Here is a 450,063-nt window from a genome sequence, read left to right as displayed (position 1 = left end):
TACGCGCATTCCAATAATAAATACATGCAGTCATATGATCCGTCGAAATCGTCATCGTGCTTAATGTACTTTGATGTAAATAATTTGTACGGATAAGCGGTGTGTCAACCGCTGCTCTACGGCAAATTTTGATGGGTTGAAGACGTCGTGAACTTGAACGTAAGCGCGATCGCTCCGGATTCGTTCATGAGTTATATTCTCGAGGTCAACTTGGAATATCCGCGACATCTCCACAATGCGCACGCTGATTTACCGTTCTGTCGAATGCGCGATAAAACACCTGTCAAACGACAAGATAAACTTCTCGCGACACTATATGATAAAAAGCGATACGTAATTCATTATCGTAACTTGCAGTAATGTACACGTCACGGTCTTCGCCTAACAAAAATTCACCGCGTGCTACAATTAGCGCGTCTTTATGGCTTCGCAATTATATAGAATTAAACACTAAATTTAGCACGCATGCAAAAAATAATTTTGAAAAAAATTTATGTAAATTAATGAATAATGCGGTATTTGACAAAACCATGGAAAACGTACGTAATCACATCGATGTAAAATTATTGACGAAATTGCAAGGCAGATTCGGTGCAGAGGCAATGACTACGAAACCAAATTTCCACAACCGATTGTATTATAATTGTCTTCTTATGAATACGAATTTTTCTTGGCAGCATTTCTTGCACAAAGACATAAGAGTTGACCATATCGTCGGTGCTTTGCCTACTCTATCATCTTATCTGTTCATACAAGAAATTGATAAATTAATAACAATTATTTCTTCATAATCAATATTTCTTCTGTGCAATTCCTATTAAAATACCAATTAATATAACAAAAAATTGTCTAGTTTCTGCACAGAATAATATTATCAAATAATGATACAAAATAATAATTTGATAATACCGAGGGAAAATTCACAGCCGGCATTGGTGTACAAAATTTCGGCAGTGGACTGAAAAAAGTAAGCAGTGATCTATAATATTGACGGCATTGTCATCAGTTGGGGAGTGATGAGCTCACTTCAGAGTCGGTTTTTCGATCATGGAGTTGAGCACAAAAATTTTTTCTTGCATATTCCGAAAGGACATAAATAAGAGAATATTTAATAAGTCTATAATCAATTTCATAATTGCTTTCTTTCTGGTAGTTTACTCTTGTACCTGAACGGTGGGGTGCTCACTTCAGGGTCGGTTTTTCGATCAAGGGGTTGAGCACAAAAATCTGGTTTTGCATATTTCGAAAGCACATAAATAGGAGAATATTTTAAGCCTATATTCAGTTTCAGAATTGCTTTCTTTCTGGTACTTTACGCTTGTACCGTTAATGTGTATTCGTACTTTCGGGATGATTTTCTGGTCGAAGAGATTGAGTACAAACATTTATTTATATATCATTGGAAAGCACATAAAAAGCACTTAATTCTAGTGTATTTATTTTTTTATTTTATTAATTAGTTATATGAGTTGGTGCTGGCTTAACGTTAAACTGGCACTCCCACCTTCAATCTCATTTTCCTCCTAAACCGCTCGAGCACAAAAATTTCAAATAGGGTACATAATTAGCATATAAAAAGCATTTAATTTTGGCATAAGTGGCGTTTCGATTTTTTGTGGTGAGGGTGCTAACTTAACAGGCATGTAAAATGTATAGAATTTTTAAAGAAGAATGTTTAAAATTTATTTTGATTACAAACAAATCAATATCAAGGTCATTATTTTGATTATTTTAATTATTTTTAGTGTTCCATTGTTTGAAGTTATATGCATAAGACATCACATAATAATGTGCAATTATATTAAAATGTATAGATACAGTTCGTAAATAAAATTTTTGGAAATTTTTTGTATAATTGTGTAGAATACTTCGGGAAAGCTTTAGAATTCTTGTGCAGGCATTGGCGTATGATAATGGGCAGTACGCGGTAGTGTTCATAATTGCATGGCATTGCCTTAATTTTAATATAGGATTGACGGCATTGTAGGCATTGACTAATTGTAAGCACTGTCGGCAGTGTACGAAAATGTCGGCAGTGTTTTACAGCAATGCCAAAAATCGGCATTGGTGTACAAAATTTTGGGTTGTGAATTCCCCCTCGGATAATACTATATAATAGTATGTTATTTTACTATATAATAGTATATTATTTTACGTATAGATATAATACTGTATTTGAAGTGCGAGGATTTATTAGTTCAATTGATCGCGCATATAGCAATAGATCTATGCGTGGAAATCTTGGAAATAATGATCAGACACACAAACGAATTGGACATAAACAATGTGGACCAAGTTATAGTCGTTAAACCTGGGTTCCCAATTTATGAACATAAATACGCCCGATAAGTACAAGTACTATGGTATTGCATTAAAAAGATTATTTATTATTGTGAAAAAATATATCCATAACAAAATGAAAAGTTATATGATACAGAGCAATTATTATATACAGCAAAATTATTGTTACATCCGGAGGATTCCACAATTTCCCTTTTCGCATTCTTTGCGTAAAATATGAAATATGAAACAAAACAAGGAGATTGTCCTTAAGATTTATAACATTCAATTATTACATTCGGAGGACTCCATAATTTCCCTTTTTACAGATAACGCCATTACTCGGTTATTATAAGAAAAAATTGAACATCGTCCCTGAAAGATATAATGCTCAAATATTACATCTGGATCAATAAGTTGGTTAAATAAAAGCATAAGAAGAGAAATTGTACGATGACGGAATTATTAACAATATTTGCTCACACTAACACAATGATCCATAAAAACGAACAAAGCTAGAACTTGAAAAGAAAAAAACCTAAACGTTATTTAAGTCGGGCAACAACAAAAGATAAGATTGAGTCATGACATCAGACGGAAACTATAAAACTATAAAATTAAAATTTATAACCCTGACTTTGTTTGTCTGAACGCATGTTTCATCACGAACTGAAAGATGATTCATATGGAAAGCGAGTTCTAAATAAACAGACAAGACGATATAAGAAATAGGGAGGAATCTTCTAGAAAGAGAAATCGTAGATAACGAATCCCTTAAGCGATTCGGGTGACGCAACTGTTCGCCTCTCTTAAAATTAAGAAAATTCAGGAAGAGATGGAAAACTAGCCAACAAGAAATCATCCAAAAAGATGATTGGTAGCGTTGGTGAACTATCCAACAAATAAGCCCAAAACTTTAACAATAAATAATCTATACGAGAAGAAAGAAATCTCAAAAATCTTCACCCAACCAAAATTGTTAAATTAAATTAATTTTTGCTTTAATTTTTATCTTTCTTTAAATATTAATGCCTTTCATATACCGGGTGTCCCAGACCATCCGTCCCACCCGATTTTTTCGTAAACGCGACATTTTAAAGAAAAATGTTTCAGACAAAAGTTGTAGGGTTTTAAAAGATCTAGTTACTGATTTTATCAGTTTGACCTTGGATGGCGTCGCCAAGGTCAGATCAAAATAACATTAACTTTTTTAAATAGGACACCTCATTTTTGGTTCCAGAATCTAATAGCTAGTGTCAAGACCTTTCCAAAACACTATAAGAAAGTTTATTTTTGTTGAGTACTTTCCGAGTTGTGAGGCTTGAAAGTTACGGTGTACTGTTACCTTCAAGCGTCATAACTCGGAAAGTCCTTAACCAAAATAAACTTATTTATAGTGTTTTGGAAAGCTCTCGAAATCGACTACAAGAAAATGCAATGAAAAATATACCTGTTTCAGACCACCCGTCCCACCCTTTTAAAACGTAGGGATGTGCTTGTACAAAAAAATGGCTCAGACAAAATTTGCATGATTTCGAGGGATCAACCTGATGATGATCTTGAATTCGACCTTGAGATCGATCTTGGGCATAAAGGTATAAGTCAAAGTAACATTTTTAAAATGTAAAAACGAAATAATCGGTGCCGCCTGTAGGTATTAGCGTTACCTAAGGTGTACCACGTGTAGGTAACAAGATCGTACTTACACCTTATCGGGGTGCTTTTTTAAGGTGGTTCCCCTCGCCGTCACCTTTGTCGGGGTGCTTTCATAAGGTGGTTCCCCTTGCCGTCACCTTTGTCGGGGTGCTTTCATAAGGTGGTTCCCCTTGCCGTCACCTTTGTCGGGGTGCTTTTTTAAGGTGGTTCCCCTCGCCGTCACCTTTGTCGGGGTGCTTTCATAAGGTGGTTCCCCTTGCCGTCACCTTTGTCGGGGTGCTTTCATAAGGTGGTTCCCCTTGCCGTCACCTTTGTCGGGGTGCTTTTTTAAGGTGGTTCCCCTCGCCGTCACCTTTGTCGGGGTGCTTTCATAAGGTGGTTCCCCTTGCCGTCACCTTTGTGCATACGCATGTTGTTCAGTCTCGATGTTCAAAATGTCCACCACGTGCATTTATACAGGCTGTTACCCTACTTTGGAAATCATCCGTCGCCCGACGAATTTCGTCAGTATCTAGAGACTGAATGACTTGTCGAATTCTGTTTTTCATATCTTCTGCAGTCGTAGGTCGTTCGCGGTATACAAGGTCTTTTATTCGTCCCCACAAATAATAATCTAAAATTGTAAGGTCCGGTGATCGTGGTGGCCAATTATGTGGACCATGTTTACCTATCCATCGGCCGCGAAATATGCGGTTCAGTTGATGACGAGCAATGACAGACGTGTGGGCGGGACATCCATCCTGTTGAAACCACATATTTAGACGTAATTGGAGTGGAATATCTTCAAGTAAACGTGGAAGTTCGTTTTCGAGTAAATCGGCGTATAAAAAACGGTTTAAATTCTCTTGAAAGAAAAATGGTCCCACGATATGCGTATCAACAATTCCGCACCAAACATTGACTTTCCAGATACGTTGATGATCCATTTCTCGATACCAATGTGGATTCTCTTGTGCCCAATAACGAAAATTATGTGTGTTTATTTCGCCGTCACTTTTAAAGGTGCACTCATCAGAAAATAAAATACTTCTATGGAAATTAGGTAATTGTTGAGTAATCCAATTACAGAATATCAGTCTTTGTCTATGATCGTTCAATGTCATGGCCTGGTGAAGTGACATTCGATATGGATGGAATGAATTTTCACGAAAAATTCGACTGATCGTGCTTCGACTTATTCCACTATCTCTTGCTTGTCGCTTTAAAGAATCATTCGGGGTTACAAAGGCAGATGCAATTACATCAGGTGCTCTTACTGAACGAACTGATCGATGAATTTGCCTTCCCTTATTATGATCCGGCTGAACAATACCTTTTACAATTATTCGACGTTGTAAGCGACTGAAAACTTTGCGCGAATGTGGTGTATGATCGGGATATTCATTTCGCCACATTATTTCAGCTGCTCGAAAACTTCCAGCTCTACCCAAAACTGTCATTAAACAATCATTAACGCAGCTTCTTCGTTCGGGTAAGGCATAACTACAAATTACGCTTACGACCGGGTTGCTTATTAGAAAACGTGAATTGGTGACGAGTTGCGTAATATTATGAATTCTAAGCAATGACTTTTAGGAGTGGTATGTAAGGGTGCTTTTTCGTGAAAATTACTTTATTGCTACAATAATCAACATTAAATGAAGATTAATATTAATAAATCAAGAATAAACGGCATCATAGAGCTGTACCGAATGTTAGAGATCTCGGTAATTAGGTATCTTCAAAACTCTACGCGTAGGACTATAGGTACACGCACCGGCAGAAATGGTGTCTCTCGACGCTAGCGCTCGGCTGCCGCACACACGCGGAGCCGCGCTCGTACGTGTGTCTAGGGTGCGCGGCGACGATCGGGGTGCGGGCGGAAAGTGGGGGGGGGCTTTACGATAGTGCATCCTCCTCGCTCGACGCTGGGTCGAGAGAGAAAGCATTAATCGACGTGATACCATGGGCGAAGTCGGTGTCCTCTGCTTATATTTTTCATTGCATTTTCTTGTAGTCGATTTCGAGAGCTTTCCAAAACACTATAAATAAGTTTATTTTGGTTAAGGATGTTCCGAGTTATGACGCTTGAAGGTTACAGTACACCGTAACTTTCAAGCCTCACAACTCGGAAAGTACTCAACAAAAATAAACTTTCTTATAGTGTTTTGGAAAGGTCTTGACACCAGCTATTAGATTCTGGAACCAAAAATGAGGTGTCCTATTTAAAAAAGTTAATGTTATTTTGATCTGACCTTGGCGACGCCATCCAAGGTCAAACTGATAAAATCAGTAAATAGATCTTTTAAAACCCTACAACTTTTGTCTGAAACATTTTTCTTTAAAATGTCGCGTTTACGAAAAAATCGGGTGGGACGGGTGGTCTGGGACACCCGGTATATACGCCTAATTTATCAATTTAATTTATTTTTTTAGTTATTTATTCATTTAATTTAATTTAATAAATTAAATTAAATAAATAAATAACTAAAAAAATAAATTAAATTAATAAATTAATGAAATAAACGTAAATAAATTAAGTTAATTTATTTCATATTAAAATTATAATAATTGAATAGTAAACTTGAGTATTAGTGGATTATACGAAATAAAAATGAATAAATTTCGACAAAATCCAAAAAAATCCTACTAAACTGGGTTTTTTAAAAACCCGATTGTTTTCAAACCTTTACACATATATACATAGGGGAAAGTAGGGTTATTGTGCGCACTGGATAATTGTACGCTTCGTGGTTTGGCACCTTCCCGATAAATAGAAATTATATCACGACGATATTTGTAGGCTGAAGGCATTTTTTAAATATATAACCATACGTCATATCATTTAAAAACGTAGTTAATTGAAAAAATAAGAAAAGGTAAAATCATGATTTTTCTTGCGATTTTGGCGTTCAGAAAATAAGGCAATAAGTCCGTATTTTTACTTTATTCATTTAATTTTGTTATACCTAACAAAAGTACATTTTTTCCTGCGTTCTTTGAGCTATTGTTTATTAAATTTAATTAAATAGTCATCAAGTAATTGTTTATTTATCAAATCAAGTCCGCCGTCGACAATTTTACGCATCCACCTTGAAAGGCGTGAGACCACGTGAGATCAACTATAGTGCCACTAGTACAGTGTAGTGCAATGTAGTGTAGTTAAAAGAATGGGCTATAACCTCATTTTTCCTCCGCGTCCATTTAGCCAACCGCACGTACAATTACCCAAGGCCCGAGAAATTTTTTCGTTTAACCACTTGCTTCTTTTTGCTGAATATAGCATTACCAAATAAAAAATTGTTCAATATGACAATACATAATGATAAAAAAATGTTTAAAGTTTCTATTTCTGTACTCGTATCGATTTCAACTTTAAAAATTACTTCACTGCGATAAATTTCCCTTAGGTGCGTGCAATTTACCTACTTTCCCCTACAAGGTGATTATTAATGATTGTTACAGCGTTTTACCCTAAGAGGATAACATACCGACAGAACACTGTAATATACTCAGCCCTCGCTAGATGGCAGCTGCGCCGAGCAATGCCGAGTGATACGTACGTAGGCCCCTGCTAAAAAATTTTTCTCAAATTACTTTTATATAATTTTTCAAAATGTCTGTATAATTTTATAGTTTTTTTAAACTTTTTCAAAAAAATTAGAATACTTTTTATAAATACTTAGAATGTCTATATCCTTTTTCAAAATTTTTAAATGTGTTAACTATGAAGTATCCTAAAATTTCTATTATTTTTTGTTGTATAATTTCAGATAAAATATTATAAAATTTAAAATAGTTAAAAGTACTTTATAAAAATTATAGCATAAGAAATCTCAGAACATTTCAGAATTCACACATAAAAAGTTCAAAGAGAAAATGTACCGTTTCCAAGTAATTCTGATTATTTTCGAAAAATGTTCCAATTTGTACAAAGATTAGGAGAAAAACTTATTAGAGATGTTTTCGAGAAAAATATAAAAAATTCTCATAATTATGGAATTGCTTTGAAAAATTATAGTATTTTTTATTTTTAATTGGAAAAAGATTTAAGAAAATGTTAGAAAATTTTAAGAATTTCACATAACTTTACATGCAAATATTTTGAGAAATTATGTGATTTCTTATGTTATGTCTTTTTTGGAAAAGTGTGTCAAAGTATTAGAAAATCTTATAATTTTTTATATTTCTTTATGGGATTGTTTTCTGATCTTATTGTTATATTATGAAGCTTTATATTTTATGTTTTAGTGAAAAATGTAAGAAAATTTGAAAAAATTTTTACACACGTTTACACAATTACTTATAAATTGTTGGCATGACACATTATGAAAACTTTTATAGAAAATTATAATAAAAGTTTTTCCAGGGAAAGCTGTGCATACTCCGTTATATTTTACATTTATTACTTAAATTATTACTTTTATTTATTAATCTGATTAATAAATAAACGTAGTACCCCAGGTAGCAAGATGTCGTCATTATGACGACGATTTACGGTCAGTTTTCGTCATTTGACGTCAATGGACTAAATAATGACGTCAAATAAACGTAACATTTATCACGAAACATTGTCGTCATAAATATATCGTCATTTGATCGTCATTTTCAAGTCATCTTTATAACGAATAACAATAAATATTATTAATTAATATATTTCTTAATTAAGTAGTACTTTTAAGTAAACAAGTCTTTTATATTAATATATTAGATTTTTTATTGTTTTTTTGATATTGCATGACTACATTCAACAAAAAAGCACCTTTCCTACCAATTAATTTTAAGATATGTCGTCAAATAACGTTTCAATGGCGTTTTATTGATAATAGAGACGTCATTAAAATATGTTATTAGGACGTTATTTTTGACGCCTTGTTTGTTGAGTTTGTATAACTGTTGTTAAATTTTTAATATTATTATTCTTGCTCTTATATAATTTCTACTAAATCCAAACGTATAAATTAATCATATTAAATAATCTTACAAAATTTGCAAAGTTCTTTTTACTGCAAATCGCAGTCATGAATTTGAATGAGTAACAAAATAATGTTAGATGCCACGCGCATACGCGGCGCGTGAAAATTCTAGATCCAGATCTAACTCATGGTAGAAAGACAAGGGTATGCTCTTGCGCATCGTAAGACGGCTAGCCAATAAGAAGCTGTATCTTGCTCACGCTAAGTTAGGTCATATTAAGCGGCAAATTGAACTGTTCTAATAATGGGCATTTTCCAACAAGTAATACAATTGATACAGCATAACACAGAAAATCATTTTATCCTTTTTGTTCATTAATAAACAAGGATAAAGTGGTTCATTGTGCTGTACTGTGTCTTTCTGTGTGAAAAGCGCCCAATTAATATTAACTTAGTAATATTAATAAACCTTGCACAATTCAATATTAATTCAATATTAAATTACGGAAAGGTGCATATCTTAAGATATTTGTTTGTGATTTTTATTTATAACTAAATATTTATTTTTAAATAATTAATATATAATGTATACATATATTGTAATAATTTATTTTGAAATAATAATTTATGCATTTAGATTAAAAGGTATTAAAAAACAAAATTTTTAACAACATATATTTCTAAAATTCACAGTATTTATATTATAACAAAATCAATGTACAAGCAATAAATGTTTGATAAATATTTAAGATATACTATTTTTGCCAAGGAGATAAGCGTACGATTAGCATTGTTGTTGGCATTATTTACATATTTGGAGGTATTAATATTAAAAAAAAAAAAAACAAAAAAGTCAAAATAATGTTAATTTGATGTTAAACTAATCAAATTTAATTTATATTAAATTAATCAAATTATCATTTTTTAAATTAGAAGAATAACACAAGAAATAAAATTTTTTCAAAAATATTCAAGTATAAGGACATTTAAATAATTCCACTAATCAAATAACAGTAAAGGTAAATAAATGGGTCTTTAACAAGCAGATTAAATGGTATGGCAATCAATACATTTTTATTTTGAAGAAACAATAATATACATAAATAACAACTTTGAAAACTTTAAAATTTTGCCAGATTTGATATATATAATCGGCACAGAAAATTTAAAAAGAATTCAGAGTTATGACATTATTCAAAATTTATTTTTAAATGCAAAAAGAACTTTTTTCAAAAAAAAGAATTTCTTTTACATTTTAAATGAACTAAATTGATGACATAAGTCTGAATTCTTTTTTAATTCTTTTTGAATCTATGTGCCGACTGGGTATATTTGTAAAATTTAAAAACTAAACGCGTTTTATTCTATACTGAGCCTTCATTAGGAGGCTTATTAAAAAATTAGTATAAAATTCAATAAATAATAGAATTTAACATTTATTGGAATAGCATCCCGGATATCACCGCGATTTACACAGAAATGTGCTCTAGATCCAAATGTGAAATGAACATGCAAATATATAAAAATAAATATATAAATAAATAATAAAACTAAATAAATACTTAATAAATATAATAATCTTTATATCAGTGTTAAAAAGAATCAAACAAAACAAGAGATGCGTGTTTTAGGTTTCCTGCATGAATTGGTGCAACCTTTTACTGTACAATACATTTTCGGAAAAAATATATTTAATTTGAGTATCGATTCTTTCCGACAATAACTTCACAACAGATTTTTCGTACCCACCTCTTGATTTTCTGCTAATAACAATGTCATATGTATCACGCATCACGCTTTTTATAGCGGACAGCCACATGTTATCGACTTATAGAGTCGAAGCGTTCGTTCAATTTCCGCGCGAATGTGACGTCAGCTTGATACATCACGTGATGCGCAGAGAAGTCTTAAGGACCTCGCACATGAAATGCATAACATAACATAAGCACAACATAAGACCAATGAGCATCCAGCATAAAGTCGCCATATTGATTTACATAACATTCTCATTGGTCCAGAGATCTTATGCTATGTTTATGCTCCGTTATGCATTTCATGTGCGAGGCCCTTTAAGGCTCGGACCCTGGGGGTCTATCATGTAACATTTCCCCTAGGGCGGAAACGTGAAAAGTGAAAAGTTTCACGTGAACTGCACGATCATGTACGATTCCACGGAATCATGTAACTCACTCATGAGCGGAAATATGAACTTTTTCACGTGAACTTTTTCGCCATCAGCCGTGATGGCGAAAAGGTGAAAATTTAGGGAATTAATAAATTGTATGTATTTTGAAATAAGAATGAAAGTGTGGTAACAGTTTGAAGAGGTATTATTGAAGAGGTTAACCTTTTTGGTATTGCATTGCGTTGATAGGATAAAGTAATACATACATAAATAAAAATAATGCTTTTGTGATGTAATTAGATTTGATATTTATATTTGACAAATTGATATTTTGATAATTATATAGAATGAGGTTTCATCAAATGCAAATTTAGATAAAAATATACTTTAAACGCGTTTTGATACACAATGATATAAGAAAGGTGCGTCTTGTGAAATAGAATATTAATCAATCATGTAAGTGTTTATAACTTATAAATTTGGAAAATACATGTGTGAGCGGAGAATTCAGTTTTGATCAAGGTCGTATTCTAAATTATTCAATATTTTTTAATTAAACAAAGTTAAATTTAATGACTAATGAAATTAATTTACTTTAAAATTTGCACACATAAAAAACTAATTAAAATTAATTTTGAAAAACAATGTTTGAATTAAATTACAATGTAATTTTGAGTATTAGATTACTACATAATAAAATAGTTGTTACAATATATGGATCATTAAAAATAAATGTAATATATATTATATTTGTAAATTAAGTTTATGCAATATAACTAAGAAATATTGCTATTTATTTATGAATATTTTTTTACAATTTTTTTTATATAATAAAATTTTTACAGTAGAAGTTATACTGTAAAAGCAGGTAGAAACTTTTTTCACGATCGCTTGATAGTTGCAATGATAGAGACTCTAATGGTGAATTTCGGATCCTAAACTAAACTTCCGCGCATTATTCATACATAATCGCTATGTGTGAAAAGATTCACGTGAATTCTCTATGAGTGAAAAATGAAAAATGAAAAGTGAAAAGTGAAACGTGAAAAGTGAAAAGTGAAACGTGAAAAGTTCCACGTGAAATTACATGATTGACCCCCTGGAAGAGCATACCCTTGTCTTTCTGCCATGCGTCGAAGTAGCGTCGTTCAAGATGGCGGAGCGCGGGTAAACGCGTAGCGCGTCAAAGAGCGTCGTTCAAAATGGTGGCGCGTGGGTAAGAGCACGTGGCGTATGGAAGTAGCGTCGTTAAAGATGACAGCGCGTGGATCGGAGCACGTTGCGTAATGGAATTCCGACCATCACAAGAAATTACGCGGATAAGCTGATGCCAGGCAAATTAGGTTAAATCTGGCGGAATGAATGAATTTACTCGAATAATATGGTGTAATGAATTTTGTTTGGTACTTACCTTATGACTGCAAGACGCTTCTTCTTCTTCTTGATTAATATTACCCACTCCCTGTATATTAGTTGGGCGTGATACGACCAAAACAAAACAATTTAGGAACACAAAAACGTAAATAAGAATGCCAAGAAGTATACTCGAGAATTGCATCAGCAATCCTAACCGCGCGTTTTCACTCTATTACAAACACGCTTACTGGTGCGCGGCCAGCGAATCGCCCAGAATCGCCTAGCTATCTATGTGTGCGTGTATATCGGTCCGACTGTAGCCATCCCGTTCCTATCACAGAACATATATAAAGAGAAGCGAAAGCCCCGTGTTAAATGAAGGAATCAAAGTTGATCGCCGCGCTCCAAGTGGCTAGGCATAGTAACTAGTGCTCTATATGCTATTCGTATAAAAGATGCGAGTTTTTAAATTCATCGATTGATCAATCGCATTAAGCGCAAATGCAATTTTACAGTTCAAAGTTGCATTTGTGCATAATGCGATTGATCAATTGATAAATTAAAAAACTCGCCTACATTAATAATTTTAAAATTATATATTTCTCAGAATGCTATCAACACAACTTAAATTCATTTTTACTAATATTTTCACAAAGCCTAAAAATAGATTTGACAATAAATTGTATTGATTTAAACATTGACAAATTATGCTTACAACAGTAACAAATAAATATATATGGAACAAGATAAGTTTCTATGTTGTAGATTAGGTATCGCTGAAAATAAAATAGACAATAGATATATGTAATAACTATTAATATTTATTAAAATCTGACAGAGTACAAAGTAACATCGTCAATATATATTTGACTAAATATACTTATTAATAATTATAATTACTGACAATAAAAAAAAACATTTTTTATAAAACAATATTAAAAACTGAAAATGCTGCTTTTTTGATATGCATCAAACTTATAATCTAAATAATTTGAATTATTAATTAAAAAAAAATAAAAATATATAATACTGTATAAAATGTACAATAAAAAAATAAAATTTGCTTTGGCCCCGTTTTATACAATTAATTCTTAAAATATTTTTTCTCTTTTAACGCTGAGAATATTTCTTACAACTAAATTATAATATTTATAAAAAAATATTTATCGAGCATTCAACATAAAAATAAAAAAAGACAAATACAACACTGTATAAAATGTATATATAACAAAAAAATAAAATTTGTTTTGGCCCAATGTTTTATACAATTGAGTCTTAAAATATTTTCTCTCTTTCAACAGTGAGAATATTGTTTACATCTAAATTATAATATTAATGAAAAATATTTATAATGGGGCATTTAACATAAAAATAAAAATAAAAGTATACAACACTGTATAAAATGTATGATAAAAAAATAAAATTTGCTTTGGCCTCGTATAATTAAGTCTTAAAATATCTTCTTTCTTTTAATGCTGAGAATATTTCTTACAAATTATAATATTTATCAAGAATATTTCATTGAGCATTTAACATATGCATTTAACCAAAAGCCTTTTAATTTAATTAAAAAAACATAGTATCCAATAGTAAATCAATTATAATAAATCAAAATCAGAAATCCGGACAAAGAATACAAGAAATATGAAAATATTAAATTTGAAAATATGTTATGTTTTTTGAAATTTAATTATTTTTTTGTAATGAATTCCAGAACTTAGTGCCTGTGATTGTTTATGATCTTTAATGTATTTAAATATTAAGAACGTAATAGCTTTATCAATAATTAAGATATTACAACGATGGATATTACAGAAATTATTACGTATACTATAATTTGAAAGAAATATCTCTTTAAAAGTCGATTCTAAACGAGATATATATATGCCCATTTTCATCTAAGAAATGGTATAATCTATTATGTAGATTTTCGACTAGTGTAAGTACCCGATCGCTTGCATACTTCAAAGAGTCATTTTCTCCATCATGTTCTTTAAAAGTTGTAAATAAATGATGTTGACATTGTGTCGAAAACAAATCATCTCGACAATTAATATAATGTTCGTCTGGCAAATGCAATTTTTTAATAAGATAACCTGATACATATGAAAGGGCAAAACAGTCTTGAATATTCATTTCGTCAAAATTTTTCCATTCTAAAGTTCGTATTTCAACGTTCTTGAATAGTTCAGTTTCTTCTAGTGGTATATTTTTGGGGGTCACTATTTAAATAACATCGAAAATTCTCTAAATTTTTAGCATTATCTTCCTCACAATTTGCAAATTTGGGTACTGGTGCAACCATATCGTTTAGTATTGTTGTTTTTAAAGCGACAATGAATTGATGGCAGGTGGGATTGGTATTTGATATACCATGTTGTCGTATCATACAAAAAAGGTTTTCAAGTGGATCCTGATTAAGATTTCGTAAATTTAAATATTCAAAACCAAAATTTTCAAGTTGTTTCCATAAATATATTACACTACAAATTGTAATAACCCAGCCTTTTATGAATTGATATTGCGTTGTAACATCTTTTTCAGTCTTAATGTCTATTAATTTCCAATCAGCTATTTATTTCAGGCAATAATTTGCTCCACAATTCCAAATGAGGTGAGTTGCTTTTCAAAACGCATTTATATTGTTTACTTTCTTTCGCATGTTTGGTCCAACCATTTAACGAATCAAAAAAATTGTCAATTAATTCAGCAAATTCTGCTGTTTCTAATGATTCAACAGGTAATGCTCCACTGGAAGTAAAGGCTTCAATAGATGAAGCGATGGAATGACTCAATTGTCTTGCAGCGATTAACTTTCATTTTTATAAAACTATCTTGAAATTTGAAATGTCCTGAATTTAATTTGTAAAGTGTCTTAAATTTTTTTGTTTGATCAAATCAAAAACTTGCTGTATGTATTGAAATTTTGCTGTCTTATTAGACCTAAATCTAATTTTACATCTTAGTAAAGCATTTCAAGTACATTTCAATAAATGAGGAACATCAAAAATGGTTACTATTGTCACATTATTGATTACAAATGTGTAAGAAGTTGGAGCAACGGTATTTTCAGCACACAACTCCAAAATTGCTTTTTTCTGAGTAGAACCCTGGTCATAAATCTGGTCAATGATCAGATATGCATATCTCGAAATATTATAAGTAAAAATGAGGTTGTATTTGATTAAAAGCTAATTTGATCTGAGCAGATCAAATTAATTTGATATCTGATCATATTTAATTATTATGATTAAATGTTTAATGATATTTGTCTAATTTCATATTTAAATTTTACTAGCCATCATGGGGTCATTTGCGTCCGAGCAAACTTTTCCGCGTTGTGTACTCCAGTCACTTCGGTACAGTACGTGCTACAGGTGCCTGCACACCGCCTGTGATCGAGGCCTATAATCGATAAAACCGTCTCATTACAGAGTACTTTTTAATAAAAGCGTAAAACGCGAATAACCTCAATGCAATAGGAAAAAACAAAAAATTATGGCAAGTGTTAAATATATAAACAGAAATTCGTTTGTACATAGCAAATTTAAAAAATTTAATTAAATATCTCTAATATATTACAATAAATCAATTATGATATAAACATAATTTGCTGATGACAAAGTACTTTTTAGAAATAAAAAACGTTAGTTATTTAGTATAATTTTATTTATCAATATGCCTTATATCTAAATTACAAAAGACAATTGCAGAAGAATATAATTTAAATTATTTAGTACATAAGCTTATTGGTGTTAGTTAAAAAAAAGCAAAGAAATATCAATTTTATTATTTAATTTAAATTACATTAAAAATTTGAGTTGAAGTTGTTTGGAGATTTGCATAAATAATTATCAACTCGAATAAGAATTATTAAAGATTTTATATTCTCAACTTTAATTAATAAAAACTGATTTATTTGTTGAATAGATATAATATGTTTAATTTTCAAAGCTTTCTGATGATGAAAGAACATTTTAGTAAATTTAACATTATAAGGTTGAAAAATAAAGTATAAATTATTATCTATTTCCAAGAAGAATCTAATAGATCCATATTTAGTTTTATTGTCATTGGTTGTTACTTGTACATTAGAGCTATCATTTTTAGTAATTTTATATTTTATATTTTATGTTTTATAGTTGTGAGGTATGAAGCTCATTTTTAATTTTAGTTCGAGCGTAAATAGATATATTATCGATGTGTAGGCCATTTAATGTTAATGCTCTTCTCTCAATATCATTCATAAATTTCAATTCTTGAGGAAACCCAAGTAATTTGTAATCTTTTTCAATATTAGATGAATGATGGTTAGTCATATGTTCGTCAGCAAAACACTCATTTTTTTAAATTGCTACGCCTTGATCGAGCTATTTTTAAATTATTAATAATCTCTTGACTCATATTCTTAGTCCCATGTACACAATTTGCTAGAAAACCATTAAAGTTTTCAAATGGGAATGCCGATGTTGCCCATAGAGGACCCCATCGCCGAACACACAAACCGAGATGTAAAAGTTGATGCGCATTATAAGTGAGTTCTCTATCGCCGTACAAAACTTTAATATCTTCATGAATAATCTTAAGCAAATTTCCGTTTCTTCAAACTCTAATTTTGTATTGATATTGTTTTGAAGTAGAATAAAGAAAGCAATAACTAGAAGTAGTCAGCGTTGGAAATATTTATCAGGTAAAAAGTTGGACAAAATCGGAACAGAATAGAATAAAATCCAATTATAAATCTCAGAAGCTTTGTAAAAAGAATGGAGAGAAATACTTCGTGGCATTCTATGAAATAAATGAAGTGGTCGAATATTAGTAAAAAAATTACACAGGCACACAAAAATAAACAAAAGTGTCACGTCCGAGAGACTACACTTATGTATCCTTATGCATTTTGACGCCCTGAAACTGAATATGACCTCAGAATTGCTTCAGGTCAGGATTTTTTTTACAAAATTGCTAAACGTTTCTTGAAAGTACACACTATTCAACCCGGTAAAAAAAGTCCTGGTTTGATGGAGCAATTCTGAAGTCATATTCAGTTTCAGGACGTCAAAATACATAGGGATACATAGGTGTAGTCTCTCAAACATGACATTTTTGTTTTTTTTTGTGTGCTTGTGTAACTTTTTTATTAATATGGATTTATTAGATTCTTCTTGGAAATAGATAAAAAAAAAGAAATATGGAAATATTACATTCTTCTTGGAAATAGATAATAATTTATACTTTATTTTTCAACCTTATAATGTTACATTTACTAAAATGTTCTTTCATCGTCAGAAAGGTTTGATAATTAAACATATACCTATTCAACACGTAAATAAGTTCTTATTAATTAAAGTTAAGAATATGAAATCTTTGATAATTTTATAGCATTTTACATCCCTTATAACATCCCTATTTCAGCAGATCTGAATTCAGCAAATAATTATATCTGGTCAGATCTCTCAGATCTAGTCAGATAGAGACAAATTGCATATCTAGCCAGATCTGATAAATCAGATATAATCATATCTCGGCAGATATATTCCTTTTTTCCCGGGATGTATAACAATTATATAAAAAAATAATTTAATTTTAAAAAAAGTAAATTATTTTAACATAATTTAGAAAAGGCAAGCTATAATTTTATATACTAATATTGTATTTATAGTATAAATGTTATATGTTTATACATATATATATATATATATATATATATATATATATATAGTTTATATAGCTATTAATTATATATAATTATATAATTAATTTATTAAAATTAATAAAAGATAATATGTAAAATTAATTATAATTTAGTTGTATCATTGTAATTAATTATAATTCATTTGTAACGTATTTTAAGCTTACTCAATTTATTTTTTTGAATAACAACACATTTTAAACTTTACTTCAAGCACAGAAAACGAAAATTTTAATCAAATCCTTGTTTATTACTTATATCCTTTACAACTTATGTTTTTAATCTTAAGCCTTGATCCCAGATCAGCAAAACATTAAATTAATTTAGAAAAATAATTATAGTTAGAATATTGAATGAGATATTTTTCACTAACATTTGTCTGAAAAAATGGAAGAATATTTACATTCATCTGTTTGCAAAAGTTATTTTTAGGTCATAAATATTATTAATGCAAAACAAACTACAAGTTTTGAATATTTAATTATCCTCATAAAAATAAATGAAATTATTTGAAGTATAGAAAAATTTGAACAAATTGTCTCAAAAACAAGACAAATATAATTTTCTAACACAATAAACAAGTTAAATCTGTTTTTATTTTTATTTTTTAAAAATTTGTATATAATTGTATTATCTTTTTTATATACATATAAAATTAAAATTATTTAATATAATACAAAATTTATTATAAACAATAAATAAAATAAAATAAAGTGTATTAGAAAATATGTGGAATAAATAATTAGATTAATCTTCTGCGTAAAAACCCGACAAAAATCATATCTTCAATATTTTAACTTTAATGTTTATTTCTAAAAAATCTGAAAAAATTTGAGGTAAATAATGTTGGAAAGATGTAACAAAAGAAGTTAGTTATTTAATAATTTCACTTAAAAATTGACAATTTAACAATTTCTTGAATTTGTTAAAATTCAAATTTGCATCTTAAAAATCTCAAAAAATTTTTTAGATATGTATTTTGATGACTGAAACATCACTGACTTATTTCATAACTTTTGTGAATCAAAAGAATTAAAAAAATATATAATTGAGTAATTATGTTTTTTTTCTACTATCGCAATAATAAAGGTAACGGGTTAAATTTGAAGAAAATTGTTCTTTTATAAAGGGCTAAAGATTGATGTATTGTAAATCTATTTTGGCGTGCGGGCAAATTTCATGTATAAATCCGGCTATACCTTTTAAAGTACTTCAGAAATATGGTAACTGTAGTCTTAAGGAAAAAAATACTGAAGTTTCGAGATGTATCGAATTCTCGGGGTTCAAACTCAAATTTCAGATTGTATCTTCAAATATTCCGGAGTAAATGTCGGAATCGGTGTACTTCGAAACTTGGAGGTTACTTCCAAATATGTATTTAGGAATACTCTAATTCTATATTTAGGAATAACTTCCAATTGTGAGGTAACTTCCAACTTTGGAGTAATTTCCCTACATTTCGGGATATACTCCTAATGTGGTTCGGAATGAATCTCGAAATTTCTGTGTATACTTCAAATGTGTATACTTCAAAAATTCCGTGATGTACATCGCGGTTTTGCACAATCTCTATTTGTTTGGTAACTTTTTCTTATTTTTGATCTTTATTTGTTTATTTCGATAAGTTCATATCTTAATTAGTGCGATTAATTTGTTGTTTTATAGACTTATAAATCTGTACTGAGGAAGACCGTTATTAAAGATCGAAACATTTGCTTGACATTGGATTTATGCTGTGATTCATTTATTTGCGTTTGACATCCTGCGTGGTTCTTGAGCTCATTATTTCCTAATTTTAATTTATTTATAAGAACCTTAACTTTTGTTTATTTTGTATAATAATTTATTTATTTCTCGACTTCTAAGAGGGCCCTTTTTTTAAACTTTGCACATACCTTTGGAATGATATTATGACAGTTAACAGTAAAATTTTAAGAAAAGCACCCTCTCAGAAAGTGAGTTATAAATCAATTTATGTCCAAGATATACGACAAAAAGTTACTCAATTTGACAATAATTTATTTATTTCTCAACTTCTAAGATGGTTCTTTTCTTTTAAACTTTGCACGCACTTTTGGGATGACATTATAGAGTTACCAGTAAAATTTTAAGAAAAGGACCTTCTTAAAAGTTAAAAAATAAATTAATTATTTTAAAATTGAGTGATTTTTTATTATATACCTTGGAAATAAATTGGTTTATAACTCGTTTTTTGAGAAAGCCCTTTTCTTAAAATTTTACTGCTAACTCTCTAATGTCATCCCGAAGGTGTGTGCAAAGTTTAAAAAAAAGGTTTTTCTTAAAAGTCGAGATATAAACATATTTCCGGGAATTTATTTCCGAATGCAGCCTGTAGATCTCATCATATATATATATATATATATATATATATATATATATATATATATATATATTAATCTGATTAATAAATAGAAGTAGTAATCTTAGTAATAAATGTAATATAACTAATCATGCACAGCTTTCCCTAGTAAAAACTTTTCTCATAATTTTTTATAAAATTCTCATAATTTTTCATGTTAACAATTTATAAGTAATTATGTGAACTTATGAAAAATTTTTTTCAAATTTTCTCACATTTTTTTCATCAAAACGTAAAATATAATATCTCGATCAGAACGATCCTATTATAAATTCTGAAAAATTGTTATTATCTAATATTTCTTAACACTTTTCCCAAATAATATGAAGTAATAAATTTCATAGTTTCTCAGAATGATCGCATGTGAAATTATGTGAAATTCTTTAGATTGTCTAATATTTTCTTACATTTTTTTTTCAACAAAAAATAAAAAATTTATAACTTCTAAAAACAATTCCATAATTATAAAAAATTTTTTATATTTTATTATATTTTTCCCGAAAACATCCCTAGTTAAAGTTTTTCTCATAATTTTTATACAAATTGAAACATTTTTCGAAAATACTTACAATTAGAAATACTTAAAAAGTCTACATCTTTTTTTAGAACTTTTCATACATATGAATTCTGAAATATTCTGAGATTTTTCATTTCACAAATACTTTTTTAACTTTTTAGATTTTATAACGTTTTAAAAAAAATTATACACATGTTTTGAAAAATGATACGAAACAAATCTGAGAAAAAGTTTCACCAGGGGCCTGTATGTACGTGTAACTCGGTCCTGTGCCAAAGCATCTGCTATCTAAGGAGCGTTTAATAAACTACAAGTGCAGGTCGGTAAGTCAACTCCTACGGTAAAACGTGGGGACAATCATTATCATACACCCTGTATACAAAAATATGTAGGGGAAAGTAGGTAAATTGCACGCACCTAAGGGAAATTTATCGCAGTGAAGTAATTTTTAAAGTTGAAATCGATACGAGTACAGAAATAGAAACTTTAAACATTTTTTTATCATTATGTATTGTCATATTGAACAATTTTTTATTTGGTAATGCTATATTCAGCAAAAAGAAGCAAGTGGTTAAACGAAAAAATTTCTCGGGCCTTGGGTAATTGTACGTGCGGTTGGATAAATGGACGCGGAGGAAAAATGAGGTTATAGCTCATTCTTTTAACTACACTACACTGCACTACACTGTACTAGTGGCACTATAGTTGATCTCACGTGGTCTCACGCCTTTCAAGATGGATGCGTAAAATTGTCGACGGCGGACTTGATTTGATAAAAAAACAATTACTGGATGACTATTTAATTAAATTTAATAAACAATAGCTCAAAGAACGCAGGAAAAAACGTATTTTTGTTAGGTATAACAAAATTAAACGAATAGTTAGGTATAACAAAATTAAACGAAAGTAAAAATACAGACTTATTGCCTTATTTTCTGAACGCCAAAATCGCAAGAAAAATCATGATTTTACTTTTTCTTATTTTTTAAATTAACTACGTTTTTAAATGATATAACGTATGGTTATATATTTAAAAACTGCCTTCAGCCTACAAATATCGTCGTGATATAAGTTTTATTCATCGGGAAGGTGCCAAACCACGAAGCGTACAATTACCCAGTGCGTACAATAACCCTACTTTCCCCTAAAAGCATAATAAATTTAAAAAATCTTTCAGCGGAGGAAAGGGTTAATATAGATGCTAATAAGCATCAAGTATTATTAAATTAATTTTAATTTAATAAAGGTGATATTACTAACTCTTATTCGATCATAACTGTGTTATATGACCGAAAGTAACGGCGCGCAGTTTGGTTGAGTCTGAGAAAGTATATAAAATCACACATATATACAAAGCACTAAGATCTAGCTATTCCGATCGTTCCACACACACGTCACATTTGAAAAAACTGAAAGAGAGTATTCGTCTCGAGGTTACAACAAACAGCTCCTAAAAGTCTTACTGAAGTTATAAGCTAGGAAGTCGACCGCGGTGGCGCCTAGATATAACGCCCGTGGCCGCATTCGACTCACGAGAAGATCTCTCGCGACGTGGCCACCTAGCGGTGGTGCCAGCACTCACTTGTTAAATTCATTTCAATCCAAAATTACAGGATTTCATAAATTATAATTAAATCGAATTTTAATATATACATGTATTTGATTCACAGAATCATGTAAACAGATATGATTCTGTAAATCAAATATATATACCTTGCTGCTAGATGTATAATTACTTTCTTTATATTTTAAGTTTACGTTCCAAAATGTTTTTTCCAAGAAAAATGTTACTTGATATAATATACGTTATTATTTATTTATATTTTGAGTAGGATTTTCCTCACAAATAAAATAGCCGTTAAATAGCATATTAAATTAATTGTTATAGTATTATACATATGTATTAAATGTTACATAATTTAAATATTATATATAATGAAATATTAAATATTAACGAATAATATATTTTATTAAAAAGTTATATAATGTATATTAAAGCTTCTCATATTATCAAAATTTGTAGTTTATGTTTATATATGGTTAAATATATCTTTTGTTAAATATTTTTTAACACGAAAAATTATCTTTATAATTTTATAATTTATAAAATTCTTGTGTTATAATAATAATGATATTGATGATAATAATAAAAATACTCAACTTCGTTGACATATATGTATATAGCGGACCTTTTCGGAACGTATCACCAATATCTGCCAGACATTTAAAGGACGTCCTTAGAACATCTTCAAAATGTCTTATTTAATATAAAGAACAACGCAAGTTTCGAATGCATATTTATTATATATGTTGGAAACATGTTTAATATACATAATATGTTAAATATTACGAATCATCCCAAATACGTCCTGCGGATGTCCTACAAACGTCATACTGCAGCTATGATAAACCAGGATGTCCTTCGGACGTCTTTGGAACGTCCTATGGACGTACGAGATACCAGGACATTACAAGGACTTTTGTGGACATGTATTGGACGTCCGGGGACGTCCATGTGTTGTGTAGGTTCAGACTGGTACATACAAGTTATAAATGATTACAAGCATATCAACAACAATACAAACACATTGCTATCTGAATTATAAATTATTAGTTTTTATAAGAAATTGAATGAGAAATATTGAAATTTTAGAATATGTTGGAATTTATATCTATGAAAAATTCTAGAAAAGATATTCTCAATATTTCTAAAGGGTTTTAATTCACATAAAAAGATCTAAAAATTTTTTTAAAAATTATAAAGGTATGCAAAAATTCTGAAAAATTCTAAAATGTACAAAAAAAAATCTAAAAAATTATATGAAAAATTTTCATAAGGGATTGTTTTAAACCTCTAAATTTAACATTTTTTGTTATAAATATTTACTAATCAAGTTTCAGAATTTATTAATCTAAAAATGGCTCAAAATGGTCGAAACATATAATTTTTATAGGTGCATAGTAAACTTCTGTTTTATAAACATAAATGCATAATTTTTATATTAGCGCATATAGATATCCGCGCAAGACTCCTTAAAACTCGTTTCTCTTTGTTAAATTATTTTTAAATCTAGAAGTTCTTGATATTTTTATTCAGAATTTGTATCGACTATTTTTCTTTGCAAATGTTGAAAGATACCTTGACTCATAGATATATACTATATGTATAATAGTAAAAAATATTATATTGTGTAATAAAATTTATCTATTTTATAGCTATAAGCAAAATGGCCGTGACATTATAGCACACATAATTGATGTTGAATCAAAAAAGAAGTTGAATATGTATTGGATATTGTCCGGACTTTTTGTGCATATTGAGAAGCTATAGAATAAAGTTTAGGAAAGAAAATAATACTTGTGTGGTGTATACTATACGTAATCAGCAAAAAGTTCGTTATGATATATTCTACGATTATATTATCAGTTTTACATTACATTATAATTTCTAAATAAATAAAACTTAAACTAGACACGGAAAATTTACTTGTTTGTCAGTCTGGTAATCGTTAGAATAATCTGTTTGTGTCGATCAGTATGTGGCTGCTGAGAATCCGGTGGGTACGTATTATGAAATTATTCGTAATGGATTCTGGAATGTGGATAGGAGAATAATTCCTTAGAAAACAACAAAAATTTACAAAACATTGAATAATTCCGATCAAAATCCGTTTTAAAAAATTTCATATTATATATACTATGATTAAATTACAACCATTACAAGAGTAGAATTTAAAATTTATTGAAATTTTAACGTTTGTTTAAATTTATTAACGTTGGAAAATTTGTTAAGATTTATTAATGTTATAATTTAAGAAATTAAGGAAAATTTTATTGAGAAAAAAGTTATTTTAGTGATAAATAATATTTTTCAAGTTTAATTGAATTTTTAATATTGAAGTTGACATATTATTTATTATTTTAATAATTTAAGCATTAAAAGATTTTGTAAAAAATAACAAATACGATTTAAATCAAATTCCTTGCATTATTATGACCTTTAATAGATTAAAAGTTTATAAGTAAAAAAGTGGATAAACAAATAATTTGCTACATTAGAATCAAAAATATATTTAGATTAAAATTGCATGTCTGTATAATTTATATATGTATATTTGCGTAAATTAATTTTAAAAAGTTAAATTAAAATTGTATAAGTTCTCAATCTTCAAATTTGAACAGTAAAGGAATTAATTAATGATTATACTAATAAGAACATACAATTTTGTATGCCATTTCTGAGCTGCCATTTCTAAATAAAATTAATATTTCAGATGAATGAGACAACTGCGTTCCGACGAACTTTTACTTCATTATAATTGGCAAAGTAGCTAGTTGTTGCAAAGACTGTATTCCAATTTGCAGTGGACAACTTATCTTACAATTCGAAAGATTTTTATATCAAGAGTTTCTTGATCATAGTTTCAATTTATCGTCGTCTTAAACAAGAAAAACAAAATTTACGCAATGAAATCTGCAGTAACAAGAGTGATAATGCTAAATATAAAAAAATCGGCAAGAACGTTACTGCAACCCCGATCTCAGGTAACATAATTAATTAGTATTAATTTTATCATATTTTATTGCAGTTTTATTACAATTATATATATTTATGTCATGATCTTGACAACACATGTCAAGGCTAAGATCATCGAGGTTGGGTCCCCTAAAGTCAATAATTACCAAATGGAGTTTGGAGACGAAAACAAATGAAATGTATTTTGATAGTAAATTTTTTACCTGTGTAAAAATTAACTCAAGGTCGTATGATATATCTGGAAGTGCTATAATATAATAACATGAAGTGCTATAACATATTAATTATATGACACCTAAAATATTATGAAAAAAAAAAAACATATTGTAATTATGTTGCAATATTGCATTGCAATATTTCTAAAGACGGACATTTTACCAATGTTGCAGCAACATTTTGCAACATTATTGCAATTTTGCTACAATAATCTTTCTGCAGGAAAATACTCGAAAAGCATGCTTAAAAGTACTTTAGATATTGTTAGGATTAATTAAAATTTTTTTTTTTTTTTCAGTACATTCAAAGTCAGAGGACACTTACATCTCAAGAAGTATTCGATCGTGAATTTAAATATTGTGCTCATAATTATCATCCAATCCCTGTGGCTCTATGCAAAGCGCAGGGTGTATTTATGTGGGATGTCGAGGGAAAACGGTATTTTGATTTTCTAAGTGCTTATTCGACAGTCAATCAAGGCCACTGTCATCCCAGAATTTACAAGGCGATGATCGACCAGGCTAAGATGTTAACTTTGACGTCCAGGGCATTTCATTCTGATATCTTGGGTGAATTCGCGGAATATATCACGAAACTTTTTAGGTACAAATTAAAGTATTTATTTTGAGTCTCAAATTCATGATGATGAGATAAACGATGACGTAATGAAATCCAAGGTATAAAAGATTAGTGAAGAAAAGTGTGTGTGCGCGCGCGCGCACACACACACATATAATATAGTAAAGTATTAAATGAATTATGAAAGTTAAATATTAAATGAATGATATGAATAAAGAATTGAATCTTGGACAGAGATCCGAAAATTGAAATAATATTTTAGTTTAATTACAATTATAAATCTAATAATACATGACTGTTGCCTTTTCAATTTTTCTTGACCAATAAAAATAATTCTTTTAATATTTTATTTCTGGACTTCTGCCCATTAAACATTTTGCTGATAACTTGTTAAAAGGTGTTGCAAGCAAGTTGCTAACAAGCGAATTTTTATTTCATGCAACATTGCAAACAAAAAAGTACGCAAATTAAATACAGCAACTTTGTGGCAACAATTGTGGTAGAAGATATATAATTATCATAATATTATGACAAAATTACGGTAACTTTACTAAATATCAGAAGTAAAAAATATTTAGCCCTTTAATAATTATCTAATTAAAAAGTATTATTTCAGCAACATGCAAGAAAAGGTTTAATTCAGTAAAGAATTCTGCTATTATTATGGCAACATAATGGCAACACTTATTAAATGAATTGCACTGCTTTGCTTTTATAAGAAATGTTATCTGGGTGTAATTGATGAATCAATGTCTTTAAACAACGAAACAATTGCATAATAACGTGCTTTTCGCAGATATTGCAGATTAAATTTATTTTAAATAATTTCTTTATAGCTATGACAAATGATTGCCAATGAACACGGGCGTAGAAGGTGGCGAAACAGCATGCAAATTGGCACGCAGATGGGGATACGCGTGCAAGGGCATACCGCAGAATCAGTCCAAGATAGTTTTTGCGGAGGGCAACTTCTGGGGAAGAACTTTGAGTGCTATCTCTTCGAGTATTGATCCCAGCAGTTACAGCGGCTTCGGCTCGTTTATGCCAGGTTTCGAGCTTGTACCCTACGATGATCTTCCGGCACTTCAACGAGCCTTCGCCGATCCAAATGTCTGTGCTTTCATGGTGGAGCCTATTCAAGGTGAAACTGGCGTAGTAGTTCCTAAGGTAAACTTTTATGTGCAAATATTTAAACACAAAGGGATAAAATAGCTCTAATATTTAGCCTTAAAAATTGTGTTTGTTCTTCGAAAAGGATGGGTATCTAAGAGGAATTCGAGAGCTTTGCTCAAAGAATAATGTCTTGTGGATCGCGGATGAGGTGCAGACCGGCCTGGCGAGAACGGGAAAGCGGATCGCGGTGGATCACGAAAACGTGAAGCCAGATATTTTGATTCTCGGTAAAGCTCTGTCCGGAGGATTTTATCCTGTTTCCGGTGTATTAGCTAACGATCCCGTTATGCTAACGATCAAACCTGGCGAGCACGGGTCTACTTATGGTGGCAATCCTTTGGGATGCAGAATTGCCCTTGAAGCACTTCGCGTTCTGGAAGAGGAGAAACTCGCTGAGAATGCGGAAAGACTCGGTCACATATTCAGAAATGAGCTTAGCAAACTACCGAAGGAGGTAGTCACTTTAGTGAGGGGAAAGGGTCTCTTGAATGCCATTGTCTTTAATGAAAAGATTAATGTCATGGATGTTTGTTTGAAACTGAAGGAACGCGGGCTCTTGACGAAACCAATACATGGACACATCATTCGTTTGGCACCACCATTAATTATCAAGGAGGAACAGTTACGCGAGAGCGTGGATATTATTTCTAAGACTATTCTCACGCTCAATTAGCAATTCAATATTTTTAAAAATGTTTTTAAAAACATTTAGAAAACATTTTTAAAAATATTTATAAAAACGTTACAAATAATGAGTTAAGTACCGTGTTTCTCAATAAAAAAATATTTATCTTAACGTTAAAAAAAAATGTTTTTGAATATTACAGAAACATTTTTTAAACATTTGTAGAAAATGTTCATTAAATGTTAAAGAAACGTGTTTTTTTAATCCAATGAGCAAAACAATATTTTTTAAAAAACATTTTAAAAACATTTTTTGCAATAAAAAAATTTTTTGAAAACGTTAAAATTAATAAGTTTATGCCCCTTTTTACATTAAAAAGATTTTTATTTTAATGTTGAGGTTTTTCCTCAGAAATTTTTTTCGGGAATTTTCAAACGGTTATCTATCCAAGTCGTAACCGTGAACGATGCTATCAATGTCTCTCAACAGAAAATATATAATTTTCTCGTTTAAGATTTTGCTAATAAATACACGTGTTATAAATAATTTGTACCTTTTACAAATATTATATAAAGCACAGACTTCAAAATAAGTTTTAAGCATTATTTCAATACGATGTAATATCGATGATTTCAACGTCAATATGTCGATTCAATGAGTTATTTAATAGATAGTGATATTGTCTATGTACAATACAGAAAGAGAATATATTAAAGCTTGTTATCTGTAACGCTGAAAATAATTTCAAAGCGAGTCAAAATGTTCGTAAGTTTTGTATATAAATAATAAATAATAAAGAATTTTATATGTAAATAATAAAGAAACTTATGTAATATATAGTCACGCTCTGTTAACTGCGCTGTACTCTCATTTATCTAGCTTCATTTATTTTTAGTGATAATTTAAAATGTTACTATAAATATTTATTTGTTTACTTACCATAAATATTATATCAAATATTTAATCTCTATTTTAACATTTAACATTTGAATAATTTATGATTTTTTTCTTCATGTATATAAAATATGAATAAAATATTTATATAATGTTAAAAAAATAATATTTATAAATATTTATTGTAAATGTTCTATTCCGTTTAAATATATGTATAGAAAACAACAAAGAAACTGATCTTTATATTATAGGAATGTATTTTTTCTTCTACACAGGTAAATATTGTTATGCCTGCTTTTCGGCTGAGCTTGAGAAACTGGTCGAAGGAAGATCAATTTGATAAAAGAAGCACGACCGGCTTTTGTTCTGTTCTGGGACACGGAGCTGTCACGAGATATTTCAAATAATTCCAAAATTAATTCAGAAAAAAGTAAAATAAGTTAAATTTAAATTTATGTATTTTGAAAATACAATCCAGTTAAAGTTAAAAATTAACTTATTTGAAATTAATTAAGTTAGGTCAAAAGCTATCAATTTTTTAGCTTTATTATTTATACAGTTAATAAAAAAGTCTTAAGAATCAGGGCTAATCTGTGTTTTAAAAATAAAGCACTTTAAGACATAGGTATATAGATGTTTACAAGATCTTTTCTTCATAAAATAAGTCAAGGAATATGCACATAAATTTTTTACATTTATTATATTTAAGAATCATCCTGTAAAATACTGCGATCTATTCCTAATATTGTTCCTTTGTCATCAATGTAGAATACCATAATATAGAATATTAGCAACAAAAAGAAGGAAAATATAATGTGAATCTATATAAAATAAATATATGTGCTTAAATATATAAATTAATGTTATTAGCAGTAAGTTTGAATAAATAATATTATCTAAACTTTAAGAATTTGCATTGTCAGCTTTTAATTTAACAATTTCTCTTTCTCCTTTTACTCAATAAAGTATTTAGTATCACGAATTCTGCGCTTGTCCATTTGATCATTTTGTCAATTCTTTATATTTAAAGATATGTATAATAAGGATGTTATCAATAAAATCAAAAACCATCTTTTATTCTGCGACTACAGCTGTGCGTTGTCAGATGCCTCGCTCTTGAGAGACGTTTCCTTGGTGTTAGATTCAATCCTTCGTAGTTTGCATTCGGGTTGAGCAACACGCTTTCTGAAGGCACATACATACGAATCTTAATTTTCATCATTTTTGTCAAGTAATAAAGATTTTAAGTATATCGGAATAAGGCATGGCACGAACCTTTAGAACGCTTTAAATCTAATCTAGAATGACGTAGCAATCGAGAATACAAAGGCGAAAGTGATTTTCCCTTGTATGAGATTTGTTCACACTTAACAGAGTGTGCGCGGGGAGACAACCATCCGCTCATGCTATTCCAAGAATTACTAAAGTCTAACAAGAGTGTAGGCAACTCACATAATGGACGATATTCACGTTTGTATCTTTTAAACAAATGTTTGTATTTCCCTGAAAATTAACACACACTTGTAGCATTCCCTTTCTTTAAAATTATATAATTAAGCCAACTAAAATATATGCTAAGGGTAAATTTTTTCTATTTAATTAATAAAAAAATGAATTAAATTTGTTTTGTAAGCGAAGTAATGCATTTGAAACGCTATATGTTGGAGCATATTTTTGCATATTTTACACATAAGTGCACATTTTAGCATATCTGATTTATACGTACATATTTTTATTATATTTTACTCACATTAGCACAATATTTACATATTTGACCCATTTTTATATTTCACATTATTTCCTAATTTAGACTTACAATTAATTTTTCTCAATATAATAGTAAATAGGTTACCTAAATTAAATTAAACTTTTTTCTGAATCTTAATTCTTAAAAAAATTTTATTGGCGTCAGATTATCGGACGTGTTTTGTTCTAAAGAAAATTTAAAAAAAAGAATGCACATTTTTCTCGTTTCTAACGGAATTTTTATCAAGGCTGAGAATCTCTGGATTTTTTACTTGGATTAAATCTCAGCTAAAGAGACTTGACGATTTCATTTGCATGATTTTCTATCTTTATTGGAAGGATCTGTTATATTAACCAACATATCATCGACATGTCTGTGATTATTAATACATAGAATAGAACCTTTGTTTTTTAATTGACTTATTAATATTGTTTTTTATCACTTTAACTGTTTAACTAAGTATGTTTGATAATTAAAATTTTACATTTTTTAATTTTTATACCTACGCCTAAAGAAACCAAACAGGTTAAAACATATATTGTTAAGGTTAAAACATAGGCGAGGTTAAAACATATATTGCAATTTAGATATATCTTTTTTATTTAAAATTAAAAAATTGAAATATAATTATTGTTTAAATCAATGTGTAATAAGCGCCATCATTACATCCTCGCGCGTTGTGCTCATTTTCGAATTATTTGTTTTTATATTAACAAATCTGTATATATTTTTATTAAAATAATTGCTTCTTACTTAATAATATATTAAATATGTATGTGTTTGTTTCATTTAATATTTTAATTTTTTTTAATGGCATAAAACTAGTTAAATTATTATAAAATAAATATATGCAAACAGCTATATTTATTCTTTTCCAATTTTATAAAAAACTTAGGTAAATATTTGAAAACTTTTGCAATAAAATGTAATCTTTTAAGAGCATATATTTTCTTTTTTGAAGAATATTGCTTTTTTCAATTTTGTAGAGCATATTTTAGGCGTGTAAAATGAAATTTTTACAGCATAAATTTGATTGCTAAAGTAACCCATACAGAACAAAATATTCCAACAATATTTTCAACATTTCTACAATATTACTAAAATATTACAATGTTGCAATATTTTAACAATATTGTTCTGTGGAAGAGAGTTAGTGAAACAGTTAATTGTTAACAAAACAGAAAAAATATTTCTTTCTCAATTTTCCCATACAGCATAGAAAATTTGCAATAAGATTATAGAAATATTTCATTGCATATTATAAGAAACGTTGTGAAATATATTACAATATGCTTGCACTACAATCTTTCTGTTGCAACGTTGCTGTAAGCTTTTGTGCTGCATGAGTAGTCATTTTTTGAAAAAAAATCCTTGTCTAAAATTTAAAGTAACATTGAAAAAAAAATACAAATATAAATATTGACATTTTTTTCATTAAATACCAACAAAAAGTAGATATAATAAAAAATAAAGCAAAAAATAATAAAGTTTACAATCGTTTTACTGTAATTTTAATTAATTTTATCTAAACTTTTTGATTTTCTTTTTTTTCTGATTGCTAACAACTCTATATAAATAATTTTAACAAACATTACCTTCTATTGGAGATGAAGATAATCTCTCATAGAAAAGATCATTGTTTGTGTGTTGATTAAGAATAAAACTAATTTTCGGAGATTGTAGTGAGATGTTGCGGCTTACAATTGATACTTTGCTTGCGTCAAAATTGATGTAAACATTTTCCATTTCTCGAGACACATATTGCTCATTTCTGTACATACTGCTAATTCTCACGTTCAGTGCATTGAACAATATTTGCAGTGATTTCATCTTTTTGCAAGCGTTCTGAACGAACGGTAGACACTGTGACAGATCGGGGAGATCGGTAACGTTTTTACGATATATTTGCTTAAATGTCAAATCCAGCAGCGACAACAAAGTAGAGAACACGACGGAGTCATTCGCATATAAATTGCGTATTAAGTTCTTAAATAAAAAAAAAAAAAAAAGAAAATGATTGACTGTAAAAGATACCACATACAAAACATTTATAATCGATTATCTTACCTGTGTCTCAGATTGCATATATATTAAATAATAATTATTGCAATAAATTTTAGGAAATTTATTTGCGCTGAGAGTTCCAGAATTCAAATTTATCCTTAAAACAAGTTTGCACAAACAATCGCAGGATTCCTCTAATTTATTTAACTCTTTGTTTTTTTTCTGAATATATTGGACTCTCTTAAAAATGCTTCTTTTCCATACTGGAACACGAGAAAAAATATGAAAGTTATCAATAAAGTTATGAATGTATGAAGATCACGAAAAAATATTTATAATGCACTAACTGCTTATTATATCGAAATCTTCGACATCTATCAGTCGTTTTTGAAGTAATGAATAAGCTGGTAGATCGAGAACTAGCGTTTTTATATTTTCTTTTCTATCAAAAATTTCCGATTTGTACGCATTCAATGCCTTCATTTCGCCGCTAAAATATATAATGTAATTATATGCAAATTGATATAAAATATATAATGTGATTATATGCATCAATGATTGCTATTCATTGCAAAAAAAAGTAATGATTTACTTAAAAAAAATTTTTGTTGCATCCAGTATTTTCTCCGTTTTTTTACACGTTTTCAATATGACGTTGCATTTTTGCACGATTGTATTATTGAAGTATGCTATTGTTAAATCCTGTGCTGGGCCTGCACACGGCGCGTTCAATAATTCTGTTTGAACTGAAGATACGAATTCTTGAAGATAAATAACGCGATGCCAGACAGCATAAAACAATTATCATAGGTATTCATAAATATTTTAAAAATTTCTTTTAAAAAAATTAGGTAAAAATTTGATAGAAATTGTTTATAATAATCATTTTGGAATAATACGAAAACCATTACTATAATATATATTTAATTTAATTCATTATCCAGAGCCTAAATTTTTTGTTTTTATAAAATATAAACATATTTTATATATTTATTGTACTGTTTTCATAGAAAAAGACCCACTCGAAATTGAGTTAGCATTGGTTAGCACTACAGATTTGATAAAAACTATAAACCATCAAAGTAGAGAGATATTTTGACCGTTACTGTATCAATACAAATTGAACAAAAATGCCTTCTATGGTTGCAACTAGATCTTCGTGTTTGTATTGTTTGTGTAATTTTGCTATAAACTATTATTTAAAACGTTACCAAACCTCCTCAAAATTAACCAAAAATAAATTTGAATATTGAAGTTCTAAATACCGCATTTTTTTAGGGGGGGAGGAATCAAGTTAAAAGTTTAAAGTCCTCTAAATCACTATAACGTAAATTAAATCATTCGAATATGTTAAAACCTCTTACACATTTTAGTAATCAAATTAATCGTCAGATAAAAAACATTTCGACCTTTTTTTATTTGGAGACTACGTAATATCCGACTTAATCAAATAGGCTTTTTTTAAGAAAATAAGAAAAAATAACTTAATAATATCATTAAATTATCATTAAAAACATTAAAACGGTTTTATCTGATCGAGATTGTTAATGAAGTGCGCACAATGAAATATTAGGTTTTTTATAAATTAACATTAAAATTTTTAAATTATTAAAAAAAAACCAAATATTAGAAAGAAAATTTTAGTAAAAAAAAAAAATTTATACAGCACACAAACACGTTCGATCATATCAAGTCATCGAGCGATCGAATGAGTCTTTTTCGCTCGATAATCAATCGTATTTATTTCCACATAGATATTATTCAGCGCGAAAGATTAACGCCAGACATTTCGGATTGCTCTATACGAATCACGGAAAAAATTTTTTGATAAATTTGACCGAAACCGATAAAACAGTGAATATCTCAATAATTAGAATCAATCAAAAGGGCCCTTTCCTATTATGAAAATGGCACATATATTACACATACAGGGTGATTATTAATGAATGTCCCTACTTTTTACCATAAGAGTATTGTACGCATTTGTAATTTCTAATATAATAATATATCAGAAATACGTATCCGTTGGTAAATCCTGCTTCTATGGTAAAAAGTGGGGACATTCATTAATAATCACCCTGTATATTGTACAGCTCAATTTATAATTATATGATACATTTTCCAGACATAAGAATTATGTGTATAAAATATATTTATGCACATATATTTAAAATAATACAAAATCTTTTTTTATTTATATTTTTAAAAACAATATATTAAGTATACGAATATTTTGTGCTATCTAGAATTAATTGGAACAAAAATAAAATACATCAGTCAGCACTACATTACGTACGTTCCCTCTGGATGTAAGCCCTGAGAGCGAGTTGCGATAACTTCCACATGATAATTTGGAACTTGATTCCTGCCGATTGGATCAAATAAGACATCAGTATTGTTGGGAAATTAAGATCAGGATTGTCGCGCGATAAGAGACATAAAAAGTTTTTTATTTCAATCCGGTAAGTAACTTCGTCTCTTCTGCATAAGATCGGCCACCTGACCATTTGCTTAAACAGTTTTGCGTCATATATCGTTGACAAGTAATGCGATACGTGTAGGAAACCCGTCATATTAGGCTTGTCAAACATACCCTTTTTCAAAAGAATGCTCATATCAGAAACTTATTTTAATTTCAATTATAAAATAAAAATGTCTAAATTAATGAGACTGATGTTAATGGTTTTTAGAAATGTTTTCATACCTTTTTAAAGAGTCGTTGAAACTCAACTGATGGCAATATGATTTTTGTGAGCAGAGACACATTTTTGTGAAACGATGAACTAATTTGAGTACTTATAATTTGAGTTTCTTTTAATTTATTCATTATGCATACATAAATTGATTAGCCCGTTTTGTCAGTAGTATTTATTTGTGCTATCAAGCAGGTTTAATCTATACACAGTTATCAACAATACTTTGTTACAATGTTTGTATACAATGTAGCTCTTTTCTCTGATACCGGAGTCTGAGGTGTTTCCGTCCACTAGCTCCTCTATGTGCACAAAATGTGCACATGAACTACGTAGCCAATGTACTACGTGTAGTTATGTCCTAACGATCTCTATCGTTATGTGCACGATTTTGCGGTTCCATTTTGTGCTACGTGGTAATGTCCTCAATTTTGTGATTCTGTTCCGTGCTACATGAAACAGTGAAAGATACGTTAGTTATATAACTAAAAACGGACAATCAGGGTGTATTCCGAAAATTCTATTAAAAATAGTCTTTTTAATCATAAAGTTAGTAACACTGTAACTAACTACGCTGTGTTCTGTAATGTAAGTTGAATTTGTGATTATCGTTGGCTTGCAAAAATCAGCAGAGAGGTTAGTTTAATTTCTTGTATTTTAATTATTTATAAAATTATTGTAATCATGTATTATTGATTAAAATATTATTTACTAACAATAATTTTGATTTTAAAATAGGAATTAAAGAGCACAGAAACTTCTAAAAACTGAAAATTAGCAAAGTTTGTTTGTAGGATAAATTTTTTGATATTGCCAATATTGATATTATTTTTTAAAAATCTTATTTGATTTTGTATGAAATAAGTATGAAATTATATTATAATAATATCTAATAAAAGTTTAACATTTATAAGCATGCTAGCTAAGCTACTGTAGCCTCTCCAATTACTTAAATGGAATAAATTTTATCATGCACTTTTAGTGCACATAAACGGATATAATATAATTTACTTACAATTAATAATTTAAAATTAATCAGAACTTGCAATTTTTAGCTTCACGGAATTTTTGGAAATCCATCTTTTGCTTAATTCCTATTTTAAAATAAAAATTATTGTTAGTAAATATTATTTTAATAATACATGATTAGAATTATTTTAATAAATAATACGTCATTAAAATTATTTTTTAAATAATTAAATTACAAGAAATTTAACTATAACTTCTCCGATGGTCTTTGCAAGTTAACGAAATCACAAACTCAACTTTTATTACGGAACACAGCGATAGTTAGTTACAGTGTTACCAACTTTATTATTAAAAAGAATATTTTCGATAGAACTTTCGGAATACACCCTCAATCTCTGTCTGTCCTTTACTTCGTCACCGGCTAGAGAGAAAGAGAGAGAGAGAGAGAGAAACATTTGCGGTGGTAAAGACAAAGCGAGCAACGATCCTATGCGAACACAGGATCTCCTTTCTTCCGTCACGTTTTCTATGCGCTTCGTTATGTACTTATAATTTGGGAATGGAATTTTCAGGCGATTTATGATAATATAAGAAGGCTAGAACGGGTTTACTTTTCATTGATGTATACTATTAGCTTTATGTGTGTGTATACTGATGTATACGCATATGCATGAATTATATTTATAACAATTGCGTGCGCGTTTAATATTATAAAACAATAAGAAATAAATATAAAATATATATTAATAGGATAATACAGATGTCTAATATTATCTTTTTATTTTCTTACAAGCGATTTGATGTGAAAATTAGATATCCATTTTTAATTTAAAATATCGATAAATTTTATTGAACCAAAGCAAAGGGAGAAAGCGTACTTTTCAAACGTTACAGAAAAAATTTCGAATGATGTATAAATAAGTTTGTGAGACATTTCATCGAGCGTAGCTCATTGTCAGCTTTAATATATATACATTCAACTCGCATTCACAAGCCTCGATAAACAATTTTTTTTTAATTAAAATGCAAAATGCTTACTTAAAATTGTCATAATTTTAAAATTTATCGTGATCGTGTTGGTGATAAAATAAATTGAGAGATCAATTTATCTTTGTGTTGGTTTAATATGAGACAGTCTAAGCTGCCCTCTCTTATCATCGATTAGAGAAATAAGTTCGCGGTTGTAAACACGGAGCGAACGGCGATGTTATCGCTATATGGAAACATTCATTTTCCTTCTTGCCCGTCACTTTTTCAAACGCTGCCTTTTCCGTAAAATTTAGGAAGAGGATTTCAGACGATTTCTGACAGGGATGTAGAAGGGCTAAAAGCGCCTACTGTTTATAAATGCTATATCGTACAATAGTTATAAGTATTATGCACTAATAAATAATTATAATAAAAAAATATTAATAAATTAATACGGATACTTAAGCATTATTACCTTCTTGTCTCTTATAAGCGGATTTATGTAAAAATTGAATTTCAATACTATTCAGTAGTTTTTTATAACGTCATATAAACCAACATTTACAGAAAAAGAAATTAATAAAATTTTATGCAATGATGCAATGTAAGATATGGGAGCGTATTATAGTTTGGCAGATCTTTTAATAGTTATGGTATACTACGTTTTTTCCACAGATTTTAATAAAATTTTTCATAAATATAACTTGATATGAATTTTTATTGAGTAAAGAAAGTGCACTTTTTCAAATATTTTTGAAAGACACCGTCTTATTAAACAAAAAAAAATTAAAATTAAATATCCCGAATGCTTTGCAAATTTTATATAAAACACTTTATTGAGAATTTCACAGTTTGGCAGCAGTGTGTCTGACTCGCATTCCCTAAATCGCTGATTTTTTTAATATTAAAAAAATGTTATAATGAATGTTACAATGAATAAATATTTAAAAACATTTAAAAATTATTGTTAATAAAGTAGAGCCGCCCGAATATTAGAGCAGCTGTAAAGAATCGACGAGAGACATTTTTCACTGGAGAACCGGCCAACGTCGGATCAGGGTCCTGCGAACGCTTTCGATATCAGTTCTAATTACACGTGTGTGACATGGGAGCAATCGCGCGAAGGCGATGATTACATGGAGATAACCTCCATGGGTGATTATCGCTACCGCCACGCGCGGGCGTTACGCGCATCCATGGTATAAAGATATTGTTACGCCCGGTATTGGAAGTCCGGCGCGTGAACGGAGCTGCGTTGTTTGACGATAGGAGATCGTGTTCTGTTTCTGTTTGTTCGTTCTGGATCTAATTTTGATCTTGTGACACGTTTTGAATTAAAGAAGAATTCTTTTATAAACGAGTCGACTAATTTCTTAGTGCGTGTGTGAATAAGAGTGCGCGAGTGAACCGTATTGCGGGCCTATCTTTGGCGGACGCATCAATATATTTATATCACGCGCGCACCGCAGACAAGAGAAAAGCGCAAGCACCATCGATCCCATATCAAACAGCTAGAATTATTTTTTTGCGTTGCCTTGCGACAACGGCTGTCGAGAGCGGAACGTCGAGATTGGCTGGTCGGCCGCGTACGGTAATTGTAAACCACTTGATAGGTAAGGTTGATTGTAAGTAAAGGTAATTGTGAAAAAGCGCGATTGAGATTGTTGACGCAATTTAATTCAAGTGTTAAAAGTGTATGTACAATTTTGCGTAGATATAATATATCCAGATATTTATCCCCACTCTACCAAAATTATGGGGACTTATTGGGAATTATGAGGAATTATGGGAAATTTTGGTAGAGTAGAAGTAAATATCTGGATATTATAGCTATGTGAAATCGCACCTTAAGACTTTGCATTCCGCATATTTTGAAAATTTACTACTATAACCATATTGGTTCTACACTATGGTCGTATTGCTCCATTGCAATGAATAGTATTCGGTGGGTATTATATAATACAGCGCCAATATTTTTATAGAAGAAGAAAAAGAGAGCGAGACACCGACCTTGATGAGGAGCGATTCCCGGCCGGTTGCTAAAGAGCTAGCGAGAGATGTAAAGCAAGGAGTTGTTGCCAGAGCGAATTAACGTGACGAAGAGGACTACACCGAGGAGAAGCTGCCGTGCTGGTGAGAGTGCCCCGTGATTAAAATAGTATTGTAAAGCCGCATGTGAGCGAAGGGAAGCCGCGTTTGAATTCTGCCAGCGATCGTTGTTATAGGTGTTCGTCGGCCCGAAAGATCGTTTTTGTTATAGTGTTTGATAAGTCGATCACCTGCAAGAGCAAAGAGGATCTCGTCGCGAGCTAAGGAGAAATTAGCCTCGCGTGGAACGTTGTATGTTCTCCTGGGGTATTGTGTCGCTGGGACAGCCGAGGGAAGTGCAAAATCAAGTTTTAAACTCGATCTGCACCGCGTGCTCCTAGCTCTCATTCGACCATGCGTCATGCGAGTCGGTAACGCAAGCTCGCGTGATCACCGCGTGATCGAGGCTGCGTTTACTTTCGCGATCAAAGCGCTTGTAAACATCATTTATCCTTGTTCAAGATTTATAAACAATAAGGATGAAATGATGCTTATAAGCGCTTACAGCACGTGAGTGTCCAAAGTAAACGCACCCCGGGTCGTGCCGCGAATACGGGTGCATCTGGTCTATCGCTGGTACTTGTCGCTGCTGCATAGTATTTTCGCGTGCCGATGCCGGACTCTGATTCTCGCGTTCATTACCGCTGCGGTAGCGATATTCGGTATGTGTCACGTGTAGTCGGTGCCTTTGCAGTCGTGCCGTCCTTGCTTGTGTTTACGTTTGGAATTTGCCTTGTAATGTATTGATGTCGTCGCGTTCATATCCTCGCACGCCAAGCGTGTTGTTAATAGTGTTCTTTTGAAAACAAAAGTAACGGTGCGCAGTACAATATGAATTAAAACATTAAATATTATTTCAGCATCAAGATCTTGCTCTGATCAATTTGGTCCATCTTTTATCTAATTTGGTGTATACAAGTCACGGTCTTGAATTTAAATAAAAAAATAAATATATTTTCTATACGAATTTTAAAAACATTGCTAAGTAGGTAATTATAATGCTGCCAATAAAAATTATGTTACAAGTTCCGACTTTACTGACTAATCTTTTTTGTAGAAATTCGAAACAAATTTTACTTCGATCGACGCTGGTGTTGTATTTGATTCCATTAATCTCGAGAGTCCGCAAGTCATCGGCTCAAATATAATACACAAGTCGGTCTTACGCTGTACGTTTATTATTCACTAATATACCATATGTCTCTTAAAAGAAACATTAATGACGACAAAACACCATTACGTCTTTTTAGGTTTCAGTATCCAGTTAGACAACCGATTTATGTGGAACACTCATTGACAACACTAAACTTGTTAGCTAAACTACTAGAAATAATAAAAAATAATAAATCTAATTACTAAACAATTTAAAGTAAACTTAGGTGTTAAAGCTCCTGAAGTATTCAAAGACTTATATCTTTGGTTAAATTTGATGAAGGACATAAAACGAAATATTTAAAATCTCTAGAGAAAGAGGAAATTCCCTATTTACCTAGAGATTTTAAATATTTTGTTCTATGTCCTTCTTCGGCTGCGTTCCGATATACACTGCAAGTACTGAAAATCTATAGTTCACGTTACGTATACTATAGATTTTCAGTACTGGCAGTGAATTTGGGAACGCAGCCTTCATCAAACCACAAATCATATAAGTTGTTGAATGCTTTAAGAGCTTTAGCGCCTAATCCATATAAAATACTGGACACGTTATCTAGATTTATTAATAAATCTAGCTAATGTGTCCAGTATTTTAAGTGGATCAGGCACTAAAGCTCCTAAAGCATTCAAAGACTTATATGATCTATTGAAGAAGGACATAAAACAAAATATTTAAAATCTCTAGAGAAAGAGGGAATAAATTCGATATAGTTTGCATATAGAATTTTGGCAATTTTTGGATAGAAAATTACGTTTATATAAAAAAATTGAATTTATTATGTAAATACCAATACAAGTAACTTTGTTTAAATTTCAAATGATACTAAAATTTAAAAAAAAATAAAATTTTGCAAATTTAATTTGATTGGCAGCAATTATTACATAAATACATACGATGAGTGTCGCACATCGGACGTAAACAGGAGGAACATTGATATTTGGTTTTACGATTTTTCATATAATAGCGTAATGCACAGCAACTCTCTTTGCAATAAAGACCTATTCACTTCTTATGCAGGATTCGACGATACGCCGTCTGATAGCTTATTTTTCGAATAACGTGGATTTTATTTTAATCTAAGGCGGATTAATAATTGTTTTAATACAATAATGGTACATGCTCTATTTTAAGTTCTTGGGTGATTCCAACATACAGCAATTTTCAATAATTAAACATCTTGTTAATTATTTCATAGTATGCAAAATGATAGAGAACGTTTCTGTTTAGTTTGACCTGCTCCATCAGCCTGTGAGCAAACAAAATTTTTAACAAATTTTCAGAGTAAATTCAAAAACTTATTTCAGTTCTTGAAAGATTAGAAAAAATTGAAACGTTGGAATGGAAATCATCAAACTTAAAATACGCATATATTAAAATGTAATATAAAATTGATATACATAAATAATATACTTTGACTGGCAATCGTATATAAATCGTACTTACATTTTCTTAAAAATCACTAGTAATTGCAATATTTTGAGTATTAAGATATTGATGTTTTCGTTATCGCATGATAGAAATCTCAATAATTTAAAAAATTTTTTGCTATTCTCTTTAATCAAATTTGAAATTATAATAAACGTTCAGTGATAAAACGTGCAAAATACTTACGATGGACCAGTGGCAACGTTTTTAACAGATAGATACAAAAGATTTAACAGATAGATACAAAAGCGATCTTCCTAATTTATCAAAGATAATGCAGATTGAATATGCTTTAATGCGCCATTTGGAAATTATCTTTAATGTCTAAAAGTCTGAATATTAAATAGATATCTTAAGTTGAAAACTTTAACAAAATATAATGAACGCTAAACAAATATTGTAAAATCGTTTTTGCATATGAAAATACATTGCCATTACTATAAGAACACTTGGAGAATACAATAATTGTATTAATCAAGATTTATAATATGTATACATTTTGAAATCTTGATAATATATTTGATACATCAAGATATAATTAATTGATGATATATCTCAAATGTTGCATTTTCTATCTGGTAGATATAGCTATCAAAATGCTTGTTACGATTCTCGAAATTAAAATTATTATACCTCACCATATTAGTTTCACCTACATGTTTTAAATATGATTAAAATATATAATGTAACCCATATAAATAACGTATACATGCGATAAAGGATACATGGATGTCTAAAATAGAATCTTAACATCTACATATGGAAACTGTTCATTTAAATTTAAGAAACAATTTTTATGTTTCTAAATACATTTTGTATCATAAAATTTAATACAAATAGAAATATTTGGAAAATTTATTATCATGTTATTTTTATTAGTAAACCTAGATTTAAACTTTTTTTATCAATCTGTAACAATTTACATTCGATTTTTCAACAAAAAATCTTCTATTAGGCACCATTCCTTTATATAAAATACAGTTTCTATTACAAATCGAAACTGATAATCCCATACATGCGACATGTTTGATTGCCCGTATATGAAACGGCAGTTATGAAAATAAATTTTATACAAGTTTTTTACAATTTTGTACATAATAGTTTATTTTGTATTTTAATTCATTTAAATCTAAAAAATGGTATAATGAGGACATTTTACTCGAATTCGAAATGATGACGATAATAGCGCATTTTTTCCATTTATTTCATTTCATTTGAGTCTATTCAAATTTAAAAATACTTTGGAACACTTTAAAACGCGAACTCAAATAAATTAAAATAAATTGCAATTTTTGCAATTAAATTTATTTTTATTTGTTGGAAATGTTGTTTAATTTTTTATTGGCCTGAACCAATATAGCAGAACCAGTTAACAGATGCGATTATATCCCGATTTTATCTCGAATATTATTATACTCAGCAAAATAAAATAAATTAAAATAAATTAAAAACTGCAATTTTTCTTAATTTTTATTCGAGTTTTAGATTTCAGAAATATTTTTGAATTCAAATATAGAATTTTGAATTTAAATGGATGGAAATACAAAATGCGGTATTCATTATTTTTAATTCAGCTGAATTAATGTTTCATTAAATTATACGTGAGTCTTTTAATTCATCGATTGATTAATTGCATTTTCCGCAAATGCAGGGCCTCGATTCTCTATCTTATTCGTAAGAAAAACGTATATGAAAGTGGCAAAATAGCCAATGGGAGAATGTCATTGAATAATTCCATTGGCTATTCTGTCACTTTCGTATATGTTTCTCTTACAAATGAGTTAGAGAATCGAGGCCCAGCTTTTCCGTGAGTAAAATCGAATTGAATTCTGATGGAAACTAGACCACTTTCAGTTATGCGCCTATTGATGAGTTTAGGAACACGTCATCTCGACATTTCACAGTATGGTGGTGATACCTTGCGTCGGCGGCGTGAACGAAATGAAATTTGACAGCCGCATGGACGCGAAAACGTCAAAACAGAGACATAAAAGAGATCCAAAGAGCCATAAAAATATGACTAATGCGAAGAATGAATGAGATACAACCAGAGGTAATGCATCAAAAGCATTTGAATAAGTTGAAGGTATTTAATCTATGAACAAAAAATAACGAATCGGGATCGGGCAACATTTTTCGGTTTACCAAACGGCGGAGAGATGTTTATAGTCACGAAGGAGATCGACAGTGAGAACATCAGTAAATTGTGCCGCACGTGCTTGAGAGAAGACGGCGACAAAATGGTATGCCTGTTCGTAGGACCGGCTGGTTCCTCACTCGCCGCTAAATTACGATCGCTCTCTTGTTTGGAGGTAACTACTCATTTCTCAACTCGGAGAGGTTTAACCCTTCATCTGTAATCTGAGTTTTTTTTTTCATGAGCGAAATTTCATTCTCAAACTTCAGGTTTTATTTCAAATTTTTAGTAAAAAAGTATGATCAATATCATCTCAACAAAAAGTGATTTACATTATTGAGAACAATTATTAAACTTTTACCACGTATTTGCTTTTCATGAAATCATTGGTTTAAATAACTGCGTAAAATTAAGTTAATGATGTATTTTTGATTATCGTTAATCAGATTTTACATACTATTTATACAGATTCTTAATTTTGTTATTAAAAATGTCAAATGTGGCTGTACAATTATCTAACCTGCAACGTTTCAACACTTACTGTGTATCACCAGATATTCCAATGCTTGCCTATACCTGGGGCCTTGCAAAAGCTTAGTTTTTAATTAATATATTTGTAATGATTTTTTAAATCTTTGTTTCAACCGCTTTACCAAATTTTCCATTATATTTAGTTTATCAGAAATTATTTTTAGCTACCAACATACTTTTACCAACTGTTTACTTGAGACAACAACATGATGAATGAAGTTGAATTTTTATAAGGATATACAAGGTTTACTCTAACTATTCATATAACTTTTATGTACTTTCAAAAAATAATGTGATATATCTGTTGTTTGGTGCATTTGCTACAATGATGTCACATTATAAAGTGATTAAACTCAAATTGAAACTTTTATTTTCTGGAAAATACTTGGTTAATTTGAAATTTTAATATTTTTTGCTTTAAATAATATTCTACAATTTTTTAATTGATTGAAACATTTTGATTTTTCGATTATATATCTCCTTAAATATTTTATCATTTGAGTTTAAAAACTATTTGGTAATACAGGGTTTTTCAAAAATATCCAAACTTTAAACTTTCATATTCTATTAGAACAAGAAAAATCATATAAACTTGAGTCTACAAACTCTTTCTTCTAAGCTGTAAACACTTTTTGTTTGTGGAAAAATTTTTTGATAATCATATTGATTGATAGAATGGCAAATAAAAATCAATTGCATTGTCTACAGTCTCCTGATTTAGATCTTTTGGTTTTCTATTTATGGGGACTCTGTTATAAGAATCTCGTTTATGCTATTCTTGTTGCTACTATGGAAGTATCATATATCAAAACCATTTTACTACTTTGTGTGATAAAATATTTTGGGAACTTTTGAATGTTAACCTTGAGACATTGAGGCATATATTAATGTGGAAGGAAATTATTTTTTTAGTAAAGTATTTAAAAAACTGTTTATAATTTGGAAAGAAAGTGTTTTCAAACCTATGTTCATACTTTTTTTATCTGTGATCTACAATGAGTAGAATAAAGATTTTATCTGAAGCCAAATAAGATCCAGTACTGAACAAAATCTATTTAAAAATTACCATGTAAAAACACGCTTTACACCAAGCTTATGTACTTAAAAGACGTATTGTAAGAAGTAGGTAAAGAGGGATTAAAGAATTAGAACCAATAACAATGCATTTGTTTAGTGCAACAAAAATTTGTAACAAAGTGAATGTATGAGCAGTTTTATAAAAATTTGTTATATAGTTTATTAAGTATACATTTTATGGTTTATTATAACATGATATTTCTCAACTTTTTAACTACAGAAAATAACATACATTTTTTTGGGAATAAATATATATTTTTAAAAACAATGTACTCGTTAAATAAGGCTCATTTGTATGGTCATTGTTATTACTATTATTTGTTATGTGTAAGGTCTACACTAGAGGATAATGATTTTCAATACTACTAATATTCGAGAATAGATACACTCAAATGGTTAAAAATTTCAAAAAATTAATTAAAGATTAAATTAAAAATAATTGTTTAAAAATAGAGTTAATCCTAAGAAATTTTGTTCTTGTTAATAACTATTTTGAAATTGATTAGAAGATAATGTTTAGTTCTTTTATTATTTTTAAATTATTTTTTATTAGGACCTTATTATATTCTTGTAATAAAGTTCAATATCTGAGATAAAATTTTTTGTTTATTTACAAATATTCCATATAGAAGATATATTTTATTCTTGTTAGTGATTAAAATAAAAATTTATTCTTAGTTTTTTCAATATTCTCATAAATAGTTTTCATAAAATAAATTAACGACCTTATTCTGCTTAGGAATCTTAAGCTTTTAAAGTTGGCCATATTTTGAAACACCCTACAATATAGATGCTGAAAAGTAACTCTGAATTTTTACAAATTTTTTGGAAGCTTAAAACAAAAAATCTTAAGCTAGACAAAAAAGACTCAGATTACAGAAAGATAAAGATAATATCTTAAGCTAGACAAAAAAGACTTAGATTACAGAAAGATAAATATGTTGAAGATTAAGCTTGCATTGCTCTTTGTGTGAATATTTGTAGGTCTGGCAGGGAGATGGCTTGCCAGAAAAGATGTGTGATCGTTGTGTCACTAGAGCGGAGTCGGCCCTTTTATACCGAGAGCAATGTCGTGCTGCGGACAGAGCTTTGAGGCAAGCGGCGTTGAAGGTAAAGATATTTCACGCTTTCACTGTAACAAATACAGAGAATAGACAAAAAAATGTGAATACCTGGAAAATACAGGAATTGTTTTATTAATAAACGATTGGCCCACGATTTATCTTTAATACATATTCCTTACTGGAATAGAGTAATAAAATGCATCAGTATTCACAAAATTATTTATTTGTTCTAGCAAGACATTTTTCAATTGCTTAAAAGATATTGGAAGAAAAAATGTTTCTTTTTACAACTATTCACAATGATTAAACGATATTTAAAATTGGGTGACTACTGGATAAGAAAGGTATTGGAAGTTTAGAGATTAGAATAAAATTTTAGAAAATAGAGTAAAAAGCAATTTTCTTTTTTCAATATGTATATAAATAATTGAAAGATGTTCTACTAACAGAAATATTACATTTCATCGAGTAGCATTCTATCTAAGCATTCTATAACTTTATTTTTATTAGAATAAAATATGTGTTGAAGGTAAATGATAGACCAATCTCTTAAATTAACAAAATAAGTAGTAACATTTTTCTTAGATGTTTATATTATTTTATCTATCCTCTACATATCACTATAACCAAGAATGTGTTCAAACATAGGTATCTCGATTGACTTCATACACCACCGTTTCTGGCTGCAAACTCTATCAAAATCAACAGAATCAAGGATTCGTGCCGGTACAAAATTCTCATAAAACATTAAAATGCGTGGAATGTGGTGCGGTATTTATGAATTACCAGGAACTCTGCGCTCATAATCGATTGCATTTACCCTTTATTCAGGATAACATACCTATGCAGCATATGCACATTGTGGAGTCTCAGAATCCATATCTTAACTTTACTCATGTTAGCTCAAACTTTGTAAATGATAATATTTCAAATACGCAATTATCTCCGTTAGTCAGGCCAAATATGATGCATACTGTGTCACCGAATGAAGAGAGTTCGAGTCGAGCTGCCTGTGCCTTGCATTGTTCCTTGTGCAATCACACTTTTACCAATAGAAGGCAATTAATAAATCACAATATAACGCACACGGAAAGCGTTGATATGTCATGCGATAATGAAAACATAGAGATTTGTGAAAATTCTAATCATATTCCACAAAACTTGAGCTATGAAAGATCAATTCATTCCGTTGATAATCCTATTCAGAACTTATCATATCAGAGGTCCACTGTGGACGACACTGATGGGATGCAGAATATAAACTTCCCGGAGAATATTGATCTCGATAGCGTCCAGGAAAGCAGTTCGGAACGCATGCCAAATGTAACGATACATTCCGAAAACGATGTGTCTATTGCCGAAAACTTGAGATTTATGAAATCACCTGGAAAGGACAGGCAGCTCGCGATTGAATATCACGGATGTTCAAATGATGTCAATTATAAGCAGTCTCTCGACATAAAAGCCACAGAAGGTATCCACGATAAGAAACATCAGTGTGAGGTATGCTCGAAACAATTCTCACAAAAGTCCAAGCTATTTGCTCATCAATTGTCTCACTCTGGTCAGCAGCCGTTTAAGTGTCCAACATGTGGCAAAGGTTACGCATCGAAAAGTAAGCTTAGCGCACACATGAGATTACACACCAAAACCAACGTACATCAATGTAAAGTGTGCGATAAAATATTTTCCTATCCATCATACTTAGAGGAGCATATAAAAATTCATAATAAAAGTGATAATACTCTGCAAAGCAAGGACTACGAGTGTGCTACGTGCAATAAACGTTTTCGTCTTTTAAAAAATTTGAAAGCTCACGAAAGACTGCATACCGGAAGGGGTTTGGTGCAATGTGAGATTTGTGATAAAAAGTTTAGCCATAATTATAATTTAAAAATGCATTTGCGCACGCACAAGACATCGAGGGTACACAAGTGCGAATATTGCGACAAGCGCTTCGTGCAGAAGGGCAATCTGGTCGAGCATTTGCGAATACATACTAAGGTGAAGCCTTTTGCGTGTAAACTATGCGGCAAGAGATTCGCGCAATCGAGTCATCTTAAAAGTCATGAAGCTTCGCACGGCACGTTGAGGCAGCACCAATGTCGATTATGTGGAAAAAGATTTAAGCTGGCCAATCATTTGAAACGGCATTTAAATTTACATACCGGTTCAAAGACTTATAAGTGCAATCAGTGTAATCAAATGTTTTCACAGTCTTTTAGTTTGACGAGACATTTAAAGAAGCACAACGAATCACATATATAATTTATATACAATAAATTTTTATGTATATACAAATATATAAACACGAATGGCCGTTGCAAATACATCTTTCATAATAATAAGATTTTTCCTTAGACATAGTTATTATATAGCCATTATCTTTTTTATTCTTTTACGACGTCATCTTAATGTATCCTCAAGAAATCTAAGAATTTAAGGCCTAAGATTTGAAAGTTTAAACATGTTTTTTGGAATAAAGTAATACGGCTGATAGAAAATAAATAATACAGAATAATGCGATAAAAAGTAATCTATTTTATCATAAAAAAATAGGTTTGTCATACAATCTTGGTAAAATTTTAAATCCCTTTATTTATAATTTTTGAGGACCGTAGTGAGAATGTTTATTCCTTCTCGTAATTGTTCCTCTGTAATTGTTAAAGGAGGCGATATTCTGATGATTTGCCCATGCGCGGGTCTAGACAGCAATCCAGCGTCTCTCAACTTTAGGCAGATGTCCCAACCCTCGGCGAATTCTGTAATAACCACGACGACCGTAATATAAAAAAATTTGGCATCTCTTGTTTGCGTAGAAATAAAGATAGTTACTTTGTCTTTTTATTACATCTGTCATGCATTATTATGAGCGAATGTGTGAGATAAAGTCATAATTTGCAAGGTATGATTTTAATTTTAAAATTTGTTGTATTAACAAGTATTTTATCTTTGTTCATATTATACAAATTTTTTTTAATTAGCTGATAATTTATCAGCAATATAGCTGAATCATTGATTTTTTTATGATTACTGATACCTTTGTTTATCACGAGACCAGCTAGAAGACCGCGTCCACGAAATTCCGTCGCGATGTCTTTCGGCAGTTTTTCCAGTTCTTCCTTTAGAATTTTTCCGAGTTTTTTTGCGTTCTCCGCTAGATTCTCCTCTTCCAGAATTTTAACTGCCTCTAAAGCAACTCTGTTTCCAAGTGGACTCCCACCGAAAGTGCTTCCATGCGAACCTGTTTCTAAACAGAGCATTATCTGGAAAGAAACGAACAAAGAACGTGGATTAAAGAATCTTATCGCGCCAGGCGAATGGTTAATCTATTTCTTTTGAGCTACGTAACGGCAGATAGCATGTTATCGCATACGCGAAACTTCAACATAAAATTTACACAAATGGTAATGGTTGTTAAAATATTTTATAAAATCGCATAAATTTAATTTATAGAAATTATTGTTAAATTTAAGGAACAGAATAGCTGATATTGAATTATTTCAATAATTGAGAAACTTTTGCGAACCTGATCATCCGCTAGGACACCGGAAACTGGATACATCCCACCGGAGAGTGCTTTCCCCAAAATGAGAATATCCGGCCTGCAGCCTTCGTGATCAACTGCCAGACGCATACCAGTTCTGCTAAGACCAGTCTGTACTTCATCGGCGATCCATAGAACATTATACTTTGTGCACAGTTCTCTCACACGTTTCAAATAACCATCCTAAACACAAAGCGGAAGAATTGTACGCCGTTAGCGAAAAAATTATATCACTAATTCTGTATAATATTGTATAATACAAAGGAAGAATATTCTGCGCGAGTTTCTAAGGTAAAAGAAACAAATGTTTTTGTAGTACAAATAATTTTACAATAATACTCGCACACAATATTTATGATGTGCATCTTTGTATTGACTCACAGACGGCACAACGACGCCGGCTTCGCCTTGAATGGGTTCCATCATGAACGCGCAGATATTGGGATTCTCTTGAAACTTTTGTTCTAGAACAACGAGGTCATTGTACGGCACTTTTTCGAAAAGGGGCACATACGGACCAAAATCTGTGTAACAGTTTGGATCTGTCGAGGCAGATAAGGCTGCTATTGAACGGCCCCAAAAGTTTCCTGCGGCAAACACAACAGTAGCCTTGCCATTAGGCACCTTTTTCACTCTATATCCCCAGCGTCTGGCCAATTTTACGGCCGTATCACCACCTTCGACACCTGTAAAAAGAGACTAGATGCTCCAAATATTCCATTTTTTATAAAGAAGCTTAAATTTGTATCGCAAATGGTATTAAACACTTTTTTTTGACAATTACCGCGAGATACTGAAACCAATTCTCTTAGTATTTCAATTCTTTTTTAAAGCAAGTCCACACCTGTGTTCATAGGTAAAAACCGATCCCATCCTAGGAGTTTTGTCAGATATTCTCCTAATTCGCCATGAGGTTCTGAGTAGAAGGCTCGAGACGTGTGCGCCAACTTTCCGGCCTGATCCCTCATAACTTTCACCAGACGCGGATGACAGTGTCCCTGGTTGACAGTCGAGAATCCTGCTAGGAAATCGAGATACCGCTTTCCATCGATGTCCCACAGGTAAACTCCTTCCCCACGAGAAAGAACAACCGGCAGCGGTTTAAAGTGTATACCACCATACTTGTTGTCGCGATCAATCACTTGCTGGGTACTCAGGAATCTTATTTTGTCCGATTCTCTTACGATGTTGAAGAATCTCTGTCTCACGGATTGCATGGCCATATCTTTTTCCTTATCCTGCAATGTTGGAACGTTGCAGTGTTAATATTGCTAAAATATATACTATGTCATCAGCATTTACGAACCTTCGTTTATTTTAACGGGAATAAGAGAGAGAATGCAAGACGTAAGAAAATAGGTATCTGATGACAATCCCACCAATCTTGCTTTTATATCAAAGTAAAGATACGGCAAAAGATACGGCGGCAACGCGATTACTTATTTACTGAAATTGTGCTTGTACACAAGCATTGCGACACATAGGGATTTAGAATAAATACCCTTACAGACGGAACCGTATCTGATAAAAAGTACTGAATAAAGGCGCCAGAATGTCGAAGTAAACAAATCGTGATAAACAATACTATCTAAGGTATTTTTATAATAATATAGGATATTACAAAAAGAACAAAAAAGTTGTGATTGTTTTGCATTTTATTTGAATTTCTGGTAAAAAATTTTTTATATATAATTATATATAGTTATACATTGTTATATATAATTATATATCAAATATGTCCATATAAATATAATATATAATTATATACAGTTATACATGATTTTTATATATAATTATATACAATTATATATAATCATATATTATGTGCAATTATTAAATATAATTATGTATAACTATATGTAATTATATGTATATAGCTACGTAATATAATTATATATGAAAAATTTTTTACCAGATTTAAACTTTGTAATGATATAATTTTGATATTTTTTTAAATTTTGTTAGGGATTTGACCCTAACTTTAATAAGATTTTAAACAACAAACTGAAATCTATTAAGATGTTTTTTTTATTCTGAGTAATTTTGTAATAATTTTGCAATTAATCGAAATAAAATATAGCAATTTTACGAATTACGCAGTCGATATAATTATGTATTCATATAGCTATAGTTTTACTATCACATTTTATTATATATAACAAGAAAGTTGCAATAATGTTGTATTATAATTTTTTCCTTTTTTAAAGTGATGATTATATATGTATATAATTACTTCTTTATGTAACGTTTATGTAGTTTCAATGTTTAAATTCTAAATATTGAAGCATCATATACGTATTATATAAATTATTATTAATTATTATTAATTATTAAATAAACATTATTAATTATTAAATTATTATTTTATATAGCATTTTACAAATTATATTGCATATTGCATATAGCAGTTATATTACAAATTGTATCTTGACTAGGGTGTTTGGGAATTATTATTATTATTTGCAAAATATGCCTATATGTTTTTCGACACATTATCTCTTGCGTATTGCACTTAGAAATACGTCATTATTTGTGTAGAAAATGTTATCGTATGAAGCTATTAATAACCCGAAATGAATAACTCATTTGCTACACGTTAGTTACATATTTTTGCAGATATAATAATATGATTTGCAGAGATAATAATGAACACAAAATGGCTTATTCGGGCTTTCCTTGCAGAATAAGATATTAATGTAATCGATGATAATTTCATATATAGCGTTCTGTTTCTTCAAGAGTAATAGTTTGATATACGTTCATGCACCCGTAACCGATGTAACCTTTCGCAATATGTCATTTGATAAAATATCGATCTGTGAAAAATGATTAACTTTTTGTTGTATTATAAACGCGATATGGATTAACTTTGTTATATGAATATGTAAGACTGCAGATATACATTGTGTTTTTTGCTTTCTGTTTCTTGCTCTTCTACTTTATATTTTTTCTTGTATTGTTTTGTCGAAATTAGTACTGAAATCCGACAATGACCATCAGTTACATCTATGTTAAAATATCAATGTGTTATATTTACTTGTTGAGTGCGAAAGGAGCATGTTAAACGGAAGCCATTTTTAGCCTAGAACTAAAGTTATTTATTAGAAACTATGGAACCCTTTCTAAAAGTAGAAAAAAATAATTATTTGTCTATCAGATTCAGGGATAGTTACAAAAAATCGGAATTTATTACTGATTGTTAAAATAGTCATATGAGTGCTTTTTCAGCTTTATACGATTAAAATAAAATTAATTGTGTATTTATGTGTTCAAAAAGGTGAGTAGTAAATATAAAAAGTATGAGATTTTGGTTCGTATAATATACAAGGTGTCCGAAAATTCTCGGATCCCTTAAATAATACTAGCCTGCGAAAATAGACAATTTTATTGCGGATGTAATAAGACGACGTGATTTTTGCGTGCTGAAAACGAATCTGTTGTCGAAATTTGCCTATCATACTCTCTACATTTACTACTCGTCTTTTTGAGCACATAAATCCGCAATTAATTTTATTTTAATAGTATAAAGATTAAAAAACACTTATATGACTACTTTAGGAATCAATAATAAATCCTGATTTTTTATAACTTTTGCTGAACTTGGAGGACAAATAATTATTTTTTTCTGCTTTTAGAGGGTCTCATAAACAATTTCTAATAAATAACTTAGGTGTCGGTTCTAGGCCAAAAATAGCCTTCGTTTAACATTTTTCTTTGTTCTTTGTTAAATATTAGCATTAACTGTATTTCCAATATAATATTACACATACACACACAGGGTGTTTCAAAATTCACGACTCTAAATAGTATAACAAGACAGTTTTCAAAACATTAAGTAAAATAATTATTTATAGATTTTTAGTTTAAACAGTATTGAAATTTTTGAAATATAATGGCTTAAGCTGCTAAATTAAAAATTGCATTTAGGCAGTTACTTGTCATATGATTACTAATATTACTGCTCACGCGACTCGTAGACATGCGACTGTTTAAACATTGTGATTGGACAACTTTAATTCACACCTTAAAAATTATATTATTATATTATTATTTCTTATAAAATAAAAATCTACAAATAACTATTTTACTTAATTTTTCGAAAACTTGTACAGTATAGCATTGAATCGCGAATTTCGGAATACCCTGTATGTATATACACATTTATCTTCTGCTTTCGTTAATCTTTTATATCTTGAATCTTATTATGTTATCGTTTATCTTATCAACATAAGCTCAATCAAAATCAAAAATAAACACTTTAAAGGTCGATTCAGACTACACGGCACGAATTATCATGTTCCGGGAACGACACGTACCGGCACCACCTGATAAAAAAAGTTGATAGAGAACGATTGAGAACTGTACTCTTTCTTGTAGCATCAATTTGTATCATTTCCTGTAAACTGCATTGTCGCCGCGACACTCGTGAGCTCAGATATGAATCCTATCGTATTTTATCTGGTTCTATAAGATGTATTTTATAAGCAGCTTATATTCCTATAAGCAATAGGAATTCTATTATTCTCTCTTGTATTCTATTTATTGTATCTAACGAAATAATAAAATGCGCGTATTGACATTTATCAGTTTCTATCAGTTGTTTAACAAATAACGATATTTAACAAAATAACAATTAATCATTGAATAAATATTAGATTGTTATCAATCTGAAATTTATTTAATGCGTTTCTTTCGATGATATACAAAACAAAATCTGTAAGATTATATTGTTTTTTAGCGAATGGAAAATTTATCTGAACGTATTATATGAAAAATATACGTATGAAAAAAAATACGAACAAAATTTCATAGATTTCTAACTTTTCAAAAGGAAAATACTTTGAGCATTATGTGCTACAGGCTTAATTCAATCCATTTATTTAAGAAATTATTTGATAATTAATTGAATCGATAAATTACTTTAATATCCGATCAAAAGTATCAGACTTTCTAGTAGAGTGAAAAATTACTTGAAAATTATACAAGCTCAATTTTCACTCTACAGAAGTAAAGTTTTATTTTGTAGGAATGAATTTTGACTTTTATTAGAGCAACAAATCATTCGAAAAATTGCACAAGCTGAATTTTCATTCTTTTAGAATAATGTTTACTCTAAAGATTTAGGAGTATTGATAATATTGATATCATTTCAATCTTGACTCAAGATTTTGCATATAAATAGTTGTGCACAGAGTTATACAACAGGAAACTTCAATAAAACAGTAACAGTGATGTCTATCATTTATATCCATTTATTTAAGGCAATTCGATAATAAGTCAAAAATCAAGCAAATATTGAGTTTTTTTTACTTTTGGCGAGTTAATTTCAATGTCCAAGACGTCGTTTTAGCATTAGCTTTTTCATTTGGTTAAACTTTTTTGAATGCCCAGCATAATACGATAAAAGGTACACTATATTATTATAAATAATACATTTATCATACAATTTTAATGAATTTTTAAATATTTTATACGATGGTTTTGAGGACCGAAATGAAAATATTGAGTGATTCTCGTAATTGTTCCTCCGTTATCGTTAATGGAGGGCATATTCTCATGGCTTCACCTTCACATGGCGTACCTCTTGTCAACAATCCAGCTTCTTTCAGCTTCATGCTGATGTCCCACTCGCTGATCAAACCTGTGAATAAAAGCCATGTCGAATGTAGTATAATAAAATTCAATATTTTTTGTTAAATAATATAGAAATGTAATTTGAGACATGACTCTTTTGTCTCTTTATTACATTTGTTTCATAATTACTAAAAGAGAAGAAGGTATTATGGCTACTGTGGACGTTATAGGTACTCTCATTATTTCCGTTATTAGGTAATGAATTCAAATAATTGTATATGGAATTATACAATTAGTAGATCGCTGTTTTTTAATAGCGCTAATATGCCCATACAGAATAGCTGACAATTGTTATAAGATATTTTTACTTTTGAGAATATCTAAACTTTTTCAAGGTACATTTTAGCTTTTAATTTCACATACTCTATCATTGTTTTTAAATTTGAGCGTATTATTACACGAATGTATGTACATACACTCGAGTGATCTTTGTCATTTAACTTTTTATTCGGCTGTACGCATTTCGAGTTATGCAGAGTTAAATAGTAACATGGGATATTGTTAATATGATTTTTTTAACGAAATTTTATATCGAAATATTTCTTCGATAAATCGGTTGTTATTCTGAAAGGTGATGTTCAGAAACATTAGAGATATTTTATATTTGTTGTTTAAAATAAAACAGAGATAAAATAATATTTTTTATGATATCACTAAAATCTTTAAACGCAGAAAAATTTTAAATTAGGAAAATTATAAACAATAAAAAATTAAAAATATATATAATTTTATAATAAAATATCGTGTTTTTTTTAACCAATCCGATTTTTAGAAAATTATTTTTATGCTAGCCATATAACCACCTTTTTTTTTCTTTCATCGATTATGCAGTGCGTCACATTTTTATAAATCACGTCCTGAGTAATAAATATTTCAATATTTTGAGCCTGGAATTTATTAAAAAACACTTTGACGAATATAATCGTTCCAGTTTCAATCTAAAATATTAATTATAAACAAAGTTATTCGATAAAATAGAAATGGGCCATATTACCCTCTTCCCCTCTATGAGTAAGAGTAGGAGCATAGACTTTTGCATAACGCATAAGAAAATTAACTAATCAGATTCCTTTATTTCTACGTGAGGAAGGGAAATAAAAGATTTTGATTGATTCTCTTATATGCAAGAATCCATGTACCTATCCTAAATATATGAAATAAAGTCACAACTTGTGAGATATGATCTCGAACTTGAAACGTCACGTGCATCAACAAGCATTTTATTTTTGCGTTCATATTGCGCAACAATTTTTATTTTGCCGACAATTTATCAAATATAGCCGATCGGATATCAGTAATTTGTTCATTGATACCTTTATTTATCACGAGAGAGGCAAAAAGACCGCGTCCACGAAATTCTTTTGCGATCTCCTTAGGCACCTTACTTATTTCTTCTTTTAGAACTTTTCCGAGCTTCTTTGCGTTCTCTGCCAGCTTCTCCTCCTCTATAATTTTAACCGCTTCCAAAGCGATTCTGTTCCCAAGGGGATTTCCAGCGAAAGTGCTTCCATGCGAACCAAAATCTAAACAGAGCATAACCTGGAAAAAGATTTGGCTTAATAATCGTTATCACGCGAGTGATTAATATCGATTTCTTTCGAGTAACTATTCAACACAAAGAGCCTTTACAAGTGACACAATACTTGTTAAAATATTTTACAAAATTTTTAATTTATAAAACTGTTAAATTAAGAAAAGTTCAAAATAGATGACATTGAATTGTTTTAATATCTACACAGTTGAAACTTTTTTTATATACCTCATCATTTGCGAGGATGCCGGAAACCGGATACATTCCGCCGGAAAGTGATTTTCCCAAAACAAGAATATCCGGCTTACAGCCTTCATGGTCAACTGCTAGACGCGTACCAGTTCTGCCGAGACCAACCATTATTTCGTCGTCGATCCATAGAACATTGTACTGCGTGCACAATTCTCTTACACGTTTCAGATAACCATCCTAAACAAATTGTACGTCGTTGGCAAAAAAAATTATGATGTTATAATTCTTCAATATCAAAGAAAGAAAATACTATGCGATCTTCTTCAATAAAAACCAGCGTTTTCATAGTAAAAATTATTTGGCGATAATACTCGTACAATATTTATAACGTGTATTTTCATACGACTCACAGTCGGTACAATAATGCCGCCTTCTCCCTGAATAGGTTCCACCATAAACGCGCAGATATTGGGATTCTCCTGAAACTTTTGTTCTAGAGCGTTCGCATCGTCGTATGGCACGTTATCGAAAAGGGGCATGTACGGTCCAAAATCTGTGTAGTTCAATGGATCTGTCGAGGACGATATGGCCGCCAGCGAACGGCCCCAAAAGTTACCCTTGGCGAACACAACGGTAGCCTTGTTGCTCGGTATCTTTTTCACTCTATATCCCCAGCGTCTGGCCACCTTCACGGCTATTTCACCACCTTCGCAACCTAAGAAGAGAGAATAAACTTTTCGATCTTTTACTGTAAAGTAGCTTGTACTTATCACAAGAGATTTTATCAAAAACTTCTCCCCGTATTTACTGAAATTTTAAAAGACTGATTCTGTTAAAAAAATAACCCAATTTTTTTTAAAGCGAATCCACACCTGTGTTCATAGGTAAAAATCTATCAAATCCGAAGAGGTTTGTTAGATATTCTGCCAATTCGCCATGAGGTTCTGAGAAGAAGGCTCTCGACGTGTGCGTCAACTTTCCAGCCTGATCCCTCATTATTTTCACCAAGCGCGGGTGACAGTGACCCTGATTGCAAGCCGCTAGTCCTGATATGTAATCGAAGTATCGCTTTCCATCTATGTCGTATAAAAAGATTCCTTCCGCACGGGTGATAACAACCGACAGCGGTTTGATGTGTTGACTGCCGTATTTCTTGTCGCGATCTATTACTTGTTGAGAACTCAGGAATCTTATTCTGCCCGATTTTCTTATGATGCTAAAAAACTTCTGTCTCACAGATTGCAGGGCCATAATTGTTTCTTCACCCTGCAGTATAGTTGGAACGTAATGTTGCTGGAATATTCTGTGCCATACCGCACATTTACGGCCTTTTTTTTTTTAATACGAAAGTAGATTTAGAATAGCCTTACATGAATCATAAGTATCAATTTTGGTGCAATAAATATTTTACAGACAGGAGAGTATTTTATAAAAAGAGTGAAAAGGCGCCAATGTGCCGAAGTAAACTAATTACGATAGAATTATTCCAGTATGTATGTCTCACTTATCGAAAACTTAATTTATCAAGCGTACTATGTTTAAGATAAATAAATTGTATCAATAAAAACGTTATATTATCTTCTACTACAAAAAAAATTCAAAAAACAAAATATTAATTTTTTTATGATTAAAATAATCAATAATTATTAGAACATATTGAAAATTAGTCATTGAAGCGATGTCGAATCAAGTTTTAGAATTTTTTAAAATCCGTTTTTTATTCGTAGTTCGTTGAATCAGTAATTTCGAATTAACTGTTTGCTTTTTTTATCTCGTCCAATGTGCATAGAAATAAAACTTGCGATCCATCCGTTTAAATCCGTAAATATACATTGGCCATTTGCTTTTTGTATCTCAGTCAATGTATAATGTAATTGCACAGATAGAAAACGGATTCAAAATATTCAAAAACTTGTTTCTCGACATCGCTTTAATGAGCAATTTCCAATCACTTTTCGCTGGGGTAAGCAACGATAATTGTATTTGTTTACAGTGTTTGATTGTTTTATGAAGAATATCCATAATTTGATAAACGTCAATACACACGTGATCGATTCAACCTCTTGCAGTCACTTGAAATGTTGATCTGTCAAAATTAATCAACTTTTTCGATATATTGTATATATGTGATCTATAACGGAACGCTTAACGGCAGTTTGGTACATTGTCGTCGCGCACTTTTTTCACCATATATAATATCTGCACAGCGACAGTCACTGTTGACACTGTCGTTAAAAGTTACAGAATCCCGCTAATGGATTAATCTTACTGCACCAATATTAAGGTTTATCTGCAATGTATTCTTTGTCTCCTGTTTTTTATTATTTTTTTTCCTCTTTGCACACTGTTTTATCAAAATTGACAAGATAAAAATTGACGAACTCTCGAAATCACAAGAACACAATTATCGGTAAAATATTTCGCAAAGAGACAAAAAGCAAAAGACAGAAAGAATATATTGTAGATTAGCCTTGAAGATAAAAATTGTAATAGGTATTGCACTGTTTTAAAATAAAATTATCTTTAAAAGATTTTTTTTTTAATAGAAAAAATATAAATTTTAGATAAATTTAAAAGCGTATGCATTGTTAAATAAAAAATTAATTACTCAAAAATAGATCTTAAATAAATCTGATTAACCAAGTAATATTGAGACAAAATTGAATTGTAGAAAATAACATTTTTGAAGATACTATATTTAATTGAATTTTTTATGACCTCTATTAAGCTGGACCCACCACCAGCGAAAATCGAATTTGCACTAGGTCAAAAGTTTAGTGTCTTTTTGGTGCTAATTTAGTACCTAGTCCGAATTTTGGTGCTCAAACCGTTTAGCAATAATTAAAAAAAAATAGGGGGCGTAGCTTAATGGCAAGCTAAACCCCTCCATAATAAAAAATATATATATACTATATATAGTGGTCACAAACACAAAACAAGTACAGTAGAACTTAGTGCTAATTTAGTGCTCAAAGAAACCCCTAAAATAAATGAAAAATATATAATTGTTTAAAAAAATATCATTATAAACCCAGCGCAGCATTGCGATCTCGGAGAACAATACTTACAGACCACCAAATTTGTATGTTTTTGGTAGAAAAATAACATGAAAAACACAAATAATCAAAATATAACAGGATTCAAAGTTATTAATATAATAATAATTATTTTTTATTCTGTCTGATAGCGCAAAAAATCAGTTATCAGATCGTCGAATTTGACGATTGTAAAAATTATATACTAAAATGTTATTTAGGCATCGGAGTATCTAAATATATCAATTTCGAATTAGGAACTCACTGCAAATTGCTGAAAAATAAATTGTTTATTCGCGGAGAGCACGCGCCGCGCTCTAACTTTACTCTTCTGATCGTCAGAGAATTTGGTCGTAAAAATCTTATACCAAAATGTTCCTTAGACATCGTAGTATCAAAATAAATTAATTGCGAATTTGGTGCTCGCTGCAAACTATTGTAAATAATTAGTTTATGCGCGGCGCGTACCTTCCGCACGTGAAAAATTTATTTACAACATGCAACAAGAACTAAATTTAAAATTGATTTCTAAAGTAGGATGTCTAAAGAACATTTTGATATAAGATTTTTACGAGCACCAAATTCTCTGACGATTAGAAGAATAAAGTTAAAGCGCGGCTCGTGCTCTCCGCGCATAAACAATTTATTTTTTAACAATTTTCAGCGAGCACCAAATTCGCAATTAATTTATTTTGATACTACGATGTCTAGGGAACATTTTGGTATAAGGTTTTTACAAACACCAAATTCTCTGACGATCTGGAGAGTAAAGTTAGTGCGCGGCGCGTGCGACAATCTGATAATTGATTTTGTGCGCTGTCGGACAAGATAAATTAATAATTATTATTATATTAATAACTTTGAATCCTGTTATATTTTGATTATTTGTGTTTTTGATGTTATTTTACTACCAAAAATATACAAATTTGGTGGTCTGTAAGTATTGTTCTCCAAGATCGCAATGCTGCGCTGGGTTTATAATGATATTTTTTTAATCAATTATATATTTTTCACTTATTTTAGATGTTTCTTTGAGCACTAAATTCTAGTGTACTTGTTTTGTGTTTGTGACCACTATATATATTTTTTTTATTATGGGGGGTCCAGCTTGCCATTAAGCTGCACTCCTCTCTCTCTCTCTCTCTCTTTTTTTTTTTTTTTTTTAATTATTGCTAAACAGTTTAAGCACCAAAATTTGGACTAGGGTATTAAATTAGCACCTAAAAAGCACTAAATTTTTGACCTAGTGAGAACTCGATTTTCGCTGGTGGGGAATCCAGCTTAATATAGATAGTCCAATCGGCAGTCCGCTGAATGGTTGTTGCCTGGTAAAAGTTGTCCAAAGCGCCCGAAAACACAACAGTCGGTCAGCAAGGTTTTGGTCAGTATTTTTTGGGATTCACATGGAATAATCTTTATCGACTATCTCGAACATGGTAAAACAATCAATAAACAATGTTACTGTGCATTATTGGGTCGATTGGACGTCGAGATCAAAGCCAAGCGCCCTCATTTGGCGAAGAAAAAATTGCTCTTTCACCAAGACAACGCTTCGGCTCATTCAGCTTATGATACGACCGATAAATTGAAGGAATTGCGCTATGAACTGGTACCCCACCCACCGTATTCGCCAGATTTGGTCCCCAGCGACTATTTCCTCTTTCCCAGACTAAAAATGTGGCTTGCTGGAAAAAGATTTCACTCAAATGAGGAGGTCAAGATGGAAACAAACGTCTATTTTGAAGGCCTCGAAGCTTCACACTATCGAACCGGTATTGAAATGTTGGAGGACCGTTACAACAAATGCATTACTCTAGGAGATTATATCGAAGAATAAAGCCATATTTTAATTCAAAAAAACGTTCTTTCATTGTTAGGCCAAAGACTTTTCAGCCTATGTAGTACATTAAATATTTTAATTATTAATTTAACATATCTTAAATATATTATAGTTGGCGTATATTTTTTCTTTTTTTAAAATAGATTTTAGAGAGAGTTTATTGTTGTTCATAAATGTATAAAATATACATTTATAAACCTATTTTATTTAATAAAAAGCTAATATATTTATTACTAATTAATTTTGTTAAATTATTCCTACAAGAAAATAAAAAGAAACAATCTTTTAATAAACTAAAGTATGAACAGCCTAATATGTACTTAATCAAAGTACAAAACTTCTTAATGTGTCAGTAATTGAATAGTTTATTAACTTAATGACGAATTTTATTCGGACATAAACGAAAATACTTATTAATATTATATTAGAAAAGTGTCGTTATATTTGTCATCATCGTTTTAGTTTCTGAGATACTTTAATAACTGAAAATTTATTTAACACAAGAGTTCCAGATAAGCACTGCAATATACATAGAGGAGAAGAGGGTAATATGGCACCTATTTTTATTTTATTAAATAACTTTGTTTATAATTAATATTTTCTATTGAAACTTGAACGATTACATTCGTCAGAGTGTTGTTTGACAGATTCTAGACTCAAAGTAATGAAATTTTTATTATTTAGGATGTAATTTATAAAAATCTAATGCTCTGTTTAATCGGTGGCAGAAAAAAAGTGGTTGTAATATGGCTATCCATAAAAATAATTTTCTAAAAATCGGATTAGTTTAAAAGAAACACAGTACCGTGTTACAAAATTATATATTTTTAATTTTCTATTGTTTAGAATTTTTCTGCGTTCAGAAGCTTTAAAAATACCATTAGAAATTTCATTAAAAATATCATTTTATCTCTGTTTAACATTAAACAACAAGCATAAAATGATATCTCTAATGTTTCTAAACATCGCTCTTTAGAATGACAATTAATACGTGAGAGTAATCAATAATTATCATTAATTATTCTCACATATAACATCCTTATTATAACTTTTCTTCTATATATTATATACTTTTTAACTTTTTTTTTTTACTTTTATTAAAGCCATCCGCCAACACTGGCAGATATCACGAAAAATTATGTATTGAAAAAATGACGTCAAGAGCTGTTTATTACAAAAAATTGATTTTTCTACGCTCAATTGGAAAACATTTCTTCTAAAATTTATCTAACAATTTGCTATTCTGAGCAAATAACTATACCTCAATCACACACAATGCTTTCATGCGGTCCTGACGACATTTTAATTTACATATATCAGTTCAAAGACTTATAAGTACAATCAGTGTAACCAAATCTTTTCGCAATCTTTTAGCCTGATCAGAGACCTAAATAAAGGAGCTCAACGAACCGTAATTTAATTATATATGATAGACAATTTATGTAAATATAAATATATATAAACGTGAATAGCCATTGCGAATACATGTTTTATAAGATTTTTTTCGAGCATGAGATTATAATTAGCAATTTATTTTTAATTTTTTACGATCGATGTCTTCATGTATCCTCAAGAAATCTAAGATAATTTCAAACTTAAAATCTAAACGTTCCATTTGGGAATAACAAAATTAATACGATAAAAGTTAAACTATTTTATTACAAAAAATACGTTTATCCTACAATTTTAGTAAAATTTTCATTTTTATTTGTAACTTTTAAGGACCGTAACAAGAATGTCTATTCCTTCTCGTAATTGTTTTTCCGTGATCGTTAATGGAGGCATTATTTTGATTAGACCATGTGTTGGCACCGCCAATAATCCAGCGTCTTTCAACTTTAAACAGATATCCAAAATATCGGCCAAATCTGTAAGTAAAAACCATATTAAATATAATGTAATAAAATTTAAATTTCTTCTTAAGGGGGCAGGGTCTTTTGGATGATCAAAAAAAGCCTATTTATATGAATTTTTTTTACGGAAATTATATGAGCGATTGATTTGAAATTTTGCACACATATTTATTTATATTTTGTTGTTAATCGGGAATTTTTATAAGTAAAAATAATGAAAATTGTAATAATTATAATATTGTTCGCGCGACGTGTCCGAGCACGCATCGTCTCATGGTCACCATAAAATCTTGACACTCAGTTATCTGAGAACTACAAACAAATCGAAAAAGATTCTTACTCTACAGATGTTTGGTTATTGTCGGAACCAGAATTATTAAAATTGAACTATTTTTAAAATAATTATTATGCATGTAAAAATAAATTTTAAAAAATCACTAAAAATTTTGAAAGTTTAACGTAAAAAAGTGAACGCAGTAATATAATTTAATTTTGCTAATTTCAACGATAGAGAGAAATGTTTCGAATATATAGATAAAAGAAGCGAATTCAATCGGTTCATTAATTTATCTGAAATCGTGGTCACCAGTTTGTAACATATAGTTTTGAGAAAAATGCGTTTAAAGTTTTGAGTATAATTTACTCGTATATTTTTAGTACTTATGTAAGTATCATTCTAATTAGCAATTCCGAGCTTATATTATATGTCTTAGAATTGCTGAAATTAAATTATATTACTGCGTTTATTTCCTTTTTACGTTAAACTTTCAAAATTTTTAGTGATTTTTTAAAATTTATTTTTACATGTACAATAATTATTTTAAAAATAGTTTGATTTTAATAATTCTGGTTTTGACGATAACCAAACATCTATAGATTAAGAATCTTTTTTGATTTGTTGTCTCAGATAACACTGTCAAGATTTTAATATGGTCATAATGGGGTGATGCGTGCTTGGACACGTCGCGCGAACAATATTATAATTATTCATTATTTTTACTTGTAAAAATTCCTGATTAACAACAAAATATAGATAAATATGTGTGCAAAATTTCAAATTAATCACTCATATATTTTCCGTAAAAAAAATTCATAAAAATTGCCTTTTTTGACCCTTCAAAGGGCCCTGCCCCCTTAAATAATATAAAAACGTTATTCAACAGACGGTCCTTTTGTTTCTTTGTTACATCTGTTGCGTATAATTATTATAAAATAAAGTCACAGTGTGCAAGATATGATTTTAATTTTTTTAATTTGACGACCCCAACAAGTATTTTATCTTTCTTCATATCGTGCGAGCTTTTTAATTAACCCATAATTAGCGATATAGCTGAATCAGTGATTCGTTCATGATTATTGACCTTTGTTTATCACGAGAGCGGCCAGAAGGCCGCGTCCACGGAATTCCGTCGCGATATTCTTCGGCAGTTTTTCTAATTCTTCCTTTAAAATATTTCCGAGCCTCTTTGAGTTTTCCGTCAAATTCTCCTCCTCCACAATTTTAACTGCCTCCAAAGCGACTTTATTCCCAAGCGGATTTCCAGCAAAGGTGCTTCCATGAGAACCAAAATCCAAACAGAGCATTATCTGGGAAAAACCGATCAATTTATTAGATTGAAGAATCTTATCACGCCAGGCAAGTGATTAATATCGATTTCTTTCGAGCTACGTAACGGCATACATCATATTGACGCGTATGTAACATAAAACTTCAACAACAATGTAAGAAACTTTAACATAAGAACTTTCACGGGTGATTATGGTTGTTAAAATATTTTATAAAATCGCAAAAATTTTATTTTTAGAACTATTGTTGAATTAATATATAAACATTCAGAATAGTTGATATTAAATTATTTTAATATATTTGAGAAAATTTCTCGAAAACCTGATTATCCGCCAGAACACCGGAAACTGGATACATCCCGCCGGAAAGTGTTTTACCCAAAACAAGAATATCCGGCCTGTAGCCTTCATGGTCAACTGCTAGACGCGTACCAGTTCTGCCGAGACCAGTCATTATTTCATCAGCGATCCATAAAACGTTGTACTTTGTGCATAATTCTCTAACACGTTTCAAATAACCATCCTAAACAAAAAGCAGAAGAATTGTGCGCCTTTAGTAAAATGACCATGATGTCACTCAACCGTCAATATTAATACAAAGATAGTTTACTCTGCTTAATCTTCAACAGTAAAAAATCGTTTTTACAGAAATTATTGTGTGATAATATTTGCACAATATTTACGATGTTGTGTATTTTTTTAATTGACTTACAGTCGGCACAGTCATGATTTCTTGCAGAATGGGTTCTACCATAAAAGCGCAGATATTGGGGTTCTCCTGAAACTTTCGTTCCAATGCGATCGGATCATTGTACGGCACCTTCTCGAAAAGAGGCATAAGCGGCCCGAAATCTGTGTAATATTCTGGATATGTTGATGCTGATACAGCTGCTAATGAACGGCCCGTGTAATTCCCCTTGGCGAACACAACTGTAGCTTTTCCGTTCGGCACCTTTTTCACTCTATATGCCCAGCGTCTAGCCAATTTTATGGCTGTCTCATTACCTTCGACACCTAAGGAGAGAATAAACTCTTCGATCTTTTATCGTAAAGAAACTTGCACTTATTACAAGAGATTTTTATTAAAAACTTCTTCCCATATTTATTGAAATACTAGCTCATTGTAAAAGACTAATTCTCTTAAAAAATATCCCAATTTTTTTTTAAAACGAGCCCACACCTGTGTTCATAGGTAAAAACCTATCCCATCCCAAGAGTTTTGTCAGATATTCTGCCAATTCGCCGTGAGGTTCCGTATAGAAGGCTCTCGAGGTGTGAGCACACTTTCCAGCTTGATCCCTCATTACTTTTACCAGACGCGGGTGACAATGACCCTGGTTGCCAGTCGAGAATCCTGCCAGAAAATCGAGGTATCGTTTCCCATCCAAGTCCCACAAATAAACTCCTTCCCCGCGAGAGATAACAACTGGCATCGGACTGATGTATCTAGCACCGTACTTGTTTTCGCGATCCATTATTTGCTGGGAACTCAAAAATCTTATTTTACCCAATTCTCTTGCGATGCTGAAGAATCTCTGTCTGACGAACTGTATGGCCATATTTTTTCCTCACTCTGCAATATAGCTGGAACGTTGCAACATTATTATTATGTTACTGGAATACTTTGTGTGTTATCGACATTTATAAATCTTATTTTTTTTACACAAGTGTACATTTAGAATATTATAAATGCTCTTACGGACCGTAACCGATAAAAACTATCTGATACATTTCGTATTTCAATTCAAAAATAATATATGAATACGAATACATCCAAAGTAAACATGACGAATAACTCATTTCGCATTTCAATTTATTTGAATCTAAAAATAATATAATTGGGACATAAATCAATCCGAATACATGTAATGAATAGCTCATTTCGTATTTCAATCCATGTGAGGTAAAAAGTACTCCAGGTCTCTAAAGCGCGAACTTGGATAAATTAAAATACATTGCAATTTTCAATTTATTTGCATTTATTTTCGTTTGCTGGGAGTCTATTTAAATGCTTTTTATTCTAAATAATTTCATTATTAATCGAAATGAAACATAATGATTTACGAATTATTTAAAAATTATTATTTACAAAGTCTGTATGTCATTTGACACACATTATCTCTCGCGTTATTGCATTAAAAGTACGTCATTATTTGCGTAGAGAATGTTATCGTACGAAGTTATTAATAACTCGAAATGAATAACATATTTGCTACATTAATTATTTTTGCCAAGATAATAATACGATTACAAAATGACTTACTCGGGGTTTCTATAGAGAATAAAATATTATTATAAGCGACGTAACTGTATTTGTTTGCAGTGTTTGACTATTTGATGAAAAATACATCAATGCACTCGTAACCGATGCAACCTCTTGCAATACCACTTGCAATATCACTTGATAAATTGTTGATTTATCAAAGATGATCAACTTTTTTAATATAATTATATAATATATACGTGACCTATAGCGGGATTCTGTAACTCTTAACGACAGTACGGTACGTTGTCGTTGCGTTTTTTTAACACACACACACACACACGCGCGCGCACACACACACACACACACACACACACACACACACACACACACACACACACACACACGCACACACACACACACACACACACACATATATATATATATATATATATATATATATATCGATACCGTTATATGTCGTTGCACAGATGCATACATACATACATACATATATATATCTGTGCAACGACGTATAACGGTATCGATACTGTTAAAAGTTACAGAATCTCATTAATGGATCCCGCTAACCATGCTGTACGAAGATGAATCTATATTGTACTCTTTACTTTTTGTTTCTCGCTTTTAGCCTCTTCATGCACTTTTTTAATCTAAATTGACGAGATAAAAGTTGACAAACTCCAAAAGAGACAAGAAATACAATTATCGATAAAACTTTGCGCAAAGAAGCATAAAGGCAATTGGCAAAAAGCAAACCACACGAGACAAAGAACATATTGTAGATTACCCTTTAAGATAAAAATAGATATAGCACTTTTTAATATAAAATTATATACAAAAGTGCATTTTGAGTAAATTAGAAAAATGGTATACGTATAAAATATCAACAAATCGTTGCAATTTTATGACAAAATTGACATTTTTATTCGAAAAATACAATATTGAAATAATACTGTTCTAAAAAATGAAAATGTTAGTTATGCGTGAGAATAGTTTTAGAAATGATATCCACGCCCTCGCGTAATTGTTCCTCCGTGATAACTAACGGTGGTGCTAGACGAATGATATGTCCATGCGTTGGTTTCGCCAAGAGCCCGTGTTCCTTCAGTTTCAAGCAAATATCCATAGCGTCGATCTTTTCATTAATGACAATGGCATTCAAGAGACCTTTTCCCCTCACTAAAGTGACTACCTCCTTCGGTAGCTTGCTAAGCTCATTTCTGAATATGTGACCGAGTCTTTCCGCATTCTCAGCGAGTTTCTCCTCTTCTAGAACGCGAAGTGCTTCAAGGGCAATTCTGCATCCCAAAGGATTGCCACCATAAGTAGACCCGTGCTCGCCAGGTTTGATCGTTAGCATAACGGGATCGTTAGCTAATACACCGGAAACAGGATAAAATCCTCCGGACAGAGCTTTACCGAGAATCAGAATATCTGGCTTCACGTTTTCGTGATCCACTGCGATCCGCTTTCCCGTTCTCGCCAGGCCGGTCTGCACCTCATCCGCGATCCACAAGACATTATTCTTCGAGCAAAGCTCTCGAATTCCTTTTAGATACCCATCCTTTTCGAAGAACAAACACAATTTTTAAGGCTAAATATTAGAGCTATCTTATCCCTTTGTGTTTAAATGTTTGCACGTAAAAGTTTACCTTAGGGACTACTACGCCAGCTTCACCTTGGATAGGCTCCACCATGAAAGCACAGACATTTGGATCGGCGAGGGCTCGTTGAAGCGCCGGAAGATCATCGTAAGGTACAAGCTCGAAGCCCGGCATGAAGGGGCCGAAGCCGTTGTAACTGCTGGGATCGGTACTCGAAGAGATAGCACTTAATGTTCTTCCCCAAAAGTTGCCCTCTGCAAACACTATCTTAGCCTGATTCTTCGGTATGCCCTTGGATGCGTATCCCCATCTTCGTGCCAATTTGCATGCCGTTTCGCCACCTTCCACGCCCGTGTTCATTGGCAACCATTTGTCATAGCTGAAGAAATTATTAAATAAATGCGCGCGCGCATGCACACACACACACACACACACACGCACACGCGCACACGCGCGCGCGCACACACACACACACACACACGCGCACACGCACACACACACACACACACACACACACACACACACACACACACACACACACACACACACACACATCTAATATTTTTTCTAATCTTTTCTATCTTTCATCTCTGTTACGTCATCGTTTATCTTATCAACATGAACTCGAGACTCAAAAGTAAACACTTTAATTTATACCTGAAAAGTTTCGTGATATATTCCTCGAATTCACCCAAGATATCAGAATGAAATGCTCTAGATGTCAGAGTTAAAATCTTGGCCTGGTCGACCATCGCCTTGTAGATTCTAGGATGACAGTGGCCTTGATTGACTGCCGAATAAGCACTTAGAAAATCAAAGTACCGTTTTCCCTCGACGTCCCACATAAAGACACCCTCCGCCCTGCATAAAGCCACAGGAATTGGATGATAATTATGAGCACCATATTTAGATTCACGATCGAATACTTGTTGAGATGTAAGTGTCCTCTGACTTTGAATGTACTGAAAAAGAAGAAAAATTTAAATTAATCCTGACAATATCTAAAATACTTTTAAGCATTTTTTTAAGTATTTTCCCACAGAAAGATTATTACAGCAAAATTGCAATAATGTTGCGAAATGTTGCTGCTAAAATGTCCGTCTTTAGAAATATTGCAATGCAATATCACAACTTAATTACAATATGTGTATTTTTTTTCATAATATCTCAGGTCATATAATAACACATTGCGGCACTTCATCCAGACATATCATATGCCTTTGAATTCATTTTTACACAAGCAAAAATTTTACTATCAAAATACATCTCATTTACTTTCGTCTCCAAACACAATTTTTGAGAATCTGCTCCTTCAAAGAATCATTTTATTAAAATATGGGCAAAAAATTTCATAATGCTGTACATTTTTTATTTTGTATAATTTTTAATTACGAGAATTTTATTGTGCGGCAATAACACGCATTGCTTGGGAGTGAAGCAAAGAACAATTAATTTTTCACAATATTTTTGAAACTATATTATTTTATATTTTATATGGATTAGATATAAAATAGTTGATTACATAAATAAAGTATATATAGATTACCTTTAAAATATAACTTAATATAGTCTTTTCAATTATTATTATATAAATACATAAATATATATAATTGTAATAAAACTATGGTAAAATAATAAAATCAGTACTAATTAATTATGTTACCTGAGATCGGGACGGCAGTAACGTTCTTGCCGATTTTTTGATATTCAGCATTATCACTCTTGTTATTGGTTCCATCGTGTAAATCGTTTTTCTTGTTTTAGACGACGATAAATTGAAACTACGATCGATATTAAAACACTTCGAATTGTAAACTAGGTGGTCCACTGCAAATTGAAATACAGTCTTCGCGACAGCTGCTACTTTGCCAATTATAATGAAGTGAAAGTTCGTCGGAACGCAGTTGTCTCATTCATCTGAAATATTATAATTTCGTTATTTCGGAAATCGCTTACAAAATTGTTCTTACTAGTGATCATTATTTCTTTTTCTGTGAATCAAATTTGAAAATTAAGATTTAACTTTTTAAAATTAATTCACGCAAATATATAATATTGTATAAATTATGCAGACATGCAATTTTACAATTTATATTTTTGATTTTAATACAGCGAATTATTTCTTTCTCCACTTTTTCACTTATCCACTTTCAATCCATTAAAGGCCATAATAATACAAGAAATTTAATTCAAATCGTATTTGTTATTTTTGACAAAATCTCCGATCAATGCTTGAATCATTAAAATAATCAATAATGTATCAATTTTAATATTGAAAATTCGATTAAACTTGAAAAAAAAGCATTATTTATGCACTAAAATAACTTTTTATTCGCAATAAAATTTTCCTTAATTTTTCAAATTACGTTCAAATAACGTTAATAAATTTTAACAAATTTCCAACTTTAATAATAAAATTTAAATTCTACTCTTGTAGAGGTTGTAATTTAATCAGGGTATGTATTATATGAAACTTTTCGAAATAGATTTCGATCGAAATTATTCAATTCTTTTCTAGATTTTTATTATTTTCTAAGGAAAACGAAATTATCCTCCGATCCATTCCGAACAATTCCACAATACTTATAACCCACCACATTCTTAGCAGCCACTGATCGAACACATTGACACAAGCAGACTATTCCAACGACTGCCAGACTGGCGAACGATTAAATTCTCCTTGTCTTATAGTTCAAGTTTATTTATCTCACTTATAATGAATCGAGGGATACTATCACATGTTTCTCGTTATACGTACACCACACAAGTATTACTTTCTTCCCCACTGTTCGACCGTCCTTGTCGCACATATTATCGCTGATAATACACTCATATCTGTATACAAATAATCGCTGATAGAAGCGTACCGAAAATTTTATGAATTTATGTATATGGAAAAGATGGCTTATTTTTATGATTTATAAACGATTCTGAATTAAGGTATAACAATTTTTTTTTTTTTTCAAAATTTTAGTTACTTTTTCAAAAATTTTCAAGCATATTTTTTAAATAAATCTTTACTAGGAATTATAGAGGAAAAGTAAAATTGTTCCACTTTCGGATCTTTTAAATTATCTAAGAAATAAACATCCATGTCTATACATCTATTTTATGTTTCACTAAATAATTTATCACATAGTTTATCCGGAAATGGAATAATATAGTTCTAAATAAAATTATCTGTACTGTAAACAAAATACAGATAGAAGAGCTCATTCAGTACAGTTCATAATTCTTGGCAACATTCTGTTTTAATCTAATCATAATTTGGATAGTGTATCCATCTCGCTCTCTATTGTTTGATACTTAATTATAACTTTAACTTCTTGACACAATACTGATTGTACACTTTACATCAATGTACGTATGTTCTCAGTGATATCAAACTCAAGTTTTTTGTGATTGATTATATAAATGTATTGTTATATAAATGTATTGAAGAGAGCACCTAGTCAAAAGTCAAAATGTTTATGTTTTTTTGAATAATAAATTTAATTATACACTTGATCAATCTATACTCTTAATTGTACGATTGCATTTACTTGATTTATATTCTTTGATTCCTTAATTCATAAATTAAATATTATAAACAAAATACAATTTTTAAATTAGAAACTTAATTTAGATTATAAATTTAGTGTCAATTTTACAGAGGTATAATGTCCATGTATAATGTTATAAGTATGATAAAATTCAGTTTTTTGTATAACACGTGAGATAAATTTGAAAAAATGAGGAGCAAATTTAATATCGATAATAACTTCGTTGCACAAAATGAATGGAATACAATATATTTTTATAATGTAGTGTAAAATATATTAACTGTGTTTTGTGAAATACATGTCAACTTGTTGAGTTGTTCCACTTTGTTGCATCGATTCAATTGCTTTATTGACTATCACCTCTGACGTTTCTTCTGTTATCTAAAACACAAAATGTAAAATCTGACAAAATATGCTCATCAGAATACATTACATTATAATTTTACTAGTACCCTTACATTATTGATAGTATCTAATACATTATCTGTGCTTTCACATCTTAATAATAGTCGCCTCAAAGTGGTTAATATAACAACGGCAATGAATATTAGAATTCGATATGCACCAACCGCTATTTTATCCCATATCCTACAAATAAATAAAAGTATTCTAATCTAATTATTAAATTAGTTAATTTAAATTCTGAATCTACAAGTGTATGTTTTTACCAATATCAAAATCAAATAATAAAATTGCAATACGTCCAGATAACAGCATGTCTGTATGGGTGACATGTTACAATCATACCACGTATTGTTATCAGAATTGCAACAACTAAATCCGTATTTGTTGACAAATTGATGCCTTTATGACATGACTTTGGGTTAGTAACTTTCCAACAACTTTGAAATCATCAAAATTTATGCTGTTGCCATTATAATGCCATAATAATTTATTGAAGCGCACAATGCTGTTTTTTTGCCGATAATGCAAGGTAATTTTGATGTTGTTATCTTGTTGTTAAACAATATTAATATAAATATAAATTATTGCTTGCATATTATCTCAATATCGGTATATTCAAAACAACAAATATAAGGCAAGTTGCCAGCATCATAAGCAGATTTTGTTTAGGCACGCTGTTATCTGAGCAATTACAGTTTTTATGGTAATATAAGCATACATACTTAGCGATAGAGCCATTGCATATTATACCGGCAAAACACGAATAAAACCATGTATCATACGGAAGATTACAAAGCGCATCAATTTTAACAAGATGCTTGTATAATTCTATGTCCTCTTTTTCCAACAACGCATATGTACAGTCTTGCAATTTTCCTACTTCTTTCTGTAGCTTCTCAACTTGCACAAAAAGCCCAGACAATATCCAATACATATCCACTAGTTTCTCCTCTTCTGATTCAACATCAATTATGTGCCACAATGTCTCAGCCATTTTGCTCATAGCTCTAAAACAAATAAAATTCTATTACAATATAATATTTTTTATTATTACACATATATATGTCTATGAGTTAAGGCATCCTTCAAAATTTGCAGAGAAAAGTAGTCGACATAAATTCTGAATAAAAACATCAAGGAATCCTAGACTTAATAATAATTTAACAAAAAGAAACAAGTTTTAAGGAGTTTTGCGCGGCTATCCATATACTAATATAAAAATTAAGTATTTATATTTATAAAACAACACAAATTTATTATGCGCTTACGAAAATTACACGTTTCGACTTCATTTTGAACCATTTTTGGATCAACAAATTTCGAATCTCGATTAATAGATATTTATAATAAAAATGTTAAATTAAAAAATTTGAAACAATTCCTAGTGAAAATTTTTTATATAATTTTTCAGAATTTTTCAGAATTTCTACATACTTTCATAATTTTTTAGAAAATTTCTCAGATTTTTTTATATAAATTGAAACACTTTTCAGAAATGTTAAGATCATCTTGTCTAGAATTTTTTATATGCATAAATTTTGAAATATTTTAGAATTCCAATATTTCTCATTCAATAATTTCTTATAGAAACTGATAATTAACTCAGGTAGCAATGTGTTTGTATTGTTGCTGACAAGCTGGCAATCATAACATATACTGCTATCAGAATCACAGGATCTGAATCCAAATTTGTTAAGAAATTGATGCCTTCATGGTATGATGACAATTTTCTGACATGAATAACAATTTGCCAATAACATGTTGGCAGCTTTCATCATTGTCATCAAAATTTATTACAATTATGTGACCTTAACAACATAATCACACAATTATTGAGAACGCAAAATAACTCTACTGTTATTGTGTCATTAAATTGCCAGCATATACATATACACATTATTGCTTGTATGTTGCTTTAATGTCGGTATATTTGAAATTATTGAAGGCAAATATATGGAATGTTGCCAGCATCATAAACAATCACAGATGCGCACAATGTGCGATTTTGTTTATCTTAACACACTTTATGGCTATATGAAAAAATCTGAAAGTTAACATTATTTTTTAAAAATTGTAGAATGATAAATCTTAGAAATTATAGAATATTTCAGAATTCCAAAGTTGAATATGATAAAATTTAAAAAATGGAAAGTTAAATAAATAAGTTAAAAACTTAATTACCTTTAATTTTATGCAATTTATTTTAACTGAGTTAATTTTCAACCTCAAGTAGTTCTTTTTAAAACATATAAATTTTAACTTTCTTCCCCAAGTTAAAAATTTATCTATGTAAAGGAAAAAAATTAGAATAAACACATTTCCATATAAAAAATATTTCTTTGTTATTTCATAAACTTAATTTGTAAATGAAATATGAAATTTATTTGATATAATTGTTTTGAGTAATTTAACTTTAAAAAAATTACAACTTTCTAATTTAATATAAATAATGCTTTTCAAAATTTTTTAACTTTTTAATTTAACTTTAACATAATTTTTAACTGTTTTTTGTTCATGTAACTAAATTAATTTTATAAGTCATTAACTTTAGTTTAAAAAATATATTAAATTCACATACATAAAAAATTCTAAGTAAAAATGTAGACTTTCTTAAAGTAGTATTTCTGAGAAATATTTTAAAATTTAAAATTTATATACAAATTGTGAGAAAAATTTTCACTACAATTATAACAAAAATATTCAACTTAAAAGTTGAAACAACATTATTGAATAATATAATGAACCTGTACAATGGTGATTCCAATTGAGCTGTCATATCAACTTTTGCTCTCCTTTTGCGTAACAGCCACATTGCTAGGAATATTAGATGAGGTTTCGTAAAGTCATCTATAATTTTTGTGACTCTCAGTGCTCTCTGCAAATCCTGAAATTCCGCCTTACGCTGTGCCATTATGAATCCCTGGCTCTCTGCATAAACCGGCACAACGTCGAGCATGATCTTCCACAAGAAATTTCTATACATAGCAGGTACAGTGAATCTTAAACAAAACTGCTTCAGTTTTGTTTTGTCAAGTGGACGCTCCTTCAACAGTATTTCTAAAGATTTCTTTTCCTCGACGCTGCGAAAACCAACCTGCCATTTAAAAGCAATGACATTTTATCATATGATAATCTGTGACAGGAGAACTATTACACAGTAGTTTGCAATTGTCTTTGAAACGCAAGTGGATTTCGGAGCATTACCTTTTCATAATACTGCGAACGAAAATTCCGCTCGTCCGTCATCTTTTTAATCTCGTCCAAGTGGAAACCGTCCAGGTAGAAGAGAATTGTATTAAAGTTGAGCGAGATAATCAGATGGAAAATAAACTTTTACCGTGCAATCATGTTTACGTTCTGCAATGGACGTATACGTAGCACCAGTAGCACTGACACTACAAAATGCATTTGTGTATGTACAAGTTCAGAGCCGTAACTAGCTTTTCATGCGCCCTGGACAAAGTTTTTTGGGAGAAAAAATAATGTAAAATATACGATATACAATTGTTTTAATTGTTTACAAATATTTTTTATGTTAAAAAAGAAATATACAATATCATTCACATGTACTGGATGCGGAAACGTTTGCCACGCCACAAAATGCGACGCGGCAAGCGTTTCCGCGTTCAATGCAAAAGCCATATATATTCTTGCACCATGCATGCATCCAGGACATCCAGGTATCCATCGCGCATGATCGTACAACGACGTGTTTGCATGTAGAGATATTTTCACGTGAAAAATATTCATTGTTATTGCCGATTTTCCCAATTCGGTTTAAAACGATGGCGGAAAAGGACAACTTTGTTCACAAATTTTTTAACACTTTCTTCTACGTACTGGACTACTGGCAAAGAGGAACCTGAGATCGACCACGGCAATCTTTTTCCTATAACACTTCGAAACTCCACAGGCCGAAGGCCGATATTAGTCTCTCGATCTTCTAGATAAATTAAACCCACCTTAGCAGTCATATTCAATTACTATTCAAATGGGGAATCCAAACGTATCACGAAATTTCGGATCGTCATACAATCGGATAAGTCGAATGTCAAACGTGAATCGCGTGTCGCAAAATGGCGCTACTAAAAGCTATTCAAAATTTAAATATAATTTCAATGTAATAGTTATATCTGATGCAATATAAATATCTACTATTTAACATTTTATATAATAACAATGTAGATAAAATATCAAATCTGTTATATAAGTTTTGTTATGTTGCTGTTATTTCAATATTACAAGAAAATAACAAAAAAATGTAACAGTTGCATAAAATAGTTATACTGTATCCCAATAACATTTTAAATTGCCTTTACATGATTGTGAAATAACATCTGTTACCTCACGTGTTACTCCAATGCAATGTTGCAGCTATATTCTGTGTTTATTGGGATAAAATTAATAAAATTATGTATTATCTCTTTGATTATAATTAAACTTGAATAAATAACGTAGATCGCGGAAATCAGCGTAAATACCTTTACATCTCGCGTGAATATTATCATTCACAAAATAAATTGTAATAGTAAAGAATAGAAGAGAATTAAAAGAGAAATTTATTATCAAAATATCTGAAGCCTGTTCTACAATACGTCGTACATAGGTTGCATAAACTGTAAGCCGCAAGAATTGATCAATCACAGTTGAATACTCTTCTCACATTCGACTGTGATTGGTCAATTCTTACGGCTTACAGTTTATGCAACCGACATATGACGTATTGTAGAATATTGTAGAACGGACTTTAATACATCATGGCTCTGATATAACCTATAATCCTGTCTGGCTCTGATATAACCTCGTAGTTCACGCATGAGGCGTGTACATATGTGTAAGTATGATTAGTCTTATCGCTTTCATAAAAAAAATTTGAATTTACATGTTGCATTCGTTCAGATCGAGAAGATTCACGTTTCTTTTCTTGCGATAGTGACGTACAATTCCTCTTATTATCATCTATCAGCGACACACTTGCGTGGGCTGCATGTCACCACATCACAATTCTATATACATTCATGTAGTCCTATAGATGTTAATCTAATAAGTACGATCTTTATCTTCATTTATTTATGCGCAGTAGTTCGATCATCAAGTTTTTTTCTTAGAATAATTTCTTTCGTTAATTCTTTTGTATTATGATAATTAGATGTAAAAAGTAAGTGTCCCAATGATTGAACATGTCCCTATTATACTAGGGCTTACATGAAAAATTATTATTATTAATAATAAATATTTTATAAAATTTTATAAAGTTTAATTGTAATTTTTGTGTGATGGAATATATGTAATTGTGATGACACATGTAATTTATAATTGTCTGTTTTTAGTTAATGTAATTATGTCCCAGGAAGAGAAGGACGTAAATAAAGCTTTTGAAGATTTATTATTCGCGGAGGAATTTGCACAGAAGTTGGGCTACGATAAAGGGTACGAAAGTGGCAAGGAGCAGCTGCTGAAAGGATACCACCTTGGGTACCACAGGGCTAGTATAATTGCTGCACAATTAGGATACTACAGCGGAGTATTAGAGCATTATTTACAGAATAAAGATGCCAAATGCGAAAAAGCGACGGCGATAGCAAAGAAACTCTTGGAAGATATTCGCAGTACTCTGCCCAACCATCAGGATGACAATTTAGACATTCTGAAAGCTGTGGAAACTATCAAGTTCAAATACGCTCAATTCTGTTCGCTAGCAAAAATTAGTTTGTTGTATCCAGAAACAGATAGACTTGAATTTTAATGCGACGACGATGGCAGAATATAATCGGCATTTCGAGAAAGCATTGGACTTTATTAATATCTATCAGGAATTAATAGATTGTCATCTAGTTGATTTTATTACCGAAGGATTATGGGAGAAGTGCTTACCAGAGAAACTTAGATTGGAACTGGAAGATATCGATACGAGCGATGATATCTGGGCAGAAAGCAATACGGATTCGGAACTCGGGAATTTTATACAGTTAACGAGATCACTCTCTTTAGAATCATGTCCAGCTGTTATGTGCGTGGATGATTTACCAAAGCTTTTACCACAGTCTTCCAAAGAATGTTTGATTGAAAGCAAACTTGTTTGCCCAAAGTCTGAGCTTATGAACACAAAGAAGTCACATGAGATTGAAATACTTGGAAAAATTATTGCTGAAATAGCACTTTTTACTCACAGCTTAGTAATAGATGCTGGAGCTGGGAAAGCGTATTTGTCGACATATTTATCAGAACACTTTAATATTCCCGTATTAGCAATTGATTCGTCGCAGGTTTGTCACAAGGGTGCAATAAGTCGTCAGGAAAAGATTCAGAGAAGAAAACAACCGCTAACAAAGGTATATGAAAACCAGAGTTGGGTAGTAACTAGTTAAGAAGGTTAAATAATAAAGTTAAAAAGTTGAAAACTTTTAACTTATTGATTTTAAATGAGTTAATTTTTAACTCTAACTAATTATTTTTAGAAAGACTTTAGATATTTTACCTAAAATCTTTTTCTAAAAGAAAAATTACATTTTCACAAAAAAACAATATTTTTTGTTATTTCATACAAGTTTAATTTAAAAATAAAATATTAAATTTATTCGATGATCCACACTATAACTGTTCTGTTATTTAGAGTAATCTAACTTTTTAAAATTATGACATTCTAATTTTATAAGATATTTTTCAAAATTAATTTTTAATTTAAGCTTTAACACAATTTTTATATGAGTAGTTTTTTGTTACAACTATTAACACAAACAAGTTTATTTTAAAGCCATTAACTTAATTTAAATAAAAAAAGAGATTTATAACTTGCCTTATAAAAACATTCGATTATATCATCATAGTTTATTATACCATTATAAAAAATTATCACATTTTTTGTCATATTCCTTTCAGGTTCGATATATAGTTGAAAAATTAGACGATACAACTAATTATAAAAAAGTAGTGAATACATATTATCCTGATTGGAGCGTAAACAGAAATCTCATTTTAACAGGATTACATACTTGTGGGATGCTTGTGCATTCTGTAATCAAAGCTTTCTTATGTGCGAAGGACATTAATTTGCTTCTTGTAGTCCCATGTTGTTATCATTTAGCGGATGAAACATTGAGTGGACGTTGGAGCTTCACTAAAAATGCGAGAATGTTGGCTCAACAATCTATCGAAAGGAGTAGACATAACAAGCAACTTTCTCCTTCGTTATTTTACAGAGCTGTATTGCAAGTTATTCTACATTCAATGGGTTAGTTATCTTATTATGTATATCCAACATTGAATAACTAGTTAAACATTAGATTGTTACGTCCAGTCTTAAGAAAAATCTTGACGAGATTTAAAGTAGTACAGAGTAAGACCGGGAAAACAACAAAAATTTTTCTTGAGCATGCTATAAGTAATAGGGCGCGCACCACGAATCGAACGCTTGAATTGACACTGCCTGATTCAGAATCTTGTCCAAATTTTGAGTCAATGAACTAAATTATTATAACTCGGAACTGAAACAAGTACGATCTTATTCTTAGAGCGAGAAATGAAGAGAAAGTCGCAAAATATGAATTTAAATAAAAGTGCACGTGTTAATAACTAACATAAACTTTAACATAAATATTTATTCTTACAAAAAATTTTGCTCAAAAGAATTTATATTGAACGAACGTATTAATAGTACATAAAATTTGTAGAGGAATTTGTGTTAATATGAAAATTATATGAAATGTTTACATTGGAGTAAATCTACTTTAGTTTTTAGACAAACACATTATACAGAAAATTACATTAATAATAAAATTTTACAATTGACTAAATCAAATTATTTAGAGAATCCATATATCTGGAGAATTATGAATAGCGTCGCATTTTATTAATATATTTGAATCAGAATAATGGTGTATTTATGCATAGTGATATAAATAAAAGGGTACTGATTATTCTGTAAAACTTGAAAAGAAAAAAAAAGTAGCAAGAAGGAGAGCACGTGATATGAAAAATGTGATTATTCAATTCGTGATAATTCGCTCAGTTTGGTCTGGCAAAATCGCTCTTAAGAAAATATCGAATCACTTGAATAAAAAAATATCTCGCATCAACTTAGGGAACAAACAGGAATTGCACGGTAAGACAGGAAATCTTTTAATTGAAATTAGAAGCAGAATACACTTGTGATTGCTTTCGTTTCGCGAAGTCATGGATTTTTTTATATGAATAATTTCAAGAGGTAGTTTCCATCGAAAAAAGTTTTGATTGAAAGTATCTACCGGCTCATAATAAGATCGATAATCTTCAGTGCTCATTGGAGATTTGAAAATAAAAATTAGCTCCGTCTGTAATCCGATCTAGCGTCTATTGATTGGTTGAGTAGTTCATCTCCTAAACTACAATTTTTATTCTTACAGTCTTCTATTAGCGAGTTTATTTTTTATTGCCTGGTTCTATTCTCTGGTACAAACTTTTAAAAAAATATTTGTTCATGCCACTTTTTAGTCTGCCGACAATATGACGAGATTTTGTTGATATCCACTTGCGTGATGATTTATTAGAAAATTGATACAGACGTTTGCTTAAAATATTAAAATTGGTTTTCGCTTATAGCGCGGGACATATGGAGTTTGTGTTTGCGAGTAAGATCTTTAACAAAAATCTTGTTTATTACCTGGGAAATCGTTGGAACTCTTCTCAGGCTTTTGATTATGATCAAATTGTTTAATTTCACATTTCGCGCCAAATCGAAGAATTTCATCGGAAAAGTTTTACAGCGTGTCCAATTGTTTTATTACTTATTTTCCGCCTTGCGGAATTATTTTTATTGACTTTACTCGAACGAAGAAATTGTTGAGTTCGCTGGACGAAATAGAATTAATAACTTAATTTAGTTAATTTTAAATGAATTAGTTTTTAACTTCAACTAAGTATTTTTAAAATACATAAACTTTAACTTATTAATTTTTTCTTCAAGTTGAAAATTTATCAATGACAGAAATTAGGATGAAAATGTCAAACATAAAAATGAGAAAGCCAATATTGGTCCACAGTGGATCTTGTCTAATAATAATTTTTGTGTGAATTTTTACAAATAATCTTCAATTCAAGAACTGCGTATCGCATATTCATCGATCTTGAAACGATTAACACAATTAAATTGACTCAATATTAGCAATTCAATATTACTGATTACTTATTATAAGCATCTTAAAACTCTCTAAAGAAACTATTACGAAAGATAAGCCAGGATTCTGGCCTAGATCTTCCTACATTTTGGCATTAAAGTGATTATTGTTTGCAATCATTTCTTTACAGTGTTTTAAAATGTTCACGAGTATCAGTATTATTAATTGTTTACAAATTTAATTTGTGATATTAATATGTATTCCGGCTTCAGTTAAGGACGATGTATTTTAAGACCGACCAAAATATGCGGCGCATATAATTCGCAAGTTGGAGATTATAAAAGTTCATATAAAAATCATTATTAGGCATCAAAATCCGCTGCAGAATGCTCTCGTCTTTATATTTAAAAATTCAGCTAGAATTTGAATAATCAATTTGTAACCATTTCTTTAGAGTAAAACCATATGTTTACCTTAAAATTCCTTAAAATTAATGTACAATATGTAAAAGAAAAAAATACATTCCCAAAATACATAAAAAACAATACTTCATAATTTCATATGAACTAAATTTATAAATAAAATATTAAATTTATTTGATGGTTCATATTATTATTGTTTTAAATAATCTAAAAAATTACAACGTTCTAATTTAATAATTTTCAAAATTAATTTTTAATTTAATCTTTAAGTTCGTTCTTAACATAACTAAATAAATTTTATAAGCTATTAACTTTAACTTCATTTTTTTTAAAAAAGATGTTAGACTTATCCGACACTATGTATCACAGTTATTTATTCTGTATCATACATATTGATTTTTATTTACCTTGATTGTTAATAGGATATTACAACGCTAAAATAGGTCGTGGTGGACCATTAAATAATTTCGTTGATTACGCAAAGTGTGCGTTATCCAAAATTGGAATGGATAAAAAACAGGTGTGTATTAAACCTAGGCTCTTACACCGTGTTCGTTGTTCTAATGTAGTAATAGAAATTTTACGCGATATATGATTTTAGATACCACCCGCTTATGTGTTGCAACAAATATATCAGAATTACATACAATTTGAACCACGGTTTCGTCTCTTTCAAATGTTAAGAATATATATGAGTTCGGTGGTGGAAGCGGCAATTATGTTGGATAGAGTAATATTTTTACAAAATAATATCCAGTGTTCCAAAGTTGCTGTAATACACTTGTTTGATCCAACACTGTCGCCCAGATGTTATGGAATAATTGCAACGAAATAAGTACAATATTAATAAATATGAAGATAATATTAAAGATGTTACAGAAAAGGATTTAATTCAATTATAAAACGTTATGCCAATTTATTCACAGAAGGTACTTGTCATTCTAGTATAAACATAATAATTCAAACGTGAGATATTTAAATAATTATATTGTATATAAAACAATTTCTAATAAAATTTTTTCATTAAATTGTCAATCAAATTCACATAATTGTCTCACTCTTTGAATATGGAATATATCTTGAATATTTTTTAGTTTATTATTTTAACTGATTTGTATATTTCATATTTTATATTGCGTAAATATAATATTTCCAAATAACCTTTATTATTTATCTTAAAAATAATCACTTTTTATTAATGCATTCATCGTACATTATACATATACAATTACTTAACTCGTAATAGAGTCAAGACTTATGTTCTATGTTTTATTCTTAATATTATAATCCTCCTGTTTGTTTTGTATATTTATAATACAATTGCGTATATTTACTTCAGTGTACGAGAGCAAGAGTTCGTGAGTAACTCTAAGGAAATACAAACAGAAACTGCGATTGCACTGTTTACACCTGCTCACGATTTTTCTACTTCGTTCTGTAATACTTTACTGTAATATAGCTAAATTCTAGAAAACGCACGTAATTTTAATACATTCGACAAAGATTTACAAGCCGTATTGACTGAAACCTTTAAATGTCTAGTAAATTGTTTTATTTCGAACAGAGATGTATATAAAAAAAAGGAATTAATATTAAATATGTATAAAGTACATAACATTTTTATTTATTAAAAATCAATATCATGTAATAAATATCCATCGAATAATTGTAACTTTGAAATTTTTCCAGAAGATAATTACAAATGTATGCAAATATCAAAATTACAAAACAAGAATTGTGATAAGGGGCACATTATTATGTTTTGACCAATTTGCATTTGTCATTAATTACTCTGACTTTCATCAAGACTAATCGAGTTTAAGAGCATAATGACTTTAAGATCATTCCAGTACAGTAACTAAAATTACTTGTCGTTTTCTACAAGTTTTAAGTGGTTCTATTTTTTGTGTGAACTTACTATTTTATGTAAATGTAGTAATAATACAAATTGTAGGTAAACCATATCATTAAAACAATCGAAATTTTATATGTATATAAATTAATGCCACTGCATTAAAACATACTTTTTACCTAAGTTTTGATATTTTTGTAAAATAAAAGCAAAAATATATACAAGATTCTATTCTATTATAAAACGTTTCTTTTCGTTTTAACATCAATGTGACTCCGATTATAACACACACAATTTAAGAGAATTATTGATTCTCAATTAATAATTAATATTTCATTTTACTCATAGTGTTAACATCTACCATTGTCTTTGAATGACAAACTATCACTTTGTATAACTTGCTCCTAGCTTGAGGCCTTTCTCGTTATATTCATAGTTTCTATCTATTAAAATAAATAGTTTGTGCGGAAAGAAACAAGTCGCACGATCTATAAATATTAGCTAAATTATATATGGTGTGATGTACAAGAGAATAAGTAATTACTACTAATATCATATCTATACAAAAGAAAAATACGGCTCAAAGAATTTGCATCCTTTTCAATTGTCAATTAATGCTGTTTCTGTATGCTTACAAAAATTATGCTTACAAGGAATGTGTAAAAGCTATTTCTAGTGCTATGAATGTACGGAGATGCAAAAATACGTTGCGCAATTTACATTAGCACTTGATATAAAAGTGGTAACACAAATTAGAAACAAGAGAAAAGGATACGATATCAAAGTAAAGGATACGATATCAATATTCACAATGTAAATCTAGTAAAATACGAATTACAGTTTTTAATGATGTATCGCTTTGTGTCGTTGGCGAGCTGCGTAAAGAGTCAATATACTTGGCGTAAAATTGATACATCTGATTTAATAATCGGCGCAAAAATTTTGAAAAGGAAGATCTAATTTAATGTTACGTTTTTCGCAACATAACACGTTGTCGTACGATTATACTCGACTCTGAGATCAACCCATAGTACTATCGCACAAGCACTGCTTGTGCAAATTTGTCACAACCTAAATATTAAGTTCTCCATCGATAAATCCTAAAATCAAGCTTAGTTACTGCCTTAAACAAATAGTATAATACAATATAGACAACTATTACAGTCGCCTGATTCGAGTCAGGTGCATTTCATAGTAACCACCTCTCCACCTCTGATTAAGGGCGAAGAGTTTTACCGCTTGGCTAAAGTATTTTCGTCGTGTGCTATATTATGGCTCGTCTTGTATTTTTTAATAGACATTATAGCGCGGCGGAATTGTCGACTAGTGGTGAGAGCGGACCGATTTTTCCTCTTCCACTTCCCACTCGGTCTGCCTCGTATTGAACGTCCAAGGACAAACCTAAAACAATAAGCAATTTAAGCTTTACATTGCAAAGTACAATAAGTGAAACATAGTATTCTTGAAATTTTTGCTACATGTATATATAATGTATATATAATAATTTTCGTAAAATAGAAACTTTCTATCATAAATCTTCAAGTGCTATTATAAATCGATAGAAATTAAAACAATTTTTCGATGAATTCCATCACCATAAACATATTTGGCATTTTAGCATACTTGACAACCTGTAACGTACATTTCTGATATGCGTATTTACCGGAGGGCCTCCGGGAAGTGGATGGGTGATGCAACGATCCTGTTGACATTGTATTTGATTCGGGAATAAATGCGGCTACTAGCAGCGCGCAGATCACAAGTAACGCACCAAACACGAATGGTGGCCCCGGTACAAGCTAGAAATACAATTTAACGAATACTTTATTTTAAATCAGCACTTTGCTTATACATTTATATGTATACATACACGTATAAATTCTCTTTTCAATAAATAAATTTAATGTTGCATAAAACTTACAGAACAGATGGGCTAAACAAAAAGAAACTATGCTTACCTGCAGATATAATGTATGTACCTGAGGCATTATATCAAGATGTGTATTAGTTCTCGTTCTGTTATTCTCGTCCACAAACGGTTTCAGGGGAAGATTGGGCGTATCATCATTAAGATCAACGTGAAAAAGGTAAAATATGACGCCAAACATAGCAGGTCCGAGTCCGTTGCAGAGACCACGCATCCCAGTTACCATACCTTGCACCAATCCTTGTTTATCAGCGTCAGAATGCATAGATACAAATGCGGAAATTGCAGGATATGTAATGCTTGATACAGAAGCAAGTACTCCAGCAGCCCACATCATCCTTAAAATAATTAATGTTTGCACATTACTCTCGTTATCTCATTTTGATTTTTCATTGTTGAAATTTTGATACAACAGTGTAATGTATCTAAAATAAAAAAAAGGCTTACCATGTCTGCGAGACAGTGATAAGAACGAGCCAAGGAGTCACAGAAGGATTCTCAACTAGGAATGGAGTGAGGCAAGGTTGTGTGATGAGTCCACTCTTGTTTAATTTGTACATAGCGGAACTAGGACAGGTATTAAAGAACAGAGGGATAGGAGAGGTAGTAATAGGAAAAACTAGGATATGGGAATTAACGTATGCGGACGACATAGTGTTGATAGCGAAAAATAGAGAAGCAATGCAAGATATGATGAATACGTTCAAGCGCTTCTTGATAGATAGGAAATTAAAACTATGCCCGGAGAAAACAAAGATAATGGTTTTTAATAGAAAAAGGAAAGAAAAAATAGAAAAATAGAAGTGAGGAAGAGAAAAAATTGAAGAAGTACAATCGTTTAAATATTTAGGTTTTGTGTTAAATAATAAGGGTAATTATAAGGAACATATGAAAGAATTTTGTGATAAAGGCAAAATAGCGGCTAGGAAAGTATGAGGTCTAGGGGAGAGAATATGTAGGAATGATATGAAGAGAAGATGGATGTTGTTCACGTACCTGGTACAAAGTGTTATGGCGTATGGTATAGAAATATGGGGATGGGTAGAGATGGAGAAATTAGAGAAAATAATGATGGATTATGTCAGATGGTTATTTGGGTTAGAATCCTGTACACTAAGATACATAATTTCAAGGGAACTGATGATGGATAAACTTAGAGTAGGATGGGGTATCAGAGCTAGGAGATACGAGAATAGGATTAAAGAAGGGAGGGCAGGAGAAATAGTTAAGGAGTGTTGGTGGGAGAAAGAGAACTATAATTGGAACGACACGTATGGAAAAGAAAGGAAAAGATATTACAATAGGAACGACTGGGGGATAGAGGCAAAAGAGATAAGAGAAGATGTAGGAGACAACTTAGAAATAGAATTAATAGACAAAGAAAGGGATACGCAGAGACAATGGGAGGATGAAAAAATTGCAAAGGCAAGATATAACAGGTTATACAGGAGAATAGGTTTAAAAGGAAGGCTGCCGATATACTTGGAAAGATTAGAAATATAGAAGATAGAGGTGATGAGATAAGGGCAAAAATGAAGCTAAGATATGGGAATTTAGAAAAAGTGAATAAATATTGGTTAAAGAAAATACATTAGTCTTGTATATTTTGCGAGAAAGACAGGGATTGTATAGAATACTATGTCAAGGACTGTGAGAAAACGAGTGGATGGTTTTCAAAATTAGAAGATGATAAAGATAGGGTCATAGATAAAATATACAAAGAAGATTTAAATTGGCAGAAGGGAGTAGTAGTGAAGAAGCTATGGAAAGAGAGGGAAAGCGTACTAAAAAGGAAGGAGGAGGCGAAACAGAGAGTGAGAAGACAGGAAGAAATGAAGGAGAGGGAGAGAGAGGGAAGGGCAGAATAAGACAGTAATATAGCTTTAAGTGTTATAAGGTAGTACGTAGAGAGGAATGTTATATAAAACAAGGGCTGTGAAAGGCTGTGAGAAAACATGCGAGGTAGGATATAGATAAAAAATAAATAAATAAATAGAGTAGAACATAAAAATAGATTAAGGTGTGGAAGAATGAGTGTTTTAGAAAACTTTGTAAACCAAGTCCCCTTCTCGGCGTTGTAAGCTGAAGAGAAATAAATATCTGGCTTACCATGTCTGCGAGCCGAATCCGTACCACATAAGTTGTAACATCTCAAATAACAGACCGAGCATTATAGTATGTTTTCCGCCAAGTGTTCTCATCAAGGGTCCTAATACAATCTGCGCTCCTACACTCAAGATGCCCACCACAGCGATAAATATCGCTACCATGAGATTAGAGAAACCCATAGCCAGTTTTAAGTAAACGAATATACAACTATACTGTCCTGCTTCAGGAAGGTAACTCAGGAACACAGTAACACATAGCATTAAAATAGTATGGTCTTTTCCAACCTGCAAAGTATGCACATATAAATTTAGTTATATAATTTTTTTTCCTTGTATGTGTGTTACGTGTTTTACCTTTCCAAGAGCAGCAAATGGATCAGCTTGCTCCCATGATATAGGTGCTGGTGGACGTGTTTTTTCAGGCAAACTTTCAGGTACAGCCACTAATATGAAAAACACGTCCAAAACTGCGATAGCTGTTGCTAACGCTACGGCAAGATTTTCTCCATAAGTGTTCATGATATAAGCACCTAAAGCTGGACTTATCACCATACTTGCCGCAAAAGTTGCCGATACCTGAGAAATAAGCAAAATAAGTTACATAATTAGTTATTGTATCGGATAATTTTTTTTATTATTGCTCATAAAAAAGGTGTTTACTTAAAATTTTATAAAAGAAATCCTTGAGATTTCTCGAATTTTCCAAAAATTTTATTCAAAGTTCTAGATAAGATTAAAATATTTTTTAATCACACACAAAGCTTTAAAATTAATTTATTTAATAATATCTTTTTGTTTCTTAATCATAAAAAAGCAAGTTTTAAATATTAAATTTGCGAAAGTACTGAAAAAAGTATGAATCAAATAGCATATAACAATCTGTTCGCAATACACGAATTTAGCTCACCAAAAGTATAAAATTCAAAAGGTGACATACAACGCAAATTTAGAATTATATTGCTTTTTATTGTCACTGATTCTTTTTGAAAACATACGAGAATGTATTATGCTACATTTATTACTAATTGATTGTCGACATTTGGCATTATCAAGAAAATGTAATAAAAAAAAAACAATTTTATCAAAATGAGATTAAATTTAAAGGTGAAATTCCTAAAATTTCTCTGAGTGTCAATAAAATCCTTTTGAAACTCTTCAAGAGTAAAAAAGAAATTCCCTGGAAAATCTAGGTATAATAAATACTTTAATACAATAAAATTTAGATAAAATGTGTTAAAATGTGATTGTCACTTAAATCAAATTGGTGTACACGTACCAAGCCATACGCTAGTGATCTTTGATTTTCTTCCGTTACGTCCGCAACGTACGCAAATACCACTGAGAATGTGCAAGCGAATACACCACTGATAGAAATCATAGCAAAAAACCACCAAGTGTTGATGCTCATCAGGGGAATTGGTGCGCATGTGAAGGCCACTGTGATGAGTAAAAAAAATTTTCGACCCCATACGTCGGAGAGAGCACCGATCAGTGGCGCGGAGAGAAAAGATAAAATTCCTTTAATTCCTATTATCAAGCCATTCATCAGGAACGTGTGATCCGGAAATGTTTCATTCAGTACCCTAATAATAGGCATGGTTAATAATCCCCATGCGAAGAATTCCAGAAATATTACAACCAAAGCATGATACACGCTCGCCTCGCCGACGCCAGAACTCTGAAAAATAAGATACAGGCCGCATATTACAAAATGATCTTTAATACGAACATACGTAAATTACAAGATAATCTTTAACAAGTGTAATATATAAAATAAAAAATGAGAATGCAACATATATATATATATATATATATATATATATATATATATATATATGTATATATAAAATAAATCTTAATAAATAGATATAGGGGATAGACAAAAAATTTAAATACCTAGGAAACATACATTACTTATTTTATTAATAAGAGATTAAGTTATTATTTTTAATCCTTGACCGATGTAATATTATATCACTTTTCTAATATTTTTTTAAAAGATATTAGAGAAAAAAATTCATTTTTACTCTGTCCTTCAAAACTGCTCATAATGACTTCATGATATTGAAATTAAGTAGTTACATTATCAGGGAAAAATGTTGTAGTTTTGAAGAACAGAGGGCAATTTTGGAAAGTGTAAGAAGCAAATTTCTTCCTTCTACATTACTTATAACTTATATAATCAACTGAAAGATAATGTCCTAAACAAATAATACAATGTTCGATTGGTGATTATTCAAACATTTCTAAATAACTAAACAAAATAATGACTTGCTGTATATGTCTTCAATGATTTCGAATATAGAGATATTGAAGCAACATGCAGGCAACAATGTGTGTATATATATATATATATATATATATATATATATATATATATATATATATATATATATATATACAGACATATTGCCAGCAATTTAACAACAAAATAGCAGTAAAATTATCTATGTTGTCGGCAATATAACAGCGTTGTGTAATCCTATAAATTATTATGACAACATAACAGTAACAGCAAAAATTTTGATAATAGTGATTTCGAAGCTGCCGACATGATGCTGGCAAGTTGCTATTCAAAACTGTCACATCGCAAAGGCATAAATTTGCCAAAAAAATGTGGACTTAGTTTATTGCAATTTTGATAACAACATATAATACGATTGCAAGCAACATGTCAGCAACAACACAGACTCGTTGCTATCTGGATTGTATGGTTTTAACATGGGATAAAATCTGTTATTTAAGGACAAATGACATATTAATCTGTTATTAATAAAAAAGTAGTGTATCTTTTTCACATCATTTTGTTCATCCCTTTGTCTTCTGCATATCACAAGCGATAGATACATGGAAAAAAGTAACTGCCATAGCTAAAAACTGCATATGGTAACTAAATTAGTTGTAATATATGAACAACTAATATCTTATCTGTGATACCTATACATATTATTTATTTGAAAGAGTTTTAGCTACAAAATACATTTACTATATCTAAAATATATCCTACAGCTAAAAGTGTTCAAGGTAGCTACATTAATTAGCTATCAAGTATATTGACTGTATATCTGACATATCAATTAGTTTTCATAATTACATTTATGTTGTCACAATCTGATCCTAGTAGACATGCACGTTTTTCTACTTTATTTATGCATTAGGAGCATTAGCAAATTGTTTTGCAGTAGTTAATAAATTTATAATTACAGCAGTAAAGATAGCTTTAGCAAACCATGATTAGCTATGGCAGAGAACATTTTATTTTCCATGTACTTATGATATTTCAGCAGCTGACCTTGAGGTGTCTGTAGCATTGTTGAACAAATGTAGGGGGTGGCGTGAGTTTGGCTATAGCGTGATCCTGACTGTTATGTATTTCAGAACAGGTCGGGCCCAAGCCCTCTGTTCCACCGTTTGCCCCAGGGGGCATGACCCCTAAAATGTGTCGCTATGTATGTTTCCTCTCATAGTCTCACGTATTAATCGTTACACCTGTCGTCATTCCGCTCTCGGGTATGCGATAAGAAGACAAGTAATCTTCTTTTAATGTCATATCAGTGCACTGCTTCCACAGTTCTGAATTAAATTTCAGTTCGCCCTTCGATATTATTCGCTTGTTCGCCAAGCCCGCATGATTTTTCATAGTTTTTCTAATGTAACATCCAAAATAGATGAGATCCTGCACCATGATTGAAATGCATGCATCGCGTATATGCGCTCAGTTACATCTTGTCTTAATTATTTTGTGAACAGCTTCTTCAGTCATGCTGCCACAACTGTTTGATTTGCCGACGTTGCATTTGCATTACAAATGAGGTTGTTGCTACAACAAAGCAGCGTATCTGTCTTCACTGTAGATTCGCTCTTCATGTTCTATTAGAATCAATTCGAATCGACGAACGCCTGTTAATATACAAAACTTTGATTAACGATTTATAACGCCTTGAGAAAATCATCGGCTTTTACATTTATTTACTGCTACTTTTGCGAATATTATTATTTATACGTCTTCTTATGTACACTCCGCTCGAATGAGTTTTAAGTAAGAAATATTATTCAATCGTGAGATACAATAAGTCACTCTGTTGTCACTCTGCGTTTCCTCGTTTACAGTTACGTTTGCGAGTACGTGACATAATCAATCTCTCTGACAGTCGGCTGTCATCGGTTTTGAACTTTATTATGGCAGTGCAAGGCTCAAGCTAGCGCGTCCCTTCGTGTGGCGTTCCCTTAAAATCCGTTTGGTCTCGGTGCGCACGTTTCGTATCTGTTAAAAGTAACTCCGCGATCGTCGAGTCACATGACATAATCAGTCCTGTAACGCTGTCGTCCCGCGTACAGTGCCAAATCGGTGGCGTCATTAGGTGATCTCTTGGCAAGCTGCGAGATCCGGAGAACGAGAAGCAGCAGGGGAGAGCTACCGTCCCCGGACGGGATGGAGTTTGGAAAAACCTGAGCGCGCGGCGTCTTTCACGTATATTCGCCGAGCCTCGTGCCTGTCTGCCTCTCTTTATGGCAGAGATCCTCCCTCATGACGAGCGGCGGGCGATCGCGGAAACGAGCAGCGACACGTCGTCCTCGGCTGAGGGACGCTGCGCTTCCCGGGGAGAGTCCGAGCAGCAGTCAGTCGAGTCGCGCGCGGCCTTGATCCGATCGCGCGCACGGTCGCGGCGCGCGTGACGTCACCGAGATCCGCGAACGCGAGGGACGGGACGATGCTTCACGGCGCCGTTCGCGGCGCGATCCCTCCTGCCCCTGCGGATCGGCAACACTCCACGTCCAGGGGTCTTCTGAACGAAGTCGCGAAGCGTGCAGTGACGGAGCGGCTTACGGACGGACGGAGTTTCGCTTCCTTTCTCTCTTTCTTTCCGTCCGTACGTCTTTCTCTCTCTCTCTCTCTTTGTCTGTCTGTCACCCCCCTCCTTTCTCGTGCTCCTGTCTCGTATCTCTAATCTTGGAGACCGCAGCGGTTCGTACGGCGGCTGCTGCGACGAGATCTCGGACGCTCACATATTTCCAGCCGAGACCGTTCGGCACGCCGTCGTCGATCCGTCGCGCGGTCCATTCACGTCGCGCGGGACGGTTCACGCGGGGAATCAAACCTCCGCATCGCAACTGCTCCAACTGGTCCGTCATCCCCTCCCCTTATCGCCGTCGCACTGCTTGACGATTCAGCGCATACACTCTCTTCGAGCTAACTCTGGACTCCCCGTCCTAACCTAACGACGGCCTCAACAGCTGGGCGACTCGCTTTCGCGTACTTGAGCCTCGAGCCCGTCGCGGTTGCCTGCGGGCATCGCCGATCGCCGAGGGAAGCTTCGATGTACGCGCTGTATTTCGTCAGGGGAATATCGGCCCGCGTAAATCACATCAAATCACATTACTGATCGATTATCAGCGCAGATGGAAACGCATCATTGAATAATTGATCGATGCGCGTAAAGCCGTAACTAGCTGTGAATATGCTCTGCGTGAAATTTGTATTTTTGGGAGGGGAAATAGTAATGAAATAATAAATTTTTGTATGCACGAAAAATGTAAAATATTCACATGTATTAATATGTATAGAAAAAAAAATAATTTTAGTTGCGTTTTTGTCTCAACAAATTCATCGCTTATATCATATTTTTAATATTTCTTATTTTCTTTTCATAATCCATAAAAAAAGTTCAAGTTGTTTGTTTTCAAAAGATCTATCCAACGGTACTATACTCGAACTATATTTCTATTAAAAATTTCAGATTTGATTCAAGTTTATTCTACTTCCGAGGGTTTTCGGAAAATCAAAATGACACCATTAGACAGCTCACATAGGCTTTGGTAATAAAAACTTTTCCCTAATCTTCGATCTCTAGCCATAAAAAAAAAGTGACACAGGCGTTCTGATACCCTGTATCAATTAAAATTATAGGAAGATCGTTCCGGTAATCGATTTAAATAATTCTTATTATCTGCGAATTCGGTAACTTGCACTATAAGTGCACACTGGCAAGTGTAAACTTTTACGATGCCACATATTGGATCAATGTCTTTTGTTTAAGCACTAAAAAAACTTTGCATTCGATTAAATTGCATTATTATATATGCAAATTCTAGGTTGTAAAAAAATTGCGCTCTGATGTTAAATTTATGTTCAAATAAATAAGACAAACTGAATGAGGGCAAATTTTATTGTAAAATTTTTGTCAGTACAGTTTAATAGCACTGAAAATATCAGCAAAATGGTAGTTACTATAAAACGTCATTATAGGAAATTTTTTTAGAAACAAGCAGTAATAATAAAATCTATAGCATTTTTATGATAAAAGGTTAAGTAATTTACGTATTTATTAGTTAAAGTGCAATATATATGTTGTAGGCAAATAGTTATTTTAGAAAAATAGTATCTGACTATAGGCAAATGCTATTTGCCTGGTCAAATAGTTTAGAATTAAAAACACAAAAATTATATAATTAAAGCAGGCATTTTGTGTTTTTAATTCTCTACTTTAAATACACAAAATGCCTGCTTTAAAAACACAAAAATTATATAATTATTAGATTTTTAAAGCAGACGTTTTGTGTTTTTAATTCTAAGCTATTTGACCAGGCAGATAGCATTTGTCTAGTCAGATATTTTCCTAAAATAACTATTTGCCTACGACATATATAATAATATAAAATTGAAATATCCCAGAGCATTTGTTGCATACTTATTCTAAGAAATTACATGATCAATTATACATTGATTGGTACCACCAGTTTCACATCAGTTCAGTGCTATTTCATTTCAGTGTCGTCCTATGTTACTATTGCATTGCAAATCGAGTTTATTCGAAGACTGTACTGCACTAGTGCTATGCCAAGGCAACATCAGTACAGAATCAGTGCAGGTCAGGATTTAACGAGGTGGCCTCAACTCAATTTAAGTGAGTCCAACCCAATAAAACTCGGTGGGCTTTAAAAAACCCGTCCAAACGAAAACTCAAGCAATGAAATAATTTTTTTATTTTTTTTTTAAAGAATTTGAAAAATAAATGTCCAATTTATTATTATTTTAATTTTTAGCCTTCAAATATTAATTATAGTTAAAAATATTTTTTTAGCAAATTTTCAAAAAATCTGTTATTATACAAATATCCCAAGACCTTATATATGATAAAATCTTTTGTCAAGAAATAAATTAAATAAAAAATAGTCAGCGTCAGGTTCAAAGACTGACTGATTTTTTTATGGAATGCCTCTTGATATACGTCTATTATATTAATAAATAAAATTAAATTACCGAAATTGAAATTAATTCAAAATAAAATTGTAAATTGAATAGCATATTTTGTTAATCATTAGTGGACTATAGAAAATAAAAATGCATAAAATTAAAAAAAATTCCAATAAAACTAAAAAAAATGCACCAAGTGGATCTTATTTTTTTTTTAATTCAGATTTTTTCGAATCTTGGTGCAAGTCTACCGAATTTGCTATTAATTTTGATTTGCTAAAATTTCTCTTATACGAACCGATAGAAACGAAGACAGTGAGAAATATTCCGGAAGCAATTTTAATATTGAGTTTGCTATTCAATCAATTAATCCAAAGAAAAAAATCTGTAAAACATCAAGTGGAGTTACAGTTTTAACGTTTTGTATTATTAGTGTCGAGGCTTCAAACTTACAGCGGCGAAATTTAAAATTTGAAATATATTTGACAATTTTTTTATCAGTTCTATTTCAGGGCCCCTCTTTGGCTGCGTTCCAAAATTCACTGCCAGTACTGTGAAAATCTATAGAATATGTAACGTGACCTATAGATTTTCAGTAATATCAGTGAATTTCAGAACGCAGCCAAAAAGGAGCCCTGACTGCCCTGAACCTGTTGTCTCTGCCTGGTTACGGCTCTGGATGCGCGCGACACTTGCCTGTTATGCGCTACGTGCGCGCATACATGCACGCAGAGATGTATATGTATGTATATATACAATATACATATATGGCATCGACAATTTATGATAAAAACAATTTCATAAAAGATTATTTAGCTTTATCTTTTCCAACTTTTTTCGAGTTTAAATATAAAATAACCTCAGTAAAAAAAAAACCGATTCAAACATCACAATGACACAGGAAAAAATACAATAATTTACTTTTTTTTCATTGAGATAAGCAGCAGAAATTAATTACTTTTATATTAAACGCGAAGATTTGTTTAGTGATTCATCGAACACGCCTTATCAAAGACGATGTAAATAAGTACATATTTTACGGCAATATTGCTTGCAAAAACGAAGGTTCGTATTCAGAACGCGTTTATAAAATTGCAGCGTCTTTTCGTTATTCTATCTTCGCCGTTCATTGGACGTAAAACGAGAATAACAAAAAATAGACTAATATCTTTAGAAGCGCGATCTAAATGTAGACCCGGGAAACTGTACGTAAAATTTCTCTCTTTCTATTAAATTCTAAATTATAAATCAAACTAATGTCTAAATTGCAGTTGAAATATGGCAAGTTGTTTTTCCTTCGTCAAGTTCAATTTTTTTTTCCATGTACTAGATGTCCTTTCCAAATTTGTAACAAATGTGTCTACAAAAATAGTCTAATCAGCTGATTACACGCTATGTAGGTTATGTAAATAAGCTGCAATTGGATCTTTTTTCTGCAATCATGCTGCACATTGCTTTGTATAAAATAGAAAAGAATATGCTAACGTATATGCAAATAATGTGCACGGAAGACAATAATTTTCGAGACAATACTCAACATTGAAAAATACTAAATATACACAAATATCATGTGTATGTATGTGTTATATTGTATAGTGCACTTATCATATCTATTAAAAAGAAAAATAAATTTTTATGTATATGCGCAAAAAATATCTATCGAGGATCAAGCGCCCATGGATATCAATGTCCCCGTTTTATCTTCGCAACTTGCAAAAATATTGGCAGAGATCGCCCGTAACGTGGAGCACGATCGTGGATACATCCTCGCCCAAATATTTCCTCGAAGCGTACGTACAAGGGACAAAGTACGGGTTTCCACGTGAATAGTGCCCCTTGTTGGTTACCGATCATGCGATACACTGTGTGAAGATAAAATGGGACTAGAGATAAAAGCTGTGTGCGCAAACGGACAGGTATGTAGCGGGTGTCGGAGTGAAGAGAGGGTGCCATCGGTGGCAGCGACTCGGGCGGTCAGGCCGCCTCGGTCGCGGTGGAGGAGAGGGGAGGGGAAAGGAGGAGAAGGAGGCGACTTGGGTGAGATTTAACGAAAAATCATTGATACCGTGATAACTCCATCCTTCATAATGGACTTTCGGCTTCGTATGATCATGCCCACGACCTTCTTAGAGACCTTGGCGGGCATATTCACGCACTGCGCGCACAGACTCTTTCGCTTCTTCAATTTCATGAATCCCTAGACTCTCGACGACACGAAAGAAGTCATTTTCCCGCGACACCGTTCCCGCACCGTTGCAATCCCCGGAATCACTTTCAGCTATCGCGGACTGTTCTCATTGTGGCATCTACATAACAGCGGTGCAAACGGCGACAGCAAACGAACGTATCCGCGTGTACGCGGACAAACACAGACTATCGCGGACGATCGCGGACGATCGCGAACCATCACGAAATATCGCGAGTCGCGACGCGGTTGAATTACATCGCAACGCGCGACCGCGACTCCCGTGCTAACGGGTGGATTTTCATGTGCGTGTTCCGTCGACTCAACATGGCCACTTGCACCAACGCCGATTAACTTAATCGCTAATTAGTCTATCGGAATTGACCAATCGTATTTGTCGTTAAGTAAAAACGACAAATGCGATTGGTCAATTCTGATAGACTAATCAGCAATTAAGTTAATCGGCGTTGGTGAAAGTGGCCCTGAGATATTTTTCTAAGGACCACTTGCACCAACGCCGATTAACTTAATCGCTGATTAGTCTATCGGAATTGACCAATTGTATTTGTCGTTATTAAGGTTGGTTTATGCAGGCCATAACCGCTAAGGCTCAATGCACACAGAACGCGTCAACGCGTTACGCGTGGCGAATAGCCAATCATTTTTTCGTTTTTATGACAAGAAATAAGAAAGCAAAAGAATGCAAAAGAAAGCAAAAGAATTGGCTATTCGCCACGCGTAACGCGTTGACGCGTCCTGTGTGCATTGAGCCTAACTTATGCCGGAATCTGTAAGCAATTGACCAATCATAGTCGATTATTCTTCCATAAATCGATTATGATTAGTTAATTTCTTACAGATTCCGACATAAGTTAGCGGTTACGGCCTGCATAAACCAACCTTTAAGATCGGTATTCATAGTGCGTTCTTATCTTTAAGATCATCTTAAGTATCATCTTAAGACGCCATTAATCAATCAGAAAGCTGTATCAGCATCTTAAGACATTATTTAAGATAATCTTGAAATAAGAATCGACTATGAATACCGGCCTAATTTTCCATGAACCGGGCGGTATTTATAGTCGATTCTTATTTCAAAGTCGCTTAAGTAATAGTTTAAGATGCTAATACGGCTTTCTGATTGGTTAATGATATCTTAAGATTATGCTTAAGACAATCTTAAATATAAGAATCGACTATAAATACCGGCCTTAAAATGCTAATATGGTTCTCTGATTGATTAACGATATCTGAAGACGGTATTTGAGATGATCTTAAATACACAAATCGACTATGGCTGGTATTCATAGTCGATTCTTATTTCAAGATCGTCTTAAATAACATTTTAAGATGCTAATACGGCTCTCTAATTGGTTGATGACATTTAGGGTCTCTTTCACCAATCTAACCGATCGGTTAGTCCATTGGAATTGACCAATCGCATCGCCTGTTGTGTGAAATAACAAATGCAATTGGTCAATTCCAATAGACACTAATCTCTCGGTTAGCTTTAATTGGTGAAAAAGGCCCTTAAGACATCATCAATCAATCTTAAGACATCATCAACCAATCAGCAAGCTGTATCAGCATCTTAAGATATTAATTAAGATAATCTCGAAATAAGAATAGACTATGAATACCAGCCTATGAATTCCATCCATTGCATAGTGTTCCATCTAAGCCATCTACCGTTTATGACAAAAGCGGCTGCAGCGGCACCACCTAGCGTCATGCGCGCGAGACTTGACGACACGTTTCGAGGGCCGCTCGCCAGACGCCCGAGCTACGTCGATTAGTACATATCGCCGCTTTGCGCATAGCACCGTGAGAGTGCGTAGCGTTCAGTGGTGGAAAAAAAATGGTAGTTATTTGGGTGTAGTCGGGGCGAATTTTCTGCGAGACAAATGTGAGTACCGGCTGGCTAAGGGGTTTTAACGAGTGCCGTTTCGTTGACGCAACCGCGAGGCTAGTATGACTGGGTTCGCGTCGGAGGTAACGAAAATACGAGAGAGCGGACGGACAACTGATTATCCCCCGTATGAAAGCCCGAGACCGAAGTAGGTACTGGTTGGTTCGTGCATCTCTCTCACCTCCGTATGACATGTACATCGCGCGGACACTTTGGCGAGATACTTTATCAGTCAAAAATAACGGCGCGCCGCATGACGTGCCGCGGGGCGCCGCGGCCTCGGCGCCACCTCGTCCGCCCGACGGGACGTCGCGCGGAGCGCAACGCGCAAAACTTGTCCCGACGAGCGATATTTTTGGGATAGATGTCACATTATCCTCTCTGTCTTTCGCGCGTGCGGTGCCTTTAACTTTAACGCCACCGTGCGCTTCGCGCTCGCGCACGCATGTGTACGTGTGTTGTGTACGTGTGTATGTGCGACGGAACGGGTATGCGTCGTTTGATTTGCGAATGCCTCCTTCGTGCGTGGCGTACGTGCGTTCGTGTGTGTGTGTCTGGCTGTGTGTCTGTTTGCCTGCCTGCCTGCTTGCCTGCCTGTGTGGACGTGCGCGCGCGAGAGATCCCCCTCGATCATCGTGTTAACGCCGCTTCCTTCACCCGTGTCAACGGGTCGCCGTTCGATTGTATCGGAGAAGCGTAACGTGCGTGTCACGCGCGTGTACGTGCCCGTGTGTGTGTGTGTGTGTGTGTGCTGTGCGTGCGTGCGCGCGTCTGCTATGTCGGGACACCCTGTATATTGTCATATTTTTCAAGCGGCGTATTCCACGGTGCTTAACAACATTCTGCGACTTTAACGACACGAACGGTGTTTCCTAGCGGTCTCTCTTTGTTTGTGACACGGTCGCGCGTGTATGCTCCTGATCAAAACACCAAATGCTCCTACGTCTCGATTGTTTCCTTGATTGACGCTCTGATATAGTTTGATAGCAAATTGATTTGCGATAATACTCCGTTTAGGGTTCGTGCGCCTCTTATACGCATGTATCTCCGTCTCGATTTTATTGCTGAATGGGTAATTTTCATGATCAGTTAATGTCGAGTGTATCTTAATGTAAAAGGAAGGTAAATGGAAATATTTTCAATTGCAGTATTTATCTCAATTTTTGTTCATTATTTTACAAGTGTGCATCAAATATTGAGAAGTGGAAACTGTAGAGGAATCTCTGCAATTGAGGTGTTTGTTGATGTTTGAGATTAAATATTACATTTATTAATTTATTTATAACTCTATTAATAAGCCAATTATATTAAATTTATTTAATTATTACATGTATTGGTATCTGTGATTGCAATGCAAAATCACTTTTTATTGCAATACGACAAATATATTAAAATTAACTTAATCATATTAATAATTTTTTAATAAGTTATAAGAGTGCATAAATTTTAATAAAAGTTAAAATAATATCATTTAATGCTTTATATTTAATGAATAATAATTAACTTTTTATTTTCATATTTTTTAATGAAATATAATTAAAATATGATCTTTTGTCAATAATTTTTTTTTATTTATGTTAGGATAAAATAAAAATGTTAATTTGCAATAAAATTTTCATGTAGTGATTGGACGAAATCATTCTCTGATTTCAGATTGTTTTAGTTCCTTGGGCACTAGAAATTTGCTAGCCAGCTCAACAGTTTGTATGGTGGGATATACAGTCTAAGTCCAAAATGTTACAGATACGGATATTTTAAATCTTATAACAAAGACTGCTCATCAAGAGATATATAGTCACAGTTGAAAAAAGAATTTCAATTTGCTTATCTTAAGGAGGTGATGATAGTACGAGTTTTACTAATTTTATATTGGAGCGAGGCTGAGTGTAAAGGCACAAGAGAATAGGGAGAATAAATTTTGTGAAATAGAATTTTAAGTAAAGTTGGTTATGTGCAATGCCGAGATGCTATAATGACAGCAAAACAGTGAGTTCAGTGAACAGCAACTATAAGCACAGTACAGACGATATTATATTAACGCAGTCGCATGCTTTCTCGATTGGAAGTCAATTGAACGTAGACGAAGATCCCCCGATAGTTGAAAAATCACATAGACGTTTGCGGTGTGATCTAAGTCCTGTCCCAACAAGTGCTAACAATTTAAACATAAAATTCATTGGTTTAAAGGTAAGATTTCACAATGTACATTTTGATATGTATATACTTTTATTATGTATTTTTATATTCAACAAATTTTAATATAAGAAAGGCAGGGTTGGTCATAGCGAGATTTTTGCACTGAAATAATATGTTATATGTTTCATTTTCAAGAACCGTGTTTGAATTCGAAAGTAATAACGCGTAGATCAGCATGAATAGAAATATATAACATATTATTTCAGCGTAAAGATCTTGCTATGACTGACCTTTCTTATATTAAAATTTGTTATATACAATTATGCGGTCTGGTATTGATATTTTTATATTGTTTGCAATTTTATACTCTGATAAATTCTAAATAAGTTTTTACATTTTTTAATATTTTTCTGTCACATATTACAGTCTTGATAAAAATTATAGTCACCTATATCTTTTTGTTTATCTGGAATTTTTTGTCTGTATTATTTTGTATTAATTACTGACAAACATGAGTTTAAAGAGTTTTGAAATAAAATATAATTCTCAATTTAATTTTTGTTTAAATTCTTTGAGTTAAAAATAATAAAAAAATTAAGTGCTTAATATTTTTTACCAAGGCTGTATATACTTGAAATAAGTTCTATGTCATTATCATTAAAACAGGGTGTTTTTCAATATCATTTTTCAAATGTATTGGTTTTGATGCATGAAAAACCTGGAATTTTCAGGGAATTTTATTGAAACTCGGGGAAATATTTGCAATTCTACTTTTAAGTTTCAATTCTATCTCTCTCTTTCTGATAACATTGTTTCTTGTATCATTTACTTCTAATTTTTGATGATACGAAATGACGACGACCGATTAGCAATAAATATGACTTATACATCTCTGTACATTCACGTGCATTTTCTGTACATTTTCATGTGACTCGCGTTTTTGTTAATTCAATGACAATAAAAGTACATCGTTCTAAATTGGATGCATGATTAATTGCTTTTTAAATTTTGCATAACTAAATTCATGTTTTTGCGGACAGATCGTTTAGCTTATATTCTTTTTTTCTAGTACTTTTTAAATTTAATATTCCAAACTTAAGTGGCTTTTTTTTGTAATTGTATGATTAAGGAACATTAAAAGATAAAATAAATTTATTTCAAAATTGAATTATATAAACAATTTTCTAATCTTGGAATTTTCTTATCTTACCTGAAATTTTATGTGAATAAAATTCTTGAAAAAAAAACGGTAATTTTCATAGAATTTTTTTACAAAATTTGAATAAATACCCTGTAAAAATTAGGTTTAAATGGTTTAATTTCTGGTATTTTAAAATATAAATTTCTGGTATTTTAAAATATAAATATATCTTTAAATAATTTCTTTATATTTTGCATATTATTGTAGGGTGATAAAGGTACTCGTGAAGATCATCAGGTGAGCACTGGATCTGGGGGGCACAGAGAAAAAAATAGAGAGACTAAAAAGAGAGCAGCTATAGGCAACACAGTGCGTGGATTCTTTTCATCTGGCCACAGCAGGCAGGACAGGTATAATGATGTCTGTATCAAAAATCATGCTTCTTACACTGTCATTTGTTATACCTTACTATTCATTTATAACTATTTCTTTTAGTATAATCTACTTATCTTTTTTTCTAATTAATTATAATAAATTTCTTTTTAAGTTTCTAAATATTCTGCTTTACAAAATTCTATTATTAATTGCGCATTTATGTAACTGTTACTATAATAATTATAGTAAATTCTCGATAAATCAAGAGAGAGAAAATGGATATAATTATATATATATATATATATTATAAATATTAATGTGCATAATCTCAAAATTTATAGTTGAGTTGTTTCAAATATAATTTTCAACAAGCACTTAATGCCTGTATCAACTAATTTTTCAAGTAATGCAAAAATGTACACTTATCAATATTTTATCAGTGATTGTCTTATTAATTTTTAAGATTGAAAACGTAAACGTTTAAAAACTTTCTGAAGCATGAATGTACATAATTTTGTATACTAACAACATGTTATTTTATAATATATTGCATAGATCATACCATTTTCGCGCCATAAGATTTTCAGTTTTGGAGTGCTATAAAATTTACTAAACATTCGTTACATTACTAAAACAATTATTAATAAACAATGAATTAAATAAGTATTTAAGTTTTGTTTGCTTATGCTATCAATATTGTAATAAAAAATGTGTACTTGAAAATGTAATATTTAAATTAATTTTTTTAAGTTTGAAATGTAATCAAATGTCAGCATAAATTTTAAAAATATTTACATTTGATATATTTATCAAATGTAAATATTTTTAAAATTTATGCTGACTTGTGGTGTGGTACATTTACCATGAAAAAATATTTGCTTTTTTTTTTAAATTTAGAATAGAATGTGAATATTGATGATCCAAAGTTAGATATAAATGATATCATGTATACAAAATTTAAAAAAAATGCAAAAATTATTTAATTCATATCAATTAACATTTTTTTAAATATTTTTCTGCAACTGAATTAATCCCCTCTTTCTCGATAATCGAGAGTATACTTAAAGTAATTTTAATTACACGATAAGCTTATTATGCACTAATGTAATAGAAAAAAAGGCTTTATATAAGTACATATTAATACATCATTAAATATATAGCATAAAATTATACATTATATACACACATATGTATAGTAGTTTTAGAAATAACAAATATGATTCTTTTATATTTTCTGCAACTTTATTCTTCAAAATTTTCCTGTACTTTTAAAAACAAAAAAGATATTTCATATACTGATTTATACACTTAGATGATTCTATACAGAGTTATACTTTTTCTTGAAGAATTTTATATTTTACGTTTGCGCGCGCGCCCGTGTGTATGTGTGTGCGTGCGTGTATGCGCGTGTACGTCTGCACGTACATGCGCATATGTATGTTTAAATAAGTAAGATATGATAAAATTGGATAAATCTCCAAAAATTCTGATAGAAAGAGTGTGACATTTCTTATAGATGAGTCATAATATCTGTTTTTAAGATTTTTTAAATATACATATTTACATGTATATGAAGCAAGTTTATCATTAATTTAAATATTTATGTAATGATTATTAATATAATGTTTTGAACTTTGAATTAAATCTATAAAGATTTAAATAAAATGAATATTGAAAAAGTTAGATTGCATATAAGATAAAATTGGTATTTTTATCTTATATGCAATAAAACAGATCCTGTTCGACCTCATTATAAAATGATATGTATGGAATTTTAGGTATGAGACAAGCAGGCAACGTTCTTCAGGTGGAACTGGCGGTGGCTTGTCTAGTTTATGTCCTAAGCTGGTGGCCAGTGGCAACTCAAGTGGCATTAATTTGTCAGTGGGCCACTTAGCCTCTCAGGAAAGTGGAGTTGTAACGACCCAAAGGATTCACACACACAATATCAATCACAAACGCCAAAGAAAGCTATCTATTGTCACGCAGGCAGGTCCTAGTGCCAACACTACTGGTGATAGGAAGGTTAGTTAGATTGACTAAATTAAAAATTTAAACAAAAATGTCTATACATTCATTGTATAACACGATTAAAAAATTATTATTAAGTTTTATTAAAGTTATTATTTTATATAATGCTTTATTTATTATATACGAATTATTATGTATTGATTCAATGTGTCATTTTATGTTTTATGCAGGTATTATCCAATATAAGTCGCTCTGCTATTATTTCCAAAAAGCAAAATCGAACACAGCGACACGATCAGAGTACTGATTCTTTATCTATAACTAGCAATGGTCTTGTGACCAGCTCGCCATCTTCTAAAAAGAAAGTACTATCTGCCTTGCGTATCTCTGATCGATCATCTTCCCAAAGTGTGAATTCATCATCCTTAGATCATGAAAATGATCGTAGTTTCAGTGATGCTGAAGAAGCAATCGCAGCAACGGAGAATGCGTTTGCAACACCAGGTAAAATTAACAAAGTCAAACTAAATAGTATATAAGATAATAGATAAGATGTATAATATATTAGAATTAAAATTTTATTATATGTATATATATATATATATAGGGTCTAGTTCTACACCTTCTACACCAATTAGTAAAGTAAAGTCTGCAAAATTGAGCAAAAATGAGGAAGCAAATGTGGAACACGTTCTTGCCGAATGTACCGATTCATCAAGGAATGCTGCAGATGTACAACACGTGATTTTAAATGAGTTTGAACAAAAAAATGTTATGTCAATGAAATCGTCTGCAGTATACGAATTACACGCAGTTAATCAGGAAAGTATTATAAATGATAAGCAAAAATCGTCGAGTTCTGTCCTTGGTTCCAGATCTATTAGTAATAGTAACCAGAAAGTTCTGAAACATAAAAATACAAATTTTACAGAAAAAATGATTGAACATCATAATAGTAAAGATATTGAAACGGCCAACATAGAAAAGGATTTAAATGATACTACGATATCGATAGATACAGAAATGAATTCCACAGACGATAATAGTGAAAGTAAACAAGGAAAAAGAAAGACTGTAGAGTATACAGATGACGGTACAGATAAAGAAACCATCAATTCTTTGAATACCATAAGCAGTGATAAGGAAGAAAAAATAACGAGGATCAAGAATAATGCAGGTTTAAGTGAAGAGGTAATTAAGAGTTCGAGATTTGTAACATCAAAGGTATTGGAGGAGTTGACGGATGCAGACACTAAAACGGTGGATGTAGAAAAAGAGGAAGATGAGGAAAGAGTGACGATATATGACGACGATGGCACCAGTATCAGCGACATAGTAGCAGCACAGGCGCTTCATGAATCGTTAAGTAAATTAGGCAAAGTTCCGCCATTAGACACCGAGATGGATGAGATGCAGAATACAAGTTTGCGAGACGAAACAAAGATGAGGGAGCATTCTGAAAAGGATATAGGTACGCAGGAAGAAACAGTAGAAGGTTTTATCGGTCCGTTGCTTGATGAAAACTTTAAAGCGGATGAGAAATTGTCTCAAAAAACAATGGCGATGGAGGAGGTGCAAAATTTATTAATGAAAGTTAAGGTGCAGACTGTCGAGGATGACGACGACGAGGAGAAAGCTGTCGGTATTTCACCGGATGGAAGATTTTTGAAATTTGAAGAGGAAATTGGTCGTGGTAGTTTCAAGACTGTTTATCGCGGATTAGATACCCAAACGGGCGTAGCTGTAGCTTGGTGCGAATTGCAGGAGAAAAAATTGAATAAGACAGAGAGATTGAGATTTAGAGAAGAAGCTGAAATGTTAAAAGGATTACAACATCCGAATATTGTAAGATTTTATGACTATTGGGAAGTTACACTTACCCGTAGGAAATATATTGTACTAGTCACTGAGCTTATGACATCAGGAACATTGAAAACGTATTTGAGGAGGTTTAAGAAGATCAATCCCAAAGTAGTAAAATCTTGGTGTCGGCAAATCTTGAAAGGCTTGAGCTTTCTTCACTCTAGATCACCACCTATTATACATCGTGATTTGAAATGTGATAATATTTTTATCACGGGTACGACGGGTAGCGTGAAAATTGGTGATTTGGGTCTTGCAACATTGAAGAATCGTAGTTTTGCAAAAAGCGTTATCGGTACACCGGAATTTATGGCGCCTGAAATGTACGAAGAACATTATGATGAGTCGGTTGATGTTTATGCCTTCGGAATGTGTATGCTCGAGATGGCTACTAGTGAGTATCCATATTCCGAGTGTACAGGGCCAGCACAAATATACAAACGCGTAGTATCTGGTGTTAAACCACAGAGCTACGATAAAGTTGAAAATCCGGAGGTACGTGATATTATAGAAATGTGTATACGTTTAAAGAAGGAAGAACGACCGCTCGTTAAAGACTTACTTAATCATGAATTCTTCGCCGATGATGTTGGACTGAAATTGGAGATGGTTTCGCGAGATTCGGCGGTTGCGGATATGGAGCTGTCGCGTGTCGAGTTTAGATTGCGTGTGCTGGATCCAAAGAAACGTAGTAACAAGCACAAGGAAAACGAAGCGATACAATTCGACTTTGACATACAGGCTGATAACGCAGAGGAGGTAGCGCTGGAAATGGCAAAATCTAGCCTTATATTAGAGGAAGACGCTAAAGCAGTGGCTAAGATGTTGAAATCGCAAATTACCACTCTATTACGAGAACGAGAAGATCGTAAAGCCAAAGAAGAGAGGGAACGTTTGGACAGGGAAACTGCTGCCACAGCCACGGATGTCACAGCTAACGCTGCAAACGAGAATTTATTACAGCAACAACTGCTTCTTCAGCAAATGCAATTGCAGCAGCAACAGCAGCAACAACAACAGCAACAACAAATTCAGTCTAATATTAATATGCAGATGCAAAATCCGATGCAATTGCAACAAACTCAAATACCTATTCAGCAACAGCAATTACAGTCGACTGCTCAACAAGCTCAACAGCATAATTTACAAGTACAGCAGGTTCAAATGGTTCAGCAACAACCGATAATTCAACAGCAAACGTCGGTCGTGCAACCCCAACAAGCACAGCAAATACAATACCAACAGCAAATACAGCAGCAGTTTCAGCAGCAACAACAGCAACAGTACGTCTCGCAGAGCTTGAATGCAAATTCTCCACAGTGTTCAACTCCACAAAACCTTCAAGCTCAGCCTCAGTTTCCACAGGTGCCACAATTGCAACAGCAGCAGCATGTTCAACAGCAATATATACAATTGAATCAGATGGGTGTTCCGCAACAAATTTCTCATCAGATGCAGCAACAAATGCAGCCTCAAATGCAAATATTGCCTCAACAACAACACATGCATCAACAGCTTCAACAGCAGCAATATGCGGCACAACCACAACTTCAACATGTTCAGCAGTTGCATCAACATACCGTTAGTTCGCCGCCCGTTCAAAATCAGCAATATTATCAGCAGAGCACCACTGGCTCCTCGGGATATGTATCAGCGGGCTCTTTGTATCAACAAACCATGCCGCAACAAATATTTCACACATATGCCACGTCTACTAATCCCTCCGGTCACGTAGAAATCTTATCGTCCACCCAAACTGCTACGCAGATTTATTCTCACGCGAGTTTACCCGCGAATGCGATGCCCGCATCCTCGCAGTCGCAATACATCCCATCGGCAGGTCAAGTTCAAACATCTATACCGCCGGCTATAAGTGCCAATAATACATCAGCCGTGACGCATATGCAAAATGTCTCGACTTCGACAATTCCTAATATGCAGAGCGCGCCTGCTTTACTCGGAAACACTGGACAACAGCCTCAATCTCAACAAAATATTCTCATGCAAATGCAATATTCACAAAACGCAAACGTTATGTCCAATTCTATGTCGATAACACCCAATATGGCGAATATCTCGGCGCCATCATCTACTAATTTGCAACAACCACATCAACATTTTCTTTCAAATGCGGATCAATGTCCTGTGACTGACAGATCTCTGGTAAAACAAGACACTATGGATTCGGTACAATCTCTGCCACCGGATCTACCAATTAATTTACAACAAGATCAAATTGTTGCTCCTGCTCCAGTCGCAACGGGCGTTGCACAGCAAACTGTAGCGTCAAACGATGGGTAAGGCAAGATAGAAGAAAAACAGAGTAAAAAATTGTTAATTGAATATTTTGTTTTACAGAGTCACGCCAGAAAATTCCGAAAGCGTTCCTACTTCCGAGAGAAGCCGGATAAAACGTACAGGGACTAAACGTAAAAAACCGGGCATTAAATTGACGGTCTTGTCTGTCAGCAGCGGTGAAGGACAATCAATGACTGTCGAGTGCCAGTTGGATACGAGTAAACAAAAGACTGTTACATTTAAATTTGATCGAGACGACATGGTACCAACAGATATTGCTAACAATTTGGTAAGAACATATCTTTGTTTAGAATGTTTACTATCGAGAAAACTGGGAAAACCTGGAATTTTCAAGAAATTTATTTTTTAACTCTTAAAAATCATGAATTTTCAAGGGATTTTATTAATACTAAAGGACATTTTTAAGAAATTTTACTTTTAAATATTTAAATCTTTCTTTTTTAAATAAAATTGTTTCTTTGATCATTTTTTCTTTATATATATGCAAAATCGATTAGCTATAAATATTGCATGCACATTTACGTACATTCTCTTGTATCTTACGTACGAGTTTTTATAAAGAAAATCAGTGACTATAGAAGATAATACATTATTCAAAATTATAATTGTGTGTTTAATCACCTTTCAAATTCTGTACTTTGGGTGAGATAGATTTGTGTATTACAGACAGACGTTCCATGTTTAGTTCATTATTTCTTTTTTAAATTGAATATAAAAACTCAAATAGCTTTTCTTTGGAATTGTTTGATTCAGGAATAGTAAAAAGTATAATAAAATAAATTTATTTCAAAGCTATATTTAAACAATTTTTTAATTTTATTTGGAATTTTGAATAAAACTGAAAAATTCGGGAATTTACAGAGAATTTTTTCTACAAAATTTGAGTAAATATACTGTTTAGACATCTTATTTTATATTATTTTTTTTACATAATTTTTTTCCTTTTTTCCTAATATGTTCAGGTTGCTGAAAATCTATTGCCGCAATCTCAGTGTGAGACGTTCATAGAATTAATTGAAGACATTGTTAAACAATTGCGTTTGGATCCTACACGTACCTTACCTTTGGTAGCCCATGGCCCGCCTGATCAATCTGCTGGTGGAAGCCCGGTTACAAGCCGACGTCCTAGAGATCGTGATCACAGTCTCGATACAGCTAAGGTGTGATTTTTGTAGCTATTAAAGAATATAAGCTAAACATTGATGTCATCGTTGAAGGTGCGGTGTACGGTGTAAACTTACGATACTTACATCATACTTTGCAGAATTCTGTCATTAATTTCCTTATCTGGACGCTATTTTACGCGTGAAACTTTTATATACTTTTCAAACGTACAAATGCGTCTAAGACAATGCTTTGCATAAGTAGTCATTTTCTCTTTAAATGGAGCAATTTGCATTTCCATTTAAAATATCGAATTTATACTCCAGGGCAGTAATATTAGAATAGCTTAACATAGGGAGCTTTGTGTGGAACATATATTTTCAATATAGAATCAAGGGTATGTATATAATTGGTATATATGGTTTTGGACGCAGCAGGTGAGACATGGCTCGCTAACACGTCAAAGCAGCCACCGCTCGTCGTACAAAGTCCATCGTAGACACCGTTCGGTGAGTTCATCGATTCCACCATCCCTTTTCCCGTTTCTCCTGTATTTCAGAATTATACACCTGTGGACGCTTACGCATCTCATTTCTGTTACACTTGCAACCAATTATGCTGAGACTCGGACATTTGTTAGGCCATTATAATTTTGTCTTGTTATAGTTTGGTTATAGGTTCACGTTATGCAGAAACCAAAGAAAGTTTCGAGATTTTAAAAAAGTTTTAATTTTTTGCGGTGTTGATATTTTTCATAATACAGAGAAAAAACCTAGTACTAAACGCGTGATTTCAAAGAAAGCATAGTCAAGAAATAGATTTTTATGTATAACAGAAATTTTTTTAAATTGTCAGAACTTTCTTGGAATCATATTTACATCATATTTTTACACTTTTCTTTTCACAGATCATCTTACATTACTATAATACAACGTATATATGTGTATATCAAAGAAATCATGTACACGTGCACATATTATTTTGTGTGTTGTATTCATTAATTGTATTGATTTATAATTTATATATTGAAAAAATTGCGTATTTTTATTTTATAAATATTTTTATTTTATGAATATTGTAATAAAAGATTATTCTGTTTTTATATTTATCAACATATATTTTGCATTATATTTTAAGTACTGCATGGTACTTAATACAATTTGACAAGATGTTATTTCCATTGCATAAATAAAAGTAAGAATATTTTTATAATATATATTTTTTATGAAAATTGTTTTTCATAGATATCTTTAAAATATTTTTTTTACAATTTAATGATAATGTAAGATATATTTTAAAGTTTATAATGCAGAATTGTTAATATGTTTCATTAAATATATTGTGTGTATATGTACAGTTATTGTTTATATTGTATATTTATCTGCCACTAATAAGTATTTGAAATAATCAATATTTTATGTGTCCATTTCAGAGAGACGAAACTTCAAATACTTCTACTCCAACTAAATTGTTGCCGATTGATCAGATTATTTCTCATATCGCCAACACTACTTTGGAGAAGCAACAAGTTGTACAGACTCCTGATAGTCAAGCCGGTGCTGAAAATACATCGGCAGAGGCTTCCAGGAGGTCATCCACATCTACACAAAATACTGATACTTTAACACCTACAAATATACCGAGTGATCCAACTGACAATCAAGAAACTGTCGTTTCTGTAATGCCCGCGGAAACGATTATGGAAGCACAACACAATATTCAAGACGATACTAATAATTCGGCGTTTAAATCTTATCAAACATCTACAACACACGTTCAGACTCAAGTACAGGATACAATAGTCAGCGCAGGTCACACAAATGAGGCATTGAAAGAATCTCAAGAGCAGGATGTAGTAGATGTAAAGGAATCTGGAATATTTAAAGAGATAAATGTGCCCGATGTTGCCGCAGAGGTATCGACTTTGACCGTACCGACGCCGATGCGCAAAATTTCTCGCTTCTTAGTTAGTCCTGTGATCGAACAAAAAAATATCGCGGCTGATGAGGAATCTTCTGCTGTCGGCGAAAGCATAGATCGTACAAATATTGTAACGTCACAGTCAGTATCGCAGTCTGTTGCGCCTACTGCAAACGTGGAGCTTATATTAAAAAATGAAGAACATGTCGAAACGAATGTTTTAGAAATTCAAAATGTGACAACGCTCGAGCCAACTAGCAATAATGAAACGATAGTTCAGCAGAGTATTCCGTACGCCATGGAACAAACAGACAGCACACAACAGCTTTTACAGCCGGGACAACAGATCGGGCTGCAGCAGAGCATTATTCAAATGCAAACTCTGCAACAGGTAACGGGACACATGCAACAAACCACGACTATTGGACAGTCAAACCAGCATACCATAATCGTCCAAGGATCTACGATAACGGCGCAGCAAACTTCCCAGATACCTCAGACTGGCGTACAGCATTTCGTACCGGTTAATTCACAGGAGTTGCAACCTCAGTCTCTCCATTCAAACGGAATAGCTCAAACGCAGGCTCAGTATCCAAATCAAGCGATGATGCAACCTGCCGTAGTAATGCAACCACCGCAGCAGCAAATTCCTATGCAGCAAGGTATAATGCAGATGCATATGCAAGCGGAACAAGCTCAGCGTCCGGCGGTGCAACAATTTATTCCGCAACAGATACAGCCTCCGACGCAGCAGTACGTCATGCTATCGGGCCCCATGCAACCGGTACAACCGACGACTGTGGATGATCGAAATCGCAGAGTGTCGAGTTTATCCGCTATGTCCAATGTATCTTTGGACTCTCAAATTTTGGAATCGCCCGGTATGACCGAGGAAAAAAGGCAAACCGTGAACGTAACTAGTATACCTGTAACGCATATGCAACACATACAAGTCGTTCCGCAAGACATCCCGGCTACAGTGTCATTGCCACAAAACGTCGTAGAAGCTACTCAACCTCTTCATCAAAACGTGCAACATATTCCGGGAACCTTACCTTCATCTATGCCGGTAACTGCTTCGATACATCCAGTCGCTACCGCAGACATTTCCACACCCAAAGTCGCCGTTAAGACGAAAGAGGTATCTTCGACGCTTCCAGATCTCGCGCAAAATTTAGCAAACATACTTTCGAATCCAAAATCCAAATCTGCCACGCCTCATCCTTTGGCCAGTCATGAACCAGCTGCTGTTTCTAATGTCGTTGCTCCTGCATCAGTTGACTACAAACCTGTGCAGTCTGAACAGTATTTTCAGCCTATACAACCAGAGGCGAGTCAGTTGCAAATTCAACCGCCTATTCAACATAATTATCAAGGGCAGATCATTCATCAGGGATATCAAGGACAGCAGAATTTTCAACAAGCGTTTCAAAATCAGCCGGTGCTTCAGCAAAACCAAGTGCAGCCGATACCGCAATCGATTCCGTTAACGATCCCTCAAATTGACGCGCAGTCACAGATAGTGCAGTCCGTTCTTCAAAGTGTATCAAATCAATCAACCACTCAAGGACAGTGGATTGTAGCTAATCAAACTCCCTTACAGCAGCCGATACGACATATACAGCCAAATCAGCTGCAATCACTCCCAAATCAATTGCCGTTACAACAAGTTCTTTTGCAGCCACAGATGCATCAGCAAATTGTGCAAGATCAACAACATAGCGAATCTTCTGTCATCAATCAGTTTGATCAATCACATTTACATTTAAAACTGCCGGAACAGCATCCAGCAAAACCTTTGGAAATTGAGAATTCGGAATCTTCGAGTTTAAACTGGTATGTACATTTATCATTTCTCTTCAATAGCAACAATACAAAAGAAAAACCGATATGAAACATATGTCTAACACTTTCTAGTTATATTAAGTTTACTTCATCATTTCAGTATACGTCGTACTAGTTCCGATTGTCAATTACCTACATCTGAAAATGAGAATTCCAGTCATGATGTGACGCCTGAGCACACTCTTGTTGAATCCATCGATTCTACGTCGATTCTGCAACAACAGTTGTCGCAACCGCAGCAGCAGCAACAGCAACAACAACAACAACAGCAGCAACAGCAACACCGCAAACTCAGTCAACAAAATTCATTGGACAAAATGTCGGATATAAACGGCGTCGGAAACGTTGGTGCAGGACCACAAACTATAGCTGATCTGCATCAGAAACTTGTACAAGTGACTAGTCAGCCGTCGGAATCACTGAATGTTGGTACACCACCTATAAGTTATCCAGCTACGCCTCATAATAATCAGATGGTTGGAGGATACGACGCGTACATGCATTCTTTGCAGCAGAAATTGTTTAATATCGGCGTGCCGGTTTCATCGGCGAATGCCGCATGCCCATTATCTCCTCAGACAACAATACATTCCTCCACTATTCTGACCGATACGCAGGCTGATGTGTCTATCGAGGGTTCCACTGTAACGCAAGACAATTCTGGTGCATTTGCACTTTCACAAACTGTAAGTTTGCTACGGTTTATTAAGATTAGAAAGTAACTCATTAATTGAAGTTAGTTTGGTATTTTTTTTGTAGTTAACTTTGTTGCTTTTTTTTATCTGCAACTATAATTTAACTTAGTTACATTTTTTATAATTAATTTAGTAGTTATACAGGATGTTTTATTTTAATTTTCCTCAGGCGAATATTTCGGAAACTATGCAAGATACAAAAAAATGTTTCAAACAAAAATTATATGACTCAGAAGAAGGTAACTTTGATTTAACCTTGTGTGGCGTGGTTAAGATCAAGTCAAGGTTACATTAATGTTTTAAAATGAGGTTTTGATTCCAGAATCAAATAGCTAGTGTCAAGATCTTTTTAAAACACTGTAATGAAGTTCATTTTCATTAAGCACTTTCTGATCGAAAGTTACAGTATTTTGTAGCTTTTAAATCTCATAACTCAGAAAAAACTTAATGAAAATGAACTTTATTATAGTGTTTTGGAAAGTTTTTAATACCTGCTATTAAATTTTAGAATAAAAAGAAAAATAATGTTCTTTTAAAAAAAAACTAATATGACCTTGACTACGCCACCCAAAGCCAAATCAATGGTACCTTCTTACGTCCTTCTTTAAGTCATATAATTTTTATTTTGAAACATTTTTCGTATCTTGCATAGTTTCCGAAATATTTGTCTGGAGAAATTAAAATAAAACATCCTGTGTGTATGCATGTGTGTATATGTACACATACACACGCACACGCACGCACGCGCGCACACACGCGCACACACACACGCGCGCGCACACACACACGCACACGCACGCACGCGCATACACACACACACACACACACACACACAAACTTGACACATATAGTTGCTTTATATATTTTAAACTTAGTCGTTAATATATGTACAAAATAATGTAGCATACAATTGAGTGTTTAGTATAATTTTTTAAAGTTTAATAAAATAATTTAATGTTATCAATGTAAGATTTTTGTATTTAAAATAACAATGCATAAATATTGCGAAGATTAAAAAATGACTAAAAAGTAACATTATTTTTTGAGAAAAAACTATAACTATAACTATAATTCTACAAAATAACTTTCTCAATTTTCTTTAATGTATGTAATTGATGATTCTTATTGTCCTAGAAGTATTCAGATAAAATTTTTTTTCAGAATGTGGAATATTCTCTTGACAGTCCGACACCAGGAACTCACACAGGGTCTGAAAATATGAGCCCAAGTAAAGAAAATGTAAAAATACGAGCTCAAAGACCAGGATCCCGTTTACAGGAACTGGAGCAGGAATTGGCGAAGATTCATCATAGAGGATCCGTTTTCGTAGCAGCTCCGGTTCAGCCATTAACACCACCTATATCTGCACAAACGCAACAATCTGTGCAAAATTTGTTGACAACTGCTCAGCCAGTGTCAATGATACCTGTGGCTACTGTTACTCCCAACATTGTAACACCGCGGTCTGGAACCAATACTCCAGTTCAGACAGAAGATACGACTAATGAGGCAATGTCTATTTTCTGCATTTTTGTCAATATATTTACATTGTACTATTTATCTTTTCGTTTTTATATGTATTGCATTTATTGATTTAACTTCACATTTTGTTTTTTAAAATACAACAAAATTATAACAGACATTATTTTATAGTATGTGAGCTTTTTTTAAATAATGTTGAAATATTAATTTCATATTGATACAGAAGGTAAATCCTACTCAACCTATCAGAAAGATATCAAGATTCGTGGTTTCTAAAGTTGCGGGCCCGCCTGTTCATAGCAATGCTGTTAATCAACAAGTTGCTGATGCTGTAAGGTCTCAATTACAAACGGAAGAATTAAAAATTTTAGAACGGCAAAATATTCTGTCTTATCATACAGATGATCTACATGGTAAGAATCTTATTTCAGTTACATGATGAAAATTAAATAAAAATTAATTTATATAATAATAAATGTATTATATAACACATTATGTTAACATGTAAAGATGCCTTTATGTATACAGATACTTGATATATATTTACCAATTGTAGGTGTATCTGCACAAATACCTCATAGTCGAGAGAATTCTGTTCCGCCAATTGTACAGGCAACTCATGGTACTAATATTTCAAATATTGAAGTAAGTTTTGTAGCTTTATTATCATTGTTAAATAAAAATATAAAAATGAAATTTTTTAAATAAGAGAATAATAAAATGAAGTAATGATAATAATAATAATTTATTATCTGACATTATAGCTTGAAAAAGAAGAGAGATTTGTTACTCTTACACCGAGTGAAGAATACCAATTACTTATAAAGAGGTAAATTTATTTAGAACACAACGAAAATTATTTAACCTTTTGTTGCTCTCGGTCGACAAACGGACTCTCATATGAGCGCCGCGTTGTACCTATACATGTTTATCACTGATTAGTGTGGCATTGCAATTTAGTTTTCATAGATTACATGGAGATAATGATTGAGAGAAAAAAAGAAATTTATAAAAGAAGTGAACACAATCAGTACGTGTTGCATTAATACAGTCTTGTAAAAGCAAAAGAATGAAACACTCGGTTCATCGCTTTGTTACAGTAAAATAGTGGAATTAGGCAATAGTATGAGTCACATCGACTGTATGTATTTGCTCTCGTCACGAGCACAGCGATTATATGTACCAAACTTTAATACTGTCAAAGTTTTTGATAAAAATTTTACTAAACAAAATTGAAGAAATAACTATATTAATGTATAATCTAGATAGATAATTGTAAGTGAAAAAATTTGTCAAAATGTAAGTCAAAAAATTTCAAAGTCAACTTTTGTACCACAGATGTGACCTGAGCGTTTGCTTCATGTAGAAGGACAACAAAATGAATAACAAAAACACATCTAAAATACCTCAAAAGCTAGAAAGATAAAGCTAAACTGCAGAAATTAAATCACAATTTGCCTATTTTTCTGAAGAGTGTAAAACAATTTTTATTATGTATAGACAAACTTTGGAACTAGAAACATTACAAAGAAGACATAGAGAAGAGTTGGAGCGTTTCCAACAACATCAGCTGCAATTGCTTATTCAGCAACAAGCAAGCGCGCTTCATCATCAGCATCATCCGTTGCTTTATCATACGGTTGCAACAAATATTTCCGGTCAGTAATACGAATTAATTTCATTTTATTATATTATACATATATACGTATTTTTACGTGTACAATGCATAGTAATTGATGTGTCATTTTGTTATTTGACAGGATCTAGAATTTCAGGCACGGAGGACTATCTGATGTTTAGTACAGCGCCGCAAACTCCACTGCAGAAAGGGCCGAACAACTATCCGGACACAGATGAGACTTTACGACTGGCCATGCAGAAATTGAAGCAGACTCCACTGCAGCTTCAACCGCAGCAGGCATCGGCTGGAATACCGCATGCTTATGTTATTCCAATTCCAGTAGTGCCTTCTGAAAGTATGCAAAGTGTAGTTTCTCAGCAGAGTAATAACTGCTCGAATGATATATCCGAGAGTACTGATACGACGCACAGTACGGTAGTTGGAAACCCGACGCAGTACCAATTCGCTCCTATATTATCAGAAGGAACGAATATCCCGTCGACAACCGGACCATTAGCCGCGCCCGCGCCTTTATCGATATCCGGCGCGACAAGCGCCTATATTCAGTATCACGAGGGCCAGCCGCTATCGAATTTTCAGACTTTCAGCTGCACACCCCACGGCGGTTTCTTTTTGCCAGCTGGTTATCGGCTGATATATACACCGCCAACGACACAATCTCAGCCGACGACGCCTGCCACGTCTCACGTGGCGAATTCTTCGCGTGACGATACGCCTCCGACGGCGGAGCTGCATCATTCGACCACCGTCGAAAACTCAACGGTTCCTCCTTCGCATTCGGATCAATAACGCAACATTCGGCTCATACGCTTCTATATTTTTCGGTCGATTTGCGTTCGTTTTTAGTTTAACGCTCGGTACTGTTTATAGTGCAGTTTCGCATCGTTATCGTCTCGAATGTAACCCGAATATATAATTTGCTGTGAAATGCGCGCGCCATTGCTAAGACATTATCATAAAGGTGCGAAGACGAATCGGAAAAAAAAGAAAACGTGAGTGGAACTATATGTAACGTTTTTCGGTGTATGACGCGCTTGCGTATATTAAACGAAATATCAAATATTCTCGCTATCTGAGCGTGTGCATGATATTACTATGATATGTGCCTCGCAGCGGAAGTAAAGCGGGAATAATGTGAAAAGATATTGCAAAGAAGCAGTATATATATACATATATATATAAATTTTCCGAATGCAACGCAGGAACTCGAGATAGAGGCCTTTACATGTACTGTGCTTCGATGCGTTACAAAAAAGAAGAAAAAAAAAGAAAAATCTTCCTTCGCTGAGACCTCTAAGGGATTCTATTATTGCCCGACTCCTTTAGTAGCACAGCTCACATTAGTACAGGCCTCCGCTAGTCTTACGATTGAAATGGCATATGGCCGTTCTGCTCGGTATATGTGTATAACTGTTACTGTATGCTGAATGTGTCGGAAACAAAGACCGAGTGAGTGATAGGGGCAAGGGGCAAAAAGGAATAGAGAGAGATAGAGAGAATGAGAAGAAAGAGAGAAAGGGAGTGCATGTAGCTTATGCGAGTATGTATGCGCAAACATGTATGTATGCATATAATTGTGCGGGTATGTATGTGTTGGAGGTAAAAAAATAGGCAGAGAGAAATATGATTAATATAGTCACTGTTATGCTTTAATGTATTTCTAGCGATTTTGCCTATTTCAATTAAAGAAAAAAAGTCATGTGTTACTAGTTAGCAAACCCATATATCTCGTTTACTATATTGATGATTATTATCTTCTTTTAAAGCTGGTAGTAGCCATTTTATCTACCGTTGTTTATTTTGATATATATATGATGTAACAGAGATAAATTGTCCGATGCCATCTGTAGATCATTGACAAGTGCGTGTTGACAGTTCGATTATTACCTTTTTAATTAATCTACGTGATGTATCACTGTCAACATACTGGAGCAACGTATTAAAAAAATTCCTTTTTAGTTCTTGGTAATCTGTGACATGTCATTTCAGATAGCAAAACATTCAATTACAGTTTTAATTAGATTTATAATAATGATTGCTGAATCATTTATACATCTTATAACAGATCGTTATTGTTTTTGGATTTTTTGCTTGCATTAATATTGCTTAAAATCGAAAATTGTTAATCGCGATTATCGTACGATTGGCTGTCAGTATTGTTGTTGCAACTGTCATTAAGAGGGAAGTGTGTTAAATTATTCATTTTAACAAACGACTTTCGCGGCTACCGTGAATTTTATGATGTTTATGCCGAGATTAAATCTCCTTTTAAGTGTAAGACTTTTTTTTGGTGCTTTTATGTTACGATATTACATTAAAACCTGTTGAAATGTTTTCATAACAATTGCAATAGTTTATTATATGTATATATTATATACAATTTAGGACATTTAAAGCGTTACAAATTGTTATCTTTGAAACTACGTTTCAAATAGTTATGTTTTTTCTTTGTATTAATTGATTCAGTGTGTACGTAAAAGTATCAAGGCACAATTATCAAAAAATTAGTTTACGAGATATTTTATGCTTTATGTCAAAATATGTCAGAATAATTTTTTCGATAACTACCGTAATACTTTTATATGCAAAATAATTAAAAGAATCATTATGTAAAAGAATTATATTAATTCTATAAAAAAATAGCGATGACCTTAAAAATTAAAAATCGATTTTGTTCGAAAGGCTAATTGGTAAATGGATCGAGTTTGATTCCCGAAGTGGCAAATAAAAACGGTATGTTTTTACGTAGTTTTGAAGCTGCTGAATCTAATTTTGATTTTTATAAATTTTAATTTATTATATCTGACAAATATTGAAAGCACATAAAGCTATTAAACATCTAGTAAATTATTGTTTAACTTTACGAATATATTAATTAATATTTTCTTATTAATAAAACGTGATAATCGTTCTTTAAGACTTCATGTTCTGCTTGATAAAAAAAAGTAAAACTTTATTAAAAAATTTACTAAAAAAGCATTGTTTGATAGGAACTGTTTTAAATATCGATTACGGTACTTTTGATAGTACTGTTTGTTACAGCTTTTAATAATTTTCTCCCAGTATTTTACATTTTATTGCAGTATTTTACTATTGGAAATTTGTAAGATTTGCGCAAAAAATGTTTTTAATCATCAAGATCTACTCTGACTAAATAACTCTTCACTTATTAATTTGTGTTCACAAATTGCTTAACTTTCACTTAATATTGCTCATTTTACTATAGTTTTACACTAATAACATTCTTATAACTTATACTTCAACATATGCTGATAATACCCAATAAATTAAAAATTTTTTAAAGCCAGAAACAAATACAGGAACTCTAAAACTACAAAATATCATTTTTATTAAAATTAAATGAGGAAAGGTTTTGAAAATGTAAATCAAAATATAAATCAATGCCATGAAAGCCAACACTAGATATTCATGTGTAAAATTAATACATGTATTGACAAGTAGTTATAAGTATAATAAATGTTTCGATCCTCAATTTTTGATCATCTTCAGTATAAGTATAATATTACGAAATGTCTATTGTACTAATAACTGCTTAATGTATGTATTAATTTTATACACGAACATCTAGTATTGATTCTAACGGCATTGATTTATGTTTTGATATTATTTTTACTTACCATTCCAGGGAGTTTATTTTATCCATCATCCTTTGGTGAAGTTATTATTTGTGATTCCTCTTGAAATCATAAAACAACTTTTGTCGTGAACATTTTTTGCTACAATATGATAGTTTCAGGAATAATTTGTAACGTTTTAAATGTCCCATACTGTATATATATAACATGGACTTGACATTAGATTATTTCTTTATACGAAATGTGTAAGTGTCCATCCAATCGTTATCATTAAATACAGTGTATAAATTTAGTAAACATTCGTTTTAACCGAGTCTTTAAATTACAGCAAAATTTCTTTGGTAATTTATTCATTTGAATGGCTACCTTCTCTCTTTTTGAATATCTATGTTGCATTATGTCTAGCAAATCTTAGTTATGTAATTCGATATGAAAAATGTCTTTATTACGTCAAATTTCGTTGACATTTAAGAAATGGATAGCAAGTAATTAACAAATGAATACTTTATTTGTGAAAAATAGCCTTCGACAAAATTCGCAAGTCATCTTTATTCGCGAAAATATCAAATTGTCAAGCTAGGATCTCTCATTTTCTCCCTTACATTCTTCTTATCTGAACACTTTTTTTTTAAAGTAGGACATCTAGTTCATCGGGTTTTCCTTCGGCAGCCGATGTGATTCATTCCTAAGCCCAGGGCTTGATTTTCCTACGAAGATCGATCATCTACCGGGTCTCCTTCCGGCAACGTGGTTCCTTTCTACATTGCATTGATAATTATTCTATTTACTGGGAATAATACACATTTTATTATATATGTATAAAATTAAGAGTGTTTACTTGCAGAATTGTATTGCAAAGAAAAAACACGAGATTTCAAACAGAAGGTAATTAAGTAATTCCACAAACAAACAAAAATGAATTACAGGATACCTTCTTGAATAATCATAATTTAACATGTATGAAAATAATAGAAAAAAAATACAATTTGACTGTATTGATATTTTTTGTAAATGATTCATTTTTAAAAATTTGTTTTTGAAGATATTAATAAATTTATTAACATTAATAAGCTTATTTTAGTTAATTATGAAATGGAACCATATAAAAAACGAGCCATTATTTTTGTTAGAACACCTATTTTTCAAATCATTTAGTCTCAATTTGAGAGTGATACTAAGGAATAATGCTTTCAAATGAACATTTCGTGACAACACAAATATTTTATGACAATCGTATTCAGAGTACAATATTTTATTGATACAATTATGTCTGTTAAATTATTGTGAAAGAAAAACGTTATTAACAGATAAAGATAATGAGTTTTTACAATTAGCGATACTTTTCGGATAGGGAAACGTGAAAAAAAATAGAGCAAACACATTTGTGCTCATTTTTGCTTAATAATGAAGAATGAAGTATCAATCCAATTCTCACTGTTGGACAATGAGGTTCAATTCGACAACACCAATTTAACGAGTTCCAATAAATGCTGAAACATGGATATGACATAGATGTAATGTTATATACATATATATGTTATATAGCATTACATCTATAATTATATTCGGTGTTTGTTAGAGTACATGTGATATGTTTAGATCATTTTTATATAATTTGATAGGATTGGATAGTAACTAGTTAAAAAGATAAAAGTTAAATAAATTAAAAGAAATTAGACTCTCTTATAAAAAAAAGACTATTAGACTTGCAAAAAAATTATTGGAAATTATTCAATGCGAATAATTTTGTAATAATTTTCAATAGTAGAAATTATTGAATGCAAATACCTTTCCAACGGTTTCAAATAATTTTTTTTGCGAATTTAATAGTATTTTTTTATAAGGGTCGAAAGAATTAAATCAGAAATATAACGAAATAATGCCAATATGAGCCGACATTGGATGTTTGTGTGTATACATAATAATTTCATTATTACAACCCAACTCATGCAAACTGCGTATCGAATATTTTGTAAGTCTTTAAAACACGTTACATGAAGCCGGAAACCACGATGTAAGATGTAACACATGAAGTTAATTTTGAAAAGCATGGTTCATCAAATTAAAAATTTACAAGTTTTTAAAGTTAGGAGATTATTTAAAACAATTATAACATAGATCAATCAAATAAATTTCATTTGTAAATAAATTTTATTTGTAAATTAAGTTTATATGAAATAACAAAAAAAATATTGTTTTTTTTTATTTGGGAATGTATTTTTCTTTTACAATTTTTTATTTTACATGGATACATTTTTTACTTCAGCATTGACGAGCAATTTAATAGTTTTTGTTAACAAGCATTTTTAAGACTCCTCCACCTTTTCTCTTAATCCCGGAAAAAAAAGTAAAGAATGTAAGTAAAGAATTTTATGTGAAAAATAACTCCTCAGCCAGGATTTGAACCTAAATCTTCCAATATTCCGTATGTGCGTCCTACCAATTTAACTACCGAGGCATTACAAAATATTCGGCACACAGTTTGCATAAGTTGGAGTTTGTAATAATAAAATTATATATACTTACAAACTTCCATTGTCGGTATTGGCTCGCATTGACATTATTTCGTTATATTTTTGATTATAAATAATAAAATTGAAAATTTAATTTTAAATAATTATTTTTTAATTTTAATTAGTTATTTTTGAAACATATAAACTTTATTAACTTTTTTCTTAAGTTAAAAATTTATGTAAAACAAAATTAAAAAAAATACATTCTCACACAAAAAGATTTCTTTGTTATTTCAAATAATTTAATTTACAAATAAAATATTAAATTTATTTGATGATCTATATTATAATTGTTTTGAGAGATTGTTTAAGAATCTAACTTTAAAAACTTACGAATTTCTAATTTAATGTACAATACTTTTCATAATTAATTTGATTTTATCTTAAGGAAACTTTTAAGTAGTTATAGTTTTTTGCTTATTTTCAATAGTAATTTTTAACGTAACTAAATTTTATAAGCTATTAACGTTAACTTAATTAAAAATATATATATTAACTTATCTAATCTTGAATTTTGACCACAGTCATATACACACTTTTATAATTGTATCAGTATTTTAATCTGAATATGTGGTTATTATAAATTCTCATAATAAAATATAATTCATGGTTGTTACATACAATTCCAACTTACTGAGGAAAGTTAAATTAGTCCAAAACGTTCATGAAAAAGGGTTATTCCTTAGTTTTGTTTTTATAAACTGAGAATAAATCAATTGAAAAATGGATGTTCTATCAAAAAATAATTGCTTATTATTAATCTAGCTGGTTCTATTTCGTAATTTGTGTTTGCATCTATCAAGTTTGATAATTCATTGTTATTTTAATTATTAAAAAAGTTATCAACATCATGAAAACAAAAATTTTAATAATATATCTCTGTACTTCGTACAATATTGTAAAACAGGCTAAAACTTTATTAACAATTTTATCAAAAGATAAATGTAAAAATTACTACAATAAAGCTTAATAAAGAGAAATAAATAAACATATAATACAAATTGTAATAGTTGTCTCCTTCCACTGCACTGTCATTGAATTAATAGAATAGATGAAAATCCTATTTATTACATTTTTTATTATATAACAAATATATTTGATATTCTATATAAACTCAATACATCATTATAATATGTTTTGTATATTATCTAATCTATTTGTACAGATTATCCTTTTATATATACAGAAAACCTCAAGTTGCCTTTTTTCATTTTCCTTGAAAGGTTAAATTTCCTTGTTATACTGTAATTATAATAAAATAGTATTATTATCAATATCGAAACATTCTTAAATGTTATAACCATTACATTTTACAATATAAACAATATTTTAACATGGCTGAGAAGCATATCAATACATTTAAATAATGATAAGGCTGTACTGGTCAAAAACAGATCTGTGTGCTCCATAATTTTCTACATAAATTTACAAACATTTACAAGATTCTCCAAACAACATCCTGCACACTTGCCGAACTTAAAACATTAAAAAAAAACCAAGAAATGTAACATTAAAAAATTACATTTTATATAGATAAAATTGATGTATACTTTATATAGATAAGATTAATTAAAGGATTACATTATTGTGTTAATATTAATTTATTTATAAATTAATACCAGTAACAAACATAAAATGGGCCAAACAAAAGTGACAAATTGATGGTCAAAAAATTATAAAATAAAAATAAATAATTTAGATAATAATTTTCTTATTATAGACATTTTAAATATACATTGCAATTAAGCTTAGAAATCTTTCTGAAGGAAAGTAACTTAATAATTTCAGATATCCTATATGTAAAAACCAGGACGTCAACGTTACTTACCGTTGAACATATTTTAAAAGCTTTGCAAAGCTTCACAAGGATTCAAAGTGACCTCGCCTTCTCGCATAAGCTCCCATGCAAGCAAAGAATCCAACAATCGCAATGCTTAATCCTAAGATTAAGGCCAGAGTGTCTCCGAAATCGAAACCATTGGAAGCCATCGCGACATCGAAAACGCCGAATACAACGAGTAAATAATAGAACCACATCCTTCTCGTAGATGATAAAAGCACAGGAATACGTAATATTAATTACAAAATTTATTGCTCTTGTACGTGTTGGTGCGTGTCGCTGATTATAACATATATTTCCTTTTACGCAAGCTCGTACACTTCAAATAGTTGCGTATCAAATCATACTCGTCGTTGATAAACAGTGATGACAAGCGACAAGTCCATCAAAATATTAAGGGAATTGTAAATAAAAATGGCGGTAAAAGGTTAAGTACAAGTAGCAACATATCCCATGCGTGAGACTAACCAATCGGAACGTCCAAATTCCAAATAGGCCTAAAGCCTATGTAGGCCAAAGTTTGTGTAGGCCAATGCAGACCGTAAGAAATTGGCCAATCATAGTCAATTTATAGAAGAATAATCGACAATGATTGGCCGGTATTCATAGTCAAGTCCGTGGCCGTGGCGTAATAATCTTCTGCGCAACTCGACGTTCGACACTCGACGCTTGCATGTAATAGCACCTTTATGCTATTCTGCTGCATGGATTTTCACCCTTAAAAAACGAGGTAACCTAACAAGCAGTCTCGATGCTCGATACTGTTCGATCCTACACTGCAAATTCGAATGTAAATAGACGCCAATGTGTTGCAGAAACGTGTCTTTCTGAAAGACGGAAGTGTGATTCCGTCTGATACTCAGGGCCTTGGTAAAGAAGAAGGAGTGTGATTCGCGCGGCAGAATGGCCAATTTGTCGGCGAACATGACTGTGTCGAGCATTTTGAAGAACAAGAGCTCGTTCGACGATGAACCGCGGAAGAAGAGCAGAGAGGATTGGCGAAAAGCGAAGGAGCTCGAAGAGGCGAGGAAGGCTGGCACGGCGCCCGCGGCCGTCGACGAGGAAGGTAAAGACATTAATCCGCATATCCCGCAGTACATCAGCGCGACACCATGGTACTTTGGGGCTCAGGGTCCCACCCTGAAACATCAGAGACCGCAGCCCGAGAAGCAGAAGCAGTACAGCACCATAGACTCGTGGTACAACCGCGGGGTGGACACCTCGCGAGCGGCTACCAAGTACCGTAAAGGCGCCTGTGAGAATTGCGGCGCGATGACTCACAAGCAAAAGGACTGCTTCGAGAGACCGCGCAAGGTCGGCGCAAAGTTTACTAATTCAATGATCGCGCCGGATGAATTCACACAGCCCGAGCTGTCTATGGATTACGACGGCAAGAGAGACAGATGGGCCGGTTACGATCCTTCCGAGCACCGAGCGATCGTGGAGGAGTACCAAAAGATAGAAGAGGCCAAGAGGCAGATGCGCGCAGAAAAGCTCAACGCGGAGGAGGAGAACGATGAGCAAGACTCGGACAAGGACGAGGACAAGTATGTGGACGAGGTGGACATGCCTGGTACCAAGGTCGACTCCAAGCAGCGCATCACTGTGAGAAATCTCCGTATTCGGGAGGACACCGCAAAGTACCTGCGCAATTTAGATCCAAATTCGGCGTACTACGATCCAAAGACCAGATCCATGCGAGACAATCCTTACGCCGGTACAGATCGCGAAGTGGACTTCAAGGGCGAGAACTCCGCGCGTTTCTCGGGAGACACGCAGCAGCATGCTAATGCGCAATTGTTCGCTTGGGATGCACACGAGAAGGGAGTCGATGTACATTTGTTGGCTGAGCCCACAAAATTGGAACTACTGAAACAGGAATATGACAAGAAACGCGACGAATTAAAGGAAAAGGCGCGCGACAGTGTGATTGAACGTTATGGTGGCGACGAGCACCTTAAAGTACCATCAAAGTCTCTGTTGTTGGCGCAGACCGAGCACTATGTCGAGTATTCGAGATATGGTAAAATAATCAAGGGACAAGACAGACAAGTGATACGATCCAAGTACGAAGAGGACGTTCATCCAAACAATCACACATCAATCTGGGGTTCCTACTGGCAGGATGGAAAATGGGGCTACAAATGTTGTTATTCCTTTATTAAAAATTCATATTGTACTGGGGAAGCAGGAAAGAAAGCGGCGGAGGCAGTGAGCAACAGTATACCAGATAAAATAGCATCTGAACCAGAAGAGACATATGATAAACCAAATACAATGGAGGATAACCGTTCTTCCAGCACTGAGTCTTCATCTGAGGATGAAGAGATAAAAAGTAGAACGGAAAAGCAGAGTAAAGCGGCTAAACGGAAATTGAAGAAACAGAAACGTAAAGAAAATCGCAAGAATAAAAAACGGAATAATGCAGAGCAAGATGATGACAAACTAAAGGAAGCACTAAGAAAGGAGGAAGAAAATACGAGGCAGGCGGAAAGGTTGTTAAATCTGGATGAAAGGAAACGTCCATACAACAGCATGTATGAAACAAAAAAATTGACAGAAGAAGAGATAGAAGCGTTTCAAATGAAACGCAAACGGGACGAAGATCCAATGGCGCATTTTCTTTAAAAATAATATTTTAGCAATACAACACTGAAGCTTATTTGCACCAATGTATAGCTTAATTTTAATTTAATTTAACTTATTTTCTATCTTAGAATTTAAAAAAGAAGTAAGTTAAATCGAGTTTATAGTTAAGCTACATTAGTGCCAAATGGGTTTAAATTGATATGTATATATGTGTATATAAAAGTTTGCAATATTTATCTTATGACATTCTGTGAAAATCCTATAATGTAGTATTTTAATGATATTAATTATATATTATTTCAACTAGAATTGTTAAAAATTTTTTTATTACATACTTTGTTGTCCTTGATCTAATTTTTTTATATATCAATCTTTCTTAAATAGTAAAAAATTTATTTTGTTAATGGTAATAGGATATTTAATACATAGGTACTGTAATACTAATGTTTCTTGCTTAATAAGTTAATTATCAGTTTGGATAGAAAACAGTTAAAAAGTTAATAAAATTAGAACGTTAATAATTTTTAACTTAATTTTAAATGAGTTAATTTTTTGTTTCATCTAATTATAACCCCTCGAGTTACATATTTTGCAAAAAAATTATTATTTTGAAGTAAATGCAGTCAATGATTACTCCACTTTCACAATAAAAATTTATTTTCTATATATAAATAAAACTGCTTTTTTATTTTCTGTAAATTAAATTATTTTATCATTAAATTATTTAATTTCAAATATTAGTAAAAAAAACTTCCCAATCTACATCATTTGATCTAAATGATCCAAATTAAATGTTTAAAGCGTTTAGTTTGAATAAAGAATTGTATCACTATCATAAAACGGTTGATAAAGGGAGGTTTAATTCTATTTAGAATTGAAAATTCCAGAAAGCCAATCTGTACGATTGGTTCTATGGAATTTTCAGTTAATTCAAATATTATCTTTGAGAATTACATGTAACTTTTTGAAATAGGGAAAATTATTTTGGTTTATTATTGCGCGTTAGTTGCTTGCACGGGGTAAAAAAATTGTATAGAATATTTTACTATATAAAATATTAAATGATGTAATTAATACAACTACTATATATAATGATTAATACAATATTTGAAACTTTTAAGTTAAATTATAGGAAGCAAATTTTAAACTATTATGTACAAACGCTTCTTCAAAATATGAAAAAATATTTACATACACTTTTTTCATATCTTGCAAATAAACATTTGTGCACATTTATGACAGTTGTCAATTTATTTATTTTTTTAACTTTTCTACTCTATTAAAATTATTTTCTACAACATTTTCATAATTTAAAAGAAACAAATTTCAAACAAATCATGTCTAGTGTTAAATTAGAACTCAATAATTGAGGCCAAATCTGCATTTACAACATTTATTATTAAGTAATGAAAGATAAAGATTCTTGTTTTATCATTTTCTTATATAAATATTTAATAAATAATAAAATAAGTTTGATTACACTCAAAGAACACCAAGAGACACTTTATGAAATGTTATAATTGCATAAAGTTTACATTAAAACATTATAATATGCATAAAAGTTGCAAAATGTTTAAAAAATGTTGCAAGCTTATGGCAGTGTTGAAACATCCGCTCTTAGAAATATTACGATGTAAGATTATATAGTAATTTCGTTTATATTATTATATTGACTACAATAATGTTACAGTGTAATGTATTTGTTATAATGAAACATGTTGATACAAATATGCATAGAACGCTTTAATAAAGATAAACTTAAAAAATTGATATCCAAGAGAGATATTAAAAGTATGCTGTATATTAAAAAATTATATTTTGTATATAGAAATAAAAACTAATTATACAATAATGTTCTGTTATATAATTAATATTACTATTTTATTTGTTGACATACATAAAGCAATAATATTAATATATAGACTTATATTGAATAAAAAAGTAATACATGGGAACACAAATGCTTTTTCATACGAAGTTAAATGCATATCGGAGCATATTATATAAGCGTTTTAATGTATATTCTGAGAATTTTATGATCTTTTTATAACATCGATAGAATATCTTGGTGAAATATTGATATTGCATGTCTCTGAAATGTCACTGCAATATTATATTATAATTTGTGATGTTATAATGTTTTTGAAATATTACTGGAAGCTTCAGTGCTGTATGGTAAGTTCGATTTTGAGCATTTGCGATTTTTAATTGTACAATCATTTCACAACAAAATTATATTGTATGTCGCGTTGTGATTTAAGAAAAAAATCACAGTGTTAATGACAAATCATAAAATCGCATCTTATCTTTAATTTCAACTTCGAAAGATCTAAGGGTGCGCTCACATGGGATGGCGGAACTGCGGAACGTTCGTGATTGGTAGCGGCTTTATTCCTCCGATTCCGCTCCGCTAAGGTGTATTTTTCTATATGTCCCATTAAGCGAAAATTGCGGAATGCGAAATTAGCGCTGATCAATCGTAAGAGCCTTCCCGTAGATCATTTACACGAGATCTGCCGGAATAGTATTTGTCATTGGCTTGCATTGATTGCGCATTTACAAGTTTTGCTCCATGGGACATAGGAAACAAACTGATGATCGGAAATCACAAACACATATCCTCTAACATAATATTATTTAATATTAAATAATATTCCTGAAATATTAAATTTATTATTAAAAAATATTATATTTTCAGAAAATTATTTTAATATTATGTTAATTTATAATAATATTCATATAATATTCTAAGAATATTGTAGCTCTTATAAGGTACAGGAACGTCTGCATACCGACTGTGTATGTGTACCGATTTTGATTTACATTTTCGCTCTTGCTTTAAAAAGACATACAGATACATATACAACATAACAACACGGTTATTTATCTGCCATTGCAGCAATGAAATCTGATTTTATTTGCCCTGAAATTATTTATTGTTACTTGCGGACTTTTAAAAAAATTAAAACAAAATCATATAGTGCATTGGATCAACGAAGACTGCGTCAGAAAATTGCAAAATCGAATATTTTGTATACAATTGCAAAAAAAGAAAAAATGCAATTTTTCTGTAGAATAAAAATATGTATAAAAAAACTTGGATAGGATAGATTTTACATACGAGAAAAACGAAAGAAGAGAAGAAAAAGCCTGAGAAATTTAGCCAATGCAATTTTTCGAGACGCCATACGCCATCTCTATAACGTGAACATACACTATGATATACAGGATGATTATTAATGACTGTTTCTACTTTTTACCATAGAAGCACACATTTGTAATTTTTAATATAATAATATGTTAGAAATACGTATCCGTCGGTAAATCATGCTTCTATGGTGAAACACGGAAACAGTTATTAATAATCACCCTGTATAGTCAGTCAATACCTTGGAAAGCACATCAATCGCGTCTGTTGGCAAACCCGGCGAAGGGATAGTGCCGAGCGCGCGTACACGAATTTTAAATTTTTTCTATTCTTAACGGCTTATGCGCAATTTATTGACTCGCAATTTATGCGAGCGCAATCAGGACGTACAAGACACAAATACAAAAATGTGAGGGCGAATAAACAGTAGATACCTGTACAAATAAATTGACTCACCGTTCGCTGATCGCTCCGTCCAGCTCCGTCTCGGTAGTCTCAGCCGCCGCTTTCGAAGATCCAAGAGCCTCCTCTTCTCGATTCATAGGCCTAGTTTACACTAGTTTACACCGAGCACTTGATACACGTACTAACTATTAACTAGTAATTTTCTATTAAATTATCATAATTTCGGCAATAAATTTAAAGAATAGTATACTAAGCTGATACAATATGAATCGAGATAATTAAATATATGTATCATATATACATATACACGTATCGTCGAAAGTAAGATAATTTAATAGAAAATTACGAGTTAGTATGCGTATTAAGTGCTCGGTGTAAACTAGGCCCACTTGGCACAAACGCGCAACACTTGGTTCGTTTTCGACACCCCAGGTATTCACGCTTGTTGAAAATTCGAGATACGGAATGCGGGGCAACGGAGAAGACGTGATTGAACGCGCGACGTAACTTCGTGCCACTCCAACCAATCCGTCTGAGCGACACGACGGATCTAATATTTCCTCACGACGATTCATCTTGATTCATACTTGGCACGAACGTGCGAGCCTTCGTTTTCGGAATTCTCGAAACCCTCTTAGTGCTCATACGTGTTGGAAACTTATCGGAATATAAGAGGCAACGGAAAAGCTGCGAAACACGATTGAACGCGACACGATCTTCGTACATACCATGCATCGATACGACGGATGTCGGTACGAAGGCCGATACTTCACTTTCGGCTGTTCACAATACTCTCGAAACATTTGCTTGCATCAAACATTCGTACACCTACGAGATGACGAGGATACGAGTTGAAATGTGCTGCGACGCACCACGACCTTCCACCGTGCTCCCTAACCGATCGACTGCTGGCACTGCGTACTGCGTAGCGGCGTGACGCGCGTGGCTACGCCCACGCGCCTGCGCACCGTTATCGCCTCTATACGCAGTGCCAGCAGTTGGTCGGTTAGGCAGGACGGCGAAGGGTCACGGCGCGTCGCGGCGCATTTCAATTCGCATCCTCGTCGTACCGTACGAGTTTTTGACGCGAGCAAATGTTTCGAAAGTTTTGTGGAGTGTTGAAAGTGAAGTAAATTATCAGGCGTTTGTCAACATTCGTCGTCAGTCGGATGCGATGTATTGTGCGAAGTTGTGTCGTGTTTAATTGTGTTTTGCATCTTTTCCGCTGCCTCATCCCGAGTTTCCGACGCAGAAAGAAGATTTTTGCAAAGAGTAAGTGCAAATCTTGGGAAGGAAAGGCTCAAGCTGAAGAAAAATATATTGATTATTTTAGATTGCCATCTCAATTATTTGATGAATTACTAAAATTAGTCGGACCTGTTATTACCAAAGAACAAGTCGAGATCCCATTTTGCCTAAAATTCGACTACACATAACACTGCGGTTCTTAGCATCAGGAGATAGCATGAAATTGATATCGTAATGACAATTATTTGATGAATTAGTAAAGTTAATAAATTAATTATTAATTAATTAAGTCTTTTGTTTTTCTTCACGACACACGTGAAAGACAAATACGCATACCTGCGCAAAAGTTATTCCGCTGAAAACGGAAAAAGAAAACGACGGAATCGGCGGAATAAAGCCGCTATCAATCACAAACGTTTCGCATTCCGCAGTTCCGCTATTCCGTATCCCATGTGAGCGCATCCTAATAAATAGAATTAGAAGTTAGAAACGACAAAAACCTGACTTCACACACCGACGAGAGACTATTAAAGACCGTCAACCTTGGGTAAATTTTCGGGGCCGTCAGGGGCCCGGCGGTAATTGAAGAGCGATGACGTTATCGACTATATGATTGTTAATACAAATATTTGAGTAATACATTATTAAAATCTTGATTTTTTTAATATGCAAATACTTCATAAGCAAGTATGCATACTTATATTTAACAACATCATTGTATATTGCTTTAAAATTGTAATTCTTTTTGATCAGTTATTATCTCTGTCAATAATCAAACTTGGATGTTAACATTAAAACTGCAATTTTTAATAAAAATCAAGAATTTTTGGGTTACAAATACATAAGCATATCTATGAAACTTTAGGATAACAATAAATTATAAAATTAGTACTGTATTGTCAGTTTAGCATTAAAAATTTAACAGTTACACGAACTGCTATAAGGTTAGCGGTCTTTAATAGTCTTTCGTCGTTGCTTCACATAAAACTTCGTATTTCCGCGCCTAAAAAAAGTAGATTGTCAGATAGGGGGCACTGCATGCGCTAGCGTCCGAAATATAGCGATAGTTCGACGACTCGAGATAATGTCCATGTTCGAGGGGCTCGGAGGGGGGAAGCGCTAGACTGCCATATTAGAAGCAAACCGTGACTTTAGACATCAAATGTCTTCTTTCCCTCAAGCTTTAATCCCACGAGCCACGATATTATGTTTCGCCGTGTTGTACCTTCGTGTCGATGATAAGTGTACGGTTCGTAGGTGCCCTGCACCCGGCGCGTCGTTCTGTGTATCTCGCGCGTCCGTCGTACGTCCCCTCTAAATTCGACTCTGAAAATGAAATTCCTTTCTTAATTTAACTAGGAAACCGCGTGTGAGTTAATTGCGCTGCTTAGCGTGTCGTGTAACGTCACTGAGAGGAAGAAAACGCGAAAGAGGGGAGAAAAAAAGGAGTATGTTTTTCGTGCGGAGGTTACGAGATTGGCAATGATTTGACGTTGAAGATGACATAAATCTGTGCTGTGCGGTATTTCTGTATAAAGGTGAAGGAAGAGGGAAAACAAAAGGGAGAGACAGAGAGAAAGAGAGGGAAAGAGAGAGAAAGAGAGGAAGAGAGAGAAAGGAAGAGATGTGTCGGCGGATAAATTACTACAATTTGCTTAATAGCTAATAGACTCAAAATTACTGGTATGCTTTTACGATTCGCTCACCATGTCCGTATATGCGACGATACTGCCTCTCATCTTCCTGGGATTATTAGGTAACATATATATGTATACATATATAGATACAACAATATATTGTTTAAAATACTTGTATTTTCTTCATACTTTTGTAAGATTTAAGGGATTATGGAATTTTTTCATGGAATAAGGGAGAGAGAGAGAAGGGGGGGGGGAGACTTTTACGATAATTTGTTTGATCAAACTCCGATAAACTCAGGATGCTTTTCAGCAATGGAAATACAATCATACATTGTGTGACACAGTCTTATACAATATTGACTTTCACTGTTTAACTTTATTTCATTTTTTTCTTTCAACATTACATTTTACCATTAAAAATATGTTAGTATCCACAGACTCAAATGGAATACAGAACTCATAATATCATGAGGATATCGTTAGTCATTCAATGATAATATAATGATATCGGAAGGGATAAGTACATATAACTTATATGTACTTATTCATGCTAATGTATAAGTGACAGATAAGCCATGACTGTGTTCAATGTAGGAAGTGACACAAAACGATATGAAAAGCCCATTATGCATATGATACATTATTTATCCTTGTTCATTGAATGTTAAGGATAAATGCAATATGTGCATAATATGCTTTTAGATACCAGGACACTGTCAAATACAGCATTTTAGCTGTGTATGATAAGGTTCTTTTTAACTGAACTTTTTGAGCAATCAATTTATCTTTTCTCTTTTTTTCCCCAATGGGAAAAGAAAAGGAAGGAGAAAAGATGAACAATAAGAAAGAAGTTCCATTAAAAAGAACAGGTCAATAGTTGAAAAATATTGGGTTGTACACTGTATTACACAGTATCCTCTATGTACATTACTGGAAAACATTCTCAATCATTGCTTGATTTAACTGGCAGAATTGCTTACTTCATAACTTCTAATCATATAATTTGTTATCCCTATAATTTTTTTTTAATGTATTAAACAACAAAAGTTTATTCTATTTGAACTAAAGAAAATAACATGAGTATTAATAAGTAAAAAATTGATTAAGTTAATCAGGGCTTCAAAGCTATCTTTATTTCTGCCATCGGAGATGTTAAAGAAACTACGTTAGTTTCTTGTTAAAACAAACTTTGAATAAAGTTGGAATTTTGTAGTACACTTACATTTTTCACATTAGATTTACATGTTCGCAAATGATTGTGCTGCAATTGTTTGTCATGTACTTATATACCTTCATTTTCTAATTCTCTTTGTGAATTTGAAACTTATCCAACAATTTGTTTCTACATGTTATATCCCTGTTTTTGCTTCACAAATTGTGGAGAGATGAATAATAGAATACAGTTTGCAAACAATTACAGAAGTAATGTAGTTTGAGATTTTTTTCTGACTCCATTCAGTTTAACAATGATCAAGTCCTGTAATGTAAAACTTTGTGCAAGTTTGGTATATAGGCTAATCGTAGCAGTAGCTATAGCAGCTTTATATGCTTATATCTTAGAAGTGTTAAGTTGTAGAATGTTTTGTATGTGTATACCCTGATAAAAATTTTTTACATAATTTTTCAGAATTTTTATGTAAATTTCAGAATTCTAATTTTTGTGTAATTTTATAAATAAATAATGTTTTTTAGATAATTGTTTAGGCTTTTAGGTTACACTGAAATTGAAAAACACTCAGCAAAAAGTTTTTTATGTTTAATTTTTTCACTTCTAGATAACTTTATCTATGAGATTTTTCTCAGAAAATATAAAAGAAATATTATTTAAAGTATAAAGTGATTTAAAGTATAAGTTTCATTTTTTATTTAGAAAATTTTATAAATTACTCTTAACAAAACATCCTTTTTATTTTTCTTTGTATAAACATTGTAATTTTTTCCCCGCATAATAGATAGATATAACAGTTTTTTTAAATTTATTAATATTTTGAAAACTCAAAAAGATAAAAAAATTTTTTGAAATATAAAACTTGTGGACTTATTTGGTTTTCATAGAACTTTTATATTTATTACCTGTTAATATTTTTATTTTCTGTTTTCTGTTTAAGTCTTACTAGAATAAAATTCTTCACGATGTGACGGTAGTGATAGAGAAGTGATTTGATGCCATAACTCGGAATAAAAAAAATTGAACTTGTTTAGTTTTTGTAAGAAACGCTTTATATATATATATATATATATATATATATATATATAGCATTTCTTACAAAAAATAAACAAGTTTAATTTTTTTAATTCCGAGTCTATATATATACAATACCGGCCAAAATTATATCACCTTTAGATTTTTGGAGCATAACTTTTATTGAAGTGTATCGAATGCACTCAAAATTTTATAGTAAACACTTGATGAAAGATACACCTTAGTGTATCTTACACATAAAGTGTAATGAGATTTGACAATATATACTATAATCCTTTGACTATAATTAAAAATATAATTTTCGAATTTTTTCTTAATTTTTTCATAGATGCACTTTTGTGCTTTTTTTGTTTTTTGTATTGCAATCATTGTTTTTACCATCATAACATAGTTTTAGCCGTTAGATTTAATATTCCACATTATTTATACTTGTTATGACTTAAAGCTAATTATGATTAAAATTTTACATATGTTGGAAAAAATTTTTAATAAAAATAACTTTTCACAAGTTGCTGTTCCCATTATTTGATAAAAAGTTATTAACGCAAGTTATATTTATCATCAAAATATATTATGATTTAATAGAGATTCATGTCCTTTAAAACAAGTTATGCTAAAAAAATCGAAAGGTGATATAATTTTGGCCAATACTGTGTATGTATGTACGTATGTATGTATGTATGTATGTATGTATGTATGCATGCATGTATGTATGTATGTATGTATGTATGTATGTATGTATGTATGTATGTATGTATGTATGTATGTATGTATGTATGTATGTATGTATGTATGTATGTATGTATGTATGTATGTATGTATGTATGTATGTATGTATGTATGTATGTATGTATGTATGTATGTATGTATGTATGTATGTATGTATGTATGTATGTATGTATGTATGTATGTATGTATGTATGTATGTATGTATGTATGTATGTATGTATGTATGTATGTATGTATGTATGTATGTATGTATGTATGTATGTATGTATGTATGTATGTATGTATGTATGTATGTATGTATGTATGTATGTATGTATGTATGTATGTATGTATGTATGTATGTATGTATGTATGTATGTATGTATGTATGTATGTATGTATGTATGTATGTATGTATGTATGTATGTATGTATGTATGTATGTATGTATGTATGTATGTATGTATGTATGTATGTATGTATGTATGTATGTATGTATGTATGTATGTATGTATGTATGTATGTATGTATGTATGGATGTATGTATGTATGTATGTATATATGTATATATAAATTACACACATTTATGTGTGCGTGTGTGTGTGTGTGTGTGCGTGTGTGTGTGTAATTAAAAAATGCTATATATATATACATTTAATCATTTATTTTTATGAAACAATTTAACCAACAATTAACAATTAAAAAGTGTTTTATTAAGACAAATTATTAGATGAAAGGAATTATTAATGAAAAAATGTTTTGTAGAAAAAAGTAAACATCAGTTAATCAATTGATTACATATATTAATATTAAGCACAAAGGTAATTTTGAAAACTTATTTTAGGAACATGTACATCTGCATCTACATTTGCAAAAGATATTAAAGGTTCAGCCTATTGTGAATTTTACAATGATACGATGTGTGCGGAGAATGAGCAGGATTGTTCAAGACAAGAAGAATGTGGCCCGCATGATGCAGACAAACGTAATCATTGTTATGTGTTGTGGACGATGAATAGTACTACTAAAGAAACAATAGTTAAATTAAAGGTTAGTTGTTTATTAGTAATATTTATTATACACATACATTATACAATTCTATTATGTGTATAAGCAATTAAAATGGAATAAATTTTAAAGATCAAAAGAAAAAAAGGATAAAATTAAGATATTAAGAATTAAATAGAAATATTGAAAAATTGAAAGATTGAAATTATTTTGTAATATAATGGAATAAATTTTACATCTTGATGTAAAATTTGATATTACAAAATGTAGTTCTTTGCATTTTTTTGCCTGACATATATAATTGCAGATTCAATTCTTGTTGCTGTGAATACATTTTCTATACATTTATTTTCTTATTTTCAGGGTTGCTTTTTAGATAACAATGATTGTTATGATAAACCGCTTTGTGTGGAGAATAGTATGGAAAGAAAAAGTGAACACTATTTTTGTTGTTGCGAAGGCAATATGTGTAACCAAAATTTCTCTTGGGTTCCACAACCAACCTCAAAGCCTACAGAACCATCTGTTATTCATGGTATATTATTCAATTATGTTATACAGTATTTCTTTATTTTTATTTATTTTAAATAAATTTGTCTCTTTCAATGCATTTGCAGTGATACTTGAATAATTATCTTTTCAGAATTTGAACCTGTACCCAATGCAAAGCAGCAAATAATAACAATTATTCTATTAACAACAATTCCTGTGGTTTTTGTGATTATTTCAGTTTCTCTTTGGTGGTTCTGTCGTCGTCGAAAATTGGGCTATTTTAACGAGGTTAAAGAATTATCAAGATTATTAAAAATAAATTTGTAAAATGTACTCCTTAATTTATGAAATTAATGTAAATCTTTCAGATTCCAACGCTGGAGCCTGTACCATTGCCACAACCTTCACCTAATCTAGGCTTACGACCAATACAACTTCTTGAAATTAAAGCTCGAGGTCGTTTTGGAGCAGTTTGGAAAGCCCAATTTAAAAATGAATTTGTGGCGGTTAAAGTTTTTCCTATGCAGGATAAGCAATCATGGCAGACTGAACAAGAGATCTTTAAGCTTGCACATATGGATCACGAAGATATATTACACTTTATAGGTGTTGAAAAGCACGGCGACAATTTACAAACTGAATTTTGGTTAATTACAGCGTATCATGAAAAAGGTTCATTGTGTGATTACCTAAAAGCAAATATTGTGACATGGCCTGAAATGTGTAGAATTGCAGAGTCCATGGCAAGGTATTATAATAACATAAGCGATAATTTGTTGAGAGTTAAACAAGATTTTACATTATGCACTGCAGGCCAGAAGTTTGGAAAATGCTTACGATTTTCTTCTAAAAAATTAAACTTCTTGGAGAAAAAATTGTAGAGATGTTTTCAAATACACATTTTAAAGATCAAAAATAGAGCTTTAAACGTGTGTTTTAATTTTGTCTTTTTTTTGTTCCTAATTTTATTTTTTTTAAATTACATGAAATCGAAAATTAGAGTATTTACTATCGGGATAAATTGAGACACCCAAAATTTTTAAGGAATTTTTTTTTTTTAAATTGTTAAATTAGTTTTAGGGTTATCTTTAATATTCAAAACTTAACTGTTTTTCTTTATGATTGCATAATTAAAAAACATTTAAAAGTATGATGTAATAAATTTATTTCAAAGTTACATTAAAAAATTTTTTAATTTTATCTATAATTTTGAATAAAATTTTTAGAAAATTTTGAAATTTTTTGGGGATTTTTAATTACAAAATTTGAGTAAACATTTTAAGAATGTATGATTTTCAATATTTTTGTTTTACTTTGGCTTTGAAGTGCTGTAGATTGACGAAATTGAACAAAATGTAATACCAAATTTAACAACATAAATCTATTTTAAAGTAAATTCTTTAAGCTTTAAAAAGGCTTTAAAAAAATTGATACGGTGATTTTTCATCGATAATATCGAGTTATAAAAAAAAAAAATTATGAAAAGTTGGCAAAATGTAATTTTTTATAAATATTATTGACATTAGAAAAAATTGAAAAAAATGTTTGGTTTAAAATGCGTTAAATAATTTTTTTACGATTTTTTTTTATCAAGATATTTATCTTTCTACGAAATATGAGAAAATTGCAAACGTTTTCAAACTTTTGGCTTGCAAATTGAATGGAGCAATTTTATTGAGTTATTTATTTTATTTAATTTTTAATAAAAAGATTATTTTTTTCAGAGGTTTGATGCATCTACATGAAGAAATCCCAGCTAACAAGGCAGACGGTTATAAACCAGCTGTAGCTCATAGAGATTTTAAGTCAAAAAATGTTTTACTGAAGGCTGATATGAGTGCCTGTATAGCAGATTTTGGCTTAGCACTTATTTTTCATCCGGGGAAACCTTGCGGCGATACACACGGACAGGTAGTGTGTATATATATAATATATATATATATATATATAATCTTTTTATTATGTTGAAAACAACTATAATAATTTATTATTTACAGGTTGGAACGCGTAGATATATGGCACCAGAAGTTTTAGAAGGAGCAATAAATTTTACTAGAGACTCATTTTTACGAATTGACATGTATGCCTGTGGGTTAGTTCTATGGGAATTAGCTTCAAGATGTACTGTACAAAATGTGCGTAATATTGTGTGCAACATGTCTTACAAAAAATATACATTTTTGATTAACTGCAAAATTTTCAAGACTAAAGCTGTAAATATGATCTGGATATGTGGATATCGAGGAAACGATTAACTGGATATCCGATATCTGATTTCTTGGATTATCCGATATCTTCATTTGAACATCGATATCAGATCCGCATTTTAATGTTTGAAAAATTGAATTTATCTAAATTTACCAATTTGTTATTTAAAACTATTTGTTATAAAAAACTATCTGTTGGAAGAAAACAAATATGCCATATAAAACCAAAATTTACTTTGATAAATGATAATAAAAATTACACGTGAAATAATAACAAAATAAACACTAGGTATTTTCGTATATTTGAATAAAATATTCAAGTACTGTGAAAATAATCATTAAAAGTCTTGCAAGTTAGTTGCATGTCGAAAGTTGCTAATTGTTTTTATTTCAATATTAGGGACCAATAGGAGAATATCGACTACCATTTGAGGACGAGGTCGGTCTCCATCCTACTTTAGAAGACATGCAAGAAAGCGTTGTCCATAAAAAAGAGAGACCGCTCATTTTAGAAACTTGGCGTAAACATCCAGTAAGTCGCTAAATATAGAAATATCAATTTTATTCCATTCATAATTACTATATATCAAGAGGATATTCTGGTCTAGAGCACCTATCTTTGAGAATTAAAAAAAAAACCACATTTTTTTACTTTTATACATCTATTTGTACACATATTTAATAAATATCTACAAATTTTGGTATGGCTAAATGGGTTTGTTTTTAAATTTATGTAACATGGAAACTAATAAACATTTAGCTATATCAAAATTTGTAGATATTTTGTAATATGTATAAGCAGATGTGTAAAAATGTAAAAAGATAATTTTCAGGATAAGGAAAAATTGTAGAGATGCATATAAGCTTTATGATATTGTATTTTTGGGTTCTTCTTAAAAGCTGTATTTTAAGGCGGCAAATCTGCGATGTGTAGTTTGAGGAATCTTATAAATATTTATAATTCTCGTTATTTAAATGGGTTGATACACTTTTTGGTCATATTAGGATTTTGTTTATATTATAAAAAGATAAGTGCAGCAGTTTTTTTTAATTCTTAAAAATGAGCTATTATTTCGCGCAATATTCTCTAAAATAACAAAAAAACGCATATATATATAAGTATATTTTAGATAAGCCATTTTATGCAAAAAAAATCTTTTTTATAAAAAGATTTATAGAAAATAAATAAAACTGCTACTAGAAACATTTTTTTCGATAACTTTGTAAAGAACAATTCTACTTTTTTATTTAAAAAGATAACATTGGAAAAAGGAATATATAGTTTTTTAATGTTTATAATTGTGCAATCTTATTTTAGGGACTATCATCAATTTGTGATACAATGGAAGAATGTTGGGATCACGATGCCGAAGCACGCCTTTCTGCCTCGTGTGTAGTAGAACGAGTTGCTACTCTTGGTAGAGCTCTTGTATTAAATTCATCTACTTTGATTCGTGTTGATAATACCAACGAGATTATTACTACCAAGGAATCTAGTATGTAGTTAGTGTCTATTAATATAGTTTATTTTAATGGCACAACCATTTTTTGTATCATAATTTTGTTATACGTATCAATGAGGAATGTTGAAACAATAGAAAAGACAAGCGTATATCTCTGATTTTATGTTTTACTATTTAAACAATTATTTTCTCCTCTATATAATGCTATACAAGTGATCGTTAATTACACAACGTTCATTATCCTAATAAAAATATGTGAACTGTTTACTACATTTTATCTTTCCCAGTGCCTTTTTGTGCATTGGAAACAGATTCATTAACGTTAAAAAAGTTTTTGAAGTTAAAAAAATTATCTAAATGTTTAGAAAATATGAAGTAAAAAAAATGATATGGGCAAAATATTACAAGTAATTGCAAGGTGAATAAGAAAAATTAAATATATGACAAATATGGTAAAATTATAATTATCTGTCTGCCAAATTATATCATGATATTACATTTCGTGCATGTAGATCTCTTTGTTTTAGATAATGTAAATGAAAAGAGCGGTGTATCTCAAGCTTTATCAATCCTTGCAATAACTTGCAAACGTCATGCAAGAATGTAATGCGACACTGCTTCCATTTAGCTAAGAATTCGTGGATTACATGTTTCGAACATTTTATGAAGATCTGCTATTGGATCGTTCGCACACTTAATAAACTCCAAAATAATTATGTAAAGGGGTTAGCATGTCGAGCCTGTAACTACCCACACAGTAAGAAAAAAAGATCTGCGGGATTTTTTTCAACATATCTTGCTGGGAAATTATAGCATTATATTGAAAGCAAGTGAGAGGGAGAAAAAAGAAAGAGGAAGATATATCTAGTAGGTCTAGAGCATACTTTTTAAATATAATACAATGTAATCACTGCCATATGTATATATATTCTAGCCGTGTATATATATTTTTAACTATAGCGCCTAAAGTATTCTTAGACTCTGTGTGTTATACAGATTATCTTTATAATTTTTACATATTTTTTATTGAGATTTTCTGAATATTCAATATTAGAGCACCTCAGAGATATACTTGTTATAATGAAAACTAGGAAGATCTTAAGAACATCACAATACATTTGAGATATCCAGGATGATTTTAGTATATCTCGCAGATTTCTATTGCTGTATGGGTAGATGGCTTTATCTAAATCCAGATATGGATTTCTATATAAGAAAACAAATTTTTTTTGTGATAAATGCATCTGATTGGATATTCGATTTTTAAAGTTAATCAGTTAAAATATTATGAAAGTTCTATTATCTTCAAATTATGAACAAATTTTAAATACTTAGAAGACAAAAAAAAATAAATATAGTGTTTACTTTTTTTTTATATTTGGAAAATAAAATTTTTGATATCTTGAGAATAAAAGCTGGTATTCAATAGTCGATCTTATATTTAAAATCGTCTTGAGATGTGTTAGTGTCTTAAGATGTGTTAAATCGATCACAGAATCGTATTAAGACATTATTTAACATTGTCTTGAAACAAGAACTATGAATACTAACCCAAGTTAATAAAAATTGCCATATTTTTTTGTTAAATATATCTTGGAAAATAAGAAAATAGGAAACTTTTTTCCATGATAAATAGCAATGTGTAAAAGACTGAAGTTTCATTATCAGAAAACACAAGAAAAAAGTGTTTTAATGCTTTGTTTCTTAAATACATAAAAAAACTGTCTTTTTTGATCGTTTTTATCTTCTAGCTTTATTATTTAGGAACAATACGATATTTATTACATTAAAATTACAACTTGTAAACGAGTTTTCTGGTAGAATTTATTTGCAAACATGTGATACAAGTGGATTTACATATTGAGATCTTCTCTTATTAATTGCAAAAATTATTTGAAATATAAGTGAAATGATTAAAAAAAGCTAAGAACCTTTTTCACATTTCGATAATGTCTCGACACTGTTAAGTATAAAATACACGTAATGAGTTAGAAAAAAGACGACAACACACTGTAAAAGAAGTATGTAAAATCGTGAACAGTAAGTGTAAAATTTATACACGATTTGTAAAAATGTGTAATTACATAATATATAATTTTACATGTTTATTTTTATTTGTTCATGTAATTTTACATACTTTTCTTTTACAGAGTAAAGCGGGCTTGGATACATTATGCTCACTTTGGACCGCTCTTATTCTACGGAATAAAGGGTGTATCGATATTGTTTTGAGATCGGTTTTTTACTTTGTATACCTATTTGAATTTTATCGGTTTAATATTGTAATATATTTTAAGTAAAAATTGTTATAACGATTAAAAATACACTGTAATATTCCATAGACGAGACTGTGCCGTTCCGCTCGAGAACAGGGGAGGAATATTGTGCTCAGGAACAGGGGAGGAATAAGGAGCGTTCATTTTCATCCGTACATGTTTTATCAACGTTCTTCGGACCAATAGATTCTTATTTAACAAATGACTTGTATCTCTAAATGTTCGAGGAATAGTTACTGACACTTAAAACGCGCACAATGTAGAAACATACGTAATATGTGCCACACTGACATTCCTCATTGATTGTTGGTACCATGCAGTAACTATCCCAATCGCAAAGTATGCCAAATAAAATTCAGCGAAGCATTTTTCCTGTAAAGCCACATCACGTATATCATTATAAAGTGGATGATGTAATCTTATTACCGGGACTTGAACGTTAACGTTATTTATGCCCGAGACAAAATCCGAGATTGTTGAGTAACGAGTACAATAGAGTGTTTTAAACAAGATTTAACTTTTTGGTATTTAATGAGGCACGTCGATTGGAAGTAGCGGTGGTGCTCGACCGGGATGTAAATGATGTGATTGTACCGGTCTGGTTTTATTGGTTACCTTTCAGGCATAAATAATGATATCACCTGCGCCCTGTTTATTACAAAGTACCTGGTAGATACAATCGAACTAATAGATTGAAATTTATTAAGATTTTTTGCACGTGAGAGATGTGAGCATCTTAATTAATTTAAATTTTATAAAGTGCTATATTATTAAGTGTAATATTTACTTTTACAAAGTAGAACGCTAATCGTAAAATTTACGTGGCTCTAATATATTTCTCACCTTATATACTTATATTCTTACTAATATATATTTTAGTTTATCAAAGCGATCAGCTTAATGTTATATTTAATATAAATATCGACTGTCGAATGCGTTTTGTTTATGAGTAGAGATAATTAATATGTATGTAATGCGACATAATTAAGATAATGTAGAATGTAAATTATTCATATTTACTAGCGGTATGTACGCCGCAATTTATCGAAAGGAGCAATGAAATAAGTGTTTTTATTCTAGAACCCAAAAGAACGACAATTTCAATATATAAATCTACTAAAAAAAAAAGAAAAAAAGTACTAAAACACTATTGTAGGCTACGTTCAGGAAGCGCACTATCAGCGTTATTGCCTGAATTTATCCTTGTTTTACGTGAATGAATGATGTAGATAAAGCAACGTAACTGATAATACGCTATCTGAACACTGATATAGTCTTGTTTTACTGCTCTTATATGACTACGTTTATTATATATATATTGATAAAAAATATAAGTAATCTAAAAAAATTGATGTTTCTTTACATATTATTCGAAACTGTACAGAACAACTAAATGATTTTGTTTCTTGATCATTTTTTTTTTTTGGAATTGAAAGAATTTTCTTTCAATCTCCGAATTATCGATAATCGGAAACGTGAAAGATATTGCATGTGTGTATTGTTAAACCCGCAGAAAAATATTATTTCTGGTCTAAGAAAAGTGATTACTCAATTTTAGTTTTGTAAGTAATGTTATTTTAACGTTACGAAGAATATTTTTTTGATGATTGTCTTAAAATAAACTCATCATTTACTTGAAACAAGTAATATTTAATTTGACAAGTAATATTTTAAATTTAACTTAAAAATAAGCTTCTATGTACGTACAGAAAAATTCACAAAAGTAAATATTAAATTACTTGAATTAAATATTACTTATTTCTCAAATCTATCATAAGTTTATCATAAATATCATATTTATTCAAAATATATTCTGAATCCGAGTAATTTAGTACTTTAATTAAGAATATTAAATAAAAAATTTGATTTGCTTATTATTCTAACTTTTATTATTTTTTGAAAGAAAAATTCTTTTTTTTAAATATATAACAATGAGTTTTTCTAAAATTTGTGATAAATGAAAGAAAAGCTTTATTTGTTAAAAGAATAGTAAATTAATCGCTTCTTTTAGCAGCAAAGTGATATTTTGTTCTACATATCTTTTCCATTCTACACAAATTTGGGGTTTAATACTGTAAGCAATCACTATCATTCGGTAGATGTTTGGAATACAACTAGCAATTTGCCTAATCCTAATAAATTCAAGACAGCTAAATTTTTTATTGTCGACTCTGTAATCTTATTTGAGTAATTTTGAAGCCCATCTTATTAACCAATATTTTTTGGATTATATAATAAAAAAATGGTTGCTGCAATTTCTAATGGTAGCAAAATTGTAATCGTTAAGATAAAATCTTCGTAATCATCTAAGACAGGATTTTTGTATAGCAGTAAAGTAAATTCTTCTATATCCGCATTACGTATTTGTATATATATTTTCGAATTTAAGTGGAACTAGTTTTGATCTTTCTATTCCTTTTTAGGCAACATCAATTAAACTATATGTTTATGTTTGATTAATTAATTTGTATTGAATGCAAATGACAAGTTAATATTGGGTCGGGATAATATAAGCGGTGGTAATGTAGTCGTATGAAATTTTAAAATGTTTTTCGAATACTAGATCTAATCGATTCTTCTTTTTGTAACGTTGACTTTTTTTCAAAAGCGAATTTTTTGAATGGTTCCATGGCAATGAAATCGTCAAAATAAGTGAAGACATAGGTTTCCGTCTCAAGCTTTGTTAATTGCGATCAGCTTTTATATAAAATTAAATAAAAGAAACTTATGAGAAGTACATTTGTTTCGAAATACGATATTCAAATGGTATACAAGTTTTTTTTTTTAAGGATCGAAAATCTCTCTTTCTCTCCCTCAATAACGACGATACATTAAAGGGGTATTCTAGTTTAGAGCTCGAAAAAGTAGCTCATTTTTAGTATTTTTTTTTTAAACTGCATACATTTTTTTGCCTTTCATATTTACTTGTACGTTAGTAAATATCTACAAATTTTGGCACGATAAATGTTTATTAGTTTTTACATTACGTAAATTTAAAAACAAATAGTTTGCGAGTGGGCTGTTTTCTCAAAAACTATGGAAGCTATCGACTTCAACTTTTGCGTATATGTAAAATATACATGCTCGTTTATCGCTCGAAGGATTAATGAATATTACAAATTATTAAAATAGTGCGGCTTTAAAAGCAAGTATTGATTATTTTTAATAAAATTGATTGAATTTAATATGCACGAAAAAATAATTTTATAGATTTCATAATAATCCTAGTTTGAGCAATAAATAAACACATATTTTACATTATACGCTATTAAATTGAAACCGATAGCTTTAGTAATTTCTAAGAGATCACGCCAGCTATGTTGAAAAATGTGCTTGTTTCTAAATTTATATAAAAACTAATAAACATACAAAAATTTATAAATATTTATTAAATTTGTGCAAGTAGATGTGATAGAAGCGTAGAAAATGTGTGCAGTAATTAAAAAAAAAAATTCCCAAAAATAGACAAACTTTTTTGCTTTCTAGACTAGAATATTCCTTTAAATGGATGCTATTTTATCAGCTGCACAGAATAAAAAAGGACCAATACATACGTCGTGTAAAATTGACAAATTATGACTCCAATAATCGTAAAAAATATAAAACATTGATAAAGAAATCGTTTGATATAAATTCTAAAGAAAAATATAAGTAAAGAAAAGAAAGAGGTTTATTCCCGCGTTTTATCGCACAAAAGACTTGTTTCAAGCTCTTCAGCATAGAAACAAATCTCAATATAGCAACATCCAGTTCATTGACTGGATTTGACGTTGGTCGATTACTTCCTCTTTCTCAAAATCAGATTATGCTCGAAAGAGAAGGGTTTTGAGGCTATTGAGGCCATTCGTGCCGATATAACCAATGAATTGAAGAGATTTTCGAAGGGAGAGAATTCTAGGGTGTCTTTTCTATTTCTAAGCATTTCATCGTTCACTTTTTCGTGAAACGTAGAACGTACACATGAAGATCGTGGTAATTATGGAATATTACACAAATTTTTTTTTTCTTTGTTATTTTTTTTATGAAAAATGTTCGAACATTTTATAGTTATATTATATACAGGCTGTTTTTGAACTTTGAACTTTTGCGGAACGAGAAAGATGATTTTTTATAAAAAAAAAATAAGCCGAAAATGTAGAGACTAAATTTTTTCGTATAAAACTTTATTTTCAAGAAAAATGACTTAAAAAATCGAAAGCTTAATTACAATATTTTTAACTATAATTTCTTCAAACTTAGTCTTGTGTGATTCGTTGTCAAATAGTAAATTGATAAAGATAAATAAAAAATAATTGTATAAAAAATATTAAAGTAATTTTAAATTATCGAAATTTTTTATAAAAATATAGAGATTACATTTATATTTCTATTAGAATAATGTATATCTTTACGTGTCCATTGACAGCGGTTCATGATTTGTTAATGGCATAAAATTCTTAGAAGCCATTTAATTTAGAAAGCACACGCACAAATATTATACTCGATAGAAAAGATTGCTTAACCGTAATGAATATGTTATTAGTTCTATTCAAATAATTTATTTACATCAAACAAGTAAATATTACTTGTTTGTAACAAATACTATTTGTTTGAAGTATATATTACCGGTTTAATATACAATAATTATTTGAATAGTACTAATAAATATTGATTTGAATCAAGTAATCTTTTCTCTTAGCGTAGTTTTTCAATTTCCGAAGTCGTTTTGTTTAATCGAAAACGTCTCACTCTGTATTGGACTTATTTCTTCACGAGAGATCAGTCCGGAGACGTTCCGTGCATGCTGTCAGCATTGGTGTTCATGGCAAAGCAACTATTATAGATGTACAGAATGCGAGGAAATTATACAATTTCCGGTCACACTGGAAGGGTTTCAACCTTCTTTGTTTTGCATCTGCTGCATTCGCGGTAAGCAACGTGCGCTTGATATCCGTCCAGTTATCTGTCGGCGTACAAGCGCGTTTAAAATCCAATACAATCTGGCCCTAGTCGACAGATAACATGCTTTGATCTAGAGGGATGTTTCGGGATTAGTAGACGAGATAGAACCCACGTTTGCGCGATAAAAATAAAGAAGTTAAAACGATTGCTGCTATTTTGGACCAATGATATCGCATTAATCTAAAATCCTCGAGATGGTCTTGCTTATTTAAATTATGCATAAGGACATGTATTTATAACTTTGGACGCATGTTACATGTTACATACACTGCGAGGAAGAGAGACAAAGAAGAAGACTGAGGGATGCGAAGATGAGAAGAGAGGCGTGGCGGTGGGCGGAAAGGGAGATTGAACGTCGGGTGAGCGACGGTGAGGGGAGAAAGCAGGTGAAAGAGAGTGGCAAGAGAGAAGAAAAGAGAGAGAGAGAGAGAGAGAGAGAAGCGTGCAGAGGGCGTATATTCGAGAGATAATGGGAAAGAGAAAGAGGGATGGAGGCCAAAAATGATTGGGATTTTAGGGGGAGTAAAAGCAACGCGTTTACGCTCTGCGTTTTGCCTTCTTCCCTGTTTGCATCATCGGCTCTCTCTTCCATCCCTAATCCTTGCCTTGCCACCACGACGATCGTGGCGGCGACGGTGGTGGTGGCGGCGGCGGCGACGGTGGCGGTATGGTGGTGGTGGTGGTGGTGGTGGTGATGGTGGTGGTGGTGGTGATGGTGGTGGTGGTGGCAATGGTGGTGGTGGTGGTATGTCTTACCGCAACCTCGCCTCTATCTCCGTTCATCCTTGTCCCTCCGCCGATGAGGCGACCAATCTCCACTCCGCACCCCTCTCTTAACGGGCACTTCCCATACCACCTTCGGTGGATCGATGGTGATTCCCGCGCCCTCCGTTAGGCGGCGCCAACGTCGCCTAAGCGCCGCTCAGTCCGAACTCGGGGTTCACTCAGTCCACGAACGTTTGCCACGAGACTTCGATCTCTCACACCGCATCGCACACGCTATCTCTGTCTCTCTTTCTCTGTCTCTCTATTCACCCGCCTCATATCTCTCTCTCTTTCTTTCTCCACTTTTTCCTTTTTTCCCGCTTGGCGGACGGAGAGCCAAGCTGGTGACCGGGGAGGCGCGCGTAGTAACCGTGCATCGGTCTACGTCAACGGGAGTCTTGCCGTAGTACCCTCGTGCTTTCGGTTACTCCGACCCATATAATCGTCGTGCTGCGACCCCCGTTCGTCCGCTTCGACCGGCTGCGGATCTACCTGCGGCGCAGCGAGGTGAGTGGGCGACCTATCGCGCGTCTACCTTTACGTCGGCCTCTACTACTAGCGTAGAACGTGATTCTCCAATTTGCCTGCCAAATTTGCGCAAATTTCCGGCACGCGTCTAAAAGTTGGATTTGCCTTCGATCAAAGTTATGCAAAAGTTTCGAATACCTCGCGAGACGGGTTCGCTTCCTACAAAATTTTTATTCCCCTTACGCTCTTCGAGATTCTCCTCCTCCCCTTCCGAGAGTAACTAAAATTCTCAGATTTACATACTGCGCTTCGTTAAAGTGGCTATAACTTTTGAGTACATTCGAAAATCAAAGTTGTTCCGTATTCGAAACTGCGAAGGCTTACCAATTCACGCTGGTATTTATTCGGATTTCGCACGTATATTTGGACGTAAATTTAATTTCTTCGTAAAACGTACGGGTTCAAAAGAGAGCCTCAACGGTACGTGCACATTGCACACGGCTTTCGACGGCACTAAATGGATTAAAGAATTTACTAATTACATATAGATTATAAACGACTTTGAAAATAAAAGTTTAGCTTAGGCAATAAGCTATACATTGCGAGTTACGTTGTTACATTAAGCTTTCAACTTTGAATAGCGATTGAGAGAATGTTAAATGTACGTCGATTTCAATACAGGCATAACATTATTACTCTCGTAACGTTATAACACGGAAGTAACACAGCGAAATAAAGCTCCAAAGAACTCTTTGTAACGATTTTATCTTTTTTTCAACTATACAAAACTGTGAAACTGAATCACGTCTAGAAAGATCATTTCAGGCTTTGAAAAAGAAAGTTATGCATTGTATTTTTTATATAAGTCACTCGGCGAGGGGCCGGTCTACGTGACTTCTGGTGCTGATGAGAAAATACTGCAGTGTCTGTATTTAGTTGACAACGACATATTGTACATTTTGTATTTGCAGGAACATTGTAACAAACAATACACTATGTCCAATTTACTATTATTGTCAATAATAATAATTGTTATTACAATACTAATATTAATACAAATACAAATAACAATAATTATTACAAATGATAATAAATTGAAAATTTACGAATACTACAAAAGTTAATACGTTTTAATCTCACCGAAAAATTTGGAACGTCGTTGGCAGATTTGCTTTTACGACGCGCAAAATTTTTTTCTCGTGTCTTGATGATACGGATGAGATTCATCTTATTGTATTTTGATCGAATTCCAATGAATCTTCATCGAACATTTGTTTTACGGCGAAGCCGGCACATGAAAAATAATATACTGGAATTCTTGCCCCTGCGGTTTGCACTTCATAAGGTGCTGTCATCTATTGGCAGGGGAGTTCACTTAAATAAATATTCACTAATACATCCGACAAAGCCGTTATCCGATAAAGCCTATTTGAGCTGATTGTGCGGGGAGGATTATTCACTTCTATTCGAGGAAATAGAAGGAGGGATTTTTATGCAAAAATATAATACGGAGAAGAAGGTGAGATTATGGCGACAATTTACATTTTATGCTCTAACTTTGTTAATAATCATGATTTTATATTGAAACTCAATGATTATATTCATCAAAGTGTTGTTTAATAGATTCTAAACTCAAAGTTATGAAATATTTATTACATTGAATATTATTTATAAAAAATATAACGACATAGCATGGTAGGTCGAAGAGGGACAGGGATGGTAATACGAGTCACTACAAAAATGATTTTAAAATAAATTTAAAATAAAAATTGATATTGTTTGAAAAAGATACAGTATTTTGTTACAAAATTATATCTTTTTAATTATCTATTGTTTAAAATTTTTTCGGTTTAGAATTTTTTGTGCTCAGAAACATTAGAGATATTATGTTACCTTTGTTTAATATTGAACAATAAGGATAGAATGATATCTTTAATGTTTCTGAACGCCTCTTTGTAGAGTGACAATCGATTTATCGAAGAAATATTTCGACATGAAAATAAACGACCTATTAACAAAATGCTATGCTTTGTTTAATTTTACACATCTCGAAATGTATATAGCCAAATAAAAAGTTAAATAGCAAAAGAAGCACTCGAGTGTGCATACATTCGTGTAATAACCAATATAGCACAGCATTGCAAAAACATTGCAAAATATTTCTGCAATGTTGCCGAAGCATTAGGAACATATGGGAACATGCTCAAATTTAAAAAGAATAAGGAAATATGTGTAATTAAAATGTATCTTGAAAAACATTTGAAATATAATACTTGAAAGTGAAAATGCCTTGTAACAAATGTCGACTAGTGTATTTAGAGCTCTATATTATAAGAGTAGCGCGAATAACCGCCATTTTGGACTTAATGTTGGTATCTTTTCTAAAATTGATAAGTGTGTAAATCAGAATTACACTGAACGCATTGAACGAGAGACCAATTTTAGGTTTATAATGGCGATTGAAAGGGGAAGACCAGTCAGTAGGAATCGGCATCGTTCAGATAAAAGGATTGCGCTATCTTTATAATATAAAGCTCTGTATATATAGGCATATTAGCACTGCATAACGGCAGATTACTGAACAAATGATTCCACGAGTAAAATTAGTCCCTTATATAATAATGGAGATAATAGATATTATGGCCACTGGCTCATATCACTTTCTCGTTTATATTTTCAAAAGCTTATATTGTCAAAAGAAAACGTTTTCGATTTTTCAAATTGTTTTACCTTTCATCGATGTACGAAATGGAAAACTTCTAAAATCCAATATCAGAGTAAGATGATCATATATCTTGCATATTTGCAAAGATACTTTCAATTGACGAAGAACGTCTATTATTTTTGTCTCATGATCTTTCAAGAAAGCTTTAGATATTTCTAAAATCACTTAAAAGAGGATAGTGTATGAATGTTTGAATGCCGTCGTGAAAAATTACAAGATCATCGACAAACTTTTGATGCTGTGATGGTTTCCTGTGACGTCTCTTCCTTATCCTGCGCTGAATTATATTATAGCTGACTGCTTACGTTACCAACATGCAACTACTCGAAGCTGCGGCTGGGTGAAAGAGGCATCGTGCAGATATACGTAAACATAACGGCTTTGTGCGCCGGTAAGAACGCACCGCAAAGTCCTCGATGAAAATTCGCTCCCGCGAGGATTCTGCTCATCTCAGAATCCCTCGTCGGCGAAACTTTATTCACTAACCGAATAACTGCTGCGACCAGACGCGATCAATAGCGAAACCGTTTCGGTAAACATCGAAAAATTTCGCATTTTTGTACCGAGAGAGAAAGAAAGAGAGAGAACGAGAGAGAGAGAGAGAGAGAGAGAGAGAGAGAGAGAGAGAGAGAGAGAGAGAGAGAGAGAGAGAGATTGAATGCCGGTACGGAGGCTGGCTTTTTAGCTTCCTTGTGCATACAAGATCCACTCAATTGAGACCTTGATACTCTCGTTGTATGCGCAGAGCTTACTTGTACTTAAAACGCTTGCTCATTTCTCGCAGGCATGTACTCTTCGATCGATCGATCTGAAATGCATATTTTCCCTAATATGTTGAAACGCTGGAGTCGCAAAATATCGTTCACAAAACGATTTAAGGCAGGCGACTGCTTGTGTAATTTGCATCGATAAGAGAAGCCTCATCGCGCGTGTGTGTGTGCGCATGCCGCTGCACGCCGCGCCGCGGACTTTTGTAAAAATTACCGTGCTTTATATTTCGCCGCTGACGGGATGTGAAATGCACTGCGAGGGGAAATCGCAGGTGCATTGTTCAGTATTACAGTAATACACGCGTGTAGGAGTGTATGTTGATGAGTGCATGCAAAGGCAAGTAAATCTCGCAGTCGCGGTTCACTCACAGACTGCTAAATTACACATTCGGGTTAATCTGCGTATGAACTGATTGCGTACTCTTGACATGCACTGTGGTGAGATGGAACATTCTATAAAGACACGTACACGCTTATTTGCCCTTGTATCTTCGAGGGAAAGGTAACGGATAGTCGCGCCCGAAGAATGGAAAAATGGCAGAAAGGCGAAACGCGAAACGTAGAAAGGACTTCTTTGTATTCCATAAGAATGGGCATGCGTTTAATTTTTGTTTTGCACGTAACGCTTGGTTACGTAACTCCACAAAGGGCCAGAATTTATGGAAAAATCTAGTTTTGCTGAAACGTTTATTTTAAAAGGATGTGGTTTTTCTAAGCTACGTACCGCATGAACAAACCGCGATTATTCTTTTAAAAGGGCGACTCGTTATTTTGCGCAACTGTTTGGAAACTGCATCAAAAGGGAGAATTGTTAATATAATTAACAATTATGGTGTTAAATGGAAAGTACTTCTTGCAATTTCCGAGCTTATTTATCGGAGATTTTTCAAACCTATCGGCTTATCGATTGACCGGGCCGTATTTATAGGCACTGTAGGAAGATATTAAAATTTAAATATTTTTTAATATGTTCCTTGTGCGCACGATATTCCATATAACAAAGGCTTACGTTAAATATATAATTTATTTCTAAACGTGTTCCACTGTCGCCTCCGTCCTACATTTTTTTCCCTTTTTGAGAGAAATGTCTCGGCTGAATTCCTGGATCGCGCGTTCTGAACTGTCATCCTACTGGCCGCTTTCAAGCTATTTCCCCGTTTTTGCACATTAAGGGCTATAGCATGCGAGAGAAAAGAGAGAAATTGAGAGAGAAAGAGAGAGAGAGTAGAGATGGAAGAAGATTATGTCTACACGATTCATCCGGCCTTGTGATTTATTATGGCCACATGTTTTTTTCTTCGCGTGATCAATCCTAATTTCGTAATCAATCAACGATTCGAGGAACCACGGGGTTCGGCGAGAGTTGATATTGCGATAGTCCAGAAGTTGATCTTCCGGCAGGAACTAAAATGAGCAGCGAGTCGCCTTACCTCTTACATCCGCCATGTTGCAGAATTCTCTTTATCCCTCTTATATTCCCCGAGGTATTTTATTTCATTGCTTCGTATACGCACAGGTTTGCCGGTGAAATTGGACGAATGAGAAGTAACCCTTTCGTGCCAGAATTCGCAAAAACTCTCGGTACGTCTCTCGAGGATCAGACCCTTTTTCGCGTCCAATAATGACTCTCTTAATTGCAACATATAAAAGTTTCTGCGCGTGCAGAAGTTCTCTAAAGAACTTCAAATATCGACATTGCTACCTTTAGCAGCTGGCACTACTTTAATAACATCAAGATATCGATTATTGCGATATATGTATACACATTTGAAATACATGCATCTCGAATGCATATAGAAACTGATGCAAAAGCGTCTAATAAGGAGAGATTCGGGCATGTATCTTACGGATTTGGACAAATTCGATATTAAGATATAGAATTTGATATAAGAGTAATACGTAATATTTAGATGCCAGTGGGTTAAAGGGGTGGAGTTACAAAGTTTTTTTTTTCTTCTTTTCTGTTTGAGATCTCTTTTTCCTCAACATTTATCTCTTCTTATGTTCTTAATTTGTTTTATCGTTCCGTAAAACAAACATTTTTTTGAATATTTATTTATTTAAGAAGTAAAAATAAAATAAATTATTAAAAAGTATCAACACACATTAAATTATTTCTTAAATGCAGTTTAATGAAAGCTGCGAGTTTGAGAGAGTTAGATACTCAGGCACTACAGATTTTGTAAAGCTTTGGTCATTCGTCGTAACATCTATTAACGTGCAGTCATTTCACATTTAAAAATTTTGTAAACCCGGTCTTTCGACACTTGCGCATTGGTGCAGGTAAATGTTACATATTACTTTTACGACACTAAACTCTGTATATTAATTTTTTGTGTCATGAATTTTTGTATCAGACCGACTTTTTTGAAATTTTATGTCCAAGGATTTTTGAGTCGCTGATTAAAAATCAGAAATTAAAATTTTTTAATTACAAATGGTCTATTTAATGTGTGGCGGTAATTAATACTTAAACAATTTTTAATTTTTATGAAAATCAGTATAGAAAATAGAATCAGATAAGAATCAATAATTACAAGAATAAATGCGATGTTATTCTTTTGTAACTATTTCATTAAATAATAATTCTATTAAAGATAATAAGACTATTTCTTTGTTGTTGGTCCACTATACCGATTCCGTTATTTTGAATTTTAAAATTTGGAAATTCTGGCTTCAGATTGGGATTCAGTGACACGAAAAAACCTCTAGAACATTATTTATAAGAGATATTCAAATTATTTATTTAAATTTACAGTAGAAAATATCGATTTTTTGAAATATACTTTAGGATGCCTAAATGATTGTTTAATTGCTGTTTTGATATTGATAATAATTTAGTATAAAAGGTATGTTAATTGTTCATAAAAAGTACAAATTTTGACACTACTTGTTTAGATATAATTGCACAAATAGAAATTTATGCTTGTCTATTTTTTTAACACTTATTCTAGGAATTCTAAAAAAATAAACAAAAAAAATTAGTACTTAACGTTAAGAAATTGATGAAAACAATTAAAAACTGAGCGGAAAAGAATGAGACGCTGAGCGTGTCGCATAACGCGAAGGGTTAATATCGAACTTTCCAAAATCCGTGAGACATGTACCTGGACCTCCCTTTGTGAGGAAGCTAAAAATGAATTATACGTGATCACAGAGTCAAAAATATTTTTTAAATAAAGCGACATTTTTTTATATGTTATAATTATATGTACATCATAATTATAATATATAAATTTTGTGCCGGGTAGCGGCATAATTAATTAACATTTGACATCTCTGTTGCAAAATCATGATCATTATATGAATATAACACATTTGTTCACAAGGTTATAATTTCACAAAGAGTAATGATACTCGGATAAATCCCACGTGTCGTGCTAAATAGGCTATTAACGATAAATGGATATATCCTTTAGACAGTGCGCCATTTTAATGGAATCGCGCGACGTTAATTAATATTCTACTCCTGCTAAAATCTGCTCCTCCGAAGGCTGTTCGCGTACCTATCAGCAAATTGTATTTTAGCGTCTATTAGCGATGCCCTGCAACGTCGTGTAGCCAACTCGACACCGGCATCCGCATTAATACGACGAAAAGAGAGACGAGTGTATGCGAAAAGTAACAAAGGATCGCTGGCGTGCAGAAAATGTAGTTACTAACTGCAGGAAGAGTGATAATGCTTCCGACGTATCGCAGTAAATTAAGTACGGCGTGTCCATAAAACTGATATACTTCCGTGGATTAACTCGGCGAACATCGCAAAGAGGGAGACTCATTATGAAGAAAATTAGAGAATTTATTACGAAGAAGAAAGTACATTTAATTTAAATCTTATTAATTTTCTACGTGCTAAGAAATTGTCTATAATAATTCAAACACTCTTCTCCATCTTTTATTTTCTCCAAACTACCATTTTAAAAAAGAAGATACAAGGTTATACGACCTTGTATCTTCCATATAAAAATCTGATTGGCCCTTATATACTATTTCAATCCTCTTTCTACATCAGTTGCGATCTTTTCTCTTATTGATCTTATTATCTGTTGCCCACTCTACGCGAGTACTTCGATTATTGCACAGCAGCGTGAGGAGAAGAAGCGGGGATGCATTTGCAATTCCTGTTTAGGGATAGGAAATTTCAAAACTGATCTAGTCTTCTTCGACATTGGCAGGTTCAACATGGCAAGTAGCACATCGGAAAATTGCGAAAGCGAAGGAATTACGTGAGTGAAAAATTGATCGGAGGTTTGACAGCGTAGCTCATCCTCCCGCGAGACCAGCTAGCCTTGTTCTATCTAGTCTCCTATCCCGCACGGAGATCTCTTGAGGAAGGAAGGGGAAGCAACTGCAATAAAGGGAAATATTTTCAATACTCTCTTGAGCACGAAACCTAGAGAGCATGTGTCCAAGCTAGTATGTTATATTTATCATAGAATGGATATAGATCAGGCGCTACTTGCGAATTATTTATCACGTAATCTTCTTCTCTTCATACTTCACAGAGCTTGCTACTAAATCTTCAATTTCCTTTCCAACTTGTATTTTTTTTAAATTCTTTATTTTGTTTTGAATAAGTAAGACCAACGCTGTAGGTCTTACTTATATTAATAAATAACCAAACATAAAATGTTAGTTAAAACAAGATTCTTTAAAAATTTACAAATATGTAATATAGAAAAAACTATAATCTTAAAATCTTTATGTTGTAAAGTATTAAATTTGATGGGGAAAAAGTTGATATTACTTTAAGTTGAGACGAGGAGTGGTTTGCGCATGTTCTTTGGTAACGTTTTAAGTATGTGATATAAGCGCGCAATGTAGATATTATATAAAATGTATAGAAAACCAAATTGGGCAGTATTTTAATTTCTAATATCGAAAGATAATTAATTGGAGTGCTGTAGAAATACTCAATTCTTTATCTACACACCCGTTCGACTTTCGCTATTGATTTCAGATTAAATCGAATAATTTCTCCGTAAAATTTTCTTTAAATATCTCATCTTACATATTTTATACATCTTCTTGGAAATATCTACCTTAATAGAGATTTTCTTTCCTTTCTTCAAATTAGATTTCTTATTTAGTTCTAGCCCTCCGCCTGTATACATATATTTTTTTGACGCCCACAGCCTGACATGGGTCTGTCGTGCCGGACTCTATTTTCACTTAAAGCATTTAAAAAAAAATTTATGATACATCTGTCAATACTGTAGTTGACAATTTCATGGTTATTTTGATGCAGATTATTTATTAAATATGTTTTTCTAAATATAAAGGGAAAAGCGAGATTTCTTTAAATATTTATAACTTTTTTTTCATACAAAAAGAAAAAACCTTTTTTTTTTAATTTTAAAGACAAGTATTTAAGAAAAAAATAGTGCAGATGGATTTCTGCAAAAAAGTTCTATTATTTAGGATGGTCAAAGTGAGTAAATTTTTAGTAATAAAAAAAATAATAAAGGTAAAATTTGAGCATACCAATTGTTTTTTAATGATTTATTAAAAATTTATGAAATATATATGTAAAAATCAAACTTTTATTTTCAAATTTCATTATTGATAAATGTGACTTTTCTGTCAATTTTTACTTGACAAGAACTATATCGCTTTTTATAGTTTGTCCAATTTTTTTTAAATTATTGTTATCGTAGCATCATCTTGTTCAGTAATTTTTAAAAGGAAAGCAACGATTTGCCAAAATCTTTCAAGGGGACGTTGGTTTGATCAGAGGCAACATTTTTCATAAATAATTAATAAAATTGTGTTACAGGAGAGGTTGTTCCACGTTACGTTTATTGTACACCTGGGTCTGACGCGCCCCTGCGAGATTTTGCTCGTTCGGCATTTTGTGCTCCATTCGTTTATTGTACTCTGGGGCCTCGAATCCATCGTACCAGCTACTTTTCTTAAAGAAGGGAAGCCAGATAGGGACGCTTGCCGGTTTTAAGGGTACTAGGGACCGGATTCACAGTTGAGTCTTGGATTTAAAACCGTCTTAAGTACCGTTTCAAGATATCATCAACCAATCACAGAGCTGTAATAGTATTTTAAGACACTAGTTAAGACGCTACTTAAGATGGTCTTGAAATAAGAATTGACTATGAATACCGGAATGAGCTTAGGAATGATTTAGGAGTTATTTTGTATCGGACGTTCCAGATTCACGTGTATACAGGCGGAAGGCTGGTTATCCAGTTTTAGTTTTTGCTTTTAAAGCCGTCCATTTTCAATTTACCAGGAAATTAAGTAACAACTGCAGTAAAATTGTCCGTTTTAAAAATGCACCCAGGCTCGCGTCACTTTTCATTGATCAAGTACGGCCTGAATGGCAGGAACGTTGCGTACATACATTTGTACAAGTCAGCGTGTGTATATTGGGAGACTGCTGGATCCCTAGATGGCGATGTATGAATAGACGTTTATTCTGTCCTTCCCACGTGATTCCGTCCTCCTCAGCTTTGAAGTCTTCTCTTCGTCACCCTCTCTGCCGGCCGGTACCATACCACGTTACCATCGCGCCACCAACTTTGTTATCTCCGGCTACGTCCGTCAACCCCGTCAAACGTTTCCGCCGCTTTGTGCGACGCATCGAGCGGCGCGGCGTCGCTCGCGCCGTTCGTTCGTTCGCTCACTCGTTCACGTTTGCTTCCCTTGGCGTCAGCTCCTGATGGTCCGCGTCGCTGCTGTTGGTGTCGTCGTCGCCGTCGTCTCGCAACGGCTTATCCGTTTAATTAACGAGACAATGCCAGGCCCGCAGATTGCACGCGTTGGGTCTTCGCGCGCCAAAAGCGAACAATGTCGTTATTGTTCCCACACCCTCGCCGCGCCTCAGTCCAATGCGTCCATGCCGTATTTTGAAAAGTTTAACGGGTGTTCGAGTTAGCACCTCATTGCGCGATTGTTATTTCAAGGGGATTCATCCTATCGCTTTAAATGGGTCTCCAGTACTGATCGTTCACCGGGAGAGATCATCAAAGAAATTATCGAGGAAAAAGATTGATGCTAAAATAGAAGCTTGATAATTTATATTTCTTCTGCTGTCCTTTCTTAGCGCGGACACGAAATGTGCTTTCTTTTCAAATTTAGCTGAAACAATATGAGCTTTTAGAAACACGTACCTTCTAACTTATTTTTTTCATTCATATTTTAAGAGAAATGACCTTTATGGCTTAAGCAATCTGTGACCTAAAAAAGTTCAAGAGAAAGAGAGAGAGAGAGAGAGAGAGAGAGAGAGAGAACTACTGTTTTAAACGAAACTACTTATTTTTGCACCGGAACGTGCATGTATTTTCCGCGCTACGCAATAAGAGAACCAGGCCGCGGCGTACATTCCGCAATTTGCGTCTCGCGGGCAAAGGGGAACGTTCGTAAAAACACGGTCTCGTCCGGATTTCGCGGATGCTTTTGCGGTTGTTGTACGACATTGATATATCGCAACTGGTGTGTTTTTTTTTTATTTTGCATTTGTCCCCGTCGTCCCAAAAGAAGTTTTCAGATGAATTAAAATTTCTAACGCACATACCGAATGTAATCCGGCAACTAGATCTGTTTGATACCATTGGACAGCCACCTTAGCTAGACGCACAGCTTCACGGAGGAAAAAGAAAGCATGAAAGAACTTTTTTACTAATAAGGGGAGAATCAGAAGAAAACGCGCTTTTAAAATGCAGATTGTTGCAAAAGATAGTTTTTCCATCTTGAGATTCTTAAACTCTAGCTTCAGACACTCGTTAGTTCTTTCAAAAATAATAAATGTATGTGGATTTTGAAGTCATCAGATCTTAACTGTAGATTTTAGGAAATATAGGGAAAAAAGTCAAGTGTCATAATATTTTAGAACCAGTTGACTCTTTGTTGGATTGTATTGTCCATTGAACTGTCAAGATAGTGACGAAAATGCGTTAATCCGAAATATATTTATGCCTATGCGTCGGAAAAAAGTTGATTGGTTCTGTAATAATATAAAACCAACTTTTTCCTCCATTTCCTAAAATCTGTCATCTTACTACAGATTCGATGGCTTCAAAATTTTTATATTTATTTTTTTTTTTATAAGATTAAGGGATATTTAAAAGAGTTTGGGATTCTTAATTTAGGCACTAAGGACTATCTTTTGCAACAAACCGCAAAAGGGCGTTTCCACTTCTGGCTGCCTCCTTGTAAGATTACCATTAAGCGACCCTAATATTAAAAGCAGATCTAAATAACCTAAATAAATTATTTAACACTAGAAACGTGGATGAATCACTTATGCTCCATATTACTCTAGTAATTTCTGGATGGACAGAAAACTACATGACCGTTATTTATAAAAAGTCACAAAAATCTAAAGCTCCAAGCGTAAATCAAAATGACCTGGAAAAGAAAGAATGGGTCAAAAATGGCACAACCCCGTTTCTACTGTTAACAAAATTTTGTCAATGAGAGTTATTTGTATTATCAGACAATGTGATCTGGAAAATAGTTCATCAGTTTCGTTGAAAAACAATGAAATATCGTGTGTACTAAGCGAATTTTTATTTTCAGTGTAGAATTTTTTTGTTGTTTTTTTTTAGGAATGAGAATAGCAATGTGGTGGATGGGGGAGGTATGAAGTGGTTACCACAAAGGCGAGTATGAAGGCGAAATTGCACGTTCATCGTATTTTTATCCACGTCAGACCGCGCTGGTACAAAAGAGAAAGCGATTTTTCTGGATTTTCTCGATGCACACCAGTCGCCACACTGTCCGTTTCTCCTAGCGTAAAACCGCCCATATTACTGTTTGCTCACGGTTCGGTTTTACCAACCCGCGTCCGGTACGGAAATTCTTGGTCGCCGGCATATCTGCCGAATAAAATCCCCGCCAAACTAATTCACCATCAGACTGTCTGAAATTGTCACAGAGATTCTAACGGATATTTTTCGTTCTTGTTTCTTTTTATTTGCTATTGATTCGTGTAATGCAAAATCGTTCAAGATTATTTGCGGTTTGTCTGATTGGAAAAAAACCTCGTGCGTTTCGGGATATTGCAATATTGACGATGCAACTATCAAAAAACTATTTAAATCTGTGTTAGAAAAATCTGGAAAATAATACTGGAATAATAAAAACTTTATCTGACATTATACAATAGAACTAAATGGCTGTGAAATGTCGTGAGCTTTATTTAAAAATTTATAGAAGTTTAGCGAATCGAAAAATAGGATGTTTTTTAACATTAAAACTTTTATTTGAAGAGATAGATAAATATTATGTATCTGCTTTGAAAACGTACTTTTAAAAAAAAGTAAGCTGTAAAATTAAAATAAATATGAAAATAAATCGTAATAATAATGTTTTAAAAAATAAATACACACATTTGCACGATTAAGTCTCCGTAAATTATTTGAAATTGAAAAAATAAGCAATTTTTTTGTTCTTTATAAACGTTTATTCTTGGATCATGGAGAAAATATTAAAAAATTTTATTTTTCATGAAACTGTACACATTTAAATTTGAAAACTATGTTTTTCTGAAAAAAATTTTTTGTCTTTTTCTTATAACATAAGAAAAAAAGTTAAAAATCGGAAAAAAGCTTCTGTAATCCAATACCAAATAGTATTGAAAATATTGCTTGACATTTCAAATTGATTGCAAATAAACCATGTTTGAGTAATCGTTGTTACCTCTTAGAAAAATATTTTCGACAAAAATGTGTTTAAAGTTTAACATTTTTTTAGTATAATTTTTGATCTTATTTTTTTAAACAAATATACATATTTTCAAAACAGAAACACATTCAGAACATGTTTATAAAGTTGTTAACGCGCTTTTTAAAAATTTTTTCATAAAACGGTAAAAAAACATAACATTTTTATAAGCGCGTTCTGAATACGGGCTTCTATATCTATCTCTTTAAAAGGTTTACATGTTGTTGAAAAATACTCTATTTTTCAATTTGCTATAGGATTTTATAATTCATTAAATTTAAATTCTTAATTATATTCTACTTTTTACTTTATAAATAATTTATTTTGTAATTATAATACATACCATTTTTTCTATGATAATTATTTTTTTTTTAAACAAAAGTTTTACACGATGTTATTCTATTTTTTAATTTCTTAGGGTTCTACACAGGAAAAAGATAGCTGTCGTAACTAAAAACTGCGTACGTTAACTAAATTACAATTGTAATATACATATTGCGCTAATATTTTATCTGTGATACCTATACTGTTTAGATGAAAGAGTTTAGTTATCTGATACACGAGTTTAACTACAGAACATATTTACTATGTCCAAAATATATTCTGTAGCTGAAAGTGCATTCAAGGTAATTACATTAATTAGCTACCAAGTGTATTATCTGTATATCTCTGACATATTGGTTAGTTCCGATAACTACTTTTACATTGCTATACGATGCGATTCTAATAGACGTAAATGTTTTGCTTTATTTATGTTTTAAGAACAACAGCAAATAGCTTTAGTAAAGTACGATTAGCTACGGCAGCGAAAATTTTATTTTCCGTGTACTCTTAATCAAACACCTATTTTAATCCACAATAAATAAATAATCATTCAATTGTCGAATTATTCTAAGTTAATGAAACTAATTTTGGGGATCGTGTAATTATTCGCATATTCGTTAAAGTGTTTTCAAATATTTGATGAAATGTTTAAAGGATGTTATTAGTTAAAGAAAATATTTTAAGAATGCTTTAGTTTAATTCAATCGCTATTTTGTGTTCTTAATTCCAATTAAACAAAATAATCTAAAAAAATTAACAAAAAAAAAAACAGATTTTGAATAATAATTACTTTTTAGTAGTTATTTAAAATGCTTTATTTTTTCTCATTAGTATTATTATGTACCCTTACAAGTATAAAGTTAATTAACTCTTTAATATTATAATATTATAGAATTACAATTAGTAATCTGTACTTATTTAACTTTGTTCTACTATTTTTACGACTACATCAGCTATATTACGCGTGAAAGGTTTTCACGCCCTAAGTGCAGAGTCTCATTCTTACGCGATTCCACTCAACCGACGTCGTTCGGCGTTCAGCCGTCGATGAAATCTGACGTAACGAGGAAAGTTCGAGGTTTTAAGTCAACGGCGAAAATACGTTAAGTTTACAGCCGAATACCGTATAGGAAGGACGTATTAACGTTAGAGAGTGTCCGATAATAGGAAAAGTCTCTGACATTCGTGGGGAAGTGCTTTGAGCTCTTTGGAGGAACAGCATTCCAGAGTATGTTTCGCACGAGTCCTTGCCGGAAATACTTGGTGGGTTCTTGATCACAAGTTGCAAATTCCAACGCAGACTTGATCGAATTCTCGGTATTGCCAATGAATACAAATGAAGACTTCATGCACGATAAATTTTCAAACAAACGTACGTGTTTCGCTCCCCCAAATTTCTCTTTTTGTATCATAATAAAGAACTATCGATTTCAAACGCGCGCACGCGTCATCCCGTTCATTCTCCGTAATCATTTGGGGACGTACGGGGTCACTTTTCAAAGTATTAAAGTATCAAAAATTAACAGAAAGGCCGAGAAGTGACTGGCAGTTTTGAAATTTCAATAATTTTTTTCTGAAATTGTAAGGCCGAAATATTCTCAACGCGATGCATGATAAAGTGGGAGGAAGATAGGCGACAGTGCGAAAACTAGGTTTATAAATCTACATATACGTATACGTTAAATAGTGTTCGTCGCCTCTTCTTTGAGCTGCGCTGACCGACTTTAAATCAATTTGATTTCATCAAGCGATCTTGCTATTTTCACGCCTGAAAATTTGGTTTCCCAAACTGCATTTAAGTTAATTTAACTTTGATAATCTCTATTGTTAAATAGAAACAGAGACGATGCGAAACCGGATACATAAATCTATATGTATACGTTAAATGGCAGCGTCTGTCGCGCCTCTTTTGAGAATTACGGTGGCCGATTTTAAATCAATTTGATTCCATCAAGCGATCTTGCTATTTTCCCGCTTGAAAATTTGGTAACCTAAACTGCATTTAAGTAGTTAATTTAACTTTAACGATCTCTGCCGCGTTAAATAGAGACTGAGAGACGACAGTCCATCTACTTTCGCGGCGAGAGGGAGGTGGAGAATAGGAAGGGAATTGGAAAAACGGGGATCGCACGGCATTCGCGTGGAACAGTGGAAGTCTCTTTGGAGTCTCTCAATATTTCAGAAAGTTTTTCCGGGGAGGACCGACTTCACACGTCGACAAATGCTTAGCCTTGCTTAGCCGTCTTTATCCCCGACCGACATTTTATCGACGACTCTGCCGAAGTTCGCTTCTTCTTTCTTCTTTCCGTCGTTTATAATGGAGAAAGCCACGTCGATTCAAAGAGACGTATTAAGCGCTAAATGTGGGCGAGAGTGAAAATTTCAACGTCTCCGTGTCTACCGAGAGTTGCCCGCGTATGTACAGAGTTGAAACTCTAAATTTTGTGTAAAATAGGATGCGCGCCATGTTCAGTGATACACGTCATCAGGTTTATCGAAGTAAACTTTTACGCGACATTTCGATGTTCCGGTGACTTAAGTCCTTATCAAGTTTAGGAGCGTCCAACAGACGGTTTTACAACTTGCGTCATAAACTGTAGAGGAATATAGGTCATAAGTGAGTCGGTGGAAGTGGAGCACATGTATATGACTTTCATCCTTCGGTCCTGGCGCCCGATGCTTCGTCTCGATGGCCGTGTTTTACTTGTACGACGTTTCTTTTACGACTATCTGCCGTTGAGATGGATAAGAAAAAAATCTGATTGTCTATTGCCGGACGTATAAACGCGTCTTTATCCCCAGATGGCTAAACGACGCAGTTATGTTCATCTTATTCACTCTCCCGGAGGAGGATGAGGCAAACGTGTCTCTCGATTTACTCGTCGCTGCATCGGAAACATTTTAATGGAAGTCTGGACTTTTTCAGACGATAATTCAGCAGCTGTGAAATCGGTCGGCCCTGCTTGCCGGAAGGAAACGGTTCGGTTTGCGACAACTTATAAAATCCGCCGAAGCCCGGCGCGGTACCTTCGGGCCAATTTTTCCCGAATAACCGAGAATTTTATCAGTTGACTCGCGACACCGCTATCGCCGCCAGCTACAACTCCGTACACATTTCATCTTAATGGCTGTGAACCGTAAGATTTCCCCCTGGCTGGCTGCCCGGCTGGCTCGATTACATTCAAAAATCCGTTTGTTGGTAATACGCTCCCGCTAAATAGAAACTCCACGTTTCATGCTCTGATAATTGAATTATTTTATCCATTTTCCGGGACGCAAGTAGCCATGCGAAAGATTTGTCGACAGCGAACACAGCAGAGATTATCAAATATAATGGACTTAATCCATTAAATCCCAGGAGGCCCCAATGCTTTTTTCCCTTTTAAGTCCATCGGGTATAATTCGGTTTCTGATAAAAATTTTTAGATTACAATTGGTATTTAGAGGTAGAAAAAATTGTTTTTTCTGAAAATTTAAATCGGTAATAGGATAGGATATTTGAAAAACAGATAAAAGTTGAAAGTGGAGGTAAAGAAAGTTAGAGATTCATATCTATTTATTGAAAAATGTTTAACAAAAAAACGATTTTGTTTATCTTTTTGAATAATTTGATGTAATTTATAAATTACTGAAATAATAATTACATCAAATCATTCTACTCGAAAAAAAAGCAAAATTATTTGTTTAATATACAATTCAATAACAAATGACTTTTGAACATCAAAATGAGATTAGTTATTCTCTATAGTTTTTTTTGAACACTGAATACGAAATCCAATTTGCAAATTGTTTTATCACGTTACAATTTCGAGAAATCTGCAATTAAAGTTGCAAAAAGGACTATTTTCACATGTTTTATTATGTTATAACTATAATGTGTGCAATATGCTGAGAAGTTTTATTTAATTAAAATTAAATACGTTATTAGAACTTTCGGTGTTTGAAAGGAATTTTATCGGTTGATTAATAAGATATTTGTGGTTAAATATGCGAAAAGTCCCTATACGAGTTTTTGTTAAAATTCAAACATGATTTAATTTTCATTGGCTGTACTAATTCTATTATTTAGAATTCGTCAATTTCAGTATTAGATTTATATTTTGTATCATAAAAGACTTATATACATACATACATGTTTACAAAACTTTAGACTTGAATTTTGATATTTGTAATTAAATCCATTTTGAATTTATCAATTTTGATGTTGTATTCATATTTAGCGATTTAAAAAATCCTTTAAAAAGTTTAAAAAATATAGTGGAAAGCTATTTGGTAAAATAGCTTTCCTCAATGACCAAATTTACAGCTGTTTTGCAATGTAGACTTCATATTTAACCACGAATATCTTATTAATATATTCGATTAAAAAAATTTGTTTGAAAATCCTAAAAACGTACTTAATTTTGATTTTAATAAAACTTTTTTCAGCACGTAACGTAGTTATAATATGACAAATTAGAAGAAAATAGCTTTTTGCAAATTTAAATACAAATTTTTTAAAATTGTGACGTGATAAAGCAATGTAGAAACCGGACTCGTATTCAACTCTAAAGTATTACAGAAAATAACTAGTCTCATTTTGGTGTTATTTTTTGTTCAACTAATTATCAGTAAAAAAAGATATAGAGGTCTCTTTACTTTTCTTCCCCATTTTCTTTTCTACCTTTTTTTTCCATCCCATCTCATCGCCGACTAAATTTTCGGAAAGAGCAATTCCTTCACAGTTTTAAATATCGCTTGCGGTCTAAAAATTTTGATTAAGATCCGAGTTATAAACATTTAAAGCAGAAAAGAGCTTACGGACCTCTTGGAACTTAATGGACTAATAGATTCAGCCTGATGTAAAAATTGGGTAATTCGTTAATGTTCAAACAGCTCGGACTGTTCTCAGTTTTCTCTTCGTTCATCGTCGAGGGGAAGCGTAGCGTACTTCCGAGGCGTCTTGTGTGTACGATAGAAATCTAGCTGGGTGTAATCAAAATAGCCGAAGGGCGAGTTTCAGTAACCTGATCAAACTGTAGTGTAGTTTCTATCCGCGTCGGTATAGCCCGGCCGTTGGGTATCTCCCTTCAATTTCACTCCGATAACTTGTTAGCGCCGCTAACTGCTTCGTAAAATTGGCGTCGCGAAGTAAGTGCTCGGGGAATATTGAAAGCAACAAGGAAGAGCCGCTCCGCCTACGGGAGCCACGGCGTGTAGCGCTGAAATTAGTGAGATTTTGTAAAATATCTTTTACAAGACTCTCACCCGTTATATCGAGTAACGAGAGCACGATGTTTCCCGCATCGATTTAACGTCCGGACTTCTTGATTATTATTTATGAAAGCCGTTTCGTCGCTAATGAAAACTAAATAATGGCCTGGTCTAATGCGCAAGAAAAATGTCTACCTCAGTTAGAGTAGACATCCGATGAGGACTTCAATGTTTTAAAGGAAGGCTCCATCGTTCTTCTCTCGTCTCGAGGTATTTCTGTTGAAGACAGCGAGATAACAATGTCTACCCATTATGAATTATTTTCATTGACTCGCGCGAGGGGTACTTTTAATCAATTAACATATCGTTTTGACGTTAGTTAGGGCGTCCGTTTGGAGAGTTTCAATACTTTTACGTCGATAGAATTTTAAGCCCAAGTATATACATATATACGCTTTTCGAGGCCATCCAAGGTTTCGAGGGTAAGTGAGACCGGCGAGCACCCTCGGCACATATCTCGCGGCGCTTCTCTTTTTCCATTTCGCGCCTGCCAAGTGAATTCCGGTGAAGACTCATTTTCAAGTTGGGGAAAGTGCGCGTGTGGCGCACCATCCGCCTCGGACGAAGATTACCCAAGTTTCAAGGGGAGACTTACTAAGTTCTGCATACGCGGTCGCATATATCACATGACCGCGTGCACTCTTTCCTCCTCCCCCTCTCCTCGCTCTTCCGGCCTCTACTTCAATAAGTATATATTCAAATATTCAAACGATACCTAGAACAAGTAATACAAGTTCTGTTACGCAAAAAGGTAGTTCGAGGTAAGACGAAAAATATTTTAGTATGCACTTCCAAATCCTTAAATGCAGTTTTAAGTTCGAGTTTGTACGACACTTTACGAACTCTCGGTAGCGCATCTTCCATATTAAGCACGTAGTAATCAGAATTCCAGATCTAATACGGTTTACATAGTTCTGAAGATTCTTTAGACTATTATGTGATATGGATAATCGCGCGTATAAAAGAACATTTTGATTCGTATGAGTATGTACGATAATATGATTGATAATATATTTGATTTGCATCGTGTGTATGCCTTACACAATGAGAATAGTCGTTGATACCAATATAACACTATGTTTCTGAATTACTTTTTTAAATATAAATATTAAAAGTAAAATTTTGGAAACAAATATAAACTAGAAAGTGTCCTCTATCAGAGAATATAACAATTTTTAGAATATTGTTTCAAATTTTGTAATTATTTAAGTTTTTCGTCACATTTTTATAAATAACGTTCTAAATAATAAATATTTTATAACTTTGAGTCTAAAATCCATTAAATAATATATTAACGAATGTAATTTGTTAAGCTAAATAAGTATGAGTGTCTGATAAAATAAATGACCAAAATCAACATAATAAGATGCACGTAATGTTACATTTCTCTTTTCTTTGTCTTTCATCATGAGTCATTGGTACAAAATGTTTATAATACAAATTAATGTATGTGAGAAATCCTAAAAAATTTTCACTTTGATGTTAACAATTTTTGTCGATTTCTACAAATATTTTATATTGTTCCGCAAGATGTAACATGTAGCGTGATATATAAAGATTAAATTAGGTGACTAATTTAATAGCTAACCGTATAATAATGCTGTGTCTTTTATCATATATGATTTTTAATATCTCATGCAGTTTGTCTTATTGACAGGTGTCAATTTACGTTGTATTTTGATTTTATATTTAAAACTTCAGAAAAATAAAGAGAGAAATATAAGAGAAAAAAATCAAACAGTTTTAGGACGTTATAGACATTGATCAGTAATGTATGTACTCACTATTGTTTAAACTATGCAATTTGCAGAAAATCGTGCGTTCATATTATCGTTTTCAAAGAACGCGTTTTTATATGAACAAAGACGATTTTATATGAACAAAAACCACGGATACATAAATTATGGATGCACATTAAAGGAGTAGGAGGTAATGGCTCTCCATTTATATTTTGTATCATAAATTTTTTAACTTAACGATTACATTCGTCAATGCATTGTTTAATGGATTTTAGACTCAAAGTTATAATATTCGTTAATTGGAATAGAGAAGAAGAGGGTATTATGGCTATCCTCCATTATCTCCGTTATTACGTGACGAATTCTAACAATTGTTTATGGAATTATTCAATAGTAGCCCGCCGTTTTTTAGTGGCTCTAATATGCCAATACGCAATAGCTAACAATTTTTATAAGGCATTTTTCCTATTGAGCACTTCTAAACTTTTTCAAAGCACTTTAGCATTTCATTACACATATTTCCTCATTGTTTTTAAACTTGAGCGTATTATCACACGAATGTATGTACACCCAAGGACTTTGATTCTATCCATGGGGAAATTTTCCAAACTGAGAAGACGCTATCTTTCTACATACTTACAGTTCATGATTAACGTAACAACCAATAAGCTCTAGTTGTTTCATTAATCATGAACTGCGAGTATGTAGAAAGTAGTGACTTCTTAATTTGGAAAATTTCCCCATGGACAGAATCAAAGTCCTTGGGTGTACACTCGAGTGTTTTTGTGTTATTTAACTTTTTATTTGGCTGTACACACTTCAAATTGTGCAAAGTTAACCAATAACACAAAATTTTGTTTATATGGTTTTTTAAACAAAATTTTGACATTGAAGTATAATATTTTTTCGATAAATCGATTGTTATTTTAAAGGGTAATGTTTAAAAACGTCATAGATGTTATTTTATGTTTGTTGTTTAATACTAAACAGGGATAAAATGATATCTCTAATGATATCTCTAAAGCCTTTGAACACAGGACAATTTTAAATCAGGAATATTCTGAACGATGGAAAATTAAAAATATATTTAACAATGTACTGTATTTTTTTAACTAAACGGATTTTTAAAACATTGTTTTTAGACTAGCCATATTACCACCACTTTTTTTTCCTTCTATCGATTATTCAATGCGTCACATTTTCATAAATCACGTCCCAAGTAATAAATATTTTATTACTTTGAATTTAGAATCTGTTAAACAACACTTTGACAAATCGAATCATTCCAGTTTTAGTATAAAATATTGATTATAAATAGTGTTATTCAATAAAATAAAAATGGATGCCCTCTTCGCCTTTATTATTTATAAAAATATGACGATACTGTATAATGGATCAAAAAAGGGTGAGATTGGTGATATGTCCTCTTTCCTTTCTCCTCTACAAAAATAGATTTTAGAAGTTGATGTTTTTTTAAAAAGCACAATGTTTTGTTACAAAACTATATTTATATTATATTATATAATTCGAAATAAAGGAAAAATATTGCGGAATATATGCAAATGTACGTACACACAGCTCTTCCGCATATATATTGCAGTACTAAAAATCTATAATATATGCAACGTTAATTATAAATCAGTGAAATTACAATAAACTTATTAAATAAACTTCTTTGATATGAAACTTCGCAAGAGAGATCTTATTAAGCCTGTTGGCGTCAGCATATTTAAGAAGCTATATAAGCAAAATTTTACGTTAATGTTTAACTTTGTATAACTTGAAATGTGTAAGGGAAGTCGGAGTTGAAAGTAACATTGTTTGATTTTCATAAGATAAAAAAAAGTTTATATTCGCTATAAATTTTCGCTATAAATTCATATACACAAATAAGAAGATTTAAGATTAATTTCACAGAAACTGAACGCCGTTAATTCAACTTTTAAAAGTGTTATAATCAATTGAATAGACCAAAGCACGATGTTACTTTTTATCCCGACTTGGGGTTGGAAGTGACAACATTGGACCAAGTTGTAACATATATTAATGTAAGTTAAATAATGCGAAATAATGATTGTCACTGATTCTCCCCCAAGTACTCGAGTAGAAGTAACTGCTGATAAAGTTCAATATTTACTAATGAGACTAAAACGATAATATCGAAAAATATTTGCTTACGTGATGCGCAGATACGTCACACACAGCGTACGCCACATGAATAAAGCGGGAGGCAACTGACAGCATGCTACCAACGCAGCGTCACTAAGCCGACGGTTGTCTCGTTCAATCTTATAGCGTTATCTCTTTTCTTGACAAAGTTATAAGCTCTGTTACAAAGCACCTTACTTTTAACTTCGGTTTTATTGCAAAAAAAATATTAAATAATAAAAAAGAATTTAAATGTGCATATATTTGTGCAACAGTAACCAAAATTGTTAAGACCAAAATTAAAACGAATGAGTACATGCAATTAAATGCTAAAGTATATCTTGAAAAAGTTTCAAAGTGCTTACAGGTAAAAATACTTTGTAACAAATGTCGGTTATTGTGCGTCACTGTATAACCGTAAGTTACTAAATAAGTGATTTCATAAGTACTCTCGAGAATTCATCATTTAATAACAAAGCTATTACGAATGGACATAATATTACCTTCTCCTCTATATTTTTACTTCTTTAATTATGAAAGCAAATCATGCTTTTAGTGCAATATTAGTAAAATATAATGTTCTGAGAAATAAGGAGTTTTTTGACTCTTTAGAAGATCTATGTCGGTATTGGTAACGTTTCTTTATGCATTTCATAAGAGAGTAAACAGAGTCCGAAATATAGCCAGGAATTGCTTTATATTAAGAAACATTTGAGTTTTTAATAAAACGCCCAACGCCTCCGAGTCATTCGGCTTTCAACATTATATGTCTCTGCAATTCAGAATGGTTTGAAATCTCTGCTAAAGGGAAATATCGGCTCTAAACTTACGAAAGAAAGCACCCCTACCACCGACTTCGATCTTCCGCAAAGCATTCTTACAGATTTCTGTCGTTCTGAGGATCAAAACGCACAAAGCGAAGACGGCAAAAAAGCTTTCGAGAATAAAAAGAATTAAGAAGGAAGGAAACGGTGAGCGGAAGACTCCAACAGGAGAGGATTCTTTCAATTAGTTTTTCAAGTGGAGATCCGAGTTAACCAAGTTTCCGTCCGAATGTTCCGACTAATGATTACGCCGTTATATCATCTAGTCGGGGGAATGCCGACTCGGTCGTCCATTATGCAGCAAGTTAAACACATCCATATTGATAAGCTTCTATCGCTCATGACTTTTCCGCGGGAGCCATTTCGGAATCGTTCAATAAAATCGGAGGCCCTTGTGCGAGCGTCGCAAATTATCGATTCCGCTGGGACAAACCTTGCCTGTTTTCATGCAAATTATCCAGTTGTATATCGACATGATTATTTTCTAAACTTCGTACGGCTATGTACACAAAGGGATTTATATCGAAAGGGATCACCGTCAGAGACGTTCACTGCAAATCCAAGCGTGTAAAGTGTGTAGTCACTTTTTACGCATTTTTAATGCATTAAATTAAATCTATGCGTGCAATTTTTGTTGAACGCTTGAACGTGTATCAATGCTAATTAAATTACACGTCTAAGCACATAAATGCGTGAAAAGTGACTACATGATTTTACACACCAAGATACACACTTGGATTTGCAATGTAGTGTCGTTCTCGAGACCGAGTCGCCGCGAGACAATGGTTAAGAAAGACTAGATAGGCATGAACAGCGATACATTTCAATTGCAAGCCCAAATCTTGGATAGCGGTGATGTAAAACGATCGAACAAACACAAGATACGCGACGCGAGTGCATCGCGATTGTCGCGAACGATTAGTATCGAGTAGCGAGTAAATAACAAATAAATGATAGGTTACCCCTCTCCCCGGTCGCGTTGTCCGCCGCCGACCAAGCCTCCATCTTTCGGAATCCTTCGCAGCGCTGCTCCTTCGTAGCTCTTAAGGTTGTTCTACAATGAGTTGAAAATGCTCCATCGCCAGTTGCAAAGAATGGCAACTAGCGTTATTGCCGGTAGCAACGGACTGTCGCGATTGCCAAACGAGAGTTGGCCAACTTTTAACTTTGGCGCCAGCAACTGGCGATCGCACCACCTTAACCTTATAAAGTGAATTGAAAGAGCGTAGCGGAGCGCGGCAAAAATTACGACAAATGTGATTTGTGGTAGGACAATTTTCGGTAGTGATATCTTGAATGTCCGGTGCTCACATATCTCGCTTAATCAAACATTCAATTTGCACCTTTCGACAATCTCCACATTCAAATGTAGATTAGGCGTTGAAATTATTTACAACTTGCGACTGGCAACTAGCCACTCGCGATTTGCAACTACACTTTGCAACTCATTGGAGACCAGCTTTTAGTATCGCGCGAGTAAATAACAAATAAATGATAGGTTACTCACCCCTCTCCCCGGTCGCGCTGCCCGCCGCCGACCAAGCCTCCATCTTTCGGAATCCTTCGCAGCGCTGCTCCTTCGTAGCTCTTACACACAATCTCGCGCGCGCGCGCTTATTACGGAAACTCAACGAATACAGGAATTGCGCAAGCCACAAGTAATTTCCGATTAAACGCGATTCGAGAGCGCTTCGTTGCGTTGCGTCTCCGTGGCATTCCGTTGACGGGAAGGAGCGTCAGTGGGTGACGTCAGCGTCGACAACTTCGCTCCGATTTACCGCCGCGACACGACGCGAGTCAAGCTAAAGTTAAGATGCCGAATCGACGCGGTTTGACCTTTACTTTCTACACGTGCATGCGTTAACGCGCGTTACAGCACGCGTAATAGCCTTTCTTACAATAAGCTATTAGTCGGTGTCATAAGTCATAAGCCATAAGAATTAATCAATCACGGTCGAATATTCTCTTTACATTTGACTATGATTGGTCAATTTTTATGGCTTATGACTTATGATACCGACTAATAGCACACACCTTCCATAACCGTAACCATAAGAATTAGCCAATCACAGTCGAGAATTCAGATTCTTATTTCTTAATTCTTATTTCTCGACTGTGATTGGCTAATTCTTACGGTGCGTCTTATGGTTACGGTTATGGAAGGTGTGTGCTACAGCCTTAAAACACCTTATCGCGCACGGAAGCCGTCTCGATTAGTCGTTTCGATTTCGGCCTCTTAACCCTCGCTTGACTCGCGCGATATATCGAAGTCGCGATAGTAAAGTTGACGTCGTTCGCTATCGGCGCTCTTTCCCGCCAACGGAACGCTACGGAGACGCAGCGTAGCGAAGCGCTCTCGAATGTCGTTTAATCGGGCATTGCGTACGGCCTGCGCAATTGATCCCGTGTTCGTCGCGCTTCGATAACAAGCGCGTGCGTGTGAGATCGTGTGAAAGTGCTACGGAGAAGCAGTGCTGCGAAGGATTCCGAGAGCAGCAGCAGAGGCTTAGTCGGCGTCGGGCAGCGCGACCGGGGAGAGGGGTAAGTAACCTCTCATTTATTTGTCGTTATTTACTCGCGCGCTACTAATCGCTCGCGACGCACTCGCGTCGATCGTTTTCGACATCACCGCTGTCCAAGATTTGCACTTGCGATTGAAATGTATCGACGTATTTATGCCTATCTGCTCTTTTCTAACCATTGTCTTGCAGTGACTCGATTTTAAGGACGATACTATTATACATTACAAATCCAAGTGTGTATTTCTGTCTGTAAAATTATGTTGTTACCTTTTACGCGTCTGTGTGCGTGTATTTTTTTTATATGTCTAGACGTGTAATTTAATAGTGATGCGCGTCTAAGCGTGTAAAAAGTACAAAAATTCCACGCATAAATTTAATTTGATGCATCAAAAATACAAATGCGTAGAAAGTGACTACACGTTTTATATACTTGGATTTCTAGTATTGCCGCTTGAAAAGCAGCGGTGCTTTCTATGATCGATGACAGTTATGTATAATCAACCAAAATCAAAGCAGGGACTGTTGACAGACAAATATTTGTCAAACAGTACACCGTACGTTGTAATTTGCCATCTATCCGAGTCTCTGTTAATTGAGAGATAGTAAGGCCAATTAATAGTCGAGAGGTTATCATCAGTCAAACGGTATTGCTTCCCGTCTCTCTAAGATTCACGAGAGGCAACGTGTAAAGTGATTGAAAATGGTACTTGCTGGTGTTAATATCACATAAAGGCGATACACGCTAAAATAAATACAAGTTTTTTCATTTCTTTCTATTTCTTTGAATATACTTACTTTTTTAACAATATATGCCCGATTTGTCTCTCTCTCTTTCTCTCTTCATCACATTTTTTTCGTCCAACATCGCAACACGGTAAAGGAACGTTATTGCAACGTTAAACGTATACAAAAGACATGAGCTGCTATATCCGATTACAAAAGCATTTCAATGTTCGCTCTCATTAAGTCACGATAGGCAGTCTCGATGGATACGACCGACGACGCCCTTTGTCGTCCCGGCTATTAAAGCGAACTCACGTTCTACCTCGCAGATCGGGATCATGTTAGTTGAAGTTGTCAAAACTTAAATAAGATAAACGTTAGAGCGACGAACTTCTTATGCAAATTTAAATGCTTTCTTATTCAATGTAGCGATATTAATTGCGTCGCAGCTTCGGCAATTTTCGCGTAAATTGCTAGCGGATGCGTGTATGCACATTAAAATTCAAATGCGCACGGTTGCATTCATTATTAACAACAATAACCTATTAACATAATCAATTAGTCTTATGTACAATTACAGTTTTCAGTCGGCAGCTATTTCGCGCAATTTTTAATTAATGTTTCTCGATGTCTTCAAGTTAAGATATCTAATTTTGTATATTATATAGAAAGAACGCGGTTTCACTGAAGTATTAAAAAATTTAGCTCGAGACAGTTTTAATTCTAAAAATAATTTTATTGGTTTATCATAAATAGTTATGTAGATCGCTCAAGTTAAATGTTCAAAATTTGTTGCAGCAAATGTTTATCATGCAAATTAAGAAATAAAAGAAGAATTAAAATAAAGTAACAAAAGACAATACAGGTATTTAGTGTTTGAAACTTTCAAGCTAACATATAAAAAAATGTATGTTGATTTTACATTTTTTTATTTATATAAATTAAAAAAATTGCCATCGCGAAATTTTTAGTCAGTATTATCTGGCTCTTCAATAAATATTTGAGCAATAACTCGCTACAGGATTTAGAGATAAATGGAGCTCTCGTTGTTCGTGTCGTTTCAGATACCAAACCCTTGAGCACTTCAGACCTCTATGTTGAATTGCAGACAGATATCATCAGGCGACACTCGCTTTCCGCGTTAGCGATGCTCTTCCATGATCAAGGTGAACCACTTCTTGATCTAAGATATCCGCTTCCGTTGCTATTTCCGGTACGGGACGCGCCAGATATTCGATTAACTGTTACCGGATACTCGACGCTTCCACATCAAGGCGTCTGTGAACATCGATTTTCATTTTCATTTGACGTACTATCGGAATAAAACAAAATTCGCGGGTGAGTTCTCTGTTAACTTCCTCAGCCGTATTCGCCGATATCTGGCGAACTATATAATTTGCATTTTTCAACGTTAGGTTTTTCTATGACAAAATTTATTTCAGCAATTATCGTTACATCTAACGTCACATCCACTATCGATATTATTATCGTTTGCAAATTATTATTAAAGAACATACAATGTATCAAAGAAAGTATCGAAATCTAAAAGAATAGAACGGTGTTTCGCAATATCGTAATACTGAAATCTAAGAACTATAAGAGATAATGATCCGAAAAGTTATAATTCCTAAAATTAACATGTCAACACAATATTTTAAAATACAAATTGAAATATTTTTGAATTTGCACATAAGTAAATCTCATCATTTGGATACAAGATTTGAAAAGCTTTATTAACATTAATATATTAAAAAAAAGAGAAAATGATATATGAATGATTAAAACCTGTACTTTATTAAATATTAAATATCGTAAATTGTGAGAATATTATTTTTATATTAAAGGTTATCATTTATATACATTTATACGTGGTATTTAAAAATTTAATATACACGCCATGGTATATGAAATGCATATTTTTATTTTATTGAGAAATTTAATTTATCATTATTTCTTCAATCTAATTTATTATAATAATTTTTATTTGAGATGCAATAACAAACAAAAGTATAAGTTGTAAGAATGTAAGGAAGAATATGCATCTCAAAAGATAAGGAATCAGCGTAATGCTGCCTCGAGGTCAAAACATGATAATCCAATATAGTTATCTAATAAATTATTAGATAATTGTATCAGAAAAACGTCATCTATGTATGTAGAGAAAAATATTCAAAAATAATAAGTACACGTGGAATACGGAACGTAGATTTCACGTACTAACGCGTATATTAGTGAATTCTTAATTATGTATATCAGTGCCTTCCAACTCCTGCATGACGTGCGGTTTACTTTACGAAATTCCTTGCCTTCCGCCCACTCGTACATTTCCTCTGTTCTCTCCCACATCGTGCCTCAGTTCTTCCATCTTTTTTCAAGGCATAAATGTCAGTCAGAAGACCCGATTTTATCCAAGATAGAGGGGATACGCCGCACGTGTACGCTCGATAATCGTAAGAGGGGGTAATTTCAGACGAGAACTACTTATCAATTAAATCTTGAGGAGAAACAGTCATAATTGGCTGGAAAGTCTTGATGTGTGTTTGTGTGTGTGTGTGTGTGTGTGTGTGTGTGTGTATGTATATATGTAAATAATTTCTTTTCATAATCCATATCGCTTTTCCTTTTCCTATAATAAGACCTTTGTATCTAAGTGACATGGCAATTTACTGATACATACATACGCAATTTCAAAAGTATTAAAAAAAAATAGATATTTTAGGATTTACATTTCGAATATCATTTAGATACGTAAATTTTTGGAATTATAATTATTCGAGATATTATCTCAAGTGTTTTTAGACTTCAGCGTTATGACACTTTAGGACGTTGTCTTAGCTTTCAGTTTTTGGGATTATGGCTTTTCGAAACGTTTTGCATTAAGCATGAGTAACGTAGTAACATCAAAATCCTGCAAGTATGAACGAACGAAAGATGAGCGGAACAAGTTCTACGTTTGTAATTTAACATTTAATCGGCCTCGTAACATGTAAGGGAATATTATTGACGTGCCCTAATGGAATTCGTGGGCTGGCGCGGGATGTTGGAATACCATTAGTAACTCCAGGAAATTCTTGCCGCATCTATGCTGGCGGAGTTTCGCGGAGCTGGAAGGCAAAACTCTTGCCGTCGTTGCGGGGCCAAGTGCAGTTCTCCACCAAATTTACCCCAATCTTCTATTTAGTTCCCTTCTGAACTTCGCGGTCGTCTACGAAGCGCATGGCATGGCACGGCATGTCACACAATTAACGATTCGCTTAACATGTTAACTTCGCTTGACTAAGTGACGCCGAGAGATCCGCTCGCGACTCGACGTCTTGCTCGGTCCTACCGCTTTCCAGATTGCTGGGGGGCGGCCTGACGATCTCATTTTCTACACGATGTTCTTCGGGATATTAAACGTTTTATCTTGGAATCCCTAGGCGATAAATTTTGTGCGTCACATCGCTGAAATTCCACACGTCCGTCGCAGTATCCGCGTGGATGCGCGCGAATCTCATCGAGCGTAGATCTCGATGTAAGTAACACGCGACGACGGTTGTGCGGGTTGTGCCGCGCGCGCGCGAGAGGAGATTTCCTGTTTTGTACGCGCCGCATTACGACGGCCCATCTTCATTCCCATTTCCATACCGGTGTCGTTACGTAGCGAGGTCTGAGCTGTTCTTGCAATCTAATAACTAATCTTGGCGTGTGATGCGGATAGATGCAAGCGCACATTTGGAAGGCGCGTTGGGACGGGAGAGTTGGCAGCTGTGTAGGTGCAGAAGTGGTGTCGCACTGCCAGTAATCAGACAGCACGTAATCGCATACATCTGCATAAACGGTATCCTCCACCCCTCTTTACCCCGCTCAGTCAGCGAATCTGCGAATTAACACTCGACAACTACGTCATACATCGTTACGTTACTTGTGAGGAAGAAGAGCCCCATTTGGCGTACATAGAACATTGAAACTTGTCAGAGTTCAAAGATTAATCCCCAGATAGTACATGGACGTCCATTAGACGTACGCTAGACGTTCGAGTTTGGGATATCCAGATGTAATCGGATAAAATCTGACGGACGTCTAGTTGACGCTTTATGAATATTCGTTTTTCACAACTTTGGACGGACATCCATTGAATGACAAAAGAATATAAAATGGATCTAAAAGGACTTAAAATGGAAATAATTTCCAGGTGCCCTACTGTTCGTAATTACTGCTCTATACTAATGCTTAACTTAAAAATATCTGGCATCTGAGCTGAATAAGGCCTTAACTTATTTTTTAAACTCTATTTAGGTATGGAGGTATGGAAATAAACGTAAGAGAGAATGAAATGTTTATTTACTCACAAAAATAAAATTATCTTTTGTATAGAACATTTGTGAATAAACAAAAATATTTTTTTAACTCTGACATTTTACTTTATTAAATGCTGAACATGCTGTGTTTTTAATAAAATCTAAATAAAAAATAAATTGAAAATAACGAAGGAATAGCTAATCTTCCAAATCACTTTTAAAATAATTATTAATTACAAAAACAAAATTCCTTAGGGTTTATTCTATTGTTAAACATCACAATTATTTTTAATTTTGTTTGCAATTAATTTGTTAATTTTTGAAAGTTCTTGGCATTTAAGTGCTATTTTAGTTTCTCAAAAGTTAGCAACATTGAAAATCGTTATTTTCCGTTGCAAGTCACACACATAACAAACAAAAGACAATAGCTATAAACGTTAATATACTCGTATACGAGTAATTATATATAAAAAATTTCTTTTCTACCGCGATAAATGCACCTTATTTAATAAGTACATTATTTATAAAAGAAAGTATGCCCATTTTAAAACTTTAATATATGTATATATTTTTGTTTTTTTCTATAGTTGAATATTATTATGTTGTGTTAAATTATAAAATAATGTTTGAACTTTGCAGCAAATTTTTATAAAAACGACTTATTTATCCACTTCGTCAAGGTTTTGTTGTTTTAAATAAATGTATTGCTGCCGGTTTTAATACCTTAGCCCTTTTTTACCTATTCTCTATGACACACCTTTTAAGTATATATTTTGGACATAAGCGCTTTTTTAAGTGATAAATTTAAAAGTGGGCCTTATTTATTAGTGCTAGACCTTATTCGGCTTAGGTATCTTCTAAAGAAGAAGTTTATGAGTACTAATAAATGTGAAATGCAGAAAAATTTTTGTATAGATCAGACTTGTATGAAATTGACATATTTAACTTATTATATGTTTTTATGTAATCTTATAAGTTCTTGCTTATAAGTTTACTTTACAATATGTATTATTTTATTTAATATAATATTAAAATTTTTTCTTTTAATTCCTGAATAGATTTCTTTTAGGAATAAAAAATATCAGTAGTGTTAAGATCGAAAGAAATAGTTTGAAGTGATAATATGAAACGTGGATACAAAATCTAATGCAATCTATTTTAAACGAATGGCATACAATGATCTTCTAACTTCTGTACATCTTCTCTTTCTGAGATAAATTTTCTTTTAAAGTTTAAAGGTGATTGGTTATATGACAATTTTTTTTTATCGATTGAACATAAAGCGTGAACTGTAATCTTTCGACTTGACGGAAATCTTGGAACTAAGATTACTGCCTTGTGATTATATAATATTTAAGCTGTCTCATAACGTAGCCGCTTTTAAGCTTCAAAACGAAATGTATCACTGAATGAAAAGATGCAAAGAAATTAGAATATCTCATGTACGCGTTATTCGTTTAAATAGATAGCAGTGGCGAGTAATGAAACATGACGACCGGAGTGTCCTCGTCTCTTTTGCCTTTATTCCAATCAGCAGATATTGTTTTTTTTTAAACATTTTTTAAATATTTAGAAACATTGTTTGCTGATTGAGATTTACGAGCAATAACTTTTCTTACTGTAGTAAAAAAGAAAAAGGGATTGATCATAAAAGTTTCATAACTTTAATAATCTCTCTTATGTTTCGTCCGATCGAGATAATTAGCGATTTTTTTGTCTTCCATTACAAACAAAACCGATTTTAAATTTTTGTTTGTAACGAGGAAGCATCGTATTGGTAACTTAGTGTTCTTGCTAAGATGGCGAACCACTCCTACGTCTCCCTCTTTCATTATTACGCTACTGATAGTTTCATACTTCGTATCCATGTTTGACAGTACCACTTCAAACTTTACAACTACTGCCTTACGATTATGACAAAACCTTTTTTATGTGCAATAGCTTTCAGGAGCGTCAACCATTGCGGTTGAGCGGTGAACAGTTATTGAAGTTAGTTCGTGCGGTCTAATATGTCGCTGAATATATCCCCAGTGTACTGAATTTTGCAATCCCGCTAGCCACTTAGCGATAATGGGCTGTAAAAGTGGGGACCGCACTATGAATATAAATCTAAGATTGGGTATCTCGTGGACGTCCAAATATTGATGGATATCCGAAATCAGACGTATGATGGATATTCGTTTTATGTCCATGGACGTGTAGATATAAAATAGATATAAAATGAATATTCCTAAGATGCCCTATGTTATCTGGGTCACACAACGCATCACAATATTAAATCCCCTTTTTTTTTCTAATAAAGAGTTTTTAATGGATTTCTTTCTGTGGAATATTAATTTGGGGAATGTATCGTTAGATCTTTTAAGGATAAAGGTCGCTAATCGTAAACAATCGCCTTTTTCTTTTAACCAATGAGAGAGAAGGGCGGATAATTCGAAATAAAAGCGTCTCACATTTGGCTTAATTAAGCGAACTTGCGTCGACATGCGCGCGAGCATAAAGGGAAGCTGGGGGCGTGGATGCGATGCTTTTAATGCTTCGAGCTTTTAGCGTCGACGAGCTTTCGTCCCTTCGGAGTCTCTGATGTCGATGCAACTGCTGCATCCACCATCGGCCATGAAGTCCAACGTGCGTCGCCGCAGTTGGACCCTAGATTTTGTTAAACTTACATGGTGGCCATAATCATATCATGTACTTTACTCCGGTGAATTATAAAGGTGAATTATTTCTTGACCAAGCTGAATCGCTTACTGGACCATGGGCTAACAGTTTTAACAATTTAAATGCAAGAAGTACATTATTCGAGAGTCCTCTCTGAAGCCATGTAATCATTGTTTTCGCTACGAACACGTTTCTGCGAATTTGAGAAAAAAAAAGTCTTTTAAGCACATTTTTTTGTATATTGTCATGTGTTTTGATTTTTTTGTTATTGATATCATTTGTGATTAATAGAGTTTCGAAAGGGCCGAGCTCGATTCGCTTGGCGAGGGGACAAATTAAGGCTAAAGGCTAAGTGATAAATGGAGTCACTAATTCCCTTAGTGCTCTTTTTGAAGTAATAGCTTTAGATCGCGGTTTAGGGCATTATCTCAACAGTTTACATAGGAGAATCAATCAAATGACCTGATTTTCAACCTTTTTACATTTCTCGTATAATAAATGTACACAAATTCCATTTTTATATCTAACAGAATTACAAAAAGATTAAAAGACAGAAAGACTAAATTTGGACTAGAAAAAAAAGAAATAGAAGAAGAATAAAATTAAAATCAACATCTAGTTTCGTCACCTAAGTCTCCTTAATCCATCTTAGCTCAGCTGTGCAGTTACCCGCAGTCGAAAACAATGATAAAAGTTTTAATACACCTTAATACGGATGATGAGAATTCTGTACGAACATCCGCTGTAAGAAGCGCGTATAAGATATATCGGCTTAGAAATCGGTGGATAGTGTAAGTCTGTAAGTGACAGCTGTCGCGAGCATACACACAGCTAGATTTAACGTTTTGCCGTATCTCTATACGTTATAATCCTGTCGCAAGTGACTCGACAAAGACAATGATATTGGTATTGTAGTTAACGTATGTCCCATGCGTCCCTTATAATCTGTGCTTCGCAATTCTGACTGGGTAACTGCATACATACATGAATAAATTGCGAACCACTTTCCCCGGCGAAAATACTGAGGGAGGTAATAATTTATTGTAATTTTCCAATTGTGTTGGCATTATACATGCATATTTGAGCTGGGTTAAGCCGTAAACTTCAAGATTACGTGTACTGCATAGATTATTCACGTATTGTTTACGTTATGTTTAAATGAATCTTCTTCATGACAATATAAGCAATATAAATTGTTGTACATTGAATAATGTAATATAGAAAAATAATTAAGTTATAAAATTGTAATATACATCTAACTTTAGTATTGATAAAATAAAAATATGTAATATTAAGAGTAAAAGAATTAAATATAACGTTTACTATTTCTGTCGTTTTAATGATTGTTGTTTAAATGGATGACACGTAAAGCATAATTTACATAGATTACATTGTAAGCACGTAGTGTAAATTATTTGTATTTATATTTCATATTTATTATTTATATCTATATTTTACACGTAAACGCCCAACGCAGATTTTCGCAACTACTATTTTAATTAAAATTCTCTTAAAGCAAATTCTAAGAGTTGCGACAGTGGCGTAAACGTTGCGCGTCTAATCTCTATGTCAAAGATTTAGAATCATCCAGAATGAGATCAGATTTTTAATTGTGATACCATCACACTTCTCAGAAGACAATGGAAAATCACTCTCTAAATTGGAATCAGTGTACCATTTACTAAAAGACAGTGAATAGTCTGATTTCAATGCTGTGCACTTGTAATTATATCAATCTATGATGTATGCATTGTGCTTCAGTAACAATGCACTGATTCCGATTAGTGAGAGTACTCCCTTCTTAATCAGAATCGTTGAAAGACAATGAATAGTCACTGATCACAGTTATAAGTATAGCACTGCGAATCAATAGGATTTTACTGACTCCGAGAGCATCGTAAGTAATTTTACCAAGTCACCATGGAGCATGCATCAAATGGATCACAACCTTCAGTCACGTAGGCTCGATTTGAGAGACAGAGAGAGAGAGAGAGAGAGAGAGAGAGGAGGGGGGGGAGAGCGGGAAAATTCCAAGAAATTATAACTAACAATAAGAAATGTAATCGTTTATTTAGTTCTCTAAAGTTTAATTCATGCAAAGACAGTTTTTTTTAAATGTTTAAAAATTATCGATGTCGCGATTTTCGTTAAAGAAAAACTGATCTTAAATTGAGAGAAGAATTAATCGAAATAAGAACATTTGAGCGGCAATTTTGAGACTACCTGTATAAACCACTGTAAATCAATACAAAGCCGCTGGAGAACCAAAGGTATTGCCTACGCTTCCGGATTGGTGTGTTCCCTTACCGACGGATTCTGATGAAGGTTGGATATTTCAGGTTATTCTTAAAATTAGATTTTCATTTTATTTCCTCCGTCTCCCTCGAGGGATCAGGGCTAAGGATTTTAAAATACCGAACGGTCTACCTATATAGTTCATCAAAGTTTGATACGCGGAATTACTTAGCACGCGAATACTCATCGGGCTATATTCGCGAAGGGTGGTTAGGTCTTTATGTAATTTCCTCGAGGACCTCTCTCTCTCTCTCTCTTTCTCTCTCGATGCGGTTGATTGATGATTTCGCGGTTTCTTTTTCGGCTACCCCTCATCCGTCAAATCGGTAAGCTTCCTCAATCTTCTTTCCGTTTTCTACTTCGCACTGAAGTATCTTTCCTGCCTATGCTTTTTTTTTCTTGACAAGAAAAATGCGAGCATAATGGGGCGGAAAATGATAATTTTAGAAAAACATCGAATGTGCATCAAATACGAAGTGGAGGAGGCGAGGGAGGGGGAGGGGGGGGAGGAGGAGGAGGGACTGCCTTGAATTCGTAGATATAACATCTTCGTTTGACATTTTCCCGGCCAATAAGGATTCACGTATAAAAACAAATGTCGCACAGATATAATGTGCAAATCTAAGATTGGAAGTTAAGCCAAGGAGAGAGTATTGATTGCCGCCGGTGTCGTTTATTGTGTCCATTTAATGAAGAGATCACCTTTCGTTTATCTGTCTTATTATCCGCGAAAATCTTTGAGCGAATGAATTACTGAACGATTTCCGCGCTCGCTCGTATCTTCGAGATTGAATTTTTTTTCCCTTTTGCTCCGCGGCGTTATTTTCGTACACGAGCCGTACACGCATCGGCGAACTGTCCGCGACTCGACTCGAAAATATTTCCCGATCGACGATCTCCATCAATGACAGATTTATGTCTGCGTTTCAGCAATTTTCCGAAAACGCCGTGACAACAGCAGTGACACGGCGAAACTCGCCGCGGAATACGTTTCAAGTGGAGATACTCGAATCGCGTGTCATCATAACGAAGCCATATGCGAGATCGATGGCGCAACATAAATCCATTTATGCCAACAAAAGCTCGGCAGCTCGATTCGAACATCTATCTCACTGTTGCACACTCGGCTTTTATTCGCGCTATACAGCGTAGACCGGAAAAGGAGAAAATATGTAGCAGAAATATATTTTTCAACGAGAGAGACTTGCGGAGTAAGTTTTTCTTAACAGGAATTTCATTGACGACCGCGCATTATAGATGACACTTCTCTCCACTTTCGATTTTTAATGCTTTCGTTATCGTATCTCATAATATACATTTTACGGCGTCTGATTTTCAAATTATTTATATCGCAAAATAAAATGTGCCCTAAAATAACATTTTCATTTATTTATTTTTTATTTATTTATTTTAAAAAAAGTGTCTATTTTTATTTTTTGAAGCAATTAAAACTAGAATTTTTTTCTGCTTTTAGATTCGAGTATATTCACTGACAGTCGATATTTTTATTCTTTCGACGCCATTCTTGACTTTTTTATTTCATGAAAGTTTCCAGATGCTAATGAAAATAGAAAACTTGCGCTAACGATGAGTTTGAGGGATGCACTTTGCACAGTGTAGAATACGAATCGCCGGAAATTGTTGCAGTTCTTGCACTTGGCGTGTCTCTCGAAGTACTCGTAGTATCAAGTATCGCAACTTCGTTTGCGTTTGAGAATTCCTTACAGTCGGGGTCCGAAGTTACGTGCAGCGCAACATAATTGTGTGATCGCGGAACTTACACAGCTCGAAAAATGGATATCCGCTACATGATAAATGGGAGCTTCCGATTAAAAGTTTTCAATATTCTTTACAAAAAACACTAGAAAATAATAAACAGTTCACGTAAATTAATTTAAAGACGGCAAGATATATAAGTACTTGACCCGCATTTCAGATATAACATGAAGTTTAATTTTTTACATTCAATAATAAAAAAAATAAAAGGAAGCTTGATCGGAAATAATCGAGAATCCGTATTAAGTATACTGTTCAGTTCCTTCTCGGGAGCACGATTTTGCCTTATACTACTTCCTGTACGACCAATGAGGATCGATCTGTTTCTGGGCGAAGGTAACGAAATATCCAGGAGACGAAATTTCGTGCCAAGCCACCAAGAACCGCTTAAACCGATGAAATTCCAACGTCATCATTATACGAGACTAGATCGTATAACGGTTTTCTTGCTATCCGAGGCCGTGAGTCTTAGGAATGAATTAATTAGATTGCTTAGGAATGCTTTGAGGCTGTCTATTGATCAGATTAATTGCACGTTCTTGCACTCGGGGAAAAATTCATTGTGACAAACTATAAAAAGTGATAGCTGTACAAGTTTCACGAGTAGAATTAAGTCAATAGTTCAATAAATGACTATTTTATAGTTATTCCGACTAAAGTTTCAATTGCAATAAATAAAATGGTTTGTATTAAAGAAACGTCTAGTTTAATAGTGATCAAATGGATTTTGTAGTTACTGGTATCAAAAACTCAATTATTTAACGAACCATTTGGTTATAAGTTGTATAAGATCAATTGTTTGATTAAGACTACAGATTGTTTAGTCAGAACAACATATTTATTAATTAAAAAATTTATTTGATCACTATAACTAATTGATCACTTTAACTAAACGTTTGGCGTATCTCACCAAATATTTCTCTCTTATTCTTCTCTCTCCATATTCTTCCATGTACGATCGAATAAGTATACGACCGGAATAATATGATAACAGAGGAGCAATGGTGCAGAACTCGAAGTCCTATTAGGAATGAGAACGAGGGATCTCGATTTCGAATCTCAATCGGTTCAATTTCTCCGTTACCTACATTTGTGTTACTATTTTTCTATAGTTCATCCAACAATTTTCTTATTAATAGTTAATATTATTTTATTTTCTTAGCTGCATACAACTTATTATTGTTTTTATTACAGCTTTGCGATACATAGTTGAGATGCTATTTGTTCACAAATTTATAGTTTCTGTTACGGTGTCTCTTCTTTGGAAATGTTCTAAATATATTTAAGATCTGATGTTAAACGGTCTAAAACTGATATTTTATAGCAAAAAAGAAAAGATATCGTATATTTCGATTTACGGAATGTTAGTCCTAATTCGTTCTTCGAGGGTGGACAGGGTATTTCCGGGGAGATGCGCTTCTTATCTGCATACGAGCGCGATAAAATGCAATGGCGATGGCATCGGCGTCTTATCCCGACATCACCGCGACGTAAAATACATGTCAGAATCCGCCAGTATCCCATCTGTACATCTCACGATCCATTTTCGAAAATATCTCGGGCGTTCATCGATATCCGCGAGCGGGAATCTCGCCATCAAATTTTATCGCTTTACCTATTTAATTTCGGTGACCTAATATATAACGCGATGCATATTAAATGCGTAAGCGCAAAGGCTAATGGCCGAATAGTTACTGCATGAAAAGGTCGTGAGGTCGCTTTCGTTCCGAACTCGGTTCCGAATTTTGCGCCGTACGGCGAATATAGCAGGAGTACTATATCAATTTAGATAATAAACTCTAATGAGAATATATCATATAGCCTACAGCAACATTTGTTCTCGAGTCGAGGAATGCGCATTTTCTGCACCTGTATACTCTCACTCGGTAGAATGTAACTCAGGAGAATAATGCCATATGAACTTTCCGGAAGTTCGTAGCTTTGTTTGACGAAGCCTTTTGTTCATATCGTTTCAGGCATTTTCACAGTTTGTGTTTGCATCATTGAAAAATTGTCTGGACAAATCCACTGAATTTTAATAGGTGACTTTTGTCAAAGTGACTTGCAAAAATCTTCATATGCGGTCGTTGATACATGTCCTATGTTTCTTATACGTTTTTAAAATTTTCTGTCATTGGCACAAAAATAATTAAATAAATAATCATTTCAATCAGAATTTAAATAATATAACATTATACATTATGTTGTAATGCATTGTTACGGAGACATTATAAAGATTCTTTTTTTTTGCAATATTACTTTTTAGCAATGTTGCAGAAAGGTTTTAAAATTATTGTAAAAAGTAATGTCCTACAATATGTTTCACCTGCTTATATCCCACGCGTCACTACCAGTGTTCTGTTTCTTGTAATTAAAAAAGCCATACAAAATGAAACAAAAGGCAAAATATTATATGAGATTTTTTTATACATACTCATTTTTTATACATTCCAATAAAATAATTCGTTCAAGGAGCAATTTCCCAAATTGATTTCGAAGATAAAAGTAAATAAGATCTATTTTGATAGTAAGATTTTTAATTCTATTATGAAAAAATTAATTAAAAAGACATATGACATTCTTGGAAATATATTATATGTGCTAAAATGTGTTAATATAACGACATTTAAAATATTATCAGAAATGTAAAATCATATTATAATGTAATATTGTCACAATTTTCTAAAGGCGGATTTACCATTGTTGTAATGTTGCAGCAATATTTCGCAATGTTGTTGCAATCTTGCGATGAAATATTTCTGTAATATTGTTGCGATCTTTCTGTGCTGAATGGATAATAAATATTTCATAACTTTGAGTCTAGAATCGATTAAACGACACATTAACGAACGTAATTGTTACGTTTTTAATTAAAAATATTGACCAACAGTTGAACAATAGGCTGAGAGTCAGCGCGGGTACAGAGTGCGCGAACACATGTATTGATATATAATCATTTATTCATATCTCTTACAAACGAACGTTTCGACTCACTTTGGAGTCATCCTCAATTTATCCAAAGCTTCATCAGTCCTAATGGGTGAATCATGAATATTTTTCAATAATTATACGCTATCTAAAAACATAACGTATGATAGTTACATAAACAAGTGTCAATGCCTGTGACACGACCACGGGTTGAGATGCTACGACGGATCTGGCAAACCGTTGGTGACTTGACTGCTTCCCGGTCACGGTGATGACTGATGACGGTTAGTTTTTTCGACTTTTTCGACTTTTTCGATTTTTATTATTTTTGATACGCTGAGGATGACTCCAAAGTGAGTCGAAACGTTCGTTTGTAAGAGATATGAATAAATGATTATATATCAATGCATGTGTTTGTGCACTCTGTACCCGCGCTGACTCTCAGTAGCCTATTGTTTAATTGTTGTTCAAATTTCGAGAGTCCTTAATTAATCAATTGTTAAAATATTGATTATTAACAAAATCATTGTATGAAATATAAATGGAAAACCGTAAATATCACTTTCTCTTTTAATAATAAATGAAATAATTTATTTAAAGAATATAAACAGTTTTTAGTATAATTTATTAGCAACGCACTCATTAAAAATTCTCAATAACTGCGTTAATAATAAATTATTATTAATTTTCAGTATCATTACGTATAAGCGTTAATTGCAGGTATTAATAAACTAATTTATACAAAATAAAACGTATGAAAAAGTAAAAGTTATAAACAAATAATTTAGAAAGTTAAATAAAAGTTAAATAAAATGAAATAAATTAAAAAGTCATATAATTAAGTTACATTATTGTTAAGTTTCAATAAAAAGACTAATATGTAAGCTAAGATAGAGTATTAAACAGATTGTTATCTACTACCATAAAGAACATTTTAATGTCGCACGAATGTTTCTAATTTTGTGAAAAAACTGTCAGCAGCATTAAAACATTGTAAAGTGTTGGCAATATTAAAGATTGGCTAAAGTGTCGTTCAAATGGCACTGCAGTTCTGAACGGCGTTCTGAAGCGCATTGAAATGGTCATCGTATCGATTAGGTCAAAGTGGACCAGCTAATTTTCCCAAGTTGGTTGCGCTATTTGGCGCTGTCGGGCCCCGTGAATAGACATCGTAATAGCGCAGCCTTACGATATGTCGCCAAATGGATGTTACAGCACGAATCGGACATTATATCGTGGCAATTGAATGTACAAGCCTATCTTCGAAAATGTGTACATCCAGCGCGATACATCCGTTTAATAGCGCCTATTATCAAAAGTTTAACGAGGCTACTCGCGGCACTTGAGTCGCGCATTCTCATTAGCTTCGATTCTCACCGGGACAGTATTCCTGATTGCGAATGATTATAAAACGCTGGCAGTAAATTTGAATTGTAGACGAAATATTTCTTAGAGAGAGATTTCTTAACGCGGCGTTAAAATGCCATCTAGACAGCTTTTAATCGGTACTAAGGAAACGTCAAGAATCCCTAAAGTCTCCTTCATCCTCTGTAATTTCTTCTCCTTCTTATTACCGTTCTGCGGACGACGATTAATCCTCTCGCGGACTCGTGGAAAATCTTTGCTTACAAGAAGAATCCGTCTTGGATTGCAGACACTGTTTCCGCTCGTTATCGTTCCGGCGAGATCCGCCGTGAACAAATTAAAATCTCCTGTATATTGGGATTTCTTGTGTATACATTTCAATTCCATTTGTTTTGACGTTCTTTTCAAGTGCCGCATCTTTAGCAATTTTTTTGTGTGCTTTCGCAGCGATAATTACATTGCAGTAAAAGTAAATATCGCCAATATCGACGTGACACCTTATTTTCTTATCATATTTCTTAAACAAAAGCTAAAAAGAAAACTTTGGAAACATGAATACAAACTAGACGGTGTCTTCTATCAGATGATACAGCAGTTTTTATAATATCGAATTCCGAATCTTGCAATAATTTATCTTTGCGTAAGATAAGCAAAAATGAGATACCCCGACATAATAGGCACAATGCTACATTTTCCCTTTTTTTCATTAACATATGTCATCTGTACAAAATAAAAGTTAATGTTTTTTATTTGTATGTTATGCTATTCTGCAAGACGCAACATGTAGGGCAATATACATAAAAATAGATTACTAACTTAATAGATAGATCTCCTGTTTTTTATTTTAATTCTATATGGCTTTATTATTTTATATAGCTTGTCTCATCGATAAGTGTGTTGGTTTACGCCACACCCCGATTTTATGATTAAAATCGCTATGAGAAAAATAAGAAAAATGTCCATTGACAATTTTATAATGTTACAAACACATAAAACGATATATATTATCAATAATATATTCATTGTTGTTTAAACGCAATTTGCAAAAGATACTCCTGTGAATTTTATTTTTGTTTTTAAAAAATTCGTTTTTAACAGATTTTATGTAAAAAAAGGCCATGAATATATAAATTAAGGCAATTATATAGTCTATCTAAGCTTTGTGATTTTTTTCTAATTTTATGGTTATTATGTGTCCAAAATTAAGAACTGTTGGCCAGATTCAAAGTACAAAACATTTTTAAACATTAATTAAAAATAAGACAATTTCAAATATTTACGTACAGTCGAGATTTTTTAGAAAAAAGGTCTATTTAAGTTGTATTGGATACATATCTTTTCACACAACGTGGCCTCATATGTTTTCTTCTTTTTCATAAAAAGTGTTAGAAAATGGATAATAAGTGATCCAATGTTAATTTCACAAGTTTTCAGTTTCTTGACATATTGATATGTTTATTGACATATTAATACAAGACTACACGAAAAACTGTTTTCGTCAACAATTCATTAAGTAAATAATTGACTTACCTTAACTTTTCCTCTTTAAAGTCACGGTTTATGAAGTTTAGTAGGTGGATTAAAATTTATGATCTGGAGTAATAAAAGTACCGAAGAAATATTACAATCGATGTATATACTCATTATTGATCTAAGGGTTGATCACATTAGCTCTACATTGTAATACAAAAAGTTTCCTTTTTTCTGATTAAACCATAAACAGGACGTTATGACGGAAATAATAAATTAAATACAGCGTAATTGTAAAGTATAAATATAGAACTACAATAGTATGAACTACGGAGATTAATAACTTTATCACTTGATAGTTATAAAAAGCAATAGTTTACCTATAAAATATTAGATCATGAGAAATACAATCACGAAAATTCTACTTTTGACCTCACTGTCAACAATGGAATACACAAAATCGCAACTGCTAGAAATAAGTCGATCATGATGACAGTCTATCCGATGTACTATTATAGCATTATTTATTTAATTCACTTATGTAACTTGTACTTAGAAATAGCAACTATTAGAAACGAATTATATTGGATATAGCTATATGAGATTTTATTTCTTTAATTTAATTTACTGAGCAGATCATGAGTGCGATCCACTAGATGCTTCAAAAGCTTCAGGCACTATCGCTACAAATGCCGCTAGAGTGACCCACGAGCGTTACTAACGTTGCCAATGCTACGTAAATGGATCACATGTGAAGCGATGGAAGTAATTTATTCCGTATAAAATTGGAATTTAAGTGGAGTTAAATAAAATACTTGGAATAAGTATTTTATTTATACTGAATTATATTAAAGATATGCGAAGAAATTAATAATTTCTATTAAAAATAAATAAAACTAAAATAAATGTTAAGTAATTTAAAATAAATAAGTCTTACCTTTTAAAATTTAAATTTTAAAATTATATAAATATTTATTAAGCTTGCTACATATATATATTAAATAACTAACATTAATTTTAATTAAAAATTTTTTTTAAAGTAATTTTAATTTTTACATTACTAAATTAAAATAAACATTACATATTGTAAGATTTATGCTACGTATTAGTCATTAACTACTTAATTTATTAAATACCTTTTAAGTTATCTGTTAAATGTCTTACATAGTCATGACAAGTAAAAATAACATTCATTCGTTGAAGTGTATCAGCTGATGACGGACGTTTTATTATTCTTGTAATCCTGATTTCATAATAAAGCCTAATAATTATCCAATATCTACAATATTAATTATCTCTGCCTCTTATAATATCATTTTATCATTTTATTAAAATTTAATTTTTTTAACTTACGTTGTTTGGTTTTTTATTTAAATTTGATTTTAATTATTTAATTAAAATTTGATTATTGAATTAAAATTAACTTTGATTTTGATTCAGTTAAATTTAATTTTAAAAGTTGAATTATTTGAATTGTCTTTGAAGTTTGAATTATCTTGGAAATTTATTTTGACTTGAACCATTTTATGAAATTAATTTTGACTTAAATTATTGGCTTGAAATGTGTTTCGATTTAAACTATTAGATTGTGTATGTATATAAAATTAATTTTAATACAAATTATTAAATTAAAATTAACTTTAACTTGAATTACTTCTTTAAAATCCATTTCAATTGAAATTATTGAATTAACCTTAACTTAAATTATTTCATGGAAATCGATTTTAATTTAAATTATTAAAATTTATTTAAAATATTTACATTATTAAAATTTATTTTAAATTAGCTTATTAAATTGAAATCCACTTCGATTTTAATTCTTAGATAAAATTTGATTAGAATTAATTTAACTTTAAAATTAAAGTAACTTGAGAAAAATATTAATTAATTCATTTTAAATTGTTTTAAATTAATAGGAAAATATTACTATATTAAATATAATATTAATATTATGTATTATCTACATTATTAAAATTAATTCAATTTTAAATTTGTTTAATTTTCACATATTTATGATATTGCCTTCATTAGCTCTTTCTGCATCTTCTTCAAACTTTTTTACATTATGCGCAATTTTGATATTAATGTCTAATAATTGTATGCATAATCGGCATTTTTTCTATCAGTTTCGAAGTCTGCACTATGAACAGAAAGATAATCACTCGATTGCACTTGATTACTGCTACGATCCATTCTTGACGCTACACATGTATGGAACATAGGATAGATACATTCTGATACATTTCCCGCTTTTTGGGGTATTCAACATTTCGCTTCAGCCGTACTACCTCTCCGGCTGAAGCATTTGAAGCACGCTGGAAGGAGAAATAAATGACGTAGTTGTGACGTCTTACCTTCTGCAGTAAACGCTTCGAAGTGTATAGTGGATCATACTTGAAGCGCTTCGAAGCATATGCAACATCTAGTAGATCGCACCCCATGTATTTAATAGCAGATATAAATAAGATGTAGCGTTTACTTTCTGGGAAATAAAGGGATGTCGCTTTAGGAGCGCCATGGCGATATAGCGACTTCACTAATGATGCATGAATTGTGGATTTAGGTACTCGTTGACTCCCTTCTTTCTAACGCGATTTTACAATCGCGTCGAAAGTGCCCTTTCAATTTAAAATCAGAAGTCTCTTAACTCCAGAGTATAAAAGATCACTTGTTAAATTCTTCATTGATGCACGAAGTTGATCTGAAACTAATCGTCGCATCAAGCGCTTTTACCATTAAAAAAAAAAAAAAAAAAAAAAAAGGGAAAGTCTTTTGTTTAAAAAAGAGGTGCGATCGCGAACGACTTTCAACCGATTCGCCGAGCCGCGAAGGAAGGGGTTTATCTTTTCCTTCGCGCGTCATTAAGTCTTTGGTTAATTATCTGCGACCGACCGACCGATTCGCGATAGAGTCGCTAAAATAATTTATCGCCGCCTCGCTGTTTATCCCCGCTAAAGGCGGATGATTTAATCCTTCCGTTGCAACCGACGCGCGGTTCGGCTCGGCATAACTTCTCAGCCTTCCGTACAGTGACTAACGATACTCCTGCTATCCTGCCCCCCTTCCCCTCATTCCATTCCCTTTCTCTCCTTCTCGTCTTGCTGGGTAATGAAGATTAAGATCTCTCGACTTTCTTCTACCGCATATCACTTTCCACGCGAAATTTACCGGAAATTTAACCCTTGCCTGAGGTAGATATAGCTCGATTAAAATAAATTGTGGTAATTTGTTTACATCGTCTTTTGATTATCTCCATTTATTGTCGTGGCCTTTCTTTTTGTAAAATAGAAAACATCGAGCGTAGTTTATCCATTTTCATCCACTTTGGTCCATTATTGTATATATCTAGTATATACAATCTAATTGTAGAGAAACGAGAGAGGAGATACACGTTCTTATAAAAAGATAAAAATTGAAAACGCATCGCCTCTCTCAGTTTCTTTTTATATACGGTTTGGTTAAAAAAAAATAATTTTTAAAAATTGGATAGCTAAAGAACTGCTATTTATATTTTCAACTTTTATTTTTTATTTTTTTGGGGGAAAATCGTTCCTCTTCTACCGGTCGTACTACCGATTCAGGGGAACGTTATGTACATAAAAGCTTCATAAATCTTGAAATGTATGAACAAATAAATCAGCGATGGAACAGATTTACAAATGGACACCGTAGTAACCATTTTTCATTGAACCGATTCACGTACATAAAGATACCTTCTCTCATAAAATGCTTTTCACGTATAAAAAGACATCTCACGTAAGAATACGCAGCATTCCTCGTTTACTTACACTCCGTTCCAGTTTCGTCGGTCGCGCTTTCAATGGCTGTCCCCTTCAGCATGCCGAGTGGAATTCCGTTACGAAATCGTTTGCCGGAAAGTTTCCTCTTATCCAGCTGCACCTTTTCTGTCTTTTCATTCTTTTCTATTCTCTCTCTCTTTTTCCTTTACCCCCCCCTCTCTCTCTCGCGCGCGCGTTGAGCGTCAATTTTTTTTTCCCCTGGAGATTCATCCCAATAATGCGCTACCAGAATCCGCATTTGCATAGCCGCGCTTTGTGCTATGAGGGCTTGCGATTCCTCGCATATGCACTAGATTCGATTGCTTCTTCGCACATTGCGCTGTACATATACATATATATATATATAGTCTGAATAAAACCTTGGCAATGCCGGAGTAAAGAGGCAACGCATTCCCGGCGGAATTAGTTTCCTCCGGAAGATTGCGGAACTTCAGATTGCGCCGCGCTGCAATAATCTCACACGGCCACAAAATGCCGAAAGGTATACAGTCGTAGCAGGTGACATCCTTATTCCGGTTACGTTGCCGATCGCTCGTAAAACTTGGCGGAAAGTAAATCACGTCCTCGAAAGCGTTACGGCGCGGCGATGCCGCGATTTAAGGTCGCTTGGAATTTCGCGATTACGGCTGTTACACCGTTATAATTCATAACGACATTCGTAACAACGTAATAACTTCCCGTTAATGTCCCTGAATACAGCAAGTCGAATAATTAGCCATAGTTCTTCCATATTAATTACGTAACGTAATCCTTTTCTCTATAATGCGTTCATGAATATAATTTCGCTTAATAACTTCAATTACGCACGTTTTGCGTTTTATTAAAACAAAAAGAAAAAAAGAAAGAACATTTAATCACGTTTGCAGTCTCGGTAAATAAAATGACAGAGAAATAATTTCCCTCTTTTAAGTGGAGTCAAATGCCGATTGAAAAATAAATCTTTGTGCGCGACCGTCACGGGGATGATCGTTTATCAAGAATATAATAAAAGTCGCTTCATTGATGGATTCACGTGAATAAACAAGGACAATAATACATTAGGCAGTTATATCGGAGTGACCTCCACGGCTGTAGTAAGAGCTGGTAGCAACCAGTAACGTTTCTGACAATTCTAATAGGGGCCGTCGACGGACTAATAATAGTAAAGATCAATACGCGCTGGTAGTAGCAACTACGTCTCCTCTCTCGTCCCTCCTCCCTCCTCGCTCCAGGCCGATCGGCACGAGCTCGTCGTCGGAGCTTTTCGTAGTGAAGAAACCTTTGCAAAACTCAACCAATAAGAGCAACACACACTTTATGTGTTCGGTACATACTGGAGCTTACCGAAGAAGCTTCCGAGCAAAGTGGGAGGGATCGAGAAAGAGAGAAAGAGGCTACGCTGTTTATAAAATATTGAGCATATGTATACAACTGCTCGATAACTCGAGCATCTCGCCTTTTTCGTACGTGAAAAGTAAATTTTCTCAAGTTTAGCGGGCACGTTTAAAGCAAAGTGCACCGCAATGGAAGAAAAAAATTGCTGCAGGTGTTGTCGCGTTAAACTTTATGTTGCTATGTCAAATTTGGTGTTAGGATTGACGTACGAAGATACGTTTCGAGTAACAGCGATAAAAGTTTAGAGGAAGGTCGTCGACATTCCACTTTGTTTTTGGATTATAGTTTTCTCAAAGAAAAAGAAAAATAAAACTTTGGAAACGTAAGAACTGGTATCTTCTTTCAAACGATATAATAATCCAGATAGTACAGAGAGTTCGAAAACAGTTCAGGCTTATGTCATCAATTCAGAATTCATTTTCAGAAAAAGAATTCTTTTTGCATCTCAAAATAAACTTCTTTTTTAATTTTTTTTAAATCTGTGTGCCATCTGAGAATTTTTATATCGTTTCGAATTTTGCAATAATATGCATACTTATTATTTTTTTTTTTTATACAGGTCTGTTGGGATCTGAAGGACTTCTGTTAGTGTTATCATTATAGTACTTGAGAAAATTATCGTTTTATAATTTTGTTTTCACTCGATCATAAATCCAACTAAAAGATACGTCTTAGAAGTAGTTTAAAATTGTAATGAATGTTTAAAAAAATATTAATTACTTGTAGATTCAAGAAAAGTGTTATTTTACTGTAGTTGCTTAAAAAATTTATAACTTTGTTGCTAATAGAGATAAATAAAATAATTTCTTTTTAATTTAAAGGGAAATTTTAATTGCCAAATTTCAATTATTATCGATAAAAGGCTCAAAGAATGAATGATAAAATTTCTATTTTCTGACTGTTTGACAGATTTTGGATTTGGTCAAATCGTCAAAAATTAGGAATCGTGTTAAAAATTCAACGTCTTATAATTCATGTTTATTTGTTTGATTTGACAGATTAGGACAAAAATTGGGTTTTGTATTGAAAAATACAAACTCTACATATGTTTATCTATAAAGAAATATGATTAATATAAAATATAAGAAACGTATATTTTCTGTATAGATTTTGTACATAATAATGATGAGTTTTGCAAGGAATTTTGCCTCGTAGATATATCTTTTCTTGTCTTTTTCGCATGGCTGAAATCCGCAAACGAATCACTAACTTCTTCCTCTGACTTATTTTCAGACATGGATTTTTCAAAATCTTTAAATCCATTTGAATGATAGTAACACTCCAGTTCAAGTTGAAAACTGAGCATTTTTCCTACCTCTTTCCAGCTACGAGTACTTTATGTATCTACAATAAACAATAAACAATAAACAAGAAACTAAAACGTGAAGATATACTTTATGTTTCAATGGTCTCGAGCTCAAATCTAATAAATCCAATAATAAATAGCTGTAGTAAACCCAATAATAAATAAGATTACGGGAAAGATTTCTCTATTATAACGTTACTTACTATTGCTTATGAGCAATGAAAAATCATAATATGAAAAATAATAATAAAAATATAATTGGATATTGTTTTAAGTGTACAAGTTTACATTATTAATTTGAAATAAATCAGAAGATCTACTTAATTGCAAAAAATTTCACGAATAATACACTGGAACAGAGTTGGGATTTTCTTTTAAAGAAAGTTTTATTATTATCAAGAGGGTCTTTTTCGGGAGGATTAAAAATTTAAAGTAATTTTTAGAGGAGGAAAATGTACAGATCCATTATAATATTTTTATCCTCTTGAAAATTTTAAGGAACCTACATTTAGGGGAAAATTCTTCTAACTTTACACTGGAGTTTGAGAGAGATCCCTAATTAACTTCACAAACACATTGTCACATAGCTTAGCGATAATTAATTGATTGTTCCCGCTGTTGCGAATTATTAAAGACTTTAACTTTTTTTTAAAGACTGTCGTCATAATCAGTTTATTTATAAGTTTTAGTAATAATAAAGTTTTGAAATATTATTTCAAATATCAGAGTGTATACGTGGAATTAAATTTTTGTTTTTAAATAAGCAATAATGAGCGTCTGATAGAATGGTAGTTTTAAAATCGGAATAGTAATGCTATATTTTTCTTTTTATATGAGTCATCTGTGCAAAATATTTATGAGGATTTTTAGCTTTTCACTTTAATGTAAAATGTTTTTTTGTTAATTTTACAACTTATGCTTTTTCACAATTTGTCACATACACAATGTGCCAATCCTTCAAAAATTTATATCTTCCACGGAAATGAAGATAGCAACTTCTTCCTGGACTTATTTTAAAGATAAAGAATAAGATTCTTCAAAAATCAACACCCTTACGAATTTCCTCGTTTAATCAGTATACTGCATAAAAAATTTGTAAAGTAGGGTAAAAGTGAAAAATGCATGTATCTTCCATAAAAATTAAGATAGCGAGTTTTTTCTCGATTTATTTTGAAGATTATTGTAAAGGCTATTTAAAAAAAATTGTTATTTTCAAAATGACGGATCTAATATGGCGGACCAAAATAAAAATTTCTCTTGGATTTGAATAAATTCATAGGATTTTTCGGGTCACTGATTATATGAATCTGTAATAAAACTTTAAAAATTCAACATGGCGGATAAAAATATTAAATTTTATTGGCTTTCAGTGATATTTTGATCCGTTATATTGCATCCGCCATTTTGAATTTTGTAATTTTGACTACACGATTTATAATCAGCGACCCTGAAAACCTCTAGTAAGACATTAGATGCTAATTATTTTTGGAATAAAGTCAAGAATAAAAAGGTTAAATAAAGTGCAGTAATGTTTAGTTACCGAGAAATAAGAGAGATGTCGCTTTCGGAGTCTCTCAATATTAATTTTTCCTTGTTATACGAAATATCTTGCTCAATTATTTAATGGGAGATATTCAAATTCAACGTTCTATCCAACGTTATAACAATTCAACCGTTATAATATTTTGTTACAATATTCGCGATTCGTTTTCCACTTTCATGAGAGCGTAGTAGTCAACTTTATACACACATCTCTCATTTATACTCTCGTTGTAGAACATTATTCAGTCAGGGGAGAAATTACTCTGACGAGACTTCCCAAGCTTTTTGTGTACATTATCCATATAGAACGAGCGCCCGAACTAGCTTGAAGTTACACGCTGCACGGTGCATGGTGTGTAGGACACGGAGACCGGATATGAGACCGGATGTAATATTGCAAGACATATACGTTAGCAGCAATAATGACTGCGCTAGCAACAAGTGACGACAACACGGTGCAGTCATCGAGTCTGTTATTTGTAGGACGAGAGTTCGGGAATAGAGTAGCCCAGCTCGAGCAGATGGAAGCAATCTGTATTCGATTCCGCCGTCGTCGTGACTCGATAATTGGCGGCGGCGGTCGTTGGCACAGATTGCCTTCGAGAAGAACGAAAGATCAGGCCGTCATTAAAAGTCCTTACCTGTGTGTTTTCGTCACACGATCCTTTCGCCCCGCCAAGTATATATACGAGTATATATATACGTCGTCGGTGCAGCTTTCTTCTCTCGCGCGACGCAATTACAGAGAATGTGTTCCCAGTGAAAATACGGCAGTCTGAAGTTCCTCCACGCGACGCCGTTCTTAACGCCGACGTCATTCACTTATTCCGGTACTGATTATAATTAAAGCGTCGCGAGACACGTGTCATTTTCAGCGCGAACTTAAAAGCGGCGCGCTGTAAAATCTAAACTTCAACGAATACACACGGGAATCGAGTTGTGTGAAATAAAATTGCTTTGCGATAATTATTAAATAAAAATGTATTTCCCCGCGGTAATATCATACCCCTTTTACGTCACGTTTTAAAATGAGCGAGCCTGAGCGTTCCTTTTATTAAGCTATTTTTAAAAGTTAAATCAATTTTTAATTGAAAATTTTTTCAGTCCGCACGAGCGACCGAGTGCGGAAGCTATCGGCAAAAGCTGCTTTAATATCGTGCAAATGCGCATTTGTAATCCAACAGACTCGTCCGTATTGCGAATCCGGGGTAACACCGCTGATAAATTTTATTATCGCCGACTGCGCCGTTCGTTTCATACACACGTTAGCGGTCTGCGCTTCGCGTTTTCGGATTACTTTCGTTTCGCTTTGTTCGATTTTCAAATACGCTTGAATTGACGCCAACGCAATCAACGGTGAATTTGCGCTACAACAATCTTGTAATCTTGCACGGGTTACCTGCGACACGCGAATACTATAGGTCGGGTAATAAAATCGTGTATCTTCGACGGCAAATATTAGTGGCACTTCTGTTTACAGACAGTTCTATTGGGATAAAAGGAAAAATTAATTTGCGAAAATATCGTGTGTACGTATATATAACGTATATGCGGAAACTAATAAAAATGGCCGTAAACTGTCGATTGTATATTTCACTTTATGCAATTGTCAATAGCGAAACGATCGACCATACGAAGCGGACACAGCTATTCTTGATGAAAGGTGTAAAGAAAGTGTATATTTATAGCGAGAGAAAGGGAGGAAGAGAGAGAGAGAGAGAGAGAAATAGCGAAAGATATCCTATTTTAAAACATGTATATCGCGCACTTCGAAAGCATCTGCTTTTCAATGCCACTCAGAGAAAAATTCACAGTCGTGATAAACGTAAAAGTGACAGAAGTATATATAAGTTTTATTTATAAAACTAATGTAGTTATTTGTGAAATTAGTAGTTGTAAACTATTTTATTAGATATTGCGACTAAGGTCTTGGTTGCCATAACTATAAAATAGTTCGTATCACTACGGTAACGATATTTGTGCAACCATTAGTTTATTGCGAAATAGCACTTCAATTATAACTATGTACATAATTATACAGACTTTGCTACAAATAAGTTATGACAATTATGATACATACTTCGAGTTTACACATGGCTGATTAAATTTACGACCGGAATATCTATGATAATAGCAAAGCAGGGTTCCAAGTACTTCAAATGAGAGTGAGGAAACCCGAGTTCAAATCTTAATCGAATCGATTTTCGTCATCTACGTTTGCATTAATGTTTTTTTATAGTTTATTTAACAATTTTAATACAAATGATTATTTTTTTTAGTACATATATCTTATTCCCCATACAACACAGCATTGCAGAAACATTGCAAAATATTATTACAATGTTTCAGCAATATAACATGTCCGCTTCAGAAATATTGATACGTAATGTTGCAGCAACATTAATACAATATTGTACATGTTGCTGCGACGTTGCTGCAACATTACGTACCAATATTTTTGAAACAGTTATTTTACCATTGCTGCAATGTTGCTGAAACGTTGCAGCAATATTTTGCAATCTTTTTGCAATGCTACGCTTTCGTGCTGTATAAAAATTGTTTTCATCACAACTTTGTAACACATAGTTGAGGTGCTATTTGTTCATAAATTTCTAGTTGCTGATATGATTTTTATTCCGAGTGAATTTTACTTTCAGCATTTACTATAAATAGGCACATTTTTTTCTTCGTATCAATAATCCAATTGGGAGATTTTTATTTCTTAATTGAACTATTACTTTTATATTTCATTGAGTTTACATTTGGCAATTTTTTGAAGGGAATTTCGTGGTTACTCGAATATGCATTCATCGCTTTCCTATCTATTCATAAACTGAATTATTTCTCTTTCGTTTTTTCTTTCTCTCCCTTTGCTCGTACTCCGCTTGAAAATTTATGCTAATTGGGGGAACACTCGTTTCGCAATGGTCAGCAGTTTCCGGGATTTTTCGGTGTTTGCTGCATTACCCGCATCGGTGAATCTATTTACTTTTGGAACTGCGAGTGGAGTTAATAATAGTTCGAGTTCGTTTCCCATAATTCAACATTGCTTAACCGCGTTCATTTTTATGCAATAATCATTGCGACATGTCAAACACGGGCGATTTGAAACGCGAATATATTATACGATTCGCAGAATTTCGTTAACACTTTAGTGTAGGGAAAAAAAAATTGATTTAACCTTTCAATGTGTTTTAAAAGGCGCCACTACAATACTGTAATTTATTTCGTTCTTTGTAAAAAACATTTACTTGAATTTCGATTTGAGAAAAATTTTTCTCGTGGAAGGGAAAGAGAAAAGGGGAGAAAAATGTGTTTGTGCGAGGTGGAGGAATGTTTGAAAGGAGGAAGGAGAAAAATCGTGACAGTGTGTGGACTGAATCGAAAATTCGACAGCGAATGACGCAAGCAAATTTCTCGTTGCAGTTGGCCGCACGCGTAAGATGCATGGGATATGTACACCGGCCCGGAAATTCCGGCATCCCGGTGACTGGATGAACAACGTTAATAAGAAATGCGCTCTCGGGCACTGTGCACCATGTACCGAGAAATTCAACGATGCAACTGTGTCCTTTTCCATTCTATTCTCGCTGCCAGTTTGGGTTAATGCCGAGAGCCGCGTGTATTTCGGAGAAACGACATTCGCAGGCTCTCACAATGTCGTTTTATTGTAGAATCACTCTTATTCGCACGGGTATAAAATATTCGAGCTATTTTAAAATTCAATAAGTGAACTGGAAATTTTTTGTCTGGCTGTCTCTTTGCTTTTTTTTTTTTTAATACTTTGTCTTCAACGACATGGACAATACATCGAATGTAGAAGCAATTTCTAACGGAATATTATAGTAGTTTAATTCATTGTGTTGGCTCTCTCTCTCTTTCTCTCTGTGTGTGTGTGTGTAATTTCATAAAGAAATGCTTGATTGTCGTATAGGCGGGTTGAAACGAGATCTAATTTTGCGAATTCTTATTGTGGGAAAATAGAAAGAGACAAAGAACTCGTGTCTATATTCTATTGTAAAGCTACCACTTATCTCCATTTAACGTTTAAATTTTATTAAAAAATAGTAAAAATGACATTTAAGTTTTCCTAATTCATATTTTTAAAGAACGGCCTTTATGGCCGTTTTTTTTATTACTGTTGCTCTTGCAGAATTCATCAGGAAGTAAAACGTCACAAGCTTTATAAAGGCTGTATCCCAAAATTCACCGCCAACATTAAAAATTTATAGTTTACGTTACACGCACTATAGATTTTTAGTGTTGGCAGACGAAATTTTGGAAAACAGCCGAAGTTGAAACGAAGTAGATCTATGCTTGAAGTAACCGCCTTTCGAAATATGCGTTTGAACAATGGCAATGCAATAAAAGTGTAATTGCATTTTGAGAAAAGGCAATTGATCAAAGTTAACAGTTACACAAAGTTAACAGTTTTACTTACAAATTTTTCTCGTTTTGATTGCGACAAAAAGATTAAACATCTCAATAAAAAAATCCCACCTTAAACATTTCTTTTGAGTATTTAGTAAAAAATTTATAAAGTTGCAAATTCGTCAAGTCAGTTTTAAGATTATGCATATTTGAAAATATGATTTGGAGAAACTTAAGTAGCGACGTCATTTTGTATTATTTTTTAATAAAAGTTAAATATTACACAGAGAAAAGTAGGAATTTTTACAATGATCGTTGGAATAAATATTTTTCAATCTCTTTCCATTTTTCTACAAAAATTTGCAAAGTTAAATTCTTTTTTTGACCCATTTAATAAAGAAAGATCCAAGTATGTATATATCTTTTAGATTTTGGAAAGTTTGATATTAAACTATCGAATTTGACGTTATAAAATTAATAAGTGATATTCAAGTGCTAATGGATCAAAAAGAAGTTACAAGATTTTTTTCTTCTTTATATAGAGGAAAGTCACCAACATCGGCACTTTGTTTTTGAGTAATATTTCTTAAACAAAAGCTGAGAATAAAACTTTAAAAATATTAATGCAAATTAAAAAGTGCCTTCTATCAAATGGTAAAGCAGTTTCCATAATATTGTTTCATATTTTGTAATAATTAATGTTTTTCTTTTTTAAATAAAAAAGACATTTAAGAAATTAGGCACTAAAACTAACAAACCAAGGGTTACTTTTTTGCGATTTTTACACCTTTTATCTTGATTATGTTGTTCTGTAGAGTAACAATGGTTTGCTTTTTTTGTACACAAGCTTTTTTTGGTCGTCAACTCTAACACGGTGAGACATTGGAGATTAAGGTTACTATACATGAGGTTACCAAACTTACGGTTTCTGTTTTCACGGAAAAGTGTCCCGGTTTACGCTACGATTTTATGTTTCAAATCGCGTTATGAGGAAAATAGAAAACAGAAAAATTAACAAAAATTAAAAAAAACAGTTTTAGAAAACTATAAATAATTATGAAATAATTTAATATTAAAATGATCTAATATTATTGCAGTATTATACTCATTAATGTTTTAACCACGCAATTTATAAGAAAAAATTTTTAATGCAAATTTTATTTTTACTTTTCAAGAATTTGTTTTTAGCAGATTTTATATGGTTAAAAATTGCAAAGGTATAAACTATGGATTTTTATTTCTTTAATTATCTAAACAGATTATGTCGTTTTAGGAAGGCTATTATTAGCGACTTTTTTCTAACGATATTCTTAATTTGTTTTATGATTTTACAAAACAAATATTTTTTATAATATTTACATATTAAAAAAATTTGTTTTACTTAAAAAATAAAAATAAAGTAAAATACATTATTTAAAAAAATTAGAACAGAAATTATTTCTTAAATATGTACTGTTTAGTAAAAACTGCAAGTTTGAGAGAATTAGCACTTTGGTACTGATTGATTTTGTAAAGCTTCAATCATTCGCTATGATATATCTGTTACGCGTGCATTCTACACTTTCAAATCTTGTAAACTTAATCTGCAATCCTTTTAACATTTGTCCTTTGACATCCGAATGTTACGTATTACTTTTACGATGTCAAATCTTGCATCTTAATATCGAATTTTCCAAAATCTTTCTCTGTGGGACACGCATCTGGGAGGATTTTCTCTTATAAGTGTAAATATCTCGTTAATTTAATCGTCAAATAATTTTGAATGGAAGATTCGTCTTACAAATTGAAAAAGTATCATAGAAGGCCCCAACATTGTTTTCATTCTTAACAGAATTGAACGTTTCTTCAGATTTATCTCTTACATCTGTAGATACAGCGAATTACTTTCGCTACATTTGATCAGATACGAATTTAATCCATTATCAAAAAAGTCGAAAAAGTCTAAACTCTTACTCGGGGGTGGTTGAACTCTTCACAAGTTGAACGTCGCGGTATTTCGCTGTGAGAAAACACGTATACCGCGAATCCAACGAAAAAGAAGCACGTGGGGTGTAAAACAAAGTACGTGAGGTGTAAAATGCACCTTGCGCGAGTAAGTAAGATTAATATATGGCGGGTGTAGCAATTGTGTGTTTTCGCACGCATTGTGTACCGCTGTGTCTACAAACTCAGCGTACTCCGTGATTATCTGGGAATACAGTGGAGAATAAAATGTCTTGGTGGAATTTTCTTGCTGTTAACACAGTTCGACCCAGATCCCAGTGATGGATCGATTGATTGCGCTGACAGTTGATCCTTTTACATGACTTCTTACTTACGCGGGATGATGCGGCGTAATTTGATAGAGTATCGTACTCGAGTATTTGTGCGTGTCGTATCAGCTCCTAATGTCAACTTGATGAATTGAGTATTAGAGTTAAGTTCTTTCCTGATTGCGAGCAATATTGCGACTTTTCCAAGAGATTTTCCGCGGGGTGTAAGCGGTATACATTGAGTATCGCCAAATCGAAATGTCAAGTATTTAATTGGCTATAAAATTCGTTCGATTTATCACCCACGCGGAAGCGCGATAATGTTAACGATAAGCATTTTTAACGGATGAGTAAATTCCCAATCTAAACAGATACATCTCTATTGCGCGTGTTCTCACGTTAATTTAGAGCGTCGTCGAATTATTTTAGCCTTTTTCCGGCAACTTAATTATGCAATACAAAATGAACAAAATTCTCGTGGTTGCACATGGATATTCACGGGCCAGTCGGTTTTTATTAGCTATCAATCAACCCTTAGCGCATCATTCACGAGAATTGCGCCTGTTGCCCATTATACTCTCCATTTCCTGGTAACCACTAAAGTATGAAATCCTTTGAGCTGTCTGCATATTTTACCGATACTGCAGTCATGTACAAATCGCATTCCTAGCAGCTATCTTTTATATAATCGAGAAAAACGGGAGAGGTAGCAACGGAACAGTAGCAACGAAAAAAGTACGATGTTCGAAATTTCGAAATTATGAAAAATTTCAATATTATTCTTGAAATAATTTCATGTCGTAACATAAAGAATAATTGAGAATTTAATAAACATAAATTTATACAATTTTAACAAAGGTAAACATTTCCTACAGTTTTATTTTAATGTTAAATACAATACAATTTCGTAGTCTCCAGAACAATATGCCGTGTTATAATTTCAAGAAATTTGTAATTACATAAATACTAAAAGTTAAATATTAAAGATAAAAGAATAATAAAATGAATAGAGATTATATATAAGTATAGACTAAGAATACACAGACTAGAACTCTGTAGATTTACAGATTTGTCCATTATTTGTAACTATTGTTGCGTTCATTAGTTTCGAGATGACGCTGAAAGTTTCAGCTGAATCGAAGACTCTGTCTGTCACTTTCATTAAATAGATTAGAGCAAGGGATCGAGCTCCATCCAGGTCGTCGCTGTCCTAACGAGGCATGCGCCTTTCTATAAGACGAGAGATGTAACCCTTTTCTCTGTGTTCCTCTCTCTAAGAGGCACTTCATCTAGCTCTCACTTTGACCCTTAACGACGAGCAAGACGAAATTACATAGCGGGGCTATGTATGATGAAGAGCTTACACGTATCCTGTATTTCCTGAATTGCTTTTATATATATATGTATATATGTTTGCAAAGATAAATGTTCATTTCGATCAATCATATATTTATGTATTTACTCTTCATACATCTGTAACGTTTGTGTCCATTTTTATAATTAACTAATGCCGCAAGCAATAAAATTTATATTAAGGATGATAGAATTTCGAAGATAATACCATTATTATAATGTTTTGTTAAGATAATTGTTAAGGATGTTCTGGCTACACAATCCCAGACAAAAGTTACTTAAATTTGAAATTGATGAAATTCCATGTTTTTATAACTTAAAACGTGTTCGTAATATGTACAGGACTTAAATAATGTCAGTTAACGTGATGTTTGGCACTATAAATGAATACATATGTATATTTAGCAATTTTTGCGATTGTCGGCAAAAAACTTTTGGACATGAATTTTACCTGTAATTAACTGTAAGAAATGAAAGAACTAGACGCATATTGATAACATTTAATGTATATCAGGTATCGAATGGTACTTAAAAATCCATAAGATACTGAAATAAATATCGTTAACATAATATTTGCCCTTCTAGCACTTTATACAAGTCAAAATAGAATGTGGTTATGTATGCAGCCCATTCGGAATTTCGCGTCGTTTTATCATTTTATCATATCTTAATAATGAGTTAGTAAATCGATATAAACTTTTCTTTTTAGAAATATTGCTCAGTATTTTATGTGCTCATAAACAAAGTTTCAGAATATTGGCAATGTTGCTTTTTTATAATTTCGTTGACATAAGTGGAAATGTATTGCTACATCAAAAGAATACATGCAAAATTTAAAGTTGAATAACTCGTGGACCAGTTAGAGGATCGACTTCAGATTTTAAACATGTGTTCAGATAATAAATAGAAACGATTTATAAAATTTTCAAGGCATTGTCACTGTTAGCGCCAGTACAACCTTAATGTATTTTGTTCCACTATGTAAAATTTCAAGTCACTTTATCGTACCGTTTTCGAGAAAATTATTATGAAATATGCCTGTCCATAACACGTGCCCTTATGGCGAACACAGTGCACACGTTGATTGCTCATCTGTCACAGTATCTTTTATACTAACAAGAATAAAATAGCAAACATTTTAATGTAAACTACATTTCTCGATGAATACATAGATTATAAAATGTGAGCAAGTCGCATGTTCTTCAAGTCGCAACTCTTCATTATTTGAACTTAGAGAAAAAATGTCATCTCTGTTGATAAGTACTTTCTAAAACTTGGCAACGTATAACGAATGAAGCTAATTTTTTAGTCGTAAATTTTCCTTTTAATCTCTTCGGAGAAGAATTATTATGGTTTTCCGTACTTATTTAACATTTTTACATTTTTAAAACTCTTCTCGTGCTTTTCATGCAACGTATAACCTTTAAACATTACAGTAGTTAGGTCAGGTTTGATACATTAGTAGGTTGTCAAGCCAGAAGAGCCAACTTCATTATTTAAAGAGATGTTGTTAAATTTCATTAAGAATATAATGTAATTTTTGCAACAATGTAACTCTTTTTGCAAAGAAGTAATGCAGATATTTATTAATATTATATATATAAAATAATATAGGATGCATTGTATTCTTTTAATTCTGCTGATAAATAAATGATCCAAGATACATCTTTTATAGGCCATTGAAATTAAGACAGCTTCTCTCTCTATGCTTTATTTTATAAATAAATTCCTTTAAAATCAGATTTATTTAATTTACTTAAAAATAAATAGTTAACTAAAAATTGAACATGATAGTTACATTTAGAAACTATCCTGTTATTCAATAACATTATTTTATTTTCTTAAACTTTATCAAATGAAGATGGTTATTTAACTAAAGAAATGCTATCATATATTTTTAATAAACATTATTACTTATACAGCATGTAATATAATAATAATATCTACTACTTGTCAGTAATAGTGTTATAATGAGAAAATGTTGAATATTGTTGGAATACTGCAATGATATTACAGTACTATCAAAATATGCATCAAAATGAATCATAATAATATAATTATGACATATCATAATTGTATTATAATATTTATGTAATATTGTAAAAAAGTTAAGTCATTTTTATATATTTTTTATATTTTTATATTTTTATTATCAAATATATTACAGTTGCGTAATAAGGTAACTGAAAAATTTTCATGTTATTTACAAACGTGTAATATACCTGTAATACTTCTGCACTATTTTACTACATGTTATATTTTCAGCATATTTCAATATTTATGTAATTTATTTATGAAAGAGTACGTGCACGTGGGTAGCAACCTCCTGTCACTCATTACTGAAGAATACATTGTCGCATGTTGTTGGAAAATCACGGAGATCAGCGGTTGGGAAACAGGCGCCGAGACGTCTCGACGCCGTTTCACTGGCGTCGTCCTCTCCAGGCTCCGGCTTTCTTCCATCCCCTTCCTCTCTTGTCTATCGCCTTATATTTCTCTATTGATCCCTACTTTCATCGTTCAGGCGATCTATCTCCATCGGCCGAACTGTATTACGTAATTATGTTTCAAAATTGCAAGGCCATCACAATGTGATAATTACAAGTAAATTTAGGATCGCTTCCCGTTTTCCGTTTGATAGAGGCATCTTTATGAATTTCGGAAAAACTTGAAGCAAGAATTTGCACTTTTAGTAGATTCAATTTACCATAGCGCAACGTTGATTTTATGTAATGTCAAATTTCGAAATGCCATCGTAACGAAACAGGAAGACAACTTTCAATATTATGCGTGACGTATGAGTGTGACATAAGATTAAAACACTTTTATCGACGGGTATCAAGAGCGACATCGTCTCTTGGGAAAGATATTTCATTTCAACGCTAAAGCGAAGTTAGGGAAGAAAATATATACACCTATTATAGAAAGAAGTTGTTACATTTTTCATTATCACCACTTCGATGATTTAAGTGGTAAATTATTGCGAGATTTCAGATTAAAAAAAAAATGCAAAGTTATATCAGAACATAATCAAGTAATTATTAAATAATTAAAGATAAACGAGATGGTAAATTAAAATTTAGATTTACATAATGAAAAAATAAAAGAGATAATTAAAAATAGCGATCTTGTTTACTTAAATATATTAAGTGAAATAAATTTATTTATAAGAGAAACTTTAAAGGGAAACTCTCGGCTGCTATATTGCTGATGAATTAAAGAAACAGTTTATTAAAAGAAATGTTATTCATAAAAGATTAAATGGAAGAACGTAATAAGTGAGATAAAAGTCATAAGCAAAGATTAAAAATATAATCTAATTAAAAATGAAGAAATATATAGCTCGTTCTGTGGAAAAATTCAATAAGCGGTAATTAAAATAACAGCTCCGCGTAAAACTTTACGACAATCTATTTTGTATGCAGTCGTAAGGGAAAATAACAGCCAGAAATTACGTATTTCTGAAATGAGAAATTTCTGAAACACAAGAAGGATATATTTCAATAAATCCTTCTCCTGTTATTTTATCAAATATAGTACAAGGACATATATTGAAATAATCGAGAATAACTGTAGGATTTAATTAATTAATTAAACAAATAATTAACGCATAGAAATATACAAATATTCCAATGAAAAGATGAAAGACATGAAACAAATGGCTTCAATCTCTGTTTACAGGTTTCCGTGACTTTGATAGCGGTGTGATAACCACAAAGCAACATAATGGCTGCGTTTGTGGCGAAGCAGATGGTCGGGAACAAGCTCAATGCGGTTAAAGGTAAGTGATTTGAAAGAACGTTCTTTTTTCTCCTTCATATTGCAAATTATCTATTTGATAATTTATTTTCCATCTCTAACTCAGATTATCCCGTGGTACTTTTCGTATGTACCATACACATGTGAATATATTCAATTTAAAGGTTTAACAAGAAAAATAAACCGTAATCTTCAATGTGTCTGTAAAAATCCGGAAATGCGAATATCTCGGGGTAAACGTTTTATCGCGATCGCGAACGCCGCTTCCACGATAAAATTCAATCGTAACTGTAAAAGGAAACGCTTTAAAGACTCCTTGGAATTCCTTTCTATCCACGCCAGTTTCAGCGAGACGTGACTCGCTGCAAATTTGTTTGCCGCCATCTTGGATAGACTCCGAGCGGAGCATTACGCCACTCGATTATTTTGATATGAAGCATCATAAAATTTACCCTTCTCGAAAAAGAGGGAGAACACGGGGATTCAAATATTAAAACGATCGTAGGATTTATTTTGTTTACCAACTATCGATTTTCTGGATGAAACCATCCCCTTAAAACGGAGGATACGAGGTGATCAAGTGGCCCGAAATCTTTAAGAGGAGAAGTGTTGAACGCATTATGCCTAGCACGTCGTGTATCAGCACGTTTCGCTTATGCAATTATCGTAAAACCGGATGGATCAGCGTGGAACTACCTCGCGGCAGTCCTTGCAGCTATTACAGCCGCGAGCATCTGCAGTAAAATTGCGCTATCTTTGCATGCGCGCATAGACTTCATCCCCTCCCCCCCCCCCCTCCCCTCGCTTCGGTCGGAGGTATGGAGGAAACACACGACGTTCGTGTTTATCGTTGTGTTGGAGCTATTACGTTTCGGAAATTCTCCATACGAGTAATTTCCCCCGGTTACACGGCGCTTAGCTAGAGCATTTTCCACGAATGCATCATTTAATGCTGAGCTTCGCAATGTGCCGTGCGGAGTGCCACTTTTAAAAAATCAAGTATGCAAGAGCATGATAAAGGATGCAAAATTTTAACCGCAGTATGGAACGCGATACATACTGCAGAAATTCGACGCGAATATTGTTTTTCTCCCCGTGACAAACAAATCTGCAACGTCCATTTGCAGCAACGGACCACGCGTATATACAGTAACTGAATCTTGGCGATCGAGTTATTAATTACCGATCGCCAATATAGTTTTTCGTCAATATGAAAATTAGCGTTTTGAAATTCTGACCGCAATCGCGGTCTAGAAGTTGGGTGAAAATGATAGAAAGACGTAGCCGCGAGATGAATCGCGACGCCACGTTCGTTCGTTCGTTCGCTCGCTCGCTTCTAGGATGTCGGCGGATTGAACGATGGCCGGCAATAAAACTTCTGTCATTAAGCGAAAGTTTCAGCTTTCGTGTGCGACGAAGCGGGGAAGCGTGTCGCGAGGAATCCATAATGGGGTAAGCGGAGGAAATGGGGACCTTCCTCACAAATCGCGAACTCGACATCTACTTTGAATTCTTCAGGCCATTTGAGAGATAGGGAGAATAGAATTTTATAAAATAGAGAATAGATGGACATGACGTAGGACAGTAAACTTCCTTGCCCCTTGTATTTTATGTATGTTTTGGAAAAACTTTTATTCTTCTTTGAAACGTTTAACGCAATAGATGGACAAACAATATAAAAGTCTTATAGAAGATTTCAGCCAAGTGTCAAACATATGCGCGCATCTATTTATGCAAATAAATAAATGTAGGGGAAAATTGTTGAATGTGCAGTGTGCACTATGTGTACCATGAGATATTTTTTATTTATTTTTTTATTATTTCCCATTTGGTGCTTAATTGCATGCAAATTAACGTTGAAAATTGTAACGTAATATTTAATCTTTCATTAATAAAAAATTAATTTATTACAAGTCTTTTTGTATGCTTCAAAGATACGATTTAGTTATGTCTCTTAAATTGTATCATTTTTTAAAACAGACATTAATTAAATAATTAAATTGCATTGACTTTTAAAGTATACAATTAAATACATTAATTAAAAATGTAAGGAATTATTAACTAGTACGTTTTATTACTAATTTGTATTAAAGAAAAGAGTCAAATATTTAATAATTAACAAGTAATACTAATAAAAATATAAGAACGTCGAAGTAAAATTGGATTGAATTTATTGTTGCAATTGACATATTTTTATTCGTATTAATTATTAGTTTTACCATATTATTATTTATCAATCTTTCATTAATACGTTTTATTGTAAAATTTGTGACAGGTTTTAGAAAATTTGATAGATTTTATAAGAATATTGATGTAATCTTTATAATAATGGCACAAATATATGTACACAATAATTCGCAACAGATTCTTTATTTTGGGGGGGGGGGTAGAGATGATCTTGTAGAGTTATGCTGCAGTTAACATCAGTATTATTATATTAAATTAATTGTCAATTTAATTCTGTAATTCTGTGCGGTTTTGGCTTGTTAACACATTACGTTTGACATTTTCATCTGTCCGGATTTAACTTATTACGGTTATATTTTTGTCTGTATTACTCCCCTGATAGAAATTTCATTCCAGTTTTTTGATTAGTTACTAGTTAGTTTTATTACATTTGTCCAGTAGCAGAGAAGTCAAATTAAACTGTTGAGGATTCCAATCAAAATGTAATACTTTGCCTGCAGTCACTATGCACAAAAGATGTGCAAAATCTGAACCTGAATAAAAACCAACCGGACAATAAATGGATTATTTAATTAATTAATAAGCAAGTCGGAAAACCTAACAAAAGCTGTCAATTATACTAGACAATAACTGGCCTGGTATCTACACATATTATTTTTACTAGGAAAACTGCTTCAGCCATTGAATAAAATTTTATCAAGTTCTTGTTCATTTTCTACGCAGTATTGTTACGATTAATGAGAATACAGTAACATTAGATGGATGTCTAGAAAAACAGCATATCATTTATTTTACATTTTTGTCGTTAACTGTTGTTTGTATTAATTAACTCATTAAATCCCAGGATGTATTTACATGCTTTTCCGTTTCAAATTTTTGTACCTCAGATTTTAAACAAAATTTTTAGAACGCAGTTGACATTTAGAGGTCAAACGAGCTGCTCTTTCTAGAAATCTAATTGCCGATGAGGTTCGACATTTAGAAAATAAAGTATAAAGATTGAAAGTAGAGATTGAAATAAAATATAAAACCCCTCCTACCCTTTTATTAACAAATTCAACAAATTGATTAATTTTATCTATCTTATTGAATATAATAATTTTATACAATATTTATTATAGGTTACTGAAATAATAATTAAATAAAGTATTACTCGAGAAGATAGGTGAAATTATTTATTCGTTAAATATCTGCCAGTAAGATGTCAAGGGTCTTTTATTGCTTTTATCTCCGCTTTCAACTTTTTTATCTTTTTTTTCACATATTCCACCCCATTGCTAATTAGATTTTCGGAGAAAGCTTTTTACATTTAAATACCAATTGCGGTTCTAAAATTTTAATTAGAACTCGAATTACAAGGATTTAAAACAGAAAAGCGCTTAGGGACAGCGTGCGACTTCATTGAGTTAAGTAAAAATGTAGAATATTAAAGAGATATGATTCAGAAGAAGTGGTACGCATTCAGTGACTCTCCTCTGTATTTATATACGTAATAGAGACTGCATGAAAAAATCTAGCGAAAGAAAAATATATATTTGACGCGGGACGTTGCCGCGTCTTGGTGTCGAGCTAAAATATAAGAATCAAGATGAATCGTGAACGAAGGCGACTGTGATTAAAATGGGGGAAAGGGAAATTAGGACGGATAGTAGCGGGAAAGAAGAATCGGCAACCCAGACCTCAATTGCAGTGGCCGGGTTCAATGAAAGCCCACGACGGTTTTGCAAACCGAGCCGCATTTAGAAGTTTGGGTCGCACGAGTCTCCCTTCTCTTTCCCATCCCTGGCCTCTACTCGGAAGCTCCGGCAGCTTTTTCATTGCCTACGGAGGTTAATTGAAATCCCGCTAATCGATCGACCGCGACCAATAGTACCAAAACCCAACTACGGCGAGTCGATGAAATGCCGAAACGAAAGGGATAGAGATCGTGAGATTTCTCAATGAATGCGTGGGGCAAAATTAAAACAAACAACTGTTTTTCATGTAAATAGGTTTTTTTTTTTGCTTTAAAGGTTCGATTAACCATGCAAGCGCATCGACCCAACTTTTTGATTCGCAACGTTAAGTATTTGATCCGATAACGATCGTGTGTATTATTGGACTTTAGCAAATACCGTGCTTGAATTAATGACGGTGTTTATTATGAACATTATCATTCAATCGATAAACTGGACTATTCAATATCTACGATATCGCGACGTGACAGACAATCGTCCCAATTAATTATGAGCCTCGTGATTTATTCGAGGGGACAACGTAGGCATTTCGACGAATCATCGTAATAGCATGGTTCTCTCTCTCTCTCTCATCTCTCATGCTGACAGAAATCCATTTTCGAAAATAATAACGGTGGATTATCGTCGTCGACAATGGAGACCGGAAAGACCTCGAGGAACACGTGTACAAGTCGTCGTGTCATCACATCACAATTCCGTAGAAATTTTCCGGACAATTTCGACCGCGCACAGCATACAGATCGTAATTTATGCTCTAAATACAATTACGCAGTTGCCTGAGATAATTAGCGTAATGATGTCACACATTCGCAGGATACCTTAATTGCGGAACTTTCGCTCGTCGTTAACGATTTCCTAGCGCGCGATATACTTGTTGCGATATACAACGGTGATACAATTACTTCCGAGAGTCGGGGCGGCATCGATTGTATCGAGAGATTTCGCGAACTAAGAGTTATTTGCGAAATTACGCATTGCAGAACTTTCAAATTGATCGTCCGATCGAAATAACTGCGCCCGGCTAAAACGAGCATCTTCTAGGCGATCGTTTCATAATACACAACTTAAAAATATACTTTTCCGCAGGACTGGGAGATAAGTTAATATATATTTTTTAAATTAAATTAAAGTTAACGATTTATAAAATTGTTTTAATTAAATTGAAAGTTTCATGAAAAAAAAAAGGAACTGAGTTAAAAGTTGCGCTAAGGCAGAATTAACTGACATTATAAAATAAAGTTTTGAAAGGTATTTGTATTAAATTAAAATGTAATTTGTAAAAATTATATTATTATTTTAAATAATTAAACAATTGTAATATGAGTTCAAGTACATTATTACCTTATTTATAAATTGCGTTTATAAAACGAGGAAATATTAATTAATATACACACAAAAAAGCGTGAAAGTACATATTATAGTTAAAATCGAGAAAGAGCCAAGAACGGTTACAGTGGATCTTTTAGTGTTCAAATGATAATTCATAGTCGATTTTACATATGTTTTCTGTTCTTCAAACTGCGTGTCATTACTATCTGTCTTGAAGATGTTAACAGGCATCTATAAAAAAATAATCAAAAAATTTGTTGCTAAGACTGTTTTCTTCTTTTTTAATATAAAAATGTGTTTTTTTACTTTTACATTTAACTTTTTTTACATAGATGGATTTTTAAGTTGGGACAAAATTAATCAATTAAAGTTTACGTATTTTAAAAATAACTATAGTTTAAATTAAAAGCTACCCCTTCAGTAAATTTCAAATAGACCTTGCTTGTATTGGAATTCAAGGTTTACTTCTCGAGATGGTTAAAATTACGGAAAATGGTTGGAAGTGACATAAAATAATTCCGCAATATTTTCCACAATAACATCAGAATATTAAGTAGCGTGTCAATATAATACAAGTCAATTTAGTAATTAAATATTTGACGTTCCTGCATTTGTAAATTATTCGTTAAATTCAGAATATTATTGATAAAATGCAAGAGCAAACGCGCCGCCGTCGATTAAATGAATAAACGTTTAAAGATTCGTTGGTTGATTGAATTTAATTAAATGAAAAGAATATTGCTCCCAATATACCTATGTTTCGTACACGCCAGAGAAATTTTACATTTTTTTGCCGCGAATATCATTCGTTGTTGATAATGAAAAAATTCTATTCGAATTACTAATGAATGATCGCTATTCCGCGCTACATCCGACAGCGCATCTACTTTAATTGAAGTCTCGTTTCGTAATATTCGACTAACGATTTGTCATATGATAGGGGAACGAAAACGAGGAACGTATGGCGGCGCAATCTGTCGGAGAAACGAGCAAAAAAGCTCGATATATTTCGTGCTTGCGTTTTTGCGGTTGGACGTACCGCCGATCGATCGTTCGTTCCAGTTTTGGCTCGTTAAAAACCTCATAGGGGATTTTACAAGAAATAACTCCGTTACGTTGAGCAGGTGGGAAAAAAAAACAGAAAATTTTGACGCGAGTAATGACGCGAGATTCCATAATCTTCAGCCGCTCGACTGAGAAATTCGTGTTACACACCTCGTTATTGCTACATTCTTTTTTTTACGTCTGATCTATAATAAAAATCGCGTCGTTTTTCGAGACATTCTATTAACTCTCACCGAATGATTTATCCTACAGAATTAAAAACGTCGATTGCCAATGCTAAAAATACGATGGGATGGAATTCCTCATATTGCAAACTTTTTATCGGACGTACATTTACGCGGAAGTTCCATCTGAAACGCGCCGCTTTTTCCGCGCGAGTATTGAAATTTTCGCCGCCATTGCCGCGACCGAGTTACGTGTATTTCTATGCGAGTCGATTTATAGCGAATCTGTATTACATACGGCCGCTACGTTTAGCGATATTTAATTAAATCCCGTCTGGTAGGCGGAAACTTCTGTCGATAGTTCGAAACAGTTTGCAACCACTCTTACCACGGCCATCGGCCACGGTTCGCGGCGTGAATGGTCACGTTGGGCACAAAACCGTTATTTAGAAAGCTGATCAGAATGTCCAGATAATACGCGAGTCGCTTTACGCAATGTGGAAAATTCATATGCACAAAAATGTAGAGAGACGTGCAGGGTTGTTCGAATAGAATTGGGTAGACGAAGGTACGTGTTTCAGCTAACGAAATAATAGAGAATAGATTTTCGATATCGACAATCGTACCGCTTTGCTTTTGGATTACACTTTTTAAACTAAAAATAAAAACTAATAATATCGAAAGAAAATTAACGAGAGTCAAGTGCGATTCTTGATGCACAGTTACAATTTATTTAAAAAAATGTAAACTTTATTAAATATAAAATAAATTAAAATACAAAAATTTTGAGTTATCTTTAGGGTGACAATATATTTACAAAATACATATCAGCGTTCGCTTTATCAAATTATTCTGATTGATGCTAGAATTTGGCTTAGTTTTCATTAGTGACTCAGCTGTTTTGAATCGTGGACAAGCGAACGCTGATATGTATTTCGCCAATAATTGTTATACTGACGATAACTCCAAAGTGAGTCGAAACGTTTGTATTCTACATAATTTGTTTTATGTACAATAAAGTTTGCAATTTTATCAAATAAATTGTTTATCAAGAACCGCACTTGACTTTTATTAGCTTTTATTAGATATTATTATTTTTAATTCTTGAGAGATTTCTTGAGAAAGATTCTTGAGAGAATTCTTCCCTTTGTAATTTTATTGTTAAATATAAAACTTTAGAAACAAATTCAAACTAGAAAGTGTCTCGTGTCAGATATATATATAGCAATTTTTTTAATATTGTTTTAAACTTTGCAATAATTGAAGTATTCGTAAGATAAAATAAGCAAAGGGTGTCTGACAAAATGAATCTCAAAAACGACAGTAATGCTTTTCTTTTTTATTTTCTTTTACATGAATCACTTTACGAAATATTTACAAGTTAATGTATGAAAATTCTTGTAAATCTTTCGCTGTAAAATGGTTTTTGTCGATTTGTACAACAAATACGTACCTTATATCTTGTCCTGCAAGACACAACGTGTAGGGTGACAGTATATAAAGATTGGATTAGGTTACTAACTTAATAGAGATAGGGCTCCTAAGCTGGGTCTTTTATTCCACCCTACATGGTTTTCACAATATTACAGTCTATCTTTAAGAGGAATAAATAAAACCGTTTTAAAAGTGTACAAATATGTAAAATGATCTAATATTACTAATAATATATTATATAATACATTGTTTAAATTATCAAATTTGCGAAAAAAAATTGTGTAAATTTTATTCTTGTTTTTGAAAAATTTGTTTTTTCTTTTTGAAAATTTTATATAAAAAAAGGCATGAATATACGATTGACAGATTTTTGAATTATTTTAACATTTTAACACTTCTTTAACCATCTCTATAAGCAGAGCGTGTTTTTATCAGTGTTAATGTAACAATCTTTAATTCTTTAAAAATAAAAAAGTGTCGCTTCAGGAAACCTGTCAGCATTGCCGACCTTTCTCTGTTAATAACTTTGTTACATAAATGTATAAAATTGGTTTCTACCAAGACAATTGAATATAAAAGAAAGATAAAAGCAAAAGATGTGTATGAAACGTTAGTAAAATTGCTCTGATGTATAAGATAACTGTCTCAATTACTGCCGTTTTAGATTTTAACATATAAACATTTTTTTTTATTAACTAAAAATATACATAAAATACAAGCAACAAGCTCGAAAACTGGTACATTTTATTTAAGTATGAGGAAATAAAATTATTAAGGTTTTGAACTTATTACTGCCAGTTTGTGTCCTGAATACTGCTAGCTCGATTGCTACCTATCGTAGCTAATATTGCCTTTCTATTTACTGTCCGCGTTCTCAATCCTGCCACGTATTTATTTATGCTTATATAGTAGTTTTAGTTTAACATTTTAAATACATAACGCTCTCATTACACGAAAAAAAAAAACGGTTTTTTGCTGAAGTATCTAAAAATTTAGCTGAAAACAAATCTGAAAATAATTTTGTCGGATCATTAAAATAGTTACAAAGGATCTTCGAGCATGATAAGCAACGTTACAAAAAGTATTGACATTTTAGCAACCAGCTTGTGCGTCTAACACAATTTTATTTTAATGGTCTACAAAATTATTTTTAAATCTGTACGCAGCTAAATTTTAAATATTTTTGTAAAACCGTTCTTTTTGTGTATTTTTTATTCCAATGAAAAAAATTTTAATAAAATCGAAAAAAAAAAGTAATCGGGAACACTGGTAACAGTTGGCAACAAGACACTGTCAGTTACTCTAATAAAAACATGATAATCAGAACGTAAACAGATAAAGAGACAAATAATTAAGGCAACAAAAGGAAAGCAAATTCTTGCGATAGCGATTTTATGATAATCGACATTTCTTTATGGAAATACTACCACGGATTGTCACAGTATAAAGAGCTTCGCCGTAATATACCTTTTTTTACGATGCAATAACTCGTTCAGCCGTGCAGCTAGTCACCGTCGCGATGCGACGAGTATTTTTCTCCACCTTTTACATAATTTCATTAGAAGGGTCGGGCTAGTTTCATAAGCGTAGCCAAAAAAAGGAAACGCGAACAAGGAAAGAAATGTAAGGAATATGATAGGCTTGGAAATTTAATCAACCTTTTCTCCTTTTCTCTGTTTCTTTCTTTCTTTCTCTCCATTCGCCTATAACGCCGTCCTCTGTTCTTTCCCGTTACTCCTGCATCTTTGCATCCATATTTCTTCTGTTATATATTATTTTAACTATTTTTAATTTAAGGTAATGAAAATTCTTTCTCCAACTTTTATCGGAAAACACATCATTTTTGAAGTTGGCAGACGATAAAAACGATAAGTTACGTTTGGTTCTATTCGAATAATTCGGCGGGCACTTCGTCCAATGTTACGTGAAGAATGAGCATTTTTAAAGTCTTTTTTTTTTTTTCTTTATACACAGGCTCCCGAAGCTATCCTGATATATCGAGACCGTTTACCAAATGTGTTTTATAGAAAGTGTTATTATATATTACTTCCGACACTCCTGAGTGAGACATATGTAAAGAGATTTCGGGCCGTCCTTATGGCACGGCAGTATCATGGTGCGGCTTGAAACGAGGTAATTTATTTTAGGATCTCCTATCGTAGTACAATTCAGGAGTACCCCGCGTATATTGAGACCTTTTGTCTGAATAATCTAGAAAGGACAGTAGCCCAGCCTGGCGATTCCGAGTGAAGAATTTAAGAGATCCCATCTCGTTGTAGCAAAACGGATCGTAACGATGACGTATTGGCAGTTAAAGCCACCCAGATTTCGCCGGAATGTAAGCGCGCTTGCAAATGTCGCGCCAAACTCTATTCTCGTACCTCCTCGTTCAATTCGAACATTGTATTTGTCCATTATACTTCGACCTCGAAAGTTTAAGCGGATGAATCACGCGTAATTTCCAGAGCTGTTATGTCCCGCGGCTATAAGCGAGAATAATTTTCTCTGCGATCTACTTGCAAATCGTACTTAAAGCTTCTGTTTACGTAGGAATTATTTCTCTGTTTGATACTTCTCAAATATATGCTAAATGTTGGTTGCAACTTAGTTTCTTGTCATTTCTCCCTCTTCTCCGCGGGCTGCGTGGTTGATCGCGAGACTTTCTAGACGTAGCTGCACGTCCCGAGACGAAGGAACGAAGAGAGAGAGAGAGAAAAAAAGCGAGAGGGCTAAATCGACGGCTACGGAAGCGAATAAAGATGGGAATATCAAAGTCGCGGGGGAGAGTCTCTGGCGAGAAGTTCACGGAGAGGTGGTCCCCCCGCTGTAGAATTTTCCTCGATCGAACGCCGTTGATCCCGTGAGTTGCCGCGCGCGGCCATCGCAGAGATAACTAATACCGGGATAATGGAACGCCAGGATTTCGCGAACTTTAGTTAATTAACATAACTCGTTATAGCGATAATGTCCAAGTAAAATTTGGAGGTACGAAAAAAAGACTCGATAGTTAAAGAAAGAAAAGAAGAATTCACAGAATACGGAAAGGAAGAAAATACACGGGGAGAATTTTTTCTTAAAATTTACTGGGAGGGAGAAATGCCTCTTAAAATTTATCCTCAAAATTATGATAGTCGTGGGATAGCGTGGACTTCGAAGAATTTTACTAGAGGAAAATCGTCAATATATATACCAACATTTAGGTCTCTTAAACCGATATCCCTTTATATTTTGGAAACTGCACATTATTCTTTATTATTTCTGATAAAAACCTGATCTGTTTAAATAATTAGAAAAAGTAAAAAAACTCATAGTTCGCTCATTCATAGCTTTGTTCCATCTACTAAAATCTACTAGAAATTCTTAAAAAGCAAAAAATTTGGCGAATTGCACAGTTTAAATATCAGTGAGTATATTATCGATAATATTCGATCATTTGTTGGAAGGCAGACTGTAAGATATTGTGAAAACATCTATAGAGGATAGAATAAAAGATACAGCATTAGGAGATCCATCTCCATTAACTTAGTAATCTAATTTCCCCATCAGCATATAATATCGTACGAATATTTTAGAATATTCATGATATCATATGAATATTCATACAATATCATACAATGATATTAGTAAGATATCATGTGCTGTTAAGACTAATCTTTATATAATGTCGTGCTACACGTTCCGCTTTGCGGACGGAATATAAGCTACTTGTATAAATCGACAAAAAAACGTTTTATGTTGAAATGAAAGATTACTAGGAGGTTTCATGCATAATAACGTGGATTTTGTATAAATGATTCATGTTAAAAGGAAAGGAAAACGTAGCATTATTGCCTACATGGGGGTTTTGGGGCTTATTTTGTCAGATAATTATTTTTGCTTTTCTTACAAAAAAACTTAATCGTTACAAAATTCGAAGCGACATTATAAACTATCACGTTGTCTAATTGATACTTTCTAGTTTTAAAAAGTATCATTTATCTTTGCATTTATGATTTCGAAATTATATTTGGCGACTTTCCTTTGTAATTTTAATGAAATTTAGTAAAATATTTGTAAATTTAATCAAACTATTTTACATTACAAAATAGAGAGAGAGAGAGAGAGAGAGAGAGAGAGATTGGTTAAATTTTAGCTAAAAGTATAGTGAAATTCTTCGAAGTCCATATTGTCTCACAATTACCATGATTTTGAAGGGTAAATTCTCTCCGCGTATGAAAATGATCTCTCTTTTTCATTCAAAAACATTATTTTCGTTTTGACATTCTGAAGTATAACAAAAAATGTTCGCCTATATCAGTGTCCACTTGAATCATCCTTCAAACAGCCAGTACAATAGAAACATGGCGAGACAGCTGTCGGATCGTCGGTAAACGAAAATATTGGACGATACCATCATGACCGCCGCCGCGATTATGCTAATTGCAGTAGCAGCGATCACTCTGCGTGACAGCGATGGTGAATCGATCGATCGTTCCGGTGCGGCTAGGTAGTATTAATTAATTGGACGCCACTAATTCGGTCAGATCATTTGCATGGCACGATATAATTGCAGGCGCGAGAGCAATAAAATACGAAATTTAGACGACACGTACAGTCAGGTATAGTCAGTGAATGTCTGATGCGTCGATAATCAGTGGCTAAATAATATCCAAGTATAGTTCTGTAATACTTAGGACGTGTATTCTGCCGACGCATAGTCAAGAAGATACGATCGAATATTCAAAATGCTTCAATCTGTTTAAAAATTATATAAAATGTTATTTAAAGCTAAACTAATATTACATTAAAATTTTTAATCGATTGACCATGGCTAAAATCTTTTCAATGTAAATGAAATATTGATTTTAAACTAAAATCTTGATTATTTAATAAATTATTTCATAATTATTTATTTTAAATTTATAAAATTTTATTTAATATGAGTAAGCTAAAAACGCTTTTAGGTTCATATTCTAAATATAGAGTATCTCCTCTCTTATTTATTCTGCTTATAAAATATTAATGCCTGAATAAAGGATTATTTTGATAGAATAAACCATGTATATTTATTATACTTTCTAAAAGAAAATAAAGATTTAAGTTAGAATTTTATACATGGCATCTTATAATATCAAATAATTAATATTACATTACTTTTTAAAATGCTTTGATATACATAAAAATTATATGAGTAGTTAAAGCAAACCTTTCTAAATGTTCTTGTAAAAATTAAACTCCATTTATCATGTAATTGTTTTTACTTATAACTAAAAAGCTGTATTAGGTAGGTTGTAAACTAAAGATGACTTTTGATAAACTAAAGAAATATTTTGGAAAATTTGGCAACTGCTAAAAAAATGGTTTACAAAATTGTTACTTATAAAGATGCTAATTAAAAGGTATGTTTCAAATGTAGATAAGCATTGAAAACGTTGCAAATTAGCTTAACATTTATAACGGCAAAATTAAAAAAGCTTGAGCAGTATGTATAGTATTTTATTAACGATTATTAAAAACATTTCATTAAATTCTCACGTTTAACTTTACGCAGTTAAAATCAACAATGATCTTATGGAATTCAAACAATGGAATGCTAAAATTTCAACAATCAATTGTTATGCTTTCAAAAATATAAATTTTTTGATGAGATTGTATCGATTACACATTTTTAATTGCGTGGCTCGAGTATCTCATGTAAAAAATAAAAAGATTATATTTGCCGTATGAACTCATTTCAAAACCGCTGTTTTCATGCGTGCGTGCGTGCGTGCGTGCGTGCGTGCGTGTGTGTGTGTGTGTGGTTTCAAATAATTTGTTTATATTTTTATGTATTTTTAAGATATTTATATGAATAAATAGTATAATTAAATAAATTATTTAAATCATTAATTAAATTTGTTAGCAAGAATTTTAACAATTAAAACAATGCAATTCTTTTGAGATTACATCCTGTTATTTAATTTTTTACATTTGTTTAGTAAAATATACATATTTTCATAATTTCTCTTAAAAGAACGGGACTAATATTTCGCAAATAAAATAATTTGCGTCACAGTGAGGAGTTTTTATACACGCGAACGACATTCAAAGGGCTAAGCACTTAATCGATGCATAAACTGCTTTAGGCCACAGCCGCATACCACGCTGGTTTACTTGACAAGTCAACCGGAAGTTCCTTTTGACCCCCGATGGGTCATCGGGGTGAACCTACGAGGTCCGGTATGTACGATCCGAATTTCCAGCTCGAGTGCCACCCTAATCGCGTGATTAATGAATTGTCCTTAAACCAAGTATCTAAGATACATGTATATATATAACATTTTTTATACATGCTTTTATAAAAAAAAATTCTGTCACGTTATTCAGATATTATTTTATTCGTAAAAAATGAAACACAGAGGAAAATCACCAATATTGTCGTAACTCTTGTAAATCTTCTTATTTCTCGAAAATTAAACGTTGTATTACTGTATTAATACTGATAAAAATATGATCTGCTTAGATGATTAAAAAAATAAAAAAATATAATTTATAGTTTTTTTCTACATGAAATCTTCTGAAAATAAGTTTTTGAAAAGCAAGAATAAAATTTACATGATTTTTTTTGCAAATTGCATAGTTTAAATAATAATATGAGTATATATTATTGATAATATTAGATTATTTTACATATTTGTAGTTTCCCAAAACTGTTTTGTTTATATTTTCCCCATTTAGTGCGGTTTGAAACATAAAACCGCTATGCAGCGTAAACCAGTATAACTAACTTCAACTACAATGTTAACAGATGCTTTATAAATCTTTTGGATTATGTTGCAAAAAACATTAACTATTACAAAGTGCAAAATAGTATTATAAAAACTACTATACTATTTGATAACAGACACTTTCATGTTTTTAAAGATTTATTTTTTAGCTTTTGTTTAAGAAATGTCAAAAACAAAGAGGTATGCCAATATTGACGATTTTCCTCTATATAAAATATTACATTTTTCTCATTTTTTATTAGATTTTTGCATCTTTACTCTAAAGAAAGTTAACAAAGTATCTCACAAAGCAACAACATGGTTCGAGATTTACTTACGTTTTATAATTCATACATCTTCCCTCATTCAACAATTTAATTTGTTACTGTCCGTAATTTCGTGAGCCAACGTGCCACATAAATTCACGAATTAATGAGTCCACCTCTCACTTTGCGATATTCGATCAATTTCGAAATAATTAATCATTTTCACCGCGTCGCGATATTAAGGCATCACGGCCACGGGGCTATTATCTCGATTCCCCGACATGGCATTTCTCACACTTCGGCATCGCTGGCGCGCAATTTTCAGTTCTAAACGAAGCTCCCCCCCGCGTGCCATTCTCAGCCTTTCTTGGCCATTTCCTCCATCCTCCTCTTCTTATCCGCGCGCGTGCTATATTAAGGATTCCACGAGACGATAGTGGTTGTGGATGACGATAGGTCCCTCTCCCTTTTGCCCTCCTACTAGTGACTCGAAATGCAGCAGCGATGCCGTTAAATGAGCATTCAACGCATTCAATTCCGCCATTTTGTCCCCTTTCGACGTCTTCCGCCACTCGGAAAAATGTCAGCTGATGTGCATGACGCTTTATTAAGTTTGAATTGCAGCATGGAATAGAATCTCACCGTCGCCGCCGCAAACGCTCGTCGAACGAATTAGAAAAGCCGTTTCTCGAACGGCGACGGAAGTGGATGAGAAGAGCAGAAAATCGAAAAAAAAAAGGAAGAAGAACCGACTTGAGAACCGTGCCTATCTTGAATCGCTATCTCGCAAATTGCTTCTGGTCCTTCTAGAGACATCCGTCTTCGGCCAGGAACAATCCCTGACTACGCTTACGTACCTCCATTTTTTTTACGAGAGGATTCTCGATAGGACCGAGCCTTTTGTCGACTGCTTTCCGCAGATCCGACCTAGAATTTTTATCTTTTGCGTTTGTCATCTTGAGCCTCATCAGTTTGCCAAGCTCTTCGCCGACAACGGCTTACGATGTATGAAATAATGATCTACTTTACAGGATGTAAATATGTAAATAAGTATCAAATATTCTAAGGACGTATTCTCATCGATCAAACATGAAAAAAGTTTATATTGTATATGAATTTGAACATGAAAACGCTTAGTTTCTGAGATAAGGGAGGTTTATTGTAAAACAATGGAATATCTCGAAAATGATTTGATTTTGTCTTGAAATATGCCAGAATAAAGTATAAAATATTTTGTGGACTATTGATTTTTTGATAGCTCTGCTTTAGCACTTTTAAATGCAGAATAATTAGATGAGAATCATGTTATGTATAAAAATTATATAATTCTATAAAAATAAAACTATTATATATCTTGTAAAATTAATTCTTTCGAAAATTGTTTATATCATTGTTTGTCTCCCTTTAGACCATACAATTATTATCTGCAACATTTTTTTTAATTGTTTTGTTTTCAAGATTTCACACTGAGAGAAAACGAAATAGTTTCGGCAATTATAATTTGACAATTTTGAAATTTAAGTACATTAGTTTTATAAAATAAGTACATTAGTTTTATAAGAAGTACAAAATACTTAAAAAATATAGTCGCTACAACAATTTATGTGTACTAAATTGATAAATAAAATCACAATAAAATTAATGATTCAATTATTGTATAATATACAATTATGTAGACTTCGTACAAATAAGATATAAAAATTACATTTGTCTATCAAAAATTAACAATAATGATCCAATAACAAATCGCTTTTCAAATAAAGGAAAGAATTTTATTACTTATTGATTAAACAATCATTAATAATAACAAACATTTCGGACTTTACTAGCTCTTCTTTAGTGTAACAAATATAACATTAATAATTTCAAAGTTACAACTTATTTTAATAATTATAGTTATTAAAAAATAAAATTTAAAAAAAAATACAGATCTAAATTCCACATAATAAGAACAATTAAAAATTAACAAACATCCACAATAATAAAAACTCAATTAAGTCATTTTTTCACTTAATACAACTATTTTTTTAAAAATAAAGTATAATAATAAATTATTTATTACGACATGCTTTTTGCATCGATATTTTTAGTTGAGACTATTTTGTGTAGGTATATAAGGCCGTAAGACCAATTAAGTATTCACACAACCGGAATACTTATGAGAGCAATGGAGCAGTCATGGCATAGCATTTTAAGTGCTAGGAGAAGAACAAAGAATGAATACCGAGTTCAAATCTTAGACGACTGAATTTTTTCATCGCCTTTGTGTTACCTCTGTGAAGTTGGTCCTTCTTCTTCTTCAAGAAAAAAAAGCACAGTTCCGGTAGCCCTTTATTTAGTTTGCCCTTGTTGTGCGAGTTGATCCTGTTCCTCGTTCTTGCGACTTTAAAAATTTCATTTTTTGAATATTCAAAGCGTCAGAAGCGTCTTCTTTGTTTTTCATTTTAGCGTTTCGATTATTAAGGATAATCGTTAAAACTCTTTGGGGGGGGGGGGGGGGCTACAAGATCTCGTGACAAAACACCAGATTTTCAAAAAATTGGGAATTGAAAATTTTCCGAAAAAATTTTGTTTAATTCTGCAATTTTTTTAGAGTTTGATAATCCCTAAAGAGTTTAATTGATTATCTTTAATGAACAAATGTGCTAAAGTTGACAACAAAGAACTTATAGCTCTTTGAAGTTACGAAATTATAAAGTTGCCCTCCCCCCCCCGTTTTTTCAAATGATATTTTCATCGCTTTAATCGACGGAATTCTTTTTTTAATCGATAGAGAACTCTAGGACTTTTTGGGGGCTACTAAAACTGTGCTTATTTTTTTCCAATTTTGAAGAAGAAAGGCCAACTTTACAGAAATCTTTGTGTTACTACTCGTATTTTTCTAGAGTTAAGTGATGACGGCGTGTACAATTGCATTTTTGCTTTTCTGTGCCAAAGATTTAGATTCAAATATATCCAGAACGTATCAGCTTTTTTAATTGATAGTCACTTCTCACAAAAGGCAATGGTAAATCACTGAGAATACTTTTTTGCCAAGAGCACCCTATATACATTTTTCGAAGGCTATGCCATGGAAACTTGAGATTGTATCAGATCCCAGAGACCAAAAGACTGTAAAGATCTAAGGAATCAGGGTTGTATAAGAACTTGGGGCTGTGTCAAGCCTAAAAGAAACTTGGAGGCTGTGTTTTAGGTTCTCTGTATTAAGTATCTGAGGAAAAAGAGGTCTTAGGAGTCACAGAGGAACTTTTTAGACCTAAATAACGTCTAAAGACTGATATACTCTCACTCGTTTCCATTACTATTACTTATACTACTACTTTTTGTTATCCAATGAATGATTACTATTTTCTTAGTTCGTATAACTTATTTATTGTTCTTATTACTTCTTTACAATACATAGTTGAGGCGCTATTTAGGCCTTAAATTTCTAATTGTGCTGTTACGATTTTTTTTCTAACTGCATTTTCAAAATAAAATCCGTCCTTTCTCACAAATTATTCGGGAAAAAATTTTTTATACATAATCATATATGTATAATTATTTATAAAATATGTCCATATATGATTATATATATGATATTTAATAAAATAATTATAATATATATTGTACATAATAAAAAGTTATTATATAAAATTATATAGGATTATATAGAATTATACATACACATTGCACATTTTATATATAATTATACATAGTTATACATGAAAAAGATTATTCCGGGTGAGCGTTTTTAGACTCATGTTCACATAAATACTTTTCGATGTTTGATGGATGGGATATGGTCCTTTAGAATATTTGACACCTATTAATTTTACACCCCGCGTATAAAACTTTACGAGATTTACAAGAGAATTTACTTAATGCGATAAAATATTTATCGCAACGTTCATAAAAAAAAAAGGAAAAAAAGATAAAAACGAAGAGAGATATTGATCTCCTTTGTTATTTATCCAGAACGGATGAGAATGCGGGAAGATTAAGGCACGTGTCGAACGTGAGTTTTGCTTTTACTGGTGACAGGTAAACGTTAAAAAAAGCGAAAAAGAATGTCGCATATACATGATGAGATTTTAACGGCTTCTCTCGACGCCATTAGCGCCGCTGACTAGCGCTTTTATTGCCGTATTAAATGCGTGACGTAAAAATTGTACCGTAATAATCGTTTTTTTTTTACTTTTTTTATAAGTTTTTATTAATCTTTCATAAGCCGCTGCGTTTAAATGAGCAACAAAACTGCGTCGTAGAAATAACTGCAACCGTATTAGTTTACGGTAAGACTTAAATAAATGGGGCAATATATTACGCAAAAACCGAGGCAGAATATATTATTTATAGGCATTTTACGAGACATTTTTAATCCCCAGTTACTTGCGCGACGTTCCTTCACTCTTTTTATTCGCGCAACGCGGTAATCCATTTTCCTCTTGGATGAGTAAAAAATTAAACGTGACGATTCATATTAGTGCGATGTTACATGCTCCGACGATATGTAATTCTGCTCGTTGTAGAAAAAACCTTCGCCCCGATACCCTTTATTATTTCATTGGATTTGGCGAACACGCGAAATCGAAGCTGCGCGCTTCTTACCTGACCTTTTGGCCATCGTAACATTAATAATGCGAAGGATCGCGAGGCCGCGCCTTTATTCCTCGCCCAGGCTGCTTCCTCTAACATCCTTTGAATGTTTCAATATTTCAAAAAAGTTCCCTTACTGCGAGAAACAATAGCCTCTATTATCCTGTATTATGGATTGCCGGCAACAACTTCGTGCGAGGGTTCAGCTTCCATCGAATTTCTGCAACTTTTCCATTTCCTTCTTAAAGTCCGTTTATATTTTGCAAACTTTCCTCCTCTCTGTTTCTCGTTTTTCATGTAACAATTGCTCGCCATTATATCATCTATAAAGTCCGCGCGAGTGCACTTTATATTAAGGTACAAAATAACTTGTCTTTGAGAAAAGAGTCAGAAAATAATTATGAATATGTTGGAGATTTCACTCTTTAAATTCACTTTGGACAACCTGTAATTCGGATCGAAATTCACGATAGGATAGGATTCTATTTATTTATAATCTTATACCGTAATATAAAAAAAGTTTGAAGGAATACAAACATGTTTAAAGAAATATGTATTAAATATGTATATGTTTACATGAAAGTATGCGACATATCAAATTCTAAGATAAGTTAGACGCAGATGCCATAAGTAGGCTCTTTTTTCTGAAATAACTTTATAATGATCTAAAAACAAGCGACGAAAAATTAATGCAATATTCTTGAGATCCGTATTTATTCACACAACTAAAGTAATTAAAACTTTAATATTCCAGATTTTTTTGAGAAAAAAATTGATTAAATTTTGTAAAACTGACATCTTTTCCAAAGTCTATGAGTAAAGTGCTATAATAATCTAATTGTGAGTAGCATGATGTAATAGAAACGTGTTTGTTTTGCTTATCTACGGTAGACAATTCTGTTTAAATTGTAAAAATATAAAAATGTGCGATAAAATATAAATGGATAATTTGGAAAGCAACTTCTTATGCTTTTTATATTTTTATATGTTTAAACAGTATTTCACAAATTTGAATTATTTAGAAAGCATTTAAAATTTTAATTCATAAAACCATTTTAATGAAAATTTCAAGTTTGAGAAATCATGTTTTGTACATACCCAAGTGTTAGAACAGGAGAAGGTATTACTGCAACTTGTATACATATCGCTTCTTTGCTAATACAACAACATAACTAAAAAATTTTTATTGTGCAGAAAAGAACGGATCTTTCCTATTACTGGGAGAATTATGTAATTGAGCTTTTAAAATTGAAAAAAGAAATGAAAAAAAGAAACAAAAAAAGAAATGTTGCATCCAAAGTGTCACAAATCAAAAAGGTTTTTCGCATTTTATTTTTATCATAGATGAGAATTTAATATATTGAATGAAGAGCTAATGATTTTTTTTATTCTATTACAACATCAAACATTGCACTAAAATCACATTTAAAAATAATATTTTCATGATTTTAATGATTTAGCGATTTAAAGCGTTTAAAGTCATTTTTTTTTTTAATCTTGGTCTTTTGAGTTTTGTCAATGTTCTTTAGCAAATGAGCGATATAACTTCACAAAATTTAATCTATATTATCAGCTATGTGAGTACCGCGAAACATGATTTAAAATTGTGTAACAGTTATTCATTGGTTTTAAACTAATTGTAAGTATTTACAGAGCCTACAGCTATTGCGATATCAAGCGTCGCAATAGCGTTGCGACGCTGTAAATATATAAAAATGTCGGCTGATCAAATATTATAAAGAGTGTATTTCACGATTTGCTTCTTGTTATAAATCTCATAAATTCTTATAAATCTTTGCCAATCTTTATTAGATTTTCTTTTAATAGCCATAGCTTTTCAGCTGTCTAATGCACACTAATGCCATGTGCAATCAGAACAGCTAATCTCTGATTTATGAAGAAATTATAATTAAAGTGGCTTCTTCCCCCAGCTGGCATCTTCTCTCAATTTAATCTAAATAGAAATCTATCTTGAAATCTGACGTCAAGCACGGTTTTAACTGCACAAGCTTTTAATGTGAGCTCAAGAAATGCGAAATCTGTTTTCGCATAATTTTGTTTAAAAAAATAAACCATATAATAAAATAACAATGGCAAAAAAATGGTGAAAATAGATAACATTGCGGGAAAAAATGTACATTTTTTCGAAGTTTTTAACTTGATTTTGTTATTTTATACAATAGATGATGTTTGGCGCTTTTTTTTACGCTTATCTTTTACCTCTGAACTGAAAGCATGCACGACTAGAAAGAGCGCGAGTCTTTATCTTCGTGTAACAAAAACACAATGCCGTAATCAAGTGACAACCACAGGAGGACACATCGCGCCCAGAATTACTCTACGTTACTCGCGAGCATACACTGCGCGCCGCTACTAATTACGAAGTCGACCGACGAAGATATTTTCACAGAATTGGCGTCCTGCATCACGCTGACACTACGTTCTCCCTAATTGAAATAATTGCCGCGCTTTATATATATGCGAGATAGAACTCTTGAGGTTCACGAACATTTTCTATCACCGGTCACATATTATTATACATTTCCATATAAGTATTTTATATCTTTTTATACGCAGAGGTATATTACACAATTTTTGTTTTCTTCTTTTAAGTAATGATTTTTTACAAAAAATATTTTTAATAAGGGAATTTATGCCGACAGGTGGAAACATAACTAGTTAAAGATAGGCTTTATTCGGTTAGCTGGATCTTTGTGCCAACGTTTCTTGCGTCACGAGTTGACTTTATATACCGTTTTCAAGTTCATTGAACTGCATTGAATCGCTGAACAAATTTTCAAAATTTTGAGGCACAGTTATAAAATAAACAAGAACAGTAATGTCAGAATATTAAATAGATAATTAATTCATAATAATAATTATACTGACAAGCCTCTTTTATTCCCCCTTTTCTTTTATTACTATAAAAATTTTTGTTGTGAAAAAGTAACACCTCATCTAGGGATTGAATTCTAAAAAATATTGGTTTTGATCATAATTTTAAAATATACTTGTTATTTATCAAAAACAAGTGACATTTACTTAAGTGGAGTGGTTATACACATTTATTTTTCGTGTACGTAGTTTCTATCCTGGGATATTGAGAATTCCCGCCAATCTTTTTATTATAATATACCAGAAAATTATTGTATTACAATTAATTTTTTTCAATCATTTCTAAATAAAATAAAAGAAGTAAAATAAGTACAAAAAATTTGCGTTAAAAATTTTGCGTTAATTACTTAGGATTTAAGGAAAAGCTTATTTTATTGCTTAAGAAATTTTCAACTTTTTTATTAATACAGATAAATAAAACAATTATTTTTTTATTTTAAAAGGGTGCTGTTTAAGCTACCATAACAAGAAATTCGGCAATTAAAATTTCAACAAATTATTATCGACAACTGCAAGACTTGAAGAATGAATAATCAATTTTCAAATTTCTGTTTTTTGACAGTTTGGTCAAAGTTTAAAACCGTCAAAATTAAGATTTGTGTTAAAAAATATAAACTCATCGTCTTCTAATTCATGTTTATTTGTAAAAAATATAATTGACATAAAATATAAAAAAAATCTAATTTGTTTACATATATTTATAAATTTTCTGCATATTTTGCACACAATAATACCTAATCGGTGATACAAGGAATTTGATTCAGACATAGTTTTTTATCTTTTTCGCATAGATAAAATTCGTAAATGAATCACTGTCTTCTTCATTTGACTCTTCAGACATGGATTTTTCATTATTTTCAGAACCGTTTGAACGATTGTAATTTAGGAAGAGAATGGATCAGCTTTCCTATTTCATCGCAACTACGTTATTACTGCGAACCAGAGTTGGCAACTTTAGTTTATATCTACAATAAACAATAAACAATAAACAATAAACAAGTTTGAACTATTTATATACTTTATGTTTTAACGACCATGAGCTCAGGTCTAGTAAACCCAATAACAGATAACTTTATGAAAAAGATTTTTATATTATAACAAGAATATTAAGTTAAAACAAAAATTTGATTTGGTTACTATTTTAACTTTTCTTCGATAAAATTTTATATTATTTTTTGAAGAAGTATGAAATTCTTTTTTTAGTTCGTAACTCGTAACGAATTTTTCTCAAATTTGTGATAAGTACATTTTAAGGCTATTATTGAGAAAGTAGTCTTTGTTAAAGATAACCGGTATTTACTATTAAGTAAATTGAATCACTTTTCTTAGCAGCAGAATTGATACCTTTTTGTATATAACAAACCCGTACAAATAAACAACACGCACCAATCGCTCTAAATAATATAAATAAATTCAATTAGTGTAAATAATATTGCCAATGAGAGCCGGTACAAGGTTTTCGTGCATAAAATACTTAACTTTTTAACCTTTCATGGTCACACCTCTTAAAAGTTTCTTAATGGTCACATCGGGAGCAAAATAGTCCCAGCGCATTTAACTGGTCGCCGTATTCATAGTTTTTGTTCTTTGAAGTAAAATACATTACTAAATATACTTTAAACATTGTAGGACGTAGAAGTACAGCGGATTTGTAAAGACTTTGATTGTAACATATTTAAAACCAACGAAAGTATAAAAATACGTTTAGAAAATGAGTTCTTTTTTTATTCAAGATATTGTAACTTTCGTAATTTTTAATTTTTTAAATAAAAATTTGTGGCTATACAAATATGACACTTTCAGAAAAAAATATTGCAGTATTAGTTTGCGCTCCGCAAAAGAAATTTTTTTAATTTAAGAAAGAAAAAAAGTGTAAAATTATTATATAAAAGAGTATTTATTTAGTACAAAAATATAATTATTATTAACTTTTGCCTAAATCATATAATTATGAAATAATACATAAACGGTAAAAAAAAGTTAAATTTAAATGCATTAGAGTCTCGTACATTTTTTTGCGTTTCAGTGGAGCCTGAGTAACAAAGGATTAATTAACGATGCTACTCGAGTGCTAAAGTGCGACAAACAAGCACGCGAAATCCGCGAAATTAGTAATGCACTGAAGAGTGCTCGAAATATGAGTCGAAATGTTTGCGGATCTGAATGCGCGCTTTAGCGTTTAAGTAACGCTCTCGTCGTTAATTAATAAAGTTAAGTATTTCGCGTGTGGAAATCTTGGGTCGGCCCTTATTGGCAGTATTATTTATACTAATTGAATTGAATTCGTAGTTTTTCCTATTGAGTCATTTAATTTATAGAGAATAACACTTTGCAAATAAGATTTGTTTAAACTGTTTTGTTTAATACTTCTTGCTTTGTGCTATTATCTTCTTTATAATAATCTCGCTTACAAAAATGTATGTGTGTGTGTGTGTGTGTGTGTGTGTGTGTGTATATACATTACGAATGAAAATTAATCACTGATATTGCACGCAAGAATGCGCTATCATTAATAGCTTTCGAAATGATGGGAATTAATTACGAATGGCCGATAGGAACGTAAAACTATTCGGACGGAATATTCTAATTCGACATAATTAATGAAATTTGATCACCATCGTCGCTCTGATCGCTGCACTGGCGAGAGTGTACTTTATAATTTCGAACAATTGCGTATCGCGTGCCGTCAGACTTGTAATTACCGAGAAACGGTGCTTTACGCGCTGTTTACATTCAGATGGATAACTGTGTAGTCCTCACTCGGTACACTTTGATACGCTCAAGGCATGTCGAAGACGGTTTGATGTATGACTCGCTATCGAATAAGGTCTTAATTCATGTAAACTGAAATTAGATTAATCACTACTAGTTTATTGCTCAACTAGTCAAATTATGTACATACAGTTATTGATCGTTCTCGCTCAATTAATTCTTCGTTATCGTTGCGCGCGGACGTTTTATTAGTTTTTCCTTTTTTTTTTTTTTTTTTCTATTAGATCTTGTAGACACCTTCGGAAGCATAACTAGTAACGACGCCGACGGGAAAAACCTACAACTTTGACTTCCTCTCGTGACAGGTCGGTTAATCAAGTCCTGTCTTTCAAAACCATCACTTGGACGGTGAAATATTAGTTGGCTTCATCGACCACGGCCGAGGACGGGTTTTTAAGAATGTCGTACCTGCGTAAAGAGAGATAGGGGTCGGCGGGAAATGTAATCGATACAATAATAATACAATGGAGTAACGTGGTAATAACGAAGATAATATCGTCGCTCATCATTTATTTCAATCCTGGATTAATTTCTTTTTTTTTGGAATAACGCGGACGGGAAAGGTGAGAGTGATCAATACGACGCATGTAGACAAGTGATAGAAACGGGAAGAGAGAGAGAGAGAGAGAGATGTATTTTTTTCCATTTATAATGGTTGCTGCAAGGAGAAATTGCAGAAATACGGAAGTGAAGAGTATAAAGAAATTACACTGCTAATAGATAAACACGGAATGCAATCTTCGGCGAAATAATGACAGTCTGTGGAAATTGTCAGAATGCGGCTCGATCGAGCGAGTTTCAATTTGCCGAATTCTGATTGAATCTTGAAATAACGAGAATTGGAAAGTCATCGCCTGAAAAATGATCGTTTTCCAATGTTCTAAACATGACGATACCGAAAATAGTAATCTAAAGGAAATGTCACTGTAAATGTCGAGAGCACTCTATCATAAGAAATTTAAATACTTCATTAATCCTTCAATTCCCGATATGAAACTTCGTACTTAAAAATTAATTTCCTCGTACATTTATTATGTACATTTGTGAATGGTTAATAGAATGTTAAAGTGATTCGATTTCTCAGAAACTTGTTTTTTGAAAAAAAAAAAAAGAGTTTTTAATAACGTTAACAGCTTAATTGTTAGAAAAGTAACATAAAAAATGAAACACTCTCCTTGAAGAAATATTATTTAAATGCATAAAAGTAACATTTGTTGAAAGCTAATTTAAAGCTAAGTTTAATTAAAAAAATAGAGGAAAAAAATTATCACTAAAATTCTCGTGTTCAAGTCACTCGAAAACGTAAGAAAGTCTTATCATGCATTTCCATTTATCTTTTCACACAGAATCATTCTGTTTTAGGATCACCGATTATGAATCTGTTGCCAAAATTTTAAAATTAACAATGGCGGATCAAAATGATCGAGTTTCACTCAAATTCAACAAAATTTAGCATTCGATTCGCCAAACTGGTAATTTTTTTTAATATAATTCATTGGCTTTTAAAATGAGCGGGAACTTGCTATTTTAATTTTTCTCGTGGAAGATATGAACTTTTACAGGACCGGGATGCACGTACGCATATGTCTCATCTGGCACGAAAGGGTCAAGAAAATTGCGGTGGAGTTTGAAACTTCGGGTTGGAAGTATCTCCATGAAATTTACTGTAATCGCGAAGGGGTAGCGTGCGACGGTTTGTCCGGAAATGCTATGCGGTATTCTGATTTCGAGCGAGAACAGCTACAAAGTCGGAAATACAGTCGGTTTAACGCGCCTATATTTATAGCGCGCGCGTATAGCTAGTGGTATAATGGATAGCGTTAACAGACCGCGCGAGCTATTGATTTCGGATTGTGGTCGGGCGCTGGTGGCTTTTGTTGCGAAGATTATAGTGCGCACACCGCTAGCCACCTCTCGTCGCCCTTCACCCCCTTCCTGCCATTCGCCACCCTTCGACCTTTCGAACCTGCCTATGTCTACCGATTTGTCTACTTGCATTCCGACTTGTGTCTCCTCGATGTGACTAACGCGACGATTGTAATTATCTCGATCATGCAAATTAATCCTCGTTTTCTTATATCATGCAGGATTTTTTCAACGATTTTATGAAACGCGTTGTACTTCGAGAGAAACTGTTAGGACTGGTAGAGAGTTTGAAATGTGCACACAAATCCCATAAATCTTTCCTAAAATGGGAGTACTGGAGACATATCGAATTACCAGGATAAAGCGTTAGAATCGCCATTGCAATTAAAGAAAAGCTTTCACAGAGAGTTTTAGATCTATAGGTACAAAACCTGGAAATTTAAAGCTGAAAGCTTCTCTTTAATTGCATTTGCGGCGAACGATTCTCATTGCGTTGCATCCCTCAAAACCACAGGTTAGTTTCAGCATCCTCCCCAATCGGTTCACCTTCATTCCCGCCGCCACACCTCCCCGCCTTCCTATAGAGAGTGTCTGCACAGTGATCGGACGTGAAGGACGATTGTAATTGGCTGGTGTAAACTCAGACAGCTTTCCCTCCCCCGGCAGTAAACTTTTCTCTCCCCAAATGATTGGCGGCAAGCTTGCACGCCGTTGTCGCCCGTGCTGGCAAACTTTGTCGGAAATAGCCACTTCCGGGACTTTCGGAAGTGTCCGCGAGGAAGACGACTTTCCCAGTTTCAACGGTCGATAGAGATAAGACGGTTCTTCTCGCTCTTCGACGCAATTTAAATATATCAAACCCAGTTGCATCATTGCAGCTCGTATCTCACATAAAATCGCAGCAACGAAGCATTTTTTTTTCACATTGTAGATAACGGCAAACTTAAAAGATTCGTTCAATTCGACGTAGAGTTACATTTTTCAATTGATTTAAAAAGATATTTCTGAGAAAAAATTTCGTTATTAACTTATTAAATACTACTTTAAATCAAGGAAATGATTAAAAAGTACGTATATTTATTTAACAATGTAAATTCTTTCGTTCAGTGTGCACACAATTATTATCATTGATCGTATTTCTGGCGATATCTATCGGGCAAATATTATCGATATAAAGCCTCGGGATTATTTTAATTATCGCACGTGTGTGTGCAGAAATCGCAATCGCCCGTCCCCAAGCACGAATCGCGGCCATGAGTAAGTTATCGCCTAATGCATTTTACATTTCGCGCGCGTCGATGATCGATCGTCGAATGTCGCTCCTTCCGGTGGGTAGATACGTGGGTTAGTCCCGCGGGAATGTCGAGGGAAGCGGGATGATTGATCGGCTTGACTTGAATTATTCGGATCGGACGTATCAATTGTCGAATAAAATTATACCAGATGGAATGACCGACGCGCATTGCTCTCTCTAATTAATTCCATTCGACAATCGTGTTCCATGTGATTAGATCGTGATACCGCGCAGAGCGCGCTTTAATTCAAAGGATCCAATATTGTACACGTTACACTGATCCAATAAAATTTTCTAAAAATAATTTATAACACGTTTGAAAAGCAATTAAATTCTTTCATTATTAAAAAGATATCGAAAATTAGGGTAACTGCTCTAATTATTGTAGTTTTTGAGCACATAGCGGCAGTTGATGCGTTTTGAACACATAATAATTATACTTTTCATTATTCAAGTAGAAATTTTGATATGTGCAAAATAATAAAAGCAGCAAGCTTGAGAAAACTGATTGATTAGTTATAACGAACGAAATAAAAATATAAAATAAGTTTATTATCCAGTCAATATTCTGAATGTTGTCGCTTTCTCTTTAGCTCTTTCTTAAAAAGCACAGAAGTGCTTCTCACATGGCTGCAACGTTGCAACATTGTAAATATTGCAGTGTAACGTTATTTTTTGCAATATCACTGTAGCAATGTTGTAACAATGTTTTAAAAATATTGTAAAAAATAATGTCGCGAGGAATATACGAATGTACGAATATTGCCAGATGAATGCGGCGGAATTCTACTTTTCGTAATTTAAAAACTACACAAAATAAAATGAAATGCGCGCAGCATTATAAGATTTTTCACCCGTATTTTAATGAAATGATTTCTCGAAGGAGCAAGTCTCCAGAATTGAGCTCGAAGATAAAAGTAAACGAGATGCATTTTGATAGTAGAAATAGACAAAATTTCTTGAGTAAAAGTTCTCGAGTGTAAAAATGAACTCGGGGGGGACATTTCTGGATGATATACCTGAAAGGAAATTTATCTTTAACCTTAGCGCCCCACACATATTTTTGGTTACCTTCTTCCCTATGGGTTTATGGGATCCTGTAACTTTGACATATGCTATATCTCTGAACAGAAAGCACATTTTTTAGCTTATAATATATGAAATCGATACCTGACAGTCTGATAAAAACAGTAATGACAGTTGAAATATTATTACAGAAATACTAAAAAATATTATATTGCAATATTGCTGCAATATTGCACTGCGATATTTCTAAATAATGCGATGTTGCAGTAATATTATTACAATGTTTCGTAACGTTTTGCAATGTTACAATCTTGCACTGAAATATTTCTGCAAAATATTGCCGCAATCTTTTTGTACTGTATGAGTTGATTACTGTTACACGTATATGATATTTTCTTCCTACTTACTACCATGCGTTTGCTTACAACTATATGTTTATATAATCTCAGTTTAACATCAAAATATTTTTAAAACAACGTTCTCATTTTTTTTAATAAAAGAAAAAAATAAAATTATAAGAATTGAATCTATTGCCAGTCAACGTATGACTGAATACTGCCATTCCATGCTGGAATATTGTCACTTAACGTTGTCTTCCTATTTACCGCTACACATTTATTTTTGTTCGCGTGATAGTCTCCGTTTAACGTTAAATTATTTTTAATACGTCCCGCTATTTGAATATATCTTGCTCCAGTACTTTTTATCTAATAATTATTTTAATATCATAATTATTTTAATGCTACAAAAGCGTACGGTAATTGGGACACCGACAATAATTGAGATGGTTACTCTGTGACAACAGTACGTAACGAGAAGAGTTTAATTTTTATATGAAAGTTAAATAATAAATTAAATGTGCTTCTTTCCAAAGTTAATATTAGGACGCTTCGAAGAGTTAATTTAAACTTAAATTGTCGAGTACGTCTTTCTCTCTCTCTTTTTTTTATTTTTTTATTTATTTTTTTTATTTTCGTGACGTCTTTCCCATGGCGGAAATATCTGAGATAGTTAGTTGAGCAATACCGTCGTGGGATGTAGTCTATAAATGGAATTGCTGCGATATCCCGGGGTATAAATTTGCGTTCAGCTTGTTCATTACACGACTGTTTTATCGAGTTGCTGTCATGTACAGGTACACGTAGACGCGACCGATAAATCTTGCGTCTCGGCGAGTAGGCTATAAAGATTTTTCTCTACATGCCCCGTGGCGCTGAAAAGCTGAATCGAATAGGTCGGAAATGTGTGATTAATTTACGATCACGACCAGATTGCGATCTCTTCTCTCGCTTGATTGGAGCTAAAGGTATCGTCCGCGCATTCTCGACGTCGCGTGAGACGCTACGCGACGTGAATTATTCTTGTGCAATTTTACACGCAACGTAATCGTGGGTACAGCTGCAGGACTGAAAGCGGCGTAACATCTTGAAGAATTGCACACTTGTTAAACGCAATGTAAAGCAGTAAAGATTTCTGTCTCGGGGAATGGGGCGCTCTTTTAAGAATGATAACTACCATGCGAATACCACTTGGAGAACTGTTCTCTGAAAGGGCTCGTTAAAAGTTATCTGTTGTTTCTCACGACCTCATTCGGACGATTTTAACGATGTGCATTCGCAGGCTAAAATATCGCTGAGACAACTACTGGCGAATCGATCTTATGCCGTGACTTCCAAGTTCCGGCGCCGGTTATCCGCAGAAAATTCGTGCCGCGAGTCTCCGCCAGCTACTTCCCTCCGTTTGCAATAAAAGATACAGTTCGTTTATCGGAATATTTCCGAATACTCCCGCCTCCGTCTGCAGTCGGGAACGAGAACGTGAATATCCATAACGAAACCAATGTCAAGAGATTCTTGGATAGTGCAAAGTTTCTAGGCTATCGGAATTTATGAAGGAGGATGTGTCCTGTTTATGGATTTATCTTCGAACGTATAACAACGCCAAGTCATGTGAATGTTTAAAATTTTTCCTATTTGTTTCTGAAATGACCTCAACTGTTTCCGTTCCAAGAATTTCCCAAGTTCTCCAACGTTGTAACGTACACACGTACGTTTGGACTTTCAAAACGCTTAGAAATTAGAACGGGGGCGTCGTAGAATCGGGCAATGGAATTGCAGGCAAGCTAGACTAAGCAGATAATTGCGGACTTCTAGACGCTGAGAAATCCCACGGAGGAAACGAAGAAGAACGTTCGCTTGAGATCGTTCGCTCGCTAAGTAGTCGAGAGGCTTACGTCGGAAATTCCGTAATGGTTCTTCAGGTAGAACACGAGTATCCTCGAGGAATATCCGAACTATGATAGCAGCCGGAGTGGAAGACCCCTTTGTCGGTTTAGAAAGACCACGGAGAGACCAGATCACAGCAATAATGTAAGGCACCCAACTTCAAACGCAAAATATCGAATAGTTTCTCCAAGATTTGCTACTTGTTTACACATGTGTCCTCCAAACTGCGAACGCGAGAGGAATATCGATTAGTTAATGTGACGGTGGAGTGGATGGTTTTTTTTCCGCGTAATTCCTGGACAGACAAGTCAAATTTTTCATTTATAAAAATCTAAATCATTTGCGTTGATGAACGAGTACTGACAGTCTGTCGACGGCAACTCACGGTTTATACGCACATATTGTTTAATTATTAAACTGAAATTTTATACATTACTAGTAAATGACGAATAACTCTTTTAATTTATTATTTACAGGACGGAGTTTTTCGCTGATGTATTCCTTTTAAGCTGCCCGCGTAGGACGCGCGGATAACTTTATTTTGAAGCTATCTGTATTTTGAGCCAATTTATTTGCAATCTATTTTACATTAATAATATAGTCCATGCGATTTTGAAATTTTTCGTTTACTTGGATTTCCCCCGTTGGATTTGTGAACATCCTTCATATCTACTATCTAAAAATAGTATCTTTTTGAAAGCCCTCGACCTCAATAGCCTGTAATAGAATAACCGGCGTAAGCGCTTTTTCCTGTCGCCATGTTTTGATTGTCATACGAAAGGGAACAATATATATTGTCACAGAAATTGTAAAAATTTTATTCCCAAAAAGGATTTAGCATTCGCGGCTCGCAGTTTTCGAAGAAGCAAATTTTTTGAATCTATTCTAAATATTTAGTTCTTTTATTAGAAGATACTCCACGTTGAAGATTGGATATTTAGGACACATCCCGGAATAGATCTGGCAAACATTTCTAAATAGGTACATTTATTAATTAGAAAGCTGGTTTATTTTACAAAATTGCATAACGAAAAAAATTGTTATTTTTTGGGGGGAAAAAAGCTTAGATAATCTCCGGCAGACGCCAGGTTTGCGGAATAAGAAAGTAATGCAATAAGCCGTAGTAAAATGGTACCATAAAAGCGCTGTACTCCGTGCTACCCGTTTACCGTACACTTTCCCAGTGCGAGAGTTCACCTCTCGGAATTAACTAAAAGAAAGCATAATAAAGACGAGCTATGATAACACTTATCGGAGGTACTGAGCACTCCCGTAAATTGCGATAAAGTCCAGCTGCCTTCGCTTGTCCCTATTCACCTTTAGTAGACCACACTCGACGACCCTCGCAATTTTGGCGCGTTTCGTGTGTAATTTCGGCCGGCGATGTTATCTTAAACGGGGATCTTTGCGACCCAAATAACGCCGGAGAAGAAAACCTTACGTGACGAGGAAGATGTACGAATCGCACCTTTCGCATATTAATTCGATTTGCGGATAAGCCGAGCCCTTTATTAAACAAGGATCGCCGATACCGACGTACCGCTTCGCTTTTGGATCATATTAAAAAGAAAAATTGGAAATATAAATATAAAGAAACTGTTTTCTATCAGATCTAACAGTTTTTTATAATATTGTTTTGAATTTTGGAATAATTGAGTTTTTTGTAATATTCAAAATCTTATAGGATAAAACAACGCTTTAATAGAATGAAAATTGAGCTTATGCCCGAGTGATTTGTCACTCTGATTAGAATCAAAATTCATTTTTTCTATAGGATTCCTTTTCAGTCTTGTAGAAATGTAAAATTTTAATTCTTAGAAGAGTGGTGAATTACTCGACCATTGTACAAGCTCTCTTTTCGCTCTTTTAAAATGACGTTTCATTCTACCAGATTTAAAGGGCATGCAAAAATGAGCGTCCGACAAAAAATGAGCTTCAAAACCATAATAACCAGTAATGCTATTTTTCTTGTCTTTTCCTTTAACATGAGTTATCTATACAATGTACAAGTTAATGAATGTGAGGATTCTTAAAAGTCTTTTACATCAATGTAAAACGTTTTTTGTCGATTTATACAAATACATACTTTATGATCTTCCGCAAAACGTAATATATGGCGCAATAATATATTATACATATAAAAATTAAATTAGGTTACTAATTTGATATATTTTATAATGTTGTGTTCTTTATTCCGTCCTATATGCTTTTTATTATCTTAAAGTCTGTCTTATTGACGTACGCTGGTTTATACGTTAGCCCGATTTTACATTTAAAATCCATTTTATGAGAAAACTAAGAAAGAGGAAAACATAAATAATGTTAGAACGCTCTAAATATGCAAAATAATTTACTATCATCAATAAAAATTATTGTTTAAATTATTTGTAAATTTGCAAAAGAAAATCGTAAGAATATTATTTTTGTTTCTGAAGAATACGTTTTTAGCAGATTTTATATAGAAAAAAGTCACGGATATATGAATTATGAAGTTTTACTTTTTTAATTATTTAAGCAGATCATGTTTTTGCCAATTTTAACAAAGTGCAATGTTTAGTTTCCGAGAAAGAAGGTGTTATTTTAGAAGATCTATGTTGCCATTAATAATTTTTCTCTACAAATTACATATAGAACGTTAAAAAGATGAATTGTGCTCTCTCTTTCTACAAATACTCAGCAGTATTTTTTAATTTGAATAAAAAATATGTATACATATGACATAGATTCAGAATTTCAAATAAAAAAAGTTCCTAATTTAATTCTCATTTAGCTTCGGGGAATAAAAAAATATTTAAAAAATATTCTAATTTTATTACAAAATAAAAAATATAATAGTTTTGAACTAAAATTGTTTCTGATTCAATATCGATTAATCTGTGGAAACTAGTAAACGTATATTTTTACAAAATTCTGTTTTAACTTCAAAATAGAATATTCTTATAAAATATTTTTGTTTTTACGGCGTTTTCTTTTATTTTTTTTAGAATGTTTATACTTTGAGGACTTTCTGACACGGAGGATATAAATTTTATCAATTTGACTTTAATTTGGACTCATTTAGGTTTATTCTCAATAATTTATATAACGTTTTTGTATTCGACCTTTCATGTGGCTTATTACGTTTTCTTCTATTTTTCTATTTATTTTTTATTTATTTTAGTTCTTCAAAGATGCATTTGTAGAATATTATCATTTTTTTTTAAATTTTATATTGACTAAACTATTTAAACAATATAGAGACAATTTTGGACATTGTGAAAATTGGCTGAGGATGGTTAATTAAAACCGAAATGCCCCTGTAATTAAATAAACCATTAAGTGCATAATTAACATCCGTTGATGCTCGTTTACTGATCGTTTTAGATATTGTGTTTACTGCTTTCTTTATTTTAATTTTCTGTAATGTAAATTGTGATTTGATTTCTTTAATTAACTCTTTGCACAAATATTCGCAGAATTATGGCGCGAGTGAAGAAAGCTTTTACTATATAAGTAATATGGAAATATTGCTGTATCCTTGTTGTAATGTGAGAACTCGCGTTAATAGGGAAATTCTATCAAGCAACACAGACACGAGAGTTACGTGTTCCTGTCGAGGCGAGGATTAAAAGTCGAATACAGGATTGTGGAAGTTTAACGGCGTCGTCGACACGCCGCAATGAAAAGTTAGAGGCGGTTGGTATCGGGTTGCGCGTCGTGGTTGCCCGAATTTGCGAGAAGGTTTCTTGCTCTCCCGGAATACGAAACTTTACAGACGGCGGATAACGGCAGCCAGACTTCGCTTCGGGAAAGGTTATCTGCTGTCTTCCGCGATATTTCGCCCGACCTGAATCGCGGATACTCTTGATATAAAGTGATTCGGAAGATATCTTATCGCGGCTATCGATTTATATTACGATCACGCGAAACTTTTTACTAGATTTGTCCAAAAGAGAGAGAGAGAGAGAGAGAGAGAGAGAGAGAGAGAGAGAGAGAGAGAGAGAGAAAGGAAGAAATGTAACAGATTGTGGAACTCGAAAAAAATAACCATTTCGCTTAAATTGCGAAAATCTGAATTATTGAGTTCGAAGATTCATGAAGATAATTTGCATTTTCGAAGGAGAACGCGTGAAGCGTTTCTGTTTTTATCGAGGGAATTTCATGCAATGTGGCGCATATTCACCCGATCACGTGGAACGATACTGATAGCAGGAAGGAAAAGGCTGCGCGAAAACGGGGCTATTTGTATGTCGGCGACAGCGATGTTATAAATAGAAAGAGTTTTCGTATCTACGAATACGCATAAAAGAATAAAATATGTATATATAGTAAAAATTTTTTTTCCAATGAATAAACAGAAAAGGAAATAAGCGTCTGCGTACAAAAAAAATATTACAATATCAAATTAAAACTGGTACGTTCTGTTTAACAGAAAAAAATTCTTGCTTGCATACGAAATACCATAATAATTTTTCCTATATATAATTTAATCTCCTTCAGAGAATTTGATAATTTTAAATTTCTGCAAAAAAAATACGTATTTTTATAACAGTCGTTTAAAGAACATTGTGTGATTGTTCTAATAATAATAGTATTATAAAATGTTTAATTCTTGGTTTGAAAACATTATTTTGTATTTTTTTCTCTCAATTTAATAACTCATTATTTTAATATTTAACATTAAAGATATTTTTAAAACAAAAACGTTCTTTTTGTTTTGCTTGATATACAATAGTACACAGTAAAGGAAATTAGTACAAAACAATTAAAAAAAAATAATAATAATAGAGGGATAATTGTATAAAAAATTTTTAATTCTTAGTTTAAAAATATTATTTTGTTTTGTTTCCTCTTAATTTAATAACTCATTATTTTAATATTTAACATTAAAGATATTTTTAAAACAAAAACGTTCTTTTTGTTTTGCTAGATATACAATAGTACACAGTAAAGGAAATTAGTACAAAACAATTAAAAAAAAAATTAATAGAGGGATAATTATATAATACTATGGTAATAGTGACATAAGACGCATTTGGAATCTGCTTTCGGTGTCAAAGAGTCGGATTTAACTCCACCCGGAACAATATCAGAGATTCCATTGATTACCTCTCGAAACGCATAAGCCTTCATAAGCATGCATCAAATGGAGATCACGAGCTGCAGTCGTGAAGGATCAACTCTCGAAAGAAACCGGATACAAGTTTTATTGTTTCAGTTTAATATTAAAACAAAAAAAAGTATATTTTATACTATTGTTTTGGATTTACTTTTTGTACGCTGCCAGCTTCAAAAATATGTATATCTTTTTCAAACGAAAAAAAATTCGAAATAAAAATATAACTAATAAAAAGTATAACTGTAAATCCGGCACGTAAAACTCGTTAGTAACGCAATATTTATTAACGAAAAAAAAAAAGAGAGAAAAGATATCGACGTGTTAACAATAGACTTCTTTCGGAGATCACCGTTAGATCGACAGTTATCCGTTGCGGTGGAAAATGTAGTAATGAAAAGTTTCGTATTCGAGTCGGAATTCTCCAAAATGGCGATTATAACATTTGTATTATCTCTCGGTATCCGATTTGCAACGCGCGCGTGCTTGGGAACCATATTTCGGAGAGAATTAGGACAGCGGAGTTGTGCTCCGTTCTCCCGCGTTATGTATCGCCGCTCCAATTACGTAGGATATCGAGTATTCCGTGTTCACGAGATTCACCACTCAAGCACGGAGCCACCCGTCGATTCTCGCGAGATGTAATCGAATAGACGATCATGCTTGTTACGAGAACGTATGTACCGTTCTCGAGTGCCGCCCTGCCGGTGCGAGTTAACGATTGTCGCTGCTGACAGAGATCACGGAGGGAATGAGTCGATTTGTCGGTTCTCTCAAAATATTCGTTGAAAATCCGTCACGTTAAAAAGAAAAAAAGAAAAAAAAAGAACACTGCCGAGCTGCAATCTGTATTGTTCCATTCGCGACACGTTTCAGTATATTGCGATTAATTTCACGGATCTTGACAGGCGATTAATTATTTATAATTGAGTTTAATGCAGCGCGTTTATCCGAAAGGCTGAATGTAATAATTTTTCTCTGAAGAGAAACATTAAAATAATTATTCGAGCGAGATAAAACCGAGAGACACGTACGTGTTTATATTTGATACGGGTTTCAGTAATCCTATATATTTCCGTTATAAATTGTTATACGAATGTCACGTGTCTTTGAATGGAGAATAAAAAATTGAATTATCTGAGAACGAGTAGGGAACTAATCGAGAGGATAATCAAATCCATTATTGAATGCGGGAGAATGTTAGAATTAATCCACGGTATGGGACGGACGGACACGCGCGATCCGCGTATTCCTCGCGAAATCTAATTGAAGCCAACGATTATCCTCGACCGCGTATGTACGTGCGCTCTTGTTTATCGTTAGAATTGCACACGCGATTATTAGATATTAATTATTCTAATAGACGGGGCATTTGCCGGGCGAAGAAACGAGGTAACTTTGAATTTTCGTTAATTTCTCGATTTCTCGATAATTGAGTTCTCGCGAACTGATCATTTTGAGAAGCGTAACAACTATTGCGATTATACGCGCGGCAACGGTAAATAGTTTGGCGTACGCTTTATTCAAACACTTAGCGGTACTAAAATTCAAACCGTACTATGTAGTTCAGTACAGCTCGCGGTAATGTGTGGCACGTACCGCACGATAATTGAAAGAGTTAAATGGCGAGCGATGTAGTTTTCTAGGGTCTCAAGTTTGCCCAGTTAATGGAAATTGACCGCACAAAAGCGTTTCCAATCAGGCGCCGATAAAGCTCGTAATTTTCTACCAAAAGTTCCGGAGGAGCTAATGCGTCACGTCGCCATTTTCTTTCTTCTTACAAAAAGGGGGAAAGAAAGGACCCGTTAACTCGGTCCCTTTCACGTGTATTTGACCAATCAACGGGAAACGCAGGCAAGTATTTGCACTATATACACTTCGAGCAATCCGATTGGATGCCGGGGTGACTTTTCTCGGAAATCGGAACTTTTTACATCTCGTCTAATAGAGACGTATACTGGAACGGATATAAAACGTGATTGCGCCTTGTTAAATTATGACTACAACAAATATGTATAATCCGATAACGAAATTGTAACGTTTCCCTTTTACAATTTCTTTCACGTTATTCATGCAGGAAAGTGTTTTATTCGCGAGTAAAGATTTGGCCAGATCTTTAGAAAACTTATCCGCGATCTAAAGTGAAACGTCTACGAACGAGGAAATTCTGGATAGCTTTGGTTAACTCTTTGAATCTCGTAAAATGGAACGTCACGCTAAAAAAAAGTTGAAGAAAGCTTGTGCAATTTTTCAAGTAATTTGTCACTCTAATAAGAGTAAAAGTTTACTCCTGTAGAGTGAAAATTGAGCTTGTGCAGTTTTTCGAGTGATTCTTCACTCTACGAGCTTTAAAGAGTAATATGCAGATGCGTCTTGTAAAGATTTTAATCTCTGAAAATGATAATGAGAACAGAATATCATTGCTAATGATTTCTAATTATTGACAAAAATGGAATACTGAATAATAACGAGATACAAATATTGAAGAGAGAGAGAGAGAGAAGAGAGAGAGAGAGAGAGAATTTACTCAGTTAATTTATATTCTTATTAATTTAATGTAGCGCGCTGATGATTAACAAAAGCTTCATTAGGTAAAATTTAATTTCAAATTTAATATGACATTAATTAACATATATTGCATTAATTTATATCTGACAAATGTATATTTATTCAGAAATCTTTTTTTTTTTCTGTCATTTACATGACGGTCATAATTGGAAAATTTAGAGTCATTAAATTTTAATCTCCGCATAATCTTTGCTACAGAGTTAAAAACAATCGTTAAATTGTTGTGCCGTCGAAGTTATCGAAATCGTGTTGCAGTACTCAACGCGCGGACCGCAGGGTACACGCCGCATTGGAATTTGGCATTCCAATCAGTCAATCAGTCCAATCTATTACGGAACACATCTTTGACGCGCATCGCTAACGTTAATCTCAGATTAGCAAATGAATACCGATAGTCTGCATAACTAGTGTACGATCTGTCGCAATAATTGACAGAAATGGCTGCCCCGTAAATTCGAGTATTCGCGCCGCATTTCACATAATGTCTTCGATTTAGAAAGAAATCTCCGACGAGGGAGTTTTATTGCCGATCCTTTTGGAGCTTTTACCCTCTCGAATACTAAAACGCCAACTGAAGGTTAAAGGAACAACAAAACGTTGGAAAATCCAGTGAACGGAAGGTACTCGTGAAGGTAATAAAGGGAAAAAAAGTGCAAGGACCTTCGCGTGTCCCGAAGCCCTCATACGAGTGGCGATAAAGTGCAAAATGTCAGAAAGATTAATAAAGCGACTCGCGCGAGTCTTCACTGGGCGCGAAATAAAGGACAGTTATAACTGGTTGGAATTCCCTATCTCGCGTCGAGCGTAGAGCAATCTGAAAAATTGCCAAGCAACGCGCCGGTGTTACGCATTACATGTTACATCGATAAAACATGGCTTCGTGTCGTAAAACCACTCGGGAAGGGGCGCGATGACCGTTAGCCTGAAAACTTCGTGCTTTGATAAGGGCAACGAGCAGGCGGGAGATACAGACTGGAGCATTACCAGTCGTTTTTATTCAGCCTGTACACGTGCCTTCTTCCGACAGTTTTGCCGTTTGGTCAATATTGAATGACGAAATAAAGTTATGTTGGGGAGAGATGCCGAGTGCGTACCGGTCTCCCCAAATACCCTTTTCACTTTTATTTCACATTTTTACTTGATATAAGTAACATCTTCTAAGCGACATTAGTGACAAAAATATGAAGCAAATAAAAAATGAGTAATGTAGACTTTTTTTAATGAAAATATACAAATTTAATGTAAAAGTGCACGACTATATTATTATTAGCTACATAAATTGAACGAGAACTAAATTAAATTGGACAGAAATTAATTGTATCTGATTTTTAAAATGTTTATTAATATAAAACAGTAGGTAGCCTGTTAAGTTTATACCTCCCGTTTTATATTAATAACAATTAAAAAATTAGGTACAACTAATTTTTCTCCATTTAATCTAGTTTTTGTTCAATTTATGTAGCTAATAATAATGTAATTATGCACTTTTATATTGAATTTTTATACTTTCATAAAAGAAATGTTATAAAGTAGTTTATATTTACTTTATATACATATTTGCAATTATTGTAAAGATTAAATTTATATTTTTGCAAAATTTATTTTACTATTGTACCGCTATATAAATTTTACTACAATAATAATTTTAATAATAATCTTATTATTATAAATAATATTATTAATAAACGGTAATAATGTAAAATTGATGATAGTTATTTTTAGTTAGTTAGTTAATAGTAAAACTAATAATTAAACAACTTAATAAAAAAATTACGGGAGCAGTTTTATTTTTTGTAGATTCTTTGGACACTAAACATGAATTCGGTTACTAAATTGCACCATTACAATTTTGAGAACTTTGCAGTTACAAGGACCATTTTCAATTTATAATTACGACGTATAACGTGCTGGAAAAGTTTCATTGCAATCAAAAGTACGTTGTTAGGATTTTTAAAAAAAACTTTTACGTCGGCTACATAACTATAGAAAATAACTAGTCTCATTCTGCTGGTAAAAAAGTTACTTTTTGTTGAATTATATAATTGATATGAACAAAACTAAATCAATCGTAAAAATAAATTGAGTAAGTTTTATTTTGACGTCGTTTATTTTTTCATTATTGTTATTTATTAATTATTAAATATTTGGTTCTTTTTCAATAAATTATTAATAAGATAAGTGTTTATGATTTTTTATTTTTTTAATTATATTATACTTTTAAATATTTTTATTCATATATTTGATACTTTCAAAGGCAATTCGATTTAGGAGACCTACAAGTAACCTACGAGCAATCGGTTATCTAAATTGTAACTTTTGCAGTTGGAAGAAAGCTTATAATAAATTATTATTATTATTGGTTAAACATTGCTGTAATAAGGTACCTGAAATATCAAACTATAATTTCTAACGTTTATTTGCATATACAAATCGGTCTCAAATAAAAAATATGAAAAAGTAACTTAAGTAATACGTATTCGCTAACTATCCCGTAATATAATCATAAAAGTAAAACATAAACAAATTTTTTGTACAAAATTGTCAATTTTGTACAGAGAACACGAGTTCTGAATTAACAGTATGTAAATGTAACTAGAGATGTAAAAAGATATGTTTTTGTAGTCTAAAAAGAACCAGGAGAAAAACGTGGTTCTTTAAAAATATAAATTTGACTTTTTTGTTGGTTTGATAGCATGATGACGCGAGTCGCGAATGGATCATAAAAAATCATTAACGATTTTGAAGATTGGGAATGGTTCAATCGTGGGGCGCTGCCGTACTACGATTAAACATCAATTAAATATTAATTATGTATTGCTACCAAAATACTCTGTACCATTATCAAACCATGTTGTACCACTAACAAACTGATATTGAAACAAACGCTATCAAACATCTATAGAATCGCTATAGAACCGTGTTCGAGAATGTATACGAAAGGGACAGGGTAGTAACGGTGGCTGCGATAGTAGCCAGTGATTGCGGTAGTTGCCGGTGGTTGCGACGGTTACGATGGTTGCCAGTGATTGAGGTGGTTGCTGCTAGTTGCGATGGTTGCCGGTGGCTGCGGCGATAGTTGGTGCGATGGTTAAATTGTGATGGTTCCGATTGTTGGAGTTATGGTAATTGGTTGTAATGGTAGCAACGGTGGCGCGCGGTGTTGGCGATGGTGACGATAGTGATGTCACCTTTCTCTCTTTTATACTGGTCCTTGCGTGCGTTTCTAAGCGATTTGATAGCAGTTCAATAACGGTTCAATAGATATTTGATCGTAGATCAATATCGATTTGATAGCAGTTCTAACGCGATTTGATAATAGTACAAACGTGGTTCGATTGATATACAGTTGATGTCCAACTGATATCCGATCATGGTGGCGACAGCAGCGGGCCGTTTCACCGTGGGTAAAAAAGCTGGCAAAAGTGATAAAAAACCAACTTCATAATTTTCACATGAAATCATGATTTTTCACACATTAGTACGTCACAGCGAATGTAAAATAATTATTGTCATAATAATGCCGCTCTACTGACAATAAGATGTACGTAATATTACTTCTAATATTACTTCTGGTATCGTATCTACGTTACACAAAATCCTAATACATGGCGCTGTAATAATAAAAAATAACATTTTGCCGGTTGGAATGCTCGAAGAGAAGAGGCTTTCGAGGCTCGAAATGAAGGTTGTAATAAAAAGTATACGTTAGAGTGCAGCTGAAAGAAAAGTCGCACTACAAATCTGGAAGATCTGTTTCATGGAGCAATGGATTCATCAGGTCTTCAAAAGTCTCCTATAAATTTGGATTTCCGACTAAACAGTGCACGCAATAGCACAACTAAACGATAGCTACTCCCTCTAGAAGTACAATATCTTCTTTCCGTGCCCGAAATAGAGACTTTTAGTATAAATAAATTTGGCATCAGCTCAGATAGCGACGATGAAAATGAAAACGACATTACTGGGCTTTTAGAGAAAAAAAAAGGGAAAAACAATGAAAACTGCCTTAAATAACTAGACTTTTTAGACGAAGAAGTCGAATCAGTCATGTGATGTCCCTCGAATATTAATTTTATTTCGAACTCACTTTAATTTCTTCATTCCGATGATGGATGGACTGCTATTATTGAATAGTTAATAAAGCACCCCGAATACAGTGAGAGGTGAGGGGACTCTTTCTTGCAACATTTATGACTGTTATATTGTCAAAAATACGATATTTGTGACTACATTTTGCTTTTTGGTCTGCCATGTTGGTTCCGCTATTTTTTATTTTCAAATTTTTATTTTGCACATCTTATATTTTGGCCACTTCTTCTGCCTTTTTGCTCACTGTGCACATGTTTATACAGCACGAGTAAAACTATTCAATCTTCAATTCTTTTTAATACTTTTGAATCTTTTGAATAATGTATTGTAATATAGTCGACTTTTAAATTCATCTATTGATCAATTGCATTATACGAAAATGCAATTGAAAGTTTTTACAGAGCGAAGTTGCATTTGCACATAGTGCGATTGATCAATCGACGAATTAAAAAGTTCGTCTTATATCTTAAAATACTGAAGCATGAAGGTAAATCTTCGAGATGTAAGCTTTCCGAAGTTAGTTGTTTATTCAAAGATATTCAAAATATATACTATTAAAATATCTCATGTTAAATGTATTTTTTTGTAATAAAACCTTTAAGAAAGTGTTTCAATAAACTACCTGGGAGAAAATTTTTCATATATATAATTATATATAAATATGTACTTATAGTTATATACTAAATATGTCTATTATATATATTAAAATATATATAATTATATATAACTATGTATAATTATATATGGACATTTATAGCTCGAAAAAAAATTTGTATGTATGTATATAACTATATATAATATATATTTGTTTATATATTTATATATAGACACATTTCATGTATGTATAATTATTGTATAAAAAAATTTTCTTGGATACTATATCAATAATTGATGATATTGATTTATATCTGATACAGCTATTTATTATTGGAACATTTTTTCTTAGCAGAAGAACTTGCAAACAATAACTCGTGACCATGTAAAAATACATATATAATTTATTAATATATTTTTTCTTGAAGAATTTGCCTAAATTAAAATGACAATTACAACAATAAAACTTTAACGTAATCTACATTTAAAATAGTGTAGTTTAAATCTATTAATTAAGAAAAAATTAACTTATAATAAGCAAAATATAGATATTAACTACATATCCGAAAAAACTAAATTTTGATAAAGACAAGATTCGTTATTCTTTTTTTTTATAAAAATATTTCTTGTGAAAAAAAAATTTAGTTTCTTTGTCTATTTACAGTTCTAGTTACAACAAAGTTTATTGTACACACTGCACGGCATTCTTATGAGCACATTCATTTATTTCTTGATACATAGCGCGTACAATCAGAATCTCCTAGTGAGCCCGAATTTCCGACGTGAAGGTTTAGGAAAGGTTTTAGAGAAACGGGGCGAAGACATAGAGAAATGGTGGAGCTCGTCCTTCCGATGAAGTGAGCGCGCCCTTTTATACGTCTGTTCCGCCCGACAGCGACTCTATCTGTCTCTCTTTAGTTGGCTGCGATACAATTGCATCGCATCCTTCCTCCGTGTGATATCGTTTGCAGTTTAATGGATGTTGTACGAAAAAAAAATGCTGCTGTGGGATTAAAAGAGATGGATGCTGTAATAGCGCAACGAGTTGGAATGCAATAACAGTTAGACGTTATTTAGTTTCCAGGACACGCATTAATTGCGCTCGTGTGTGCGTGTGTGTGTTAACTTCTTTCGTACTTATCTAACCTATCTATAAATTTTCTGACTTTATAATCCTAACCTGACACGAAAAGTAGTTCTAAAAAGAAGAGATGAAGAAATATCAATGAAAATGCGCGATTTAATTTTAAATTTAAAATTTAAGTTTTACAATAGTAATTTCTCTCCCATCTTTGTGGCTTATCTGTATTCATGAACTTATGGACAGCGCGGCTGTATAACTGATGTAAAAATTTTTCATCGGGCAGACAACCAGAGCAGCCTGTTTTATAAAACAGTTCCTCTTCGAGCGCGGGAGTGTTATAAATGCATGAATTTTTCTCGCAAGTGTATATTTAGAATACTTTCTTTTTTTCTACTGTACTCTCATTAGCTAGCTTGCTTTGATAATAATGCCTGCGCTTTTCTGAGTTGGGGGATACTCCAATAAGAGAGAGAGAGAGAGAGACGAACATCGTCAGGCTGCGAAGTCGACCGATTCATAATAGACCTTCCATGCTGGTATCATTACCTTTGGAAAGTACCTTCAGAGCCTGCTGACGGGTGTCTAATGAATTTTGAACGTTTAATAGCTCTTGAATATCGCCAAACGAGAATGCGTTCTGAATAATAAGATCCACCTCTTCATCTTTCCCTTTTTATAATTGCATTCTCTCGAAAGGCCTCACGCAATATGCAAAAATTCATCATAACAGCGTCGTACGTACTGCTAATAATAAAAAACTTTTAACTATCTTAAGCCAGAACATATGCTCTTCCGAGTAAAGCGAATATTCTTAAAATTTTACATGTTAAACGTCTCTTTTAAAAGGATATTTTAAAATGTGAAAAAGTTTGTCCATTCTCGGAAAACTGCTTTAAAGAAAATTGCTGTACCTATTTTTCTACGGTTTTACACATTTCTTTATATTTATTTAGTAAATATCTAATTTTGGTACGACTAAAAGTTTATTAATTTTTATGCTACGTAAATTTTTAAAAACAAACTCACTGATACAATTTCTTAGAAACTGAAACTATCGCCTTCAACTTCTGCATATACATTTGCATAAACTAGAATTATTACAATAGCTATAAATTCACTATTTTTTTTATAGACGTTAAATTTAATTGATTTTGTTAAGAAATCGATACTTGTTTCTTAAAATTGCATTTTAATAATTTTCATTATTTTGCATTTATTCTAGTTTATACGATAGGTAGATAGTATTTTACATACGTATAACAAAAATAAAAATCGATAGTTTCAGTAGTTTAATTTTGACAAATCGTGTCAGTCGACTTGAAAAAATGTTCGTTTTTAAATTTAAGTAACATGAAAACTGACAAACATTTAACTTCACAAAAATTTCTGGATATTTATTAAATATATACAAGTAAATGCCTAAAAGCATTGAAGAATATGGGCAACAGTTCAAAATTTCCAGAAGTAGGCCACTTTTTAGCGCTCTAGACTAGAATGCCCCCTTAAACGAAACCATTTCATGGCAACTGATGTTCAGCTTAACATTTACAAAACCAATTCGCGTATCAATCAATTCAATTCAATATTCTATAAATTTTTAATATCCGTCGTTTTCAAGATTTGCAGGAAGTCAATCGTTTTTTCCTTTCTACGGTAAACTACATGCGTTTGGCGTAATGCCAACAGACAGCTAACATGATAGACCCAGTTTAACGTTGAAGTACGCTGTCGAGGATGCCAAGGTTATTGTCAAGGGAAGAGGGTGTCTAATTCCGAAACCATCGTCGGGATCACGGGCACTCAAATTTTATAGTAGTACTTACTAAATGATTTTCTAGTACTACTTATTAATGTATGAAATTATATCTTTCGGCGTATCAAATAATCAATTTGATATCACAACTGACAAATGAAAAAATGGTGAAATTAATATGGCGAATATTAAAATCAAATAATTTTCCGATTTTCACAACAGTTTATAATATAGGAAGGTTTCGGATTACTAGAAACAAATACATACAATGTCAAAATTAACCAATGCAACATGACCCAATGTTCAATGCAACGTCCATAGCGCTTAAATATAGCGGTTTATGTGGTAAAGCAAAATCGAAATTGTATCTAGTGTAAAAAAAAAAGAGAATTATAAGAAATAATTGCTCTTATTTTTCAAGGTTCATTTTTGTTTATCCGTGTAATTATTAGAGCTCTGGGTTCTCTTTTACTTCACCGTCTTCAATCTTTTCATTTAACGAACTCCAGATTAACCCGACGATACATGGCGGAAAATCTTGTACGCTCATGCAGGCATTAGTAAGAAAGATAGATGTAGACCAGCACGCGAACAAAGAGGATACGATTGTGAATCACAGCTACAGATATTTTGAAGTTCTTATACTAGTTGGCTCGCAATATTGTCCGTGATGCATTATCCTTTTTTGATGATTTATGTTTATTAACAGACAGGACATTCGACTCTCTTTTTCCTCTCGTTATTCCGATTTAATTGATTTATTATGACTAAGATATATCGCGAATTTTTATTTTTCTTTTTTTTTTGTGGCATGCACGCTGAATCAATAATATTTCCGTAAAGAGTAGAGAAGAGAAATATTTCTGTACGATATGATAAATGGAGTTTCGCTGTATCTGTACCTGTCCATGCACTTTTGCACGCGACAGACGATCGAGAGAACAGCGGAAGGGATAAAATTTTCACACGCACGCGTTCGGATCTCCGCTCAACATCTGCCAAACTGTCAATGTTTCATTCGGAATCAATAGTATCGAAGTTCTTCTCTACCTTTTCATTTCCCTGGTGTACAGTAAAAAAAAAGAAAACTTGATTTTTGGGATAAGCTTTTAGCTCGTAACTGAGAACCTGTTGAAGTTTGTCGAGATGTCGTTTACTACTTTTTCAGCGTGACGTTTTAAAAAATTAAGAGCCGACAAGAAAATAAAGTTCTTCCTAACTATATAGCGTAATCGCTCGCAATTTTATCATTAGCACTTTTTCTTCACTATATTTAGTAATTAAATGTCGTATGAATCTTTCGCAGGACGAGCGAGTTAATTAAATTATTTACTCATTTATTTAAATGGTACAAAGAACGTAAGATGCGTACGTACATCAATTAAATGTGCTTTAATCAGAGCACTCTTTAAAATTTATTTCGTTTAACGCCTTTATCGCTACAATAAATGCGTCATCACCTATTTTGGGATCCTTTCGAACGAGCGAGTGCTTGACGTTCGAAAGGCACTAAACATTATGGGATATATCGGGTGAGAGAGTTGTAGGGCGATGGAGCCCAGCCAAAAAGAGATTAACCCAAAATGGCGAGGTCAAAGCGCAAAGATCTGGAGCGGCGATAGGCGCGCGGGTATTAAATTTTCCACGATCCTTTCTCGAGCGTGTCGGAAAGTATTTACGTCTCCGTTCTAATCCTTTCCACGTTAACGCTAAATGTTATCTACGTATGTGGTTTAAAATAAATTGGGAATCAAAACTTTTATTTATAAATATGTCACAATAACTCAGTCATTTTACGTTTTGAACAACATTAATTTTATTAATCTCTTTCAAAGTAGGATCTTTCTACGTTTATTCTATAGAGATTTTCGTTATTATAATAGAAACATTTTTAGAATTTTTTAATTAAATATCAAGAAATATTCAAAATTTTTTAAATTAAATTGTTTACATGTAATATTTTGCTATATTATTCCTATTTGCTGTATATCCCTTTTCTGTTTTAATTTAAGTCTTAATTTAATTTAAGTCAAAATTTTAGACCGCAATTGGTATTAAGATATAAAAAAAGTAAGAAGTCCATGTCTTAATTACTAACAAATAATTTTATCTATCTTTTTGAGTAAAATAATTTGCTATAACTATTATTTGAGTAATTTATAATAAAATTTGTGGATTCAGAAGGATGGAAAGTTATTTCGATAAAAATTTTCTACAATTTTACTTCCTTTAACTTTCTTTCCTCTATCTCAAATCTGTAATTTTTAAATTAAATAATAATCATATTAAATTCTTTTACTCAAAAAATAGGTAAAATTATTTATTTATTAAATATTTATCAATAAAAAGATATGGCTTTCTTTTTTACTTTTATTTTCAATGTTTAAACCTGTTTTTCAGATATTTCAGTCATCGACTACAGGTTTTCGAAAAATGCGCTTTTTTTTACTTCTAAATACCAACTGCGGTCTAAAAATTTTGATTTGAATTTAAATTAAGGATTGTAAGAATAAAAAAAATTAAAACAAAAAAGCGCTTAGGGGCTTTCTCAGACAATGAGTTAATAAAATATTTTACATTTTTATAAACTTTTTGATATACTCTACCCGTAAATTTTTATTCCCTCATTCATCTACACGTTTGTACCACATTAAAAATTCATAACTTTGTTTAAGAATAATGTATTGAGATAACATTTTTTATTTTTAAAATCTTAAAAATTACCAAATAAGTTGTTCTTAAATTTTAAACATAAATTATCAGTAATTTATTAAATAACAAAATCAATTCCTGTTGATTTTTAGTTTTTCAAACTGGCAATAATAGCCATTCAAACTGGTAACAATAAACTCTTTTTTTTTTGGTCAAAGATAGGACGCAACAGCTGTAAATATGGAATAAAGGAGTCTATCCATTACATATCTCACTGGTGTATTTTAATGATGTAACTTTTGCGAGAAGATTGCATGCGAGAGCTTGGCATAAGACCGCGACACAGTACGACGACATGGAGGCTGTCGTCTGGGGGCTGGTCGAGTATGGAAAGGGCAAGGGTGGTAAGGCTGCTTGTAAGGAGGGATGTTTTACTGCGGCGTAACTGATATGTAAATGAGACTCGCGGAGGATTCTCGCACGGAGGATCCTCGAGCTTTTCGCGTTGTAGGGGAATAATAAAGGTACAACTGCACGTGAATGAATTTTTATGGAACTAATATGTAATATTTATATCATTTTCTTGTAAATGGGCGTAATACAGAGAGAGAGAGAGAAAAAGAGAGAAAGAGAGAGAGAGAGAGAGAGAGAGAGAGAGAGAGAGAGAAATAATTTCAAACGGTACATCCTTAATTATTGGAAAACATTTGAAAGTACATACTCAGTACCGTTTCACTTGGGAAAGTATATTTAGCTGATAAAATAGATTGTTTCTTTTTCTATTTTTATTTTTACTCCAAAAGTTCTGTTAATCTCTTATTCTAAATATGACTTTACAAGGTAAAATCAGCTTTATGTTAGAACTTTTGACTTCAGGAAAGTTTACTATTAGATTGTAGTTGCTCACAATTTATATCCCTGTCACAATTCAGAAGTTTCCGAATAGGAGAACTCTAGACTCTTAGTTAAAGAGTTCACATACACACACACACACACACACACACACACACACGCACGCACGCACGCACGCACGCACGCACGCACGCACGCACGCACGCACAAACCAACAACACAAGATTTTAGTTACCTGTATACATTAGTATTGTAGAATTTGTTGCAATACAATTAACAAGAAATAATAAAATTTTCATATAGCAATCTCAGTACAATATACAAAAATAGATTATTATTATTATTATTACTAGTATTTTCTCGCTTGTCGAGGATGAGCCGTTTTCTTCGATAGGCGGAGAAATAACAATGGCGGAGATACCAATATACATATACATTGCATGTATTCATTTCTTCCCTCTATCTTCCTCCTTTCTCAATTGTGAACAACGCGCTCGAACATCGAAACGGAATACTACAAAACCATAAATCTTAGCTGCAGCCTCCATGTTTTGCGCATTCCGTCGGCTACCGTCCATAAATTCCCGCGGAATCCTATGTGTTCACGCAAATTCAAGACGGAGAAGGGTAGATAGAGGATGAAGAAAAGAAATAGAGGAGCGCCTCAAGGAAAGAGATGCAAGAAGTGTTTGGAAATAAAAGTCTAAATTTTCCACTTATTTCTAATCGAAGTTAATGTTGCTAAAGTAGAATTGAAAAATGAAGAGATGGCGCCATTTAAGAACTAATGTGCCAGTAGGATTCAAAGCGGAAACGTAAAATATACGGACAGCGGAGAAAAATAAGTGTTGGCGGTAAATGTACGAGTACTTACAGATTATCACGAGTTTTCGCATTTCCAACTTGGCATGCATACGTGGAGAATTTAACAGTCATGTTCTGATAGTTTCTGTCTGCACACGTTCCGCCGGTAAAGAGAGACTTTATTTTCTCATCTCGGCAGTTCCGTCACTTCCGAGCGGAGTTTTCAAGGAGGAGTAAACACCGCGAATGTACGGGAATCTGCAACGAGCTCTTTTCAGCATCAAGTCAATAGACGCTTCGACATAAAAGTCGAGCATTTTTCGAGAGAATATTAAAATGTCAAAGACGTTTCACATTCTACGTCCCTCAGGTCATTCCTCACAAGCTGGCACGAGACTGGCGGTGAATTTATCCAAGTATATTGGAAAAAGCAGATTTTTTTTCTCTAAAATGTATTTTCTCTTTTCTTGCAGAAACATTTTTTATCTTGTTTAGTGTTTCAGTACTTTTTAATTTATTTTTTTAATTAACTAATATATTTTTTAATAACTTTCTAGATGTCCGGTATTTTAATTAATGAAAACCTTCAATTAATTTCTTTGTCTAATTAAATATATTGTTATCTATAATTATTTATATTTGCGGTATTCAGTTTATTATTGATTTTAGTACATTTATTTTTAATACACCGTAATTATAATATATAATTATCGGAATAAGATAACAAAATTTAAAATCGTTATTATCACGATCTTTATACTTTTATTAATTTCGTAATCGGCATTATGGAACAATAATCTGAAGTATAATTAATTATTGTATTTCCCTTTGTAACATATAAAACACAAATAACATGAAAACAATGTATGATTTTATTTACAAGAAAATTTTCACTAATTAATTCAAAAATTTTTGCGTTAAATTCTCGACCGAAACGGACGTTACATAAAGAAAATATTGATTTTCAAGTATATATGATTCTTCACGTACGTGTATGTATAAATGGAAGGACCTTTAGCACAAAATTAGCATGCGGAATAATTTTTTTCCATTTAATTTAATTAACATATCTTTCGGAGAAATGTTTAATTAATTAATTCGAAAGCATTCTTCACGTGTATAATGGGGTTGCGATAAATAAAACCGTCGATGTTTCATAAACGTTCGAGAGCAATATTATTCCCGCGAGTCGTTTAATTATTAATAATGCCATAAATCCAACCCGTAATTTCGCTGACACACATGGAACACGCGATCCTTGGAAACAAAAGGACCTCTACAGGAAATCCGAAAAGCGAATAGCTTGTATTCTCGAGAGTATAAAAAAGAGGAGGTATTACAATTTCAAATGTAATTCCTTTGGAGCCTCACTGGCACCCGATTTCGTCTCGTAGGAAAGCGACGTCGTAAAATCACACCGACGTGTCTCACCGAGAGAAGGATGTTAGTATCTCGGATTTACTCCAAGTATTACTTCAAGAAGTGATAGTTCAAGGCTCTTTAATCAAGTTAACTGCCGGTTGATACACGACCCTAATTAAAATGTCTAGCTTTGGAAAATAAATGTAAAAGTAAGCTAAATATGGGGGAAGTACTATTTTAGTTTATAATAGATTTCATGTCCAAGAGACTGTTCTAAGGTAGTTTGATCATAAAGCTATAAAAAAAAAGTAATTAATTCACTATTTGATACTAACATCATTTAATCCTATCAAATTTTTTAATTTTATCACTTTAAATATATTATAATTTAATTATCAAATCTATCGCGCATTATCAAATCTTTGTAAAATAAAAGTTTTATATTTCATATTTGGAATATTATAAATTTACCTTTTGTTATTTATTTAATAAACTTGTGTATTTAATTTCAAAGCTTTTACACAGAGATTGTTATTGTTAAATTTTTCTTATTTGTTAAAAAATTGAATGTAAATTGAAAAATATAAAGCAAAATCTTTACATTGTTCTTTAAATTTCTAAAGAGTATTCATGAGTGAAAAAAGAATTAATACTTTAGTCACTTTTCTCGAGGCAACGACGCGACGTATCGCCTCTAGTAATTCGCGAAGCATGCTGTTTCCCATTACGAGGATTAAACGATCTGGAAAACAGCGCCCGTATAAACTAGTCGATGGAAGCTCCATAGTATTCATCAATAAGTCGCGTGGACGACTAACACGAGACATTGCAGCGTACAAACGCTCTTAGACTAATGAAACACAGCTTCTCCGAAGCAAAAGGCTGTTTAAAGTAAAAGAGCTGAGAGAATTCATGAGTATGAAGGAAAGACAAAGAATCCTTAAGGGAGTTATTCCGGACTAGAGCACTGAAAAATATGCATTTTCTCAAGTTTTTTACGGAAAAGTTAAACAAATAGGTATAACAAATCGATTTTTGGAACTGTACGCATATGTTTATACAAGTTTGAAGAATATATATTTTTTTATTGTGACAAAATCCATATATTTTTTAAATACATGTTATTAGTTCTGATTTTATGCTTTTTATTAATTTGAAACAAAAACACGAAAAAGATTTATATTTAATACTAATATAATTATAGAACAAATTACTGTAAAGAAGAAAATTTATTAAACATTTTCAAAGTGACATGTGAAAAAGAAAATTCAAAATTTCACGAAAAAAATGATTCAATTTTTATTAACAATTAAGTTTTGCACATTTCACATTGGTTTTAGTTTGTGTGATAAAGAGACATTTACTTTATGTGTATACTAAGTTTGATAAAGATTGCTTTATAAACAATGAAAATTTTAGAGACATCTTAATTAAAAACATCAAATTAGAGACATCAAGATTTTAAAAAAATAATTTTGAAAGGAACGATTTTAAAGTTTAACTTCTACTTTTCGTACATAAGAACATTATTTTCACATAATATATTTATGAAATGCCAAATTAAAAAAGAACGCAAGAAAAATCGAAACTCAATCTCAAAGTTCTAGATATCTCTTTGAATACCATTTTCCAGAATTACATAACATCAAACATAAGTGCGGATACATATTTAATATAAAATCAATTTTCTTGTTTCATCTTTTAATTTATGCTAATTTATTTTTTTAATTCATCTTTTTAATTTTCGATAACTTTATATAAACGGTAATTTAAAACTGAATATTTATGATCCGAGTATCACTAAATCTTTGAATAATAGTTAATACTGATAGTTTTTTTACTCATTGTTGTATCAATAATAGTTTTTATTTTGATGTTATATAGATCTATCGATTCGAATTTCGCGCTTTGAAAAGGAGCGCGCTATTAGAAGCGCCATTTGCAGATTTATGACCAGGCAACGTGCACGAAATAATGTCACTGTCGTACTAAAATATATTGCGCGTTCGATATTGCGACGCACGTAGCCAGAAAATGCATTTTATGTATCCGCATATTTATGGAAAATTTATAACCGCAAATATACGTATATATAATGTACTCAGTATTCCAGGAAATGTGCATCGTAAAGCAAAAATTCTTCCTAACGCTATGTCCCCAATGTTGTTGAGATTTCTCGGAAAAAAATATCTATTCTTGATCATTAAAGTTGAAGAAGAATTTTTGTCGAGTGTCGCGAATGCCAAAACTTAGTTGACTTTTAAATCATACCCTCTGAATTTATACATATAATATTGGATCAGTATCATCTTGGCGGCTCTTGTCGTTACAGTATATCATCTAACAGATATTACGGCAAAATACAATTTTCAATATATACATATATTGAAAACGTGATATTCAGAGGTGCCTATAAACAAAAAGTTGGTGACATTTGAGTTATTTACGATGCTATTCTTTTTGTTAGACAAAGTGAATTTAAAAAAGAAATATTTGTGTATAATTATAATGTACGAGTTTCAGAAAGGAACAGAAACGATCAATAAATACTGTAAAAGCGATATATTTTGTGATAAAATTGCCAATGCTTTTTTTTACACAATTTACCACTTTTATTCCATTTCGAAATTTATACATTATAATCACGTACCATAGTACGTGCCCGTGTTGACATACTGTAATAACGGTAACGTCATCTCTTCAAAAAGGGCCAAGACTTTTGCACTCAACTTATGCATAATGATGATGTGATGAAAGAAAGAGAGAAAGAAAGAGAGAGAGAGAGAGAGAACAGTAATAACATAAATATGTCTAAACAACAACATCAATAGTAAAGAGTTCTAATAGAGTATATAAAACATGTAAACATATTTTTCAGCGCGCGGGATTTTATTCGAAAGTTATACAGTACGAATTACGTTATTATAAAAATTGTTAAAAAGTGGGAAAAGGAAGCTTTCAAAACAGAGTTGCTTTTTCATCTGTCATAAAGAATATGTAACGTTCTGAATACAATCCGGTCTCTGCAGATTCCATTAACCAATGCGCATCGTTGGTACAGATTAATTCTGTAAGCGAACGGGGATACCGGGCGAAATACATCAAAAGAGATTTCAATGTGCGGCCCGCACATGCGTCTGAATTTATATTTCACGTGCTGGATAATTACGCGATCGCGAATGTACATACATATGCTCCTGTTTCATTACATTTGTTACAAGGTTTTAAAACATATTATAATTCTTGCCCTGTACACAAACTGTTGAAGGAGAGGCTCGAGTATGATTTCTCTTTCGATCGACTTAAGATATAAAATATAAAAGAGGGGCAGGAAAAAATGGAGCTTCTTCCTCATCAGAAGGGGCTCAGAGGCAAGCTCTTTCTCGAAAACCTCATCCGCTTCGTGTTAAATTTGGCAACCCTCCCCCTCCTCTCCCCCTTCCCACGGTTTTGCAACTGACGTTTTCGGCCTTGCCGTGCGGAATATCGATGAAAAACGAACTCTCTTTTGCTTTTAACCCATTTTGTGCGCGCGCTTTATCGTTTTTGCATTTATATTGAACCGAGTGCCTATACGCGCCTACATACATCTTTCAGTGCGGCTTGATCCGCCGTGAACACGTGGTACAACTGATTCAAAGAAGGAAGTCCCGCCTTCGTTAGAATTCAGATCGCACGCGTCCGTCTTCATCCGCTTGTTTCGCGAAAGTCTTAGTATTCGCGTGAGCCATCACGTGCGTGACACACCAATGAGGATTTGCGCCCCAAAAGTTGCCCCTAGTTTGTTATTAGATATAAAGCATCGGAGCATTACCGTGAATAAAGAGATTAGGGAGAGGGGGAGGGGGGAAAACGGAAAGATCACGCTATCTTAATAAAATGCCACGCAATTAGTCTGTTCGCAATTTCGACAGTGTATTCTTTTATAATTATGAATGTACATCCCTTTTCTATTTTTAAAAAGGTTCTTCTTTTTTTTTTAGAAAAAAATTTAAATATGTTTGTATTTTTACAGTTTTCCGTGGCGGCAAAAAGGCCGAAGTATCAGAAAGAAATTTAATTGTTTTAACACGATAGTACCGAGTGCAGCAACACTGTTTTTGCATTGTCGACATTTGTGCAGCAAATTATTTACACGTAATATTCCCTGCCTCCCAAATTGATTTAATTATTTCAGCATGCATTCAATTACGACCAAGTGATCCGTAGTTAAATATTTATTCTACAACGTGCAATCCTATATATGATTTGTAAATTAATTCCCGATATGTAATTGCTTCTCCCCTAGCCCGAAATTTGTAAAAATGTTTATGAAATATTTATCGATGGAAATTTCTTTTTTTTAAAATAGTGACGTCAAAGACCTACTGTATTATATTTTACATTAATTATATATATAAAACGGGGATGGGAACGGGACGATGGAGGAAGTGGATTCTCGAAAAGTGGAAGAGTGGTACTTGATAGAAATTGCGGGAAGAAATTACGCCGGTGAAATTTCGCTTCTGTGGCAATTTTATCGCCATAATTTGTCATCGAAAAACGACATATAAATGCATCGACCGAAGTCGGAAACCGCGTGTACACCTTCGAGGGGAGGGGGAGTCATTTGCGTAAAAATCTGAAAAGCGCCCTGCTCGGGCAGTGATTAATTCGTTTCACTCTGCTCCTCGTGCTGTAAAGTAACGTAATACGCAGCCACGTAACGAAAACGACGCTTCACGTGACGCGTGATGGCAGAAGAGGAAAGTTTCGAAGGGCAAAAGTAGGTTAACGACAGTGTATACTCTGCGAGGTTCAAATAAATCATAAATTATAAATCTCGTTAATCTCTTACGACTTGCGAAATATTGTTTCCATATACTAATTCTTTAATGAATCATGCGATCCGAAACGTTTAGAGTTTTAAACATATGCAACTTGTATATTTCTTTTGACTGAGCAGTAACAGAAACTGCCACATTGCAATGGCCCTAATTGAAATGCGGAAATAAAAGTTTTATGCTTCGCACAAAACTACTGAAAGAAAGGACCAAATTTAGCTTGAAATACGGAGTTTCGTCACGCGTGTCTTTACGGAACAATTTAAAAGCGATTTTAATAATTGAATTATTTATTTAGTCCGCAAACAAATTTTATCACCAGACTTTATTATCAAAGCAAATTGCATATCTTAATACGCTACACTAATTGATTCAATAATCACCGAAGTGAAGTAATCTTGTTACGATACTGAGTACAAACATACGGATAGACAGGGTTTGTAATATTCTGACAATATTAATGTTAGCTGAACTGCCAGCTGTGCTATGTAATTTACGTGCTGACGTCGGTGATGGAGTGCACTATCAATAACTACAGTTAACTACTTTGATTTATAGACATGGAGTAAGCATTTCGATTTTCCCTACACAATATCGCAGGTTTCAACACTTTATTAAACGCGTACGCGGATACCGATTTCTGACGGGTGCGTAATCTAACTTAACTATGTTAAACGAGATGGACATGGTATTTTACAGCTTGAAAGTTGCGCAGCAATACGCTTTCGCGGGTATTTTCAAAAAGTCAATGAAAAGAATATATTGTGATTCTTTTTTATTACCTATGCATGGGTTTAGCGCAAAGTCGTTAAAAGATATTTTATTAAAAAGAGGAAAACTGAAAACTGACACATAACTTCGTTTTCCACGTGTATTTCTTAAACAGGAACTAAAAATAAAATTTTGGAAATATAAATACAAACTAGAAAGTGTCTTCTATCAGATAATATAGCACTTTTTAAAATATAATTTTTAATTTGGCAATAATTACGTTTGATTGAGAAATGAGCCATAAAATCGACGATAATAGCGCGCAAAAATATTTTAAGGTTTCAAAGTTCTCAGTTTTCAAATAAAAGGACTTTCAAGTAAGGAAAACTCATTAATAAAACAAAAATTATATATTTTAATATCTTTTCTTAACAAAATAAACTTTATATATATATCGAACATTTGAAGAACAACCATTTTTCTTGCCAAATGGTGCCAAAATGCTTTCTACAAATTACTTTCGAGCGTTATTGTAGTAGGCAATAATGCTTTATCTTTCTTTCACATGAATCATCTGTACAAAATACTTACAAGTTAACCCTTAAACACAACACTGGATCTGGCAGACCCTGCACGAAATTTCAATTACTTACTGTGTAAAGAGGGAACAGGATAGAAAACTCGGTTTAAGGGAAGAAAAAGTTCAAAATCTTCACTATCGCGACATTGATCAGCTTCAGAGCTCAACTAAAATTCAAACGGAAGTAAATTTCTTTGTCATCATATTTTTCTTGTTTCATAATTATAATTTAAAGAGGAATGACACTATCATAACATTTTCTTAAAAGTATCAATCTTTAACTTTAAAATACCGTGTTATAAAGTCTTTAAAAGATTTTATTGCAGAGATATGATTTAATTTAAAAAGTAAAATGTTTTACAAATCTTTATTTTTGCTTAATAATTTCACAATAGATCATTTTTGGCAATGCCGTTTATTCAGTTACATCTCTAAAACTCTGAACATCCATTAAAAAAAAAAAGTTGAAAAATATTGATTTGAATCAAAGTTATGACTTTTCAAAGTTGCATGGATCTCTCTGACCGTGTTTAAAACGCCGAATGTATTGAGTTTAAAAGTTAATGTATGTGAGCATTCCTAGAAGCCTACGATTAAAACGGTGTTTGCTAATTTATGTTATACAAAAAATTATTCTATTTCGCAAGATGCAGTATATAGTGCAATAATATATAAAAACTAGAGTTAGATTATTAATATAATAAATAGATTTCATAATGCTGTGCCTTTTGTTCTGTCTTATATGACCGCCTAAAAAAACACTAAAAATGTAAAAAAAATGCTCCAAGTATATTTTTTTGTAATATGCCAAAACTGCAATAGATAAAACCAAATATAATATCATCAAAAAGAAATGAAATCAAAAATATTCCAAGTATATTTATTACCGATGGGTTGGGAGTTTCTTGACGACGTTACAATTGACTACCAGCCACTTACAGTGTTAAACAGTAGAAAAACTGTTGCAAATTACATCGGCTGCTCTAAATGACTGTGGTCAATCGCAATGTGGTCAAATGGGATGATTATGTGACAGATAAAATCAAAGATGGGTAAAATCTTTTGCAGTAACGTACTTGGCGCGCTCGTTTTTTTTTTTATATATAACTAATACCGTTAACGTTATTTTTTATAACAATTTACTAATAATGTTATAATTTTACAAAAATTATAATTATTTAAAAATTAACAAGTACTTTTTCATTATTTTTTGTAATGTTATAGTAAATCACGAGATTTTAAAATTACATTATTTCATGATTAATATCAAATGTAATAATAAATTTTGTAAAAATTCAATCTAAGCTGTTCTGTACATTCAACAACTTATCTTTATGTTAAACTTACTTAATAATTTTTTTAATTCTTTATATTTTAGCATATCATTTTTACTGGAATTTGGATTAATTTTGTTAAATATTAATGTCATTATTAGAACTATATTTTAATCAATACCAGTATTGAAAATTGATTTAATCATTTATATATATGTGTGTATGTATATGTATATAACAAGAAAAATAAAACAACCATCATTTTATGTCTAAATTGAAAAGATATTCACTTTTAAATTTTATTATGATAATAATAGACGTTATTATTTGTCATAACATTTCTATTTTTTAACTGGATTATATTGTTTTATACAGAATACAAAATTTTATATTGATTACAAAGTTTAATAATATAGTTTTTATTAAATAATGCTTAAAGAAACAATGTGTGAACAATTTGTTAATTAAAATTCGTTTTATAAAATAAATTTTATTACGAGTGTAAACATAATATTTCAAACAGATCTCGCTAAATAAATTTTACAATATCTTAGTTTAAATAAATAATTAATAAATTTGCTAATGCATTTAAATAAATTTTATATGACATTTTCTGCATTGATAATTTCAGTGAAGGTTATCGTTATTATAATCATGATGATAAAAATATTAAAAGTTTACAAAATTGGTACAAATTACAGAAGATTCGTTCATCGAATATTGAGAATAAAAAGATTATTCTTTGAAAATAAAAATTCTGTGATAACAATCAGACGAAGGCAGGAGTCATTCTAATGACAGATAAGTCTACAAGTAGTTTCAGAATTTCTATATATTGTAATAAAGTGTAATAAGATTCAGTATTATATTTTCAAATAAAATTGAAAAACTACCCAATTTGCAACAGAAAATTACAAGAATACTATTTTTGGTTTGAAGAATTTATTTTTAACAAATTTTTATATAGAATAAAGCCATGGATATATAAATTATGTATTTTTAATTCTTTAATTAAATGGATTGTATTGTTATTAGTATCAATAAACTGTAATAGTTAATTTTTGAGAAGATCGCTTTAGGAGATCTTACAATTCCTCTAGGAGACCTATGTCGTTATTAGAGTTTTCTCTACTATTGCGGTTCTCTATTTGTATATTTATTTAAAAAAACATTACGTTTTTAAATTATAATAGAATCTGGTATAAGTATATATTATCGCATAGATGTGTGTTTATATAAATATATAAATATATAAATATATAAAGCTCTACATAATTAGGGTTAGACTCACGTAATAAAAAAATATGCAATAATTCAATATTTTTAACAAACATAAACTCACATAAACAGCGAGTTTTGATAAATTAAATTTATCTCATTGTTCTCGTTATTACATTGTACTAATGAATGCAATGCGACCTTAATCAACGAACGCATTTAACGAGTATACACCGTGTCACGGTTTATAACTCTCTACATTTTTTCTAAATATTTGTGTTGACTACATCAAATTGTTGGCTTGTGCTAATTAATAAATATGCTTAATAAATCGATTTTCATTAGTCTCCTTCACATTTGATTAATATCGCTATAAAGTCCGTTGTTAAATTAGATTCGTTAGCCAGAGCTTATTATTATTATTCTCGAATTAATCGATTCGTCACGTTTGCTGGATAGTATAATTCTGCGAAATCCATATAAACGTATTCAAGTAATCTCTTCTTGGTCACGTAATTCGCTTCGAGCAGACTAAGACTTTTCGACTAGATATTTTAAAGAGAAGAGGTCGCATCAGAATTAGGTTGGGCGAACCTTCTAAGTTCAAATCGTAAAATAACTTCCGACGACCAACATGCAAATCATCCATCGTCAGGATGAACTCTGGCGGTTAGTCGGAAGGTTAGCGCCTTCGGCGGGAGGAAGAAAAGGTACGAGAAAAGGCCACGAAGGGACCGAAGACCCCATCAGCCGTCAAACTCCACGCCCATTAATCTTAGTCGTGTGCAAACATCGATCCCACTTTGTACTTGAATACATAATATTCGTGTTAACTTTCCCGACTTTTCATATTCTTCTTAGCTCAGTGATCGGAATATGTCGCGGATTTTTGCAATTGCATATATACTTTTCTTATTAGATAATTTACATGCAGTGAGTATAAAAAGCGTTCGTAAGAGGGAATTTTTATAATCTTATTTTTAGAAAATAAACGTTAATAAGAGCAATTTATTAACAGTACAATACAAATTTACACCCATGCGCATACGCATACGTGCATACATATACAGGGTGTTCATTAATGATTGTATTTTTTACCATAGGAGCATGATTTACCGACGGATATGTATTTCTAATATATTATTATATTAGAAATAATAAATGCGTGCTCTTATGGTAAAACGTGGGGGCAACCATTAATGAACACTCTGTATATGCATGTGTACATATATACAAGTTTTCTTCACCCTATATATTTTGAAAACAATTCAAAATTATGAAAAAACATGAAAAACGTATTTTATCAGTTCAAGAGGCTACTCATTTATCGGAATTTGCAGAATAAAGTAGCCTCTCGAAATAATCAAAAGCATTTCGCGGTTTTTATAACGTTAAACCGTTTTTTAAATACAAACGGTGAAAACAGACTTAATACCCTGCATTTATGTATGTCTGTATGTATAAAATGTCATGTAATTTAACAATCAAACTACTTACATTTAGTATTTGAACGTACATTAGAATCGAAAGAGCAATATGGTCTCTCGAACTTAAATTTTATAATATATTAATAATTTTGTATATTTTAAATCATTGGAATAAAATTAAAATAGAAAAAGAAAATAAATAAAAGTTTGAAGTAATTTTTTTTATACAAAAATACTTTTTTAAAGAAATACTGTAATGAAATACATAAAATGTATTATTTTTGAAAAATTAGGAAATCAAAAACATTTTTATATATTATATATTTATCCGACTCTTTTGTATTTTTTGACACTTTTACTTTTATAATTGTGAAATAAAAAATTTGCGACAAACTACTCTTTTATTTTCAACATACAGTTCTCAATTACATGGAGTATGCATGCATAATAATAAACATACATATATAATATTTCAACATTAGTACGCACAGAAAAATATTATTTTTGTGTTAAGAAAAACGATTAACTTTTAGTTTTCTTATTTAAATAATGGTTAGCGCTGGAATATCTTTTTAATAACAATCTTAAAAAAAACATTAAAGTTATTAGTTAAAATAAATATATACATATACTTATTTAAAATAAACTTCTAAATATTATATTTATTTAAAATAAACTTGTACATAGAGAAAAAAATATGTTAGAATTAAGTAAACATCGTTGTAGATGAGAAAAGGTCGTTTTTCATCATTTAAATTTCCCGGCCAAGTCAGCTTTTTTTTCCATGCAGCTGTTGAATATATGACATTTGAAAAGTATACGTCTTACACGTGGATTTGCATGCGTAACTTTTATCACAGTATTTGCATCGTTGGAAAGTAAGGAAATGCGAATATAATGTCCTTGTACGAATTTAAACTTGATCATAGTGCGACCGAGACAACGTGAAACATGAAACACTATTTTTGCGAGAAGTTCTGTAAGTGATTGAACTACCAGATCAAATCACGTTGGTTCAAAAAGTTTCGGTCTAGTGATACGAACTTTTACAATTCGCCTCGCAGCTATGCGCCATCAATGGTTGATGGTAATGTTGTGAAAGATATGGTTGAAGCAGACTCGCATTTATTCGTTCGAGATAGTGCACACAGTATCAGCGTTAACTATTCGACTGTTCCTCGACGTCGCCAGGTCATGAAAAAGAGTGACAAAGTTTGATAAGTGGTTATCACATGAACTGAATGAGAGACAAGCTTCGCCGCATGAAAATCAGCTCTTCTTTGCTTTTCCAACCCAATAATGAAGAAATGTTGAATAGTAAAATGTGATGAGAAGTGGACTCCTTATGACAATCGTCAACGTTCTGCGCAATGGTTAGATGCTGACCAAGTTCCGAAATACATGCCGAAACCTTCAGCCACGTAAGATTTGATTGGCTGTATGGTGGTCTTGTTTAACCCTTAACCACTCTGGCTAGAAGTGTCAGAACGAAGCCTAACTTTGTGAATTTTTTGTGGAAAAATGGAAAAGGATAGAGCAATCGGGTTTATTTCATTAGAAAAAATTGAAAAAATTTCTTTCGCTTCTTCATTTAAATTTTAGAGAAGTGATTTAAAAAATAATTATAAATTTGATTACAATTCCGTCACGCGAAATTGTGTGGGGTACGTTTGTACCCCACCAGAGTGGTTAAAGGTTAAAGAAGAAGGAGATTGGGTGAATCAGTCAAATTATAGTTTGCTGTGCGAATTTAACACCTATAACTAAGAAGATTTGATAATTTAACAAAGAAATTATGTCTGAAAATAATAAATGAATTGTTAATGCAATTAGTACTTTGCTACAATAAAAATTGCTAACGTAACTAATTTTTTCTATTACAGCAGCAAAAGTATGCACCATCTTAGCTAGCAGTTTTATTAAAAATTTTAATTCATATTTCCGATTGATTTTCATAAAAAGTTGTCTCGCTGTATTCACAAATTTACTGTGCTATTTTAACAAATTTGATTAGTTGTAATCGCTAACTTTATTTAACTATAAAATTTTGCTATTTTAATATAGAAAACTAGCCGTGTATTACGGCTGTGGATCTGCTGAATCAGTGAAATTCTTATTGTTAGTTTTAACAAATCTTTTTTTTCCCTGTGTGCGAATTTTTTGTTTTTGAAAAAGTATGAAACTATAAATGTTGACATACTGCAAAGAAATTGACGTTGTGATGGGAAAAAATGCGTATTGAATTGCATTATTAAATAGATGCAATATGTCATTGCTCCACGATAACGTTAGCCCGCATGTTGCAAAACAAACTGTTACAAAAATTAACAGAAGACAAATGTGAAGTTCTTCCTCATCTACTTTATTTTTCTGATCATTTGTCAACAGATTATCATTTGTTCAACCATCTGAATAGTTTTTCGAGTGAAAAAGTGTTTTCAACAGAAAGTGACATGAAATGTACGTTCAACGAATTTCTTGTATATCACTCTTCCAATTTCTACGTGAGATTTCTATTGATGCGCTTGTATCACATTAGAATAAGTATATTGAGATAAATGGAGACTATTTTGATTGATAAGATGTATATTAAGTGTCAAACAAAGTTTAAATTCAAACTCGAAAAACGGCCATTTTATTTGCAACAATTGAATTTGTATTTTTTCAAATCTAAATTTATCATTAGCATCAAATTTATTCAAAATATATTCTGAATTTTATAGTAATTTATTACTTTAATCAAGAGTATTAAGATAAAATAAAAATTTAATTTGCTTATTTCTAACTCTTTTTTGTTACAATTTTATAATAATTTTCGAAAGGGTATAAATTTTTTTTTAAATCCGTAGTATGAGTTTTTCTACAATTTGTGATGAATGTATTTTAAAACCATTATTAAGAAAATATTTCTTTGTTAAAGAAACAGAAAAAAAGTAAATTAAATTAATCGCTTTTCTTGATAGTATTTTTCTGTGTGTATTAAAAAGTGACATCAGTCAACAAATATGGGATATGAAGCTGCAAATTATCGAATTTCACTCCATTTTTACATTTCTATTTATTTAGTTATTATAATTTTTTCGATATCTAATGATTATAATTTTATCAATATTTTCTTACATTGATTGTAGATTGATATGGATGATAATAATGCAACTATTTTGGATTAAAAAAAAATTCTTACATTCTGACTTTCTCATCCTTTTAGGTGTATCGATTCTTCTATCAACTCTCTCAATATTTCTTAGCCAACATACATCGACCACGTTATGTACAGAAGGAAGCCCCTGTCTAATGCTCTTATATAGCACGTAATCACACTGTAATCTACTTCAAGAAGACCCACTGCTACTTCCTGCTATCTTATTCGTTATTTTAAGTTTTAGATCTATTGCGAGGAAAGAAATGTGATCGAAGATATACGATAAAAAAATAGATACGAAAGAAGTATTTATTTTCAATGTAAAGATAAAGAATGCAATTTTTTTAAAAAAGAAAATTTTGCAAATGCTTTTACAATTTGTACGTACAGTCGTGTTCATTATAGTTGCGACACTTTCTTAGATGCGTTTCTGAACGCGCAACTATAACGAGAGCTGAAAACATGATTGGTTCTTACTTGAGGATTCAACTAATTACGTTCGCCGCTTGATGAGCAAGACTACATTCCAAAAACCATCGAAGAAAAAGTGTCGCAACTATAATGAACACGACTGTACAAGTGTATTATGAAACAATTCATAATAAGTGTCCTACTAAATCTGAATCTACGAAATCTTACCGATTTGCAGTGTTGTATTTATAATTATTAGCGACTATTCACTGTTTTCTTTCTAATGATTTCGATTACGAAAGGAGTATTCTTATTGACCAGTATCAGTATGCTATCACAGAGAAACATATCACTGACATATCACTGATGATAGACGAAATTCATTAATACCGACATTTTATTTTGCTTTTAAATAATATTTCTTAAAAGCTAAAAGTAAAACTTTAAAAACATGAATACAAATTAGAAAATTTCTTCTATCAGTTGCTATAGCAGTTCTTATAATACTACGTTTCGTATTTCATAATAATATTTTCGCAACGTAATCTAAAAAGAGCGTCTGAAAAATTAGGTCCTAAAAACTGGCACAGCAGGTAGCAATGGCAGAATTCAGCCACGGTTCCAAGGTAGGAGTTAGCTGTAAAACAAACAAAGTAATAAAATATATTTTTATGTATTAAACAACAAAGCGGATAAAAGTAAAAGACTAGAATTGAACCCTTTCACTTTATGCGTTTTTTGTTTGTTTTTTGGTGTCCTAGTATATACGTGGGTCTGACGCTATTTTTCTCATCTTAAAGAAAATGTGAAAAAATTCATGAAACATTTGTCAATATTGTAGTTGAAGATTTCCTATACGAAGAAAATATGAAAGAGAAAAATATAAACAAAACAGTTTCAGCTTCAAATATGTATTGATCATGTTATCAGTGTTATACTCGTTATTGTTTAAACTGTTGTATGTAATTTACAAAGAAAGGTTGTGCAAGTTTTATTCTTTTTTTTTTTTTAAATTTGTGTTTAGTAAATTTTAAAAAGAAGTCATGAATGTGTGAACTATGGGCTTTCATTTCGTTAATTATCTAAGCAGATCATGTTTTTATCAGTACAATGTAAATTTAATTTCCGAGAAATATAAAGGTAAACGTGTCGCTTTAAGAGGACGAGAAACGACTTATCGAATTTATTATTATTTCCTCGCTTAGTGATTTTCTTCTATAATTGTAAGTATAGTATCAAAAAATGACTCACTGTTATTCATTGATTTGTACTGATTCCGATTTAGAAAATAGTTTCTACTATAAATATTTTTCCCGTCACGATGTTTCAATTTACGTTCTGCTATCCGCTGAAACTATGTAACAGCGAATTGGTTAGGCGAATGAGATGCATCAATCATGGAAAAATAATGCTAATAAAAAAATCACGCTGTGTGCCGCGAGACTCTCGAAAAATGTCAAACTTTTAATCGCCTCTCGTGACTAGTTTCAAAAAAAGTTATGTCAACGTGAGATCGGATATTGTCATGCTTGATTATCCGCGCAATCTGGAATTCCGCTTGCATGGAAGTTGCAGTTTGCTTCTACAGAAAATTCCAGACGACACGTCACGATTCCATTTTTGCGATTTTATTATCATTCTCACTTTACGAATGAAAACAAAATATTATCGTGCAATTTAAAAAATTGTTATATTTATATAAACTTTTGTATATTCAATAATTAATAAATTTAAGATAAATTCTTATTTAAACTAGCAACGTGCATCTTTTTATTATTATAAACATTTGCCATATGTAAAATCATAAAAGATATTGTTTACATATGGGATACGAGCAAAAAAATGTATATCAATGATAGAAGATAAAGGTATAAATATTATTGCAATATCTTTTTTCGCAGAGAGAAGAACAATATACCGAAAGAACAACACGCTTTTTATTCGCGTTTTATATTTTGCTTTTAGTTATTACATTGCGAATACTTGTTTTTATTTTTGCTGTTTTTATTTTTTACTGTTTATAAAACTAACTGTAGTTCCATCTAACCCAACCGCTTTGAAATAGAGAAGTAGACGTCCATCAGCAATTTGTAAAGAAATTTATATTTTGATTCTTAAATAGAATCGCCGAAGTCTCGTACCGTGTAATCATTCATAGTAAACAATAAAATTTTACGTGCAATATCTCAGACGGTGCGCTCGATCGCCGAATAAATGTATCGACGCACAACGCGCGAAATATATTCGCGATACTCCCGTACGCCGCGTTGCCACGAGCATCGATCTCTGGAAGCGAGCTCGTTTTGCGGGCAATTTGTATCTTTGAATTATTTCGGCGTCGTGCCGCTGGCAGCTAAGTTCGCAGCAGCCATTACAAGAAGATAATACGGACGCTCCGACGAGGCTCGATCGAGATTTCTCAGCGTGGTCATTTGTCAACTGACTGTTTCGTTTCGTAGTAATTTACCAGCGCGATATTTCTAATTCGCGATACACTCAATTTGTGGTGCGGTAATTACGTGCATCCGTGCACATTTGAGATACTTCTTTATTAGATTATTAATGTGACGAAACCTTTCTTTGTATTGGGGAAGTGGTTATTGACTGGGTGGGAAACATTGCTTCATAAAAGTAATAATAATAAAGTTTAAAAAGTAACGCGCTACCGCACGTAGAAAGTAACGATCTGTTGCTGTTTTCGTTACTTTTTTGTAATGCTAAAAGCACAAGATATATTAGAAGCTTGAAATTACTAAACGAGACCCAGCAGACAATAATTCAAAATAGTGGAAAACCAAAGGGCTACGAACCAAATTGGATTGTGCTGCTTTTATTCAAAATAAACTCATTATAGTGACAAACGTTTCGATCCCTATCTAATCATCCTCAGTGCTTAACGTATACAGGTTAATCCATTGTACGAAACACGTACACATTGTCGTTCGCAAATGCTCATCATAATTAAAAAAAAACCGATATAAGTATGTTGGTTGTGATGTCACATTATTGTAAAACTCTTGTCAGATAAACTCTGGCAGAGGCTTTCTACCATTAATTACAAGCCTCTGCCAGTCGGGAATTTATCTGACAAGAGTTTTACAATAATACGATATTGCGATCAACGTATTTGTACCAGTTTTAATTATGAACATTTGCGAACGACAAATGCATATGCATTTGTATGTAATAGAACCATTTTAAGCACTGAAGATAATCAGATAGGGATCAAAACATTTGTCATTATAATGCAGTTTGTTTTGTTTATTTTCAATAAAAACATCACAATCCAGTTTAACTCGTAGCCCTTTGTGTTTCACTACTTCAAAATATCAGATTTTAAAATTACATTGTTTAATAAACAATATGAAATATAACAATAAATATTAAAACATATAACTTTAAACTATAATGCATAGCGAGTTCTTTTCCTTTTATTAAACTTAATAATTCTTTAAATCCTTTATTCGATTAATATCTTTATTTTTTTTTTTTAGTTATTTTATTTATTTTTATAGAAATTTAGATTGGAATTTATAAACCTGAATTTTATTAAAAATTTTTATTGTTTTTAAACATTAATACTGTTATAAAAATGCATTCCAATATTCATTGGCAGTATAGAAAATTTACAGTTCACGTTACATGTGTACTATGAACTTTCAGTATTGACAATGAATATCGGAATGCAGCTTAAAACGTAAAGTGAATATTTTTCCATATTTAAAATATGTTATAAAATATGAAAATAAATAAAACTTATAATTGCATTTAGTGCTCATAACCTTTGATCTGGCACATCGATTGTCACACGTATTTGTATGTAATGAAAAAGGTAGACAAATTTATTGAATAGTATAAAGATAATAGAGAATCAAAGTAACAATAAACGTAATGGCTGAATTTGTTACTATAAAAATATAACAACGTTATTATTACCAACAGATAAAATAATAATTGTTTCCAGAAAAAGGAACAATAATGGTAACAGTGCAGGTGAGGCGCCACAATCCTTAAATTTGAATAAGAGATGGCTCATTGACTATCATATCTTTTCTTGTTTGTACTGCACTTGGGTGGCAGTACTCAAAATTAGTTTCTTATAGTCTGCTGTCATAACGTGGAGACTAAAGATTCCTGTTTGTTGCGTTGTCGCTGAAACTCGATTGCAGTGGTAGTAGAAAGTTTTTCAACGGTATATTCTTCTTTTCTTCAAATTCTTTACGTAATTTTGAAAAGAGAGTGTCGGATATTAATTTTGTCATTTTAGTCTAACTTGGGTAAATGCTGAATATAACTTTCAAATGATATAATTGAATTAAATTTGGCGACAAAATGTGCTTGTATCCAACGTACAAAGTTATACTATACATATATGTAAGGGTGGGGGTTATTAGATGACTCGCAACTGAAGTGGTTTAGCAAGTTTCGTGGACGACAAATCAGTTTTAACTATTGATAGAATGATGACACAAAGAGATTCTAATTGTAAAACACAGCTTATTAACCTTTTAACAGCCAAGCCGTCAAGACACAGTGAATCCATGTCACCAAATCAAAACGAAGACAAAAGTAAGTTTTGAGATATATAAGATATTACAAGACACTCTTGTAAGAATTATAAATTAGAAATTGATAAAAATATCTAGTGCAATGTAGTTAGTCATATTCAATATCCCATCTCCTATTTAATAATCCCAGTACTTTTTGTCATTTCGAGTTTTTGTTAGTTCTGTTCATATCGCTTATTTGAAGAATTTTTAACTGTAGCGTAATAGGTATCCTTTTCCAATAAATTGTTATTTTAAATATGTTATGTATGTCACATGAATATCTTGTCAGTTAATTCTAAAAAAAAAAAAAAAAAAAAAAAATGGTAACGATAACTCCCGCTGTTCTTTTATTTTATACGTTTTAATAATTATTCTCTTTTGACTCATACAAATTATCTGTAAATCAAGAAGAGGCTTAACCATGTGTTTCTATATATAAAAAATATTTTGATTAAGCTTGGGAGTAAGCTGTAAGTTGGGAAATATTTGTTTATTAATAATACATTAGACATTTTGATTAAATTTCATTAACAAGTGCAACAATTTTCTATTAATCTAATCATTGTATAAATTGCATTGATTAAAAATTGATATTTATTGATAACAGTTTTAATCTCGTTTCCTCTTCGCTGATTATATACCGATATAATATCTAATACAAACTGTGTATTTTTATCCGTGAAAAAGTTGAAAAATGTAAGAGACAGCTTATATTGGTGAGAAAAAGAAAAAAAAACAAATGGAAAAGCATCCGATTTAGGTTGCGCGAGTGTGCTTGAGCGAGGTACTCGAAATTAATCCGTCGAGAAAAGAGCTCAACGTGATTCATGAATCACGATTAAGCGGCTAGAAATGCGACATCTGTTTTATCACCATTACGGCAGCAAAATTCTCTTTAAAGCGGCAAAAGAAAATGCCATTTGCGTATTAGTTTATCCCAGATACTGTTTGATTGATATTTCAACTGAAGACCTCCGAAAGTTTTTCTAACGCGTAAAAATATTATTGGAAAAAGTATCCGAACGCGTGGAAGAGAAATTTATTTTAAAAGAGATAAAATTAATTTTGACGGATTTAGACAAATTTTATATATACCTAAATTGATATATAAAGATTTATCTGTAAAATTGATTTCTTCTCAAGCTATACACAAGTTGGATGATATTTCGTGAGGGTGCCAAAGTGCGCAGAGCAAAGCAAAGCTGGTTGAGATAAAAATCAAATTAACTTTATATGCCAACACATTGACGACCCCGAAACAGGAGATAACCAAACAACAAGAATTTCACGATTTTGTCGGTAGAGAAGGGCAGGACGTGGAAATGAGAAAAAGGAAGGAACAGGGGATGAGACGGTAGAAAAGAAGAGAGGCAAGGGGAAGGGAAGTGTGTCTGTTCGCGCGCGTGCCTGTGCGACGCAGGTTGCCATTTATGTTACCCTGGGGTGAGATTCCAATTTTGCTTCCTTCCTTGCGCGAATGCTGCACTCTTGCTGTAGTTCCACCTCTATTTGCAGCAGTCGCTCGTTAGCATTCGTAGAAAGTCATTTGCGGCCGCAATGGATTAGCGGATGATTTACGTGGGATGTCCTACAGACAAATGGCACTGCTCTGATGACATTTGATTTATATGAAATTATTTTATCAGGTGTGGCACATGTTGATTGCAATTTTTGTTATTCTACGTCTCGAATTCGAGCATTTATGAGAATTAATGTATTGCACGTTTTTTTTTTAAACGTGTACTAGTTATTCGAAGTTATTTTGAAATGGAATTATATGATCTTTTATTGAAGTAAAATTATCGAGAATTATATCGAGAGATCAATAATTTATCAGATATTTTAAACTTTAATTTTGCATCATATTTCGAATTAAAATGTAACATACCTCGTAAATTCTTTAGTTTTTGTTAATTGTACCTTACACTTTTCTGCACAGAATAACGAGATACAACTGGTGTAAATAAAACGCATAGTTGTTTAAAAAAAAAAGCAATTTTGTGTGTGTGTGTGTGTGTGTGTGTGTGTGTGTGTGTGTGTGTGTGTGTGTGTGTGTGTGTGTGTGTGTGTGTGTGTGCAATAAGTAATTACGTAGGGTAAATTGGGGTATTATGGCCATACGGAAAGGTGGTCATAGTCTGTAAATTCCCCAATAATTGCGAAATAGTGCATTTTTATAATCATTTTGAAAGATAATCAATATTTACAGCATTTTATATGCGTACACTATTCGAAACGATCTTATTCTGAATATTAGATAATACTTTTACTTTTGACTACCTGCAAAGTTTTGCATGTGTCCTCTAAAAGCTGCGATAACGTCGAATAAATTACTGTTAAGCTATCATAATCAACGTTACGTATATAATAAAGGAACCTAAATTGTAACATGACTTATAATTTGTGCTTTTATTTTCACTATTTATTTAAATTCACTATGATCATCTTTTTCTTACAATTCGACCAAGACATGGCTCACTTTGTTTTTTATACATTGTTTTTCTTTAAATTATAGAAATCTGCTTTTTTTTCCTTACTTTCAAAAAATTATAATTGTTATGTTATTATTGCAAGATCAAATTTAAAAATTTTTATGTTACTATTGCAATATTATAATTATAACTAAGTCATATATAATTATATATATAAAAAATCTACATATGTGTTTATACTAAATATATAAAATTATAAGTTTTATTTATTACTTTAGAAAATATTACATTCATTTTTAACATAAAACGTGTACAGCCAATTGTCCCATAATACTATGGCCATCTTTTCCTTAAAATTTTGATAAGATGGCCAATGCATATGTTATAATATTTTGTTAATATTTGATTTCTAATAAGCGTTTTCTCTTTAAATTCAATATTAACTTTAAGATTCAGTGAAGTGTCAAACATTATTAAAAAATAACAAAAATAAAAATACGTTTTTTGCATTTTGAAAAACTATGGCCATCTTACCCGAGATTACCCTATCTTTTTTAACAGGTAGCTTTTTTATATGTATAAATTTGTATAAAAGTATTAAGATATAGTTGTCAAAGACTGAATAGCTTACAACATATCTTAAACTTTATGTCAAAATATGCAAAAATAAAGTATAAAATATTTCGTAAACTATTGATTTTTCGATAACTCGTAATACTTTTACATACAGTTCAATCAAAAGAATCATGTAAAAAGATCTCATAATTTTATTTAAAAAAAATAGTGATGGCACTTTGAGAAAATAATTTTATCATTCTTTTTGTGTCCCTTCATATCATTCAACTTTTGTCTGAAACCTTTTTTGCCTATCTTCCGTATTTTTAAAAATATTTTCTTGTTAGAAATAAAATGGGACACCTTATATAATTTTTTATAAAATATTTATAAAACATTTTTGCAATATCATATACACATGATAATTTTATAAACTTAATGTATAATTTATAAAAAATAAAACTATAACCTGCTTTTGTCTTTTGTATTTAAAAAAAGTAATCTAACGTAAGACGTATTCTTGTGTCTGTTTCAGGTGAGTCCCGACTCGTATGTCCTAGTTTTGTGCAAAAACCGGGAGGGGCAAGGTATGCAGAAAATAAATCTGTAAGCGATGTAGAAAAGTAGGCTAAGCCATAGAATTTCAGATTAGCAGCATCGAAAGAACCCTTTGTGGCGGATTACGGAATAATACCGGCGTTAACCTTCCGACATACTGTATGTCCGAGAATCGATAGAGCTGTGCCTCTTCGATGCAGATTAAATAATGTATTAATGAAATCCGATATACGGCGCAACTCATTCGGAAGTGCTTTTTCGGAAGTGCCTGCGAATTTTCGTATTAAAAAAAAAAACAAATATTAAAGTAAAAAGTATGACGGTAAAAAGATAGGATCGGGCTCGTAATTATATTATTTGAATTGCGATTCTTTTTCGTCAATTACAATTCATTCTTTCTTTTCGATTATTATACAAAGCATAGACAAAATAATGTAAACATCTGGAAAATTTTGTGTTAAATATTGCTTATTTTATTAAAAGGTTTCGTTTGTCATCATTTGTTTTTAATACAGATTTTAATATTGTTTGGAATAATGTCACAGAAATGAGAAGTAGCGCGTTACGAGTAATAAATCAAAATGTTACTTTTATTTTTTTATAATAACTAAAATATAACAGCGATTCTTACACAAATTTAGTAAATATATTAATTAAACAATTATACAATTATTTAATAACATAATTTTATTAATTAACCATTTGTGCTATTATTAATGCAATTATTATATATATTAATTAAACTATTAAACCATTATTAAATTAACAAATGTACAATTAATCGGAAACGCGGGAAGCAGGCTTCAAATTAGATGCTTTAAATTAGATAACATGTCAATTTTTAAATAGGATAATTTGCTAATGACGTGACAATTGTTCATAATAGTAATGGTGACGTCAAGATTAGAATACTTTTGATAAATAACTCATTATCATTACGCGTTATTCATTGTAACAAGCAACTCGTTTCTTGATTCGTTCCGTAACGAAGTAGAGTTACGCGTTATTTTTTTTTATTTATTTTTTTTTTTAATGAGTGACGCGTAACGGTAACGAGTTACTAATCAAAGGTGACTATTTCACCTCTGACCTTACCGTTATAAAAAATTGTAACATGTTGTTATATTGTTGTTATAAAAAAATAACTGATGATAAGAGCATTATTCATAATTTGTATTTTCTCATTCTTGGTTCGTACAATGCTCAAAGAGTTCTCTAGTATAATGGCAGTCTTCTAGTAGAATACCTTTTGAGAAATATTGAAGGAGAAAATCTGTTTTTCACTTTGTCTTTCAAAACTGTTCACAATAACAATGATGTAGATTTGAGACAGTTTTAGACATTTACGTTAAAGTTTCGAAGAACAGAAGAAAATTTTGAAGAGAAAAGCATATTTTTGTCTCCATCACACTTATTTACATAATCAATTAAAAGATATTCTATTAAAAAAATAGTACAATATCCCACTGATCTGGCTATTCAAGCACCGTATAATTTTTTTCTAAATAAGGATAAAATTTGTATTAAAGACAAATGATAGATTAATTTCTTATTAACGAAAGAAGTAATTAACATATTTCCTTTAGATGTTCACGTTATCTTACGTATCTTTTGTACATACTTTGTAATATCACAAAATTAATTGTTAGAAATTATTACTTCAAACTCTTTTCTCTTCGGAATACTATTCTTCATTTGTAATATTAATTGATATTAATCTCGATAATCTTTTTCGCATTTAATGCACATTTCTTCGAAATTCTATCTCAACTTTGCATTCGTATGATTTAACGAAATGCATTACGGAGTGCCGGAGAGTCTAAGTTGCCACTCTGCGCTTCGAAACGAGCGGATAATCGTAATCCCGACTAACGGAGCGAGCGATATATCAACTCGACACTAACGCGATAATTAACGATGACTTATGGAGAAGGTCGCCGCGTGCACGCAGGTACAATGAACGAAGCAATTAACGTTGAAGTAGAACTGTTGGCCGCGTTGTCGCCAGTACCAAAATGAACTTTGTTAGTTCCTAATTAAATGGAACAGATCGGATCTCTTGTATTGTTAAAGATATGGCATCGAAGCACGCAAATTGGAACTTGCCTTCTACTAATTTGGAAATGGAATTTTAGTGATAACAATAAATTAATTAACGTATTCGTCTATTTTATTGGCACTTTAAATAAATATAAAATCTCTCTCAAGAGGGCCGCACAACTATAATTCTTCTCTTTTGTCACGCTGTTAAAGAAGCTAAGAGAAATGTGGATTTATCCTCTCTCTTTGCCTCAGGGGGAGGCTAAAAAATCTCGAGGTACGGCTTGTAGAAAAAGCGCGACTCATCTTCTTTCTTTATGTACAGGCGAGATTGTAACTTCTTAAACTAACACTGTCCAAATATGGATTTGCGTCCCTTGATATCACTTATCATTTTTCCCCCCCGCCACTTTTTTCGTAATTCTTTTGCTCTACATTTCGTTTCACGCAAATATATCTTATTAATAAATTTTTATGAATTTCCTTGTCGCTTTATGTTTTGAGATTTCATTATAAAATTTCATGAAAAACACTTAATTTACATTATAATAATATACATGTCATAATATATTTATTATAATATTATTTTCGGTTTTAAAATCTTTTTTTGGAAAAAAAGAACTTTATTCCGTTCTCCGCTTTGAATTGTTGGCGCACGCGCGTACTTGCATTCGCGTCCTTGCTCGCTTCAAACGGTCAAAACGTATACAACCAGCCATAAAACTTTTCCGGTTTGAGAGAGGAAGAGGAAGTGGAGGAGGCAGAGGGGGAGTTCGCGCCTCGTTTTATTCCGAACAGTATATAACGCTGGACAGTACCAATGCAGCCTACGATGCAAAGCTGCAGCTGCAACGCGAGAAAAGAAGAAATAGGGAAAAGGAACGAGTAGACCGATATTAAAAGCGTTCGTTTTACTCACGATGTTACGTATGGGATATACTATGCATTTTTTCATTCGATCGAAAGTATGATCCGAATAAAAGCAGTTTCTACGTTTTTTTTTTTCATAAAGTTAATCCTCGACACCCGTTGAACGTTTTATTGTATTTTCTTTAATAGGAAACATTTATTTAATCTAGTCTAAGCTATAATATGGAAATATTTAAATTAAGAAAACGAAATATCATCAATTGCATTTGCGTTAAATCTAAACGATAAATTTACCTGTTTTTATAGATTATTTAACTTCTAAATACATATATTTTGTTTGTTTTTAATTAAAATGGCATTTTCCGGAAACAGAGGCGGGTGGTGATCTCAGAGATGCTGGTACATCAGTAATATTAAATTGATTGTCAATTTAATTCTGTGATATTACTTTTCTGATTCAATTGAAGAGCTGTGTTCGAAACATGAGATATTGCATTTTTTTTTTAATATATAAGAAATATTACATTAAATCTTATGTCACATGTTCTTTAACTTTATATAAATTCAAAATACAAAAGGCTGTGATGAATTAATTTTGAAATTAACATAATTGATAAATTGAGAAGAAAATGATAATCGCCTGTTAATATTTTTTTAAGAGTTTGCTTTAATATTATTTTTAAGATATTGTTCTTAAAGCGTATTATTTTTAATCACGAGTGTTGTCTCTCGTAAATTGCATTAGTATTTTTTGATCAAAAATTCTTCTTTCAGTTGAACCAAGTGTATATAATGACTGAGAAAATTGTGATATTCCATTGTGTCGCGCTGTGCGACCCGCATTTGAATGCTTTTTATTTTTGCGTTCGCGGAAATTCCACGAACGGAAATTTGTTAAAATTTATTTCCCGCATGCAGTAAGCTATCCACGCATTTGCACGCACAGGCAGCACGTAGATACCAAATGGATGAGGGCGATTCTACCGTTTTGAACGATAAGAAGGCCGCGCGTATTTTACTGTGGATGACATCGATAAAATAAATGAGAATTGTTAGAGCTCGTTGCATTTTAATGAGACGCAATTTATCACGTGAAATGATTTTCTTGGACAATAGCTGGATACACTTTTGCCATCTTCGGGATTTTCTCGCTGCAATTTCTCGCATTTCTCGCGGGAACAAATTTTCGTGCCACATAAACTAATGGTGGCGTGCCTAACTATATATAAACATGTTCGTGCACCGGTAAACTCCCATAATCCATGGATGCAATTTGAAACTGCGAACTTTGTAACTGGAATGCCAGGTTGACCGAAAGGTTACTGGGTTGCCGATTGTTCGGGGAACGAACTTCCAGTTTTGTCTTTATTGCTATATACGATGATGAACGCGCCGGATAACGTGAATCTAATGAAAAAGAGATCTTAAATCTCTTCTCTTATAATTAGATCTTGATAAAAGATCTGCAAATAAAATGACTTCTGGCTTTCACGCGAATATGCGCGCAGGTCGCTTTAATCGGGCGCTCCTTCGGGCATCTTCTTTTTCTTTTTTTAAATTAAATTAACACAGAGTGCGTAATTTAATCTGTTGCCATGTTGCCGCTTTGCGTTTAATGACCCCCAATTCTACAATCGGAATTAACGCTGGTGCAACGGTGGAATAACTTGTACCGAATGTTGGCCCGGGCGTGAGGAGGGAGGAAAACAGTATCGCGCTGCCGTGTAGATATACATATATATCATCTGTTATCTGAGTATACGCAAAGCATGTGTATCGAGCGCGCGGGAATGAAATACCGCCAGCGAGAGATAGCGAAAGAGGAAATCTATTCCAATGAAATTATCCTATACAATAGGACGCTTCCAACGGGGATCAAATACCATCGATACAGTCGATCAAGTGATCTAGCTGATATCTAGTAATCTAGTCAAATTTTTAAATAGACCCGTTAAACCAGTGTGATATACAAGCATCGTGCGGCACCGAAATTGATCGGAGATACGTCTCAGAAATATTTATTGTGAATTGAAAATGTGAAACGTTTCATAAAGGTGGCGAAAAATTATGTCCGCGACATTTTTTCAAATGTATCCGGGATAGCGAAACGTCCGCGATTCTTGCACTCGAAGCGTTGCAGAAGGTTTATTGAAAACAATCTAAACTCTTTCCGATGTGTTACCGATCGTAATCCTTTGAATATAACATATTTAAACTTAAAGCACCCCGGAAATAATATTTAGATTTATTATATTCAGAGAATTACATGTATTAAAAAATTAAAATAAAAATTATATCTACGTAAAATGTATTTCACGTTTTCTTTTCCACGTTTATTATTTGCAATTTGATTAATATAATAAATGTAAATATGATTACACGCGAAACGCTCTGTGTGACGGCGCGCTGGCCTTATATTGGAGCGCACACGACGCGAGTGGACTTGGAAAATTTTCGCTCGTCTAGTCGATGAAAGCAGCAAAAGCAAATTTTCTGCTTAGGTGTAGTAACATGCCCAAGCAGAAAATTTGCTCAATTTGAAAATTTACTGCACACATACACGCGCACAGGTGATAGATTTTAGAAACAATTTTATTGAAAAGTTTCATATGAGATTTTACAGAAATATTGCACATATATCGTAGTATAAAAAGCTGAAATCTTTCTGAAGAGTTTCCGTAATCATCGATGTTATATAAGAAAAATTCTCACTCGCATAGCAATGATCCATCAGAGATTAGTCTCGAAAACCAAAATATAACTGCTGAAACAAATTGATTTTACTCAAAATATCATATTCTATTAGATCAGGCGTATCTACATCAATATACAATATAACCATTTACAATTTGGATTGTCAGTTACGTCATCTTAAAATTAACTGAATAAAATTGTGGGCCACCTTGTCTGATTTAATAGTTAAAAATTTTGCATTTATTTTACATTTCATTTTCTAAAGCGGGCAAAATGGACATTGATTCTGAAGCGATAGGGGAAGTTTATCAGTCCGGGAAAATCATGAAACTGATAGGGGTACGCACGTCCAAAAGCTACACGATATTTTTGCTATCTCCGTAATAATCTCTGCCCTAGTTTACTTAGTTTACCTAAAGCTAAACCGTATGAATAGATCTTAACTCAGTCAAGACGCAAGTTCGCACAGAGATCATCCGATCCTGACCGGAGTTAACCTTCTCTCAGGCTGACTACCTTTCTCATAATAGATTTAACTTGCGAAACCTGGACCTGGATAAGGTTCGTTTCTCTCAGATCTTCACGGAGAACCATCGGCAAACGCTGCGATAGCTAATTAGTCGTTTCTGTTCGTGAAATATCCAATCAGGAGATGGGAAATGTTTTGTCCGCAGCGAAACGTCGCGTCTTCGCGCTCAATTCGTTCCGTATTGTTGAGAGCGCCGTGAGATGCATTGTTCTCACTGATGGAAACGTGATTTAACTGGTATCCAATGAGGAGAATTGTCTTCATCATCCTCAATAAATACATTCACGAGATAGTGCGCGCGAATGAGAAGTGGAGGGGGAGGGGGGAGAGAGAAGCATTGTGATAATTTTGATCCAATTAGAAAGCGAACTTAGTAATCAGATAAAGAATGGAGAGGGAAGTCTCAGATATCTTTTACAGTAAATATAATTTACCGGCGTATGCAATGTTTGCCGTTATCTATGTAAAATTAGTTGGAGAATTAGACGAAAGTCACTGGTATCGGCACAATGCTTCGTTTTCGAGTAATATTTCTTAAACGAAAGCTAAAAGTAAACTTTAAAAGCGTGAAAACAACTAGAAGGTGTGTTCTATCAGATGGTAGCAGTTTTTACAGTACTATCGCGTATCTTGTAATTAATGTGTAATGTTTAATGCAGCATAATCCAAAAGCAGTGTTTGCGAAATTGGATCTCAAAACTGGCACAGTAGGCAGTAGTAGCAGAATTCGGATACAACCTCTTAAAGTAGAAGTTAATTATAAACTAAATTGATAAACTAAGCAATAAAATGTATCTTACGTATTAAAGAACAAAGTTTGCAGCATTAAAAGCATTATTAAATTTGCGCTCTCACTTTACACATTTTTTTTGGCACTTTATTAGTGAATCTGTCGCGTCCGACAACATTTTCCCTACCGTATTAAAGAAAATGTAAAAAAGTTCATGAAACATCTGCCAACATTGTAGTTGAAGATTTCATTATTACATTCTCACGGAGAGGTATACCGGTTTACGCTGCACGATTTTATGTTCCAAACCGCACTACGAGGAAAATATAATGAAAGAAAAATATAAACAAAACAGTTTTAGGAAGTTACAAACAAGTAAAATGACCTATATAATATTATACATAATATCCTCACAATTGTTCAAACTGTGAAATTTGCAAATGAAAATCGTGCAAATTTTATTTTTGCTTTTCCAAAACTTGTTTCTAGCAAACTTTATACATAAAAGCAGTCATAAATATGGAAACTATTGATTTTTAGTTCTTTAATTATTTTTACATTGTGTCTTTATCAATATTAATACAATGCAGGATTTAGTTTCCGAGAAATAGGGGGGTGAGACCTATGTTTGTATTGGCGATGTTCCTTTATATATTATAGATGAAGAAGTGGTTTTACATCTTATCTTTATCTAGATTATTAGAAGTATTATCTCCATCTTTATCTTAGATAAAATAAGTGTCTAACGTGAACAAAACGAATATAAAATACTGTCCTTAGCTCTAATCTCCAAGTTTCCATCCTAACAGGACATTTTTTGAAGTTACAACAGATTGTAAAAATCGAAGAATAGTAGCGCAATGTAAAAATTATCACAAAACTATTATATAAATGGTTTTACAATTTTTACAAGTAACTTTGCCAGAGTTATTATACTGTGAGTTATATATTCCGTTTATATTTTCCGACTTTGATTTTTATTTGCGTATTGATTAAATCAAAAAGGTAACATTTTTTATCAGCTTAAATTCTTTGAATAATTCTTGTTTTTAAAAAATAAAGATTTATAAATAAAAAATGTAGATATATTGTTTTCATATCCTAAATTATTTTGCTTAATAGCAATATTATCTCAAAGTTATTAAGACAAAATGGTTTATAATTCTATCTTTTACATAGATAAATTAAAAAAAAAGTCATCTTTATCTTATCTAACAATAGGATACGTTTGCGCGTATAAATTTCTCTTATCTTTATCTGCATAATTTTAAAAATTTATCTTGGAATAACATTGGACTATGTATAATGAATAAAAACTCAATTTACATAAATATAAAGATGGACCTAACATTTAAAAATAAATCTCGGACGAGATAAGATACATTCTCACTCTTTATGCTCGCGTGAAGAATCTTGTGTATTCAGTGAAACAGGAATCTGTTAACGAGCACGAGTAGCGAAGTTTCGTGCCACCGAGGACGTCCATGCAAAAATGGCAAAATGAAAGAGACCGGTATTTCGCCGACGGGGAAATTCCAGAAAAATACGCGCGCGAGTATTGCCTGCGAGCGTGGAGTATTTCTCTCGCTTCGTGCAGGATTTCCCTGTTCCTTCAGGGTGAATCTCGAAAAATTGAAATCACGAATCGTCAAAGACGTTCCCTTGAAGATCCTTATGGTTGCGTAAATGCAGTCATAAGATTTCATTACGTTTATCGGTGATTCGAGACGATATTGCTGCCTTATCCTCTTTTTTTCTGATCAACATTAATCCTACTTTACTAGTCAAATTATTGCTATTTATCGGATAAAAATCATCCCTCGCCCTTCGATAATCTGAAATATAGCTTTCCAATAAATATCTCTCGGTACTTAACTGAACAACATACGGCTTGTCGGTTAGAAAAAAAACATGCGAGCAAAACGTAGCGTGGAAACGGAATGAGAAATTCAATAGTGAAAAATGAACGTTTGCATCGTGAACGTGGAAAAACTCGAATAAAAGTGTAAACAATTCAATCGTTTTTTGAAAATGTAGCTGAATTAAAAACTAACAGAAACCACATTGAGTAGCGTTCGCATAAAAAATTCCGAATAGAAATATATTTTTTCTCTAAATTTTTAAAGTTGATTTTCCACAAATGAAAATTTATTTGTGCCTGCTTCGCGATAGCTCTTTATTTTTAAATATTAATGCTTTTGTAATTATTTCAAAAATTTCAAAATAAATTTTGCTAACACAGAGAGAGAGAGAGAGAGAGAGAGAGAGAGAGAGAGAGAGAGAGAGAAAAGCGTACAAATTAAAAGAATTTTTATTTTATTTTATTGAGGATATAAATTAGATACGAACCTTAATTCAAATTTAAATACACGACTTTAAAATTGTTAAAATATAATATGCCATATAATAATATTTTGGAAATCAGGCTGAATATGAGCACGTTATTAGAAGTATTACGTGCTATCAACGCAACTACTATTCCTGCGCATTATTCCTCACACGCATAATACGGTTTACGTTATCACATTGGAGAATAATGGAGAAATGGAGTAGTTGCGAAATTAGTCACATATATGGTAACTGTGAGAATCGATTTGATGGGATGTAAAATAGAGACAAAGATAGATGGAGAGAGAGAGACTGAAAAAATATTCCTAGTAAATTTTATCTCCTGGATAGCATATAATTTCAATTTCATGACTATTCCATAGCTTTTCCACAGTTATTTCAAGTTTTTTTGAAAAAAAATCAAGAATTATGAATGTTTCTGAATACCACCATAGAAAACGTTCCTCTTGATATAATCATATTGCACAGACAATATTAATACAATTATTTTTAGCTTGAAGTTCACCCGCACAATAATAAATTAAATTTAAAAAGATTATGAAAACTTTTTAACGACTTTTAATGTCAAAAACATTTTTATATTACCGCGAGTTATATATTAAATAGCGATAACGAGTGAATTAGACATTTTGTAAAAAAAAAAAAAAAAAAAACATTGATTATGAGAGTAAGACATTATAAAATAATACACAAAATGATAAAATGAGCTCTTAGTGCATATAATATGGCTAAAATTTAATTATCACAATGTTTATTTGCGGAACAACGAGTAAAATTGAAGAGCAGCGGCGCATTAACAGTTCTGTTTATTATTATTTAATTGTCATTTTTCATGCATATAAATTTCCCACATTTAAAACCTGCTATTTTTCTAACTTAATCTAGTAGCATTATTAAACAATGAGATTGCTGCTATAATCGTTTCGTCATGCAAGTAAATTGTAAATTCATTACGTGAGATAATATTTCTGCGGAAACCACTTGTGGTTACAATGCATTTACATTATCGCGTATATATATGTGTACCGCATACGGATTTTTAACATTGCAACGAAATACTCTTCGTATCGACTATTATGTGCCGGACAATATATTGCGATTAGTTTCAAAAAGTTGTTATTTCCGAGAGGGAATGCGGTTTATTTCGGTAAAATTTACGCACATTGTGGTAGCTTCAACTTTATCCTTGGTTAATCCGTTCATCAGCGTATCGTATTGCTGACCCAGAAACAAGGCAAACATTACATCGAGTTTAAATCTCATATTCCGAACTCGACGGCGCGACGCGGCGGACGTACTTTATTAGATTACAAGCGCTAATATTTGCAATTGTATTGCGAGGATTCGACGGCAATCCGAAGATGGCAGTTCCGTTAACGTATTACCTAGTGTTAGCGATAATGATCGTTAATTAATATTGTTACATGCTTAATTTAAATAATTGCCTCGTAGTTTTAATTTTTTATAGATGTACAGAGTTATTTAAATTATAAAAATATGAAGTATAATAATTAACATTTTTTAGTACTAAAAAATATATAAATACGTGTATAATTTGGTACAACGCATTTGGATCGTATAACATTTAAATATTATCTTTATTATTCACACACATGGATGTGTGTGTGTACAAAGAGATATAGATGCTCTCCTCTCTTCTTCAACACACGTACGCAAATAGGTTTATAGCATTGAATCTCGGATCTACTGACTAAATATTATTTCAAATATCGGAAGTCCCTTTTTCTCTTGACATTCAAAAATATGCGAGACTGCAATATATTGTGTACAGCATTTATTAACGACTTTTTCAATCGATTATTCATTATTCATGATTTGTTTCGTTAAAAGAGCATAAGGCCGTTTCTTGAATTAAAGAAGATTCGACCTTATTACTTAAGTTCCGAAAGGCTTCTTGAGCTTTTCGGTTTTAAACCGTTATAATTTAAATTCAAATCAAAATTTTTAGACCGTAATTAATATTGAGAGATAAAATGAGTTGAACTTTTCAAAAATCTAGTCGGCGATGAGATATCTAGAAAAAGGATATAAAGGTTGAAAGTGATGATTAAAAAAAAGTAAAGAGTTTTCGTTTTTTTACTGGCAAATATTCAACAAATAAATCATTTCATTTATCTCTTTGAAAAGATTAATTTCATATAATTATTATTTGTGCGATCTATAAATTTGTCTAAAAATTATAGATTCAAGGAAGTGGAAAGAGGATAAAAGTTATAACATAAAAAGTTTTTTGAGTTTTTTTAAGATTTTCAAGTAATAAAAATTAAAGAAAAAGAAAAGATTTTTTATTTTATCCCTATTAATCCTTAAAAAGATAAAAGACAGTACAAACTTTAATCTTTTAAAATCTACACTTAAATAACATTAAATAAAGAAAATAAAAAAAAATTACGATTTTATTCTCTTTCATTTCCTTTTTAATCTATTTAACTAACTTTTATTATAATCATACTCAAACAATAAAATCGCGAAATCATATTTGTCTAAAACTTATTAGTAAAATGATAGAAATTTTTTATTTTTTTAATTTCTCCATATTCAGTTTTTATATATTTTTTAGATATCTCTCATTCCATCGTCGACTAGATTTTACACGAAAAGAGCAACACTTTTTACCTCTAAATACCAATTACAGTTCCAAATTTTTTCAGGACGCACGTTACAAGGATTTAAAACGAAAAATCGTGTACGAGTTTTCTAGGACCCAATGGGTTAACATTTTAATATTAACTTAAAATAGAAAAAAGAAACACTTAGAAGCAGTTTCTATTTGAATTAATTTCTGAAATGCAAAATAAATAGATATTTAAAACTTGATAACAAACGAGATAAAAGAGTCCTTCTCTATTATTTAATGATTTTTCTGTGTAGCTTTAAAAGTTTCTGGATGAGTTTTTGACTTTTCTTTGAAATTGAATTTTTTGCTGCATCGGAAAAAATCTGTAAATCCTCGCATAAATATTCACGCGCATATTGAACATGTTGAACTGTATTCTTTTTATATAGTAATAACTGCTAGTCTCTCTCACTTCCCGGCGTGCATTCTTGATTCAATTAAATGCCTTTGCCATCGGGTGGCGAAATCGGTAATTTCTCGAGAAGCATTCGAACTCGTAAGTGCGAGGAATACATTTAATTTTACAAAATCGTCTCCTCCGATAGCGGAAACGAGGAGAAGGCGGAGGAAAAGGATCTCTCGTAATTACCATTTAAAGGCCGTGTCCGTAGTAGCTGAGTAACCCCTTTGTCGCGTACAAATTGCGAACCAATAAAATTCAGAAACCAATTCGCAGAGAAGTACTTGCTTATTTAACTTGCAAAAATATTCCTGTTCGTCGATACTCGATTGCTATTTTGGACTATTCTCCCTTCGAGAATCACATATTATATTTCTATCCCTTCATTCTTCCAACATTGACGTGATATTCAGTATCAACTGAACTTTTTCTGGCTTGTCGATTTCTTGCCAAACTTTAAATCAATCTTTTAAATCAATTTATTGATAATTTGATGATATTATCCTGTGATATCGTTCAACATTTAAAAGATGTATAATATATTTACATGTACCTTTTAATAACCGAATTATGAAGTAAAAACTTAATTAAGATAAAACTAACTTATTTGGAATTTGTTTCACGAACTAGTCGCAGAAGTAATTAAGTAAGTATCGCGTGAACATCAAGCATAAATCAAAAACATTTTTCTAGTCAATTGTTTGTTTGTTTTCTTATTTCTCTGCTCGCACTTTCTCCTCTTTCTCTTTTGCACATTTTATCGCAGGGCAGTTATCCTTCGTCAGTTTATACGGGTCTTTTTTGCGTTTTTAGAGAAATGTATGAGCACGAATGGGGCAGAGGAGAATGGAAGCGGAAGGTAGGAAGTGTGAGAAAAAAGCGCGAGATAGCGAGCCATCGCTTTCAATTCCTGTGCAAATTAATGTCCGAATCGACGGCTTTATCTTGCAAGCAGATATATTTCTTTCATTGAGAAATTCTGGCGAAGTTTCCGCATCGGGATTAACGGCCTCGTTATGCGTCAAGTGCAAGAGCATCCGAGAATAGAATATCCGACTAGTCAATAGAACCCTCTTGCGGTAATGCTACGTTATTCACATGAACTTGATCGGTTTGAAAGGCTGATACGTAATATATTATTTTATGTAATCATTGTAATATGAAAATTACGTTTAATTACTGTAATATGTTATAATAATTGCGATTAAAACTTGGACAAATTTATTATGATTTGATAGCGTGCACGTTGCATTTAGCGAAATCCATTTTTAAATAATTTTCAAAAAAAAAAAAATGTAACAAAATAATCACGCCAGTAAAAAAAATATGAAAAAAGGGACGCGAAATAACATGAAATAGAAACACAGTGGAGCACAATAATGAAAACAAAATAGAAACAAATTTAATAAATGAAAATCGCATATCGTTTTATTACATTTAAAAGTATTGATGTCGAGTAGAAGGCGAAGAGAAATTGACATCAAAACAACTTTGCAAATTGGGTTGATTAATTTCTATTAAACTGTTAAACTATACTTATGAAGTGTATTACGAGTGCATCATGCGTTTGAAACATGCCGAGAGGATTGAAAGGGAGAGAAAAAAAAGCCGTGAAAAAAAAGTAGATAAAATTTTCGTGCCGAAATCGATCTGCGTCGAGGAAGAAATCTGGCGGGAAGAGAACCAGAGTGACGGCGGTACGATCAGCCAATCGAACACGTCGCCTATCGTGGCGGTCCAGAAAATATAATTTATCGTTCGATTCGCGATCCAGTGAAGCGTGTGGACCGCGTATAAGTGGCGTATATCCGCATGGGCTGCCGCATAAGCTATCGCGTTTCCGCAGGAATGAACGGAAGCGCCTTAATATCGCCATAACAAAACGCATCATTCAACAATGTACGGGTCGCACGTCCGCGTGAGCGACGTACACACCGACATCCGTGAAATACGTTATAAAGGCTCGAGGAGCAAATGTAGCGACATGGCGTTGCGATATTATGGTGACAACGTAAATAACCATTGCCGAGGTTGATATTGCCCCAAGTGAGTGGAAGATTTGTTATGGCGATTACGGTAGGTACGGTTCTGGCACGAGAGGATAAGACGAAAACTGGTTGTGAGAGAGGTGTGAGGCTCCGCCATATTCTTTTTTTCTTCACTGATCTTTAGTGTGGTTAGCTGATTGATTACCTTCTCCCTTTCCCTTTGTGGAAGAGAAAAAAATTTCATATAAATGAAATAGTGATCTCCCCGAATTTTTTGTTCCCCTGGAGAACACAATATTATTTCCTTCTTCCTTATCATCTTTTTTCGTTTTTTCTTTTGTTATGTATTGTACATATATATATATATTTTTTTTTTTAATCACTGTAATCACTGTAATCTTTGTAACCAGTATTTGCTGTTATCTAAATATAAAATTATTTAGATAGTTATCTAGTTGAAGAAATTAATTTAATTTATCTTTATATGGCTTATTAGAATGTATTTTACTTCTATTTTTGTTTTAGATAAAGAAGTGTCCTTTTCTTCGATTATTTAAGTTAATTCGAACAACAATGAATATAAAATTTTGTCCTTAACTTCAATCTTCAAAATATCATTTATCCTAACAGAAAAGTCTTAAAATAATAACAGATTGCCCAGATTAGGAAGTAATAGCGAAATGTAAAAATGTCTTCAAACTATAAGTGGTTCGAAAACTTTTGTAAGAAACTTTGTGATTATAATGTGAGTTGTATATTCTTTCTATATTTTTGAATTATGATTTTTATTTATGTTGACAGAAATCAAAAAAACATTTTTCTGTCAGATTGAATTTACAAAACTTTAAAAAATAAAGATTTATAAATGAATATAAGTATAATGTTTTTTATATCCTAAATTGTTTTGCTCAACATCGATATTATATTAAAATTACCTAGATAAAACGATATATAGTTTTACCTTTTATCTAGATATATTTAAAATTAAATCATCTTTACCTTTTTTAAGATACATTAATATATAATTTATTTTTTTTCATCAAAATAATTTTAACTTATGTAAGCGGAACACTAACTCTATTTATATATCGATATAATTTTCTATTTTTATCTCGCCGAGCAATTATAAGCCAATCGTATCACATAAAGCGCATTTCCGAAGGAAAATAAAATAAAAAATTGCCTCCATTTTTAGCACTTAGTTTCTCATGAATTTTTTAATTACATTATCTTTATACGCACTTTAACTCTCTATGGCATTCCGTACATGTAAATAGCGATCTAAATGATAACAATATTAATACAAGTAGTTATCTAATTGTAAATAAACCCGTTGTTCTGAGCTGGTGGATTCCGGTGGTGCAATCGAACGAACGAGCAAAGCCCCACCATCGCGCAGTGTCACCATCGATATCCGCAGTGCCGTTGTTGGCATCCGGCCAAAATCTATCCTTCGCTTCCACACCCCGCTACGTACTTTGTAAATCGAGGTTACCCGGGCTTCTAGCGACGCGCCCCTTTATCGTCCGAGTTTTCGGGCCGTAATCCGACATAAGGTCAAGATTGCACTCATTGTGCGGATGGTCAAATCTGTCGAAACCAGATTTTGCAAAATGCTCGCGACAAATTTTGTCATTTCGGATGGCGGCAGAAAGTAATTGAAACGGAATTTGCATGGAAAGAACGATCTTGTTGAGGCTAAATATTTTCGCTGATGGGATACAGATCTGAAAATAATTTCATTGGACCATCAAATTAATTGTGATGGATGTTCAAGCATGATGAGCAATGCTGCAAAAAAATTGTGACATTCGCAGCAATTCAATTTGAGAGTCCAACATAATTATTTTGATGGCCTAACAAAATTATTTTCAGATCTGTATCAACTCAATTTTTAGATACTTTAGCAAAGTCGTTCTTTCCATTCTTTTCTAATAGAGTATAACTGTATAGATATAAACATGGAACAATATAACTGATATAATTAATCAAATTAATAATTAAATAATATTTTTTTATTTATTGATGTTTTGGCCATAGTATCAACTAGAAGTTATTGAAATTTAAAGACTGCAGGCGCTTCCTTAGTTTATTCTTTTTTTCTTAATTAACAACAAAATATTTTGTTCAAATATTTGAATTTTGGATCTGAAACCTAAACTGTAAATAATAAAAAAGCGAATAATTTGACCTATAATGACCTATAAAGTCAAATCACCATCAGTTTGCTGTAATTATACATAAATGACTTTTAAACGAGTAAGTGGACGCAAATGAAATTTTGCACGAATATTTATTAGAGTTTTATTAGAACATATACGAATAGCTTTTAACCCAATAAGAGAATTGTGATTTTCCAAATTGTACTCGAACGCAAAAATAGAATAATCTATAAAATTTTTATATTTTTGATCATGTTTTGAGATGCGGCATACATCTTTAAATGTATGCAAAATGGCAAATTCTGCTCGGCTTCTGCTGTCAGATTATGTCAGCAGACTATACTGGCAGGGCATGAGCGTAATGCAAATATAGTTGATGTAAATTCATCACAATATTCTGCTAAAATCTGTTAGCAAACTGCTAGAATACCGTTATCATTTCCTCTATTAGAGATTTTGCTAACATGTTTTCTATTTTTTTGTAAGAGTATCATGTGCATTTTCTGAATTATCTAACATAAAAAATACGATTCTAGATATACAATGTGTGTATCCGTGATCATTTATTATATTATTATATCGATACAATCTTTTTATTTTGAATTATAAAAGTATGTAAGGGAGACCAGGGCTCATTGGCATTGTGCTCCGTGTACGTATTTATAGCGAAAAAAAAGTTATTGCAAAATATAAATATTTTTTATAAATAGATACTACTCCAAATTATTTAAATCAAACGAGTATTACAATAATAAAAGGGAAAAATCCAATTCAGTATGAGGCAAGTAAATTTTCGAGTGTTTCAAAATTTCGTATTAATGTTGTTCAGCTTGAGAGAATAAATTTGAGTCACATATTATTATTTAAAAAAAAGTTTCTATTATTATATGGCATATTATTTTGAATATTAATAATTTGTTATAATAAAATGATTTAAATCAAACTTACATATTGATATGTGCCAATTTACCTTACTATTGGGGCAAGTAAGTTTATTACGATGCAAGACCTATGTAATTTTCTTATTATAAAGAAACTGCGTTATATATAGAATCGTTCCTGACATGAAAATGTAGAAAAAGTTCTCTACCACATTAGTATAGTTTAATCAAAATAATTAATTGTTTAAACTATCAAAATAATCTTCTGCCTTTAAAAAAAGACCCCGAAATTGTCTTTAAATGAAGCGGTTGAACTAAAATAATAATAAAAAAAAAACAGTTAAAGAATGGTCAAATAATCAATAAAGAATGCTACTTAAGCGTCATGAAGCGTTATGTGAGGCGCAAAAAACGACCAGATTTGTGGAAAGACGATTCATGGATTTTACACCACGATAATCCACCATCTCACACATTGATGCTAGTACTTTTTGACCAAAAACTCAACAAATATTATTCCTCAAATACTGTATTCATTGGACTTGGTCCTTTATGACTTTTTTCTGTTCTCAAAGCTGAAATTATCACTTCGTGGAAAGTGTTTTGAGTTGACAGACTGTAAAAGAAAATCGTCGCGAGTATAAAAAATTGATAAATAGCTACTATAAACAAACTGACTTGATACACTTCATTGAAACTCGAGTACATTCATGCCAATTTAGCGGCAAAAGAAATTTCGATTTCGTTTCAAGCACTTTATTTAAATGAATAATTCCAATTATTTCTTTTTGAGCAGAAGATATCTAGCGTATTTTTTACTAATAGCTTTATTTAACATTAGCCTTTGTTTTAATCTATTTTAATTTATGTTATATATGTTATAAAATTAAAATATCAATGCATGCTATGTTACGCCAAGTAATATATACGTTTCTGATGAGCTTAACACTTAAATTAATTAATATTAAAGTTAATTGATCGTAGGCAAGAAATTGAGAACTTGATTTTATTATCAATTTAGTTCATTTTTTCTAACATTTAGCAAATTTCTCATCATGCATTATTTCGTTAATCGGGAAAATAATATGTCTCTTTGAGAATATTGATATAAGTAGATTTAGATTGGGTTAAATTAAGTTAGATTAAGTTTAATAAACTGATTAAAATAGACTATGATTAAAAAAGTACGAAATTACGAAATTATGGACAAACTTTATCGAATTTATTGAAAATCTAAATGTTTGCACTTAAAAAATACTTTTATAAGTATGAAAGTTTGGTTGCAAAAAATTAATTAAGATAGATAAATAATTAGCAAATATTGTGATATCGCATTGTTTGATACTTAATCAATCTTAATAACAGAGATAGAATTTATATTTAAATTATGAAATTTAAAGAAAAAATGTTTCTGTGAGGTCTATTCATGTTAATCATACTTGTTATAAAATTTGACTGTATAATTGACAATAAAACCAAAATTTTCTAAAGGGTATTGCAAAAATGTTTTATTAAAAATTCTATATGTGACAAACAATAGTTTAGCAGATACAAAAAAAAATAACGACAAATTTTTGTTGTAACACCTAGAAATCTATCTGCATCAGCAAAAGTGAGTGTAGAGCTTATATTTGAAATATACAAATTAGTATCTAATCTTACTGCCGAAATGTATTCAACTCTTTGAATACATTTACCTCTGTTATAAGACGTGTAAAAAACGAATGTTTCTCCAATTTCTTTCACGGCTCAAAAGAAAATGGCAGTTCCCTATGGTATCTCCTTATCTCTTCCTTTATCGCCGCGTAGGATTCTCTCGCGAGAATTTATGGAGCAGGACGATGAAAACTATCCATCTTGCTTCACGACTTGGCAAACGGGCTTTGTGCGATAACGTCCCCTGGATCGCGGGAACTATCGCCAGATGTTGATTGGCCTCTGTCATTTTTATCTAGTTTTTTATTTGTCATATTACTATGACATCATTGTTCAAAAGAAGAATGTATTGTTTTGCATGACGGGTACTTGAGTGCTTTGTCTTGGATCTCTATAAAAACATATTTTGATTCGAGCCTAGACTCTTTATTGAAAGTAAAAAAACGTCACTGGTTGAAATTGAATTTTTATAATACTTTAATTTAAAAAAGATTTTTAGTGTATACATATTTAATCGAAAAATAATTGATTAATTTTTAATCAGTCGATGGAAGATGTCGATGACTAGATGATTCACATAAATTCACACAAAGAGTTGGCAGATCTATTCTCAAAATTTCAAAAAAATAATTATGATCCGTTATTTTACGTTAGCCATGAGTATAATTTTTTATAATTTATGTTTATGTATAAATATTGTTAGAAAATATTTAAACTTATTTTAAATCAATTTAATTATGAAATAGAAAAAGTTATAGAATAAATCTTATTCTGTATTTAATAAATATCAGAATTTGACGGCTAAATATTAATAATCTACATTACATGTATACAATATAAATTATGTTTTACGGATTATCTATATAAATATTAAACTATAAACCACATCAAATCCAGAATTCATTTAGAAATAGCGAAAATTGTATTTTATTCTTATTTTTAATATTACATATTTTTATTTTATCAATATTCAAGTCAGACATATTAACAATCTTATAATTGTGTTTTTCTATACTGTGTTGATTATATAAAATAATTTACAATCATTTACATTGTTTTTATATTGTCTACATGAAAAAGATTAGTGTACACATGTATATGAGAAAAAAAATACTGAATTTTAATAAATATTTGTTTGAACAGTTGCAATAAAATATTTACTAAATGTAAATAAATATTTATTTGATACAAGAACCGCTAATTTAATTTAACTACCTTTTTTTTATTGAGAAATATTTATGTATCGTAAGTAAATATTTCATTTCAACTATTTAAACGAAAAATTCAGTAACTTTTTCTCTCGGTGTAACAGTACATACATGTAAACAATACGTGAATAATCCCCGTAGACGTAATCTGGAAATTTATGGCACAACTCATTGTCAGTTTAATTCTTTTTCTACTGTATCCAACTATTATCATATATGTAAACGTTCAAGAATAAGTAGTCGGAAGGGAGAACGGAACTTGGCGATATGTGGTATCGCGAAAACGGATCGTCCACGCCGTTATGGACAAAATACGAAGACAATGAACGAGGAAGAGATAGGTGAGAAAGATATGGAAATAGTTTCCTTAAAGGTGGCGATGCGGCGAAAAGATTTGCGCAGAAAGAAGTCGTTAGAGGGAAAAGTGATAAAGGAATCCTAGCGGGAACTTTGCATAACGTCCTACGTGGAAGTGGGAAGGAGCGCGGAAAATATGGGCATCGTGTTAGATGGCTTAATTTCTGCTGTAATGCACGGAAAATGCAATGCTTTCGACGTTAGCGCGGGAAAATCTTTTCGAAGTGGAGGTTAAGCTCAAGTGTTTAACGCCGCCCTACCCCCGGGTGATAAATTTCGTCTTTTGACTCCGGGAATTATTGGGTAAATATCAGACTGTATACACCGCAAGAGACCAGAAGAGCGGAAGACGTTCCACTTTGTATGGATGGTTAATTTCTTCTCGTGCTAGATCGATGATCGGTCATTAGCTTGCTCCAAAGGACTTCGCACACATCGAGATCTGCTTAGATCTCGGACATGCGGGCTGATGACGATGTATATTCACTGTTAGATTAAGTAGCAATTAGACCTTTCTAATCTAAGGTGGTCCCCTTGAAACCGTACGAGCAAACCCTACCCCGCTATACCTACAATCCTCAAAACGGCCCTTCCCTAATCCCCTTTATCGCGTTAGTCCTCCGAAATCTTCCGCTGAGAAAATATGTGACAATTTAGAGAATGTTGGGAAGCTAATCTTATTAACTTCCTACACGATAATAGCCCTGAGGATTCTTGAGCAACTATTACCGCACGATCAGTACAAAGTGCTCCTAATACAACATATTGCTACCGGAGAAGAAAAGGGGACGACGAAGTATCAAATAAAATTTCAATCTTTAAGAAACACCTTAATTTCTATAAAAAAAAAACTCGTTAAAAGTGCAGCTTCAAATTTTCAATCTGTCCAGAAATGATCAAAATAGTTTCGAGTAGAAATATTTGTCAATTTTTTAAAATCATATAGACTTTTAAAATGTGACTATTTGCTTTGGCAGGAAAAATTTCGAATAATAAAAATTATTTGCGTCCAATTTTTATCAATTTGCCTCTGATAGCCTTTTCTGTTTACCTTTTTTTACAGTTTTTTTACATACCGTTATGAAATATAGTTGACAAATTAAATAAGAAATTGAAATGAACGTTAAGCCAAATTAACGAGCAAATTTTAATTTAATGGTTCTAAGAATTTGTTTACTTCAATAAAGTTTGCATACATGTATAAATATTTATCAACGTGTCCATATTATGTTTATATATGTATGCAAACTTCATTGAGGTAAACAAATTCTTAGAAGCATAAAATTGAAATTTGCTCGTTAATTCGGCTTAATATGCATTTCAATTTGTTATTTACATAAACGAGCTGGTCTATTTGTTGAATTGAATAAGGTTTGGGTGCTTTAACTATTCGATAACGTTCAATGCAGACAATATGCTTTCGATATTCGACTACATGCTTATCGGGTCAAAAGCGCGTTGGGAGGAGTAGTGCTTCACCTAGAATTTTGATGTATGGATGCACATTTAGAGGCGATTCCATTAGAATCCTGCGAGAAATTCTCTTTGACGACGTATTACGAATGTGATTTCTGGGAGTAAAAGCTGCGATGGCGTAAGGGAATAAGAATGGAATAGATGGAGCAAAGGAGAAAGGGAGAAGTTAGGTGGTATACGCGCTTTATGATCGTGGATATATTCCATTTTCGTCTTTCGCCACTTTATCCGTCCGCTTCGGGTAAGGCTAGCTAAGTACATTTGATTGTAAGCTGCCCAGCCAGGTTTAAGGCTGATTTACAGCCGGGTGGTAGCGAGTCAGGACTCGCACGCACGTGAGTGGACTGTACGTGGTTTCTATTCTCAAGCGCTTGAGCCGTTATTAACTTCACGCGCGGCGCAACGCAATCCTTCTATCCAGTCGTTTCAAACTTTCCACTGAGCCTCGCTCTTTTTGTTCTAGTCTTATTACACTTTCATATAAGTATTTCGTTATAAATTTATACTCGGCTTACTGTTTCATTGCGATTATTTTATTTTATTTTATCTTATATCGATCGACTTTTTACTTTACATGTATATTCCTTCCTCGTTATTTTATAAAAATGTTTTATTTAATAAATTGTATAATATAATTCAAGAATCTTTTATAGAAATGAAAAGTTAAATTTTCAAGAAAGAAAAACTTATTATCAAACTGTTTATTGTAAAAATGAATTTTTCTTTGGAATAATATAAATAGGTATAAGAACAAAGTAGGCTTTAATTAATATTTTAAAGACTTATTTCAAAGAAAAAATAAATAAATATCTAAACTTTGATTTTTGCGGAAATTTGAATGCCTATATTTATCCTATAATATTTTATTTATCTTTTTTATAACATAAACAATGTTAAAAGGTGAAGAAGAAAAGTTCTCTATTTTAAAAAAGAAAATATTATTTAAAATATAGAATATTTTCTTAACTTTTTGTTTATAAAATTTTACAAATTTTTCTTAACAAAAATATTTTATATTTTATATATAAACAAAAATTTAGGTTTTAGGCTTAACATTATGAGAAATTTATTAAAACAATTTCTGGACATGTTTAATTCTTATCAAAAATTTTATTACGTTTTTATATTTTCCATTAATTTTTTATTCGATTTTTGTTAGAATGAAATTGTTTATATAATGCAACGCTACTAACAGGGAATGATTTGGCACCATAATCTAGATTTAAAAAATGAATTCCTTTGATATTTCTGTAAGAAATTTTTTAATTGTTTCTTTTTTAACTTTGATATACAGTATCATAAACTTACTCTAGTTCTTTGAAATTTTTGCACAATTTTGATATAAACATTTCATCTATTTCAGTTATAATAATTTATTCTTTTGATAAAAGAGTCCAACGTTTCACTTATAATCTGTATTTAATTTGATTTTTTTCTCATGAACAAAACGAAATAAAATTAAAACTGACGACGTATTTGAAGATGTGTTTGACCGAGTTACGTTAGTAAGAAAGTATCGAAATACAAAAGGAGAGAAAACCTCCTTCGAAGTACAAAAGAAGGGAATTGGAGAGGCAAAAGTTCAGAGTGAATGACGAAGGAGGATACGGGAGAGAAGAGCGAGTGAGTTAGAAGTAAGAAAAAGAGAAGCAACGCGGTAATTAGACGGATGATTGAGCTCTCCTTAAGAGATGATCCTGACTGGAGGTAGTTGGAGAGAGGCTTGCAGGCGAGAGAGAAGCAAGAGGTGAATAGCTCGACGTTCGATCCTAAACGTGAAATTACTTGGCCGTTGCTATTTAGACGTTGATAGAACAAATAGCTTTCGGGAGGGGAATTAGTAGTCGCGCAAAAAGCGTGCAATGCGGATTAACGATTAGATCATGCGCTATTAGCGCCAGTATAGAGGAGCCGATTAAGCCTATAGAATGTGTCAATCTCGCATGCGGGCGGCCGCATCATATTAACGTCAAAACCTGTCGCCTCTCTGCATCCCTGCGAAAACCACAAGCGAATGGTGCTATGCGCACTAGCACATAAATTAACTTACGTGACATTGACAGGTAATATTCCCCTTTTTATAATTTCATTGTAAAATTAATAACGCAATTTAAGTTTTTATATAATTCATCATTTTTCCGGTAAAGTCAGGAGAAAGAGGAAGGAGAGAGAAAAAGAGGAAGGAAGGAAGGAGGAAGCGTTATACTATATCAGTAAAAGTTGAGTTATTAACAATATACAATTTGCAACAAAATATTAATAATATCATTGACGTGAGCAATACCTGTTTAAAATGAAAACTACACTGAAAAGAAAAATTGTAGTGGTGGCAACTATTGTATAAGAAGACAACCATACAAGTTTTGTTAATAGTATTATAATATATAGTTAAGTGAACTATATTATAATTATTGCAACTAAGTTAGTGGTTAAGAAAACTAATAGAATATAGTTGCAATATACTATATAACAAATAGTAATTTCAACTATTTTTTATTAGTTCTCTTAACCATTAATTTAGTTGCAATAACTATAATACAGTTCACTTAACTATATATTACAATTCTATTAATAAAATATAGTTGTAATATACAGCAATTTCAACTGTTTTTTATTAATTCTCTCAACTATTAATTTAGTTGCAATAACTATAATACAGTTCACTTAACTATACATTACAATTCTATTAATAAAATATAGTTGTAATATACTATACGATATACAGCAATTTCAACTGTTTTTTATTAATTCTCTCAACTATTAATTTAGTTGCAATAACTATAATATAGTTCACTTAACTATATATTACAATTCTATTAATAAAATATAGTTGTAATATACTATACGATATACAGCAATTTCAACTGTTTTTTATTAATTCTCTCAACTATTAATTTAGTTGCAATAACTATAATATAGTTTATTTAACTATATATTACAATTCTATTAATAAAATATAGTTGTAATATACTATACAATATACAGCAATTTCAACTATTTTTTATTAGTTTTTTTATTCTCTCAATTATTAATTTAGTTGTAATAACTATAATACAGTTCACTTAACTATATATTATAAATGTATTAACAAATTTTGTATGATTGTTCTCTACAGTTACCATCGCTACATTTTTTCCCTCGGTGTACAGACAGGCTCGAGTCGACAATACGATATTTCCTGTACGATTGAAAGACATAGCAATGTCATTATTTTACAATCAAACGGAGGGACGTATGTGTCTCGAGGCGTGAATTGCCAAGTATACATTCTCATAGCACAAGCGACGATGCCGGCATCCAGTACCCGTTACGACGAGCCTTATCAGCAACCATGCGTTTAACTTAAGCTCGTTGCCACGTCGCATAGATCGTTGTTGCCCGCTAATTCGCCATTATTAATACGCATACCGTTGCAACATGAATTACGAGATGAAAATCACAGAACTTTCTTAAAAATTAATTGCCGCATCTCCTATCGAAGTGCAATCGAAAAATTAATAATTGATTTCTTATTATTTTATTAGAAATTAAGAAAGAATTTCATGTTATATAATATTATGCGAGTAATAAGATCGTGTATTTTTATTTGAGCTGTCTTTAATATGCCTTAAACGCAGCAAACTCCGTTCGCGTTCATATTATTAGATTTTTGTATATTTGCTATAATTTACTAGTATACATGGTGATTAAGTTTTTCTCCTTTACAAAGATAAAGATTTGGGAAGAAGGGAAATAATCACATAACACAACGTTAATTATAAAAATAAAAAAACTAAATTTTCTACATATTACGGACATATGTGAATGTGCGTGTGGATCGGACGCGATATTGATTAATTGCCCACTTTTTAATTTATCAAATTTAATTGCTCACGCAAACATCGCATGATGAGTGAGAAGGGAACGTAGTCCACGCATCGTCGTGGTCGGACTGCAGACAGTCCGCTGCCAATCATTATATCTCTGGCATGCGAACATACCACTGTGTGCGAAACGGGGTATGCGAGAGGGTCAGGGGACGTTCTGCTGGTCGATGAGGGAATATGGCAGCGCGGCAAGGGATGTGACGAGAGTGGTCGACGAGAGCACGCTCTCGGGAATGAGGGGGGTGACAAAGGGCGAGCACTATATTGGCATACCAACGGTGTGGGCGATATAGGAATACTTCAAGAACAACTTTATAGCGCGAAAGCCTGCCGACTCGAGATTCCTCCCTCGGAGATTGCCTACCTTCCTTCCTTCGCCGGTGCGCAAAGATGAATACAAGCTACGCGAATCCGCTCTGTGTATTAATATGGCATACGTTGGAACAACATCAATGAAAAAAAAAAGGGAAATAATTTAAAGGCGGCTTGTTTTATAAAATGCGAATTTCTGGTCTTTAAAATCGGAAATCAGTTCTTACACAACACGCACAAATTTTGATAATTGTACAAAAGACAAATTTTTTTTATTGATTTCGATGATATCTGCTGTAATTATAATTAATCGATAGGTAAATTTAGGATAATTGAATTACCTATTCCGCGAAAAAAATTAGAAGCATTAATTGACGAATTGATTAATTTGTTTTGCAAATTACAAGAATACGGAATAGAATTGCCAATTACGGGACATTGATGACAAAGTAAGGAACAGATTTTTAATGTAATTTAACGTATCTCAATTTATATTCATTTTGAAAAAACTCATATATTCTTAAACATTAAAAATTATAAATGAAATAAAGAGGCGCTGTGAAGTATTGCGCTTTATTGCGTAAATCTCGCATGCCCGGGCTGCAGAAATTTATGCACGGCATCTTGACAGAGTTTTATTAATGTTGTGTTACCTCGCGATATTTATATCACTACTTTAATACTATTTTATTACCTTCTATTACTATTAATAATTTTCTCATTAATCAAGATAATTTTTTTTCCATTATCATACCTCTGGCTCTATCAAAACGGAGATTAAATTTCCTTAGAAAGTAAGTACATTGAAAAAAAAAGAAGCTCGATGTTAACAATAATCAAGATTAGATCGTAGTTATTAAGCTTTAGTAAAATAATTTCAATTACAGATTCAGTTAATACAATCGAGCATTTAATAATATTTGGTAACTGTTTAACAACCAGTTAATATTATTATTATGATTGAGGTTATTATTAATATAATTACTGAATATTAATAGATGTTTGATTAAATCAAACATTTTATAGATATTGTCTCACCGTGGCTTGAATTATCATTGCTAAACTCTTGCTTTGTTCAGTGTAGAAAAAAAAAGTATTTCCCGCGTAATTAATATTTACATTTTTCTATTTTCCTCTTTTTTACGGAAGTTTCTAAACATTTAATTAAAATTTGTCCCTAAAACGTTCTCGCGCGTCTGACCAAATCTGTGCATGTTCCACTGTTATAATAGCGCACGTGTGTATATAAAGCCACGTGTACATGTCGGAATTCTCGAATGCAATCAAAGGCAACGCATTTGACGTGATTGAAGCCATCAAGGCGTGTTTAACCGCTGCTAACGGAATAACCTGTACCAAACACACAGATCGCGTGTCCGTACTTTTCGCCGTTATTAGCTGAAAGACCGCGATTTATTCATTATATTATTTTACTCTTTCAATTCGTATCTCTATTTCTGTCGTACAGAAATTTTGTTTGCCAATTTGTAAAAATGAATGAGACAAATCGATATCGCGAATTAAGGATTAATACTGATATCAGATAAATTTAATTGCAGATTTTTAATAATTGAAAGGGAAGAGGTTGGTTAATAACAACGTTATTACAGCAAACTACGTCGTTCGAATTTATTTTCTTTCACAATCGGAATTTACAATTTTCATTTTTATCGTGAAATCGTAAAAATCAGAAGTCCTGGTTCTGCGAATTATCTGTGTTTTGCAAAACATGCGCTCGCATTATTTACAAAACACATGTATCAAGCTAGATAGCTTGCGGAAAATGTGGCGGCGAGTCGCATAAGCGAGCGAGGAGGTCGGTCAGAGTGATTTAGGCGAATCAGTAACCCGCGGTGTTGCGTTACTTGTTTACTGCCGGAGCACCCGTTGCATTATTCAACAGCCGCCCATATTTATCAAGCCGATAGTCAAGCAGGGTGGCAGCAGGTACGAACGATACGTAAACGCGTAAAAGGAAGTAAACGATAGTGGGACCTTTGTTAAGGATCGTTTCCTATGGATGACTTTTCCTTTCTCTCCAGTTGCAATTGGCTAAAAGCACGGAGATATTACATTGTGCAAAAGAAACAAAATGGAAGGTGACTTTTCCAAGTTCTTTTGTGCTATATACAGGACGTCCCGTAATTGATAATGGAAATGGGAACAAAAGACATTTTTCAATTTTAAAATTAATTTTTTCAAAAGTATATTTTTGTAAAAAAAAAAAAAAAAAAGAATATTGTTAGATATTTTATTAGCTACATAGAATCATTAGTGTTCTTGGTTATACCACCAATTATATTAAAGAATATCTTTAAGCACATTTCAAACAGTTTGAGATTTTCTATAAAAGATTTACGTTCGTTTTGACAATTAAAAAAGTTTTAATATTAAATATCTAAATATGAAAACATATATTTCATTTCAATTATGTAATCCCATGATGGAAGCGGAAATGTATAGTTTTTGTAAAAGGGAGAAATTGCAATTAGCAAAAGCGCGGATCATTTGCACGCAAGTATTCCGAGTGAAGGCGGAAAGCCATTAAGGAATATTCCCACGTGTAGAGCGCACTTAATGAGCGATATAATTTATTGGGTCTACTCGCGGGTAGTAGTTAATAGGGTCTGCGACCTACGACCCATTAACCAGAGGTCGATTGCGAGATATCGTTGGCGAACATCTGTCATACCTTGTGCACGATAGGCCGGAGTGAAACGAAATCCTAAATTACCCTAAAGAGCTTCAAATTCGACGAGAATTCCAAAATTATCCTGCCCGATCCTCAAATCGCGTCTGAATAAAGAATACTTGGGAATCACTATATTTGATTATTGAAAAATTTGTAAGGGATTGATTAAGTAATAATGGAAAAATATAGACCGATGAAACCAGAATAGATTAAACCGATGAGCTTTATTCGGTTATAACTGGTTTTATACAAATGTATTTTCATGTTCGAATTGCGCACCGAATAAACGTTCGATCTTCAAGCGCAGTTCTACGATTGAGCAAGAATATATAGAATAGTATGAAATGGAATGATTCATTCTGTTCAGCGTATACAAAGCCAAAGAAAGGACTTGAGCTACAAAACTTTTTTTACCACCCTCATTCTTCCAAATCCAGTACTTTGTCTATTTTCTATGCCTATACTTTTTACAATAATACTTTACGTCTATAATATTTTACGTTGATACGTTTGTGCAATCTTCTTTTAATTTCCTTATTTCTATTTACTCTTTAAACTAACACAGCACACAGCCTTAATCCATTATTACTTTTTCATATTACAGGTTATTAAATACCTATCCTTACTTTTACTCACATATCTCATGCTATCTTATCTTTATCTTTATTTTTATCTAAAATATCTCACCTTTTATTTCCATTTCTAAATATTTATCTTCTTCTCTGTTTCCTTCTCCCTTATTTCTTTCCTCTTTTTTCTCATTTTTTCCCCTTTCTTTATACAATTTCCTTAATGTATTACCTTCCGTTATGTTTAAATCTTCCTCTAATTATAAATTGAACAAGAATAGTAACGTCACAATCAATTTAAAATCATGTTTTACCTCCTTAACGTACGAGCATTTATAAAAGAATACTTTTATTTTTATCTACATTTCAACATATCTAGAGCTTATTAAAATTGGAGGGAGATATTTGATTGTATTCCCTTGTTAGAACTGTGTTTTAAGACCAAAATTTATTCGGCGCACTTTGATGAAGTTGAAAATGTATGTAAAATCAACAAGAAATATTAACACAAAGATCCAGTTACGATCGTATAAAGTTCATCATTAATTATTTGTTAATTATTTATATATCTAATGAAACTAAAAGAGTGAAATTAATACCTTTATTACTGTTTTATATTTATAAATAATGCAAATCGAATGCAAAAAAAAAAACATTTAAATTTTTATATTCAATTATTGAAAAATTTAAAACAGATTTTTACCAACCGCTAATTTGATCATTTAAATATCTAGTAAAGTTACAAAGAAAAAACAAAGCTCTCTTTACTCCTTTGCTATTTCTTCTGTTCATACTCCGTGTTGTTTTATAGTTCCGAATCAGCTTAAGTACTATTGCAATATTTATCACTGTAGTTCTAAGAAGTTTCGTTTGCAAATATTTATACAAAGTAGCAGACAATTCACACACTTCGCAGAGAATGCAATAATGCTCAACAGTATAACGCGACAATATAATCCTCCCCTTCACAACACTAAGTTATCAGCCATTCCTCTGCTAACCTACTTATATAACGGTGTTCGCGAACCGTTATATTCTTCAACTTTGGAACTTTAAAAATTTTACTCTACATTAAGTTTTTCAAACATCTTCACTTGTCCACATTATTATTTTGGAACATGTAAGTCAACTTAAAAAGCTTTCTTACATCTTTCTGAACATTTATGTATGTACAGACAGTCGAATTGGTCAAAAACAGACATTTCAAAGTCCGCTACAACTTTTGTCGATAGAATATTAATAGAAACACAATAGAATTTGCTAATAGAATATGAAGACATTTTGATTGTAGATATCGTGCGCGCGCACGACGAATGGAATCTGCCGCTTAAATGGAACATATCATTTAAACGGTTTCGAAGTGATAGATCCTGCTCGGTTTCTGCTGGCAGTTCGCTGTCAGATTATGTCGACAGATTCTGCCAGCAGAGCACGAGTTTAATGCGGACACAGTTGATGACTATCTACTGTAATCTGTTTGAATCTGCACGGACTACTAATATACACAGAAAAAGAGAACGTTTTTGTTTCGAGAATATCTTCATTTTTGAAATGATAAATATTCAAATGGGATTATATAGCGTCAAACAGACGTTAACTTGATATATAAAAATTTTATAGCTTTCCGTCAAGAAAAATATATTTTCTATAATTAATAATATTATTACTTTTTTAATTGTGTGTGTGTGTGTGTGTGAAGAAAAATATCGAGAATAGGAAATAGCAATGTATCTTTAAACCAAGAAGTAGAATTTTGCAATACTATTATTATGAAAACGATCATATTGTGCTCTTTGGATGGCTACTAGAAATTGTTTTGAAATAAACAAAATTAAATGCTTAGCTGAAGTTTCAGATTAAATTCTATAAAAAGGATTAAATTATATATATATATATATATCTGCTACATTTAAAAAAATAATCAGAATTATAACAATCTATTTAAACAACATGGTTGAACCGAAATCAAAAATTGATTTGCTGCTAAGGATTGGCATAATCGTACTTGACTTTCATGCGGAGTTTTAGTGTGACGTATTAATTAGTTTGTTTACGACAGCTATTTATGTTGACCTTTGGTAATCACGGCGATTTTCTTTTGCAACTTTCGTCGACTTAAAACACTTTCCACGAAGTGCAAGTTTTAATTTGAGTTTCGGAAACGGGAAAAAGTCATGGGGGCCAAATCTGGAGAATACAGTACTTGAGGAATGATATTTATTGAGTTTTTGGTTAAAAAATTGCGTTTACTTAGGATCGATGTAAGACGGTACATTATCGTGGTGCAAAATCCATCATTCGGCCATTTTTTGCGGATTGGCTCAAACAAACGTTTCATTAGTTCAAATAGTGTTTTTGATTGTTTGATTTTGTTGTTTGACCATTTCTTTCGATTTTGGTTTAACTGCTTCGTTTAAATAAACAATTTCGGATATTTTTTGAACATAAGTAAGATTGTCATTATTCGTATATAGACAAGAATATAATTTCTAGCTCGTATATGAAATAATAATTATTAATTATATTAATTTTAATTCGACAATATCCTTCTTCTGTTTGTCATTGTCAATATTTTGCTTGAAAAAATAAAAATAATTGCTAGCAAATAAAACTTTGTGAGGTTGCGTACTTTTATTCCAATTTTGATCTTTTCACACATGAAATTTTTCCATTCAACTATCCGCCTGCAATCATATTTTTATTCCCTTTGTCAGCAATCTAGGTTTCTTTCTGTGCAGTCCAAGTTTTTTTTTACTGTTCTAGACTTTTAAAAAATCTGGAAAAATTCAGGGTTACTTATCAACGTCTGTATTACGTTACCAAATAGCTTTTTCACTGAAATGTTAATGAAAATTTGGGCGAAGAAATTCGAGAGTAAACTTTCGTTTGTGCGAAAGAAAAATCTAGATCGCAGACGGAGGATGTCAATTCGAAGTTTTTATTCAGTTGAACGAGCACTTCGTCTGTCATTCGTCATATTGTTGAAACGGTAGAGCACGCGCTATCGCGTTTCTTCCTTTGTAAGTATGCATTATTTAATATCTTCGTAATTGTATCTCGCCATTTTTGCAAGATTTTATTTTTCATCACTGCGCTGTCATAGCCTGACGAGGGAAAGGATTCGTTACACAAAAATAAATCTGTATTTTACCGTAGAGCTTTGTCCGTTCTGGCACAGTACACGCGTTATTTCATCACTTTATTCCCCGTGACCCAGTCGAACCGCTTAACCGGTTGTACAAGCTCGACGTCGCTCACCACCGACATTCCATTCTTCGTTCTCCATATCGAGAGGTGTCGGTGTCGCATTCCGTCCTATTCCATTCTGTAGGAAGGCCGATCATGTCGGTTATAGGGACGGCAAAAATATTGCGCGGCAGATAGGGGTAGAAGGGAACCAGCGGTACCTCTAGAGAGGAACTGAACATTTTTCTAGCTCCCCTCCAGCCCCTCCACGCCGGCAAGCACGCCCATCGCTGTAGTGGGGGGTGCGCACCCCCGTAGAGGGCTGGTGGGGACAGACAGAGAGGTTGCGGTGGTGGTGGTGGTGGTAGTCTCCGTGGCGAAGTCTGACCGTTACGGCACCAGTACTACTGTCGCCACTATCACGAGTGCAGGCCATCACGGGACTCAATCATGGACATACTGGGTATGTCCTATTCAAAACCAAGCATGCACTACTTAACTGCTTATTGATCCCGTTCGTTTGATATATGTTCCGATTGTCGAAATCGACCCGTCCTTGCGGGGAAAAGGAAATTTTGCGAATCACGCTTCACCGCGGCCGCATACTTTAATCGCGAGTGTCGGCGGGACTGGCTCGACCCTTTCTTAATCGTGAGACTTCATCTGCATCAAAGGATTAAGGTATTGTGGCTGAAGGGAAAAGTTAAAAAAATCATTGGATTGGTGCTTCTACTACTCTTCTTTTCAAACCTTTTCGCTTCTGTCTCTCTCTCTCTCTCTCTTTCTCTCTGTTTCTGTTTTTCTCTGTCCCGCTCTTTTTCTTTTTCTCTTCAAAACAGACAATTCAGTAGTAAAAAAAAAAACATCGTGTGATTTACGCCTGAAACTTCGCTTTATACCTGCATCGAATTAAAACGAATTAAGTCACTGTGTTTAGAAAAGAGGAAAAAGGTGCTTATTTTAACCCGTTTCTCCAAGTTTGTCAGATTTTCGGATGTGTTTTTCAAATTTTTCATAAGATTTCTTAAACCACATATATGTGAATTTCGTGAAACTAATTCCATTTAAAATACAATAAAAATGGCCGTAAAATTTCAATTTAAAAAATTACATACTTTTATCCGCTAATATTACATATAATAAAAGAGATTTTTAAATAAAATCGTTTATAATGCATCACACACAATTGCTCGAAAAATTTAAATAAAAAAACGCATATTTCAGTCGATCGGCAAATAAATAAGCACGTGTTCACAGGGCTCTCTGACAAATGTATTGTTATGTGTATTTTATATGTATGTTTGCATTAAAAATATTGGAGTATCAATTTAAACAAAATACATATGTGTTTGTGTGAAAAATAAAAAAAGAATCTTGTGCAACGCCGTTTATTCTCTCGTGTCAGTCGCGTATCCTTGTTTTTTGTTTTTTTTTAAATAAAAATATTGATATATTACTCCATTCTGGTCTTGGCTTTTTTTATGAAAAAGAAATCGCAGCGTTTAGTTTTTACATTTTTTTTTTTCGACAAGAACGGATGATCAGTTTTTTGTGAAAAAGAAAAATTTATGACACATTTAAATTTTAATAAATAAACTCACTAAAAGTACGTTTTTTGTGCGTTCGCACGTGACAACTGTCCTTATCCGATTGAATATGTACATTTCTATATGACACGTAAAAAGATCCATCTTATTGGATACAAATAAAATTATTGAAGTGTTACGGACAGTGATAAATATTTTTTTTTTTTTTCATTTTAATTATAAACTTTTATTAACTTTCATCGGATAATGTAAATTACTTTTAAAAAATTGGAAATTTCCGAGGAAACTTCAATTTAAAGGACATTTATTCATATTACCTGATCGATTGATATTCTGATAAAATTATACACGATACCTTTATATTCATTACACGGGAGAAATATCTTCATTAACAAAACGGGCTTTCGCATCGTCTCCATTACGATTACGATTCGATTATCGATGGTGGAGATTGAAATTCTGCTGTAACTCAATTTATAATGAAAATCTTCGAGTAACTTAGTCGATGGGTGTCGAGATCGTTCTTGAGATAATTCTCTTCCAGACATCGGAAGCATAATTGAATTTCACGTCATCGACTTAGAAGCGCGTCCGCTCCCAAATAAGCTTGTCCTCTTGAGCTCACCTTCTAATGAGTACTATCTGTCCTTGCATCTCTTTGTAGCTCGCACTGCTGTCATATACTCGACCTACTTTTATTTTATGCAGCTTGTAAACTTCAAAAGAAATAAGTGTTTATAGATGACCTTGTGAGATATGACAAATGATGTACAGAATCTCTTTCTGAATAATCCATGAAGAATTCCGTAGACTTTAATATTCGACGGAATCATTTGTATCCTAATTCGTACGTTGAATTATCTGAAAAGATTTCAATTATCTCATTGTATCTAAGCTTGCAGAAAAATGCGAAAGGATCTTGAACTGCTGCAACATCCTTAGATTGTCTATAAGCAAATCAATGATGCATTAACGTAACGTATAACACGATAGGATTGTAGATTAAGAAGTAGCGGAGAATAAAATTGCCCAGTGCATGAAATACTGCTCCATTAAAAAGTCTGTTTCGACTACTTTTAAGACCAGTGTGCTTTAAATGTGTCTTTGAGACATCCGGCATTCCCTCGATGCTTCAAAAATGCAACAGAGCGGACACACCTGCAGCATTTCAAGATAAACGAAATATTGAGGACGGAAATGTCGAAGCAAAGGGCGACTGGTTATTCGCCGTACGAACTGATGTTTTTACGAGTGATCTCGTTGTTTGATCGAGCAATCAAATTTTACGAGAGAGGAAAAAAAACTCATCGCGTTTAATAAACAGAATTTCATCTATCTGGAAACATTATTAATACGAAAAATAATGTGCATATGTTGTGCTGAAAGCAGGAGAATTAAGTTGCTATGAATTCAGATTTAAGTTTTATGTACACAGATTTTATATAATTTTAATAAAAATATTAAACGACGACAATGAAAAATTTTGACATTTTTTCAACATAAATACATTAAAAACGTATTCTTTAATATACATAAATACTTAAAAAAATATGTATTTCATTTACTTCCCTCGTTTTAAAACCAGAATTTTCGTGTTAATAAATTTAAAGAAGATAATGCAAATCGTAGTCTTGTCAAACGTTTTAGCTTTTTCTGCAAAGATTATGTAACATTGAACGATGGTGTTACTCTTTTTCTCCCTCAAGTAGAAACTTTTCGATGCTACTTTCGTGTTCCTCGGTTTGTCTCATCCAGGCGATAAAGTCTTGCCAAGAAAAGTAAGACGTCCGCTGTGAATTTATATTTCGGAACTCTCGGAGGAGTCGTTTAGAAATGGCGCAGGTCTATTATTGTATGTGTAAGTTAGTGACCATGTCTTAACTGGATTTATTCGGTAAAGTAAAAGTTTTTTTAATTATTTTACATTGATCGAAGAGAACAGTTTTATTATTCAGTAAACGTATTTATTTTAGTACCGTTTCTATGATTTTGAAAAAAATATTTCGCAAGTTTGTGTGAATACATTATTTTATACTCACTAAATTTATTTAAATGTAGGAAATGATACTCAAATAAAAGTATTTACTTGATAAGAAAAAACTTTTTCTAGTATTGGATAAAGAGAGGTAACGTGAAATAAGTTACTAATATGAAGCTTACATAGGAGCTTATTTATTAAAGAAAGCACTCGCTAGAAGTTATTGCAGTTGTGATATATGTTACCACGAACAGCGAATCTTGTGCGACAACAGTTTTCTTCGATACGAGTACTTGTTTATTTTTGTTATTTTTGGAAATATTGCTGCATTGTCTTAATCGTGTTTCTACAAACTCAAAGTAAATTCTTTAATAAAATCTTTTATATTTTACAGACACTTTCAATAATGTTTTGAGTAACGTTATGCTATTTAATTGTGATTTTTTATTTATTGACACAAAAAAAATTTGTCATATTATGATGTGAAATACTTCAAGGGTAGAGATTATGGAACATGTTACAATATTTATACATTAGAGCGTTGTTTATTTTTTTATAAAAGATATAATTATATGTATATGTCTCATAAATTTTCTACATTTGAAATTTGTTTTTCAATGTCCAATGTAGCTTCTATTTTACATAAATTAGTTTACTCAAGAACGGAAATGCAATAAACATTTTTGTAAAATGATATTTCTTTTAGGTGATAATGTTTATTTTACATAATAATTTCATATGATTTAATTTGTTTTTTTTTAATTAACGTGCAATAATATTATTTTATTTTTTACGTGGCATTGTACACACAGTAACAATATTGAACTATGTTTAATTGTATTTTGATCAGTTTGCATAAATAAACAAGTTTGCACTTTATTTGTTGTGTTGTTTATTCTGTGTTTATAGGATAAAGACAGGTAGTGTGGAACAAGTTATACACTAATATGGAATAGGAGCTTATTTATTAAAGAAAGCACTGTATTCAAGCGATCGCTGGAAGTTCTTGCAGTTATTGCAAAACACGCTACAATAAAGTATTTATTTAGTTTTATTGTTTCTGGAATTACTGCATTGTCTTAACAATGTTTCCACAAATTCAAGGTAAATACCACCGTTCTTGAAATTTGATACGCATTCCATATAATGTCCAATTTTTCAGATCCCTCATTTTCATTTTTTATTCTTCTGTTAATACTGAAATTGGATATAAGTTTTGGAGATTTTTATTAATTGGACGTTGTAGTTAATGTTTCTCAAGAGTTCTTCATCAATCAAAAGTCTTGAATATGTATTATTTATATCGGGAGTAATGTGTAATTTAAAAATGGGTATTTCACGCACCTGCTTTTAACTTACTGCAATTTACATATCATTACTGTATTTAAGAAGAAAAAAAGGGAAAGAGAAGGAAGGAGAGAGCAGGTATATCAAAAAGGCGAAATATTATAGTTTATATATTTATCAGAAAAACATGCAAATAATGTTATGTTTTTTGAAATAATATTCTTCTAAATAATTTATTGAAGATTTCGAATTGTTTGATCAATTTTGTGCCATATAACAGACTGTCGAGTACAAAATTCGCTTCTATCTTTTCAAGACGGAAAACTGTACGTGCGTGTACGTAAAACCATTGCGAGAGGGGCATTCGACCGTATGAGCGAATCAATATACTACTACGAACCCCTCATAAATAACACGTTGACAAAACAGTCTGATGTTCTTCGCCCCCCTTTCCCGTTGAAGAGAATACGCGTGCACATTGGCAACGCCTGTGCTGTAAGTTATCGTGTTTCTGCAGCTAAGATCGAAAAAATATTCTTTTCTTCTTTTGACGAACATGATCAATGAGACTGACACTAATACAGCATGATTTTTCGTTACGAGCTGACATTTTAATTTTTTGTTTGAAAGGCTGGGTGTAAATTGTTGTAAATAAATAATTAGAAATGTGTAAATATTTTGGAGTAATCATGATTGAGATATAGTCAAAATTTTAGAACAATTTCTTGATAATTTTATATAATAAAAACGACCGTTATTGTATTTAAAGAACAAAGTGTATCCGTTATGCAATATTCTGTTCAATATTCTTCAAGAGCTTTCGCAAATGAAAGTATGAAACACTTTTTTATATTACTAAAAATTTTGCCAATATTCGAGTAAAGTGGAACCTGTTAATAAAACTTGACAAGATACACTGGACAATGTTCTGAAATAAAAAGAATTACTTAAAATGTAAATCCAGAAAAGAATAGAAGAACAAAAATCGTGAGAAGAATTCTTCTCACGGTAACATACATGATTATAACCTACTTTAATATTAAACTGCACAATTTTGCGTTGCGGCGTGTAAAAATTGCTGAACAAGCATCATCGTTCCCCCTTTTTTTTCGCTTATTCGACAAAGTCACTCTCATGTAGTCAGCAACAATCCGCTGCGATAATGGAGGCCATCTACTACAAAGAAGAACGGGCGATAAAATGAAGCGGCACGTATGCAAATATCTGCATGCAAACGATTGAGTTGACCATTAAGTTCATATGTAAGAAACATTTAAATTCAAGCGCAATAAATGCATTTTATAAATACGCACCATACATATTTAAATGAATGAATAAATATAAAAAGCTCTTTTGTGATTACACATTTATCTAACAATATTTTTATTATTAGAAATTTTGTGTGGTATTTTTAGAATAAATTTTTTTTTAATTTTATTGTAAGACTTTATTTTTTTATTCCCTTAAAAAAAAAGTTTGATATTTTGATTTTCTCATAATTGGAAAATAATGTGTTACTTGTAATATTTGTCGTTACTGTTACATTTACTTTTTTTAGTAACAGTATTAGTTTTCTTTTTGCATAACTGTAATAGCACCGTAGTTAAATTTTTTCAGTAACGCGAATTTAACAGTTTTATATTTTAAATCTATTTGTAACAATTTTCATTACGTTCTTCAATTTCCAAATAGTATTCATAGTCTGATATTATAACTATTTTAAATATAGTTTTAAGATGTCACAAATCAAACATATTACCACAAACATTTTAAGGAAAATTTTTATTTGAAATTAATATGTTACAATTTTTTAATTCAGAATGCAAAAGGTATAAATTTCGTTGTATTTATAAATTTAATAAAAATAAAAATTGTTTATTTACGTTTTGAGCATTTTTTACAAAAAAACAATAAAAAGATAAATTTTTTTATTTAATTCGATCTTGTTTAGTATTGAAAGAGTAACGGAAAACGTGAATTGTTTCTTTTTAAGCATCAATAACATTTTAGAATTAATAAATTTGTAACGGCGGGGAGGGGGATAATTAGTTACTTCTCGTCTGCGTAACGAGTTACTATGAAAAAATAATTTTCCTAGAAGTTATCCAATTTTTATCTTTTGTCACTTTATTGATTTTTAAATTAAATATACAATTCTTCATTTCCTGTAACTTATGGTAACATTTGCGATGCGCCTCGACAAGACAAAGGTTAGGCATTACGAGATAACCGCACGGCAGCAGGTAGCCATTGAAATTCTCTTCTCCTTTCGTCTCTCGAGACAATTGCGATCGGCTCACGAAGCGTATCGCAGGTTGAAGCAGGCTGTCGTGCGACTCTACAATCTCACGAAGTAACTTCAGATATACGGCGCGAACCTACTGCGATTTAACCACGAGAGAAATTACCTCGCTATTGTATAATCTGAAGCGAGCTGGTATCGTACGAATCAATGCGTGTTGCAGCTGCCAAAGGAATGAATAATCAATAGGTCTAATTCCGTGCTTCGAATACAAGACCTATCGCTATAACGTTGGAATAAAAGGAACAAAGATCAAAATTGGATAACTGAAGATCAAAATAAGTTATACAGTCAATATAAGATTTAAGATTTAAGAATGCAGTAATAGTCAAAATTTTGTAAATCACCGGAAAGCTAGTAAATTAATCAATCAATCCTCTTCCTTTCAGACATATTCTAGTCTAGAGTGCAAAAAAGTTATTTATTTTTAGGAATTAAACGAAATTGCTGCATATGTTTCTCTACGTTTTTGCATAGCTACTTGTACATATTCAAATATCTTAGAATACCTAAATACTTATTGATTATTATGTGAATAAACAAATACATTTTTCAAGTCGATTAACATGATTTTTGAGGAATTACTACAATCTAACTATTGCATATATGTAAACTACATGTCTGTTTATCGCATGAAGTAGATTATTGCGATATCTATAAACTTTTTTTTATATGTGTTAAATTTAATTGTTTTGTTAAAAAAGATATTCGTTTTTCTTTTAAATCGCACCATTTTAATAATTTGTAATATTTTTCACATATCCTTGTTCATGTAATAAATAGATATATATTTTAAATGCAAAAGTTGAAGTCGATAGCTTTAGTAGTTTAAAAATATGTTTGCTTTTCAATTCAGGTACACACAAAAACTAATAAACTAACATTTAACCTTACAAAAATTTGTAGATATTTATTAAATGTATGCAAGTAGTTATGGAAGAGCATATGAAGGATATGTACAACAACTCTCTTTAAAAAATACTCAAAAACAACCTTTTTTCTTCAAAAAAACCTTTTTTGCTCTCTAACCTTCGTTGTAAGAAATATTGTTTAAAATTACATCTATTACATCTATTGGGTAATTTTGAGACCTACTAAAACAAGCTGTAAAGTTCCACGCGTTTGTAGATTTGCAATATGTCAGAGTAAAACTAATTTCTTAATTACTATTTAAGCAGATAACAGAAATTCACAACATGTATGGAAAATTATAAAAATAATAATGTAACGATATTTTATGCAATTGTGTTATTGCACATTTAAATGTTGTCTCTTTATTATACATGTTGCAAATGATAGAATAACCGTGCCCTCACACAATAATGCTAGGCAGGACAGAATTTTGGTATGCACGTTGAACATTCAGTATTTTTCACAACAATATATGGAATATTGCTGCATTACGTATGTTACAAAAATTTTGATAATTAAATAAAATATTTAAAATGTTTTATCATGCATGTAATTTTCCATATAAAACAAAATATATTACACAATAAAAGCAAATCTACATATTTTTGTGGAATTTCATAATTGCTCTAAAATTACATGATTTTTTTATATTTACGGAGTTAATAATGTAATTTTAACATTTATTATTTGTGTAAATTTTTAAATTTTTTTTACAGTGCAGAATACCCCTTAAATGAAACTATTTTATGGCCTATGATGTTCAGCTTACAATTAATGCGAAACCCATTTACATATCAATCTATTCAATTCAATTTTCTGAAAACGTTTAATATCCATTGTTTTGAAGATTTAAAGGAAGTCAATCGTTTTTCCTTTCTATGATAAAATACATGCGTTTGGCGTAATGCCAACAGACAGTTAACACACGATAGACCTAGTTCAGCATCGTTCGAAGTTATATCAAATGTCAAGGTTATTGTCAAGAGAAAAGAATTGAAGAGAAGAGTATAATTTTGAAATCAATAACTTTGGAGTAATCGTGTCAGCTAAAAAAATTCATTTATTTTTAAATTTAACGTAAAAACTAATAAACATTTAGCTGTCATCAAAATTTATAGGTATTTATTAAATATGTACAAATAAATGTGTAAAAAGAAGCGTAAAAAGAATATGTAGCGGTATTCTTTTTTATTATAATTCCCAAAAGTAAGTCATTTTTTTATGCCTTAAACTAAACTAATCCTTTTAAATTATTATCACAATTTAAAGAAAATAAAATATAATCACTACACATAATTATACAGAAAATTACGAAAGAGTTATCTGTTTTTAATTTTTAATTTTGTGTCCGACTTGCATTAGCCTTTAGCTTTTCTTTAAATTTACGTGTAAATTAACACTCAAAAATGTTATGCGCCTTTCTGATATTAAATAACATACATCAAGTTAAAAATTTAAAGTCACGTGTTAACCAACTCTTATCAAACGTTTTCTAAACGAAAAAATCGTTAGATCCCTCTTAATCATTTAAACGCGTCCCCTTTAACATTTACTTAAGCGTGTGCGACCACGATCATTAATCTTAACACCCACGATAAATCTCTCACCAAGCGGAGAAATTCCACGTCAATACCGTAGCAAAATTCCCTACGTCAATAAATTGCGGGGTAAAAAATTTTGACGAAAGAAAATTTGAAATCAGTAGCGATAGGAATTTTAGACGAAGAGGAAAAGAGAGAGAGAGAGAGAGAGAGAGAGAGAGAGAGGGAGAGAGATAGAGAGAGAGGGGAAGGGAGAGAGAGAGAGAAAATATCTTGGGGTGATGTCGGAGAGATTTACATACCGCACGAGACCGGAACAATCAACTTCTAACACGAGAACCCTCGCTCTTCTTCGCGACACTTCCACTACCGAGGAAATGCTGATACGACCATCTCAACCCGTGTCGGAAATGAACAAACAAGTATCAACCCGAGAATCAATTTTCGAAAATTCGCATTTGCGGTTCGTCAGATGATAAGACAAACAATTCTCTTTTTCTTTTTTTTTTTTTAAGTTATTTCTTCGCGAGGAAAACTTACAACGTAGATTTGTCTTATAAATGGCTGCATCAATCACAAAGTTTGAACATTAAAAGTTCCTGTTGTTTTGAGAATCCCAGAATAATAGCTGACTCCTTTATTACGTTCGAAAATATGAATTCTCAAATCGAGATGCAGACATTATTTAATTTGGCTCATGACTTAAATTTAATTAGTTGCATCTCGCGATGCATTCGGTGATCGAATCAAAGTGCAACATCCGTGTTAAGCGATCGATGCTCACGATTGAACTTGAAGCCGCATCAATAGGAGCAAATTCTGGAGATGCGGTTAATTACGCCGAAGTGGCTTAATCAAGACTACTTGACCTAAGCTCAAGGTAACCGGATGCTAGTTATGCTTGGCAATGCGAGCAAACGTGTCAATGAATGCGAATGTATTAGATTACGCCGTTCGATCGGTTGTTGACTGATAATCGCATCCGTATTTAGCGGCTGCTATTATAACTAATAAGCTACGTAAGCGTGTAACGTTACGTAAATCGCGATGCTAAATATTACATTCTTATATCAAACGCCGCATACTGTTAATAAATGCGATTGAGGAAACTGAGGCACCATGAGTCACGGCTTATCATGGATTTAGATTAATCCCAAATGTTTAGATTGGTACAACTGCTGTTATACAAATATTATTTTGTTGTCCATGCTTCCTATCTAGAAGACAATGTTCAAACTGTGTTGCCTTAGGACACACGTACCGTTAATGGCTTTTCCGAAAATAATTTTTTAATTGTTTAGAAATATTTTGATATTATTTTTGTAAAAGAGTTATACATATATTACAAATAAAATGCCAATTGCTACGCATCGTATCTCATCTTCTACGTTATAAATAGTCTTTTATTATTTATTTTTTTATTATAATTCACCGTTTTCTATATTAAGTGTAATCGGGGTATAACGTGTCTTTCGATGCCAGGTTAAACACATAGATGTCTGTACTACACCTAGTGTAGCTATCTAGTCATAGTAGACATCAATGATCACATTAAATATTCATAATAAAACGGAGCAATACAAAATAGTTATTTTATACACCGGATTTCGAATTATGGTTTGAACATATAAAAAAATCTATCAAAGGCATGTACAAAGATCGAGAATTAAATTTATTTTACATTCGTAAGGTTTGTATTCCTGACTATTTCTCTCGTCTATTCACTTGTTATATTTATGATGAATGTTATATTTATGGAGATTTTTAATTCTATTAGTTATAGTTAATATTCATATAACACAGAAAGATTGCAGAAATTGCAACATTGTAGAAATATTTTATCGCAAGATTGCGACATGATTGCAAAAACGCGAAATGTTGCTGCAATATTGCTACGACATTGTAGCAATGGTGAAATGTATGCTTTTAGAAATATTACAACGCAGTATTACTATATAATGGTCTGTATTCAGAATGCGCTTATAAAGACGTTTTTTTGTCATTCTTGTTTTAAGTTTAATAAATAATAAAGATAAATTGTCGAAAGAGCGCGCCACATCTTGATAAGCGTGTCCTGAATAAGGGCTAATGTGCTTTCATATTTCTATTAATATTTCAAGTGCCATTATATTTTGGCACATAGAATATTATATGTTTCTGAATTAATCTTTACACAAAAAAAAATCAAAAATTTTACTGCCATATACAATAAATATCTCATTTACTTTTATCTTAGAGCTTAACTTTGTAGAAGCATAACACATTATTTTTCACTATATTTTTGATTTATTGCTGCAACATTATTGAAGTAATATTACTGAAGTAAAAAAATTTTTGCAACGTCTCTGCACTATAATATATAATGTTATGACGCTGCAACAGTGTTTCTGCAAGCTTCTGTGCTGTATAGATAATTATATTTATTGTATTTCAGTGACTATGCTAAGAATGTGTAAGTTAATTAAAATTCTTTTACAATTGTTGTAATTGTTATTTTTTTTATAAATCTACTTTGTGTGTGTGAGAGAGAGAGAGAGAGAGAGAAAGAGAGAGAGACTCATAGTGCCCTTAAATGACTGTAATGCTCCAAATATAATATGAGGCATATTGCATTATTTCTTTAAAAAATGTGTTTTTATTTCTTTCTCAAAAATCAATTAATATATTTGCTGTATATACTGAATTTTAAAATATGCATTATTCTTCAATTATATTTCAAAAATAAAATAAAAAATCTTATATTTACAGGTAATTTTAATTGTTATAGCTCATGATATACCTCAATCTTCTTCATACAATATTTTTTAATAAATTGAAAAAATTAATTGTAATCTCTTTTGAAATAATTTTCTTCTGAATTCACACAACTGCAAACTATGTTATCAATGTTCTAAATAATTTTGCATGCCGTTTTTCGTGTAACATTGTAAAATAATAGCTTTAATATTTTTAATTTTTTGTACCTTACACTTTTTTTTATGACATCTTTATTTTAGGAAAAGGTTAGCGATAAATGTAAAAATTATGATAGTTATAAAAAAAATAAAAAGAATTATTTAGAAACGCTATTAAATAAAAGAATTACAATGAAAAATACATTTTAATAGCATTTAATTAAGTATTCCTTCAACTTTAATAGAATAATAAAGTTGGAGGAATAAATATCTAATGCGTGTGGAAAAGTGATAAAAAGAGGCATAAATTTTAAAATATTTTATCTAGAAAGATCTCATCGAGTTTAAAAACGTTTGGGCCATTTTATCGCATTATCTTCGCATATTTTACGATCAAAACGTATCGAGATTTTCTGGTAATATAATCCAATCCTTCTCTTCAAAACGGCAACTTTTCACCCTTCTCGTAGGGGACAATGTGAACGTGCGCCAATATAATCGTACGAGTGGGCACAAATCCGAGTTCTGGGAGATTTGCATGTAAATCGGATCTCGCAGAAGGTAAAATCTGGTACTGGCTTTTTTGAGACTGCGGCCGATTTCGCGAATTATTTCGATACGCTAGGATTGATAGATAGTATTGTCCCGTCCTCGTCACCCTCTTATTTCTTTTTCTTCCTCTCTCTTTTTTGTACCGATGTGCAATCTTGACAAAGAATAAGTAAATGAGAAAGAACGGTGAAGTGTCGGTATTTGTCGTTTTCTACATAAAATTATCTAGACAGAGAAACTTTCATCTTTTATTTCATCTTTTATTTAGATTACTAGAATGTGTGTTATCTTATTGTTAGTAATATTATCTCGCGTTCTAATTATTTATATTAATGTCAGCAATAAGAAATATAAAGTAATTGTCCTCAGTTTCACTCTCAAACGATAAGTTACAAAGTTATTTATCTTGCACAGATCAGAAAATAGTAGTACAACATAAAAATTGCCGCAAACTATAAGTGGTTGCAAAACTTTTACAAAGAACATTATCGGTTATCATAATGTGAATTATATATTTCCTTTATTTTCCAACTTATATTTTATTTGCGTATTGATACAAATCGAAAAAAAGAACATTTTTGCCAGATTGAATTACTTGTGACGAACTCTTTTCAAGAAATAAAAGTTTTTAAATAAAAATATGAATATATTGTTTTTATACTGTAAATGCTCAACAGAGGTAATAATTTAACATTGTCTAGCTAAAACCATAATATAATATTATCTTTTGTCTAGGTATATTTAAAATTAAATTACCTTTATTTTATATAAAATGCATTTACATGTTTACAATTTATCTTATCTTTATCTAGATATTAATAATTTTATGTTAATTGTATGCTGAGCGCAACTGAGGGTAGGTTGATCTATTAAAAGCAATGAGATAAATCATTGCCATGTATTCATGCTCACATGTAATAAACATGATGACCGTTGGATAATAATGACAATAAATATAAAAAAAATTGTGCTAAAGAATTAACATTATTTTCTGTTTAAAGTCTTATTCGCAACGTTTCGTAATTACTTTAAAGCATCTCAAATAAGAGTGCGTCGTTACTGCTGGAATCAGCACATTGCTTTCGCTGTTAGAATCACTCCTGGAATTTTTCAATTAAAATACTAGCCAGCACGTCGATTTAAAACTTTTCTTAACACAACAGGCATTTGTATAACTTAGTAGCAAGAGGGTTTTTTGTTTCTTCTTTTTTCCTGTAAATATCTTTTGATGTTTTGATCATTTCCTTGCCAGGAGCTTTCTTTAACAAGAAATTGAATGTATCGATCTCATTCCTTCTCAAAAATTTATTTTACATGTTCTACACAGTAAAGAGATATGTTAAATATTCGAATAATTATTAAACGCAATATTTGCACACACGATTGGAACGAAACGTATGTATGGAACGCAATGAAAGAATAAAGGATTAATTGTGCACTTTATTGCACGTGGTACAGGACTCGAAATAAAAATATATTTGCAAACACATAACTGTCATGCCATACGTTTTCCAATTTGGCATTCTTGCATTTTTAAAAAGCGCAGCATGCATTTATAAAGCTTTATTACGCGGCCCAAGGAAAGTAGTTAGTTACAAAACTCGATAAAAACGTTAAACCTATGTGGAATGGTACCAGAGAATTGCAGTCCTCTAACTTGCACATGCATTACTTGCACGCTAGGCAAAATATCCTTGAGCCGAAGGCGCATATATAAAAGAGAGATGTTATCGTAACGTGCTGCAAACCGCACGTATACTAAACCTAAACTCGCACGAAAGAAGATAACAAACGAGCTACATGTAGTTGTGAACGTGTACCGTGCACCACGTTATCACAACATTATATATCCATATTTAAAAAAAAAAAAATGCTTCACGTTGCAAAGTCAAGATTAAAAATAAAAATTAATATATTCTGTTATTTTAACTCAGGTATTTTAACTCAGGTATTTTATTAATTTAATTAGGTAACTAAAAATTATAAATTGAAAAATATAAAATTATTATTGTACATAAAGAGAGAGAAAGAGAGAGAGAGAGAGAGAGAGAGAGAGAGAGAGAGAGAGAGAGAGAGACTATTATGCATATAGATAATATTATAGATTATGAGAATTTTTAAATAATGTTTTTAAAAATTATTTAAAAATTTTGTAAAATTTATGTTTATAAAAAGCCAAGGAAACAATTTCCATACTCTTGTCATAATATTGATTTGATTAAAAGAGTAGCGCGACCATTGCCTAATTATTAAGCAGTCGTACTAATATATTTCCAGATCCGTCGATATTGGTTCGAGGAATAAATTGGTTTTATCCTACATTGTATTAGATAATAATTTTCAGTGCAATTTAAATAAAAAAAAAATAAAATAAAATAAAAAGGACGAGGTTGCACATTATGGCAGCAGTTCAATTAAAAGTTGTTACCGAGTGCACAGAAGTAGAATAAAAAAATTTGACGCATTAAATCGGCTACCGTCAATTTGATCATCGGCCATACACGTGCAGTACAGAATTTCTCCCAGCTCATCCTCGCAAGCGTTCACATGCAAACGGATAATCCGTCCGTTTCAGATGGTTGTCCAATTCTTTTTTTTCTTTTTTTTTTTTTTTTTATCCAACCAGGTGGTGAAACAGCCAATACGATCGTCGTCCAACGAGAAACGAGGTGACCGTTTCGATACGAGGCGACTCGTTTGAAATCTCGCAGTAAATTCGTTTCTCCAACATCTGCGCGGCGGTGATTGGACGGCGGATTGTTCGATAAAGCGGCGATCGGCGTTAGCATCCAACTCGGGTGGGCGAATGAAACCGAGAGAGGGTGGCAAAAGGCTGACTTTCTCTTTCGCGGTTTGTTCGCGCTGAAATAGAGCGGTTTTGTTCTTATAAAGGCTAGTTAAAATGCAGATTCTATCAATCGCACCGAATGAAGACATACCTCGCGTGCACCGTGGCTGACGCGCGTGCGGCTTTTATATAAAATTGTCTTCAAAGGAAATAAAATTTTAACGAAATTGGGAGAGGAGAGTACTAATAAAGAACGGTGTCGATATAGATACGCCAGTTCCCTCTGATCAATTTTCTCTGTATTATGCGGAGTTAACACAGGAATATAACGAAGAATATTTTTGGTATAACTTGATGAATAAAATTCATTATTTTATTTGATGGATAAATTTTTGAACGGATATGACGAACGATGTTCTTTGGTATATTTCGTGAATAAAAAGTTATCGTAGCAAAGTAAATGTAACCGGATGTGTAACCCAGGATGTTGAGCCCAGATTATCGAATTTTCATAAAGATTTACGACGTAAAATAATCTAATTATATAATTAACTGAAATGTGAAATATGAAACGTTATTATTAACATATAAAAGTAAGAATTTTTTAATTGTTTCAAAAATAATAAAAATTTATAAAGCGTCTGAACCTTTGTTTGTAATTCCGTATTTACAAAATAAATAAAAAGAAAGGTAGTATCCTGATAAGAATATAATGTTTCTTAAAAAATGTTAAGAATATCATTGAAATACAAACTCTAGTTGTGTAACAAATTTATATTTTTCAATATAAATTTCATAATATTCAAACTAATATTCAAATACCTTAAAGCATTTAGTGATTACAATTAAAATTTTATATCAGAGGGAAATTGCGTATCTCTACTAAAGCGGCGTCCCTTTATTTCTCAGAAACTAAATATTGCGCTTTATTAATATTGATAAAACGTAATCTGCTTAGATAATTAAAATAATTAAAGAAAGAGGAATTCAAAATTCATATTTATGAGTTCTTTCTAAGCATATAAAAATTGCTAAAATTAAATTTTTGACAAGCGAGAATAAAATTTATAAGATTTTCTTAATTGCATAGTTCAAACAATAATAAATATTTTATTGATATTTTATTGATATTAGATCATTTTACATGTTTGTAGTTTCCTAAACTTTATATTTTTCTCTTCCATATTTTTCTCGTAGTTTGAAGCAGTTTGGAACATAAAATCGCTGTGCACAACGTAAATCGTTACGCCTGTCTGTGAGAATAAACAAGAACTACAAAATCTGTTACTACAATATTGACAGATATTTCATAAATTTTTTCGCATTTTCTTTAATACCTTAAAAAAGTACCTTTGGACATAACATTAATAAGATGCCAAAGAAAACGTATGAGGTGGAAGATTTTATTTTAGCCTTTTAATTTCACAAACTTAATTGTTTATAATATATAAAAGTATATATTATTACTTACACGGTTAAAAATGTCATGAAATTCAATATAATTAATTTTAAGTTACACAAGTGCATTGAATTTAATGTATTTATAATTGAATTATAAAAAATATATAAAGTACGTGAAATTTAGTACACTTATGACAACATTAAAAGTTTTTAATGTAGCTGTTTCAAATTTGCTTCCGTTACATTAAATTTTGCAGCGTATTTTTAACAGTGTAGTTTATCAATTTATTTGGTTAGCTCCTTGCCTACGGAATCTAAATTCTGCCAATGTTGCCTACTGTGCGAGTTTTAGACCTTAACTTCTCAAACGCTGTTTTTGGGGTCATTTTGCAAAAACGTTAATTATTATAAAATACAAAATGGTATTATAGAAACTGTTATACTATCTAAGAACACACTTTCTAATTTGTATTCATGTTTTAAGTTTTATTTTTTTGTCCAAAGACAAAGCAGTATGTCAGTATTGATTACACAGACTTTCCTAAAAAAAAAAAAAAAAAAAAAAAAAAAAAAAAAAAAAAAACTAAATTTCTGTACAAGTATCCAATCTGTACAAGTATCATAAAGACATGTTGGGTCATTAAGACAGTCACCTTCATTACGAGAAAAATAATTGGCGAGTGTAGCAGAGGGCGTTCAATTGATATGCGCGGCGAATAAAATTCATTGCAGTGCTCGCTGAATAAAGCGGGAAGATATATTTCTGGCAAGTTGTAATCTATACGATGTCGCATCTGCTTATCGACTTCGCAGCTGCTCGCCGCTCCTCATGGAGATCCCGTACAAACGCGGCGCATTTGTTTATCGCTCACGAACGACATTTTAATTTCCCCAACCATTTGTAATAGAGGTCGTTACGAATTTGTGCTACGGGATGCAGATTCAATTAGATACCAATGACAATGCCCGGCAGAATGGCGAATGCTCGTGACACTGGGTCGCAGGTGTTCCAAACGACCGGCCTCTGTGTTCGGAAATGGTATTTACTACCAGCGATTGGTCGGAATTCACTCGGACGCGCGTTACATCGGACGTGCTTCGAACAGTTGCCATAGTATTCTTATTATTGATTATTGCGACCTTCCCTTATAAAAAGAGCCCCGTTATTCACGACAGTGGATATTTTTCCGAACCAACCGAAGACGGAGCGCGGACTGCGGTGATTTGAAGGAACCACGTATGTGTCGGCGAGATCGCTTCTTCTTTTCCCTTTCTTCTTTACGAGCTTCAAAAGGGAGAGAAGTGGCAGCTCGCTCACCGCCGCGCCCCGTCACGACACACCAGACGATTTCACTCGTAGATCCCGGCACTAAAAAAGGACTTTAGTTTTTCGAGCAACTACGTAAAAACCATTTTATTTCAAATGCGTGCGAGCCGTATCTCACTTCGTCTTCGTTTGATATTTAGATGTACGCGAAAAATGTCTTTCTTCTTACGCAAAAATTTACGAGCACCTTTCTGCCGCCACTTTAAACCTCGTCTGTATTTTGTTTGCGAAACGCACTCGCGCGACGACTGCACTTTTGATAGCGTGATTTCTTCTCGTCACGCCAGTTTTTGCGCGCGAAAACTCGCAGACGATACGAGGATGCTGATAGCACTTACTGTTTATAGCCATTTAATATGACGCTCGTAACTAGAGTGCCAACCCCGGAGGTATACGCGGAAGTGTCGTCACACTTGTTATTTCCCACCGGAAACACGGCGTGCGCGCGTGTGTATGGCTGTACAACGTTGTCACACTATTAATCCTTTTAGGATTAGGGTCTACGATATACGCCACATACGTAGTCTGACAACTAAGCAGATGAAACTTATTTATATTCAAATACCTCTCGTCCGTTCAAATTAATGTTATCTCTTTTGAAATATATGATCCTTTTTCTCCCGCGCATTCATTTCGCTGAAAATTTTGGCGTTAGAAGGGCTGTCGGCGTTCTATTTATTTGAATATCAGTCGGAACTTGATTGAAATGTTTTTTTTTTTTCAATTTATGAGCACAAAACGCTACTGACAATAAGAAAACAATGGCACGCATTGTGCTTTTCTTTTCGTAAAATGTATCTTTCAACGTTTTTCCTACATTTTCTTTAAAACATTTCTAACACGGCGCTTGATGCATATTACACTGGCTCTTTATTTCACGGGAGTATACAATTTGATCTTTTTAATATTGTGAAGAAATCTTTCATTAAGCGAGGCAGGAATGTTTATAATGTCGGAAAGCTCTGTAAACTTCGGCTAATTAATATAGACATAGGAATAATATGAAAGTGAACACAAAATCCCTCCTTTTGCGAGTTATTTGTACTATATATATTAACAATAAGAAACTATTTTTTAAAGTTACAAAATATCAACGTATTAAGCTTCTGCAGCCTGAATTTCGTACAGTGTAAATTTACGATTTTTAGAGATAAGTCGAGAATAAACGAAGGCATTAAGATGTTCTTTTTTTTAATTAAAGAGCATTATCTTAACGTATTACAGAGCTAATTGTTATTTATTTATATTTTATATTAATAAATAAAAAGCACTTTACTTTTTTTTTCTTGTTTTTTGTTCTGCAATTTTGTAATTTTTATCGGATTGTTTTTATTTTAGGTTATTCCATAGTGGAAAATTGCAAAACAAAATGTCATTTGTTTCACTTAAATCTTAAATATGTCAACTAGATCACTCGCAATCTCTACAAAATCACAATTTACACTGCGAGTTGGAACTGCAGGTTGCAACAGCTTTATATGTTAATATTTCGTAAAGTAATTTTAAAATAGTTTTTTTATTGTTACACACGATATAAATAGCCACAAAAAATTTAATTAATTCCTGTGTCTATAGTAATGAGCCAAAGTTTACCGAGTCCCTGCCATTACAAATTGCTCTGCCTTTTATTTAAATAAATATTAGTTATTTACATATTATCAAAAGGCAATATTATATGATGTAGTAAAGTGAATATTCTAGAGGAAAAGTTTGCTTATTCTGCAGAATTTTTTAAATAAAAATTATTGCACATTTTTTTATTCTTTTACATTTTTACACATCTATTTAATAAATATTTACAAATTTTAACTGAATGTTTATTAGTTTTCATGTTAGGTAAATTTAAAAACAAACACGTGTTTCAATCGTGTTTCGTCGGCTGACACAATTTTTCAGATATTACTAACGTTATTGACTTCAATTATTTTGCGTACATGTAAAATACATGTCTGTTTATTCACTTGAAATTAGTGAAAAATATGGCAAAAATGGTATAGTTTTAAAGAAGAAGTACCGATTTTTTTTTACAAAATCGATTAAAAATTTTACATATATGGAAAAAATAATCGACAGATATAGTTTATAGATATCGCAAAAATATTTGGCGATAAACAGACACGTATCTCATGCATACGCAAAAATTGAATACTGATAGGTTCAGTAGTTTCTGAAAAATCATATCGAATTTAAAAAATATGTTTGTTTTTTTTTACGTAACATAACAACTAAACATCAAAATTTGTAGATATTTACTAGATATGTTCAAATAGATGTGGTAAAAGCGTAGAAAAATATGTGAAGCACAGGAAGAAACATTTATTTTAAAAATTTTTCTTTGAAAGGTTCTAAAAAATACTTTTTCGCGTTCTAGATTAGAATATTTTGTTGCGTTGTCAATATTATTTGTTATCAAGTTTAAAAAAAATATGTTCAAGTAAATAAAAGAACAGAACCACAGCTTTATTCAATTTACATTTACCTAGCCAACAATTAGTTAATTGAACAAAACTTGAAAATAAAAATTTCATGTATAGAATCGAAAGTTTTGATTCAACGTAAATATTATAGCTCATAATTAAATAAAATATTGACAGTATCGTGTTTAGAAATAAGTGTTAATTTATATTGCCTGAATATCTAGCTTGTATTGATCTGAAGTCTTCATTTGTGAACAAAATGTATTTACTCGCGCACTACATGTATTTCGAAAGAAAGTTCATAAAACGTCAAAGGGGATGCGTTAAAACATTAAGGAAAACGCAGAATACGTGAAAAAAAAATTGTCGCTCTTTATGATAAAATAGCCTGTACATCACCTCTGGCTAGCAACGTCATAAAATTCTCTGGATAACCACCGGAGAATTTCATTTTGTCAAATAAAACTTGGCCGCGGACAGTTTTGCCGGACATAGAAGTGAGTAGGGGAAAACCGCAGGAATTCCGTTATTAATCTTTCTCAGAGACACGGAATGCCTTTTTTAAATTGTGCCACGTGCAATTTTCAAATATGCTGTGTATTTCCGCGATGGCGTATTCTCAGCTTAACGGAAATTCACTAAATAACATTTAAACTTAACACCTTCCTTTCTCGTTAGAAAGAGAGGCGCGTCGCGCCTTCTTCCTTGTTTTATAAGTTAAATTCGTTATTCTGCGCAATTGTTAATTACACTAAATAAAATCCCAAGAGAGGGAAGAGAGAGAGAGAGAGAGAGAGAGAGAGAGAAGACATTAAGACAAAATTTTCTATAATATTGCAACAATACGCGTTTGTAAATGAATAGTAATGTTGAAAATGTCGCGACAAAATTAATCATAGATGTTCACGAATTCATGTTTCCTAAGAGTGCGCGACTAATATTTTCATTTGACTTTGGAACTCTTATCTTCATGAAAAACTTGAACGGATAAACTTGCGTTTCGAAACTCTTCGATGAACCGTGCGAAACTTTTTCATACTCGGACTCGTTTTTCGATGCGATTAGATTCGCGTCGGAAATGTAACTTCTCGAAAGAGCAAAACTCCCTCGTGACTTCAGAGATTTCAAAACCGATCTTGTCACTTCTTTAATCGTAGTTCTTTTGCATTGAAATTAGTTGCCGTTTCACTCCAATTTGAAATACAATAATAAAGTCTGTGCATACATGCATGGATTTTGATATTGCATGCATATATGTAATTTTTCTCTCTTTGTTTTAATTTTTATTGCATCATTTCAAGTTAACTTTTTCTTTTTAATTTTCAATATTATATTTCAATAAATACTACACTTTAATAATATTACATTATATTTTGGTTACTTTGTCTTATTTAATTTTAAGCTCTTTCTCTCTAATTTATCTTATCAGCAGTATTTTTTAATACACATATGTACATGTATAAACATAGCGTCCTTCACAACACATTTGCAAATTGAGTACACTATTCGCTTGTACATGAAATATATATTAAATATATGTTTTACTACGCGTAAAAGTCTTTAATCCGTTAATTAAAATCATATAATCAATAACGACGGTTGATTATTATTATTATTATTATTATTATTACGATATTATTACGGTACGCTAGCTGTTACTAATTATTCCAATTGTGCTCCAATTCCAGTCCGGAATTTCATTCGGAAAGGGACGTTGCTCAAAGTATACCGCGAATTTGCTTATTATCTTGCTAGTCTTAAGGGCTGGAGTTTTAGCTGGCGATGAGTGAAAGGGCAACGAACAAAATTGAAACGGAAAGGTAAATCGGACTTCAAAGTATCTTTTCAACTCGCGGAAAGCAGCGCAAATACGATGAGCGCGATAGGAGTGAAGGAGAAAACGGTGAATTGATGCCGAGATAGAAATAGTATTAATTTCCTCGAAGCACGGAGATTCTGCCACATCTACCTCCGTCTCCACCGAAATCTTATTCTTTTCTTTGTCCGCTTTACAGCGCCTGCAATAACGCAGCTAGTTTCGCTGGAGTCGAACGCGAGGCGGGACTGTCGTTTATTAAATTCTAAACATTCATGGAGAAAGTAAATTCTCGATTCTCTCACGAAATTAAATACATAAATATTAAATTACACGTTACATTAGTCCAAGGTAATTAAACTCGCAAACGCAACTTCCTTGGTTAGCGTGGAAAGTTAACTAATTTGGAAATGCGATAAAACATGTAATCTCTCGCTTTAGCTAAATAAATATATAACATACATTTAATTCCAATAATGTATATAAATAATACATGTATAACGTTTATATTTGTTTATTCGATAAAGATATCAAGTGTATAGAAAATATTTATCAATATTTGCAAAAATGTCGGGAAATTTGTGTATTTCCAATTATTCAAGTTGTTTAATTTTATAACTGCACACGTATTAATCTCAAATATAAAATTATTAATACTGTTAACACTGGTCTACATTCTATTACTAAACAATTAGTGATCGTAATAGTACAATTTGATAGTGAATGGTACATTTTGAAAAAGACACGCGTATCTATAAATATTTTGTTTTTTGTTTTGTAGGTGCGGTAGGCGGCGAAGGAGGTGACGAGGATGACAAGGAAAAGGAAGAGGAGGCCGAGAGGGAGAGGCAGGAGGCCATTAGGGAAGCCGAGGAGCGGAGAAAGGAAAAACATCGCAAAATGGAGGAAGAACGAGAGAAGATGCGGCAAGAGATCAGAGATAAGGTTAGCAATGACAATTTTGCCATAACGTTTTTAGCTAAAAGCAGTTTCACTCCGAAAGTGATTAGCATAATTCGATTTTCGTACACTCATGATCTTTTCATTCAGTTGGAACTCATGCCATCATGAGACTTTGTAGATTTTAATGTCATTTACATTCTACATTATTGCTCGGTTTTGTTGTTTGAAATATTTCGTAGGAATGAGGTTCTAAATATTACTATGTAAATTACAAATTAATTAATTATTAATTAAAGGAAATAAATTCAGGACATCAAGATAAGTTTACTTGTTAATGTCTTTATTTAATATTTGTGACGATGGTATTTGAAAGATTTGTGGAACTGTCACGTCTGCAGTGCTGCGTTTCGGTAACTTGAAGTTATCTAGATAAAAAATCATCTAGACAAGATAAATTTTTAGTTTTATTTTTAATAAAAATTATTCAACCAATTCAATCTGACAAAAAAAATGTCTCTTCTGATTTGGATCAATGTGTAAATAATCAAAATTGAAAAATAATTCATATTAGACTAATTAATAAAATCTTTTGTAAAAGTTTTTGAATCACTTATTATTTTGGTGATGCAATTTTTACATTGCGCTACAATTTTCTAAACTGTACAATCTTTCGTTGTTATTCAAAAACTTCTGTGTTAAAATAATTATCCGTATAATAGCTTCATAAACGTGTTATTCATATTAATTTTATAATTAAATTTAAAAAAAAGTAACCCTTCTTTTCTAAGATACAGATGGAGATAATATACATTCTAATAATCTATTGTAGATAAAGAGAAGCTGAAGCTTTCTTTTCATCTAGATGATTATCTAGATAATTTTATATAGATAACGACAAACACTGTTATATCTGAAACTGCTCGTTGTTCGTAATTCTTGTCATTAAAACGCATCATTTGGCGAATGAGAGATAGAGGAATTACGAATCATATTTTTCAGTTAATTACAAGTGGATTTTGTTCGTGACTATAAATATCAGAGTACGAGTTTGAATATAGCCACGTGTTTCTCCCGTGTTTTCCACAAGAGTCCTCGATTTCATCTGGGTCATGTCAACGCCGTTGACTCTCCGTCCTGACAGGACAATACATCAGGATTGATAATGGCGCGATCCAACGTGCATTTTACATCTCTTTCGTTCTCTCCCTCTTCTCCGTTTCCTCTTTTTATCCACACATTTATTTTCCGCCAAACCGATGAATGCGTTGGAAGTTTTTTGCGAGATCCCGTCCGCGTATATTGTTCTACCCCCGTTTGATCAATGCCCCGACGGATTCTATTTTCTATTGATGATTCAACCTGATTGCTTTGTCCTCTAAAAAATGTCAAGTGGGCCGGCCGATCGAATCAGCTTTAACGAAAACTCAAGAGTTAATATCGATTCTCACGTCATTAATTCTCATATTAATATACGATAAAGATAAATGAATATGTAGAAAGCAACGTTGTCGAACGTTTTTTCAATATATCCCTTACAATGAGATAACGCCGCGCCCTTCTATTATACTTTTACAATGAGATGCTGCAGAAGCTTGTGACGGGATAAAAAGTTGATAGTAGATTTACATTTTCTCTCACCGATATTTGCCCAACTGGGTTAGTGGCGTTGGATTTTGCGTGACGTTAATTGGAGTGGAAACGCGATTATCTCGTATGTAAACAGAAAATGATATCGTTGAAGGGACCAAACGCGTAATTCGACGTTGTGGGAGGTAGTTTGATCTGTGTATGTGGCACACCGACCGCATTGCTGCAGTAATTCCATGTGCTGTAATTCCACATGCAGAAGTGGTCGTCGAGTGGTTGAATGTTGTAACCATTATCATTGCAGAGTTGCATTCAAATGTGGAAGGTGTCTTAGATCAAATAAATCCACAGATCAGTAATAAACACGCGCGCTTCAATGAAATCGAGAATCATTTAATCTAATTAGACCACGGGAGTATCTAGAATGTTTCAGAGGCCGGGGGATTTATTAATTCTGTCATCGCATAAACAGTAATTGATTTTACATAAACAGTAGTTAATTCTTTGCGTTAATAATTTTGTTTAAACATTTTAGTCTTGCAATTAAAATGACTATTTTTGGTTTAGAATGGAAAAAAGTTGTTAGGCTTTGTGAATCATAACTCTTATTTCTTTTTTTTTGTGAAAGAAATAGATAAAATAAGTTTACAAAAACAAAATGTGTTCTTTAATATTATTATTGTTATTATTATTACGTACAAAATATTCACGATCATTTTCCAGAAAAAAAATTTATAAAAAGTTCAGAAAAAAAAATATAAAAAAGCTTCCTGAGAAATATGAAAAATACTACTATTATTAAAAACTTGATATTAAATAACATAACAGTATAAATATTAAATAAAAAGAAAAGGTCAAATGATACAAAAGACAAAAAAGACTGTTTAATAAAGTTAACAAAATTAACCTTAGCTCACCACCTGAGTGCGACTTAATTGAGTTTTAAAAAAACTTTAACTGTCTGTACATAAGCGTGTAAAGACTTTTTTTGCATCATTTTCAACGCGAGAGTGCACGACAATTTAAAGAGGTACTTGTTATCCATGAATCACTAATTTGTAAGTTTTCAGTAAAGTTTGTAAGTGTTCTGGATACCTTTTTATTTTTTATTAAATTATACGTTTACTAGGTTCCAGATAGTATAAAAGTAAGTGCATGAAACTGGAATTAAAAAATTTTTAGTTTATTTTAGTATGTATAATGTATAATGTATTATTACATGCAGTGTAATATTCTTTCGTCTTTTGCATACTAACGCGCGCAAATATTGTGAAACTTCCGAAACTCTCTTCGAGGTTCGTGCTCCTAATTATATATATGATAATAATATTTATTCGTTACAACGTTTTATTTAGCATTTTATATGTAATTTATTCAAATAATAAAATTTTGTTCATTAGTTGTAAAATCATAATTTTGTGCTTTTTACGAAATGTCGATTTTTAATACTTCAAATAATTAAATTTTTAAAGCAATTTATAGCGTACTATTCTTTTGTCAGCCCAAAAGGTCAACTGAAAATCCCATTGGCTTTTGTATCAAGTTAAAATTAAATTTTTTTATACAAAGTATTCATTTTTTGCGAAATTTGCTATACAATTTCTTTTAATTATTGTAATTACTTGAGAATAAAATATTTTTGATTCGAGTCTTGTTTATCGTCTTTATGTGACTCTAAAGTATTTTTTTACATATTATAATATAATTTTAAAATAACTGCTTCTTTCAAGTCGCAGGAAAATATCTGAAAATTCCGGTTTTTCAGAAAATTAGCTTTTTATGAAAAATTGAGGTTTTGGTATGCAAATGACGTGCTATTTAATTTTTAACAGCCATTATATTAATATGCAGAAAATTTTATGTAATCTTTTTTTTTTTTAAATTTTTCTTTTTCTTTCTATTTCTGGCCCGTTTCATGGATCGGAGTATGGCGAGTTACGGACTCGAAAATAAGTACGGTGAGCTAGGGTTCAAAAAAATCATATGCCATAAAACAGTGTGACTTTGGCAAGATCACCACGGTACAATAATATTTTTAAATTTTAAATTTATAGCTTACTCATATTTACTGCTGCCACGAAAAACTGAGATCTAAAGTTAATAAATCACGTTTCTCCGTGACAGCAATAAATTTTAGCTTGCTATAAGATTTTTATTAAATTTTGAAAAGTGCTGTATCAAAGTCATCTCTTTACGAGATATTTTGACAACATTATATTACATACTTATTCATAATATGTTCATTGTAAAATTCTCCGAAGATAATGTTACTGCTTAACAACTCTGACAGCACAGTCCAAAAGACGCCATAAAAATATTCTTTAGTCTCTTGGGCGACTTTATAACACCTTCCAGACTTTTATATCTAGGATATATCGTCTGGGATATAACATATTATCTTTATTTAACTTTTGTTAAATATACGTAATTTTTTTTACGGAAAAAAGCAAAATGTTTTACAAGAACACATATAAATTTTTCTAATGAATTCTTCTACCTTTTAAAAAAAACTGAAAAAGTCCACAGAAAAATTAAAAAAAAAAAACGATTTTTTTCAAGTTTTTAAAACTATTATTATAATTATAAACTAAAACATATTCTTTTTGTTCAGACATATGGTGCTTTTTCCAAAACGACTTCAGGGGATTTGCAATAATATTTGAATTGTATGACATAAGGATCATGTCTCATTCAGATCTTTTGCCATTGTATTGTACAAATAATTTTAAAAATTTTGAGAGATTTAAATCCTGCAATTCTCTTCCTTTTTTTCTTTTTCGGTACACCTATAATTTGAACGAAGTATCAAAAAACATTAAGTTCTAAAAAAAATACATAAAAAATTGAAGATTTAGAGAAATGTAAACGTCTGAAAATCGATAATTTTATAAATTTAAGCATTTTGGAGCATCAAAACTCGATCGAGCGAAATTTAAACATGGACAAAGAACTCATAAAATAATAAAATGTACTGAAGTACTAAAGACCAGTTAGAATTGGACAAACGTAGCAACAAATAAAATAAATTTTATCGGCTTCATCAATCTACGAAATCTAGATTTAAAAAAAAAACTTTCTTTTATCGCAATGGCGTTTTCAAGTTTAGTCCTCCGCGGTTATATTCGTAAAGCAAGAAGATCTTGACGGAATATAATTAACACTAATGGCTGCTTCATCACAGACGAAAGAACTGCCCTCAAATCCTTTCCGTCTCGGTAGAAACATGATTCTTCGAAAATGAACGGAAAAGATTGAGACGCGAGAGCCGCGATCTCTCATGAGAATAAAGACTCCACTATTCTTGCGCAGTAGTGGAAGAGGCTTTGGCATGGTAATCGCATTGGGTCAAGTCAAATCCGATTTCCTATCTCGTCTAATGAACGAAGTGGGACTTTGTTATAGCAAAATCCTTGCGCAATTTAACAATATTCTCTTTATTACTTTATTTACAAATTGGTCTCGAGAACTTCGTCGCAGTGCGTGACGTAATATATTATTTGAGCCATCTTAAATAACATATAAAAAATATATATCTATATGATTTATATAGATTTACATTTGTGTTATATACATGTATATTATGTTTTATTTTTTTAATTAATTTGTATCAATGCATTATTTTATTTATAACGCTAAAGTAGTGTAAACATTATTTTATAATATTCATCATCATGTCAAAATTATATACGAGTTAGATCCATTAATATATTTAATATTTGTAGGGTGAATTTATATTTGTTTCGCGGCGCGTGCAATTGCCTTACATTTTTTACTACTGTTGGCAAAAAATATATTTGGGAATTTTACGAGAGAAAAATGCTTTTGAATCTGTAAATATACACGCACAGAATCCTTCAAATAGCACGTTTAAAAAATCACTAAGTCTCTCTTTCATTTTGCATATCAGAAACGGTGTTGCTTTTAAAAGCTGACAATGCTACATAAACAGAGAAAGAGAAGGAAAGAGATTGTCAAAGTTCCATTTATCGATCTAATGTATTGTTCGTGTTTCACATTACTCGGAGAAAATATTACACTACATCCGACACTTTATGTCTACTCTCCCTTCTGTTTTTCATCCTCAAGGACAGCTCGAAGACGAAAAATAGCTAAAGGAACATTATTGGACGTTGTTGTGACTAGTTTCCATCAACATCTTTGTTGCAATGCTTTTATTTTATTCTGTTATGTATTTTATCAAACGATTACATAACCGTTTCTTCTCCCTTCACACGTAGCATCTTCTTCGTTTCCTTTTAACTCTTTTCTTTTAATGAGTGCTGTCAAGCAGATGAAATAATGACGCAAACTATTATTTATAATATTTGAGAAAAAATTTTAACTTACATTCCAACTGACATATTTTAATTTTAGAATTTTAAAAGTTTTCTTTGCACAATAAAAATATTGCTAAAATAAATATGTGTATATAGAAGAAATAATATGTAAATAATAATTAATATATAAAAAAATAAAAAGAAATGGAAAAATATTTCAAAGAAGCATTAATGCCTACACACCAAAGTTGGAACTCGATTTAAGGCATATACTTATATCTAGATCATCAAAACGAGATTGAACTTCACAAATCGTTTATGGAAAAATGAAAAAAGATAAATAAGTCGTGTTTATTTTATTATAAAGATTATACTTTTCTCTATTTGTCTTTAATTATATTAAAAAATGAAATAATATCGTTATACAAGTTTTTTTAAATCATGTTTTTTAAAAACGACGTTTACGACCACTGCGTTCCTACAGAACTCATCAGAGAGCAAAATCGTACAAAGTTAAAGCACAGACGTTGCCGTTTTTATGGCAACATATTGTAAACAAAATGACAACTGATCGAAGTCATCAGTTGATTTTTACTATAAATTTTTGCTTATTTTTTAATTGCGACAAAAGGATAAGCATAATAAAAAACTTTTTAAGCACTAATTTTTAGTATCTAGAACAATACTAGTCTAGATTTCTAGTTTGAAATTGAAATGCATCGGAGCTGTGAAAGCTAGCAGGAATATATACAAATATTGGCACATTTTAATTTCAAGTGCAAATTTTGCATAGCACTGGTCTAGAAAAAATAAAAAATTGCAAGTCAATTGGTCAATCTGTCTTTAAAATATACGTGATCACGCGTTTTTAAAAATGTGATTCAAGAAAAGTTGAATAACAACATTATTTTACATTATTTTTTAATAAAATTTAAACGCCAAATTGAAAAACGTATGAGCTTTACATTGCAATAAACATGGTAATTTTTTTTTCTTTTTTTTTCACAAAAAATTCTCAAAGCCAGATCTTTTTTATTCACTTAGATGTTGTATATATGCTTCCTTAAAAGAAGTTTTCGTCTTGTCAATTCGTGAACGTATTTATTAGATCAGTACAGTGGGACCATAATTGAGCATATGACGTATGAAGATACTCATGAATTGATATACGAGAATAGTTTATTATCGACCTGGCCGCGATGAAATTTTCAGAGCAACCAAGGTAAAGCAATCTATAGCGTCTACGTCCAGTTTTGCGTTGGCGTTTCCAGTCAATCGAAACGATCGCAAATTGCATAGAATTAGGCACAATCGATTTGCATTAGCATTCAGCATGACATAGGCCTTCAACGATTGTGTTATATAATTTATGTTACACGTGAGGAATCGATTCGAGGAATAGCGCTGTGACTTCGAGGAGAACTAAATTCATCGGAATCTGAATATCGAGATAAAAAAAAGACTGAAGACGCTGAAAATTATACGTGTCTTACCTAAGTAAAATAGAGCAGCCGTCGTTATAAGTGGCAAGTTCAGCATTAACCGCCATATTGTAATTAAGGTGATTGATCATTCCTGTTGAACACGCTTAACCTAGAAAATGTCCTGTAATTTCCAAGGAAGAGGAAGGAAGCGTCGAATATGACAACGGAGGCGAGAAAAAAAAGGGGGCGACGACGGAGCGAACTAGGAAGAGAGAAGATTGAACTTAACTGGGGTCAAATTGACTCTAGTAGGGAGTCCCTGCATTCAATATGGCGACTTCCTAATAGAGTCAGGCTGACTCCTTTTAAGACGTTCACCAGAGGAACCGTCTTCTTGCGAAAGTACCTGAGAGCGTGTGCTTTATAAACGAAGTTAGAGCCATTTAATTTACAAAGCATCTGTTAATTTAATGATACCGGAACGGAAGTGTCGCGAACGAACTGCATGTACCGATTTACGGAAAACAGCTCGGCGTTGAATGCATCGCTAATTGATTGAATGTTCGATTAGGTTAGTCTGCACATACTGAGAAAAAAATTTACTAAAAAAAAAAACAAATTCTTCTTAATTAGTAAACTGTATGTTTGCATACAATTGTGAACGCATTTTTTTTTAATATAAATTTTAAAAGATTGTGTTTATTTATTTGAAGAAAATATTTTTTCTATTGAGTAAATATATCATTTACCAATTATAAAAACAATTTTATAATACAGTCAACGTTTATTGAAATATAAATTTGATTTTCTATACAATATTGATTTTCCAATGATACTAATTTAATTTGAAAAAACGATTTTTTGATTAAATAAATAATTTATAATTTGTAAATATTTTTTATAATATAGTAAATATTATTTATTAAAGATTATAGAAATTTTAACACAAGTTATTATATAATGATTTTATATGAAATTAGATATTTAAATTGATTTAATATTATACACAGCGTCTTAAAAAAACACGTTTACTCCACACTCAAGCCTAGGATTTCTACAAACGTGCTACTATTTTTTCAATAAGAAAATGTATTATATATTGTTCATTTATGACGCAAACAACATGCTATTCCTATAAATTAAAAATTTATTTTATTTTTGGCGGATATATTAACTCTTTCAAGTATATATTTTCTCAAATTTAATAAATTGTTTTAAAAAATATCTATTTCTTATAAATAATTTGTATTACTTTATTATTTATGTAAGTCTGGATACGTAAATGAACAAATATTTATTAAAATTTATTTGAACAAATATTTAAAATGTTATTGTTAATATTAAAAGAGATCTAGATTTAATATTTTAAAAGTTTATTTATTAAATTTTAACAAGTATTGTACTATAACGCAATTAAACTAAATTTAATTCCAATAAATTTTTTAACAAGGGTGTTATTTTTTAATTTTAATTTTAATATTTTTGTTTGTTATACTTAGGAGAGAAACTTTACATTTAAATTAAGTAAATCTAATTTGAATAAATATATTTATACTAAAATTAGAAAAATTTTTTTCTCAGTACACGTATATACAATCAGTAATTATAACATCGTATAAATATTACCGTAGTTTATTTTAGAAATAAGATTTTAGAATTTACATATACCACGTATAATTAAGGATATGTTTTTATCTTCTGTAAGATTATATCAATTAAATTCTCGTTCATGAGTAAAAAAGTACAATTGGAGTATGTATGTAGATTTTCGAGAATAGGATCAAATGCAATACGATATACGTCTTTTGAAGCCTATACTATAACTCTGAATCCCGACAGAGATCTCAGATTCCAATTTTCCCATCGCGGTAATATGGCACCGTATCAGATCTTCTGTCTATTTATAGCACCGACAAAATTTATGATGCATATAGGGAGTATCGAGTACCATAATCTCTTCTTCCAATCTTTCCTTCCGTCTCTGCAAACTAATAGTGCTGGTAGATACAATAATTAGATGATGAGATTAAAAGGAAGAGAGAAAACAGAGGAAGCATTATAGGTATGTCAATATTGTTAATCAAACTTGGAAAATATTGATAAAGCATTCGAATTAATTTTCCAAAAGTCGATGAAATATTAAAATATTATGTATATATATATATATATATATATATATATATTTAGTATATGTTTGTTGCGTACGGCACTATTATTAGTTAAATATAGTCTGTTTTATTTGTAAATAGCTAATGGCAAGAAAAAGAATATTTTTATATGTGTAGTTAGAAGAACGTAGAATACATCGAAATGAGGACGCGCAGGCCTCAAAAACGCCGCAGTGCGACTCGCTCTGCAGGCTTCACGGAGGTACCACTCCGTACTAATATCATTAGAATAAGCGAATGGCGCAAAACTCCAAGCAACTGTTTATTCATTAATTACTACTAAACAGTTGCAATCATTACGTGGATATTAAATGTAAAATATGTAAAATAATGAATGCTACACAAAAATGTTATATGATAATAACGATACTCGTAGTTTTAATTAATAAGAATTATTTGTGCACCAGCAAGAAATCTGAAAAAAAAAACAATTATGAATATCAAATATAATTTTTGAAAAATGTAATTACCGTTAATAATTATTACATAATGTTAAGTATGATTTATTATTATTTTCAATAATTAAATTTTATTATAATTTTAATTTTAATTATCTCGGTCTTTATTTTATTCTGTTTTGGTATTTCAGTTTATCCTTTGTAATCTCTCTCTTTCTCTCTCTCTCATATATTTTTTATTATCCGATTATTTTTTAAGTAGTTGTGTGTGCCAGCCAGACGTAACGCGTGATAAATCGCTCGCAGCCATAATCCGACGCATAATAATGTTCTCATAATTTCGAACATGAATGGATAGAAGCGCACGTACAGACGTAGATGCAAGAGGCGCGCGGACATGTTGCGCGTGTATCGAGGAACATTAATTAACGTCAGGATCAGAGCATCAGATTTGACGCTGTCATGTGAGGTGCAGTGCTCGTTTATCCTTGTGCTATCTGTCTCCTCGATATAACGCGTATGTTCAGCAAGAGATTGAGAGAATTTGAAAGAAAATTAGCTCTCGTAAAACATGTGTTTGGAGAATAAAGATCATATGACAAAATAGATTTTTTCTACGTGCTATATAGAAATACTTTCAGTCCTCTAGAAGTTGGAGTACTAATTAAAATATTTGTCGACATTTTTTCAACAAGAACTTGCACGATTTATTTTAAATTTATTTATACGTTTTCCGTTTTCCTTTTTATCATTCTTTTTGTCACTAGAAATTTTTTTTTAAGAGAAAGATATTGATTTCCACTCTTTTAAGATATTAATAATTTTTAAAGGATTAATATTTTTGATATAACCAAGAAGGAACTTATTAAATAAACAGTTGCCGACTGAATGTTGTTACCATATGGTTAATGAAATATATATTGATTACGATGAGAAGAAATTATTTATAATTGTTACTTTCATCGCGCTATCAGTACTGTTATAAATTAAGAAAAGAAAACATATCTTTGTGAATTAATTATTATTTACAGATTTATGTGAAATGCACTAACGCGCGATTCTTCTTTAATTAATAAATTAACGTATACTTAAAAGAACTAATGTATGTAATAATAAGTAAGATATACAATAGAAAGAGCGAAAGGAATTACATAATATAACAAAATTGGGAATAACACACACTCTATTATTATCTTTTATCATTACTATTTTTAGTCGCAATCATTACTTTTTTCTGTCTACTACTGTAACGATAACAGTTACATTTGTATAGTAATAATAACAAATTTTATTGTTACTTTAATCAATGATATTTTATTATTATGAAGTAACTCCGATATATACGTCGCACTGATCAAAAACTCAATTTATCAATTGTTACTTATTATGTTTAAGAAAAACAAATTATATCAATAAGAACTTCATACTATCTACTAATGTTAAAAAAATTGGAAATATAAAGTATTTATTTTTCTATATTTGTGGAAGAAAAACTTTAAAAATCTCTTGCATTTTTGCTATTTATCAAAAGTGGTGGAATTTATGGCCGCTCATGAACGGGGCAATAAAATTGGATAAAAAATACAAGAGCTAAGCACTTGCATTTTCGTGTACTCCATCTTTTACTATCTCTACCCTTATGCATCATAAAATAATTTATAAATTTTTTACATTTCCTACAGAGAGAATAATCATTTTACGTACATTGTAATACATTGCTGCGCCACTCATAACATTGGCAAATTCATTCAACTTACATGATTTCACTGTATAATATTAAGAGTAAGAGAAAAAAAGAAAAACTGAAATTACAATACACTAATATTTTAATTAATATAACAAAAAGTCATATAACAGAGTAGTGTTGCAAGTTCATCAATGCTCGTTTTATTTTTTCTGATTTTTGCGGCGTATAAATGCCAGAATTACCCTAATGATTATTCATCATCCATTGAGATTTTATTTAGAAGCGAAAAACAATTTTTTAACCTCTAGAGGAATTTGATATATCGGCTTTTAATGATTTAAGTAAATTTTGGTATAATAATGCTTTTATAATTAACAATAATACGTTATATCGTATTGACGAAATTAAAACGCAAGAATAGAAAGCCTATGTCAATCACAGCGGTTCTTGGTACTCGACAATAATTTTTAATTTTAACAATTTTTAACTCAAGGTTTCCGGGAAGCGGCGATAGTAAATATTGCTTCTAATAACATTAATATTACTCCGGCTTTATGATTATGTTTCAAGTCCGACGAATATGCGACTCACAGTTTGAGTTGGAAAAATTAAAAAATTAAAAATTACTAGCCGGCGCCAAGAACCGCTGTGACTGACATAGACATTTTATTCTTGCGTTTTTATAATTGTTTTTTTATAAAATTGTTTATACCAAATGCTGTTAAATAGTTATTCTAGAAATATATAATAATAATAATAATAAAGTTTAAATATGGAAAACAATTGTTTAAACTCTTCCAGACCGGAAGCCGACATATTTTTTTGTAGATCGATGCAATGATGTATTTGACAAAATTCAAAGTTTAAAGTTGTAAAAGTCGTTTAAAAATAAATCGGTCTTCGAGAGGTTAATATTCAGCTTCTTTATTATACTCGGAAAATTACGGTCAGCAATATTTCCAAAAGATTTTAGCCATTCTAGTAACTTTTTGGTAATATTTCAAAAAAATTATAGAAATTTTTTTTAATAACCTTTTAGTAACTTTTCTACAAAATTTCAAGTGCAAGACTCGTAGACATTTTGCTATTCCAGAGCTAATTCCAGAACATGCAGAAATGTTTTACGGACATATTTTACAACTTTCATGAAATGTTTTACTTTTCAGTTGAAACACATTTGAAATATTTCTAAAAAATGTTGGTGCTATGTGGACCGCCATTGCTAGACATAAGTTTAAAAACATTATAATTTCGTGCGAAACTTGCACAAATACGTCTTTTCCAACACAGATCGTTAGGAGAGGGCTTATTGTTAGAAAAAACATTAACAATAGACGGTGTTAGAAAGTAACTTGTAACATCCTAACTATTATTTTTTCTATTTGTGATAGTAACGGTAACGTCGTTACATTTTAACAGTAGCAGTAGAGAATTCTATAATTACTTTTATCATTACTTTATAATCGTACAATACGTACAGATGTTGCACTTAATCAAATCACAAAAGATTTCGTAAAAAAGCAACTTTTCTAAGTAACGACAACGATAACGAGTTACTTTTTAAAATTAGTAACGAATAACGGTAACGAGTTACTTTTTACAAAAAGTAACGGTAATAATAACGCGTTACTTTTCTAAACAAAAAAAAGTAACTTTTTCAACCCTGAAAATACATACGCGCACAAAACGTCCGTTTTCTCGAACCGCAAATACAATCCAGATATAGCGCGTTTTTCTTTTTTTCTAAAAACGACTCATCTGGAGGAAACAAAGGCATTCATGACGTTGATGTCGAGTGTACACTATTATATCCATTGCATAACAAATCATTTCACTGAAAGGCACCAATTATTAATGAGCCCTTGGCCATACTACGTATACGTATCCCACAGGTAATGATAATACTTGTATATGAGGCATATTTCCCTATACGCGGTGGCAGTTGTACTATTAATGCTACGTCCAGCTTGCTCTGTAATCGAGCTTATTGTTGTACCAAGAGTACAAAGCGTCAATAGTACACGCAAAGACCATGCCCGTTCTAAATTGGCTGTATTAAATGGCAGATATAGAAAAGAGAAATGAAGAAAATGAGAAAGATATTAATTGCTTTTTAAAATATAAGTTAAACTAATTTTATATGTATATGAAAAATGATATATGTGATAGACATATAATTATAAATTATAATAAAATAATTATTATAAAATATATATATAATGTAACATAAGAAAAATGTTAAATGTATTATATAATATATAAAATAACATTTTATATAAAAAAATAATTCGATCAAAGGATCTGTGAAATAAATTCAAGGATTAATTGCTAAGCGGCAAAAAGAAATTGCTAAGCGGCAGAGCTGGCATCGGGTTTTCTTGTGCGACTTAATTGATTTTATTATATCGAAAGATTGATATTTCTCGAACGCTAAACACAAGTACCTACAAAGCGCAGATGTTACGACTCACATATCCTTTCATAATCTTCTTCAATGCAATATTAATGCATTATTTAGATGTATAACTTGCTGATTGTGAGTCTCCAAATAATAAATAGAATCATCGTCCTGTCTTATAAATAGTAATATGGCTATCAACAGTGTGATAAAATTTCGATGGTCAAATTGTGCGTCAAGCGGTTATTTGATATCGATTTACATAAGTAATCTTAGACATTTCCAACATCTAGTCTCAAACATATTAGAAGTAAGGTGGCAACGACACACAATTCGATCATTAAAATTTTACTACATTGTTAGCCATGATCATACCGTATACGTTATTAATAAAACAAGATAATAATTATAGTTGTTTGAACTTAGCAATTATAATATCTAAATAGCTGATTAATATTGCAGAGACTCAATATGTGAATCGAAAATGTTTGCGCTTTGTACATATAATATATACTCGCGTTTTAACGTTTATGAAATGGCCCTTGTCAATCTTTAGATATAATAAAGCCAATTAAGTCAAATAAGAAAATCTAATGTTAATTGTTATTGGCAATTTTTTTATAGTTATTAAAACAGTTATATATATATATATTGTATACAATAATTTTATACGTATATCCAGACATATAAAATTCTAGTATACAATGATAAAGTAAGGTAAAATAGCAAATTAATATTAGAATAAATTAAAATACTTATTTATAATGATTTTCTAAATGATCGAATAACCAAAGTTTTAACGCTGGGAAGAGAAGTTGTCGGTTCCTCTATCTCACTTGATGAGATATTGCTTTTCTTTGAATTACAGTATAATATAAAGAAAAAGGAGGAGGTGCAGGAGATGCCACAGGAAGAGCCTAATCCTCTGATGCGAAAGAAGAAAACACCAGAGGAATTGGCGGCCGAAGCTGAAGCCGAAGACGAAGACGAGTTCACCAGTACGTAGTGCTCGCAATATTTTTTTCAATATACATGTTTAATACGAGACGTTTTAAATCAAACTGACTCACAAAATACGACGCTCGGCTTGAAAAAATAGTTTGAAATGTTCTAATTTTACGAATCTAACGCTGCAACTATTTTCTATTACTATTTATGAGAGAGCATTATATCAAGTTTGTGTTAATATACCTTAGTAGTACCTTAAAGAACAAACTAAGTCCTTAGGGAAATTACTCTAAACTCACGGCAACACTAGTGGGATTCGGAAACACCTGCCAGCTGTCCGAATATATTTGGATTCATGTATACGTAACGTTAATTAATCTTTTATTATATTACACATTACATTTGGCGCAAATCAACAGATTACTTTATTGTATCTGTATTAAATTTTGGAAATCATTTTTAGAAATTAATTCTAATTATAAGACTCGGCAAAAATTAATTTTGCTTTATTTGTCAAAGCGGAATGAATGTATATGGCGACGTTCCATTTTCACAGCTGCGAAAGTACATTACTTAATGTGTCTAATTTCATTTGTATTTTTGTAGCAACAGTTTTAATTTAATTCCTCTCACATTCATTTCGCAAGAAGTGAACCGTAAGTGCGAATTGAAATTTGCGATAGCACAGACTCTCTGCATAATTACATTTCTCTCTCGCTATTCTTTCGTTCGGGATTTCATTATTAATGCTTCATTAAACACATTCCCATTTTGACTGTTTCAGAACTGAGAAATACGATAGAAACGCAAGTGAACGAGATCAAATCGCAAATTGAAAGTAAGTGCAGCCTCCAATGAGCCTATTGCATTGTGCGGTTCGTGAGAAAGATGACGATGACGTACGTCGTTGTCGGACTCGCGTCCGCCCTGCTGCCCAAAGGAGCAAGGGAGGAAGGGGTAGCGGAAGAGATAACGAAGCAACGAGAAAGAGGAAAACTGATACGTGAAGTCACCAACATTGGAACGCCATCGTCGTGTCGATCAATCGGAGATCAATTTCAACAGTCGATTGGTCGATCGTTGCTTAAAGTAAAGTGAACGACGAAAATGAGCCAGACGATGTCCCAAGGATTTTTCAAGGATTCTCAGAGGATTTTTCATTGCCGTCACATTTGGATGCAACTTCAAAAATCGAAAAGATCCTGTCGAGAATTTTGTCCCGTACGAGATTTAAAGTAAAGGGATGAAAGAAGAATTACCCCTTTCGCGGAGAGAAACAAACGCCAAACAGATTTCATCAGAAGAGTCAAATGATATAAAATACCGAAAATTTACGCAAGCCGCAAGAAATTAGACAATAGAAGCTGAAATTTGAGAAAGACATTTTATTAAAATTTGATAACTGGAATTGCGGAAGAAAATAATTAACTGAGCATACGAAACTAAAACTTAAAAACGGATTGAATTCTGCAAAAAAAATCTTTAAGGAATTAAAAAATGCAATTATATCGATACTGATAACTTATCAGTGATGCCAGTAAAGTTAAAAGAAATCATTCGCTAGGAACGTAACAATAAACTTTAAAGAAATATTTATTATAAATATCTTAACAAAAGTATTAGCCGCAAAATAAACAGTACAGCATGTTGTTAAATTTACGGTAAATAGAAGAAAAAAGAGAGAAAACAAAATAAATCAACGGAATGAAAGAAACGAGATTGAAAGATGCTTGTTGAGAAAATACAAAGACCAATTCTCTCAATTCCTACGAGCAGACAAACCTCGTGTTAGAATTTGGAAGAAATTCTCGACAGACATCCCGTTGTTCTTTCACACAAAACGAAGAGATCCAGGCATTGACGACGTTGAAGAAAAGTAAAGTCGATCATAAAAAAAAGAAAAGAAAATTGATACCAACGATTATCTTGAAGATCGCGTAACCAAATGTCGCGGAGAAGAATTAAAAATTTGAAAGCCTAATCTCATTTGATTCGGAAATAAACAATACGACGAAACGAGAGAACGTGTGTAAAAAAAAAAAAAAAACCCAAAAAGGAGAGATGACTGAAATATTGTCGATCGTCGATGGTGTTCGTGAAGGGAAAAATTCAGGGAGGTAAAAACGATGTAAACGACGATGAAGACAAAAGGGGAAAGAGAGAGAATGCTGACTCGACCAGAGTGTGATTTTTTTATGTAATTGTTGCAGTTAAAACGAAGTGTGAAGTGATGTTGTTTTATATAGGATAATTAGGTGTTCTGTAGAATGTGTTTAGACGTAGCATAGTTTATAACAAATCAATTATCTGGTATGACGAGTGAAGGTACCCAACTGTGGGTACCGAGTTATTTTCTATTTATAGTTCGTCTAGGTATTCTATAGTTATATGGAGAATTTTTGGCGCAATTTGGTGATTTGAAAATCAGCTATTGATTATTACAGGAACTAACTGAAAAATTAACTCTCTAATCATTACCAGTATTAATGATTTGTTCACCTAGATATTTTAACGGAATATCTAGTTATTCTGTATTTCGGAAGATCGTGTACTGCGAACGTTTCAGACATGTTAATTGATTCTCGGATAGGGATACAGTATTCTGCAATATTCCTCTGGCAGGGAACTTTTTGAACGTTTTCAAAGGTTTTTTTTCGGAAAGCCTTCGTTGAAGGCTAAGTTTCATATCCGACAACTATTCGGCACAGATATAAACTATCTAATAAACTGTCTACGATGATCGTAAATATCACTTTTAGGGTCTTACACAGTTGCCGTACGGTTACGGCTTCTGCATAGCTAGGAAGTAACAAACGTGACTCATGCGGTGACCAATTAGCTCCTTATTTTTCCGGGAATAAAAGATACGTAGCAGGAGGTGATTGGCTTCTTGCTGCGTGTAAATTATGTTGTGCTGCGATCTACGTGCAAGTCGGTCAGATATATCGACTGTCAAATGGGAAACTTCGGAAGCAATTGGATATTCGAATACGGACCTCGAAACTTCCCTATTAGATGGTCAATTAACAGCTCCAACGAATGCGTCGTGCAAAAGCTGTACTATGCTTCATATTGCTGCACTTATAGTCTACCTTTGTTTCAATTGCTGTCCTTTGCTATTGCATTTATAAACCTTTCTTACTTTAAATAACAATTGTTGCTATTCTTGATTGTAAATTCATGAGTTGCTAGCCGTATATAAACTTTCTTAATTATGACGTAAAAAGGCAAGTTGTAACATTGTGTATAATAAAACTTAATATTTCAACTAAAAATTGGTCTCACGAATAAAAGATATTCTAAAAGAAAATTATTTACATATGAGAAAGATACAAAATTAAGATCTTTAAAAAAAACCCATAAAAATCAACGAGCAAATATTCGAGAGTGAGACTATTGGTAAAAATCAAGAAGTAACAATCTTAAAAAGTTATGTAAATTTACCATCGACTAATCTGTTAATTAAACTTATATCGCCGATGCTAACTAATATAATTGATTTTCACTCTTTGTGGCCAATATCCGATTTATGTTCACTAACTGTTACACAGACACACACACACACGTACACATTTGTTATAATACTATTGTTATACTTGCTACAACGTTACATATTGTCTTTTCGTGATTTACACGAATGAAATACAATGCATTGAATGAACAAGATGTGCAACAAACATATCAAAGCCAGATAAATTCGTGCGTCTAGTACGTTTAAGTACGTTTCACAACTCGTTGATAGTAAATTATAAGTGATTTAAATCCACTGATCCGATTTACGTGCAAACGAGAATGTGCAACATTGACGGAAATAGTAGTGATAATAGAATGAAGATAATAGTACAATGTTTGCTAACAAAAAAAATTTCTCTGTTGCTCTGTTAATTTGTTATACAGTATTTTAATTTTCCGCTAGCAGTCGATGTTTTATAGTTGAACGCTAATGTTTTCTTTTTTTTTTTTTAAATAAAAATTAATTTAATTATACGTAACACCGCGCTATCTGGTCGCGCAGCATACGGCTCTCGAGATAGATATACACTTGTAAATCACGTGCTCGAAAACGCAAAGTGCAGGGCGGGATACTTCGCTTCTCTCGCTCGTTACAAACAATAATGAAAAAGTTTATATGTATATATATAAAATTATGTTTATATATACATATATAAACGTAAATAAAGAAAAAAAAGATGAAAGAAGCAAAAAAAAGAAACGTATGTTAGCGCGTTAAGTTTTTAGAAAAGATTTTTCGGATAGTTGAAAAAATAATAACTGTAGTTGAGTTATGTAGTTGATAGAAGTTTGTTCGACGACTGCTTTAATATACTAAAGAGAGAAGAGAGAGACGACGGTGAAGGGACTTATTATTATTAGTCGTATCGTTATTATTAGCAATGTTATTGTGATTATTACAAAATTAAACAGTGAACACATCGAGCGTCACGGTAAAATCATCACGAAAAAAAAATGGGATTAATAGTAATTGCTAATTCTTGCTCTGCCATTCGTCCAAATATCAAACGAGATTTCTAATTTAAGAAAACAAAAATACAAATAACGAGAAATAATATCAACATATTTTATTAAACTCAGAAAACGGAAGAAATCTATTTTCTGAAACAAAAATCGATATGAATTAATCATGAATTAATTTCATTATCGGCTTTTTATGTCGTTTCCCATTCTTTAAATTATTAATATTAATGTTAAAATATTTAGTTTTATATGTTTTAAAAATCTTATTTTAATATGTTGTTAGACTCTTAAAAGATTTTCAATAATTATATTACATTTTCATTATATTATTATGAATACAAATATTCTCAATTCTTAGACGATAAATTACAAATTGATAATAAAACGATAAATTTATTTTACCGCTGACAAGATTAGATCAAGATGATCTAATAACAGAATGTTGCTTGATTTTTCACCTAATTTTTATTTATTTGCTTTATTGACTAGTTTCAGAATTGTTTTCTAATTTTCTATATTAAATGGTTTGATAATTCAATCTTGGTAATTTCTTATGACTTAAAATTAAATTTTCTTTTCCTTTATAATTATAACTAATCATCTAGATAAATTTTATCTGACAAGTTGGATTTTAAAACTTGTAAGACTGAAATTTATAACGAAGTTAGTCATAGAGCACCCGGAAAAATAATTGCGGATCAATTTGACGTCATTCATTTAAATAATCATTAAATTATTATTCTAAATGAACTTCAATTCTGCTCATCTTCTCTCTTTTTCTTAAACTCATCTTTTATTTTATGTTTTGTACTATTGTTAATATTCTAATTTATAAACTCAACTACTTTTTTCCTTCTATCATCACAAAGCTTCGAATTTTCAGGTTTTTTATTTTCCCATTTGTATTCTTTTTTTATTTACTTGTTACATTTTACTATTTTAAAAAAAGTTGTTCCTTTTTAAAATTTACGCTTATTTTGCAATTTTGTAATTGGTATTTACATTGTATTTTATCTGTATTATAAATAAAAGATTATTTAATTTATAATCAATGTTCTATTTATTTAATTTATTTTTATTGTTTTTCTACATATCTTTAGTATTCATTTTACTGCTTGGTGAACTTTTTGCATTTTTTTTTGCAATACTATCGTAAAAAAATAATTGATTGTGTATATTTTACAAACACTTTGCAAATTGTTATGCGTAACTCCGTTAAAATTATCCGCAAAAACGCTTAATAGTTGCATGAAACAAAGTTTGTTAAAACCCATATTAAGGCTCCTTTTAAAATCATTTTAAAGTAAATTTTATGTTTTTTTATTTTATTGTACCCTCTAAATGCTTTTTGCAAAATTAATAAAACTGATTCAAGTAAGGAGAAAAAAACTAAATAATAAAAATAAATACAATAAATCAAATTATATTTATTACATATTTATGAATGGTATTATTACATATATTTTATTGGTCTACAAAAAGAACTTATACAAACACCATTAAACTTGTATGAACCTCAAACGACTTGGTCACCGCTGTCCAAGAATTAATTATCGTCAAACAAATAGCAATATTCAGTGAACGCAAACAGAGCGTTTCGCTGGCCGCATTTATTCCGCGTTTTCATCGTAAAAAAAACCGCGAACTTTCTGCCGCAATTCGCGGAAAGAGCAGAACCGCCTCTGAAGTTCGCCAAGTTCGGCGACGACCAAAAGTTCTGCAAAAATCGCTGACAACGTGCTGCCTTCCTTTTTCTTCTTCTCAGTTTTGTCCTTTTCAGACTCTTTCTTTCTCTGCCTGCTATTTTCTCCTCCCTCTTTTCTCTTCTCACACACACTCTCTCTCTCTCTCTCTCTCTCTCTCTCTCTCTCTCTCTCTCTCTCTCTCTCTCTCTCTTTCTCTTTCTCTCTCTCTTTCTCTCTGCTTCTCGGTTTTCAGAGCAAGAAACTCCACCATCCGATGCGACTCTGCAGCTGTTTGCTCACGAAAAACAAACCAAAAACTTTTCTTTCAGCATTTGACTTATCCTCGTTCTCCTTTCGATTTTGCTTGGGAGATAGATGAGGATTTTCATAGGTTTAAAATTTTCCCCTGAAAATTTGATTTGTGATCTTCAAGATCCCGTTTTAATCGTGAAACATGATTTGAAAAAATCTTAAATTGGATACGAAATCAAATTGAGAGATTAAATTTATAACTTAAGGGATGGTGTCGAGTAATTGTGTTATGTGGTTATATTTATGGTAAACTCAAATTGATTAGATTTTGAAATTAAATGACATTTTATATAGAGATATATTCCTATAATTATTGTACATATCTATACATTTTATTTAATTATTGTTTTATTATAATTATTATATTTTAACTAATTAACATAATAATATGTCTTATTCGTATATATATATAAAATAGGACATATTATACATACAGTGTGTTTTAAAATAATATAATGTATTTATTATGTACAATTTTAAGTAGCAAATGTTAATTTTACACGTTTTCTAAACAATTGTGGAATTCTATGTTTAGAAAGCGTACATGAAACGTATAGACCAACACGTGCTACCTAGAATTGTTTATCAATTTATTATTTAATTAATACACATATATTTATTTGTATTAAATGCTAATATGTGATTATGTGAACCAGGTAAAGATTCATTTGAACATATGAGAAAATTTGCTACGTATATGGGATTATAGAATTAAACAAGTTTTCTCTATACATTTTTTCTCTCACATAACCATAGATTAAATCTCTACTATATTTACTATATATTTTTATTATATTAAACTATATTCTACTTCTATACAAGACATTTAAAAAATAATGGTTCAAATTAATAATATACTAAAAAGAACTTGTTAAACTAAAAAATTTTAATGAAAACCTCCGCAAACTCATAAGAATATATAATGGCATATAATATATTCTACCATGCGCAATCCACCGTTTCCACGGTATAATTCCATGGTGAAAAAATATTGCGTTACTAGTTCACGAAAATGGCTAATATGCTGCAGCATTTTTCTCGGTTTAGTATAATTTTACTCAACGTATCGATTTGAACCATTATTTTGCAAACATCCTGTGCCTGTAACATTTGTCACTACGATTGTCTTTGCGTTTTCTACGGAGTTACGCAGAAAAGAAATGATCTCGACCGACTACCAAACCTCCAACGATTCATGCACGAGAATCTGGGAGACGATCGACTAATATATCCAGAATGCGGAAGGAATGAAAAATGATTTTCTTTGCAATATGTTTTTCAAAGTGTACTCGATGTGTAATCTTTCATCTATCTGTCGATGTGCATGTCAAATTTCTACTCCGCTTGCCATATCTTCTTTATCAATGTCGCTGGCTGGCTGATCTTCTTCGTCGCGCAGCTTACTGCTCTCGTGTAACTGTCTGTCTGGCTGAAGATCTTCGAAAATTACCCTGTAACGGGTAATTCGTTCCACAATTAATTCCGAACGGCGTAAATCAATATCGAAACCTCTCTAATACAATTTCGAAGAAGATGAATCCATCGTCATGCGCTTCGTTCACAGATGATTTCTGATATATTTTATTTATTCGCAAAAATGATGAAAAATATATAAGGATCTAAAAGTCTATTGTATAAAACATACGAGATAAACGACAACAATTAAAAACTATAACTGAATTTTATTTTATTAATTACTGTATCATTAATTGTACTTTTAATTCCGTTTTCGTAAAATATTGTGACACTGGTATTATTTAAATATATATTTACATTTTAACAATGATAATTATTGTAAGTATTTATTTTATTGTTATAGAATCAGAATTACAACAGAATACGATGTATCGTTAATTTTGTATGATATAACATTTCTTTACAACTAGATATAAAATTTATTTAAAAAATTTACGGTCAATTTCTTAATTTTAGGATATGAATTAATATAATCAAAGAAGAAAATATATATATAAATACACACACACACACAAATAAATACATATATATTTTGTTATCAAAGTTAGAAAGATAAATGAACGACGAGGTTATTTTCGAAGATCCGGTCTCGGCCGAAATTTACGCTCTTTCCTGTAAATCGTCTTGCGTGTTTAATCATCCTGATTAACTCTCATAACTGCAAACAAAAAATTTAGATATTTTTCATTGCTGAGTTAATAAATTAATAACATAAGGTACTATGATAAAAAGTTCTTTTTTTTCGAAAAAAAAAAAAAAAAAAAACTTTTTCAAACTTACAACTTTTACAAATTAACATACAAATATTATATACAGATATTTTCTTCGTATTTAAATTAATTTTTTGATACTTTATCTTTTTTATTTCCAAATTTTTCATACCATAATACTTGATTTAATTTCTCGAGTTTCGTAGTTATGAGTTTTTAATTAGGACACTGACACCTTGGGTGCGATAACACCGTTGCTATACTCTTCGAACATCCTCGCGATGTACCCCGCCGTTCAGATTATATCCAAAGCGATGTTATACTCGAAGTCAATTACTCAATATAAATCGATTTACCGAAGATATATGCATACATTTTCTCGTATAATTTTCAATATACAGTATTTATCCGTTGTAGGTGTGTAAGTCAAATATAATCACAAATTAAGATCTGTACAGGAGGGAGCATTAATATTTCCCGATACATCAAAATTTTTTAAGCATTTTGTAAATGTGTAACATATAAATACAATTTTTTACGATTACCTTATCCTTTTCTTTTGTACATAATCGTCGGAATTGAAATAACATTTAAGTACTTTCTAGAAAGATTTCGAGAACATGTGAAAATGTTTAAATTCAATAAATTAAACAACGATTCATTTAATTATAATTGATAATTATGAAATTTATCTAATAATGCACGTATTGATGAATTCCAATGTTAGCGACACTGGATGTTAGTAGAGTTTCGAATACCATTGGAGTTAATGCTCTCGCTTGCACACACAAAAAATCTGGCGACACACTTAAAGGACCAGGAATGTTCTGTGGAACAAACTTTAATCTACAATTAAACGCGGATTATAACTGAAAACATTGACACCCGATAATTTTACTCCTCTAGCAAAAGGTAGATAGGTTCGCCATGACTGAAACGTTATCCTGGTCTACTCAATTGTAAATGGCCATTAAATGCAGTAATTAACAATGACGTAAAATATTTTGCTTAATCGCTTTCTCTCGTCTCACTTATCGCGACTTATCCTCCTGTAATAGTAATAATCCCGCATTAATCTCTGTACTAATCTCTCTATTATCTGCTGTTGCTCTAGAAAACTTTCGATGTGTCTCTACGTAGCACGTTTAAATATATGGGAATCAATGTTAATAACATAAGAAGCGAATCTATTTCTCTCTATTTTTCTAAACTCAATATCTCCGTTAATCAATTTTGTATTTTTTCTTTTGATTGTAACCCATAATTTATAAACGGGACATGTGACAAAGTAACTTATTCATTTTCAGCGAAGAAAATGACTAATAAAAGTATGAAAGTATGAAATCGGATTGCATAATACTAATTGAAGAATGATTTGGTGAATTTAAAAAAAAAATAAAGTTGTTAAATGCTCTCCACGATTTCTGATTCCCATATTAGTTAAAATGTTGTATGTGAAATGCATGCGCTCTTCATTGTGACGATGTTGCTCCTGCTACGTGTCCAAAGGGCACGAAGGTTAAGCTGAGTGAAATGCATCGATTAATTATCGTACTTGCGCTTACTTATCTGAATTTCAGATTGATGCAAATGTATCAAGTACACGTTATTTGAGAATGCTAATTTCTCTCTACAGTCTTTTTTTTTCCTTTTGATGTGGTTTGCTTTGTTACTTTAGACGTTAATTTTGATTTCAAAGAACTGCATCTGAGGCATATCATGCCGTTGTTGTAACAGTGCCGTTATAAATAAGCAGAAAATTTTCTTTATTGAATTAACATTTCATAATATACAAAAATAAAATGTTACACAATTAAAATTAATGATCCATATATTAGTAGATGTTCAACCTACAATTTTTTAATACGCTATTAAATTCACGCCACGGCCACTAATAACTTTATACTGATATATGCAAGTGACAATATCCGAACTTTTTACATCAAGTGTTTGTGAGATTTAACGAATTTCGTGAAATTGGTTGATGCATTCGCCATCTTTCCTTCAAAGCAACAAAAAAAAACAAGAACTGTTTTCATCTTCGAGATACTATTTTCGCTGTTTACAAAAAAAAAAACAAGGAAACTAAAAACCAATTATATCGTTTGATTCTTTTCCAAAAATAATGAATTGATGAACTTGTAAAAAAAAAAAAAGAATAAAACCACATATACGTTTATGCTAAAGCAAGATTTCAAAAATTCAATAAGAAGAACAAATACAATTAAATACACCGCCATAGCTAGTTTCGGAATGATTGTCGAGAAATGGAATCTCGAAGACGAAGATATCTCGCTTGCATCGAAACTTCGCTGTTCAATGAAAAAAAAAAAAAAAAAAAAATGATGTGCTATGTGCTCTTCCTCTCAATTCCATTGGAGATGAGATGCAATACGATGTATTTTCTCTTAATCGGATATTTAGCTCTCTCTCTGTAATTTTTCCGTAGTGTCACTTACGATGTAATTACTTACGTGTAACGCGTATATATGTTGCGTTGCACCCTACTTCTTTATTCTATACTTAATCTATGTAGTAAAAATAGAAGAAAATATGAAGCAAAATGTACTGGCATGTAAAGCAAAAGAGCATCGAGTATTCGATGTTGTCGCTGATGCCGATGTTACTGCTGACTAATGTCGTGTGTCGTTGTTGTTTCTTAATAATCAACATTAACCCTAAACAATATGAGAAACTCTTATTTTGCGATTTCTTAAGTTTATCGCAAGCAAATACTTAATTAATTGCACAATTGCAAAAATATATAAATATTACAAACAATTCCTATTATCTTTTCTATTATCGTCACATTAATTATATTTTATTATTAAACATTAATATGGTATTTATAATTTATAATAGCTTTATACTTATCATTACGAACGCAATTATTATATATTTTCTCGTTGATTTGCTTTTGTAAAATAAAGAAGCTAAGATAAAAGATATTTATGATGTAAGTTAAAGTGAAATTTATTTAATTAAATTATAAACTATATTGTTTGGGGATAATAATGCTCGTCGCCATGTCGCTAATAAGAAAAGTTCGTCGGAAAGTTTCTGCAACTCGAGGAATTCTCCGTACGACAGCTTAATGTACGATTAACAGCGAAAATGGAAGAACTTCTATGATTCCGATGCATATGACACGTTATGATCTCTCTTCATTTATATACTCCACATTTTCAATTGTAACTATTATTTATGTCCCATATACTATTGTAACTACTATTATGAATTGAGAACGTAGAGACTAAGAAAAACGCTCATATTGAAAAAAAAAAATTAGAAACCTAGAAATCATTACGTTATAACATACGTTGAATCTTCATTATTTGTAAACAATTTAGTCTTCATTGACTTAAAGTTCAATCTAGCCGTATGATTTTCAATGTATTAATTTGTTTTGTCTCAGTTTAGAGCATAGCTTTTTAATAGTTTTCAAATGTCTTCGCTTCAAATTAGAACTGAACTCGAATCTCTTGTAGACTTTTATTAAACACATTACTGTCACTATTACTTTAAAGTCCTTCTATTATCTATTCCTAATACGATTTTTAATTCTTTACATGTTTAAAGTAGTTCATCAATTTAACGCAATTGTTATTTTTGTTTGTTCTTTCATTATTTAATCACTAGTTTATAGCATTTTTTTTTCTTTTTGAGGAAAAAGGCACGTAACTTTCTTTCACGGTGGTCATTTGTGTCTCTGAAATGCTCTCGGACTTGCTCAAATCATTTTTACGTTCGTCTCCTGTGCGTGCTGCGCAACGTGTCGCGCTTGCGACAAGTGCATGACTTTTCATACATTAAAGAATCTAACACTTTCGCTCCCTTCCCCTTCAGCCACCCTAAGCCAATTTCGCGTGGCACGTGGCACGTGATATATATACACATATGTCAAATGAAAGAAGAAACGCGCGATAATTTGTGTTTTGTAGATTTTCACGTAAAGGGACGATCCCGCTCTCGAAATAATAAATGCGAGGAGCGCATCCCGCGCCTCGCGGCGTGCCGAATATATTTAATCCAACACCGATCGATCTATCGGCTGATCTACCGTGAAGCGAAGTTAGTTTTTGTCTCACTTCGCGACTGTCGCACTTCCAGGGAACATATAAACGCAAATTGATTATGTAGGCGTTGTACGAGAAAATTTGGTTAACGATGCGTTGTATTTGGTACAAACATTTGTTAGTATCTGTGAGTAGCGTAGACTATAGAATAATCTAAATTACGGTTTATACAATATAATCAAGGTGGGCAAGTGATAGAACGGAGCGGGCGTGTTCCTTTCTACGAAAGAAAGAAGAGGAAAAAGTGAAGAATATACAATGCAGCCGCTGCTTTCTATGCTTGCTATTTACATTACATACATGGTGATATTCTCGGAATGAAATTTTCTACATTGTATTTAGGCTAAAATGCAAATCGTGTTTAACTTCAGCAGTCAAGAAGTGTCGTTGAAGTCACGAATTAACTCCTCTTCACCGATCATAGGCCACGAAACATCTCGTTGATCGCTTGATTAATTCCTCGAAACAATTTTCTTCAATGTTAAATCGTTCAAAAGAAAAAAAAAAAAAGAAAATATTCGACTGTCAATCTTGAATTGACAACAGAACGAGTAAATCTCAAATGTGATCGGTCGGTCTGAGAAAATAATAAATAGGGAGGAACGGCAAAGAAATTCGAATAAGCCATCCGTGTCGACGTTTCGTCACTATAACGACTTTGTAGATCATAAAACCTCAAAAACCTCAAGATTCTGTGATCCAATCTCAATATCGCGAGCTTTGTACTTTAAACTTCAAATTATCCTGATCAATGTTAGCCGGATCGGAGATATTAAATAATTTAATTGTTTTCTGCGCGAAAAGTGACAAGCTCTTGTGAACAAACTTCGAATTTCAATGTCTACAAGTTGTTTTTTTTTTCTTTTTTTTTTCTAAATCGCAAATTCAACTTCCGTTCCTCCATCTCCTTCGTGCGACTAGTATCGATCCTGCTTGACTACTTGATAATCAAGAAAACTATTGAGAGGATAGGAAAACAGTAATAATTCCTAAGAAGGGAATGACCTCGTTAAGCCCAAATAGCGCCGAAAATTTTGAGGATCAAGGCGGCAGACATTATGTTCTTTCCATGTACATAAAAATTTTTAGGGACATTTCGACCTACATCTTAACTCGTTATCGTTTTTACAATGATGGTTTTATCGTAAAACCGCAACCGAGAGCGAATACGATAAAAAGGGAAAAAAAAAATTACAATACGGGCGGGTTTCTCACTTCCTCGAGACGTTTATATTCAGGAAAAAGGAAAAGAGAGTTCCTAAAATATGTCCTTTAGATTTTTAGACAGAGCACGCCTTAGACGAACTCCAAGAATTGTCGATGCTTAGATACGTAGATTCTGATAGATGACACTGATTTTGCAGATTAATTTGTGAATTCTTGGGTCTGTGGATTCATACACCTTTGAAAGTGTAGATTGTTGAACTATTAGATATTCGCGCCATCCTAGGATTCATGTAGATCCTCGAATTCTTGGACTCGAGAATTCCGCAGTTTTTAAACTCAGTTGTCTGAAATTTTCTTTTTTTTTATTTTTTTTTATTTTTTTTTTAATCGGACTAAGTTAAGTGTTGATCCTGTATCGAGGAATGTTATTCGCAAAATGATTACATTCAAATCGATGGTTAATATACGATCTCGAGGAACACCGGGAAATTCGCGAATACCGACTTGGCTATTCAGAGACAACGACACAACGCATTAAAAAGTAATAATGATAACTTAACGTTAATCGATTACTATTACGATCGCTCACATCGCGAGAAGTGATGACGATGATGATTACTGCGTACGGGTTGTCCTCGAATTGCCGCGTTTCTTCGGAAAATTCATTCTGGAACAACAAGTGAGAACAATAATAGGTGTTCGAACATCTCGTGAATATTCGATATATTTCGAACTCACTCAACTCGGCGTGCACGATCGCGTGGCCATTTCTTATTTGTAACTTAAAAGCTATTTTTCCAGCACTCGAGCGAGAATCGTTGCCTTTGATTTACTTTCCGGAGCATCCGCGGAGAAGAAACGCGTTAGTTCGAGGCTACCCGTGGTTAGAGAAGTTAGGCGTTAAGCAAGATTATTAAGACATTATTAAGAAGGAAGTTAAAAACCATATGTGGTTAAGTAGGTAGACTTTAGCTTTATACACACGAGAGTGCTGAGGGACTATTCATGGAAATGAGAGAGAGGGAGAATGAGAGTGAGAAAGCGAGAGAAAGAGAGAGAGAGAACTTTGCCGATTGTGAATGATTACGAAAGGAAGAGCGTTAAAAAGACTCCGCATTTTCGACTGCCATTCAAGTTAGCAATGATTCGTTATACCAACATGTCCGAGCGAACTTGTGCGATGTTTGTGGCAAGGAGTTATCGTTATTATCGCTGTCGTAAGAATTATATACAAGGCGTTCAAAATCAATCGTGTTTCTTTCTTAATTGCCGATTCTTCGGCCAATTTTGAATCGATTGAATATTGAAAATTTAACGAGACGTTATTTTATTCACAGTCTTTTAAATTTTTTATGTAAGTCTAAGAAATTGTCTAAAAAAAAAAGTAAATAAATGTTATCTGATAATAAAAAATTAGTTAATAAAAAAGATTATATTAGTACTTCGACATTTTTAATAAAGAAGAAATCGAATGAATATTAATGACAGAATATGCGCGCAGATTAAAGTGCCATTGATTGGAGATCCTTTGTATTGTCGATTTTCATAATTGCTTTGGAAGTTTTACTTTTAATTGTTACTATATGAACAATCGCATTTGTTAATATTGTCGCTTTTTCCAAGTGTGTAATGTTATTACAGTAGTTTTATAATATTGTACAAATATTAAAATTTTTAATGTTAATTATTTGAGATCTTTAGGTTTGTGTTTAAATTACTTTAAATTAAAATTCGTCAGATATTTTAATATTTTAACGTGGATGTTATTGTACATTCTATTTTATAGAATTATTAATCTATTGGAGCATAATAAAAAAATTGGAAAAATTTATTTAATAAGTAAATTTAATTTAGCATAAGAGGAACGGATATTTTAAGAATAATGATGAAATAATGATGTAAAGCTTTTAACTTTATTAATTCTTCGTTTCTCAACTACCGAAGATAAAGAGATTTCATTTCTTACGAGAAACACCTAAACCTGAAATAAAATTAAAAAGTAAATTTATGATGATCCAATAGATTGAAATTGATATGAAAATCTTTCGACAATTTAAATAGAAACTTCTGTCTGATTTTACATTACTGATTGACATATTTGTTCTTGATGATAGCGTACGTTCGATATTGTTGCGGACCAGACTCTTCGTGATTTCGTTAAAACCAAGAAGCAATACTGTTGATGCCTACAATTACTATTATCGAACGAGTGCTTAAGTAAATTGCGATCAGTCCAATCCTGGAACCTTAATCTTACGTCACTAAATTTGATTGATATAAAACTGAACACTTCATTGTCCAATCCCGTTATCGACATAATTCAAAAAATTGTGATTTAGTTAATAAATATTTTATCACGCAGTAAATATTAAAATACAAAAATTTTAAGAGTTATATTTGTTACTCTTTTTTTTTTAGAAATAATTAAGGTTCTAGGATTAATGACGAAAAATTTGAAAACTCTCGTGACAACTTTTCGCAGATCCGGAACATCTTTATAAGACAAAGTTAGACATCTCAGAACGTATCGTAATAAGGAAATTAGTTGGAAGGGGTAAAGACGATGAAGGAGAGATAAAAGAATTAAGCTTGGATCTTAATTTACTCTAATCTAAGAGATCTATGATAGCTCACGCAGATAAGTCTGAGCTTATTTTTCTTTTATCAGCAGATATCTGCGAAGAGATGTCTTTAAATTAAGACCGATTTAGAATAAAATTGTTTGGGGAATTTAGCAACACCGAATGTAGAATGTGAAAAGAAGTGAACGAGAATCGCACGAAGCTTGCTCGGAAAATGAATGGAAGGTCGCGAATGATCTGAAGATTGCCTGGACTCTTGAAACTCACGAACAAACTCTTCAATTCATAAATTTCTGCTTTGCTGCATTTAAGCATCTTTGAATTTTTCTTCTATTTTTGTTTGTAAGTAGCAATTACTAATTTTGATTACGAAATCAAATATATTCTAAGGAATTTATATGAATCTTGGCTACTGAGATAATTCAAATTTTAATTGATCAAAATTTTACATTCTTAATTTTCGATACATTGAAGATTGTACTGAGAAACTATAAATATTGAATTTGTTTATACTTTTCTTAAAACTTGTTCAATTTTGCATTTATTTTATCTGACAGTTAAATTCGTAGACATTTTCTTTTATAAGTTGAGCACGTTAAAAATGATGAAAACAAAAAACGGCAGGATACATATGCGCATTAATTTATCATTTAACAATATTTCAATTGAAAAGCTGTCTTAGTAGTGAAAGTAATAAAATTAAAATAAATAAGATACGTATAAAAAGAAATCTTATTTTAAAAGATAACTTCAATTTGGCTAAAAAGAGTAATATTAGAATCTTAAAAGATGCTAAACGAAATTAATTGTCAGATTATTTGCTCCTTTTATGATTTGTTAAGCGTTTGAATAAATCTTTTGCTTTGTGGAAAGCTGAAATTCTAGAATCCTCGAATCGGAGGACTATTTTGCGGCAGACGAAAAAGAGAAGAGAACGCTGAAGAGAACAGGAAGCTCGCGTGAACAAAGGAAGCAAAGCAAAAATGACGATGTATGGCGGAGGAATAAAACCCTTGTATAAAGTAGCAGTGCGTAGCGGCTAATCTAATCGATAAAGGAATGAAACAAACGAGTTTATTGTTGAATATAATAATGTATTATGTAACATTAACAAAGTAAAAAAAAAAGAAAAGAGGCGAATGATGATAATATTATATTGTTGTTAGATATATATATTATATATATTATATAAAAAAGAACCTTAGAAATTAAGTGACCACCTAACATTCACCCACACAAGTATACACTCTCGCAGGATATACAGGGTGTCTCGACGAAAATGTATTCCAGTAGAGGAGACGCTTACTGCTCGAGTAAAAATTTGTGTTTGTTTTTTTCTAGCGATGACTTAATCCGAGATATTTGTTGAAAATTAATAAAAAGCAAAAATAACCAAGTATCTTACTTTTTTATCGATCACACCAAATACTTCCTTCACTCTATTTTAAAAACTCTTTTTTCAAGAAACTGTTCTTTTTTTAATTTTTTAATAGACCGTTGAAAAGAGAGTTCCGAGAAAATTGAAACGTATAGCATTTCATTTAACATTTAACATTTGTGACAATTTTTTAATTATTAATTACGTAACTAGAACCCTATTTACTTGTTAGACTTTTATTTGCGCTTTTTCTTACCGCCGTTTTACTTAATCCGTCGTAAGCGCTGCTTTGTCTTTATAAAATTATTAATTATTGCATTAATATTCGCGAGTTTAAAAGAATTTGCATTCTCAAAGTTTCAGATTCGAATAAGCGAAGGTAACGATTTGTCAAAATTGTAAATAATAACGTGTAAGTTAGACTAAATTGACACAGATATATTGCGCGAACTTATAAGAAGCTCATCAAAACATAACACGTTTTGCTGTGTGTGCGCATTATTGATTCTGTTTACGTAATGAAATTTCAGTTTCGAAACAGGTGCTAAGCAATTTTCATTGTGACACGATTTCAGAACCGTTTACGCGATGTTAGTGAATGGAATCTCAGTACGCGTGAAAAAGTCTTTCAGATTACTGTGTCGATTCTTTACGCGCGTACGTTAACATTTTCACGCGTCGATCTACATTTCTGTACAATTTTTTATATTGTCAGAATTAAATATACGTATTCTTCTTTGTAATTATATCGTAAGGCTTTTTCATGTACAATATGTACATATAAGGTCTACAACATTTTCAGTTTACTTTGAATTTATAAAATGAAATAAAGAGTGAGAATTGAGTGTAAAAACCAGACGGAAGAAACATTCCCGGAAAAATGAAATGTCATCGACAATGTGTTTGCTTGCTTTTGCAAGTAATCTCTTTTGTCGCGAACTGCCTCGCGGAAAATCTGATACTTAATGTAAACTTCAAGAAACCGATTGCGGTAACAGATCACGCATTTCTCAGTTTCGCTCTGGATCCAGCAACGTTGCAGGACAATGATTTTATGTAAGTATTTAAAAGGAAGAAAAGAGTTTTCTCGGAAGAATTAGATATTGGTAAATAAAGAGAACCATTAAAGTAGCATCAGCAAAACATTTCACTTAATTATTGTTTTTTTTTTGTTAATGTTTCACGAAATTTTCATTAGAAATTAAAAATTTAAAAAATTTTATTAGTTGTTTCAATGCTATCAAAGATTTAATTACATTTTAATATTAGAAAATCACAATTTTATTTTTGTCAATAAAATATTAATTGTATTTAGAAACTTGAGTTAATTTTACCACTTTTAGTTAATTTTAACAATTTGTCGCCGTTTAAATGCAACTTTTAATCATTATACTTAATATTTATTTATTCACAATCTTAATTTAAAAGATTAAGGAAAATATCATCTTTAACATTATTACATTATTAATAAGAAAAAATTTATATTATTACAATTCGTATTAAATATTCAGTAAAAACATCGAGAGAAGCACAAATTTGGCACGAGGCTTGGTACCTGCTTACATTCGCCTTGGAGGACCTCAAAGCAATTTTTACAACTTCGAACAAGTATATTCGCACGAGATTGATATGGATCCAAATGACATGCATTTTGGTAATATATGACATTAAATATTCTTTCTCTCTTTCCTTTTCTTTCTTTTTTTTTTATCTTGTAGATATTACATAAAACTCAGAAATTTTCAGCAAAAACATAGTATATAATTCAGAGTGTAAACAAGGAAACTTCTTAACCTTTTTGATTTAGTTAATAACCCTTAAGATACCATCATGAGTATTCCCGTATCCGATTTCTATCTACGGAAACTTTTGATATTTCAAAGATAATTATTAAATTATACACACTTAAATTTTGTATTTTTTATTAAAAATAAATTAATATTTATTTTTTGCGTATTTATCTATTATTTCACATATATTGAAAACTAACGATTTAGAAGAAATTTTCAGCAATTGTCCACTATCAGATTTTAAAATTACATTTTCTAGTAATCAATACTAAAACTTGCAACTTTAATCTAGTCTCTAGTTTCTATCTATGGAAACTTTTCGACATTTCAAAGATAATTATTAAATTATATACAATTAAATTTTTTATTTTTTACAAAATAAATTAATATTTATTTTTTGCATAATTATCTATTGTTTCTAAAATATTAAAAAGATACGATTTGGAAGACGCTTTTAGCAATTCTTCTCTATTAGATTTTGAAATTTTATTTTCTAATAATCAATATTAAAACTTAAAATTTGAAAGTTGCTATATAACAATCTCCTTTTATTAAATTTATCTAATAATTCTAACTCGAATCTTTATAGTTATATTAACATTTTTAAATATTTTTAGTATATTAACAGAAAAGAATGTAATTCACAAATACAATTTTTACCAAAAAGTTTTCATTGTTTTTAAACATGAATATTGTTATTAGAAATGCATTTCAGTATTCATTACCAATACAGAAAATTTCTCACGTTACATGTACCATATAAAGTACAAAATATTTTTCAATATTCAAAATATATTATAAATCTTAAAAATAAATAAAATTTATAATTGCATTTAATGTAACCTTTAATCTGACGTGCCAATTAGTGTACATATTTGAGCACTGAAGAAATGCGTCTGAATAAGTACATACATACAAAGATAACAACCGAACATTAATGCATGAATATGTATACGTTACCATTACTGTAAAAACGTAACAACGTTGTAGTTACCGTTACAGACAGAGAACAATAGTGATTGTTATTAAAAAAAAAGTAATAATAACACTAATAGCATTACCAGTGACGCATTACTTCCCAACCCTGATTTTGTTAATAACTTATTAACAAAATGTGCCATCATAATACGCGTGTCACTTATACGATATTTCCTAGTTTCATGCCCCATGATAATGGGCCTAACTGCTATATTGCATTGAAAGGATAGCAGGAACGACGTGTCAATGGAAGAGGACGATGACGCAATTGCATAACGTTAATGTTGTTAATTTATTTTGCGGTTGCCAGTAGTTATATGCGCGTCCATTAGCTTTGATGGTAGAAGCGCCTAGTGAATGTTATAATGTAACGTCGCGGTACAAGCTTTGAGATAATAGCACGGTTACGAGTTGCGAAAGGGCTAATATTCGCTGATGCAATATTTAGATTATTGCATTTGCTCTGACAGCGAATCAGCTGTCGAATCATATTTATTCAGATTGAGAAGGCGATATGTTTACACATAAAATGCACAAAGAATTACGTTTCTTATTTGAAGTACAAATATTATGCATGCAAAGCAGAATTGAATATTTTCGCGAAACGTTCTGTATAAAAAACATATGGAAGAGTGGCTGACAAAAAATTGGATAGTTTACGGAATATTTAAAGTTTTAAAATAAATATTTTTTTAATATAAAATATATGCATTTTAATTTAAGGGCATATACGTCTAGACCGGTCTATATATTTTTTGAAAACGCAACTTGACTTTGCAAATTTTTTGTGAAAACTGAAAGAGATAAAGAAATCATGTTAATTTTATTGTAAGGATCATACCTTTTTCTGTGTGATGTTTAAATTTTGTTAAAAAATAATATAAAGTGACGACTATTCAAATCTTTCTAAACAATATTAAAAAAAAGAGAGAGATTTATAGTGGCCACTACTGCTCTCACAGGACTCATCAAAAAGCAAAACTGTTTTTTTGAAAATGTGACATTTAGAAAAAATGAATATAGTGATGTCATTTTACAATTGTTTTTTAATAAAGTTTATATGCTAAGTAAAGAAAAGTGTAACCTTTATAATAGAATAAACACAACTTCTCTATCTCTTTTTATTTTTTCCACAAAATATATTTGCAAAATTAACCTCTTATTTTGATTCATCTAGATGTATGTGTCTCCTGAATAGACCGTTTAAATTTAACAGGGAAACAATGGACACTTATGTATCAATGGGCAAAGAACGCCGGATTAGATGTAGTCGCATGCATCACTCCTCACTACATTGGCAACGAATTGAATTCCAGCGATCCCAAGAACATAGCAGAACTTCTCTCTTTCAGCGATCGAATGGGTTACAACGTCAGCTGGCAATTGGGCTATGGTAACAATATCAAAAACTGCTTTTTCGAAAAAAGAAAATAATATAAATTAGATAAAAATAATCTAACATCTGATATCTAAAACCGGACAAAATTCAATTATTGCAAAAATATTTTAAAATTAATATTGTTTAAAAAATATATATTTAACTTCAAATTGTCCTTAAAAAAATATGTACACGTGAAATTTTTATATTTCTAAGGTATTAAATTTTGAGTAGCTTTAAAATATTATTGTTGCAGAATGCCAAACGAGATGCGACTTATCTGGCAGAGAACTGGGACAATACGTCGCCAACTTGCGCGAAATGCTGAAAACTTTCCCAAGATATGCCAATAGCTTAATCACGGGACCAGATATTGTGGCATACAGAACGGCGCAACAACAGAAGTATCTTCAAGATTATTTGCATTCGGCAAATACTGCGCTTTCTGCAATTACATGGCACCCGTAAGTGTTTCATTTTTATGTAAATATTAATTATATAAAAATTCAATGAGAACAAAATTATATTTTTGTAAATTACTCTCGAAAACTACATTTCTCTTTTTTTCTATATAATCTTTATGCTAAATATGTAACGAAATTAACGTAGGTGGATATAACATATAAAAATAAAAGCTTGTGTTCGACTCTAAGAAAGATATTAATACAATAACATGACACACATCCTCATAAAGCTATTTACTGAATTAAAATAAAAACTGAATCTTTCGATGAATTTATTACTATTTGATTATTACATGCACTTAAATTTTTAACAAAAATTTTAGCAATCTGGATAACGTTTCTCTAAACAACGACAACATTTCTATACATTATGATAACATGATTGCTGAAAAAGACGAGCTGTACAAAATTATCGATAGCGCGGCAGGAAAAACACCGCTGTGGATTGGTGAGAATATTGCAAAATTATGACTAAAGTTTGAAAAAATTTAATTAAATTAAAAACCTCCATTGTGTGTATTTATGTATCGAGATTTATATGATTATTTGTAACGTTCAATTTTTGCATACACTCCTAGTCGAATCAAAACCACAAGAGAGCAAATACCAATATCTAAGAGCACTTATCTGGACGAAAAGACTTGGGGATGCTGCCAAGCTCGGTGTACAAGTTGTAATGAGACAATTGTTGGACTTAACCCAAGCCACTCCTGTAAGTCATTCATTAACATAGACAAATATGTAAACTCTATTCAAATTTAAATAATATTTTATTTGTCAAATATACGTCTGTACAAGTTTTCACAATTATCAGAATATTTACATATAGAATATTTTAATGACGACGATTCTGGAAATAAAATAGAGTAATGCTAATACAAAAATATCGCAATAATTTTGGATATTTCGATTATCATAATCGATTAAACATAATTAGTAATGTCATATAGAATTCTCGCGCTCAGGCTTATAATTACATACGTACGCGCAAAATGTGTCATCTGTTATTGATTTTCACAATAAATATTGATTCTTGCTGATTATTAATAGCAATAATATTATAGCATTAAATATTATTATTAGAATTATTAAACGTAATAATTTCATATTTGAGAAATATTATTATCTAATATGAATAGCAACATGATCAATGTACAATCGTAGTTGTAATCATGTAGATATTCATGTCAGATAATAATAATGTAGAGATGATATAGAGAAAATAATATAGAGAGGTTATTAATATTAAACATTATTAAAATTATTAATATTAAAACCCTACGTTAATAACACGTTGATCTCAGTCTTTTCATTCGAGATGTTGTGATCCCTCAGTGTATTTCTCTGATGTGCGCTTTTTACAATTTACGTAAATATACGGGACCTACAGTTTAAATGTCGGTTCCGAATGGCCTAATTTAAAGGGGTTCTCATGGCAAAACACCTGCTCTCGGTGGTTTGCCATTATCTTCCGAGAGGTAGCGATCAAGTAAAATCACATGTTTCTGGTCGGATTTGAATACAGGTCTTTGGCACAGAGAGCAGACGCACAACTCTCTACGCCACGATCGCAAATTTACACATTAATTACTCATTAATTATTAACACATTGTATGATGTGAGCACGCTATTTTATCTTTTATTTTAATGAAAATTTAAATATTTCATTAATTATTCTAACTACAAAATTTTATTAAATTTCATGCTTGTTTAAAAAATGTAATATTTATCTTCCAAAAAAAAAGATTTATAAAGATTGTTTAATTATTATTTTCATTTTTTAAACATATTCTTTTCAAGTTTTGAAATCCTAAGAGAAGTAAAATTATATAATTTTATATAAATCATATAAATCGAAATTTGCAACTTTAATAAAAACTTAAGCTCTGTTGAAAAACTATAGTCAACTTAATCTTGATTCCTTGATTTATTATCACTCCTCTCAAGTAAAAATAAACAGATAATATTACATTAATTGTCTTAAATAAATTTTCATGTCAAAAACGAAAAATCTTCCTTCTCAAATATGACATGATTATATTTAATAATTCTAATAATTATTATTAACGTTATTAATAATCAGCTGCGAAAATCGACGTGAACTGTAAAAATCAATATTAGATGACAGACCAATGCGCGTATTTGTGTAACTACGGATCTGAGCGGGCAAATTGCATACGCTATTACCAATTATCTTTGATTTGATTACTTTACTTTGCCCTCAAAACATATTATTAAAAATTTGTACGATTAGTGAAGCACTTTGACTGCGTCCTGAATTCACTGCCCGTACTGAAAATAGTATAATATTATATATTTATAGTATAGTATAAAATTTTAATTTTTATTTCTAGTATTGAATATTACTCCATTGCGTGCTAGGCTTTATGTTAGGAAGAAAAAGTCTTGAACATATGTTCTAAACTGCCATTTTCAAAATAGAGTGTGTCAAAATTGAGAAAAAAATATATAAAATTTGGAAACTCGGGAAATGCTCAGAGATATTTTATTTAAATTTAGTATATGTATATGTGGTATTAAAGACTATTTTTTAGTACTAATAAAATATTTTTATATCAAGAAATATGCGTAAAGATAATGATATTAAGTTTTTAATGGAACAATTTAGAACATATGGCAAGATTGTTGAAATTGCACATTGCACGTAAAAGCCTATAAATTATGAAAAACATTTTTTTAATTTTTTACTTAATTTTTTCCTTCTCTTATGTAATGTTTTACATTTTACATCATTATAATTTTTTAAGTAGGTAAGGAAATTTTATGAACCTGCAAGTGATGTGATTTAGTAAATGGATTTCCTAACACAAGTTGTTAAAATCGTAGTGGTTTTCCATTCCGCTCATAGAATCTAACTCGTTCCATTACAGTCTACATAAAATTTCCTTCTAATAATGTCTACAAAAATATTTACAAAAATTCTGTTTTTTTTTTTATACACATTTCATTCTTGTTTTACTACTCTTTAAGATACATAGATTCTGCATACTATTTTCTGTATTTCTTTTTAAAAAAATTGTAATCTAAATATTGTGCTATGATTTAAAATAGAGCATTTTATAAAACTTTGTTTATCTAATGTACTAAAGTAAAAAAAAATATAATTCTATTATTCTAATTCTAACATTATTGTAATTATTACAAATGTTTAAAATCCAATTTATTTATGTCATTTATTTTTGCTGCGATTCAGCTACAAAATATGAAAACTAATTGCAATATCACGATTTTTCTATGCATGTAAATAATAAAATTTCTACTGTGCCTAATGTCTCGATTATAATAAAGCATCATATGGCAGTACTATATAGTTTTCAAATAATCCCATAGAAACTATATAACAGTTAAATTTTTAGATAAAATAGAAACCAGTGCAATTTTGATAATTGTTTCCTCTACGATTTCTTCCCAAAATAAGCTAAGGAATATCCCGTTTCATTTTTTGTTCTTTCTTAGAAACTGTCCTATATATTAGAATAAAAATAACTGTAATATAATATAGAAGTATAAAGAAATATATTTAAAGAATTGTTTATTTTTTAAAGAGAACAAGTAAAATATGTACACAGATGAATTTATGAAACTCTTTATTAACAATATCGTTTTTCTTTATCAGGTTTATTGGGTATCGTTATTGCACAAGACTTTAGTGGACCGTAAAGTCTTGGAAATAAAACTTCAATCTGACAACGAAAATCACGTGTATTTTTACAGTCAGTGCGCGAAACCCTCAATGCTATACAGTAACGGAGCTATTACGATTTTCGGCATAAACCTGACACCGAAGAAAGTGACTGCTAGTTTAAAAGATCTCAAAATCAAAATTCTTCATCAGTATATTTTATCACCAGATTTTGAGACAGACAATAAAATGTTTTCAGAGTAAGTAATTTTGTAACATGCACATACTTGTATACATATAAAAAAGCATTTACCCCATTCCTTAATTTTTCCATCCATATTATATGTAAAAATAAAATTTTAAATTGTAAATCATAGGTTTAAGTGAAATAAATTATAAACGTAAAATACAATGCCGATAACGAGCCAAACACTATTCGGATATTCAGATATATATTAATGTATTCTTTGTAAAAACATTACATATATTTACATGTATATTAATAATATACTTAAAATTACATGTAGACATTTTAGTCTCAAAGTTTGAATGTAATTTAAAATAACATTTTGTTACAAAATATTTTATTTGACATATAAATGTAGACAAACAACAAATTTTTAACATACACTTTTTACAACAATGTATTCTATTTTATTTATTGCAAACGTATCATAACAAATTTATCTACAAAAATGATAAAAAACGTAATTTTTCAGGAAAGTTCTATTGAATAATAAAACACTTAATTTAATAAACGATACAAAATTGCCTGAAATAAATCCAGAAATTATCATCAATTCTGATGGCCTTGAATTAGAACTCCCTTCTGATGGCATAGGTTTCTGGGTTATACCTAATGCAAAGGTAAATTAAAACCGCTTCTATATATAGTACATATCAAATTTAATAATGCATTGATAATCGAAAAAGTATTAATTTAACAGGTAGAAGCTTGCATCTCTTCTGAAGAAGAAATAATTAAGAACAGTGCAGTGAAGAAATTATCGAAACGACATGAAGGTGTCATCCAACAAGACAATCAAGAACATGAAGAAAAAGATGTAAATGTAGAAGATGATGTAAAAGAAAATAAAAGTCAGTCAAATTTAAAAATTCGAAAGATTTATAGAAAACGGGATCAAAAGAAACAGAAAAGCGTGGAAAACACTCAAACTGAAAGTCAGGAGGAAGTCTGGAAGCCTAAATTACTTGAAAGAATAAAAAAACTTGTACAAAATAAATTACAAAAGAAGAATAAAAATAAACTTCCAAATTTGCAGAGATCATTCTCGGTCTATTTGGGAGAAGAACAAGAAAATTCAACTGAAGAAGTAGAAGAACAAAATTTAAATAAAAAAGTAACGGAAGACGATCCGTTTAAAAACATTCAAGATACTGTGAAAAAGTTTAAGTACATTCTGCTGAAAAAGAAAGCTAAAATGGAAATCAAAAGTACTGAAGATCATCAATCAGAAGTACAAAACATTGACAATATTCTAGCGTTAATATCAAAGATTGATGCCCTTCTTCTTAATAAAGATACTTCAAACGAGCCAATTATGAACGAAGTCAAAGACAAAGTAAAGAATGGAGATAAATCAATAATTAAAATAAATAATAAATTAAACGAATATTCCATTGAATTAGAAAACTCTGAAATAAAGGCAAATATAATTAAAAAAATAGAAAAATACTACAATACGCTTTATAATTTGTTAGAAGACAATAACTCAAAAAAGAATAGTCAGGTTAATATCAACGACGATTTAATGGAGAAAAAAAGATTTAAAAGACATTTGGACAGAAACTTGAAAGATTCTAAAAAAATCACAATATTAAAAAAGCGTTCACAAATAAATGACTTAAAGAATTGTGTGAAAAAGAAAATAAAACAGAAAAAAGATGATTTGAAGAAAGGTCGAGGGAAATTAATTTCATCCTATTATTCCGGTAATTCACAAAAAATTTTTAATGATAATAAGAATAAATATAATAATTTGTCTCAAAGAGACCCTGTTAAAAGATTATTCAAAAGCAATGCGTTTGAAAATGCTGCTCGTCATATTGATCGTCAAAATTTAATTCAAGATCGCAACAGAATAGAAAACGATGTCTACAAAAATACACAATATAGTAAAAAATCAATGTTAGACCATCCAAAGCACTCTAAAATTAGCATCACGGATAAATATCAAAGTTTGATAGAGCCTGGAAGAATGAAACGAGATATTAACAAAAAATTCGTCGACATAGGAGGGCATCTGAAGAGAGAGAGCTCTTTCAGAAAACGTTCAAGAGACTTGAAAAATTATCTAAATGAAAGAAAGACAAGACAAAAAGACGATAGCAAGAAGGAAGGATTTGTAGTTCCATTCAATCCAAAAACTACTGATAGCGACGAAAACAATTTTTATGGCTTCTTTCGGCAAGATCCTGTCAAAGGATTTCCCGAGGGTGATATTTTTGTGACCACGGGAGATTCGTTGGAGCAAAAAGAAAAAGATTACGATTACGTTGAAGATGAAGACGATAGTGATAATATTGCGAAGAAGAAGAATACGCAACACAGTCAAAAATCGACCTTAGACTATACAAGAGATAATACTTGGATCGAGGAGGTTGAAGATCAGTCCAAACATAAGCCAAATGAATTTTTTGAGAACATCAAGTTATCTAATACAATAAAGGAAAACTTTAAAAATTATGACGATCTATGGGAGGCAGAATTTTCTGAACAACATGATAATAACAACAACAATAATAATAATAACGAATTTACTGTTGCAGCTTCAAAGCCTTTTGATCAACTTCCCAAAATACCAATTTCTAGTATCAATCATCAAGCGTCAAATGCAGGATTTAAAGAAACGAACTTAAAGATGGAACCAGAATTAAAACCTTCGAATTCCTTTTATCTACCTTCTCAAGATTCTACTACGAAAGATAATTACGATAATTATCAAATTTCAAGTATAAATTACGACAAATTAAAAGAAGAAAACAGTTATGTTATGAGCATAAAGAATAGAGATCATATTAATGCAAAAAGTACTCAATATTCTAAACCTACTAGTGTATATACAGAACATTCTATTCGTGATGAACTTTTTCATAACAAAAGAAATAAAAGAAGCAATTGGGAAAACCTTCGAAAGATTTTTGCTGAAGAAATGATTAAGGAGGACGAAGAAAACGCGAGAGATTGCCACTGCAGAGTCATCCGAGCTACGGATTCGCCGAAGAAGCTCCACCAACGTCGCGTAAAATATAATTCAGTACCTACAGCCCAAATTACAGATACTTCTTCAGAAAATAAAAGCGTGAGTGCGGACGTTAAAGAATACGAAGAAATTATAGAAGGGGAAATACTTCCAAATGCAATCATTATTGATAATGAAGAAAATGATACAAGTATGGAATCCGTAATCACAGAATTAAATGTAATAGATCATAAATTAAGCGATACGACGCAGGCGACTAATCGATCACCACTGGATTCAACTTCAGAAGCTTCTCTAAACGACAATAACAGTGTCAAAACGTTTTTTCGTGGCCAATCATCAGACGTCGAATCAGAAAACAAGACAAAGACGTATGATTCTTCCCAAGTTATTTCTACGATTTCTTCAGAAGATAAGAACGATCAGAAAGATCTTATTTTCTCTATTGCTAGGAAAACCCTGGAAACGACCAATGAAAATGTACGAGATCCCACCATCGAAAAAAAGAAAACTGATAGCACAACCTATCCAACAACCACCGAAGATCAGAAAAACAAGAAAGGGCACAACAATGATTATAAAATTGAACTGAAATCAACCAACTCCCTCAAAGAAACAACAGAAGCAATAGCCGAGCAAGCGACGACGGAAACAATTTTGTTACAGCAGGCAGAAAGTACAACGATCGATAATTCCAAGTTGGACGAATCGAAAACAAAGTCAAAGTTACGAAACATAGAAGACAATCAGACTAATAAATCGAAAGCTCGGATGCAGTTGGAAAAAGATGCTAATGCGAGAAAAATAAAGATCATATCGCAAAACCTTCCTCGAGCATCGTTAGAAAGACTCATCAAATATGAGGGACGCTTGTTGAGACGCGCAGAACAGATCGATAAATTGAAAGAAAAATTATATGCAAGACGAAAGGAATTGTTGCATCAGTATCAAAATGAACTAATGACAATCGGTGACGAACAGAAAAGAAATTTGAGGAAAAGAGAAGCATGGGAAAGACTTCATAAAAGCGATGATTATTATCAACTGATCAATGAGGAAGAGTTTATTAGAATTTTATTGAATAATGATATTACCTACGAGGAAGACAATAAAAGTTACTTAATTCCTATAAAGCTTGCTCCTAAACAATCTGATGAAAAAATCACTAATGATGATACGAAAACAGAAGAACTTGGAAAAGAAATCACATTGGCTCGAAGGGATGTTAGAAAACAAACAGGCGAACGTTTAAAGCAATTACCATATAATTGTCGGTAAAGTATTTTTCCTTCTTTTACTTATTTATTTGCTAAAAAATTTATGATTAATTTAAAAAGATTATTTGTAATTTTTAATTTTATTAGTTATTATTTTCATTAGTAATAATTAGTAATAATTTTCTTTCTCTCTCTCTCTTAGACTATCTGAAGACGTGAGAAATAAATTAGATAGTATGGACATCCGTTTAAATAAAAACTTTTTGAAAAAGATATTTACCAAAGATCCAGAAACAATTATTCTGTTGCCAAAAATCAAATCACCAAGCGCTGATCTGTTCCGAAAATCAAAAAATTACTTAGTTTCTTCAAGAAAAGATTTTGAAGTTAGCGAAGAGAATGAACAAGAACATGAAGCAAATTATATCGCTCTTTTGCCAATTAAAATTAAGAATATTTACAAGATGTTAGATGTGAAGGATAATGACGATTCGTTGGAAAGTTCTGAGATTCCAGCACGATGGGGTGCCCAGTATGTATTGGGAAAAATGCCAGGCTCAACAAATAAATATTTCGGTGACGAAACATTAGAGGAATTTGAGTATGAAGATCTTTCAACTCTGCTAAGTCTAGATGACGAAACATTGGAAGATTTTGAATATGAAGAGCTTTCAACGCTGTCAAGTGAGAATAATGAAAGTATTCCAGATGAAGAGAGTTCATACGAAAATGAGCAAGATATTTCTGTAGAAGACAGCGAAGTCGAATCAAAGAAAGATGAACAATACAAAATTACAAACGATAAATCCGATAATAAAAGTGGAATTTTTGTATTACTTCCTTCGAAAAACGTGAAAGAAAGGCAGCGAAGACAAATAAAAAATGAAATCGATGAAGGCACAGGTGAAACGAGACGCGAGGTAAATATTCTCTAATCATTTGCATCTTAATACAATAAAAATTTACTGAGAAGAAAAACATTTTTTATATTTTAATCAGTTTTTAATTTTTTTTAACTTTGTTATTATTTTATACTTTATACAATTTTATATTAATGAATGCAACTCTGTTCTTGTTCTACTAATATTATCTTATTTTAATATACCATTCTATTTTTTTATAAGGTTACAAGGCAATCAGAACCAAACAAATTTATTCTGGCTGAAGATCTCGAAAACAAACGTAATAAGAGATATTATTTAAATAACGTTATTAATAAAGAAGAAGAAAATATGATAAAAACGAATGATATAAGAATAAACTCTTTACAACCTCGAATAAACAAAAAAAATCGAGACAATCTTCTTGAAGATTTCATAAAAGCACAGAAAAAGAATAATTTGTATAATAATGAAGCTTTATCTGTAAAAAACGAAGAAAAAAATGAAAGTACGCCATTAAATAATGTCTCAAAGAGTGATGAACAATTATTGCAAGAAGCAACCCCAAAATTGCAAAATTACGTGGAATCCCTGGAAAACTCTTCTATCAACGATTCCGAAGAGAATTTCAACAGCACTTTAGCGACAAACAAAGACAAACATCATAACAATAGGATTTCCGAAAATAATGTTTTCTACACTGCAATTATGAATATAAATAATTTTTTTACGTTTTTTTCAAAACTTTTTTAAACAATGCATAGATTTTAAATAATTTTTTATGTGTAACTTTGTTGTTATAATATATGAATAATATATATATATATATATATATATATATATATATATATATATATATATATATACAATAAAACAAATATGAAGATATCTAAATACTTACATATAGTATAAGTATTTATATAAATATTTACATATACTATGTATTATTTATAAACACAGAAAGAACAATTTTGCTGAAATATAGATCTAGAAATAATTATGTTGAATAAATAAAAAATTTATATTGGTTTAATCTGATTGCTGGTATGCCAAACTTTTTGCAGCAGTGTCATCATGCTTGAATGTTTTATATAATTATTTTGATAGTCCAACGTATCATTATTTTCTTATTTATATATCTGTTTAAATTTTTAAACACTCTAGTAAAATTGTTCTTTCTATGCATATATATATTAATTCTTATATATTTATATCTTACTTATATTATCAAATTACAAAGCATCATTTTTATACAAAATAAATATAGAACAAAATAGATTCTACATAAAAAGAAAATTAAAAATACAGAATTTTTTAGAACATAATTTGTAAAATAGAAAATGTAAAAATAGAAAATTGATAAATTTGAAATATTCTCAATGTTTAATTGATTATTTCAAAAACAAAATTTTATGTGCTTCTATATTTGTGATTTATATATCATGTAGAATTGTTATGTATATATACGTAGGTGATATGTGTATCTATTACTTGTAAAATTTATTTATAGTTTCTAAATGTACTATATAAATTATTAAGTTATTGTCTTAAACTTTGTACTTATAATTGTTATGCTTATAATTGTTAATAAAAGAACGATGAAATAAAAAGACGTTACATATGTAAGTAAAAAAATAATAAAAAAGTGCATGCATAAAGCTATGTTGTAAATATTGTATATGTCTATGTGTATACATATAACATTATACAATATTTTGATGTTATCAAAAACTGAAAAAAATTTTATGTATTTTTCTATATGTACAACCTTCTACACAATTTTGTAAAATCGGCATGTATTATTTATTGCAGTTGAATAAAAAAGTAAAATATAGAATTAAGCACGCATTAAGTAACTATAAGTAATATTGTTTTTAACTATTAAAATACATTATAAATGTTCTTTTTTATTTTAATGCTTCTAAAATTTAACCAAATAAGTTATTTAATAAATAAATCAATTAGATAAAAAATTAATCTTACTATAATTACTTTAAAAAAGACAGACAAATTTTGCAATTGCATTCATAATGTAAAAGGGTGTCACTGATGTTCGTAGAATTGCGAATGACGAATACTACAGGTAATTTTCTTAAGAAAATCAGGTCAGTAAGGATTGAATCAAAAGTTATCCACACATATATAATACGTACTGTTGCGACATAATTTACGAGTTTAAATTTCATAATGATGTGATGATAGGATATATATACAATCATTGAATCACCGTCTGATACAGTGCACGTTTGATCATGACCGAGTTCAGTTCGTTTTTGAAGACATCAGTACAAAGTAAATTTCATACACATATTTCGTATATTTATTATATAACATTTGCACTTTTAGTTTATACAATATTAAATTTAATTTTAATTTAAATTATAAAATTAATTAATTAATCATTTAATATGTGTTAATTACTCTTTTGATTTATTTTATTTATATAATTTATTTAAAAAGTAATTACAGCAATATCGTATAATTTATTCTCTTAATTTTATTAATATAATATTTATTAAATTATATTAACAACTATCAATTTAATAATTAATTATTTAAATAATTTCAAATACTGCTCATTTTTATTTTTTTTAGCTGTTAATGTCCAATTATAGTACAATCAGAACAGAAAAATTTACATTCTTATCGGTTACATTATAATTTGTTGGACATTACATAAATATTATTATTGTATTTATACTTTTTGTACAATATGAAATTTTGTGTTACAATCAAGGAGCATGATAGGATCAATTAAAGGAGCACGAGAACAGTGATCAATATGTATGAGAAAATTATTTTGTGCCTTTTGATTGTATTTGTGATTACTCGTTCGGAGGAAGTTTCTACTGCTAAAAACGTTGAAAATGCAGATTTCACAAATTCAAAGTAAGTAAAATCTGTTAACTTCATAAATTAAAGTTTAAAAGTTTAAATAAGAACAATTTTGAAACTTCTCAAACCTGACCTTTTCGGCCTAATTTAATGTGAAAAATTTTTACAAAAATATATAAAATTTACTAAATGGTAGCTTTTATAATAAAATATCAAATAATATATATAATTATGACTAATCGCTTTATAATAGTTGATATTTAAAATACGCTTAAAAATGTACATTAACGCGATTTTCGAACATACTATCTTCATCATTTATTAGATATAAAACAAGGATAGAATGATAAAAAGATGAATTAGGACCTTTATAAGTGCGTTTTAAATACAGTCCTATTTAAATAATATATAATGTATGACTGAAATTGCAGTAAAATGACATTGTGTGACACGAATTCTAGACAAAATAATTCTTATAAAATTTTTGCGCTGAAAATAAATCCGCTAATAAAATTGCTTTATCATGTCACATTTCAGAGAAAATTGGACTTAAATTTAAGATGCTAAAAATGTAGTTTTTGAAAGCTTTTGTGCCAAAATAGCTTAAAAATGTGCAATGATAAAACAATTTTATTTACGGATTTGTTTTCAGCGATCTAAAATCTATAAAACTCACGTATTGTATTAACAGCTTTATGCAAAATTTAGTTATGTTAAAAGAAAGAAGGATGATAATGGTCCGTTTATACTTATAATTACTTGCAACTCATCGATTATAAATTTATGGTCAAAATTGTCAAATATAATATGAAATACGTCAAATATTAATAATCATTGTTTTAAAAATAAAATGACGGAAAAATAATGTAATATTTATATTTTTCTTGTAGAATTCAATGGTGTTATTAGATTTTTTAAATCAAATTTTTCATATATTGTTTACTCATTAAACAATCATTTAAACAAATTATATTTAATCATTTTAATCATACATTCATAATCGGTAGATTATGAATGTATGATCAAAATTGTTATGTGCAGTTAAATATTTAAATTTTATAAGCAAACCATTTTTCTTTGCTTTTAACTAGACTTATAAATTTTAATTTACATAAAGCAGTTAATACTATGAATTTTATAGATTTTAGATTACTGAAAACAAATTCGTAAATAAAATTGTGTGTGTTTATAGTGCATATATGTCAAATTTTTGAACTATTTTAACTTAAAGATACCCAAACTTACGTCATTTTTGACAATTATAAATCCAATTTTCTCAAATATGTGACGTGACATAACAATTTTGTGTGCAAATTCGTTTTCAGTCCCAAAAAATCTATAAGAATCATCTTGTCTAGTGGTCTAAAAGAAAATTAAAATTTTTCACACAGTGTAATTCATGAAAACGTAAATACATTATAATGTTGTAATTATATCAAGTCTTAAACGATTAATATAAGTAGTAATAAATTAAATTTATTCAGTCATAAATAAAATCGACAATTTAAGAAATCCTAACTTTATTTATTGAAAACCTCATTGCAGTAAAATATTTTTTCAAAATTAATTAAAATAAATAATATTATTATTATTAGATTTTAATTTGACATAAGATTCTTGTTTTTTCATTTTTAAGCTCTATTTAACTTAACTAATTGCGTTTGACTTGCGAACATAAAAGTATGTTAATCATAATTGCATAATTGTTTGTCAGCACAATGTCATTCATGTTACGTTTCGTGTCACCTGCTTTGTTACAAGAAAGTGCTGAATTGAGAATTTTGAATTTAAGGTCAGATTGACTGACGTCATAATAACAGATAAATAGTAACAGATAAATTAAATATAAAAAATGTATTTCAAATAAAAAATAATTTTCTATCTATACGCAGAAAAACATTCTCGAGCTAAGAAAAAATTTTACGATTTTCTTGAAACTTAGTATTTAGAAGTTTTTTAAATTACTGATTAGGAATTTAAAGTCAGAATTTAGAAATTCAGAATGATGGATCTAATTAACGAGCAAAATTTTGAATTTTTGAAATCAAATTATCTTTTTTAAACGTTTTACACTTAGAGTTACCATTTTAAAGACAATATGTCAAAAATTCAAATTTTTGACTTAAAATTTGAATTAAACGCATCAATTTACTTAAAGAATATATATAATTTGCAGGGCGTTATAAACAAGTTTTATGTATACATGTAAAACTTAGCCATTTTGGCCATTTTTGAAGTAACGTTGCAGATGACGTGCTCGATACTTTCAATAGGAATTGAATTAAAGCTAATTGAACCTTATACTTTGAGATGGTCATAATAATATCACGACCTCCTCTCTCTATCTTCAGTATTAAATTTTTGCTACGCACTCCTCACGCTGCCCAGGAAATTCTGGAATTGTTCATCAAAACAAGCCTCTAAACTACTTTTTTGTTCAAACTACAATTTTCAATTGTTTCTAAACAGTAAAGTCGCACGTGTAGTGAAAATCTATTACTGCTCAAGATAGAGGGCGCAACATTATATTTATTATCATCGTTTCAAAGTACAAGGTTCGAGCTTTAATTCAATCCCTCTTGAAAGTCTCTAGCACATCAGGTTCACCTGCGTTAAGTTTTAAAAATGACAAAAAAAAACGTTTTTTTTTGCATACTTGACCTCAATTTTCTAAAAAACCTAACATAATATGAAAATTTTGTTTCTGAATTCGGATTGAGTAACTATTAGAAAAATGGAAAATGATACACTTCAATCTATGTTGTCCATTTAATAGTTACCTGTGTTATTAATATTAACAAAGTCCTAAACATAAAGAGTAGTATGACTAAAAAATATGTAAACGTCACCTAAAAAATAAAATGGTTACATCGATTTTGTAAACGTTTTGATATTATAATAGTTGAGAGCGTATTGAATTGTATCAATGATTTACACATGCATATGTACGACAATTATGTATTTCTATAAAAGTGATATTTATCAAAGAACAAAAAATGACAGAACCAAGTAATCATTACACTGATCGTGTTTCTCTTATGTGGGGCTGTAATATCGACTTAATTGTTAGTAATATTCGTGTAATTATTAACTTTTTCTATATATTATAAATGCAACATTAAATGTGTTAAAAAAAAAATTATTTTTAATTACATTTAAGTATACATACTTTATTGTTAATATATGCGATATTATTAGTACAATTTTATTAAATATCTCAAAAGAAGTCAAAAGATATAATTTTATAGAATCTTTTTTTAACTGTCAAACAAGAATTCTTTTCAGAATATTTTGAACAGATTACGTGAATTCAGAAAGAATTCAAGAAAGTAAATTATTTTTTAATTTAAAAGGATCAATTGTGCTGTGTTTGTGACCTTAATATAACTTGTTTTTTTTCAAAATTGTTATAAATTACTTTCTATATACTTTCTAATTACTTTCTATATACTATATACTTTAAGACAATTATTTAAAAAAATATTCTTAAATACAACCGTTACTTGTTAAAAGGGATATTAAATAATTACTTTTATTAGTAGCAGAATTAATATTTTTCTGCGTATATGATTTAAATAAATTATTCAAACAGTTAAAGTTATTATCAATTTTATTCATATATTTAATTTACATAATTGCTAAACTATTGTATATACACTGCTTAAAACATTAAAGGATAACTTTTTCACAAAAGTTACTTTAAATTGCGATGTCTCACAAAAAAATTGGTGTAAAACAAAGTTTTTTTTATTTAAAAAGATAAAGTTTATATCTTGAAATGGTATCAATGATTACATTCGTCAATTTTTTGTTAAATAGTGGAAGACTGCAAATTTTATGATATCTTACTTTGAATATCTCAAATACATTTTCATTCAAAGCTGACCATGTCTTTAAGTATTAAACTAAGAGAAAACTGAAATAAAGCACATCACAGTAAAATGTTATCTCTGCAAAATATTTTTCTTAAATTTATTTTTACATTGATTATTTGCTGAGTAGTTACAATTTAAAGATGGGCAAAAATTTACTGAGAAAAAGTGATCTCCTAATTTTATTGAGCAGTGTATGTACATTATTTGTTAAACAAATTAGCAAATTTTTTCTAGAAATGTATATTTTTACTTCTAGATTATCAACAGATTTTCTTCCATCCATACATAATGACGAACCTGTTATAAAAGATAACCCGAAGAGATCGGTCATTTTATTAATGCCACTATCACAAAAACAAAATGAACATGAAGAGTCAAAGGAAATAGTCAAAAAAATAAAGCGTTGCGATACACAACATCGAAAAAATAAATCTATGTTATTATCGACAAAGAAGGATAGTAAGAGAGCAAAAACTGCTGATAAAAATATCAACGTGGCAATCTCCAAGCAAAATTCAGATGATCATATTGTAAAAAACGCAAAATATTTGCAGGAAAACTCAGCAACATCAAAAAGAATGGTAGATGATACGGATGAGAATAAAATGCTTCTGCGAGCTCTCAAAGATAATCTAAATGTGGAGGATGTAATTGTAAATTTGAAGTCTCAAGAAAAAACAAAGAAATGTAATACAGAAAAATACATTTGCCATTGCGAAGAAGATAATTCCTCTTCTAGCTCGTCAAAAAAAAGTTCTTCAGGAATGTTAAGTTCTTCTAGAGCAGACAAACCCAAAAGAACAAATCATCGAAGATTAAAATACAAAAACGCGAAATCAAATATCTTAAAACAAAAATCGCCAAAATTATACTACGAAAATTATCCTCACGAATTGCCCCTTCCTGATCTAATCGATTATTTCCCGGTACAACCTTACGAAGAAAATCTGAACCATATCCCGCCTGTACCAATTCTATACGGGGTAGCGCCAAATATTTTGCCTCACATAGTTGGAAATGAAGAGGTGCCATTTACTTCATTTGAGGACACACCAAGTTATTTAGTGGGAAGTAATCAATATCAACCGATCGTTGATCAAAAACCGTATCTTTGTTCACCTACAGCCGGAAAACATCAAATTGAAAGTTCCAGGTTAGTTACTTCACCTTCGACGAACTATGATGATACCACAACCACAAATCTTGAGTCGGACAATCTGATCGGTATCATCGAAGATCAAGAATATTCTTCTAAGTTAACTACAGAAACTCCGACTTTAGATGCACCAGAAACAGAAACTAATTTACATTTGAATTATCCAATTAATGTAATTGAAGAAAGTAACACTATAAGTCCTTCTAATTTAGATAAAGTTGCGCATAAATCGGAGGATTCTTCAGAGCAAACCGAAAGTAATCCAGATAATAATTTATCAGATTATGTTGACATAAGCAGCACGCCATCCTTTGTCTACGATGAAACAATTGATGGAAAATTTATAAGCATGAAAGAATGTATACAGTTGTTTGGTCGTGATGTGTGCGTACTCAGTGCGATGTCTCCAAGAAAGCTTGTCAAACTAACGCAAGAAAATAATCCTGAGAAATTTCCTATTAGAATTCCGGAATATGTCACACAAATGTCCGCTAGAAAAGAAACAACGTTAAACAGCTTGAGTAATTCGGATAAATCCAAAACAACTGACCCGTACTATGCATCGGAGCCATCTACCAGTGGAATCAATAAATCAAATGTCGATGCCAATAAAACTTCTTTACGTGAATCTCATCAATATCCAGAATCTATCGAACAAATTTCTAAGTCAAATGACAACTACGAAGATAAATCATTTAGTACTGTAAACAGTGCACCTACAATCAAGGAATTAATGGATCCAATAATTGATGAGCCTGCGCAAATAGAAAAAAATAAATTATTAGGAAAGAGTAAAAGTCATACGACTAAATTAATGTTAAATTCAAATGAGGAGGAGATAGTAGATCAAACTTCTACTGAAACATATCTTTATTCTACTCCTTCATATGAATCTAGCAAGGATGAAAAAGTAAACAATTTCAAAATTAATCAACAGACTCAGGTAACAAATACAAATTCCAGTTCAAATAATTATAAGGAAGAGACAACAGTTACTAATTTCAATTCTACAACCGATTATAAAGAGGAAACAGAGAAAGAAATAGTAGGAATAGAAGCTAGAACCCATCCGGAAGAGATTCCTCAAGAACAATCTACGACGATGCAATATTTCGACAATAAAAAATCAAGTAATTTAAACAATAAAGGAGTTACCGCCAACAATCTCGAAACGATTACCGATTCATCAACAAATAGGTTACCATTTTGTGATAATACCTTGCTTTTAAATTCTATTAGAAAGGTCATCAATGACTTTGCATTGGATGGTCGTTTAACCAAGACAAATGATTATGATGAAAATATTCTTCAATCGCAAGGTAAAAATTTACTGCCAGAAATTCTGCAAGTCCCACATCTGAAGAACATTTTATCGTTACCGCGAATAGAGAGCACAATTGTAGAAAAGGTGAAAGACATCTTGTCCCACGTCACAGGCATTCCCAGAAAAGATTTCACAAACGATTGGTCGCACGGTGTGATCAAAAACACTTTACATAGCATGTCGAATGCTCTTTCTGGTTTTCATCACGAGCTTCCACCGATGACACTCAATGAGCATCAATTCCAAGACGGAGAATGGAAGACCAGTTTAGTGACCTTAGCACCCGTTCTAGATCAAAAGGTGTCGTCAGCTACACCGAAACACTTGCAGGAAAGCATCAAGGATCTTCTGAGCTCTTCAGCAATCGCGTCGCAAGTAAACCAGCACATTGTGCGGAATATGATTGTGCAAAGCGTGAAAAATAGTTTAACCAACAACGAAGATGACGAAATAGACGATGCGATAATTCATGCGCTAAACGGTGTTCTCCAGACATTAAAGGATTCAGAAGATACTGATGCGTTAGAAACAAATAATAAAGTTATTAATAATGAAGATGATACAAACGTGGTAGGGCAAAAAATGCCAACCAGTAATAATGAAATGGGAATAAATATTGAGAATTCATCATTGAATGATAAACAGAATTTTGATGTAAAACAAGATACAAAAATAGACGATAAAAAATTGCAAACCGTAGATTACCAGAAAGCTAAGACATTAGAAAATAACGCAAATATATTGACTACTTCTGAATTTCCATATTTACAGTTACACGAAGAAAAAGAAAAAGGAATAACAAATAAAGATAAAACAGAAGAAGATATTAATGATCAAATCTTTAACAAAATTAAGAAGACAGACGCAGAAGATGCAGAAAAGAAAACAGCTGAACCACTGGACTCCAAAATAACTTATCACAAAGCTATTTTGAAAAGTAATCCTGGCGTATTAACTTTTGAATCAAATTCAACAGGAACTGAAGAAAACACAAAAAATCATTACGTCGACGAAAATGTTCAAGATACAACAACAATCACGAATCTTATGCAAGAAACTTCTCCCAATTACGCACAAGTGTCGAATGGCATAATTTTAGAAAATACAGTAGGAGCTAAGGACATAAGAGAAAAAGTAAAACAAAAAGATGAAAAAACATTGATTACTTCAACTGATGAGATTGATCCACTAATAATATTGGAAAGAATTAAATTTAATCTGCCACCAACTAAGTATTACTCGCCAGAGATTTTAAAATACGCAACCAATAGTATTGATGATAATGTTGGAATTACGACAGCACCCAGAAATTATGTACAAGAAACTTCATCTAATTATGCACGAGTGTCGGATGGCACGATTTTACAGAATGTAGCAGAGACTAAAAATAACGGAGACGAAATGGAATATCCATTAACAACTACGTTTGAAAATTTAATTTCCTCTACAAATGTAGAAAATACAGATTACAAACCCGAAATTATTTCTTTAACAAATAAAAATATTTTAGAGCCGCAACAGCAGAATTTTGCCGAAGATAACATCATTAAAATCCACGAAGTTACTACGGAGGTTCAACGAACGTACGCAAAAACTACGTACTTCAAGGCAGGATCTTCCAGCGATAGCCCGAGAATTAGTTCGCCCTCAATAACTTATGAAACCGCAGACATAGGTGTAAATAATAACGATAACGAAAACAGTAATAGCAACAGCGATAATGATAATAACAATCTATTTGGTAACAAAATGAATAATCCTACTGGGAAAGGGAAAGAGGTGATTGTTTCATCTTCCAAATCATCTGCCACAAATGTATATTCTCCCCAGCTATTTCCTTCATCAACGGCTTCCGATGATATCTCGAAACTTCAGAAATCGCAACTTTATTACGTCAGTGACGGCATGAAACTACCGCTGGAGATAAAAAAATTGAAAGATGGTTCTTACGCATTGTCGATTTCAAAAAATATATGCGAGCAGCTTCTAACAAGAAAATGTCCTTGCTGCGTACCGCTACAAGGACGTATAATTCAATCATTAAAAAATTATCAAGAAGAAGATACGCATGCGATGACTTCAACAACTATGGAAAAGAAAGATCAAGAAAATATGTATGAAAATAACATTAAAAAAGATTATCAATCTGCTCAACCATTTAATACAATGATTATGAGAAGAAGCGCCTTGGGAAAGTTAAAAGAAGAAGAAGAAGAAAAACAGAAGACGGACGAGCATCATTTATGGAAACAAAATGATGATAATTTAGCAATGATTTCGATGTCCGTTATTGATTTCGCAAAAAAATATAATCTATTACTTAATTTCAATGAAGAAGACCTATTATTTAATAAAGATAAATTGCAAAACAAAATACAAAATTATAACGAGTCATTAATGAAATCAGTGAAGGGACTTGAACACGATCAAACAGAAGAAAAGAATTTTAATAATTATCAACCAATAGATCAAGAATTAAAATTACATGAAATTGAAACTGCAAATGATGTTCAAAATAGAAACATTGTACAGAAGATAAATCCTGAAAATCAGAAGAAGATAAACTCAGTTTTTCAAAGAATTAATATTTCTGAAGCATCCAAAATAGGCGAAGAAGAATTAAAATCGAATAAATTATCAAATATTGTAAAAGGTAATTACCATGTAATTTACAATAATTATTTACAGGAAATAAAAAACATGAAAAAAAGAAAAATAAAAAACTTTGTTTCAGATAATACTAGAGTTCTTTACAAAAAGGAAAATAAGGAGCCTGAATCAGCAGAATCAATTAATGATGAATTTGATGTTACAGAAATTAAAAATTTTAAAGAAAATATTGGAAAATCAAACAGATATCAACGAAATACAAATGATCTTACAAATAAAAGAACGGAATTAATAAAATCTATGCTTCATTGGTTTAAAGGTTTTTTCGTAGATAAATAAATAGTAAACAATGACTTTTAATATATAGTATTTATAATACTTTATTCACATTAAAACATTGTATATATAATAATATTTAATAATTGTTATAAATTGTATAATTTTCAACTGCAGTTTTTGATTGCTATAATTGTCAATAATTAAAATAATCGATGTATTATTAAATATTGTTAATTAAATAAAGTCTAATAATTTGTCCTAATTATTGTCCTTTCACCTAAATAATATTGCAGAAAAGGTACATACGCATACGCACACGCACGCACGCACGCACACACGCACGCACACACGCATGCACACACGCACGCACACACGCACAACGAATAATTCATATTGTAAGTGTAGAAAACTTAAAAGAATATTCTTTGGTTTATTCTTTGAAGAAAAGATCCTGTAAACATACATCCTAAAAGGGCCAGTAACTAAAAATAGATTAAAAATTTGTAATCCATTTTAATTTATTTGAATACATTTTGGACTAAAAGATAGCAATTAAGTCATTTCAATCCTATGTCACAAATTAAAATAAATTGGATGACCCGTAAAAACTCTTTTTTGATTACAAAAGTAAAAATCACTTAAATTTTAATCCCGTTTAATGGATTAAAATGGATTATAAGACCCGCATAATATTTTTGAATTAAAAAAAAATTAAAATCCACTAATTTCTATCTCACTTCATGGATTAAAAAATTAAAGGAATTCTTAAACTTTAATTGGATAGAAATGGATTTGTGTGGTCATTGTCGAATTCAAGTTCTTGATTTTTTGACTCCATTTTTATCTGTTTTAAATATTTTTAATCTATTTTCGTTTACTAAGTGCTTTATTTTAGTAAAAAATCGATATTAAAATTATAAATAATTTCCCCTTTTATTAAAGGATAGATTTATGACGCAAACGGAAAAAAAGTAAACAGTACCTCCAGAAAAAATATTTAAACAAAAACAATAATAATTAAATAAAAACTTTTATTTAAAAAAAAATTATTTTAAAACGATTTGAAAACTGTTAATCATATTAAAAAAGGACACAAAAGACAATTTTTAGAGAAAAAGAGAGAGAGAGAAAGTTTTAGTTCAAGATTTCAAAATAATTATTAAACTCTTCCTACAAAATACATATGACAAAACACGTGTTTCTTCAACGTATTTTTGACAGAGTTATCAAGTTGGTAGATTTTCCTCCACTTAAAAAAAAATATATATATATTTAAAGTTCATGATTTTTACTTTTTAAAACGTATTTACAGTTTCATTTTTCAAATTTTTTTATAAATATATTATTTTTAAGACAAAACACGCATACTTTTTTGCAAAATTCTTGTTTGAGTCTATGGACTTTATGTAACTTTTAATTATGAGTATATTATCAAAAGTTAACGCTGGATAACATCTCTCGCTTTGTCGGCATAGAAGCGCAGGAATAAATGTATTCTATCAACGTAGCGCAATACAAACAAATAGGCTGTACCATTTAGGAGGCGACATCTTGAAATGTTAAAAAGTCATTTGGCATTTGCGGCGGGCTGATGATCTCGCTAGCTCGTTGAAGACCTAGCGCAAGTAAATCAATCGAATATCAGTCCATAATATTAGGCGATAAAAGACGCAAATTGCAATCCCCTGATAATGCCGTAATTACTGGTATGATTGTATATCTTTGTAATTGATAATTATATTATTCTTTGCAGTCATGTACTTGGCGATACGATCAACTATTAGACGCAACAATCTGTTGAGCGTTATTCGAATCGAACTTTTCAAAATTATACAAAATCGATCTTCTCGTGCAGTTTCTGAAATTTTGGTTTAAGTAACATATTGCATTCACCTTCATTGACATCCTACACATTCTGGAGATTCACGCGCGCAATGTAATAATGACAAATAATCATCGCATAATTATATCGCCATTTTAGAATAATTTTTTTCAACATTATCGTTATATAATAAGCAATACATTAAGCGTAACGCTTTTAAACACAATAAGCGCATGATGATGATGCTAACATAGATTTCTTGAGAATTCTACGTGTTTCATTGAGATCAGTCCGAAATTATCTATAACAGAGCCCTATCATCTCGCGTAAAAAATTACTGTGAAAACTACAATATTGTCATGATTCTTAACAAAAAAAAATAATGTACAAACGTACATGTTTGTATTTCTAATGCACGACCACGGCCTTAATTTATTGTTTTGGCACGATAAAGTATTATTTTACTAGCAGTAAAAAAAAATCGATAAGAGAATCTGTATCTATAAGTGAACTTACTAAATAAAAGTAGATCGTTCTTCTCAAACGTAGTATTTAACTAAATTTTTTTCTTGGAACTTCACAAAAAATAGATTTAATCTATTTTGTTTTCAATCTGCGTTAACACGACATGGTACATTTTGATCTCATCACCTTGGTATAAAACATCACTATGTTCTTCGTACCAGCACGCTAGACAAAAATATTCTATAAATCCATAAAAACAAATGCATTTATAATTTTATATATGCATAAAATAAAAAAAAACTAAAGAAAAAATTAAATTGTTTACTTACGCGATAAAGAAACTTTGATTTTAAATTGCATGTTGAACAGTTTTTGTTGAAATTAATAAATGGATCAATTTGAACCTGTAATATAAAAATTTATAAATTTTATATTAAACTAATCATTTTAATAATTTTATCCAACATACCCTTGATTTATAAGTTTGCTGAATCCACTTCAATAAAAGAATTACGACAGCGTATTTAAATGACTTCTTACGATGGGTAAATGCTTTGTAGGCTTCACGAGAAGCATTTACCTATGAGGTACATATAATCGTCTTTTTTAAGCTCTGAAATAATATATTATTATTATAATTATTTTTAAATATATGCATCTATGTTAAATTTATTATAAAAATATTAAACAAAACATTTTCAAGCTTTAAAATATTTTGTTTATTTTTATAATAAATTTACCGTGGATAATAAAACGTAGATAATAAAATAAATGATTACCTGTATGCACTACATTGCCAAAATTGGTATTAAAAGTTCGGCAACTTCATTGGATGACATGAAACCCGTAACTATAACAATAATATGATCAATACACCTTTCGTCGTTAAGTCTAAAACAATTATTTATTTTTGACCATGAAATAATTTAAATCTGAAATAATAAAATAGTTACAAAATTTAGATATCTTACAATTAACAATAACTTTACAGATATAAAAGTTACATTAATGACGTACCTGTGTATCTTCATTATTAGATAAGAGTAACAAGACCCAATACTTATCATCTCTTAGAAGAGCGTTATTTATTAATTGTTCGACCTGAAAGTAATTTACATTATTCTCTACTATAATAATAAAGATAAAAAATCATTTTATGATATTTAATGTCTATTGTATATATAGATGTGTATATATATATATATATATATATATATATATATATATATATATATACGAGGTGTGTTCAAAAAGTATCGCGAATTTTGTGTTTTTTCAAAAATTATTTATTTATTCATGAATATCTATTTTGTCCCCTTCAAAGTAATCCCCATGAGATATTATACACTTGTGCCAACGGTTTTTCCAATCTTCGAAGCACTTCAAAAAATCATTTTTTTTTATCTTGTTCAGCTCCTCCTTCGATGCCGTCTTTATCTCGTCAAGCGTAGCGTAACGTCGTCCTTTCATGGGCCTCTTCAGTTTAGGGAACAAGAAAAAGTCACAGGGGGCCAGATCTGGGGAATACGGTGGCTGCGGCATCATTAGTGTGTTGTTTTTGGCCAAAAAGTCGCGCACAAGCAACGATGTGTGAGCAGGGGCGTTATCGTGGTGCAAAAGCCAATTTTTGTTTTTCCACAAATCCAGGCGTTTCTGGCGGATTGCTTCGCGCAAATTGCGCATAACTTGCAGGTAATATTCCTTATTGACCGTTCTACCCTGTGGCAAGAACTCATGATGCACCACGCCCCTGCAATCGAAGAAAACTGTCAGCAAAACTTTCACATTCGACCGAACTTGGCGCGCTTTTTTCGGTCTTGGTTCGTGCGGCAGCTTCCATTGAGATGATTGAGTTTTGGTTTCCACGTCATAACCATAAACCCACGATTCGTCACCAGTTATGACCCTCTGTAGCAAATTTGGGTCGTCGCGGACAGAGTCCAACATCTCATTAGCAATGTTCATGCGATGCTGTTTTTGGTCGCAATTGAGCAATTTTGGTACGAATTTCGCGGCGACCCGTCTCATGCCCAAATCATTGATAAAAATCGAATGGCACGAGCCAATCGATATGTTTAGGTCCTCAGCAACTTCTCTAACGGTGATTCGACGATTGGCCAATACCATTTTCTCCACTTCATTAATTTTTTCGTCTGTTGTTGAAGTGCTCGGGCGTCCGGCACGCTCTTCGTCGTTCACATCTTCTCGGCCTTCTGAGAACATTTTGTACCACCGATAAACGTTGCTTCGGTCCAAGGTAGCTTCTCCGTATGCCACAGTCAACATTCGGAATGCATCCGCGCACTTAATTTCGTTTTTCACACAAAATTTGATACAGGTTCTTTGATCCATTTTTTTGAATAGGTAAAAATCGAAGACGATCCAAAACACGTGCAAGCAAAGCAGCTGTCAACAATTAAGTGAACATTCAAAATGGCCGAGCTTGTCGGCATAAGTGAGAGACATGAGTACCAACATAACGCCACAAAAAGATCGAAATTCGAATATACGTAACCCGCGAAAATTCAAAATTCGCGATACTTTTTGAACACACCTCGTATATATATATATATATATATATATATATATATATATATATATATATATATATATATATCATAAAATACAGATATATACAAATATTAATAATAACCCTGACGAGTCTTCAAAAACAACCACGAGGTATATTCCCTCTTACACGGGAGCGGTGGTGTTGCAGGGCATAGCATTTACCAAACCGTACCCGTAAAATGTCTTCATTAAAACTAACATTTTTTAGTATCGAGATTTTTTAGAAGAACTTTTGTAGAAAAAAACTTTTGTGTTTTAATGAATTCAATAAATGGGAGCTTGCAAGAAAAATTCAAACTATTGACAACTAAAATAAATATATTATTATTTAGACAATTAAATTTAGTCTAAAAAATAATAAAAAAATAATCTTTTATACCTACGACTTGGATTGTTGTGACGATATTGTACGATTTTAAAACATGGTTCTTCAGTTAAACATTGTTGCCTTGGTAATGAAATCCTACAATTATCAATACAAATAAATTACAATATATTGAGAAATACACAAAATATTTAGAAATTTGATTATCCATGAAATAAATTATTTGTATGTAAAATATTATTAAACTTTTTTAATAATATTTTACGTACAAATAATTCATTCAATTGAAAAAAGAGATTTAAAAATACGGTTTGTGAAATATTTGCATTCTAAACGGAATATATTAATCTCTGTTGTTCGTTTTGCTAACTATCCTGTGCATTTAAGGTATTTTATTGAATGTTTAATGTGAGATAAAACAAAATTTATTAAAGGTAGATAATATTTACCTCGGGGACTTATAAGCAGATAAGTCCGGTAAATATCAACATAAAGGATATGCTGAAGAAAGTATTTTCAGCACCAGCTACGATGATATTGATAACGTATTCCTTCCCGCAATTACGACAATTGACGAAAGGTTACCGGAAAATTGTGCACATCTCTTGCATGGAGTCGTGTAAAAAATTCTTTGTGCAACTTGACAGTGGGATAAAACCTCTTGAGTCAATAATGGTCGGCCTGGCACAGTATGCAAAAAACGCGTCTAGTTTAACAGCGTTTTCGACTGCAGTGGGTTTTAACCCGGGTTTGTCGCCATTTGCCGGAATCGTGCAATTAGAACGGACGATCGTTCGTTCTAATTGGACGATTTTGGCAAATGGCGACGGACCTGGATTAAAACCCATTGCAGTCGAAAACGCTATAAATATAACGCACCTAAAAGCAAGAATACCTTGTGCTGCTCTATACGATTCGCAATGGTAAGTTTTAAGATAGCGCAATGTTTCTCTATTATTTTTTCTCTCTAATAATTGCCATTATTGTGTTGCGTTTTCTTTTTAGGTAACGTGCACAAATCCTTGCCATTGTTGAAGACTAAATTACAGTAGCATATGTTGATTATGGAAACGAGGAGTTATTATCTGTAGTATCTCTTCGCACTATTCGTGATGATTTGGTAACAAAATTACCTGCTCATGCTATACAGTGTGCACTGAATGACTATAAAGTGCTCTCATTAGAAGTGGCTAATCATTTCAAAAGATTGATGCTTAAGAAAACTTTGATCACAGGCCAATATCCTATTAGTCAATTTATTCAAATTTGACTCAAAAAGAAGCATTCATCTTCAGTTACTGAATAACATGTCCTGCGATAAAACCGACAATTCTACAAGCTCAGTGCTCACGAAATGAAGAAATTTATTCTGTAATAAATTAATTTCAAAGGTAATAGAGATAATAAATCAATAGCGATTCTCGATCTGAAATCTGTTATCAATATTATATATAAAATTAAATTAAAGCAAATGTTTCTTAACAAATTATTGTGATATATTCATCTTAACATTCAGTAATATTGTTACAATTTAATATTGCAATTTGTTATATTACAAATCTCATATAAAAATACAACATGTATTTATAACGTATACAGAGTATTTTAACATGTGGTCATATCTTCAGAAATTCAAAATACAAAAATAACGAAAATTTCATACACATTAATTCAGCGCAGTTATTAGAGAAATTTTTTTCATTTTATAATAGGCGAAAATATCATACATTTATGATTTTTATTAGTAAATTTGATTATTTTATTAGGTAAATATTTTCCCAATTATTTGTTTAAAATAACCATCTTCTAAACGTATCGTTACTACTCATTGTACAGCCGTCAAGTCAATGAATTTTTGAATAAGTAATATAGGGCAAGTGTTTTAATTCATCGATTGATTAATCGCATTATGCGCAAATGCAACTTTGATCTATAAAAGCTGCAAAAATGAATTAAAGAACTCGCTTATAATTAGGAAAATAATATCCACTTAAAATAAAATTCATTAATAAAAGCATCTGGTACTTTTTGCTTGTTACAATATTTATAAAATTATCTGAATATATCTAGATAATTGTCCTGAATTGACCTACAGTGTATATATATGTTTAATATATAGAGATTGAAAATTAGAATTCAATCAAATAATTTTAATTTTAATCCGTTTCATTCTAATTGAATTTGAATCTTCAATTCGCAATCCTGATACCATCTTTAGATTACGCATTGGAGATTAAGAATTATGAATTGGAGATTAAAATTCAACCAATCAGAACAAAACGATTAAAATAATTTGAGTAATTAAATTTTAATCTTTATTCTTAAATAAGTAGTCTGATACGGACCTCATTATACGGGTTTAAAAATATCTTTGATTAAATGTGTACTGTATTTACAGGTAGAGGAAACGGGACAAATATCCCTATACCGCCTAGTAATACTTCACAGACGCTCGCAGGTGGGACAGCGAATGGTCAGATTTCCTGTATCAGGTCCTAAAACAAATGCATTCTCTAGTTTTAAAGGAATACCTGTCTTTAAATAGCGATAACGAATTTGAAAAGGATACGGAAGACGCGTCAATTTCGGATCATCCCACTCTTTCATATAATAGCTACAAATATCAAATTCGTATTTGTCAGAAATCATGGTAATCTTATTTCGGAATCTCCAATTTGTTTCTAGACTCTTTGTATTTCTATCCAGCTCAATAAAATAGTATTCTACACAAATACACATTACGTATACTAGAAGTACAGTGTTATAAACTTTATTGATCTAGAAATTTAATTACATTGCTCAACTATAACATACGGAAATTTATACATGATTAAGTATTTCGAGTTAAGTAGTCATCTTTATTCAATACTTTTCTTTCCTTGATCTTAAAAACTGTTTAATGTAATATAATCAATAGGATTAGAAAAGTATCAATTAATTTTTAAACACGTAAGTGGGTCTGAGAGACCCCATATGAAGATTTGAACGCTTGCTATGTGAAGACGGAATGAGATAGGAGGTTCGGACCAAGACGTAAAAAAAATTTGAAATCTCCTCTATCAATCGATATAGTTGATCAATTCTTGTGGTCATCTAGAATTCAAATGGCACGGCAGCAAAGTTTTGTTAGGGTCAATGCGACCCATATAGTGTGTAAGTGAAACTTTTTTTGTGAGTATTTTACATAAAAGAACTGGACAAAATATATTTGAACAGGTCGATTTGCAGATGTTACTCGCATATACTCTGTTTAAAGTTGGAACACTATAAAATGTTGTAGAAAAAAAGTTTTTCCGAAATATATCATAAAACACATCAATTTTCAATTTTAGACACGATTTAATCAAAAATTCCTCATATTCGTCTTGTTACATAAGTACATTTTTTAATAGAAATGACAATAATATAATTTTTTTTTAAGTATGAATCTTTAGCTTTAAAACGCCGTATTGTAAAGTTTTTTAAAGTTTTTTGTTGCAAACATATAATTTTTTTTTTAAAGTGGATTTTTAAATGCCGAAAAATGCCTCATATTCTCCATGTTACATAATTATACTTTTTAAAAGAAATTACTTTGCCAAATTTTATTTTGAAAGTGTGACTTTTTAGCTTTAAAACGCTGTATTTGAAAGTCCTTAAACTTTTGTTGTTGCAAAGATATGATTTTTTGAAGGAAAAGTGGATTTTTGACCAATTTCTCATTTTTGCTTAATGGTTTTGCTTTTATAACTTCACAATAAATTATTTGTCGGCAATGCCGATTATGCAGCCACACTCGTGAGATTTTGAACTTTTGTTTTAAAAAAAAATCGTAGAAAAATATTGATTGTAATCAAAATTATAGCTTCTCAAAGTTGAAAAAGTCTCCCAGACCCAAAAATGTGTTTCCGTATTTTACGGTGTGTTTAAGGGTTAAGTTATTGAAGATAAAAGTTGCGAAAAAGACTTACAATTTATGAAATAACTACTTGATGAATAATATACTTAAAAGTTTAACTTTGAGAATTACTTATTGTTTAGTACTATTATAAAACTGCTGACAACAACAATTAGTCGTATAAAAAATAAGGTACATAGCTATAGCTATTCTAAAATGTATTCAAGTTTCTATAATAAAAATGTGTTCATGCCTTAGAAAGACGCATAGTAAGAAAATATATAATAAAAAAATTATTAAAAAAATAAAATGCAACGCTAATCGATAATCACTAGTTTTGAATAAAATCTGTAATTTTCAATGTTTAGAAATTATTAAATTAACTTCTCTTGTATTTATACATAAGAAATAAAAGATGCATTATCTTCTCGACAAGTTTCCTCTTATTTTGTAGTTTATTCTCCAAGTAAAATTAAAAGATCAAATAGAAAAATACTATAAGAATGTTCTCATAGAAGACGTATTTGTAAATAGATTTAAACAAGGTTGAAAATGTGACTTTATACTTCTAAAAGTAACTCATTATAGTTATGTTTTGCAAAACGTAACTTGTTATATATCATTACTTGTTATTGCTTTAAAAAGTAACGCATTACGTCCCAACCCTGGATTTACATACGTAAATAAAAATATTTAAAAATAATTCGCGCAAGATAATATTAACGAATTGTGATAATTGCAGAATTTTACAATATTATAAGCAAAATTAGGTAATAATTAGTTAAAAAGCTAAAAGTTAAATACTAAATTACCTTTGATTTAACATAGTTTTAAACAATTTTTTTTTAACTTTAATTATTTTTAAAATACATAAACTTTGATTAACTTTTTTCCTAAATTCAAAATGTAAAACAAAGAAATTATAAAAGAAAAAATATACTTGTTCATAAAAAACAATATTTGTTATTTTATATAAATTTAATTTACAAATAAAATACTAAGTTTCTTTGATGGTCCATATTAGAATTGTTTTAAATAATTTAACTTTAAAAACAAATTTTTAATTTAACCTTTAAGTAAACAGGTAATCAATAGTTATGTAAATAGGTAGGTGGAGTGCTGCAATGATTACAAGAAATGTTATCATCATTATTATTTTTGTTATTTTTATTATTGTTATACTTTTTATTAAAATAGTTTATGTTTATTATTATTATTATTATTATATTTTTCATTAGTACAATATGTTATATTTAAATTTATATTATAGTTGAACTCTTGGGGGATAGAAAAATGTAAAACAATCAACTTCAAAGCTTGTAAACTGCTTTTTATTTCTCTTTTCCAGAACAAAATTTCTAAGCTATTAGTCGGTGTTATAAGTCGTAAGCCGTAAGAATTGATCAATCACAGTCAAATATTCTCTTCACATTCGACTGTGATTGATCAATTTACAACTTTTGCCATCGACTAATAGCTTATTGTAGAAAGCTCATTAATTCAGCTACAGGGAATACATCTCTCTAATTAAGGTTTTCCACTCTTTTCATTAGTGTAAAAACTTAATCAAATTTTAAAAATAAGTTTAATAGATATATATAGAGAAAAAAAGGGTATTATGGCTATTGTTGACAATATGGTTATCCCTAATATTATCTCCGTTATTAGGAGATATATTCTAACAATTGCTTATGGAGTTATTCATTTAGTAGTTCGCCGCTTTTTAGTGATGCTAATATGACAATACGTAATAAGTGACAATTGTTATAAAGTATTTTTACTTATGAGCATTTCTAAACTTTTTCAAAATACACCTTTAACCTTTAATTACTCATACTTCCTTATTATTCTTAAACTTGAGTGTATTATCACACAAATGTACATATACTTGAGTGTTTTTTTGTTATTTACCTTTTTTTCGGTTATACACATTACAAGTTATATAAAGTTAAAACAATAACATGGAGTTTTATTAATATAGCTTTTTAAGCAAAATTTTTATATCAAAATATTTCTTCGATAAATCGATCGTCATTCTAAAGAGCAATGTCTAGAAACATTAAAGACATATATCGTTTTATGCTTGCTGTTTTGTATTAAACAAAAATAAAATGATATTTCTAATTAAATTTCTAATGGTATTTCTAAAGTTTCTAAACGCAGAAAAATTCTAAATCAGGAAAATTCTAAACAATAAAAACTTAAAAATACATAATTTTGTAACAAGAAACTGTATTTCTTTTAAACTAAACTAATTTTTTTTAATTATTTTTATAGATAGCCATATTACAACCACTTTTTTTCTGCCACTGATTATGCAGGGCATTAGATTTTTATAAATTACATCCTAAATAATAAATATCTCATTACTTTGAGCCTAGAATCTGTCAAACAACACTCTAACAAATGTAATCGTTTATGTTTCAATAGAGAATATTAATTATAAACAAAGTTATTTAATAAAATGAAAATGAGTGCCATATATATTACCCCCTTCTTCTTTATACATATACAGGGTGATTCAAAATAACATATTGGTCCTGAAACTGGTATATTTGTAATCAAATTCTGAGACGATTTTTCCTTTTGCAAAAATTTGTCCGGAGCTTAATTTTCAAGTTATAAGAAGAATTAGTGTATGATGGGTTGGATACAAGTGATAGACAGGGGCGGCGCTACTTACTGTTACATGCGGATGTTCCGTGAGGCGCCTCTTGCGCTCAAATGACTGAGAAAAGTACAAGGACAGCACATTCCTATTTAAACTTTCTTTCTCTTTCTCTCTCTTTCTCTTTCTCTGTCGCTTTAATTATACTCCATTTAAACTTGTCAAATTTCTATCTCTGTCATTCAGCCGTCAAATATCGGGATGACCGTGAAATTTTCAAAAAAGTTTACATTATTGTAATAAATGTACGCCCGCAAATAATAAAATTTAATGCAAATAAGATTACTTCAATATCATTTGCAAGTTAAAAGTAGCACTTTTAAAACGCACAAGAAGGGAAGGAATGAGAGAGTGTGAGAGAGAGAGAGAGAGAGAGAGAGAGAGAGAGAGAGAAAGAAAGAGAGAGAGACGGGGGGAAGCTTTGAACAAGTTTAAGCACGTTTACTCACGCACATGGCGATCAGTTTATTGTTTCCACGATGCGACAGTTTAATTTAAATTTGTCCTTTATCCAGATCTATCCCTCGAAGTTGTTTTACATTTCATCACATTTGCACTATTTACTCTGCACTTGATTGATAAACGCGGAGCTACGCAACAAACCAATTAATCGACTTTATTAATTATTATTAATCACTACTCTGATCACTACAATCATTTGATGTGTTAAAATTACTCAAAGACGTGTTTACGTTACAATCACACAACACGTGTTTACTCGACGATATCAAGCAGTCGACTGGATGTTATTGGTTATATTATTATAAGAGTGTCGAACGATTGGTTAAAGCCATATAAGTCAAAACGCGACAATTCAAAATAAAAATATTAATTAATACGAAAAATGTTGCAAATGCATGTTTACCATTATTTGTTAAAAATTGTATGATCCATAAATGACTTTATCAAGATAATTATTTTGAACATTTATTATGAAGAAGCCTTAAGGATATAATTCTTGAAATCTCCTTGCAGCAACGGATAATCTGCTCTTTTCAGGACAACCAAATGTTTTATTTCAAGGAATATTTTCACAGTTTTTGCAAAGAATAAAAAATAAAAAATAATATTTAGAAGAAATTGATTTTAATAAAATCATTTCTTAAATATTTTGAATAAATAATAATTATCTTGATAAAATCACTGATGGATCATACAATTTTAACAAATAATGATAAACATGCATTTGCAACATTTTTCTAATAAATTGTAAATCGTATTAACCCGCACAGCAGGAAATATTGCAATAATATTGCGACAATATTAAAATATCGCAGTAATATTACAGGATGTTGTAATATAATATTACAGCAATATTGCAGCAATATTGTTGTTATATTGCAATATTACGTGCTGTATGGGAATCAATATTTTTATTTTGAATTGCCGCGTTTTGACCTATGGCTTTAACCAATCGTTTGACACTCTTATAACGACATAACCAATACCATCCAGTCAACTACTTGATGGAGTCGCGTTCGGACCGCCGTGGCGATCGGACGTGCGAAGCGTCAAGTGGCTATTCATTTGAGAGTTAGCAGAGGCAGTGTGAAGTGGGGGAGAGAGTTGGAGTGAGTGAGATAGTAGGGTGCCTTTATAAATTAATACCGGATTAATATTAATCAGGGGATGGAAAACGTTCCCCCGGTCGGACGGGGGAAAAGATATTCTCCATATGATAAAGAGACTAATAAGCTAAACAAGGGTAGAAGCAAAAAACGTATTACATCTTTAAGTGAAAAAGTGATCGAGATTATGGACGAGGAAGTAAATACATCTGATTCGGATGAGCAGCATGCAGAGCCGAGATCACAGCTGGAAAATATCGATTTAGTTAAGAAAATCATCTTAGGTGAGGACCAGCAAGTGGTTTCAGCTATGGAATGCACGGAACATTCAAATATTGGTATCGACCAATCACAAGGCGAGAGAGCACCAGTACAAAGCAGCTCAAATACGAGGATTAATAAGAGCAGAGTTACCAGGTCAGACGAAGATCAACCAAATACACAAATAACGAAAAGCGAATCTTACTTTGTTATCAACGGAAATCTTACAGAGGCGGATTTTCTGGATAAAGCGATGCAGGATAGCTTGCTTGGAATTAATATTAAAAGATTAGACTCTTCCATTAAAGGCGATTGCAATATATTGATTAAAGTTATTGATGATGATAAATCTAAATTTATGAATAAAAATAAAAATCGCACCAAAATTTTGGTATGGTGCAATAAAAATCAGATATTTCCTGCAGATCTCTTTATGCAGAGATTTAATTTGGCTTCGTTAACTTTCAAAAATGTAAAGAACGCAAATGACTGTTTAGATAAGTTAGATAGATTAAAAGATAAATGGCTTGCAGGCATTGTAGATAGAAGGAAGGTTACCTGCAGGGGAGTAATTGCCGACTGGCCGTATGACATTCCCGAATTGTGGAATAACATATTAGACAGGGACGATATTTTGAAATTTGAAAGAATGAAAAGAAGGGTGTGGGACAAAACTGAAGGCAAATTCAAAATAGTAAATACAGATAATATTATTGTTACCATGAAAGGTGCTAGAATTAGAAATAAACTTACTATCTGTGATAATCTACGGATACATTTAAGAATTAGGCCGTATATTGAACGGGTCACCCAATGTTTTAACTGTTTTCTATTTGGTCATATAAAAGCGTTTTGTAAAAACAAAGTTAAATGCGTCGTGTGCGGGGAGAACGCCCATGGGCAATGCAACAAACCACTGTGCTGTAGAAACTGCCAAGAGGAACACAAATCCACGTTTAGGAAATGCCCCGTATTCTTAAAAAATAAAGAAATTAAAGTAATCATGTCATACAACAATATTTCATTTACGGAAGCTGTTAGGCTGATTAAAGGTGATTCCGATGAGCGTTTCTCTCGCGTATACGACAGATACACGAAACCGGACGTATGGCCCGAACTTAAGAAGGTCGCGGAAAACAAAAATCCTAAACAAATAAAAGAGACAGTGAGTACTTTACCTTATAGGCCATTTGTCTCTACAAAAGATAGTTATAGCGATAAAATAAAGGCTCGTGATTTAAATAAAAGTAAAGAGGAAAAGAAGATAGCTGTTAATAGAAAAGCGTACTCAGATTACTATAAAAACTTCAATCCTAGAGGATATACTTTTTTGCAGGGACCTCGGGGGGTGGCGTATCCCGCACATGATAATAGTTTGGTAGAAAATTTATGTAACCAGGGGAATAGTACAACGAATGATAGAGAATCAGGAACTTTTGACATTGATAGGGTGATTGAGTGTACAATAAATAAATGTAAAATATCAAAAGATTTTAATAGAGAACTCGTTGAACTAATATATAAATATAGATTACCTCATGAGTCACCTTTAGGCAATAAGTCAGCCCAAGCTGACTATCAAAAGGAATATGATATAGAAAGATATAGAGTTAATATAGAAGAACATCGAGAAGAGTGGAGAAGGGCTAAATCGCTTGGCCTAGAAAGTAAAAGGGCATACTGGGATAATAGAAATGAAAGAGAAGGTGATATACATTCTATTTTGTAAAAATGGCCTCTATCTTACTGTGGAATGCCAGAGGAATTAAAAACAAACAAGAAGAAATAAGTAATAATATAATTCCCTATGACATAATTGTAATCACAGAAACAAAAATTAAGCATAGTCCAACTTTATATTTTTCAGGATATAAGACCCTTAAATCTAATAACCCGGATAATTGTGGTGGTATTGCGATCATAGTTAGAAACGGTATTGAATTTGAAGTCATGGAAGACTGGAAATTTAACTCGCCAAACATAGAAGCTATAGGTATTAGTCTAAAAGGCACTACAAATAATTATAATCTTATTGCAGTCTATAGAAAACCTTACGGCGTTAACAATATTTCAATCTGGTACGAACTGTTAAAATTCAAAGGAGTAAATAACAATTCTATTATAATAGGCGATTTTAATTCACACCACAACGTATGGAATTGCGATAAAATAGATAAAAATGGGGAAAATTTATACTTGGCTATGTTTAATAAAGGTTATATTAGTGTTAACAACGATACAAAATCTCGCCTAAGTTATAACAATCAAAGGGCTTCTAATTTAGATTTAATTTTTGCAAATAATAATTTGGCAGGATCATTAGATTACTATCAGTTAGAGGATACGTGGGGCTCGGATCATTATCCTATTGAATTATATATAGACGCGGAAGTCGTACCATACAAAAAATTAACTAATAGAATTACAAATAAAAATAGTAATTGGCTATTATATAAAAAACTACTTACTATTAAATTAGAAAAAATCAAAGATAGATTCGGTGATACTAATGCAACAAAAGTACAAGAAGATTACTCTTTTTTTATTAGTACAATTAAAACGGCTGCCCTGCTGGCAACTAAAAAAGATCCTAAGACATCTTCAAAATATGTACAATCTAATAAGACATTTATTAAAAACAGACACCCAGTTAGATGGTGGGACGATGAATGTGCAGAAGTAATTTTGAATAGAAAAGAAAAACTTAAAAATTGGCAGCGTACGGGCAACCTTGAAGATTTTGTTGAGTACAAGAGATGTCGGGCAGTGGCCAGAAAAGTTATAAAAAAAAAGAAAAAAGATTTTAATAATTTTTGTAACAACATTAATAAACATACTAGTATGAGTTACGTATGGAATATGATGAGGGTTTTCAAAAACGTACAGAAAAAAATTAATTGGAACTCCTGGCAACACAAAAATAGAGAGCAAGAGATTAAAAACACTATAGATGAACTTGCCCCTCCGTGGGTGGAAGAAGAAAATAGAATCAAATTGTTTAGTTACTCCACAGAAGATAATGATATGAACAAAGAATTTAATATGGATGAGTTTCAACGGGCGATTCACATGATTAAACGAGACTCAGCTCCGGGCTTGGATAGTATTGATTACCAGATGTTGAAGAATTTGCCTTTGGTTGGTCAACATATAATATTAGAACTATTTAATAGAATTTGGAAACACAATGTTATCCCGTTAAGAATGGAAAGATTATCAAGTAATTTTTATTGACAAGATAGGTAAAGAAAAGGTTAGACCTATTGCCTTGTCTTCGTGTGTTGGGAAACTTATGGAGAGATTGGTTAATGAGAGATTAATTTGGTGGTTGGAGAAAAACAAAAAATTGTTTCCTATGCAAAATGGTTTTCGCCGGGGAAAATCGTGTATTGAAAATTTAACCAAGATGATCTCAGATGTTAGAAGGGCCAACTTAATGGGCAATTATTTCCTTGCAGCGTTTCTAGATGTTTCCTCTGCATATGATAATGTAAACTTTAAAATTATGACTAACAAATTGAGGAAAAATGCCCTGCGGGCATCTCCAACTTTATAATTAAATGGCTGGAGCCACGATCGACAACTTTTATAATTAACAACCAAAAAGTAGTAGTTAGAAAAGTTTACAAGGGTTTACCACAGGGGGCTGTTTTGAGTCCCATCTTATACGCCTTGTACACAAACAAATTAACGAATAATTTGGTTAGTGGAACGCAAGTAGTGCAATTTGCCGACGATATAGCAATATATGTGCAACACACCAGTAGACTGAATAATAGGCTTAATTTGGAAACGGCGGTAAACAGAATGGCTAGTAATTTAGAGTTATTGAATCTCAGTTTGTCTCCGCAGAAGACAAATTTAGTAGAATTTTCCAAGTCAGGATACCTCGATAGACAACTTTATATCACAGTTAAAAATACTAAAATTTTCAATAACCAAGGCGCCAGATTTCTTGGAATCTGGCTAGATAATAGAATTGATTTCAATAAACATATTATGGATATAAGAGGTAGAGTAAACAAAGCTAATAATTTAATGAAATACTTGAGTAATGTTTCGAGAGGAATAGAGGTAAACACTGCCCTAATACTATACAAAAGTTTGGTAAGATCTGTCATAGACTATGGTTTGTTTATTTATTACCCCTGTCAGAAATCTACTCAACTTAAATTAGAGAGATGCCAATTCCTTGGGATACGCACGGCTCTTGGCTATCGAAACAGCACACCGAACAATGTCATTATCGCGGAATCCAAGGTTGTTCTGATAAAAGATAGAGCGAAAATGCTCGCTAAAAACTTTTGTAGTAAGATATACAAGTATGGTGAAAGTTCTGTCAGATTAAGCTTGGATGATCTAAAAAGCAAGGAACTTTTTGCAAGATATAGAAATCCGTCTTTTGTTAAAAGCATTATTGGCGAAGCATGGGATTATATATGTCAAATGCGTAATAAATTAGGAAATAAAGAAGACATTTTCGAAATTTGGAAATATGATTACAGAACGTTAACAGATTCGATAGCGATAGATTATGAGGCCGGACTTTCTGTTAAAGCTACAGGAAAAAAGCGCAAGAATAATATTAATACCATTAAAGGCTATAATGCCGCGGATCGTAATTTAATCAGTACAATTAAGAATAAATATAACTTTAATAATAACTCATGCGTAGTGTATACTGATGGATCAAAGTCTCCGCAGGCTCAGTCAGTGGGCGCAGGTATAGTTTTCGAGGATCAAGATGAAGGCTTATACATTAGCCTTCCAAAACAGTGTACAATATTCACAGCCGAAGCAATGGCAATTCTTTCTGCCATGAAGATTGCGGAAAGTAAGGCTGATTCCTTTGAAAATTTCATTATTCTTACGGACGCGAAATCTGTTCTACAAGCCATAAATAATAATGTACTTAGCGTTTATCATAATAAATATATACTCGAAATTAGAAGACTGCATAGTCGTTTTAAAAACGTTTTGTCAAAAAAAATAATGTTCGTATGGATTCCTTCTCACTGTGGCATATCGGGTAACGAAATCGCCGATTGGCTAGCAAAAGCGGGCGCTGATGAACCTGCGGACACTCTTATTGAAGTTCCAATTAGCGACTGTAGAAGTTTGTTTAGGGAGGAAGCATGGAATGACACACAAGTTATAATTGTCAGGGAAGCCTCATTTAAAGGTGTTCATTATTTTAAAAACTATTATGATAAAGATAGTAAAAGTCCTTGGTTCCTCCCATTTAATGAAGATAGATATTTTGTAACAATGATTAACCGTTTAAGAGCGAACCATTACAATTTAAACGCCTCTTTAGCCAGAAAAGGATACATAGAAGACGCTAGATGTGTTTGTGGATATGAAGTCGAAGACTTTGATCACGTGGTGTGGCGGTGCCATCGATACGATGAAGCAAGAATGAGAATGGGAGACATTCTACGTAGTAAAGAGCTGGAAGGAGTTGAAAGTATATCTGACATGCTGAAGCGGGAAAAGTGGGAGAAGATTAGAGTCATATTTAATTTTATCAAGAAATTGGGAAGGATTATTTAAGTACTGGGCTCGCGAGTGCGAGTTATTTCTACCTATACATATATACAGGCACCCTACACCACTGCCTTTGCGTCAAATAACCTCAAAGCCATTGGGCAGGTTGACGACGCGTGTCCGTGAGACACAAATTAAAAAAAAAAAAAAATCAACTACTTGATATCGTGAACACGTATTGTGTAATCGTAACGTAAACACGTGTTTCGTCGAATAATTTTAACCAGGGTTGGGAACGTTACCTTAAAAAAGTAACGCGTTACCGTTATCGTTACTGTTTGTAAAAAGTAACTCGTTACCGTTACCGTTACTAACTTAAAAAGGTAACGCGTTACCGTTACTGTTGCTTGAAAAATAACGATTTGTTACTTTTTCGTTACTTTTTGGTGATGTTAAAATAGGGATCTTTTAACGTCAAAAAAATCTATTCAATACGTGATAAAAAGAAACATTTCATGTTTTTTTGTTTTACAAAATCCGCACAGAAGGACATAAATACCTTGCTCTGTCTTTTCATGCTTTTATCTCATTCTTTCTTATGTTGTCTTTAATACACGTGCAACTTCAGATGTTAAAACATTTAAGGCCGGTATTTATAGTAGAATCTTATTTCGAGATCATCTTAAGTAATATCTTAAGATGCTGATACGTCTCTCTGATTGGTTAATGGCATCATAAAATGATACTTCTAGATTTAAGACGATCTTAAATATAAGAGTGGACTATGAATATCATATGTACCATATGTCTCCGTGTGTACATCAAGAATATGATTCTATCACTGAATATAAATCCTATCGCAATTGCGATTCGTAATCATATATCATATCAAATGATTATGAGTGATAATTAAACATAATTGATCAATACAAAAAGTCTACGTTAATTAATGGGGCGAGTGCTGCCAACAATTTCTCCTACGTTGCGCGCGGTCTGCAAATAGTGCCCGTACTGATACCGCTGGTGCGCTGTATGAACGAACGTACTTGTTTAATTTGGTAACTATTAATTATGGGCTGAATTCTGTAAAGCGCATGTTGGTTACCGAATGTAAAACGAACATAAAATGACGCATCATACGTTTTATGAAACATAGATACTGCCAGCTAAAGTAACGAAAAATAACGGCTGAATTCCGTTACCGTTATTGTAAAAATGTAACGACGTTACGTTACCGTTACAGACATAAAAAAGTAACGCTCGTTACCATAAAAACGGTAACGGCGTTACAAGTAACGCGTTACTTCCCAACTCTGATTTTAACGCATCGAATGATTGTAGTGATCAGAGTAGTGATTAATAGTAATTAATAAAGTCGATTAATCGGTTCGTCGTGTAGTCTCGCGTTTATCGATCAAGTGCAGAGTAAGGGTGCCGTGGGGTGCCGTTACATGGGGCGTAACGTGCGTAAGCCTAACTTGCGCCGACCAATGATATCGTTTTACTAGAACATCAGCTTCTGCTTAGTTATTTTACGCTTTTTACGTTATTATTGTTACGTTGAATCCAATTTTCTGCGTAAGAAACGCTGTGTACATGTAGTAATACATACATGGTGCGTTCCATAAGTAATGCGACCAAATTCATAAAAAACTATTTATTGAATATATTTGTACCAATGGTTAGAAATCTTCAAAATAGCACCCTCCCGCATCGATACATTTTTGGAGGCGATGCTTCCAGGCCTGGAAGGCATCCTGAAAGGCCTTCTCCGGGATGTCCTTTAGAGCCGATGTCACATGTGCCTGGATGTTTGTAATTGTGCCCCAATGTTTTCCTTTCAGGCCTTGTTTTAAACGAGGAAACAAAAAAAAGTCTGCGGGTGCCAGGTCGGGACTGTAGGGAGGCTGGGAAACCAATGGGGTGTGGGTCTTGGCCAGGAAATCGTTGACAACGAAGGCGCTGTGGCTTGGCGCGTTGTCATGATGCAGCTTCCACGCGTTCTTGATGTCGCTTCGGCAACGTGTGACCCTTTTTTTCAATTTTTTTAGCACTTCCAAGTAGAAAGCTGCGTTCACAGTGGTCCCTGTAGGTACGAATTCATGGTGAACAATGCCTCTGACGTCAAAGAAGACAATGAGCATGGTTTTGATTCTGGATTTGCTCATGCGTGCCTTCTTGGGGCGGGGCGACGATGGAGTGTGCCACTCTGAACTCTGTCTTTTTGTCTCCGGGTCGTACTCAAAAATCCACGACTCATCACCGGTGATAACTGAGTTTAAAAAATTAGGATCATTTTCACACATTTCCAAGAGTTCTTGGCATCGAAGCACTCGCATGTTCTTTTGTGCGTCGGTCAACACTTTAGGGACCAGTTTGGCGCACACCTTTTTCATGTTTAAATCGTCGGTTACAATACGAAAAACTGTTGTTTTCGTAATGTTAAGAGTTTCTGCTATCAATTGAAGGCTCAACCGTCTGTCAAAATTTAAACAATCACGCACACGCGTCACATTTTCGTCAATTCGGGAGGTTGATGGACGTCCAATGCGGGGTTCGTCGGTGACTTCCTCTTGGCCCTCCTTGAACGACTTGTGCCATCGGAAAACTTGTGATTTTGACAAGCAATCACTCCCAAAGGCCTGCTGAATTAATGGCAACGTTTCGGTGGCGGACTTTCCAAGTTTAACGCAGAATTTGATAGCGTAACGTTGCTCCACAGTACGATCCATCGCGCCGTGTTACGTTAACCTCAAACGCGGTTCACGGGAATGCACGTCATGACTCTCCTGCTGCTCGGAAGCGACCGAGACCGGGCGCATTTTGAAGCTAACACTCCCCTCCACCTTTCCCAACAGGTTAGAACACGCTGCGGTGTATCGTCGCGTCAGGAAAAAATTGGTCGCATTACTTATGGAACGCACCATGTATATTGGTAACACATGTATTTTTAACTTAAATAAGCAAAACAAAATTGAATTTTAATTTAATAAACTATTAATTATAATATTAATATTAATACCTTTGTGTTAATTAGAATTAGTATCTTGGAATGATGAATAATATACATATAATGCTGCTATACTACTTTAGATGACTCAAGTCTTGGAGAACTTATTGTACAAACGATGTCTTCAACAATCTTTTAACACACAAAGCATTATGCTTAAGGCTCCTGACTCCTCAGCCGAGAACTCCGCGTTGATGGTAGCGACATTTCGTCGCGGACAAAATTAGAACTAATACACGTGAAACGTGACAGATTGACGATGAAATGTTATCGTGCATGTCATTTTGTTATTATGTGTTTCATTGTAAAAACATGACTTGTCTCGTATTTACCAAATTCGTAAAAATGGACCGCGAGTAAAGTTTCTTTGAATTTTATACATAAAAGTACATTTTTCACTCCTTTTAATAGCTATCCGTGTGTTTTCCTGTCTGAATAGACGTCACTTTACGTGCTTTTTACGACTATTTACTGACTGCTAGGCGAAAAAAGGATAGTCGTGACCGATATTTAGAAATGTTTTAAAGCCATCTGATTAGTCTGTTTTATCCAAATTGGCATTATTTAGAAATGGCACGTCGGACAAAATTATGTGCCCATGTGTTTTCCTGTTTCAATTGCTTCACTTTACATGCTTTTGACAACTATTTACTGATTGTTAGGCAGAAAAAGGATAGTCGTGACCGATATTTAGAAGTGTTTTAAAGTCATCTGCTTAGTTTGTTTTATCCAAATTGGCTTTATTTACAAATGGCATGTCGGACAAAATTACGTGTCATTTCACGCAATTTCTCGCTTCTGACGTCACGACTTCAATATGGCCGCGGCGAGTACTCAGGAGCCTTAATTGAATTAGCAGTTTTAAAAAAATATATTCTAAGTGCAATATTTAAAAAAAAGTGAACCTACTTTTTCAGATTTAGATTATATGGTAACCTAGGAGCAATATATATATTTTTAACAAATGTAAAAACTATTTGTTAACAGAAGTTTTTTTAATAGACAAAATTTCCAATTTCTTAACAAGAGTTTAGGTTTTAACCTAGGTGCGATGTATGCCCGCACAGGTTAGATTCGCACATAGATGATTCACACATACTAGTGTGCAGAGTATCAGTTCCACATGAGACGTATTTTCCAAGACGCATAAATTACAAAAACCAATCGTAAATTTGTTTAGCCTTTCTGTTAGAGAGTACAAGAAAAACCCTAATCAGCAATTGGTTGCATTAGATACGCATTTCTTGAAATTCCGCGAAATACGCTTCATGTGAAAGGTTTTTAAAATGGCGTAACGTATTTTAGAAGTTACTAGAATACGCAAATTACGCTACGCAAGTTACGCCTTATGTGACGGCACCCTAAATAGTGTAAATGTAGTGAAATGTGAAACAACTTTGAGGGATGGATTTGGATAAAGGACAAATTTAAATTAAACTGTCGCATCGTGGAAACAATAAGCTGATCACCGTGTGCGTGAGTAAACATGCTTAAACTTGTTCAAAGCCCCTTCCGTCTCTCTCTCTCTTTCTCTCTCTCCCTCCCTCCCTCCCTCTCTCTCCTTCCCTCCCTCCCTCCGTCCCTCCCTTCCTCACTCCCTTCTTCACCCCCTCTCTCCCCCTCCCTCCCCCACCCCCTCCTAACACGCGCGCGTACGCACATACACTCACTCTCTCCTTCTTTCCCTTCTTGTGCATTTTAAAAGTGCTACTTTTAACTTGCAAATGATATTCAAGTAATCTTATTTGTTTTAAATTTTATTATTCGCGGGCGTACATTCATTACAATAATGTAAACTTTCTTAAAAATTTCACGGTCATCCCGATATTTGACAGCCGGATGACAGAGATCAAAATTAGACAAGTTAAATATAGCATAATTAAAATGACAGAGAGAGAGAGAGAGAGAGAGAAAGTTTAAATAGAAATGTGCTTTTCGTATACTTTTGTCAGTCATTTGAGCGCAGGAGGCGCCTCACGGAAACACCCGCATGTAACAGTGAGTTGCACCGCCCCTGTCTACCACTTGTATCCGAGCCGTCATAAGCTAATTCTTATAACTTGAAAACTAAGCTCCGGACAAATTTTTGCAAAAGAAAAAATTGTCTCAAAATTTAATTACGAATATGTCAGTTTTGGGACCAATATGTTATTTTAAATCAGTTTGTGTATATATATATATATATATATATATATATATATATATACATATATTATAGACAATTCCTGAATTTTTTCAAATTTTTTGATAAGGTATCTCAAAATACTATGGTAAGAAAGTTCTTAAAAAATTAATCATCTAATATGACAGTAATGCTAATTAAGCGCGTTACGTCTCTACGCAGCTCGACAAACCTCTAGTAAGATGATAGCGTTATCAGCGTGGTTGGCCGACACTAAAATGCAGCACAGTTATTGGGTGCACCAGCAGCGGCAATATTTTCAATTCCCATCTCTCTGTGCGACCAAAAAAAAAAATATTTAAAATAAGAAAATGTATGACTGTAAAAAACTTTACAGCTTTTATTTCTAGTATAAGTAACGATAGTTTAAATGATTAATGTTATAATAAAGTAACAAATTTTTTATATTTAAACAAAATTTTTATATTTAAATGTGAAGAGTGCTATTTTTAATCCTTTAACTTGCCATCCTTATTTTATTTTACCTACCCCGCCACTCATGAATCTATGAAACTTTGTAATTTTGTTAGGCTCATATCTTTGAATAGAAAACACATTTTTTACTAATACAAATAATCCTAATATAACCGGGAAGTGTAATAACAAATTAAAATAATGAATACGACCTTCATGATAAGAATTAATATTTAATAAATATTAAATGTTAATATTTTAATATATTAATATTTGTTTGAGAAAACAACTGAATATTAAATGAATATTAAATGTACGCACAATGGATATCGAATAAAACGTAGGACATAAATATGCCGTACAAGATATATATAACATAATTTATTATTTAATATCTATATATAGTATTAAAACTGATCCTAAAATTTTAATTCCTATTCTTAATATCTAATATTCCTCTATTATGCTAGGCCCTAATACAATACAGAAAAAATAAGTTACGTGGGTCATTTGAAAAGTTTCCGATCTTTTGAAGAAAAACACATATTTCGAACCAAAATAAAATTTATTTCTCGACGTAGTCTCCCTGCAACTCGATACATTTGGTCCAACGTTTTTCCTATTCTTTTAAACTGTCAGAAAAAAATTGATTGTTTAAACCTGAAAAATATTAGTTTACAGCGTTTTTCACTTCAGCATTTGACTTATATTTTTTTATAAAGAAATTTTTTCAATTTTGGAAACAAGAAAAAATCGCTGGGAGCTAGAATAAGGTGGGTGCGGAAGTAATTCAAACTTCAATTGTTCCATTTTGACATTGCGACCATGCACGTACGTGACAATGTCTTCTTCTTCTTCTTCTTAACGTTATTGGTACCCGTCCCCAGTGTAACAACGTGGCGGGGACGATTTGACCATAGTAACCAAGGTATTTCTTATCTTGCTTTCAATAGTTATATGGGAAACAAAAAGGCTTAAATGGGAATACAGGATATGCTTGCACAAGAAATAAGGAGGATTGCATCAGCAATCCTGACCGCGCTTTTTCACTCTATTACAGACACGCTTACTGGTACACGGCCAACCAGCGACTCCACGTGACAATGTCAACTGACAACTTTGGAAGAGTTGCCATAGATAAAGTAATAACCAGAATAATTTCAAATTTTTACGGTTTACTATGTTAAGGTACTATGTTAAGGTCATCTATCGGACGACGAAAGAATACGTCACCTAATAACAGAGGGTATATTCCGAACGGTGTTGTTTTGGCTTATTCTTTTTTCTGAAAGTTGGCAGCCATGTAACTAAACGGAGAAGTGTTTCGCACTCATCATGTAACCTATGAAAATCAACACCTCTCAAAAACAAATATTTATAATTCCTTCTTTTCTAATAAAATATGTAAATATGAATCAAAATGAAGCTATGATATTGCTTTTTCAAGTTCTAGTTCAAGTGAGAATGATGAAAATAAAGAAATTTTTTTTAACAAAGATAAATATCATAAATATTATTTGATACATAAAGTTGTATAGTATTAAAATTTTGTAATAATTTTAATACTTTTTTATCATATGTTCAGTTTTTGTAGATTTACTTTTTTTAAATAACTCGGGATATTTTTACACAATTAAAAATTTTTCTGCATATGATGGATCTAAAAAGTTAAAAATTATGAGAAAAATTTTGTTTTTATAATAATAATTTATTACAATACTTACCACTATTTTTGATAAAAAAAAAAACCGATAGAAAATAATAGAAAGTGTCAGAAACCTGATTCAAAACGATAAAATTCTATTGTTTTGAATCAGGTTTCTGACACTTTCTATCGTTTTCTATCGGTCTTTTTAATCAAAGATATGAGCTAAATCGTTAATATCTTTTGGCACCAAAAAATTATAAGTTTCATTATTATCTTGTATCTCTAAAGAATACATTTTTGACATCTTTTTTTGGTTTAATACAGCGTCCAGGATTTATTACGATGTTTGCAGGTTAAATGATGAATGCGTAACACTTGAACACTTCTCCGTTTAGTTACATGGCTGCCAACTTTTAAAAAAAAGAATGAGCCAAACTAACACCGTTTGGAATATACCCAGAGAAGATAATAGGGGTAACTATATTGTCGACAGTAGCCATAATACCTAACAACAGTCACGCTTCGATTTTAGGTAAGATGTTCCAATAAGATCCATTTTCACGTCGGTAAGGTCCATTTTTTCGTGGTTCTTAGCAGTACTAGCATTAGTTAGATAAAGATGGACAATAGCCGTCTTTATCTAACTAACGCATAGCATCGCTGAGAACCACGAAAAAATGGATCTTACCGAAAATGGACCTTGGAGGCTTTGGAGTGTCTCACCTAAAATCGAAGCGTGACCGCTCTCAGATTTCTCTCTGATAATACCATCTTCTCCTCTATTGCATATACATAGAAAATGGAATATAATTTTTACTATTTCTAACAAAAATCAGAATCTTTAATGAGTCATGGATTATTGTTTACATACTTTACATAGATAACATGTAAAACATAATTTATATTGTATACATGTCATGTAAATTATTTATATTTTACGTATAAATGCGTGTAAACGCTCAATCCTGATGTAGAAAATTTGTTTTAATTAAATATAAATCACATATAAATATAGTGACACATTTTATAATGTTTTTGCTCGATTATTTTGATTATTTTATTATTTTTAAGTGAAAATAATTTTCATTTCTTCAAATATAAAAATGGTTCATATCAGATGTGAACAAGAATGACGTAATCTATTACTTGGTAACATAACCTTGAAGAATCTGTATGATGAACAGATAGATATATAGGAAGGTTAAGTCGATCAGATACCGAATGCTTGACAATTCTGTTGACGCATTTCGGACATGGGCTTGTTTGGAAAATCGCAGGAAAAAAATCCTAAAGAAATGGTAAGTCACTGTATAAAATATTCATTTTTTACTCTTATTTTGTTGGTGTTAATCAAATTACAGGTTCAAGAGTGGACTCACAAATTGAGAAAGGAAGGTTATCAGCTTGATAGACAGGTTAGAGGTAAGATAAGTAGACAAATTTTTAAGAAACGTTTTCAAAATCAAAAAAATATATTTATAATTAACCAGCAAGGATCTTAATATAAAATCTTAGTAATAAAATCTTAATCTTAGAATGTCAAAATATTCAATTGATAAGTTAGACACAAAAATGTTGAAATCTCAATTTTTATATTTGAAAAGATCTTGAGAGAATCTAGGAAAAATACAATTTTAAACATATTTTTAACATTTTTTAAAATTATTTTCTATTTTATAGAATGTTTAGAATTACTCTAGCTCTTTCTTTTTTACACATTTGTTTCATTAATCTTAGATATTCATTTAATTGATGCTGTTTTTGTATAGCAATTCAGAGAGAGGAAGATAAAGTTAAACGTTCCCTGAAGGAAGCTGCAAAAAAGGGAGATAAAGATGTCTGCAAAATTCTTGCCAAGGAGATTATAAGGGCTCGTAAATCTTGCAATAAGATTTATACTTCCAAAGCACACTTAAATTCTGTATCGTTACAAATGAAAAATCAGTTAGCGACAATCAGAGTAGCTGGTTCGGTCTCTAAATCTACAGAAGTGATGCAAGCAATGCAGTCTTTAGTAAGAGTACCAGAAGTGGCTGCAACTATGAGAGAAATGTCGAAGGAGATGATGAAGGCAGGTATTATTGAGGAAATGTTGGACGAAACAATGGATTCTATCGAGGATTCCGAGGATATGGAAGATGAAGCTGATGAAGAAGTTGACAAGGTATTGTATTATTATTTAGTAATAGTACAATAAAATAAAATGATTTCTACTTTATTGCATATTTTATGAATTAGTAATATTTAAAATAATTGTAATGAATAATTTGTAAAAAAAACTGTAAAATAGGTGGCTTTTAGCTTTCAAGCAAAGACAGTATGTTTTTTATAGTTTTTTTAACTGCTGAATCTAATTTCAACTTTCAAAACATTTTAATTTGTCAGGAAATTATTAAAATCAGCATATGAAACATATAAGAAACATATAAGAAACTATTATGAGAACAATAAATATTAAATGAAAAGCAACCAATATGTGAATAACATAATTTAATAAGAGGACCTTATTTGGTCAAAGCAAATTTTGGTGCTTAAAAATATTTTATCATATTTTACATACAGTTTCTAGTAGAAAAATATTACAATAAAATACAAAATACTCCAGGAGAAAAATCATTGATTGATGTAATGAACAACAATGCTCTCAAATATTAGAAGGACGAACGATGGTTGTGGAATATATCTGGAATGATGGAATATCATAATATTTCGTATAATTTGTGTTGAATTCTAAAAACAACTGTTAAAATTACTCTGTTAGTCTATTTCGACATTGTAGGGTGGTTACTAGTCATTACTGTTCACTATATTTTTACAAAAGCTGAATTTCAATTTTGCAGATAGCAAAAATTTGTACAGGTGCATACTCTCTATGTTCAGAAGTATGTTACATATTGATTTTTTAATTTTAGTCTAACTTCAAGGCCTTGAATGTAAATTTCAAATAATATTATTGAATTTAATGTGTATTTTTATGTGCGTATGAATTTGGCAAATAAAGTCATGTTATATGTGAGCTGTGGTTGTAGAATAGGTCATCTATTATGCGTCACGAGCGTCGCCAAGCGACGCTGCGTTACAAATGCAGCAAGTGTCAAGTGTTGCAACTGGTTATCACCAATAACCTCTTTGATTGTAATCACAGTATTACGGGAGTATTAAACAAAAAATCACAGTATTATAATTGTAATCGGCACGAGTCTCATATTAGTAAGTCATTCTTTGTTAAAAGATGTTATTGATGAACATTTAATAATAGCGTCGGTAACGACTGATTAAAAGCAAAAGGTACTGTAATACACGATTTTTAATTTCTTTTTACAGTGTCATAGTTGTTAACATTCCATAACCTCCTTGTTATTCTACAAACGCATCGTTTTTTCTTCTCTTCAGTAAATTGTCTCTTCAGTAAATAACATTTGTTCTATATACCTGATGAACTTCTACCTTCAGGGTAATTAATAGAACTCTGTGGCTAAAAAACTGATACTAATTAGAATTGTGTCACGTTAATATTTACTGAGTTATTGTCAAAAAACAAAATGGTATTCCACAACTCCCTCTTTTTCTTATAATCAAGATTTAAAATATTTCCCACTGATAATTCATTTGTATTTAGATATTAATAATTTTTTTACTTTTTAAGCAGAACATGACCTATTAGAAATGAAAACATTATCATGTTTTATTAACAGGAAAACATAAATTCATCGATAAAGTTCAAAATAATAATTTATGATACTAAGTAATTAATGACTTTATGCCGATTTTGATATTTTCCTGACAAATTAAAATTTTTTAAGGTCAGAATCATATTCAATTCAAAATTATGCTTAAAAACTACAAAAAGTTATACTATTTTTGTTTATTACTCCAGAAGCTAAAATTGCTCATTTTACACATTGTTTTTGTCCTTAAAATGGTATATATAAATATATATATAAATATATATACAATGATTGTACAATTTTTATACTGTATACATGTGTATGTATGTATATATGTATGTATGTATGTATGTATGTATGTATGTATGTATGTATGTATGTATGTATGTATGTATGTATGTATGTATGTATGTATGTATGTATGTATGTATGTATGTATGTATGTATGTATGTATGTATGTATGTATGTATGTATGTATGCATGCATGCATGCATGCATGCATGCATGCATGCATGCATGCATGCATGCATGCATGCATGTATGTATGTATGTATGTATGTATGTATGTATGTATGTGTATATATATATGTGTATATATATATATATGTATATATATATATATATACATATATATATATACATATACATACATACATTCATTATATATATATATATATATATATATATATATATATATATATATATATATATATAATGAAATTCTTTTATATTTTCTTTCAGATTTTATGGGAAGTAACAGCTGGTCAATTAGGCACAGCTCCTGCGGTTGTCACAGAAAACCCTGGAATTGCTTCTACCTCTGCAGAAGAGGAAACGGCAGAAGATGACGATAAAGAACTTGAAGAAATGAAGAATCGATTGCAAAGTCTTCGTAGTTAGATGAATAATTAAATAAAAATATTTGTATCAAACAAATGTCAGGGAAATAAGTATCTTAATAATAACATTTATTAAATAAATAACACAAGTTATAAATAGTAGTAGCACTTGCTTATTTATCGTAATGTTATTGCTATTAATGTTAATGTTTTTGCTATTTAATGTAAATACTGTATTATCATAGGTATTTTATCGCTTTGTAGAAGTATTATAAGCACTTTCCGTTTATCCATTTTTACATTCATTATCCAGTAACATCTATTGTTAGAATAATTATGAAGAGAAATTATGTATATTAAATTAAGGCTGAAAGTAAATCGTATAATAAAATTATTTTTTGCTATAAAAAGTTTTAAAATCAAAATTAAAAAGAAAATTATAAAGATGATTGAAATTAATTAAGTTTTTAGAGGTATCCTTTCATCATCTTTTATATTTTATATGCTTTATCAGATATTCACAAATTTATTTATAAATATAATAAAAAAATTTTGAATTTGACACTTAATATACTATACTATTTTTTTTATTTTTTATTTATTTTGATATTTAGCTATTTGATTATAAATTTTTTATTATAATTTAAAATGGAAAACTATACACTACACAAATAAAGTATCCGTACAGTATTGATAATTATTAATCATTGTTAATTATTTAAACGATTAGAAATATGTTGATATTTCAACAACTTTATAGTGAGATGAATATTTTATGTTGAATAATATTGTTAACAAATAAATTGTAACATAAATATTACATATTAGTATTACTGTATTCATACCATATTCTTATTATGAATATGCTCCCATCTAAAAAAGATTTTAATGACTTGATAGGCTTTATCTAATAACGTTTCTTTTGTTAAGCAAAAGAAAAAAATGATTCAGGCCTTCTTGATTTATTTTCCATCAAGAAATTATGTTTCATTAGTGGGCATAAGAGAAACACTCTATTTAATAAATGTAATAAGAATTAAATATAGGCATTAATTTATTAAAGCTTTTTCGCTTAACATAAAATTTATTTAATATTGTTACAGTTGTTATATTACTAACGTTGTTATATTACTAATAATATTGTTACAGTTGTTATATTACTAACGCCTTATATAAATACGTAGTAAAAATAATATTCTTCAACTATGAACATATATAGATCTTTCAGGAAATAATAATCGTATTTATCTTTTTTCTTTGACTATTTAAACGACGAATTATGTGTTGTATGTTATAGAGGAAAGATATTTCTTAAAAATAATATATTTAATGATTAATATACAATGATGTATCTATCTAGACGAAGCATTCATATAATTTTTTCTGTAAGATCTATTTGTTTCATTTGGCAGAGAAAATATGTTTATACTTGAGAGCTATCTTTGGATTATGACCATTTTTTTTTAATCTTATTTTATTAATCGTAATTAATTTCAAAGAATTGCTTTAGATTTTGTTAATGTATATTTATTTATCAAGAACACAATTTTAAAAATTGTTGAAACGTGAGTATTTTTGTGAAATACAAAAATTTATCTTTACCTTAAAAGGAAAATAAAAAAATACAATTCCTTTTATAGCACACTTTCTCTGTCAATATTTTCGCACTATAAAATAACCTCTAATAGATATATACAATACTGCTCAAAAACTTCAATAAATAGCAAAATTTGTAAACAGATAAAACAGAAAAATTGTTTTTATACACTACTCAAAAAAAAATAGGGAACACTTTCCAGACACCAAAAATTAGGCTATTTTCAAATGACTGTAATTGGGTGAAAAATCATCGTAGATAAAAAATAAAAAAAGCATTTTAAAGCTTGAAGATCGAGCTTTAACGTTCTACCAGCAGATTTTCAAAATTCTTTTAACTTCTTTGTCTTATGCAGTAAAAAAGCACACCTTGTTTTGTTCGTTAAAATTTCGTATTTTTGACACTTTGCAGCTCGACCAACAAATTTTTTTCGAATAATTCAAGTAAAGCTTCATAAACTACATTTTACCTACAAAATGCTTTTTTTAAAATTTCTCTACGATTTTTTTTGACCGAGTTACGCAACTTTGAAGCTAAACCTGCATTTTTTACAAATGATATCCGTACTCCGTGAAAAATCATCGTAGACAAAGAATCAAAAAGTCATTTTAAAGCTCGAAGTTTCAGCTTTAACAATTTCAGCTTTAACAGTTTCAAAAATTTTCTCAATTTCTTAGTACTATGCCCCAAAAAGATACACTGTTTTTTCCTTAAAATTACGTATTTTTAACAGCCTATAGCTCAATAAAAAATTTTTTCTCGACAAATCCAAGTGCCATAAAGTATAACATTTTCTCTACAAAATGCTTTTTTTAAAATTTTTTCTACGATTTTTTTTGACCGAGTTACAAGACTTCGAAGAAATACATTTTTCACAGTACATTTTTCCGAAAAATGACGTCTACCTCAGACATTAGCATTACCCAATGTGCACCACGTGGAGGTTGCCGGTCAGATTTTTGCACATCGTGTGTGTGTGTGTGTGTGCGTGCGTGCGCGTGTGTGCGTGTTCCTGTGCGTGTTCCTGTGCGTGTGCGTGTGCGCGTGCGTGTGTAAGTTTGTCACAGCAGAGATAAGGAGCCTACGTCATTTCTGCAGTATTTAACGACTTCAAACCCTCTTTACTGTGTGTGTATGTGTGTATATGTGTGTGTGTGTGTGTGTGTGTGTGTGTGTGTGTGTGTGTGTGTGTGTATCACAGCAGAGATAAGGACCCCACAGTTCGTCACTTCTGCAGTATTTAATGACTCCAAACCCTCTCTGCTGTGTGTGTGTGTGTGTGTGTGTGTGTGTGTGTATGCGCGCGCGCGCGCATGAGTGTTCAATAATGTGGAAAGTTCGAAACTCCATGGCTGACGTCCATTAGACGTCCATTAGAAGTTTTTGTTTTATATGGTTTTGTTTTATATGGGAATAGTAATATAAAAAAAAGTTTAAGAAAATTCACTACGTAAAGGTGAAGTTGTTATCATGAAATCGGTAAGTGTTTATACATACTCTATTAATTAAGGCGTTTGGGGGGAGGGCATTAGACATAATAAACATGTAAATATATATATATATATATATATATATATATATATATATATATATATATATATATATATATATATATATTAGGAGTATAAATAAGTTTCCGCCGTTTCACAAAAAATGACGCCACTAGTATGTTATGGTTGAAATTGTCTGTTGTAAAACGTTATATCGTAAGGTTGGACATCTAGTAACAACATAACCTTAAAATATTAGCGATTTTGTATCAGCATCATATATCTTTTTTTGTGCGAAAATGTCGAGTTTTGAGCCAAATAAGCGTCATTTGTGAGAGCTTTTGATTTACTTCTTTAATTTGAAGAAATCTGCAGCCGAGGCGCATCGATTGCTTGTAGAAGCATATGGTGAGGCTGCCTTTAGTGAGAGAAGTTGCCGTGAGTGGTTTCACAAGTTTAAGAACGGTGAATCTGACGTCGAAGACAAAGAACGTAGCGAAAGGCCGAAAGTGTACGAAGACGCGGAATTGAAAACATTATTAGATGAAGATTCGTGCCAAACGAAAGAAGCACTTGCACTTACATTAGGAGTGACTCAACCAGCAATTTCACGCTTAAAATCATTGGGAATGATTCAAAAACAAAGAAACTGGGTTCCATATGAACTAAAGCCGAGAAACGTTGAACGCCGATTTTTCACATGTGAAATGCTGCTTGCCAGGCATAAACGAAAGGATTTTTTGCATCGTATAGTCACTGGTGATGAAAAATGGATCCACTACGATAACTCAAAGAAGAAATCATGGGGACCACCTGGCCATGCTTCAACATCGACAGCCAAGCCAAATATTCATGGAAAAAAGCTCATGTTGTGTATTTGGTGGGATCAGCTTGATGTCGTGTATTATGAGTTGCTCAAACCGAATGAAACCATTACTGGGGCTCTCTACCGAACACAATTGATGAGATTGAGTCGAGTACTCAAGGAAAAACGTGCCTACTACTACTCCAAACACAACAAAGTTATTTTTCTGCATGATAATGCTTGTCCACATGTTGCGGCGCCGGTCAAAACCTACCTGGAAACACTCAATTGGGAAGTTTTACCCCACCCGCCATATTCACCAGACATTGCTCCTTCTGATTACTACTTGTTTCGATCGATGGCGCATAGCCTGTCTGAGCAACACTTCACATCATATGAAGATACAAAAAATTGGGTCGATTTTTGAATAGCTGCAAAAGATGAAGCATTCTTCCGACGCGGTATCCGAATGCTGCCAGAAAGATGGGAAAAGTACCCACACAACACGAAGTCGACTATGAGCCGACTTTAAGCTGACTATAAAAGGCAAGAGTTGACTTTTAAGTCAATCTGCCAGTCGACTGTGAGTCGACTGATAGTAGACGAATGTCCCAAAAGTAGTTGACTGTCAGTCGACTTTTCAAGTTGACAATAAGTTGACTGTGAGTCGACTATTTGTCGACTATTAGTCACTACAATTTATATAGTCGTATAAAATACGATTGATAAATCAATAATTTAAACGTAATAAATTATAGTTTCCAAAAAAATATTTCTTCCTTTTGGTTCAAAAGGATTAAATAAAGATTAAATTTGAATTAAACATTTATATACAAGATTTAATAACAATACAAATTGTTATTTACACGTAAAAATATAAAATTTTATGTGTAACAGCGAACCACATACACATCACATTTAAAAAGAACGAAAGCGAATTTCGTCTCGAGATTACAACAATTAATTCCCAAAAGTTTTACTGAAGTGTGATTTAGAAAAACAGTCGCGGTAGCGCCTAGATATAATGCTTGTGGCCGCACTCGACTCACGAGAAAATCTTCCGCGGCGTGGCCACCTAGTGGAAGCCGCGCAAGCCGCGAAGACGCGAAGACTGGCGTCGCGAAAAAGCTTTGAGACCATAGACATAGTACAAAGTCTATGTTTGAGATTCAAAACCAAAGCAAATCGCTCGATTTTTGAGAGCACCGTAATATGTTTTTACGTGTAAAATAACTATTAATAATTGAATGTCTTGGATTTTAACCATATTCGATATTTCTAAAATGATTTATAAATGTTTTTCATTTCATAAATAATATACGTTTTCAATAAACCTTTAATTAGCTATACCGAATGTGTATAAAATACGTTTATTATTCGTTTAAATATTGCTGCAATGAAAACATATAAATATAATTTACGTTTAAACTTTTATTAACATATTTACATTAAAAAGTATATTATACCTGGATATTAAATTCTATTTTTGATAGGTTATTTAAAGGGACAACTTTTACAAATCATAAACGTATTTAAGAAATGTTTATTTAATTAGTATATAATTGTATTTGATAGTATTTTTATACGTGTTATAAATATTTCTGGCATTTTATAAACCATTTTTCAACGTATAAAATACGTTCCGTATTATATATATGTGATAAGAACGATTATTATAAACGTACTATATATTGCACTAACGTATAAAAACCGTTTTACCTACATACGTATCTGCCACATATCTATACCTGTTTTATACCATACTTGCGTTTAATAAACGTATAAAACAATCCAGTTCTTATTGGGTTTATTGTGAATAGTCGACTAATAATCATTTATATATTAACTATTAAAAGTACTGTGCTGGTGATTATTGCAAATAACCTGATTATGAAATCAATAATCATTTCATAAAAGAACTATTGGGGAATGATTATTGCAAATAATCTCATTATGAAATCAATAATCACTCATTCAAAAACTATTAGGAAATGATTATTGCGAATAACCCAATTATTAGATGCTACATAATCACTATTAGAGAATGAATAATCACTATTGTAAGTCAATAGTGATTATTAGCTTTCCAATAGTTCATTTCCGTAAGGGACGCTAACGAGCTACGAGCAAATTAAAACTAAGATTTCTTTTTATATTGTCTTTTTGGCTAGATAAAATATCTATCATTTATATCTTTTCGCTTTGTCGAAAAGATATAAATAACTTAAAAGAGTATAAGATCTTTTGTCATAAAAAGAACAAAGTTTTCGTCGACTTTGAGTTATATTTCAGTCGACTATTTATTAACCATTTGTCGACTTTCAAAAATCGACAAATAGTCAACAAACAGTTAATTGCTGTCGAGTTATAGTCAACTATTGAAAGTCGCCTTTAAGTCAACTGAGAAAAGTCGGCTACTAGTCGACTAACAGTCACGCGTGTTGTGTGGGTATATATATATATATATATATATATATATATATATATATATATATACAGGGTTGGGAACGTTACCTTAAAAAAGTAACGCGTTACCGTTATCGTTACTGTTTATAAAAAGTAACTCGTTACCGTTACCGTTACTAACTTAAAAAGGTAACGCGTTACCGTTACTGTTGGAAAGTAACGATTCGTTACTTTTTCGTTACTTTTTGATGATGTTAAAATAGAGATCTTTTAACGTCAAAAAAATCTATTCAAGACGTGATAAAAAAAAACATTTCATGTTTTTTTGTTTTACAAAGTCCGCACAGAGGGACATAAATACCTTTCTATGTCTTTTCATGCTTTTATCTCATTCTTTCTTATGTTGTCTTCAATACACGTGCAACTTCAGATGTTAAAACATTTATGGCCGGTATTCATAGTAGATTCTTATTTCGAGATCATCTTAAGTAATGTCTTAAGATGCTGATACGTCTCTCTGATTGGTTGATAGCATCATAAAATGATACTTAAGACGATGTTAAATATAAGAGTGGACTATGAATGTCATATGTACCATATGTCTCCGTGTACATTCAAGAATATGATTCTATCACTGAATATAAATCCTATCGCAATTGCGATTCGTAATCATATACCATATCAAATGATTATGAGTGATAATTAAACATAATTGATCAATACAAAAAGTCTACGTTAATTAATGGGGCGAGTGCTGCCAACCATTTCTCCCACGCTGCGCGCGGTCTACAAATAGTGCCCATACTGATACCGCTGGAGCGCTGTATGAACGAACGTACTTGTTTAATTTGGTAACTATTAATTATGGGCCGAATTCTGTAAAGCGCATGTTGGTTACCGAATGTAAAACGAACATAAAATGATGCATCATACGTTTTATGAAACATAGATACTGCCAGCTAAAGTAACGAAAAATAACGGCTGAATTCCGTTACCGTTATTGTAAAAATGTAACGACGTTACGTTACCGTTACAGACATAAAAAAGTAACGCTCGTTACCATAAAAAAGTAACGAAAATGGTAACGGCGTTACAAGTAACGCGTTACTTCCCAACTCTGTATATATATATATATATATATATATATATATATATATATATATACATATATATATACATATTGTAGATTGTAATATGTTCAAATGAGACAATTCTTCGTTTATATTTTATTTACCACATAAGAACAGAAATGTGAAGGTTTTTAAGCACATTCTGAATATGGATCATTGTATATAATAATATATACAATAATATGCATCATATATAAGTAATACATTTATATGTTTCAGATTGATTACTTAAATTTATTGATACCGGATCGAAAGACTGACAAAGCAATACCCGTGGGAAAATTATTATCTAAAATATTTTGGCGACCACGGTGACGACACGCGGTAACGACAACAACGACGACGACGACGACGACGACGACGACGGCGACGGCGACGGCAACGGCGGTGGCGGCGGCGGCGGCAGCGGCAGCGGCAGCGATGGCGATCTAAGTGTTGACGACGAGGTGATCCCCGAGATCTCGAAAAGGCGTCTAGTATTTCATTCTAATTACGAGTAACGAAAATTTAATTTTCAAATCTAGCAAACACATAGCATATGTGTTTAATTTAATATAACGTAATTATCTTGAACTATGTTATATATGGTATATACATACATTACATCTTAGCATTATATTTAGTGCTTGTTGAAAATGTTTAATTTTATCATAATACTTTACAATTTCTATTGTTTTTTTTTATTGTTATTCTTTTGATGTCTCGTATAAAAACAGAAGATTAAAATTAAAAGTTATAAAAATTGGATATTTACTGTTGTTATTCAAAAGTAGGAATAGAGGACTGTAGATTAAATTGTGGGATCGATTCTTTTAAAATTTGGTGATCCTAAAAATGTGCTACCTAACGATAATGTTGAATTTTTAATAATAAGATTTATTAATGGTTTTCGTCATAAATAATAATATAAGCATGTATATATATTTTTTAAAAGAAAGGTAAAAAAAGATGCCAATTTATGCGTGTGCATGCACCTCATCTTTAATTTTTTTTAATTAACAGAAAAATTTTTTCATGCTAACCCATGTGGTAATTTTATTTTTAACTTTAATTTTACAAAACAAAAGTAGTACTACATTATACTTTGTATTCTCATTGAAAAATTTTCTTATTCCAACCCAAGTGGTATGTATCTTCACAATCTTGCAAAGTTAAAATCATGTATTTCATTACAAACAAAATAAATATTGCTTAACACTACAAAACGCGTGATATCTGTACAAAATTACCTTTTCAAAAAAAGGTAAAAAAAAGGTGTCAATTTATGTGTGTGCTCGGGCACCTTATCTTTAATTATTCTTAAAAACCCAATTTACTATTTTTGTATTTTGACTAAAATTTTTCCATGCTAACCCATGTGGTAATTTTACCTTTAACTTTAATTCTACAAAACAATAGTAGTACTACTTTGTACTTTGTATTTTTATTGAAAAATTTTCCTATTCCAACCCAAGTGCTATGTATTCTAAAAAATGAGTGAAATCTTTAAATTGTGCCAATTATAACAAGAATATATTGCTCTTTGAAATAACTACTGTACTACTTTTAACGAATAAAATGCAAGTGATAGTATATTTATTTTTTAAGTAAAACCCAAGTAGCAGTATCTTTAATTCCTTTTCAAATAAAATTCAAGTGATACTGTCTGTGTATTTTTATTGAAACATTTTTCTGTTCTAACCTAAGTGGATGTACTTAATTTTAAAAAGTTTTAATGAAATATGTAACATTGAATCTCAAAATATTAAAGAGAAAACAGAAATGAGAATGTTTTATTAAAATAAAAAATTTTTAAACTACAAAAAATTGGCGCTGCTAGATGTTTAAATATAATCTAAATAAAATGTTGTAAAACAGCAGCGCCAATTTTTTGTAGTTTAAAAATTTTTTATTTTAATAAAACATTCTCATTTCTGTTTTCTCTTTAATATTTTGAGATTAAATGTTACATATGTATTTTATTGAAACTTTTTTAAATTAAGTATTTTCTATCTTACTTGACAAATCTTAATTGTATCTTAATTACTAAAAACTAATGGATTTATTTAAAATATTTTCAAACTCACTAGCGAGAATTGTTAATTACATACTCTGGTTCAGGCTCTATAAAATTCAAATTTCAAGATACTAACATTCTTACAATAATTGAATGTAAATTTCGAATTTTATTTGTAATTTTAATTTGTTAGTAATATACTTGAATTAGAAATTTTAAATCATGACTTTTTTCAGGTGCTATTAATCAAAAGTTTCCATCATGCAATCTAGCAGAACAGCAACCAAAAATTTTGCGTTGGTTCTGCACAAGCAATCAAAGAAGATTAACTTAATAATAAGGACGGAGGAAAACTTATCCAACAGCTTATTCGATTAAATAAAATGCCGCATGCTTTCAAATACTCATTTTTATAATAATATTCGAACAGAAATGGAATATTTTTGTTTTTCAAGATTTTTAAAACTATCATACATTAATGTACACATTAAACATTGAGTTTTATAACTATGTTCAAATTGAAAACACCTATTATATATTTTCTTATAATTAATATTATACAGTATTTTACTTTTTGTTTTATTATATGTATTTTAAATTGGCATTTTTGAGACTTCGCTTTTAACGTTTTTAAATACATAAAAACCATTTATTATATTTTTTTTATAATAAATAAAGTTGGATAGAAGTTTTATGGTTTTCTTCTTTTTTAAATATAAATTATTTTATAGCAAATTTGATTAAATCCGCACTAGTGCATATAAAGACGTATGTGCTCAGTAAACGGAAATAAATTGAAATGGATAGAAAAAAAGTTATTTTAATATCTTCAAATTTACGCTTTAGATTTTTTGAATCCATTAGAATCCAAAAATAATATAATAGGACATGAATCTATCTGAAATAATGAATAAGTTATTTCGTTATTGCAATTTATTTAAATCCAAAAATAATATAATAAAGATATGAATCCATTATAAATTTAAAATGATGAATAGCGCATTTCGTATTTCAACTCTAACAGCGCAAATTTAAATAAAATAAATTGTAATTGTTAATTCATTTGAATTTATTTTTGTTTGCTGGGTATACAAATCGATGTTAAGATATATAAATGTGATATTTCATTTTTTACTTAGATTAGATTAGTATACAATGACTTAAAGGTGCACCAATGCACATAGTACAGGGTTGGGCAGAGGAACCTGACACATTTTAATAACCACTTGCGCGGCCGCTATTAATCGGAAGAGGTTGAAACTCCGGGAGAATAAACTAGACACTTGAAGGTTTTTTTTGTTTATTTACCAAAAATTATATCGGCTAAATGATGGCCGTTACAAGCAATACAATTTTCGAGGCGTTTTTCGAAATTATCATACACTTTTTTCAACATCGCTGGCTTTATTTCTGCAATTTCTCTCCGAATATTGGCTCTCAGCTGGTCCAAGGTTCGAGGTTTGTTAGCGTAGACACGTTGCTTCAAATAGCCTCACAAAAAGAAGTCGCACACTGAGAGATCGGGCGAACGTGGTGGCCATGTTCGCCAGATTTTTCAATGATTCGCCCGATGATTTCAATTCCTGGGTTATGAGAATTTTGTAGGGATGAAAATTCATCGCTTTCAACATTCTGCTAAACGATCGACGAGACATTCCGAGAGCTTGAGCATGTTTACCGGCAGAACGGCGTGGACTTCGTTGCAAAGAGGTGCGAACGCGTGTCTCATTTTCAGGGGTTCTTACCGTTCTTGGTTGCCCTGAAGGCTTTTGTTTCGTGGCTGTGGCTGTTTGTCGGAAGTTTTTGACCCACAGATTCACAGAATTACGAGAGGGAACCGGATCTCGTGGACGAAGAAAATATTCAATACGAAAATCGCGAATTGCTTGAACGTAGGACTGAGTTATGAAAAAACGCTCGCAAACGAACGCGCGTTGTTGCGGCGGCCACTTCTCCATACTGGAACTGTACTGATATGTAAACATAAACCTTCAACCATCTATTTTTCGCTCCCGGAGTTACAGCGCCCTCTTTTCACTTGGAGGGGAATAACGATTTTTTAAAATGTGTCAGGTTTTTCTGCCCAACCCTGTACATACCTACCAATCGAATTCGCTATTATCTTAGAATACCTTGCATATATAATTATAATTATTTTAAAAGTATTGATTTTATAATTTTGATCTTATAATTTTTTGTTTATAGAAACTAAAAATAAAATCTCAGATATTACAAAATGTGAATAAACAATATTTTAAATATATTTCAAGCATATATTTATATTACAAAGGTTCTCTTTGTAAAAAATAACGTCATAATTTTACTTTCAACAATATAAACGTAATACAACATATGTGATTTGCTGGTGTATTGGATAATTATATTTGCTCGTAAGTTACTTGCACCCAGATAACATTTTTTGCGCGCAAAGTTTGCGCATCTTATGCATGTAAATTGTGTACGCGATTTGCGTGAGTTTTGCCAACAAGTTGAAATTCTGTAATTTCAGATTGAAATGGGTTTAACAAGTGAGTGCTAACGCCACCGCTAGGCGGCCCCGCCGCAGAAGATTTTCTCGTGAGTTGAGTGCAGCCACAGGCGTTATATCTAGGTGCCACCGCCGTCGACTCGTCAATTCATACTTTAGTGACACTTTTAGGAGCTGTTTTTTTGTAACCTCGAGACGAATACTCGCTCTCATTCTTTTGAAACATGGCGTGTGTGTAAAACGCTGTTTCACATAAAATTTTATATTTTTACATGTAAATAACAATTTGTATTGTTATTTAATTTTGTACATAAATTAAATGTTTAATTCAAATTTAATTTTTTTTTTTTTAATCTTTTTTAACGAAAAGAATACAAAAAATATTTTTTTGTAAACTAAACATTTATTACGTTTACATTAATGGTATTCTGTTTTAATAAATCTATCTGGGTTTGGATCTTATTTTTCAATTGGTCTTAATACCAGTATTTTTGGTGCAGAAATCCCGATCGATTCGGATTACCTTTTCTTAAATTGGTTTTAATAGCACATTTTCGGCAGGGTATCGCTTATTGAAATCGCACACAAAGTGTGCTAGCGTTTTGCGTGCATATCGCTTATTGAGATCGCACGCAAAGTGTGCTAGCGTTTTGCGTGCATATTGCTTATTGAGATCGCGCACAAAGTGTGCTAGCGTTTTGCGTGCATATCGCTTATTGAAATTGCGCACAAAGTGTGCTAGTGTTTTGCTAGCGCTATGACGACGCAGTTGGATAAGGTTTTGCTTGCGTTGTAGGAATCCCTTTTGCGCGTGATTTGCTGGACGTTTACCCGCAAAATGTTTTCTGGCGATCATGTATTCTTGTCGCTAGACACACGATCCAGAAAGCTAACAAACATAACAAACACGCATAGGCATCAAGTACCCTTCGGTACCCTCAAAGCCACGCATGTACATACATATGTTTCGCCGTAGCGAGGAGATCCGCGAGTGAGATACCGTGGTATTTTGTCCAACGCACACAAACAACTTTAATATTGAAAGATTAATATTCAAACACAGAAAAAGATATAGATTTTTGAGATACAAATATTAGGCGCAAGGAATAAACACAATAATCAAAAATATTAGCTAATGATTTATATCCGTCGGTTGAGGAAGATCAAGTCAGATCGAAACATGTTCCGATATTTTTTAATATCAATTGAAACTTAAACTCATGATCTACTAAAATTGTAATATTGTTCATTAATTTTGCTTTTTTTTCTACATTAATTTGTTATTGACATAAACAAGCTTGTCCTTTTATTATTATCAATTTAAAATTATTTTCTAATACAGACTAGTCTAAAAAGTAACTGTTTGAAACGCAGAAATTGATACGCAGAAATGTAAAGGGAATGTCGGCATCGCTTATCTGTTAAAGAAGGGAAACCGAATAAACACCGTCTTATTTCGCCGCCTTATTTTCTGTTATATTATAAAATAAACACAAATAGGAGAAAAATCGCCCCAACGAACGCGGAAGAGAGTCGAAACCGCGCTTTAGAGCGCTTTATTTCGACTTGGAGCTGGGAGCTTGGACTATCGATGGAGCAAGACGATATCCTTAAACAGATCGACGACTTACTCGTCGAATTTGGTGAGGACGATCTCGCCAATTCAGCTGCAGCCTCCAGCAGCTCATCTGTTACACGACCACGTCCCGCCGTACCCGGTTTACGAAACGGACGTTTAAATCAGCCATCGGATCGTCAAACGCGGCTGAAGATGATGTGGCTTACTACACCGCCACCATCGATACCCCAACAACCGAGGCTACCTTGTACAGTGGAACCACTTCGTGTGATGGGCCCTTTACCTCCACCGCCCATTTCTATAGAGGTAGAGCCCGGCGTCATTGTAGAGGTACCGTATTTTGCCGTACACTCCAGTCGGGAATATAAGCCCCGACTCGGCACCGGCGATGGCACCTTCGTTTTGATAAAACAGGCAGACTGCGATCATGTAAAGAGAAGTCATATCGCGCTTAATAAATGTTTTAAACACGCGTACTTTTGTGGTTTCATAGGGCTACTGGCGATCGTTCCACAAAAAAAAAAAACGAAACGAGCCATGACGATACCTCCAGGGTGGTTCGGAAATGCGTCTAAAGAAATGATTCATCAACTGCGGCGCGTGTTATCATATTAATAATTTTTAACTAAAAATTTTTACAATTTTTGTATTATTTTATAATTTTCTTAGATTCTTTATACAAACATTTTTCAGAAATACTCAAAAAGTTGACATTTTTGCTCAAAATTTTTCATACATGTTAATTACAAAATATCTTAAAATTTCCAAAATTTTTTGTTGTATAATTTCTGATAAAATATTTTCTGTGAAATGTAGGAAAGTTAAAGTATTTTTTAGAAATTATAGGATGAGAAATTTCATAGTATTTCGTATCCGTGGGTAACAACGTGGGAAGCGGGAGCACGTACGCACGAGACAAACGCATCCGCGCGTTGAGTATCTCCGCGCGCACAAACTCCCACTCCGTTACCTCGAAATTCGGGTAAATAAGCCGAGAAATTTTGGCAACCGGTATTCTTTTCTTCCGACCGCTATTCCGTGAAGAAGAGTACCCAGGTCCGGACAAGGAATCCAGCGCACTGAGTTTCTAGCAAGCGCTCTTGCCGATAGACCGACTCCGATCCCGCCTAGAAACCGGGCTCAAGTACAACTTGGGCCCAACCAAGAATACTTGGTTGATAGGCATATCCTTGCCTTATCCAGATACTGACCTTTCACCACGTAAGGGGGTAATAATTTCTGCTGTTACGTTCGTTCGCGCGTTTTTTTAGTTCTGTACTGGTCTCTATTTATTCAGAATTTTTAAAAAAATTT

At 31.9% G+C, this 450,063-nt stretch overlaps 20 protein-coding genes and 5 long non-coding RNA genes across 55 annotated transcripts; 14 read left to right on the top strand and 11 right to left on the bottom strand.

Moving 5' to 3' along the window:
- The first annotated feature begins 25,350 nt into the window (after window positions 1-25,350).
- On the top strand, window positions 25,351-28,091 carry LOC105201519 (ornithine aminotransferase, mitochondrial). The gene is given in 4 exon segments (XM_011169556.2): window positions 25,351-25,443; window positions 25,950-26,254; window positions 27,067-27,397; window positions 27,486-28,091. Coding segments are annotated over 4 exon segments (1,305 nt in total). The 5' UTR covers window positions 25,351-25,365; the 3' UTR covers window positions 28,077-28,091.
- Window positions 28,092-29,819: 1,728 nt separating this feature from the next.
- Window positions 29,820-35,774, bottom strand: LOC105201520. 3 transcript variants are annotated; one of them, XM_011169557.3, is made up of 8 exons: window positions 35,378-35,773; window positions 34,970-35,267; window positions 33,266-33,419; window positions 33,021-33,163; window positions 32,737-32,936; window positions 32,265-32,655; window positions 30,198-30,425; window positions 29,820-30,107 (listed from the first exon to the last, which is right to left on the bottom strand). In XM_011169557.3, the coding sequence occupies exons 1-8, from the start codon at window positions 35,498-35,500 to the stop codon at window positions 29,983-29,985; spliced, it is 1,662 nt and encodes a 553-aa protein (XP_011167859.1). In that variant the 5' UTR covers window positions 35,501-35,773; the 3' UTR covers window positions 29,820-29,982. The 3 variants fall into 3 exon arrangements, with proteins under 3 accessions (XP_011167859.1, XP_039314896.1, XP_011167860.1); XM_039458962.1 differs by having other exon boundaries at window positions 32,265-32,532; XM_011169558.3 differs by lacking the exons at window positions 33,021-33,163; window positions 33,266-33,419 and having other exon boundaries at window positions 35,378-35,774.
- A 2,610-nt stretch (window positions 35,775-38,384) lies between these two features.
- On the top strand, window positions 38,385-42,831 carry LOC105201251. 3 transcript variants are annotated; one of them, XR_005576587.1, is made up of 6 exons: window positions 38,385-38,917; window positions 39,287-39,437; window positions 39,530-40,054; window positions 40,253-40,381; window positions 40,450-40,561; window positions 40,643-42,831. It is a non-coding gene; the product is annotated as an uncharacterized LOC105201251 (long non-coding RNA). The 3 variants fall into 3 exon arrangements; XR_005576586.1 differs by lacking the exon at window positions 39,530-40,054 and having other exon boundaries at window positions 38,455-38,917; window positions 40,253-40,377; XR_005576585.1 differs by lacking the exon at window positions 39,530-40,054 and having other exon boundaries at window positions 38,455-38,917.
- A 1,008-nt stretch (window positions 42,832-43,839) lies between these two features.
- Window positions 43,840-49,131, top strand: LOC105201523 (zinc finger protein 665). Of its 3 annotated transcripts, none has more exons than XM_011169563.3 (4): window positions 43,840-44,026; window positions 44,143-44,285; window positions 46,703-46,828; window positions 47,431-49,131. In XM_011169563.3, the coding sequence occupies exons 2-4, from the start codon at window positions 44,214-44,216 to the stop codon at window positions 49,048-49,050; spliced, it is 1,818 nt and encodes a 605-aa protein (XP_011167865.1). In that variant the 5' UTR covers window positions 43,840-44,026; window positions 44,143-44,213; the 3' UTR covers window positions 49,051-49,131. The 3 variants fall into 3 exon arrangements, with proteins under 3 accessions (XP_011167865.1, XP_011167864.1, XP_011167863.1); XM_011169562.3 differs by having other exon boundaries at window positions 43,840-44,059; XM_011169561.3 differs by having other exon boundaries at window positions 43,841-44,285.
- Window positions 49,132-49,300: 169 nt separating this feature from the next.
- LOC105201522 (ornithine aminotransferase, mitochondrial) lies at window positions 49,301-51,819 on the bottom strand. The gene is made up of 6 exons (XM_011169560.3): window positions 51,636-51,819; window positions 51,174-51,567; window positions 50,711-51,015; window positions 50,312-50,512; window positions 49,823-50,048; window positions 49,301-49,544 (listed from the first exon to the last, which is right to left on the bottom strand). The coding sequence occupies exons 2-6, from the start codon at window positions 51,550-51,552 to the stop codon at window positions 49,378-49,380; spliced, it is 1,278 nt and encodes a 425-aa protein (XP_011167862.1). The 5' UTR covers window positions 51,553-51,567; window positions 51,636-51,819; the 3' UTR covers window positions 49,301-49,377.
- Window positions 50,022-51,128, top strand: LOC120359729. Its single transcript, XR_005576504.1, has 3 exons — window positions 50,022-50,189; window positions 50,259-50,620; window positions 50,713-51,128. It is a non-coding gene; the product is annotated as an uncharacterized LOC120359729 (long non-coding RNA).
- A 3,744-nt stretch (window positions 51,820-55,563) lies between the features above and the next one.
- Window positions 55,564-59,889, bottom strand: LOC105201521 (ornithine aminotransferase, mitochondrial). Of its 5 annotated transcripts, none has more exons than XM_011169559.3 (6): window positions 59,733-59,889; window positions 58,559-58,952; window positions 58,097-58,401; window positions 57,723-57,923; window positions 57,277-57,502; window positions 55,564-55,970 (listed from the first exon to the last, which is right to left on the bottom strand). In XM_011169559.3, the coding sequence occupies exons 2-6, from the start codon at window positions 58,935-58,937 to the stop codon at window positions 55,798-55,800; spliced, it is 1,284 nt and encodes a 427-aa protein (XP_011167861.1). In that variant the 5' UTR covers window positions 58,938-58,952; window positions 59,733-59,889; the 3' UTR covers window positions 55,564-55,797. The 5 variants fall into 5 exon arrangements, with proteins under 5 accessions (XP_011167861.1, XP_039314641.1, XP_039314642.1 ...); XM_039458707.1 differs by having other exon boundaries at window positions 58,559-58,989; window positions 59,733-59,882; XM_039458708.1 differs by having other exon boundaries at window positions 58,559-59,014; window positions 59,733-59,874.
- Window positions 59,890-64,200: 4,311 nt separating this feature from the next.
- On the bottom strand, window positions 64,201-68,969 carry LOC105201526 (ornithine aminotransferase, mitochondrial). Of its 3 annotated transcripts, none has more exons than XM_039458480.1 (6): window positions 68,775-68,969; window positions 67,161-67,564; window positions 66,693-66,994; window positions 66,303-66,503; window positions 65,776-66,001; window positions 64,201-64,429 (listed from the first exon to the last, which is right to left on the bottom strand). In XM_039458480.1, exons 2-6 carry the CDS (start codon window positions 67,537-67,539, stop codon window positions 64,266-64,268), a joined length of 1,272 nt encoding a protein of 423 aa, XP_039314414.1. In that variant the 5' UTR covers window positions 67,540-67,564; window positions 68,775-68,969; the 3' UTR covers window positions 64,201-64,265. The 3 variants fall into 3 exon arrangements, with proteins under 3 accessions (XP_039314414.1, XP_011167867.1, XP_039314413.1); XM_011169565.3 differs by lacking the exon at window positions 68,775-68,969 and adding an exon at window positions 68,244-68,548; XM_039458479.1 differs by lacking the exon at window positions 68,775-68,969 and adding an exon at window positions 68,289-68,548.
- Window positions 68,970-69,102: 133 nt separating this feature from the next.
- Window positions 69,103-72,757, bottom strand: LOC105206005 (ornithine aminotransferase, mitochondrial). 2 transcript variants are annotated; one of them, XM_039458477.1, is made up of 5 exons: window positions 72,567-72,757; window positions 71,472-71,725; window positions 70,466-70,770; window positions 69,857-70,187; window positions 69,103-69,768 (listed from the first exon to the last, which is right to left on the bottom strand). In XM_039458477.1, exons 2-5 carry the CDS (start codon window positions 71,544-71,546, stop codon window positions 69,178-69,180), a joined length of 1,302 nt encoding a protein of 433 aa, XP_039314411.1. In that variant the 5' UTR covers window positions 71,547-71,725; window positions 72,567-72,757; the 3' UTR covers window positions 69,103-69,177. The 2 variants fall into 2 exon arrangements, with proteins under 2 accessions (XP_039314411.1, XP_025993451.1); XM_026137666.2 differs by lacking the exon at window positions 72,567-72,757 and adding an exon at window positions 72,403-72,541.
- On the bottom strand, window positions 72,491-77,799 carry LOC105201525 (TBC1 domain family member 7). Of its 2 annotated transcripts, XM_026137667.2 has the most exons (7): window positions 77,596-77,799; window positions 76,960-77,208; window positions 76,500-76,849; window positions 74,478-74,762; window positions 73,809-73,959; window positions 73,632-73,731; window positions 72,491-72,643 (listed from the first exon to the last, which is right to left on the bottom strand). In XM_026137667.2, exons 2-7 carry the CDS (start codon window positions 76,999-77,001, stop codon window positions 72,579-72,581), a joined length of 993 nt encoding a protein of 330 aa, XP_025993452.2. In that variant the 5' UTR covers window positions 77,002-77,208; window positions 77,596-77,799; the 3' UTR covers window positions 72,491-72,578. The 2 variants fall into 2 exon arrangements, with proteins under 2 accessions (XP_025993452.2, XP_011167866.3); XM_011169564.3 differs by lacking the exons at window positions 72,491-72,643; window positions 77,596-77,799 and having other exon boundaries at window positions 73,282-73,731; window positions 73,809-73,938; window positions 76,960-77,001.
- A 672-nt stretch (window positions 77,800-78,471) lies between these two features.
- Window positions 78,472-79,629, top strand: LOC105201528. Of its 3 annotated transcripts, none has more exons than XM_011169568.3 (2): window positions 78,472-78,589; window positions 79,086-79,629. In XM_011169568.3, exons 1-2 carry the CDS (start codon window positions 78,571-78,573, stop codon window positions 79,499-79,501), a joined length of 435 nt encoding a protein of 144 aa, XP_011167870.1. In that variant the 5' UTR covers window positions 78,472-78,570; the 3' UTR covers window positions 79,502-79,629. The 3 variants fall into 3 exon arrangements, with proteins under 3 accessions (XP_011167870.1, XP_025993454.1, XP_011167871.1); XM_026137669.2 differs by lacking the exon at window positions 78,472-78,589 and adding an exon at window positions 78,603-78,802; XM_011169569.3 differs by lacking the exon at window positions 78,472-78,589 and adding an exon at window positions 78,603-78,913.
- Window positions 79,468-85,254, top strand: LOC105201527 (methyltransferase-like protein 25). Its single transcript, XM_011169567.3, has 5 exons — window positions 79,468-80,087; window positions 80,635-80,986; window positions 83,692-83,789; window positions 83,871-84,198; window positions 84,609-85,254. The coding sequence occupies exons 1-4, from the start codon at window positions 79,512-79,514 to the stop codon at window positions 84,102-84,104; spliced, it is 1,260 nt and encodes a 419-aa protein (XP_011167869.1). The 5' UTR covers window positions 79,468-79,511; the 3' UTR covers window positions 84,105-84,198; window positions 84,609-85,254.
- LOC105201529 (hippocampus abundant transcript 1 protein) lies at window positions 84,432-98,784 on the bottom strand. Of its 4 annotated transcripts, XM_039458476.1 has the most exons (8): window positions 98,417-98,784; window positions 92,449-93,056; window positions 90,433-90,834; window positions 89,511-89,732; window positions 89,158-89,441; window positions 87,101-87,386; window positions 86,764-86,920; window positions 84,432-86,522 (listed from the first exon to the last, which is right to left on the bottom strand). In XM_039458476.1, the coding sequence occupies exons 2-8, from the start codon at window positions 92,581-92,583 to the stop codon at window positions 86,422-86,424; spliced, it is 1,587 nt and encodes a 528-aa protein (XP_039314410.1). In that variant the 5' UTR covers window positions 92,584-93,056; window positions 98,417-98,784; the 3' UTR covers window positions 84,432-86,421. The 4 variants fall into 4 exon arrangements, with proteins under 4 accessions (XP_039314410.1, XP_011167873.1, XP_011167874.1 ...); XM_011169571.3 differs by lacking the exon at window positions 92,449-93,056 and having other exon boundaries at window positions 98,417-98,782; XM_011169572.3 differs by lacking the exon at window positions 98,417-98,784 and having other exon boundaries at window positions 86,785-86,920; window positions 92,449-94,419.
- Window positions 98,785-100,287: 1,503 nt separating this feature from the next.
- On the top strand, window positions 100,288-123,353 carry LOC105201530 (serine/threonine-protein kinase WNK1). Of its 8 annotated transcripts, none has more exons than XM_011169576.3 (17): window positions 100,288-100,442; window positions 102,099-102,632; window positions 103,990-104,132; window positions 105,876-106,122; window positions 106,299-106,572; window positions 106,676-110,228; window positions 110,290-110,518; window positions 111,213-111,410; window positions 111,792-111,863; window positions 112,787-115,110; window positions 115,220-115,805; window positions 116,976-117,323; window positions 117,520-117,709; window positions 117,853-117,941; window positions 118,061-118,125; window positions 118,797-118,954; window positions 119,057-123,353. In XM_011169576.3, exons 2-17 carry the CDS (start codon window positions 102,402-102,404, stop codon window positions 119,725-119,727), a joined length of 9,378 nt encoding a protein of 3,125 aa, XP_011167878.2. In that variant the 5' UTR covers window positions 100,288-100,442; window positions 102,099-102,401; the 3' UTR covers window positions 119,728-123,353. The 8 variants fall into 8 exon arrangements, with proteins under 8 accessions (XP_011167878.2, XP_011167875.2, XP_011167879.2 ...); XM_011169573.3 differs by having other exon boundaries at window positions 111,789-111,863; XM_026137670.2 differs by lacking the exon at window positions 100,288-100,442 and adding an exon at window positions 100,449-100,593 and having other exon boundaries at window positions 111,789-111,863.
- Window positions 123,354-126,101: 2,748 nt separating this feature from the next.
- LOC105201532 lies at window positions 126,102-127,381 on the bottom strand. Its single transcript, XR_851033.3, has 2 exons — window positions 126,876-127,381; window positions 126,102-126,289 (listed from the first exon to the last, which is right to left on the bottom strand). It is a non-coding gene; the product is annotated as an uncharacterized LOC105201532 (long non-coding RNA).
- Window positions 127,382-127,520: 139 nt separating this feature from the next.
- On the top strand, window positions 127,521-130,712 carry LOC105201533 (pre-mRNA-splicing factor Slu7). The gene is made up of 2 exons (XM_011169578.3): window positions 127,521-127,617; window positions 127,703-130,712. The coding sequence occupies exon 2, from the start codon at window positions 127,791-127,793 to the stop codon at window positions 129,513-129,515; it is 1,725 nt and encodes a 574-aa protein (XP_011167880.1). The 5' UTR covers window positions 127,521-127,617; window positions 127,703-127,790; the 3' UTR covers window positions 129,516-130,712.
- Window positions 130,713-131,595: 883 nt separating this feature from the next.
- LOC120359724 lies at window positions 131,596-133,278 on the bottom strand. The gene is made up of 2 exons (XR_005576501.1): window positions 133,081-133,278; window positions 131,596-132,096 (listed from the first exon to the last, which is right to left on the bottom strand). It is a non-coding gene; the product is annotated as an uncharacterized LOC120359724 (long non-coding RNA).
- A 2,100-nt stretch (window positions 133,279-135,378) lies between these two features.
- Window positions 135,379-147,621, top strand: LOC105208255 (activin receptor type-2A). Of its 2 annotated transcripts, none has more exons than XM_039458473.1 (10): window positions 135,379-136,033; window positions 139,672-139,877; window positions 140,199-140,370; window positions 140,479-140,615; window positions 140,696-141,075; window positions 142,052-142,238; window positions 142,325-142,462; window positions 142,935-143,066; window positions 143,853-144,030; window positions 146,340-147,621. In XM_039458473.1, the coding sequence occupies exons 1-10, from the start codon at window positions 135,985-135,987 to the stop codon at window positions 146,489-146,491; spliced, it is 1,731 nt and encodes a 576-aa protein (XP_039314407.1). In that variant the 5' UTR covers window positions 135,379-135,984; the 3' UTR covers window positions 146,492-147,621. The 2 variants fall into 2 exon arrangements, with proteins under 2 accessions (XP_039314407.1, XP_039314408.1); XM_039458474.1 differs by having other exon boundaries at window positions 143,853-144,037; window positions 146,340-146,382.
- A 4,508-nt stretch (window positions 147,622-152,129) lies between these two features.
- Window positions 152,130-362,983, top strand: LOC105201535 (complexin). Of its 4 annotated transcripts, none has more exons than XM_011169581.3 (5): window positions 152,130-152,486; window positions 215,608-215,707; window positions 345,928-346,091; window positions 360,857-360,986; window positions 361,721-362,983. In XM_011169581.3, exons 2-5 carry the CDS (start codon window positions 215,653-215,655, stop codon window positions 361,792-361,794), a joined length of 423 nt encoding a protein of 140 aa, XP_011167883.1. In that variant the 5' UTR covers window positions 152,130-152,486; window positions 215,608-215,652; the 3' UTR covers window positions 361,795-362,983. The 4 variants fall into 4 exon arrangements, with proteins under 4 accessions (XP_011167883.1, XP_011167884.1, XP_011167885.1 ...); XM_011169582.3 differs by lacking the exon at window positions 152,130-152,486 and adding an exon at window positions 178,315-178,449; XM_011169583.3 differs by lacking the exons at window positions 152,130-152,486; window positions 215,608-215,707 and adding an exon at window positions 322,710-322,847.
- Window positions 362,984-365,741: 2,758 nt separating this feature from the next.
- Window positions 365,742-404,707, top strand: LOC105201536 (protein PFC0760c). Its single transcript, XM_011169584.3, has 15 exons — window positions 365,742-379,854; window positions 380,310-380,452; window positions 382,783-382,959; window positions 383,201-383,408; window positions 383,732-383,856; window positions 383,987-384,120; window positions 387,046-387,311; window positions 387,771-387,918; window positions 387,999-391,549; window positions 391,695-392,412; window positions 392,617-393,123; window positions 394,413-394,456; window positions 395,134-395,262; window positions 399,340-404,216; window positions 404,298-404,707. The coding sequence occupies exons 1-15, from the start codon at window positions 379,679-379,681 to the stop codon at window positions 404,510-404,512; spliced, it is 11,418 nt and encodes a 3,805-aa protein (XP_011167886.3). The 5' UTR covers window positions 365,742-379,678; the 3' UTR covers window positions 404,513-404,707.
- An 878-nt stretch (window positions 404,708-405,585) lies between these two features.
- LOC120359788 lies at window positions 405,586-409,754 on the bottom strand. Its single transcript, XR_005576564.1, has 7 exons — window positions 409,694-409,754; window positions 407,757-407,840; window positions 407,519-407,671; window positions 407,209-407,352; window positions 407,069-407,143; window positions 406,791-406,979; window positions 405,586-406,068 (listed from the first exon to the last, which is right to left on the bottom strand). It is a non-coding gene; the product is annotated as an uncharacterized LOC120359788 (long non-coding RNA).
- Window positions 409,755-417,651: 7,897 nt separating this feature from the next.
- On the top strand, window positions 417,652-420,792 carry LOC113004427. The gene has a single exon (XM_026137674.2). The coding sequence runs from the start codon at window positions 417,810-417,812 to the stop codon at window positions 419,736-419,738; it is 1,929 nt and encodes a 642-aa protein (XP_025993459.2). The 5' UTR covers window positions 417,652-417,809; the 3' UTR covers window positions 419,739-420,792.
- Window positions 419,741-423,562, top strand: LOC113003343. Its single transcript, XM_039458760.1, has 4 exons — window positions 419,741-419,798; window positions 419,877-420,087; window positions 420,850-421,147; window positions 421,532-423,562. Exons 1-4 carry the CDS (start codon window positions 419,741-419,743, stop codon window positions 423,560-423,562), a joined length of 2,598 nt encoding a protein of 865 aa, XP_039314694.1.
- Window positions 423,563-425,178: 1,616 nt separating this feature from the next.
- On the bottom strand, window positions 425,179-426,228 carry LOC120359772 (protein GVQW3-like). The gene has a single exon (XM_039458759.1). The coding sequence runs from the start codon at window positions 426,226-426,228 to the stop codon at window positions 425,179-425,181; it is 1,050 nt and encodes a 349-aa protein (XP_039314693.1).
- A 5,623-nt stretch (window positions 426,229-431,851) lies between these two features.
- LOC105197968 (charged multivesicular body protein 3) lies at window positions 431,852-435,668 on the top strand. The gene is made up of 4 exons (XM_026137677.2): window positions 431,852-432,048; window positions 432,112-432,172; window positions 432,520-432,914; window positions 435,161-435,668. Exons 1-4 carry the CDS (start codon window positions 432,004-432,006, stop codon window positions 435,317-435,319), a joined length of 660 nt encoding a protein of 219 aa, XP_025993462.1. The 5' UTR covers window positions 431,852-432,003; the 3' UTR covers window positions 435,320-435,668.
- Window positions 435,669-450,063: the final 14,395 nt, after the last annotated feature.

The sequence above is a fragment of the Solenopsis invicta genome, chromosome 16 (assembly GCF_016802725.1).
Source record: "Solenopsis invicta isolate M01_SB chromosome 16, UNIL_Sinv_3.0, whole genome shotgun sequence".
Taxonomy (NCBI): domain Eukaryota; kingdom Metazoa; phylum Arthropoda; class Insecta; order Hymenoptera; family Formicidae; genus Solenopsis; species Solenopsis invicta.
This window is presented reverse-complemented; position numbering and strand designations above follow the sequence as displayed.

Bases quoted from the DNA above. Each gene is read 5' to 3' on its own strand.
- LOC105201520 (XM_011169557.3), bottom strand. From the start codon at position 35,500: ATGAATAAATTAAAAGAAACTCAAATTATAAGTACTCAAATTAGTTCA. The intron at 33,420-34,969 runs GTACGTAATGTA...TCGTATCTTCAG, and splicing joins GGCTTACATCCAGAGGGAAC to TTCAAACAGAATTATTGAAC. The intron at 30,426-32,264 runs GTAATGTTTGTT...GTTAATTTTCAG, and splicing joins ATCTTCATCTCCAATAGAAG to GGAAATACAAACATTTGTTT.
- LOC105201523 (XM_011169561.3), top strand. From the start codon at position 44,133: ATGTTTATAGTCACGAAGGAGATCGACAGTGAGAACATCAGTAAATTG. The intron at 44,286-46,702 runs GTAACTACTCAT...GAATATTTGTAG, and splicing joins GATCGCTCTCTTGTTTGGAG to GTCTGGCAGGGAGATGGCTT. The intron at 46,829-47,430 runs GTAAAGATATTT...GTTCAAACATAG, and splicing joins TGAGGCAAGCGGCGTTGAAG to GTATCTCGATTGACTTCATA.
- LOC105201522 (XM_011169560.3), bottom strand. From the start codon at position 51,552: ATGGCCATGCAATCCGTGAGACAGAGATTCTTCAACATCGTAAGAGAA. The intron at 51,016-51,173 runs GTGTGGACTTGC...CTCTTTTTACAG, and splicing joins GTTTTTACCTATGAACACAG to GTGTCGAAGGTGGTGATACG. The intron at 49,545-49,822 runs GTATCAGTAATC...TGGTTATTACAG, and splicing joins TGGTCTCGTGATAAACAAAG to AATTCGCCGAGGGTTGGGAC.
- LOC105201521 (XM_039458706.1), bottom strand. From the start codon at position 59,708: ATGGATATTCTTCATAAAACAATCAAACACT. The intron at 57,503-57,722 runs GTATATAAAAAA...ATCTTTTTCCAG, and splicing joins GCATCCTCGCAAATGATGAG to GTTATGCTCTGTTTAGATTT. The intron at 55,971-57,276 runs GTATCAATGAAC...TTTTATTCACAG, and splicing joins CTCTCTCGTGATAAATAAAG to GTTTGATCAGCGAGTGGGAC.
- LOC105201526 (XM_039458480.1), bottom strand. From the start codon at position 67,539: ATGGCCATACAGTTCGTCAGACAGAGATTCTTCAGCATCGCAAGAGAA. The intron at 66,995-67,160 runs GTGTGGGCTCGT...TTCTCTCCTTAG, and splicing joins GTTTTTACCTATGAACACAG to GTGTCGAAGGTAATGAGACA. The intron at 66,002-66,302 runs GTTTTCGAGAAA...GGTTTTTCCCAG, and splicing joins GTGTTCTGGCGGATAATCAG to ATAATGCTCTGTTTGGATTT.
- LOC105206005 (XM_039458477.1), bottom strand. From the start codon at position 71,546: ATGGAACCAATAACAAGAGTGATAATGCTGAATATCAAAAAATCGGCA. The intron at 70,771-71,471 runs GTAACATAATTA...CTTCTTTTTCAG, and splicing joins TACTGCCGTCCCGATCTCAG to TACATTCAAAGTCAGAGGAC. The intron at 70,188-70,465 runs GTATAAATTAAA...TAATTTCTTCAG, and splicing joins TATATCACGAAACTTTTCAG to CTATGACAAATGGTTGCCAA.
- LOC105201525 (XM_026137667.2), bottom strand. From the start codon at position 77,001: ATGACGGACGAGCGGAATTTTCGTTCGCAGTATTATGAAAAG. The intron at 73,960-74,477 runs GTATGTATGCTT...TAATTAGATTAG, and splicing joins TGCAATGGCTCTATCGCTAA to AATACTTTTATTTATTTGTA. The intron at 72,644-73,631 runs GTTAATATATTT...ATTTGTATACAG, and splicing joins CATGTATTTCACAAAACACA to ATATGAGTGTATTATCAGCG.
- LOC105201527 (XM_011169567.3), top strand. From the start codon at position 79,512: ATGGCAGAATATAATCGGCATTTCGAGAAAGCATTGGACTTTATTAAT. The intron at 80,088-80,634 runs GTATATGAAAAC...TATTCCTTTCAG, and splicing joins GAAAACAACCGCTAACAAAG to GTTCGATATATAGTTGAAAA. The intron at 83,790-83,870 runs GTGTGTATTAAA...ATATGATTTTAG, and splicing joins TTGGAATGGATAAAAAACAG to ATACCACCCGCTTATGTGTT.
- LOC105201529 (XM_039458476.1), bottom strand. From the start codon at position 92,583: ATGCCCCCTGGGGCAAACGGTGGAACAGAGGGCTTGGGCCCGACCTGT. The intron at 90,835-92,448 runs GTCAGCTGCTGA...CTTATTTTTCAG, and splicing joins AATGCTACAGACACCTCAAG to AGTTCTGGCGTCGGCGAGGC. The intron at 87,387-89,157 runs GTAAGCCAGATA...AATTATTTTAAG, and splicing joins GGATTCGGCTCGCAGACATG to GATGATGTGGGCTGCTGGAG.
- LOC105201530 (XM_011169573.3), top strand. From the start codon at position 102,402: ATGCCGAGATGCTATAATGACAGCAAAACAGTGAGTTCAGTGAACAGC. The intron at 118,126-118,796 runs GTAAATTTATTT...TATTATGTATAG, and splicing joins TACCAATTACTTATAAAGAG to ACAAACTTTGGAACTAGAAA. The intron at 118,955-119,056 runs GTCAGTAATACG...GTTATTTGACAG, and splicing joins GGTTGCAACAAATATTTCCG to GATCTAGAATTTCAGGCACG.
- LOC105201533 (XM_011169578.3), top strand. From the start codon at position 127,791: ATGGCCAATTTGTCGGCGAACATGACTGTGTCGAGCATTTTGAAGAAC.
- LOC105208255 (XM_039458473.1), top strand. From the start codon at position 135,985: ATGTCCGTATATGCGACGATACTGCCTCTCATCTTCCTGGGATTATTA. The intron at 136,034-139,671 runs GTAACATATATA...AACTTATTTTAG, and splicing joins CATCTTCCTGGGATTATTAG to GAACATGTACATCTGCATCT. The intron at 141,076-142,051 runs GTATTATAATAA...TATTTTTTTCAG, and splicing joins ATTGCAGAGTCCATGGCAAG to AGGTTTGATGCATCTACATG.
- LOC105201535 (XM_011169581.3), top strand. From the start codon at position 215,653: ATGGCTGCGTTTGTGGCGAAGCAGATGGTCGGGAACAAGCTCAATGCG. The intron at 215,708-345,927 runs GTAAGTGATTTG...TTTGTTTTGTAG, and splicing joins CAAGCTCAATGCGGTTAAAG to GTGCGGTAGGCGGCGAAGGA. The intron at 346,092-360,856 runs GTTAGCAATGAC...TTTGAATTACAG, and splicing joins GGCAAGAGATCAGAGATAAG to TATAATATAAAGAAAAAGGA.
- LOC105201536 (XM_011169584.3), top strand. From the start codon at position 379,679: ATGAAATGTCATCGACAATGTGTTTGCTTGCTTTTGCAAGTAATCTCT. The intron at 379,855-380,309 runs GTAAGTATTTAA...TTAAATATTCAG, and splicing joins TTGCAGGACAATGATTTTAT to TAAAAACATCGAGAGAAGCA. The intron at 393,124-394,412 runs TAAACAATGCAT...ATAATGTAAAAG, and splicing joins CGTTTTTTTCAAAACTTTTT to GGTGTCACTGATGTTCGTAG.
- LOC113004427 (XM_026137674.2), top strand. From the start codon at position 417,810: ATGGAAAACGTTCCCCCGGTCGGACGGGGGAAAAGATATTCTCCATAT.
- LOC113003343 (XM_039458760.1), top strand. From the start codon at position 419,741: ATGGCCTCTATCTTACTGTGGAATGCCAGAGGAATTAAAAACAAACAA. The intron at 419,799-419,876 runs GTAATAATATAA...TATATTTTTCAG, and splicing joins AAACAAACAAGAAGAAATAA to GATATAAGACCCTTAAATCT. The intron at 421,148-421,531 runs GTTGGTCAACAT...TAACAAATTGAG, and splicing joins TGTTGAAGAATTTGCCTTTG to GAAAAATGCCCTGCGGGCAT.
- LOC120359772 (XM_039458759.1), bottom strand. From the start codon at position 426,228: ATGGATCGTACTGTGGAGCAACGTTACGCTATCAAATTCTGCGTTAAA.
- LOC105197968 (XM_026137677.2), top strand. From the start codon at position 432,004: ATGGGCTTGTTTGGAAAATCGCAGGAAAAAAATCCTAAAGAAATG. The intron at 432,049-432,111 runs GTAAGTCACTGT...ATCAAATTACAG, and splicing joins AAAAAAATCCTAAAGAAATG to GTTCAAGAGTGGACTCACAA. The intron at 432,173-432,519 runs GTAAGATAAGTA...GTTTTTGTATAG, and splicing joins GCTTGATAGACAGGTTAGAG to CAATTCAGAGAGAGGAAGAT.